At 42.7% G+C, this 516,920-nt stretch overlaps 1 protein-coding gene across 3 annotated transcripts; it reads left to right on the top strand.

Annotated features, from left to right (window-relative positions):
- Positions 1 to 157,987: 157,987 nt before the first annotated feature.
- ror2 (receptor tyrosine kinase-like orphan receptor 2) lies at positions 157,988 to 497,595 on the top strand. Of its 3 annotated transcripts, none has more exons than XM_078568782.1 (9): positions 157,988 to 158,431; positions 397,674 to 397,751; positions 424,788 to 425,075; positions 434,643 to 434,679; positions 466,269 to 466,396; positions 469,121 to 469,435; positions 472,865 to 473,107; positions 487,331 to 487,533; positions 494,742 to 497,595. In XM_078568782.1, the coding sequence occupies exons 1-9, from the start codon at positions 158,338 to 158,340 to the stop codon at positions 496,188 to 496,190; spliced, it is 2,835 nt and encodes a 944-aa protein (XP_078424908.1). In that variant the 5' UTR covers positions 157,988 to 158,337; the 3' UTR covers positions 496,191 to 497,595. The 3 variants fall into 3 exon arrangements, with proteins under 3 accessions (XP_078424908.1, XP_078424898.1, XP_078424917.1); XM_078568772.1 differs by having other exon boundaries at positions 472,853 to 473,107; XM_078568791.1 differs by lacking the exon at positions 397,674 to 397,751 and having other exon boundaries at positions 472,853 to 473,107.
- The last annotated feature ends 19,325 nt before the right edge of the window (positions 497,596 to 516,920 follow it).

The following is a 516,920-nucleotide window of genomic DNA, read 5'->3' as shown; positions in this document are numbered from 1 at the left end:
TTGTGGGGGCACTAGGAGCACTCTTCTCATTGGTAAAGAGTTGCAAATATTGGGTTAGAAGTCATTAGTTGTGTTCACCCAGATGCACGTACTTTGGGAAAAATGTCAGAAAGCTACCTGCAAAGAGGGTATAACAATATGGGTGCATCACTGACATCTTTGCACTTGCCAAGGGTTAGCATTTGTCACAGGTCACTTGGAAGGGGGCATTTGTCAGGAGAGAGAATTAGGAGTCGGGCACATGCCAGGAGGTTAGCACTGGCGTAGGACATTGCCACTCGACAGATATTTGACACGGGCTGAGGGGTTGCTGTAGCAATCCAGTATTCAGCTTAGCTAGTGACTAAAGTAACTGTCACAAGGCTGAGGATTGCTGTGAGAATCCAGTATTAGAGATCAGTGGGTCCAAGCTAGACAGGGTTGCCATGCCTTAAGAGTGAATAGTGAACATTTAACCACTTAGCTGCCGATAAATTGTTACATTCAAGTCTTGATAGGAACAATCAATAGTAAAGCACAGTCTTAGTCATTTTGGGAAAGCCACGGCCTTTGTTAGAAAGCTGTTTCCATCAGAGAGCGAGATTACTCAGCAGGCAGCTGTGAAGTCTATAGCTTCAGCAGTTAAGGTTGACTGGAAGCTTCAGCAGTTAAGATAGCCTGGGAAGCTATAGGTTGGAAAAAGATCCACTACAGTTGAAGCCTTAAAGCTGCAAAGGGATTATATGTATATTAGAGTTAAATTGGCTAAGTTAAAATCTCAAAGGGTGTCATGAGTCTAAGACCAGGTTCAAGGAACCAAAAAGAGAAGACCCCAGATGTCCCAGGATCCATGTGAAAGACAAATCATAAACTTATGCATTGGGCCATGAAATGTTAAGTGTCATTCTTTATTGGCCAATAAACCTTGTTAGTTTGCAATCTAATTTAGTGATTGTCCTTTTTGCCAATATGGCTATTCCTCAACAAGAATTTTCTTACTCTGGGGTTTTGTACAGAGTCCAAATCCCCACACTAACCTACATGTGACTGCAGACCCACAGCAACGCAGTTGACTCTTAACCGACTTCTGAAATGGCCTACTAAACCACTCCGTTGTTTCAAACTGCTACGAAAATGTTTAATAAGAATAAAACTGGATGAGACACCAGATATTAGCCTAGTGACTTGACACAAGAAAAGCACACCCAGCACAGTGGATGTTTTTTAATTTTCCAAAATTCCCTAGATTCTGTAAAGGTCCCATCAGATTGGAAAATAGTGAATGTAACTCCTCTTTAAAGAAAGGAGGGAGACAGCAGGAAGCTACAGGCCAGTTAGCCGAGCATTTGTCATAGGGGAAATGCTGGAAGGTGGTTATAGCAGGGCACCTAGAAAATCTTAATGGCCTAAATTCCGAGTTTTCCAGCATCAGATTTGGGGGGTACCCCAAAGATGCGCTGGGGAATTCCTCTCAGAAGTTCCCGGGTAAAGGTTTGCATAGCAATTGCCCAGAAGTGCTAACTTCCTTTGGACAATTACCCTATTCTGGGAACTATCCAAAAATGCGATTTAAATCGCAAACTTTGGAAGGTTCTGCCAAGGTTACACCAATGGTTGCTCAGAAAAAGTTAGAAGAATTAAAACTTCTAACTTCTGGGTAATTGCTGTAAACACCCAGACCAACCCTTACACCAGTCCCCCAGCCCAACCTCCGACCGCCCCGCCACCCCCCACCGACCCCCTCCACCGACCCCCTCCACTCCCTCAACCTCTGACCCTCTCACCACCAACATCCGATCCCAGAACCCCCGACCTCCAACTCTCCCACCCTCTGACCTCCAAGCCCTCCCATCCTACACCCACCGCTCGAACCCCCCCTGCCCTGCGATCCCCTCCACTGTCTGATTTCCGCTCCCCCCTACCTCCCCAAAATCCTATCCACTTACCTTAGGCACTTATCTTCTCCCTGACTTGTCAATTTCACTGGCCTGTCAATTTCACTAGCCCTTTAAACTTACCTGCTTTACGGCTGCTAGTGCCGTTAAAAAAAATGGGTGCATGGCCTCCTTGAATCCATCGGAACTGCACTTTGCTGGAGCCTGCGAGGAGCCTTTTGATGCAAGCCCCAAACAGCTCCGGCAAATGGAAGTGTTAGCATAATTTTCAAGGTCAGGTAAGTATGTATTTATTCCTTCTAATTCCTGCAGGCCATCTCTCTCTGACGCTAATTGGAAGTTATGGCCCATTGTAATCAATATGATTTTGTGAAAGGGAAATCATGCTTGAATAATTTATTAGAGTTCTTTGAGGAATTAAAAAGCAAAATGGACAAAGGGGAACCTGTATATGTGGTGTACTTGGATTTCCAAAAGGAATTTGACAAGGTACCACATCAAAGGTTACTATGCAAAACAAGAACTCATGGTGTAGGGGTAACAAATTAGCATGAATAGAGGATTTGTTAGTTAAGAGGAAGCAGAGAGTAGGGATATATGAGACATTTTTGGGTTGGCAAGCTGTAACTAGCTGGAATGCCACAGGGATCGGTGCTGAGGCCTCAACTATTTACAATCCATATCCATGGCTTGGATGAAGGGACTGAATGATGTATAGTTGTTAAATTTGCTAATGACACAAAGATAGGTAGGAGAGTAAGTTGTGAAGAGGACATAAGGAGTGTGTAAAGGGATGTTGATAGGTTAAGTGAGTGGGCAAAAATTTGGCAGATGAGGTATAATGTGGCAGGAAGAATAGAAAAACAGTATATTATTTAAATGGAGAGAGACTGAAGAACTCTATTGTACAGAAGGATCTGGGTACCCTGGTACATGAATCACAAAAAGTTTAGTATGCAGGTGCAGCAAGTGATTAGGAAGACAAATGGAATATTATCGTTTATTGGAAGGGAAATGGAATAAAGAAGTAAGGAAGTTTTGCTACAGTTGTACAGGGCTTTGACGAGACCACATTTGGAGCACTGTGTACAGTTTTGGTCTCACTTAAGAAAGGATATAATTTCATTAGAAGCAGTTCAGACAAGGTTCACTCGACTGATTCTTGGAATGACGGGGTTATCCTATGAGGAAAGGTTTGACAGGTTGGGCCTACATCCATTGAAGTTAAGAAGAATGAGAGGCGACCTTATTGAAACATATAAGGTCCTGAGGGAGCTAGATAGGGTGGATACTGAGAGGCTGTTTTGCCTTATGTGAGAGACTAGAACTAGGGGGCACAGTTTAATAATAAGAGGTCTCCCATTTAAGACAGACAGGAGGAGAAATTCTTTTTCTCAGAGGGTCCTTACTGTGCAGAATCCTCTTCCCCAGAGATTTGGAGGCAAGGCCAGTGAATATTTTTAAGACTGAGTTAAATAGATTCTTGATTGACAAGGGAGTCAAAGGGTATTGAGGGTAGGCAGGAAAGTAGAGTTGAGGCTGCAGTCAGATCAGCCATGATCTTATCAAATGGCTGAGCAGGCTAAATGGCTTACTCCAGTTCGTAATTTGTATGTTCATATGTAGGTATGCCCTGTCCACAAAAAATCAGGGCAAATCCAATCTGTCCTCATCAACCTACTCTCAATCATCAGCAATGTGAGCAAAGTGTCATTAACAATGCTATCAAGCACCACTTACTCACAAATAATCTGCTCACCAATGCTCAGTTCTATCCATCAGGACCACGAGACTCCAGAACTTATTATAGTCTTGGTCCAAATATGGACAAAAGAATTGAATTCCAGAGGTGAGATGAGTGTCTGCCCTTGACATCAAGTCAGCATTTGACCGAGTGTAGCATCAAGAAGCCCTGGTAGAATTGAAGTCAATGAGATTTGGGGTGGGGGTGGGGTGGGGTGGAGGGGGATGGGGGAGATGGGGGGGTGATTAGGAGGGGAGGGGGGATGGAGGGGGGATGGGCTCTCTATAAACTCTCAAATGGCTGATGTAATACCTAGCACAAAGGAAAATGGTTGTGGTTGTTGGAGGGCAATCATCTCAGTCTCAGGACATTGCTGCAGGAATTCCTCAAGGCAGCGTCCCAAGCCCAACCATCTTCAATTGCTTTATCAATGATCTCCCTTCATCATAAGGTCAGAAATGGAGATGTTTGTCATTGTGTTGGGGGAGACCCCACCATCCATAAGTTCAATGCTCACATCCCCTTTGAAATATTTCCAAGTAAATCACTGCAAAAATATACTTTTAATGTTTTGTATAATATAAATAGTTGAATATTGGGTGTGACTTCAGTTCATGTCCAAATGTAGTTTAAGCATAAGTTTGTTTTCATCTTTTAGTCAAGAGCTTTCAGTTTCAGTTTTTTTTGCAGAAAAGCAGGTGGGGTTCTAGAATATGGTTCCCCAAAGTACGAGAATCCTATGTAATAAAACCAGAATTTAACATTGTCAAGACTGTAAAATGTTACAGATAAATAGCTTATAAGGAGAAACACAGCAAGGGTAAAGGAAGTGTGGGAAAAAAAATACCACACACTATAAGATGATTAGGTAGAGAACAGAACATAATTGAATGACAGAAGTGATATACATCAGAGAATAGCAAGGGATATTAGAGAAATTAGGGAAATAAAAGATATCTATGACACCATGAGAATGTGTGAATGATTCAGTGGGGTGGTGTGCACCTGCTTTTCTCCTACCCCGTTCCTGGCCTCTAGATCCTTCGCTTGTTTATTCATGTTTTACACTATTACTATTTCAGTCATTCAATTACCTTCTTTCCTCCTGTACATCTCATTCCTTTTGCTATTTTCGGTAAGAGGCACACGAGGAGACTGGCAACTATGCTGGAGGGAGATGGAGACTGAGTGAGTAGTGAATTAGGTTCACGTGGTAAGCTGGTGCACAGGGGAAAGAGGTGTGGTATACATAGGAATTATTCTAAGTTAATTAAGTGAGCAATTGAATTAAGTTAACTAAATAACATATGTAACAATGGCAGGACAGGTGTTAAGTTGCAGCTGTAGAATGTGGGGTATTATGTTTGCCAAGGCGATCCATGACAAACACATCTGCAGAAAGTGTAAGCAGCTCAAAGAATTCCAGAACAGGATTATTGATCTGGAAGCCGAACTGCAGACATTGTGCAACATAAGGGAGGGGGAGAAATACCTGGACACTTTGTTCCAGAAGATGGTCATGCATCTAAGGACAGGATCATGTGTTTTGGTCAGCATTGAGGGACAGGAGGATATGACTGTGAGTGAGGCAGGTAATGGGGCTAAGCAGGCAGTAGTGGACAAGCCTCAGACTTTGCAATTGTCAAGCAGGTTTGAGGTGCTCATAACTTGTGTGGACGAATATGAAGTCTGCAAGGTGGGATGAGCAGGCTGGCCATGGCACTATGGTACAGGAAGCCGTTCAAGCAGGGGGAGCAAACAGTAAAGTAGTGGTAGTAGGGAACAGTATAGTGAGGGGGATTGACACTGTTCTCTGCAGCAAAGAGAGAGATCCCAGATGGCTGTGTTGCCTGCCCGGTGCCAGGGTTTGGGACACCTGTCAGGGCTGGAGAGAGACTTGCAGTGTGAGGGGGAGGATGCAGTTGTCGTGGTCCATGTAGGTACCAGCAACATAGGCAGGACAAGGAAGGAGGTTCTGCATATTCAGTATGAGAAGCTAGGTACCAAAGTAAGAAACAGAAACTCAAAGGTAATAATCTCTGGATTATTACCTGGACCACGTGCAAATTGGCATAGGGCAAATAAGATTAGAGAGATGAATGCATGGCTCAAAGACTTGTGTGGGAGAAGTGAGTTTGGGTTCATGGGGCACTGGCACCAGTACTGGGGAAACTAGGGGCTTACTGTGGGACGGTCTACACCTGAACAATGCTGGGATATGTGTTCTTGCAAATCACATAACTAGGAAAGTAGAGAGGGCTTTAAACTGAACATGGGAGTGAGGGATTAAGCTTGGGTAGACGTGACAAATCAAGGAGTAGATTCAAGGCAGGAGACCATAATAGTAATCTGGGAAATGAGGGTCATAGAATAGCAGGAAGGAACAGAGAGAGATATAACCTAAAAATACATCAACAGTCAAGGCTAGATATTACAAAGATAACAAAAAGACAAGTCTAAAGTCTCTGTCTCTGATTATGTGTAGCATTCATAACAAAGTAAATGAATTGATAGCACACATTGAAGTAAATAAATATGATCTGATAGCCATTATGGAGATGTGGCTGCAGGATGACAAGGATTGGGTCCTGAATGTTGCAGGGTATATGATATTTAAGAAGAATAGGAAGCTTGGAAAAGGTGAAGGGGTAACACTGTTGATCAAGGATGCAATTGGTACAATAGTTAGAGATGACCTTGGTTTAAGGATCAGGATGTAGAATCGGTTTGGGTGGAGATGAGGTATAGTAGGGGAAAGAAGTCACTAGTGGATGTGATCTACAGGCCCTTTAACGGTAATCACAATATAGGAAAAAGTATACAAGAAGAAATATTGGGTGATTGTGGTAAAGGGACAGCAATAATCATGGGTGATTTTAATCTATATATGAACTGGAAAAATTGGATTGGCTGTAGTAGCCTGGATGAAGAGTTCTTAGAATGCTTTTGAGATAGTTTCTTAGAGCAACACATTCTGGATCCAACCAGAGAGCAGGTTATAGTAGACTTGGTATTGTGTAATGTGGCAGGATTAATTAATTACCTCAGAGTAAAGGCAGCCTTAGGCAGCAGCGACCACAATATGATTGAATTTTACATCCAGTTTGAAAGGGAGAAGAGTGGGTCTAAGGCTGGTATTTTAAACTTAAATAAGGGCAACTATGTGGGCATGAAAGCTAAGCTATCTGAAGTGAACTGGGATACTAGGCTAGGGGATAAATCAATAGAGAAGCAGTGGCAGACATTTAAGGGGATATTACAGAATATTCAGAATAAGTATATTCCTGCTATAAAGAAAAAATCTAAAGGACCCACCATCCATGATTAACTAAAGAAGTGAAGGAAAGCATCAAACTTAAGGAAAAAGCATATAACTGCACAAAGATGAGAGACAGGTCAGATGATTAGTCAGAATATAAAGAACGGCAGAGAATGACTAAAAGGTTAATCAGGAGAAAGAAATTAAAGTATGCGAGGAAGCTAGCTAGAAATGTAAAAATGGTTAGCAAGAGTTTCCACTAAAAAGGAAAAGAGTAAGTAAAGTGAGTGTTGGTCCTCTAGAGAATGACAGTGGGGAATTAATAGTGGATAATAAGACCATAAGACATAGGAGCAGAAGTAGGCCATTCAGCCCATCAAGTCTGCTCTGCCATTCAATGAGATCATGGCTGATCTGATAATCCTCAACTCCACTTTCCTGCCTTTTCTCCATAACCCTTGATTCCCTTACTGATTAAATATCTGTCTATCTCAGCCTTGAATATACTTAACGACCCAGTCTCTACAGCCCTCTGCGGTAAAGAATTTCACATATTGACTATCCTCCGAGAGAAGAAATTCCTCCTCATCTCTGTTTTAAATGGGCACCCCCTTACTCTGAGATTATGCCCTTTGGTCTTAGGCTCTCCCACAAGGGGAAACAACCTCTCAGCATCTACCCTGTCAAACCCCCTAATAATCTTATATGTTTCAATAAGGTTGCCTCTCATTCTTCTAAACTCCAATGAGTACAGGCCCAACCTACTCAACCTTCATAAGAAAATCTCTCCATACCTGGGATCAACCTAATGAACCTTCTCTAGACTTCCTCCAAGTATATTTTTCCTTAGATAAGGGGACCAAAATTGTTCACAGTATTCTAGGTGTGGTATAACTAGTGCCTTATATAGTTTTAGCAAGACTTCCCTATTTTATACTCCATTCCCTTTGAAAGGAAATGGTGGATGAAATGAAAAATATTTTGCTTCTGTCTTCACTATAGAGCATACAAAAGACATTCCAGTAATAGTTGTAAATCAGGAGGTGGCAGGGAGAGAGGAACTTGACAAAATTACAATCACTAGGGAGGTGTTATTGAGCAAACTGATGGAGGTCCAGGCTGACAAGTCTCCAGGTCCTGATGGACTTCATGCTAGGGTCTTAAAAGAGGTGGCTCATGAGATATAGTAGATGCGTTGGTGTTAACTTTCCAAAATTCGCTAGATTCTGGAAAGGTTCCATCAGGCTGGAAATTAGCAAATATAACCCCTCTATTCAAGAAGGAAGGGAGGCAGAAAACAGGAAACTATAGGCCAGTTAGCTTGGCATCTGTCGTGGGGAAGGTATTAGAATCTATCATTAAGGAGGTTATAGCTGGGCACTTAGAGAAACTCAAGGTAATCAGGAAGAGTGAGCATGGTTTTGTGAAAGGGAAATCATATTTAACCAATTGGCGTTCTTTGAGGGAGTAACATGCGCTGTGGATAAAGGGGAACTAGTAGACGTGCTGTACTTGGATTTCCAGAAGGCATTTGATAAAGTATCGCATCAAAGGTTATTATGGAAAATAAAAGCTCATGGTGTAAGGGGTAACATATTAGCATGGATAGAAGATTGGCTGGCTGGTAGAAAAGAGAGTATGCCTAAGTGGGTCTTTTTCTGATTGGCAGGATGTGACAAGTGGAGTCCCACAAGGGTCTGTGCTGGGGCCTCAACTTTTCACAATTGACATCAATGACTTAGATGAGGGATTGAAGGCATGCTGGCTAAATTTGCAGATGATACAAAAATAGGCAGGAAATTATGTTGTGAAGAGGACATAAGGTGGTTGCAGACGGATATAGATAGGTTGAGTGAGTGGGTACAAATCTGGCAGATGGAGTATAATGTCGGAAAATGTGAAGTTGTTCACTTTGGCAGGAAGAATAAAAAAGAAGAGTATTACTTAAACGGAGAACCGCTGTAGAATTCCAAGGTGCAGAGGGTGTTCGAGTGCATGAGTCATGAAAAGTTAGTATGCAGGTACAGCAACTAATTAAGAAGGCTAATGGAATGCTATCCTTTACTATGAGAGGAATTGAATATAAAAGTAAGGATGTTTTGCTTCAGTTATGCAGAGCATTGGTGAGACCACATCTCGAATATTGTGTGCAGTTTTGGTCTCATTTCAGGAAGGATGCAAATGCATTAGAGGCGGTTCAAAGGAGGTTTACCAGATTGATACCTGGAATGAGCGGGTTATCTTATGAGGAAAGGTTAGACAGACTGTGCTTGTTTCCACTGGGGTTTAGAAGAATGAGGGGAATAATTCAAGGATATAAGATCTGAACAGTATTGACAAGGTGGACATGGAAAGGATATTTCCTCTTGTGGATGAGTCCAGAACTAGGGGGCACTAGTTTAAAATTAGGGGCTGCTCTTTTAGGACAGAGATGAAGAGAATTTTCTTTCTCTCAGAGTATTGTGCGACTTTGGAACTCTGCCTTCAAAGGCACTGGAGGTGGGGTCATTGAATATTTTTAAGGCAGGCAGAGGTAGATAGATTCTTGTTAGGCAAAGGAATCAAAGGTTATCAGAGGTAGATGGTCAGCCATAATCTGTTCATCTGTAACATTATCTGATCCTGACAGAGTTACAGAAGTTAAATCAACCTTTAACTATCTTTTCTCTGCCAATGCTGCCTATCCTGTTGAGTGTTTCCGGCATTTTCTACTTTTAATTCAGATTTCCAGCATCACTAACAACTTAGAGGCATAGCCACCAATGATGGATTGAAGGAAAACAGGATTGTGCAAAAGGGCAGAATCGGAGAAACACAAAAATATCAGAGAGTTGAAGGATTGTGTGAGGTTACTGAGATAGCGAGGCATGTGGCCTCAGAGGGATTTGGAAACAAAGTTGAGAATTTTAAATTCAAAGCATTGTCGGAAGGGGAGCCAATGTAGCTCAGAGAGCACAGGGTTAATGGGTGAACACATCTTGGTGTGAGTTAGGCCATGGCCGCAGAGTTTTGGATCAGCTCAATTTTAAGTGCTGGAGAGAGCAATACAAGTTGGAAGGAAGGCCAGCTATGAAAGCATGGGAATAGTCAAGTTTAGGGGCAGAGTTCTAGAACTCTGATTCAGGGACAGAGATGCCAAAGAGGTGGAAGTAACTAGTCTTGATGATGGAAAATCTATGGGGTCAGAAGCATAGCTCAGCATCAAATTGGGGGCCAAGATGTGAAGAGTCTTCTTTAGCTTTGCACAGTGCCCAGGGAAAGGGATGTTAGGGAGTGGAATTTGTGTCAAGGACCAAAGACAATGGCTTCAATCTCTCTGAAATTTAACTGGAGGAAATTTTGTCTCATCCACTACAGGTTGTGGGAAAAGCAACGTGCTAAATCAAAGGCAGTAGAGGAATCGAAAGAGCTTGTGGTGAGGTAGAGCTGAGTGTTGTCAACGTATATGTGGGATCTGACATATTTTCAAATTATGTTGTCGAGGGCAAGAAGTTGATGAGAAATAGGATGGGGCCAAATATAAAACTTTAGGGCCCATCAGAGATTATGGTGTGCACAGAGAAGCCATTACAGATCTACTAGCTTTGTAATGATGGGTAGGAATGGAACCAAGTCAAGCACTCTTGTGGGAGAGGAGAGATTGGAGAGGGATGGTATGATTAACTCTTTGAAAGACTGAAAAGTGGAGAATTATGGGTAGGGATACTAGTCTTCACCACAGACATTTAAATCGGATGCCATTTGTGACTATGTTTTCTTTTTCAAATGCTCCTAAGCCCAATGTTCCTATGTTTTGAAACGCTTAGTCAGCTTTTGCTAATTTCTTCAGGTTGGCATGTATGTGTATGTGGAAACAATAGAGATCTACATGCGTAGTCATCAGAATGGTGGCTCCGAAACTTGATTTGCATTTCCTGTCGTTTGTTGCTGCATATGAAGCACTTGAGTTATTTCGAGCATCCTTTCGAAGTTCTTTGGAGCGACGTTTTCTCCCGCCAGGATGCGCTGTTAACTTTTGCTGAGAACTGGATGCTGTCGCCCGCCTCGAGCGGCAGCCGAACGAGAGGCGCGCGCCCTGGGGATGTTGCGCGCACACGTTACACAGACAAAGTTTGAGTGGAAGAAGACAGTCTGCAGGACCGTAAACCTTAGGCTCTCATTACTGTAGGAGATGTTTAAAAAAAAACTTTCCTGAGAAGACGCCACCAGAATTTTATTAACTCAGCCGCAATTTAGAATTTTATCCTTGATCGCTGCGTTCTAAGAGAATTCTGAAGAACAAACGAAGGGCTTTGTATAGAGGTAAAGGCAAAATACTGTGGATGCTGGAAATCTGAAACAAAAACAAAAAATGCTGGAAAAACTCAGCAGGTCTGACAGCATCTGTGGAGAGAAAGACAAGAGTTAACGTTTGGAGTCTATATGACTTCTTCAGAGGTATATAGAGGTTCCTTGTTGCTCTTTCTCGGTTCTGTGGTGCCCCCCTTGGGGGGGCCTTTCGGTCTCTTTAGATGAACACGACCAAGTGGCTTTTTAAATACTTGGTTATATCTATCTGCATTTAACGAATGACTGATTGTTGTTGTCACCTTTTGGGAAAAGCAAACTTCGTACAGCTTCTGTTTGTTATGTACCTGCTTTTCGGAGGGATTTAAACAGGTAAGGATTTTAAAAGAGAAAAGAATTTAACTTGAATGGAGGAAAGAATAACTTGTCTAACCATTTACTTCTGCTTGTATCTTATAACTCACCCAGCAGAACAAAGAAGGCCATTCAGCCCATCGTGCCTCTGATCGTGTTGAGGTGTGCTGCTAATAATTTTGCAACAAAGTTCCAGAGTTTATGGTGCACTCATGAAACTTCAAGCTAATTTAGTAAAATGTTTGTAGTGAGAAAGACACGAAAAAAAAATCGTTTCTGGTGATGGCGCAAAACAGGCAGCATCGGGCCTAGCCCCTTATACGCAGTGCTGACATTCAGTTATGAGTATCAGGCATGGCAGCCAATTCAGTAACTGCAAAGTGCATCCAATTTGTTGGGCAGGGAGGCGGTGCAAGAAGAGATCGAAAACTAAATTTCATGTGACAATCAGTGACGATTCTGAACAACGTATAGGCACAGGAGAAAATATTATTGGCCCAAATCTTCCGATCAGCATCAAAACCTCTGCGTCCAATGCTGATCAGTCAGAAACTGCGCTCTTAGCTAGTTATATTTAAAAGGGCCCTAGCCGCCTCCTCTTCACCATGGACGCCCAATCCCTCTACACCTCCATCCCCACCAGGATGGTCTGAGGGCTTGCCACTTATTCCTTGAACAGAATCCCGAACAATCCCCATCCACCACCACTCTCTGTCTGACTGAACTTGTTCTCTCATTGAATAATTTCTCCTTTAACTTGTCTCACTTCCTCCAAATAAAAGGTGTGGCTATGGGTACCTACATGCGCCCCAGTTATACCTGTCTCTTTATGGGGTATGTGGAACATTCCTTGTTCCAGTCCTACTCAGGCCCCCTCCCACAACTCTTTCTCTGGTACATCGATGACTGTTTCGGTGCTGCTTCATCTCTCGTCTGGACCTGGAAAAATTTATCAATTTTGCTTCCAACTTCCACCCCTCCGTCACCTTCACCTGGTCCATCTCTGACACTTCCCTTCCTTTCCTTGACTTCTCTGTCTTAATTTCTGGTGATAGACTGTCCACCAATATTCCCTACAAGCCCACCGAATCCCACAGCTACCTCGACTACAGCTCCTCACATCCTGCTTCTTGTAAGGACTCCATCTCATTTTCTCAGTTCCTTCGCCTCCATTGCATCTGTTCCAATGATGCCACTTTCCAACACGGTGCTCCTGACATGTCTTCCTTCTTCCTTAGCTAAGGTTTCCCACCCACTGTGGTTGACAGGGCCCTGAACCGTGTCCGACCCATCTCCTGTGTCTCTGTCCTCACACCTTCCTCTCCCTCCCAGAACCATGATAGGGTCCATCTTGTCCTCACTTTTCACCCCACCAGCCTCTGCATTCAAAGGATCATCCCACGCCATTTCCGCCAACTCCAGCATGATGCCACCAACAAACACATCTTCCCTTCGCCTCTCCCTGTCGGCATTCCATAGGGACCATTCCCTCCAGGACACTCTGGTCCACTCCTCCATCCCCCTAATGCCTCTTCTCCCTCCCACGGCACCTTCCCATGCAATTACAGAAGGTGCAACACCTGTCCCTTTACCTTCTCCCTCCTTACCGTCCAAGGGCCCAAACACTCCTTTCGGATGAAGCAGTGCGCTTCATTTGCACCTCCTTCAGTTTGGTCTGCTGCATTCATTGCTCCCAATGTGGTCTCCTCTACGTTGGGGAGACCAAATGCAGACTGGGTGATCGCTTTGCAGAACACCTTCAGTCTGTCTGCAAACATGATCCAGACCTTCCTGTCGCTTGCCATTTCAACACCCCATCCTGCTCTCATGCTCACATGTCTGTCATTGGCCTGCTGCAATGTTTCAGTGAAGCCCAATGCAAATCGGAGGAACAGCACCTCATCTTCTGATTAGGCACTTTACAGCCTTCCGGACTTAACATTGAGTTCAACAACTTCAGACCATGAACTCTCTCCTCCATCCCCACCCCCTTGTTATCTCCTTTTTTCAATATTCATTTTCATGTTTTAATTTTTATGTTTTAATTTTTATTTTTTAGTCCACTTATTTTTATTTATTTTCATTTTTATTCATTGTTTTATCCCCACAATTTATCCTATTTTCAATCTTTTTTCCCATCACCATTCCCTCCACTGACCCCACCCCCACCAGGGCCATCTGTCACTTGTTCATAACAAAAAATAAAAATACCTGGAAAAACTCAGCATCTGCGGAAAGGAACACAGTCAACATTTCGAGTCTGTATGACTCTTCAACAGAACTAAGTAAAAATAGAAAAGAGGTGAAATATAAGCTGGTTTAAGGGGGGGAGGGGTGGGTGGGACAGGTAGAGCTGGATAGAGGGCCAGTGATAGGTGGAGATACCCAAAATATGTCATAGACAAAGGGACAAAGAGGTGTTGAACGTGGTGATATTATCTAAGGAATGTGCTAATTAAGGGTAGAAAGCAGGACAAGCAAGCTACAGATAGCCCTAATGGGGTGGGGTGGGGTGAAGGGAAGGGATCGAAATAGGCTAAAAGGTAGAGATAAAACAATGGATGGAAATACATTAAAAAATAATGGAAATAGGTGGGAAAAGAAAAATCTATATAAATTATTAGGAAAAAAAGGGGGATCGGAAAGGGGTTGGGGATGGAGGAGAGAGTTCATGATCTAAAATTGTTGAACTCAATATTCAGTCTGGAAGGCTGGAAAGTGCCTAATCAGAAGATGAGGTGCTGTTCCTCTAGTTTGCGTTGAGCTTCACTGGAACAATGCAGCAGGCCAAGGACGGACATGTGGGCATGAGAGCAGGGTGGAGTGTTGAAATGGCAAGCGACAGGGAGGTCTGGGTCATGCTTGCGGACAGACCGAAGGTGTTCTGCAAAGTGGTCACCCAGTCTGCGTTTGGTCTCTCCAATGTAGAGGAATCCGCATTGGGATCAACGTATGCAGTAGACTAAATTGAGGGAAGTGCAAGTGAAATGCTGCTTCACTTGAAAGGAGTGTTTGGGCCCTTGGACGGTGAGGAGAGGGGAAGTAAAGGGGCAGGTGTTGCACCTGCAGTTGCATGGGGAGGTGCCGTGGGAGGGGGTTGATGTGTAGGGGGTGATGGAGGAGTGGACCAGGGTGTCCCGGAGGGAACGATCCCTGCAGAATGTCAACAGGGAGTGTGAAGGGAAGATGTGTTTGGTGGTAGCATCATGTTGGAGTTGGCGGAAATGGCGGAAGATGATCCTTTGAATGCGGAGGCTGGTGGGGTGATAAGTGAGGACAAGGGGTACCCTATCATGGTTCTGGGAGGGAGAGCAAGGTGTGAGGGCAGATGCGCAGGAGATGGGCCGGACACGGTTGAGGGCCCTGTCAACCACCGTGGGTGGAAAACCTCGGTTAAGGAAGAAGGAAGACATGTCAAAGGAACTGTTTTTGAAAGTAGCATCATCAGAACAGATGCGATGGAGGCGAAGGAACTGAGAGAATGGGATGGAGTTCTTACAGGAAGCGGGGTGTGAGGAGCTGTAGTCGAGGTAGCTGTGGGAGTCGGTAGGCTTGTAATGCATATTGGTGGACAGTCTATCACCAGAAATTGAGACAGAGAGGTCAAGGAAGGGAAGGGAAGTGTCAGAGATGGACCATGTGAAAATGATGGAGGGGTAGAAATTGGAAGCAAAATTAATACATTTTTCCAGGTCCAGACGAGTGCATGAAGCGGCACCGAAGCAATCATCGATGTACCGGAGAAAGAGTTGTGGGAGGGGGCCGGAGTAGGACTGGAACAAGGAATGTTCCACATACCCCATAAAGAGACAGGCATAACTGGGGCCCATGCGGGTACCCATAGCCACACCTTTTATTTGGAGGAAGTGAGAGGAGTTTAAGGAGTTCTGTTGAAGGGTCATTCGGACTCGAAACGTTAACTGTGTTCCTCACCGCAGATGCTGCCAGACCTGCTGAGTTTTTCCAGGTATTTTTGTTTTTGTTTTGGATTTCCAGCATCTGCAGTATTTTGCTTTTATCTTAGAGTTTAAGGAGAAATTGTTCAGTGTGAGAACAAGTTCAGCCAGACGGAGGAGAGTAGTGGTGGATGGGGATTGTTCGGGCTTCTGTTTGAGGAAGAAGCGGAGAGCCATCAGAACATCCTGGTGGGGGATGGAGGTGTAGAGGGATTGGACGTCCATGGTAAAGAGGAGGCAGTGGGGCCAGGGAACTGGAAATTGTTGATATGATGTAGGGTGTCAGAGGAATCACGGATGTTGGTGGGAAGGGATTGGACAAGGGGACAGAGAATGGAGTCAAGATAGCGAGAAATGAGTTCCGTGGGGCAGGAACAGGCTGACACAATCGGTCTGCCGGGACAGTCCTGTTTGTGGATTTTGGGTAGGAGGTAGAAGTGGGCCGTCCAAGGTTGGGAGACTATGAGGTTGGAAGCTGTGGAAGGAAGATTTCCAGAGGAGATGAGGTCAGTAACAGTCCTGGAAACAATAGCCTGATGTTCAGTGGTGGGGTCATGGTCCAGGGGGAGGTAGGAGGATCTGTTTGCGAGTTGACGCTCAGCCTCTGCGAGGTAGAGGTCAGTGTGCCAGACAACAACAGCACCACCCTTGTCAGCAGGTTTGATTACAATGTCAGGGTTGGACCTGAGAGAACGGAGTGCAGCAAGTTCAGAGAGAGACACGTTAGAATGGGTGAGAGGAGCAGAGAAATTGAGATGACTAATGTCACGCCAACAGCTCTCAATGAAAAGATCAAGAGAAGGTAAGAATCCAGAGGGAGGGGTCCAGGTGGAGGGAGAATATTGGAGGCGGGTAAAAGGATCCGTTGAACGGGGAGAGGACTCCTGCCCAAAGAAGTGAGCATGGAGACGAAGGCGGCGGAAGAAGAGTTCAGCATCGTGCCGAGCCCGAAATTCATTGAGATGAGGGTGCAAGGGTATGAAACTAAGTCCTTTGCTGAGCACTGGACGTTCAGCATCGGAGAGGGGAAGGTCAGGGGGTATCGTGAATACACGGCCGGGGCTGGGATTGGAAGACGGGATGGGGACACTTTCCAGCCTTCCGGACTGAATATTGAGTTCAACAATTTTAGATCATGAACTCTCTCCTCCATCCCCACCCCCTTTCCGATCCCCTCTTTTTTTCCAATAATTTATGTAGATTTTTCTTTTCCCACCTATTTCCATTATTTTTAAATGTATTTCCATCCATTGTTTTATCTCTACCTTTTAGCCTATTTCAATCCCTTCCCTTCACCCGACCCCCACTAGGGCTATCTGTATCTTGCTTGTCCTGCTTTCTACCCTTAATTAGCACATTCCTTAGATAATATCACCACCTTCAACACCTCTTTGTCCTTTTGTCTATGGCATCTTTTGGCTATCTCCACCTATCACTGGCCCTCTATCCAGCTCTTCTTGTCCCAACCCCCTCCTTAAACCAGCTTATATTTCACCTCTTTTCTATTTTTACTTAGTTCTGTTGTAGAGTCATACGGACTCGAAACGTTAACTGTGTTCCTCTCCACAGATGCTGCCAGACCTGCTGAGTTTTTCCAGGTATTTTTATTTTTGTTTTGGATTTCCAGCATCCTAAGTTTTTTGCTTTTATGTCACTTGTTCATGTTGTTCTTTCCAGAGTGCTTACCATTGTCCTGCTATTATCACATTCTGCTTTCTGACCTTAATGCCACCATCAGCACCTCTTTTAGCCAGTGCCACTATCATTAACACTGCTTTGTCCTTTTGTCCATGACATCTCTGACAATCTCTCCTTTGCCTCCGCCTATCACTGGCCTTCTATCCAGCTTCACCTGCTCCTCCCCCCTTAAACATTATAAATTTCGTTACATTTTTGCTTCTCTTTAGCTCTGAAGAAGAGTCATAAGGGCTCGAAACGTTAACTCTGTTTTTTTCTCTCCACAGATGCTGTTAGACCTGCTGAGTTTTTCCAGCATTTTCTGTTTTTGTTTCAGATTTCCAGCATCCGCAGTATTTTGCTTTTGTCTTATGTTTGAAAGGGTGCAACTTCTGATGCAGCATCCTGAAGGACTCCTTAAGTTCAGGAATCCACGCAGTGACCTCCAAAGAGGATGAGCGCAGAAGACCTGACCCTTTTTACGACACTATATGCCATATGATAAGTTTAAAGTAAAAGCAAAATACTGCGGAAGCTGGAAATCTGGAATAAAAGTTTAAATTTTCAAACAATGCTTGGCAGTTAGCTGTCACCATCAATTGATGCATTCTGCATGGCAATGCCTCTACCAATCAGAGTCCACTTGCCAAGCACTCTCTTCTCATACAATATAAATTGTTGTTTTCACCTTATATTGGTGTTCTTGCAAAGTGTCCTGATGAGTGCAAGATGAAAAACTTCAACATGTCTTTTTTCAGCAATATTCTATGAATTAATAAGTTAATTAATGAAAATGTAAGGTGAGAAGGGTCATGAGCAACTCAAAATACATTGCTATAATTCACTTTTGGGTGCTTGTAAGCACTAACTATGCACATCATCTCACCTATGAATACGTTTAACAGTGTGGTTGAGAGAAGAGCTCTGTACATGTCCTTGGTGCTGTGTATGTTGCGGCTGCAACTCCAAGGTGACAAGGACAAATGCAGCCCTGCTGGCTCACTCCATCTTATTCAGGCTGTTATGCCATTGCACTGTATAAATGTGAAGGGCCTGATCAAGGGTCCACAGTGTGGGTGCATCTAGAGAGATGAGTGGCAGGAGGGTAAATGGATGGGATAATGAGCATAGCAATGTTGTTCATTCATCCACTGAGTCTTACCAGCTTATGAGCTCACTGCACCTTACCTGCATCAAGTAGTGGTGGCAAGACAATGCCATCTCCATGTGTCTTGGGAATCCACTCAGTGGTTTAGTTCAGCAGACTTTTCATGAGGAGGCATCAATGACAGTTCCTTCATAGGGAAAGCTCATGATGGACTATACGTTCAAGGATTACCTGACAGTTGGACAACATTTCCAGCTTTGACACTCACTCTGACTGCTCCATAATGTCTCCCTTCAAGTCTCCAGACATGCTGCATTTACCAGGACTGACAACACCAAGGGGATGATTTATATATGGCCCAAGTTGCCCAATGTGCACCAGGTCACCTCCAAACTTCTGGGTTTGCGGGCTCCAATTTGTATTTCAGCCAGCATTCTCCCCCCTCCTCCCCCCACCTCCCCTCCTCCCTGCTGACTGAAAATCCAACCTGAGGGTGGACATTTTTAAAGGTTGGCTCGCCAAGCTGGGAAACCTCCCGACTTTGTGCACCCAATCCGGAGATGAAAATCTGGGTCATTATATCTGAATGTATGAAGCATTCACTACAAACTAGACGTATTAATAGCACGGATAGAAATTAGTAAATTTGATCTAATGACCAATATGATGATGCAAAGTGAACATTGTTTGAAAGTAAATATTCCAATTGATAGGGAAATATGGAAAATGAGGAATGGTAGTCCTGATCATTAAGGATGGGATAAAGACAGTAAAGAGATAGGATCATGGCTCAGAAAATCAAGAAGTAGGATCAGTTCTGCGGAGCTAAGAATTAGCAAGAGGCAGAAAATGGTGGGAATTATTTTCATAACCCCCTAACAGTAATTGTAGTGTCGCCCAGAGTATGATTCAGGAAATTAGAGTTGGATGTAATAAGGGTAATACAGTAATCATAGAAGGACTTTAATCTTCATGTATCAGGACAACCCAAATTTTCAGTAATAGTGCAGAGGACAAGTTCATGGAATGGATGCAAGATAGTTTTCTAGATCAGTATTTCAAGGAACCAACTAGGAACAGGATTTTTTGAATCTAATATTGTGCAATGAGAAGGGGTTCATTAATAACCCTGTAGTAAAGAGGCCTTAAGGGAAGAGTGACCATGATATGAAGAATATTTTTACTGAGATGAAAGTGATTTAGTTAAGTCTGAAGTGAGGCCACAACTGGAACACTGTGCGCACATTTGGTCTCCTTATCTAAGGAAGGACATACTTTCCCTAGAGCGACTGCAATGAAGGTTCACTAGGTTGGTTCCTGGGATGAGCGGATTGTCCTGTGAGGAAAGATTGAGTTCACTAGGCCAATATTCCTTGGAGTTTAGTAGAATGAGAGATTACCTAATTAAAACATGTAAAAATTCCTAAGGGACTTGAAAGCATAGATGCCAAGAAAATGTTTCCTCTGGCCGGGGAACCTAGAACATGGGATCACAGTATCAAAATAAGCAGTCGGCCATTTAGCACTGGAATGAGAAATTTCCTCACTCAAAGAGTTGTGAATGTTTGGAATTATCTACCCCAGAGATCTGTGGATGCTCAGTCATTGAGTATCTTCAAAATAAAAGCCAATAGATTTCTGTGTACTGATATGACGCAGCAGATGATTTGTGCCAGGCGAATCGAATCCACGAGGGAAACTCGATCCCGTTATCACAACGGTTTTGCAATTTGTATTTTTTCTGAGATGTGTGCCCTGAATTCAGTAGTAATAAGTCCACCAAGACTTTGGAGTTTTTTTAGAAAACTAAATTAAGTATTTATTATCAAAAGAAAAGATTTCAAGCACATACACAGGTCTACAAATTACTACTATATTAAACTCCTAATTAATCTGGCTTCCAGTTACACCCCCATTAAGATAACGGTAGAATAATAGATTTAAACAGATCCAGGCAAGTCAACACAATACCCTGGGCAGTAAAATTCAGTGGTTTTTCCCAGCTTCAGTTTCTGTAGACAGCAGGCTTGATGCACAAATACTGGAGGTTTTTCACACTTCTGGTAAATCTTACAATGTCTTTCCTGACACATAGCCTCTTCTCCTTTATTCATGTTTCTCCCTTTTAATGTAAATCCCATTGTTCCCATATGTCTTTGGAACTTTACCCTTCTCATAATATAAATCTTTTCATGGTGTTAATATTATCAGTAACCTTTGGGAAAAATAAATACACTGCTTGGCCTAGCTTCTCTGGCTAGGTGTAACATCCTACCATCTCTTTGAAATTCAAACTAACCTGATTTATCTAAAATTGCAATTTCTTCTCACCCCACATTCTAAAACTTAAGCCATGTTTACGTATTTAGCATTTCAAACCTAGCTTCTTTTGATGAGTCAAAGCCTCCAGACCAGCTGAGTCCAATTCAATTAGATCCCGCCCACCCCCCCCACACACACACACAGAAACTATCCAAATCCCATTATTAACCTACTTTTACAATAAACCACAATAATATTATGAGAATGATTAGACTTTCATGATAGTACTAAGGGAATTATGGGATATAGGTTTAGCACAGGAAGGTATAGTTGAGGTTACCAATCAGCTATGATCTTGTTGAATGGTGGAGGAGGCTTGAAAGGCCAAATAGCCTACTCCAGCTCCTGTTTCTTATGAACTTAAAATCCTATTGCAATTTGTGTTCCTCTCATTGTAGCCAGAAAATTTCAGTATAGTTCACTTGCTTTCCTAATCTTTACTCTCATAGTGACCTTACCTAACCTTCCTAAAATACATAGAAACAGGTGTTGATTTTTTTTCAATCAAAAATCCTTGCTCTTTTTTCTCTCCTATTACTAACCTAATCCTAATTATATCCTGATCACTGTTTCTCAAATGATTTAACAGTTTTTGGTTACTTGCCAAGACCGATCAGGTTGTATATCTTTATTAGAGTAATAGTGGTAGACATCTGTCTGTCTACAGGAATGATGGACTATGCTGAGGGTATATGTTCCTTCTGGATTGAACATCATCTGTTGTGGCTGTAGAGACTGACTCGTGAATGACAATCTCTTCCACAGTTGGCACAGGTGACCTGAGGTTGACAGATGTTTTTTTAATTCTGCCGGGCTCTCTTTACCATCATCTGATCATTTCTTTTGTCCTTTGTCTTTTCCTCACCTTTCCTGCCTGCTTGTCTCCAGGCACTCCAGTCAGTAGCAAGGTCTTCCCATGCATCGACTCTGATCCCACTCAACTTGTGGCCTTGCTTGCAGATGTCTTTATATTGCAGGCATGGTGACTTGTTGGTCTAACGCTTGCCATAGAGCATGTCTTTGGGAATGCGGCCATTTTCCATTCGGCACACATAATCCAGCCAATGGAGTTGTCACTGACTCAAGAGGGCAAACATGATGGGGATCCCTGCACGCTGGTGTGCTTTTGTAGTTGCCACTCCGTTGTGTTAGCAGATGTCCAATATTCATCTGATACAGAGGAGGTGGAAGCTGTTCAGCTACTTTTCTTGGCTTGCATAGGTTGTCCATGCTTCACCACTGTAAAGGAGGGTGCTGAAAACACAAGCCTGGTACACATGGAGCTTTGTATTTTCGGTTACTTTGCTGTTAGTCCACACTTGGCTTGGCAAATTTAACATGGCAGCTACGGCCTTGGCAACCCTGGTGCTGATTTTGACATCAAAGGACAGGTCGCTGGATTATTGATTAGCGATTGTTGAGTTATTGGAGTAACAGCATTGACTTAAAGATCTGAACACACTGGTGAAGAGGGGGATGCTGGGAGGGTATGGAAAGAAACTTAGGGCAGAATTTTTCAGTTGGTGGGCGGGCTCGGCGGGAGCAGGCGGGGCGGCTGCAGATCTGATTGCCGCCCGCGATCGGCTCATGCTGCCATTTTACGCGGGCAGGCTAATTAAGGCCTGCCCTTTGTAAGACGCGAGCAGTAGCGCTGAGCGCTACCTGTGCGGGCAGTGGGAGGAGGGAAAGTCGGGACCAACACTTTCGCGCATGCGCACGAAAAAGCACTTCAATCTCCCTGAGGCATGGAGCTGCCTCAGGGAGATTGAAGGGCTTCTGAAATTATTAAATAAAAGGTTTATGAATTGATTTAAACATGTCCCCTTATGTGACAGCATCACATGAGATGGGACATGTTTTTATATTAATGAAATATTAAAAATTTATTTAATAAAAGCTTTAGGAAACCTCTTCCCACTCGTGGGTGAGGTTTCCTAAAAACGTGAAGGCTGCTTGGCCTTTTCACCTGCCCGCCAGCCTTAAGATTGGACGCACAGCGTTTATAATAACCTTAATTAGATCCTTAATGGCCTTAATAGGCCGTTTACACAACGGCGGGCGCGCAGCCGACTCTGGTGCACGCCCGCCGAACAAAGCATCGCTACTCAGCACGATGACGTCAGGATGCACGCCCGATGTCATCGTGTGTCATTTTACACATCGGCCTGTCGGGTCCACCCCCGCACACCGACTGAAAAATCCTGCCCATATACCCTATTCCAGCCTATATTTGAATAATTAAAATTTCTTACATGGTTAAGATAGATCAATTTTTTTTAAGATAACTAGCTAGTATACTTGAAATAAATTAACAAAAAACTAAGTGCAGGATTGCGAGTTTGGAGATGAATGTGCAAAACAATCCTTTGAGTTGCTGATTGTTTTTTATTTGACTGATCATTTACATTAGTGTGGTAGAAACTATATTAAAAAATGTATATTTTGATGAAATATTTTGGTTGCTAACTGAATACTGAACCCTGGTTTATGCATGTGTTACACTCGTATAACTCCAGCAGTAGAGGAACCACACAGCAGCTAGTAACCAAGAAGTAGTTGAGAAAAAGTCAATTTAATCCATCACATCCCGTGTATCCATGGACCTGTGTACATTTCTCTATTCTTTCCTGAAGGTAGTGACCAGATAACATTTATTAGGTGACTTATTTCTTTCAATAGAAAGTATATTCTTTCAACTCAAAGAGAATGTGCTAAATTTGTTGAGCAACTCCAAATGTGGCCAGTGCAGCTTGGTGACATACAAGCATAGGAAAATAAATTAAGTCCGCCCTCTCCAGTCAGTGACATAACCTCATGGACCATTTTTTCACCGTCTGATTACTCTCTATCCCCTGGGAAAGAAAATAAGGCATAGGAAAAACACTTGCAGTCTATTCAGGAAAATCTCAAATTGTTCTCTCACTTCCTAAGGCAATCAATCAAACTTCAATAGATTTCAACCACTGACTCATCGCAACCACAACTAATTTGCAACCTGATCCCCTTTAACTGAAAATGTTCTGTTTGAGAAACTTATGTTTTATTTTTAAAATATTGTAATGACTCCATAATCGCCATATGTGAACAGTTTATTCAAGCGAGTGATACTTCTCTAAAAGAAAGTAAGACATGTATTTATATAGAATCTTTTACACTTCATAATGCCCAAAAGCATTAAAGCCAATAAATTACTTTCTGAATTGTAGTCACTGTTGCAACACAGGAAATGCAGCAGCCAATTTGCACACAGCAAGGTGCCCAAATAGCAAAATGAGGATGACCAGATAATCTATTTTAGTAATTTTGGTTAAGGGTGAAATATTGGTCAGGACAACAAGGAGAACTAAGAATAAATACTTCCTAGCATTTAACGTAACACTGCCCACAGATTTTAGAGGTGGCAAAATTGGAAAAGGCCCAAAGACAGTGGGCTGAATTTTCCCCCCATCGGGGGCGAAGTTGAAGGGCGGTGCTCACAGGCGCGCTTCCGATCGGCACCCCCGATCGGGGACACAGTGCCATTTTACGTGGGCAGACCAATTAAGGCCCGCCCAGTGTAACGTCCACACAGAAGCGCTATGCGCTTCCTGTGCGGGCGGGGGGGGATGGGATTCCCAAAATCGAGAGTGCGCTCTTTTGCGCATGAGCACGAAAGAGCGCACTCATCTCCCTGAAGCTAAGAGCAGCCTCAGGGAGATCAGCTCAAAATGTAAAAAACCTAAAAATAGAAATGTAAAATTTCCCTAACATTTCCCCTCACCCCTCATGTGACAATGTCACATGGATTTTAACATAGAGAAGTGTGAGGTCATACATTTAGGGAGGTCAAACAGTTACAGGGATTACACAATAAATGGGAATATACTAAGAGGGGTAGATGAAGTGAGAGATCTTGGCGTACAAGTTCACAGGTCCCTGAAGGCAGCAGTTCAAGTAGACAAGGTTGTAAAGAAGGCATATGGAATGCTCTCCTTCATTGGCAGAGGTATAGAATATAAAAGTAAGGATATAATGTTGGAATTGTATAAAACACTGGTGAGGCCACAACTGGAGTATTGTGTGCAGTACTGGTCACCACATTACAGGAAGGACGTAATAGCTCTGGAGAGAGTGCAGAGGAGGTTTACAAGAATGTTGCCAGGGTTAGAAAAGTGTAGCTACGAGGAGAGATTGGATAGGTTGGGGTTATTTTCCTGAGAACAAAGAAGGCTGAGAGGTGACTTGATTGAGGTGTACAAAATTATGAGGGGAATAGATAGAGTGGACAGGATAAAGTTGTTTCCCTTGATGGAGAATTCTAGAACCAGAGGACATAGATTCAAGATAAGTGGCAGAAGGTGTAGGGGGAACATGAGGAAGAACTTTTTTACGCAGAGGTTAGTGGGTGTCTGGAATTCGCTGCCTGAGTTGGTGGTAGAGGCAGAAACTCTAAACTCTTTTAAAAAGTAAAACAAAAACAAAAATAAAAATACCTGGAAAAACTCAGCAGGTCTAACAGCATCTGCGGAGAGGAACACAGTTAACGTTTTGAGTCCGTATGACTCTTCAACAGAACTAAGGAAAAATAGAAGAGAGGTGAAATATAAGCTGGTTTAAGGGGGGGTGGGACAAGTAGAGCTGGATAGAGGGCCAGTGATAGGTGGAGATTGCCAAAAGATGTCATAGACAAAGGGACAAAGAGGTGTTGACGGTGGTGATATTAGCTAAGAAATATGCTAATAGGTGACATTAAGGGTAGAAAGCAGGACGAGCAAGGTACAGATAGCCCTAGTGGGGGTGGGGTGGGGTGAAGGGATCGAAATAGGCTAAAAGGTAGAGATAAAACAATGGATGGAAATACATTTAAAAGTAATGGAAATAGGTGGGAAAAGTACCTGGATCTGCACCTTAAGTGCTGTAAGCTGCAGGGCTATGTGCCGGGTGCAGGAAGGTGGGATTAGAAAGGGCACCTGGGTGCCCTCGGGTTGGCATGGACAAGATGGGCCGAATGGCCTCCTTTTGTGCTGTAACTTTTCGATGGTTCTATGAGTTGGGACATGTCCATTATTTTCACAAAAACTTTATTAAAATTTTTAAAAACCTACATGAAACCTCATCCTGCCCGTGGATGAGCTTTCATGCTTTTTCAAGTTCGCGCCAGGGCACCTGGCCTGCCCGCAGGTCCTTTAATTACTTAATTGACTCTGTCAATGGCCCCAATTGGCGGGTTTCGCTGCGCCCCCGCCTACCTGAAAATTTAAATGGGGCGCGATGACGTCGGGAGTTCCCCCCGATGTCACCGCGCGTCATTTTACACGTCGGCGAGCGGGCCCCGCTCCCGCTCGCCGACACGTAAAATCCTGCCCAGTATTGCAATATGTAATTAATCCACACCCAATGCTTCCATTGCAGGCAGCATGCAAACTTCATGTCCTTCAAAAGCTTTGATATTCTTCACCATGTGAAGGGACTAAAAGTTAATCAAATGCAAATATACTAGTGCCATAGATGGTATAAGAATAGTACTGCTCTAAGTGGTATGAAACGATCACCTGGTTTACTGAGGTGCAGTGGGAGTTTAAAGACCTGATGATACAGTCAAGTAAATGTCAAACAACCTCCTTTTTTATGTACATTGCCATCCAACTGCATGATTTTTTATTAGTGCAAAGCAAGGAGAGCCAAAGGGCTGTTGAGCAAGCAGTTATGCAACAAGGTGTCATGCAGTTATGGTTTGATAAAATTAAATTAATATATTAAAAAATACAAGGTCGAATAAAAAGAAAACTTTAAAAATTAAAGTAAAAGGCATCAATACCATGCATGCTAACGAATAAAATTTGTTTTCACTGATCTTTTTCCCTTGTGTCCAATTCGTGATTTGGGACTAGAATAGTAACACAGTTAGAGCATCCATTCTGGAGTTCTGGTTAACACCTAACAAATGACCTTACTGGTTAGTATGCACTGGTAAACGAGTGAATTAATGTTCTGTGTAATTTAAACCTGGGTCATGGAGATAAATTTTTGGAAGGTGCCATAATAAGCTAATAGTTATATTAAATAAATTTTCATGTCAGCCTGACTTTGATGTTAGGGCTTTGCTGACAACCATTGTGAGCAAGAGGAGCAGTGAGGCCTTTAACAGTGAGAGAGCGAGAGGAGCAGCGGGGCCATTAACAGTGAGAGAGTGTGAGAAGTAGCAGGGCCATTAACAGAGAGAGAGAGCAACAGGAGCAGCGTTACCTTTAACAGTGAGAGAGCCCGAGAAGCAGTGGGGCCATTAACAGTGAGCAAGCGAGAGGAGCAGCATGGCCACTAACAGTGAGAGAGCGAGAGGAGCCAGTGGGGCCATTAACAGTGAGAGAGCGAGGGGAGCAGCGGGGCCATTAACAGTGAGCAAGCGAGAGGAGCAGCATGGCCACTAACAGTGAGAGAGCGAGAGGAGCCAGTGGGGCCATTAACAGTGAGAGAGCGAGGGGAGCAGCGGGGCCATTAACAGTGAGAGAGCGAGAGGAGCAGCGGGGCCATTAACAGCGAGAGATCGAGAGGAGCAGTGGGGCCATTAACAGTGAGAGAGCGAGGGAAGCAGCGGGGCCATTAACAGTGAGAGAGCGAGGGGAGCAGCGTGGCCCATTAATAGTGAGAGAGCGAGAGGAGCAGCGGGGCCATTAACAGTGAGAGAGCGAGAGGAGCAGCGGGGCCATTAACAGTGAGAGAGCGAGAGGAGCAGCCGGGCCATTAACAGTGAGAGAGAGCAAGAGGAGCAGCGGGGCCATTAACAGTGAGAGAGAGCAGCACAGCCATTAACAGCAAGAAGACTCGGAGACCATTAAAGAGTGCGAAGAGCAGCTGTTTGGTGAGTAGGATTGGTGAATATTTCTAGTCTTTAAAAGTAAGGCCTTTAGTTCGTGCTTAGATCTAATCTTTTTTTTTCTCTTTTTCTTATAAATAAATTGTTAAGAATAAGATCAATACTGGTGTGTAAAAATTACAATAAAGTGTAAATAGCAGGGGGGTTCTTCAAGTGTAAATAGCAGGGATACAAGAGTATTTAATTAAGTAATTAAATAAAATACAATAGCGATGGCAGGACGGGTGATGTGTTGCTGCTGCAGCATGTGGGTGCTGCTGGACACCAAGGGTGATCCAGAGCGAACACATCTGTACCAAGTGTTTGCAGTTCGAGGAACTTCAGAGCCGAGTTAAGGAGCTGGGTCTGAGCTGCAGACATTGCGCCACATCAGGGAGGGGGAGAGTTACCTGGACGCTTTGCTCCAGGAGGCAGTCATACCCCTCAGATTAGACAATTCAAATTTGGTCTGTGATCAGGCACAGGAGGGTGTGACTGTAGGTGAAGCAGGTATGGGGACCCAAGGGGTAGCGTTCGAGGAGCCTCGGCCCCTGCAATTGTCCAATAGTTATGAGGTTCTTGCAAACTGTGTGGACGAGAGTGGGGACTGCAGGGAGGATGAGCGAACTAACCATGGCACCATGATTCAGGGAGCCATTCAAGTGGGGGGAGGGAATAGGAATGTAGTAGTGATAGGGGACAGTATAATTAGGGGGATAGATACTGTTCTCTGCAGCTGTGAGTGTGAGTCCTGAAGGCTGTGTTGCCTGCCCAGTGCCAGGGTTAAGGACATCTCCTCAGGGCTGGAGAGGAACTTGGAGTGGGAGGGGAGGGATCCAGTTGTCGTCGTCCACGTTAGTACCAACGACATTGAAAGGACTAGAAAGGAGGTTCTGCTGAAAGAATTTGAACAGTTAGGAGCTAAATTAATAAGCAGAATCTCCAAGGTGATAATCTCAGGAATACTACCTGAGCCAATGGCAAACTGGCATAGGATAAATAAAGTCAAGGAGTTAAATGCATGACACAAAGATTGGTGTGGGAGGAATGGGTTTCAGTTCATGGGGCACTAGCACCAGTACTGGGGTAGAAGGGAGCTGTTCTGGTGGCATGGGCTTCTCATGAACCGTGCTGGGACCAGTGTCCTAGTGATTCAAATAACTAGGGCTGTAGAGAGGGCTTTAAACTAAATGGGGGACGGGGGAGGGTTCTGGAGAGGGGCTACATAGGCTAACAAAGCAAAAGGATATAGCAGCATTGGAGGGCAGCTATTTAGGTATTGATATCCAGAGTGTGATAGGACGGGACAGAGTGTGCAAACATAAAAAAATAGCAAATAGGGTCAAAGGAGGAAAAAATGATAAAAAGGCAAAATTAGTGACTCTTTACTTAAATGCACGTAGTATTCGGAACAAATTAAATGAATTAACGGCACAAATAGAGGTTAATGGGCCTGATCTTATAGCCATTCTGGAGACGTGGTTACAAGGAGATCAAAACTGGGAACTAAATAGTCACGGAAGGAAAGGGTGGTGGGGTAGCTTTATTAGTATGAGATGAAATAAGTATGATAGCAAGAAATGATCTTGGATCGGAAGATGTAGAATCCATATGGGTGGAGGTAAGAAATAACAAGGGGAAGAAGATACTGGTGGGAGTAGTCTATAGGCCCCCTAGCAGTAGCTATACAGTAGGGCAGAGAAAAAATCAGGAGATAATGAGGGCATGTATGAAAGGCAGTACATTAATCATGGGAGACTTTAATCTTCACGTAGATTGGGAAAATCAAATTGTCAGAGGTAGCCACGAGCAAGAATTCATAGAGTGTATTTGGGACAGTTTCCTAGAACAATATGTTGTGGATCCAGGGATCAGGCTATTTTGGACCTGGTAATGTGTAATGAGGCTGGTTTAGTAAATGATCTCAGAGTAAAAGATCCCCTAGGAAACAGGGACCATAATATGGTAGAATTTAGCACTCAGTTTGAGAGTGAGAAACTTGGGACAAAAACAACTGTGCTAAACTTAAATAAGGGTAATTACAAAGGAATAAGGGTAGAGTTGGACTGGGAAAGGAGTTTAGCAGAAAAGACGGTTGATGAACAACTGCAGACGTTTAAGAAAATAGTTTGTGACACAACAAAGGTATATCCCGGTGAGAAAGAAAGATTCTAGGAAGGAGATAAACCAACCATGGCTAACCAAGGAAGTTAAGGATAGTATCAAATTGAAAGAAAAAAATATAAAATGTGGCAAAGTTTAGTGGTAAGCAAGAGGATTGGGAAAGTTTTAAAAACCAACAAAACATAACCAAAAATATAATGAAGAGGGAGAAAATAAACTTTGAGGGTAAACTAGCAAGTAATATAAAAACAGACAGTAAGAGCTTCTTTAAATGTATAAAACGGAAGCGAGAGGCCAAAGTGAACTTAGGCCCCTTAGGGAATGAGGCTGGAGAAATAATTATGGGGAACCAGAAAATGGAAGAGGAGTTGACTAAATGCTTTGCATCAGTCTTCATGGTAGAAGACACTAATAGCATTCCAAAAATACTAAATAATCAAGGGGAATAAAGCGGTGAGGAAATAAATACAATAACTAATACTAGAGGAAAAGTGCTAGGGAAACTAATGGGGCTAAAGGCTGATAAGTCCCTTGGACCTGATAAGTTGCATCCTAGGATATTAAAGGAAGTAGCTACACAAATAGTGGATGCATTGGTAGTAATCTTCCAAGAATCCTCAGATTCTGAAAAAGTCCCAGAAGATTGGAAAACTGCCAATGTTACACCGTTATTCAAAAAGGGAGGGAGACAAAAAACAGGTAACTATAGGCCAGTTAGCTTAACATCCGTCATTGGGAAAATGTTAGAGTCTATTATAAAGGATGTAATAGCAGAGCATTTAAAAGTGCATAATATAATCAAGCAGAGTCAGCATGGCTTCATGAAGGGGAAATCATGCCTGACAAATTTATTAGAATTGTTTGAGGAGGTAACAAGCAGGATAGATAAAGGGGAACCAGTAGATGTAATGTATTTGGATTTCCATAAGGTGTTTGATAAGGTACCTCACATAAGGCTACTTAGTAAGCTAAGAGCCCATGGTGTTGGGAGTAGTATATTTGCATGGATAAAGGATTGGCTAACCAATAGAAGACAGACAACTGGGATTTAGTTGGGGGGGTGGTGGGGGTGTATTTTCAGGATGGCAACCTGTAACTAGTGGAGTGCCACAGGGATCAGTGCTGTGGCCACAATTATTTACCATTTATATGAATGACTTAGATGAGTGGAGTGAATGTACTATTGCCAAGTTTGCGGATGACACAAAAATAGGTGGGAAGGCAAGTGGTGAGGATGATGCAAAGAGCCTATAAGGGATATAGACAAGTTAATTGAATGGGCAAAAACGTGGCAGACGGAATTTAATGTAGGAAAATGTGAGGTTATGCATTTTGGCAGGAAGGATAGAAGAGCTGAGTATTATTTAAATGGAGAAAGCTGCAGCACAGAGGGATTTGGGAGTCCTCGTGCATGAATACCAAAAAGCTAACATGCAAGGTCAACAGGTAATAGGGAAGGCAAATGGAATGTTGGCCTTTATTTCAAAGAGAATAGAGTATAAGAATAGGGAAGTCTTGCAAAAACTATACAAAAAGGCACTAGTTAGACCACACCTAGAATACTGTGAACAATTTTGGCCCCCTTGTCTAAGGAAAGATATACTGGCATTGGAGGCAGTCCAGAGAAGGTTCACTAGTTTGATCCTGGGTATGGAGGGATTTTCTTATGAGGAGAGGCTGAGTAGGTTGGGCCTGTATTCATTTGAGTTTAGGAGAATGAGGGGCGACCTTATTGAAACATATAAGATTCTAGTCTAGGACCAGAGGGCATTATCTCAGAGTAAGGGGTCACTCATTTAAGACAGAGATGAGGAGGAATTTCTTCGCTCAGAGGGTAGTGAATCTGTGGAGCTCTCTACCGCAGAGAGCTATAGAGGTTGGGCCGTTAAGTATATTCAAGGCTGAGACGGACAGATTTTTAATCAGTAAGGGAATCAAGGGTTATGGGGAAAAGGCAGGAAAGCAGAGTTGAGGATTATCAGATCAGCCATGATCTCGAATGGCGGAGCAGACTCGATGGGCCGAATGGCCTACTTCTGCTCCTACCTCTTATGAGCTAATATGACTGATTCTGATTGTTAACATCTCTATTGTTTTTTTTAGCTTTTTCCCCTGTTGGATGTGTGCAAGTATTTTGTCTTGGCACTGGTCATGTTCCAACACACTAATGGATAAGTACCTCATCTGGTATTGCCTATTTACTTTGACCTTTTTTATATTTGCCTACATTAACATTCTTCTTAAAATCATATACTTAACAGACATTAAAAAGTAAGGCAGTTTGGAGTTAGTTGTTTTCGCTCTTAGGATTTGTTTTATTATAAGCCGTCCATGTAATTGTATTATCTTTGGACAGTTCAGGTACATAGGATTTATCCACTTAGAAATAACGATGTGCTGAAACATGGCGGCCACAACATTAAATTACATAGTGTCCATGTGTTAGATGCTGTGGGTGCCATTGTCATACCAAAAATTCATGCACCACTTATGGCATAGACTGCATCAGCTGCTATTTTGGGAATGGTCGTTAGCAGAGATGCACCAGAAGTACGATGAGTAGGCTGTTGGTGATGTTGATCAGTGTGTAACACTGATTTGATGACAGCAGTGTCATTTTGGAGCTCTACATTTGAGCTAATACCCTCTCTCAACTTATGTTTAGCAGCAGGAAGGACCCTTGTCAACACTGTTTAAAGGAATCATCAACTACTTTCAGGTTAGTTGCTGATTTCCACTGGTTCTTGATGAGTTTTTACAAGGATTTGGTGGTTTATTCTCTTATTTAAATTTGTTAAATTTTCCAGTGTAGAGTAAAAGGTTAGTCTGGAGCATCTGATACTGATGTAACTATTATGCAATGTCACATGACTAAGAGACGGAGATCTGATGGGAAGCAGAAGTACAACCTGGTGCAGACTACTGAGCTGTAATAGATCTGTAAATAAACAAGAATGGTTTTCACAAACAACAATCTATGGTAGTATCCTTAGGGCAACAAATAAACCCGAAAGAAACGCCATCTGGACCCTGAACTAAAGACGAAACATGGTGGCAGCAGCGAGGGTGTAAAGACCCAGAAAAACTGCAAGAGAAGACTGCAGACCTGAAAGACCCACAAATCCTTGGAAAAAAAAGACAAGAAAAAGATTGAAGACTCACCTGAGAACGGAGCATCATGGGTGCTGCTGATGCAAGCAGACACAGACCTAGAGTCCAGGCAGCAGTGAGTACAGATCACAATCTACAAGCCAAACTACTGAAGCAGCAACAGATTCAGAGTTTAGGATAAGCATAGAGTCTACATTGCCACTCCCAGAATCTTTCTGAAGCACTGAAGATTCGCAATAGGCTCAACACTGGGGCATTAGATACAGAACAGCTTCCGGTTTGCATAAGAAGGGCCAGAAGGATGAGGTCAGTACCTTACTCTACAAAATAGGGCTCATAGGAGACGATGTTATTGCAAGACAGGGTATCGATGAGGCAAGACGAAGCATCCAGGAGTAGTATGGCAGTGCTGAATGACTTTTTGCTAACTCCAACCTTAAAGGAGGGCAAGAATGGCGATGCCAGTAGCTGTGAAAGTAATCACAGAATCACAGTGCAGAAGAGGCCCTTTGGCCCATTGAGTCTGCACCGACACATGAGAAACACCTGACCTACCTACCTAATCCCATTTGCCAGCACTTGGCCCATAGCCTTGAATGTTATGATGTGCCAAGTGCTCATCCAGGTACTTTTTAAAGGATGTGAGGCAACCCGCTTCCACCACCCTCCCAGGCAGTGTATTCCAGACCGTCACCACCCTCTGAGTAAAAATGTTTTTCCTCACATCCCCCTTAAATCTCCTGCTCCTCACCTTGAACCTATGCCGCCTTATGACTGACACTTCAACTAAGGGAAACAGCTGCTCCTTATCCACCTTGTCCATGCCCCTCATAATCTTGTACACCTCGATCAGGTCGCCCCTCAGACTTCTCTGCTCCAACGAAAACAACCCAAGTCTATCCAACCTCCCTTCATAACTTAAATGTTTCATCCCAGGCAACATCCTGGTGAATCTCCTCTGCACCCCCTCCAGTGCAATCACAACCTTCCTATAATGTGGCAACCAGAACTGCACACAGTACTCCAGCTGTGGCCTCACCAAGGTTCTATACAACTCCAACATGACCTCCCTACTTTTGTAATCTATGCCTCGATTGATAAAGGCAAGTGTCACATATGCCTTTTTCACCACCCCACTAACATGCCCCTCCGCCTTCAGAGATCTATGGACACACACACCAAGGTTCCTTTGTTCCTCAGAACTTCCTAGTGCCATGCCGTTCATTGAATACTTCCTTGTCAAATTACTCCTTCCAAAGCATATCACCTCATACTTTTCAGGGTTAAATTCCATCTGCCACTTATCTGCCTATTTGACCATCCCATCTATATCTTCCTGAAGCCCAAGTCAATCAACCTCACTGTTAACCACTCGTCAAAACTTTGTGTCATCTACAAACTTACTAATCCTACCCCCCACATAGTCATCGATGTTATTTATATAAATGACAAATAATAGGGGACCGAGCACAGATCCCTGTGGTACGCCACTGGACACTGGCTTCCAGTCACTAAAGCATCCTTCTATCATCACCCTCTGCCTCCTACAACTAAGCCAATTTTGAATCTACCTTATCAAATTACCCTGTATCCCATGTGCCTTTGCCTTCTTTATAAGTCTCCCATGTGGGACCTTGTCAAAGGCTTTGCTGAAATCCATATAAATTACATCAACTGCACTACCCTCATCTACACACCTGGTCACCTCAAAAAATTCAATCAAATTTGTTAGGCATGAGCTCCCTCTGACAGAGCCACGCTGACTATCCCTGATCAAACCTTGCCCCTCCAAGTGGAGATAGATACTCTCCTTCAGAAATTTCTCCAATTGTTTCCTTACCACTGACGTGAGACTCACTGGCCTGTAGTTCCCTGGCTTATCTCTACAACCCTTCTTAAATAACAGAACCACATTAGCTGTTCTCCAGTCCTCTGGCACCTCCCCCATGGCCAGAGAGGAATTAAAAATTTGGGTCAGAGCCCCTGCGATCTCCTCCCTTGCCTCCCTCAGCAGTCTGGGACATAAATCATCTGGACCTGGAGATTTGTCCACTTTTAAGCCTGCCAACACCTCCAATACCTTGTCACTCCCTATATCAATTTACTTAAGAACCTTGCAGTCTCTCTCCCCAAGTTCGATACCTTCGTCCTCATTCTCTTGGGTGAAGACGGATGTGAAGTATTCATTCAACACTCTAGCGATGTCCTCTGGCTCCACCCATAGATTACTCCCTTGGTCCCTTATGGGCCCTACTCTTTCCCTGGTTATCCTCTTCCCATTGATATACTTATAGAATATCTTGGGATTTTCCCTACTTTTACCAGTCAGAGCTTTCTCATATCCCCTCTTTGCTCTCCTAACTGCACTGTCTGTACTCTACTAATGCCTCTGCTGACTTGCTTCCCTTGTACCTGCTAAAAGCCTCTCTTTTCCTTCTCATCGTAACCTGAATATCTCTTGTCATCCAAGGTTCTCTGGGCTTGTTACTCCTTCCTATCACCCTAGAGAGAACATGTTGAACCCTCCCCATTTCCTTTTTGAACACCCACCACTGTTCCTCTGTAGATTTCCCCACAAGTAACTGTTCCCAGTCTACCTTGGCCAGATCCTGTCTTATTTTACTAAAATCCACTCTCCCCCAATCCAAAACATTTTTTTGCAACTTGTCGATTTCTTTGTCCATAACAAATTTAAGCTGTGCCATGTTGTGGTCGCCATCGCTAAAATGCTCGCCCACCACCACCTCAGCCACCTGTCCGGCTTCATTCCCCAGAATTAGGTCCAGCAATGCACCGTCCCTTGTTGGACCCTCTACATATTGACCTAAGAAGTTCTCCTGTACACATTTCAAGAAATCCACTCCATCCAAGCCCTTAACACTATGTTTATCCCAATTAATGTTGGGAAAGTTGAAATCACCAAATATAATTACCCTATTGTTATTGTTTTTACACACCTCCACAAATTGTGCACATATTTGCTCCTCAATTTCCCACTGACTATCTGAGGGTTTATAATAAACACCTAATAATGTGGTTGCCCCTTTTTTACTCCTAAGCTCTACCCACAAAGCTTCATTCGATGCCCCCTCCAAGATATCATCTCTCCTTACTGCAGTAACTGATGCCTTAACTAATAATGCAACACCTCCTCCTCTTTTAGCCCCTCCCCTATCTCACCTGAAAATTCTATATCCTGGAATGTTGAGCTGCCAATCCTGCCCTTCCCTCAACCACGTCTCAGTGATGGCTACTATATCACAATTCCACATGTCAATCCTCACCCTTAACTCATCCGTTTTACCTGTAATACTCCTGGCATTAAAGTAGAGGCCATCCAGCCTTGCCTTACTCCCGTGAAGCTTATTGCAGCTGTACTCCCTCTGACTTGATTGTTTTACTGTATTATGATGTGTCCCTATTCTGCTAACATTCTGTGTCCCCTCCCCCTGCCGAATTAGTTTAAACTCCTCCCAACAGCACTACAAACCCGCCCGCAAGGATGTTAGTCCCGCTCTGGTTCAGATGTAGACCGTCCCGCTTGTACAGGTCTCACCTTCCCCAGAAACGGTCCCAGTGATCCAGGAATCTAAAACCCTCCCTCCTGCACCAACTCTTAAGCCACATATTCATCTGTGCTATTTTCCTATTTCTGAGCTCGCTAGCACGTGGCACTGGGAGTAATCTAGAGATTACAACCCACGAGGTCTTGCTTTTTAGTCTACTGCCTAACTCCCTGAATTCTTGATGCAAGACCTCATCCCTCTTTCTACCTATGTCATTGGTACCAACATGTACCATGACCTCTGCCTTATCACCCTCCCCCTTCAGGATGCCCTGCAGCTGTTCAGTGACATCCCGGACCCTGGCACCAGGGAGGCAACATACCATCCTGGAGTCACGTTGACGGCCACAGTGGCGCCTATCTGTTCCCCTGACTATAGAATCCCCTATTACTATTGCTCTTCCTCCCTTCCTCCCCTCCTGTACAGACAGGCTGCTTATGGTGCCAGAAGCTTGGCTCTGTCCGCACTCCCTGGAGGAACCAGCACCCTCATCAGCCTCCAAAATGGAATACCAATTTGAGAGCGGGACCCCAGGGGACTCATGAACTACCTGCCTGTTTCTCTTGGACTGCCTGGTGGTCACCCATTCCCTTCCTTCCTCAAGTCCCTTCATCTGCGGTATGACCACCTCTCTAAATGTGCTATCCACGATGCTGTCAGACTCGCGGATGCTCCACAGTGTCCCCAGCCATCGTTCCAGCTCTGAAACCCAAGCTTCCAGGAGCTGCAGCTGGACACACTTCCTGCACACATGCTGGTCCCGTGCACTGGAAATGTCCCCGGCTTCCCACATGGAGCACGAGGAGCACACCACGGCTTTGAGCGCTCCTGCCATGACTTATCCCTTTAAATTAAGCCTTTTAAGTCAATTACTCTAGGGCCCTTCTTTCCTGATCTTCGTTACTGTAGAGTATACAAACTGTAAACCACAAAAAGACCTATTATAAACGATTAACGTAGTAAATACCTTACCCACTACTTACGAGTGATTCCTTTCCCTTGTAGCCTCTCCTGCTGCAGCACGCTCTGAAGATTTAAGCAGTTGGATAGCAAGGAAAAAATGCAAAGAGCACCTCATCCCCTATGCACCGAATTCCCGCTTTGCACCAAATTCCGAATACCCACCCTGGCTGTGCCCCACTCAGGATGTGCTCATGTGGCTATGCACTTCTTCACAGAAATCTCATTCCAGCCTGGAGCAGACAGTACTTGCAAAATCTCCCAGTTTGCCATTCACTGTTGTATAAGGGAAGTGGCTGACACCCCTTAAGCTAAATAGGTATTTTCTCTCTCTAACGGAGAGAGATACCTATGGTCTTTTGTGGACTATAGCTAATTACCTTACCTTGCCTTTCACCAATTAATATTTGTTACCATCTGTTCGGTTCTAATCTGTGTTTCCAATGAAACACTTTCCAAATGTTATTTTGATGGGTGGGGTAACAAACACTCCCCTTGATTTTCCCTCTGCAACAACCTCTTATGAGCTTGTCAAACAATTTTCATTAGGTCGTAGGTTACAGCAAGTACGTTTCGTATTTCCTTTTATGATTCTTTAAACACAATTAAATGTAAGCTTATTTGAATATAATCAGAAATCAAAGAGCCAAATAATTTATTTTAAATGAAAACCAGTAAAGAAAATCATTTCTATGCTTTATATTGAAACATAAATTTTGGGCAACATAGAGTTCATAAACGTTCCTAACATTCTAGCTTCTACTTCCATTTTTTTTTAAAGTTTCCTTTGAAATATAACTCTAAGCTTAAATAGCCTAATAAGGGTATGATGTTCTGTCAAAGAAGCAAAACATTAATTTGTACCAGATGGAATAGAAGCAAGTCTGAGGAAGTCTTAACTTTTAGTGATCTGAAATGGCAACTTCCAGATAATACATATCTGCTAAGAATTATATTATCAAATCACTCTGAAATTCATTAAGCATTTCCTATTAAACCAAATTGAAAAGCTTAAAAATACATTGCGCCTTTCTTCTGACACAAGTATTTTTATAGACATTTTTGTTTTTGTTATCAAGTCCAACTTTTAGAAACAGACATTGGGTTGTTTGTCACATAACAAACCTATTTTACAGGAAAAGTTTAAATTTTAAAAATATTTTACCTTTTTAAAGACAATTATGCTCCAAGAAGAGCACCCATAATTTTCACACCGAATCAAGTGAAATTGAGGTCTACTGCACAGAAAAAGGCCCTTCGGCCCATCGAGCCTGCGCCAGTCAAACAAGTGCCTAACTGTTCTAATCCCACTTTCCAGCACTAGGCCCATTGCCTTGTGTGCAACTGCATTGCAAGTGCACATCCAAATACTTCTTAAATGTTATGAGGGTTTCTGCCTCTACCACCTTTTCAGGCAGAGAGTTCCAGATTCCCACCAGTGTCTGGATGAAAAAATTCTTCCTCACATCCCCTCTAAACCTCCTGCCCTTACCTTAAATCTATGCCCCCTGGTTATTGATCCCTCCATCAAGGGGAAAAGTTCCTTCCTGTCTACCTTATCTATGCCCCTCATAATTTTATACACCTCAATCATGTCCCCCCTCAATCTCCTTTGCTCCAGGGAAAATAACTCCAGTCTATCCAATCTCTCCTCATAACTAAAACTCTCCAGCCCAGGCAACATCCTGGTAAATCTCCTCTGCACTCTCGCTCATGCAATCACATCCTTCCTATAATGCGGATTCCAGAACTGCATGCAATACTCTAACTGTGGCCTAACCAGCATTTTATACAGTTCCAGCATAACCTCCCTGCTCTTATATTCTATGCCTCAGCTAATTAAGGCAAGTATCCCATTTGCCTTCTTAACCACCTTATCTACTTGCCCCGCTACCTTAAGGGACCGGTAGGCATGCACACCAAGGTCCCTCTGAACCTAGGTACGTCCCAGGGTCCTACCATTCATTGTGTATTCCCGTGCCTTGTTTGTCCTGCCCAAGTGCATCACCTCATACTTATCCATTAAAAAGTCAACTAATTACTTTGCATGCTATATCTCTTTTAGCTTATTAATTTGTATTTATCTTTGCAGAATTGATTTTTCCACCAGTCTGTAAAAACCATCTAGATCTAATAACCACAGATCATAGGTCACTCTAAACTGAAATCCACTTTAATATACAGCAACATGTATTGTAAAGAAAATATCATTTTTTTCCAATACTACTTTGGGATACTGTGAAGCAGGCTTGTGGGGACTGTGTACATGTGTGTGTGTGTGTGACTAATTTAGTTAAACTGAAGAAAGTCAGACTGCAAAGTTTAAATCATCAAAGGGATTAAGTGTAAAAGCAGGCATCTTGAAGTGGAGATGGATGAGCTAAGATGAGATACTGTTAACTACAATATGAATAGGAATTTACATTAGGAGATGAATGAGGAGTTGAATTTTTAGCTGTTGAATTTCAAAGAGACAGAAAGGAAGTATTACAACAGGCAATGATCATAAATAAATAAAGCAAAGTTATTAAGCTTATTTTTCCCGAAAGTGGTGGCTGTGATGACAACATGAAAGATTTTTAGATTCTGGGAAAGGTATCTTTCCAAAGAAGGTTACGAATGATGGACTTAAAGATAAAAGGAGATAAAATATATTTAAGGAAAGATTGAAAGCTGTGAGGATTGGCCATATGAGATCTTAAGGGTGTGCTATGCAAACAAAGTCCTGTGATAAAGCAACTTCTAGCCACCCCGTAGAATTGTCTGGTTTTTCCAGAAAGCAAGGTTTTGTTACAAGCCTTGGATTTCCATTGTTGAGTGAAAGGGAGAGAGAAGCTTTTGAAATACCTCCCTTATAGCAACAGTGGATGCTTTGCGGTAATATTACTGGATATTTTATAGATTAAGAATCTGTGGGGACTGTTGCCTCGAAAGGGGTGTTTATTTGTGAGCCTAGCTAAGTAGAAAACTTTTGGGAAATGTTGTAAGACTAACTTTAACTGTGTAACTGTAATCATGTGTGTTTAAGTTTTCTTTTGTTAATAAATGTTTTAATTTAAAATTTAAAATCTCAAAGTGGTAGTGGAATCTTTACTTCTGACTTCAGTGCACATACCTTCTCATAATAAAAATATAAATTGCAAATCATTGTGATAGTTTGACCAAGTTTCCCTTTGGGGTTTGGTCAGCCCGGCAACTACCATATCATAACAGTATTTATACATATCACTTTAACATAACAAACATTCGAAAGCGCTTCACAGGAGTGTTCTCAAACAGAATTTGACACAGAGCCGCAAAGAGATTCCATATTAAAATTATTTAAGTTGCAAATTGAAGAAATTATTTTATTCATAACATTTAGAAGCTTGCTATTTTGAGACCAACAAGAGACATTTTTCCCCTAACAGTGTGCTGGAAACGATGAACTGATAATTTTGTTCATTTTTCCTTTGAAGAACCTGTGTGGCCTAACAAAATTCAACTACAAACAAGAAAGTGGCTCTGTGGTATAGCTTTGGTATGATGCAGAGAGAATGATAAGTTAGATGCAATGCCAAGAATGATTGCTTAAGGGAAATAGCACTTGATTCACCTTTAGTTTTAAGAAAAAGTAAAACTTATTCTAAAAATTTAATATAGTGCAATAATAAAAATTAGAGGCAGTTTTGTTTCAATTGCACTTGCATTATGAAGAAACTGTTTCTGGATTGAAAATGTGAGCTCAAACATGACACATTGTGGTGCAGCGATCATACTTTCCTGCAGGGTTTTATGATCTGCAAAGTTGAAGCATGTCAATGCTCAAGTTATAGTGTTAATTCAAGGTCAGTACCTGATTCTGTAGAGAATTCAGAAGGCTACAGTCTCACTCTGCTGAACCTGACTACTGGTCCTGACTAGAGATTAACACTCCAATTTCTTTCCATTCCGGCAAAACAGTGCCAGTTATACATGAAATCAAGATATGCTACATTAATAATCCCAGCACACCTACTCTATAAATGGATGGAAAGGGATTATATCAAATAGATACAAGTACCCAAAAGCCATTGCATAAATACAGCTTTAAATTAAATGATAAATGCGTTCACTAAAGGTATCTGATTACAGTCATCACTGAAAACATACATGGGTGTTGAAACTGATCAAATTAGGCCAATATGTCCATTGAAAGTTTATGAACTGGTAGGTAGAAGCGACTCAATTCTAACATTTGGTCATGCAGACACCGTGCTAGGCACATAGAAAATGAGCCAATGGCATTTTCCTTTAATTTTAAGAATAGCTAGGTGCTCTCCCAAGAGGAGCAGATTGAGCCCTTGTGCCTTATTAGAAACGGCGGAATGGATGAAACACACGTTACTTAGAGATGGAGGATTTGGGTGTAGCAGAGTTGGTTATGGCTAGTTTTCCCTCGGAGGATGGAGGACCGGCAATACTCAATATTGGGAGTAATTATCCTGGAACTCCCTCCCACACAGCAGCGTGGGTGTACCTACACCACAGGGACTACAACGGTTCAAGAAGGCATCTCACCACCTCCTACTCAAGGGCAATTAGGGATGGGCAATAAATGCTGGCCCAGCCAGTGATGCCCTCATTCCATAAATGAATTTGAAAAAATCTACCCGGCAAACCAGTGTGAGTTGTGTGCCCACATGTTGAGAGTTACCTCAGGCTCTGCAGAGGCATGGGATGAGAATGATGGAGTCCACTTATCTCATGTGCTCCATTTTGGTTCAGTGCTTTGAGCGTATGAGCTTCTCTATTGAGAGAATGGCCTCAGAGAGCCCTGTGCAACATGACTCAGTAGATCCAAGAACAGTACACTAACATGCGCAGGATCCCAGCCTTAAGGAAGGCTGAGGAAGTTACTGAAGGTGATGAGGCGCCCACCCATCAGCGGGCCCCATCATCATCATCCAACTTCATGGCCCCTCCAACAGATGAAACATTTGTGGAGTCACACCCTGTGACAGAGGCTGCCCCCACAACGATGCCTGTGTAACAGCCTTTAGAGGTGTTCCATACCTCCAGCACCTCCACGATGAGGATGACTGCCATGGGCATCTCAGCCCCAGATAGGCATAAGTGAAGCCTGCCTTCAACTCATCCGCAGCCACAGGGGGAGGACCTATTTGGAGTGGCCATCAGCAAAGGCCACTGTGTTGGTAATGTCACTTTGTGGGTCACTTGTATGTTTATAATGTCAAAAGTGCTAAACTCCAGAGGCGAGGTGAGGTGAGAGTGACTGCCCTTGACATCATGGCCGCATTTGACAGAGTGTGGCATCAAGGAGCCATAGCAAAACTGGAGTCAATGGGAATCAGGGTAAAAACTCTCCACTGGTTGGAGTCATACCTAACACAAAGGAAGATGGTTGTGGTGGTTGGAGGTCAATCAGCTCAGTCAAAGACATCACTGAAGGAGTTCCTCAGGGTAGTGTCCTAGGTCCAACCATCTTCAGCTACTTCATCAATGACCTTCCTTCGATCATAAGGTCAGAAGTGGGGATGTTCGCTGATGTTTGCACAATGTTCAGCACCATTCACAACTCCTCAGAAACTGAAGCAGTCCATGTCCAAATGCAGCAGGACCTGACAATATCCAGGCTTGGGCTGACCAATGGCAAGTAACATTCATGCTACACAAGTGCCAGGAAATGACCATCCAACAAGAGAGAATTTAACCATCACCCCTTGACATTCAATGGCACCACCATTGCTGAATCCCTCAATATCAAGACCCTGGGATTACCATTGACCAGAAATTGAACTGGACTAGCCATATAACTACTATGGCTACAAGAGCAGGTCAGGGTCTAGGAATCCTGCAGTGAGTAACTCACCTCCTGACTCCCCAAAGCCTGTCCACCATCTACAAGGCACAAGTCAGGGGTGTGATGGAATACTGTCCACTTGCCTGGTTGAGTGCAGCTCCAACAACACTCAAGAAGCTTGACACCATCCAGGACAAAACAGCCTGCTTGATTGGCACCCCTTCCACAAACATTCACACCCTCCACCACCGATGAACAGTGGCAGCGGTGTGTACCATCTACAAGATGCACTGCAGAAACTCACCAAGGCTCCTTAGGTAGCACCTTCCAAATCTATGACCACTACCATCTAGAAGGACAAGGGCAACAGACACATGGGAGCACCACCACCTGGAAGTTCCCCTCCAAGCCACTCACCACCCTGACTTGGAAATGTAGCGCCGTTCCTTTACTACTGTTGGGTCAAAATCCAGGCACTTCCTACCTAACAGCACTGTGGGTGTACCTACACCACATGGACTGCAGTGGTTCAAGAAGGCAGCTTACCATGACCTTCTCGAGGGCAATTAGGGATGGGCAATAAATGCTGGCCTAGTCAGCGATGCCCACATCCCATAAATGAATAATCAAAAATAGTGAATTGTTAAGCAATAAAGCTAACTTATGGGCAGAATTTCACAGTTGGTGTGCAGGGGTGGGCCTGACACGCATGCGGTAAAATGATGTCCGATGACGTCGGGCGTGCGTCCCGACATCACTGCGCGCCATTGCGATATTTCGGAAGGCGGGCGCGCTATGAGTTTGGATGCGCGCCCGCCATTAATTAACAGGCCAGTCAAGGCCTTGAGGCAGCAATTGAATACAATTTTTTGCAGCCCATGCGATTTTCAGTGCATCGCACAGCCAGGTGGGTAGGCCACATTTTTTAAAACCTCATCCACGGGTGGGATAAGAGGGGTGAGTGGGCTCGCTAACGCGAGTTGTTAGAACTTTAGTTTATTACTTACTGCTTCTTGCTTGTGTGAAGAGGACAACTTCATTTCGCTTCAGAGCTGCTTTGACAGAAATAACAGGCTTCAGTTCCAGACTCCAGAGGAGTCATTACACTTGGGGCCTTCCAGGTATCAGACAGCCTTCCCTTACTCTGTGAATGGGGATTGTGGTCTCCGCTGGAGGCACCTCCTCTGAGGAGGAAGAGAGGACCAAAAGGGGGAGGAGGCTAGGAGTCCATATTCAACCTCCAGGGGAGCCACCTGTGGGAGGCGAGGCGCAGGCACAAGGAGCACAGGGCCAACAGGACCGCAGAAGATGCCACTATCCTGCTGCCAGGGCTTACAGACGGCGATGCAGCTACCTCAATATGTCTGAGGTGCAATGCCAAAGGAGGCTCTGTCTCTCAAGGGAGACAGTGACCTCTATTTGTCAGATGATTGGCCCTGAGATCAGCTCCAACTGTGTGGGTGGACACCCCATGCCAGTGGTGCTGAAGGTCACAGTTGCCCTTAACTTCTATGCCTCCAGGAGTCCATATTCAGCCTCCAGGGGAGCCACCTCTGGGAGGACAGGCGCAGGCACAAGAAGCGCAGGGCCAACAGGAAACTCTTTCCATGGGTCGGTGGGTGATCTTTGTAGAGTCTCCCAATCAGCTGTCCACAGTTGTGTCAAGCTGGTGCCAGACACTCTGTTCAGGCGTGCATTGACTTTTATTCACTACAGCATGGATGAGGGCAGCCAGGCAGAGCCAGCCAGAGGCTTTGCCACGATTACTGGGTTCCCCTGTATCCAGGCTGCAATAGACTGCACACATGTGGCCATCAAGCGCCAACGGATGAGCCGGGTGCCTTCGTCAACAGGAAGGGCTTCCACTCCATGAACGTGCAGATAGTATGTGATCACAGGATGCAGATTCTGCAAGTCTGTGCAAGGTACCCCGGCAGCTCTCATGCCGCATACATCCTGAGAAACTCCCAGGTGCTGAGGCTCTTCAGTGCTCCAGCCCGGCTGGATGGATGGCTGGTGGGTGACAAGGGCTATCCCTTCAAAAGGTGGCTCATGATGCTCCTTCGCCATCCAAGAACAGAGGCCAAGCAGCGGTACAATAGGAGCCATGCCTCCACAAGGGTGGTGGTGGAGAGAGCCATCGGTCTTCTCAAGATGCTTCTCAAGATTCTCAAGGTTCCGATGCCTGGACTGTCCAGGGGCCGCACACCAATACCCTCCAGATCGTGTGCTGCGCTCTCCACAATCTGGCGCTGGAAAGAGGTGATGCAGTGGAGGAAGAAGATCTTGAAGCAGCTGCTCTGGCAGCAAACAATCAGCCCAGTAGTGAGTCTGAGGATGAGCATGCTCAGGAGAATGCTGAGGGGATAGACGCTGACCTGGGAAACCTCCAGGGAGACAGGAACATCTGGGAGGCTTTGATCCAACACTCCTTCAGCTAGCCTACCAAAGATGAATCACCAACACATACCAGGGCTCAATACTTGATACCTTGGTCAGCAACATGAACCATGTGCCATTTGAATAAAGCTTAATGACAAACAAGCCACTCATAACATCATGGGTTCCCCTTCACCTGCAGAAGTAATAAAACACCCAGAGGTTTGTTGAGAACCAACACATTTAATGATTTTCAGCTTGGCATGCAGAAATCAAAGTAAATGAAAAGGTGTTGAACTGCACACCAACTTAACAGTAACTTAAAAGTGGGGCAAAAGAAAACCACTAGTGATAAGCCTGTAACAAAAACAAAAATTGCTGGAAAAACTCAGCGGGTCTGACAGCATCTGTGGAGAGAAAGACAGAGTTAACATTTTGAGTCCATATGATTCTTCTTCATACAGACTCGAAACATTAACTCTGTCTTTCTCTCCACAGATGCCTTCAGACCTGCTGAGTTTCTCCAGCAATTTTTGTTTTTGTTTCAGATTTCCAGCATCCGCAGTATTTTGCTTTTATCTTAGTGATAAGCCCATGTTGTGCCTACATTTATGCTTGTAGGTGCTATGTCTAGGTGCTCCCCCCTCGCTGGCACTGGCATTGGAGATGGGCTGCTCACTCTGCTGTCCTGTTGGCCTTGATGACCTCGGCGGGCATCCTCTGGCCCATGGAGCCTGTGCTGGCCCATGGAGCCTGTGCTGCCCCTGCCTGGGAGGGAGTGGCCAGTGGTATGGCTGGCATCTTCCCAGTCGGTTCAGCTTCATCGGTTGCCACAGTCACTGGCAGAGGGGCGAAAGAGCTGCTACCATCATCCGGATTGCCCTGAGAGGAGCCCATGCAGCTCGTGCGCTAACAGGAGGTCGCTTTGGATCTCCCTGCTCACCATTGATTGATGGGCACCTAGCTGGGATACTGGATGCCCAATCCATCTCCCACACTGACACTGACCACCTGAGATCATTGCCGGTGTGAGGGCTTGCAGGTCCGAGCGCATCTCCAGGAAGCCCTGATTGTTCTCCTGAGGAGCCTCTCCATGTCTCCTGAGGAGGCATTGCGCTCAGCCATGAGGGTCATTGCATTGCTCATGCTCCACATGGACTCCTCCATCACGGAGACCATGGCATGCATTCCCTCATGTATCTCCGCCAGATCCTTCCGCACATCCTGCTGGACTTCCAGCATCTGCTGCCCCAGGGACGACTCCAGAGGCACATCATCAACCAACAACTGAGCATGTTCCTGGTCCCCAACATTCCTCCGACTGCCGGCGCCCTGGGCACTCTCTGCCTCCGCCTGCACCTCAAGCACCTAGTGCCCTCACCGCTGTGCACCAAGATACTAGCCGATGATTTTATTCACACCGAGGTGCTGGTATCTGTGCTGGTGCCTGCCTGGCTGATACGGTGTGACGCTAGTGCGTCATTGTCTTCTGTGCCCTCAGGGGACGGCGGCGGTCCCTCAGCCTCCAGAGTCCGGGTACGCTCTGGTGAGGCTGAAAGGAAGAACAAGGACATTTGATTAGTTGAAGTTGTTACATTGTTAATGTGCATGCCTGGCACCCGGATCAGGATGTGCTCTTCCTTCCATAATCAATGGGAAACCCATGTTGGAGGCTGAATTCAATATACAGTCAACAGTGGAATGGTTACACTGACAGACATTGTGACCTCAGTGCACGGCACTATTACCTCCCAGTGGTGCCCCAACGTCACCGTGGCTGGTTGACCTTGGCACATGGCGCCTCTCCAGCTCCAGTGCCTCCTGCTCGTATCTGGTATCCACCAGTCCGCAGCCACTCAGCATTATTGTGGGCTGTCTTCTCCTGAAAGGACAGAGGAGCATTGATTAGTCCACCCTGTGCCTGCATTGCCATTGCAGCCTTGCCACCCCCACCTGAGTGAAACATTGCAGGGCTCAACCGATTCATGACCGTGGAGCTGCAATACACTCATTCCAAGCAGCCAGGGCTCACTCCCTTGCCCAGATGCTGCCTCCGTGACTTTTGCCACTCACACTCTAAGAACTTCCAAACCCACGACCACTACCACCTAGAAGCACAAGGGCAGAAGATAGATGGGAACACCAGCACCTGGAAGTGCCCCTCCAAGTCACTCAGCATCCTGACTTGGAAATGTTTCACAGTTCCTTCATTGTCGCTGAATCTAAATTCTGGAACTCGCCCCCAAACAGCACTGTGGGTGTTCCTGCACCACATGCGTCGGTTCCAGAAAGTAGCTGACCACCACCTTCTCACAGGCAACTAGGGATGAGCAATAAATGCTGGCCCACCCAGCGAAGGCCACATGCTGTGAATGAATGAATACAAAAACAAAATTTTGAAGTGGTGGGGGAGGCCAACCTAATTGCTGTGCTAAGTGACCCATGCCAACATGGTACTCACCCTTCCTGATCGCAGGAGGTCATTAAACCGCTTGCAGTACTGCACCCAGGTGCGTCTCACCACATCGTGGGAACTGACCCGTGATGCCACCTCCTCCCAGGCACATTTTATTAGGTGGGGGGGCCTCCTCCTTCTGCCTCTTGGGACCAGGATCTCGCGGTGTGCTGCCACCTCCTCGAGGAGGGCAGCGAGGCACACATTGGAGAGCCCCGGGGCCGACTGCCCCGCCAACCTGTCCTCCCGCCTGGCTTGCTCTCTCCGAAGATGTTCTTCATCATATAGCTACTAACCGAAATCAGTGGCAGCCTTAGGACAGCTGCTTGCACCATTTTTGAATAGGCCACCAGGTCACTATTGGACCCGGCAGACATTGACCTCCTGCCACCGTCCACCCCTTCCCACTATCTCGGGAGCCGCAAATTATGCTGGGCGGGCTTTAATTGGCCAGCTCACGTAAAATCATGGTGCGCACCCGATCACGGGTGGCAGTCGGGTTCCCGACTGTCACCACCCGCTCCTGCCGAGCCCACCCGCTCCTGCCGAGCCCACCCGCCAGCTGAAAAATTCTGGCCCATGTGTTTTCATTTCATGTTGGCTAAACTCCAGAGAATAGGAAATGAGGGTTGGCAGAGTGATGAGTGCACTGATGAAGATTGTGTAAGGCAGGGAGTCTGGAGCTTTCCTGGCCCTCCTTCCTCATCATTGTACTTCATTGCCTAGGGCTCTGCCTCTGTTTGGCAAATGCTCTTCATCGCTGGTTGGAGCAAGCTCGGAGAAGCTTGATCCCATTTCCTCCCATGTCCTTCCTTCATTGGCATTGGACTGTGTAGTCTTTCTGACCCCATGTCCCCCCAACCCCCCAACTTCCACTACCCACAATCTCTACACCCCCAATCCCTCCCCTCTACAATGAAAAACTTTTATCAGGAGTGCAAAAGTGCGAAGAACATTTCTCATCACTGAGCACAACTTCTTGCCTGTAAATGAGGGCTGTCTCACAATCTTTTCTCTTCAATGCTGCCTATTACCTATGTCTCATCATTGCAGATCACTCCCCGCCTCCTCCTCCTCCTCCCTGTTATCGTGCGTCAAATCTGACCCTTTAAATGAAAATCCAAGAGTGTCTCTTAAACAAGCTGACAACAAGCTTGTTAATAGTCTTAAGTGGCCATTTAAGCAGTTTGGGTGGGTTGCCTCTTGCGGCTCCTGTTGGTTAAATCTGACCGTGTCGATCTCGTGTTGGAAAACTGGAATGCCAATCAGGGGAGCAGGTTTAAATACCTGAGTGCACCCTAACCTGCCCTCTCAAACAATCCAAAATCCTGCCCATTGTGTGTTTTTAAATTTTAGAAGCATATTTATACCATTCTGTATACTGTACAAACTGTTCCTCTACATGTTCAAAAGGTCAATATTTTTCAGCGGCATTCCTATTTAATGCTTAAATTGTAGCTATTTTTTATGTTATGATCTCAAGGGAGGCCATTAATTTTTGTTTTGAAAGATGAACTCCATTAAATGAAAGAATGATGCCATAAAGTTTCACATTTTTAATAAGTGTTCACTGTACAAGAATTAAACAAAGTAAAGGCTACTAATTTAACACAAATTTCTTCAAACCCAAAAATCTTAACAGATCACTTCCTGTTCTGTTTTTAATTCCACCCAAGAGTTTCCTAATACATTACAGGAACCTGAGGGTTCTTTCTTCTGGGACAAAACCAAGGTGTGCCACACTCTGAAGAATTCACTTTGACTTCCCTCGGTTTCCCAGTCTGGCACTTAGTGAGTGAAAGACAGCGAGCTCTGGAAGTCTGCAGGCATTCCACTGCTGATCTCTTCCACTAGCTTTACCAGGCAGATATAAGAATTTTAATTCATGAATTTGGACTTTTCATTCCAAGCATGGACTTCACTCGCAATTTCTGCATAGTGATTCTAAATCAGGAACAGCCCTGGTTCCTAATGGCCTTTATGCGCCTTGTTCTGGCCACTGGAAAATACACAATTGCCTTCTCACAGTTTCCACGCTGACTCATTAGCCAGGATTTTCTGGCCCTGCCATGGGTGGGTGAGGTGGCGCCCCATCCAGAAGTCCATTGACTTGTGGCGGGACCGGACGATCCCGGTGGCGGGCGGGTGTGGAAAATCCTGCCCATTGTTTCTGTGAGGAAACACACAAATAAACCCAACACAAAAGGGTAACTCACTGCAACCTATTACCGTAGCAATAAGGCAGCCCTGCGATGTCCCAGACAGAGGTTCAAAACCATCATCAACAATTCCCAAACCTTCCTTTTATCTGAAAGGCATATGGATAATTTAAGACATTCCCTTGTTACCCATTGCTTTTCAAATTTTCTTTAATCTGGGGAATTTAAACCCCTGATGAAGACAACTCCATGAAAATTGTGGAAGAGAAGGAGATGTCTATTGCCACAATGGAGCCGACCAGAATGGGAGTGCTGGATGCAGGCCTTTGACAGGAACCAGCTTGTAACATCTTGGCCTGGAATTTCACAGAGTCGTGATGACTCAGGAGCCCTTTAAAAATGGTGGGTGGGTCCCAATGCTGGGATTCCCAACCCCATTCCCAGCTGTCTAAGTTTTGAGAGTGCCTTTAAAGGGTGAAAGCTGGTTCCTGTCAAAGGCCTGCATTCAGCACTCCCATTCTGGTCGGCTCCATTGTGGCGATAGACATCTCCTTCTCTTCCACAATTTTCATGGAGTTTAGCCAAGTTTTTAAAGAGTCATTGTTCAATGCTCCTCAGAAGAGTCATGAACCCTAGTCAACATGAGGGGACCTTTTAAAAGGTAAGTTCAAAAGAGCCTCCTCATGTCCCTTATGCGAAGCTCTGCCCTTCCACCCACTCCTCATAATCCTTCATGTCCCCATACCAAGCTATGGCCTTCCATGCCTATTGACCCACTGTGCACTGTTTAGAACCAATTAACCCTGTAGTGACAGTAGGATGCTTTAAAAAAAGATTTTAAACAAAGTAATTCATTCATAACATTTTCCTATGTTGAAAAAAAAATCCATTACAAGCTAATAAAACTGTCAATCATCCATTTCCTTTACAGTATCAATAACAAGAGCCACAAACCCTTGAAACTACTTAGCGTTGTGTAAACAAACATTGTGAAATTGACAGCAAAGATCAGAGCACCTGAGCTGTCAATCAAGCAATGTTTTCACTGGGGTAGAAGTGTTTTAGTACTCAGCCAAGCATACATAATGAGACTTGGCTGAGAGCCCAGACAACCATTGGACTGCTAAAACACCTGCCTTAGGTTCTCTGATCTCTGCTGTCAATCTCACAATGTTTGTTTACACTGTTTTGACGTGGCAGATGATGTGTGCCAGGTGGACCAAACCCACAAGGGAAAATTGGCCACGGTACCACAGTTCTACAATTTGTAATTATTACAAGAAGATGGGCACACTAAATTCAGAAGTAATGAGTCCACTAAGACCTTTAGAGGTTTTTAAAAATTAAATTAAAACATTTATTAACAAAAGAAAAGATTTCAAGCACATACATAAGACTACAATTACATAATACTACAACAAATTCTAACCTGACTTTAAACTACCCCCTTTAAGGCAACAGTCCAAAATAGATTTTAAATTTGAAAAGCAAGCCAACATGTTACCACAGCACCCACCTGATAGTGGAATTCCAAAAGTTTGTCTCCAACTTTAGTTACTGACACAGCAGACTTATGCACAAATGGCTGGTGGCTTCCCGAAGGCTGTTTCACACACTCCTGTTAGATCTTACATGGTTCTGCAACATAGGTTTTCATTGTCCTTTATATACATTTCTCTCCCTTTAATCTGTAAATTCCATTGTTCCATATGGTGTTGAAATGTACTTTTCCCATCATATAAAAACTTCCATGTTGCCAATATTGTCAGTAACCTTGGGAAAAATAAACACACCACTTGGCCTGGCTTACATGGCTAGTTGTAAACATCCTAATATTTCTTTGAAATCAAAACAACTCCTTCATAATTTGCATTATCTAAAATGGAAAATTTCCTTCACACCTTATATGCAAAGACAACATCCATGTTTACTCATTAACATTTCAAGTACATTTCTACATCTAACTTCTTTTGATAATTTCAAGCTTGCAGTCTCCCTGACTCCAAATGTAATTAAATCACATGGACAGAACCATCTACACTCACACCCATAAACTGCATAATAATAAACCAGAATAATATTATGAAAATTATTACACTTTCATAACAACACAGCCTTGAGTGGTTTCAAGGGTTTGTGTTTTTTGTTATTGATACTTCAAAGGGTCTGGATGATTGACACTCATTAGCATGTAGTGAAATTACTTTTTCAACATAGGAGAAAGTTATGAACGAATTACTTGTGTAAAGCTTTTTCTTCACACATCCAACCGTCACTTCAGTGTTTATTGGTTCTAGATAGTGTATAGTGAGTCAATGGGCATGGAACTGCCTTAGCTTGGCATGGGGGGGCATGAAGTGCCATAGGGGTTGGGTGGAAGGGCAGAGCTTGGCATTGAAAGTATAAAGGGCCATTGGGTGGGTGGGGGCAGGAGGTGGCATGGATGAGACATGGGGAGTGTTTGGAAGGTGAGGAAATTTGAGGACGAGGTTTTTACATTTATCTTACATTTAAAAGTTCAATTCCCAAAACTAAAAGTTATACTCTTGAAACATATGAATCATGAAATTGCAAACTCATAACACCTATGGTAATTGCTGTACTTTGACTTTTTGTAAGTTCTGTTTAACATATAATTTTTTAAAAATCCAGAATAGGTGAATGAAAAATTTTAAAATAAAATCTCAATCTGCTTTGTACACAAAAAGCGCAGGCTTTAAAAACGCATTAAAAAAATAAGCAAAGCTGCCCCTTGTTTACATTGTTTATATTTTACATTCCTCTTGCTGCCACACATACCATCACCTTGTGATGTTATCTGTGTCTAGATTTGACTTTCTGTCTGTCAGGATTTTGATCAAGAGCTCTATCTGTAAATTTTCTAACAATGACTGTGCATGGCCTTCATTTTCAGTGGCTGAAATATTATTGTTACCTCTATTTATAATAAACAAGTTTATGTCTGCTGCATGAGGAAACTATGGAGGGGGAATGAAAAACGGAAGTTGGTGGTAAAGAAAATCGGGGGCAGAATCTTCTGGCTGGCGTGCGGGTGGCGGAGCCCGCATGCCAGCGCTTAAAACGTCGCACGCTGATGTCGCGCGAGTGTCCAGACGTCAGCGCGCTGCATCGTGATATTTCGGTCGGCGGGCGAGCTATGCAGCAGGACGCACGCCTGCCATTAATTAAAGGCCTTGTTAACGACATTAACTCTCCAATCGACCAGCATTTTGAGGGGCCCATGGCAAACTTCGGGTCAGCGCACGGGCCCAACAGGCAGGCAGGTAAGTGTTTTTTTTTTACAAACCTCATCCAGTGGCGGGATGAGGTTTGATATCAGAATTAAAAATTTGTTGTAAAGTTTTTGTGTACTTCATTAACATGTCCCATCTCGTGTGACATTTTCACATGAGGGGGACATGTTAATGATTTTTTCATTTTTTTGTTTTTAAAGTTTCACTGGTTTTCAGTGATCTCCCTGAGACAGCACTTTGCCTCAGGGAGATGTGTGCTCTTTCGGGCGCATGTGCGAAAGAGTGCACTCTTGCAGTTGGGGAACCCCCACCCGCCCGCAAGGAAGCGCATAGCGCTTCCTGTTGGGCGACACGCTGGGCGGACCTTAATTGGCCCGCCCACGTAAAATGGCGGCAGGGCCCGTTTCGGCGGCGACGATCGGCTCCTTGCCCGCCGCTGAGCCGGTGGTGCCCACCTGCCCATCAAGGGCAAAATTCTGCCGGGGGTGTGTGTGAAATGGGCTGCTGATCTCTGCTATCTGTGCCTGAAATTTCACCCTGATTTGTTTTTTATTTTGAATGAAATGGTTGCTGGAGTATATTGACCAGAAAGAATACCTAGATATATGGCTGGTGTATCATTTTTAAGCATCAAAATTCAGGAAAAATGTGGTTAGTTTTCAAGGATAATAAATAGTTGGAAATTGAGGTGTCCTAAAAGTTATAATTTTAGCTTTATTGTTACTAGCATTGGCAGGCTGGTTAGCACAGTTGGCTATCTGGCTAATGTGTGGTTCAAACTAATACCAACAGCCTGGGTTCAATTCCCATTCTGACTTAGATAGATCTGGGACCTGCCTCCTTACCCTGCCCATCAGAACGGAAAGCAATGGCAAACTAGTACTGACAGAAAACAGCTCAGGATGAAGCATCAGCAGACAATGAGCCCAAGACCTGCCTTCATGCAGTGCACACATGAATGAATTAATAGCATTGTAGGTTCTCTGCTCTCATTAGATTTTCTGACCTCTGAGAAGATCTGCAGTGTTTGTTTAAACACAGCTTTTAATTTGTTTTCTGCTATTCCTCAACTATCATTATAAAATTAACAAGTAAAATGTAATTGTTTTGCTTTATTTTCTTTCTTCATTTCATTATTTCTTTTCATATTTCTCTTGTACTCAATTTCCCTGCCAAAGTCTTTCAACCACTCGATAAGGGCTGAATTTTCTGTACCCCCACCCCTTCGAAAAGTTGTGAATGGAGACAGGGGTTCCCCAAAATACCGGCGCCGGGTGACGTGTCAATTTCAAGGCACTGATCCCAGCGCCAGCAATAATCACCAGGGCAGGGTTAGGGTGGGGCAGGATTTCTGCCCTTCTACCAATTAAGGCCAATTAAACTGCTCCAGAAGCTTGTTGAGACCTTTTTGAAGGGGGAGGGTGGAATATTTCAAAGGACGCAATGGTTTCAGAAGCTGTCAGTTTCTGAACAGCTGAGGGGAGATGAGTATACAGTAGGGAGTCTTTTCTGGGGAAGATGGGACCTGTAGAGGCCGGAGGAGTTGCCCCTGAACAGAACAGGAACAAATTTCCTTTGCTAGAGTTAATGGGGAGTGTTTAAGCAATTGGGCAGGGGGGCACCAGAAGATAATATTAGAGATTAACACCAAGGTGCACAGACTATTGGGAGAGACAGCTAGCACTAAAGTAGGAAATAGTAAGGCATTAGGTGTTGGCAGAGCAAGAAGGGATTTGATTAATTAAAGTAAATTAGGATAATGGTGCATGTATATGAATGTGTGGAGTGTGGTAAATAAGATTGGTGAGCTGCAGGCACAGATACCTATGTGGAAATATGATGCTGTGGTTTAATAGATACCTGGCTCAAAGAAGGACAGGACTGGGTGTTAAATATTCCTGGATGCAAGGTATTCAGGAAAGACAGGAAAGCATAGAAAGGAGGAGGGGTGGCAGTATTATTTAAAGAGAAGATTGCAGTGCTGGAGAGGGAGCAAATGTCACAGGCGCATCAAGGACAGAAACTATTTGGCCAGAGCTGACAAACCATAGAGGTTATATTGTTTGGTGTATTCTACAGGCCAGCAACTGGTGGAAAAGATGTCGAGGAACAAATTTTCAAAGAAATTACAGAGATTTACAAGAATTATGGAGCAGTTATAATGGGGGACTTCAATTATCCTAATATAAACTTGGATAGTTGTAGTATAAAGAGCAGAGTGGGGCAAAGGTTTGTCGAGTTTGTTCAGGAGAATTTTCTACATCATTATGTTTCTGGTACAACAAGGAAGGAAGCATTGCTAGACTTGGTTCTTGGGAATGAGGTGCGTCAAGTGGATCAAGTGTCAGTCAGGAAATACGGAACAGTGATCATTATGTCACAAGGTTTAGGTTGGCTATGGAAAAGGACAAGGAGCAATTCAGATTAAGGATAATTAATTCGGGAAGGACAAACTTCAATGGGATGAGAATGGATCTGGCCCAGATAAATTGGAATCAAAAATTCACAGATAGCTCAGGTACTGTGAAGGTACGTTCCCACAAGGGGGAAGGATAGGGTCCACAAATTCAGAGCTCTCTGGATGACAAAAGAGATAGTGAGTGATTGAAGCAGAAAAAAGGTACAAGTAACACATGTCAAGTGGATAATACAACTGAAAATCAGGCTCAGTATAGAAAGCTCAGAGGGAATTGAAAAAACAAATTAGAGAAGCAAAGAGACAGTATGAGAAGAGACTGGTAGCCAACATAAAAGGGAATCCAAAAGTGTCCTATAGTCATATAAATAGTAAAAAGGTGATAAAAGAAAGTGTGGGGCCAATTAGGGACCTTAAAGGTGTTAGGAAAGAGAGATAGTTTAAGTAAGTTATATTGGTATTTATGGATGTTAGGAATGGGTTTTAGCTTTTTATTTCTGTATTTGTGTTAAGAAAGGTCAAATTGAGTTTTAGTTTCACTTTAGAAGGTGTTTGCATTTCTAATGACAGTTTTATGACTGTAAGCTAAATTAAGCAAACAAGAGTAGGAAAAAAAGTATGGTTGCCTAGCAACGGGGTCAGAGAGGCAGGTCCATCCCACAGACACACGCAGAGAAGAAGAGAAACAGCAGTTTGATTTTGGAAGCTGTTTGGGTTCAGTTGGTTTTGAAAGTAGCTGCCAGGAGAGACTGGAGCAAAGGGGACAAATAGCCAGCCCAAGCTAAAGAAAAGACCCTAAGAAATTCAGGGGAGTGGAACAAGGGAAAGTCCCAAGTGGACACTCTAGTCAAAGAAAGGACAGGAACCTGGAAAAGGTCCTGTTAAGTAAAGTTAAGAGTGAGGGGCAGAGAGGAAGGCTCCAAGCTTCAGATTTAAAGAGACAAAAGCCGCAGAAAGCAGATTTAAAGCGAGAACAGCTTGCAACAAGCAAGAAGGTCCAAAGACTGAAGGTCTGTAACTCTTTGCTATGGGCATGTGAAGCAGTAGTACTGTTGACAGCTGAGTCAATGAGAGAGAGTGTGTGGAAGACAGCTTGAACGCATATGGTGATGCAGGGGAGAGGAACATCGGAAGGAGAGTTCGAAACCCTGGAGGTGAACCCTTGCGGAAGGCATCTGAGAGAAAGCGTCAGTTTAGGAGAAGATTCCAAGGCGAGGTCTTGGAGAGTGGAGTTTGGAAACCCTCGTTTGAAAGGCAGCATGCAGTGAGACTGGTTGGCTCACAGTGTGACAAGCATCTGGGGGGAGTTGAGGAGAGATTCATGGCATCTGGTTGAGGTGGCATCTGTCACTTGGTTTCAGAATGTGCTGTGTCTGACCACAGGCCGCCTTAGGTTTACATGGACTGTGTATTTACTGTGAACATTGAAGTATATAAAAGCTTTTGTAACTTGTGTTATCCTTACAAATCTGTATATACTTGTAAAGGTATAGTTGTGGGTGAAGGCGTATTGTAATATAGTTCATCCTTTCTTGTTTAATAAATGTTTTATTCTTTTGTTAAAAGTTCATCAGCTGACTCCTCTGACTCTGTTTGATAGCTACTTTCCATGTATCTAAAGAAACAAATAAAAGTTATCAAGCTGGGTTCCACTCTGGGATCAGGCTTGTCCAGGGGTAACATCAGCTCAGATCGTAACAAGCGGATTTACGCATAGAGGCAGAGTGCCTGGCTGAGGTACTAAATGAGCACTTTGCATCTGTTTTTACCCAGGAAGATGTTTCCCAAATCATGGTGAAACAGGAAGCAGTTGAGACATTTTATGGATTAAAAAATTGATAAAGAGATATTAAATAGGCTTGCTGTACTTAAAGTTAATAAGTAACCAGTGTTTCACGGGAGTGAATATATTAATGAGGCGGGCTTGGGAAGATAAGGCATGAAAACCCGCCATTTTCATCGGCGGGTAGGACTCCATTTTACCTGCCTGCTACCGCACTTAGTACAATTCTGGGAAAATTCAGCCCTTTATTTCAGTCACCTTTTGAGTATGAGGTAGGTTTTCAAGCCGTTTCTCGACTGGACCATTTGGTTCATCAAGCCTTTGCTTTCTATGAATCAGATTAGCTTTACTTCAGTATTATTTGCATAAATGTTTTTACTTGAAACATTGTTATGTCCTGTGTTTGAAAGATACAGTAATGCAGAATTTTAAAGCTGTCCTTTAGCTTTAACAAGGGACCACTGTGCCAACAATGTGACTGCAGAGTTGAATATCAACTTTTTGTTGTACAGAGACACCCTGTGGTGAAGTGAAGTAATTTCTATTCTACAGGTTTTGAGACACGAGTCTCAATGTTCAACCCAGGAATTACAACAACATGTATGAAACTTACTTACAAGCATGGACTTTACAGAATGAAGATCTCAAGATCTGAGGGGAAAGCAGTGTGAAGTTGCTGAGTTTCTTGGGTATCTGTGTTGTACTTTCCTTAGAACTGGTGCTGTGTGCACCCACCATGCAATGCTTCATCCTTCAACAAGCATAGATATATCTCAGTGTCTTTCTCAGTAGTACTTTGCAGTTGGCAGATGAAGGTGTCTCTGTTGATACTGGAACTATCAGTTCTTATGGTTTGTTAGGGTATTAGTAAATTATGATCCCAGTGAGTTTTCCCATGTGGATCTATACTTAAGCAAAATAGTAATGTCAAGATCAATATTGTAAATTATTGTTTGTCTGAAATTGAAACCATAAGAATTATACATGTGACAAGTTTTTGTAAATACAGTATACCATGGGCTGAATTTTACAGAGTGCTGCGGTCCCCGAACCCCCCAGTTAAAAAATTGGAGGGGACCCTGCCCCCAATCCTAATGGCTGCCCCGCAGCAATTGAAGCAGCGTTAATTGCTTGAAGGCAAGTCTTCCATCCCTTTCTCGAGAGGAAGTCCAACCTTAGAGAGTTGTTGGCCAATTAGATGGCCAGCAGTTCTGTAGTACTAGCAGCGCCAGCTGGAAGCAGTGGCCATTGTCTGGGACTACAGCCAGTTCTACCATGCCAAGCAACCCAGGCAAGTCTGGAGTTGGGGGTCTGGTCAAAGGGGGTGTTGGTGCCAGGTTCAAGATGGAGACTAAGTGAGAGGGTTAAAGAGGTGGATGGCTTGGAGGAGGGATGGGGGATGCCTCTGATGCGTCAAGGAGACCTGCAAAGGAGGCTCCCCTCCTCTCTAGTCCGACACCAGCCCATGCAGTTAAAGCTGCCAGGCTTCCCGCATGGCGTCAGCCTCCTCCCCATCGTGGGTAAAATACCGGTGGCGACAGGATAAATATCTTAAATGGCTATTAATTGGCCACTTGAGGGCAATAGGCCCAAGGTTGGGTGGGATGCCTCCCCTGCCCCCTATAAAAATTCAGTTAGAAACTCTTCCCCTTCTCTGCCCTTTATGTTATCACCATCTTGGTCTATATTAGGATAATTGAAGTCCACCATTATCACTACTCAATGTTACTCTATATTGTCTCACTAAGCCTGACTGACGTCATCCTCAATTCTGACGGACCACTGATGACGATGACGACTCTATAGTTCTTGCACCTCCTTGTAATTTTCCTGCAAATTTTCTACTTTACATCATCCCCGCTATTTGGTGACCTATAGAATACACCCAGTAGTGTAATAGCACCTCTATGGTTTTGTAGCTCTAACCAAATGGATTCTGCCCATAAACCTGTTGGACATCCTCTCTCTCCAGCACACATTCCCCTTTCTTTCCTTCCCTAACTTTCCTGAACACCTTGTATCCAGGAATATTTCGTACCCAAATTTGTCCACTTTTGAGCCAGGCCTCTATTATCGCTCCTCCCAGATGGCTACTTGCACCCACAACTCACCAGCCTTATTTACCACATGTTGTATATTTACAGGCATGCACTGTAAACCTAATTTATGCCTTATTGTGTTCCTTCTTTGTCTGACCCCACTATTTACATTACTATTTCTTACTCTAATACTATTTCTTTCTCCCATCCTTTTGTACCCTCTCCTTCATAATGCTACATCTCGGTTCCCATTCCCCTGCCAAGTTAGTTTAAACCCTCACCAATAGCACTCGTAAAATGCGTTGTGAGGACATTGGTTCCAGCTCTGTTCAAGTGCAACTCATCTTGCCTGTACAGATCTCACCTCGAAATGTTAACTCTGTTTTTCTCACCACAGACGCTGTTAGACTTGCTGAGATTTTCCAGTATTTTCTGTTTTTGTTTCAGATTTCCAGCGTCCGCAGTATTTTTCTTTTATGTGAGTGGGGATGTGTTTGCTGCCGATTCCTCAAATAGCGGGAAGGGAAAATCCACCATTCAAAATATCCTGCCATTGTGGTTGATTCTTAATGTTCTCTGTAGTGGCCTACACCTTGTACACAATTGCTACAAAGTTGAGTATAGTAAGAAAAAAAATCAGACCACCATAAGAACAAATTCAAGTAATGTCAGCCCAATCTTCTCAGCAACCGCCACACATCCCATGTGAAGGGAAAGTTTCAACTTCATATTGAGGGTAACTGCAGTGTAGTAACTGCCACCTCTGCTGTCTATACTGCCATCAAAAACAAGAGCAGCAATATCATATGAACATTGTTTTCTCTAAGTTACATGTTATGCTGACTTAGAAATATACTGCTGAATATACCCTCGTTCTTTCATTGTTGCCGGATCAAAATCCTGGAATTCGCTAGCGAACACTATTGTGGAACAATATTAGTACTAGGAATACAGCAGATGAAGGAGAAGGCCCATCTTCATCATCTCCAGATAGCTGGAAGTGGACAACAAATTTAGCCTTTCTGGTGATACTGGGGCATTCAGTGAGCATTTTTAAAATTTTGAATCCACTTAGTGGCAATCCTACATATTCACTAAAGTCAATATTAACATACTGAAATAACAAAATAAAACTAAACTTACAGTGCTGGCGTAAAATATGTCTGTGCTTTTCTGTTCTACAAGCTTGTTTAAAATAGAACAAAACCAGCTTGGGTTAAGAAGAAAACACAACAATATTCACAGTCACAATTCAGATAAATTCCAGGAGCCAGTAAGAATGGCAGCTCAGCTCCTCCACACAACTGCCTACAAACATCAGCAGGTTTCTCTTAAGTCATGGGTTTAACCTTACGATTGTCAAACAAGTCCCTAGAGCTGCACATACATTTTTATTTCCCACCACCAAATAAAGTCCACTGCCTTACAGCCATGCTGTAATCAGCAGAACCTCTTCAAAGCATGCCAAAGCACATTAGGTTTTTCCTTTCTTCTCCCTGTCCAATTCACAGCAACGAGGCTGCCAGCAAAGTCCCAACTGGGCTGATCTTCCAGGCCTTATTTGAACAGCCCATGTCACAAGGGATGCGCAGACTGGAGTTTAGAAACACTTTTATTTTTCAAGGTTTGCAACAAAGGGCCTTATTGACTGATTTCTTTCTTCTGCTTTCATAGAGTTCCTGACTGTGATTTTAGTTAGTTTGTAGATAATATCAACATGGACAAAGGCTCCTGAACCTGCTGCTGAAATGCTACTTTTAACATGTTACCTAACCTTTCCTCCTGCTGTGGCTTCTTATCCCTAATTCTTTTCATGCAAATGTTTATCTTGACTCCTGCACCCTCAGCACATAAGCTACCAAAAACTATTGGAATTTATCTTGCATTTGAGGGTCCTAATTTGAATAGATCCAAGACATTAAATTTAAATATTTCATATTTGTTAGCCTTCCGTCAGATATGATATGTTTGAGTTGCTTAGCTGGCACTGGAACTTTGAGTTATCTATGTGCCAAGATTGACAGCGGAGGTCAGGTAAATGTTCTTTGGTCCTTCCATAGTTAAATAAGATAATAAAAATATAATATATAGTATAATATAAATGTAAGTTTTGTTATGGTGATTGACTGCCAATCAAAAATATGATTGAGGAAGTCCTTTTCCAGCCAAGAAACCTGATAGAGTGGGTGTGATGAGCTTACATTTTAATTTATAAAGTTAAGACTATCTCTACCTAGTTTGTAGTTTTTTTAAGCAGTATATAATGAAGGTGGCGAATTGGGAAAGAAACAGTATTGAACAACATGATGCATAGTCAAAGGCTAAGAGGGCTATGAATTCAAATCTTAACAAGTTGATAATGGCCCATAGCTTCCACACTCCCCAGCATCGGATTTGAGGTTACCCCAAAAATGCTCTGGGGAATCCCTCTGGGAAGTTCCCAGGTAAGAGTTTGCATGACAATTGCCCAGAAGTGCAGACTTCCTCTGGACAATTGCACTGCACTGGGAACCGCCCGAAAGTGCAATTTAAATTACAAACTTCGGAATGGTTCTGCCAGGGTTATACTAACAATTACCCAGAAAAAATTAGAAGAATTAATACCTCTTCTAACTTCTGAGTAACTATTGTAAAGACCCAGACTGACCCCACGGGACTCCCCCACACCCCCCGATCGCCCCCCGAATGGGACTCCCCCAATCTCTGACACCCCCTACCTCCCACTGCCCCTGACCTCAGACCCCGCCAACCCACCCAACCTCAGAGTCCCCCCCACCCTGACCTCGGAGCCCGGCCTCGACCTCGGACCCCCCAACAACTCCCCCTGACCTCAGACCCCCCCTCCAGACCTCGGAACCCCCCTTCAGATCTCAGACCCCCACCCCGACCTCAGACTCCCACCTGACCTCGGACACCTGACCTTGGACGCCTCCAACCTTCCATGACCACGGACCTACCCCCGACCTCGGACTCCCCCTTGATCTTGTCCCACCCCACCCCCGGACTTCTGACCCACAAACACTGGGCTTCCTACCCCACCATGCTCCCTGGACTTGTGACCCCCTCGGGCCTCCGACCGACCCCCCCCAACACCCCTAGACTACCCCCTCAGACCGCCCCCCTGCCTCCCCAACTCCCAGACACCCCCAAGCCCCTGACCACCCGCCCCAACCCAGGACCAAACACTGAAATCCTTGAACATCCCCCGGGCACCCCAACCACCCTGGACACCCCCCAACCTCCCCGGGCAACCCCAACCCCCAAATCCTATCTACTGACGTTAGACACTTACCTTTCCCTGGCCTCTCAATTTCCCTGGCCCTTTAAACTTACCAGCTTTACGGCAACTAGTGCCGTTAAAAAAGGGACGTGGCCTCCTTGAATATGCTGGATCTAGACTTCACTAGGGCCTGCGAGGGTTCTTTGATGCAGGCCCCTAGCAGCCCCGGTGAACAGAAGTGTCAATGTTATTTTCAAGACCAGATAAGTGGGTATTTATTTCTTCTAATTTTTGCAGGCCAGGACTTCCCAACGCTAGTCAGAGATTATGGCCCTTTATTTAACCAGACTACATGCAAAGGGTGATCTGACTGACTGTGACACCTGGCACAGGTGCATTTCAAATGTTTGTGTTCCTGTGTCTAACCTATCATGAGCACTGAGTTTTATAAGATGGTTATATTTTAAAATGTCCTCTTTAACCTAGACTGAAACAGAACATTATGAAATGGGGGATGGTGGAGTCATGATAAACACCAATTTGAAGACATACCCATGTGATCTGGTTGCCATGGGAGGAGAAACTCAAGAGAAACCTATTGAAATGCCAAGTAACTGTCTTAACACCTTTCCACAGTGTCTCACAGGAAAATGACAGCTGCATTTTAAGAAGCAGAGCAAGAAAAAAGATACTGCTGTGGAGAAGCAGAGCAGGACTGTTTTTGTGTTAATAACCAAGCAGGATGCTAGTGAGCATTCAGATTCTATTCAGAAGAGATTGAACAAGGCAGATGGGGCTCTTGGAGATTTAAGGACCAGAGAGACACTGAGTTGGGCCTTGCTGGTAAAAATTGGATCCAGAAAACTCGGGCTGAGTGGAACGATTTTTGAACGATACTGGAAGTTTCAACTTAGCATGATGGGGAGAAGTGAGTCTGCTGGAGTGCTGAGAGTTAATTTGGAACTGTTTCTGTAATGCTACATATCTGCCAGAAGTGAGGTACACAGTGGAAGGGTTTGTAAGATATATCTCAATTGCATTAGTTAGTTAATGTGACAGTACCTTTTATTTAGTTCAATGTATGAATTGCCTGTTAAGTAATGTTTGATATATCTTGATAATGACTCTAGCCAATAGAGAGTTTTCCCTTGATTCTCGCTGAAATTTTGCTAGGGCTCCTTGATGCCATATTCAGTCAAATGCTGCCTTGATGTCAAAGGCAGTCACTCTCACCTAACTTCTGCAATTTCGCTTTTGTCCATGTCTGGGCCAAGGCCGCAATGAGATATGGAGCCAAGTGCTCCTGGCAGAACCAGAAATTTTAAAATTTGGCAGCTTGTACTGATCATTCCCCGACATCAGAAAAGGTACTGGACAGATTGACATGAAATTAATTTGTGCATGAAATTAATTTGTGCAATTATCCATTGTTCCTGAATCCAGCCACAGTATAAAGCCAAGTTCATCAGCTAGAGATCTAGGATATATACAATCAGAAACAGTTATACAAAATAAATTGACTATTCATTATTCTTAGATATATTCTTTTACTAAAGTTCATCTTCATTCATTGGAAAATCGGAAACAATTAATACCGATTATTTAAAAATAGGGTAAACAATGATTTAAATTGAGCCTTACAGTTGAACCCTGAAGAACAGGGTTAGGATAAAAAATGTACAAATGTTAGTCAGATCATTCCCTCCTCAAGGTCAGAATGTTGTGAAATCAAGTCCCAATCTGGGGACTTGAGCACAAAATCCAGGCTGAGGCTCCAGTGCATTAGCGAGGGAGAACTATACTGTCATAGGTGCAATCTTTCAGGTTAGACATTAAATGCCTGCCCTCTCAAATGGATATCAAAGATCCCATGACATTATCTTGAAGAAAAAGGGAGTACTCTTCAATGTCCTGGCTAGTATTTATCCCTCGACCAGCATTAGATTATCTGTTCATTCTCTCATTGCTGTTTGTGGCAGCCTTGTCTGCCATGTTTACTACATTACAGCAGCGACTATACTTCAAAAGTACTTCATTAGCTATAAAACAGTTTGGGATGTTCTGAGGTTATGAAGGTTCTAAATAAATGCAAGTTCTTTCTTTTCCTTCTTTATTTGCTCCAGCAAGCCTCTTTATCAATTGATAATGGCCCAATCTTCTCTGAATCTCTCTCTCCAGCAGCTCATCTAAATGTTTCTCGAACCAACCTGTATTGTTTGCTTCATTGATAACATAGGTACATATTACCTTATGTTTAAATAGTTCACTTTCTCCTGTTCAGGAAGTCAACATCAATATCTAAAGATCCCTTTTTATAGTATTGTATATATAACATTTATACAGAGGGCCGAATTTTCTGTGCCTGCTGGTGTCGGGCGTGCTCGGCGGCATCAGTGGACAATATGGTGAGAAGCCAAAAATCGATTTCACGATGCCATGAAGTCAGTTTGCAATCATCCGCTCTGCCCATCAATGGCGGGCGGCGTATCCCGCCATCGGGAACATCATTATAATACATCTGCATATTATTGTAAGCACAGCCAGCCAGAATCATCCTCTGATGCTGGATTGTCCGAGCACTTCAGCATGATTGTACACTGACGTGTTTCACAATAGCATATATAAAACAGGCACTTGGCGGGAACTCAGAGGTGAGTGCAACGCATGTGAGGGTCACCTGTTGGACTTCAAAGTTGAGGCGTGTTGGTGGGGGGTGGGGGGCAAGGGCTACCCTGTGGTTGAGGTGAATTGGGGGTGTGGCAAGGGCTGCACTGCGGTTGAGGCAAGTTGGGGGGAGCAAGGGCTACACTGCGGTTGATGGCGGTGCACAAGCACATGCGGGGTGGAGGGGGTGGCAGTAGCAGCCACACATTAGGGAAACCGTGTATAAAGTGACCATTCCTCCGCAGCTGAGACAGTTCAGATGCAGCTCTATTCACATGCTTGGAGTCGGGCCTCTAGCTTATCTGCCCCACTCAAGCAATGCAGTGGCATGGAATTGCCACCAAGTGCTTCAGAGCTTTTCACCCCTCGGGCACAGGCTCCAAACTAATGAGCGTTTCAGTGGACTGAACAGTTGTACAATCTCCTTGCGAAAGCTGGCCATGGAGCAGTCACTGGTGGAGGTGCTTACAGCCCCTTGCAATGTCATCATTCCAGTTTGGACCAGTCTCCCTGATAGTTCAAGCTAACAGTGCAGCCTTGCAGTGTGGGTTAGGAGAATGCCTGCGTCAGAGCTGATAGCACAGCATGCAGTCCAATGGGCAAGGCTGCCTCCAATTGGTCAGGTGGAGTGCAGTGGAGGAAGGTGGGATTTTGGGCAGCTATGCAGTGCACTAAGCTCTGGCCATCCAAGTGGTGGCCAGCACTCTCCAGGATGCATTAAAGGGCCTTCAATCTTAACAAGGAGAGGTTCTTAAAACATCCAAGCTAATCTTCGTGTGTCTCTTTCATCCTGCAGGAGGAATACGTCAGGAGCATGGAGCCTGGTGATCTAGCTGTATGCCTCGTGGCATACAGAGATTGGAGACAAAGTAGAAGAGACCAACGGAAGCAGTGGGCCGGGCAGAGGGGGGAGCAGTACCCTCAGGAAGAAAGAGCAGCTGGGGCTCCCGCACGCACTGGTGAAGAGTCACAGCGAGCCTAGCTAGACTCAGGGCCTATAGACACTGCCTTTCATTCCTGCAGACGACCGAGAACCAGTGTCGCCAAAGACTGCACATGTCTAGGGAACTGGTCGGTCACATCTGCCAGTTACTGCAGGTTTTGGCGCCACGGGGACATGGAGGGCATCCACTGCCCGTGACCATGAAAGATTTGCCCAGATCTCAGGTTTCCCACAGGTGCAGGGCACCATTGACTGCACTCACATGGCGCTCAGATCTCTACCGCAACAAGCAGTCAGCTATGACAATCACAAGGGCTTCCATTCGCTGAATGTGCAGTTGGTGTACGACCACCTCAAACACATCCTGCAGGTCTGCACACGTTTCCCAGGGAGTGTCCATGACTCCTACACTCTCAGTCGGTCACAGATCCCTGATGCCTTCCAGGATCCACAGAGGCTGCAGGATTGACTCCCTGGGGACAAGGGCTACCCACAGAGGACGTGGCTGATGACACACGTGCAGTGGCCTCAGACTGCAGCAGGGAGAAGATAGGAAGAAGCTCATGCGGCAACTCGCACGTTGGTGGAGCAAACCATCAGGATGTTGAAAATGAGGTTCTGTTGCCTGGACCGGTCTGGTGGGGCCCTGCAATACAGTCCACAGAGGGTGTGTGCATCATCATCGCCTGCTGCGCCCTTTATAACTGGCTTATAGCAGTGCACATACCTTCTGTGATAAGGCTCCAGATATGGAGATGCAGCAGAGGCCCTAATAGTCATACGATTCCAGGAGGATGATGAGGACACTCCATAGATCTTCACGTAGCCTCTGTGAATGTCTGACTCCTGTCTGGCTGAGGGCAGCTCACTTGCGCTCTGATCAGGGTCATACCACAGAGATGCAGCCATGAAACATTAAAAGCATCTGATCCTTTGTCTGCCTTCAGCACCTGACCCCTTCAGGAGCACAGCATCACTGGTCACAGATGCTGAAGAGACGGGAGGGGGGCGGGGGCCAGCCCCACCTCAAAGGTGCTGAGAGCACATAGAGAGAATGACGGACTCTGTGACACCTGCCCACTACATTCTGGCGGCAATGACGAGCACCATCGAGGTGCAGGCATCAGTAATGTGTCCAGGGAGTGTGAAGCCAAACTATCACTTTGGTCTGAAGGCTGCACAAAGCACAGGGAAGAGGCCTTGGACTGAGACACCTGCCTTTATCTTGTGCAGGAACCAAGGTATCACATCTGAGTGACAGGAACACTGCTCATTAGAACATGGAGCCATAGGCAAGGAGACATTCTTGGGAGTTTATTGACAATAGTGAACATTGTGTGCAAGTGATTAACACTCATGCCAAGGCTGTGCAACTACATCTTCTTAATCTTCCTGAAGCTGCTGCTACATCTTGGTGCTCTCCCAGCATCCACAACAGAGGTGGACGCCCTTACTGTGATGAATTTGGTTGGCATTGACTAGAAAGCTGAGACCTGGAGGGTGCTGGCCTGCTTTTGGGGTTCTGCTGTGTGGCAGTGGCACCCTTTTTGGCCTGTGAAGCTGGATTTGCTGGGGTCACAGGAAGAGGGGATTCGGATGGGCTGGACAGTCCCTGAGTCACTGGGTGGGTGGCCCCGGGGTGTGCACCTGCTGATCCTCCTCCTTATGGGTACCCAAGGGCCTAGCTGACACCTTGAGGAGAAGGGGTAGCTGGAGTGAAATCGAGTTGCCCGCATCCCTCTTGTGTACACACTGTTGGAGGCCAACTATCACGTCAGCGATGGAGTTCAGCCTGTGCAGCAGTGCAGAAGCGAGGTCTGGACCAAGGTCTCGATGCCGGCTGCCATCCTACCGGCATTGACCTCGGTGCGTTGACATGCCAGCGCTATCACCTCAGCCTGAAGGTGGACGGATTCCTCCATCATGCCTTGCAATCTGAGGAGTGCAGCGGATATGCCTTCCTGACGTTCCCGAGCCTGCCTTTGCAGCTCCAGCAACTGAGACATGACCGAGTCCAGAGTCTTGACTCTAACGCAGCAGATTTCTGGCCTCCAGCAGTCCCCTGAGTGCTGGTCACCTGGGAAGTCCCTGCCGCCACCCGCCATAGTGTGATGTGCTCACCAGATCGTGATCCTGAGGCTACTCTAAAGCCAGGTCCCACCAAGGTGTGTGTCTCTGCACTGGTGGAGGGTGTGGGTGAGCGCTGTGACGGGTCTTCAATGAAGGTGCCTTCAGATTCCACTTCAGAGGGTTCTTCGATTGGAGGCCCAGGAATGTGGACTCCGTCGGCTGTTCCCCAGATATGCCTGCGAAAGCAAGGAGAGATAATTAGTGCATGGCAGTGGCCTGTGAAACAGGACATAATCCGCAGCATGGTTGTCTGATGGATGTTGCACTGCTGGACCCTCACTTGGTGGAGAACTGCTGACCTCATCATCAGCACAGGACTGGTTCAGATCCTCGCCGGCCAGCTGGATGGCTCTATTTTCAAAGTCTGTGAGGACCTTGATTTCAGGCATTCCTCCACCTGTCTGCAACCTCTCCCTCTTGTTGTGTGCCAGCTTGACCTGCATGAATAGAGATGAAGACTGTATAAGCAGGATGCCTGCCAGGCCAGATGATAAGTATGCCTGGTGTGTGTGTGGTCTCATGGACTGGATGAGGACAATGAAGTTGTGTGCGAGAGAGTGAATGGTGATGTCCCTTGAACAGGCAGTGAATGAGATCCCTGTGGACGTATGATGGGCTTGTGAGTGTGTGAGTTGGAAGTGATGAGAAGAGTGACTTACCATGGAATGACGGAGGAGATCATTCATTCTTTTTCAGACTGGGTGGCCATCCGCTTTTGTAGGGCGTTGGCGCTGACCACCGCTGCCACTGCCTCCCATGCTCGATTAGCAATGTTGCTGCCCATCCTGCAGCCAGAGTGGGGTACAGGACATCATAGCAGGCCTCCAATGCGTCCAAAAGGTGCTCGAGGGACGCCCCATTAAATTGGGGGTCTGCAGTCTTCTTGCCTTTCACGGTCATGCCTTCTTTGCAGCAATCGTGCGCTGGAGGTGTACGCACGGCTGCACTTTAAATATGGCGCCCGGCATGATGAAGCATGCGAATGAGAGCCCTTTCTCCATTGAAACAGCATATTTCCTGGGAACGCATCATTAATGAGGCAGGGCTAGGAAGATGAGGCGTGAAAAGCCACCATTGCGACCGGTGGGTAAAACATCCTCTTTCCTGCCCCCTCCCGCACTTTGTGCAAATCTCGGAAGATTCCGTCCAGAGTTAGTGGATTATGCAATGAAAGTAAATGTTAGCCGCTCCAAATGCAAGTTCACAGTTGTACAATATAATTCATATTTCATTAATGAGGGCATTTATTTCACTAAAAGGTATGGTGAAAACTGTAAAAGGCCCATGTGAGTGCAGGGATCACAATGCATGATTAACCTGTGTCTGCTATTGCAATGTAGGCAGAATGCAAACTTCGTGCTGACTGCTCATTGTAATAATTGCACTGTTTAGCCAGGCTAAGCATGCTGTTGAGTCTATTTACTCCAAGTCCTGTTTGTTATTTGCTCATACAATACTGTGGTTTTGATGTGCCAGCAACTGTGGTTTACCTCTGACTTTGGATCATCTTCAAATGGTTTCTGTGTGGTTTGAATTGTGCATAGTTTGCCATTTAAGTGCAAGCTTACCAATATTTTAATTCTTGCTGTTTGCTTTTTTAGTCAGATATTCATTTAGGATTAAAGATAGAATTGCCAAGTTTGAGAACATAAGAGACTATTACTTATTCATATGGATTGGCTCCAATAGCTAGTACCATTCCAGCATACACAAAGAAAGGAGATCTGGTGTTTGTATAAATCTTTTACTTGCCTAATTCATACCTAATGTGTGCTAGGTTTCCTCAACTGCTGCTAATGAGAGAAATAGAGCAATAGTTAACACAACCAAAATATTGCTGCTATTTATCTAGACCTTCTGTGATAAAACTTGAGTGAATTATATAATGAAACCCTGATCTATAAACCTTCTCTGAAGTATCTCCCATTTCCCAACAATGATATGTTTTGATGTTTCTGGCATGCTGTCCGAGTAGGCCTTAGAATCATTGGGAAAAATTTTAACCCCAAAGAAGGGTGAGTTGGGGGTAGATAGGAAGTAAAACGTATTTTAATATTCAAACCTGATCCAACCATCTCCAACGTGCTCACTTCCAGCTTTAAAGAAGGTGGGTTTGAGGGTGTGTTTGGGGTGGTGGGGGGAGTGGGTGTGGCAGGGTCAAAAAGACCTCCAGAGACAGATCGGTCAGTAAGAACTTTTAAAAAGGTTGTGTGCCTCCATTGTAACAGGACAGTTATTTTTAACCCATGGAAGCTAGATTTCCCAATGCTCAGGAACCTTGGCAGGTAAAAGAGGGTAAGAAGGACCTTATCCATGAGGTCAGCATATTTACAGCACAAATGGAGCAAGGGTGTTTCTTACAGGCCCAACAAGTTAACCCCAAAGCCTAGCCTGCAATCGCCGACTATCCTCACCTGCCTCATAATCTACCATCTGCTCCCCTGGTTGCTTCCCCACCCAACAGGCAGACAGCCTGTCCTGTGGTTAAATTCAGCATGACATACAAGAAACTGTACTTCACTGTTTCTCATCCGGAAATCCTCCTTTTGATCTCTTAACGGCGCTGAGGAAATAACAGGACCTGTGTCTTATCAAACCCATAAGGTTTATTTAAGGTGGATAGACCTAATCTATAGAGAAAGGAGGACTCTGTGCCACAAGAGGATGAGCTGTCTTTATATAACACAAGTTTGAGCTAGACTGGTTTATATTTCCACTAAGCTCCCACTAGAATTTATTTTTTGAGAAGTATTTCAGAGCAAAATAGTTATAACTTAAAAAAACTTAGCTGCGGATGTGTGTCTTTATATTTGTTTTTGTTTCATCTAAACATTTTCTTTGGTTTTGGGCGTGCCTTTCAATCATAAAATTTATGCTGGTATGTCTTGTTAAAATGATGGTGGAGGGAAGTATAGTTTATATTAAGTTTTGTTTATATTAAATTATAGTATGCTTCTACATATCAGGGAGTGGTGGATTAAGGAGCTTGTGTTGAGCCTGTGTTCTTGTGAGTTAAGTGGCATTATCCACCCCAGTAGAACAGTTTTCATTACTCAACAGTGTAAAATACTGTTGTCAATGTCAATTTAAAAGCTAGACATTTTACACAATGTTTTATTTCAGGTCCTTTCCTATAACAGCCTGCCAATGATATTTCTGGATGAATAGGGTAGTGTATGGGGAAAGAAGTATGCTCCTAATTTGTTTAATTTTCCTAACTTTAAATAGACATTAGATGCAGCATAGGTGGTAATACTGTAACGTGTAGGGAAGTGACAGAATACATCACTTTTTTTTATTTGGAAACTCCTCTGGAGGTATGTTACCAATGGCACCTTGGCAATCGTACATTCAAATACATCTTTTAAGGGACTGTTTGTTTAAACAATGATAAGACCCTGGAGAGTGAGTAGCCTATACTTTGAGCCTGAATAATATGAGAAATATGAATCAACATTTGGAAGCAAGTCATTAATCCAGAATACTTCAGGAGCCTTGTTAATGCTGCACCCTTATTCAATGACAATAATTTCTCCAAACCAATTCTCTCTCTGATGTTATCCATAATGTTGGGTTTATACTGTTGGGATAGTCTCCACCTGCACCATGCTGGGGCTGGTGTCCTTGTGAGCCACTTAAGTAGGGAAGTCTAGAGGATTTTAAACTGAATAATGGGGGCAAGGGGTCAAAAGTGGGAAGGTGTGGTAAACCAAAGAGTAGGGACAAGGCAAGAGAGACAGGTATTAATATGGGAAATGATAAACAGACTGTGTCAGGAAGGGACTGAGAGTACAAATCTAAGAGTAAATTAGCAAATAAGGTTAGCTGCTACAAAAATAATAAAAGGACAAAACTAAAGGCTTTGTATCTAAATGCACATAGCATTTGAAACAAAACAGATGAACTGATAGCACAAATAGAAATAAATAAATACGATCTGATAGCTATTACAGAGAAATGGCAAGAGGATGACATAGATTGGGACCTGAATATTGGAGGGTATGCGACATTTAGGAAGGACAGGCAGTTAGGAAAAGGTGGAGGGGTGGCTCTGTTAATTAATAATGGTATTAGCACATTAGAGAGAGATGACCTAAGTTCAGGAAACCAACATGTAGAAACGGGTTGGGTTGAGATGAGAAATAATAAAGGCAATAAGTCATTTGTGGGAGTGGTGTACAGGCCCCCTAATTGTAACTACACAGTTGGACAGAGTATAAAAGAAGAGATAATAGGAGTTTGCCAGAAAGGTACGGCAATAATCATGGGGGCTTTTAATCTCCATATAGACTGGAAAAATCAGATGAGCAAAGGTAGCATAGATGAGAAGTTCACAGAATGTTTGTGGGATAGTTTCTTAGAACAGCATATTCTGGAGCCAACCAGAGAGCAGGCTATACTAGACCTGGTATTGAGCAATGAGATAGGATTAATTGATAACCTTCTAGTGAAGGCACCCCTATGTAGCAGCAATCATAATATGATTGAATTTTACATTCATTTTGAGGGAGAAATGAGTGTGTCCAAGACTAGTATTTGAAACTTAAGTAAGAGCAATTATGAGGGCATGAAAGCAGAGCTAGCTAAAGTGAACTGGCAAATGAGGTTAAGGGATTTGTCAATAGAAGTTCAGTGGCAGACATTTAAAGGGATATTTCAGAATACACGGAATATATATATTCCAATGAGAAAGAAAAATCCCAAGGGGAGGGCCCACTATCAGTGGTTAACTAAAAAATTTAAAGACAGTATCAAACTTAAAGAAAAAGCATATAATTACACAAAGATGGGTGGCAGGTCAGAAGATTGGAAAGGATATAAAGAACAGCAAAGAATGACAAAAAAGATTAATGAGGAGGGGAAAATTAGAGTATGAGAAAGAGCTAGCTAGTAATTAAAAACGGAGAGTAAGATGTTCCTTAGATATTTAAATAAGGAAAGAGTTAACAAAGTGAGCATTGGTCCTGTGGAGAATACATCTGGGGAATTGATAATGGAAAGTAGGGAGATGGCGGATGAATTAAACAGGTATTTTGCTTCAGTCTTCACTATAGAGGACACAAGTAACATCCTGGAGATAGCTGTAAGTCAGGAAATGGAAGGGAGGGAGGAACTCGAGAAAATTACAATCACCAGGGAAGTGGTATTGAGCAAATTGTTGGGGCTGCGGGCTGACAAATCCCCAGGTCCAGATGGACTTCACCCTAAGGTCTTGAGATAGTTGATACACTGATTTTAATTTTCAAAAATTCCCTAGATTCGCAGAATGTTCCATTAGATTGAAAAATAGCAAATATAACTCTTTTATTCAAAAAGGGAGGGAGACAGGAAGCAGGAAACTATAGGCCAGTTAGCCTAACATCTGTCATAAGGAAAATGTTAGACGTTATTATTAAAGATGTTATAGCAGGGCACTTAGAAAAATTCAAGGCAATCAGGCAGAGTCAACATGGTTTTGTAAAAGGGAAATCATGTTTAACCAATTTATTGGAGTTCTTTGTCCTTCATATGTGCTGTGGATAAAGGGGAACCGGTGGATGTACTGTACTTAGATTTCCAGAAGGCATTTGACAAAGTGCCACATCAAAAGTTATTGCAGAAAATAAAAGCCTATAGTGTAGGGGGTTTACATATTGGCATGGATAGAAGATTGGCTAGCTAACAGGAAGCAGAGAATTGGCATAAATGGGTCTTTTTCTGGTTGGCAGGATGGGACAAGTGGTGTGCCACAGGGATCAATGCTGGGGCCTCAACTTTTTACAATTTATATTAATTACTTGATGAGGGAACCAAAGGTATGGTTGCTAAATTTGCTGATGACACAAAGATAGATAGGAAGGTAAATTGTGAAGAGGACACAAGGAGGCTACGAAGTGACATAGATAGGTTAAGTAAGTGGGCAAAGATCTGGCAAATAAAGTATCATGTGGGCAAATGTGAAATCATCCATTTTAGCAGGAAGAATAAAAAAGAAGCATATTATCCAAATGGTGAGAGATTAGAGAGCTCTGAGATTCAGAGGGATCTGGGTATCCTAGCGCATGAATCACAAAAGGTTAGTATGCAGGTACAGCAGGTAATTAGCAAAGCTAATAGAATGTTTTCATTTATTGTGAGGGGAATTGAATACAAAAGTAGGGAGGTTATTGGTGAGACCACATCTGGAGTATTGTGTACAGTACTGGTCTCCTTATTTAAAGAAAGATGTAAATGCATTAGAAGCAGTCCATAGAAGGTTTACTACACTAATAACAGGAATGGGTGGGTTGTCTTATGAGGAAAGGCTGGACAGGTTAGGCTTGTATCCACTGGAATTTAGAAGAGTAAAAGGTAGTTTAATTGAAACCTTTAAGATCCTGAGGGGTCTTGACAGGGTGGATGTGGAGAGGATGTTTCCTCTTGTGGGAGAATCTAGAATGAGGGGTCACTGTTTAAAAATAAAAGGTTGCTCATTTAAGACAGCGATGAGGGGAAATTTTTTCTCTCAGAGTGTTGTGAATCTTTGGAACTCACTTCCTCAAAAGGCACTGGAAGTAGAGCCTTTGAATATTTTTAAGGCAGAGCTGGATAGATTTTTGATTAACAAGGGGATGAAAGGTTATCAGAAGTGGGCAGGAATGTGGGGTTGAGGTTACATTCGGATCAGCCATGATCTTATTGAATGGCGGAGCAGGCTTGAGAGGCCGAGTGGCCTACTCCTGCTCCTTGCTTGTTTGTTCGTATGTTCTTAAAGTTCAAAAGAAAGTCCTCCCCCAGTAGCTCAAATGGTTATTGCAGTGAGTTATTGAGAACACAGAGCATGAAGACATGAGACTCAATTCTTGAATTGTACAGAGTTACCTGATTTCAAAAAGGGTGGCAGTAAGGAAACTGCAGGAGTCTTTGTACCCCTGATTTAGTAGAAATTGGCCATAGGGGATGAACAGAGACATCTGGTCTGTAAAAACAAAAAACTACTGCGGATGCTGGAAATCCAAAACAAAAACAAAATTACCTGGAAAAACTCAGCAGGTCTGGCAGCATCGGCGGAGAAGAAAAGAGTTGACGTTTCGAGTCCTCACGACCCTTCAACAGAACTGAGTATAGTTAGGAGAGGGTTGAAATATAAGCTGGTTTAAGGTGGGGGGGGTGGGGGGGTGGGGGGTCACCTTAATTGCTTTCCATTTCTCTCCTGGTGTTTGACATCTTTTGATTATCTGCTCCTATCACTGCTTGCTTGTCCCTACAACCACCCACCCCCCTCAACTTCTCTCTCCCACCCCCACCCCCACCTTAAACCAGCTTATATTTCACCCCTCTCCTAACTATACTCAGTTCTGTTGAAGGGTCGTGAGGACTCGAAACATCAACTCTTTTCTTCTCCGCCGATGCTGCCAGATCTGCTGAGTTTTTCCAGGTAATTTTGTTTTTGTTTTGGATTTCCAGCATCCGCAGTAGTTTTTTGTTTTTGTCTCTGTGTTTAATTGACTGCCACTCCTCTTCAAGAAATGCCTACCTCGAAGAAGTATTGCCCTGTTCTCCGACAGGATTTCCGCCTGTCTCTTCTGCCTTGTTCACCTTCATTGCTTTCCATTTCTCTCCTGGTGTTTGACATCGTTTGATTATCTGCTCCTATCACTGCTTGCTTATCCCTACAACCACCCACCCCCCTCAACTTCTCTCTCCTCGCCACCACCCCCCCCCCCCCCACCTTAAACCAGCTTATATTTCACCCCTCTCCTAACTATACTCAGTTCTGTTGAAGGGTCGTGAGGACTTGAAACGTCAACTCTTTTCTTCTCCGCCAATGCTGCCAGACCTGCTGAGTTTTTCCAGGTAATTTTGTTTTTGTTTTGGACATCTGGTCTGTGATAGATTAATGTCTAAGCACTCGCATGAACAATTTGTCTTTAGGAGAGAATTAGTAGAAAAATAGAGTTGACAGAATTTGTTAATTTGGAAGGAATATTTATTAGAAAAAGAAAAAACTTGCATTTATATGGCGCTTTTTATGACCACTGACCTCTCAAAATGTTTTACTGCCAATGAAATGCTTTGGAAGTGTGGTTTCTGTTGTAATATAGGAAACGTGGCAGCTAATTTGCACACAATAGGGACCCACAAATGACAAGGTGATAAGATCTGTTTTTGTGATGATGATCGAGGGACTAACTTTGGCCAGGAAATCAGGGATAATTCCCCTGCTCTTCTCCAAAGTAGTGCCAGGGGATCTTCAATGGTCACCCAAGAAAGCAGACAAGGCCTCAATGTAACCTCTCATTCGAATGACACCTCTGATAGTGCAGCACTCCCATTGTACAGTGCTGGAATGTTAGCCCTGATTTTTGTGCCTAAGTCCTGGAGTAGGACTTGAACCCAGAACATTTGATTCAGAAGGGAGTGTGCTACCAACTGAGCCACACTGTGAAACTTCCTGCATCTTATCCTTCGTAAGAGGACTTGTGTTCAGGTTGTTTAAATTCTTTCACAGGAATGAAGCTGCATGCTTTGTCATTCAAAAAGGTTTGCAATCTTCATGTAGCAACATAAAATATTTTAAACACAATGATATGGATGACCTGGAAAGGCTGCTGTAAGAATAGGAACTTGAGGACCAAAAAGTGAGATGCATTTAACTCTGTTGGAACCAAATAGAATAACAAAAGTACTTTATTTCAAATATTCTCCATTTTTAAGTGTAGTGTTGATATTTTAAAAATCCATTAAATCCACTTAAAATAATCCTTAAATAAAATTATTTTTCTAAAACCCCCAAAAAGCAGGTAACCCAACAGTTATTTGTAGAGGAATGATTGTACATGAATACTGGAATTTGTTCACTTCCAGAACTGATATGAGAAAAAGGATGGGTAAAGTAAATCACTTGTATTCCCATTATTTCAAAGCCAGAATTTTATGTCCTGTGGGCGGGCACGCTCCCAACCCATCTGGCCGTGAAATAGCACGAGATGATGTCAGGTGAGCGTCCTGACATCATCGCGCACTTGTGCGTTATCTCGCTTGGTGGGCACGTGCAGCAGTTGGAAGCACGCCCACCAATAGTTAAGCGGGGAATTAAGCCCATTAAGGAGGCAATTGAAAGCGATTTTACGTGGCCCATTCACTTTTATGGTTGACGGACGTGCCAATCGGCCAGGCGGCCTTTACATTTTGGCTCAAACCTCGATCCAGGGCGGAATGAAATCTCCGTGGGGAAACAAATTAAAAAGAGATACTTAGGGACAGGTTTTTTATGGGGTGTGCTTTCAGATGCTTGATTGTGCTGCATGGACATAATTTGCACATTTTTGTTGTTTTGCAGAGGTCTGCAACTCTCTGAGGCATCTGTCTACTTTCAGGGAGCTCAGTGGAAGCGCCCACCAGCACCCATGGTGACATCGGCGCCTGCCCTCTTCCTGCTCCCACTGGCAATGCTGAGCCTTTCTCAGTGCATGTTTCATGCTGGCTGGCTGTTAATTGGCCAGCCAGCGTGAAATTGCAGTCGGGGGCCCATTTCCCGTCTGTTCCTGGGCCCACCGATCGCGTGTGCCCAACGAGAGAAAAATTAAGGCCCAAGTACCATGAAGCGACATTAGTGTATATAATGTTATTGGAAATTATTTTTTTAAAATAGAGGTTTAGTATCTGTGTGTGTTCATTGGATTAAAGCCAGCTAGTCTGGGTGCTTTGATGTTGAGATGTAAACAGTAAGGTAAAGGGTGCATTTGCATTTTGTTGAATGAACCATTCAAAGACTGGGGCTGAAATCTTGTGCCTATTAGGAGACACCAAGCAATATGTTTATATTACTAATAAAATTGGTACTTTGAAAGGGGTTTTATTGTTAGAAGAGGTGGAGTTCAAAGAACCTGGTGATACAATGAGAGTTTACATTCAAAGAGAAAGGCTGGATATAACAGAAAGGAGTTTGTGTGTGCAGGTCAGAGGCATCTAAAATCTGAGCCTGCAAGTCTATAAATGTCTGCAAAGGAACAAATTTAAAGGAACCTCATTTTGAATTCATAAGGTGAAAAATGCTTTGCCTGGTCTCTGTTTAAGTCTATTGGTTAATGTTGCCTTAGTGGATTATAATATCCATTAGTAATTTGTGAATTTGTTAAAGATTTATGATAGTAGTAATTTGTAGCCATGTGTATGTGTTTAATTTGTTGCAAATTAATAAATGTTTCAATTAGTTTGATATAAAAAGCTCTCGAGAGCTGGTGATCTTATTCCTGAATTTAGAGCTGCAATTCAAAACATACTAATTGAAAATATAGGTTATGACAGTTGTTTAAAATTTCCCTCTGGGATTTTAAATAACTCAACCTTTATCAACTGCTGTGTCATAACACCAAGTAAAAGGTGGCTTCTGTGAGGGGGAGGAAATATTGTCACCAGAATGATAGAAACTCAAAATATTTATGCACTTTGATGCTCTTAAACTCTTGAATGTTCAGAAACTATATAGGTAAAAGTATTTCAATATCCTTTCATACTACTTACTTTGCAGGTAAAACTAAGGGCAGAATCATCCCAGATTTGCACTAAGTGTGGGAGCGGACTTTTTCAAGCTGTATCGTCCCAAACCCACTGCATTCCCTATGCATTCCTGGGAAACGTGCTGTTTTGCTGACAGGCGGGCTCTCATTCACCCACCTGTAATCACCTCGCCGCTTCATCACGCTGGGCACCGTATTTAAATTCCAGCCGTGCACACACATCCTTGTGCTTCCAGGCCACGACTACTGCAGGTAAGATGTACATGAAAGGCAAGAAGACTGCAGCCCCCAGGATTAGCAAAGCGCCACTATAATGCCTTTTGGATGCCGTGGAGGCCCACCGTGATGTTCTCTACCACCACTCTGGCCGAAGGATGGTCAGCAGCATTACCAACCAGGCCTGGGAGGCGGTGGCAGCAGTGGTCAGCGTCAATGCCCTGCAAAAGAGGACGGCCACCCAGTACCGCTACAGGATGAATGATCGCATCTATTCCACCAGGGTAACACACTGTTCTCATCACTCTCAGCTCACAAACTCACAAACTCATCACACATCCACAGGGATCTCACATCTCAAGGGACAGTACCACTAACTCTCACATCTCCATCAGGCTCATATGCTCGCGTCCTCATCCTGTCCATGGCACCGCTCACCACACAAACATTCCACGCAGTTCCATGCATCCTGCTCACACTCTCTCCATCTGTTTTCATGCAGGAGAAGCCTGCTCACATCAGCAGGGAGAGGTCCCAGACCGGGGATGGAGTGGCCCACGTTAAGCCCTTCACTCACTTTGAGTGAGTGCCATCATGCTGATTGGTGAGGTGTGGACCCTCCCTGTGGCAACGGTGAGGTCGGCAGCAAACACCCACGTGAGGATCCTGCACCACATCATCCCTCCCTCAACGCAACTGTGAGTGCTCTCTCTCTCCTGCTTTTGACTCTGCTGTCATGCACTGCTTATCTCTACTTTGGTTCACAGTGAGCTATGCCAAGGGACCAACACCCTTAGCCAGCCAGCACCTCAGCTCCATCCATGTCCTCGTCTGCAGCCAAGAGGACTCCTCCAGTGAAGAGGTGGAAATAAGCAGCCTGGAAGACCCATCGCCGCAGAGGGAGCAGCTAATCCATGAGTGATTCTGGAGGGAAAGGTGTGTGTGAGGTAGGGAATTTTGGAGCCTTGTGCAAGCACACTCCCACACACGAGGATCCTTCACGTTTCACACTCACCTCAATGTCCTGAGCATTTTCAGTGCTGCCTGCTGGGGTTCGCTTTCAGTTGTCCATATGAGCTGACCTGCATCTCTGTCCACCCAATGATCACGCTCCCATGCAGCACCTGATCTCGCCCAGCATGACTCTTGTTTCACTTTTGATTTAGCAATCATGGTCTGGTTTCACTGCACTGTGTGCTCCCCTGTCTTTTACCCTCCCCTGGTCACCCACTTCCTCTGCCCCATGAGAGTTGACTCCCCCGACATCACCCTCCACCTTCTTTTTGTTACTTACCAGTCACAGCCCTTATCCTGCACCCGGCAGCTCTTGTGGCTGCATCCGAACTCTTTTCTGAACAGCTGGCCCGACTGCAGCCCACAACACACCTCACACCCACCCCCAGAATGAAAGTTCTGTCCTTCCTGGCACAGGCTCAACACCTTCCCCCCACCCCAGGGCCTGACCTGACCCAAAGCCTGACCTCCTCTGACCTCCAACTCTCCGACCTCTGATCCCCTATTCCCCCACCTCCGACTACCCCACCCCACCGACCTCTGGCATCCCCCCCCTCCCCCCCCCCACAACCTCCAACCCTCCCCCCACCTTCCCAACGATCTCTCTGAGACAGCCTGGGGAAATTGAGGTAAGAAACTGGGAACGGAGTGGCAATCCGACGCTGATTGCCACTCCAAGGGAGTTCAGGCCCTTTAGTTTTTAATAAAATGCTTTTCTAAGAGTTTTCAGACACTTAAATTACATGCCTATAGTTTGGATTGATTGCACTGGTCTGGTTTAAGTAAAATACTTGCATATTGTCACTGACAGAAATAGGCATAATACACAAGCAGTTAAACCCATTTTCCCGGACTTTACAGTAGAAATAATGGTGAGACGATCAGCGCTTAACGTTGTTAAAGTGCAAATTGGACAGCAATCTCTGGCTTCTGAACATGCAGTTAAGCATGAAAATCAGGAAGTTATTGCCAAGTTTTCCTGCTTTTCCAGAAGCTTCACTGTACAAATATCTTGTCAAGATACTTGGCACTGCATCACATGAAACAGTGTAATGTTGCTGCGCTTATAGGAAATGCATGCACTGAACTTAGCAGAAAAAGTTAGAGCTTGTCCCTTCCAGTGTAAGGAAATTTTGAACAGTGATAATGTTTTAATTACTGTCAGACAATCTCCCTGACACTGAAAATTAAAATCAAATATGGAGTCTCATTTGTTCAGGTCTTCATTATTGTTGGAGTTTTTTTTGACATAATCTTTTTTACTTTTCGTGCCTTTTTTATCCCTCTCTCTCTGTATCCCATCTTTCTTCTCATTATTTCCTTTCTGTACATGATTTGGTATTGAATTCACTACTCTCATCGACATTTCCAGGCACCGAAATGGGTTTCTAATCACAGCAAGTTCTAGCATAAAAGCCCATAGAAATTCAATAGGCAAGGGCATGTTACAAGCAGCATCACTGCTAACTGCCAAATCCAGCCCATTCTTGTCTTATTATCACCTCCTTTTGGCCTTGCAACATGATCACTTTTGTCATTTAATCACTTCTGTGCTGCACTCACAAACCTCACCTTTTTTTTATTTTTCTGCTCCACTTTCCCTGGATCTGTATTTTCTTAAAAGCTCTTCAACTCTTAACACCTTCTAGTTCTGATCAAAGTTGGGTATTGACCTGAAACATATGAACTCTGTTTTTCATTCCACAGGTGCTCTCTGACCTGCTGAGTGTTTCCAACATTTTCTGTTTTTAAACTCAGGAAGAATTTTGTTTTCACCAAACATCAAACTTTGAAAGTTTCTAACTTCACCTAGTTTGTCAAAACACAAAGCTATAATTGCTTGCAACATAACATACTGAAAAAATAACTATAATTATTTTTCCCAAAAAGGTTATGTTTGTCTACTGCAGTAGAAAAAAGCCAATAAACCCAATTCAATGAAATACTAAATCCCAACTATTAATTACGAAGTTATGCAACACATGTGCTGGATTAGACCATGCTGATAAATAGCTGGATTACGCCTACATTAAATGACTACTGAAATTTCTTCATGAAGCATTGGTATCATGTGACAAAGAATTTTGTCACTTAAATAAGGATGTACAATCGATGGAATGAGAAGATTCGACTGCATGACAGAATGTTGGCAAGAGTGATGATTCCTGCTAGGGTCACGAGGAGTGGAGAGGAGTAAAGAGACTAGGCTGGGTCATGAGGGAGCGACAGCAGAGCTAGCATATTTATGACATTGGGAGGGGAATAATGAGAGAAGATAAAGAAGAAATGTAACAATGGGAGAAGAGAAGAGAGTAGAAGGAAGTTGCACTAAGATTCAGCACCCAAAAAGAAAATCTCGGAATTAACAAAGTAGACTCACTGTAGTTACCCACTTGACACCACTGTACAAGTTCCAAATTCTGACTAACAATTAAAGTTGTATTATGGTCAATTTATATAACAGTGCATCTACAATGGTAAACACCACATTGAGGGCCAAGGCTTTATAGAAATTAGACCTGGAACATGAGCAGCACAACCTTTGTACATGCCATTTATGGGACAATATTTTCTATAAACCAGTCTCTGAAGTATATCTTCCATATAAAGTTACTTAAAGTTCACTTGCTGACCTAATGCAAAGAGAGCCATAGATCTGTACTCATATAATGTGTAAAAAGAGGAAAAATTATATGATCCTACTATAGCCTAGATTTTCCTCCCAACTTCTACTGGAAGTGATGGCAGCTGTTGAATAGAGTTGGGTGTCACCTTTCAATAATTTGCCTCCTTAGCCTAAAGGGAATTTTGGGTTAATTTCAGATGCAATGTTAAACTGAGGCCCCATCTGCCCTCTTGGGTGGATGCAAAATGTCTTATGACAGTGTACACAAAAAGCAGAAGGGCTCTGGCCAACATTTATTCCTCAAACATTAGAACAGATGACCTGATTGGCTGCCACTTCACCTACATAATTTCAAGGGCATATGGTTGTGAATTGCTTTCAGAGGCCCTTTCTTCATTTCTTTTTCTTTTTTCCTTTCATTTCTGACATAAACTATCTGGGATTTTGACTGGACCGGTTAATGGATTACCAGATAAGTAACTTAAAAAGGGCTGTATACTCAGAACACTTTGTCAGGGAATCATTTACACATTTAGTGAGGTTCTTACCAATGATGGCTTAATTCATTGAGTTCGGCAGGAGGCCTATCTGGTCAGACAATATAATGACAAAAACAATAATACCTGGAAAAACTCAGCAGGTCTGGCAGCATCTGTGGAGAGGAGCACAGTTAATGTTTCGAGTCCGCATGACTCTTCAACAGAACTAAGGAAAAATAGAAAAGGGGTGAAATATAAGCTGGTTTAAGGGGGGGTGGTGGTGTTGGGACAAGAAGAGATGGATAGAGGGCCAGTGATAGGTGGAGATAACCAAAAGATGTCACAGACAAAAGGACAAAGAGGTGTTGAAGGTGGTGATATTATCTAAAGGAATGTGCTAATTAAGGGTAGAAAGCAGGACGAGCAAGGTACTCCTCACGCCAACGGGAGAGATTTTAGTTTTGACTGGTAGCTCAATGAGCCAATTCTATATAGATAGCTGATGAAGGAGGAAAGTGGAAAGCTTTTGTGCATCTCTCTCTCTCGCTCTCTCTCAGTGGAAAAATACAGTCTAAAGTAAAAAGCAAAAAACTGCGGATGCTGGAAATCCAAAACAAAAACAAAAATAACTGGAAAAAACTCAGCAGGTCTGACAGCATCTGCGGAGAGGAATACAGTTAACATTTCGAGTCCATATGACTCTTCAACAGAACCCTGTTCTGTTCTGTTGAAGTCATACGGACTCGAAACGTTAACTGTATTCCTCTCCGCAGATGCTGTCAGACCTGCTGAGTTTTTCCAGGTATTTTTGTTTTTGTTTCAGTCTAAAGTAAAGTTGGGGTTACAACAGTGAAAGAGGCTGAGGCATCTTTCCTCTCACAAACAAAAAAATTATAACAAGATTAACTCTGAGAAATATGCAGGGGGTAGCACAGAGCCAAATGGACAGATGAAAAATCAGTTCCAAAGGCATGCTGCTAAAGAGCAAGGCCCAGCTTAATGTCCATCAAGAAACCTTTAAGAATTATTACTCTTGAAATTTCATAATATCTTTATTGGGACAATCAAAGATGCCCAATAAAATATGTTCAGTTTCTAAATCCTTGTTTTAGATGTTTCCACGTGTGGGAGAGACTAGAATCAGGGGATGCAGTTTAAGAATCAGAGTCTACCGTTTAAGACGGAAATTAGTAGAATCTCTTTCTCTCAAAGAGTCGGTAGTGTGTGGAATTCTCTTCCCAGAAAGCAGTGGGGGCTGGGTCATTGAATTTATTCAAGACAGAGTTAGACAGATTTTTAATGGACAATGGGGTCAATTTTATGGGTGGGGGAAGGGGGCAGTAGATGGCAAATTGGAGTTGAGACCACAACCAGATCAGCCATGATCTTACTGAATGGCGGAGCAGGCTCGGAGGGCTGATTGGCCTACTGCTGCTCCTAAGTCCTATGTTCCTATGCTCCTGCAAACACTGGCAGGTCATATTAACTTGCTCCCTATACCTCCGGGCAGGTTATCCACTGTATTGCTCTTGATACTATGTGTTGCTAGTGGTGCTAGCGACAGAGAATGCCAAAGATCTAGTAGCATCCTGCTCTTACTACTACCAGTAGGTCAAAAATTAAAAAGCTCCACAGGTAGCACATGTTATTAAATGTGATCACTGATAAATTGCAATGCACTTCATGGGAAATTCTTACAGCACTGCTGCATTTTGATTCAAGTTTGAACCTGCACAGTACTCCAAAGATTAAAACTTCTTTTAAGTATGCGTGTCATAGAGTTGCAGCAAGCACAATAACATCTTAATTATGGGAGTGGATCTTAGTAGATAAATGACTATATGGGTATTTCTGGCAAGGCCAGAATTTATTGCCCTAAGACGATGGTGATAGCAGTTTGGTATAACAGTGTGGCTTGCTAGAGACTGGCTTGCTAGGTACTTCAAGGGGTAGTTAAGAGGGAGGTGCTGCTGATGTAAATAGGAGAACAGAAGGGTCCTCCACCTTGTGGAGGACATCTCTGAAGAATTATTGAAATGCAAAAAATAAGTGTAGCCACAGCTGCATTTCTTCTTGGGAGTTCATTTGTTGGCTACCTCAAATAGCCCTTGAGAAGGTGGTGGTGAGCTGCCTTCTTGAACCGCTGCAGTCCATGTAGATCCACTACTACAGTACTACTACTAATACAGTACATCCATTGCTGTTAGGAAGGAATTTTCAGGTTTTTGACCCAGCGACGGTGAAGGTGTGGTGATGTATTTCCAAGTCAGGATGGAGTGTGACTTGGAGGGGAACTTGCAAGTGGTGGTGTTCCAGTGCATCTGCTGCCCTTGCTCTTGTAGGTGGTAGAGATTGTGGGTTTGGAAGGTGCTGTGGAAGAAGGCTTGGTGAGTGCAGTGCATCTTGTAAATGCAACGCAATACTGCCACTGTGCACCAGTCATGGAGGGAGTGAATATTTAAAGGTGGTAGATGGGGTGCCTATCAAATGGGTTGCTTTGTCCTGGATGCCAGAACTTCAATAATCACACACAAGTGGTCAAGGTCAATTAATGCATCTTCAGATGCTGTTTCCTACCAACTGAAAAACTAGCCTCAGCAACTGCTCAATTCACTATACTCCCACGACTCATCTACCATCAATTTCTATCAATCACAACTCACACCTACGTTCATATGCTTCACCTCATCCTTACACACTTAGCACTGCTGTAAGCCTCACACCCACATCTCATAGATTACACACATTGTCCACTGTTCAATCATGACAGCCACATCTGCTCTGACTGCAGGGCATTGACCTGCATGATTCGCTGCCTATGGTTACACACTAACTGGAGGTGAGGGAATAGAATCCGTTTAGTTCCTGTATATGGCAGAGTTGGCATGTGCCACCCAATAAGCAATGTGCGTGCAGTCAATGGCAATCCAGCAAAATCTCATGTTCACTCCCTCAAGAGAGAATGAAATGCTATTAACTTTTTTTTGAATGAAAAGCATCAGTGACTTCCCTTATGCAACAGAAGATAGCAATATCTGAGATGTTACTATTATTCCCAGCTCCACCCTAGAATTAGTCACCCATAAAAGATCATTGTCACAATTACCATCTCTGGCAATGCAGTCTGTGCCCTGCTCTGAGGTTGCAGTTGTGTCTACAGCAATTAACAGATTTCAGTGATTAGCTTTTTCATGAAGCACACAGGTCTTAAACAGTCTTTCTCACTGAGGATCAAATAGGAGAATTACTCCATAAACACCCTGTGCTTGTATGGCCCTCTTGAGAGTCTGTCTCTCCCTCACTTTCCTCCCTCCTTCAGCAGCTTCTCCTGCTGTGCATGGTCTTTGCTCATTCTCCCAGTCACGCTGTATTCTAGCGCGAATGGCTAGTGTTACACTTAATGTCTGGGAGCAACTGGTTTGTGCAGAAGCCTTGAGGTCTACAAAAGATCCTTAGCATACTGTAGACTGTTCAACTTGGAAGAACTGTGAAAAGCACCAAGAACTTGTAGAATTGTAGCAATAGTCAGAAGAAATTAACAAGCAACTAACCTATAAAGTAGTTGATAATACTTTTAAAAAACACAGGTGGGGCATGTTTACTGTTTCTTCTTCTTGAGTTCTCTGGCCGAAGGCCGGGCCTTGGTGATTATACTGAACCATATTTAGCTGTGCAAGTCTGTAAAAGGGCATTGGCTGGAGTATTGAGCAATTTTCCTGTAAAATGTTGTTGTGTGTACACTTGGTTTTTCCAATGCATGGTATCTTTAATTTTATTTATGCAGCTGTGCATGCACAATATTTAACCTGCAGCAAGACCTGCATGGTATCTTTCAGACTGTTGCGTGGCTGCATACATGCGTAGCTTAGTGGGAACATTAGCATTCAGTTCCAAAGAGGTGCACTGGTGTCAAATCAATACTGCACATTGATTGATGCCATGATCTGCCTGTTGTGTATACTTCTGGTGGATGTCAGACATGTGCACACTAATGCCTTCACCAAGATGACACCTGGCATACTCCATGGCAGATCTGTGCATGCCTGCACATGTTTGACGCCATGATGGCCTTTGAAAGGCACCCAGAGGTACTGAGTCCAATTCTGCACCCAAACATGATCAATTCAGTTATCCCTTTTCAAACATGATGGACCTGAACTTCCTCGAACTGGAAATCGGTGTCAGATTACCACTGTGTCCAATTACTTACCTAAATTTTCCTTCGATTCTATCTCACCCAAGCTTCCGATTCAGACAGGGAGAGATCCAGGCAGTGCAGTAAATTCCAGGGCCTAGTGTGGAAGTGCAGCTGAGTCAGAGGGAAGGAGGCCAAGCATCTTTTTTTACAGCACTAGCTGCCATAAACCAGGTAGATTAAAGGTTCATTGAAGTTTAAAGGTCCTTGACAGGCCAGGGAGAAGATAAGTGTCAAAAGTAAGTGGAAAGGAATTGGGGGATTGGCGGGGGGAGGTGTCGGAGGTCGGGGGTCAGAGGTCAGGGGCGGGTTCAGCAGTCAGGGGAGGTCAGAGGTGGGTGGAAGTTGAGGGGCCAGGCCTTTGAGTCAGGTCTGCAGTGGGGTGTGGGGGGTGGGGGGAGGGTGCCAGACCTTGGAGTTGGGGCTCAGGCAGGGTTTAAACGCCTACAGGGGGTGTTGAGTGAGGGTGTCAGGCCTCGGTGGGGGTGGGGGGCGGTTTGTTGGGCCGTGGAGGAGGGGGGTGTTGGGCCTTGGTGCGGTGGGTGGTGTTGGGTCTCGGGTTGGGTCAGGTTGGGCCTGCAGCAAGGAGGGTGTCAGGCCTCAGTGAGGGAGGGGTGGGTATTGCATCCGGTCAGGCCTGGGGGGAATGGGTATGAGAGTCAGGCCCTCGAGGTGGGGGCGAGGAGTCCTTTGCGGGTGGGGGAATCCCTTGGGGGGAGGGTGGTGGGAGACCTTGGGAGTCACATGGGGGGAAGTAGTCAGGAGTGGGTGGTGCCCCTTTGGGGTTGGGGGTGTGGGGGGGTCCCATGGGTGGAGTAGGTGGGGGTGTGGGGGGAGTCCCATGGGAGAGTCTGTCTGGGTCTGTACAATAGTTAATCAGAAGTTAAAAGTGGTTTTAATTCTTCTAACCTTTTCTGGGTAACTATTGGTGTAACCCAGTCGGAACCATCAAAAGTTTGTGATTTAAATAGGTTTTTCGGATGGTTCCCAGTGCAGAACAATTGCCCAGGAGAAGCTTGCACTTCTGGGCAATTGCTGTGCAAACCTTACGTGGGAACTTCCGAAGGGGATTCCCCAGTGCATCTTTGGGGTACTGCCAATCCGACGCTGGGGATCTTGCCAGTTAAGGCCCATTAAGTCATATTATTAATTTGTACAAATGATGGGACTAAAATCATATATCTTCATATAGATGAACTAATCAAAACAGTGAAACATTGCACTAATTTTTCTTAAAGAAATGTGCCAATATTTACCTAGTTTACCACTAAACTGCTGACTTTTATATCCATTCAATCAGACCATGGCTGACCTGCAACCTAAAACTATATGCCCTCCTTAACCCCATATCCCTTAATACCTTTCGTTAACAAAATCTAGCAACCATAGTATTAAAATGAACAATTGATCTAGCATCAATTGCTTTGCTATAAAAGGATTCCAAACTTTTACTATCCTCTGCTTGAAGGAATGTTTCCTAATTTTACTCCTAAAAAGGTCCAACTCTAATTTTTTGACTATACCCTGTAGTCCTAGACTCCTCAACAAGCAGAAATAGCTGCTTCCAATCTATTCCATCTGTTGCTCATAATGTCTTGAAAACTGTGATCTAATCACGCTTTAAATTTCCAAATTCAAGGGATTATGACCCTAGACTGTTCAATCTCTCCTCACAGCTCATTTCTTAGAGCCCAGGATTCATTCTAGCAAATCTATGCTGCACTCCCTCCAAGGCCAATATATCCTTGCTAAGATGTGGTAACCTGAACTGTTCACAGTACTCCAAATGTGGTCGAACCAGGGCTATTTTGTAACTGTTGGATGACTTCTACCCCCTTCTATTCTAGTTCTTGAGATATAAAGGCTAGCATTTCATTAGCCGTTTTGATTATTTTCTGTACCAGTTCATGATATTTTACTGATCTCTGTACCCGGACCCGAAATCTCTGTGGGATCTCCACAGTTTATAGCTTTTCATCATCCAGAAAGTACCCTGTTCTATCCTATTTAGGTTCAAAGTGGATAACCTCACAATTACCTTCATATGCCACCTCGTCAAAAGAACCACCACTATGTCCTAGACAAATCTGTGCCAATCTTTTCTGTAACTCCATGTCTGAGCTTCTCCAATTAGATTTTCGCCCCTGCTCCAACAGTTAAAATGACTGTAATCAAAGTCAAAAATAAGATCCTATGTGATTGTACCCATGGTACATTATTCCTCCTTATCCTTATTGCTTTGTTGATAGATTTTAACATGGTTGGTCACATAATTCCCCTCTTCATTCACCAACTGAATGGGACTGCATTTGTTTGGTTCCACTTTTACTATCGAGTCATAGTTAGAGAATCTCCTGCAATGGCTTCTCTGTTATCTCTGGAGTCCGCAAAGGATCTATCCTTGGCCCTCTTCTATTTCTTATCAACAGGCTGTCCTGTTCCACAGGTTCCACATGTATGTTGATGGCACCCAGCTCTATCTCACTATCATGTCTGCTGACCCCTATACTGTCTCTGCGTTATCAAACTGCTTGTTCAACATTCAACCCTGGATGAGCTACAATTTCCTTCAATTAAGCATTTTGAAGACTGAAGGCATTGGCCTTTTTACTGGAATGGGCCATCTTTCCCTTTAAGTTAGACCTTTTCATATGAATTTAGGTTTATCACAAAGTTGCTGGAAACGCGACCTTATAACTGCATAGTAAGGGTGACAGGGCATCTGGAACCTTGGTGAATAACAGGACAAGCAAATGATCTCCTTAACCAATGAGGTTAAAGGATTAAGAAAAAAACAAAGGAAGGGCTGAGAAGGAGGACTAAAACAATAGGTGAATTTAATGTCAAATCAGGTAGAGAAGGAGAAACATAGGACAGAATATTGCGCTCATTGGATGGGCATGCACCCAACCCGAACAAGCATAAAATGACACGCGATGACGTCGGGCAAGCATCCCAATGTCATTGCGCACTTGCACGATATTTCGGTCAGCGGGCATGTGCAGGAGTAGGCAGTGCACCCACCTACAATTAAGAAGCTGATTAAGGCCCTTAATTAACTAATTGATCAAAATATTTTGCTGCCTGTTATCATGACACAGTCAATGGTAAAGGCTGAGTTGTTCAAATCTCAGAGGGAAACTTGAAGCAACTGTCATAACCCATTTTTGCAATTTGTATGTTTTGAGATGCAGGCTTTAAATTCAGTAGTAGCAAGACCACCGAGTCTCAAGGTTTTTTGAAAAGCTAAATTAAACATTTATTAATACGAGAAAAATTGTAAGCACATACATATGTCTACAAAATTACTACTATAATGACTACAAAAACCCCCTACTTAATCTCTCAGTTACACCCCCATTAAAGCAACAGTAAACCTCATGAGCGAGAATTTTCTCCCCGTCGGGGGCGTTGGGTGGGAACAGGTGCAGGCGGCGATCAGCTGTGTGCTGCCATTTTAAGGCCAATTAAGGCCCGCCCATCGTGACGAGCATCCGGAAGTGCTGAGTGCTCCCTGTGTGGGCAGGGGGAGTAGGCTGAGTAGAGGCCTGCGCTTTTCTGTAGAAATCTCCCTGAGGCATGGAGCTGCCTCAGGGAGATCAGTTTGAGTTTCAAAAATTTTAATAAAGAAAAAAAAATTTTTAAGACATGTCCCCCCATGTGGAAGTGTCACATGAGCTGAGACATGTCTATGAATTTTAATGAATATCTTTATTTCACTTATAAATCATTCATGACATCTTATCCCAACCTTAAGGTTGGATGGGCAGTTATGTTAAATGGTTTAATTAGTTTTTAAATGGCCTTAATAGGCCTTTAACAGTTCGGCGGGCATGCAGCCGACTCAGGTGTGTGCCTACTGAACTGAAAATCAGAATGACGCCAGGTGACGTTGAGGCTTCTTGTACTTGTTGGATCTTAAAATGCCTCTACCTTACTCACTATCTCCTTTCTCCTTTATACATATCTTTCCATTTGAATGTAAATTTTCCATTGTACCACTAGGCTTTTAATTTTATCTCTTCTAACAATAACATTCTTTAATTCCACCAATTTTATTAGCAAGCTGAATAAAAATAATCATTGCTCGGCGTCTTCTAGCTAGGTGCAAGATTTCACCCACTCTTTTGAATAGTTTATTTAAAAATGCAAATTGCCCCTTTGTTTCTAAACTTCCCCATGTTTATCTTATTACTATTTCAAACCTACTTCGTTCTATACATCAAAGCCTCTAGACCGCTGGTTTTAATCCAATTAAGACACACACACATGCGTACACCACTAACCTCTATTTTTAAGAATAATTTCCAATAACATTATCAACGGTAATCTCGTCATGACTTCCCCCTCCTTATCAAAAAATGAACCATGGTAATTTTAAAAGATGGCTTCATTTTTAATAACCCATCTTACACTATCTCCTATACTTATTACACTATTACATTACCAGATGCATGCATTAATATATATACAAATCCTTGGCATCAGCAGAAATCATTCCAGTTCAGTGTCCAGGTTTTAAAATGTCCAATTTCCCCTTTAAGTTTCAAACTTTGATAACGCGTCTGTAAACAGATTCTCTCACCCAGGCGACATGTATAATCTGTAGATTAAATGGTTGAAGTAATAAACTCCACCTCAATAGCCTTGCACTTTTGCCTCGAAATTTGTCCAGAAACTTTAAAGGATTGTGGTCTGTATAAACAATTGTTTCTGATGAATTGTTTGCCACATAGATGTCAAAATGCTGTAATGCTAACATCACAACCAATGTCTCCTTTCACTCATTGAATATCTTCTCTGTTGTGCATTTAACTTCCGTGAAAAATACCCTATCAGTTTCAATTCCAGTGTCATCTTCTTGTAACAGTACGGCCTTAATGCCTATATCGCTCGCGTCAACGGCCAACTTAAATTGCTTGGTGTAATTGGGTACTGCCAAAACTGGTGTTGTAGTTAATTAAGTTTTTAAATTATCAAATGTCTTCTGACACTCCAGTGTCCATTGAAACTTATTGTTCTTTTTTAACAGTTCAGTCAGTGGAGCAAACACACTGCTAAAATTTGGTACAAATTTCCAGTAAAACCCACTCATGCCCAGAAATCTCAAAACTTGTTTTGCTGTAGGCACTGGGAAATCCATGATAGCCTTGACTTTCACTTGGAGCCACCTTTCCATGTCCAATGGTATAGCCTAAATACGTAACTTGCACTTTTGTAAATTCACTTTTAGCCAAGTTCATCACCAAATTAGCTTTTTGTAATTAAGCAAATAATTCTTCCAGATATTGTAAATGTTCTTCCCATGTCTGACTGAAAACTGTTAAGTCATCAATATAAACAGCACAATTGCTTAGACCTGCAATTACTTTGTTTGTCAGTCTTTGAAATGTCACAGGTGCATTGTTCATACCAAATGGCATGATTTTAAATTGATATAGTCCATTTGGTGTCACAAAAGCCTTTACCTCCTTTGCTCGGTCCGATAACGGTACTTGCCAATATCCTTTTAGCAAGTTAATCTTTGTGCTAAATTTTGATTGTCCCACTTTCTCAATATAATCCTCCAACCTTGGTATAGGATATGAATCTGCTTTTGTCACCGCATTCACCTTTCGATAGTCCACACACAGTCTTTGTGTTCCATCTGGTTTCAGTACCAGTACTCTAGACTCAATTATAGCATTTTGAAGCATGAAATCAATTTATTTCTGTACTTGTGATAACTTTGCCGGATTTAATCAATAAGGATGTTACCTTATTGAAGATGAAACTGTTGCAAAGTCATCATGTATATCTAAATCTGTCCTCCCCAAATTATTCCCACAAATAGCTTTGTGTGACTGCAATAGCTTTTCCAAATCACTTTGACACTTGTCTGGAAGGTGACTCAATGCTACATTTAAGTTTTCAAGTACCCCCCATTATCCACTTTGATTAGAGGAAAATCAATTTCAGAATCCTGCATTTCTACTTCTTTCTCATCATCCACCATCACTAATACCTCTTTTTGTTCCTCTTCCCTGTCAAAGTACTTTTTTTAGCATATTTACATGACACACCCTCTGCTTCTTTCTTCTACCTGGAGTATTTATTAAATAATTTACTTCATTCAATGTCTTTTCAATCCTGTAAGGCCCACTAAATCTTGCATTTAAGGAATCACCTAGTACTGCTAACAAAACTAATACTTTCTCTCCAGCAATAAAACTGCGAGCTTTAGCTTTCTTATCTGCCTTCGCTTTCATCGCTTGCTGTGATATCTTTAAATGTTCCATAACCAACTCACATGCTCTGTCCAATCTCTCTGAAGTTTGATACATAATCCAGGGGAGTAGTTTCTGGAATTTGACTGACCAATTTCTCTTAAATCAATTTCAGTGGTCCCTTATCTCATGGTCATAAACTAGTTCAAAAGGACTAAAACCAGTTGATGATTTAGGAGCGTCTCTAATAGCAAATAACAAAAATAGAATTCCTGTATCCCAATCCTGTGGATAATCCTGACAGTACGCTCTCATCATAGTTTTAAAAGTTTGATGCCATCTTTCCAAAGCGCCTTATGACTCCAAATGATAAGTTGTTGACTTAAACTATTTTGTCCCCAAGATGTTCATTACTTTCTTAAACAGCTGTGGCATAAAATTTGAACCCTAATTGGATTGTATTTCCTTAGTAAACCATATCTTGTAAAAAAAATGTAGTTAACTCTTCCACAATCTTCTTAGTTGTAATATTTCTTAAAGGTATCGCTTCAGGAAACATCATCTATTATTGCCAGTAAATACTGATTTCCACTTTAAGTCTTAGGGAGGGGTCCTACACTATCAATCATGACCCTAGTAAAAGGTTCTACAAATGCTGGTGTTGGGATTAAAGGTCCCGGCTTAATCATTGCTTGTGGTTTCCCTATTACCTGACGCGAAACATATTCTACAGAATTTGACTACATCCCGATGCAATCCTGGCCAATAACAATGTTTCTGTACTTTTGCCTGTGTCTTTCTAATTCCTAAATGTTCCCCCATTGGAATTTCATGAGCAATCCTTAGAATCCTATTTCTATACCCTAATGGGATAACAATCTAATGTACCTTCCTCCAGCTTTCATCTGCTGAGACATGATCTGGCCTCCATTTTCTCATTAAAATATCACCTTAAGGTAAAAACACTCGGGAATACATTTTGCTTCTGTTTCCAAATAAGCTTTCTGATATAACTGTTTTCATTGCAAAACTCCTACTGCAACATAATTAATTGCCTTGAGTTAAACATTTCAGCTGAATTTTCCTCTCCTGTCTTGTTCTGAACAATGTTATCAAACACAGTGCCTGCTGTTTGGATTTCAATACCTTCTTCCTGCCTTTGAACTGCCTGTCCTTCTTGTTTTTCTTGTCTCAACCTGTTGGTGCCTGTGATCTCATTATCACACAATCTGGAAACAATCCAGGATGCTCCTCTTGTAACACCTCTGTTGAAAACGCTTCTACAGGCTGCTCAACTACTATAGGCATCACCCACATTTGCGATCCAGCTATATCATTACCCAGAGTAAATGGAACCCCTGCAATAGGCAATGGCAATGACAGCTCTGTGCCTCAAGGAGCTTTTACTGCGCGCACCCGCGCGCATGCACGAACTTCCACGCTCGCCCACCTCACCCCGCCACACAGGCAATGCTGAGTGCTGCAGCGCACGATTCACACTGGCTGGCTGTTAATTGGCCAGCCAGCATGAAATCACGGTCAGAGCCCGATCACGGGCGGCGGTCCGTTTCACAGCCGTTCCCACTCGCCACCGCCGAGCCCGCCCAATGACCGGAAAATCTGGGCCATAGGGAGGGAAAGATTGGATTGAGAGAGAAAGAGAAAAGACAGAAAGGAAAAGTAAGAAAAGAAATGTAAAATTTTAAACTAACATTTTTAAAATCTCCGAAAGCAATTCACAACTTGAAGGAATAAGACTCCATACTTAGGGGAGGATCTTTCCCTCTTCGGGTGGGCTCGGCAGGGGCGTTCGGGGGCCGTCGGGAAACCGACTACCGCCCTCAATCAGGGCCAGTCTGTGATTTCACATTGGCAGGCTAATTAATGCCTACCCGGTGTGAAACAGAGGCGGCAGCGCTGAGCACTGCCTATGTTGCGGGGTGAGGAGGGCGAGCGCGAGCATCGCACATGCGCGAGGGTGCATGCTTGAAAATCTCCCTGAGGCACAGAGCTGCCTCAGGGAGATGAACTTTTTTCAAAATAAAAAATAAAGTTTTTAGAAATGTTATAAAACATGTCCCCGCATGTGACTCTGTCACATGACCAAGGGACACGTTATTAATTAAATTTTTAAATCCTGATTTTTATTTTGCTGTTGGAATCCTCATCCCGCCTGTGGATGAGGTTTCCTAAAAAATGCGAAAGCCGCTCAGCCTTTTTGCCTGCCCACCAACCGTAAGATTGGACAGGCAGTGAAAAATTTCTCTTGATTAACTTTTTAATGGCCTTAATAAGCCTTTTAATTGTCGACGGGCACACTGCCGACTCCGGCCTGTGCCCGCTGACTGAAATATCGCAATAGTGTGCGATGATGCCGGGACACTTGCTAAAAATTCTCCCCTTAAAGTTGTTCACTTTCTGAGCAAAAGAGGTTCATTGGTAGTCATTAATAACTATCACATCGTTAAAAGGGTATTCAAGCTGATCATTATTAAATTTAACATTCTGTGGCAAGTGTACTGGACAATTAATGTGCAAATGCAGAAACTTCATGAAAATCATGGGGAGATTAGATATGAGATGCCATTCACATGAAACTAATGGCAGAGCAATGCAAATTGGCTAGAAACTTGTGGCAATTCACAATTCCTTTCTGCAAGTTGTTGCCTGTTTTGCACATTAAGAACAGCATGCGTCATTAGGCAGTTGTTTTTTCTGCAAAATCTGGGCCAATATCTTGGGCCTCTGCTGCAACTCCATTTTTTTTCCAACAAATTCATTTCCCTCCCTTTCACTGCCTCAGCCTAAACCAGAGTGTTCACAATATAGGTTTATGATCTGGCACTTAGTGAGCTTCTGACACCATACCCTCACCCTCAGAAAGACCACATACCCCACCCCCATAATATTGCCTGTTTCCTCTGCTGCCTCAGCCGATTTGCTGTTGAAGCTCTCAACCATGTTTTTATTACCTCCAGGTTCAACTATTTGAATGATCACCTGGCCCAATCTTTCAAGCTTCCAGCCTCCATAAACTTAAGTTCTTCCAAAACTCGACAGCCTGTATACTAACTCACACCATCCCATTCACTCCTCATCCCTGTGCTTGCTGACCTAACTTCACCAGTTTCTCAATTTCAAAATTCTCATCCACATATCCAAATCTCTCCTTGGGCTCACCCCTTCTTATTTCCCTAACCTTTCCCAGCCATAGATCCCTCCACGTACTGTGTTTTTCTGACTTTGGTATATTGCACAATGCCTACTTCCTTACCAATGGCAGCTGTGACTTCAGTCTCTCTAAGTTCTAAACTCTGGAATTTCTGCCCACTCTGCCTCTTCATCTCTCTTGCTCTCTTCTTTCAAACCTGTCTCTTTAATCAAGCTTTCAGTCACAATGTATCCTTTTTCATTTGGTTCAATGTCAATTTTTGTCCAACTAGCCTCCTGTGAAGTGCCTTGAGATGTTTTACTACATTAAAGGTGCTATACAAATGAAAATTGCTGTTGTTGATGATTAGCTGGGCCAATACCAGATCAAATCTAAATCATTAATTTAATATTGATACTTCCAAGATCTCAGTTGAGACCAGTAACTTTTTGGGAGAAAAAATCCAAAACTCCAGTTACTTGCTGAAAAAATGAAGCCACAAGATTCTACAGTTTAAACAAAAGAATTTTTACTATACAGGAGTCAAACAAAGCAGATGCTAAATACTACCTTGGTTAACCACCTATACTCAAATCCAGAATCAACTGTTACGGAGAGAGTGAGAGAGATCTGCTGAAATTCCTCTTCCCTTGCCAACTGCCCACAATCAGTAAGCTTTTGAGATGAAGATGTGTGTGTTTTTAACCCCAAGTGTGTGGACAATTTGAATAACCAGCAGCAAGCTTTTCATGGGTTTAAATAAAGTGGATTGTTTATTTACACACTCTCTCCAAAATCTAATGCTATGGCACTCACTCACACAGCCACACACACAAAGACACTTAAGGAAAGTACAGTTGAAGAGAATAGCGCACTTTTACAGCTTATAAGAAAAAAGAATAGTTCCTAATTCATGTAATTGCCTTGTTCCGGAAAACACACATTGTATGCCTATGAAAAAGACGTCTTCACTCCTAAAGGGTAGTTTGGGTGAATTCTACAGCCAAAGTCATATGCCAAAGTTGTTTCAGAATTCTCTCGAAGGAATGAACTTTTTGTAGGTCACAGTTAGTTGCTTATGGTCTTGTTATCAGGAGATCAGTTTGCTGTATTGGTGGGCACAAAAAGGAGTCTTGCAATGTTACTGCATCAGGCTCTTAGGGCATAGATGTTATTGGCCCTTTCAGCTGCTGCTATGTCTTTCTGCAGACAGCATTTAAAGATTAAAAAGGACAAACAAGGCTGCCTCACCATGTGATTCCTCACACTGTAGTCCCTTTACCAAAAATGGTGGTGGTCTTAGGTTGGTTAGCCACGTCCTGGTTATTGTTTGAAGACATTCATCCTGAGGGGGTTAAGATAATCTTCATTTCAAGAAAGACCCATTCAATTCGGGAATATCTTTTGATGGCGTCAGGGTGTATGTAGTTAACATCTTTTCATCCGGGATGTGCCCTTTCATCTCTGTTTGACAGTGAGGCAGTTTTTGAATAAACAGGGCAGGTCATCAGTCCTTCAGTTGCCATCTTTTCAGCATATTGTCCACTTTTTAAAGGAAAAGTCAATTTCAAAGAGTCCACATTGAATAAAGTTTATATTTTAAAAGTTAGTAATATGACATGCCATCACTGACATGACACAACATAAGTTAAACATGAATTAACAGGCAAATTGCAACTATAAACGATAAATTAAACATTAAATGGCAGGTAAAACCAAGACAGATCTTATGAATTGGCTCAGCACTGCACTCAGCATATATGTCGTCAATCTCAGTTGCAAAGTCCTTCAAAACTCTGACTTCCTCACAAAGAACTTCAGCTCCTCTTCAAGGATTGAGTCTGATCCCAGCTGTGCACAACTAACTTGAGTTTCATGGGCATGGTCTTCACCAAAAATAGTATATCTCTGTAGATCTCCTCAACTCCACTGATGATGGTCTGGATGGCATAGATCCACCAATGTGATCTTAAAGTACAGAAACAGCCACAACAACTCCATATGTGAGTATTCTCAGCTTCTGGATCTAGCCTCCATCTTCTTCAGCCTGCCTATACTACACCACTGGGATCATCAATTGAGCTCTGATGGCTCTGTGTCCTTTTATATGGTTTCAACCAGTTTCAGTCTCCACAAAAGTTTTGGTTTCCAATCACTGTTTCAGTCTTAGTTTCTTTAGAAACTAGAAGGATCAGTTTCCTTTCACAATTTTCCTTTTCAGTTTCACTTTTCAATTAGGGTCTGTTTCAAAAAAATACAAGCGTGGAAACCATGGATTCCATCACAATACCAATATTAAGTTATCATAATGCATAAGCTTAGCTTACAATACAAAGCCACTGTGTGTGGGGAAGGTGGGTGAGGGAGTATTTAGTGTTAATTGTATACTCATTGTGGTCAATTGTATGAAGGTGGTGGTGTTAACCGTTTCGTTTGAGCATGTAAAGGGGTATGAACTGAAACTGTGGTTGGTTGAGTTAGGAGATATAAGCTTGTAATGTTTAACTCTGTAAATAAACGTATGACTGAGTACAGACTGGCTCCAGTCCATTCCTTTACCAACTGGCTTTCCAGATTATATACTTAGGTCTAAATTCAACATTGTTGCACCTGTTTTACTAGTGGTAGCAACAAGAACAAATGTGATAGTGACAATTCTTGTGTCTAATTCCTTCCAAGTCACAAACCATCCTGATTTGGAAATATATCGCCATTCCTTCACTGTCACTGATTCAAAATCCTGGCACTCCCTTCCTAACAGCACTGTGGGTGTACCTACATCACAGGAACTGAAACAAAAACAAGGACTGAAGCTGTTCAAGAACTCACATCACCACTATCTACTGAGGGCAATTTGGGATGGGCAATAAATGCTAGCCTAGCCAGTGACGCCCACATCCCATGAATGAATAAATTTTTAAAAAGGTTCATGGGACAACACAAAGCTGATGAAATGTTGGTTCATTCATAAAGCCAAACAGACAGCTGGAAGAGTATACCCATAATCTTGGAATCAGCTGAAGAGCATGGGGATGAAACTGGGTACATTAGCAAACATATTTTGACCGAAAACAACAACAAAAGATAACTAATTTGCACATACAATAAATAGTGCACTGAAAAAATCTTTTGACATACACATAATGGGCCTGAACTTCTGCAGAGAGGCAATCAGAATCGGATTGCCACTCCACTCCTACTTTCCTACCTAGAAATCAAGCTGCCCCTTTCTCACCTGATCTTCCGACTCAGGCCGGGCGAGAACTGTGTCAGGCAGCGCGTTCCTGAGGCCTTTAGTCGAGGGCTGGAGAGTTGGAGGTAAGGAAGCCACGTCCCCTTCACTAGCTGCCATAAAGCAGGTAAGTTTAAAGGTCCAGCCACTTTCAGAAGCTAGGGTGAAGGTAAATTTTAAGGTAAATGGGCAGGATTGAGTGGTGGTGGGGGGGAGGTTTCGATGGTCTGGGGAGGGTTGGGTGTCGCATGGTGAGTGGGGGTCGGTTTGTCAGTGGGTGGTGTGGGTCGGGGGTTTGGTTAGTTGGGGGTTGGTCAGGGGAGTGGGGGGTCAGGTGGTCAGTGGGGGGTATCAGTTGGATGAATCGATTGGGGGTTGTCAGTCAGGGAGGTGGGTTGGCTGGGGTGGATCAAGTTGTCGGAGCACGGTCGGTCAGGGGTGTCATGTGGTCAGTGGTGGGGGTCATTCCAAGGTGGACGCAAGGTGGTCATTGGGGAGTCAAGTGGTCAGTGGGGGGATTGAGTGGTCAGTCTATGGGGGGGTCGGGTGGTTAGTGGGTACCGAGTGTTTGGGGGGGTGGTCAGTGAAGGTGGTGGTCAGTGGGGAGGGTAAGGTGATCAGGAGGGGTCCTGTGGAGGGTTGGGGGTTGTGAGGGATGCCCCGTGGAGGGGTGGGGTCAGTACTACAGCTACCCAGGAGTCCAGGAGTTAGAAGTGAGCTTAATTCTTTTAACTTTTCCTGGGCAACTATTACTATAAGGCAGTTGGAATATTAAAAGTTTGCAATTTAATTTAGACTTTCGAATGGTTCCAATTGCAGGGCAATTGCCCAATGGAAGTTTGAACTTCACGGGCAATTGCCAAGCAATCCTTACCTGGGGTCTGCTGGGGGGGTTGGGGGGTGGGGGTTCCCCAGCGCATGTTTAGGGTACCCCCCCAGTTATGATGCCTTGGAATCCGGAAGTTACGGGCCAAGATATAAAAGGGTCCAGAACATGCTGCACCCCAGCCAAGTTGTGCCAGTGCAGCTGCAACACTGGCATCTACCTGGCTATGTGGAAAATTGCCCAGGTGTGTCCTGTACACAAAAAGCAGGACAAATCCAACCTGGCCAATTACCGGCCCATCAATCTACTGTCCATCATCAGTAAAGCAATGGAAGGGGTCATCAACAATGCTATCAAGCGGCACTTACTTAGCAATAACCTGCTCAGTTTGGGGTCCACCAGGGCCACTCAGCTCCTGACCTCATTACAGCCTTGGTTCAAACATGGACAAAAGAGCTGAACTCCCGAGGTGAGGTGAGAGTGACTGCCCTTGACATCAAGGCTGCATTTGACCGAGTGTGGCATCAAGGAGCCCGAGCAAAACTGGAGTCAATGGGAATCAGGGGGAAAATTCTCCACTGTTTGGAGTCATACCTGGCACAAAGGAAGATGGTTATGGTTGTTGGAGGTCAGTCATCTCAGCTCTAGGACATCACTGCAGGAGTTCCTCAGGGTAATGTCCTTGGCCCAATTTCAGCTGCTTCATCAACAACATTTCTTCCATCATAAGGTCAGAAGTGGGGATGTTCACTGATAATTGCACAATGTTCAGCACCATTCATGACTCCTCAGATAATGAATCGGTCCATGTCCAAATGCTGCAAGAATTGAACAATATCCAGGCTTCGGCTGACAAATGGTAAGTAGCATTTGCGCCATACAAGTGTCAGGCAATGACCATCTCCAATAAGAGAGAATCCAATCAACGCCCCTTGATGTTCAATGGCATTACCATCACTGAATCCCCCACTATCAACATCCTGGGTGTTACCATTGACCAGAAACTGAACTAGACTAGCAATATAAATACTGTGACTACAAGAGCAGGTCAGAGGCTAGGAATCGTGTGACAAGTAACTCACCTCCTGACTCCCCAAAGCCTGTCCACCATCTGCAAGGCACAAGTCAGAAATGTGATGGAATACTCCCCACTTGCCTGAATGAGTGCAGCTCCAACAACACTCAAGAAGCTGTACAACGTCCAGGACAAAGCAGCCCGCTTGATTGGCAACACATCCACAAAAATTCACTCCTCCACCACCAATGCACAGTAGCAGCAGTGTGTACCATCTACAAGATGTACTGCAAGAATTCACCAAGGCTCCTTCGACAGCACCTTCTAAACCCACGACCATTACCATCCAGAAGGGCAAGGGCAACAGATAAATGGGAACACTACCACCTGGAAGTTCCCCTCCAAGTCACTCACCATCCTGACTTGGAAATATATCGCTGTTCCTTCACTGTCGCTGGGTCAAAATTCTGGAGCTCCCTTCCTAACAGCACTGTTGGTGTACCCACACCACATGGACTGCAGCGGTTCAAGAAGGCAGTTCACTACTACCTTCTCAAGGTCAACTAGGGATGGGCAATAAATGCTGGCCTATCCTGTGAATGAATAAAAAAAAATCTTGCCCAAAATCAGGCAACACTTAGCAAAAAGCCTCAAGCTTCTTCATAATTGCAGAGAGCAATGGGAGTCAGTTAGACACCTAAACAACCCACTAGACTAGGCCCTTTGAAATTCAGCCAGCTCAGACACCAGCTGAGACTCACAGGCAACTGAAGGTGAGGAGTTGTGGTCAGGATGGAGACAAGCATGTGCTGGCAGTGGCTGCAGTGTTAATGCGCATGCAGGAGTAGAACTCCTACTCTTCCCGACCTCAGATTACGATAAGTTAATAAAGTGTATCTGTAGACTTCTTCCATTGTGTCTAGCAGTCCCTTCACGTATCGCTGGTTAGTCCCTCCAGGACCGCTGGTTAGTCCCTTCGGGGATTGCTGGCCATCCCTTCAAGGATTTCTGGTTTACCCCTTCAAGAACTGTTGGTTAGGCCACTGTCAAACTTGCAAAAGCGCTTGTAACAACATAAATCATCATTGGATGTTCATTTCAGTATTGAAATTATGCCCGCACCGATGGCACAAAGAAGGCAAAATTTAACAACAGGTGATGTTCCCATGTATCTGCTGCCCTTGTCATTCTAGGTGGTAGAGATTGCAGGTTTGGAAGGTGCTGTCAAAGGGGCCTTGGTGAGTTGCTGCACTGCATCTTGTAGATGATACACACTGCTGTCACTGTGCATCAGTGGTGGAAGGAGTGAATTTTTAAGGTGGTGGATAGGGTGCAATCAAGTGGACTGGTTTGTTCTGGATGATGTCAAGCTGCTTGTTGGAGCTACACTCATCCGGGCAATTGGAGAAAATCCATCATACTCCTGACTTGTGCCTTGTAGATTGTGGACAGGCTTTGGGGTCACCGCATTGTTACCAGCCTCTGACCTGCTCTTGTAGCCACAGTATTTATATGGCTAGTCCAGTTCAGTTTCTGGTGAATGGCAACTCCCAGGATAATGATGGTGGGGGATTCAGCAATGATAATGCCATTGAATGTCAAGGGGAGATAATTAGATTCTCTCTTGACACTTGTGTGGCGCAAATGTTACTTTGTCCAAAAGTATCGATACCTGAAAGTCAACACCTCCATTCTCTCTACAGATGTTGCTTGAATTGCTGTTTTTGTTTCAGGATTCCAGCATCTGAATTTTATTTTGCTTTTTTATAGCCTGTTTTATGAGCTTTTCTGTGATTGAGCACATTACACCAAAGAGGTATGATTCAAGCATGCAAGCACAGTATCTTATATCTTACAACTTTTTTACTATTACAATAATTTTCCTGCTGTTAACACTTATCCTGGAATCCATCGGAAAACATTCAATTTGGTGCCTCCAGTGAATATCTGTTGGAATGCAAGTTTATTTGAAGTGGGCAATCTGCAGATTTACTGTCTGATTTGAAAACATTTTACACAAATGTGACACATATGGCATGACTAATGGATAGCTGACTAGCATACTGTTGTGTGATCAAGGAGAGCCTATTGTCTCTAACTGCCCAACATTTCAGACTGAAAATCAACTACACATCTAAGGAGTCATTAGACTGATATACACCATGAATGCAGAAGATTCTACATCATTTTAAATAAACAGTTCAAATGTAATGAAAATAGGCAATGCCTAATGGAAAATAATATTGTCAGTAGAAAAGTACTTTGTTGAAAGATTTAACATTCTGAGTAAGTAATCATTGGAATGTGAGAACAGGAATAAAATATAAAACAGAAAATACATGGCAGCACGAAGAAAGCTCAGTATTTTGGGATTAATTGTAATTGATCTCTGTTGATTGTCATCCCTTTGGACAATTACACCTTCTCTGCCTTGGAACCTTATCCGTATCTAGACCTGATCCTCTTCTTTCCCTTTGTTTTTATATTTCTCTATTTCTCTTGATCAATTGTCTCTCTTGGTTGGATTTTGTACGTTTATTCCAATCTTTGCATTTTGCATGCTCCCCATCCTTTACTGTTGAGTTTGCCCTGGTTTATTTGGATGGTTTTGCCTGTCATTCTTTATTTCTGGAGTGATGACTCCTTGTAGCCTCTTGTTCATGAACTGTTTGATAACCCTGCACTGCTATCTCTGGAAATAATTGTTTAGGTAGAATGTGATGCTGGGAGAAAACTTCTTGATCAATATCTTGGTTTCCTTCAAAGTCCAGCAGACTTGGTGTAGCATTAAGGTCAGTGTCTTTCAATGTGGAAGAGGTGGACATTGGATGGTTTGGTTCTGTGTCTAGTCCTGGGGCAGAATTTTGCCCTTGTCGGGCGGGCTCGGAGGGGGCAGGCGGGGACTGTCAGGAAGCCGCCTGCCGCCTGTGATTGAGGCTGGAAGGCGATTTCACGCTGGCGGTCCAATTAAGGCCCATGCAGCATGAAGCGTGAGTAGCAGCGCTCAGCACTACCTGCGTGGGCGGTGGGAGGAGGGTGAACGGGGCGAATGGGAACTTCGTGCATGCACACGAGTGCATGCTTCAGAATCTCCCTGAGGCAGAGAGCTGCATCTGGGAGTTGAAGAGTTAAAAAAAATAAAAAGAAATTAAAAATGTTATAAAACAAGTCCCCTCATGTGACAGAGCCACATGAGCAGGGACATGTTATCAATTAAGTTGTGAAATTTTAATTTTATTTTTATTTGCTTTAGGAAACCTCATCCCGATGAGGTTTCCTAAAAAGTGCAAAGGCAGCTTGGCCTTTTCGCCTGACCGCCAGCCATAAGGTTGGACGGGCAGTGAAAAATTCCTTTTAATTAACTTGTTAATGGCCTTGACAGGTCTTTTAATTGTCGGCAGGCAGACTGCCAACTCCAGCGCGTACCTGCCAACCGAAATATCATGCGACTGCACGTTGACAGGACGCTCGCCTGACATTAACGCACATCATTTTACGCTCGTTTGGGTCCGGCGCGCGCCTGCCCGCCGAGCTAAAAACTTTGCCCGTGGAGTTGTTTGACTGCTAACATCCTTGACTGCCACTTTGGTGAATGGATACGTGCAAATGTCCTTTATACAAGGTCACCACTGTTGGATGTATGTGGTATTGTAACAGTGTATTCTGTCACTTGGATTTCGTCTTCCATTTTCCCAACAGTACCACAAAGTAATGACGGATCATTATCAAACTCAAGTACTCTCTGGTCTAATTGGTTTACTGTGCCCTCGCTAAGAATGAGCTCACTCACCCTCTCCTAGACATCTTCCTGGAAAAGGGCTGGATTATCAATCTCTGTGAAGAGTTTTCAAAATCAGCACTGTAGTGCCAATCCAGATCTTTAGTGTAGTTGGATAGGTTCAAGGGTTCAGTTTTGAAACCTTCCTTGAATGTCTGTTGATTAATGTCCTCCATTATCTTATTGAGGTTGAGGTCTACACAGGCAGTTCGACTTAGAAGAGAGAATTCCTGATTGCAATGAACATATAGACCTGTAACTTCTGGACCCAGGGTGTTGTAACTGGGGGGCACCCCAAAGATGCACTGGGGAACCCCTCCAACAGGGGGGAGAAACTTGAAGTGGGAGGGGAAGGATCTAGTTGTCGTAGTCCACATAGGTACCAACAACATAGGAAAGAATTTCTGCTGAGGGGTTACGAGCAGCTCGGGGCTAAATTAAAAAGCAGAACCACAAAGGTAATAATCTCTGGATTACTACCTGAGCCACATGCAAATTGGTGTAAAGTAAATAAGATTAGAGAGGAGATTGGAGTGGGAGAAATGGGTTCCAATTCATGGGGCACTGACACCAGTACTGGTGAAGGAGAAAGCTGTTCCGTTGGGACAGACTTCATTTGAACCATGCTGGGACCAGTGTCCTGGCAAATTGTATAACTAGGGTTGTAGATAGGGCTGTAAACTAATTAGTGGGGAGTAGGGTTCAATTGAAGATAAGTTTAGAAAATCAAAAATAAACGAGAGAACAGAGGTGCAGGGTAGCGAAGAGGTGAACAATAATCAAAGTGTGAAGGAAGGGGCAGAAAATATAAGCAGAAGAGTCAGCAGAAATCAGAGCCAGAATGAGTAATAATGGTGAAAGAATCAAAGCTTAAGGCTCTTTATCTGAATGCATGCAGCATTTGTAACAAGATAGATGAGTTGACGGCACAAATAGAAATAAATGGATATGACTTGATAGCTATTACAGAGACGTGGTTGCAGGGTGACCAAGACTGGGAACTCAATATTCAAGGGTATTCGATGTTCTGGAGAAATAGGCAAAAAGGGAAAGGAGTTGGGGTAGCTTTGTTAATAAAGGAAGGTATCAGTGCGGTGGTGAGTAGTGATATAGGTGGATTGATCATGATGTGGAATCAGTCTGGATGGAAATAAGGAATTGCAAGCGAAAGAAGTCATGGGTGGGAGTTATCTATAGGCCCCCGAAGAGTTGCCTCACTGTAGGTCAAAGTATAAATTGGGAAATAATGGAGGCATGTAAGAAGGTCGCTACAATTGTCATAGGTGATTTTAATCTGCATTTTGACTGGACAAATCAGATTGGCAGGGGTAACATGGAAGACAAATTTGTAGAGTGCATCGGGGATTGTTTCTTAGAGCAATACATTGCAGAACCTACACGGGAACAGGCTATTTTAGATCTAATAATGTGGAATGAGATAGGATTAATAAGAGATCTCATAGTTAAGGATCTTCTGGGGGTAGCATCACAACATGGTAGAATTTCAAATTCAGTTTGAGGGCGAGCAACTCAGATCTCAAACCAGTGTCTTCAACTTAAATAAGGGCAATTACAGGGGTTTGAAGAAAGAGTTGTCTAAAACAGGCTGGGGAAATAGACTAAGGGGAAGGTCAGTAGAAATAAGCAGATATTTCATAACACTCAGCAAAAATTTATCCCAGTCAAAAAGAAGGACTCGATGAGAAAGATGAACTAACCATGGTTAACAAAGGCAGTCAAGGAGAACATCCAATCAAAAACTAAAGCATACAAAGCAGCGAAAACTAATGGCAGGCCAGAGGATTGGGAATTTTTTAGGACCAGCAGTGGATAACTAAAATGTTAATTAAGAGGGAGAAAATTGATTATGAAAGTAAATTGGCAAGAAATATAAAAACAAACAGCAAGAGCTTCTACGGGTATATAAAAAGAGAGTGGCTAAAGTGAGCATGGGACCCTTGGAGGATGCGACTGGAGAATTGTTAATGGGTAACAGGGAAATGGCAGATAATTTAAACCAATATTTTACATTGGTCTTCACAGTGGAGGAGACTATAAACATTCCAAAGATGTCAGATAAGCAAGGAGCTAATGGGAGGAAAGATCTTGTAACAGTCTCTATCACAAGGGACAATGTATTTGACAAACTAATGTGATTAAAGACAGACAAGTCGCCAGGATCTGATGGCCTGCGTCCAAGGGTTTGAAAGGAAGTGGCTGCAGGGGGATAGTGAGGCATTGGTCAAAATATTCCAGAACTCACTGGATTCTGGGAGGGTCCCAGCAGATTGAAAAATCACTAACGTGATGCCCCTGTTCAAAAAGGGAGGGAGACAAAAAACAGGAAACTATAGGCCAATCAGCCTAACGTCTGTAGTTGGGAAAATGCTAGAGTCCATTATTAAGGAAGAAATAGCAGGACATTTAGAACAGCTTAATGCAATCAAACATGGTTTTGTGAAAGGGAAATCATGTTTGACAAATTTGCTAGAGTTCTTTGAGGATATAACCAGCAGAGTTGATAAAGGGGAACCGGTAGGTGTAGTGTATTTGGATTTCCAGAAGGCATTCGATAAGGTTCCACATAAAAGTTATTGCGCAAAATAAGAGCTCACGGCAATGGGGCTAGTGTATTAGCATGGATTGAGGATTGGTTAAAACAGATAACAGAAAGTCCAATTAATGTGTCTTTTTCAGGTTGGAAAGACGTAACGTGGAATGCCACAAGGATCAGTCCTAGGGCCTCAATTATTAACTATCTATATTAATGACTTGGAGGAGGGGGCAGAGTGTAATGTATCCAAATTTTCTGATGATACAAAAACAGGTGGGAGGGCATGTTGTGATGAGGGCATAAGGAATATGCAAGGACATATAGACAGGTTGAGTGAGTGGGCAAAAACTTGGCAGGCCGAGTTTAATGTAGGAAAGTGTGTGGTCATACACTTTGGTAGAAAGAATCAAAAGGCAGACTATTATTTAAATGGGGAGAGACTACAAAAAAGTGCAGCACAGAAGGATCTAGGTGTTCTTGTGCATGAAACACAAAAAGTTAGCATGCAGGTGCAGCAAGAAATTAAGTCGGCAAATGGAATTTTGGCCTGTATTTCTAGGGGGTTGGAGTTTAAAAATAGGGAAGTCTTGTTACAGCTGTACAGGGTGTTGGTGAGGCTGCACCTAGAGTACTGTGCACAGTTTTAGTCCCCATATTTAAGAAAGAATATACTGTCATTGGAGGCAGTTCAAAAGAGATTCACTAGGCTGATTCCTAGGATGAAGGGGTTGGCTTATCAAGAACGGCTAAAAAGGTTAGGCCATTATTCATTAGAGTTTAGAAGAATGAGGGGCAATCTTATTGAAACGTGCAAGATTCTGAAGGAGCTTGACAGGGTAGATGTTGAGAAGATTTTTCCACTAGTGGGGGAATCTTGAACTTGGGGACATAGTTACAGAATAAGTCGACACTCATTTAAAACTGAGATGCAAAGGAATTTCTTCTTTCAGATGGTAGTTTGGAATGTCTGGAATTCTCTACCCCAGAGAGGTATCCCTCATGTGGATTCACTCCACATGATATCACAAAATGGCTGAAGGCACTGGATTCTGCAAAGGCTATGGAACCTGACAATGTTCCGGCAATAGTACTGAAGACTTGTGCTCCAGAACTTGCCGCGCTCTTAGCCAAGCTGTTCCAGTACAGCTACAACACTGGTATCTACCCAGCTATGAGGAAAATTGCCCAGGTATGTCCTGTACACAAAAAGCAGGACAAATCCAACCCGGCCAATTACTATCCCATCAGTCTACTCTCGATCATAAGTAAAGTAATGGAAGGGGTCATCAACAGTGCTATCAAGCGGCACTTGCTTAGCAATAACCTGCTCACTGATGCCCGGTTTGGGTTCCGCCAGGGCCACTCAGCTCCTGGCCTCGTTACAGCCTTGGTTTAAACACGGACAAAAGAGCTGAACTCTAGAGGTGAGGTGAGAGTGACTAACCTTGACATCAAGGCAGCATTTGACCGCGTGTGGCATCAAGGAGCCCTAGCAAAACTGGAGTCAATGGGAATCAGGGGGAAAATTCTCCACTGGTTGAAGTCATACTCAGCACAAAGGAAGATTGTTGTCGTTATTGCAGGTCAATCATCTCAGCTCCAGGACATCACTGCAGGAGTTCCTCAGGGTAGTGTCCTCGGCCCAACCATCTTCAGCTGCTTCATCAATGACCTTCCTTCCATCATAAGGTCAGAAGTGGGGATGTTCGCTGATGATTGCACAATGTTCAGCACCATTCACGACTCCTCAGATACTGAAACTGTTCATGTCCAAATGCAGCAAGAACTGGACAATATCCAGGCTTGGGCTGACAAGTGGCAAGTAACCTTCACGCCACACAAGTGTCAAGCAATGACCATCTCCAACAAGAGAGAATCCAACCATCGCCCCTTGATGTTCAATGGCATTACCGTCATTGAATCCCCCACTATCAACATCCTGAGGGTTGCCATTGACCAGAAATTGAACTGGACTAGCCATATAAATACTGTGGCTATAAGAGCAGGTCAGAGGCTAGGAATTGTGCGACAAGTAACTTGCCTCCTGACTCCCCAAAGCCTGTCCACCATCTACAAGGCACAAGTCAGGAATGTGATAGAATACTCCCCACTTGCCTGGATGAGTGCAGCTCCTACAACACCGAAGAAGCTGGACACTGTCCAAGACAAAGCAGTCCACTTGATTGGCACCAGATCCACAAACATTCACTCCCTCCACTATCAACATACAATAGCAGCAGTGTGTACCATCTACAAGATGCACTGCAGGAATTCACCAAGGCTTCTAAGTCAGCATCTTCCAAACCCATGACCACTACTGCCTCGAAGGACAAGGGCAGCAGATAGATGGGAACACCAGCACCTGGAAGTTCCCCTCCAAGTCACTCATCATCCTGACTTGGAACTATATCGCTGTTCCTTCACTGTCGCTGGGTCAAAATCCTGGAATTCCCTTCCTAACAGCACTGTGAGTGTACCTACATCATATGGACTGCAGCGGTTTAAGAAGGCAGCTCACCACCACCTTCTCAAGGACAACTAGGGATGGGCAATAAATGCTGGCCCAGCCAGTGAAGCCCACATCCTGTTAATGAATTTTAAAAAAAAGAGTTGTGGAGGGTAGATCACGGAAAGTATTTAAAGAGGAGGTAGATAGATTTTTGAAATATTGTGGAGTTGAGGGCTATGAGGAGCTGGCCCGAAAGAGGAGTTGAGGCCTGGGGCAGATCAGCCATGATCTTATTGAATGGCAGAGCAGGCTTGAGGGGCCGAATGGCCTACTCCTGCTCCTATTTCTTCTGTTCTTATGTTCTAATAAGTCCCCAAGTAAGGATTGCATGGCAATTGCCTGGGAAGTTCAAACTTCCCTTGGGAAATTGCCCTGCAATTGGAACCATCTGAAAGTACGATTTAAATCACAAACTTCAGATGGTGCCAATTACCTTACAGTGATAGTTACCCAGGAAAAATTAGAAGAATTAAAACCATTTCTAACTCCTGGGTAACTATGCAACTGACCACCACCCTCAAACCTCCCATGGAACTCCCACTACCACCACCCCCGATCCCTCCTACTACACCCCCTACTAACACCCCACCCCCCTGACCAATCCACCCTCCCACATGAAACCCACCCCCCCAACTGACCAACTGACCCACATTCCCGCACTGGACACCCGACCCCTAACCCCCACTGATCATCCGATCCAACCCCTGAATGACTGATGTCCCCCGCTGACCACCAGCTCCCCACTGACCACCCGACCTTCCCCAACCAACCGACACCTCCCCCTGCCACCCGACTAGTCCCCTCCCGAAAAAACCACCCCCCCCATACTGACAATCTCACCCACCCTGCCACCTCCCAATCCTACCCACTTACCTTACAAAACTATCTTCTCCCTGGTTTCTGGAAATGGCTGAACTTTTAAACTTACCTGCTTTATGACATCTAGTGCCATGAAAAAGGACGTGTGGCTTCCTTACCTCCAACTCTCCAGCCCTTGGCCGAAGGCCTCAGGAGCGCGTTGCCCTAAAGTGTTCTCTCAGCCTGAGTTGGAAGGTCAGGTGAGAAATGGGTGGCTGCATTTCCAGGTACGAATCTAGGAGCAGAGTGGCAATCCAATCTTGTGCATGAAACACAAAAAGTTAGCATGCGGGTGCAGCAAGTAATTAAGGTGGCAAATGGAATTTTGGCCTATTATTGCTAGGGGGTTAGAGTTTAAAAATAGGGAAGTCTTGTTACAATTGTACAGGGTGTTGTTGAGGCCACACCAGGAGAACTGTGCACAGTTTTAGTCCCCGTATTTAGGAAAGAATCTGATTGTCACTCCGCAGAAGTTCAGGCCTATGGCCCGTAACTTCCGAGGTCTGAGGCAGTGTAACTGAGGGCAGTCCCAAAGATGCAGCGGAAGCCCTCCTGCATGTCCCCTGGTAAGGATTGCATGACAAGTTAGATGAATTAAAATCACTTCTAACTCCAGTTACCTATAGTACTGACCAACACCCAACCTCCCCACTGGATTACCTCCAGCAACCCCCCGATCCCCCACCACTGGAACCCCTGCCAACCACCCCTGACTAACCGCCCAATGCCCTGCAACTACACCCCTGACCCCCCAATAGGCCCCCCTGACCACCCCCCACTGACTACCCAACCCCCACTCCCCCAACCAACCAAACCCACCACCCCCCCCTCCCCCCCCACCACCCCCGCCGCCACCCCCCCACCTACCAACCTATCTGACCAACATAAAAGAATTAGCTTCACGTTGCTACCATGCAGTAGCAACCTGAGTGATATTCGCCATTAACAGGATGTTGCTGTCAAGCCAAAAAGATATTCTGCCTATCACACAAATGAATAATGTGGTATATGAATTTCAGTGCCAATGTGATGCTAGGTAAGTAGGCCGTACGTCCCAAAGACTTGCAGATCGTATCAAACAGCATGTCCCAGCCGCTGTTCACCAACATGCTTGCAAAACTCAAAACAGTGTCCAATTCCCCAATTGGACAACATTTGTTGAACAATCCTCAATGTGCTAAGAATTACGCTGACAACCAATTTAAGATTGTAGGTCAGACTCGCAATGTGGGCGCATTTGCGTGTACTGGAAGCTACATATATTAATACACAGGGCCCTGTTCTTTGCAGACAGAAAGAACATGTACACATACTGTGCCTGTTTCAGCTAAACAAAATAAGTGACAGCCATTCGCTGGCTCGTTCCTCAGGGCAATGCCTTGACCAATTAGAGTCAAATTGCCTGGTTTGAATTTCAAACAATGCTTGGCAGTTAATTGTCAGTCACCATCACTGATGCATTCTCCATGGCAACGCCACTTGCCAACTAATCAGCACTCTCTTCACATCCAGTATAAATTGTTGTTTTCCCCTTATTTTGGTATTCTTGCGGTATCCTGATGAGTGTAAGATGAAAAGCTTAGACATGTCTCTTTTTTCAGCAATACTCAAGTTCTGCACTACCAAATGATTAATTATTTTCAGTCACAGAATCCTAGATGTAAGGAATTAAAAGGTTAAAAATTAGTGTGAGCATTTTTTGAGTGTGGCGATTGCCATTTGAGATCTGTCCGCTCTGGTTCCGGTGGAGATAACAACAAATTTGCATATAGGCTACCACCTCATTTACCTCATTGTATCATAGGGCTGAGCATCTGTTGCGCTGCTAGCTGTCTCTGCACTCAAAAGGGAGCTGAGCAGCGTGTGCTCATAACATAATATGCAGTTAGCATTCTGTTCTTAGAAACAGTCTCTCCCTCTTTAAGGAAAGCTACACTGAATTACAGGAGGTTATTGCTGAATACTATTGTGCAATTGTAAACAAGGAAAATGGAACACAGGGTAGAGAGAGGGCTTCTGGAGACTGGTTTTATGGCATTAAAAGCAGACAGGAGGAGAGATCCACAGAGGGCCAAGAGGCCCTCAAGGGCAATCTCTGCAGGAATTGAGAGCAGGTAACCAGCGAGGTCAATTTCCAGCATCCAGACCTGTGGACCGAATGGTAGCGAACAAGAAGTCTAATAATTTCTTGCCGGTGGTCAAGGTCAGAGTGTGTACACCTCCTGCCTACTGCTCTACCCGCCTCTCATGGTGCTCAATGTACCACACCCCCAACACACAGCCGTCATCAGCCCCTGGCCATTCAGGACTTATGCAGAACATCCATGTGCTTTATGACAACCTCACACATCTCCCTCTTGCTGCCTCCACATTCAGCTCTGGCAGACACATCACCAAATACAGTGCAACACAATCACAGAACTACTTCTTTCTCTCTCTTGCAGGATAAGGTGGCACATAATGGAAAGGAGCAGAGCAGAACTAATGTGGGACAAGAATACCTCCATTTCCTGAGCCCCAAGAATGAGCTGGTTCTCTGCAACATAGAGCTGGCTGCAACAAGAGTCCATGGCATTCAGCATTGTTGAGAACATTGATGATGACAGTATGTTCCTGTCTTATGCTCCTTCTCAACTCCGAACACTGTTATCTGGCATGATAAGTAAGCTGTAGAAGGTGTCACCACGGACCTCATTCTAACCCTCCCCTTCTGATTTTCTGTTTTCAGATACCCAAGAACTGCTGCCTTCCCAGCCCCAGCAACCCCAGAAGAAGTAGAAAGAACAATAACACTAATAAAGGGGCCGTCAATTGATCTGACACTCGCAGCCACCAACTCAGTTACTGGCACTGAATATCCCATAAAGGCTAGTATAGAGTTGGGATCGGCATGTGATGAATCATTGTGTATGAGTGGGCTTCAGCCAGGCTAGGGATAATGAATGGGTTGTTGCTTCAGCTCAGCAGAGTACAAGGTCACTTATGAGTTCTGTGACAAAAGGCTCAAATGAGGAATTCTTTGAGGCAGCATACAGGAGAGCACTGATGGGCATGCGCAACTAGATGCTGTATGCATTGGCATGTCAGACAGCCTCCTGTCACTGCTAAGGAGCATGGAGAGTCTGGCTCCAACATGGCAGAGGGCAAGGCGCAGAGGCCCTCTCCACAGCCTCTGCTCCATCTCCCCACCGTGTTGTAAGCCCAGAGATACCCCCATACCTGTTGCAACTTTTATGTAGACAAGTTACCAATTCTTCTGGGCCCTCTGTGAGGATGCAGCAATATTCCCTGCCAAATCCAGGAAATCACCACAAAACATTGAAAAATACTCCAGAGTACTTTCAGACACTTTGCAGCCACCGAACTCTTCAAAATACCTTGGGCAGAATTTTATGGCCCCGTTGTGGTGGGGGCAGGGCTGTAATAAGTGGCGAGCCATTCATTAAGCCATTCACTTTTGCAGGACCAGAAGATCCCACCAGTCCTTATCTGCAATTGGGTGCCTGGCCCTTTACATAATGCGATTGACCCTTTGATCCTTTGTGCATGATGGGCGAATGCGTTGAATAAACCCGCATGGTCCAAATTTGGAAAATGTGTGTTACATCAGCGATTAGGGCTGTGTGACATCATAATATCGCCAGTTCAGCTGCTTCAGGAACGTGCAAGGGATGGTGCTTGGTAAGATGGTGCACTGTGCGAGCTGCACTGTAAGTAGATGGTGGAACAGCAGACACCCTAGGAGGGCACAATCGGCTTCATCTTCATCTGTGCCACAGATCTGGATTTCATGCCTAGCACCTTTTGAAAAAGAGCTGGAAGAATATTTGATTAAGAATTAGGATATAAGTTCCCCACTGACTCAGTTGGTAAAAGCTGCATAAGTTGAAGAATACAGAACAAAAGGTTCTACATTTGATTCCTGATCTGTACTTGCTGTTAGCTGGAATAGGAGCAGGAGATTTACAAAGGGCTTCCATACACTAGGTTCAAAGAGGGAATTCAATCAACATTTCTGCTTCTAATCTCTGTTAAGCAAGCCAAGCACATGTGATATAAGGATAGGATTGCGCTTGACTGAGAGGCTATCTAGATTCAAATAGCCTGTCAAAAATGGGATAAAAGGGACAGTAGCAACATGGATATGGAATTGAGTGACAGGAAACAGTCGTGGTTATTGGATGTTTTTCGGACTGCAGGAAGGTTTGTAGGGGAGCTCCCCAGGGTTAAGTAGATTCATAGACATTTACAACACAGAAGGAGGCCATTTGGCTTATCGTGTCTGCACCAGTCAACAAAGTTGTGTTGGGACTCTTGTTTTCCCTGTTATGTATATTAATGACCTGGACCTTGGTTTACAGGGCACAATTTCAAAATTGCAGATGATACAAAACTTGGAAGAATTGTGAACTGTGAGGAGGATGGTGTGGACCTTTAAAAGGAAATAGACAAGTTGGTGAAATGGGCAGACAGGTGGCAGATGAAGTTCAATGTGGAGAAATGTGAAATGATTCATTTTGATATGAAGAACATAGAGAGGCAGTATAAAATAAAGGATAGAATTCTAAAGCGGTGTAGGAGCAGAGCGACCTGGGTGTATATGTGCAGAGGTCATTGCAGGTGGCAGGAAAGATTGAAAGAGTGGTTAATAAAGCATACAGTGTCCTAGTCTTTCTTAATAGGGGCATAGAATACAAGATCAAGGAGGTTATGTTGAACTTGTATAGGCCACTAGTTTGGCCTGAGCTGGAGTATTGCATCTAGTTCTAGGCACTACACTTTAGGAAGCTTGAGAAGGCATTGCAGAGAGGACAGAAAAGATGCATCAGAATAGTTCCAGGGATTATACAGGAAATATTCACGAGAATGGTCCCAGGGATGAGGAACTTCAATTATGTAAATAGACTGGAGAAGTTAGGACTATTTTCCTTGGAGAAAAGAAGACTGAGAGGAGATTTGACAGAAATGTTCAAAATCATGAGGTGTCTGGATAGACTAGATAGGAAGAAATTGTTCCCACTTGTGAAAGGATTGAGAACGAGAAGGCACAGATTTTAAGTAATTAGTAAAAGGAGCAAAAGCAACATGAGGAAAAACTTTATTACACAGCAAATGGTTAAGGTCTGGAATACACTGCCTAAGCGTGTGCTGGAGGCAGGTTCAATTGAAGCATTCTAAAGGGAATTAGAGTTATATAAAAAGGAAGAATCTGTAGGGTTACAGGGAGAAGGCAAGAGAATGGCACTAAGTGAATTGCTGATTCAAAGAGCTGGTGCAGACATGATGGGCCAAATGGCCTCTATTTGTGCTGTAACATTTCTATGATTCTGTGCAAAATTACATCCCCAAAATCCCATGGGAAGTGCAATTCAGCATCATTTCTTACATGCACCCATTGCAGAACTCTGCTGCTGACCCACCAAAGTTGGCGAGGTATGTTAAGGTGTCTGAGTGGTCTTTGGTGGTTTGGAAACTAAGCCACCCTCTCCACTCCTGCCAAAAACTCTGAATATTGGGGAGGAAGCTGGCTGCCTCTCAAATAATTGTAGATTATGGTTCAAACAGTACCCTGTGCCAGCGAGTCATTTGAAAACTTTAAAAAAATCACTGAACCCACTTGCCTTCACGGATCTGGGCCCTGATCCCTGCCTCATTTCTTTCTTCTTAGGCCAAGTACCCCTGCTCAGACCTGGCACATTGACACTGTGCCAAGCATGAATGATGAGCTCAAAGCAGGAAATTAGGATGTCTCCATTGCTGTCCCACACCCTCTTACATTGATGGCCCTGTAAGGGCAGGTGCAAGGTCTGGAAATATCATTGGAAGACCATGACATGGTGTATCCGGGTCTCAGTCAACTTTATGCCTATTCTGGCAGACTCCTGCGTAGCTTATAACAGTGATCTGTCAGAATAGCTATAGGTTTCGGTGGTGTTGTCTAGTCTCATGATGAAGAATGATATTTGGGTGAGATATGATCTATACAAAGCATACATCAGCACCTTTAGGAAAGAAGTAGCAAAAAGTATGGAAGAAAAAGAATAAGATAGAAGAATACAAAAACAAGTGAGCCAAAGATCAAACACTGTAAAAGATCAGATATGGCACACTATATTTTCTGTTCTGATGGGACTGTGAAGGCAGTATCTGTGGAATACAGTCACTCAGAGTTAAATACTGTTAATTTTACACTTGTTGGCCAGGTTTTGGCTACCGAGGTGAGTAACTGGAGCTGGGAAATTTCCTGACTTGCTGGACCCACCTTGGTAAAAAGTACCCCGAAATGTGCAATTTTCACTCTGGGAGATGGGGGTATGCGATAGAATCGGGTCCTCCAACCCCAGAAGCAAAGCCTCGGAGGCACAGGAGCAGGACAGTGCTGAGTAGGGGTGGTTAGAAGGCCTGCCTCGGTTCTCTTGGACTTTCTGGGACTTTGTCCCAGTTGTTTTAGACGCTGTTCAGACACTGTTCTGTTTCAGCCAGAAGCTCCAGGTTCAGGTACCACTCCAGGACTTGATGGTCAAGGAACGTGTGTTCCTAACGTGGCCAAACATGTTGAGTTTATAAATTCTTCCAACATATGCCAATGGCAGGGGGTAAGAGTGGGAGAGATTCCTGGTCAGCCATATGATTAAAAGAAAATTGGAGCCTCTACCATTACCATTCATATCTCCAGACAACTGGATCTAAAAGTAGCCAACTGTTTAAGTGAATGTACACATGAAGTAGATTTACCTGTATTGCATCTAAAAGTGCATGTTGTCACAGAAACTCGGACTCTGTGGGGGGGTCAGTTGGCTGGACACTAGTGTGGATCAGATTGGTGCCAGATTAGATGGGGTGGAATCAGGATCTGCCTCTTTGCTCTAACTGTGGTGGGGGCTGTGGCACTGTGGGTCTTTGTTCAGAGAATTGAAGAAGAACAAGCCGCTAGCCCTCACCACTCTTACCTCCTCACCGCTTCCCCCCCCACCATGGCCTCTCATACCTTCCAGACAAAGGCAAAGCCCACTCATGCATTCCACCCACCTCCCATGGCTCATCATACCCTCCATGCCACCTCCACAGCCACTCATCCAGAATTCACCATGGGCAGAGCTCAGGAGCCATGTTTGAAGATGAAAAACAATTCTAACAATCTAATGCAGCTCTCACTCCTACATACTTGATAGCGAGAAAAATTCCCATTCATAGAACGCTTTTAAAGCTTTGGAATATCCTCAAGTAGTTAAGCGCTTACAAAAACAAAACTACTTCTATTCAGACCTCACATCAAAGACAGCTAATCCTTTAATAGGCTCTTTAAACTGTCATTCAAACTGTGAACTCAGAACCCACTGCTGAAATAATTGTAGCTTTTGAAACACGGCCAAGCATTCATAATGGCATAATGATAGTCCTTGGGGAAATGTCAAGAATGGGTGCTTTTGAAACTACACAGCCAGGTGTTAATGTCTTTTTTCTAACTTATGCATATAAATTAAAGAAGTTCAGCAGAGGACTTTTTTAAAGCTCTCACTGACCGATGCAGCCTACTATTTTGAAGAGTGGGCATATTAAAAAAATCAGACTATGACAGTTGTACAGACCTTATCCACACTTCAAGAGAGTTTACGTCCATTCCATCAATTTGTGTCTCCCACACTGTGGCTTAAGACTCCTGCAACAGCCAAAATGTGATCTGTTTGAACTCAACACCAAGTTCAAATGGCCTTGCTGAGTTTGGTTTTCCCTCCTGTGTGAATCATGCCTTGACCCCTTTCCTCTACCAACAAAAAATTGGATCTATCAGAAATGGCAATGGGGCTTCTGCATCCAGGATCCACCAACCAATTTCAAAGGTCCACAGAGTCTCCACGACTCTGCAAAAATCCAGTCCTTTGACTTGTTAACTTAGTTTTTTTTGTTTGTTCTCAGAATGTTCACACTGCTGGCTAGGTCATATTTATTGCAGATGTCCAGTTGCTCTGAGAAGGTGGTGGCCTTCTCTTTGTTGCAGTCAGCCTGGTGATGGTACTTCCACTTAGTTATCTTATCGTACCCAAAAAATATTTCACATAGATTTTTCTTCTTGGAAATCTTACTTGCCTGAGTTTATTCATCTTTGTGTACAAAAGGCTCCATGCAGTTGCCCCTGAGTCCATTGTCTCCCTAACTAGGCCTTAGATCAAGTTCAATAGTTCATAAGCTCAGTGTTCTATTCAACTGCAAGCTTCAAATCCAACTTACATCATTAAGACTGCTTATTTCCACCTCAGCAACAAGCCTGCCTCTGCCCTTATGTCACATGGCACCTAGTACAGCTGAAACCTAATCCACACTTTGATTTGTTTTGCATGTCTTCACACTCTTTTCTCCTTTGGAGAATGGGGTGTGGAGTTTAACAGCCTGCTTTGAACCATGTGAACAGCCTTTCTGTGACTAATAAGTACTGGAGTGGGATTTGAACCCTGGGCTTTACTACCTCAGAGACAAGTGGGCTTCCAGCTGAGCCACCAGGCTCTTACATAATTTGGCTACTGCCAGGCTTGCCTTCATACAGAGAGGCTTGGAGAAGTGAGCCACTCATCACTTTCCCGGCTCTACTCTTGTAGCCACTGTGTTGATATGGCTGCTCCAGTTAAGTTCCTAGTCAATGTTAACTCTTATGATGTTAATGGTGGGGACTAAGAAATGGTAGTGCCATTGAATGTTAGGGAGAGATGATCAGGCTTTTTTTGTTGAAAATAACCATCACTTGGTACTGGCAATGTTACCCATCACATCACCTGGATGTTGTCCAAGTTGGCATGGACTAAGGTTAAATTGCTGTTGTGAACACAATATGTAGGCAAGATTAGTCTAGTTATATAAGACTACATAAAACCTTATTCTACAAAAGTTAAAAGCTAAACAAATAAAAGGTAAAATCAAAGGCATTTTAATAACAGTAAATTAAAAGTTATTCAAGAAAATTGGTAGAATTTCAAGTCAAATATCCAAATAAAGCTGAACTGAAACATAAGGAATAATACTATCGTGAATAAAATTAAAGAACACTGTAAGCCCTTCAGCACATTAGTTACTGTAATTAAATATAACCCTTTGATTTGGAACTGATATTGGCACCAGATGCATTGATAGCAGATAAATAAATTTTAACATAAGCAATGTTACACTCTCTCAAACACATACTCCTCAAAAAAAACTACTTGGAACAGTGTTGACAAAACATTAACCACTGACCAGGTGTGGCTAATTAGGAAAGGCTGATTGTATTTTTCATTAGTAAATAAAAATGAATAATTGGCACTATCATTATATGCATATTTGCATGGTGTAAGCTGAATAAATGAATACAATGGTCATGTAGTTTAGGATTAATGGCATAATACAAATATATTCAGGAGTATTCAAAAATTCCTCATTCGAAAACTGAAGAAAAAGTTATGGAAAGTGACTTTTCAAATTATTTCCAGTCTTCGATAAAAGTAATGAGTTCCTGAGCAGAATTTTTGGCACTGAGAGGATGGAATTCCGCTTGACCCTGAACTCTGCTTTAAATGGCTCAGCTTTATTGTTTCTGCTCTTGCCCTTGCCTTGTGGCCTCATCTGTCAGGCTTTCCCCTCCCATACTCCATTCCTGCCCTCATCTTATGGCCTTCTCTCTCAGGCTTTTCCTCTCCATTTCCCGCTCTTGATCCACTGCCTTCTTGCAGTGTAATTTCCTCAATTAATAAGTTAAAAAACATTAATTGACAAGAAATTGATGTGTTAACTATGAGTTGACAATGATTAATTGACAACCCCTCCTAAAAGCTGCACTAAGATGCCTCCTAAAATCATTCCAAACTTTGGTGAAAAAGACTGCAAAGTTTTGCACTGAGTTGTGCCAACTGTTTAAGTAAATGTACACATGAAGTACATTTACTTGTATTGTGTGGAAGGTGTTTTCATGTGACTAAAACATGTAGGCACAACATGGGTGAGTCAGTGATTTTTATTGGACAACACTAACTTAGAACAATTACTACAATTCTTCAGAAATATAATGGCAAAATAATGAGAAACTGCTTTCTGTGTTTGTACTGAGGAATGTAAGTACACAGCCATAGAAATACAAACAAATCAGTACTTAAGTTATCAAACATCAAGACCAATAATTGTCTTAGATATATTATAAATGTAGCTATAAGATGCTGAACATGAGATTCAAAGTAATAATGCAGCCTGACCATAAGGAAAAAAAGAACTAGACCTAAAAGCTAAGCTTTACGCACATGACATTAACTATACAGGAGACTTAGTGCTTGGCAACACTTGTCTAAAAATAAAACCAGCAGAAAAAAACCCCAGGATATATAATACATTTAACTAGCCTGTAATTGTAATACCAAAAAGAGTTAGTTGGGGAAGCTCCTAAATGGTCAATTTTCTGCAAGTGTCAAAGATAAAATGTCCTTCTGAATATGCAATAACATTCCAAATCTCAATATAAGGGTTAGTTTAATATCAGAAGGACCAAAAGCTATAGGAAAATGTAATAATAATAAACATTGCTTAAAGGTAATTATATATTATAAAATTGTGTATATTAACTTAAAGTTTTAATGTGGTAAAAAGTTTTTACAAATAATACATAGGGCCCAGAGTTTCCATGGAGTGGCAGTCACTGTCAGATTGCCTCTACCTTCCTTTTTACTTACCCAGGTCACAAACCGCACATTACTTGCCCGACCTTTTGACCCAGCCTTCCCAGGCAATTTCCGCACAGTGTGCAGGACTTTCAAGGGGTCTCTCAGCGCTTTTTGGGGGATACCTCCGGGATACGACCATCTGTTCTGGGCCAATGCTTGTGTGGCTGAGCACAAGATCTGACAAGGATGTGATGACACCTGCAATTGAGTGGTTTTCTGACACTTTCAACTGGATTTTGCCATGGAGGCAAAAATGGGTTAGGTGGTGGATGTGCTAGCAATTATGCACAGGAGTGGCAAGTGACCCGTGCCAGTTCCCGATGTGTTGCCTTCTCCAAATTTTCTGGAGGCAGGATCTTGGTGGACACAATGATGGCCTAACAGCTATGGCCTCAGTTATTTTTTTTAAAATTTAGAAGTCTTTAGAGGGCGCCTCCATTTTGAGGTGCTTTCACAGTTCTCTATCTGCATTATCAGCATTCACCTTGCACCATTGGACTGCTGGCTGCCCACAACCTCAGGTGTGCCCATTGGGCCTCCTGCTTGCGAAGCTTACTTCATTTCCTAAATTGGTTGGGGCTCCTGGAGACAGCCTGTTAATTGGCTGACTGGGAGAAAATCATAGATATGGGCAAGACTTGGACACCATTGGGATCGGAACCTGCATGTGGTCCAAATGTCGGTGTCCCCAACATCCACGGGAAATTCAACTCTTTGGAGCAGGTAAAATCCCAAATCGAAAATGCCAATGAAATGTGGGCTCAAAATGTCACAGTTTCTGGAATCAGGCTAATTATGATAACGATAATAAGATACTCATGTTAGAAACTTCAGTCATTGGAAGCTTTTCTTTTGGGGAAGAAAAAAGCTAAATTGCGACTGTAGGATTTAAAGACCTGCATCAGTTCAAAGCAACAAGTATTTTTGGATATAGAATCGCAATTTAGCTTTCTTGAAAAGCATAAGGCCAGCAATATCTGGAGGAGGAGCAGACATTAAGGTTTACAGAGAAAGCCCTGGAAACTTTTTAACGAAGTCCAGTGAAGGAGGATGAGCATATCAGCAGTGGAAGAAAGTATCTAATGCACTCTGCCATAAATAGTTAACAGCTTAACAGGTTTAGCAAGGTAAGAGCAGCCAGTCACACCTTCCAAGTATATATTATCCCAAGCATGTCAGCCACATAGAACACCTGTTATTACACTGAGAATAAGTGTTTAAGAGCCTGCATCATGCCCAGGAGGCTGTGGTGTTCTTCACCTGGGCATGTTTCTTCATTCACAGCCTCACATGGTGCTCTCTTCTGGCTCTCCTATCAATTCTGGGTTGGTGCTTGTGAGATCTGGAGTGTTTAACAGGTACTGATATAATTGGCTGCTTCCTAATCCTGCTTTCTACTAGCTTCCTCATTTGATCCAGGGTACTCTTGTTCTAGGGGCATTAAGGGTGTTAAATGTTCTACCTATTATCATAAGAACCTAAGAAAACCGAAAAGAATAGGAGCAGGAGTTGACCATTTGGTCCCTCAAGCCTGCACCTCCATTCAATAACATCATGGCTGATCTGACTGTGGCCTTAACTCCACTTTCCTGCCTGTCTCCCATGACTTTTGATTCCTTTGGAGTTCAAAAATCTGTCCAACTCAGCCTTGCATATATTTAATGACCCAGTCTACACTGCACTCTGGAGTAATGAATTCCAAAGGACGCTGACTCTCTGACACAAGAAATTCTTCCTCATCTCTGTCTTAAATGGGACAGTCTTATTTTAAAATTATGCCCCCTAGTTCTAGATTCCCCCACAAGGAAAATCATCCTCTTAGCATCTATCATTTCAAGCTCCCTCAGAATCTAATATGTTTCAATAAGATCACCTCTCATTCTTCTAAACTCCATGAGTATAGGCCCAATCTGCTCAACCATTCCTCATAAGACAATCCCTTCATCCCAGAAATCAACCTAGTGAACCTTCTCTGAACCGTCTCAAAAGGAAGTATATCCCTTCTTTTATAAGGAGATCAAAGCTGTATGCAGTACTCGAAGTACAGTCTCACCAATGCCTGCATAGTTGTAGCAAGATTTCTCTACTTTTATACTCTCCACTCCCTTGTAATAAAGGTCAACATTCCATTTGCCTTCCTAATTATTTGCTATACTTGCATGCTAACTTTTTGTGATTCATGTACGAGGACACCAAAGTCTCTCTGTATCGCATCATTCTGCAGTCTATCTCCGTTTAAATAATATTCTGCTTTTCTGTTCTTCCCACCAAAGTATAAAACCTCACATTTTCCCATATTATACTCCATCTGCCAAATTTTTGTCCACTCACTTAACCTACCTTTTTACCTCCACAGTCTTCTTGTGTCCTCCTCACAACTTGTTTTCCTACCTATTGTAAGCAAATAAATTACAATAAACTCAGTCCCTTTATCCAAGTCATTAATATGGTTTGTGAATAGTTGAGGCCCCAGTACTGATTCTTGTGGCACATCTTACAGTTTGCCAATCTAAAAATGATCCATTTATTCCCATTCTCTGTTTCCTGTTAGAATGGATAGAGGATTAGCTAACTACCCCAACACCAAGAGCCCTCATCTAGCGTGGTAACCTTTTATTTGGCATCTTTTGGAATGCTGGTTGGAAATCCAAATACACCACATCTGCTGGTTCCCCTTTATCCACCTTGATTGTTGCGTCCTCAAAGAACTCTAATACATTTGTCAAACATAATTTCCCTCTCATAAAATAATGTTGACTTTGCTTGATTGTATTATGATTTTCTAAATGTGCTGCTATTGCTTTCCTAATATTAGATTCCAGCATTTTCCCAATGACAATTGTTAGGCTAACTGGCCTGTTGTTTCCTGAAACTGAATGCAAAATAATATCTTGTTCTGATCACTCTTGTCTAAAGAATCCTCTGGGATCATCAATTAATCCTGTCCAATTCCACATTACCATGTCTAAATCAGCCTGTTCCCTGTGTTTTCCCAGAACATTTTGTTCCAAGAAACTGTCCTGATTATACTCTATGAACTCATCCTCAAGGCTACCTTCGCCAATTTGATTTTCCCAATCTACGTAAAGATTAAAATTGCATAAGGTTATTGTAGTTCCTATCATACAAGCCCCTATTATTTCTTGATGTATACTCTGTTCAGCAGTGTAGCTACTGTTTGGGGGCCTATAAACTACCTCTATCAGTGACTTCATTCTGTCAGTGTTTCTTATCTCCACCCAAACTGATTTTTTATCTTGACTTTCTGAGCCAAGATAATTCCACACTACTGTACTGATCTCATCCTTTACTAACAGAGCTACCCTGTCTCCTTTTCCTTTCCTCCTATCCTTCTGAAACTTCAAATACCCGTGAACATCCAGTTCCCGGTCTTAGTCATAATGGACTTGAAACATTAACTCTGTTTCTCTCTCCACAAATGCTGTCTGACCTGCTGGGTTTTTCCCAGCGTTTCCTATTTTTATTTCAGATTTCAGATTTCCAGCATCCGCAGTGTTTTGCTTTTAAAGAAAATAAATTGTAATCCTTTAAGTGCCTATGATGCTTGTAAACAATAAGAAACCACATCAAAGGCATATTCTGTTATTACAGCCTCTTAAAAGTTTCAATGTATCTTTGATCAATAGACCGCTCGCTGAGCTGAGGTCATTTACCGCTTTTGAAATCCAGTCAAGCATTTATGTTGGCTGCAGCCGTCATAGCAAAAGCTTCTAGCTACATTGCCTGAAACTGTCAGAACAGAACAGTGTTCCATTTCCATTTCAAAGTAGGGTGCCTGTAAACAATCAAAGGAGGGAAGCAGTTGCAGACGTTCTTTTCAACTTTCAAAAGCAGAATATTTTTAACAGCCAGAGCTGCCAGTCAATTTGAATCACAGCACAAAACATGACAGCAGAGGCTGACAGGATATGTTTTGCATTTTTAATGCATTATGACACTTCTGACAATTGGCAAAGTACTTAACATACACATTACAATTACAATGTCAACAATTACACAGTGCTAGTCAATGTAAGGGTCGACTTACCTTTGCAGAACAGTTCTCCTATGATGAATCACTGCATTAAAAACACATCTACATTACAATATAGCATCTAATAGTGACATTTGAAGGTGCCAAATATTTTACACTTACCTTTCAGAATGTTCCCGGCTCTTCAGTAAGCTTCCCTCAGTGGTCATAAACTCTTTAAGGAGGTATTTTTTTTACAGCTTACAAAACCCACACCAACACACAAAAATAGTGTGTGGGAAGAAATACAGTTTTCCTGTGGCTCTCGCAATGGGGACCCAACCTTGTGTGTTTTGCAGCCCTGGTGTGCTGACCTGCCAAAGGCCACATGAAAATGGTTTGGGATCGGGAAAGCACAGGAAATTCGTTTTTCTGCAAAATAAAACTGAAGTTCAGCATTTTATGACCTGATTTGCACCTCCATTTGGAGATGCAAATCTGGTCTGTAGTTGCTGTAGATTATACAGTTGTCCAGCAGTTCCCAACCATCTTTAGTGTGTTTTGTTTAACTAATTAGGCTTTCAAGATTAGAAATACTGCTTAACAATAATTTGTAATGATATTAAGTAATTAACTAGTTAAGCTATAAATTTATAGTTCTAATATCTCCCCAGTAGAAGTTTAAATTACTGCCCCAGTTTTAGAAATAAAAGGAATTATAAAGCTTACCAACCAATCACTTACCTGCTACTTAGACTTCAGTTCTGAAATCTCACTGTCTCTCACTTGCTCTCTTAGACCACTCCTTTTTCTTTAAAAATGAGGTATTTTATCAAACCTTACAGCTTGTGTCTGCTACATCGGGCCTCCATGGGAATGGTGATGTAAATGTACATCTTAAAGGATAAGACTTATGTTCCATGGCTCCTATAACTTCCAAAAAATTTCTAGAAGCAAGGAGGTTCAGGGCAGTGGTTACCTTCACTGTGACAGATAAAGGCATGCAGCGAGTTTGCAGGTAACCCCTCAGCAGATCATTAAGGTCTCCATATGACTTCCCTGCTAAAGCTGTTCCGAAGGAAGGCTTAAGAATATCTTCCAAGGCCAGTGGGATTTTGGGCTCCATAGAAGTATTGAGTACAAAAGCAGGGAAATTATACTGAACCTTTATAAAGCTCTGGTTAGGCCACAACACCTTCAGCAACAAATAGACAGACTTTCTGATGCCTGTAAAGAGTTTGGTTCCGCTATCAGAATCAGGAAAACAAATGTTATGTTCCAGGATGTTGCTATGCTGCCATCTATCAGCATGTTCATCAGTTGGACGATGGACATATACCCAAAGACCTGTGCGGTGAATTGCCATCTGGATCATGACCTTCTGGGCATCCATAACTTCGCTACAAGGACACCTGCAGGCGAGATATGAAGATAGGAGATGGTAACACTGACAGCCAGGAGATGTTCATTGACAGCTGTGACCTCTGAAGGCTGACAGTTTGGAATGGCATTGCAAGAGGCAAGCAGAAAAGAAAAGCTCCGCTGGCCAAGAGAACCCAGAGAAAACAGAGGCCTACGAATTGTGCATCTTCTCAGCTCACTGTTTTACTCTTCAGCAAATGTGGCAGAGACTCCATGCTAGTGTACGGCTCCAGTGGGTTTCCCTGTTTCACTGAGTAGCAACTTTAAGCGCAGGATTTTCGGGTTGTCAGGTGGGTGCAGTGGGTGGGCCCGGGAGTGGCCGGGAAACGGTTCGGTGCCCACGATCGGCCCCCGGATGCGATTTCATGCTAGCTGGCCATTTGTAGGGAAACCTGTAACCTGATCTCAAAAATGGCTTCCTATGCACTCTTTCCCATGGCAACGTAAAACACATTGGTCTCATATCTATGTAGAATTATTAATTAGCTTTCCTTTACAGTCTGACTCTTCCATCTTGGAATTAAATGGACAGTTTAAGCAGAACTGTTTACAACCCGACATTCTCAACACTTTTCTGGGACTTTGGAGACTCACAGTCTACCCATTGTGAACTCAGCAACTGCTGCCTTTGTTTCCAACTGTGAACAACTTGCATTTTCTTCCCAGTAAAACAACCTGGGCCCCTTTTAATCTCTATCAATCAAACCACCCAGGCTTGTTGTCAGCCAAACTTCAGAACAGATCACATGACACCCTTCATTTTACCTTAAATTAAAGACACATTTCCAAAACATAACAATCCTATAAACTTCATAATTGTAACACCTGCCCCCAAAGAATGAAAAGTCATCACCATAGTGATGAGTTTTCACAAACATTATCCAAAATATACCTTATAACACTCTACACATTTTAACAACTTATACATATAGTACAAGAAACATTCTCCTCTCATGCTGTCACATTTTTATCACTAAATAGTCCATCTTGGTAGCATCATGATGTTTAACCTGTATTAACCAAATACATGTAGCAGTTAGGATTTAAAGTCCTTTTAATGGTGATTCTTAAAGACCTTCATCTCATATGACTGAGATTAACGTTCACATTGTTTCCACGTTCTTGGTTAAAAGATGACACAATTGATTCAGTCCAGGAAACTTTGTCAAGAACAATATTGCTGACTTCTGATAGTCCCTCTGATCTTTGAATACCTGCATGTGTAAATTGTATATGCGTAAATTGAATAAATTCTCTGTCATAATGTTTTACCCCTTGGATTCAGTATTTCCTTTGGTTCTTCTTTAGAACCAGATCTTGCATTGAGATCAGAGTGTCAACGTTTTAACTCTGTCTTTGTATTACCCTGTTCAGATTTTATCTTCTGATCTTCATTTTCTTTCTGAAGTGTACATTCTTAAATGGCCAAATTTGAAAACAATGTCTCAGCTAGTCAACTATCTGAATTCTCTTTCTCCTATCTAACTGCAGGATTATGGTTATCTTGCATTGCTTTAAAAATCTTGTTTAGATTATTTTTATGCTCCTATAATAAATCCTGATATTGCCTTTTAATTAGCTCTCGCAGTTTTCTACACTTTATTTTGTTTTCCAATTCAGTAAGAGTTGTCCAATTCTTTCTGAGCAAGAGTCACAGCATCTTCGCTTTGGAGTTTTATTTTCTGCTCCAAAACTTTAACGCAGCCCTATCATTCACTGCATTAGGATTAGCTACAAACAAATCCTTTTGCTTCAAAGGACTGTCTTTCTTTGGGTGACCATTAGCCTGCAATTTGACTGTTGTATTCTGATTTGACACCTGTGGTTTAGAATCTGCAAGCAAATTCATCTGAGACAGATCCAATTCAATTGCAGCTGCTGTTAACCTTTTGTTGTCAGTCTACGGTTTCAAGCGTTCTTTACTCAGAAATCTGAGCTTTTGACTCTTCGGGCACATCTTTAAGCAAAACAGTTACTTTCTACAGCAGGATTACAAATAGTCCAAGATTTCTCTGGTCCATTGTCAATTTCAATGGACTTGCCTACCATTCCTGAAGATGGCAATATTCTATCTCTTGCAAGGTAATTTCCTAGTATGAAGTCAACATTACTAATATGCAGTTTAGACCCCACTCCAACAATAACAGACCCATTGACTAAAGCACATTTTGAATTCACTCTACACAATGGAACAGGTAAACAATTTCTATCAATGTCCTTTATTAATACGCTTTTATTTAGCAAACTCTCTGGAGAGAAATTCATGTATTTTGTTAACATTAAGCTTTGAGCCGACCTCATATCTCGGATGATAACAATCTTTATGGCCCTTTTATCAGACAAGAATGAAGTTACTTCACGCTCAGATGTAAAACTTCCTTAATCTTCTCTGGTCCAATTTATACCCATTGTAAATATCTCTTAATTATGACAATATATCCATTTTCTTTGGCGAAGGCATGACATAAAATATATTCAATTATAATTCTCAGGAAGCATCAAAACATTTCTGATTCAAGTATGTGCACAGCCAACAACATCTTGATTTTTTAAATTGTTTTTAATGGAGGCCATGAACGGATTTAAACACAAAGATGGGAATTTTTAGTTTGAATCTTTGATGTACTGGAGCCAACGTAGATCAAGAAGGACAGGAATAATGAGCAGGTGCGACTTGATGCAGGATAGGGTGTGGGTTGAAATTCACGGAGTGTAGAAAATGGGTTTGGCAGCCGTGTATTTAAATAATTGAGTCTGGAGGTGACAAGGGCATGGAAGGAAGTTTGACCGACAGATCGGCTTAGACAGGGTGAAACAGGTACATTACAGAGATGGAAGTAAGCATTGTTTTGGATGAGAAGACATTGGGACAGAAGATCAGCTCAAGGCCAAATAGGACGCTAAGTTGAACACAAGAGCTAGCAAGTAAATATTGGGGCAAATGTGCTCCTTCTGTGCTATAAACCTCTATGGTTCAATGGAATAATGCTATTGGATCTCTTATATCCATCTGGACAAGCAGATAAGGCCTCAGCTGTATGTTTCATGTTTAAAGGATATCTAAAATAAGGGTACATACAGCTGGGGGCCAGATGCAGCTTGACCTGTCAGACATATCCTGATTCAACCTCTTCCCCCTCCCCCCATAGAATACAAGGAGAATTCCCATGGAGAAACTCAAGGCGGAATTTGCCTTTCAGGAGATTAAGTGTGGTGGCGGGTGAGTTTTGCGGTGTGTTTCCTGCTGGGTGGCATGGTGGGAAATCGTGCCCGATTTCACACGCAGAAGCTCATTGCTCAAGCATCAGTGAGTAGCTCCCTGAATCACATGGCGGGGCAGGCAGTGATTGATTCATCTGCCCCACTGTTACCTATTGGGGTCAAAGGTCCTGGCAGCGAATTTAAATGCCACCCAAAAGCACACATTACTCTCAGCAGGCCAGCTGGTTGTCAGGAAACTTATTGGTATGGCTGCACCAAGGGAAAAAGCTGCTCTTATGTTCAGTAATGACTCCCTTGAGGCTCTCATCCATGGAGTCCGCCAGCACCGGGATGTCCTCTAACCGAGGGATTGCGCAAGGCCTGGGAGGCGGTTGCAAGGGAGGTCAGCTCGTTGGGCACCCACCCGAGAAACAGATTCCAGTGCAGGAAGAGGATGAATGATCTTACTGGCGAGGGCTTCGCACATACAACAGGCATGAATGCTTCCCAACATCTCCTCCACCTCTTCTCATCACATTCCATTCCAATTATCTTCATGCAGGCCAAACTCACTCAGAACAGCAGGGTATGGGTCGTGGGAACTCCCAGGGTACTTGGCACAAACGTACATGATGTGCTTCTGATGATCACACATCAGTTGCATGTTCAGGGAGGGGAACCCATTCCTGTTAATGAGCGTCAGGAGCTGCTGCCATGGAGCACTCAACGCCACATGTGTGCAATCGATTGCACCCTGAACTCTAGGGAAATCTGAGATAGCTACAAACCCCAGAAATCTAACAGCCTGGCTAGCTTCATTGAGCCTGAAATTCACATAATAATGAGCCTTACCGTAGAGCCATCTGTCAGCTCCTTAATACATTTATGTGTTGAGAACTGTGAGAAGCCACATAAGTCCCCTGTGAATCCCTGGAATGATCTGCAGGCAAAAAAATTAAGCTTGGCAGTGACCTTCAGTGGCACTGGCAGGGGATATCCTCCCAGTCCATGGGGCATTAGATCCTCCAACAAAATGTGGCAGTTATGATCCACCATATCTCCTTGACAACTGTAGACATATGCAGCATTGTCTTTCACTTATCTCCAGACCCTAGGTCGTGCGTGTTGCCTCCGTGGGATGAGTCTAACATCCTCATCCTCCGTTCTTGCTGGCGCTCCCCTGGACCATGGACCTCAGGCTGGGCCTCTTCTCAAAGCTGCGCTAGGCGACGCCAGGCCCTTCTCCTCCTCAATCGGATCACTGCCATCAAGAAGGCAGCATTGAGCACAGGCTCATTATTCAGCACTCCTTCTCCCTGTGGACTGATAGATCCAACAAACTAATGCATACTGGGCAAATATAGGAAACAGAAAGCCAATGTCATGCCCTAGAGCTGCATCTGTGCTACTGGCTTTTCGTTGATACAACCTTGCAGCTGAGGTGCACACTCACAGGTCTGGGTGACCAAATTGCCAACCCTAACACATGACATCTCAATCCCACAGAGGCTGGAAGAGTTTTAGACACATTCATGAAATGTGCCACCTTATCAAAGGCACCCCTGCAATCTCTAATCTGGTAAACTGATCAAGCTCAACTTGCACTTCAGCAATGACTGGATACCCCTTGGCCCATCAATATGCCAATTGGAGTAAGCACATTAGAGACTTCCATTGATGATTTGGCAGATATGCAGTAGCTGTGCTTCCTTAATGGCTGCCTGCATTCTCCATTCTCACTTACCTCTCTGTTTGAAGCTTAAATAGAGCAACTGTATTGTGAAGCCGATGACTCTTGCAGTCTCTTATTAAAGTGCACCAAGGCAGTGGTTCCAACTGCACCTTGTCAAGGAAGCCTTCCTCTTTTCTCTCAGCTCTGGCTCTATTTCAATATTTCGACACTAAGCAGTTCGGGTGCCCCCGAAAGTGCCTCTTGGTCCAGCCCTGGGCTGCTCCCACACTGCCTCAGTGCAGATTCTTTTCAAGTTTCGATTTCAAACTGCACAACAACTTCAGGGTTTCATGATTGTGGTGCTGTCAGTATTCAGGTCCCTTCAATCTTCCTGGAACCTCACGATGTGCAGGTAGACCTCCCTCCAGTGATTCTCCAGCAATCCTGGATCCCATTATCGTTGTGGTGGACATTCCAACTCTCCCCACTGAACCCATGCCCCATGTGGACCTCACCCCTCCCCATCTCAAGGCTGTGTGCATGGTCACATGCAAAGAAGAACTCTCCCCCAGGAAAGTTTCAAATACCTTCCCATTATTATGTTTTCCCCATTTACAGACTGCAGATGCATCCCTTAACCATGATCATCCTACCTGCAGCCCAGTACTGAGACAGGCAACCCCATCGCCACCGACTGTAGGACCATGAACAGACCAAGCTGTGCCTTATCACAATTGAGCACACAGGCCTTGCCCTTCCCTGGAAAAGGATTACAATGCATGCCATGAAAAACCCTGTGGCATGGACCAAAAAGCCCCAGGATTGCCTTTAACCTCGCACCCTGATCTCTTGGCCCCAGACCATGGACTAGGACAGTCTTTCAATGAGCTACGAGCTCTCCCTTTCCTTCATGACTGATTGCAACATGGTCTCCCTCCCACCAGCGCCCCCCCCCCGACACAACCATGAGTCTCTGTGTAACATGTCCCTCACGTGCAAGCCTTTCCCCTCTCCTACCTCCATGGGGAGGATTTTCCCCTCGTCGGGCAGGCACTGCGGGCGGGTCCATGAGCGGCCACGAAACAGTCCATTGCTCGTGATCAGGCCCCAACCACTGAGAGCCCAGTGCTGCGAGGGTGGGGGTAGGACGAGCACGAACGCTGAAGTGTGCGCATGCACGGGGGTGCGCTCAGTGAAAGCTTCCTGAAGGCACAGAGCTGGCTTAGGGAGCTGAAGATTTTTAACCTGAAAAATAAAGGTTTCAAAAATAGGGAAGACATGTCCCCACATGTGACTCTGTCACATGAACAGGGACATGTGAAAAATTAGTTAAAAAAACATTTTTTTTTGAAGTGATTGATGGAAACCTCATCCCGCCTGTGGATGAGGTTTCACAAAAAATGCAAAGGTCGCTTGGCCTATTCGCCTGCCTGCCAACCGTAAGGTTGGAAGGGCAGCGAAAATTTCAATTTAGTTAAGTAATTAATGTGCTTAATAGCCCTCTTAATTGTTGGTGGGCACACTGCCGACTTTCGTGCGCGCCCGCTGACCAAAATATCGTGCAAGTGCGTGATGACGTCGGGATGCTCGCCCAAAGTCATCGCACGCTATTTCATGCTTGTGTATGTCAGGCGTGTGTCCGCAGGCCAAGGTGAAAATCCTGCCCCATAAGTTTCTGTGTAACCCTTTCTTCTGTGCCACACAACACAAGCCCCCAAACCCTTGTATTCCAGAATCTGTGTGCATCCCTTCCTATTCATATAGTTCAATTCCCATTCCCCCCCTTCTGTGTCTACATTCTAGTCTTCCATATCAGGCTGCAGTTTCCCCACCCTTGTTCTCCCCTCTGCCTGCCATTGTCTCCCTCCCATCTCCAACCCCATCATAGCCCATTGTCCCCCATGTCTCCGTCATCCCACCCACTGCAACACTCCCCTCCCCCCACCCCACCATCCCCCGTCACAATGCTGGTCTGTGTTCCAGAGTTCAGCCCTGCCTGAGACCCTCAGAATACACCCTCCAGAGTACGGAGGAACCCAGTGAGCAGACCAATCCTACACCCCAACCAATGTGGTGTCTCACTGGCATTGCTGAGAAACCAGAGCAGTGCTGTTGCAGGTAGGCTTTAATTGTTGCACCCACCTTGAAGTCACGAGAAAAGTGAGGTGGGCAGCTTCAATTGTGGTTTAGAATGGGCTAATTTCCTACTGGCGTGGCACGCAATTGTGAGGGGTAATTCCAGCATGTAGCATCTTTAATGAGCATTCATGACATGGTAATACATGCAATTAGCATGTTCCCAACATGGATCAGTGGGAAATGCAACCCGCCATCAGCCCACCATGAAAGTGGTGATGTGAAAGTTCTGACCTGATTTCCTGCCAGCGGAATTCCAATTCTTGGCCTCTCTCAGAATTTTCTGCTCTTGCCCAGCACAAAACCTGCCACTGGCAGGACTGGAAAATTCTGCCCTCAGTGTATAAATGCTCAAAAACAAAAGCTGTGCCACAACAATATGTAAGCATAAATCATAACATTTTGGATTAATTTATTCTATAAATGTAATAGGAAACTAACCACCAATACCTACAATGTTCAAAAATATGATCTCTACATCTTTTTCCTATTAGATAAACACATTTTTTCACCTAATTATTAGGTGCAACCAATCAGAAAATCCATTTTTGAAATAAGGAAGTGGCAATTACTTCCCCATCAATCACATAAAGTAACTTCAGCCTTGCACATTGACAGCATCATTTCCCCAGTACTCCACATGGTTAGATATGAAGGGGAGTCCAGAGTCCTCACCGATGTAAGGTTCTAATTTACTATTTGCCTAGCCTGAATGTTCATTATTCATATGTGAATCTTGATGGTGTGTTTGCAGACTCGTTGTCTATGGAAGCATCACAATCAAGTCCAATTCTGTTCGCACTGTAAGTTTGCATACTCAACATATGCTTATTGTAACTGCTTCAAACCTTTCAACTGCTAATGTTAAAAGAAAAATTAAAGTTGTAGGACCAAGCAGCTGGTTTTGATTTAGGTAACTAATTATAGGAGTTCTTAAAAATATTCATCATCGTATGATCTATTATGAGTAAATCTAAAAGAGGCTAATTTAGAAATTTACTGCTTGCATGCTCATGTCATAATTTGCCCCAGGGGTCTGTATTTAAATTTGGCAGAAATCAGAGATATGAGCACAGAAAATTGACTTGTGCGTCATAAATCTAAAATCCTCTTAATAGTTGGGACTTAGGAAAATATTCTTAACAAGCAGTTCACTTAAACTCCTATATGTATATCAGAAAATACAATAGCAATAGTAAGAAGCATTTACTTTAACAGGGATTTGTTCTTTATCTCAACTGCACATTGGAAAATTTTAATTGGGGAGCACTGTAACTTTAATGGACTCTCTAGTGGCAGTTGGCCTAGAGTGAAATATTCAACTTTGTAAGTTTAATTTTGACAGCTTTTAAATGTATGAGTAACTAACAAAAGGAATAGTCTCTCAAATAATGATGCATCTGGAGTTTATTATCGAGGAGGGTCACTGTGAATTCTGTGTTTTTTTTCACAATGTGGGCTTTAGACCACCATTGTATTTATTTCTCAAAGCAGTTATAGTGGAGTCAACTTATCAGAGAAGAAGATGGAAGTGACAAAAGCTTTATAACAGTTACTTTTCACAACTAAAGCTCTGAAATAGATATCCAGATGTCCGTTTTTTGCCAATCTATTTTCTGGATGAATTATAATACTGCTTCCAAAACCCAATACATCTTACACAAACATCACATTTTATAGGCATTAAAAATCAGCCTTGATAATAGGCCTCTATTTAATAATTAGTAAACACATATTTAACAAAAAATGCAAAAAAGAACAACTCAAGAAAATGATTATGTGGTCAGATATCCTGTGTACTGATAACACACTGCCAGCAGCTGAAAGATAGATCATATTAAACCTGCTGTACTGCTGACCAGAGTGGAGATTACATTATGATTATGGCTACATTTGCAGTAATACTGATTTGACTCATAGATCTTTTTTTTTAGTTTTTTTTAAAAGTAATTAAATTTCTTGTATTTTCTACATGTTGATATAAAATGTGGAGGGGCATATTGGATGTTGCAGAACTTGATAGTTGAATCAACACTGTTGAATATACTACATCTACTGACATTAAATCCGAGAATTCGAGCAGAATATTGCAGAATTATAGTGAATGTGTTGGTAATTATGAAGATTTTAAGGCTCACGGAGTATTCCCTCACAGCCAGATAGGCAGACTTTCAGTGTTGCACTCTGAATTTGGCGGCAGAAGATTTGTAAATTCTTTTGAAGCTGTACCAAAACCTGTAATACATTTCCCATCTTTCCTCATTTGTCCACTCTGGGTGCTGCCTGCTTATTTAAAACAATCTTTTAGAAGCTTTCATTTCATGAAGAAGACTATGGCAGAATTGTGCCATCTGCTGGAGCTTGAAGTACCGATGTGATCTCGTGGAGGGAGAGCCATGCTTGTTGTGAAAGTCACATCAGTACTGAACTTACAAGCCATCACTGGTGACATTTACCACATTAGTTAAACTTTAGTCTGACAATGAAATTAAGCAAGCTACAAAAGCCTTTTTTTGGTGGATAAACATGCAACTGTCCCAATGGAAAGATAGTAACAGCATGAACGAGTCCAGCGCTTTTATCTCGCTTCCCTGCGATCCCTACTACTAAGAAGGACAAAAGCAGTAATGTCATGGAAATAGCATTGTGTCTAAGTCACATGCTACCACTTGAACATATCACAATTTCTGCATCTTTGCTGAGTCAATATCCTGGAACTGCCTACCTTAAGCCTTCAAGGCAGCACCATCAACACAAGAAGTGCAGCTGTTCAAAGAGATCAACCACCATCACTGCATCAGAGGCAATGAAAAATGGACAATAAATGCAGCCTTGCCAAGACCAAGCACATCCTGAGAACTAAAATACTTTCAAGTGCTGCTTTAAAGTGTAATGTTTCAGTTGCCATTCTATTTTACAACTGCCATTTAGCTGAAATTCCTAAAAATAACATCAATGTACAAACTGAATCCTTATATTTAAATGGCATAAAAACTTGTCTGACTACAGCAAATTCTACTGTAATAGCGATATTGCAGTAGATTTTACAATCTACTATAGATGAGAAACAGATGCATAATGGGTGTAACCAACTCAAAAAGGGTGGAGATCCAATATGTTTTGCACCCCTTCCAATTTTGTGGTCAGGTTTTGTATTGGCGCCACATGTGCCTGCTGGTTTGTAGTTTCTAATAATATAATTTTGGTTCAATTTCATGTCTTAGCCTTCTACCCAACTTTCCACCATTTATCCCAAAATGGCTTTCAGTCAACTATCAGCCCATGTAAAATGAGGCAAGTGCATTGGCTATCAGCAGGCACCCTTATCCCAGTCACAACACAACACATTTGCCAGGATTTCTGGAGGATCCCAGATGCTGACAGATGTGCCTCAAAAAGTGACTTTGAAATGTGGGGCTGCTGAATGAAAGAAAAGCCCACCCCAACCCATTTTCAGAATTTGCTGGCATAGTGAGGAAGTAGTGATGACCCAGAGACAGTGACAAACCCCTCACTCCTAAACTACCTGGCATTTCCCCAGAAAAGAGCAAAGAATCTAGGCTTTAATTATATTACACAGAATTACACTGGGCCAGAGTTTCCGTCAATCACAGTCACTCCGCTTCTTTTTACTTACCTTAGTCTGAACTCAGGCCTGGTGTGAAATGTACAGCGTACCTGATTCCAGAATCCTTTCTTTGCAGAGAAGCAGCATCTGGAGGAGTGAAACCATGCCACTTTTTTACAGCACTAACTGCCGTTAACTGGTAAGTTTAAAGGTCTCAGCCACTTTGAGAAGCCAGGGAGAAGGTAAGTGTGTAGGTGAGTGGGTGAAGGGTTAGGGTGGGTGGGTGGTTGGGAGGGGTGGTGTGGGGGGGGGGGGGGGGGTCAAGCCATTTGGGGGAGGGGGCAGGTGGTCATGGGGAAGAGGGGGTTGGTTAGTTGGTGGAGAGTGAGGGGGTCAGGTTGGCAGGGGTTTGGAGATCAGGTGGCCAGGGGGAGGGGGAGTTGGTGGTCATATGAACATACAAACAGCCCCTAGAGCCTGCTCTGCCACTTAATATGATCATGGCTGATCTGATAGTAGCCTTAAATCTGCATCCCGCTTACCCCGATAACCTATCACCCCCTTGCTTACCAAGAATCTATCCACTTCTGCCTTAAAAATATTCAAAGACTCTGCTTCAGGAAGAGAGTTCCAAAGACCCATGACCCTCTGAGAGAAAAAAATTCACTTCGTCTCTGTTTTAAATGGGCAACCCCTTATTTTTAAACAGTGACCCCTAGTTCTTGATTCTCACACAAGAAGAAGTATCCTCTCCACATCCACCCTGTCAAGACCTCTCAGGATCTTATATGTTTCAATGAACTCACCTCTTACTCTTCTAAACTCAAGTGGATACAAGCCTAATCTGTCCAACCTTTCCTCATAAGACAACCCGCCCATTCCAGGTATTAGTCTGGTAAATCTTCTCTGAACTGCTTCCAATGCATTTACATCCTTCCTTAAATAAGGTGACCAGTACTGTACACAGTACTCCAGATGTGGTCTCATTAGTGCCCTGTATAACTGAAGTATAACCTTCCTACATTCAATTCCCCTCGCAAGAAATGATAACATTCTATTAGCTTTCCTAATTACTTGCTGTACCTGCACACTAGCCTTTTGTGATTCATGCACTAAGATACCCAGATCCCTCTGCATCTCAGACCTCTGCAATCTCTCACCATTTAGATAATATGTTTCTCATTTACTCTTCCTGCCAAAATGGAAAATTTCACATTCTCCCACATTATACTCCATATGCCAGATCTTTGCCCACTCACTTAACCTATCTATATCTTTTTGTAGGCTCCTTATGCCCTCTTCACAACTTACTTTCCTACCTATCTTTGTGTCATCAGCAAATTTGGCAACCATGCCATCTATTCATTCATCCAAGTCATTTATATAAATTGTAAGCAGTTGAGGTCCTAGCAATGATTGCTTGTAACTTGTTGTTACAAGTGGTAACAACACCACTTGTTACATCTTGCCAACCTGAAAAAGATCCATTTATGCCTACTCTCTGTTTCCTGTTAGCCAACCAATCTTCAATCCATGCCAATATATTGCCCCCTATACTGTGAATTTTTATTTTCCTCCATAACCTTTGATGTGACACTTTATCAATGCCTTCTGGAAATCTAAGTACAGTACATCCAATGGTTCCCTTTATCCATAGAACATGTTACTTCCTCAAAGAACTTCAATAAGTTGGTTAAACATGATTTCCCTTTCACAAAACCATGTTGACTCTGTCTGATTACCTTGAACTTATCCAAATACCTTGCTATAGCTTCTTTGATAATAGCTTCTAACATTTCCCCTATGACAGGTATTAAGCTAACTGGCCTGTAGTTTCCTGCTTTCTGTCTCCCTCCCTTTCTGAATAATGGAGTTACATTTACTATTTTCCAATATAATAGGACCTTCCCCGAATCTAGGTTTTGGAACATTAAAACCAATGCATCAACTATCTCACTAGCCACTTCTTTTAAGACCCTAGGATGAAGTCCATCAGGACCTGAGCACTTGTCAGCCCGCAGCTCCAACAATTTACTCAGCACCACTTCTCTGGTGATCGTAATTTTCCTGAGTTCCTCCCTTCCTTCCATTTCCTGAATTATAGCTGCTTCTGGGATGTTACTTGTATCCCCTATAGTGAAGACTGATGCAATATACCTGTTCAATGCATCTGCCATTTCCTTGTTTTCCATTATCAATTCTCCAGACTCAGTTTCTTTTGGACCAATGCTCACTTTGTTAACTTGTTTCTTTTTAAAATATTTATAGAAACTATTACTATCTGTTTTTATATTTCTGGATAACTTTCTCTTGTACTCTAATTTTTCCCTCATTAATCTATTCGTCATCCTTTGCTGTTCCTTATATTCTGTCAAATCTCCTGATCTTCCACCCATCTTTGCACAATTATATGCTTTTTCTTTAAGTTTGACACTATCTTTAACCTTTCTGGTTAATTACGGATGGTGTGTCTCTCCCTTGGAATTTTTCTCACTCGTAGTATCTATTCTGTGTATTCTGAAATATCCCCTTAAATGTTTGCCACTGCATCTCTATTGACCTATCCTTTAACCTAATTTGCCAATTCACTTTAGCCAGCTCTGCTTTCATGCACACATAATTGGCTTTATATAAGTTTAATAGCATAGTCTCGAACCCACTCCTCTCTCCATCAAACTGAATGTAAACTCAAACATATTATGGTCGCTGCTACCTAGGAGTACTTTCACTATGAGATCATTAACTAATCCCATCTTATTACACAACACCAGGTCTAGTATAGCCTGGTCAGGGGGGATTGTGTGGATAGTCAGGTGGTATGGGGGTTGGGGTGGGGGGTAGTCAGGGGTGCCAGCAGGATAGTTGGGGATGGGGGGTGGTTTGTGGGTGTTGGCAAGGTGGTTGAGGGATAGTGGGTTTGGGAGGATGATGGTAGTCAGGGCTTCAGGAGGGTAGTCAGGGTGTCAGGACAGTAGTCAGGGCGTTGGAAGGGTAGCTGGGGGTGACGGGTTAGTCAAGAGGGGGTTAGCTGGGTGGGGGAGTAGTCAGAGGGTCCAGTGGGAGTCGGGGGCATGGTCAGCAGTATAGTTATGCAGGAGCTAGAAGTGGTTTTAATCCTTTTAACTTTTCCTGGGTAATTCTTCTTCCAAGGGAGTCAGCACCATCATAAATTTCAGATTTAAATCAGACTTTTTGATGGTTCCCAGTGCAGGGTAATTGTCCATTGGAAGTTTAAACTTCCCAGGCAATTTGCCTTGCAGTCCTTGCGTGGGCAGTGGGGGGGGGCACGGGGGGCCGCATCTTCTGGGGTATGACCCTCTTGGGACCAGAAGTTCTGGGCCATTGAATTTACAGCAGAGAGTTTCAGCCTATTAATCCTTGCTGGTGTATCCACTCTATACGAGCCTTCTCCCATCTTATTTCATCTAACTATGAATGCATATCTTTCTATTCATGTCTTCCTGATACATTTATCTAGCTTCTCCTTAAAGCCATCTGTGCTATTTGCCTTAACTACTCCATGTGCTGGCAAGTTCCACATTCCAACCACTCTCTGGGTAAAGAAATTTCTTCAGAATTCTTTATTAGATTTATTAGTAACTATCTCACATTTATGACCCTTAGACTCGCCCACAGGTGGAAACATCTTCTCCAAGTCTACCTTATCAAACCCTTTCACACTTTGAAAGATCTCTATTAGGTCATTCCCTCATATTTTTTTGTTCCTGGGAAAAGAGCTTGTTCAATCGTCCAGGATAGCTATAACTTTTCTGTTTTCAGTCTTTGTAAATCTGTGTTGCACCTTCTCCAATGTCTCTTTCCCCTTTTTATAATAAGGAAACCAGAACTGTGCACAATAGACTATGTGGTTTAACCAAGGCTACATACAATTTTAACTAACTTAGAGTCACTTGGTATGACAGAACATGAATAATGCCGTAAAGAGAGAGAGATATTGCTAAACCTTTCATCTTGCACTCATCAGGACAAATGCAAGAATACCAAATTTCAAACGATCACAATAATTTATACTACAGGAGAAAAGGCTGAAAAGACAATTCTGCACTAGCAGATAGCTACACTAACAACCAATTTAAGATAATCAGTTGCTCTCATTATGTGGCTCATTTATACTTGCTAGAAGTGACATTCATACACAGGGACCTGTACCTGTTCTCTGCAAACAAAAGAAATATGTTCGAGCCTTGTGCCTTTTTTGAATTATCCAGGAACTTGGGAAGCCTATAGTTCTCCATTGCTCTGTATGGCAATGCCTCAGCCAATCAGAGTTAGCTTGTCAACCAATCAGCCCACTTTTCTCCTACAATATAAATTGCTGTGATAGTTTGAAATTTATCATTCTTGCATTTGTCCTGCAAGACGAAAAGTTTCGGCAATATGTCTTTTTCTCCAGAATATTTAACAAATTTCCTTGCTTTTCAATTCTGTATATCTATGAATGCACCCACTGCTTTGTTTGAAACTTTTATAGTCTTGTTAACTTTCAATACTGATTTCTCAATATGTATCCCTAAATCCCTTTGTTCCTCGATTCCAATTAGACTCATATTTTCTAGAGTATGGGGTCTCCTTATTTCTCCTAACAAAATGCACCATCTCATTTATCTATATTGAAATTTCTTTGCCATTTACACACCCATTGTGTGTTTATAAACATCTTGAATTTATTGCAGTGTTCCTCAGTATTAATTATAACCCCCAATTTGCTGTCACTTGCAAGTTTTGAAATTACATTTCTGTTTCCTGAGTACATATTGTTTATTTAAATTGTGAACAACAGTGGTCCCAGCAGCAATTGCTGTGGAGCACAATTCCCACCGATCTGAGTAATTACCTTTAATCCATAATTGCCATAATTTTCTGTTTTTGTTGAAATTAAGCCGGTAGACCTATAGCTTGCATGATGAATAAGGTTATAAAGATGGAGGAATAGGTAGACAGTTAGAGAGTGTTCCTGAGGGAATTCCAAAGAGTAGGACAGGGTGACTGAAGCCTCTCTCACCAATGGTTGGACAAAGAGACAGGTGACGCCCAGAAGGCTGGAGTCAGAGGAACAGACTGTTCTGCAGGGAATACAGTGTTTGAGGGAATTGCAGAGATTAGTATGGGGAAGGTCATGAATGGATTAATAGACAAGGACAAGGATTTTTGTTGGGAGACATGGATCAGCAAGGAAGTGGGCGATGGATAAGCATTTTGTAGTGTGTGATATGATATGATCAGCTGAGTTTTGGACAAGTTAGAGTTCATGGATGGCCCAGGATGTGAGGCCAGCAATGAGATTGTTTGAGTGGTCAAGCTTGGAGGTGACAAAGGAAGATAAATGGTCTCAGCAGTTGTTAAGATAGGGAGGAGATGAAAAATATTGTGATTATTGATGAAAAGAAAGACATATTGCTGAATATTTTCATCTTACACTCATCACGACAAATGCAAGAATGCCAAATTTCAAACGGTCAGAAAAATCTATACTACAGCAAAAAAGGGTGCTGATTGGTCCAGACAGCATCCTTTTCTCCTGTTGTATGAATTATGATTGTTTCAAATTTGGCACGCTTGCTTTTGTCCTGATGAGTGTAAGATTAAAAGCTTCGGCAACATTTCTCTTTTTTCATCAATATCCAAGTTCTGTACTACCAAGTGACTGGAAATATTGTGAGGTGAAAGTATATGATCTTGTTGATGGATAGGATGTGGTTCAAAGTTCATTTCAATCTCAGTCACTGGAATGGGACTTGAACCCACAGTTTTCTAACTCAGAGGTGGGAATTCTACAACCTGAGCCATGGTTAACACCTAATGTGTCCATCTGTCAATATTCATCTTTTTCTGTTGGTTGCATTTGAGTTCTGTTTCAGGTACAGATATATAAAAGAAACGTAGCTTTCCCAACAATTTATTATATAACTACACTTTATTAAAAATCTTATATCTGTGCATACTTCTTATTTGTACCACTTGACTTCTTTTCATGTTTTTGTCAGATTTTGTGTCAATCCATTATAAATGGCAATATCCCCTCAGTAAGCTTGTCATTCTGTCATTCCATCCTTACACCACTAATAACTCTGGAGCATATCTTCTTAACCATCACCCAGTTTCTACACTACTTAGGGAGCTGGAGGATTGAATCTGCTCACCTAATTTTGTTGATTTTTCATTTTTTCTCTCAATGGCAAGGCATTATCACTTTAAAAGGAATAAATGTTTATTTCCTTCAGATTATTTCTGCTATGATTAATGGGGGCTCCTGATTGAATTTATGGAGGAATTCATTCCCCCCCTACTGAAATCTTCCCACCTGGCTATAACTTCCAACATCTGCCACATCAACCATAATTTTAGTGGTGATGTAGTCCTAATCATCAGATCTCACTTTGGTTTATTCCCTAATCCGCTCACATTTTTTTCTCCTATTATGATCTCCCATTCCATCCCTCTCACTTCTTGTTTAAAATTCTTGTTCTCTACCGTCCACCTATGCCCCATGCCAGTTTCTCACTGAGATATCCTCACTGCTTTTCTCCCTCAGCCTCTGCACTGAGTGACTTCTCATCTCAGTAAATTCAACCTTCATATCAACTCAAACCCTCTCTCTTCTGAGTTCACTGCCCCTCTATCTTCTCTTTCCACCCTCTTGATCTTGCCATCTCATGTGGCCTCTCTCAGCAAATAAACATTCATTCATTATCAGGTGATATTGTCAGTGAGGGAAAAAATGAATCACAGATAAGGTATCTTGCCATCATGATATTCTTACCATCTCCTTATATTCTTTATTCAGTTTCCCCCTCGCAATCCCTTCTAAGTCCACTCCTGGACAACCTCTTCCCCAAGTCCCTTTCAAATTCCAAACTGTCTAACATGTGGTCCATCATTCACTATGATGCCTCAGTTGTAAATCTGCTCTTGAAATGCTCACCTCCCCCTTTGATGGTCTTGTCCCCAGAAAATCCTTTACCTCTCCCACTCTGATCATTGCTCTTGGTACAACCCCCAACTTCACTCCCTTGAGTCCACAGGATGCAGATTTGAATACTTATAGTGGACAACTGCTTGGACCACATTAAGCACTATTGCATCCTGCTCTCCCCTGCCAAAACTGCTCCATGTCATCCTATGTCATTGCAGCCATGGTGCACGGTTCATCCTCATTCTTCTCAATCTGTCTGCAGTCATTGACACAGCTGAGCAGAACATCCTCTTCCAACATCACTCCTCCAATGCCCAACTGAGTGGGACTCCCCCTGCCTGGTTGTATTCTTATTGTAGCCAGAGAATCTCCTGAAATTGCATATCTTCCTGCTCCCACACCATTAGCTCAGGCATTCTCCAAGGATCTTTTATCTATATTCAACCTAAAATACAATACTACATGTATGCTGGTCAGAGCCTGAAAGAGGTGGGTACACAAAATGCAAATTACCGGGGCCCGTGCCCTATGGGAGCCTGAGCTCCAGCAAATATTTTCCATGCATCTGATTGATTCATGACTCAGGCAGCTCCATAATTTCCTGAATGCCGGAGCAGCAAGGTATCTGCCCATCAAATGGATTTTTGGGGGCTTTGATCCAAACGGATCAAGACGGGGAAGAATTGACTACAATTCCCAGAATTCCACAAGTCTCCACTCCAATGGTGGTCCAATATGAGTGGGATGGTCCAATGAGATTCAGAGGTCCAGCCTGGACTTCCAGTGAGTGAGGCTCCTAATTTAATGCATTTTCTCCTTCAGTGCAAGCATCCTGATCTGTAAGGTAAGGCAAATAAATATGTCCCAAAAAATAGATTTCAATTGAAGGGAGAGCAAAATAAGAACCTTTGGCTTCTTGTTGATAAACATTATAATAAGGTGCAAGACCTCAGTATAGCTGTTAACTGTCTGATCTGTTGAGTAATTAAATGTAAAACTTTTACATTAACAGCTCTGTCATGAATTTACCATCAGCCAGCTCATATTGAGAGGTAACAGTAAAGGATTTAAATTTGGATATTGGGATTATTGTAACCCAGACACACTGATTTGTGGAAAGATTTGCTGAATTTTCTCACACACACATAACAATTTAAATGCAGATATAATAAATGATGAAAAAGCATTGTAAAGATGCACTTGATGATTGTTTAATGATGATGTCCATTTCATTTTGGTAAGAAAATAAAAAGATACCATATTCATGGTATTTTAACTAAAACAATGAATTTAATTTAAAATAAAAAGCAAAATACTGTTGGTGCTGGAAATCTAAAATAAAAATAGAAAGTGCTGGAAAAACTCAGCAGGTCTGGCCTGGCAGCCTCTATGGAGAGAGAAACAGAGTTAACGTTTTGAGTCCAATATGACTCTTCCTTAAAACTGAAGAAGAGAATAAATTTAATCTATTGTATCTGAATTAATGCAAAATGTAATCAGGAACTATGTAAGTCTCAAATTTAATGCAGAGCTTTTCAAACTAATGTATTACAATCTGTTGAAAAATTAGGATTTCAATAAAGTTCACATAGCAGGTAAAAAGTACAGTTAAGAATCTGCAAGATAACTTTATATAATGGAATTCAGTCAGTGTATCCTGCAAAATAATAAACGCAGGAGAAGGTTGTCAAGAAGGTGGAGGTGCAAATATATTTCAACTCAGAATACAAAGTCTGTAAGGAAACATTGATAACGAATGCTACAACAGAATGCTATAAATGACATGCAAAACTGGTGGTCGTTAAAAAAATGCACATCCCCAAGTTTCTCAAAATTGGCTTAACATAAAATGCAATTACCTTTTAGACATATTAGCTTCAGATTTAGATGTCAAATATAAATTGGAGTCAATTCAAAAAAACAATCTGCATGATTTGAGGGGGAGGGTTAAAGGTGGCAGGGTGTAAGGGGCCTGAAAACAAGAGAGGCATCAGGGCCCATGATTTCTCTTCTGGGCAGTGATCCATGATGCTAGTGACATCCAGCTCTACCTCAGAATCACAGAATCACACATTGCAGAAGAGGCCCTTCGGCCCATCGCGTCTGCACCGACACGTGAGAAACACCTGACCTACCTACCTAATCCCATTTACCAGCACTTGGCCCATAGCCTTGGATGTTATGATGTGCCAAATGCTCATCCAGGTACTTTTTAAAGGATATGAGGCAACCCGCCTCCACCACCCTCCCAGGCAGCGCATTCCAGACCGTCACCACCCTCTGGGTAAAAAAGTTTTTCCTCACATCCCCCCTAAACCTCCTGCCTCTCACCTTGAACTTATGCCCCCTCGTGACTGACCCTTCAACTAAGTGCTCCTTATCCATCCTGTCCATGTTCCTCATAATCTTGTACACCTCGATCAGGTCGCCCCTCAGTCTTCTCTGCTCCAATGAAAACAACCCAAGTCTATCCAACCTCTCTTCATAACTTAAATGTTTCATCCCAGGCAACATCTTGGTGAAACTCCTCTGCACCCCTCCAGTGCAATCACAATCTTCCTATAATGTGGTGACCAGAACTGCACACAGTACACCAGCTGAGGCCTCACCAAGGTTCTATACAACTCCAACATGATCTCCCTACTTTTGTAATCTATGCCTCAATTGAGAAGCATCACCTCTTTCTGTATTTTCACTGCCTCAGTGTTGTCAGGCTGCAGTACAGGATGAGTAGAAATTTTCTCCAGTGAAACAGTGGAAACACCGAACCCATTGTCTTTAGCCCTAACCACAAGCTTTCTTCCCTAACCACTGATATGAAATCAAATGGATCCCTTACTTAGCCACAGTCTCAGGCTGTTTGCAAGTTTGACCCTGAGCTGTGCTTCTGAGCCATAACCTCTCTATTGCTCAGACGGCATGCTTCCAGCTCTATAATATTCTTCATCTCAATCCTGACCTCAGCCCATCTGCTCCTGAAATCCTCATCTATGCTTTTGTTACCTCCAAACTTGATTATTCCAATGCTCTCCTGGGTGGCATCCCATCTTCCACCTTCCAGAAACTTAAGCTTATCTACAAGTGCGCTGCCCATATTCTAACTGGCACAAAGACCCGTTCTGCCATCACCATTATACTTTGGTGCCCAGTCCCTGAATGCCTTGATTTTAAAATTCTCATCCTGGTGTTCAAATACCTTTGTAGCCTTGTCTCCTTATCTATGTAACCTCTTCCAGCTTTACACACCTATAAAAACTCTGAGTTCTTTCAATTCAAGTATTTGTGTAGCCCCAACTTCCTTTGCCTCACCATTGGCAACATATTCAAGCAATTTGAAAGAAAAGCAAGTTTGGAGATGGAGCTGCAGTTAATAAGGGCAGAGGGGTCAAGGGTGTTTTTCTTTTTGAAGAGGGGTATCAATGATGGCAGAGCTAAAGAGAGGAGGGAAAGTACGTAAGCAGAGAAACAATTGACAACTGCTAACATGGGGTTTGGGAAGGGAGGTAGGGTGATCAGCAGTTTAGTGGGAATCGGGTTGAGGGAGCAGGAGGTAGATCTCATGGACAAGATGAGTCCAGAGAGGGCGTGGGGAAGATAGAAGAGAAATTACAGAAAAATACAAGGGAAAGTCCTGGGGGGAGAAGTTTGGTTTCATAAGTTAGGAGAAGGGCGGGCAAATGCAGAGGCAGCTGAATAGATAGTCTCAATCTTAGTGGCAAAGTTATATGAGCTCCTCGCACTTGTTGGAGGCTGGGGCAAATGTGACAGGAAGGAGGGGTTTAAGAAGACAGTTTGTAACAAAAAGGAGCCAGGATTATCTTTGCATTCCAGGGTGATCTTGGAATAGTGTGCAGTTTGGCAGAGTTGAGAAGGATCCGGCAGTGCTTTATGATCGCGATGAATGACTAAACCAGAAATTTCAAGTCTGTGTCCTTTGAACTTAAGGGAGTGGAGATGGAGAATGAGCAGGGTGAGTGAGAGTAAGGGTTTTCCTGGGGATAAAGGTAAGTTGGATGTGATGGTGATGATGTGATTGAGCAGAAAACTGGCTGCAGAAATGTTGTGGCCAATTGAGGCCCAAGGCTAGTTAGAAACTTGAAATTACTACTAAATGGGTTTGGGAGGTGGAGGGTGAAGTGGAGTTGGGGATGTGGGGAGGAGGGAAAGGGATGTGTGTGGTCAGGGGTACAAGGAAATGGTCAGAGATTGCCTCTCCTCCTGCTCGTTATTTGATTATTTACCATCATTCATGACTGGCTATGGTTGATATCATGGCAATTGTGACCACTTTTGTTTTATTCGTTCATGGGATGTGGGCATAGCTGGCAAGGCCAGCATTTACTGTTCATTCCTATTTGCCTTTAAGAAGGTAGTGGTGAACTGCCTTTTTGAACAGCTGCCAATGTTGCTTCTACATTGCGCAGCCATGAGATTGAGTGGCCACACAACCGTGCAGCAACCTGGAAGTTCCTGTGCAGGCTGCGCATGAGTCAGCCCCTTTAAGTTACCATGTGTGCAGGGCCATGGAAGAAAGGTTAAAGGCTGCGCAGTACAAAACATGATTAGAGGGTCCATTGACAGCTGCAGTCTGTTGTGAGGAATGTGCACCCGCTGAGTTGGTAGGTAGGGAGTTACAGGATTTTGTCACAGCAACGATGAAGGAACAGCGATGTATTTCCTAGTCAGGATGGTATGTGACTTGGAAGGGAACTTGCAGCTGGTAGTGTTCTTGTACATATACTGTCCTTATTCTTCTAGGCTGTAGAGATTGCAGGTTTGGAACTTGCTGTCAAAGAACATTAGTGAGTTGCTGCAGTCCAACTCATAGCTGGTACACACTGGAGCCACAGTGTGCAGGTGGTAGAGGGAGTCAGTTTTAAAATGGGGTGCCAATCAAGAGGACAACAGTGCCTTTGATCTTGGTGCTGAGCTTCTTGATGGTTGTTGGGGCTGCACTCATCCAGGCAACTGGAGAGTATTCCATCATGTTCCTGACTTGTGCCTTGTAGATGGTGGACAGGCTTTGGTGAATCAAGAGGTGAGTTACTCACCGCAGAATCCTCAGTCTCTGACTTGGGGCAGAATTTTATGTCCTGCAGGCGGGCGTGTGCCCAACCTGATCGGGAGTAAAATAGTGCGTGATGACGGCGGAGGAGCGTCCCGACGTCATCGCGCACTCGTGTGATATTTCGCTCAGCAGGCATGTGCGGATGCTGGAGCGGCTCCTGCCATTAATTAAGCAGCCACTTAAGGCCCTAAAGAGTCCAATCGAATGTGATTTTTCCTTGCCCATGTGATTTCCAGCTCATCGCATGGGAAAAACGGGCAGGCAGCCAGCTGACATTTTCACAAGCCTTATCCAAGTGTGTTATAAGCAGCATTGCCAGTGTGAGTAGTGAGGAGATTTGGAGATAGTTTGCTGCTGTTTGATTATTGGTACTTTGCAGTCTCATCTCTGTTTAGTGCTTTTCCAGGCTTCATTTTAGGACTCACTGCTGTCTGCAAGGCCCTTGGAGGATTCGGACTGTGTGGACCCTTCGAGGTATCAGTCTTCCCTTACCATGGTAATGGGGATTGTGGTCTCTGCTGGAGGCACCTCCTCTGAGGAGGAAGAGAGGGGCAGAAGGGAAGAGGAGGCCACATGTCCCTGTGCAGCTTACAGGAGAGGGATCTGTGGGAGGAGAGCTGCAGGCACAAGGGGTGCAGGGCCAGCAGGTAGTCCAAGGCAGAAGGTGCCACAGAAGATGCCACTATCCTGCTGCCAGGACTTACATGCAGTGATGCAGCTACCTTAATATGTCCAAGGTGCATTGCCGAAGGAGGCTCCGCCTCTCAAGGGAGAGTGTGCTCTCCATTCGTCAGATGATTGGGCCTGAGATCAGCTCCAACTGTGTGGGTAGACACCCCATGCCTGTGGCTCTGAAGGTCACAGTGGCCCTCAACTTCTATGCCTGCAGCTCTTTTCAGGGTTCAATGGGGGATCTGTGTGGAGACTCCCAATCAGCTGTCCATAGTTGCATCAACTTGGTGACAGAATCTCTGTTCAGACGGGTACTGACCTTTATTCTTTACCGTATGGACGAGACCAGGCAGACTGAGCGAGCCAGAGGCTTTGCAGCGATTGCTGGCTTCCCCCGGGGGTGCCATCAACTGCACACATGTGGCCATCAAGGTGCCAGCGGGTCAGCCGGGTGCCTTCAACAACAGGAAGGGATTCCACTCCATGAACCTGAAGAAAGTGTGTGACCACAAGATGCAGATTCTACAAGTCTGTGCAAGGTGCCCAGGCAGCTCCCATGACGCTTACATCCTCAGACACTCCCAGGTGCCGAGGCTCTTTAGTGCTCCAGCCCAACTGGATGGATGGCTGCTGGGTGACAAGGACTATCCGCTCAAAAGGTGGCTCATGATGCCTTCAGCTAGGCTACCAAAGATCAGCTTCAACTGCATGCCAGGGCTGCCTCCTCCATCCCGGATGTCTGAAAGGACCCTTTCATTTGAACACAAGGAACACTCAGTGCCCGTGCAATAAAGTTCAGAGCCCCTTACTGCACCAATAAAATAAAAAGGTGAAGCATACTCTGGCCATGGCAACAAAAGCAAAATTCATCTAATTTTGACAATTCCAAACTATTTACATAAACTTCTCTAGTCTTCAACGGTGCCTTTAACTTACATTTGTGAGTGCTACGTCTTGGTGCTCCCCCCTCGCTGGCACCAGCATTGGAGGCAGCCTGCTGACTTTGCTGTCTTGTTGGCCTTGATGACCTTGGCGGTCATCTTCTGGCCAGTGGAGCCTATGCTGGCCTGGGAGGGAGTGGCCAGTGCCACAGCTGGCATCTCCCCAGGCATCGCAGCTTCATAAGATGCCAAGGTCACTGGCAGAGGGGCGGAGGAGCTGCTGCAGTCATCCAGAGCACCCGGAGAAGAGTCCGCAGAGATGACAGGCAGCTTGTGTGCCAATATGAGGTCACTCTGGATCTCCCTGCACACCATTGATGGACGGGCACCTAGCTGGGATACTGGGTGCCTCATCCATCTCCCACGCTGGCACTGACCGCCTGAGGTCATTGCCTGTGTGAGGGCTTGCAGGTCTGAGCGCAACCCCAGGAACCCCTGAATCTGTCCCTGGAGCTGCCTCTCCATGAGAGTCACCACTCTCTCAGTGGAGGCAGTGCGCTCGATCATGATGGTCAACACAGTGCTCATGCTCTGCATGGACTCCTCCATAATGGAGACCAATGCACACATACCCTGATGGATCTCCCCCAGATCCTCCCGCACATCTCGCTGGACATCCAGCATCTGCCGCCTAATGGACGACTCCAGAGGCTCACCATCAGCCTTCCACCAAGCATCATCCTGGTCCCCAGCGGTCCTCCAACTGCCAGCACCCTGGGCACTCTCTGCCTCCGCCTGCACCTCAAGCGATTGTGAAGTACCCTCACCAATGTGCACTGAGATACTTTCCACCACTCTAATGCCCACTGAGGTGCTGGTATCTGCGCTGGTGCCTGCTTCAGAGAGCGGGTGTGAAGCAAGTGCAAATGATGCCATGGTCGGAGCCTGCTAGCGGGTGGCGGTCCATTTAGCTGCCGTTCCTGGGCCCCCCCCGCCGTGCCCACCTGATGAGGGGAAAATCCTGCCCGATGTAACCACAGTATTTATATGTTCAGTTATGTTCTTGTTCAAATGGGATCCCCAGGTTGTTGCTGATGGGGGAATTCAGTGATGGTAATGTTGTTAAACTTGTTTGGATTTGGTTGGTTGGGAAAGTGGTTGGACTTTCTCTTGTTGCAGATGGCCATTGTCTGGCATTATGTGGCCCAAATATTACTTTGTGCTTATCAGCAAAAGCATTAGTGTATAAAGTGAAAAGTTGTGTTAGGACCACAACTTTTCACTTTATACATTAATGATCTAGATGAAGGAACTGAGGGCATCCTGGCTAAGTTTGCAGATGATACAAAGATAGGTGGAGGGACAGGTAGTATTGAGGAGGCAGGGAGGCTGCAGAAGGATTTGGACAGGTTAAGAGAATGGGCAAAGAAGTGGCAGATGGAATACAACATGGGGAAGTGTGAGGTCATGCACTTTGGTAGGAAGAATAGAGGCATAGACTATTTTCTAAATGGGGAGAGAATTCAGAAATCTGGAGTGCAAAGGGACTTGGGAGTCCTAGTCCAGGATTCTCTTAAGGTTAACTTGCAGGTTGAGTCGGTAGTTAGGAAGGCAAATGCGATGTTGGCATTTATTTCAAGAGGACTAGAATATAAAAGCAGGGATGTGCTGCTGAGGCTTTATAAGGCTCTGGTCAGACCACATTTAGAATATTGTGAGCAATTTTGGGCCCCGTATCTCAGGAAGGATGTGCTGGCCCTGGAGAGGGTCCAGAGGAGGTTCACGAGAACGATCCCAGGAATGAAAGGCTTAACATGTGAGGAACGTTTGAGGACTCTGGGTCTATACTCGATGGAGTTTAGAAGGATGAGGGGGGATCTGATTGAAACTCACAGAATACTGAAAGGCCTGGATAGAGTGGACATGGGGAAGATGTTTCCATTAGTAGGAGAGACTAGGACCTGAGGGCACAGCCTCAGAGTAAAGGGAAGACCTTTTAGAACAGAGATGAGGAGAAACTTCTTTAGCCAGAGAGTGGTGAATCTATGGAATTCATTGCCATAGAAGGCTGTGGAGGCCAGGTCATTGAGTGTATTTAAGACCGAGATAGATAGGTTCTTGATTGGTAAGGGGATCAAAGGTTACGGGGAGAAGGCGGGAGAATGGGGTTGAGAAACTTATCAGCCATGATTGAATGGCGGAGCAGACTCGATGGGCTGAATGGCCTAATTTCTGCTCCTATGTCTTATGGTCTTAAAAGTCTGAATGTTCCCTACGTCTTTCTGCAGGTGGTCATAGAATACTTCATTCCCTGAGGAGTTGTGAATGAAACTGAGCATTGTGCAATCATCAGTGAACTTCCCAACTTCTTACCTTATGATAAAGGGAAGATTATTGAAGAAGCATCTGAAGGTAGTTGGGCCTAGGACAATGCCCTGAGAAAATCTTACAGCAATAGCCTGGGGCTGAGAAGATTGGCTTCCAACAACCACAACACTCTTCTTTTGTGCTAGGTTTGACTCCAGCTGGTGAATAATTTCTCTGATTCCCGCTGACTTCAATTTACTAGAGTTCTTAATGCACACTTGGTCAAATATTACCTTAATGTCAAGGGCAGTCACTCCCACCTCACCTCTGGAATTCAGACTTCTTTCCATGTTGGACCGAGCTGTAATGATCTCTGAACCTAAATGGTGTTGGTGGCTCCCAAACTGAGTATTGGTGAGCAGGTTATTGGTGAGTAAGTCCTGCTTAACAGCACTATCGACGACACCTTCCTTCACTTTACTGATGATTGAAAGTAGACTGATGAGACGATAATTTTGTGGATAGTACATATCTAGGCAACTTTTCACTTTGTCATATAGATGGCAGTATTCTACCTGTACTGGAACAGCTTTGCTAGAGGCACAGCCAGTTTAAGATCACAGGTCTTTAGAACCACAGCTGGGGTGTTGTTGGGGCCCCATAGCTTTTCCATATAAGTGCACTCAGCTATTTGTTGATGTCATGTGGGGTGAATCGATTTGGCTGAAGACTGGCTTCTGTGATGGTGGGTACCTCAGGAGGAGGCCACAATGGATCATCTTCTGACTGAAGTTGGTTACAATTGCTTCAGGCTTTTCTTTTTCATTCAGTGCTGATGTCTGCCATTATTGAAGATGGGGGTGTTAAGCCTCCTCTTCCCATTTATTGTTTAATTGTCACCATTCATGACTGGATGTGATAGTACCGCAGAGCTTTGAGCTGATCCATTGGTTGTGGGATAACTTGGCTCTGTCTATAGCGTACTGCTTCCCCTGTTTTGCATTAAGTCCAGTGTTATAGCTTCATCAGGTTGGCACCTCATTTTTAAGTACAGCTGGCACATGCTCTACATTCCTGATCGAATTAGGGCTGATTTCTTGGTTTGATGGTAATAGTGGAGTGAGGGATATGTTAGGCCATGATGTTGCAAATTATAGTTGAATGCAATTCTTTTGTTGCTGATGGCCCACAGCGCCTATGGATGTCCAGTTTTGAACTGTTAGAACTGTTATGACTCTATCGTATTTACTACACAGCACAATGGAGTATGTCCTTAGCGTTAAGGTTGGACTTTGTCTCCATAAAAACTGTACGGTAGTCATTCCTACCAGTACTGTCATGAACAGATGCATCTGAGATGTTTGGGACCTTGAGGTTAAACAGGTTTTTCTTTCCCTCATTTTGGTTTTCTCGCCATCTGTGCAGGCCCAGTCTGGCAGCTGTGTCCTTCAGGACTCAATCATGTTATGACGTGCCAGGTGATGTGTGCCAGGTGGACCAAATCCACAAGGAAAACGTGGTCGGGCTATCACAACGGTTTTGCAATTTGCATTTATTGCGAGAAGATGTGTGTGCTAGATTCAGAAGTAATAAGTCCACCAAGGCCTTTAGAGATTTTAAAAATTAAATTAAAATATTTATTAACAAAATAAAAGATTTCAAGCACATACATAAGACTACAGTTATTTACTCCTATAATAACTCTTAAAATTCCTAATTAACCTGACCCCCAGTTACAACCCCTTTAAGGCAATGGTCCAAAATAAATTTTACATTTAAAACAGAACCAGCAAGTTAACACAATACCCACTTGACAATGGAACTCCAAATGGCTTTTTCCCAACTTCTGTTTCGTTATATAGCAGACTTATGCACAAATAGCGGGAGGCTTCATCAAGGCTGTTTCACACACTCCTGTTGGATCTTACATGGCCTTCCTTCACATAGCCTTTCATCCTTTATATATGTTTCTCTCTTCTTTAATATGTAAATTATATTGTTCCATATATCTTTGAAACTATATCTTCCTCGTAATATAAAAACTTTCATGTTATCAATATTGTCAGTAACCTTTGGGAAAAATAAACACAGTCCTTAGCCTGGCTTATCTAGCTAGTTGTAAACAGACTAAGATCCCTTTGAAATCCAAATCTCTTCATTTATCTAAAATGCAAATCCCCTTCACACCTTTTTACATGCTAAGGCAGCATCCATGTTTACTCATTAGCATGTCATGCACCTAGCTTCTTTTGATGATTTCAAGCTTGCACTCCAAATGGAATTAAATCACACAGACAGAGCCAACTATATTTACCCCCATAAACCTACTTCTCAATAAACCAGAAAAATATTATGAAAATTATTATACTGTCGTCACAATCAGCTTGGTCAATCGTGGTGCCACTAAGCCACCCTTGGTAGTGGGCATTGAAGTGTCCCACACAGAATATTTTCTGTGTCCTTGTTGCTCTCAGTGTTTCCTACATGTGGTGTACATAGAAGAGCATCAATTCATCGGTGAGCTGGCATCTGCAATATTCTGCCTTTTAGAATTTAACTAGTGACCCAGGTCCTGGCCCAATAGAGAGTGCTAGTTCTGTTTTTTTCATTTGTCAGTTGGTCAACTTTTGCTAATTTTCCAGGATGGCATGTACTTGCATGTGGAAATGATAGAGATCTACATATATATTACATAGAATATACTTTGCAGAAACAGGCCATTCAGCCCAACTTGTACATGTGAGTATTTATGCTCCACTCTAGTCTCCTACTATTCTTTCTCATCTAACTCTATCAACATATGTCTCTATTCCATTCTCCTCATATGCACACCTTACTTCTCCGAAATGCCTATGCCATTTCCCTCAAACATGCTCTGTGGTGGCGAGTTCCACATCCTTTCCACTCCCTCGGTAAAGAAGTTTCTTCAGAACTGCCTATTTGGTTTATTGGTGATTATCTTGCATTGATAGCCTTTCATTTTGCTCTTTCCCACAGGTGGAAATGCTTTCTCAGCGTCTACTGTTACAAAACTTTTCATAATTCTGAACACCTCTAATTCACCTCTCCACTTTACAAGAGAAAAGATGCGCAGCCTGGTAATAGGTATAACTTCAAAGTTCTGGAGCCTACCTTGCAAAAAAATGTTTGCACCCTCTCAGTGCCTCTATATCCTATTTATAACGTGATGACCAGAACTGTTCACAGTATGGCAAGTTCGGCGTAACCAAGGTTCAATATAAGTTTAGCATGATTTCTGTACTTTCAAATCTATCCTTCTAGAAAGTGCTTGGCTAGCCTTTTTTAATGGTCGCACTAACCTGCCTGGCTACTTTTAGTGAATTATGTTTGTACTCCCACTTCCTTTAGTTACTTTACCCCATTTCGATTTTTTCTCCCAAGAGACGTGATCTCCTGATGAAGGGTCCATCCGAAACTTGGTTTGCATTTCCTTGTTTTTATTAATTGATGAGAATGTGGGTGTCACTGGTAGGCCAGCATTTTTTGCCCATCCCTAATTTGCCCTTCAGAAGGTGGTGGTGAGCTGCCTTCTTGAACCGCTGCAGTACATGTGATGTAGGTACACCCACAGTGCTGTTAGGGAAGGAGTTCCAGGACTTTGACCCAGAGAAAGTAAAGGAACCGATATATTTCCAATTCAGGATTGTGAGTGGCTTGGAGAGGAACTTCCAGGTGGTGGTGTTCCCATGTATCTGCTGCCCTTGTCCTTCTAGATGGTGGCAGTCGTTTGTTGCTGCATATGAAGCACTTGAGTTATTTCGAGCATCCTTTCGAAGTTCTTTGGAGCGACGTTTTCTCCCGCCAGGATGCGCTGTTAACTTTTGCTGAGACCTGGATGCTGTCGCCCGCCTCGAGCGGCAGCCGAACGAGAGGCGCGCGCCCTGGGGATGGTGCGCGCACCGAGATGGTGTCGCGCCGCGCGCACACGTTACACAGACAAAGTTTGAGTGGAAGAAGACAGTCTGCAGGACCGTAAACCTTAGGCTCTCATTACTGTAGGAGATGTTTCAAAAAAAAAACTTTCCTGAGAAGACGCCACCAGAATTTTATTAACTCAGTCGCAATTTAGAATATTATCCTTGATCGCTGCGTTTTAAGAGAATTCTGAAGAACAAACGAAGGGCTTTGTATAGAGGTTCCTTTCTTGTTGCTCTTTCTCGTGGTTCTGAGGTGCCTCCCTTGGGGGGACCGTTCGGTCTCTTTGGATGAACACGACCAAGTCGTTTTTTTAAAAATACCTGCCGTGGTCTGCATTTAACTAACGAGTGATGTACAAAACTAGGATAAAGTCGACACGTTTTGGAAAAAACTTCGTGCTACTTCTGTTCATGTGCTGCCCGCTTTTCGGAGAGATTTCAACAGGTAAGGAAGGATTTTAAAAGAGTAAAGGCGGACAACAGAATGTGACTTGCGTGGAGGAAATAATAGATTATTTAACGTGAAACCTCTGCCTGTATCTTCCAAGCTGCCGAGCAGAACAATGAATCATAGGGAGCCATTCGGCCCATCGTGCCTCTGGTAGTGTTAACTTCTCTGGAACTTGGTTACAAAATTATTGCAGAGTTTTTAGTGCATTCATCAAACTTCAGGCTAACTTTTTGTAAGATGTTTGCAGCGAGAAAGAAACGATTTTTTTTTGTGTGGTTTCTCTCTTCCTTTATGAGTTCATAGCAAACAATGCTGGAAAAGGTAAACTCGAATAAACGCTTCTCATTTCCTGTGTGCCTTGCCGAATGCATGTTTGGAATCAGGAAGCATCACGCTTCACGTTAACAAGCAATGCAGTTGTTTTTTAGACGTTGCTAAACTCGGTGATTAACATTTGACCTCTGTTTCTGAGTTACATTTTCACCAGATTTCCATTTTGTACTGCAAGAACAGGCTTCTGATGTATTCCTTTTTCAATTTGGTTGCTAAAGTTTTTAGTACCCAAGGGATGAAGTGATTGCATTCATTTGAGGCTAATTTTGGTAGAGTGATTTCCTGTATTTTATTCAACTATGCAGACGTTGAAGGGACATTGCGACCAGAGGTTTAGAAAGGGGGGGAAAAGTACACAGTTCCTTAATGTTTGAGAGCAACGTTGCGTCTGTGTGCTGTGATGTTTGGGGATCTCAGTTCTGGGTATCAAATAAACTATTGCTGGCCAGCAACAAATTTCCAAACTTGAAGAAATATTTTTTGGTACAATATTTTTGTATGTGTTGGAAAACGGGATGAAAGTAAACTAATTTAATTGGACGTCTCTGTATGTTCACTTTTGTTGTCAGATAACGATAAGTATTCAATTAAACCGCATTGCTTCTGCCCAGCAGCTGACTGTAGGGGAGAGTCATGATGTTGCAGATTAAACTGCATGTGTTAATCAATTGCATATTGAGGGGGAACTCTTCCTGGCGAATTCTTTGTCGGTCCCTCTAATCCATTTTTCTTCTCAACGGGAGGTGACAGATGCTTAGGTTTCCTGTTGTTCAAAGGCAAGTTTGCTGGGTTCTGCCATTTGGTACCACTGATGGGGGGTGGGGGAGCCAAAAGCTCTCAAGTTAGTACAATTTCGATGGAATTTATTTTCAATTGGCTTTTATTATCCCCTTTTGAATGTACGAAGATAATGCGTGATAAGGGTCACCATTTCTTGGGATGGAAGGCGTGCGAGAAGAGATCAAATACTGAAGTGCCCACCAGTGATACTGAACTACATGCATAAGGGGATAATTACTGTAGTAGTTTGAGAAGTGTAGATGTGTGTTAGCTTTCACTGAAATATATTTATTTTTTATGAATTAAAAGCCAATGATTGGAGACGCAGGGAATGTGTCAATAGTGCAGATCAGGCAGCATCTGTGGGATCAATTAACGTCTTCAGTTAATGTTTATTTTTAATCCCTTTGGTACCATATTGCCACAGTATTAGCATTTTGATAAATTATTTCTAGGTGATAAGTGCACCATAGAACAACAGCTATCCAACAATGTTTGTGCTGAAGATTAATATTAATTTATAGCTATGTAAATGAGCAGAAGTTCAAACAAGGTCCTTCCCTATTCTCATGATGAACTTTGTATTGTCTTACCTGAAAACATGCTGACTATTTTGCTCAAGCCTCTCCTGCACTCTAATATGCCATTTGACAGGCCGTGCCTCCAAGCAAGTGGCTGAAACTGGCAATGTGCATATAAATATTTGTATATAAAATCAGTCATCTATTCTGTAGCTCTATTTCATTATGTCTTCTCCAGCAGGTCCTATAGAGTAGATTAGTGATAATGCATTAAAACATTATTTTTAATGGCCCAGATTTTGCATATGTATTGATGGCAAACCTGTCAGCATTCCTACTCCACAGAAACTGACAGTAATTTCAGGGTCGGTACATGCACGGAATAACACAAAACCAGAAGTTGTTATCAGGATTCAGTGCTTATCCAGAGTGTCTGCTGTTGAAACAAAAACAGAAAATGTTGGAAAAACTCAGCAGGTCTAGCAGCATCTGTGGAGAGAGAAACAGAGTTAACGTTTCGAGTCTGTCTGATCCTTCTTCAGAGACTTCTTCCGGGTCATACAGACTTGAAATGTTAGCGCTGTTTCTCTCTCCACAGATGCTGTGAGACCTGCTGAGTTTTTCCAGCATTTTCTGTTTTTGTTTCCGATTTCCAGCATCCGCAGTATTTTGTTTTTATCTTAGTGTCTGCTGTTGACATGATTTTCTCCTGACTGTAATGAATGGGAGATCTAAGAACTGATAAGAGCTTCCAATCTTATGCTATTATTCTCACTGCAAAAGGCCTTGAAAAAGTTAATCTTGTTGAATGAGGTGTAACTTGGTTTGTAACGGTGTACAAACTTCATAATTACTACTAAACACTCTCAATGGCCCTGAAAAGCTCATCTTGTATTTATGGAATGTTAAAGTTTCCCATAATAAAATTTCCGCATTCTTACATTTTAAAAAAAAGTTTGTTAGCTTTTTTCCTTAATCCAATCATCAATTATTTATTTCGCTACCTGCAATTGTAAATTGAAAGTAAAGGATTTAGTGGTTTTAGCTTTGTGATTTTTGTGTCTGAGAGTACTTTAATGTGATTGCTTACCCTGCTTGCTGATATCGATGCTGCTGTATGCTTGGAAATCCTCTCTACAGCATCAGATTTTAACTGCCATCAGGTAAGGACAAGTCCACGCAACAGGGATTGTTAAATCTGCTTTCTTAGAGCTCACTAGCGAGTGCTGTTGCTTCACCACTGACCATGAAAAATCTAGGCCATTGTTGTTCCAGTGTAAAGCAGCTCATTGTTCCTTTCATACAGTGATAAATTTAGATAATAGTTCATGAGACTAATTTTTAAATTCAGTAATGCTGTGCTTCAGCATATAAGTTTTTATACTTCCAAGAATGAATATTTATTTGCCATCTTTTCAAAAAGTTGAATAACACAGTTGTCTTTATGAAGTGAAACTCTCATTGGTAAATGCTTTTTCAGTAAAATACTTCAGGTACTGGATGTGGAATCATTTTTAGACATATAAGTGTTTTAGCTTCAATTTCTTGTTTTAGTTTTACATAAGAACATAAGAAATAGGAGGAGGAGTAGGCCATTTGGCCCCTCGAGCCTGCTCCACCATTCAATAAGATCATGGCTGATCTGATTGTGGCCTTAATCCAACTTTCCTGCTGCCCCTCCCATGACTTTTGACTCCCTTGTAGATCAAAAATCTGTCTAACTCAACCTTGAATTTTGACCTAGCCTTCACTGCTCTCTGGGATAGAGAATTCCAAAGATTAATGACCCACTGAGAGCAGAAATTCTTGGCCCCCACTTCTGTTTTAAATGGGAGGCCTGTTATTTTGAAACTGTGCCCCCTAGTACTAGATTCCTCCATGAGGGCAAATGTTCTCCCAGCATCTACCCTCTCGAGCCCCCTCAGAATCTTTTATGTTTCAGTAGTGAGCTTCCTCATCCTTTGTAACTCTAATAAGTATAGGCAATTTCTAGCAATTAAGAAATTCTGTTTTTTTTTAGACATTTTTTGAAGAATTGCTTAAAACTGTGTGTTCATTAGAAAATGCTGCAACCAGAATATCCCACAAGCTGTTCAGTGTAGGTTCTAGCAAGGCAGAAGCCCCTGAGATTTGAGACATAGGGATAATTTTCAATTTTGCCCATGGGTGTTAATCTGGTGGGGTGGATTGCCCACTTGTAGAATCAGCTGGATTTTCATCACATCTGCCTTAAACAAAATGCCCTTTAAGTCAAACATCCCAGAGGCTAGGAATCGTGCAATGAGTAACTCACCTCCTAACTCCTCAAAGCCTGTCCACCATCCACAAAGCACAAATCAGGAGTGTGATGGAATGCTCCCCACTTGCCTGGATGAGTTCAGCTCCCACAACACTCAAGAAGCTGTACACCATCCAGGACAAAGCAGCCCGCTTGATTGCCACCACATCTACAAACATTCACTCCCTCCACCACCAAAGCACAGTAGCAGCAGTGTGTACCATCTACAAGATGCACTGCAGGAATTCACCAAGACTCCTTCAACAGCACCTTCCAAACCCACAACCTCTACCATCTAGAAGTTCCCCTCCAAGTCACTCACCATCCTGACTTGGAAGTATATCGCTGTTCTTTCACTGTTGCTGGATCAAAATCCTGGAACTCACTCCCTAAAAGCACTGTAGATGTACCTACATCACATGGACTGCAGCGGTTCAAGAAGGCAGTTCACCACCTCAAGGGCAACTAGGGATGGGCAATAAATGCTGGCCTGGCTAGCAAAGCCCACATCCCATGAAAGAATTAAAAAAAAAAAATCCAATTAAGCCTAACTCACCTTGAGTCACTGCACTCGCCATCCTAGAAACCTTTCCTCAGTCAAAGCCTAGTTATATTCTCAAGGATATGCTGTCTTTATGTCAGTGTGCCCAGTCAATGGGAATACTGCAGAATTTGTAGGGAAGAACGATTTGAGTCAGGCTCTAACCTACAATGTAAAGGAATCCATTTGTGAGATTTTCTACCTGTAGCATTGCAAAGTAAAGTAAATGAACCTTTGTGCATACCACACTTCCTCTGACCTGCATAAATAGATTCATGATGCTCAGCAAATTTTTGTAGAAAATGCAATGTGTTGGCAGGCTGTGTTACCTTTTCTGGTTGTGCAAAGAGATCCAGCCTAGTGACAAAAAGATCACCTATTGAACATAATTGAACCAAATCCAAAACACTACCTTCCTGTAATGGTCACGATGGGCAGACACATGGCTACATCCTGGGTTTCCCCTTTTCCACAGCTTAATATTGCATTCCACTGAAGAGGTGGCATGTGGGTTGTCCTAATATTGATTGAGACATTGTAGAAAATAGCCTAATTTGGAATAAATAATCTATTTGTTGGGACTAAACCAGAGAAATTGTTTTAAATCTGGTTCTTATTTTGGTCTACTAACACTGACTAGCTGGTAAGCTGGCAGTATCTGTATAGCTCAGGTGCTGTCAAGGGAGATGGCATCAAATCCACCTGCCTTTAGAAACTCTCAATTATGATAATACAGGCCAAATGTTCCAAATGTATACAGACATTGTGACAAAGTGCAAGAATGCAGTAAATGGTAATTCCACAGCCATCCTAGTTTGTCAAGCATAAGCTGCTCCCTTCACTTATCTATTTAATTGAACTGTTTTTTTTATTCCTTTATGGGATGGGTGTTGTTGGCTAGGTCAGCATTCGTTGCCTGTCCCTAATTTCCCTTGAGAAGCTGCTGCCTTCTTGAATCACTGCAGTCCATGTGGCATAGGTACATCTGTAGTGCTGTTAGGGAGGGAGTTCCAGGATTTTGACCCAGCAATGATGAAGGAACAGTGATATATTTCCAAGTCAGGCTGGTGTGCGACATTTAGGGGAACTTGCATAGATTGGATGCTTATATACACTGTATAGCATGCCAACAATTTGTAAATAATTGCAGAATACAAGTCTAAATTTCAAAAACTGCTGATGCAAATTGATTGGGCTCATAAAGAACTATATTTATATGAAGAACCAAAATTGCGATCTTGTTCTGTGCATTAATTATGACCAGTTCTGAAAGCGTTAACAAAGGTTTGTATGTTCTAGGTTTAACCTGAATGCAGGGGGGAATATGTTAGATGGCGTGCAAAGGTTGCCTTCTGTGGCATTTGTTATATTTTTACCTTCGCTATAAAGATTTTATGGTATTTTTATTCATGAGGTACGCAAGACAATTATTATAATTCAGCACATGGAGCTAACGAGCTCCTGAGTTTGCAATTGTTACCAGTGCTTATTAATCCATTATTGTTGACTGTATTTAATGCATTTGTAATGAGATAGGCTGACGAATTGGCAGTGATGGGAGGCAAAGGACGGAATGGAGGAGGTGATGGCTGCTTTTGATTTAGGCATGCTATTCACAGGAGGAGGCCTTTACCAGTTGAAATTAGAAATGAAATTTGAGCTTGATTGTTTATGAATTTAAAAATGAACAACTTATTTTGAAGATGCATAATGTTCGCTAACATGGATTTAAATTTTAAAACAGAGCAGTTAAGCTTGCTTTTTATCATTTAAGGATGGGCAATCAAATGGCAAGCTTCTCAACAAATCTCTACTTCGAAGTTTTGAATTTGAAGAAAGTGATACCTAAATAGTACTGTTGATGTGTATAGTTCCACATCATCAGATTTAATGTGATTTTATATTCTCTTGTATCTAAACGAAAACATCATGCTAAAACTCCTGTAATGGCATGGATTCTTTTGTCCTCTTCTTGAGGGGCATGAAGAATTACGTGGCTGCAAAGGATTTTATTAATTTAATAGATCCCATCTGGCAATATTTAAGTATCTTAGGTGTGCTAAAAGGAATGTCTGAATGGAATATAACCGGTTTTAAAACTTCAAAATGTTTTTTAACTGTTGGTTCCATTGAAGACTGATGTTATATGAAGCAGTGAGACAATTACATTGCTAGTTTTATATATATATTTAGTGTTTGACCTATATTTCTGTGTCTCATATAATTTCTCAAATGTATCTTTTAAAAAGCATTTAATGCTTTGGTGAAATAAAATAAAGTTATTCTGTAAAAGTAACATTTTATTTCTGCTGTAATTTAGTTACTTAATACATCACATAAATCAAATGTTTCTATAACATTTGTAATGTCTTTTCACATTTTGATCTGGTTGAAATACAATGCTAAAGTAATCAGGTTTAATATTTGAGTCAGTTGACTTAAGTATTTTTGGTCATTTCAACAATAGACCATAACGCAAGCAAGCTCTAAGAAAACGTTGATTTGCATAGGATGAATCTTTATGGCTTAGTGAGTTAAACGTTTTCAAATAATTGCCACCCTTGTGTGAATAAGCTAAACATTAAATTAAGGTAGGTAGCACAGACACATGAGACTTTTCAAAAGCTCAAATCCTTTAATGTGGTAACCATCCATCTCAAAAAACCCTGCAAATTGTTTTCAAAATCCCTCTTCCTTTATTACTTAACAGTATTTACTTAACTTGAGTGATAGAGAGCTGATAAAATTACACTGGGAAATACAGCAGTATATGTTTCTGTAATTGTGCTTCACTACATAGTTTGTATATTGATATCCACGATCCATTTAAACTCATGAGAAATTAAAGGCTGCACAAAGTATGAGTTATACTAAATCAAACAATCTAGACTGAACAGACCACTATGTTATGTAGAAGTGATTGAAGTGGTTGCTGTAATCAAAACAGGCATAAATGGACATAAAGATATTACTGTATTGTGGCAGAATTACTGTTTGCACATGATGCATCGCATCATGCACGGCTATGTCCATACCCATACATCGAGACATAAAAACTCGTCTAATTAGAAGCTGATGACAAAAGTTGAACATTGTGAATTGAATAGCCAGCTGACTTTCAGTTGTATGCAGCAATATGAGTATATGGAATGAAAAGAACTGGTCTGTGAAAAGAAAGAATTACTGTACTAATTTTTAAATTGAAGAGGCTTCAGTGAGTGGCTTTGTACTGCTTTCCCTTATTGGCTGTGCATGCATTTTTAGATATTTAATTAGTTTTCATTGAATAATAGAATGAAACAGCAAAGAAGGAGGCTATTCTGCCCATTGTGCCCATCTTTGGAAGAGCTGCCCAAGTGGTTCCACTATCTCAACATAAAAACAAAATACTGCAGATGCTGGAAATATTCAGCAGGTTTGGCAGCATCTGTAGAGGGAAAAGTTTTGATGAAGAGTCATTGACCTAAAACATTGGCCTGGATTTTTGCTCCCAAGGTAGTGTGAATCAGGATATATCCTGGCTCACCACACCCGATTTGGGAGAAACTCCCCCAAATGGTGGGATCTTTGCTCTGGGGGAGGAAGGGGGTGGGTGCAGGTTAGAGTGTGGCCTGTCACCCCCCCAGAGGTAGCCTTGAGCTGCCGAGTGCCAAGTGGGGATGTTTAAAAGGCCCACCTTGGTTCTCTGGAACTTCATCCCGGTTGTTTTGTTAAATTTGAGACCTACTAGCCCTCAACCCTCACTCTATCACTGCCCCACCCATTCCCTTGCGAACCTAATACCAATTCATGCCCTCCCAGCCACCCTCATGCCCTGTATAGCCCCCATACAAATTCACCCATTATCCACCATGGCCAGACCTCAGGAGCCATGTTGAGATGGAACAAAATAAAAGTCTAAATATTTACTATTCCCTTCCTATAATTAAAAGACACCCCTATTTATGAAAGCGCACTCAAAACATTTGTATCCCATCAAGTAAAAATCCATTATAAAAACAAACAGACATATATTCATAACGCCACAAAGACAGCTAATCCTTTATGGACCATTTTGAGCTGTTAATCAAACTGAATTTGGAATCTCCTACTGCGATAATGATAGGTTTTCAAAAGCAACCAAGCATTAATAATGCCATAATGATAGTCCTTGGGATAATGTCAACAAACAGCTATTGTGACTGCTGTGCTAGACTTCTTTCAACTCTCTGACACAGACAGGCTTTTTTTTAACTTTAAAAGGCTGGAGATTTAATTAACTTAACAGCTTGACAGTTCTGCAGACCTTATCTATCCTTCAGGAGCTTTTCCGACTGCTCTAAAAGTCTCTAACTCCCACACTGCAGGCTAAGGCCCTTGCTACAGTGAAAATAGATCTGTTTGAACTCCGCACTGAGTTCAAATGGTCCTGCTGAGTTCAACTTTCCCACATGTATGAGTCATACCTAACTCCCTTTCCACTACTGACGAAAATGGGATCTGTCAGAAATGGGGGCAGAACATCTGGATCTGGGATCCGCCCGTCATTTTTAAAGGTTCATGGAGACTCTGGGCCATTAACTCTTTCTCTCCACAGTTGCTGCCAAACTTGCTGAGCATTTCTAGTTTTTTTCAGTTTGTGTTATTACAGTCCCATTGCCTGCTCTTTCCCCATAGCTCTGCAAATTTCCCCCCTTCAAGTACTTGTCCAATTCCCCGCTAAAAGTTATTATCGAATCTGCATCCACCACCTTGTCAGGCAATGTAGTCCAGCTCACACTAACTTTGTGCTTAAAATAAAGGTGGTTCTTGCTGCCCTTGGCTCTTTGGCCAATCACCTTAAATCTGTGTCCTCTAGTTACTGATGCTTTAACCACAGGAAACAGAGTAAATAGGAAAAAACTGTCAAAACTTTTCAATATTTTGAACATCTTTATCAAATCTCTTCTTTACCTTCTCTGCTCTAAGGTGAACAATGCCAACTTCTCCAGTCTTTCCACATAACTGAAGTTGCTCTCCTAGACCTTCTCTAAGGCCTTGACATCCTGAAATTGGTATCCAGAATTGAACATATTTCTCCAACTGAGACCTAATCGGTGTTTTCTAAAGATTTAGCATAACTTCCTGCCTTTTGTACTCTGTGGTGGTGTGTTACAGTTCATTGAGGGAATCTTGAGGTTCTGTGACAACATACACTTTTACATGCGTTTTGTGGCCTGGAGCTATGAATAGTGATGGTAAAGGCTCCAACTTTCCATCGCCTGGCTGACCAGGAATCTCTCCCCTCTTACCACCTGCCACTGGCAGGAATTGCAGGTTGATACTCAACCTGCTTGGCTGTGTAACAAATGCATCTTCCTTGGCTAGCAAGTCCTGGGGTGGGACTTGAACCCAGAAATTCTGGCTCAGGTTACTTACCCACTGTGCCACAGGACCACCAATCCTTTGTACTTTATTCTGCTGTTAATAAAGTCAAAGTCCCATATGCTTTTTTAACATCTTCTCAACTTGTTTTGCTACCTCCCAAAGATTTGTGTACTGTAAAAGTTAAAGTACTGTATTATCTCCCAGTACTCCCTTTAAAATTGTGTAATTTAGTTTGTATTGTCTTGTCCTCATTGACCCAACTAAAACGTATCACGACATGTGTTAAATTTAAATTTAAGTGTCTGCCCACTTAACCACTCTATTATCTTCTGAAGTCTGTAAATGCCTTCCTCATAGTTTTCTATATTTTTGAGTTTTGTGCCATGGCATAATTTTTAATCCTGTACTTGTATATCCAAGTCCAGGTCATTAATATACAGCATATCAAAAAGAGCAGTAGTCCTAATACTGACCCGCATTTTCTTCCAGTCTGAAAATCAATTGCGCACGACTACTCCCTCAGCTTCCTGTGCCTTAACCTTCATATACACACTGTCACTGTTCCTTTAATCCTATGGTTTCAATTTGGCTAACAAGGTTATGATGTGCTGCTTTGCCAAATGCCTTTTGAAAACCCATATATACTCACTTTAACTCTCCCTGTTCCATCACTAAAAAAACTTGTGTGGTATAGGGATGGGTTATAAAAAGAAAATCCTTTTTTACATTCATGGAATTGATTAGTTAAAGTACTGTATTATCTAAGTTAACAAGTGTTAAATTAATCTGAATTATTAATCCCATTCTATAAAGTTTTATTGGGGGCTGTATTTAACAAAGCTTTTTTTTAAAGAAAAGTTAGTTTTATTGCATGAGGGTTCCTAAGTATTTGAAATTGTTGAGTTAAATGTTTTCATTTTAAAAAAAAAGCAAACAAGCTACATTATTCTTTGGACATTTGGAACAATTGAAAGGTAAGTTATTTAGAACCTACTTTATTCCATGAAACATTGTTTTAAATTGAGATGGCACGGAACTGGGACAGATTATTTGGCAGTTTAGAGTACTTAATTTTCTTAATATTAGTTTAATCAATATCAAATGTCCGTACAGAATCCATTTGTGGTTAAGTTGGTAAAGCAGTAATGATGAAGGAGGCAAGAATTCCAATGGCTTTTAAATAAAATGAAATGACTGAGCATTTTTATTTTGTCAGAAGTGCAGCTTCCAATGATTGCCAAAAAGTGCTATTGATAGCAGCCAGAGAGTATTGGTGATACATATGTTACAGTGAAACTTTGTTACTTGAAACCTGGACTTCCCATGAGTCAATTTCCAGCCAGGCGTCTCCCTCTGCACACTTATAAGGTTGGATTGATGGGCCTGGGAGGGAACATGAATGTAAAGCAGAAATACACATTTCATTTCTAAAAGCCAATTTGGAAGGTTTCTATTTCAGGCCTGCACCAAGGTATAATGTGACTGCTTTTTAAAGTATTAGATATACGTAGAGGATAAAATTGTTGGATTGCAAATGTGTACTGCTATGGCAGTGGAACTGAGCACTATGTAATGCACAATTTGGATAAAATCCTCAGTTACCTGGCCTATTTCTAACCTAATTTTCTCCTTTTGCAATGTGATTTCTGCAGTTTGTAATCTGATATCAAGTTGAACTGAGAATGTCTTGAGTGTGTTTGTGGAGGAAGGAGGCCTTAAAAAGGTTTGATTTATGCCGGAGAAGCCATTCGTTAGGTTTGCTTTAGTGGTTATGCTTTCTGACTTTTAGGAAAAGTTGTAATAAACCTGTAGAAAGATTGACTTTTCTGAAGGCTGAGTATATGTTTACTGTTAACTTATTGCATGAGTTTTACACTCCACAGCTGGTGTGGGTTGTTCTTATTAAAGTATTCAACCAGACCAACCATTTGAGGAAAATATTAAACAATTGACATCTACAAGTTGTGAGAATCATTCTAGACAGCTTAATTGGCTTTGCTTATCTAAGGTTGTGTGGACCATTGATAAAATAAGGAGAGGAAAGCTTGAAAACTTTTAACACCGCCACCTGGAAGTTCCCTTCCAAGTCATTTGCCTTCCTGACTTGGGAATATATTGCCTTACCTTCACTGTCGCTGGGTTAAAATCCTGGAACTCCCTCATGACAGCGCTGTGGGTGTACCTACACCACACGGACTGGAGCAGTTCAAGGAGGCAGCTCACTATCACCTTCTCAGGGGCAATTAGGATGGACAATAAATGCTGGCCTGGCCAGTGACGCCCGCATCCCGTGAATGAATAAAAAAATGTATATAGCTTCCAAACTAATTCAATTTTTTGTGCTGACCTGCCGCCTCTAGGCATCTTCTTGCACTGGGTCAAGTGAGAGATAGAATTTAAGTAGGTTTCAGTGCCGTGCAATATGAGATGTAGATATAATAGTTAACAGAGTATTATCCTTTGGAGGCTTTATTTAAATTGTTACAGATTTGCTTGAGAAATGGAAATGAGTGCAAAACTTTCATATTAACACAGCTTAATAAATACTTGGTGTTGGGATTAAAATTCATTTAATTTTAATGATTCCATTCTGTGATACCATGCAAACAAAGATGTATTCTTTGATAAGTTTCAGGGTGAAAAGGGCGTGTTTGTACAGTGTATGCATGAGAGTGTATAACAATCTTTTGTGAAGCATCTGAATTATCTGTTTGTAGAAACTACATTCTATTGTATCTTAATGTCTTTCATCAAGACTGAAACTTCATTGTGTAAATGAAACTTCTAAAGTTAACCCTCAACAAGTGCGTTGCTTGAAGACAAATGAAGGAGGAAATAGGTGAGCCAGTAAAATACATTGTCTATCAATTGGTGTTTTTATAAATGATAGTTTGGTGTGTATACATGTGTATTGTACAGGCATTGATATATTCAGCTTCATCTCAGCCTATATTGAGGATGTCATTAAATCAGTGATAAACAGTGATTAATAGTGGAGGAAAATGGTGTTGAGATAGATGATCAGCCATGACCTGTTTGAATTGTGGGGCAGGCTCCATAGGCCGAATGGCCTACTCCCACTATTTCCTATGTTAAATGCTTGATGGGCATAATGAACATCAGTAGGTTTTTTAAAAAATTATTTCATGGGATGTGAGGTCTCACTGGCAAGGCTAGCAATTGTTGCCCATCCTTAATTGCCCATGAACTGAGTGGCCTGCTAGGCCATTTCAGAGAGCAGTTAAGAGTCAGCCACATTACTGTGGATCTGGAATCACATGTAGGCTGAACTGAGTAAGGGTGGCAGATGGTGCTGTTCCCAGTCTGACTCTTCGTTATTTACCACCTCACCCTATCAGGAACCTTTGGGATTGCACGCTGTTCTTATTAGAACCAAGTACCATCCATTTGCCACCTTGGACATGATACATCGACTGAACAAATTCACTCTCAATTACTTCCGACTATTACGGAAGCAACTTGCTGGTGAGGCGGTGGTCCAGAGTACTGACTGACTCATTAACTTCTCTGCACTGCTACTTGCTGTAGGGGAGTATCGGTTTGTCCTCCTATAGCACCAGAAGAATGACTGAAGCAGCTGAAACCATGGCAATCTTTGGAACAAGGGCATTGGAGGAGAGGAATGAACTGCGCCAAAGCGGATAACGAAGATATACTGCTAGAGTAATAAGTTGAAGAATATGTAAGGCATTTGGCATCAACTAGGCTATCATTCTAGATTTTTTAAAATAGAAAAGTGAACTTGTTTTTGCTCTTGTCGAGTGTACTTTTATTCACCAGTTTGCCAATTTTGTTTTCTTATTGGATTGCCCAGGTTAAAATAAGGTTTTTATTTGAATTTTGTTAAATACGGTAGAAGTTACCAGCAGGCTCAACAAAAATTGTGAATGCTTTGGGCCTTCACTTCTAATACCCTTTTGTTACACAGAATCACATTCTTACAAGAGTACATTCCCTAACTTTATGTCCCATACCAAGATATTGATGTGCTGCAGTGGACATTGAAGTCTTGCACCCAAAGTACATCAGTATCCAATGGCAAGAATGGCTCAGTAACACCCTCAGAGTTCTGAAGGACCTAGCTTTTAGACTAGGCTTAGCTTAGGTGGTGAGAGAACCAGTGTGGGGGAATAACCTCATCCTCATGAAATGATGTCACAGATCTATTTGTCCATGAGAGCAATGGTAGGAACAGCCAGCAGCCAGTCCATGTTAGTGCCAGTCTTCACACTGAAGATACCTTTAATTGTGTTGTGTGACTCAACTGCTGTGCTAAGTGGGATAGATTCAGAATGGATGTAGCAGCTCAAAACTAGGCATCCATGAGGTGCTTTGGACAATCAGCAGTAGCAGAACTGAATATGGCTACAATCTGTAATCTCCAGGTCTGGCATATCCTTCATTCTACCATTACCCCTAACACAAGTGACTGACACTGGCTCATTGAGTCCAGAGAAGCACGCCATGAGCAGCACCAGGTTTACCTAAAAATGAGGTGCCAAACTGATGAAGCTATAACACACGACTGCATGCATGTCAACCAGTAGAAGTGGCGTGCTACAAACAAAGTAAGAGATCCCACAACAAACGGATCAGGTCAGAGTTTTACAGTCTTGCCACATCCCATTGTGAATGACGGCGGGAAATTAAGCAACTAACAGGAGGAAGAACTTCATGTGTACATCCCCATCCTCGGTGATGGTGGAGCCCAGCATGACAGTACAAAAAAAAATGAAATGTTCAGAGTCATCAATTTCAGCCAGGTGTAACAAGAGAATGATCTTTCTTGGCCTTCTCCTGAGGTGCTCACTACCACAGATGCCAGTTTTTAGCCAATTCAATTTACTTCACATGACGTCAAGAAACAGCTGAGTGCACTGGACAATGTATCAGTTGCAGAGCCTGACAATATCCTTGCTCTAGGGCTGAAGACTGTGCCCCATAACAGACTGAAGCATAGCTAATGGTGCTCCATTGCAACTACAGCACTGGCATCTGACAGACAGTATGGAAAATTGCCCAGGTATGCCCCGTCAACAAAGAATGACACATTCAACTCGGCCAATTACTGCCCACCATTTTGCTTCCAATCATCTGCAAAGTAACGGAAGGAGAAGTCTACTCAAAACCAATTTTGTTGACCTTCTCAGTCACCTCTCATAAACATACCTTTCATGGCTCTGTATCTCTTTTTCCTTAGCTATTTCTGTTATAAAGCATCAATTTTTTTTTCTTAAAGGAGCTATATAATGCCAGTTGTTGTAAAGGTTCAGTGGCTGCCAGTGTGACTGCGAGACTTATGCAGTTCTTGGATTTGAGTAGAAGTCTGTATGTATAACCTTGTGATCAGTGTAGTCTGGTTTTGTCCACTGTCTAATTGCTACATTGGCATGAATTTAATTTTCAATATGAAAATACTGGTGGTTGAAACTGACAAGAGACTATTCCTGGTACCACTTTCGGGCTTTCAAGATAGCTTATGTGGCAGAACATGGCTTTCAGCCAAAATTTTCTCAAGTTCTGTTCTTGACTTCCTATCACTTGGATTCATTTATGTCAGTTGAATGAGATAATTAAATCACAAAGCATCGTAATAGTCCTCTATCTCAAGGAAAAGTGTAGCCTAATGGCTTGCCCTATTTGGATCACACCTCTTACTAGCTAAAGAGTTTTGCTTTACTCTTAGTTAACCTTATGAGGTAGATGAACTGTGATGAAGATAAATGTCTATTTAATACCTGGTTGCTGAGAGCACAGAAAGATGTAAATAAACCATAAAAGGCAATGTTTTCCTTGACCAAACTTTGCTGCAGGAACCTTTCTTTAAGTGATGGTTAAAGCACTGCCAATTTTCTGCATTGTGTCGAGACCATGAGATTTTGCCTCATTTTGTTTAATAAGTCAAGATCAAGTGAGACGTTCTGCGCATTGATTCTTGAAGTACTTTACTTCTGAATCTATGCAGTTTGACTTCAGTTTGAAAGAGTAAGCTCTGAGCACCCCATTTCACTGATGAAGACTCTTTTTCTCAAGTTTGGCATGTTTCTATAAAACAAAAGGTAAACGTAATTTAATTTAACTTTTTTCCTTTTGCTGTTGTATACTTTGAGGCAAGGTGTCTACGTGATCTCTAGGGCTTTGATTGTTTTAGGTTTCTGGATCCAAAGCCTCTGCTATCCTTTATGGGCACCACATTTAATTTAATTTCTTATGCAAAAATCTCCCTCTGGAAAATAGGACCTAGACATTCTGTCAAAAATGTTTATAATAAAAAGTTTATTTTAAAATCAATTTCAATTTTTTTCCTCTTGTTTTTGTGAGAGAAATGCTTCAAAAATATGGGTTTTTTTTAAAGAGATTTTGTATTGTTAGCCTTCATCACTGATCGTTTGAGCTACTGCCAACACCAGAACAACGTCCACCTTGTTCTGTCTCTATCACGCTTGGCTTTGCTGGAGTCCACTGGCTCCCTGTTTCCCAGTGCACCAGATTTAAAGTCTTTGTAACTATAATAAAAACTAAATATTGCAGATGCTGGAGATTTGAAATAAAAACAGGAAGTGCTGGAAAAACTCAGCAGGGCTGGCAGCATCTGTGGAGAGAGAAACAGAGTTAATGTTTCGAGTCTATTATGACTCCTCTTCAGACCTGCTGAGTTTTTCCAGCATTTTCTGTTTCTATTTCAAAGTCTTTGTCCTTCTTTACAAATCCACACTTGTGTCTGTGCTCTTCTGACTCTAGCACTTGTCAACTAATGGCAGAACTTCCAACTGCTTGGGTCCTACCTTGGTACTTTCCTCCCCATCATTGAAAGTTTCCTTTAAAACATATCTTTTCAATACATTTGCCCTAATTCTTTTACTAGCTTGTATTCTCCTGTGGGCCTTGGGACAACATATGACAATAAAAGTGCAAAATGTTGCTGGCACAAGAATCTTTGAAAGCAGCAGGAATATCCAGCAGATACTTAACATCTCATAATTTTTATGCTTTGGTGCCCAAATAATGCTGTGATTGCAATCTTTTTTTTTAAACTAATGCATTACAAAGTTTCAGAGGATGGCACTGCATGCTGGAGCAGTAGTGCATTGAAGTTTTGGCATTGTATGCAGAGGCTTTGGATTGTTGTAGGATTTTGAAGTGCAATAGGCCTTATGTTTCTGTCATGAAAATAAAGACCTGGCTAAAGAAGTGGGAGCAGTTTGCGATCCTATCCCAGTTTCCATCTTTAAAGACTGGAAGACTGACCACATGCTGTCATACTTGAACTTTACGAGAGACTGTGCTATCTTCATCAAGACCTTTGATCTGAATTCATGAGAAAGAGAGAGATGTTCTGCATCCTGATTAGAAGAGCTTCAATAGCCCATTACTTGCCGATGATTTCTTTATAAAACACCACTGACTAGCAAATTGAGCTTAAGTTTCCTCCAGCAGCATTTCACCCATTTTAGTCACTTATTTGATTTGCTTAATCACCATTTACATATTTGAATGTTACTGAAGAGAATTTAGTACCACTGTGAAGCAGTGCCTGATGGATGACATCATGCTAAAGCTTTATTAGCCTTGTCTGTGCTAAAGATAAATTATGTATTTGTATAATTACTGCTCTCAGTAGATGCTTTAAAAATAGATGGTATTAATATTTTTAAAATGGCATCTGCTAGGTTACTGATGAAGGTAGGAAATAGGAAGGCAAAATGTGCTTACTCGATGGAGTCCTGCAGTGCTTGTGTGGTAAAAGTACTGGGTAAGGTTGATTTGCATTTTGTTCTTATACTCTACATTTAAAACTACCCAAGACTGTTGGGATGAAAGTCTCTTTCTGCTCAGTGCAATGATATTCACAGGCGTTTTCCTTGCGAGTTCTCCTATTTGGCTGCTATAACTTCAAGGGAAGATTGGTGGAAATCTTGCTTGCTTGTCTCTGGGGCTTGCACCAATCTTTCACAAAGTTATGGAGGCACATCAGCAGAGCCCCTGAAGAAATTTCTAGTGCCTATGTGAATAATTTTGGACAAGTTCAATTCTTATCTTACTGATTGTTGGGTCATAGTATAAAACTACACAGATTTTAACAAAATTTAAACTGCCTGTAAAGCTCAAAAGATGACAAGTATGATAAAATCTGTTTTTTGAAGTTAGAGATGAAGGACATATTTGGAGCAGAGTTGAGGGAAAAATGTGTATTTCTGATTTGAGTTTTCTCACTTTACCTATAAAGGATGGGGGAATAAGACAATTGGAATACCATGACCAGACGTTTCTCGTCCTGAGGTAGTCACCTATTTACTTCAGTAGTTCATTAGATATGACCTATGAGTCCTACTTCTCACTAAGGGTGGAATGTGATACCTTCATTTAAAATACCTTATCTGGACCCAGAGAAGATTGAATGTGCTCCTAATCCAGAGGCAGTGAGAGCGCCTTATTGATCCCTCTGCTAAATTCAGCTAACTCCATTAAGAAAAGGGATCAAACCTTCAACTTTACACGGCTGAACTATTCTTTGGATAAGCTTGTTGAACCTGTGGAGAAGCTCTGAGATTAATTTGTTTCCAGCAACTCATCCCCTACGCCCCCCCACAACATTAACTTGCAGAGAGGGGAAGGAAATTTTGAACAAAGAAACATCTAAATGTTTTATCTGTCTCTAGATTTTAAAAAATACTTTACCTTTTTAGGTAATTGTGTTCATAGATGCATAATTAATTAGATTTTTCTCCTTCCTAGATCTCCTATTTTGCTACAAATTATGCTATGAACAGTTTTTAAAAAACAGGCATTTGATAACTTTTAAAACCCATTTAGTAATCTGCTTTTTTGGTCACTGGTTCCTGATATAAAAAAGTGTGCAGGTTCCTGGTTCCCAGGCATATCTATAACTAGCCACTAGCAGATGCATTTGCACTTCTCAAGAACGAGAAGGTTCTGCTGATTACCTGAATATTAACTAATCTTTTTTCTTATTCTCTCAGTCTTCATAACCATCCTTTTTGTTACCTTTCTGTACTTTTAGTATTTCCCTTAGGAGTTTTCTGTATTATCCTCCTCCATATATTTATCTCATGCTTAGTTTTTAAACCTCCGTTTTCTTTAAAGGTAATTTTTTTGTCTATGGAGCATCAGCCTTTTACATAACCCCATTGCTTCTAATCAGAACACATTTAACCAGTACTTCATCCTGGCTAGATTGCTCCATCAACTAACATCACCAACAACAGATTAATTACTCATTAATTTCACTTGCTGTTTGTGAGAAGTTTAGTGTGTGCAGTTGACTATTGTGCAGTTGGAAAAGTTATGAATGAATGTTGTAATATACATAATTTGTGTTCTGTATACAATGAAGAAAATTTCATATCATCTGTTTAAATAGCTCCCACTGCTGGCCTAATATTTGACCTGATGTTTTTTTCAGTCAGTTAATATGAACGAGGTTCCCTTTGATCCCAGTGTATTATTTAATTTCTATTCCAATATATTTGATTCTTTTTATTTTTAACATTTCAATGTAAGCCTAATTAGGATGTGGTAATTATTTCTTAAGTATTCTCTTACCTTCAGGTCAATTAATTCTTCTGCTTTGCACCCAGATTCAGCTGTGGCACTTCTCTTTTTGGGCATGCAACATTCTGATTAAGGATAGATTCTAAATACTCTACATTTTTGAGAACATTTTGTCTTATTTCAGTCTCTCCGGATAAATAAAACTATCTATTATTTTAATTAATACTATTTCAAGCCTTGCAATTACCTATAAATCTTATCTCCCATTACACGGTGATCTATTATGTATTCCCATTTTGGCAACAGATCTCTTGTTATTTCTCATCAAACCCAGGTGTACTTTTTCTGAGCACCAGTGTCAGTAAGACATTTCCTTTCTAGTGCTATAGACATGTCCTTGATAATGCCATTCCTTGCTTTTCAGCCATATATTGACTTACCCCGTTTGTTCCACTTCCATAACTCATCCAGTGCATGGCAATAGTTTTAATCTGAAGATCAGTACATTCAAAGACTTGCACCTAATCTAAAATTTAACACCATTTAATTTACTGTTTCCCAGGTCATTGTTTCCTAGTTGAAGCATCAGTTTCATGTACTTGATCTCCCTTTCAGAGTTTTTCTGGATTTTCTATTACATTCCTTACTTAGGATGCAGCATACATTTGGGACTTCTGATGGCTGCCCCAAAACTGTGGAGCTCTATGCATTATTTGGCTTTGCTGATTTTTCATTATTATTAAGTTGTTGCTGATACTTAATTTGGACCAGCTAATATTTGCCCCTTCTCAAGGATACTGCCTTTCTACTCAATGCCAGCTACCAGCGCTCATTGGTAGCACACTCTCCTTTGAGATGGAAGGTTGTGGGTTTCAGCCCCACTCCATAGATTTGAATGCATAATCTAGGCTTACACTTCAGTGTAATACTAGGGGACTGTCTGAAGTGCCATCTTTCGGATGAGGAGGTTACCTCAGATGAACCTAAAAGATGCTACGGCACTATTGAAGGAGGAGTGGGGGAGTTCTGCCGTAGCCCATTATTTATCCCTTGATCAAAGCAAATTGTCTGGTTATTATTCTCTTTGCTGTTTCCTTTCTTTAAAACAGTGACTTCATTTAAAATGCACATAATTGGCTGTGAAGAGCATTGGGGCGTCCTTAGATCATGGAAAAACACTATATAAATGCAAGTGTTGTTATATATGGGGAATTCCATTTAGGGCTGTGGTCTGGATTACCCTTCCTTGTGTCTCTTTTTCCACCCTCATAGTTATGAAGTACTGTGTGTCTTTTGGATAAACCTGAACTTGTTTTATTTTACCCTATGCCGGTTCCTCTTACTCTTTCTATGGGCATTCATCTGTTTCTTCTATTTTGCTTCACTATTCTTCTCCATCTGTGGGGTATCTACTGAAAAGCTTCCCCCTCCACATATGCGATGAAGTATAACCAGCATTCCTCTGCCAGGGTAACACAACTGACACTTCATGAATTTGAATTTTACAGATGCAGGGGCATTATGCATGTTGCGCACATCACTAGTCTAAGTTTCTGATGCTGCCATTTCCATGCTCTTAACTTAAACCTGTTAATTACAGTTTATCAACCACTTTTATGCTCCTAATTTCTCCAATATTCAGACTTATTTGAGAAGGTAACATAGTGGTTATGCTACTGGACTAGTAATCCAGAGATCTGATTTTATGATCCAGAGGTATGAGTTCAGATCCCATAATGACAGCTGAGATATTTAAATTCAGAAAATTAAATAAATCCAGAATAAAAGGCTTGTGTCAATCATGGTGATGATGCAAGTACCGAATTGTCACAAAAACTGATCTTGTTCGCTAATGTCCTTTAGAAAAGGAAACCTGCCATCCTTACCCGGTCTTTCTGAGATTCCAGACCCACAACAATGTGATTGACTCAACTGCCCTCTGAAAAGGCCAAGCAAGCCATTAAATAGTCATAAAGAAGGTGCTCACCACCACCACCTTCAGGGCAATTAGGGATGGGCATAAAGGAATTAAATGCTGGCTTTGCCATCCTTTGAATCCAAAATAAAATTTGCTTACAACTAATTTTCACTTACCGGCTTGGTCTTCTAGCTAAGGCCGACCATGTCTCTGCACTGAGCTCCTATTAAGGCCAAACTCTCCGTTTTATCTTCTGTCAGCATTTAACTCAATTAAATCTCTTTCCACTGAGTTCTGACCACGAGAAGTTTTGTTGGAGGGATGTGACTAAAAGCTGTACACTGACTATCTGTTTAATATTCTAAAGAACAAGAATAAAACATTTATCCTATACTAGTGTCATATTCATGGGGATGTAGATGAGTATATTTTTCCTTTTTACCAAATGGCTAAAATATGATTAATCAGCTCATGGACACAATTAAGTCTTGGCATGCAGAGAAGGAACTGAAAGATCTCTCTATTCCTGGCAGAGATATCAAATGAAAATTGTTCTCATGTCCTGGGCTCCATTTTGATATTTGATACAAAATAGAGTGCTGCGGGCTATCTAGTTAGATTTTTCCACTGAATTTGAGTTTTGCATGAAAATAATGTTGACTCTGTTAACGAAGCATAATTTGAAAATTTTTAAATGACCACTTACATGAGGTAGCAGTCTTTGGCAAAGACACTTAATAGATTAATACTGCCTTGTACAGACACAAAGCACCCGTGTAAAAAATGTCAGACAAAGAAAGCAACCTTTTTGATACAACCTTGGTTCAAATCCATATATTACTCAAGGTAAACTGTTACTTGTTTGAGAGTTATCTATCCATAAGGAATATAGAAATTGTTCCTCAATGGAATGTAGTAGAACACATCATTTTTCAAAGAGTAGTAAATATATGCATGTCAACTGATAGAATTTTTTAACCTTGTGCACTTCACTTTTGCTGTAGTAGTACTGGTGAAAGAGTCAAGTTCTGAAAGTATGTTGTTAAAGGAATAACCTTCTCCTCCATGCCTATATTCCCACAGTATTGATGTGTGCTGCAGGAATAATCTTCAGGGATATGCTGATGCCATGATTTTTGCTGACCAGCTGATAGTTTGATATAGTGAATGAGTTCACGAATAGCAGAGTAGATTAAATCGTGTGTATTTTTCTGATTTCTCTTATTTAGTGTGACCAAAGTTGGAGATGTGACACCCTCTCCCATAGCCATGCTTTTGTTACGCTTATAGTAAGATGGAACAAGTTAAAAGCATGCGAAAGCCAATTCTTGTGTATGTGTAGCTGAGTTTCCGTGTGAGCCATAGTATGTCATCAAGTCATACTTTCACTTCCACCCTCTCTATCCATTCCACAAATTCAATTTCCAACTCCATAAACACTTCTGCTGTTGCTGACCTGCTCAACTGCTAGCTCACCTCTCTCTGTCTTTGCCTTTGATACTCTTTCTTATTAAATTATGTACTTTCTCCCTTGCTTGATATGTTTCTCACCTTTTTTCCCTTAAATATGATGGCCATTTGCTGGAGTGCACCTGGACAATGACTGGCCTACTCATTCATTTTCAGACCTGGCTTAACCAGGTCAAGTGCTATCATTCCTTCCCCTTCTCGGCCAAATCTTCCCTCCTTCTAGGAACCTGCTGGAGGTGAAGGAAGAAAATCACTATTTCCATGAATCAATCCATTCTTGTTCGAAGGATGGAGGCCATGCATGCATTTGCTTCTACCACCAGCTCAATTCTTTGTTACACTGCAGTTTATCTCCCATCAGTCTCTTCCTTGCCTTCTGCAAGGTCGTTTCTTCTGTAAGGTGATGTCAGGAGTGAGTGCAGTGGAGATTTAAATGGTACCACCGATGAGGGACTTCAGTTCTAAGAGAGAAGATGGCATTGATAAACATTTGACAGTCATAAGCCTTTAAAGCCACTGGAAAATAATTTAGCTATTTAACAGTAGTAGAATAAAAGCAAAAAACTGCGGATGCTGGAAATCGAAAACAAAAACACCTGGAAAAACTCAGCAGGTCTGGCAGCATCTGTGGAAGGGAGCACAGTTAACGTTTCGAGTCTGAATGACTCTTCAACAGAACTAAGGAAAAATAGAAAAGGGGTGAAATATAAGCTGGTTTAAGGAGGAGATTTAAACCAGCTTATATTTCACCACTTTTCTATTTTTCCTTAGTTCTGTTGAAGAGTCATGCGGACTTGAAACGTTAACTGTGCTCCCTTCTACAGATGCTGCAAGACCTGCTGAATTTTTCCACGTATTTTTGTTTTTGTTAACAGTAGTAGAAGCCTAGCGGTATGATAATAGACTAGCAATCCAGAGGTCTTGAATTCACATTTCACAATGGAAAGTTGTGAAACTGAATTCAATAATCTGTCATTTGTGGATTAGCATGATTAAATCATCCTAAGAACTACCGGGCTGTCACAAAACTCAACTGGTCTACTGCTGTTGTTCAGGCAACAGAACTTGCCTCTATCTAATCAGATTCAGAAAACAAAATAGACAGGAAGCGAAAGATGGGATTAAGACAGCTGGATAAGAGATGTTAAAAAAAATTAAAACATTGCAATAACTTAAATCTGAAGGAATGACACTCCACGCTTGTATAAGTATCTTTTCAGTGCCAGAGAGGTAGTTTGGAAGTAATTAACACTTATGCTTTTAAAAAAAAATCACTTGAACTTGAATGGACAAGCCTTAAAATTTTTCTGATCTGCTTAATAGGTGTCTAGTGGCAAGTATAGCAATTTCACACTCTTCATGTGTTTGAATGCCATGCCTCTCAGTCCGTTACCAGCATACTGAAGCTTGAAGCTGGGCAAATTGAATGGCAATGTCCTGATTTCTATGTTATAACTGCATATATGTGGATGACGTAACCTGCTGTCTGATTTATTCCTCAATAAAGGTCAGCACTGATATTTATCTACTGCAGAATCCAGGCCTCTGTGTACTGAGTGAGGCATGCTCTGTTGCTGGTGTGTAGTGTAATGTTACCTGTTCTAATAAATCACAACCCCCATCGTCTTGGGAAGGGATGGTGGGGAGCAAAGGAAGCTTGGTTTACAGGATCAAAATTTTTCAAACGATGAGTCTAAATGTTGACTTTTGACTTTAATAGAGAAAAGAAAAATGGGAAGGCACATCTTAGCCATTGAAAATGCTGCTTTATCATGAAGTTGCATTTGTTTCTTTTTATTCATTGAGGGGTTGTGGGTGTCGCTGGCTATGCCAGCATTTATTGCCCATCCCTAATTGCCCTTGAGAAGGTGGTGGTGAGCTGCCTTCTAGAACCACTGCAGCCCAAGTGGTGTAGGTACACCCACAGTGCTGTTAGGGAGGGAGTTTCAGGATTTTGCCCCAGCGACAGTGAAGGAACGGTGATATACTTCGAAGTCAGGATGGTGAGTGGCTTGGAGGGGAACTTCCAGGTGGCGGTGTTCCCATCTATATGCTTCCCTTGTCCTTCTAGGTGGTAGTAGTTGTGGGTTCAGGAGGTGCTGTCTATGGAGCCTTGGTGACTTCCTGCAGTGCATCTTGTAGATGGTACACACTGCTGCTACTGTGCATAGGTGGTGGAGTGAGTGAATGTTTGTAGATGAGGTGCCAATCAAGCAGGCTGCTTTGACTTGAATGGTGTTAAGCTTCTTGAGTGTTGTGGGAGCTGCATTCCTCCAGGCAAGTGAAGAGTATTCCATCACATTCCTGACTTGTGCCCTGTAGATGGTGGACAGGCTCTGGGGAGTAAGGAGGTGAGTTACTCGCTGCAAGATTCCTAGCTCCTGACCTGCTTTTGTAGCCACAGTACTTATATGGCCAGTCCAGTTCAGTTTCTGGTCAATAGTAACCCCCAGGATGTTGATAGAAGAGGATTCAGTGATGGTAATGCCGTTGAATGTCATGGGGAAATTGTTATATTCTCTCTGCAATGATGCATGACTTTCTGGGTCATCGTGGAAACTAGGTGTGTGAATTTGGGTTTTCTGATTGCAGCAGTCAAAAGATGCATACTGTGGATGCCTTGTGATTTGCATCAGTGAATGATAGCATTAATACAATTCATTTTTGTGTTGCTGTTCATTCCCAATAGTCATTAGTTCAATGAAAGTGTTGAACCACCCTTTCTAGCACTTAACCTGAAGTACATATGGAGAATTACAATTATTATCGGGCACGATTTGGAGAAAGCTGATCTAAAATCAGATTTCCTATGAAGTAATTGATGAAATCTTCTAAGTTGTGCAATGGTATTACCAATGACTGAATTTATATTGAAAAAAATCTTGAGAGCTCTTGATTACTGCAAATAACATTTTAAGATTTTCCTTTGTACCTGAAATGCTTCTCATTAACTTGATCAATATATTGGCTATATAAGCAATACGGTTTTGTTTTAAATAATGTTTTCTGTATCACTGCATGTACTCTTGTACTCTCGTAGTGTTTCATATTTGGTTTATTTCATAGTATTAGTAATCTGTTTGCAGATTAATTCAAAATTAGTTTAAACATTAAAGCTACAATGCTCCATAAACTTTTAATGTTTTGTACAGTTCATCGGTTTTCTTTTTTATTGCCTTCACTGCCTTTCTTCTACCTGGCACTTCAGTGCAGTAATAAAGTAGTGCTGCCTTTTAAGAGGCGTGTTCTTCTGGATGAACAGTAAAATGAGGCTATATCTCCTTGACTTAGACCAAAAAGATTCCAGGGCACTATTTGAAGAGCAAGAGGTTGTCCTGACAAACATTTATCACTCGACGTGCATCACAGAAACATCTTAACATGTCAATTATCTCGCATCTGTTCTTGTGGGATCTTGCTCTTCACAAATGACTGACTGCAGAGTTTTCCTAAGTAACAATACTGACTGCACTTCAAAATAATTCTTCATCAGTGTGAAAAAAGCCTCTATATAGATGCATTTGTCCATCTTCATCTGCATGAAAAGCACTGTGTATGTGGAATCCTGTAAGCTCCACCTTTAGCAGCAAAAATACTCAAAATTCATCAATGTAGCCAAAGACAATAAAAACTAATGAAAATAATGGGCTAGCAATTTAGGGACTTCTGTTTGTTAATAACAAACTCAGAAACATAGTAATTAGTGAGGAGGATAGCAACAAATGTGCAGAGTACATGGATTGCTGAAATGGGCAGACGTGGCAGATGAAATTTAATGCAGAGAAGTGTGAAGTGAATTATTTTGACAGGAAGATTGAGAAAAGGCAACATAAACTAAATGGTGCAATTTTAAAGGGCGTGTTGGAGCACAGACACCTAGGGGAGAATTTTCCCCCCCCCTGCTGGGGGGTTTTGCGGGGGCAGGGGCAGGGGCGGGTGCAAACCCGGACCCAATTGGTGCCCCCAATCGGGTCCGCACCACCATTTTACGTGGGCGGGCCAATTAAGGCCCACCCAGCATGACGTGCGCCCGGAAGTGCTGAGCGCTCCCTGTGCGGTCGGGCAAAAGAGCGCAGAAATCACCCTGAGGTACGGAGGTGCCTCAGGGAGATTAATTTAAGTTTTAAAAATCTAAATAAAGAAAAGAAAAAATTTTAAGACATGCCCCGTCATGTGACAGTGTCACATGAGCTGGGACATGTCAGTGAATTTTTATAAAAATTTTTATTCAATTTATAAACGCTTCATGAAACCTCACCCCGCCTATGGATGAAAAATAGGAAGGCCGCCTGGGCTCTTTGCCTGCCCACCAACCTTAAGGTTGGATGGGCAGCTCAGTTTATTAGTTTAATTAGTTTTTAAGTGGCCTTAATAGGCCTTTGAAAGTTTGGCGGGCGCGCAGCCGAACTGAAAATCTAAATCATGCGCAGTGAGGTTGGGACGCACGCCTGACGTCACCCCGTGTCATTTTACGCCTTGGCGAGCGGGGCCTGCTTGCCGAGCCAAAAATTCTGGCCCTAGTGGTATATGCAGCAAGTCTTTGAAGATGGCAGGACAAGTTATAAAGGCTGCTAAAAAGGTATACAGGAGCTTTGGTTTGATAAGTAAAGAAATAGAGTACAAAAAACAGGGAATTTATGGTAAACCTTTAATATCGTATCCAATTCTGGGTACTACACTGTAGGAAGGATGTCACCCCTTAGAGAGCGGACAGAGTAGATTTACTAGAATGGTAACATGGATGAGAGACTTTTGTTAAGTGAAGAGATTAGAGAAACCTAGGTTGTCTTCCATGGATCAGTGAAGGAGAAGGTAAAGGAGATTTGATAGAGGTTGTCAAAATCATGAAATGTTTAAGGAGAATGTATTTCCAGTGGCTGAAGGATCAGTAACCGAAGGACACAAATTTCAGCTGATAGGCAAAAGAACCAGAGGCGAAATGAGAAAAGTCCCTACGCAGTGAGTTATAATCTGGAATGCATTATCTGAAAGCATGGTGGAAACAGCTTGAGTAATAACTTTCCGAAGGAAATTGGATAAATGCTTGATGGAAAAATCCTCAAGGCTATGAGAAAAGAGCTGAGGCGTGACACTAGTTGGATAGCTTCAAAGTGCCGGCACAGATACAACGGGGTGAATTGCCTTTTTCAATGCCATATCATTCTATGATGATGTTCCTTAGATGATTGCTGCACCCAAATGCACAACAATTTCTGAAATCCTAATGCACAAATGACATTGATATGAAATGATTTCTCTATACTGATGTTAAAATAGCAATGCATATCTCGTGTCAGGACACAGGTTGAGTGCCTGGGAGGGTAATTTTGAACTACTTTGGTTTGCATGGGAGCATAAATGCCATGGTGTGGTAACCTGGTTGTGGATGTATTCGGGGTCCTGACGTTTAGGTCTGGAAATGAGCTGGGATTATTTCCTCCTGGCTTGGATTTTATTAGTCTTAGCTTTTGGGAAATAACACTCTGCATGACTGTGTTGAGGTCCTAACAGAGCTCCCTACTTAACAGGGTGGCCCCAGCCAGAAAGGAACCGACTGCATAAACAGTCTGACTGGAATCTGAACAGCAGCTGGTGGTCCAAGACCAGTTGGAGTAGTGTCAATGCACTCCAAGTTAGCAAAGTAACATGTAAAATCAAATAAAATCAGGGCATCCTGGAAAAAATAGAGGTCAGTTAACATCTCTAGATAGCGAACAGATAAGTTGATGTTTCAGGTGTGAATTCCCCTCTGGTATTCCCTGTTTTACTTTTAGATTGTTAACAAGTTTTTTTTTGCTTTTTATTATTGATGTATTGATGTTTAGAACAAAAATTAAGTGCTGCAGAGGTTTTATAGATGTGTAACAACATCTATTTTACTTTACTGGAGAAATTGGCTTTGAAGTGTACAAAATTCTGGACTGCAACTATCAGCAGTTAGTTAAAAGCCACCATACCAAAGTTAGGCATATCTAAACTAATAATTAGTGTTCTTGAATTATGGCAACACTCTTCATCAATGGAACATGCACAAAATTGCATAACTGATGCCTTGTCCTGATGTCTTTCATCCAGCAAATATCTTTCCTCATTTGTTATGCTTCAACTGAAAGATTGTTGTCATCCAACAGGTCAAAAATACCTTGAACGCCATCCCCTTAAGATCTTCGCTCTGCTTTATTGAGGAGTGGTCATCTCCATCCCCAAGTACAACATTTTGTGAGCTGAATCCTTTCTTTTTCTTGTGCTATTGTCTTTGCACAATGAAATTGGTCCTGCTACCTTCAATTAAGTTTGATAGCCGGTAAAAGCTGCAAATTTATTTTGTACAGTTCAACCCACCCACATATAAAAAATGGACACCTCTTAAGGTTGGCCGCTGTCCTTTCAGAAATGGTAGTGCTGTTCCTTTCCATGATCCATTGAAATCATCTGCAGCAAATGTGCACAAATTCAGCAAACCCTGACACTGCATTTTTGTAATATCAATCTTAGGCTAAAAGTTCCAGTAGGGATTTTGTAGCTGTCTGGAATGTAACACCAATGTGTCTGACACTATTACACCACCGAGCTGCTGCCAACAAGAGCTCTGTGTTCCTTACAGAATTTAATGGGAAATGGAGTGTTTCCAAAGTAACCCTGGCACTTGTTTTGAGTGTTTGGTATTTGCTGTTTATTTTTATAGCAAAGTCATGAAATTATAATTACCTAAGAATGGTTACATTTGAGTGTAGTTGCTCATTCCTTCTTTGAAATTGTTGAAACAGGATTTTGTCAAGATTATTCTGGCTGCATGGTGGAAGACTGTCCTAGGCATTGGATTGGGAGGAGGTCAACAACAAAAATGAACATTAAAATACCTTAAACTTAAAAACAAATTGCTGTCTTTGTTTCAATTCTCATTTTGCCCTATACTCCCTCAGTAAAACTTCTTGCTTGTCTCACTGTAGCTGAGATTGAGTGGGCAATTTGATCCAGGCCTCTGCCAATGCTGCTTTTGGCCAAAGGATCAGATGGCACAAAGCTGTGGTCTTGTGATATATTTTACTGTCCAAACCCGTGAGGAGGATCCCAGCCTTAAACTTCCACAGCAGCACAATTAAAATTAGATAATCAATGATATAGTGGTCAAATCATTTAAAAAATATTCTTAATTTTTTTCCAGATTCTTTGTTTTTTTAATCAGACAGATTTTAAACAAGTTTTTCATAGACAACAGTTGCGATACAGAAAGCTATTAAATCCCTCCATGAGAGGGGTCACAGATTTAAGGTGATTGGCAAAAGAATCAAAGGCAAAATGAGGAAAAACATTTTTACCCAGCAAATGGTTACAACCTGGAATGCACTGCCTGAGAGTGTGGTGGAGGCAGATTCAATCTTGGCTTTGAAAAGGGAATTGGATAAGTTCTTGAAGAGGGAAAATTGCAGGGCCAAAGGGAACAGGGCAGGGGAGTGGGACTGAGTTGCTCTTGCAGAGATCTGTCACCGACTTGATTGACCAAATGGCTGCCTTCTGTGAAGCCTTTGTAGCCTTGGTTTTAGCAGGGAAGATATAAAACAAATTATGTTAGTGCTAATCACAGTGCCAGCAACCCTCCGTGAAGATAAAACAATATGACTAATACGCGCATTAAATGGAAAACAATGTTCCTAATGTGCTCACTTGCTGGACTAGAGTAACTGTCCTGTCAATATGTTGTGTGTGTGTGTGTGTGTGTGTGTGTGTATCTACTGTAAAAGATTGAATTTTTGTCTCAGTAATACATGAATGACAAACTAGTTCAGAATGCAGAATATAAATTGTAGGGGTGTGTCATAAATAACTAGCACTATTAAGCATATCTTAATGACCTGTTGGATGTGACTACATCTGAATTGCTTTGAGACTCTGGGCTGAATTTTCAACAGCTGATGCTTAGCAAACGCTCGTCGGGAGGATGAAATGGAAGGCTTGGAAGACCACATTTTAAAATTTCCCCTCCGATTGCTGCTGCCTGCCATTTTTGTCAAGTCGGGAAGCGTGACAGGCCGTGACCTGATGCTCACTTAAAGTGATGACGGATTCGCTATTTAAATCACTGCTCCAAAACTGTTTCCCTGCCATTGATATTTTTGTGTAGGTGGTGAGTTTCTGAAGTCTGTGGAAACCATGCCAGGTAAGTTTGTGACCCTTCCAGGAAGCCTGGTGTGGAGTTGGGAAGATCTTGACCGGTCATTTTAATAGTTCTTGCCAACTTCATCTGTCAAAATGCAATGGTTTATGATGTCTTTAAGCATGTTTTCAATGAAGTGTTTGGATTTTCACATTGATTTAATGCCCTGGCATCTGCTGTGTCTTTGAAGCACTCTTTGTGTATGGACTAGGTACAGAACCAATGAACCATATTATAACACTGATAACACTGGAAAATCTTTGAAATGCCTGTGAATTAAAATTAAAAATCATGCATGGCATTCAGCTTTCTCTTTAAAGAAAATTCCCCCTCTTGCTTTCTCATACCACTGTCAATCAAACGCTGCCAGTGAAATTCCCATTGAAGGAACCTTTAATCTTGTCCAAATAAACGCAAAAGCATTGAGAAAAACACCTAACAAAGATTGTTATGAAAAGGTAATAAATATGTCAGTCAAACAAAGCTAGCAATCCCCTGGCAACTGTGTAAACAAACCTCTGCCGGGGTGAGTCCATTGGTTATTCTTGGAGCTCAGCCAGGCATTCATATTGAGTACATCTGGCAACTGTATCAACAGAAGCAGGCTGAACAGATGGCCAGGTGTCTATTTTGTCAGATGGCCTCATCATGAATACTTGACTGAGCTCCAAGACTGACTGACAGACTCAGCATGGCAGTGGTATTTTTCACACAGTTACAAAGGGCATTGCTAATTTTGTTTAGCAGTGTTATTACCTAGTAATGTCTTAATCTTTGGGGTGGCTTCTCAATGCCTGTATGTTTACTTGGCCAAAGTTAAAGGCTCCTTCAATTAAAATTTCACTGGCTGTGTTTGACAGTTTTATGAGAAAGTAAAAGGGGGAATTTTCTTCAAAGGGAATGTTGAATGCCTGATTTTTTTATTTTAATTCATGAGCATTTCAAAGACTTGCCAGTATTATTATATGGCCCATTGGTTCTGTACCTAGTGGATGCTGGGTGAGTAGGGATAGCGGATGTACAGGAGACATGAGGGCATGTGAAAAATACGAGGGGCATGGAGGGAGTGGGGTTGGGTGGTGTTGCAGGCTAGAGGGCCTAACAACCATGAGTTGAACTGGACAGATGTCCTAGTAAATGGAGGCAGGCCTTCTAACCTGCTGGCCTTACCATCTGCCTGCCTCCGATGCTGCCTCGGGCCTGCCTGGGTAGGCGGTGCCCCCGACTTCATCCTGCACCCAACACTCGGAGACCAAAAAACAGGTGAGTGGGAACACAGCATTGGGAAATGGCTGACCTGCGCTTCCTGAACTGAAGTTAAAAATCCTGCCATCTATCTTGTCTTTTTTTTAGTTAAGCTGAAGAAAAGGTGTTCTTTTTCAAGCAGACCTGGGTAGCAGACCATTAAGCGCCCAGGTACTAAGATTATGCATATGTCCAGTCTTGAACTCATTACTTCAACACAATAATTTCAAATCTGAATAGAGTGTTGCTTATGGGGCTAGAAATAAGACTTCGGCATGTCTTTTTTCAATTAAAAAAAAATTGTTATTGCTATGTTGCGTTGTAGTCATCCTGCCAAATGGGATTTTCTTTTGTGCCTTTCATGCTATCAAAGGCTGGCTTATGACTCTTTTTTAACAAGTTGAGTGCAAAGGATGGTTCCATCTGGCAAATCTCGCTCACCCTTTCCTGGAACCCACGTTCCATTAAAACCACTTAACTGTCCAATGATTGCAACAGTAACCATAAATAATTGTAGAAAAACATCCCAAGGCACTTCATAGAAGTGTAATCAGACAAGAAACAATGGCAAACCATAGGAGGAGATGTTAGGAAGAGTGTTTAAAAAGGCTTGGTTAATGAAATGGGTTTTAAGGAGGGGAGGGAGGTAGAAATATTTAGGGTCTGGTTTTCAGAATTTTTCCATTTACAACCCCACCTGGAAAAATTTCTTGCACTATTTTGTGCAATTGCTGATGTAAAATTACAATCATTTTTCATAAAAAGCAACATTGATAGTGTTTATTAATGTTACTAGGAATGGATAGCATTCTATGTCAATTCATTTGTTTTCAAAGTAGAACATTGTACTTGCCCATTGAATAGGAGTATTTCTGCTGTAAACTTTTATCAGAATGAACCTTTATCTCCAACTTTTTAAATCCTACTCAGTTGCCCTATTTTCACATGTAGAATGTTTAACAGAAGTCACTAGATAGTGATGAACATCAGGTGCCCTGACTTAGTATTTCCTACCACCCCACCTTCCAGCTCAAGGAGATTGGTTGTATCACTTGTAATACCACTCTAGCTGATGCACTTAACTTGGAACAAGTAACCCCAGCTGGAAAATAGGCATGTTCGGATGATGGATAAGGACCAGATCGGGCTCTGATGTGATATACAGTGCCTCCAGATGGCCACTTGGGGGAAGAACTGGATTGGGGTAAGTATGTATCAGCTGGACCCATCATCAGCCATCATTTGTTTACTGGAGAGATGGAAAATTGTATGAAAATTAATAACCTGTTTCCCTTATAGTTTGACTACAATGAGGTTCTCAGGAAGGCTTAGCACAAAGAATATTATTCATTTCACGGTCTCTCCATGATTTTTCCATTGCAAATATTTCATCAACCTGAAATATTAACTCTGTTTCTCACTCCACAGATGCTGCCTGACCTGGTGAGCATTTTCAGATTTTATTTCAGATTTCCTGCATCTGCAGTATTTTGCTCTTGTTCTAATGTAGATTTATACATGCCAGGTTGTTCAGCAATTTAACAAGTTTACTGTTTCTCCAAATGCTGTTGAACTTTATTTTGAACATTGTACATTTATATGTTAAGTAAGTCTGCAGTTTTTGCATGTTTTGTTCATTTCTGCTCACAAAGCAGTTTATCCTTTTATCGTGACCTTGATTTAATGGATTTTCATGCAAAATTGTACTGTTGGTTATGATGCACTTGAATTTAGCAACATCGATATAATAATGAATCATTGGTTACAGCTGTTAGAGGAATGGGCAATCATCTCAAGTTGTTTTCTAACCAACTGAGCATTCAGCCTACCCTTTCAGCCCAGCAGTGCAGTTTTCTTTGTTGCTAGCTTATATGTAACTTTCTCAGTCATCAAGGAACCTGTGGGGCAAGAAAATAAGTTTAAATAGTGTGTTCTATTTCTTTATTGTCAGTGCTAGGAAATTGACTACATAATGTAAGCAATGCAAACTGCATAGAACTGAGAGCCCAAAATATTACAAAACTGCTTAAAATCGATGCAGTTCTACACTGTAATGGGGCTATTAATGTTTTGTTGACTTGCTGTTGTTTTGCGTAACTTATTCCCCTGAATGAATTAAGAATATCCAATTTTTAAATTGGTCTATTGACATCCTTTTCGCTAGCGCTTCAAATTTCATGTCTTTGAGAAATTATGTTGCTGAGATTTTTTTTCATGCACCAAACCAGTATGCATGAATTTAAGGATGTCGAGACAGAAAAATTTGAATTTTCCTGTATTAGAGTCCTTGTGTACTAAAATAGTAGAATCAACTATTAATTGAAATAGTGATTTTATTAGGATTATTATTGTCATTATCAAGCAGTAATTGAGTTGTGAACTAATGGACCAGAAATCAACAGTCAACTTAATGGTAAGAGATTTTCTTTCACGACACCACCCAAAATTGGGTAGAATAATAATGGAAAACAGGACAGAATTGGATAACTAGGCATATTACCATCGCCCTGACCTGAACAACTCCTCCCCTTCTTGTTCCTGGCTGCCCCTTCCCTGCTGCTACTTGTAAGTGATCTGCAGCCCATTTCCCTGGGGCTGCCTGCTGTACGGTGGAGGTAGGTCAGCACTAATGGTGTTAATAGCCCCGGGTTTTGTAAATAGAAGGAGGACTAGTTGAGGCTATTTTTCCTTTTATTTCAGTCCAGTAACCTACTTGCTTGATGGCCTTGGTCTTAGCAGAGGCCTTCATTAAAAAGTTGCTTGACATCTCCAGAGCTCTTATTTTAACTTGACCTCTTGCCTCCGGGTACTGCAGTGGTGGTCCCCCTGTAGCACTGCCAGATCTTCCCTCACTGATTGCAGGAAGACCATAACAATCTTCTTTGAATTGTTAGCTTTAGAAATGTAATAGGTGTGCAGAATGGAATTGAATTATGTGACTACATTACTTTATGACTACCAAATCTCACTTGTTGGTGCCTGACCTGCACTTTTTTTAAAAAGTGTGCTGATAGTTGAAGTAAAATACAATTTAATTTGCACACTTGTACAACTGCTACACTTGTCTTGTTAAATAGTTACTTTACCAAATTTAATATTTGGTTCATTGGAGATAGGTCACTCATTTGCAGGAGCTGTAATATTTGGTAAATAATATGCACTAATTAGTATTAATTTGGATGCTGTTTAAATTGCTATACTTGATTGGCAGGAGCGAGTTCTCAACTCTACACGAGTGTATTCACTGAACATATGGTCTGTGTCGCATATTAAAATGTTTAGATGAATTCCAGATTTTGCAACAAAATGTCTAATTTTCACTGAGCAGGCATAATAAAATCTCTCCAGGAAAATTGAACTTGGGGTGTTCATGTGATTTTGAAGTGTAGTAAAAATATGCCAAATGGGAAATGTGTTGTTTTATCTGCCCTTGAAATGCACTGAAATGCAATCCTGAAGAATTAATTGGTAACCATTTTCAATTTTGTCATTGACAAAACGGCAAATAAATAAGACTTTGTACGGCATTAAGATGTACAGTTGATTGAAAGGTATGAGTTAAAATGGCCTACGTAAGCAGTAGTAAATATTTACAAAGGTTTTAATTAATAAAACTGCTCAAGCCCTGAAGTTTAACTGCAGTAAAGTGTGCCAATAAAATCTGCAGATAATGAATACCACTGGCATAACTATCATTTAAGAAAGCTTAGTTAGCCCACGGTGGTCTTGCTGACATTTTTTCTAAAATTAGTATAAACTTACTTCAAGTAGCACATTACATCTATTTCTGTTGTGGTAATTAATTTTACATTGTTAACTTCTATGACCTATAATTCCCATAAAATTTAAAATGTTACTGCGTTCCACTGATGGCATCATTAATAAATATGTTGCACCTTATAAAACTGCTATACCAGGTAGCTCCCAGGTATGAATACAGTTCTATGTTATTGATTTTGGTTATGTTGGTAATGAAGGCATTATAATTGGCTTCCCAGCTCCAGACTTTAAGTTGTAGAATAATCAGAAAGAGTTTGTGCTCCCTTTTCAGACCCTTTCACCTTTATTGGAAAGAGCATTTGCATGGACATTGGGTGAAAACAGAATTTGGCAAATAACTGGAGGGTGTTTGGCAACCATTGAATTTAAACCCAGCTATCAGTGGAACCGCAAATGAATAAACTACCATGATACTGGATGGGCAATAATCTGGAACTGTCCCGAGTCATATGGGATACCAAGTATTACACAAAACATTCTGCTATATGGGAGGCATCCTTCATATGGTCCACATATTCTCGTTGAAGGACTGTTGATTTTTACCGTTGGCATGTAAAGCATTGCTTGCTGTTTGCTGCTGTGTGTGTGTTAGTTAAATATTTGGTCCTTTTGCCAGTCAATTTCTGTTTCCTTGGCTTGCAAGATGAGTGTTATGTTAAATGCAAAAAAAAATTTCCTCTGCACTGCAAAATATTGATATATTTAAAGTGTGAAGTTTTGATTTTTTAAATAATTTTTGATATAGAAAGCAGCGAGTCGGGATAAATGGGTCTTTTTCTGGATGGCAAGCTGTAACTAATGGGGTGCCACAGGGTTCGGTTTTGGGCCCCAACTATTTACAATCTATATTAATGACTTGGATTCAGGAATAGAAGGTACTATTTTGCAGATGACACCAAAATAGGTGAGAAAGTAAGCTGCAATGAAGAAATAAGAAATTTACAAATGGATATGGACAGTTTAGGTGAATGGGCCAAAATTTGGCAAATGGAGTTTAACGTAGATAATTGAGAGGTTATCCATTTTGGTCGGAAGAATAAAAAGGCGACTTATTATTTAAATGGAGAGAAACTTCAGAATGCTTCAGTGTAGAGGGATCTGGGTGGCCTTGTGCATGAATCGCTGAAAGCTAGCATGCAGGTGCAGCAGGTAATAAGGAAGGCAAATGGAATTTTGGCATTTATTGTTAAAGGAATAGAGTATAAAAATAGGGAAGTGTTGTTGCAACTGGACAAGGCATTGGTGAGACCGCACCTGGAGTACTGTGCACAGTTTTGGTCCCCTTACTTGAGGAAGGATGTAGTTGCATTGGAGGTGGTTCAGAGGAGGTTCACTAGATTGATTCCAGAGATGCGGGGCTTGTCTTATGAGGAGAGATTGAGCAGTTTAGGCCTATGCTCGCTAGAGTTTAGAAGGATGAGAGGAGATCTGATTGAGCTATATAAGATGCTAAAGGGGATAGACGAAATAGACGTGGAGCAGATGTTTCCCCTTGTGGGGCATTCTAGAACGAGAGGCCATAGTTTTAGGCTAAGGGGTGGTAGATTTAAATCAGAGATTTACTTTTCTCAAAAGGGTCATGAATTTGTGGAATTCACTACCTCAGAGTGCAGTGGATGCTGAATAGATTCAAGGAGGAGATAGACAGATTTTTAATTAGTAACGGGTTGAAAGGTTATGGGGAGAGGGCAGGAAATTGGAGTTGAGGCCGAAATTAGATCAGCCATGATTGTATTGAATGGCAGGGCAGGCTCAAGGGGCTGAATTGCCTACTCCTGCTCCTAGTTCTTATGTTCTTATGATCCAAGTGTTGTACAGGGTGGGTATTGTTTGCAGCCTAAAGCTGTGCTGTACTTCTCTTTCTTTGTGTGGGGTTGACACCAGTCTCATGCAGATTGTTAATGTTTGTGTTTCTGTTGGTTTTATATTTATTTTAATGAAAATAGAAACCTCTTATCTCAAAGATTTGGCCTATTTCCTAAGCAAGGACATACTTGCCCTGGAAGAAGCCCGGCAAAGGTTACTAGACTGTTTCCTGAGATGAGAGGATTGTCCTATGAAGAGAAATTGAATAGACTGGGCCTATATTACCTGGAATTTAGAAGGATGAGAGGTGATCTAATTGAAATATTAAAACATTCTTAAGTGACTTGAGAGGGTAAATGGTGAGAAAAAGTTTCCCTTTACTGGGAAATCTAGAACCTGGGGTCATAAAGTAAGTTCCTGAGTAAGGAACTGGTCATTCAGGACTGAGATGAGAGGACATTTCAAAAGGTTGTGACTCATTGGAATTCTACCCCAAAGAGATATAGATGTTCTGCTGTTAAGTATATTCAAGAAACAGGTCAATAGATGTTTGGGTATTAAAGGATATGTGGGTAATGCAGGAAGGTGGAGTTGAAGTAGAAGATCAGACATGATCTTATTGAATGGCAAAGCAGACTTGAAAGGCTATATGACGTACTCCTATTTCTTGTGTCCTTATAGTTATGTATAAGATTCTGTTAAGATTCTGTAAAGTGATTGGGAAGGACATAAAAACAATGCAATATATAGTTTCAGTTCTAAATTTTTTAAGGGACTTGGTGAATTGAGTTGAAATAGACCCAGACTTACTTATTCTTTCATGGGATGTGGTGGTTGCTGGCAAGGCTAGCATTTGTTGTCTATCCCTAACAGCTCTTGAGAAGGTAGTGGTGTGCTGCCTACTTGAACTGCTGCCGTCCATCTGGTACAGGTACATCCACAGTGCTGTTAGGAAGGGAATTCCAGGATTTTGATCCAGTGACAGTGAAGGAATGGTGATATAGTTCCATGTCAGGATGGTGTGTGGCTTGGAGGGGAACTTGCAGATGGTGGCATCCCCATGCGTCTGTCTACCCATGTCCTTCTAGGTGGTAGAGGTCATGGGTTTGGAAGGTGTTGTCGAAGGAGGCTTGGTATGTTGCCACAATGCATCTTGTAGATGGTATACACTGTTGCCACAGCATCAATGGCGGAGAAGTGTATGTTTAAGGTGGTGCATGGTGTACTGATCAAGTGGGCTGCTTTGTCCTGGATAGTGTTGAGCTTCTTGAATGTTGTTGGAGCTGCACTCATTCAGTGGTGGCAGACTTTGGGGAGACTGGAGGTGAGTCACTCAATGCAAAATTCTTAGCCTCTGACCTGCTCTTGTAACCATGGTATTTATATGGCTAGTCCAGTTCAGTTTTTGGTCAGTGGCAACCCCCAGGATGTTGAATGTGTTGATTGCAATGGTAATGCCATTGAATGTCCAGAGGAAACAGTTAAATCCTCTAACATTGTGCAATCATCAATGAACATCCTCGCTTCTGACCTTATGATGGAGGGAAGGTCATTGAAGCAGCTGAAGATAGTTGGGCCTAGGACACAACTCTGAAGAACACCAGCAGTGTCCTGAGGCTGAGCTGATTAACCTCCAACAACCACAGCCATCTTCCTTCGTGCTAGATATGATTCGAACCAGTGGAGGGTATTCTCCCTGATTGTCATTTGATCCAGCTTTGCTATAGGGGGCCTTTGATGCCACACTCGTTCAAATGCTGCCTTGTTGTCAAGGGCACTTATTCTTGCCTCCCTTCTTGAGTTCAAGCTCTTTTGTCCATGCTTGGATGAAGGTTGTAATGAGGTCAGGAGCTGAGTGGCTCTGGCAAAGCCCAAACTCAACATCATTGAGCGATTATTGTTATGTAAGTGCTGCTTGATAGCACTGCCAATGACATCTTCCATCTCTTTGCTGATGATTGAAAGTAGACTGATGGGGTGATAATTGGGCAGATTGGGTTTGTCCTGCTTTTTGTGGACAGGACATACCTGGGCAATTTTCCACATTGTTGGGTAGATTTTTTAAAAACTCATTTATGGGATGTTGGCATTGCTGGCTAGGCCTCATATATTGCCCATCCCTAATTGCCCTTGAGAAACTGTCTTCTTGAACCGCCGCAGTTCAGTGGTGTAGGTGCACCCATAGTGCTATTAGGGAGGGAGTTCCAGGATTTTGACCCGGTGCCAATGAAGGAACAGTGATATAGATGCCAGTGCTGTAGCTGCACTAAACAGCTTGGCTAGGGGTGCGGCTAGCTCTGGAACACAAGTATTTAGCGCTATTACTGAGATGTTGTCCGGACCCAGAGCCTTTTTGCATCATCTGGTGCTGTCAGCTGTTTCTTGATATAACATAACATGGAGTGAATTGTATTGGCTGAAGACCGGCACCTGTGATGGTAGGGACCTCAGGAGGAGGCCGAAATGGTGGGCTCCCCCATCATTGAGGATGGGAATATTTGTGGAGCTTTGTCCGCCAGTTAGTTAGTTCGTTGTCCTCCAGCATTCAAGACTACAGAGCTTTGATCTGATCTGTTGGCTGTGGAATCATTTACCTATGTCTATTTCTTGCTGTTTGGCACACAGTTATTCCTGTGTTGTAGCTTCAACAGGTTGCCATCTCATTTTTAGGTATGCCTGGTGCTACTCCTGGCATGCTCTCCTGCACTCCTCATTTAACGAGGGTTGATCTGTTGGCTTGATGTTAATGGTAGAGTGAGGAATATGCCAGGTCATGAGGTTACAGATTGTGGGCAGGAAGTTTAGTCTGCCTGATATATGTATGCCTAATGTAGACATCCTCATTTAGTTCAATATCATCAAAGTTCCCTTGATTGAGCACAGAATTAATACTGTTGCTTAGTATTCACAGGATTACTAGTGTGGGAAAAGAAAAAAAATATTATACTAGTGGCAGCTCTTCTGAATCGATACTGAGGTACACTTTTGCAAAATGGCACTGGGCTTTACTGTTCATTCCATGCCGTGGAAGTTGATAGAATCTGGCTAATTGATGAGTGTCAAAAGAGTTCTGTTGAATCTGAAAGGGAAGGTGTATGAAACATGGAAAATTTGTGGGGTGGGCTGAGCATAAACGCATTTAATTGACTTGGCTTTTGCATTATGTGTGGGTAGAAAACAAACTTCTTCTTCAGTTTTCTACATATGCTATAACTCCATTGTAATTGTGTCATTATCAGTTATTGGTGGCCTCTTGTCAGAAAAGTCTTTAAATCTTCTCCCTCTTCAAGGATTAATTGTTCCATTCTAGCTTTTAGTTTAGGTATTGGCCCAAATCTCCTGCGCTCTGGATCATGAGAGACTGGATGTACTCCCCCAAGATGCGCTGTAGGACCCTTCAGAAGTCCCAGCACGATGACTCCATGGGAATTTTCTGGGGTGTTTGAATTTCCCACGGGCAATTCCCCTGCTCCCTGGGACCCTCCCAGAAAGACTTCGGACACTTCTGACTTACCTGAATAGTTACCCAGGAAATGTTAGACAGAAAAATCGTTGTCTAATTCCTGGGTAACTATGCAACTGACCCTCCCCTGTCAATTTTATCTCTTGAGCTCCCAAATACCCCTCAATCCCTTCTCTCCCTCTTGACCTGACCCGACCACCCCCTACCACCCAACCCTGCCCTCCTCCCTGACTCCCCTGACCCCTGACTCCTCCCCGACCTGATCAGACTAGCACCCACCATTCGAATCTCCCTGACCCTCCCCAAGCCGACCTGACTAGCCCCCCCGACCCGATCTCAGCCGTCCTAGCCACTTGCATCAGCTATCCTAGCCACTTACACAGCCACACATTTACCCATTAAATCACCCATTCGCTCACCCTGTGCTCATTCACGAATACACTTTGGGGCAATTAAACTCTTATGAGAATATGACAGCTAGTGTCATAAAAAGGGTCATGGCATCTGCACAGATTCTCTCCCCTGCTCCCTCTGAGGTTTCCTGTGCTGAGTGAGTTCTGCAGGATCCTCCATCGGAAGATTGGCCAAGAAAATTAAAAGAAGGTAGGTGGATAGTTTTTTGTCTGACCAGGGTCGAAAACGAGGGTTCCAACCCTCATCGTAAGATTTGGGCCATTGTCCCAACTACAGTCAAAGAAGATTTACATCTGTATTTCTGACACTGGATTGTTTCATATTTTTCTAAATCAAAATACCCCAAAGGTTTCCTCTGTGTCACAAGGTTGTGGGTTCATGACCCACTCCAGGGCTAGAGCACAAGAATCAAGGCTGACATTCCAATGTAATATTAAGGGAGTGCTGTATTGTTGGAAGTGCCATCTTTCAGATGAGTTGCTAAACTGAGGCCCTGTCTCCCCTTTCAGGTGGATGGAAAAGATCCCATGGCACTATTCTGAAGAAGAGCAGGGGAGTTATTGCCGATGTCCTGGCCAATATTTATCCCTCAATCAAATCATAAAAACAGATTATCTGGTCATTACCACTATGCTGTTTTTGGGAGGCTTTCTGTGTGCAAATTGGCTGCCACATTTTCTACATTACAACAGTGACTATGCTTCAGGAGTACTTGATTGGATATAAGGTGCTTTGAGACGTGGTCATGAAAGACATTATATAAATGCAAGTCCTTTTCTTTCTGGGGTAAACTCTGAAATGATTCTTCTGTATTCTTGGAGTGACCCCTTCATGGTGTCTGTGCCTCATTAATTAGACTTGGCAAAACCTAGAGGCGATGGCGTATTGGTATTGTCACTGGACTAGTAATCCAGAGACCTAGGGTAATGCTCTGGGAACCCAGGTTCGAGTCCTGTCATGGCAGATGGTGGAATTTGAATTCAATAAAAATCTGGAATTAAAAGTCTAATGATGACCTTGAAACCATTGTCAATTGTTGTAAAAGCCCATCTGGTTTACTAAAGTCCTTTAGGGAAGGAAATCTGCTGTCCTTACCTGGTCTGGCTCCAGATCCACAGCAATGTGGTTGACTCTTAAATGCCCTCTGAACAAGGGCAGTTAGGGATGGGCAACAAATGCTGGCCTAGCCAGCTATTCCCACATGAATGAATTAAAAAAAAAAGTCAAGATTGAGTCAGCTTTAAAAAACGCTTTTGGGATTAGTCGCTCACTTATAAACTTAAACAAATATTTTGGAAACATATACACTTCTATCTGTGTTAACTACTGAGAGCAGAGACACTTCATGGTGGTACAAGTGTGGTTTGTAGCCAAAAGTGCCACACAATGTAACTGCACTCTTCCCAGATGTGAATTTGTCCCTGCTGTTCAGTTGTGCAGAATAATGTCACCCTAAAACCTATTGCATCAAAAATGAGTTTAGAAGTTGCAAGCATGTCCACAAAAGAGAGAAGGGCATCTGAGCTGCTTTTACTTGTGTTCACACCCCACTTTGTTAAATATGAATACAAGCCACCGTTTGCCTTACCTGAACTGAAAGAAAATATATTGTTCCAAGGCCAAAAAAGTCAATCAATTGCTTGTTACAATTTGGGCTCCCTATTCATGCTGAACAAAACAGATCAACTGCCATAGGCAAGCATGCACTTCCTATGAACTGAAACACTACTTAGGTGCCAAGTAATTGAGAGTATTGGGACACCTAACAATGCAATCTTTTATCACCAGCGTATGGAATATGGAATATGACCATAGGAAAAATAACATGCGTGTTAGACTTAGTTCAGTCCAAAAACTACAAAACTTTGTGTATTAAGAAGTAAGATCATTCAAAAGCAAAGGTTCAGCATGGATGAAAACAAATTAAAATTTAAACTGTTTTCTTAGATCAGTATTTTGAATAGTTTTAAAATTCATGGTCCTTCAGCAAGAATTAAACCGAGTTTTGATGAAATGAAACATAAGTTTTATGCGCTTTGGGTTCCTCCTTATTGTTATTACTTGGACACGTGGAGTTGAATTTTGGCTACCAAGGTGGGTAGCTCGAATCGGGATATTTTCTGACTCTCTCGATCTGCCTTGGTAAAAAGTATCCCGATATGTGCAATTTTTTCTCTGGGGGTGGATGTGGGATGGAGTTTGGGCCTGCCGACCCCGGAAGCATCTCCTAGATGGCGTGTTGAGTGCTGAGGTGAGCTGGTTTGAAGGGCATAGAAGAGATTTACTAGAATGGTTCCAGGGATGAGGGATTATAGTTACTTGGACAGACTGGAGAAGCTGGAGTTGCTCTCCTTGGAGCAGAGAAGGTTGATAGAAGCATTGATAGAGGTGATAAAAATCATGAAGGGTTCAAATGGAATAAATAAAGAGAAACTGTTTCCGATGGCTGAAGGGTCAATTACAAGAATGTCTACACTTAAATGCCTAGACTCTAGCAAAAGAACCAGAGACGACATGAGATAAAACCCCTTTTTGCAACAAGTTTGTGGGTTTTGGTTTGTACTGCCTAATAGGGAGCTGGGTACAGTTTCAGTATCAGCCTTCAAAGGGGAATTGGATAACCAGTTGAAGGAGAACAAATTTCAGGAATATAGGAAAAGAGCAGGGAAGCGGGACTAACTGGATTGCTCTCAAAAAGAATTGATGCAGATTCGAGGCACCAAATGACCACCTTCTGGGCTGTTCTGTTTTATGTACTTCAAAACTGAATACCCAGGTGCTCACAGTGTCTCCTGCAGAGATAAGGGCCCGGATTCTCGAACCTGGGCTGGGTGCACAGAGTTGGGAGAATTCCCTGCTTTGCAAACATGACCTTTAAAAATGGCTATGCAGACGTCAGATTTTCGGTTGGGGGAGGTGGGGGTAACCCTGTAAAAACTGAGGAAGCGGAGTCAGGCTGGGTGGAACGCTTGCTTCAGGTATCCGGCACTGTGTCCAAAATTTTAAAATAAAGAATTACAGATGAAACATCTTTCCAGCCCACATTCCCCATGCCTTATCCATGCCAAGCCATGCCAGCTGTCCCCCCCCCCCCCCCCCCCCACACCCAACCCATAACCTCTCATAAACTCCATGTCAACCTATGCCCCTCCACCCACCCCATGGCCCTTTATAGCTCCTATGCCAACTTAGTGCTAACTCATGCCCACCATCCATTGCCGTTACACCTGCCATGCCAACACACCCAGTATCCACCATAGAAACTAGGAGCAGGAGTAGGCCATTCGGCCCTTCGAGCCTGTTCCACCATTCAATATGATCATGGCTGATCCTGTATCGCAACGCCATATTCCTGCTTTCTCTCCATACCCCTCGATGCCCTTAATATCTAAAAATGTATCAATTTCTTTCTTGACAATACTCAGTGAACCGGCCTCCACAGCCTTCTGTGGTAGAGAATTCCACATGATGACCGCTCTCTGAGTGAAGGAATTTTTCCTCATCTCAGTCCTAAAATGGCCTGCCCCATATCCTGAGACTGTGGCCCCTGGTTCTAGATTCCCCAGCCAGGGGAAACATCCTCCCTGCATCCAGTCTCTCTAGCCCTGTTAGAATTTCATACATTTCAATTAGATCCCCTCTCATTCTTCTAATCTCTAGTGAACACAGACCCAGTCGAACCAATCTCTCCTCATACGACAGTCCTGCTATCCCCGGTATCAGCCTAGTGAACCTTTGCTGCACTCCCTCTGTGGCAAGTATATCCTTTCTTAGGTAGGGAGACAAAAAACGCGTGCAATACTCCAGGTGTGGTCTCACCAAGGTCCTGTATAACTGCAGGAAGACATCCCTACTTCTGAACTCAAATCCTCTTGCAATGAAGGCCAACATACCATTTGCCTTCCTAATTGCTTGCTGTACCTGCCTATTTACTTGCATTGACTGGCGTACAAGCCCACCCAGATCCCTTTGTACATCCATATTTCCTAATATATCACTATTTAAATAATACTCTGCCTTTCTGTTTTTCACACTGAAGCATATAACTTCACATTTATCCATGTTATATTGCATCTGCCATATGTTTTCCCACACACACAACTTGTCTAAATCGCCTTGAAGCCTCCTTGAATCCTCCTCACAACCCCGCCCAGTTTTGTGTCATCAGCAAGCATAGAAATATTGTATTTGATTCCCTTAGGTAGCCTCTGGACCCATGCAGAGATGAGATAAAATAAAGTTCTAAGTATCTATTGCAGACTTCACTATTTTGGGGGAAAAAAAGGTACTCTCATTCATATAAACCCATTTACTACATTTATATTTGTTCAACTAAATAAAGCCTTATACTGAAAAGCATTCCATTCAAGTGCACGACCCCTCATAAAAACAGACATTGGAATTCATTGTCCCACTTCAAAGAGCCTATAACCACTTGTAGCTGTCACACAAAATGTGAAATGGCAAGCAACCCAGGTTGTGAATTCAGTTGTAATAGTCCACTGGAGCTGTTGCAGTTCTAGTAATGAAAATCAGTAATTGCTTATGTCAACAGACAGTGTGAAATAGCAAGCAATCATTTTTTCCAACATTCCAGACATTTTTTGTGAAGATTTAAAGGGCAGGACTTTTAAATGCCTTGACAGATCCTCTTGGCAGGTGCTTTTGATGGATTCTCTGACACTTTTAACTGCTTCTTTGACAGGTCCTGATGACAGGTGCTTCTGATAGTTTTGACGGTTAATTTTGACAGGTCTGTTGACAATTCCAACAAACTTGATAGTAATGAGTTTCTGCACTTCCTATGCACATTTATGCCTACTTTTGAACCTGAAGGACACCTGACCTCCCCCAAAGCTGTCTAGGACCAGATTCAAACAGATACTCTGGCTATCCAAAATGAATCCACAAAGTTCAGATCTGCTCTTACCAAATCTAATCTGCAAACTTTGGGTTTCACACTGCAAAGCTACCAAAATTCCACTTGAGTAGAGGCAGCTGATGATTTAAATGGCCCCTATAAAATGTGCGTACTTGAAACATGGCTGTCCCCCACCCTCTCTCCTGAAAATGACAATTGCTGTGTTTGGGGGCAGGACTTAGGATTTTCAGCCACTTACGCCATTTTCGCCATGACGGAGAGGCTTTCCATCGTGCAAAAATCTGGGCCAATGCTTTGTATTTCCTGTCTGTAGAACTCTAATTCCTTCTATACAAGTGAGCAAGAATCACCAAATGGCAAATTAATTGTGAAGTTTATGCTGCTCAGGAAAATCAGCAGAATTACAATTCATTTTAGCATATTTGTGGGGTACTTTTTCCTTATTAGATATTTAATTGGTAACTTATCAATACAAAATACTTAACCAGACCTAAACTATATGCTCAATAGCATATTGTTGCTATGCAAATCTTCAGCTGAGCTATACAGGTGAGGTGGGGGAAGTGAATAGAAGCAAACTATTGAGGATACCATTCTCTCATGTTAAGGGTGCCTCTTGTTTGAATGTAATAGTGACTGGTGGAAAATCCATGGTGCAAACCATTACATGTTCCCTGCTAGGGACAAGAAGCAAGCATAGATGGCCTATTAAGAGCAGAAGGATTTAAATATTTCTCTCTGCCCCACCCACCCTTTGCCCCAAGTTCCCATTTGACAAAAATTATTTATTGTCCTATAACCAGTTATAATAAGGTGTACATAACTCACTGAACAGAACCATATGGTTTTATGTATGTGCAATTCTATTTAAGTAAAAAACAAGAATGTTATTGCCAATTATACATACAACTCTTTTAATAAGATGTTTTGTAAGTGCATACAGTGCCTTTTCTAGTTTAAGTTCACAGATGCAATTCTATTCTTCATATGTTGCTCTTTTATACTTAACTGTAAAACATTGAAGCTAAGAAAACTGACAGCAAAGTGCATTTAAATTATTTATTATTTCCACTTGTGAACAGCTTTTTGCTTGATTGAATTACTGACTTTCATGATAATTGAAAAAAAATGTTTTATTTAACTGCGCAGTTTGGCAGAGAAAGTAATCAGTCCTCCAACGAAAAACTGATTTCTCAAATTATGTAAAATGAGAATAAGAGGTAGACTAAGCTGTCAGTTTCTTTCAAGGGATTAATCAGCAAGAAAAAAAGTGAATAATCTAGTTGCAAGTTTTTTTTCAGCCCAGTTGTATGAAGTCCCTTGTGGAGGCTTATTAGTATTTGCGGGGCGGGGGGAACTAATAACTATAGCATTTTGTGTCCATTGAATTACTTCATAGAAGCAACAATTTAATCCCACTCATTCAAGACTGTTGGAAAGCATTTCTGGATAATGTGAGCCAAATGCACTGGATAATATATGCTGTTCATGTCTCAGAGCTGTGTCCAGGAATTTATTGTATTAAATTTTAACTGCTGTAATTGGGTGCAGAGTTAAATTGTTTTTAAAATTACTTTGGGGCAATACTTTTTTATACTATTAATGCACCAGGGGTAAAAAAGTCTACCGGTAAATGGAGAAAATTAATTAACAATGATGCAATCAAGATTTGCTTGTAGAAGAATATGAATCATGAAATGACCAAAGGCAATTAAATTCATTCCTGTGGTAGAATAAGTATAGTTTGCTATACTATGGAATTTATCTCCTGTATTTAACCACCTGAGGCAATCTTACGCAAAAGTTCTGCCCCAAATGTAGTCACGTAAAACTACAGAATACCTCAAACTGGCTGTTTGCTCTTTCCAAATGATACTCTTACAGTCCTAATCATATGGTAATCATTGTGTTCTATGGAGTATTTGATCTTTTCTGTCGAGTCATATCTCTCTAACCTTCGCCTCCGATGCTATTGAGTTATCTTTCCAGCTGTCTTTTGAAGTAATTAGCACGCTCTTTGCATTATTTCTGTTCCTGTGTCCCCAAATCCACAGAAGGAATTTCTAATCTCTAGTTTTGTTCGAAACTTTCAAGTTTTTGTTTGTATCTCCTTTTTCTTGTTGACAGTCCAAGTTGGTAGCCTGATGTTATGTCTCTCTTGTCAGTACTTTAAAGACCTGGTTTACATCAATTTTCAGTCTTTTTCTACAAATCAGTTAAGTCCTATGAGCCTTTCTTTGTACCTTGGAATCTTACTTGTACTTTGGAATTTTCCTTCTTGCTCTTTTCTGATTATTGTCCCTTTTGAAGGTTGGAAGCCCATGCTATGAGTAAAGAAAGAACTTGCTTTTTATAACCTCAAAACTTCACAATGTGCTTCACAGCTAATGAAGTACTTTTGAAGTGTAGTCACTGTTGTAATGTAGGAGATGTGGCAGTCAAATTGCACATAGTAAGGCTCCACAAACAGCAATGCGATAATGATCAGCAATGTGTTTTGGATAAACGTTGGCCAGGACACCAGGGAGAACTTCCCTGCTGATCTTCAAAATAGTGTCATGGGATCTTTTACATCCACTTAAGATGACAGATGAGCTCAGTCTGATATCTCATTTGAAAGATGGCACCTTTGACAGAACAGCACTTCCACAGTACTGGACTAGAGTGTTGGCCTAGACTTGTGCTGCAGTTACTGACACACAACCTTCTAACTCATGAGAATATTGCCACAGAGCCATAGCTGACATTTTGATTAGGTGAATATCTCTTTAAACTCAATTATTGCACTTTGGAATTTCTTAGTCAGCTAAGCTGGAGTTTTATATCAGGCTTATCTCGATATGATATTGCAAATTGGTATTGTTTGTCTCCTTGCTGACAGGCTTGAGAGAGAATCTTAATGACTGATTTTCCAATATGAACAGGCTCTGGTTTGTTCTGTTTGATGAAAGATTCCATTTGGAATTTGAGAGGTTTACATATATATTCAAAATCAAGGAAATCCTGATAACTCTTTTCCAGAATAAAGAAATGTGGAGTTGGGAAATTTTCTTGAGAGGGACAGTATAAAAAATTTAAAGAAAGCAACTGAAGGACAATTTGCAAAGAATTGAAAGGTTGGCAATTTCAGAAAGAAAACGGAAATGCAGTGGAAGTTTTACAAATGGACATTTGCAAAAAATTGAAACTTATTGACTGTCCTGAATAACTTGCATTGCGATGGAGAGAAGCTGCACCTTGAAACCTCGGACACTAGCACATTTATAAAATATGAACTTCGTTCAATGTACCAAGCCAGTTTGTAGTTAAAGTATGGGATAGGCAGATTAATATGATGTGGCATCAGGTGGGAAGATAACACCTTTTGAAGAATGGTGAGAAAGCATTCTATCTCCATGACAGAATGCTCCTGCTCTCTGCCACTGTGTATGCTGGGCAAGGAACTCAATTCCAGAAAAGGAGCCTTGAAATTTTTGTGAGTTGGAGGGGGGGGTGTAAAGATCTTGAAATCTCTGGGGTCTCAGGTTGGGAGCTGGGAACAGGAATGGGGACTGTGGAATGGGGAGTGGGAGAAAGTGAAAGTGAGGAGCTGGTGGGAGAGGTCAAGAGAACGGTTTCTCCTTATCACCGCCCTCAGTTTCCATTCTATGCCTGCACACTGGTTGCCTCCTGATTCCTGGAACTTCTCTCAATACAGCTGCGAAAACCACAGATAAAGATGTTCAACTACAAGGTACACAACCTTTACAAGGTAAATCCAATAACATTTTTGGATGTTACCTGTCAGAACATTATGTAATCAAACCTCCAAGGATATCTCCAACCAGTGTTGGCAACTCTACTGCATCAGTGCACCAGGTACTGATGAGCAGCTAACAGTCCCTCACCCATCCACGGGCACTTCAAACATTTGTAGCTGTAGCAAACTTAAGGAAGGGATTTTGGATAGGTGTCTGCAGGGCATTAATTCCCTACCCCAAATCCCCCTTGTAATTTGGCTGGGACCTCTTGGGACTTGGTCAAACAGAGAGACAGTAAACCAATCAGCCCTTCGAACCTGTTCTCCCACTTAGTTGGATCAGGCAACTCCTTTTATCTACCTTTGTTCCATATCCCTTAGATAATTTTTTGTTAGGTAATGGTACTGTCTGCGTTTTTAATTTAATAATTAATCCAGTCTCGAAAGCCTTTTGAACAATGTGAACTGATTTCCACTACCTTTTGTGCGAAGAAGTGCTTCCTGACGCTGCTGCCAAATGGTCTAGCTCTAATTTTAAGGTTATGTCCCCTTTCTTTGGACTCCTGTGTGAGAGCGTGCGCGCCCGCACCCGCGCGCGCGCGCGCACACACACACACACACACACACACACCAGAGGAAGTAGTTTATCTTTTCTGTACCCTATCAAATCATTTAACCAGTTTGAGCACCTCAATTAGATAACCCCATAATCTTCTATACTCAAGAGAATACAAGTCTAACCCATGCAACCTGTACTCATAATTTAACATTTTTAGTCCTGGTAAATCTGTGTTGTTCTGCCTCCAAGCCCAATACATTTTCCCTGAAGTGTGGTATCCAGAACTGGATGCAATACACCAGATGGGCTCTAATCGAAGCTTTACACAGCTGTAGCATAACTTTGATCCATTTGCATTCCGTCCCCCTTAAGATAAAGGCTGACACTCCATTATCCTTTTGTATTATTTTTTGGCTGCCCACTAACTTTCCTAACTTCTTGCTATTTAAAAAAAATACTCTGATCTATCTCTGTGTCCAAAGTAGATGACTTTACACTTCCTCTCAATGAGCTTCATCTTCCATGGTTTTTCCTGTTCACTTGATCAATTTCCCTTTGCTACATTCTGCTCCCATCTGTGTTAAATACTGTGTCACGTAAATTACTGTCATCAACAAACTTAGATATACGGCTCTGTACCTCTATCTAAGTTTCAAATCTTTTAGATTGGAAAATGAAACCAGGGGATTAGAGCCCAGTTAGCCTAACATTTGTTGTCAGCGAATTGCTCGAGTCTGTGATCTAAAGATAAAATGACTGAATGAATGGCTTGAAATGGTGGGGGGAGGTGGGAGGGCTCATGTAGGGGAGAGTTAGAAAGCTAATAAGAAAGGACAAGGCAATAAGACAGGTCAACAATACAGGGAATGATAACCAGAGTGTGACAGGAAGAGACAGAGTGTACAAATATAAGTGTGCACCAGTATCAGAGTATGGAAAAATGGTAAAAAGACAGAAATAAAGGCTCTTTGTCTGAATGCATGCAGCATTCATAAGGTAGATTAATTGATAGTACAAATAGAAATAAATAGGTATGATATGGTACCAGTTACAGAAATGTGGTTGCAAGATGTCTAAGGCTGAGAACTGAATATTTGAGAGTATTTGCCATTTTGGAAAGATATGAAGAAAGGAAAAGGAGTCAGGGTAACTATTAATAAAGGATGAGATCAGTGCAATAGTGAGAAATTACCTTGGAAGATCAAGATGCACAATCAATTTGGGTGGAAATAAGAATTAGCAAGGGAAAAAAATCACTCGTGGGAGCAGTTTATAGGCTCCCCAACAGTATCTCACTGTATGGCAAAGTAAAATCAAAAAATAATGAGGGCTTATAAGAAAGGAACTGCAAAAATCATGGGTGATTCTAATCATCTTATAGATTGGACGAATCAAATTGGCAAAGGTAGCCTTGAGGATGAGTTTTTCGGGTGTATTCAGGGCAGTTTCTTACAACAATACATTCTGACCCAAGCAGGGAACAGGCTATTTTAGACCTGGTAATGTAGAATGTAACAGGATTAATTAATGACCTCATAGTAAAGGATCCTCTAAGCAAGGGTGATCATTGAATAGTGGAAATTCACATTCAGTTTGACACTTTGATTCGAAACTCATATCTTAATCTTGAATAAAGGCATTTACAAAGGCATGGTGACTGTGGGATAATAGTTAAAAGGTAAGACAGTACAGAAGCAGTGGCAGATATTTAAGGAGATATTTCATAACTCTCAACAGAGATATATTCCATTGAAGAAGAAAGCCTCTATAAGAATGATATGCCATCTGTCGCTAACTAAGAAAGTGAGGGATGGTATCAAATTGAAATAAAAGTCTTATAATGCTATGAAGATTAGTGGTAGACCAGAAGATTGGAAAAATTTTAGTAACCAGCATAGAATGGCTAAAAAAACTAATAGAGAGAAATTCATATATGAGAGCAAACTAGCAAGAAATATAAAAACAGACTGTAAGAGCTTCTACGAGTACATAAAAATGAGAGTGGCTGAAGTGAGCATTGGTCCTTTAGTCGGTGAGACTGGGGAATTAATAATGGGAAACTAGGAAATGCAGAGGCTTTAAACAAGTGTTTAGTATTTGGGTATTGCTGAAAAAAGACATCCACATTTTTCATCTTACACTCATCAGGATGCTTCGCAAGAATACAAATACAAGGGGAAAATTTATACTGTATGAGAAGAGAGCACTGATTGGTTTGAAAGTGACTCTAATTGGTAGAGGCTTTGCCATGGAGAATGCAGCAATTGATGGTGACTGACAGTTAGCTGCCAAGAATTGTTTGAAATTTAAATCAGGCAGTTTGACCTGATTGGTCAAAGCAATGCCCTGAGGAATGAGTCAGTGAATAGCAGTAGCTTATTTTGTTTAGCTGAAACAGGCGCAATGTGTGTACATGTTCTTTCTGTCTGCAAAGAACAGGGTCCTGTGGATTAATATATGTAGCTTCCAGTACATGCAAATGCGTCACACTGCAAGCCCGACTGAAAATCTTAAACTGGTTGTCAGTGTAATTCTTAGCATATTGAGGATTATTTAGCAAAAGTTGTCCAATCGTTAAATCACATTTAATGTTGAACCCTGTGTTTTGAGTTGTGCAAGTATGGGCTGGTTGGGTATGGTCTGTACCTTGCCCATTGCGAACAGTGCTGGGACATGCTGTTTGATATGATCCACCAGTCTTTGGGATGTATGGCCTACATACCTAGCATCACACTGGCACTGAAATTCATATACCACATTATTCATTTGTGTGACGGGCAGAACGTCATTTTGGCTTGACGGCAGCATCCTGTTGGTGGCAAATACCACTTGTGTTGCTACTGCGTAGTGAAACAGCTAGCTTCACCTGTTGCTCAAATTTGGAGATACCTTGCCTTCCAGGGTAATCTGAGGTAGGCTGGGTACTTTTCAGGGCCGAAAGTGACAGCCTTAGGCCCATTAATGAGTTTGTGGGATATGCAGTGCGAAATGACCTGATCAGGGTAGCCATTATCCCTCAGGATCAGCACTCTCTTCTCATATAGTATAAATTGTTGTTTTCCCCTTGTATTGGTATTCATGTGAAGCATGCTGATGAGTGGAAGATGAAAAGCTTCGACATGTCTCTTTTTTCAGCAATACTCAACTCTGTACTACCAAACGACTATTTATTTAGTATTTGTCTTCACATTAGAAGATGCAAAAAGCATCCCAATAAGGAAAAAAGAAAATTAAGGGGCAAAAAGGAAGGAGGAACTTAAAACAATCACTTATCATCAGAGAAAAAAATACCAGGAAAAATATGGGACTAAAGGTTGACAAGTCCCCTGGACCTGATGGCCTGCATCCTAGGGTCTTAAAAGAAGTGGCTGCAGAGATAATGGAGCATTGGTTACAAACTTCCAAAATTCCCTAGGTTCTGAAAATGTTCCAGCGGATTGGAAAACTATAAATCTATCACCTTTATTTAAGAAAGGAGGGAGACAAAGCAGGAAACTATAGACCAGTTAGCCTAATATCTGTCAATGGGAAAATGCTGGAATTAATGATTTAAAAAGTTGTAGCAGGGCAATAGATTGGATACCAGCAAAAGTTTGTGCACCACACAATGTCATTTCCTGGAGCTGGCTGATAAAATGAATTGAACAGCAATCCTTGCCACAGTACTGTCTGGTGCTTTTGTTCCTGAATACATTCAACACCATAGTACATAGTTCTCAAGGACAGCAAATTAATTAAAAACATTATCTAAAGTGTGCTTTCAAAATAAAATATGCAACGTTGGTAGACTCTGCACAGCAGTAAAGATACTAGTGCAAATTTCCAAGTTTCAAGTTTGAAAAGCTTATTCCAGCATGTGGCGGTATATAGTTAGAGTTTAGAAGTGAAATGTTGAAGGTTAAATGTTGAAGAAAATAGCAACAGAGATTAGATGAAACAATTGGCAAGAACTCTTAAGGCAGAGAGACAGAATTGGAGCTGAAATATAACAAGCATAGAATTATAGTTGAAACATAATGAATAGGCAGAAGTTTTAAAGAGGAGCTTGTTAGAATTACTTGGGAGCATAGTTTATACTTAATATTCTGAAGTTTAACTTTACACTGAAGAAAAAGCATTTCAGCTAATATGAAATTTTCTGATCCAGCATTCGTATGGTTTTGATTAGCTGGTATTGTATGCTTTTTGAGTTCTGTTTCCGTTCATCTCACAAAGGCATTCTTCACTAGCTCACATCTGATTCCAATTTACATTTTCTGTTTATTGACATAAGTATACAGCTATCTGAAATTGATATTTTGGAGGCGCTGTTCCTTGACGTACTTAAAACTGCTTCTTACTTACTTACATAGTGCTTTCGGGTGCACTATGTAGCATTTAATTCAAATATTCTGGTTTAAATCCTTGAAATGTTGGAGATAGAGATTAAGTTTTGTCTGCTAAAAGAATGCAAATATTAAATTGTTACATGTCATAGTTGTAGATCTGTTCATTTTTGCATTCTCTGAATTTTCTAACATAATAGCTCCTTAAGAAGATTAGACTAAATGGATTAATGAAAGATTGTGAGGGAAAGCAGGTTTACATCCTGTTTACTTCTGAGCAAGACTGCACAGATTTGCTGTAGATGTTGATCTAATTATAAGCTAGAAGAATAGGACTGTTTCACTGAGGTTTTGTATCTCTGACCTAAATTTTGCCTTTTAATTAAGGAACATCTGAAAATCATGGAAATGCAACCATATTGGTAATGTTCCAAATATTTTATTAATGTTCTATTAGTGTACAAAAATAATTTATCATTAAAGTATACATTTATAAACCATAATTAATTACTAAGAAAATATTGTGAATTGTGTTCTAATTGAAGTTTTTTACATTTCTCTGGTTTATGTACAACAATGTTATTCAAGGAATAAAAATACTAAATTGAACACATATTAAATATGAACACATTGGCAGAATTTAATGCCCCCTCCCTTGGCGAGTTTGGTGGCGAGGGCATTTAATCAGGTGGGAGGGTGACCGGTCGACACCCTGCCATCTTCCTGCCTCCACTCCAATTAAGTTTCTGGCAGGAAGGTGGCAGAATGCCCACCTGCAGGCCTTACCCTGCCACCAGTGGTATTAATCCAATGGCAGGTGGGGGCTCACCATGCAAGGAGTGCGACAAGAAAACCCATGTGAGGTTGCTTGCAGGCTCTTGGTGGAAGGGGAGTTAGTGGTGCAGAGTTGGCGTCCCTTGTTCAAAGGCACAAAGTGCCTGATTGGGGGACCTAGTTTCAGAAAATGGGGGCCTGCTGAAAGCCAACTCCATGCCCATGCTGCTAGCCCATCTCCCCTATGACTCCCCTACAATCCTCATCCTGCCATCACTCACCTGTAGCCAGGATTCCCACCATCTCCCTGGTGGCACTGCTGTTCAATAGAGCTGTTTGACTCTGAGTAGCTGGCAGGTCTTGGTGGGTGAGATCTCCTTCCCTGGGGTCCCAGGGAAGGCCTGCCACTGTCCAGTTAGGTGTCTGAATGGTACTTAACATGCTGGGCCTTCCTGAAAATCGGCAACACGGTGTTCTTGCTGGTTGTCCAGCCAGTGCGCAAGACCTCTGCTGCCTTCCATTAAATACAGCCCCATTGACTTTTTGATATTTGCAAGGCATTTCAGTGTAGTACCGAAGGGGTGCTATATCATCAGAGGGTGCTGTCTTTTGTCTGCCAGTTCAGGCAGATATTTAAGATTCCACTGCATTATTTCAAGGCAGAGAGCCCTTCTCTGGCTAACATCCCCTGGCCTAAATCAATAGCACTTAAACATATTATCTGGGCATTTTAACATTGCTATTTATGGGACTTTCTATTTGCAAATTGGCCACCATGTTTGGCAACAGAAGTATTTATTAGCTTTGAGAAATTTGGGACTATCTGATTATGAAAGCTTTGTTTCATTGAATTCCTCTAGTATAAGTGCAGCAGTAAATATTTAAGCAGCTATGTTTCTGGTCTACCCATTCTCGAGTGTTAATCAGGTTAATTGCTTTAAATTCACCTTTTGAATTGACGTATACTTCAACATATGCCTGAAATCCTTTCTTTCTGATATTTGTGAATGTGGTCTTAATATTCTTTGTGAATATTGTATTTGTGTTGTATTGACCTTATCAATGCCTAATGCTTTATTGATGCTTTAACATCTACCAAGCTTTATTAAGACGTTTTGGACTGAGTAGAAACTTTGGTCACTTTTTTTTTAAAAAAAGGCATCTAAGATCAGGCATCAAAAATCAGAAAATAAGTGGGAGTTTGCCTGTTTGGAATGGCAAAACCAGAAGGCCTGATCAATTCTGAAGATGATCTTGGTGCTAATTTCAAATTTGAATATTATTCCTAGTAGGGTCCCATACTTGAATGTGATAATATGAGTTCTGAGGGAGTGCATATATCTCACACGGCTATCCAGTCCAAGCATTTAAATACTGTTGTTTCCAAAATTGCATTTGGCAATATTTAGCATTGATCACAAACTCTAAGAATTTTTCTACTGATACCGCTTGATACAAATCACTGAATTCAGCTGCCCTAATGTTAAATTGCAAACTGTTTTCAAATTGAATCAGTTTTTTATTTGACATTTTGGCAACAAGGGTCATTTTCACTAGAGTATGAAGCTACAGTAGCTTATTGCCATATTGTGGTGATACTAGCAACCTGTTTCATGCTATATTTTCCCATTTGTTCAGTCGGCCATGTAATCTAATGAAATGGCCAAAAATATCAGGGTAACTTTGTTTTCCTGAAAGATTACCTTACATTTGTTTATCACTCTAGTAAAATCTTTAGTAAGCTTTATAATGAGCTAAAACTTTTTTCTTATTTCAAATACAGTGCGCTTGAATTTGTCCATAACGAATATCACGTAAGTGACTTCAGGTGTTCTTTCTTGATTGATTTCATACAGTTTTGTGTAATTCTGAATCCAGATGCCAAATTTTGACATCAGATAAAGATTATTCACAGCTGAGTACCTCATGGTGCGGAGTGCCAAGACTCGGTCACTATAGTCCAATTTTAGTGATTTGATTGATGCCAATTAAAACAAACATTACCTTTTGGAATGAAAACAAAAAATGTAGGAAAAGCTCAGCAGGTCTGAAGAAGAGTCATACGGACTCGAAATATTAGCTCTGTTTCTCTCTCCACAGATGCTGCCAGTCATGCTGAATTTTTCCAGCATTTGTTTTTTTGTTTTTATTTCAGATTTCCAGCATCTGCAGTATTTTGCTTTCATCCTAGTGCTTATTGCTCTTCGAATATTTTCCTTACAAGCATATTTGACTGCAAGACTAGAGAAAAAAATCAGCCCAAGTACCTGTTTCCGATTGCTTTCCAGTGATCTGTACTGGAAAGCGTGCCTTTGGCGAGGTAAGGATAGCTTTAGACAAATATCCTCACCCTGAAAGATGGAGGAGCCCAGCACATCAATGCAAAAGATAAGGCTGAAGTACTTGCAACAACCTTCAGCTGGAAGTGCCAGTCTTCAGCCAATTCGATTCACTCCACGTGATTTCAAGAAACTGCTGAAGGCACTGAATACTGCAAAGGCTATGGGCCCTGACAATATTCCAGCAATGGTATTGAAGACTCGTGCTCCAGAACTTGCCGTGCTCCTAACCAAGCTGTTCCAGTATAGCTACAACACTGGCATCTACCCGTCTATGTGGAAAATTGCTCAGGTATGTCCTGTACACAAGAAGCAGGACAAATCCAACCCGGCCAGTTAACGCCCCATCAGTCTACTTTTGATCGTCAGTAAAGTAATGGAAGGGTTCATCAACAGTGCTGTCAAGCGGCGCTTGCTTAGCAATAACCTGCTCACCAATGCCCAGTTTGGGTTCCGCCAGGGCCACTTAGCTCCTGACCTCATTACAGCCTTGGTTCAAACATGGACGAAAGAGCTGAACTCCAGAGGTGAGAGAGGGTGACTGCCCTTGGCATCAAGCTGCATTTGATTGAGTGTGGCATCAAGGAGCCCTAGCAAAACTGGAGTCAATGGGAATTGGGGGGAAAACTCTCCACTGGTTGGAGTCATACCTAGCACAAAGGAAGATGATTGTGATTGTTGGAGGTCAGTCATCTCAGTTCCAGGACATCACTGCAGGAGTTCCTCAGGATAGTGTCCTCGGCCCAACCATCTTCAGCTGCTTCATCAATGACCTTCCTTCCACCATAAGGTCAGATGTGGGGATGTTTGCTGATGATTGCACAATGTTCAGTGCCATTCACAACTCCTCAGATACTGAAGCAGCCCATGTTCAAATGCAGCAAGACCTGAACAATGTCCAGGCTTGGGCTGACAAGTGGCAAGCAACATTCGCACCACACAAGTGTCAGACAATGACCATCTCCGACAAGAGTGAACCTAATCATCACGCCCTGATGTTCAATGACATTACCATCACTGAATTTCCCACTATCAACATCCTGGGGGTTATCATTGACCAGAAGCTGAACTGGACTAGTCATATAAATACTGTGACTACAAGAGCAGGTCAGAGGCTAGGAACCGTGCGATGAGTAACTCACCACCTGACTCCCCAAAGCCTGTCCACAAGACACAAGCCATGAGTGTGATGGAATACTCCCCACTTGCCTGGATAAGTGCATCTCCCACAAAACTCAAGAAGCTTGACACCATCCAGGACAAAGCAGCCCACTTGATTGGCACCCCATCCACAAACATTCACTCCCTCCATCACTGATGCAAAGTAGCAGCAGTGTGTGCCATGTATAAGATGCACTGCAAGAATTCACCAAGGCTCCTTAGACAGCACCTTCAAAACCCCTGACCACTACTATCTAGAAGGACAAAGGCAGCAGATAGATGGGAACACCACCACCTGGAAGTTCCCCTCCAAATCACTCACCATCCTGACTTGGAAATATATCGCCGTTCCTTCACTGTTGTTGGGTCAAAACCCTGGGACTCCTTCCCGAACAGCACTGGGGGTGTACCTACACCACAGGGATTCCAGCAGTGCTAGAAGGCAGCTCAGCACCACCTTCTCATGGGCAACTGGGGATGGGCAATAATGCTGGCCCAGCCAGCGAAACCCACAAATCGTGAATGAATAAAAAAAAGACTTCAATCGTGATGCACCTGGTGATAGTCACTGTGAAGCCTTGCATGTGAGGGCACTCAAATATGGTATTGCAGTTCTCCTGCAACGTGTTGATTCTTTGCCATTTCGAGATGTGGGGGATAAAAATGGGGAGGGGAGAAAATGGATTCTACTTTCTCTAAACAAACCTAATTTGGTAGAGTTGACTTTGAGACTTGCAGGCCTTAGTGAGTTACTTTTTCCCTGTCCCATATTGAATATATCTAATGTATTTATATTGAATTTTAATTTTAAAATTATAATACAGCTTATTACTAATGATTCAAAAGTCATATTCTGTACTGCAAATGTTATATTTTCTAACATGTTGAATTAAGGAATGTCAGTAACATAAAGTGGAATCTGGTATTTAAGAAAATTGAGTTAGTTGTTAACTTGAATTAACAGCATTAAAGGAAAACAGACTGTACATTCCAGTTCTACATTCTACTAGGGGTGTTCATTTAAAGGGACAGTGTTGTGAACATGGTTTCAGGCTTGATGAATTCTACTGGAAACATTTCAAGTTATAGCACAATTTAAACATTGGGCTTAGATTAAGATACGGTGTTTGTACAGTTCTTAAATTACACTACAACTGATTTGTTGTTGAGTTAGTGGATTAAAGTACTTTGAAAGCAGGGGAACTGTTTGTACTTTCACTGTAGTCTGTTCGTGCAGATCCTGTCGTCAACCTGTTTCCAATATGTGCAAGTTCTACTTTGTGCCAGTCACTAGGGTATAACTGTAATTGCCTGAGGTTGACCCTTTCATGCTTGGAAGCTCTCAATGGCAGCATACCTGAGACTGGGAGCTTTACTACTTAACTCTTCACTGCTGCACTTATTCCTCTGGAATTCAGTGAAAGAAAGAAGGCTTTCATTTAGAGAAAACCCTTTTGTCGTCTGGTAATCTCAAAGTGTTCCAAAGCCAATAAATACTTTGAGGCCAAACCTGGTGGTCAATTTGTACACAGCAAGGTCCTACAAATAGAAATATGAACAATGACCAGATAATTGGTTTTAATGGTGTTGATTATGAGAGATTTTGACCAGGACACTAGGAGAACTCTCTGCTCTTCGAATAGTGCAGAGGGATCTTTAATACCCACCTGAGCTAAAGGACAAAAAACAACACTTCTGACAGTGCAGCTTTCCTTCAGTGATGAACTGAAATGTCAGCCTAAATTTTATGCACAGGTATCCAGAGTGAGGAGGTTTGAATCAACAACCTTTTAGCTTGAGGCTGATAACTATAGATCATTTTGCATTATCCTTTGCTAGATAGTTTTAACAATGAGGCTCATAACATTATTATGTATTAATAGGAGACACTTACTTAAATGTAGGATCAGAAAATCTAATAGCAACATGGTGGAATGATTTGATGAAGTGCATATTTAGGTTGTATATATCAGTTCCTTTGTGTTCTTTCTATTTCATCTTGTAGTAGAAAATAAGTTAACGCTAGTCACTTCAATAGAGAAATGTTTTATCGGACTACCTTCATCACTTGGAGGAAGATAAATTATACAGTCCTGGTCAGTCTATTGTGTTCTATTTTCTCCTCTGTTTCTATCGCAATGTTCCAGTGCATTTGGAGTTTGAACTTGTTAATCTGAGCATGTATTTCTCATCCTCCCTCTTTCCTCTTTGTCCTGTTGTTGCGATTGCCAACTGAGGCTACCCCTGGAGAAGCCTGATCCCAGGGCAGAACCCAGCTTGATAGATCCTAACTTTTGTTTGTTTAGATACATGGAGAGTAGCTACTGAACAGAGTCACAGGAGTCAACTGATGAACTTTTAAGAAAGTATTAAAACATTTATTCAACAAGAAAAGATGAACTATATTACATTGCTCCTTCACCCACAACTATACCTTTACGGATATATACTGATTTGTAAGGATAACATAAGTTACAAAAGCTATCTTATACTTCAATGTCCACAGTAAGTACACAGTCCATGTAACAATAGGCACACTGTGGTCAGACACACCACATTCTGAAACCAAGTGACAGATGCTACCTCAACCAGATGCTATGGATCGCTCCTCAGCTCTCCCCAGATGCTTGTCACACCGTGAGCCAACCAGTCCCACTGTACTCCGCCTTTCACATGAAGGTTTCCAGAATCCACTCTCCAACATCTCACTTTGGAATCTTCTCCTAAACTGGCGCTTTGCGTCAGATGCCTTCCGCAAGGGTTCACCTCTAGGGTTTCGAACTCTCCTTCCGCTGTTCCTCTTCCCTGAGTCACCACATGCATTCAAGCTGTCTTCCATGCACTCTCTCTCACCGACTCAGCTGTCAACAGTTCCACTGCTTCACATGCCCATAGCAAAGAGTTACAGACCTTCAGTCTTTGGACCTTTGGACTTTCTTGCCTCTTGCAAGCTGTTCTTGCTTCAAATCTGCTTTCAGCAGCTTGAAGCTTGGAGCTTTTCTTTGCCCCTCACCCTTAACTTCACTTAACAGGACTTTTTCCAGGTTCCTGTCCTTCCTTTGCCTAGAAGATCTGCTTTGGACTTTCCTCTCTTCCACTCCCCTGAATTTTGGGGTTTTTCTTAGCTTGGGACTGGCTATCTGTCCCCTTATAGGTTGCTTCTGCTTCACAGCTGTCTTTTCATACCAACTGAACTCCAACAGCTCCCAAAACAAAACTGCTGTTTATCCTCTTCTATGTATGTCTGTGGGTGGGACCTGCCTCTCTGGCCCCCTTTTGCTAGGCAATAGCCCAATTCTTCTACCCTTGTTTGTTTACCTTTTCTTTAGGAGTCATAAAACTCACTAGAAATGCAAGCATCTTTTTAAAGTGAAACTTAAACTCAGCTTGAACAAAAACAAAAATACCTGGAAAAACTCAGCAGGTCTGGCAGCATCTGCGGAGAGGAGCACAGTTAATGTTTCGAGTCTGAATGACCCTTCAACAGAACTAAGTAAAAATAGAAGAGAGGTGAAATATAAGCTGGTTTAAGGGGGGTGGGGGGTGGTGGGGTGGGACAAGAAGAGCTGGATAAACCAGCTTATATTTCACCTCTCTTCTATTTTTACTTAGTTCTGTTGAAGGGTCATTCGGACTCGAAAATTTAGCAGCAATGGAAGTGTCGATAGAGGCAGTGGTAAGGTAGAACAGCTTTTGTACTTGTGAAGGCTAATGCTGTGCTTTCAGATGAGGTTGCCGAGGGGCAGCATGTAAATGAGAAATAGAAGAGTGGGAGGGCATGGATTTGATCATTTGGGGGCCGCCAAATGATCATGATGTGAGTGCAGAATGAGGAGCTATTATAAATGACACTCTGGCTGTATTAAAAAGGTAAGATTAGAACCAGTTCAGTGTAGTCCCTCCTAGCTGGCTGACAGTGGAAAGGTGTTGGCGGAGGATGGTGTGGTCAACCATGTCAAAGGCTGTAGACATGACAAGGAGGGTTAGTATTTACCTTTATCTAAAGGAAGGATGTAATTTGTGACTTTGACAAAAGCCATTTTCAGTATTTATGGCAGGAGTTGAAACCTGATTGGAGGGATTGAAACAAGAAGCTCTGAGAAAGATTGATGCCAATTTGTGAGGTAATAACATATTCAAGGACTTCGGAGAGGAAAGCGAGATTGGGGACTCGGTATTAGTTTTCAAGAACTTTGGGGTCAAGGGTTGATTTTTGAGGAAAGGGGTGATGATGGTAGATTTGAAGGAGAGGAACAACTGAAGCTACCTTGGGAAACAGGAGAGGTAGTTGAATGATCAGATTAGTTTTTTTTAATTAGTCGCAAATACCAGAAGTATGGTTTCTAGCCCAATTCCTGTAATATTTCAAAGACGATAACTCGCAAAGAATTCACTTTTACAATTTTAATTACGCAACTTATAAACCTCCTTTTGGTAGTGATCAAAAGTTAATTCAGCCCAATTATTGAGTCAGTACAATTGTCTGTTATCCTTTTACAGTTTCAGTCCAGTTTTACAAAAAGGCTTTAAATTCGGGGAACTTCTTGCCCCACTTTATTCTGTCACTTTACTCCTGTTGATCTTAATCGTATTCTCTCATCCACCATGAGCAAAATTATGGGCGATCAGCTTGTAACCTTGTATTCATGACAGACTGTGCTCCAGTTATTCATTAAAATACTTGTAAAAATGAACCAAAGCTGTTGCATACATTGTTGAATGGTAATAGTTTCTAATGTAAATGATATACCTTCATTCTGTAGCTAGAGTCCTTTCAAAATGTATTTGAAGTTTATAGTTCTGCCTTACTGTACTTCTGAAAGGGTACATTGCACATCATTTGTCATGTTGCCACATAAAAAAAATGCAACAAACAGCATATGGAAGGGCCAGATGTGTGGAATGACTCAAGAGCACTTAAATAATCACCTACTGATAGGGTAGATGTGAACTTTCGTTAAATCGAGGCCGCGCCTGCCTGCTCAGTTGAACACAATCCCAGGATAATATTTGAAGAAGAGCAAGGGAATTCTCTTGTGACTTGGCCAATATTAAATCCTTAGCCAATAATATTTAAACTGATCATCATGTCAACTTTTAACTTAATACCCAGCTACACACCTCCCAATACAGTTGTTGTTGAAACATTTAAATCATTCAAAATTACTACATTTCTTTTGGCTCAGTGACTAAAATTTCCAAGATCAAAATGTTTTAAAATAGATTCTATATATTTACACATTCTACAAAAGCATGATCAAATTTATTCATTTAATCTTGTGTTTTTTTAAAATAATTGGAAGTTTTTACCTCAAGACCTTATGATAGATTGGAGAGTGATTTCAATCACATCTATGCATTTTGAGCATGTTCAATTTGCACATATTTTCAGCATATGACCTGCCTTTTAACATGCGTTGAAAGGTAGAAAGATACGACCGGTCATCCTGTGATATGGTGTCAATCAGCTTACTTTTTCCAAAAAACTGATTGTAAATTGATAGTAAATTCTCAAAGCTTTATTTCTGACAAGACTAGCAATTATTTAAATGCATTAAGTGCTGCACTTTATGAACTGCTCAAACGCATGATTAACAGCACCTTTGATTTTGGTTTCTTCATTGATGGTTAGATTCTTTGTAGAATGCAATAATTTTTAATCACTCTTTCTTATTTTAGCTGTATGTTCATTTTCAAAGTCTCTTAATTTTTGAAACAATGAATTTCTTGCATAAAACTAGATAACTTCAGAAAGGATGAACTTTTCAACATTCATCAAGTCTATAGATTATAGAAATTGATGAATTAAATCATGCATAAGTTGGCAAACTTGCCACAAGTGTACTAAAGAGCAAGTGTTGAGCATCTAAATTGCTGACACACTCGGGAACACATCAGAAAATGGTGCAATCACATGTGTTCCTTCCATTTATTAATTTTAAGCAGTAAAAAATTTACATTTTAAGTGCTTTAAAGCAGGAATGTAAAAATTTGTTTTATTCATTCATGGCATGTGGACGTTGCTGGCTAGGCAAGCATTTATTGCCCATCCCTGATTGCCCTCAATAAGGTGCTGGTGAGCTGCCTTCTTGAACCACTGCAGTCCGTTTGGTTTAGGTAAACCCACAGCGTTGTTGCGGGGGGTACTTCCAGGATTTTAACTCGGAAGGAACGGCAATACATTTCCAAGTCAGGATGGTGAGTGGCTTGGAAGGGTACTTCCAGGTGGTGGTGCTCCCATGTGTCTGCGACCCTTGTCTTTCTAGATAGTAGCGGTCGTGGGTTTGGAAGGTGCTGACTAAGGAGCCTTGGTGACTTCCTGCAGTCTTGTAGATGGCATGCACTGCTGCTATTGTGCGTCGGTGGTGGAGGGAGGGAATATTTGTGGATGTGGTGCCAATCAAGTAGGCTGTTTTGTCCTGGATGGTGTCAAGCTTCGTGTGTGTTGTGGGAGCTGTACTCATCCAGGTAAGAGGAGAGTATTCCATCACGCTCCTGACTTGTGCCTTGTAAATGGTGGACAGGCTTTGGGGAGCCAGGAGGTGAGTCATTTGCGACAGGATTCTTAGCCTCTGGCCCGCTTTTGTAGCCAAAGTATTTATGTGGCTAGCCCAGTTCAGCTTCTGGTCAATGACAACCACCAGGATGTTGAGTGTGTCGACTGCAATGGTAACGCTATTGAATGTCCAGAGGAAACGGTTAGATTCTCTCTTGTTGGAGATGGTCATTACCCAGCAGTTGTATGGCATGAATGTCACTTGCCACTTGTTAGTCCAAGCCTGGATATTGTCCAGGTCTTGCTGCATTTGGACATGGACTGCTAGTATCTGAGGAGTCATGAATGGTGCTGAACATTGTGCAATCATCAGCAGACATCCCCACTTCTGACCTTATGATGGAAGGAAGGTCATTGATGAAGCAGCTGAAGATGGCTCGGCCTAGAACACGACCCTGAGGAATTCCCTGCAGAGATGCTCTGGAATTGAGGTGATTGATCTCCAACCACCACAACCATCTTCCTTTGTGCTATGTATGACATCAGCCAGCAGAGAGATTTCCCCCTAATTCCCATTGACTGTAGTTTTGCTAGGGCTCCTTGAGGCCATATTCAGTCAAATGCGGCCTTGACGTCAAGGGCAGCCACTCTCACCTCACCTCTGGAGTTCAGCTCTTTTAATCATGTTTGTACCAAGGCTCTGATAAGGAGGTCAGGAGCTGAGTGACCATGGTGGAACCCAAGCTGAGCATCAGTGAGCAGTTTATTGCTAAAAAAGTGTCGCTTGAAAACACTGTTGATGAACGCTTCCAATACTTTACTGATGATCGAGCGTAGACTGATGGGGTGGTAATTGGCCGGGTTGAATTTGTCCTGCTTTTTGTTCACTGGACATACCAGGGTAATTTTCCACATTGCTGGGTGGATGACATCGCTGAACTGACTACAAAGCATTCAACAGTATTCACAGCACTGAACAGGTCTACACCAATGTTGATACTCTACACAAGCAGCCCTCTACCCATTTCATCTAAGTCCCTCAACACATCCTTCGATTCCTTTCTTTCTTGTATTTATATAGCTACCCCTTAAATACAGCTGAATTCTCTATTGGATTTATTAATGGCTATGTTACACTTGTAGCCGCTGGTTCTAGTCTCGGTCGCAAGAGGAAAGATATTGCTGAATAAAGAGACATGTCGAAGCTTTTCCTCTTGCACTGATCAGGACACTTTGCAAGACTACCAATATAAAAGGAAAGCAACAACTTATTCTGTATGAGAAGAGAGTGCTGATTGCAAGTGGATTCTAATTGGTAGAGGTGTTGCCATGGAGAATGCACGAGTGATGATGACTGACAATTATTGCCAAGCATTTTTTTGAAATTTAAACCAGGGAGCTTGACCCTGATTAGTCAAGGCATTGCCGTGCAGAATGAGTCGGCAATATTCAAGTTGTGTACTCCCAAATGACTATATGTATAAATGGAAAGATTGTCTCCATGGTTTACCCTATTAAGTCTTTTCATAGTCATAGAATCACAGAATGGTTACAGCACCAAAGGAGGCCATTCAACCCATCATATCCATGCCAGCAGTCTCCAAGAAGAACTCCCACTCCCCCACCTTTTCCCTATTGCCCTCCAATTTTTTTCTCAGATAATTATCCAACTTGCTTCTGAAAGCTATGATTGAACCTGCCTCCATCAAATTCTCAGGCAGTGCATTGCAGATACTAACCACTTGTTGCATAATTAAGTTTTTCCTCATGTTGCTATTGCTTCCTTTGCCATTCACCTTAAATGGGTGCCCTCTAGTTCTCGATCCTTCTGTCAATGGGAATAGTTCCTCCCTATCTAATCTAATCAGACTCCTCATGATTTTGAACATCTCTATCTCAATCTGCTTTTCTCCAAGGCGGACAGTCCCAGTTTCTCCAATTTATCCACGCAAGTGATGCGTGTCATCTCTGGAACAATGCTTGTAAATCTTTTCTGCATCAGAATGGCAGCGTATTATTTAAATGTTGATGTACAAAGGGACCTGGGTGTCCTTGTACACCAATCACTGAAAGCAAACATGCAGGTGCAGCAAACAGTTAAGAAGGCAAATGTTATGTCGGCCTTCATTGTGAGAGGACTTGGGTACAGGAGCAAGGATGCCTTACTGCAGCTGTGTAATTGAAATGAAAAAATCAGGCCAGAGAAGGTTGCGATTATAACAGGAGACTTCAGAGTTGCTGAATAATAAATTGAATAAAAAGCAAAGAAGCCATTACTCCGTGGTGTGACTGTGTAGGGCCTTGGTGAGACCACATCTGGAGCATTGTGTGCAGTTTTGGTCTCCTTACCTAAGAAAGGATGTACTTGCCATAGAGGGAGTGCAGTGAAGGTTCACCAGACTGATTCCTGGGATGGCAGGATTGTCTTATGAGGAGAGATTAGGCCAACTCGGCCAGTATTCACTAGAGTTTAGAAGAATGAGAGGGTATCTCATTGAAATGTATAAAATTCTGACAGGGCTGGACCGACTGGATGCAGGGATGAAGTTTCCTATGGCTGGGGGGGTCTAGAAGAAGGGGGTCACAATCTGAGGATACGGGGTAGGCCATTTAGGACTGAGATGAGGAGAAATTTCTTCACTCAGAGGGTGGTGAACCTGTGGAATTCTCTACCACAAAGGGCTGTGGAGGCCAAGTCACTGAATATATTTAAGCAGGAAATAGATTGATTTCTAGACTCTAAAGGCATCAAGGGATATGGGGAGAGAGCGGGAGTATGACGTTGAGATAGAGGATCAGCCTTGATCATATTGAATGACTCAAAGGGCCTAATGACCTATTCCTGCTTCTATTTTTCTATGTTTCTAGACAGAATATGTACTTAGTCACAATGGACAAACTCATGGTCAGCCGTGTTTTTTGTGTGGATTCAGGAGCTGATATTGCAGTGGTTTGCAGTTATAGTGTTGCGTGTGGAGGTCTGAGGCAAATGATTTGCCTCAGTTATGTATCCCAGCGTGAGCAGTATTTGTAAAAAGCGTTGGGAGCCTGCACATAAACTATTTGCAAGGATCTTTTAGAATATTTTATATTGATTAAAACAAAAATATAAATTTGAGGCTTCCCCATAATATGGTTGTAGCATTCCATTGGAGGAAAGAATTTATTTTTGCCTCCATGGTCCTAAACATCCATTAAGGCTACACAGTTTGAGAACCTACACATTTTGGCTTGAAATGTCCAAAATACTGCACTGCAGCCCTTTCTCTTCCCCTTCAATAGAGTAATGCTTGTGCAGCTAATGTCTCTTCGCTGGGTGCTGGCATCTACAATTCCAGCCTTCTCCTCCGACACCTTTAGTGGATCAGGTGCTATGCCCCAAGAGTGCCCGAAAAATATTTGAGTTGATCTCATTCTTGTGCCGATGCGTAGAGCATCTGAATCATGTTGATGCCCTGGATGATTACATTGTCAGCCCTCGGAGATCCTAGTTGGATTATTTGATTCTGGCATGCATCATAACTGAATTCTATCTGATCACAGGCATAAACATTTGCAGAGTCACTGTGGAAGGAAGCCAGCTGATTTATCTTTTTTAGCATTTCTTGACTCTAAGGAATTTCAGCTGTTCTGGTTGAAATTAACTTGAACCTGAGGCTGACATGACTTTGTGCCTCATTGGTCATTTATCCACATACTACTGGAGGAGATCATCAAGAATATTTTTTAATGCTGTAGGTTTACAGCAGTTTCAAAAAGGAACAGAAACAGTTTTGTTTGCAGTGTGGAGAAAAGGCCTTGCCATTGTGCAGCAGAAATGTGTGTTCTGAACAGTCATTGATTCATAATTAAAAGCTGCATGCCAAGGTGTGTTCCAAAGCCATGTTCCAGAGCATTGAGCCATGGTGCTTTGCTTGTTTGCCAAAGGCTATGTTCATCATATCTGCCTTTTGAGTTAAATATTTAATTTAATGTTAATTTATAATGTGCACTTGTCGTTACTTAAGCATTGAAATCTGCCTTATTCTATTGGAATAAAAGTGCTGGAAAAATACTTAGCTGGTCCAAATGTAGCTGAGTACAAACATCTTTCATGTTACTTGACTGGAACACATGGCCTATACATAACAATATTTTTATTTCGAGATTAGTTTCGAAGTCTCACTGTCCTGACCATAACATGTTTAATTTGCCATGGGTGATCAACCTCTTGTATTTAGAGGAGTGGAGCTGAATAAGGACCAGAAATGAGATTCATGCATGGAGGCAGAGGGCATGTCTGAGTACTTTGCATCTGTCTTTACCAAGGAAGAAAATAGGTAGAATCTCTTGTTCGGCGTGTGGTGGTGGGTCCCGCACGCTGATGCATAAAATGACGCGCGGTGACGTCAGGCGTGTGTCCTGACGTCATTGTGTCATTCTGATCTTCCGTTCGGTGGGCACGCACTGGAGTTGGCTGCATGTCTGCTGAACTGTCAAAGGCATGTTAAGACCATTAATAAACTAATTAAAGTATTTGTCAGGGCTACCTGTCCAACCTTAATGTTGGTGGGCAGGCGAAGGCGGCCTTTGCATTTTTCATGAAACCTCATCCATGGGCAGGATGAGGTTTCATGATGGGTTTATTAATTAAATCAAATTTTTAATGAAAATTCATAAACATGTCCCAGCTCATGTGACACTGTCACATGAGGGGACATGTCTGAATAATTTTTTTTTTTTATTTTTTCAATCTTTATAACTGAATTTAATTGTCTCGGAGATTCTGTGCAGGCCCCGACTTTCCTTCCGCCTCCATCCGAGTTTGCGTCATGCTTGGTGGGCCTTAATTGGCCCGCCCATGTAAAATGGCGCAGCCAAACATGGGCGGCAATTGGCTCCGCGCCCGCTCCCGACTGGCCCACCTGACAGGGAGAAAATTCGCCCTATAGTGAAAGAAGAAGTAGTTGAGACTCTGCTTGGGCTAAAAATTGATAAGAAGGAGGTGTTCCAAAGGCTGGCTGTACGCTAAGTTGAAAGGTCCCCAGAACCAGGTCAGATGCATCCAAGGATAATGGGTCACATAAGGGTGGAAATTGTGGAGCCCCTAACCATAATCTTCTAATCTTCCTTGGATGCAGGAGTGTTGCCAGGGGACTAAAGAACTGCAAATGTTACAACCTGTTTAAAAAATGGGTGTAAGGATAAACCCCAACAACTACAGGCCAGTCAGTTTAAACTCGGTGGTGGGAACACTTTTAGAAACAATAATTTGGAACAACGTTAACTATCATTTGGACAGATGTGGGTTAATTAAGGAGAGCCAACATGGATTTGTTGAGGGAAAATTGTGTTTGGCTAGCTTGATTGAGTTGTGGTGTACATGGATTTCCAAAAGACATTCGATGAAGTGCCACATAATAGGCTTGTCAGCAAAGTTAAAACACATTGAATAATAGGGACAGTGCAGCATGGATATGAAGTTAGCTGAATGACAGGAAACTGAAAGTAGTAGTGAACGGTTGGTTTTTGGACTGGAGGAAAATATAGAATGGTGTTCTCCAAGGATTAATATTAGCACCCCTGCTTTTCTTGACCTATATTCATGAATGAGACCTGAATGTGCAGGACACAATTTCAAAATTTGAAGATGACACAGAACTTGGAAGTACTGTGAGCTGTGAAGAGGATAGAGGTCGAATTTAAAAGGACATAAGACAGGCTGGTGGTATGGGCAGACTCATGGCAGACTAAATTTAATGCAGAGAAGTGTGAAGTAATACATTTTAGTAGGAAGAATGTGGAGAGGCAATATAAAATAAAGGATACAATTGAAAGGAGGTGCAGGGAGAGAGGCGCCTGCAGGTGCATATGATCATTGATGGTTGAAGGGTAGGTTGAGAAAGTGGTTAATAAGGCATATGGTATCATGGGCTTTATAAATAGAGGCATGGAGTACAAAAACAAGAAGGTTGTGGTGAACATTTATAAAAACACTCAGCTGGCCTCAACTGGACGATTGTGTCTAATCCTGGGCACCACACTTTAGGAAGGATGTGAAGACATTTGGGAGGGTAAAAAAAAAATTTGCAGGAATGATTTCAGGGATATAAGAGATAAAAACAAAAAACTACAGATGCTGGAAATCCAAAACAAAAAATAAAAAATACCTGGAAAAACTCAGCAGGTCTGGCAGCATGGGCGGAGAAGAGTACAATTGACATTTCGAGTCCTCGTGACCCTTCAACAGAACTAAGTAAAAATAGGAGAGGGGTGAAATATAAGCTGGTTTAAGAGGGTGGGGGGGGGGGGGAGAGAGAGGGAGAAAATTGGGGGGGCGGTGTTGGGACAAGCAAGCAGTGATAGGAGGAGATGAGCAAAAGATGTCACAGACAAAAGAACAAAGAGGTGTTGAAGGTGGTGATATTATCTAAAAGAATGTGCTAATTACGAATGGATAGCAGGACAAGCAAGGTACAGATAGCTCTAGTGGGGGTGGGGTGAAATAAGACTAAAAGGGCATAAAAGGTATAGATAAATGATCGGTGGAATACATTAAAAATAATGGAGATAGGTGGGAAAAGAAAAATCTATATAAATTATTGAAAAAATCAAAAAGGAGGGGGAAGAAACGGAAAGGGGATGGGGATGGAGGAGGGAGTTCAAGATCTAAAATTGTTGAACTCAATATTCAGTCCGGAAAGCTGCAAAGTGCCTAGTCGGAAGATGAGGTGCTGTTCCTCCAGTTTGCGTTGAGCTTCACTGGAACAATGCAGCAAGCCAAGGACAGACATGTGGGCAAGAGAGCAGTGTGGTGTGTTAAAATGGCAAGCGACAGGGAGGTCTGGGTGATGCTTGCGGACAGACAGAAGGTGTTCTGCAAAGTGGTCACCCAGTCTGAGTTTGGTCTCTCCAATGTAGAGGAAACCGCATTGGGAACAACGAATGCAGTAGACTAAGTTGAAGGAAATGTGAGTGAAATGCTGCTTCACTTGATAGGAGTGTTTGGGCCCTTGGACAGTGAGGAGAGAGGAAGTGAAGGGGCAAGTGTTGCATATCTTGCGTTCGCATGGGAAGGTGCCGTAGGAGGGGGTTGACGAGTAGGGGGTGATGGAGGAGTGGACCAGGGTGTCACGGAGGGAACGAACCTTACGGAATGCCGCCAGGAGGGGTGAAGGGAAGATGTGTTTGGTGGTGGCATCGTGCTGGAGTTGGCAGAAATGGCGGAGGATGATCCTTTGAATGTGGAGGCTGGTGGGGTGATAAGTGAGGACAAGGTGGACCCTATCATGTTTCTGGGAGCGAGGGGGAGGCGTGAGTGCGGATGCGTGAGTGCGGATGCGTGGGAGATGGGCCGGACACGGTTGAGGGCCCTGTCAACCACCGTGGGTGGAAAACGCGGTTAAGGAAGAAGGAGGACATGTCAGAGGAACTGTTTTTGAAGGTAGCAACATCAGAACAGATGCGACGGAGGCGAAGGAACTGAAAGAATGGGATGGAGTCCTTACAGGAAGCGGGGCGTGAGGAGCTGTAGTCGAGGTAGCTGTGGGAGTCGGTAGGCTTGTAATGGATATTGGTGGACAGTCTATCACCAGAAATTGAGACAGAGAGGTCAAGGAAGGGAAGGGAAGTGTCAGAGATGGACCATGTGAAAATGATGGGGAGGGTAGAGATTGGACGCAAAATTAATAAATTTTTCCAGGTCCCGACGAGAGCATGAAGCAGCACCGAAGTAATCATCGATGTACCGGAGAAAGAGTTGTGGCAGGGGGCCGGAGTAGGACTGGAAGAAGGAATGTTCCACATACCCCATAAAGAGACAGGCATAGCTGGGGCCCATGCGGGTACCCATAGCCACACCTTTTATTTGGAGGAAGTGAGAGGAGTTAAAGGAGAAATTGTTCAGTGTGAGAACAAGTTCAGCCAGACGGAGGAGAGTAGTGGTGGATGGGGATTGTTGGGGCCTCTGTTCAAGGAAGAAGCTGAGAGCCCTCAGACCATCCCGGTGGGGGATGGAGGTATAGAGGGATTGGACGTCCATGGTGAAGAGGAGGCGGTTGGGGCCAGGGAACTGGAAATTGTTGACATGATGTAGGGTGTCAGAGGAATCATGGATGTAGGTGGGAAGGGACTGGACAAGGGGAGAGAGAAGGGAGTCAAGATAGCGAGAAATGGGTTCCGTGGGGCAGGAACAGGCTGACACGATCGGTCTGCCGGGACAGTCCTGTTTGTGGATTTTGGGTAGGAGGTAGAAGCGGGCCGTCCGAGGTTGGGTGACTATCAGGTTGGAAGCTATGGAAGGAAGATCTCCAGAGGAGATGAGGTCAGTGACAGTCCTGGAAACAATGGCTTGATGTTCAGTGATGGGGTCATGGTCCAGGGGGAGGTAGGAGGAAGTGTCTGCGAGTTGACGCTCAGCCTCTGCGAGGTAGAGGTCAGTGCGCCAGACAACAACAGCACCACCCTTGTCAGCGGGTTTGATGACAATGTTAGGGTTGGACCTGAGAGAATGGAGTGCAGTAAGTTCAGAGATAGGCACGTTAGAATGGGTGAGAGGAGCAGAGAAATTGAGACGACTAATGTCAAGCCGACAGTTCTCAATGAAAAGATCAAGAGAAGGTAAGAATCCAGAGGGAGGGGTCCAGGTGGAGGGAGAATATTGGAGGTGGGTAAAAGGATTCGTTGAACGAGGATCCTGCCCAAAGAAGTGAGCACAGAGACGAAGGCGGCGGAAGAAGAGTTCAGCGTCACGCCGAGCCCGAAATTCATTGAGATGAGGGTGTAAGGGTATGAAACTAAGTCCTTTGCTGAGCACTGAACGTTCAGCGTCGGAGAGGGAATGGTCAGGGGGTATAGTGAATACCCGGCTGGGGCTGGGATTGGAAGATGGGGTGGGGACAGAGGGACAGGCAGGTGTGGAGGGTCCTGGATGGGTGTTGGTGTCGATGAGTTGTTGGAGCTTGCGTTCCTTGGCACTTGAGAGAAAGAGAAAAAGTTTCTTGTTGGGGCGTCGGATGAGACGAAGAATAAAATGAAACTGGGGGCACGCGCAGCTTTGGAAAAGGGTGTGGCGGTGCTGCTGGAGGGAGAGGTCGAGTGTGTTCATATGGCGGCACATGGCACTGAGTGTGGACCTCAGAATGCGACGGGAACAGCAATCCGAGGAACGTTGTATGTCCCGGAGATACCTGTAATCCTGGGTGGGTTTGAAACATGAGGGATGGAATTTCAGTTGAAATCCACGTGGGGTAAGTCGGAGACGGAGACAGTCACTGAGAAAGGAAATATGGCTGTGAAAGCGGGTTTTAGTAAACACCTTGTCAAACACCAGGAGAGAAATAGAAAGCAATGAAGGTGAACAAGGCAGAAGAGAGATACGAAAATCCTGACGGAGAGTAGAACAAAACGTCTTCAAGGTAGGCATTTCTTGAAGAGAGGTGGCAGTCAATTAAACACAGAGATAAAAACAAAAAACTGCAGATGCTGGAATCTGGTGATAGACTGTCCACCAATATCCATTACAAGCCTACTGACTCCCACAGCTACCTCTACTACAGCTCCTCACACCCCGCTCCCTGTAAGGACTCCACCCCATTCTCTCAGTTCCTTCGCCTCCGTCGCATCTGTTCTGATGATGCTACCTTCAAAAACAGTTCCTCTGACATGTCCTCCTTCTTCCTTAACCGAGGTTTTCCACCCACGGTAGTTGACAGGGCCCTCAACCGTGTCCAGCCCAACTCCCGCGCATCTGCGCTCACGCCTTTTCCTCCCTCTCAGAGACATGATAGGGTCCCCCTTGTCCTCACTTATCACCCCACCAGCCTCCACATTCAAAGGATCATCCTCCGCCATTTCTGCCAACTCCAGCATGATGCCACCACCAAACACATCTTCCCTTCACCCCTCCTGGCGGCATTCCATAGGGATCGTTCCCTCCGTGACACCCTGGTCCATTCCTCCATCACCCCCTACTCGTCAACCCCCTCCTACAGCATCCCATGCGAACGCAAGATATGCAACACTTGCCCCTTCACTTCCTCTCTCCTCACCGTCCAAGGGCCCAAACACTCCTTTCAAGTGAAGCAGCTTTTCACTTGCATTTCCTTCAACTTAGTCTACTGCATTCGTTGTTCCCAATGCGGTTTCCTCTACATTGGAGAGACCAAACGCAGACTGGGTGACCACTTTGCAGAACACCTTCGGTCTGTCCGCAAGCATCACCCAGACCTCCCTGTCGCTTGCCATTTTAATACTCCACCCTGCTCTCTTGCCCACATGTCTATCCTTGGCTTGCTGCATTGTTCCAGTGAAGCTCAACGCAAACTGGAGGAACAGCACTTCATCTTCCTACTAGGCACTTTGCAGCTTTCTGGACTGAATATTGAGTTCAACAATTTTAGATCTTAAACTCCCTCCTCCATCCCCATCCCCTTTCCATTTCTTCCCCCTCCTTTTTGATTTTTCCAATAATTTATATAGATTTTTCTTTTCCCACCTATTTCCATTATTTTTAATGTATTCCACCGATCATTTATCTATACCTTTTATGCCCTTTTAGTCTTATTTCACCCCACCCCCACTAGAGCTATCTGTACCTTGCTTGTCCTGCTATCCATTCGTAATTAGCACATTCTTTTAGATAATATCACCACCTTCAACATCTCTTTGTTCTTTTGCCTGTGACATGTTTTGGTTATCTCCTCCTATCACTGCTTGCTTGTCCCAACAACCACCCCCCCGCCCTCCCAAAACCAGCTTATATTTCACCCCTCTCCTATTTTTACTTAGTTCTGTTGAAGGGTCATGAGGTCTCGAAATGTCAATTGTACTCTTCTCCGCCGATGCTGCCAGACCTGCTGAGTTTTTCCAGGTATTTTTTATTTTTTGTCAGGAATATAAGACTCCAGTTATGTGGATACTTTGGAGAAGTTGGGGTTATTCTCCTCCAGAAAGGAAGGTTGAGAGGAGGAGTGTTCAAAATCACAATGTCTCGACAGATTAGATAACAAGGAACTGTTCCCATTGATGGAAAGGTGGAGAACCAGAGGACACTGATTTCAAGGTGGATGGCAGGAAACAAAGGCGACATGAGGAAAAGTTTTTTACGCAGTGAGTGGTTAGTATCCAGGATGCATTTCCTGAGTGTGTGTTGGAGGCAGATTCAATCGTGGCTTTCAAAAGTCTGTGATAATTGTCTGAAGAGACAGAATGTGCATGGCAACAGGGTAAAGGTGGAAGAATGGGGCTTGCTGAGTTGCTCTTGCAGAGAGTTGGCATGGACATGACGGGCCGAATGGCCACCTTCTGTGCTGTAACCATTCAATTATTCTCGCTGAGCATCCACCTATTAATAAATAGTCATATGTTGATCTGTTGGTAAGAGTAGATTCTTCTCTGATCACCAATCTCTCCATTTACCCTGAAATTTGAGGCAACTGCCAGCAAAAAGGACATCTTTTTGATTTTGGGTTTTGCAATACAATCAATCACTTAGGTCGATCACTTCTAAGAGTTCTCACTTCATTCAATGTCTGCAACAAAATAGAGGGACCTGTGAAGAGGGGTAAAACATATTTATATTTATGAAATCTCAGTCTCAAACTGTGAAGGCTAAGGAGTAGGTTTAAGCCAATTAATGTATTTATACTTCTTGCACATCATAGGGAGCTGGCCAGCTGCTCATATTTGTTTGTTTGTTTGTTTCTGCCTGCAGCCTGGGTGTGGGGAATCCTTTACATTCTCCGCCAATTCTGATGAAGGCCAAGAAGGAAAGGGCTTGATCCTTCACTAATGGGTCACATTTAATTGCTTGCTTCTTCCTGTAGGCAAACCCTGATGAGAAGCCTAGCACTGGTTTATTTAGTTTCCTGACCATGAAAGTGGAATTTTTTAATGTGCTTAGTTATGTGCATCAAAATTTTAAAAACCTACAATATGGATGTAGAAAAATTATTTCTGGATTTAAATAGAACCATTGGACTGAATTTTATCGGCCCCCAGGCAGGTAGGTGAGGGGGCTGGTAAAACCATGGGGAGCCAGCTCCCCAATGCCATCAGACCATTTTACCAATGGCCGGATTGGAAGTGGACCAAGGAAGCGGGCAATCTATCTACATATGTTAAGGCCCTATTTAAAAAGTATTTTACCATGCCATTGGCATTTTGCTGATGGTTGGGCGATTTCCACTGCTGAGATAGCCCTCTGAGCCAATTAATTTCCTCTTGACGTTGGGACCTTTGTACAAATGGTAAAATCCTGGCCATAGAATGTGACAGCAGAGTAGGGTGCCATTCGCCCCCTCATGCATTTGAAAGAGCTGTGCAAATTAATCCCACATCCCAGCTTCGTGCCCATAACCCTGTGACTTAGTTCTCCAAATACATGTTCAATTCCCTTTTGAAAGTTTCCTATGAAGTCTGTTTCCACCACTCTCTTCCAGATTTTAACAACCTTTGTATGGAAAAACATCTCCCCAATTCTCCTCTAGTTCTTTTGCCAATTATTTTAAATCTGTGACTTTAGGTTACTGACCCACTTGCCAGAGAAAACAATTTCTTCCTGTTAATTTTATCAAAGCTCGTTAGAATTGAAGTATTAAAAATTCTGTTTTCTCTTAACCTATTCTCCTCTAAGGAGAGCAATCCAAGCTTCCCCAGTCTCTCCAGATAGCTGAAATTCCTTATCCCTCCTATCTTTTTGATAAACCTTTACCGTACCCTGTCAAAGACATTGACATCTTTCCTGTAAAGTGTGGTGCCCAGACTTGTAAAGGTTTAGCATGAATTCCTCAATTTTGTATTTGGTGCCCTTATTTACAAAGCAAAGTATCCCATACTGCTTGCCCTAAATGCTGTGGCGGCTTTCTATAGTTAATCAACTTAACAATGTAATGAAAGTTTGTGGAATGAAATATGTTACTGTACAGAAGGAAAACATGTTTTTGTTTAAAAATACACATGCATCCTTTGCAGTTAGTGTTAGGATGATGCTGTTAGAAGTGTGTCCTCTGTAACAAGAATGATCCAACTTTCATTTATTTATCTCTATCAATGGCCCCTGCCTTTTACTAAATCATATTAATTTAACAGCAGTAGGATTCAATAGCCACAGAGCATGTTCTCATCAATATTTTGCAAATTATTGAGGCAGAGTCCAGGAGAGTGCATGAATTTATTTATTTTTTTCCCTCTGGACATTTGCAATTCTAAGCATTCAAACAGTTTGGGAGAGATTAATTTTAAGTAGAAACCAGAAGTGTGAAATGTTGTACCTCTGAAAATATTAAATTACCATTAAGCGGGCACTGTGGACTTTGGGAGAAAAGTGGCATCAGGAGAGAGTCTGTAGTGAACTCATTCTGAGCACTACATGGTCACCAAGAGGGGCAGGTTTACAATGAAACACAGTGTGCTGTGGCACGAGGCCCCCAAACAACAGTGAATGAGTTTCAAAACTTTCAAACTTGTTGTGCAAACCGATGCTGCATTTGCAAAGTTGAAAAGGGAAGCACTGAGTAATTGAGTTATGCTTGGGACCGAGTCCCGTGTGTGATGGGACTGACAGGCACCTGGAGTGGTCTCGGCAACATCTCTGCCTCTGCTGAGCTTCAAGAGCATACCTGAAGAAAATACCTTTCAGATGCATCCGCTTTACTGGCAAGTGATCATTTTGCAAAGCGAGTCTGTATCAGTCTCTGTCAAACCTTCACAAGGTAAATAATAAGACTCTGCTATTCTACCAAGAAAACGATGCTTTAAGTTTGAAAGGAGATTGAAATGTTCAGGAATTATATTTACAGAGCTAGGAATTGCTACATTTCTAACCAGCTTGCTATAGCAATTACAGTTCCCCCCCCCCTTTTTTTTGATAAATCTCCCTCCTCCCACATACACTGTCTCTCTGATATAAGGCATGCCACTAATTCAAAAAGGGAGGCAGACAAAAAGCAGGTAACTATAGGCCAGTTAACTTAACATCTGTCATTGGCAAAATGTTGGAGTCTATTATTAAGGATGTAATAGCAGAGCATTTAGAAATACATAATCTAATCAAGCAGAGTCAGCATGGCTTCATGAAGGGGAAATCATGCCTAACAAATTTATTAGAATTCTTTGAGGAGGTAACAAGCATAGATAGAGGGGAACCAGTAGATGTAATATATTTGGATTTTCAAAAGGCGTTCGATAAGGTATTGCACATAAGGCTACTTAAGATAAGAGCCCATGGTGTTGGGGGTAGTACATTGGCATGGATAGAGGATTGGCTAATTAATAGAGGACAGAGAGTTGGGATAAGGGGTGCATTTTTGGGATGGCATCCTGTAACTAGTGAAATGCCACGGGGATCAGTTCTGGGGGCCACAATTATTTACAATATGTAATAATGACTTAGATGAGGGAAGTGAATGTACTATCACCAAGTTTGCAGATGACACAAAAATAGGTGGGAAGGCAAGTGGTGAGGATGACATAAGGAGTCTACAGAGGGATATAGACAGGTTAAGTGAGTGGGCAAAAACTTGGCAGATGGAATATAATGTGGAAAAATTTGAGGTTATGCACTTTGGCAAGAAGAATATAGGACCTGAATATTATTTAAATGGAGAAAGACTGCAGAAGGCTGCAGCACAGAAGAATTTGGGGGTCCTTGTGCATGAATCCCAAAAATCTAACATACAAGTTCAGCAGATAATAGGGAAGGCAAATGGAATGTTGGCCTTTATTTCAAAGGGGATGGAGTATAAAAATAGGGAAGTCTTGCTAAAACTATACAAAGCACTAGTTAGACCATACCTAGAATACTGTGAACAATTTTGGTCCCCTTATCTAATGAAAGATATACTGGCATTGGAGGCAGTCCAGAGAAGGTTTACTAGGTTGATCCCGGGTATGGAGGGATTTTCTTATGAGGAGAGGTTGAGTAGGTTGGGTCTGTACCATTGGAGTTTAGAAGAATGAGCTTATTGAAACATATAAGATTCTTAGGGGGCTTGACAGGGTAAATGCTGAGAGGTTGTTTCCCCTTGTGGGAGAGTCTAGGACCAGAGGGCATAATCTCAGAGTAGTGGAGGGGGGGGGGGTGGCATTTAAAACAGAGATGAGGAGGAAATTCTTCTCTGAGGGTAGTCAATCTGTGGAATTCTTTACCACAGAGGGCTGTAGAGGCTGGGTCGTTAAGTATATTCACGGCTGGGATAGACAGATTTTTAATCAGTAAAGAAATCAAGGGTTATGGGGAAAAGGCAGGAAAGTGGAGTTGAGGATTATCAGGTCAGCCATGATCTCATTGAATGGCGGAGCAGACTCGAAGGGCCGAATGGCCTACTTCTGCCCCTACGCCTTATAGTCTAACAAGCCTAGAGCAGGCCACTAGGGGCACACAGTCAGCCAACTTGCTTTACCCAATAATAGTGAAGTCTGTCCGCTCCCCTCAGCTCATCATCGTCAATGCAAGTTGGGAGCTCACTCACTGGTTGTTCGAATGAATAGCTAAGGCCACTGTAAAGGTGCCAGCGGTGGCTCCAGTGTTAGCAGTCAGATGGTTGTGGGTTCAAGTCTCACCCCTGTCTAGATAGACGCTCCAGGGAAGTGCTGACCTGCCAGAGATCCACCTATGGATGTAAAAGATCCCATGAGGCTATTTTGAAGAAGAGCAGGTGAGTTACCCCTGGTGTCCTGGCTAATATTTATCCCTCAATCCACATCACACAAAACAGATTCTAGTCATTATCACATTGTTTGTGGGAGCTTACTGGGTGTGGACTGGATGTGGCGTTTCCCACATTCCTACTTCATTGGCTGTACAGCTTTGGGACTTCTGGTGGTCGTGAAAGGCACTATATAATTGCAAGTCTTCAAATTTTGGTATGGTTAGAGGTGGTTTTAAAAGTACCAGTCCACCATGCTCCGACAGGCGGAATTGTAGTCCTTACAGCTAGCTTTTTAATCTGAATAATGATAAATTAGACTCAATGACAGGAAATAAATAGAGACAGATTCACCTGGCACTGCTCTGGGTTACATCCCATCAGCTGGTTTCATAGTCACATCTTCAGAGTCATTCCTTGGCACTCACTCCAGACACCATGTCCAGCACAGAGAGACACAAAAAAACGAATTGGAAAACGGACCACGATCGGACGTTGGAGGGAAGATGCTGAACAGCCCCAGAGCTTTACCCTGCTCATTCCCATTCTCTTTTAATAATCAGCAAGCTTTAATAGGGAGGGAAGTTTCAGTAAACCTTAGACAGCTTGGTCAGAGGTTGAAATATTGATCTTGAGCTGAGTTTTAATTTGATTTTAATTTAAATAATTGTAACCGGGGCCGGCTTGAAGCCACAACAGCAGCTCATGTTCTTCTACTGAGTGACACTGTTATGAGATTTTCCAGCGAGTGATGAGATCTCAGTAAAGTGTAATGTTTCTCAGGTTTCCTAGGTAACAGATATGTTGTCATTGCTGTTTTGCCTCAGTAAACTGTTGGTAGCAGAGCAGGGCTCCAGTCTGCTCTCTCCACCTCTGAACAAATTTATACCAACAGACTGACATTATCAATGTTTGAGTGGGCATCTAGTCAGCTTCCCTCTCCTACCTGCAGACACTTTCTCTCCCCTCTCTCTCTCTCTCTCTCTCTCTATTTCTATGTATAATCTGTCCTTGGCCTTTGGCTTTTCTTGTCAGCAAGTTCCATGTTTGCTCGCCTCGCATCGCAACATTTACCATCTTTACCAACATTCAGTCAAGAGGTAAGCTTGGATTTCCAACAAGGCAATTATTCATACAAGCATGTTTTTACAATTGAAGAAGCACTGATCAATTTGTATATTTTCTTGGCTTCGCCTTTCAGGTCCCCAGGGTTCGGTAAAGTTTGATTTAGAAAAACTAGTTATATAACCTGGGTGCAGTGATCAATCAGATGCCCTTTGATCAGGTTTCCATCCACCCTAAAAATGCTGCATCTCATCCACACTGGTGCTCATCTGCTCTATGTCCCAGACTAATGATCTCATTGTCCCTTCCATCTAATCTTTTAATACCAAGCTTCTCTTTGGTCTTCGTCCCCGACCCCCCCGACCCTACTATCAACATCCACATGTTCAGATGTATGTTCTTCTCTTTGGAATTCTCTAAATGTTTCTTCCGCATTGCTATCTCTCTCCTGAATTTCAAAAACTTGTGTGAGGCTTGTTCTGTTCCATATGCACGTGTCCTTTGCTGTGTCTCATGTGTTTTGTTTCTGCTGTGTCTCAGCTGCCTCTCTGCTTTGTGTTGTCTCTTTGCTGCACATGGCACATTTTTTGAAACACTTTTTCTTGCTCTATTTGCCAGTTTACTCTCCCCCTGTTTGCTGCATACTTGGATTCTCTCTGCCTCTGTTGAGTGCTTTCCATCTTTGCCACTCACCACAAAATTCAGGCTAAAGTGATAGTGTTCATTGCTGACCTTGAAGAAAGCTGCCCACAAAGATCTGCTTTTGACAGACAACAGTAAACAAGTACACATTTTCTCGATTTAAATCCATTTATCACCTGTCTGACAAGTTAGCTAATCAGCGTTCTGCTGCAGTCTTCATAATCCTTATTGCAATTTACACCTTTCAAATTTGGTCTAGTCGACAAATTTCCTTGTACAGGTAAATCCTGTGCCAACAGACACTCTCCCAAAAAAAAAATGACAGCCCCAAATAACTTGCATTGAAATAGAAACAAACTGTTCCTTGAAACCATGTGATGGCCACAAACCCCCAACATTCTTCAGTGCACCAAATTAATTTGCAACTTAAAACATGGGCTGCACAGGGAAGTGCCAGGCAGCAATGGATGGACAAAAAAATTGTAGAGTAGGGATCTCTTTACCCAGCATCCATAGTGGCAGCGAGATAGCTCTGTCTCTGGAATCATAAGCTTGCACGGCTATAGCCCAGAGATTGAGGGCCTTCTCTGCCCATGTGGAAGGCAAGTAAAGACTCAATTCCACAAAAGTTGGGAACTCCTCCGGAATGACTGGTGCTATTGCAAAATGGGGCATGGATGCTAACTTTAGATTATTTACGTGGTGATCATTGAATTAAATTTCTATTGCATTATGCTGCTGCATGCCACTCTGTGGGCCCATCTCACCCCCATTGCAGAGAACCACAACCATGTGGAGTGCAGTTCAGGAGGGCCTAGAAAGTCAGTAATCATGAGAGTTGACATTCAAGAAGGTGTTTGATCTGGGTTGGTCTCAGCATTCCGAGGGGGTCTCCGAAATTGTGGGTGGGATGGTGGCTCTGAAATTGGTGGGTGGGGGGCAGGAAGAGATGGAGCATGAGAACAGGGGTTCAGGAAAAGAAGGAGACTGGGGAAAGAAAAGGGTTCTCGGAGTGGGAGATTAGGGTTGAGGTGGGTGCTGGTGGTGGATATCATCATCTCTGCACAGCCAAGAGCAGGAGCAACAACAAAGGGCGGAATCGTCGCAGATTCACACTAGTACAGTAGCAGGCGTGTAAAATGACATTTTACCTACCAGCCACGATGGCGGGTTTTCACGCCGTGGCCCAGACCCACTGCATTACTTATGCATTCCCAGGAAATACGCCGCTTCCATGGTGGCCAGGCTTCCATTCGCCCGCCATGCCATCACCTCACCGCTTCATGATGCTGGGTGCCATATTTAAAGTCCAGCCATACATGCACATCTCAGTGCCTCCAGCCCAGGACTGCTGCACGGAAGATGTCCACTAAAGGCATAAAGACTGCAGCCCCCAGGTTTAATGACATGTCGCTGGAATGCCATTTGGATGCTATGGAGGCCTGCTGTGATGTCCTGTACCCCCGCTTTGGCCATAGGACAGGCAGCGGCATCACCATTCCAGCATGGCAGGCGGTGGTCGGTGGCAGCGGTGGTCAGTGCCAGTGCTGCACAGAAGAGGTTGGCCATCCAACGCCAATAGGGGATAAATGATCTCCTCCATGCAGCCAGGGTATGGCAACCATCTCATCACTCTAAACTCACGTACTCAAGCCCATCACGCATTCACTGGCATCTCTCTCTTTGCCAACTCAAGGGACATCACCACCCATTCTCTCACATGCACCCTCATGTCCATCATGGCAATGAACTTGGAAACCCAACAAACGGAAAATGAACTGAAAGCACATCCTGCTGGCAGGGCTCCAACATTAGGTATGCTCCCAGGAGAGAGTGGAAAAAGAAGATACTATTAATTCTGGAATATTTGGCTCACCTGGTTTACTGCACATTACAATGACCATTTTGAAAATAAGGTCACCTGATGAAAGTTCCTCTGGTGTACCTAATTTACAGGTTTTAATGTATAATATGTATTTAAGTTATCCATGCAAGTTTAGTTTTTAAAGTGGTACTTGTCTTCTAATTCCTATGGTTAAAGCATCATTTTTCTTTCTTATCCATTTAATAAATCTGCTTCAAAGTATGCTTTCAAAGTGGTTGTGTTGTTCTACCGCCTTCTTGCAGACTGAAGTGGAGGAACATGATAGTCCCAGAACTAAATGCAATTACTTAATGGAATTAGTTATTTGTTGGTGCTTCCTCCACTGGTCTCGGCGCCATTCTTATCCAACTGCAGAAGAAACGTGACAGGATACCAGTGTATTTTGAATCTGAAATGGAAAAAAATGGAAACTGAATGAAGGCATGCCACTGTTATGACACAGCAGATGGTAAATGCTGAACTCTCAAATCCCAAAGGGAAACTTGAAACAGCTGCCACAACTGTCTTTGCAATTTGTATTTTTATTTTGAGATGCATGCCTTGAATTCAGTCGTAATAAGTCCACAGAGTCTTACAGGTTTTTTACAAAACTAAATTAAACATTTATTATTTTAAAAAATGATTTTGAGCACATACCTAGGTCTACAAATTGCTACCATAATAACTGCTAGCTCCCCTAATTAATCCGACTCCCAGTTACACCTCCATTAAGGCAACAGTAAAAACAAATAAATTCCAAAAGACTCAGGTAAAGCACAGTAGACAGTGATATTCACACTGAGTTTTCTTAGCTTCGGTTCCTGTAGACAGCAACTTGATACCTTGAGGCCGGAGGCTTTTCACACTTGTTAGATCTTAGGATGCCTTATTTTCTTAAACACAACCTCATCTCTTTTATACATGTTTCTCCCTTTTTAATGTAAATCCTGTTGTTCTAATATGTCTTTGCAACTTTACTTTTTCCATAATATAAATCTGTCATTGTACCCATATTATCAGTAATCTTTGGGAAAAATAAACACACTGACTTAACTTCTTATGATCAGGTGTAACATCCTATCATCTCTTTGAAATTCAAACTACTCTGGTTTAGCTAAAAATGCAAATGTTCCTCACCTCACATCCTAAAACTTCAGCCATGTTTATGTATTTAGCATTTCAAACTTAACTTCTCTCTTGACAACTCAAAAGCTCCAAACTATCTGCCTGCAGTTCAATTAAATCCCCCACACACACAGAGAGAAACTAATCCAAACCCCACTATTAACCCATCTTTACAATAAATCACAATATTATGAAAATTATTATATTTTCATGACAGCCACCATTGAGAAAGAGGCACTGGGTATTACATGAGCCATTGAGCACTTCTCTGATTACCTGATAGGCTTGCCCTTCCACGTAGAGGTAGACATCAAGCCCCTCATTACCACCTTGAATTCCACAGTTTGTTAAAATGCCCCTAGACATTCAATAATTTTGCCCTCATTTGATGCGTTATCAATACATGGTCATTTACGTTCCAGGAAAGCTGCAAACCACAGCTGATGCTCTCTCCAGAGCTACAGTAGACTTTGGATTGCACGCTTGTCTCAGAAATGGAAAAATTCTCCATGATTGTAATGAACTGATTGCCTATCTCTGCCACAAAGACCCAGAATGTCTGATGTGCCCAAAAAAGAGGGCACCGAGTGTGCTCAAGTACGAGTTCTGCTTGCATGACGATCTAAATATAACCCTGCAGACCACCTCATCCATAAATACCATGAGCAATGTAGCCACTTGACCATTGTGGATGAGCACTTTATGATCACCGTTTGGTCATTCCTTATTCCACATGAGAAGACATCCTCCACAGACTCCATGGAGGTCACCCAGGAATTGCTAAGTGCAGAGCACAAGCACTGCAATCTGTGTGGTGGCTCAAGATTTCATCCTATCCTGTCACACCTGCCGCATTAATAGCCAGAAATCCATGGCATCCCTGGTGCCATCTACTTTCCTACACCGACCGTGGAAGAAGTTGGGGCTCAACCTTTTTGATGATCAAGGCAAGACATACCTTGTGGCCATAGGTTATTAGTTTATATGGCAAGAAGTAGTCAGACTCCAGGCAACCGCAGCAGAGTCTATAAGCACGGTGCTACAGACGATCTTCTACACCCATCGCTTCTCTGATGAAGTCATTTTGATAATGGTCCCCAATTTGCTCATGACAATGTCTGAAAATTCACTGCTGCCAATGGAATCACTCCTATTACCAGCCCCCCTCTTTGTCCTTGAGTCAATGGGAAGGCTGAACAAGCGGTCAGGACCAACAAGGCTCTGATATCCAAGAATCCAGACTGGCATTCAGCCCTGTTGCATTATTGAGCCACGCATCTGGTTAATGGATTCACTCCAGCTGAATTGCTCATGGACTGATGTCTAAAAACACATGTCCCTCTATTGCCTACGAATCTTCAACCTAATGTTACCCCTGCTGACCACAAGAAGGTGAGAGAGAGGGAGTTGAGCCTCTGGAAAAACAACAGTGGTATGATTTGTGACGCAGGGCCAAAACCCTATCACGCTTAACTCTAGGCCAGAGAGTATGGATTAATTCCCGCAAGGCAGAAGGCCTCATCCTAACCAGAACGGAGAACTCGCACTCCTATTTGGTCCATCTGGTACCTTTTCAATGAAACAGGAGAGTCCTCATTGCACTGATACCCAGCAAACTGCAAATCTTTGATTGCCACACTATGTAGAATGAAGACCCTAAGAATACTTCAAGTGCTTTGAGAGATGCTGACACACCCCAGAACTCACCCCATATCTAGAAGAGTGATGAAGACTCCACGTAGACTTGACCTCTAGACATGGGGGCTCTGGTTCAGACACTTTGTTTCTAACCCTCCCCCACACCACCCTCCCCACCCCCCACCCAACCCCTCCCTCCCAAAGTAACGTAAATAGTTTAAGGAATCAATGTAATGTAAATAGTTAAAAAATAAATGTGATGTAAATAGTTGAATGTAGTTAACACTGTTATTAAAAAGTAGATAGTATACTTGGGAGGAGGTGTAGTGTAAAGGGTTAATAGAATAGACATGTTAATGAGTCATGTAGACTATGACACATGTGACATCAGTAGTGATGTATAGAGACTCTGTACAGCAGACAGGCAACTCTCAGAGGAGATATGCCTACTCCGTAACCTACCTTCTACATGTCGTAAATAAACTAGTTTTATGTAAATACCCGAGCCTGGCTACAGTTCCTCTTCACAGGATATGAGGGCTAGCCTGTTTCTCAAACACCATTCATTTACCCTCGAATCACACTCATGCCTCCTGGGAAAGGTATTAGGACAAAGGAAAAATACTGCGTGCTGTTCAGGAAAATATCCTGGACTTTTCTCTCTCGCGCCCCAAGGCAATTGAGCTAACTCCAAGAAATTTCAGCTACTGATAACATAGGAACTGAAAATATATAACAAATGGGAGTACTGCAATTCAGTAAGAGCATTCTGATCTCCTACCTAAGCTACACCTTTCTGCACTATCCCCACATTTCTTGATTCCTTAGTATCCAAAAATCTATTGAGCTCTGACTTGAATATATTTGATATCTGAGCATTCACAGATTTCTGGAGAAGAGAATTCCAAAGATTCACAATCCTTTGAGTGAAAACAATTTCTCCTCATCTCAGTCCTGAATGGCTTCCCCCTTATTCCCCCTTCATTGCTCTCCCTTTATGACAAGGATACCCTTAGATAAAGAGACAAAAACTATACAGAGCAGTCCAGTTGTGGTCACACCAAAGCCTTATACAGTTGTGATATGAACTCATGCTGAAAATTTAGTTTTCCTAGTCTATATGAAGATTGAAATCACAATGATTACTGTATTATTCTTGTTACATGTATCTTTAATTTCTTCATTTGTACTCTACCAACACTACAGTTGGTGTTGACGGGCCTTTTGCTCCCACCATTGTTTTCTGCACTTTGTTGTTTCTTGGTTCTATCCAAACAGATTCTACATCTCGATCATCACAACAACCAAATCCCCTATAATTAGAAATGTTCTCTTGCAGGAATTTGCCATTTTGTTAATAAAGTACTATAATGACTTGTCACTTGCAGTTATTCCAGTGAATGATGATTCTCTAAAAGAAAGTTGTGCATTTATGTAGCTCCTTTTATAACTACAGGATGCCTAATAGTAAATAGGAAGCCCTAGCATCTAAAGGAGCACTTTGTCTATTGACTTTAGAGATATGGGGCTGGATTCTCCTGTGGGCTCAGGAAAATCTGACCTGCGTACTTTTGTGCTTTCACAGTACATTTTGCGAATTGCAATGGAGTACGCGAGGAATGCACATGCGGAGGCAGGTTAGAAGGCCCACTTTGGTTCTCCAAAACAGCAGCCCAGCTCCTAGTTCAAAGGTTTCCTAAACCTCACCCCTCACCCCACCCACCACCGCACCCACCACTCAGATCACGCAAGCCATCCTATGCCCCCTCAGAACACCCATGCCACTTACATGCCTCTCACGAACCCTGCATAGTCAATCGCCCAGTATCCACTATGTACAGACATCAGGAGACACGTTCTGTTGTTACAGCTTAAAATTGTCAATAATTCTTGGTTAAATGGACCACCTACCGAGCTGAAGCCATTAGCTTTTGAAACCCAGCCAAGCATTCATAATACAGCTGTCATAACAAGAGCTTCCAGCTACATGGCCTGAAACTGGCAGAACAGAATGGTGTGTCATTTTCCATTTCAAAGCAGAGTGCTTGTCAATCAATGGAGAGGACCAGTTGCAGTGATTTTTTTCAACTTTCAAAAGCAGGAGCCTTTTAACAGCAAGAGCTCTGAGTCAATTTAAGTCACAGCAGAGGCTAACAAGGACATTTTTTTTACTTAATGCATTGTGGTGCTTTCTTTAATGGAAGAGTTGTATAAGCGGTCATGCATTACAGTAATGGTGGTCAATGTAAGGGTCAACTTACTTTTGCAGAATCATAGAATGTTTAGAGCACAGAAGAAGACCATTATGCTTGTTGCATCTGTGCTGGATCTCTGAAGGAGCAGTTCACCTCGTGCCATTCCTCCGACTTCTCCCCATAGCTCTGCACATTCTTACTTTTCAGGTAATAATCCAATTCCCTCTTGAATGCCTTGTTTGAACCTGCCTCTACCAGGCAATGAACTCCAGGCCCTAACCACTTGCTGCATAAAAAAGTTTTTCCTCATGGCCATTGCTCTTTTTGCCAATTAGCTTAAATCTATGCCCTCTGGTTCTTGGCCCTTCCATCAATGGGGACAGTTTTTCTCAATCTATTCTGTCCAGACTCATGATTTTGAATACCTCTATCAAATCTCCTCTCAAACCTCTCTTCTCCAAGGAAAACAGTTCCAACATCTTCATTCTGCCTACATAATTGAAGGTCCTCATTCCTGGAACCATTTTCATGAGTCTTTTTTACTTTCTGTCTAATACCTTCGCATCCTTCCTAAAGTGTGGTGCCCAGGACTGGATGCAAAACCCCATTGGAGCTGACCAATGTGTTGTACAAATTTAACACCACTTGCTTGCTTTTTGTACTCTGTGCCCCTATTAATAAAGCCTAGGATCCTATTAACCGCTCTTTTAACCTGTCCTGCCACCTTCAATGATTCATGCAAATGTACACCCAGATCCCTTTGCTCCTGCACCCACTTTAGAATTGTACCCATTGTTTTATATTGTTTCTCTACGTTATTTCTATAAAAATGGATCACTTGCAGGCAGGACAGATGCCTATGACTAATCACTGCATTAAAACCATATCTACACGACAATACAGCGTCTAGTAGACATTTGGTGCTGTCAAAACATTTTAATCAGAATGTTCCTGACTTCTCAGCCAGGTTCCCCCAGTGGTCATAGACTCTGCAAAGAGCTACTTTTTTTTAGAGCTTCCAAAACCACAAAAATTGTGCGTGTGAAGAAGTAGGGACCCCAATCTCGGAAGAGGTTCATTTGCATTTTGTGCCCAAGCCCTTCCTGACCCACGAAAAGGCCACATGAAAATGGTGTGGGGCCAGGAAGGCAGAGGAAAATTGTTTTTCCAGCAAAAAAAAACTTAAGTTCAGCATTTTGTGAACTGATTTGCACCTTGATTAGGAGACACAAATACAGCCATGATTTCCAGATGAGCTGCCTTTCATATCGAGTCAGATGGCATGCAATTAGTTCATTGTTTTAAAAACTTCAATAATTAAACTTGTAAGTCTGCATTTCTCGAAAACAAATATCCTTCGGAACTTATAAATAAAAGCTCAAAGATTTGGCATTAATCTTGGTTATTCTTCTCTACATTGCTTAGCCATCACCATGCCCAGAGATTAAAATTCAGCACACTCCTCGTGGTGAAGATATACTACACAGCCTTATACCATCTAAGCATAGTGCTGTTCTAACTGGCGCTAAATGATCATCTAGTTTACTATAGTGCAGTGAAAATCAAAAAAAATCTCATGATTCAGATAAGTAAATGTCTAACAATATGCTATTTTGTATACATTGTCTTCCTGTTTCATGGTTCTTTATTAGTCCTTTCAAATCCAAGAGAGCCAAAGGGTGGTTGAGGTTTCATGCAGTAATATCTTGATAAAATCAAAGTGGAGATATTCTTTTTAAAAAAGATGAATACAAATAACAAGATTACAAAAAAAATCTATAAGTTAAAAGGCCCTGACATGGGTGCATGCTAACCAATAAAATTTCCTCTTATTGATTTTTTTCCCTAGGTGTTCAGTTTGTGGTTGGGGAGCACTGACTAGAATAGTAACAAAATTATAGCACCCATTTTCAGAGTTCTAGTTTACACGCAATCTTACTGGGTGGCATTCACTGGGAAACAGGATTGAAAATTCTGTAAAATTTAGAGCTTAATCTTGCTACCTTCAAAAAATGTATCTCCATGATGAACTAATAGATTAAATTAATTTTCAAGCTGACCTAACTTGGTTGTTAGGGCTTTGCTGCCAACCATTGTGATTAATGTGACTGATTCTGATAGCTAATGATTCTATTGGTGCTTCAGCTATTCCATCTGTTGGATATTTGAATGTATTTTGGCACAACACTGGTCTTGTTCCAGCAGACTAATGCACAAGTACCTCATCTGTTATTATCTGTTTAACTTGGCCTTTATTCACATTTGTCTACATGAACATTATTCTTTTTAAAATCATGTAGAGTTAACAAATGTTAAAGAATAAAAAAGTTTGTAATTTGGTATCCATTCCTAGGATGTTCCATGTAATCGCATTATATTTGGACAGTAACCTTAAGTTCAGATACATGGGATAAATGTTTGGGGGCAGGGAAATTCATTTATCCACACAATTCATAATCTGTTTGTTGAAGCATAGTGACTCCAGATTCGATGTTACCCCCATTAAGTGACAGATCTGTTGACATTATCTTGGGCCTTTTCGTAGCCTTCAAATACTCTGATATCAGCCCACTCATAAATGGACAATTAGCCATCAGACATAAAGCAGAGCTACTCTTTTGAGCTCAACTGAAAAAGGCAGTTGTCTTTAGTTCAGGAGGCCATTTAGTGCTGTTTGAAAATGTTCACACGAAAATGTTTGGCGGCCTAGTTGCCAGCTTAAATGGATAGTGTTCACATTGGTCTGGATTTTGAGGCAAACACTTTTCCACAGGCTTTCCGTGGGTCGTTTTACTGGAATTTGCAGTAATTAGAAATCCAAAACAATGCAGTGTGCTCCAGAGGGATCTAGGACCTATGTGAACAGGGCAAGCAACTGTGTGTCTCCTTAACCAGTCAGATTGAAGAATCCTTAGAAACACTCGGAGTAAGAAAAACACTCAGAGTAAGAGCCAGGAAGTGTAAATTAGAACACTTAATTCAATGGCAAATCGTGTACAGGAAGCAAAATAAATAAAATATGGGATTAAGAAAGAAAGATAAAACAGTCAGAAAGAAACAGTAAAAGCAAAGTTTTATTTAATTGCTTCAACTTTTGTTAAAAAATCAACAATTTAAAATCCGAAGGAATAAGTCTTGTAAAAGCTAATTTTCAGTTCCAGAGAGGTGGTTTGGCAATAAATAACAATTCACTCATGCATGAATGAACAATCCCTAAATTTATTTCTGGCAGAATTAATGGTTGTCAATCACAGAAATACCCCAACTACTCATCATTGCATGTGTTTCAATGCTGAGTCTCTTGGTGAGACACTGAGTGAAACTTCTGGAGAACCAGGACAACATGGTCAGCAATTTTCTGTTTTCCATAAAAGTGCATGTCTGGACACTGGGGGCTGAATTTTACATCCCATAAGCAGGCACGCGCCCAACCCAATCGTGCATAAAATGCACGCACTCATGATATTTCAGTCGGTGGGTGCTGGAGCCATGCCTGCCATTAATTAACAGGCCACTTAAAGCCATTAAAAAACCAATTGACGGCTATTTTTTTTTGTTTCCCGTGTGATTTTGCACTCATCGCACAGGCAAAACGGACAGATGGGCAGCCCACAATTTCAAAAACCTCATCCAAGGGTGGGATAAAAAGGGTCAGCAGCATTACCAGCGTGAGTGGTGAGGAGTTTGATAAATAGTTTGCTGCTGGTGACTTATTGGTATTTGGCAGCTTCATCTCTGTTCAGGGCTTCATTCTTAACATTTCCAGGCTTCATGTCAGGATCACTTGGTGTCTGCAAGGCTCACGGAGGATTCAGACCATGTGGACCCTTCCAGGTATCAGACAGCCTTCCCTTACCCTGGTAATGGGGATTGTGGTCTCCACTGGAGGCACCTCCTCTGAGGAGGAAGAGAGGGGCAGAAGGGAGAGAGGCCAGGTGTCCCTATGTAGCTTCCAGGGGAGGAACCTTTGGGAGGAGAGGCGCAGGCACAAGGGGCGCAGAGCAGCAGGACGTCCAAGACAGAAGAGGCTGCAGAGGTTGCCACTATCCTGCTGCCAGGGTATACAGGCAGCAATGCAACTACCTCAATATGCCTGAGGTGCAATGCCGAAGGAGGCCCTGCCTCTCCAGGGAGACGGTGACCTCCATTTGTCAGATGATTGGGCCTGAGATCAGCTGTGACTGTGTGGGTGGACACCCCATGCCAGTGACTCTGAAGGTCATGGTGGCCCTCGATTTCTATGCCTCCAGCTCTTTCCAGGGTTCAGTGGGGCATCTGGAGTGGAGTCTCCCAATCAGCTGTCAGCAGTTGCATCAAGCTGGCGACAGAAGCTCTGTCCAGGTGGGTACTGACCTTTATTCTTTACCGTACAGACAAGGCCAGCCAGGCTGAGCGAGCCAGCGGCTTTGCAGCGATTGCTGGGTTCCCCCGCATCAAGGGTGCAATTGACTGCACGCGTGCCCATCAAGGAACCAGCAGGTCAGCCGGGTGCCTTTGTCAACAGGAAGGGATTCCACTCCATGAATGTGCAGAGTGTGTGTGACCGCAGGATGCATATTCTGCGAGTCTGTGCAAGATACCCTGGTAGCTCCCATGACGCTGAGAGACTCTCACGTGTCGAGGTTCTTCAGTGCTCCAGCTCAACTGGATGTATGGCTGCTGGGTGACAAGGGCTATCCATTGAAGAGGTGGCTCATGATGCCTCTCCGCCAACCAAGAACAGCATTACAATAGGAGTCATGCCTCCACAAGGGCGGTGATAGAGAGGACAATAGGCTGTATCAAGATGCACTTCCGATGCCTGGACCATTCAGGGGAGCACTACAATACCTCCCAGAGCTGGTGTCACTGATGGTGGTTGCATGCTGTGGCCTCCACAATCAGGCACTGGCAAGGGGGGAGCCCATTGGAGGAAAAGGATCTTGACACAGCTGCACAGGCCACAGATGGAGCCCAGAAGTGAGTCAGAAGAGGAACACGGTGAGCAGAATGCCGAGGGCATGGAGCCAGACCTCAGCAACCTGCAGGGAGGCAGGGACACCAGGGATGCCTTAATGCAACGTGCCTTCAGCTAGGCTACCAAAGATCAGCTTCAACCACATGCCAGGGCTGCTGCCTCCATCCCAGATGTCTGAAAGGACCCTTTCATTTGAACACAAAGAACACTCAGTGCCTGTGCAATAAAGTTCAGAACCATCTATGTCCAGCATTATATACTGGTGTTCCCCGCACCAATGAAATAAAAAGGTGTAGCGTACTCAAGCCATGAGACAAAAGCACAATTTATCTCTTTCTGACAGTTCAATAATATTTGGGGTCTTCAACCCCAAACCAGTATACATAAAGTAAACATAAATGAACATAAAATCACCTGTGACCTGTCCCTCTTGTGCTCCTAGTGCCTTTAACTTAGTTTGCGAGTGCGAAGTCTTGTGCTTCCCCCCTCGCTGGCATCAGAAATGGAGACAGCCTGCTGACTCTGCTATCTTGTTGGCCCAGATGACCTTGGCGGTCATCCTGTGGCCAGTGGAGCCTGTGCTCATCCCGCCCGGGAGGGAGCGGCCAGTGCCACGCCTGACATTTCCCCAGTTGCTGTAGCTTCATCAGAAGCCACGGTCACTGGCGAAGGATCTACTGCCATCATCCAGAGCACCCTGAGAGGAGCCTGCAGAGATGACAGGCAGCTCGTGCACCAACGTGAGTTCACTCTGGACCTCCTTGCTCATCATTGATGGACAGGCACCTAGCTGGAATACTGGGTGCCTTATCCATCTCCCACATGGACATTGACCACTTGAGGTGCAGATCCGAGTGCAACCCCAGGAACCCCTGATTCTGTTCCTGGAGCTGCCTCTCTATGAGAGTCACCACACTCTCAATGGAGGATGCAGTGCACCTGGCTATGACGGTCAACACAATGCTGATGCTCCGCTTGGACATCACAGAGACCACGGCATGCATACCCTCATGGATCTCCGCCAGATCCTCCCACACATCTCGCTGGACATCCATCATCTGCCACCTAATGGACGACTCCAGAGGCTCATCAGCCTTCGACTGAGCATCGCCCTGGTCCCCATCAGTCCTCCGTCTGCTGGCGCCCTGGGCACTCTCTGCCTCTTCCTGCACCTCAAGTGAGTGTGACATTGCCTGCACCGATGTGCAGTGAGATACTAGCCACTGAACTAATGCCTAATGAGGTGCTTGTGTCTGCACTGGTGCCCGCTTCAGAGAGCGGGTGTGACGCAGGTGCAGCTGAAGCCCAGTGGTCCTCCAATGTCAGGGGTGGCCCTTCAGGCTCCGGAGAGCGAATGCCTGCTGGCAAACCTAAAATGGAAAACAAGGACATGTCATTAATTAAAGTCATCACACTATCACTGAGCATGCCAGGCAGCCTGGTGAGACCATGGAGAATCTGCAACATGGAACCCCTCATCTTCCAGTGGTCAATGGGGACTCCAGGTTCGAGGCTCTCTAGAACACTAGAATGGTAGCACAAACCGAAAGTCTCAACTCTGTGCACTGCATTCTTAATTTACAAAGGTTAAAATATATATACACATGGCTTCAAATTACTACTATCATAACTTTTAACAAATCCCCAAACTAATCTCCATTAAGGCAACAGCAACTCATAGGCTTAACCAAATACCAGGCAAAGCATTTTCATCTCACAAATTCAAAATGAGGTTCTTTTCACTTTAATTCCTGTGGATACAGTTGGATGTTTACAGTTGCCTTTTGATCTCACATTGCCTCTGCCCTGCACACACAAAACTGCTGAAGTTATACCTACCACCGCCCATTGAATGTAAATTTTCATTTTATCACCAGCCTTTTTGAACTCCATCTTTTAACAATAAAACCCCTTTCATAGTACCAATTTTATTAGTAATATAAACATATTGCTTGGAATCTGATAGATAGGTGTCAGTCTTCACCCCACTTCTTGAATGCTCTATTCAAAAAATGCAAATACATTCTAGCTCTCTTACATATCAAAACTATTACACATCAAAACACCCAGACTAGTGGACTTCAATCCAATGAAGACACACCAACAGACTAAACCTCTATTTTAAAATAAAAATATTTTCCAAAAATATTATATACATTAATAGCTTCACGATATATGGAAAGGATTAGGAGGCTTGCGGGGCCTCTGCCGGTCAGCGACCTTTCGATATTGTTGTGGGCCATCTTCTCCTGAAACAACAGAGGAGCATTGATTTGTCCACTCTGCACCTGCAGCCCCATCGCAGCCTGACCAACCCCAGCTGAGAAACACCTGGCAGGGCACATCCGAGGTGTGGGCCACGAGCCACAAGGCACTCAGTCCAAGCAGCCAGGGCTCACCTCCATGGTCAGCTTTGGCGACATTGACAGTTGGCACTCAGACTCTAGCACCCCTGAGGTCCACAGGGGACAGCCACACCTTAACACTTCTTTTTAGGGGGCTTCAGTGATGGTAATGCATTGAACAGCAAGGGGCAGTGGTTGGATACTCTCTTGCTGGAGATGGTCATTGCCTGACACTGTGTGGCTTGAATGTTACTTGCCACTTGTCAGCCCAAGCCTGGATATTGTCCAGGTCTTGCTGCATTTGGACATGGACTGTTTCAGTATCTGAGGAGTCGCGAATGGTGCTGAACATTGCAATCGTCAACGAACATCCCCACTTCTGACCTTTATGATGGAAGGAAGGTCGTTGATGTAGCAGCTGAAGATGGTTGGGCCGAGGACACTACCCTGAGGAACTCCTGCAGCGATGTCCTGGAGCTGAGATGACTGACCCCTAACAACCACAACCATCTTCCTTTGCGCTAGGTATAACTCCAACCAGCGGTGAATTTTCCCCCTGATTCCCATTGACTCCTGTTTTGCTAGGGCTCCTTGATGCCACACTCGGTCAAATGCTGCCTTGATGTCAAGTGCAGTCACTCTCACCTCACCTCGGGAGTTCAGCTCTTTTGTCCATGTTTGGACCAAGGCTGTAATGAGGTCAGGAGCTGAGTGGCCCTGGCGGAACCAAAACTGGGTATCCGTGAGAAGGTTATTGCTAAGCAAGTGCCGCTTGATAGCACAACTGATGATCATCAGTAAAGTAACGAAAGGGGTCGAGAGTAGACTGATGGGGCAATAATTGGCCGGGTTGGATTTTGTCCTGCTTTTGTGTACAAGATATACCTGGGCGATTTTCCACATAGCTGGGTGGATGCCAGTGTTGTAGCTGTACTGGAATAGCTTGGCTAGGGGTGCAGCAAGTTCTGGAGCACAAGTCTTCAGTACTATTGCCGGAACGTTGTCGAGGCCCATAGCCTTTGCAGTATCCAGTGCTTTCAGCTGTTTCGTGATATCACGTGGAGTGAATCAAATTGGCTGAAGACTGGCACCTATGATGCAGGGGACCTCCGGAGGAGGCCGAGATGGATCATCCACTCGGCACTTCTGGCTGAAGATTGTAGCAAATGCTTCAGCCTTATCTTTTGCACTGATGGGCTCCTCCATCATTGAGGATGTTTGTGGAGCCGCCGCCTCCAGTGAGTTGTTTAATTGTCCACCACGATTCACGACTGGATGTGGTAGGACTTCAGAGCTTAGATCTGATCCATTGGTTGTGGGATCGCTTAGCTCCCTCTATCACTTGCTGCTTATACTGTTTGTCTCACAAGTCCTGTGTCGTAGCTTCACCAGGTCGACATCTCATTTTTAGGTACACCTGGTACTGCTCCTGGCATGCCCTCCTGCACTCCTCATTGAACCAGAGTTGATTCCCTGGCTTGATGGTAATGGTAGAGTGGGGGATATGCCAGGCCATGAGGTCACAGAATGTGTTCGAGTACAATTCTGCTGCTTATGGCCCACAGCGCCTCATGGATGCCCAGTCATGAGTTGTTAGATCTTTTCGAAATCTGCCCCATTTAGCACGGCAGTAATGCCACACAACACTATGGAGGGTATCCTCAATGTGAAGGCAGGACTTCGTCTCCACAATGAATGTGTGGTCGTCACTCCTACCCATACTGTCGTGGACAGATGCATTTGCGGCAGGCAGGTTGGTGAGGTATGTTTTTCCCTCTTGTTGGTTCCCTCACCACCTGCCGCAGATCGAGTCTAGCAGCTGTGTCATTTAGGACTCAGCCAGCTCGGTCAGTAGTGGTGCTACCGAGCCACTCTTGGTGATGGACATTGAAGTCCCCCACCCAGAGTTCATTTTGCACCCTTGCCACTCTCAGTGCTTCCTCCAAGTGGTGTTCGACATGGAGGAGTACTGATTCATCAGCTAAGGGAGGGCAGTACGTGGTAATCAGGAGGTTTCCTTGCCCATGTGTGACCTGATGCCATGAGCCTTCATGGGGTCCGGAGTCATGTTGAAGGCTCCCAGGGCAACTCTCTCCTGACTGTGTACCACTGTACCACTACCTCTGCTGGGTCTGGCCTGCCGGTGGGACAGGACATACCCAGGGATGGTGATGGTGGTGTCTGGGACATTTTCAGTAAGATACGATTCCGTGAGGATGACTATGTCAGGCTGTTCCTTGACTAGTCTATGAGACAGCTCTCCCAATTTTGGCACTATCCACCAGATGTTAATAAGGAGGACTTTGCAGGGTCGACAGGGCTGAAATTGCAGTTGTTGTTTCTGGTGCCTTGGTCGATGCTGGGTGGTCTGTCTGGTTTCATTCCTTTTTTGAGACTTTATAGAGGTTTGATACAACTGAGTGGCTTGCTAGGCCATATCAGAGGGCATTTAAGAATCTACCACATTGCTGTGGTTCTGGAGTCACATGTAGGCCACACCAGGTAAGGCCGACAGATGTCCTTCCCTAAAGCGCATTAGTGAACCAGATGGATTTTTACAACAATCGACAATGGTTTCATGGTCATCATTACACTTTTAGTTCCAGATTTTTATTGAATTCCGATTCCACCATCTGCTGTGGCGGGATTTGCACCCAAAGCATTGCTCTGGGTCTCTGGATTATTAATCCAACGACAATACTACTTCGCCATCTCCTTCACTTCTGTACACTGACCCATGCCAACACGGTACTCACACTTCCTGAGTGCAGCAGGTCATTGAAGCGCTCCTGGCACTGGGCCCAGGTGTGCCGCACCATTTCATGGCTGCTCACCATTGCTGCCACCTCCCCCCTCGCCTTCTTGGTGAAGTGAGGTGGCCTCCTCCTCCCATATCTTGGGACAAGGGTGTCCCTCCTGGCAATCACCCCCTCCAAGAGGATGACTAGGCACTCATCAGAAAAGTGGGGGGGGGGGGCCGAGTGCCGCCCGACCTGCCCTCCTGCCTGTCGTGTTCAGCTGCACTTGACTCCATTGCGAATGTACAGGAAACATCCTCCGTGGCAGCTTTCCAAGGGCTGCCTGGGCCGCTTTTAAACCAGCCGCCAGGTTGCCATTAGACCTGGCGGCTGACAGGTCCCCGCCCTCGCTTGGCCCTTCCCGGCCAGTGCAGAACAGCATTTTACTCTGGGCGGGCCTTAATTGGCCTGCCAGCGTGAAATCGAGGTTGGGGCCCGATCGCGGGCGGAGTTCTGTTTCGCAGTCGCTCCCATGCCCACCCACCACACCCACCCGTCGACCTCAAAATTCAGCCCTGGGTGCCCATCACTGTTCACCTAGTTAATGTGTCTCCTAGAGATCCTGTGACTGACATCAAGTGTACAGGTTTCCAATGATTTTGAGGCAAAGCCATGCTTCCGTAGTTCCCCAAAAGTACAGGCTGAGATCTAGTTTTGGGCGCTGTGTTTGAGGGCCTGCATCAGAATGAAGTCCTGATTTGTGCACATGATTCTCTGCTCATGAAGTTTGAAATCTCAGCTATACTGGTGAGGGTCATCCGAGGTCACTCTCTTTCTTCCTCCCTGATGCCTTTCTCAGTGGCTTTGGCAGGTATCCAGAGGTAGGCGACTGGCTATCTGAGAGAAATCATTAGAAAAGGAAAGCAAGAACATCTAAGCTCTATGTTCTCCTGTTTAAGAGGTGTCTAAACTTTTTAAATGGAAAATATCCTGCAATGAAAAATTCTTCCTTTTAGAAATGATCTTGTAAATATAGCAATGCTGAAGTATGCATCATTTCAGAATTGCTTCTCAAATGGAGATTCTTCTTGGCCCATTCAACTCTCAATCTATTTGTACCATTTGAAAAATAATGCATTAGTGACCCCTGTCACTTGCATAGACAAAATCAATGTTAACACAACTTGACCAATAGTTCAGTGCATTTTGATTTTGAGTATCTAATCCATTCCGATGCTGAAGGTCCAAAGTTTTCCCTTCCCTGTTGAATTAGCTGATCTCAGCTGGGAGGGTTGTTGCAATTGCTGCAGTGTTCCCAGGTTAGTGGAGGGTGAAGTCAGCACGAAAATCTGACTCTGATCACCACTTGGAACCTGTGTGGACCAGGAGTAAGAATTGGGCTTGAATTGCTTGCGGATGCTCCAAGGCTCAGACAGAGAGTTCCTAAGTTTATGTTGCCTTGTGCCAGAGTAAAGGACATATCTCTGCTTGACACAACCTTGGAGAGGGAGGATCAGTTATCATGGTGCAGATAGAAACCAACAACATAGGTAGAACTAGGAATGATATCCTGCTGAGAGACTTTGAGGACTTAGGATCCAAATTAAAACACAGAACATCAAAGGTAATAATCTCTGGATTGTTACCTGAGCCATGTGCCAACTGGCATAGGGTGAAGCAGATTCAACAGCTTTTGCCAGTTCACCTGATTGAAAGCTTTTTCATAATCCACAAAACAGGTGTACACTTCTTGCTGGTATTCTATGCTTCTTTCACTTAACATAGGGCAGTATTTGGTGAAGCTGAACCAGGTGTAATCAGGCATGAGGTGAGACAAAGCTGTCTATTATCGCATTTGATTTTTAACATCAATGCAGAAGCCTAGATAAAAGAAGTACTAGATCAGTGCTTTTCAAACTATTTTCCAATGTGAACCATTTTAACACTTGAAAATTAATGTGAGCCATACTCCAATAAAAACAATAAAGCAACATGGTACTATTTAGTATATAATTATTAAAGGTTGCATATCATAGATCAATACATGCCATATAAAAATCTGTGTTTTTAAAACACTTTATTGTTTTGTGTAATTACTAAATCATCACCATCACTTCACATGAGCAGCTCCAGCTCATAGACATTGGCCAGGAAGCAGTGGATGCTGTTGACGTTCAAAATTTCCATTCACCATTACTGACCTGTAGCAAGATCGCACCCAGGTTCCCTAAAAGTCACCTTGATATCATTAACTTTAATGTATGATGCGTCATACTTTTAATTTTCTACTGAGGATTTCAAATGACACTAAATAATATTCGTAGGCTGGGATTTTCCATAACCACTGGCGTTGGGCATGTTCGGTGGTGTGAGCAGACAATATGATGAGAAGGCCAAAACTTGGTTTCATGACGATGTGAAACCAGTTTGCAATTGTCCCCTCTGCCCGTCGATGCAGGCTGCGTTCCCCACCCATCGGATGTTGGGAACCTAATTATAATACATCATATCATTATAACGCCAGCCCGCCTTATTCATTTCCCCCCAGCCTGCTGGATCATCTGCCCACGTCAATGGGAAAACATGCCGATGTGTTTCACAACAACATATATAAGGCATGCACTTGGCAGGCTGCACTTCGCTCAGGACTTCAAGGCTTGTTTGCTTACCTTTCTTCAGTCAGAACTTGCAGTCATCAGCGCCAGGCTTCACAGACAACACCACATCACTTTTAGGGGGCTCACGTGTAGGTCTCTACCTACCAGATATGTGGGTGGCTTTCCAACGGCTGCAGGGTAAGGTCTTTCTAGGGGGATGTGGCCTCAGGCAAAAGAAGAGGCGCAGGATGAGAGCTGTACGGGGGAAGGAGGGCATCCCAGGGTATGTGTGGGGGCATGTGTTGATTTGTGCAAGTGGCGTCAATATGGTGAGGGCTGAGGAGGCAGTCTCCAGAGGAGATGAGGCCAGATGGACATGTGGGGGTATGTGCTTAAGATTAGGTGGTGATGTACCTTGAGCTGGCAGTGAGTGAGATGCCAGTGAATGTGTGGTGGGCTTGAGTGTGTGAGTTTAGAGTGGTGAGATGGTTGCCTTACCCTGGCTGCACGGATGAGATCATTCATCCTCTATCTGCATTGGATGACCAACCTCTTCTGTGCAGCATTGGCAATGATCACCGCTGCCGTTGCCTACCAAGCCAGAGTAGTCATGTAGCTGCCCCTCCTGCAGCCAGAACGGGGGTAGAGGACATCACAGCGGGCCCGCACGGTATCCAAAAGGCACCCGAGGGCTGCAGTCTTCTTGACTTTTGGGGCCATGTCTTCTTTGCTGCAGTCCTGGGCTGGAAGCACTGAGCACGGCTGTACTTCAAATGTGGTGCTTGGCGAGATGAAGCAGCGAGGTGACGGCGTGGCAGGCTAATCGGAGCCTGCACATCATTGAAACGCCATGTATCCTGAGAATGCATAATTAATGCGGCTGGTTTGGGACGATATGGTGTGAAAAGCCACCATTGAGGCTTTACCCTCCCGCTACCGCACTTGGTGCAAATCTGGAACAATTTTGCCCGTAGTCTCAGCTGCAGTTTCACGGTGGACTCTGCTGCACACATTGCAGCTTCAATTCACAAGGTAAGTAACTTGCCTGATTGTGGAGCCGTGCCCCTTCCAACCCAGGGCTCGGCTTTATGAGGGAATTGGAGTGCTTCTGAGCAGGCGTAGAACATAAGTGTACGACCATTTAATGGCCACTGATGTTTCAGCCAAAGTCTCCATGTTATCTGATGGCAGAAGGCTCAGTGTAGCCCTTTTTCTTTCCTGCAGACGCAGTAATCAGCATCTCTCCTCCCCAACCGGAGTTTCCTGTTGTATGAGGCTGAAATGTGGACTGAGGAAAATGGGACATCCAAAGACTAGCGAATTGTGAAATGTGGTTCTGGAGAAGGATGGAGTGGGTCAGTTTAAAAGATCATGAGCAATGAAGACATTCTCAGGATGGTGGAGGATCATGAGTGAATATCATCAAAGAAAGGCAATAAGGTTGGATTGGTCAAATTTGCTGGAGGGGGTGATTAAAGGAAGATTAGAGGGATGTAGACCAAGAGGGAGAAAGAGAATGATGATGTTGGACAGCTCGAAATTGAAAATGGGACGCTCCTACCTGCAGCTGAAGAGGAAGGTGTAAGACCATGAGGCGTAAAGAAATGAGCAGAGAACCTGTCCTTCAGCAGGTCACTACTGCTACAACAGGCTGTTTAGATAATTAAACATGTGGTTCAAGTAGTGGTGTGGGAAGAAGGGGGTTTGATTCATCGGGCATTGGCGAAGGGGGTTTGATTCATTGGGCATTGGCAACACCATGGGGGAAAGAGGGAGCTGTTCCATTGGGTTGGGTTCTACATGAACTGGGCAAGGATCAGTATCATTGTGAATCGTAAAACTAGGGCTGTGGATAAGGCTTTAAACTAAAAGAGGGGATGGGGCAAGAGTTCAGGTGACGGGAGATTAAGAAATCTAAAGAGAAAAGTAGAGACAATAGAATTACTTAGCGATTTGGGTAAAGACAAGCAGAGGGAGATAGGTAAGGATGTGGAGTTTAATTCGAACAGCGCATCAGCGAATAAGGTCCATGCAAGTGGTAGTAAAAGAAATAAAATTAAAGGCTCTTTATCTGAAGGTGTGACGCGTTCGTAGTAAGATAGATGAACTAGTGACACAAATGGTTAGATCTAATCGCAATTACGGAGACACGGTTACAAGGTGATCAAGGTAGGGAAACAAATATTCCAAGGTACGCAACACTTTGAAAAGACAGGCAGAATGGAAAGGAGGAGGAGTAGCCCTGATGACAAAAGATGACACAAGGACAGTAACGAGAAAGGATCTTGGTTTAGAAGATCAGGAAGGAGTTAGTATGGTGGATGTTAGGAATAACTTGGGTCCGAAATGCTGATGGACGTAGTTTATTGCCCCGTAATAGTCATTATAATGCTGGACAGAACATTAAGCAAGAAATTATTGGAACTTGTAACAAAGGCAATGTAATAATTGTGGGGTCCTTGTTCCAGTCTATAAGAAGGTTAATCAGAGTAGCAAAGGTGGTCTGGAAAATGAGTTTGCAGAATGTTTTCATAATGGCTCCACAACATATTGTTTCAGGAAACTAACTAGGAAGAAAGCTAATAAGGTCTACTATTGTGCAGTGAAGCAGGGTTAATTTGTAATTTCATCTTAAAAGATCCTCTGGGAAAAAAATTATCGTAATACAATTGAATTTTGTATTAAGTTTGAAAGTAGCATACTCCAGTTAAGTTGATTATGTAAATAGACTAAAAGATAAGGTGGTAAATAAACAGTAGGCGAAATTTGAAGAAACAATATAAAATGTTCAATAAAAAAAAACTTAGCAAGAAAGATCTATCTGTGGCTTACTAAGGAAGTTGAAGATAGTGTTAGATTAATGCTTATAATGCTGGAAAGAATAGTAGTAAGCCTGAGGATTGAGAGCATTTTAGAAACCAGCAAAGGACCAACAAAAAGTTGATTCAGGGGAAAAAGTAGAATGAGAGTAAACTAGGCAGGAGTATAAAAATAGACTGCAATAACTTTCACAAGTATATATAAAGGACTAGAGTAGCTAAAGTAAACTTTGATCTTTTGGAAGCAGAGACAGGAGAAATTATCATGGGAAATGACAAATTGCAGAGACATTGAGCAAATATTTTGTGTGTGTCTTCATAGTAGAAGACACAAATTACATACCAGAAATAAAGGGTAACTTAGGACCCAAAAAGAGTGAGGAACGTAAACTAATTATCAGTAGGGAATAAGTATTGGAGAAACTCGGGGACTAAAATTCTACAAATCCCCATGACAGCCCTACATCATAGAATTCTAAAAGAGATACCTGCAGAGATGATGGATGTGCTGGTTATGATTTTCCAAAATCACTTGGATTCTAGAACAGTCCCAGTGGATTGGAAGTTAGCAAATATAACACCCCTATTCAAGAACGGAAGGAGAGAGAAAATTGAAGACAACAGGCCAGTTAGCCTTGCATCTGTTGGGGAATTACTGAAATCTATTATTAAGGAAGCCATAATAATGCTTTTAAAGTATAGTATGATCAGATAAAGTCAGTATGGTTTTATGAAAAGGAAATGGTGTTTGACAAATTTATTCAAGTTTTTTGCACATGTAGATAGATAAAGGGGAACCAATAGATGTAGGGTACTAACTTTCCAAAAGGCATTTGATGCAGTGCCAAATAAAAGGTTGATATAAGCAAAAAACTGCGGATGCTGGAAATCCAAAACAAAAACAAAAATACCTGGAAAAACTCAGCAGGTCTGGCAGCATCTGTGGTAAGGAGCACAGTTAACGTTTCGAGTCCGAATGACCCTTCAACAGAACTATTGAAGGGTCATTTGGACTCGAAACGTTAACTGTGCTCCTCTCCACAGATACTGCCAGACCTGCTGAGTTTTTTCAGGTATTTTTGTTTTTGTAAAAGGTTGATATGCAAGATAAAGACTCGTGGAGTTGAGGGTAATATGGATAGAGGTTTGGATATTGGACGTGAAGCAAAGAGTAGGGATATGTGGTGCATTTTCGCGGTAGCAGGTTGTGACTAGTAGAGGGCTGCAAGGATCAGTGCTGGGGCCTCAGCTATTCATAACCTATGTTCATGACTTAGACAGTGGTATTCACTAGAAATATAATGAGGGCCAATTACAATATTGGTAAACTTGAATTGGGCTGCAAGTAGAATTTTTAAAAAATACTTATAGATTGATTGTGATTTATTTCTTCAATAAGGTATCTTGTTTTGTAAAGCAATAGAAATAATTATAAAAGATAAACATAGTAACTGTACAGAGTATGGCAAGTTTTTGATATACATTAAGCATAATTTCTACTATATACAGGTATCCCTCATTTAGCACTACCAATGTGTTCCCAAAAAATGGAGTTCTAAAGTAAAACGTACTAAATAAAAATCACTTTCCAATAAGAAATCCAGTAAGAAGGGTTACGTTCCTGTAATTTTACATTAAAAACCTACTGGTTGCCTTGAACCTAACTGGCCCAAAAATCCTCTTACTAACTCAAGTTAAGAACAATTAATAATTTACTAATTCTTTCAATGTGCCTCTTGCTTGCCGCTTCCTGCCCCCAGCTCGCCACCTCTCTTGACTCGCCACTTCCGTCTTTGACCTCCCCATTCACCATTTCCTTCTTGCTCAGATGACTCTCCTGCTCGCCAGATCCCTGCCCGACCCTTCCGCTCTCCGCTTCCCTCCCTGACCCTCCCACTTATTGTCTCCTTTCCCCCTCACTAACCCTCCTTATCCTGAGCCCTCACTCACAGCAGCGAGAGGGGACAAGCAAGTCAGGGAGTGAGTGGGAGGGTTGGGGAGGGAAGCAGTGAGAAAGGAGTGTTGGGGAGGGAGATGGCGAGGTGGAGAGTTGGCGAGCAGGAGGGAGGAGACAAGTGGGAGGGTTGCCGTGTAGGCTGCAGAAAAGACCGGTGCTGGAGGCGATCAGCCCATGGACCACATAGTGAATACTACTAACTTAAATGAAGAGAAAGAAAGTAATATATCTATAATTGCTGATGATATGAAGCTAGGTGGAATTGCAAGCTGTGAGGAGGACACAGGCTTCAAAAAAGATATGGACAGGTTAAGTGAGTGGGCAACAAGTAGCAGATAGAGTATAATGTGGGGAAGTGTGAGGTTATTCAGTTAGTAGTAAAAATAAAAAAGCAGTATATATTTTTTAAAAGGCTTGAAATTTGTAAATGTTGATGTTCAAAGGGACTTTGGTGTATATGTACAAGGAATACAAAGTTAGTAAGTGAGTAGAGGAAGCAATTAGGAAGGCAAATGGCATTTTGGTCTTTATTGCAAAGTGATTGGAATACAAGAATATGAACATACGAATTAGGAGCAGAAGTAGGCCATTCAGCCCCTTGAGCCTGCTCCATTCAATAAGATAATGGCTGATCTGATTGTGGCCTTAATGCCACCAAGCCACCCATCCCCAACACCCTTTGATTCCCTTGTTAGTCAAGAATCTATCTACCTCTGCCTAAAAATATTCAATTTCCCTGTCTCTGCCACTCTTTGGGGAAGAGAGTTCCACATACTCTTGGCCCTCTGAGAGAAAAAATTAACTAATCTCCTTGTTAAATGGGAGAGCCCTTAATTTTACACTGTTTCCCATAGTTCTGGTCTCCCCCACAAGGGAAAACATCCTTTCAGCATCCACTGACAAGCCCCTTCATGATCTTTAATGTTTCAATAAGATCAGCTCTCATTCTTCTCAACTCTAATGAATACAGGCCCAACCTATCCAGTCTTTCTTCATAGGATAACTCCCTCATTCCAGGAATCAGTTGTGTGAACCTTCTCTGAACTCCTCCTAATGCAATTATGTCCTTTCTTAAATAAGGAGACCAAAACTGTATACAGTACTCTAGATGTGGCCTCACCAATACCCTGCACTGTAACAAAACATCCCTACTTATATATTCCATTCCCCTTGCAATAAACAACAACATTCCATTAGCCTTCCTTGCTATCAGCTGCTGTACCTGCCTACTAACTTGTTGTGATTCACATACCAGAACATCCAGATCCTTCTGTATCTGAGTTCTGCAATCTCTCCTCTTTTAAATAATATGCTGCTTTTCTATTCTTCCTGCCAAAGTGGACACGTTCACATTTTCTCACACTATACTTCATCTGCCAAATTTTTTCCAGCTCACTTAACCTATCCATATCCCTTTGCAGACTCCTTATATTCTCTTCAAAACTTACTTTCTTACCTATCTTTGTGTCATCAGCAAATGTAGCAACTATACATTCGTCCAAGTCATTGATATAGATTATAAATATTTGAGGCCCCAGCACTGACTGATCCCTGTGGCACTCCACTTGTCACATCTTGCCAGACTGAAAATGACTCATTTGTGCCTATTCTCTGTTTCCTGTTAGCTAGCCAATCTTCTATTCGTGTTCATATGTTACCCCCTACACCATGATCTCTTACTTTGTGTAGTAACCTTTGACATGACACCTTGTCAAATATCTTCTGGAAATCAAATACAGCATATCCAAAGGTTCCCTTTTATCCATGTTGCTCGTTACTTCCTCAAAGAACTTTAATAACTTAGTCAAACACAATTTTCCATTCACAAACCAATGTTGGCTCTGCTTGATTACATCGAGATTTTTTAAGTGCCCAGCTATAATCTCCCTAATAATAGATTTCAGTATTTTCCTATGACAGATGTTAAACTGAGGAATAAAAGTAAGAAAGTCTTGCAACAGTTGTACAGGACTTTGGTGACACCACATCTAAAGGATTGTGTGCAGTTTTGGTCTCCATACTTAAGGGGGGGATATACTTGCCTTGGAGGTGGTAAAGTAAACCTTCATTAGATTCATTTCTGGAATGAGGATTGTCTAATGATGAGAGGCTGAGTTAATTGGGCCTATATACTCTGGAGTTTAGAAGAACAAACAGTCTCATGGAAACATACAAATTTTTTAAGGGACTTGACAGGGTAGATACTGAAAGGTTTTTCCTGGCTGGGAACCTAGAAGACAAGGGTGGGGGGAAAATGAAGATAATTTCTTCACTCAAAGTGTTGTGAATGTTACATATTCTCTACCCCAGAGTGTTGTAGATGCTCTATCATTTAATATATTTAAGGCTGAGATAGACAGATTTTTGGTCCCTCAGGGACCTCAGATATGGGGAGCAGGTGGGAAAGTGGAGTTGAGACTGAAGATCATGTTAAATAGCAGAGCAGACTCAAGGGGCCATATTGTCCACTCCTCCTGTTTTTTCATGTTCTTATATGAATAATGAGTACTTGGGCAACAAACACCTGTGAAAACCATATCCCACCAAGGGAATGTAATGCTATCCAGAGCAAAGCTAGAGCAAGATAAGGTACATTGCCACTTCCACACTTCTGTGCCTCTAACTGACAACCCTCCACCCCACTTTCTTGACTTAAAAATCCACACATTGGTGAGTCGATGTTGCAGATTTTATGATTATTCAGATTTCTGTAAAATACCAGAACTCTTAAAAATTGAACACAATCATGAAGGTTTCCTGTAATGTGCAGTGTAAGAATTTGCAGATTTATATGTACTATGTAGACTTATCAAAACAATTGGTAACCTCTGATATTACAAATTTTAGAAAATCAGTTACTTTTAAGTACATTCTCAGGAAATTATTCTTTTTTTAAACATTGCTTTTGGAATCACTACAAACGATCTAAAAATATTAATTAAATATGTTTATTTGGCTCAATAGAATTAACTGATTTAAATATTTGCATCCAAATTTAACTTTGATGTTTGTTAAATGCAAACACTTCACCTCGGTGTATTGTAAACTTACTATTCTGATTGATTAAGCATTGATGCCTTTAAGTAGCTTGAGGTCACACGGTCATCTTATGTTTATTGCTAGTTGTCATAGCAGCAAAAGTCACAGGACATTGGACATTTGCGATTACTGTGACAAAATTTTATTCTTTGACCCTTAATTTGCTCTACTGTGCTCTTAAATGCATGATTTCCGATTGTCCTTGCCTGCATTTTCCCTGTTTGATGATCCATGAATAGTCTCCATATACTATAATGTGTTTACTTACTGTGCACAGGCCTCCTAATGAGCTGTTCAGTTCCAGATGGGATTCTTTTGAAGTTTACTTTTTTATTTCTAAAATGCAGAATGATATGTGCAAGCTTTTTCGTTTCCTTTATGGGAAATGAAACAAAATTGATCTGATTCAGCATTTGTGTTTGATAAACTGCCTTTAATTAATCTTAGCATGAGATGTACTTCCGAAGTGTACTAAAGTACTGCTTCTAGTTTTGGAGCACAGAATTTGGTGATTTCACATTGTTAGTTGAAGGTCAAACTTGAGTAGATATTAGTCATGACACTAGATCTCTAATGGAGAAAGTAATCTACGGTGAAAATGCCATGAACTCATTTCCCTGGAGAGAGATGAAATTATCACCAAAGGCAAAATATTTTGTTCGCCAGCCCCATGGGGTATGTGACAGTCAAATGAGACTTTAAACATTTGTAAGTATTAACAAAGGGTGATGTTACCAAAGCCTAATTGTAAGAAATGCAAAATGGCTAAAATTAAACTAACTTGGCAGAGGGAGGGAAACCTGGGCATAGATTTAAAAGGGAGAGAATAAAAACTTGAAATGAAAGGCAGGAAATTAGTCAGAGTGTGTAGAAGGCAGAGAAAACAAAGGCTAGAAAATAGACAGAGGAATTGTTTAGTGATTAGTGGTATATGCTTCAATGCAAGGAGATTAGTGAATAAGGCAGATGAGCTGAGGGCACGGTTAGACATTTGGAAGTATGAAATCATAGCTCCTACTGAAGCATGGCTTAAAGAGGGGTAGGAATGGCAGCTCAACATTACTTCACAGGATTTTCAGACAGGATGGAGAAGGGAAAAGCAGAAGCGGTTGCAATGTGGTTAAAGAAACAACTGCAACCATGAGGAGGAATGATATGCTTGAGCTGGATCATGAAATGAGGTTGATTTGAGGAATGAAGAAGGGGCAGTCATACTGCTGGGAGTATTGTATAGACCCCAGATAGTCAAAGAGAGATTGAAAAGCAAACATGTAGGCAAATTTCTGAGAAGTGCAGAAACAACAGGGCAGCAATAGTGGGGGATTTCAACCGCGTTAATGTTACTTGGGTAAAATCAGTTTAAAGCTTTGGTGGGGGCCAACATCTTAATGCATTCAGGAGAACTTTATTTGCCAGTACATAGCAAGCCCAACAAAAGAAGGGACAGTGATGAATTTAATTTTTGGAGATGAAACTGGGCAGATGGAAGGAGGATCTATGGGAACAGCATTTTGGTGTTAGTGCTCATAATTCCGTTAGATTTAGAATAATTATGGAAAAGGGCAATGATAACCAAGGCTAAAAGTTTTAAATTGGGGAAAGGGCAGTTTTGCCAAGTTGAGAGATAATTTGACAAAAGTGGACTAGAAACATCTACTTGATGTATCAGAGCAGTGGGATTCAAGGAGGAGACAGAGAGGGTTCAGAATAAATGTTTCCAGAAAGAAAAAGGGGTAGGACCCTCAAATCCAGATACCCCAGATGCTAAAAAGCATGTGGAGAAGATAAGGCAAAAAAAAAAGCATATTTCAGATACCGAGAGCTCAATACTGCAGAAAACCCAGTGAAGTATAGAAAGTTTAGAGGTGAAATTAAAAAGGAAATTAGGAAAGCAAAGAGAGTGCATGAAAAATGTTGACAAATAAAATCAAGGAAAACCCAAAGTTTTACAAATAAATAGACAATAAAAGAGTAACTAAAGGGAGAGTAGGGCTGATTGGAGAGCAAAAATGTAACTTGTGCATAGAGGTGGAAGACATGGATATCACTTTTAATAAATACCTTGGGCTGGATTTTCTTTTGGTGATGGAGGTGGGAATGAGATTGGGAATGAGAAAAACTTCGAATTTTTTGCACTAATTACAAATTTACAGTGCCATCCCATCCCATCCCTGCAGTATTTTTGTGTAGCCTTTCCCCTGATTGGGAAGGCCTTGGGGTGCAACCCCGCATTGTTCTTTTGAGATCTGGATTGCCATTGTGAATTTTATAGGAAATTATGAATCCCCTTGCTATTTTCATGTGCTGGTGTGAATTTTGGAAGCCCTAAAAAAAAAACCATGTGTCATGACTCACTGGGGATAGTGTGCTGTAATATCAAGCCCACTGTCCCCTGAGCCATGACAAATGTGAAATAGTTTGATCAAACCATCAGATTGCCCTAATTCTACCTGACTGTTTAATTTAGGTTAACAGAATACGAGCACCTGGTTTGTAAACTTAATAAGTAAATAACTGTTTATTGAACAAACTGTCACTAACCAGTGAAAGAAATGAACCGCTAATTTCCAACACTATAATTTAAACTATATCCCCTTCTTAAATTCGCAGGCACACACATACAAGACACACAAAAACAAGGATTTTAAGGGTGGGATAAAACAGTTCAATAGCACCAATCCCGGAGAACAGGATTCGATGGGTTGATTTTGATCAATGTCTTCCAAATTCTCTTCAGTTCTTGCTGATGACATGAGGTTGGTCTTACAGCACTTTCAATCTGTAGTTCACTGGTTGAGCACTTGCCTTTCAATGTCTCTAACAAAGGTTTTCAAAGAAAGAGCAGGTTAAAGAGATGTGAGGAGAAAAAAAAAAACAGCTAGCTATTATTGTGGAATTGCTAAAATCTTCCACAGATAGGAGAAAGAGGCTTTAGGTTTTTTTCCTTTCAGGCTAGGAGCTATTCTGCTGCACTCACTCAAAACCTGGTCACTTGGTCAGGAGCTAATTAAAACATTGTTGTCAGGCAGCTCCCTTGTTTCAGGACTCCTTTCCGGCACCATCCTGCCTTTCATGGCACACTCTGTTCCAGGACTGTAACATTGTATATATATCTCATCCTGTTCCAGTGGACATGTCTTTCAACTGCAGCCATTGCAATTTTACCACGTCCAACAGAAAATAAATAAGATGTGTTCTTTACAAAAGTCCAACAGAAATAAAAAGATATGTTCCTTACACATGCCTCATTGGAGACTCCATGACCACTGTGGGAGGCCTGTTGAGGTGTTGGGAATATTCTGACAGGTAAATATTAAATGTTTTGACAACTTCAAATGTCACTAGTAGATGCTTTATTATAGTGTAGATGTGTTTTAACTGTGGTGATTCATCATAGGGCTCTGTCCTGAAAAGGTAAACTGACCATTACATTGACCAGCATTGTTTTAAGTGTTGAGATGCATTAGAGTCTTTTGCCCATTGGGAAAAATGCTTTTATGTATTCAAAACTGAAGAAAATATGCTTGAGATCTCTAATGTAATAATCTAAAGTGATTTAAATGCCCAGAGCCCTTTTAAATTGGGGAAAAAAACATTCAGCAGCTTTCACTTGAGAATAAAAAACAGCCACCTGATCCTGGGCTGCTTTGATTGACAGGACTTCTAATGTGGATTAGACAAAGGATAGATCATTTTTTCAGTTTCAATAGACTCCATCATTTACATTTCTCAGGGTTTGTTTTGATAGCTGGGGTTATTATGAATGCTTGACTGAGTTTCAAAAGCCCAAGAACCACTTATTTTAACAGAGGGCTGTGTTCACGGTTTGCCATTTTTAAGAGGTTATTGAAGGATATTTGTCTTTGATGTGGTAAGTGAATATGTATTTTTTTTTTACAACAGAATGTCACAAAAGGTAATTTAAATTCTTTTGTACGGCTTTAATGAATGAAAATCTTTTTCAATATGGAGTGTATTTGAATGGCAGCTCTATTAGATTGCTGGAACCCAAGAAGAAAATTCAGGCCTTTGTGTCTATCTTCACAAAAGAGATGGGGAATGCGGATGTTGTTAAGGAGGGGGTTTGTGAAATATTGATTTGTATGAACATAGGGAGAGAGGAAATATTAAGGAGTTTAGCATATTTAAACGTCGATAAATTTCCAGACAGAAATTTATCCCAGGCGGCTAAGAGAAGAAAGGGAGGAAATAATAGACCATCATTTTCCAAATCCCTCATGCTAAATGACTGATTCTGGAGGACTCCTAACACTGTACCATTGTTTTAAAATGGAGGAAGAGATAGTAATTACAGATCAGTCAACCTAAGTGGTGGACAAATTATTGGGGGGAAAAAACTGAGTGATAGTATAATCGGCGTTTAGAAAGGCATTGATTAATCAAGGACAGTCAGCATGGGTTTGTTGAGGGAAGGTCATATCTGACTAAATAGATTGAATTTTTTGAGGGGGTAAGAAGGAGGCTTGATGGGGGAAAAGTTGACATAGTTGTTTGAATTTTAGCAAGATTCTTGACAAGATCCTATATGGTAGATTGATTGTAAAAATACAATCTCATGGGATCCAAAGGAACTGTTAAGTTGGAACCAGAATTGACTCAGTGGCAGGAAGCAAAGGATAATGATCAAAAGCTGTATTTTGTGATTGGAAAGTTGTTCCCAGAATTAAATATAGGGGGCATGATTAAAAAGTTTGCAAATGATACAAAAGTTGGCCATGCAGCTGATAATGAGGAAGAAAGCTGTAGACTGCGGGAAGATATCAATGGATTAGTCAAGTGGACAGATAAGTGGCAAATGGGATTCAATCCATTTAGGAAGGGAAAACAAGGCAAGGGAATATACAATAAATGTTAGGATACTGAGAAATGTAGAGAAACAAAGAAACACTAGAGAGCATGTCCACAGATGCCTGAAGGTAGAAGGTTATTGGTAGCTGAGGTAGCTAAGAATGGAGGTGGGTACTTCTATTAGCCAAGGCATAGAATGTAAGAGAATTAAGGTTATGGTAAAACTGTATAAAACATTAGTTAGGTCACTGAGTAGTGCACACAGTTCTGACCACCATATTACATGAAGGAAGTGATTGCACTGGAGAGAATACAGAGAAGATTTACGAGGATGTTGCCAGGAATGGAGAATTTTAGCTGTGAAGATTTGATAGACTGGGGTTTTTTCTTTGGAAGAGCAGAGGCTGAGGGGAGATTGAATCGAGGTGTATAAAATTATGAGAGAACCAGGTAAAATGAATTGGCAAAGACCTATTTTCCTTAACAACGAGACCAATAACCAGGGGCAGAAGGATTGGAGGGGGGTTGAGAATTTATTTCACTCAAAAGGTGGTAGGGTGGATGGTGTTAGAGGCAGATATCCTTATTGCATTTAAAAAAAAAGACTTAGATATGTATTGCAGTGCTGTAACCTACACAGGGCTACAGACCAAGAGCTAAAATGTGGCATTCGTCTGGATTGCACTTTTTCAGCAGGCACAGACACAATTGGCTGTACGGTCTCCTTCCGTGCCATAAATTTTCAATGTTTCTATGACATTTAGCTAGGAGTAATTTCCTGGAGTCAGTTGAATTAGGTATTTTCCCTAAATTGAAAATCTAAAATGACTTTCATTAGCCTGCATAGTCAATTTATGAGTATGTGAAGTCAGCCAACTTGTTCCATTTTGATAGGATTATTTTTATAGTTTAAAAACATGGAAATTGAAAGCAATGATGGATGAGTAATTATTTTATTTCAATTTATTCTTCTCAGTGTTTCAAACAGAAAAACTAAGTGGAATCAAATTCTGAAAGCTTTTCCTGTAAATATTTCACAAATGCTAGCTCAATCTAAGCATCAGTATTTTGCTTGTTTGTACTGTTGAACGGAAAACATTTGAACTATTGCAGCACTGTGCCCAAGGGGAAATCTAGGAAAAGCATTTTGGAACCTACTTTTGAACAAATTAAAGTTTATCAACTTCTACTGCAATTTGGCACACTTTAAGATCTGCACTCCAGTTCTGTTAAACACCTCAGGACTATCGCATCCCATGGCTACTAGAGTCCAGCCTTCCTGTTCCCCTGAACGCTTTTGTTTTCTCAGGGGTTGGATTTCAGTCCGTAGCAATTTATATGTGCAAGCATTTATGCTAGTGGTGTGGCTGAGGCTGTTGGTTTGATGGAAAAGACAGCCTAGAATTACTTGCAAACCAGCTATGAAACTTAATTTTCATTCTTTTATTTAATTCATGGAATGTGGGAATCATTGATAAGGTCAACATTAATTGCCCTTGAAGGTGGTGATGAACTGCCTTTTGAATAGAACTGAATGACTTGCTGGATCATTTCAGAGGGTGGTTAAGAGTCGACCCCATTGTTGTGAGTCTGGAGTTGCATACAGGCCAGATTGCGAAAGGACAGCAGATTTTCTTCCCTTGAGGAAATAGTGAACCAAATGTGCTTTTATGATAATCCAGTAGTTTCATGGCCATCATAACTGACATTAGCCCTTTTAATCAAAATTTATTTAGTTGACTCAATTTAAATTCCCAGGTGCCATGATGGGATTTGAACTTTTGTCATTGGATAATTAGTCGAGGCCTTTGGATCACCAGTCCAGTAACATGACCAATATTCTCATATATCATGAATCGCCAGATTCTGGGATCTCAGAAGCTGGGTCCTGATAGAGAACCTAAGTTTGCATTCCTGTATGTGACAATTGTAAATTTTCAAGTTTAGAAATGGTATTCAGTTGGTTTCAGAACTACCCCTACACGCAGATTATTTCTGGTTTACCACCAAATGTGGTAAATGTGATGAAGACGTGGAAAAATACACAGGGGGAAGAATTTTCCCCCCATTGGGGGGGGTAGTGCAGGAGCGGGCGCGGGCGGGCGCGCCTCCCATTGGGGGTGAATTAAGGCCCGCCCAGCTGACGTCTGCCAGGAAGTGCTATGCGCTCCCTGCGCCAGCAAAAGAGTGCACTCATCTCCCTGAGGCCAAGTGCTGCCTCGGAGATCGGCTCCAAAATATAAAAATGGTAAAGACACAAAAGCAAAATTTCCCTGACACTGTCACATGAGTTGGGACATGTCCATCACTTTAAATCAAACATTTATTAAATTTTTAAAAACCCTCATGAAACATCATCCCACCCATGGATGAGGTTTCATGCTTTTTCTGAAGCCCGCCAGGGCTCCCGGCCTGCCCGCTAACCCTAAGGTTGGACGGGCAGGTCCATTAATGAGGTTAATGACTTTGTCAATGGCCTCAATTGGCCGTTGACAGGTCGGCGGGTGCACAGCTGATTTGGCTGGCCTCTGCCGACCTGAAAATTGAAATGATGCGGGGTGACGTCGGGAGTTCCGCCCAACGTCATCCTGCGTCATTTTATGTGTCGGCGAGCGCCCCCCCCACCCCCCACTGACCTGGCCAGGATATTTACATTTTATTTGAATTTGAAAATAAATCAACCTTTTTAAAGCTAATTAACAGGTGCCCTTTTAAACCCCTGAGGCAAATATCTTGGGTGTTTCAATCACTATAAAATAACTCAAGAAAAGTGGATGAAGGACAAACTGTGTGGCTGATATTGATATCATTAATTTAAATATATTAAAATACAAAATGATCTTGCTGTATTTTGCTCTTCCCATTTGCTGGTGTTAGATGTGTTTGTTTTTAAACCTCGTGGCATGTAAGGTTAGGAGAATGCTTTCATAAACACCAGAAAACACTTTTGTGCAAGATTTATTTGGGTGACTGGTTTTGTCTGCTTTGTTACAACTGTCTTGCATTTATGGTGGTAGTTTCAAAATCAACTACCGTTGAGAGTCAACTACTGACAAGTAAATTAAAAGCACGGTGAACTGTGGGTTGCAGGTGGCTGAATGTCCTTGTTTGTTGCCTTTCATTCCTGAGATGCTGGTGTTTGACTTTGATATTCAGGCACTGCAAGAGGCTTTGCTTCCTGAAGGATCCCTTGTTACTAGAACCGTAATGTTTGTCATTGTTCTGGGGGTAGAGGGAGGAGGTGTTTTATGATATGTTAATCACAAAGATAGAGACTATCAGATCAGTTGTTGTTGCTGTTTCTCTGTCTCTGCTCTTTAGTCAGTAAGTTAACCCTGATCCTCAGTCCTCACCCCATTTTAGCAGAACCTTCAGGTTTCTTCCCACATCATCTTCTCCCAGCTTCCCCTGCAACTTCCTGGAAGCCTATCCTTTCCAATGAGAGCAACTGACCAACTTGCTCCCTTGAATCTATTCTAACTTAACTTTTGACCATCCAGCTTTTTTCCTGGCCTCCATGTAATCGGACATTGTAACTGTTTCAACTTTTCAAAATTGCTATCATCACCAAGCACTTTTTAAGAAAAAAAATCCCTCCAACTATTGCTTCATCCCTAACCTCACCTTTCCTCTTCAAGATCTTTACATATTGGCCTGGATTTTCATCCTGGAGGCAGGTAGCGGCAGTCGGGAAAATTCATAGCTAGGCCTGCCCGCCTCAGCAGAATCCCCAAGGACAGGATTTTCATTGTGGGGAGTCGGGAGGGGGGGATGTGGTAAGGTAGGTATGGACTGCAGTCAGGCCAGCTGACCCGGTAAAAAGCTCAGAGGCAGCCACATGCACTTCCAGGCACTGCAAGTCTGACAACATTGAGGTGGGTGGTTTAAAAGGCCCGCCTCAGTGTTGTCAGACTTGTCCCAGTTAAAATAAAAATAGGCCCTCCAGCCATCACCCCTCACACCCCCTCACAACCCCCAACACTCCTCATGCGAACTCATGCCCCCAACCCACCCCTCATGCCCCATGCTAAGATAAGCTCCCCAAACAACCTCTATGGGTACGCATTCCCCATGCCAAGCTATGACCCCCAGTCATCCCATATAGTCTCGCATATCCCTTACTAACTCCTAAGGCCCCCATGCCAACGTATACCCTGCCAAACAACCCCCATGGCCCCATATGTTCCTCATGCCAAGCTATGGCATTTCCATACCCATTCACCCACTATACACTGCATAGAAACAGTGAACCCTATAGTGAAAGTAGGGGGTGCAAAAAAAGCTTAAAAAACTCATTGATAACATTTCACTTTTTAAAATAAAAAGCTTTTTTACCACAGCCCAATAAAAGTGCCAATCATCCTGACCCTTTAAAGTTTCAATAGCTGAAAATTCAAGCACTTGAAAACTCTTTATCTTGTGCATATAAACATTGTGAAATTGGCCAAAGAGAGCCAGAGCTGGGGCTCAGGTGTTTTAGCACTCGAATGGATGTCTGGGCTATCAGCCAACAATACATAATGAGGCTTGGCTGAGAACTCAGAAATCCATTAGTCTGTTGAAACACTTGAGCCCCAGAGAAAACATTGTTTGATTGACAGCTCTGGCACTCTGATGTCTGCTGTCAATTGCACAATGTGTGTTTACACAGGGATAAGAAGTTTCAAGCGCTTTCAGTTTCAGTTATTCATACTTTTAACAGGTCTGGAAATTCGACAGTTTTATTGTGTTGTTGGAGGATTTTTTGTTAACATACTGGCAAGTTATGAATGAATGATTATTTTAAAACTTTGTTTGTACATCCTATTGTCACTATGGGGTTCATTGGCCCACTATGCACCATATGGAACCAATGGGCATGGCAGTGCAACACCTTGGCATAGGGGGCATGAGAGCCCTTAGCAGTGGGTGGAAGGGCATTCCTTTGCATGGGGAGATGGCCATGAGGGAGCCATAGGGGTTGTTTGGGGGCATACCCTTGCATGAGGGCCCATAAGGATAGGTGGGGGGACATACCTGAGTATGGGGGCCATGAGGAGGACCTTTTAAACTTAACCTTTTTTTAAAGGTTCCCTCATACAGACGGTGGTTCATGACACCTCTGTGGTGCTGTGAACGACGACCTATTGAAATCTGGCCCAACTTCATGAAAATTGTGGAGGACTAGGCTTATCCGTGCAATGATGCCGGCTAGATTGGGAGTGCAGAGCGTGGGCTTTTGACCCAAACTAACTCACACGCTTAAAAGGCACTCCCTAAAATCGGAAACCCTGGGAATGGGGTAAGGAATCCTGGAATCTGGTCCTGGCCACAATTGTTAAAGGGCTTTTGAGTCATCCTGATCAGTTGAAAATCCAGGCTGTTATCCCTCTAACCTCTTACAGCCCCACCCCATGAATCCATTTTGTGCATTCCCCTACCTAACCATTGGCATTTGTGCCTTCAACTACCTTGATTTTTTTTTTAAATTATCCTATCATAGGATGTGGGCATTGCTGGCAAGGGCAGCAATTTTTGCCCATCTCTAATTGTCCTTGAACTGAACCACTTGCTAGGCCATTTCAGAGGGCAGTTAAGAGTCAACCACATTGCTGTGGATTTTGAGACTCATAGGCCAGACCAGGTAAGAATGGCAGATTTCCCTTCCCTTAAGGACATTAGTAAACCAAATAGGTTCAGCTTTTAATTCCAGGTTTTATTAGTTGAATTTAAATTCCACTAGCTGCCATGGTGGGATTTGAACCCATGTCCCCAGAGCATTAGCTGAGTCTCTGGAATACTAGTCCATTGACATTACCACTATGCCAGTTCACTCCTAACACCCTTCACCTCAAAACCACCTCCTGCTAGATTTTAAAATTCATAAAATACATCCCTTCTAATTTTTCCTCCTTCAGTTAAGTGCCCATTTTTCTTGTGCCGTTGTGCACCTTGCCAAAAGCTGTTGCATGCATGCAAGTTATCATCATACAGGGACATTATCATCATGTATATTGTCTTCAGTGTTAGACCTTGTTTGTGTTTCACTTTTATTTCATAATTGTGTTCTTCCTTCCTTATTTCTTATTTTACTTGCGATGCCATGGCATACAAGGCTATGGGCCTAGTGCTGGAAAATGCGATTAGAATTGTTAGGTACTTGTTTGACTGGCGCAGACTCGATGGGCCTTTTTCTGTGCTGTAGACCCCAATGATTCTGACTATTTTTCTGCATCTCTTTTTCTCTGAAGATGATTGTTACTCAGGTATGTCCATAGGTAATTGTGGACCTGATGCATCTCTCCTGTTTGGGCTGCTATTACTATTATGTAGCACCTTCTTATGTCACCCCCATCCGCAGAAGTCATGTCATCCTTGATACTGTTGGATCCCCTTCTGCAGATGACGTATTGAAGTCTCATCTGCTGCTTTTTTGACTCCAGCCCTGTTCAACCTGTTGATGCCAAATTGTTATGGCGAAAAATTACATCTAAACCCACTTGCTAGACTGTTGTGATTTGCTTCTCATGTAATACTCTATTCTTAATTTATTTCCACCACTATCACTCTCACCTCGAATCGGAACTCATGGACTACTTTGTCACAAGGTTGAGACCATCTGATTAGCTGCCTCTGCTGCTTCTCTCCTGTCCCTTAGCCCACCTGGCCAACTCCCCATGGAGATCCCTCCTGTCCTAGCCCTAAACTTGCACCATTCTCTAGTTCCTCTCAATTACCTTGATTAAGTTAATGGAATTTTTAATTAGGGTTGATGAAGGAAACACAATGGATGTTGTCTCTATTGATTTTAAGAAAGCCTTCCAAAAAGCACCACATAAAGACTAGTTAGGAAAATTGCGGCCCGTGGAATTGGGAGGTCATTGTCTGCTTGGATAAAAAATTGGCTAAAGGACAGATTGGAGGATGGTAGACAATGGTGTTCACCAAGAAGAAAACAGTAAAAAGTATTCACATGGGGAAAGAAGCACAAAACATAGATAATCTTGTAAAAGGTTTGGGATGCTGGTATTCATGAGTTCCAAACATTGGTACATGAATTGTGCATCGGTCTGCTTGTTTTCATTGTTTTTCAGCTTACCTGTAAATGCTGATCTTATGTTTATACTCATTCCAGATTCTGTGTCTTACCAATTTGGCAGATATCTTAATTTCTTTCTTGATCATCATAATGTTCCATTAACTAAGTTTTTTGGTAGTTTAATATTTGGTGCGACTGGTTTACGCCAATCTGTAGTGCTATTTAACTATGTCTACTTGTGGATAGCAAAACAGTCTTGGTGAACTGTTGTAATAAAGATCAATTTTGAATTTGCACTACTTATACCTTTGCATCAAGCTGGCAATGCAACAACAGAAATTATATTTGCTGTGTTTAATTTACTGTTTCTGAAATCATATAGCTACAGTGTCTGTATGTGTGCATATGTTGTTCTTACAAGTCTTATTGTGATAGTAACATAAAGGTGCTTTTATGTTTTATTTTTCTTTAATTTTGAGCTGGGGAGTCCAGTGAGCTCCCAGCATTTACAAGACCAAATCCAATTTGCTTAGTCTGGTGGTACACCTGTGGACCTGCATAATATCTGGGTGAGAGTCTGCTTTTATTAATTTGTTCATGGGTTTTGAATGTTCCTGGCAGGCCAGCATTTGTTGCCCATCCCTAATTACCCTTGAGGAAGCGGTGGTAAAATGCCTTCTTAAACCCTACAGTCCATGTGGTGTACATACCCACAGTTTTGTTAGGGAGGAAGTTCCAGGACTTTGACCCAGAAACAGTGAAGAAACATTAATATTGTCTCAAGTCAGGATGAGGTGTGCCTTGGAGCACAATGTTATTTGCCACTTATTTAGTCCAAGCCTGAATGTTGCCCAGGTCTTGCTGCATATGAGCACAGGCCACTTCAATATTTGTGGAGTTGCAAATGGTACTGACCACTGTGCAATCTTCTGCGAACATCCCTATTTTTGACCATGTGCTGGAGGGAAGGCCATTGATGAAGCTGAAGATGATTAGACCTAGGACATTATCCCGAGGAACTCCAGCGATGTCCTGAGGTTGGCTTAATTGGCCTCCAGCAATCACAGTAGTCCTTCTTTGTGCTAGTTATGACTCCAACCAGTGGAGAGTTTTCCCCCTCATTCTCCCTAAAGATATATTTCAGAATACTCAAAAGGTACATTCCAGTGTGGAAAAAGAAGAGACTCGTGCCTAATAAAGAAGTTCCCTAGATTCTGGAAAGATCCCATCAGATTGGAAAATAATGAATGTGACTCCTCTATTTGAGAAAGGGAGGAGACAGAAAGCAGAAAACTGCAGCCCAGACTTGCTATAGAGGGAGTGCAGCGATTCCTGGGATGGCGGGACTGACATGAGGAGAGATTGAGTCGATTAGGATTATATTTGCTAGAGTTCAGAAGAATGAGGGGGGATCTCATAGAAACCTATAAAATTCTAACAGGACTAGATAGGGTAGATGCAGGAAGGATGTTCCCGATGGTGGGGGAGTCCAGAACCGGAGGTCACAGTCTGAGGATACGGGGTAGACTGAGATGAGGAGAAATTTCTTCACCCAGAGAGCGGTGAGCCTGTGGAATTCGTCACCACAGAAAGTAGTTGAGAGCAAAACATTGTGTGTTTTCAAGAAGGAGTTAGATATAGCTCTTGGAGCGAAAGGGATCAAAGGGTATGGGGAGAAAGCAGGAGCAGGCTATTGAGTTGGATGATCAGCCATGATCATAATGAATGGCTGAGCAGGCTCAAAGGGCCGAATGGCCTACTCCTGCTCCTAGTTTCTATGTTAACTTAACATCTGTTGTAAGGAAGTTGCTGGAATCTTATTAAGGAGGTTATAGTGGGGCACTTAGAACATCTCAATGCAATCAAGCAGAGTGAACATGGTTTTGTGAAAGAGAAACTTGATTGACTAATTTATTGAAGTTCTTTGAGGAAGTAACAAGCAACTTAAGATAAAGGGGGGCCTGTGGATGTGCTGTACTTAGATTTCTAAAAGGCATTTGACAAGATGCAACATCAAAGGTTACTATGCAAAATAAGAGCTAGGTAGGAAAGTAAGTTATGGAGAGGGTATAGGGAGCCTGCAAAGGGGCATAAATTAAGTGAGTGGGCAGAAAATTGGCAGACGGGGTATAACATGGGAAAATGTGAACTTGTCCACTTTGGCAGCAAGAACAGAAAAGCAGCATATTATTTAAACAGAGAGAGATTGCAGAACTCTGGTTTAGAGGGATCTTGGTGTCCTGGTACACGAAGCAGCAAAGGTATGCAGGTACACCAAGTGATTAGGAAGGCAAATGGAATGTTGGCATTTATTGCAAGGGGAGTGGAATGTATAAGTAGGGATGTTTTGGTACAGTTGCAGAGGGTGTTGGTGAGACCACATCTAGAGTATAGTGTACAGTTTTGGTCTCCTTATTTAAGAATGGATATAAATGCATTAGAAGCAGTTCAGAGAAGGTTCATTTGACTGATAACTGGGATTGTGGGGTGGGGGGTGGTGGGGGTTTGCGGGGTGGTTACCTTGCGAGGGAAGGTTCGACGGGCTGGGCCTGTATCTATTGGAGTTTAAAAGATTGAGAGGTGATCTTACTGAAACATTTAAGATCCTGAGGGGGTTTGACAAGGGGGATGTTAAAATGATAATTACCCTTTTGGGAGAGACTAGAACTCAGGGACACAGTTTAAAATTAAAGGGTCTCCCACTTAAGACCAAGTTGAGAAGAAATCTTTTCTCTGAGGGTCTGCCAGACCATGAGGTTACAGATTGTGGTTGAGTATAATTCTGCAGCTAATTGTCCACAATGCCTCATGGAGGCCTATTTTTTAGCTGCTGGACCCGTTCTCCCAATACTCTCATCGACAGGTGCATCTGCTGCAAGTAAATTGATGAGGTAAGTTTTTCCCTTATATTGGTTTGTTCTCCATCTGTTGTAGATCCAGTCTGGCAGATATGTCCTTCAGGATCCAGCCAGCTTGGTCAATAGTGGTGCTACCAAGCCACGCTTGATACACTGAAGTACCACCCAGAGTACATTCTGTGCCCTTGCCAACCTTAGTACTTCTTCCAAGTGGTGTTCAACATGGAGGAGCACTGTTTCATCAGTTGAAGGAGGGCCTTAGGTGATCAGCAGTACCTAATGCCATAACACTTCATGAATTTTGGAGTCGATGTTGGGGACTCCCAGGGCTAATTCCTCCTAATTGTATACCACAATGCTGCCACCTCTGTGGGAAATGCCCGGTCCCATTGGAATGGGGATGATGGAGTCTGGAACTTTGGCTGTAAGCAATGGTTATGCCAGACTGTTGCTTGACTCGTCTGTGGGATAGCTGTCCCAGTTTTGGCACAAATCCCAGCAGTAATGGGGAGGAGTTTGCAGGGACAACCATGCAGGATGTATCTTTTTCATTTCTGCTGCGTAGGTTGACACCAGATGGCCCACCTCATTTTATTCTTATTTGGCTTTTCTGTAGCAGTTTGATTCAACCGGCTTGCTAGGCATTTCAGAGGGCAGTTAAGAGTGAACCATATTGTCGACCAAACTGGATAAGGATGGTGGATTTCCTTCTCTGATAGATGTTAGTAAATTAGATGGGTTTTTACAACAACTTGGTTGTTTTGCAATCATCATCACTGAGACTAACTTTTTATTCCAGATTCATGAATTAATTGAATTTAAATTCCCAGGCTGCAATGGTGGGATTTGAACTCATGTCGCGGGAACATTAGTCTGGGCCACATGGCGGTAACATTATACTACCTTTCTGCTGCTGTGTAAAAGGAAGCCAAATTTAGCATTGTAAATGCACCAGATGAAAGCTGAATTTTTTAAAAAGTGGCTAACACCACTTCTCCTTGAGTAACACAGTAGAGGAATTTCTAGTGAAATCATGGTTTGCTTGATTTTCTTTTTAAGTACTACTGTCTGTTGCAGTTGACCAAGAAAGTTAAATGTGATTCCGTAAAAGCAATAGAAAGTTGGCTCCACATGATGTTCTGCCAAATCCGTCTTTCCTACTGGAACCCACAAACTTATAACACATGTGCAGAGGTTTAGGGAGAGCTACCATGAGAAACAGCCAACTTTTTGGATTATTTGATCTGATACTCTGGAAAGTGTTGCGTATGAAAGAGCTAAAATATCACATTAGTGTTATCCTTGAATTCTTGGGAGTTGACTGAGCACACGCTGGATTAATTTAAAGAACTAAAATAATTTTGACCTGAAGTTAAGTGCATATTATTGGCAAAAATGCTCATCTGTAAATCCTGAATTTTTTAAAGGGACATTTTCATCTGAGCAATTATGTGAAATGATATTTTACCATTCTTAGTAGAGGATAGTGTAATGTAATAAAGCGATTAATTAGATTTGCTGCTAAAATCACAATGGTTATATCTTTTGAGATTTTGTGCATATACTTTAAGGAAGTAATAGTATTAACCCTGTCCATGGCATTAAGTGGAGCTCTTGGACCAAATGTTGTTCAACTTTTCATTGAATGACACCTTTCAAATGTGTGATAAAGCCATTCAAAGTGTAGGTTTGATTGCCTGCATATTTATATCAAAACCAGTTTTATTGTCTGACCTGGTTGCAGCATTGGTTAATGACTTACCATTTAAAATTTCTGGTCATTCTTTTATTATGGTTTTCAAAACTTGGTCCACAATTCCTGTATCAATCAAAGCATAATCTGTTTAAAAAAAACAAATAAACTAATAAATGCAAGGGTTTTTGTTAATTGATCTCTTTTCCTGTGCCTATCCATAACACTCAGACAGGGCAGTGATACTACACAGTTTCCAAATGAATTGATGGAAAGTCAGTTTTGGCTTTGGATGAAAACAAGTTGTGCAGTATAATTTGCAAGTGTAGCTGACTAGATTTAGTTCTCTAAAATATGGGTGAGTGCCTTGAGAAGGTAGTATTCTATCTAAAATAGAAACAGAAAAAGCTGGAAAAACTTAGCAGGTCTGGCAGCATCTATGGAGAGAGGAACAGAATAAATGTTTCAAGTCTGTATGACTCTTCTTCAGAGTCACCGTCTTCTATCTAAGTCTGTCACTTTGCGCCAAATGTAGTATAACTATAACTAGTTCAATTTTTTTTTACATAGTTTAATAATTAACATCCACCCCTTAGATTGCTGCTGTGATCTGGTGCCTCTCCATAACAGTCTTGCTGATTAATTTATGATGGTTGCAAGTTGACTATATCCTGTATACAAGAGAACTGCATCCCACTACAAGGGCTTTGTACATTAACTTTGGACTCTTTCATATTGTGTCTTTTCTGTCCTCTGTTAATGACCAGGACATGTCTACTCTAGTCTCTGCGAGGCAAACATAACCTGAAATCTCTGGCATTATGCATGTGAATCTTGGTTGCTGCTCCAGACTCGTGCTCATTATTTCTTTGTTTTGAGGCACTTCTCTTATCTCTCCTTGTCACCCAATCACTCCACATTTCATTACTTCACCTTTTGGGTTGTTTGACCCCTTAATTCCAATTTTAACCCAGCACTAGTACTCCACTTTCCTATACAGTGAGCTTAAAAAATGTAAGGGAGAAAGCGACTGGGATATATGGGCACTGTGGGATAGTTACTCAAATAAGCATTCTGTAATACACATCGATGTAGCATAAGGAATAAAGCAAGTGAATTAGAAGCATAAATTCAGTTAAATGGGTACATTTTTATACTCCTGATAGCTAATTGGTGAAAGGAAACAGAGCCAGTCTTTACTTGGAATAGATTTATTTTACAGAAGTGAATTATTGTAAGTATGTATCTTCTGACTCCACTCTCTTCCTTTGTCAATGAGTGTCTCTTTATATGTGCTCAAGTAACCACCCGATCATTAACCTCCAGCTGTGCATACTTAACGTCAACTGACGTAATTTAGAAGCTGTTACTGACACCTGGCTACAAACTGGAAATGACTGAGAATAGGAACAGAGGGATTTAGGCAGATTAATTGAGTTTGCACAAGTGTGACTAGTGGAGTTCAATGTACAAAAGAGTGAGGTTAAGGACAAATTAAAATATTTTAGTAATGTTGAGACACTAAAAACTAAGTAAGCTGTAGACTGTGCAAAGATTTCAATGAACTGGTCAGATTGGCAGAAAAGTGGTAAATGGAATTCAGTCCAGAGGTGAGAGGTAATGCATTTGGAGCGAGCAACAAGGCAAAGGAATATGCGATAAATATTAGGATCCTGAAAAGTGTAGTTTAACTAGTTAAGGTATAAATTCAATACCCCACTGAAACACCCATCCAGTCACAAAGAAACCTGTCAGCCATTATCCTTTGCTTTCTTAACATAGAATGAAAGATGCTTCAGAGGTATTAAAAAAAAATCAATGCATGGAAATAGCAGAGATTAGGAAGGGTGACCAAAAGCTTTAGACGAGGAAATGATTCATAAAGTGCATCTTAAAGAAGATGAGAGATACGTATAGCGAGAGAATTCCAGAGTATACGGTCTACAGTCAAATTGTGATGCAATGTTTTTGGACCCAGATCCAGAACCCAAACAGAATTACATGGAGAATTGTGCAGAGACCAGAAGCAGGTAGCAGCATAAATTCAGAGACTGATGTGGAGGTTGCTCCCTTGATTAGAGATATTACAATTAAAATGCACTGTAAGAAGTATGCGTGACAGAATATGCGCTGGATATACTTGGATAGATAGGAATGGAACTATGAGGGTAATCCTGTCCAGGTATACAATGGAGAGGAGATATTGGAGGAAAGTGGCATGGTCAATCTTGCTGAATATTGTAGAGAGGCCAAGACAAAAAGGATGATGTAGTACATTTACAAAGGATATATATAATTTGTGTCTTTTGGTTAAATGTGTTTCAGCCTGCTGCAAGAAAGGGAGCAAATGGATTGGAGATTGAAATGGAGTTGCAGCAGAGATGTGCACATAGTTGGATGGCAACACCACAATAAGAAAATACTTAAAGGAAAGTGAAGTTAGAGATGGGGTGGTAGTTGAAAGAGCACTCAAAGGTGGTTTTTCTTGAGGTGGAGATGACTGATGGTTTAAACCTATGGTAATACTCTACCTTTAACATGAATAAAAACCCAAAGATGCTTCAGAGGTATAGGAAAAAAATGAAAGCAAAAAATGGGGGAGAATAGGAAGGGTGACCAAAAACTTGGAAATAGAAATGATTCTTGAGGGTTTTAAAGGAGGAGAGACACATGGACAAGGAAGGAATCCCAAAATATGGAGTCTACAGTTAGAATGTGGTGTAATGTCCTTGGAGCCAGAACCAGATAGCAGTACAAACATGGAGAGTGGTGTGTGGAGGTTGCTCCCTCAACTAGAACCAAAAGAGTACAATTAAATTTAACTATAAGGCAGCCAAAGTGCCACAAATAGAACACAGGACTTTTAACTGTCCTGTTTGGACAAGTGGTAGACCATTTCAAGGGACCTTAAAAAGTGATCAGTAGGGGGTTTTGGGCGTTTGAGGTGGTGGGGTAGTTGGCAGGTAGGAAGGGTAGTCGGGGTCCAGTGGGGAGTCGGGAGGGTCATTAGTGTGGTTACTCAGGAGTTAAAAGTGGTTATAATCCTTCCAGTGTTTCCTGAGTAACTATTCTGCTAAGATAATCAGAGCCATCTGAAGTAAATGGAGTATCGGATGGTTCCAATGCAGGGTAATTGTCCAGTGGAAATGTTAACATTGAGTAGATAACCTTTCACAGAATCTTAATGGCACAGACTGAGGCCAATCGGCCCATCATGGCTGCACCGGCTCTCTAAATAAGCATTATGACCTAGTACCATTGCCCTGCCTTTTCCCTGTACCCTTGCACGTTGTTTCTTTTCAAATAATCATCTAATCTCTTGAATGCTTCGATTGAACCTTCCTCCACCACACTTCCAGGCAATGCATTACAGACCCGAACCACTTGTTGAAAAAGTTTTTTCCTCACGTCACACTTGCTTCTTTTGCAAGTCACCTTAAATCTGTGCCCTCTCATTCTTTATCGTTTTACGAGTGGGAACAGCTTCTCCCCATCTGCTCTGTCCAGCCCCCTCATGATTTTGAGCATCTCTATCAAATCTCTTCTCAGCCGCCTTCTCTCCAAGGAGAACAGTCCCAACCTCTCCAATCTACCCTCATAGCTGAAGTTTCTCATCCCTGGAACCATTCTTGTAAACCACTTCTGCACTCTCTCCAATGTGTTCACATCCTTCCTATAATATGGTGCCCAGAACTGTACACAATATTCCAGCTGAGGTCTAACAAGTGTCTTATATAAATTCAGCATAATCTCCTTGCTCTTGTACTCTATGCCCTTATTAATAAAGCCCAGGATACTGTATGCTTTATTAACTGCTCTCTCCACCTGTCCTGCCACTTTCAATGATCTATGCACATATACACTCAAGTCTTTCTGCTCCTGCACCCCCTTCAAAATTTCACCCCCCCCTTTATTTTCTTCCTACCAAAATACATCACCTCACACTTCTCCGCGTTGAATTTCATCTGCCACCTATCTGCACACTTCGCCAACTTGTCTATATCCATCTGAAGTTCCACACCGTCGTCCTCGTAGTTCACAACACTCCCAAGCTTTCTATCATCCGCAAACTTTGAAATTATTCCCTACACACCACAATCTAGATCACTAATATATATCAAGAAAAGCAAGGGTCCCAATACCGACCCCTGGGGAACTCCATTACAAACCTTTCTCTTGTCTGAAAAATATCCATTGACCATTATTGTCTGTTTCCTATCTTTCAGCCAATTTTGCATCCACATTGCCACTGCCCCTTTTATTCCATGAGCAATAACTTTGTGTGACACTCTGTCAAATGCCTTTTCAAAGCCCATGTACACCACATCAACAGCATTACCCTCGTCGACCTTTTCTGTTACCACTTCAAAAAAACTCCAAGTTAGTTAAACACAATTTCCCCTTTAGAAATCTATGCTGGCTCTTCCTTATCAACCCATATTTTGCCATGTGACTAATAATTCTATCCAGAATCTTGCCCACCACTGAAATTAAACTGACTGGTTTGTAATTACTGGGCTTAATCCTTACAACCTTTTTTTGAACAAGGGCGTAAAGTTTGCAATTCTCCAGTCCTCTGGCACCACCCCTGAGTATAGGGAAGACAAAGATTTTGGCCAGTGCCCCTGCAATTTCTACCCTCACTTCCTTAAATATCTTTGGATGCATCTCATGTGGCCCCAGTGCCTCGTCAACTTTAAGTACCAACAGTCTATTCAGCACTTCCTCCTTATCAATTTTGAACCCTTCTCGTGACAGAGTTTCCTCGTCTGTCACCATGGCCTGGGTAGCATCTACCTCGGTAAAGATGAATGCCAAGTATTCATTTAATACCTCAGCCATGGCCCCTTCGTCCATGTGCAAATTACCTTTTAGGTCCCTAATTGGCCTACTCCTCCTTTTACTACCCTGTTACTATTTATATGCCAAAAGATGACTTTGGCATCCCTCTTAATGTTGGCTGCCAGTCTTTTCTCATAATCCCTCTTCGCTCCTCCAATATACTTTTTCACCTCTCCTCTGAACCTTCTGTACTCCCCATGGCTCTCAGTTGTATTTTCTACCTGACACCTGTCAGAAGTGCACTTTTTCTTCTCAATCTCAATTTCAATCTCTTTTTTTCATCCAGGGAGCTCTGGATTTGTTTGTCCTACCTTTCCCTTTCAATGGAATAAACCTTGATTGTGCTTGAACCAATTTTTTTTTTGAAGGTAGCACATTGTTCAGCTACAGTTTTTCCTGTCAATCTTTTGTTCCAGTCTATCTGGCCCAGCTCTGTTCTTGCCCCATCGAAGTCTGCTCTTGCCCAGTTAATTACTTTTAGTCTGGATTGCCTATCGTCCTTTTCTATCATCCTAAAACATACAATACAATGATCACTGTTTCCTAAATGTTCCCCCACTGATACTTGATCTACTTGGCCCACCTCATTTCCAAGAACCAAGTCCAACAGTGCATCTTTTCATGTTGGATTGGACACATACTGCTGTGGAAAATTCTCCTGAACACAATCTAGGAACTTTTGCCCCTCACTGCCCTTTACACCACCACCGTCCCAGTCTACATTACCACTGTTCCAGCCTACATAAAGGTAGTTGAAGTCCCCCATTATAACTACTCTGTAATGCTGCGTCTCTGTAATTTCCCTGCAGATTTGTCCTTCTACATCCTTCTCACTATTTGGCGGTCTATAGACTACACTGGGCAATGTAATTGCATCCGTTTTGTTCCTTAGCTCTAGCCAAATTGATTCTGTCCTTGAACCCTCTGGGGCATCCTCTTTCTCCAGCACTGCAATACTCTCTCTAACCAATACCGCCACCCCTCCTTTCCTATCTCTTCTGAACACCTTGTACCCAGGAATATTTAACACCCAGTTCTGCCGTTCCTTGATTCAGGTCTCTGTTATCACCACAACATCATATTTCCACTTGGCAATCTGCGCCTGTAACTCACCAGTTTTATTTACTATACTCCGTGCATTCACATACATGCATAGTAACCCTGATTTAGATTTTTTTACTTTCTCTCTTACCCCGACTTTCTCCCTCACTCCGACTTTACCCATCAACTTACTATTCTCTATACTAGTGCTGTCTGTCCCTCCCAGTATTGTTTGCACCCTGGTATTCCTCTAATATTTTTTCTTGGTTCCCACACCCCTGCCAAGTTAGTTTAAAGCCCTCCCAACAGCACTAGCAAAACATCCCACAAGGAACTCAGTCCCAGCTCTTTTCAGGTGCAACCCATCTGATTTGTACAGATGCCATCTACCCTAGAGCCAGTCCCAGTGTCCCAGGAATCCAAAACTATCCTCCTGCACCATCTTTCCAGCCACACATTCACCTGCCTTATCCTCCTATTTCTGTACTCACTGGCATGTGACACTGGGGGTAATCCGGAGATTACTACATTAGAGGTCCGGCTTGCTAATTTTCTACCCAGCTCCCTAAATTCTGATCATAGGACCACATCCCCCTTCCTCCCTAAGTCATTGGTACCAATGTGGACCACGACCACTGGCTGATCACCCTCCCCCAGAAGAATGTCCTGCAGCTGCTCCGTGGCATCCTTGACCCTGGCACCAGGGAGGCAACATACCATCCTGGAGTCACGTCTATGGCCACAGAAATGCCTGTTTGTTCCCCTGACCAATGAACCCCCTATCACTATAGCTCTTCCTTTCTCCTTCCTCCCCTCCTGTACAGCCGAGCCACTCATGGTGCCACAAACTTGGCTCTGAATGCGCTCCTCTGAGGAACCAGTGGCCTCACCAGCTTCCAAAACAGAAAACCAATTTGTGAGCGTGACCCCAGGGGACTCCTGTACTACCTGCCTACTTCTCTTGGACAGCCTGGTGGTCACCCATTCCCTCTCTGTCTCCAGGCTCTTAAGCTGTGGTGTGACCACCTCTCTGAGCATGCTATCCACGTAGCTCTCAGCCTCACAGATGCACCACAGTGACTCTAGCCGCCGCTCGAGCTCTGAAACTCAAGAGTTCAAGTTTCTGCAGCTGACGGCACTTCATGTACATGTGGTCAGCTAGGACACCAGTAGCGTCCATGACTTCACACATATTACAGGACACGCATTCCACCTGACTAAGCTGCCCTGCCATGTCTTAACTCTACTTCCCTTACGTTAACTTTATTCTACCTTGGATTATTTATGTTACTTTATTATATTGGCCCTAAGTTTCCCTTGATTTGGCACTTCACAGTTAAATCCAAGTATAGGAACTTTAAAACTATTACACTTTTCTAATTTAGTCACCAGTTCCTACTTACCAGGGCCACCACTCTTCTTTGAGCAAAGGTAGAAAAGGAAAGGAGCACATCCTCCGTTACCAAATTCCAAATGAAGCACTTTAGTGCAGACTAAGTCAGCACTATAAGATTGCCTACTTTTATGCTCTCTCAACCTAGTGTCTGAAAACCTGATTAAGCCAGTTATCTAATTAACTAGTTTTAGCTGCAAGCAGAGCCTCATCAGAACTCAATATCTTACCGCTTAATTCCTTTTTAAAGGAAGCCAACCTATAAAATCTGGCATTTGTCAGATAAACAGTTTACTGTAAAACTAAAAGACTCATCTGTTGATTACAGAAAGAGCTCAAATAAAATGTTTTTTCCCAATTAGTACATGATTTACACATTTTCATTATACATCTAGTAGGTTCCTAATACATCATTGGTCCTGTAGTAATGTCACCTATTCATGCAGAAACCCTTGTAAGCCAGAATGGAGTTGTATGCCTTTCCTATTTCCCTTTTATGCACTGATGGATATTTATTTTCACCTGTTTAATAACTTAAAGTTTAGAAAAAATTAAATCACTTTCCAAATGTTATTTTGATGGGCAGGGTATTCCTTTTGCAGTAGAGCCGGCTGTTGTTTATTTGGGAGTACTCTCGCCTCTGATTCAGATGGTTGTGGGTTCAAGTTCCACTCTAGCACAAAAAACCTAGGCAGACATTCCAGTGCTGTACTGAGGGGGTGCTGCACTGTCTTTCAGATGAAATGTTAAACTGAAGCCCCAGCTGTGCCCTCAGGTGGATGTAAATGATTCCTTAGCACCATTTATAATAAGAGCAAGAGTTTTATCCCAGTGTCCTGGCCAATATTTATCCCTCAATCAACAACACAAAAACAGATTATCTGATCATTATCATGTTGATGTTTGTAGAAGCTTATTGTGCGCAAATTGGCTGCTTTGTTTCCTACATAACAACAGTAACTATACTTCAAAAGTACTTCATTGATGCAAAGCACTTTGAGATGTCCAGTGGTCATGAAAGGCGTTCTATAAATGCAAGCCTTTTTATTAATTCTGCATCAACCTCATGAACTTGTAAAACAATTTTCATTAGGTTGGTGGTTTCAGCAAGTACATTTTGTATTTCCTGTTATGAGTCCCATTTAAAAAAAATAAATTAAATTTGGGCTTATTTGAAGTTAATGAAAAGTCAAGTATTTGTTTTTAATTGAAACCAGCGATGAAGATAATTTTTATAGTTTATTTCAAAACATAAAACTCGTGAATCATATAATTCAACAGCATTAGTAAAATTCTAGCTTTTACTTTCTTTTTTAAAACAAGTTCACTTTGAAGCAAAATCTTGAGTTTAAATAGCCTAATAAGGGCATGGTGTTCCAGCAAGGAAGTAAAACACTAATTTGTACCAGACGGTATAGCAACAAGCCTGAGGGGGTCTTAACTTTTAGTGACCTGGAATGACAACTACCATTCCACACAGCTGCTCCTGATAATAAGAATCTGCTAAGGCTCAAAGAATGATCTTCGAATCATTCTGAAATTCGTTAAGCATTTCCTATTTAACCAAAACGAGGAGCTCTGAAATATATTGTGCCTTTCTTCTGGCACAAGGCATGTTTATTTTTGTTGCCTGTTTAGCTCAATTATTTTAACATGAGCTAAACAAGTTTCACTTTTAAAGCAGCAAGCGCACTGCTGGACAGTTTGTCTCTCATAAGCTACAGGCGTTATCTGAGGTGCAGATATTTATTTTTACTCTCTCACACACACACACACACTCACACATTTCCTGCAAAGCAGATTTGTTTGCAATTGAGAAAATACACTTTTACCTTTCAAAGACTTTCCAATACTCCAAGAAGCACCTAAAAGTTTCTCACTGAACAATGGGAAATTAGTAAAATACTTCTTAAAGAGAGAAGGGGTAATCCAGATACCCAGGGTAATGCTCTGGAGTCTTTGGTTCGAATCTCACCATGGCAGTTGGTGAAATTTGAAATTTAAAAGTCTAATGATGACCATGAAACCATTGTTGATTGCTGTAAGAACCCATCTGGTTCACTAATGTCCTTTAGGGAAGGAAATCTGCCATCGTGTGACTTCAGACCCACAGCAATGTGGTTAACTCTGAAATGGCCTAGCAAGCCACTCAGTTGTATCAAACGGCTAAAAAGCCTATCAGGAATGAAACCTGACAGACCACCCAGCATCGACCTAGGCACTGGAAAGGACAATGGCAATCTCAGCCCTGTCGACCCTGCAAAGCCCTCCTCACTAACACCTGGGGGCTAGTGCCAAAATTGGGAGAGCTGTCTCACAGACGAGTCAAGCAACGGCCTGACACAGTCATACTCATAGAATCATGCCTTGTAGATATTGTCCCAGACACCATCATCATCCCTGGTTATGTCCTGTCCCACCAGCAGGACCGACCCAGCAGAGGTGGCAGCACAGTGGTATACAGTTGGGAGGGCGTTGTCCTGGGAGTCCTCAACATGGATTTCAGACCCCATGGTGTCTCATGGCACCAGGTCAAAGATGAGCAAGGAAACCTGCTGATTACCACCTACCACGCCCGCCCTGTTCTGCTAATGAATCAGTACCCCTCCATGTTGAACACCACTTGGAGGAAGCACTGAGGGTGGAAAGGGCACAGAATGTACTCTGGGACTTCAATGTCCATCATCAAGAGTGGCTCGGTAGCACCACTACAGATCAAGCTGGCTGAAGGACATAGCTGGTAGATTAACTTGGCGGCAGGTGATGAGGGAACCAACAAGAGGGAAAAACATACTTGACCTGCCTGCCACAGATGCATCTGCCCATGAGAGTATCAGGAAGAGTGACCACCACAGAGTCCATGTGGAGGCGAAGTCCTGGCTTCACATTAAGGATGCCGTCCATCATATTGTGTGGCACTACCTCTGTGCTAAATGGGATAGATTTTGAACGAATCTAGCAACTCAAGACTGGGCATCCATGAGACACTCTGAGCCATCAGCAGCAGCAGAATTGTACTCAACTACAATCTGCAACCTCATGGCCTGATGTATCCTCCACTCTACTTTTACCACCAAGCCAGGGGATCAACCCTGGTTCAAAGCAGGAGGGCATGCCAGCAGCAGCACCAGACATATCTAAAAATAAGGCGTCAACCTGGTGAAGTTATAACATGGGACTATTTGCGTGCCAAACAGCATAAGCAACAAGCAATTGCTAATCGATTCCACAACAACAGATCAGATCTAAGTTCTGCAGTCCTACCACATCCAGTCATGAATAGTGATGGACAATTAAACAACTCACTGAGGAGGAGGCTGCACAAATATCCCCATCCTCAATGATGGGGGAGCCCAGTACCTCAATGCAAAAGATAAGGCTGAAGAATTTGCAACAATCTTCAGCCAGGAGTGCCGAATGGATGATCCATTGACGGCCAATTACCGTTTTATCAGTCTACTCTCGATCATCAGTAAAGTGATGGGAGGTGTCATCAACATAGTTATCAAGTGACACTTGCTTAGCAATAACCTGCTCACTGATGCTCAGCTTGGGTTCCACCAGGGTCACTCAGCTCCTGACCTCATTACAGCCTTGGTTCAAACATGGATCAAAGAACTGAACTCCATTGGTGGGGAGAGAGTGACTGTGCTTAACATCAAGGCAATATTTGACCTATTGTGGCAACAAAGATCTCTAGCAAAACTGGAGTCAGTAGGAATCTGGGGAAGTTGGGGGGAGTGGGGAGGGGGAGGGGGGCTGTTGGGATGGTGAGGTGGGGTTTGGGGGAAGGAGGAGGGGAGTGGGGGGCGATAAAACTCTCCATTGGTTGGAGTCACGCCTAGCACAGAGGAAGGTGGCTGTGGTTGTTGGACGTCGATGACCTCAGCTGCGGGACATCACTGCAGGAGTTCCTTAGGGTAGTGCCCTTGGCCCAACCATCTTCAGCCGATTCATCACTGACCTTCCTTCCGTCATAAGGTCAGAAGTGGGGATGTTTGCTGATGATTGCACAATACTCAGCACCATTCGTGGCAACTCAGATTCTGAAGCAGTCCATATCCAAATACATCCAAGGCTTGGACAATATCCAGGCTTGGGCTGACAAGTGGCAAGTAACATTCGCACCACACAAGTGCCAGGTAACGAGCACCTCCAACAAGAGAGAATCTAACCGACGCTCCCTTGGCATTCAGTGGCATTCAAATCGCTGAATCCCACACTATTAACATGCTAGGGGTTACAATTGACCAGAAACTGAACTGGATTAGCCAAATAAATACTTTGGCCACAAGAGCGAGTCAGAGGCTAGGAACCCTGCTGTGTGTAACTCACCTCCTGATTCCTGAAAGCCTGTCCACCATTTACAAGGCAGAAGTCAGGAGTGATGGAATATTCTCCACTTGCCTGGATGAGTGCAGCTCCAGCAACACTCAGGAAGCTCGACAGCATCCAGGACAAACCAGCCTGCTTGATTGGCACCCCACCATTAATAATCACTCCCTCCACCATGACAAACAGTGGTAGCAGTGTGTACAAGATGCACCGCAATAACTCACCAAGCCTTTTTAGACAGGACCTTCCAAACTCAGGATCACTACCATTTAATGGACAAGGGTAGCAGATACGTGGGAACACCATCACCTGGAAATTCCCCTCCAAACCACTCACCATCCTGATGTGAAAATATATCGCCGTTCCTTCACTGTCGCTGGGTCAAAAGCCTTGAACTCCCTCCCAAACAGCACTGTGGGTGTACCTACACCACATGGACTGCAGCAGTTCAAGAAGGCAGCTCACCACCTCATGGGCAATTAGGGATGGGGAATAAATGCTGGCCCAGCCAGCGATGCCCGCATCCCATGATGAATAAAAAAATAGCATTAAAAAAATGTTGCATGCTACATCTCCATTAGTTTATTATTAATTCAGCAGAAGCCCGGAATTTTATTGTGCGTGCACGAGCCACCTGATGATGTCACATTCAGTGCATGCAAAAATGCTACTGCTGTATTGGTGATGTCACCCTCACTTATTCTCATTAGTATGCATCTCACTATCCAGCTAGACACCTCAAATTATGTAAAATAGTCAATGTTGGAGATTTGTCAAATTTAGGCTCAGCAAAACAGACTTAACTCTACGATCTTGCAGCACCCATTCATCGAGTCATATATCTGAAGTAGCCCACAAGTTGATTGCTGGGTTGATCTGACATGGAAGGTTTTCAGAGTCATAGTGACGTGTGAGGACTCACTCGCCACTGATGTGAGTTTTTGTGGGAATCTTTACAGATCATGCAGATAGTGTGCTATCTGTGACTCTGGGTTTACAGTGGCTGTTACAAATTGGTGCCATGCAGCCCTCTGTAGAGGAGAACGTGGTTTGCCAGACTGGGCAGTCCTATTCATTTGTGGGATATGGGCATTAATGTCAAGGCCAACATTTAGTGCCCCGTCCTAATTGCTCTGGAGAAGGAAGTGGTGAGCCATATTCTTGAATGCAACTGAGTGGCTTGCTGAGCCATTTCAGAAGGCAGTCAACCACATTGCTGTGGGTCTAGGGTCCCAGGTAGACCAGATTTTGTTCCTTAAAGAACATTAGTGAACTAAATGTTTTTTTACAACAATCAGGTATTTCAAGATCATCATTATTGAATTTACTGCTGCTTGTAGCTACTCCTATTAGGAGATCTGCTGTCATGGTGTGTCAAGTTCATCTGTCTTGTGCTATCCTCGCACATCTACTGTAGCTCGTCTGCAACCGCTCTGTGATGCCCGTCAGTCAACTAGATAAACCCCTCTTCCTGCTGCCCTCCACCTTACCCTCTAGAAAAGATCTCTTGAGTACCATTACTGATACTAGCTTTTTATTCCAGATTTTTAAAACGTTTAACTAACGGAATTTAATTTCCTAGCTGCCTTGGTGGGATTTTGAACTCATGTCACTGGATCATTAGTCCAGGCCTCTGAGTTACTAGTTTGGGAGCATGACCACTCTGAAACGTACATCTAAATGGAGGAAGGATCTAGTGTGCTGCCCTTGTGCCTGGCCACAGGACCAGGCTTGTGCTTCTTCACTGATGCCTCTTAGTACCTTGGTGTATAACATTTCAACAAGAGCCAAAATTTTGCGAGAATCATTGCTGGCTATGTAAAAGCTTCACAAACATCTCCCAATGAGGTGTAGAATAACCATGCAGTGCTAAAGAGCAGCACAACTTTACATCCCTCAAAGTGCTGAATGCTTAGAGAAAGAAACACCTAAGCAGACTGGTGTCTCCAAACGGACCCTTCCTGCACTTGATCCACCCATTCTGTCATGGAATCTTGTTTACTCAAGCAATGGCTTGCCATACACCCATTCAGGAAAGTAGAATTACTGACACAGAATCGATATTAATGCAGGAGGAGCTGGCAGTTAACTTTTAAGGAGACATCTGTCTCTCTCCAGAGATGACTTTAGCTTGAGGCCTCAGCTAAGAGTCCCAAAACCAAGATCTCAGGAGCCTCGACTGTTAAATGATCAATGATTCAGTTGTACTGGCTTCGTGCAGGTAGTGAAAACAGTCCTTTCATGGTGTTGATAACAAGATAAACAAAAGTATCCAGAAGCTGCAACTGCAAGGCAGTGAAGGAGACAGTACATGAAGTGAGGAAGCTCCTGGTGACTGTGGCAGTCCAGGAAATTAATGTAGTGGCCAGCCATACTTTAGGAGGAGGGTATAAGAGCTGTTTATACTTCTGCTTCAACAAATGGCAATACAAAAAGTAGCCTTGACTACTCAGGAACTGCAGTTTCCACATAATAAACTTTAGAGTTACATTTCTCCAAACTTGTAATTTTAGCGCTGTCAGTTCATGGAATCACAGAATTGTTTCAACACAGAAAGAGGCCATTCAGCTCGTTGTGTCTGCACCGGCTCTCTGTAGGAGCAGGTAAGCTAGTGCCACTCTCCCACCTTCACCCCGTCACATTCTTCCTTTTCAGATAACAATACAATTCCCTCTTGAATGCCTGAATTGAATCTGCCTCCATCTCGCTCTCAAGCAGTGCATTCCTGATCCTAACCACTCGCTGTGTGAAAAAGCTTTTTCTCATGTCGCCATTGCTCCTTTTGCCAATTACCTTAAAATCTGCACCCTCTTATTCTTGATCATTTCACCAGTGGGAACAATTTTCCCTGTCTATTCTGTCCAGAACACACACGAGTTTTGAATACCTCTATCAAATCTCCTCTCAAACTTCTCTTCAAGGAAAACAGTACCACTTCTCCAATCTATCTACATAACTGAAGTTCCTCATCCCTGGGACCATTCTCATGAATATTTCCTGTGCACGCTATAATGTCTCCACTTCCTTCCTAAGTGTTGCACCCAGAACTAGACATAATACCCCAATGATGCCGAACCAATGTTCGACACAAGTTTAACATAACTTGTTTGTTCATATTCTCTCTGCCCCTGTTAATAAAGCCAGGATGCTATGTGCTTTAATAACCACTCTCTCAACCTGTCCTGCCATCTTCAATGCATGAATACACCCAGGGCTCTCGGCTCCTGCTACACCCTTTGGAATTGTGCTCTTTTATTTTATATTGTCCCTTCACGTTCTTTCTACCAAAATGAACCACTTCATACTTGTTGTGTACATTAAATTTCATCTGCCACTTGCCTGCCCATTCCACCAACTTGTCTATGTCCTTTTGAGGTTCTATACTATCCTCCTCTCTATCATCCACAAATTTCAAAATTGTGCCCTGTACACCAAGGCCTATGTCATTAATAAATATCAAGAAGAGCAAGGTTCCCAACACCAACCCCTGGTGAACTTTACTACAAACCTTCTTCCAGTCTGTAAAACACCCATTAATCACTACTCTCTGTTTCCTGTCACTCAATCAATTTTGTATCTATGTTACTGCTGTCCCATTTATTCCATGAGCTACAACTTGACTACAAGTCTGTTGTGCGGCATTTTTATCAAATACTTTCTGGGAATCCATGTCCAAAACATCAAGAGTTTTACTCTCATCAACCTTCTCTGTTACCTCATCAAAAAAACTTCAGGTGAGTTAAATACAATTTGCCCTTAACAAATCCATGCCAACTTTCCTTAATTAAACCACATTTGTCTAAGTGACTATTAATTTTGTCCTGAATTATTGTTTTTAGAAACTTCCCCGCCATCAAGATTAAACTGACTGGCCTGTAGTTGCTGAGCTTATCTTTGCACCCTTTTTTGAACAAGGATGTGCCATTTGCAGTTCTCCCTGCTATCACCCGTGAGCTTAAGGAAGACTGGAAAATAATGGCGAGTGCCTTCGCAATTTCCAGTCTCACTTCGCTCCGTATCCTTGGATGCAAGGCTTATCAACTCTAAGTACAGACAGCCTATCCAATACCTCCTCTTTATCAATCTTTAACCCTTTAAAGTCTGAATTAGCTTTTCTGTTCAACCTGTTCTTTGAACTCAATAGTGTTGCTGCTCTGCATTCCCTGAACTCTGTAGTTTTGAAACTCTGCTTTTTTTGAACGGGGTGATGTTGGCACTGCGTCTCCTCTGAATGAGGCAATGTTGGCATTGTGCCTTCCTTGAAATCTGTAGCTTGCCTGGCAATGAATGGATTAAATTATGTATTGCAGAGAATTTAAATGACTATAGATAAAAGTGCACATTCCAGACAAAGTACCAGGTGGATATTGTCCTCACACATCCTAATAGTGAGAGTAAGAAGCCTCCGGATTCTAACAGTGATGGAAGTAGATGCAGCCAATTTGTTCGCTCCTCCTTTGAAGAGCTTGTGTGGCCTAAGGAAATTAAACTACAAACAAAAAAGAGGTGTTAACTGCTGTTGGTTGGCATGGAGAATGACAAGTTTTGATGCTGCTCTAGGAATGTTCAGTGATGGTGATCAAGGCAGACTGCATTCAACTCATAGAGTAATAGAATTAACTTTACTCTAAATGACTAATATAGTGCAAAAATAAATATCAGAGGTAGTATTGTTCCTTTTACACTTGCATTATGGAAAAAAAAACTGTTTTCAGGACCAAAAGTGTGAGCTCAAATGTGGTGCGGTGATCTTGCCTCCTGCAGATTTTAATGAACTGCAAAGTTGGTGCATGTCAATGCTCAAACTATAGTGTTAATCTGAGTCAGCACCTCATGCTGAAGCTAGAAAGGCTGCATATTCACTCTGCTGCCCCCTGGAGTCAGCTGAGACCCTGACTAGATATTATCTCTCCAATTTCAGTGCCTGTGGTTTTTGTGCTGTGGCCCATTTTTAATATTAAAGGTGCTGTATAAATGTAAGCCATTTTTAAAATTGGTCATGTAGATTTCTCAGTTTATCATTTTTATTAATTTTGGATTACCCATTTTTTTTTGTTGAGATGTGTTCTGGCAGATTTGATTGATCATTAATGTGTTGCGGTTCCCCATATTTTGATGGCTACAAGTAGAAATACCACAGGAACTACTCCAAGAACTAATATACTTTGTTGCATTGGCAATTGTACATCTGGTCAATATTGCTGTTAGTTGTACCAGTGAAGGGTTTGTTGTCATATCTATGGCAAAATCTCTCTTGCTTTATTTTATTTATTCCTTCACAGGATGTGGGTGTCACTGGCTAGGCCAGCATTTATTGCCCATCCCTAATTGCCTTTGAGAAGGTGGTGGTCAGCTGTCGCCTTAAACTGCTGCAGACTCGGCGGTGAAGGTACATCCACAGTGCTGTTCGAAAGGGAGTTTCAGGCTTTTGACCCAGCAACAGTGAAGGGATGGCAATATAGTTCCAAATCAGGATGGTGAGTGGCTTGGAGGGGAACTTCCAGGTGATGTTCCCATGCATCTGCTGCCCTTGTCCTTCTAGATGGTAGAGGGTTTGGAAGGTGCTGTTGAAGGAGCCTTGATGAGTTGCTGCAGTGCATCTTATAGATGCTACACACTGTTGCCACTGTGCGTCAGTTGTGGAGGGAGTGAGTGTTTGTGGAAGGGGTGCCAATCAAGCTGGCTGTTCTGTTTTGGGTGGTGTCAAGCTTCTTGAGTTTTGTTGGAGCGGCACTCATCCAGGCAAGTGGAGAGTATTCCATCGCACACCTGACTTGTGCCTTGTAGATGATGGGCGGACATTGGGGAGTCAGGAGGCGAGTTCTTCATCACGGAATTCCCAGCTTCTGACCTGCCCCTGTAGCCACAGTATTTATATGGCTGGTCAGTTCAGTTTCTGGTCGATGCCTAACCCCAGGAGGTTGATAATGGGGGATTTGGCAATGGTGATGTCAAGGGGCGATGGTTAGATTCTCTCTTGTTGGAGATGGTCATTGCCTGGCACTTGTGTGGCATGAATGTAACTTGCCACTTATAAACCAAAGCCTGGATATTGCCCAGGTCTTGCTGCACTTGGACATGGACTGCTTCAGCATGTGAGGAGTCGTGAATGGTGCTGAACATTGTGCAATCATCAGCGAACATCCCCAATTCTGACCTTATGATGGAAGGAAGGTCATTGATGAAGCAGCTGAAGACGGTTGGGCCTAGGGCACTACCCTGAGGTATTCCTGCAATGATGTCTTAGGGCTGAGATGATTGACCTCCAACAATCACAACCATCTTCCTAGGCATGACTCCAACCAGTGGAGAGGATTTCCCACTTACTCCCATTGACTCCAGTTTTGCTATGGCACCTTGATGCCACACACAATCAAATGCTGCCTTGATGTCAAGGGCAAGCACTTTCATCTCACCTCTTGAGTTAGGCTCTTTTGTCCATTTTGGACCAAGGCTATAATGAGTTCAGGAGTTGAGTTGCCCTGGCAGAACCATAACTGAGTATCAGTGAGCACCTTATTACCGAGTAAGTTCCACTTGAGAGCTCTGTTGATGACACTTTCCATCATTTTGCTGATGATCGAGAGTATACTGATGAGTCAGTAATTGGCTGGATTTGTCCTGCTTTTTGCGGACAGGACGTACCTGGGAAATTTTCCACATTGTCGGCTAGATGCCAGTGTTGTAGGTCTGCTGGAACAGCTTGGCTAGGAGTATAGCTAGTTCTGGAGCACAAGTCTTCAGGACTATTTCTAGAATGTTGTCAGGGCCCATAGCCTTTGCAGTGTCCAGTGCTCTCAGGCATTTCTTGATATCACATGGAGTGAATCAAATTAGCTGAAGAATGGCATCTGTGATGCTGGGACCCTTAGGAAGAGGCTGAGATGGATCATTCACTCAGCACATGGCTGAAGATGGTTGCAAATGCTTTAGCCTTGTCTTTTGCACTGATGTGCTGGGCTCCTCCATCATTGAGGATGGGGATGTTTGTGCAACCTCCTCCAGTTAGTTGTTCAATTGTCCGCCACAATTCATGACTGAATGTGGCAGGACTGCAGAGCTTAGATTGGATCCGTTGGTTGTGGAATTGCTTAGCTCCATTTGTTGCATGCTGCTTCCACTGTTTGGCATGCAAGTAGTCCTGTGTTCTCGTTTCACCAGGTTGACACCCTATTTTTAGATATGCCTGGTGCTGCACCTGGCCTGTCCTCCTGCACTCTTCATTGAACCAGCAATTTAAGAAGATTGCTTAAAATAAATCCTGAAAAAATTAAAACTAAAATTGTTTATAATATAACCTAGCTATTTCTAGCATTACTTCGTGCAATAATCCTAACCTGATTAATGTTGTTGTGTCATCAGTTTTATAATCAGCCTTCATTGTTGGAACCTTCCAAACCCACGACCACTACCACCTAGAAGCACAAGGGCAGCAGATAGATGGGAACACCACCACCTGGAAGTTCCCCTCCAAATCACTCACCATTCTGACTTGGAAATATATCGACGTTCCTTCACTGTCGCTGGATCAAAATCCTGGAGCTCCCTTCCTAACAGCACTGTGGATGTACCTGCACCAGAAGCCCATAAGCAACCCTGCCAGGGTTTGTTTTTCCAACACCCAGCTTCCTGCATGGTGAGTTCTTCCCACCCAACACTGGATGACTACCAATGGCGGTGGATTGAGACCATTAAGTAGGCGTCAATTACCTACTTGAGGGCCTCAATTGACTGTGGGCTGGGAAGATCATCCATGGGTCTTTCCAACATGGACTTAATTGTGACAGTGGTGGGGTCCCCACCCATCACCCTGATGCCTGATTAAGTGCACCCCCAGTACCAAACTCACCACAGGGGAGGGTATTAAATTCCACCCATCGTGTTGATTAGAATAGCGTAGCCCTATTTTTTTAAACCATGTTGTCAGTATGGTTTGTTTCAGTTTCTCAAATAAGAAGCCTTGCCATAGTGGAGATATTCCTGGTATTGATGACTAGAAATTATTGGCTGAAGGGAAAGAATCGAGGCATACTGTCAATATGTGATTGATGACAGATATGGAATATAAACTTGGTTATTTAGTGTGAGCGGTAAGCAGTTGGATGATCTGTTCACATGTAATATTTCTGTGTACCAAAAAGTATTATTTTCATAGCCCCCCCCCCTCCCCCCCCCCCCCCCACTAACCAGGCCCCCTCCACATCTGCCCACCCCAGAAAAACTTTAATTTTCTGTTACAAACTGATTTTGAGAGGAAAGAAGGTGGGGATTATGGCTGATAAGCTTCTCATAGAATCACACATTACTGTTACGGATGGGAAGAGGTGATACTGAGATAATTTTCCCTTTGTTTCCTCATCTCTCAATTGTTCATAACAAGATGTATCTTTTTAGAGGGAGTGTTTTTAAAACCCCTTTTGGGTGTTGTGACTTTTAAGAATAGAGACGAGACAGGATTTTAGGTAGATGTAAATCAGAAGAAAAGATAAATGTTTATTCACACAACACCCCAGAATGTAAACGCAATGAAAAACACTCCCTTAAGCGCACAGACACGCACAAAAAAGTAAATATGAATTCTAGAGATGAATCGTGCATTTGGATTTTTTCTATTTTTATTCTTTCATGGTTACCAACCCTCCAGCCTGTGAAAACAATTTCTCCTTATCTACTCTATCAAATCCCCTCATAATTTTGAACACACCCTGAAATTCCCTTTTAAGCTTCTTTTCAGAAAAAGCTGGGATTGTTCTCCTTCGAGCAAAAGAAGCTTAAAGGGAAATTCAGGGTGTGTTCAAAACAATCCCAGCTTTTCTTGTGTCTCCACATAATTGAATCCACCCCTCCCAGATACCATTCTGTTAAATCTCCTCTGCGCTCTCAACAAAGCATTCACATTCTTTCTCAAGTGTGGTACCCAGAATTAGACACAATACTCTAGCTGATGCCTAACCAATGATTTATTAAGGTTTACCATCACTTGCACGGTTTATGTTCTGTGCTTCTATTTATAAAGCTAAGAATTCCATATGTTTTTTTTAAACAGCCTTCTGAACTTGTCCTGACACCTTCAAAGATTTATGTGAACCCTCCAGTCTTTCTATTCCTGCACGGTCTTTAGAATTGTACCTTGTTGAGCGTTGTGCTCTAAGGGTTAATGGATATTAACAGAATAAAATAAGTATTTGTGGAAGTTAGTTGTTATAAGTAAATTGCCTCCATGCTCAGAGTCACACTGTTGGCAAGGCAACAAAGCTTTGGACACAAAATCAGGTGACTTGCAGAACTGAATGTAAACAAATTCTGCATGTGGCCTAATATTGACCGAAGCATTTTTGATGAACAGAGGGCTATGTGCTGAGTTCATCCACCATCATAAGGTCATACTTTTAATCTTTTTTTGTGGGAACAAGAGAGTTCAAGTATTTAAAAAAACTTTATTGCAAACATGATGGAATAGTGAAGTGAGTTGAATATAGCTTTATGAACAATAGAAGACCGATTAGCCCAAAATAACCCATCACATTTTGATCAGTCTCATTTGCTGCCTTGCTGTATTTCTAAAATTGCTTGCCTCTGTAAGCGCTGCACAGTGAACCCTTGCATTCTATTATTCATTTTAGACTGTTTTTAAATTGTGTTAAGCTTTGCATGCTGGGAGCAGCCACTGCTACTAACACAAATCCCCCTAAAATGTAAAGCAACTTCAGTGACTTGATGTAGTTTTAGCACTCCTTCCAGAAGCTGCTTTTATTTTAGCTTTGAGATGTGCCCATGCTGCTGTATTCTACCACATGGCTTTTGTCAAATCCAGAGTAAACATTGCTAAGAACGGCTGCTTGGAATGGTGTCACCCCAATGGCTGACCTTAACAAACCTAGCAAGATTACTTTGCGATGCTGCTGGCTGTGTGTGACCCATACACCAAGGACAAGCAGCACAGGCATGGTAGGAAACCAGTGTAAAAGCATCTAGAGTTTTGGAATTATAATCTATATGAATTCTCACCTTCACCTGGACATAGATGGTATCAATTTCCTTGCATGGAGGATAAATAGAGCAGTGGGGGACAATTTAAACAGATATAGCAGATAGTTAGGGAAAATCAAGGTTGAGACCAGAGGGAGAGCAAGAATAATAAAGCTGATACAACAGAAGTGGAAGGCTTACTTGTAATAGTGGGAAAATATTGCCACAGAGAAGAAAGGGAAGGAAAGAAGCTATGAAGTGAGAAGATGTAAAAGTGTTCTTACAGGGGCTTGGGATATCATAAAAACAAAATGAGAAATCATGAAAGATTGTTAGGGTCAACATTCCCAAGAAAAAGTTGGGGTTAAGTGGTATGTGTGAGCACACACAGCCCTCAAAAGCAATTGGAGTGTTAGAAGTATTAATAACTATTGAAGAATATTCCATATTAGCTATAATGGAGATGTGGCTTAGGTTTGGACAGGTCTGGAAAATTATTCCTGATATGTTAAAGAGTGCTAAAGAGGGATAAAGTGTGAAGTTGAAACTGCTTCACGGTGATGCTAAACTTGCAACATGAATGCACTGTAAGCCAAATTCTGATTCTTAAAATATCTGAACTCTGGTCATCCTCCAAAGAGATTTCTCTTTATTAACAAAAAATGTTGCATGTTGATGAGCATCTGAAGGAACAATTATCTCCCCGTGGTCAATTCTGATGAAAGGTCTGCTGTGCATTTCCAATATTTTCTTTCTATTTCAGATTTCCAACATTGAGTTATTCTTGCTACTTGGTGTTTATCTCTACTTGGAAAGTGAAGTATAAAGTAGTTTTAAGTGGATGTTTTTACAAAAATTCCTCATTTTCTTCATGTATCTTAAAATGATACTTTGAAGAACTTATTTGCTGATGTGAAAATGCATGATACATGGGGTATTTAAGTGCAGCTGTTTTCCTATGGAGGTTATGATTATAAGAAACTTAATTTGAAGAAGGAAATTGTGCATGACTCAAACTCAGAATAAACAATGCTAAGAACCGTAGTGTAAGGGGTTAATTGTAACTGTGTGACATACTAGTGAGACACAGTATACCTTATCACAGGATGCGATGCAATGTCTCATGATCTTATTCTCTTGTTGAACCTCATGGCAAGATGAAGCCACAGTAAGCTGTTTCTTCATAAAGTTGATACTTTCCTTACCTCAGCAGACTCTGAATATTCTGTTAGCACAACTAGACCAAGAATATTATATGATGGCAACGAGTGAAAGAAAATTTCTGCCATTTGCAGAAAGCTTTGAGCAGGTCGCAGATCTCAACCAAGCAGAAGGGCGGCTGAACTGGCGCCACAGATTTGCCAGATATTGCACCGCATCAGGCCTCGCTGCAAAGCCGAGCAGTGAGCAGGTCAGATCGACAAAGCAAAAGCTATGTATGATGAAGTAATAAAAGCACTTGATGCCTCCTTCAATCTGTGGAAGAATATGATTTGCCAAGTGGGCTAAGTTTAACAAGTATACCCAAAAAATGAGGGGGAAATATTGATACATTTATCAACAATCTGTTTAGACCTGCAGAGAATGAAGGATATGGTAGTTTAAAAGATGAACAAATCAGAGGTGGAATTGTTGTCGGACTCTTGGATGAAGCACTGTCTCTGGCCACTTGCAGTAAAGAGACGATTTAACCTTAACAAAGACAATTCAACTGAGCGGACAAGCTAAGGTCAGGAAGCAAAGTTGATCAGTAATTCTGGGTGACAGGGAGAACCATATGTAAAAATCAGTAAAAACAGAGCATGTTCAATTTAAAAGTGGAGATGTGGCCATAAAAGAGCAGGGGAGGCAGGAAGAGTGCCCATCAGCTGTCCCAGCTAACTGTAATTGGTGTGGCAGCAAAAACACAGGCATAAAAGTTGTCTTGTCAAAGAGGTTGATTGCTGTTTGTGCAGAAAGAAGGGGCACTTCCAAGCTGTGTGCCACAGCAAGAAGCCTGTGCAGAATAAGCAAAAAGAAAAGCCCTTGAGAAGTGGCAAGATCCATGAAGTATAAGAAGTCAATGAAATGGAGATGCCTTTCATTGGAAAGATCCAGGAACCAAGTGGAAGCAACTGTAGTGCTGATATCCTAGTAGACGGAAGCGAGACATGCTCTAAGTTAGACAGTGCAGCAGGCTCAGTTCTTTCTGATGCTGAACCATGGTTGGAGAAAAGTTCTCTTCAGCCACCATGCAAAGGAACTACAGAGGCCAGGAGGTATAGAACTCAAGGACACCTGAATCCAACCCTTCAATATAGAGAGAGAAAAACCACTGAAACCTTGTATGTGATCCTGAACCACAGCTGTTCACTCTTGAAGGAAAGTCTGTACTGACTTGCATATGATTTGTAGAGTAGGGGAACTGGAAAGCCAAGAAAATCAGCTTAAATATTTTTGAGCTGAATTTCCACAGCTGTTCACAGGATAAGGAAAGCTGAAGGCAGTATAACACGTAACTCTACACCCTGAAGCAAAGCCAATTTGTCTTTTTACACCTAGAAAAGTTCCTCATCCGTTCTTGCCAAAGGTGAAGAAGGAAATTGACTCTGTTTGAAGCAAGGGGTTATTTCACGTGTGATAGAACCAACAAACTGGTGCTCGGGGATGGTCCCAGTGCCAAAACCCAATCAAATTATCACAATTTGTGTCGATCTTACGCAGCTGAACAAAGCAGTTGAATGTGAAGTTCATCCTATGTTGTCTGTGGACGAGAGTTTAGCAAAATTGAGAAAGAGTTCAGTCTTCGTGAAGCTAGATGCAAATAGTGGTTTTTCGCAACTGTCCCTCGATGAAGAGTCTAAGTTGTTCATAACCTGCATTACACCATTTGGGAGGTCTTGTTTCAACAGATTACCCTTCCACATCACATCCGTGCCAGAAATCTTTCAGAGGACAATGTCAAGTATCCTAGAAGAACTGGATGGAGTCATACGTCATATGGATGATGTACTGATCCATGGATCCACACAGACAGAACCTGACACTAGAGTGCGAGCTGTGTTACAATGCCGACAGGAAACAGGACTTACGCTCAACAACAAATGCGAATTTTCACAGTCGAGCGTCAAGTTCCTTGGGCATATTGCGGATGCATCCAGTGTCAGAGTCGATCCACAGAAGATGAGCACTCAAGTCGTTTCCAATTCCTCAGAATATGACTGAGCTCTAGAAATTCATTGGTGATGTAACGGGCTACAACCCCACACTCTATATTTTTATTATGTAGCTATATCCTCATAGCTACTTGCTAAAATTTTAAAACTGGACAATGACCATTTAAAATGACCGAAGCTATGCCTGTCTGTGACTCTCGAACAATAAGAGCTATTTGGCAGTATCACAGCACCTTATGCCTCGTTATCTCTGAGGAAATGCTAACAACCCCTATGGGCTGCAGGACACCAAATTCAAAGGGAATTATACAAAGTCCATCTACATTTCATAAGCCAGGTCTGGCCAATGGTGTCTGCTAGGACAAAAAACCCTGCAACCTTCCTGTGAAACTCTTAATGGTTGGAATATTAACAACCTCAGGAATCCAGCCAAAGGATAATATACCCTTTGCCAAAGCCTAAGTGGAGAGGTAGGAGTCACGTGACATGACCCCACTACCTCCTCTCCCCCACCAGGGTGGGAGAACCAGTTGCACTATCAAGCAGAAGCACAGAACAAGAGCTCTGTCAGGTTTGAATGCCTGGCCTCCTCCACCTACACTGTTCTGACTGGGACTTCTGAACTTCTATACTATCGCCTAGAAGACTAATTCACTTCTGCTTGCTATCTTATAGTGGAAGCCAACTCTACTGGAAAAGTGAATTATCCAGCATCAGCTCAGCCTGCCAACCTCTGTGAAGGATTTCACCATTGGACTTTTGATTCTGGACTCTGGACTCACGTGAAACATTAATTCTTTGTTCTCAGGAACTCTCAGTGGTCTCTGCCCTGCAAATCTTCCTTTCTCTATCCCTCATTTATTGTATGAATGCACAGGGGGCTAAGTAGCGATTTGTGTGTACGAGTAAACTAACCCTCTAAGTTCACCCAATCTCAAGTTTGCTGTGGGGTTATTAATCGAAATTGGATCACACCAAAACCAAGGGGTTGGGAAATGTGCCACCATATATAAAGGGGGAAATCAAAATCAAAATACCTTTCTGTTTATGGACGGGTAGTAAGAGGAGATATCAGGGTTGTTTAAATTAAACCTCCCTCCTGTCTGTAACAGAAAACCAAGTTGGAAAGTTCTTGCCCAATCTAGCTGTCATCTTCTGTTATGACCAAGACAATGCACAGTGCTGGGAGGAAGCACAACAGAGAACTTTTGAGAAAATAAAGCGATGCTGATATCACCTGCTATTTTAGCTCACTATGTCCCAGAACCCACTTTCATTGATGCATCTTCTACAGATTGGGAGATGTACTCTTTCATATAGATGGATGAAAAACATCAACCAGTTTACGATGCATCCCGTTTACTGACAGAGATTGAACAGAAATATGCAGTGACAGAGAAAGAAGCATTAGCTGCTTCATGGGCTTGTGAAAAGTGTGCAGGTTATGTTCTTGGCCTCCACTTCAAGATATTGGAAGACCACAAACCCATAGTAACATTCTTAAATTCTAAGGAGTTAGCGAACATGCCTCCACAAGTACAACAGTTCAGACTGAGAGTGATGAGGTTTGAGGCAAAGACAGAGTATGTTCCGGATAAACAGACTACAGCAATGCTTTGTCCTGTATCCTGTGGCAAAACCTGAAAAGGGTGATGTAGCCCTTGTTGAAGAGATAGAAACCTTTGCACCAACAACAACTGTAGCTCTACCAGCAACAACTTGGCGACTAAATGAAATCCGATGCACAGAAATTTGATGAAAAATATGCTCAGATCAGAGAATAACACATCAAAGGATGGTCAGCATACATTCCACACAATCCCATTCTCAGGCAGTACTATAAACATAGAGGACACTTCATTGTAATTGATGATTTACTCATTTATGATGACAGTGATCATTCCGAGAGTTCTAAGACTCAACATACTACAATGATTGCACCAAAGCATTCGGGCATCATAAAGTATTGAGTCAAAGCGAGATATTCTGCTTGTGAAGAGATGATATTGAACTGCATTGCTTGTGCTATCCATTGTCCGAAGTCAAGAGAACCATTGATGTCATCTTCCCTTCCATCAAGGCCATGGGAACATCTTGGATGGACCCCTTTGAACAGAGAGGTGTGATGTTCTTGATCATAGTAGACTATTACTCCAGATGGATAGAAGTTGAGCAACTGCAGGGTCACATTTCTGAAGCAGTAATTACATTGCTGAAGGAGATATTTGCAACACATGCAATCCCAGACCTTGTAATCTTGGACAGTGGACCATAGTTTACCAATGAATTCTTTAATGAGTTCCTGACGTAGCATGGATTTGCTCACTAAGATACCCTCAAGCCAATGGTGGAGCTGAAGCAGTCTGAAAGCGTACTATGAAAGCATTACTGAAGAAGAATTATGACATCCAACTTGTACTTCTGAGCTATCGTTCAACTCCAGTCCAAACTGGTTTAGCACCATGTGAACACCTCATGTTAGCAGGCAAAATTTGCTATGCATGCATGTAACTTGATAACTGAAGTAATTCCTTTGTGTATATAATGGCTCTGTTTCAGTTCTGTTGGCCATTTTGGGAGGAAAAAAACACCCTGGATATAACTTTGTGTGTGGAGGCTTTGGTTTACCATTACTGATTTATTATATGGTTGTGGGAGACTGAAATAGCTGGAGATTAAGCCACTTGCAGAGTTTTTATATATGTGTATCATATATATTTATAAAAGACAGGGCACTAGTAGCTTACACATTGCCCCTGCTGTAGAAACTATATATTTCATATCTAAGTACAAGAAATATATCAGCATTCGAAGATAACGTATTTACAAACCAGAGGGCTCTTTTTTGGGGTGAGGGGACACGGTCATGGTGACTATTTTTAATATGATTAGTCATCCCCCCCTGCCCACCCCCAAAATGCGATGGTGAGAATTGAACAGCTAGTGATCAATTAGAATGCAGAACCACATACTCTCATTCCCAGGAATGGATGCAATTTAACTTGCCCGGACTAGTTACATATCTGTAGTATTTGTTCCTCTTTGAGTGTATTCATTAATACTTGGATTATTTAGGAAGTCACTTATGTCTTCCTTATGCAATATTCAAAGAAAGGAGCAAGCAACCATTTCAATATCTGATGTATATTATGTTCATTCTCTGTTTTGCATTTTTTAGGGTTCCTGTTATAGTACTGAAATAATTTCATAATGTTAATATTTGAATCTGCGTTTATGCTTTTCTGTGGAATTTCTATTTTTGGCCAGTCCTTTACCTTGTTTCTGTTTGTCCTTGTATTCTTCCCATTGAACCCCTTTAACTTACTTTCTCTGGAAAGAGGCCTTTTCCTCCTCATGTTGTGTGTTTATGCTTTGAGAGCACCTTTAAGCTAGGTATGCATCATTTATCCTGTATTCTTAACATTATGTCTTTAAAGGTGTGCTACTTGCTCTTCAACAAAGTGTTATTAAACAAACAACGCTCCCCCCCTCTCACATTTTTTTGGCTAGCCTTATTAAATTTATATACCTTATTTTCAGTAGTTGTAAAAAATGCTTGAGTACAGCAGTTAGTTGTACTTTTCCACAAAATGCATGTTAGATAAAATTGGTTTGTTACGTGTACTTTATGGCTATTGTACACGTACTTGGTTCAGACACTTTTCATCAGACTATTCTTGACATTACACAAATAAAACACATGCTTATATTTTTACCAGTTTACTAACTAGGCAAATGGCATATAATATCTGTGGGAAAAGTAAAATTGGCATATCAATCTGAAAGGTTGTAAGTGATCATTCAGCATCAGATGAAAGTGTGCAATATGAAGAACACCCATTAAACTTAAAAGTTCTGAGTATGCAGTCAATCGTTTCGATGATTACTAGAGTGACAGAGCTATGGTAGGTGTTACAGGGTTATAATAAAGCTTTTGATGACATCATAAACCACATAAGCAGGGGTCTAAGTACTTTAAATATCAGCAGAATCCTGGCATTAAATTACAGCCTTTACTTCATTAAAAGCAATCTGGTATTTGGTTTTAATAATCTGTGTAAAGTACATCGCTGAAGTAACAATAAAACTTGACTGTGCCACTTGAGACGATGGTGTGAGGTAAATGCTAATAGCTGTTAGTATTGATCTTGTAATGTCCAAAAGAGAATTCAATAGTTTTTGTCCCAAGAGAGTACATAAACTGTCTATAAAAACAAAAAACTGCGGATGTTTTGTTTTTGTTTTTGTTTTACATAAACTGTCTATTGTAGTGGTTTATAGAGTAATTGTTTGTTGGTACAGTATCTAGGTATTTTTGATCTAAATAATCTAGCTTTCATTGCAGTTACCGTAAATCTTAAGTGCATTGTAACAATGCTTACTATCTAATGTCCCTGTTCCTAGAAGAATACAATACAAGTGAAGGCCATTTGCCCCATCAAGTCTCTGCTAGCTATTTCAAAAAGCAATCCGGTAAATCCCACTGTGCGAGCTCTTTCCCCATAAATTTGCATTTTTTTCCTCCTTCAAATGTTTGTCTGATTCCCTTTTGAAGGCTACTATTGAATCGGTTTCTAACACTTTATAAGGCAGGGCATTCCAAATCCAAACCATTTGTGTAAAAAAAATCCTTATGTTCCCTCTGGTTCTTTTGACAATCACTTAAATCTGTGCCCTTTGGTTATATTGACCATTCAGCCATTGGAAACAATTTTTCTTTCTTACTTCAAATCCTTCATGGTTTTAAATACTCCTATCAAGTCTTCTGTTAGCAGCTTAGCCTGTTCTAAAGAGAACAACCTCAGCTTCTCCAGCTTATCCATGTAATTGTAATCCTTCATTCCTGGAACCGTTCTAGTAAGAACTTCTGTATCCTCTCGATAGCCTTCAAATCCTTCAAAAGTGTGATGCCTTGAATTGAACGCAATATGGGGCTGAACCAGTTTTTTTTATGTAGGTTTAGCTATGTAGTTTTAGCCTAATAGATCTTATGCTAAAAGATATTAAAACATTTATGGGTATCTTTCTGTTATAAGTGTCCCTTTTACCTGGCTTTTGTACTTTTAGCCTCAATTGGAAAAACCCAGCATCCCATATGTTTTATAAACTGCTTTTCTAATCTCTCCTGCCACCACCAAACATTCCCAAGTGCCTCTGTTTTTGCACACCCTTTAAAATTGAACTTGTATTGTCTCTCGTCATTAATTCTACCAAAATATATTACCTCACACTTTATCACATCTAGTTTCATCTGCCATATTCAATCAGCCTGAATATATCCTCTCTCTTCCTTGCAGTTTACTGCATTTCCAAGTTTTGCCTCATCTATAAACTTCAAAATTGTGCCTCCTACACCAAAGTCCAAGTCATTAAGGTGCTGGTATATCAAAAGCAGCAATACTGAACCTTGTGGAACTCAACTCTGTCTAGCCAGAAAAACTGCCAGTTAGCACGACTCTTTTTCTATCCCTTAGTTAATTTTGCGTAGATGCTGCTGCTGCCCTTTTATCCCATGGCCTTTAATTTAGCTAACAGGCCTATTATGTAGTACCTTATTGAACATCGTTTGAAGGACCATACACAATATTAACTGCACTGTTCTGATCCACCATCTCTGTCCCCACATAAGAAAATTATGTCCAGCTACTCAAACACCATTTTCCCTAAAAAAAAAACCTGTGTTGGCTCTCGTTTATTGGTTCATACTTGTCTAAGCAGTTGTCCACTTTTCTCCTAATTATTTCATTGTTGGAATACCGTTAAAGCAAATCTGCCCCTCATCAATTACAAACATCAACTACTCAAAATCATAGTTGTCACATTAAAGTTTAAGTGCTTTGAAAGCGCATATGTTTGGAAACAAGTTTTTTAAGTTTATTTTTGATCCTTGGGGTATGGGCGATGCTGGTAAGGCAGTAGCTATTTCCCAAACCCAGTTGTTATGGTGGTGGTAGCGTGTCTTTCTTTGAACTACAGCACTCCCTAGAATTTCAAAGTATTGACCCAGTAGCTGGTAAGCCCTGAATTGTGCTTTAGGCACATGACCCAAGAAGAAGCCATTTTCCAGGAATTTACAAAATAATATGAATAATAAGCATTTTATTAACAAATAGTAAAACATTTTTGGGTGTCTTTGTTATAAATGTTCCTTTACCTGTAAATCTTTGACCTGATAGAAATTTCAAAATGGTGCCTCAAAGCAACTTTGAGAAACATGGAGCAATTTGATTGATTCAGCATCTTCTTTATTGTATTAGTAATATTTGCTCACTGCTCATGCTTGTCATATGCCAGGAATAGATCTTTACTAGCAGCTTATCCCACTTCACTTTTGCTTGGCCGTATATATAGTATTTATTTTTAGTGCTGATTTGTAGCTGTTTTATAAATATCAAATCAAGACAATGAAGGACAAGCAGATCGGTACCATGGCACCCAAAGTGAAATGCTGTATGTGCCATTTTGAGTTTTACATGTGGAAATAGAGAGAATGTACACTACTATCCTGTTGGTAAATTCTGTTAGAAAGCTGTTGTACTCTATGTAGATATAGATAATTCGATGAAGGTTTACAATTTTTGATCATTGATCCTACTGAAAAAAAACTTTACTTACTTTTGATAATTTAATGTCATATAAATTGGTATCAAAATGCATAGCAAAAACAATTTAGATCATCTGACCTGAAAACTTGTGCAACACATACAGAAGCATGATTTTAAATCAGTTTATAACCAAAGAATTTGAAACAAAGATCCAAGGCAGCTCTTCAGCTATAGCTAGTTATTGTGTGTGATTATCATCATAATTGCTTACTGTGGAAAAATATGTATATCGACTGCTAAGGGCAGGCTTTATAGCTATTAAGTAAGTTTAAGTTACCTTGTCATTTCAACAATATACAGTGCAGAACCGTGACATTTTATTTTTAAATTCTGCCCTTATCTCAGATGTTTGGAATTGCATCATGCAGAGAAACAGTTGAATTATTGCTATTCTATAATAAGGGAGCTCAATTACCTGTAATTTTAATCAACTATTCCTTTTGATAGGGAATTACCCCAGCATTTCACATCTGTTTGGTATTTTTATTATTCGGCAAAATAATCCCTGATGATGCATACCAGGTACAACAGTCCAATTATAAAATTTTCCTATCAAACACATTATTGCACTTTTTTTCCGGCTGAATCATGGATTCTTCTCTGAATTTGCTCATGCAACAATGATGCACCCAATTAAATTAATGGTGCCACAAATGCAAGCAGACTAGATTCACCCTGTAAAATGTGCATATGTCTATTCATGTAGGTAAAACAACGTCTCTTCATGGAGGTAAAACAATGCAAGCTAGCATTGGAGGATACCTCTAGAGTTATGATCCAGGAGTTTTGCAACAATGCAGCAGGAGTGCTGCAGTTTGATTACGTGTACGAGAGGTTCTTTTGATTTGACTGTTGGTCTGGAGGTAGAATCTGTCTGGTATTTTGACAGAACGGGGGGGGGTGAAACTTCGGCATTGGCAGAACTGGTTATCAAAGCCACAAATAATATCCAATGTTACTCTGATGAAGGTAAACTATCCCTTCTTATCCTTCTCGACTGATCTGCCACCTTTGACACAGTTGATCACACCATCCTCCTCCAACGCCTCATCACTGTCGTCCAGCTGGGTGGGACCCCTCTCACCAGATTCCATTCGTATCTAATGTTTGCAGTGGCCCCCCCTTACCACTCCTACACCGTTACCTCTGGTATTCCCCCAAGGACCTATCCTTGGCCCCTCCCATTTCTCATCTACAAGCTGCCCCTCGGTGACATCATCCAAAAGCATTGCCTCAGTTTTCAGATGTATGCTGATGACACCCAGCTCGACCTCACCACCACCTCTCTCTATTTCTCCACTGTTGCTAAATTGTCAGACTGTTTCTCTGACATCCAGCATTAGATGAGCAGAAATTTCTCCCAATTAAATATTGAGAAAACTGAAGTGATTGGTTTCAGTCCCTACTCCAAACTCTGTTCCCCAGCTACCAATTCCACCCTTCTCCTTTGCAGCAGTCTGAGACTAACCAGTTGGTTCGCAATGTTGATGTCAATTCCAACCACGTATTCACGCTGTTGCTGAGACTGCCCATTTCCACCTCTGTAACATCGCCTGTCTTTGCCCCATCTCAGCTTATCTGTTGCTGAAATGCTCATACATGCCGTTGCTACCTCCAGCCACAACTATTGCAATGCACTCCTGGCTGTTGGTCTCTAACATTCTACCCCTGAGGTCATCCAAAACTCCGCTGCCCATGCTTTCACTCACACCAAGACCCATTCACCTAACAGAATCACAGAATTGTTACAGTGTAAAAGGAGGCCATTCTGCCCATCGTGTCTGCACCGGCTCTCTGAGCATTTTAATTTAGTGTCGATCTCGTGCCTTTTCCCTGTAACCCTGCACGTTGTTTCTATTTAAATAATGCTCTCTTGAATGCCTCAATTGAACCTGCCTCCACCACACTTCCATGCAGTACATTCCAAACCCTAACTACTCACTGTGTAAAAAAGTTTTTCCTCACCTCGCATTTGCTTCATTTGCAAAACACTTCAAAACTGTGTCCTCTGGTTCTCGATCCGTTTACAAGTGGGCACAGTTTCTCCCTACTACTCTGTCCAGACTCTTCATGATTTTGAAATCTTCTATCAAGTCTCCTCCTAGCCTTCTCCTCTCCACGGAAAACAGTCCCAGCTTTTCCAATCTTTCCTCATAACTGAAGTGTCTCATCCCTGGAACCATTCTTGTTAACCTCTTCTGTACTTTCTCCAATGCGTTCACATCCTTCCCATAGTGTGGCGCCCAGAACTGTACACACTACTCCAGTTGAGGTCTAACCAGTGTCCTATATAAGTTCATCATAACCTCCCTGCTGTTGTACTCTATGCCCCTATTAATGAAGCCTAGAATGCTGTGTGCTTTAGAAAGAGCTCTCCGTACCTGCCCTGCCACCTTTAATGACTTATGTACATATACACCCAGGTCTCTCTGCTCCTCCTCCTGCACACCCTTTAGAATAGTGTCCTTTATTTTACACTCTCTTTCCATGTTCTTTGTACCAAGGTGTAATACCTTATACTTCTCTGCATTGAACTTCATCTGCCACCTATTTGCCCATTCCACCAATGTGTCAATGTCCATTTGAAGTTCTACACTGTCCTCCTCACAGTTTACAATGCTCCCAAGTTTTGTGTCATCCCCAAAATTTGAAATTGTTCCCTGCACACCCAAGATCTAGATCATGTGTATAAATCAGGAAATCCCTGTGTACATCCCTCTGCTCGCTGACTAACATTTGTTTCCAGTCATGTAACTTCCTGATTTTAAAATTCTCGTCCTTGTTTTCAAATCCCTTCACGTGCTTGCCCCTTCCTATCTCTGTAATCTCCTCTAGCCCCCCCAATCCACTGAAATATCTGCATTCATCTGGACTCTTGTACATGCACAATTTTAATCACTCCTCTATTGCATTCAACAACCTTGGCACTAAAGTTTTGGAATTCCTTCCCCATATGTCTCTGCTTCTCTAGCTTCTCGTTCCTCCTTTGAGACATTCCTTAAACCAAGCTTTTGATCATCTGATCCAATATCTCCTTATGTGTCTCGGTGTTGTATTTTGTTTTGTAATGCTCCTGAGCAGTGCCTTGAAACATTTTATTGCATTAAAGGCCCTATGCAGGCTGTTTGGTTGTTTAGTTTTCAGTATATGTACCTGCTGTCGGTCAGCAATGAGGAAAAGAGGGAAGGGCATGATCTTAACCACAGCAGGGTGCATATGTTATGGATCTTGCACCACTGATTTGTAAGTTTTTCAAAGATATATCTGCAAACATTGATTTTAGTGTGCTGTGATCGGTTTCTAGGGGTCTCCCTTTGGATTGTATTTGCGCATGTCTGCTGTCCCCTCTCTTGCCCACCCTCTCTTTAGTAGAAAAAAAAAGTCAGAAATTATCTGAAAATAAATTGTATAAGACTCTCAATGACACTTTTTTATGGAGGTCAGAACAGGATCTAACTTCTGTGACATAATGGACTTTCCTTATGCTTTAAATCTCATGTTAAACTTCATTTAAAACCAAAACACGATGAAAGCACTTACCGAACTCGCTAAAATTTTTAATAAGAAATTGTTATGTTGAGCTTGTGTTTCAGAATAATAACTTTTTGACTTCCTGGTTTTAAGCCAGTGTCTGCTGAAGCCTAAACCATTGATAACAGTTTCGTAATGAATTTATTCAGGCAAAACAAGATTTTCCTTCCAGAGTTTTTTTATTCATGCTTGTCCTTCTTGCTGAGTTGATTTCTCAGTTTTTGTTACTCTCTTATTTAAAAATAAAGTTCTAAAATGATGTGCAGATCCAAAAGAGGAATTTATTTTACAAATTGCAGTAGCCAAAACACATCCCAAATTGCTATATATATTTTGACAGCAAAACTGGAAATTTGGTCATTTTGGGGCATGAAGAGATGTGTCTAACTTTATGGCTGAGATTTTCCGTGCTCGCTGGCATCAGGCGTGTTTGGTGGTGTGAGTGGACAATGTGGTGAAAAGGCCAAAAATCAGTTTCCCGATGTCGTGAAACCAGTTTGCGATTGTCCACTCAGCCCTTCGATGGTGGGCCATGTTACCCACCATTGGACATTGGGAACCTCATTGTGATACATTAACATATTATTATAAGGCCAGCCCACTGGACTCATCCCCACCCCCCGTCAGCTCGCTGGATAGCCTGCCCACGTCGGTGGGAAAACACGCCGGTGCAGAATACGTCTTGACATCTTAACTGTAATGTGCAGAAGTTGGAACCTAGTGCCAGAGCCCTGCCCACATCGTGGACACCCAAAGAGCAGAAGATGCTGGAGCCTGACAGCAATGGATCCTGGAGGACCGTTTATGGCATGCTGGGTGGATTCTCATGGACATGGCTCTGCTGCGAAGCAACTCATGGAAGTTGTAATGTCACCGTTGATGCTCACAGTGGATGATGGTCCAGGGGGTGGGAGAGGAAGACCTAGGATCAACTGGGAGAGGAAGAGTGTTGGGGGTGATGAGGTTGGGAGGGGGGGAATGAAGGTGTTGGGAGGGTGAGGTTGGGAATGAAGGTGTCGGAGGGGTGAGATTGGGAATGAAGGTGTTGGATGCGAGGATGGTGAGGTTGGGAATGAAGGTGTCGGGAGGGGGGAATGAAGGTGTCGGGAGGGGGGAATGAAGGTGTCGGGAGGGGGGAATGAAGGTGTCGGGAGGGGGGAGTGAAGGTGTCAGGGTTGAGATTGGGAAGGGGGGTGGCGTAGGAGGAGGAGGGGATAATGGGGGAGAAGATGGAAACTGGGGAGGTAGGTGTAAGAAAAGGAGTTCAGAGCGGGTAGGAGTGTGGAGAGGGGATGGAGCCCAGGGGAAGGAGTTCAGAGAGGGGAGGGATCCGAGTGGGAAGGAGTGCAGAGAGGGAAGGGAGTAAGAGTGGAGGAAGAAGCAAGGGTGGAGGAAGGAGTCCAGAAGGGGGAAGGAGTAAAGCTGGAGGAAGGAGTGAGGCGGGAAGGACTAAGGATGGCGGAAGAAGTAAGGGTAGCTGAGGGAGTCAAGAAGGGGAGTGACGAAGCAGTGAGGAGAGGTTCGGGGGAGTGACATCCTGGTGAACGTGCAAGGATGGGGTCTGACGGGTCCATGACTGCCTCCTGGGGAGCGAACTGAGGGTGGGTGTGGTATGAGAGAATGTGTGAGAATGACCGAGGGCAGAGTGAGGTGGTAGGGTGAGAGAGTGAGGGTTTGACAGTAGTGGTAGAAGGGATGGCAAGGGTGGTTGATGGGGACTTGGAGGCAGACACAGACCCTGGGGGTGGGAAGGAGGAGGTCAGGGAGGTGGGATTTTTGCGAAGGAAGGGAAAATGCATGCTAACCTGGATATTCCCCGAAGGAAAAAGATTGTGGCTGGTAGGTCGTGGAGGGGAGGTGGAAGGTGATGCCGGAGGGTAACTGTGATGGGGGCAAGGAAATGAGTGACTGGGGGAGGGGAAAAGATCGGGGAATGCACAAGAAACTGAATCCAGACCATGCTGTCTAAATCGAAAGTGAAATGACAGTCATGGTCGGTGAGATCGGGTGCTACATGGGAGTGTGATCATTGGGTGGGTGGAGATACAGGTCAGCTCAGGTGGACAATTGAAACAAACCCCGGTAGACAGCATTCAAAATGCTCAGGACATTGAGGTGAGTGTGATACGTGAACGATCTGGATGCATGGGAGAGTGCTTGCACGAGGTTCTGAAAGGCCCTACCACACACACACACTTCTCCCTCCAGAACCACTCGTTGGCCAGCTGCTCCCTCTGCAGTGACAGAGAACGAGGTCGAAGGGGTCATAGACAAAGGGGACTCGGAGGAAGAGGACAGCCTCTGAGATTCCTGAGTGGATGACCCAGGGGTGACCAGCTGCCGATTCCCCTCCCTTTGGGTGCCCGGGGGCCCCAGCCTGACTCGAGGGGAAGGAACACCTGGAGGGAAGTAGAGGTGCTCCATTTCCCCCTTGCGTTGCCACTGCAGGAACTCACCCATGGCCCCCATAATGGATTGCAGGTCTATACACATCTCCACATTCTGCATCTCCATGGCGTCTGCCATCCTCCCCATGGAGGCCTCCATACACGCACATGTGGGCACTACGTCAGAGAGCAGGCGGATGCACTCCTGCGACTTGTGTGCCACTCTGCTGAGGGCTTCCAACAGCTCTGCCTTCCCACGCCTTCTGCTGACTCTCCAGGATGGGTTAGAAGGCCAAATGTAGAGGCTCGTCATCTGATTTGATCCTCACAGATACCTGATCCTCAGCAGTCCTCCGAGTGCAGGGTAGCTCACATGAACCTGCTGCTGCGGGCATGTGTCCATGCAGTGACCCCCAGATTGTGAACTGGAGCCTGCTCTCGATCTAGGTTCCACCGAGGGGTGTGCCTCTGCTATGGTGCAGGGTGTGGGTAAGCACTTTGATGGGCCTTCCAGGCTGCTTATTTTCAGCTCTTCAATGGAGGTGGTGTCCTCTTGGCTGGAGGTGAGGACGTGGATGGAACTGAGGGAATGGCTGGCTGAGGGTGTCGGTCGCTTGGCAGAGCTCCCTGTGAACCAAAGTAGAGATAATTAGCGCATGCCAGCAGAGTCAAAAGCAGGAGAAAGAGCACTCACATTTGCGTTGAGAGGGAGATGATGTGGTGCAAGATCCTTAAGAGGGTATTCGCCGCCAATCTCACCGACATCACAGGCTTGGTCCTTGTCCTCACCAGTCAGTTCGATGGCACACTCCTCATTGTGAGTGAAGGGCTTAATGTGGGCTGCTCCACCCTGGGTCTGGGACCTCCCCCTACTCATGTGAGCAGCCTTCTCCTGCATGAAAGCAGATAGAGAGTGCGTGAGCAGGACACATGGCACTGCACGGAATGCTTGTGTAGTGAGCGGAGCCATGGACAGGACGAGGACAGGAGCTTGAGGGGGTATGAGCTTGGTGGAGATGTGAGGGTGTGTGTGAGAGTTAGTGGTGTTGTCCCTTGAGGTGTGAGATCCCTGTGGATGTGTGATGGGTTTGTGAGTGAGAGAGTTGAGAGTGATGAGAAGAGTGAACTACCTTGGCACAATGGATGAGATCATTCATCCTGTAGTGGCACTGGTTGGCTATCCTCTTTTGCAGGGCATTAACACTGACTACCGCTGCCACTAAGCTGGATTAACGAGGTTGCTGCCCATCCTGTGGCCAGAGTGGGGGTGGAGGACATCACAGCAAGCCTCCACTGTGTCCAAAATGCACTGGAGGGACACATCATTGAACCTGGGAGCTGCAGTCTTTTTGCCTTTCAGGGCCATGTCTGCTTGGCTGCAGCCATGGGCTGGAAGCACTGAGAGGTGTACGTATGGCTGGACTTTAAATTTGGCGCCTGAGCAATGAAGCGGCAAGGTGATGGCGTGGCAGGCGAATGAGAGTCTGCCCGCTAGCCATGGAAATAGCGTGTTTTCCGGGAATGCATAATTAATGCGATAAGTTTGGGACGATACAGTGCGAAAAGCCATTACGCAGCCAGTGGTTAAAACGTCATTTTATCTACCTGCTACCGCACTTAGTGCAAATCTGGGACAATTCCATCCTATTTTTATTAAGGGAAACCAAAATTGGTAGTTCGTTTCTTGGTATGTTTATTGTGATTCACTATGGATGCGAAAGAGCAAAAAAGGAACACTTTTTCTCCCCCGTTGGCCAGTTGCCTTGCAAGGTCTTCAAACAGTAATTAATTTTATTCCATAAAATGTTTTTCCTTCAATCACTTCCTACCTCTGATCTGTTTCTACTTTCCACCTAGGCACCTGTCATTCCACATTTTTGTTCATATGCAACCGATTTGTGGTTTCTACACCTGCTCCAAACCAAACTTTTAGTAATTGAGCACCGAATCTATCTGTACCTTGTGGCAATATTAAATATACAGAGCACTATAAAATTGTCTGTGGCATTGTCCAGTCAGTTGATAACTTTTTTCTATTGCCGGGTTATAATGATATTGAGAAAGAGACACAAGAAAAGATTGTTCCACTGACCACAGCCTACCACTATGTTGTGACAGTTCACATAGCAAAATTGAATGGGAAATATTCAGATAGCAATGTGTAAAGGAAAATGTCAACACAAAGCATGACTAAAAATTATGACAATAAGAAAATGTGTTTCAAAATGTTAAGTTTGTTGAAGGGAAGTGTGTTTTTTCTTCAAAACATGTCAGCAATATATAAATATTATTACTTTCAATACGCTCTTGTATAATGACAAAATATAATGAATTGTTGATGTATCCTGATAGCTTTGTGGTTGAAGTCTGTTCACCTATGCTGTCATGTAGCAAAACAGTACATTTCATTTAATAAGAAATCCCAAGGAGTTTTATAGTGTCTGTTGGGCACTTGATCAAGGAGTGAGAGACAAGCTGGGAGAGCCGACTGTTAGTCACGTTGGTAGCTGTTACTGCAACTTGAAATTTCTCAGAAAACAATTTAGAACACAAGTGGATGATGTAACTAGTAGAGTTGATGAGGGGGAGCCAGTGGATGTGGTTTATTTGGACTTTCAGAAGGCTTTCAATAAAGTCCCACATAAGAGATTAGCGTGTAAAATTAAAGTGCATAGGATTGGGGGTAGTGTATTGAGATGGATAGAAAACTGATTGGCAGACAGGAAACAAAGAGTAAGAATAAACGGGTCTTTTTCCGAATGGCAGGCAGTGACTAGTGGGGTACCTACCACAGGGATCGGTGCTGGGACCCCAGCTATTCACAATATATATTTATGATTTAGATGCGGGAACTAAATGTAATATCTCCAAATTTGCAGATGACAAAGCTGGGTGGGAGGGTGAGCTGTGAGGAAGATGCAGGGATGCTTCAGTATGATTTGGACAAGCTGAGTGAGTGGGCAAATGCATGGCAGATGCAGTATAATGTGGATAAATGTGAGGTTATCCACTTTGGTAGCAAAAACAGGAAGGCAGATTATTATCTGAATGGCTATAAATTGAGAGAGGGGAATGTGCAACGAGACCTGGGTGTCCTTGTACACCAGTTGTTGAAGGTAAGCATGCAGGTGCAGCAGGCAGTAAAGAAGGCAAATGATATGTTAGCCTTCATAGCGAGAGGATTTGAGTACAGGAGCAGGGATGTCTTACTGCAATTATACAGGGCCTTGGTGAGACTACACCTGGAATATTGTGTGCAGTTTTGGCCTCCTTATCTGAGGAAGGATGTTCTTGCTATAGAGGGAGTGCAGCGAAGGCTTACCAGACTGATTCCTGGGATGGCAGGACTGATATCTGAAAAGAGATTGAGTCAGTTAGGATTACAGTAACTGGAGTTCAGAAGAATGAGGGGGGATCTCAGAGAAATCTATAAAATTCTAACAGGACTAGACAGGATAGATGCAGGAAGGATGTTCCTGATCATGGGGAGTCCAGAACCAGGGGCACAGTCTGAGGATACGGGGTGGACCATTTAGGACTGAGGTGAGGAGAAATTTCTTCACCTGGAGAGTGGTGAGCCTGTGGAATTTGCTACCACAGAAAGTAGTTGAGGCCAAAACATTGTATGTTTTCAAGAAGTAGTTAGATATAGCTCTTGGGGTGAAAGGGATCAAAGGATATGGGGAGAGGATATTGAGTTGGATGATCAACCATGATCATAATGAATGGCGGAGCTGACTCGAAGGGCTGAATGGCCTATTCCTTCTCCTATTTTCTATGTTTCTAACTATGTGAGCTGGGATTATACGTGCCAAGGGGTGAAGGACTCAGAGAGCCGGTAAAATGCCGGGGAACTGCATTGAGATGGCTCCCTGATGCTGTCACACCGCTGAGGAAGTTTCCCAGCACTGGCTGTGTGCTAGAATGCCTGTCCACCCACTGAGGCAGACAGCCAATCTAAATAATTGAAAGCGCGATTAACTGATATTTTCCTGGGCTGCTGCTGTTTTGTCTGCAGCGGACCAGCGCCCACTCCACCCCCTGCAATGTGAGGAGGCCATCAGCTTTAGGGAAGCAACCTCCCGTGGCTTCCCAGGGTGTTGGAGCAGGGTTGGGCTTTGGATCCAGTAGCCCAATACCCCGATGAGGTGACAGCCAGGGCGGGCCAACCCTGTAGCACCAAAGATGCATCTCTGCTCTGATTGGCATGGTCTCGGCCTCCTAATTTTTCATTTGAAATTGCCTTCTCAAGGGCATTTCCATGTGAAAGCGCCATCATGTTGTCTGGCCTACCTTAGCAGTACGCACCTCGGTGGCAGTGCTGAGGCTCCAGAATTACCAGCTCACTGATTGGGCCAACAGCCTGACCACTGTCATTAATAGGACAACAGGCCCAGCAGCAGCCAATTAAAAGGTCTCCTCAGGGAAAATTGCCACTATGGTTCCACTGCCCGCCCTTGTGGGCTTGTTACCCACATATGGTCCTAATGTCAGGACTCCCCCCACCCCACCCGCATCTGTCTAAAATCATCAATGCCCTGTGAACAACTTCATTTATACAAATGTAAAAGCGAACCTTATGCTTCATAAAATTTACTAGTTTATGCAGTAGTCATTCAGCCCCTGCAGCCTATTTTGCATTCAAGTAGATCATGGGTGACCTGTGCCTCAAATCCATTTAACCCACCTTTGATCCATATCCCATGATATCCTTGCTAACAAAAATCAATTATTCTATTACATACCAAACCAAGGATTGCATTTGCCCTTGCTATGCGTTGTTGCCTTTTGATAGCTTGTATATCTTCACACACATCTCCCTCTGCTGCTCCAATCTATTTAAAATCTTACCATTTCACATATACCTCCTGCTCCTAACCTTCCAAATTAACTAGCTTTATATTTCTCTGTACTGAATTACATCTGCTCATTCTGCAAGCCTATTTATGTCCTTCTGCAACCTTTCATGTAGAACCCTGTCAGAAGCTTTCTGGAAGTCTAAAAATATATGATGAGTGCTAGTATCCACTTTATTTAAAAGTTTTTGTTGGCAGGATATACCCTGCTAAATCAGGGGAGGACACATTAAATTCTATATAATGGTGTCTTTATGAATCAGGTGTGAAGCCACCTTGAAAAATTTTTCTGTTTTCAATCCAACAAAAAGCCTTAAGCATTGTGTTTAAATGGCAGATTATGGTGCATGTCTAAAGTTATTGAGACATAAACCTGGTTTAAAATTGCCATCTCAGGCTTAAATCTCAAAGAACTAGGTTACTATTGTAGCTGGACTGATTTGAACGATTGTAAAATTCTCTGTCAACATAGTTTCAGCTGGGATTAATGGAACTTTTGTCCGGGCTCATGACCGTTCTGCAGTCACGGCAATGGGGAAGTGAAGTTGTGTTTTTTCTATTTAATTTTTCTCTTCATTTTGGCGATGAAATCATTGACCACTCAGAGGTGTTGATTGTGGTTCATGATTTTCAGAAGAAGGAATCAGCAGATCTTTTTATGAAGTTCTAATACTGCAGTTGAGGCCACTTTGCCTGACTATTACTAACGGGGTCCATTGAAAGGGAGTCAGATTCCAAAAAGTTGCAAAATCCATACATACAATGTGCCAATTTAAAATCTATGTCACGCTTATTTAAATTCATACTGTTTGAGTAAAACTGAAATTTAATTACAATGTATAACACAATAAATAATAAGAGTCTATGACTTGTGTGTATTTTTAAAGTTAAAAACTATACATAAGTTGGCCTTTGGTTACCTTACCCGTAGAAATTAATATTTGCAAATCAAATATATAATGGATACTTCTGATTTTTAAAAATAGAAGATACTGCAGTTTTATGCTCTGTAATCAGCAGGGATTCTCTTCCCTAATGTAACTAAATTTTGTAAGATTAATATTTGTGCAGTCCAATTAAATTGTAACTTCTAACTTCTTTACAAGAACAATTGCACATTGAGAAACACATTTCCACTGCATAAGGTTTCATTCGAGCATAAAACATACCAGAAAAAATGGGAAGTAATGATTTATAACGGAGAAGAGTGGTCTGTCTGAGGAGCTGCCAGTACTGGTGGTGAAATACATCTCTGCCCTCTGAGAAATTAGTCATATATCTGAAATGCTGCCCGTAAAAACTTGGAAACAAAAAGTGAATGTAAAATAACAAATCAAAAATTGGTTTATTTCTTTTTCAAAGATAAAGTTATAATTAAAATTCCCAAGTATTTCCTGTTTGTATAAGAAATCATATGTGCACATTGTACATACTTCAGATCAGTTTTAAATGGGTCCCTTTTTAGGTGAATTTTATCTGTGTTTGAAAACGACTTTATTAATGGAGTTCAGTTTTTGATTTTCCACTTGTTAAGAAATAGAGAGAGTTTAAATAAGTTATATTGGTGTTTGTGGGTGTTAGGAATGAGTTTTTGCTTTAATATTTAAGTTTGTTTTGTATTTCTGTATCTGAGTTAAGAAAAAGTCAAGTTGAGTTTTAGTTTCACTTTAAAAGTTGCCTGCATTTCTAATGAGAGTTTATGACTGTAAGAGAAGTTAAGCAAACGCAAGAGTAGAAAAATTGGGCTGTTGCCTAGCAACAGGGGTCCAGAGAGGCAGGTCCCTCCCACCCACAAACATACACTCACACACACACACCCACACACGAAAGTAGAAACAGAAGTTTTGAGGTCAGTTTTGAAGACAGCTGCGAGGCAGAAGCAGCCTAGAAGGCTCGGCTAGTTCCAAGCTAAAGTTGGTTGAAAGTAGCTGCCAGGGAGAGACTGGAGCAAATATGATAGCCAGTCCCAAGCTAAAGAAGAAAGTCCCCAAGAATCCAGGGGAGTGGAACAGGAGAAACTTCAAGTTGACCTTTACGTCAAAGGAAGGAAAGGAATCTGGAACATGTCCTGTTAAATGAAATTGAGAGTGAGGAGCAGAGAAAGACTTCAAGCTTAAAGAGACGAAAGCTGCTGGAAGCAGAGTCAAAATGACATAAAGGCTTGTGAGAAGTCAGAAGGTCCAAAGGGACAACTTAAGATCTGTAACTCTTTGCTATGGGCATGTGAAGCAGTGGTGTACTGTTGACAGCTGAGTCGGTGAGAGAGAGTTTGTGGGTAGCAGCTTGAATGCATGTGGTGACCCAGGGAAGAGGAATATCGTAAGAAGAGTTCAAAACCCTGGAGGCAGACCCTTGCAGAAGGCATTTGAGAGCATCAGTTTGGGAGAAAATTCCGAAGCGAGTTCTTGGAGAGTGGAGATGGGAAACCCTCAATGTGAACGATGGAATTCAGTGAGACCAGTTGGCTAACGGTGTGACAAGTGTCTGGGGGGAGGTGAGGAGAGATCCAAAGCACCTATTTGAGGTGGCATTTGTCACTTGGTTTCAGTGTGGTATATCTGACCACAGGGTGCCTATTGGTTTACATGGACTGTGTACTTACGGTGGATATTAGAGTGTAAGATAGCTTTTATAACTTGTGTTATCCTTACACCTGTATATATCTGTAAAGGTATAGTTGTGGGTGAGGGAGTATTGTAATATGGTTCATCTTTTCTTGTTAAATAAATGTTTTATTCTTTTGTTAAAAGTTCATTAGCTGACTCCGGTGACTCTGTTCAGTAGCCACTTTCCATGTATCTAAACAAACAAATAGAAGGTAGGATCTATCAAGCTGGGTTCCACGCTGGGATCAGGCTTGTCCAGGGGTAACCTCAGCTGGGATCATAAACACTGATCAGATGAATATATTTTGAGGATAGGATATGGTTTTGCGATCAGAATAATAAATACTTCATCTAAAGTTTGCACAACAGTAATTTATTTTTGTGTTTCCTGTTTTGAAAGATCACATGGGTTTGTTGTCTTAAAAATCATTTGGATAAGGGTTTAAATCTAATAAATGTTGATTTAGTCAATAAATCATGCCAGAAACTTGGCATTGTGTCATTGGGTTTTAATTATTTGTTCCGAAAACTAATGAGTTTTCATCTATTTGCTGCAGACACCATTCTAACTATCAGGATAAATGAGGTTTTTCGTTCAGAGTCGATATTGACTTTTGGCAACCAATTGCAAAAGCGTGACAGTAAACCACCTATCTCAGCAGCGAAGAGGCAACCACATTTACAAGGCTTTGGCATCATTTGCACCAGACCAGCAAGCTTCAGGGTGCTAATATTGGTGTACTGGTGCAGTTTGTTAAATTAAGGTTCAGAAATATCAGGTGACCCTGGGCAATATTAGGTCACTCAGGCCACCAGCAAGTTAAGTTTGGCAGTGGGGAGGAGGGTGTCATGATCACGGTGGGCGGTGAACAAAGGCAGGTATCTGTGTGGCAGTCACCCTGGTTATTTTGAGGGCGCATGGAAGATCACACCTGTTCCTTCAAATTGCACAAAGGTAATGTCTAATAGCTTTGCAGTGCCTCGTCAGCTCTATTGTCTGTGGAACTGAATTTGGAGTTTTTTTTCAGGTGTTGTTAACCTGAGGTGCTGTCTTTAATATTCTGTGAGCCTGTATCGCCAAAACCCTCTGCTCTTCTACAGCATCGAACATACTTTCATTATGTAACTCCTATTTTGGTAAAGTCTACAGATTTTGACACCACTGCCTCTAGGTCTATATTCAAATCGTTGATAAACACAGTGAATAGAAGTAGTCTTTGATTGAACTCTGTAGGACACCACTACTCAATGCCAACACTGGAGCAATTTTTAATCCAGTTTGCTACCCTTCCCCTAATTGCATACTCATTTATCCTTACGTAAACTACAGCCCTCCATCCCATGTCTGTACCTCCTCAAAAAAATTATATTTGTCTCCCTTGAAATCCACTCTAGCTACTTCTAAATATTTTCTCTTTATCTACATGTGTGGTAGTTTAATCCTTAATTAAAGATTCTAAAATCTGATTGGCTCTTTACAGCCTTTAAAAAAAAAACACTAAATTGGCTACATTCCAATCTTCTCTCACGCATTCATGTCCACTAGCTCCTTGAAACAGATATCTAAAACCTCTGCAATTTCCTCCATCAACTCCTTCAGGATTCTACAATGTATCCTATGGACCCTGACACTTTGCCTTCATTAGCTTAGGTAACATATCTAAGCTTTTCCTTTTATCCATCACAATATCACTTATTTTGCTTTCAAACACTTCAGGACCATTCAGCTCCTGACTTCATTACAGCCTTTGGTCCAAATATGGACAGAAGAGCTGAACTCTAGAGTCGAAGTGACAGTGACTGCCCTTGACATCAACACAGCATTTGACCAAGCGTGGCATCAAGAAGCCCTAGCAAAACTGGAGTCATTGGGAATCGGGGGAAAGCTCTCCACTGTTTGGAGTCATATCTAGCACAAAAGAAGACGGTTGTGATTGTTGGAGGTCAATTATCTCCTGGGACATCACCGCAGGAGCACCTCAGGGTAGTGTCCTAGGCCCAACCATCATCAGCTGCTTCATCAATGACCTTCCCTGCATTGTAAGGTCAGGAGTGGGGATGTTCGTTGATGATGCACAATGTTCAGCACCATTCGCAATTCCTCAGGTACAGAAGCAGTCTGTGTCCACATGCAGCAAGACCTGGACAATATTCAGGCTTAGGCTAACAAATGGCAAGTAACATTCGCACCACACAAGTGTGAGGCAATGATCAATTCCAATAAGAATCCCTTTGACATTCAATGACATTACCATCACTGAGATCCCCTCTATCACATCCTGGGGGATTACCATTGGCCAGAAGCTGAGCTGGACTAGCCATATGTGGCTACTTAGTAGGTCAGAGGCTGGGAATTAATTCTCTTCCAAGCCACACACCATCCTGACTTGGAACTATATCGCTAATCCTTCATTGTTGCTGGGTCAAAATCCTGGAAATCCCTTCCTGTGTGTCTACTGTCAGTACATGTACTGCAATGGTTCAAGAAGGTGGCTAACCACCACCACCCCTCGGGCAGTTAGGAATGGGCAATAAATGCTGGTCTACTCAGCAACATCTGCATCCCATGAAAGAATTTTTTTTACATGCCTTCTCTCCAATATTATTCTGTTGTTTTTGAATATCCTGTACAGGATGCACTACAGCAATTCATCAAGACTTTGGCTGCTCCTGCCAAAACAGTGACTCTACCACCTAGAGGACAAGGGCAGCAGGTGCTTGGGAACATCATCATCTTCAAGTTCCCCTCCAAGTCAGGCAGCGTTCTGTCTTGGCAGTATACTGCCATCCCTTAATAGGTGCTGGGTGAAAATCTTGAAACTGCCCATCTAAAAAGATGCACATGTACCACATGGACTGTAGCAGTTCAAGGCGGTGACTTACCACCACCTTAAGGGCAAATCGAATGAGCAATAATGCTGGCCTTGCCAGTGATGCCCGCATCACATGAATGAATAAAAAACAAAATTGACAATCCTCTCCTTTAAGGGGTCCCACTTTGCTTTTGCACAATTCTCTTTGTACCACTTTATTTATAAAATACAACTCCTTTTGGTTTGTAAATTTTCTTTTCCTCATATTCCCTCTTAACTTTCTTTATGCCTCACTTAAAGCTTTTTCATCTTTTATCTCATTTTCCTTTAGTTTTTTTATTATTATTCTTCTTGTCATTTGCCCTTTTCAATTTGAAATAGTTTCTAACCATTTTATTTATCGGTGGCATCCTAAACTACTAAACTTTTTTTGGAATGGAATGTAGCTATTATGTACATTTGCAATCACTTTTTAAGAAAATGCCTCACTGTTGCTCTGTAGTCCTGTGTGCCAAGCTCTCCTTTTACTTTACTGCAGCAAAGTGTGCTCCCCTTTCTAAAAATCTGCCATAACCCAAAATGAACTGATTTTTTTTCCTTTTTCTAGTTGAATCTTGAACCTTATAATCTGATCACTGCTCCCAATATGCTCATTTACTTGGGGCAGCGTCTTACCTAAGTCAGGCGGGCTGGGTGGGGGTGGGCGCGGAGCCAGTCGCCCGCGATCGGCTGCACGCTGCCATTTTACGTGGGCGGGTCAGTTGCCAATGCCCTGGCAACACACTGAAAGCCAGCCATGGAAATGTGACTTGCCTGTGCCTCCTGCGAATGCATGGTGCCTTTTCCTTTATGTCCTATAGGCGAGTTCGTGAGTGCCGCACAAGGTTGTGTGCACTCACCTCCAAGTACCCCTCAAAGTTCAGGTTGCCAGGTGCACACCATTTAAAGGCAGTCGTGAAGCAGGCTGTTCTGAAGTCACGCTGACGTGAGCGAAATATTTGACACTGGGGGATGATTCCGGCAAGCAGGGCTGATAATGAGATGCTAAAGTATTGAAATTAGGTTTCTGACATGTAGTGGCGGGCAACACGGCCCGCGATTGACAGGTGGAGCGGACAATCAGAAACTGGTTTCACGACGGCGTGAAACCAATTTTTGGCCTTCTCACGATATTGTGCACCCCACCCGCCATGACGCCCAATGCCAAAGGGGCTGGAAAATTCCGGCCATAGTTCGCTGTTTTTTAGATTTAAGATCCTATTTTCTGACTCAACTAAATCATTTCCAAACTACTTGATTCCATGGTATACTGATCTAGAAAGTCATCTTGTATATTTCCCACAAACTCATTCTCCATACTATTACTGTAAATTTGGCTTGCCTAGCGTATAGGAAGATTAAAATCCTCCTTAGCTGTATTACCCTTATTATTTTCCCGATTTATACTCTGTCCTACGTTACAACTACTGTTAAGGGGCCTATAAACAAGTCCCACCATTATTTTCTGCTCCTTGTTCCTTAGCTCCACCCAAACTGATTCTGCTTCTTCATTTTCTAGGCCAAGATCCTTTCTCTCTTTTCCCTTTATCTAATCCTTTATGATCAGAGCTATCCATCCTCCTTTGCATTTTGCCTATCCCTTTTAATTAAAAGAACATGAAATATTTAATTCCCAACTTTGGTCACTTTGCACCTATATCTCCATAAAAGCTATTAGATCCAACTAATTAATTTCAATCTGTGCTACTAACTTCCAATTTATTGTGAATACTTTACACATTTAGATGTAATGCCTTTGGATTTGACTTTCTCATTTTCCCTGGTGTTGCCTTCATCACTAATAACCTATTGCCTTTGATACTTTCACTGTCCCTTCCTGACCCACTCTGCATTTCGTTCCCCAAGACACTGCTCTGCTCTGTACTTTTAGCATTTTCCTTGCTGCATTTGAATTTGCCCTTTCTTGAATCCTCCCACACTCGCTTTATCAGTTTAAAGCCTTGTCTATTGCCCTAGTTATTCAGTTCACCAAGACAATGATGTCAGCTTATTTTAAGTGAAGCCTATCCCAATAAAACAGCTCCCTCTTTCCCTTGTACTGCTGCCAGTGACCCATGAAGCAAACCCCCTGTTCCCACACCACTCCTTCAGCCATGCATTTGACGTTCTAATCTGTTTGTCCCTATGCCAATTGGCAGATAGTTCAGGTAATAAACCAGAGATTATTACTTTTGGAACTCTGTTTTTTAATTTGGACTCCTCAAACTCTCTCAGCAGAACATCAATCCAGGTCTACCCATGTTGGCAGTTCCTACGTGGACGATGACAACAGGATTCTCCCTCTTCCACTTAAAGTTCCCTCCAGCCACGAGGCGATACATTTTAATCCTGGCACCAGCCAGGCAACACAACTTTTAGAACAAAAACAGAATTACCTGGAAAAACTCAGCAGGTCTGGCAGCATCGGTGGAGAAGAAAAGAGTTGACGTTTCGAGTCCTTTTAGAATTTTAGCTTTTAGAATTCCTGATAGTGGCTGCAGAGAACAGCATTAATTTCGCTGATTATGCTGTCCCCTGCCGCTGCCACACTCCTTTTTCTGTCCCCCAACCCCTGCCACTTGAATGGGCCTCATGCACCATGGTGCTATGATCACTTTGTCCATCGACCTTGCCGTCCTTGTTCTCATCCACACAGGTAGCAAATACTGAATTAAAGAGAAGGCTTCTCATACAGTTGAATGAGTGCAGGATAGATTACAGCCGCATTTAAATAATAAGTGACATACTGATGCCACGTGATTTCAATTTTGCACTGATGCTACAGTTGTAGTTCTACTTCTGTAAATATGAATTCTGGGCCTGACGTTTCACACAAAGTGATTACATGCTGGAGGAATCTCAGATGCTATTCATGGAGGCTACAGTTGTGGTATAAATGTGGCAAATCATAAATGTAGCATGGATTTTGAGCAATGTGACTCTCTGTTGAGAAATCAAAATGAAGTTGCTCACTGAAAGACATGGGAAAGTGACGTTGAATAAGTTGTAGCCAGAAGTATATGAATGATTATCTCTCTTACTGGCAAAGTTGTACTTGGTCTGACTTTAACCTTCTCTGGCATCTTTTCACATTCTAATCCTGAATTAATACAAATTTATAATTTTCAATCATGCACAACTTTAATGTCATTGTAATGAAACAGCATTGGCAACAAAGTTTTTAAGTAAACCTTGTCCATGATCAAGTTTTTTGTAAACCATGTGAAAGATTCCAGAATGCAGTGAAGTCTAAGGGAGGTTAATATGTTTGAATATTTTTGCCCTTTAATGTAGGCTTGTGAATGCTTTTGTGATTATTGATCACAATCACAATAATATCACCGATGTAGAGGTTAAACTGTTTTCAGCAGATTTCTTGACTTGGATTTTGACCTGGAGGCAAGTGCAGGACGAGTGGGGCAGTGGTTAGTTGTTGAGAGGTCAAGAAACCCAGAAGAACAGGTTTCCCGACTATCCTGCAGCATTTCACTGCAGGGCTCCTTTAAGTAGGGTTCCCGCCCACATGCATCCCGATTAACAGGCTTAGAGGCCTTTCGGTTGGGAAGCCTGCTTCACAGTGCTAAAGCCTATGAGATCAGGCAGGTGTAGTGAGGGAGCAAGAGATTGTGGGGGATTGGATCCTGAGTATAAAAGATTGGTCTATATCACTGGCGATGGGGTGGAATTAGGCAAGGCGTTTGGGGTCTGGACAATGTTAACTCTTATTCTCTCTCCACAGATGCTGTTAGAGTTTGAGTATTTCCATCACTTCCGGTTTTTATTATGGAAGATATTTTCATTATTCTTGTATGTGTCCAATAACCAGGGTTTACTAGACATTGGCATTTCAGAACTCTCCATTTTTTATAACATTTGTGTTAAGGTTGTTCAGTGTACAGTCAAGGGTGGACAGCTCCTCTGAAAAGGTACAGGATTTTTTGGGATTCATGCATAAAGACAGAGGGAGGAAAGCGATAATACAGCATTGTAGAACTATTCATGGGGCACTCGGGAAATTTTTCCATTTCCATATGGCTATTTCACTGCTGCATATAGTATAAGGACATTTGAACCTGTTTCACATAAGATATTGAGCAATGAATATCTCTACCGTGCCTCATTATCAAACATTGGCCAGGATTTTACAGCTCCTCCTGCTCGGCAGGATATTACAGTCCCGCCGAACTGAATGGAGATTTAAATGGCATCCGCCGGGGAGAGACACCACAGTGGGGCCATAAAATCTTGGCCATTGTTTTGCAACAGGTATAAAAATCATTATTTCCATGGACTACTGCATTTGCTGACAGCATCTATCTGTTGCATTGTTTTTTAAACATCTTTTAATAGGTCCCTCATGTTAGAAATGGAAGAGAGTCTGGTTGTGTTAACATTGAAGGGCAGCTGTCAGATGGCTGCTTGGTTCTGAAACAAGATACCAGCACAACCCAACTCAAAATGGGGTAGCAGCATGTGAAGCCTGTGTTGATGCCATAGCTCCATGTTAACTTACTGGAATTAAATATGATTAGAACACAATTTCACATATATTGGAATAGCCATACCCAGGGAGGTAGAGGATGTTACAAATTTCAGAGAAGTGATGGATAAAGTTCTGGCAGACATGGCTGTTGAAGGATATGAGCAGGAACGTGGAATGTGAAATCTGATCTTTTGGATTGATCTTCCATCTAAAATGACAAATTGAAAACTAAGTTGTGCTGCACACATATATACATTTTGCACACGTGCTGCTGTTAGTTCAAAATATAACCCAATTTTCTCGTCCTCCCTCCCTGAGGATGCTGATTCTTGCTGAGGTTTGATTGCAGAAATGCCGGTCACCTTTGGGCACCTTGTCTAAGAGACCGTTTTTTGTGTGACCCTAGCAACAATTGTCTTAGTGGTGGTTATCAAAGATGAGCCCAATCACGTTCCCTTTCAACGTTCACACAGACCCACTTTCCAGCCATGTTAATATCACGGTTGATAAACCAACCCCCCCGCCCGCCAACACCCCCAACCCAGGGACACAGAAGCACAGGCCAATTCTAAATACTGACTACAATAATTACCTTTATATGCTTTTCCCAGGTATTGCACACAATCATCTCTTCTGATAACCCAACACTTTGTAGTCTAGTACCATACATTGGTGGGGAATCATCAGATATAACATTTAAGCAAGACTGTCCTTTTGAAGGTAACCATTTAGATTCAATTTTCATTTGCTCAGCCTTAAAAACATTGACGCTGCACAAAGGAAAAAGTGCCAATTGATGAATTCATTTCATTTTTTTCTTTTTGTAATGTATTATGCCTTGCTATACCCTCTTATATCTCGATTTGACTGATATTCAGTCTTTAGTTAAGAATGATATAGGCCTCTTTTCGAGCCCCTGCCAATGCTGTTGTATAGTAAAACCAGTCCATATTGATTTGTACTCCAATTTTCAAATGCTTCTCATTGAGGGAATATGAGCAATTCCTTCAAAATGCTTTATATCTTTATTTCATTACACACTGCCTGACTATCTGTAACATTTATCAAGAGTAGGTGTTTAATTCTTGATTTTTGTACTTGTGCTTTTTGAAGTTAGTAAGTAATTTGCGTGTTGGATAACATTCCCACCTTTTGCAGAAAAAAAACAGATGTTAGCGAAACTGAAAATTCTTCAAACAGTTGAGATGCATTATTACTTTAAAACACTTAATAAGTAGAAAAGCCTTGTACTTTCATGTCATAAAGCAGATTTATTTCAAGCATCAAGAGAGTTATTGATTTAATTAGTGTCTGCTAAGCATATATCACACTTACAAGCTCCAGGTGCTGACATTTAATGAAAGAGAGATTTTTCCAGGTGGTGACAGCTCTGTGGGAAGTGGACTGACTCATTGTCTCATACTAAATAAATATATTAAGATTAAGGTGCACTTCAAGAGCTATTCCCTTTATGCCACTAGTTCCCGCCGCGCCCCCCCCACCCCCACCCCAAACCAGATTTCAATTGATTCCTTTATTGATGCTTTAGGTTATACTTTCAGCAAGCATGGGAATGTGAAAAAATATGGTTACAACTTATTCATATGCTACTTGCATCTCAGCTCTGGTATCCCCAATATATGCAATTGTGTTTGATGTAATCAAGTTCTTTTGAGTGGAACTGCTAGAAGCTTACAACTAGGAAACGCTGGTTTAAAGTCAATATAAGCTTCAAGTAAGACTGGAAATTTAAACTTGTGTTATTTCTTTTACCTATAGCGTATTGGATATGTTGAATGTTACTCTCTTCTCCCAACATCTCAAAAAAAAATTGTGTCATGCGACTCCCTCAAAAATGAGCTGGATGAATATTTGGTGGGAAATGGGAATCTATAGAGATAGCTGTAAACTGAGCAGATAAGATTCACCACAAAATACCATGATGTTTCTGGCTAGATTTGTGTGTGGGAGGGTGAGGGGGGAGTGTGGTGGGAATGATGGGATAAGTAGAGGGTGCTCCCTTTTAAAGTGGTTTCATTTTAAAGAGCTTAAATTTTCTTTCTGTGTTCCATTTAAAGTACAGCGTTCCCCGTTTTAATGGGTGTGAGCAGTGTGATGACACCATCCTGTGCCTGATATGATGACATCAACAAGCCTGCAGCATGATGATGTTATCGTGTGACCGGGCCCAGTGATTCCGTGAATAGAGTCTGGGTGTGATTGTATTGGTGCCACTTTGTCCTTAATGTACATTAGATGAACATCGTATTTTTGCTGCATTTTCAGGTACCCCTCCCTGTACTAAATTAAACTTCATTTTTCAACTTTTTTTACTATACTCTATACTAGTTGAGGAACACTGTGGACTTGTTTTTTGAAAGAGTTCTTTGCTGTACTGTGCAGACACTGTACTGTAAACTTTGTTTTTCAAATTTCTCTGCTGTTTACACAGTACGAGCTTGAGGAACTGCTGTGGACTTGTTTTTTAAAAAAATTCCTTGCTCTACAGAGGACCTGCTTTGTAATGTACAGTACTTGTGTTTAAATTTACACAGTATCTCTGTTATATTCAGTGATTTTATTTTGCAAGTTATTTCAGCAAGGAATGCACAGCGCTGCATATGTATGGTACAGTGTTTCAATTTTTGCATTTATTTTTCTCGGCAAAAATTGTTCTCAGAAACCTAACTCTGGCTTTAACATTGGTTCCTATGGGAAACCATGCTTCACTTAAAGGGGTTTTATTTAAAGTGGCGAATTTCAGGATTACAACCACCACTTTAAGTAAGCCTGTCATGCACTTATGCCAAACATTCTCACAGAACTACGCATCAGTGGAATAGGGTTTGTGTTTACGGAAGAAATAGGATTTCTCTTTCCATGTTTGCATCTGTTATCATCTGCTTCACATTCACGACAAAGTGGGCACTAATATTTGCAATGTTTCACGTCAGTTAAGAGTGATGTCTAATGGATCAGAACGAGTGTTTTTTTCCATCAGATTTAGCTTCAAAGGACTTGAATGCTTATACTTGCATAGTCAAAGATCCAATCCAGCTGTTTTCTCTGAAAAATCAGCAAATGTGGATGCATTCTCTCTTCCTGAAATATTGCTAATCATGCCTCTTTACAACAAAACATTAGATGCAGTCTTCGCCTTAGATCATCCCTCCCTGCCTTTGGTGTCAACAACAGCAAATGGGTGTAAGCACTACTCTTTGAAGAATCCAAACCCCCCCCTCCAGATGCACCACCTTCCCCTCTCCTGATCAAAGACCCTATTCCCTGTAGGTGACCTGGGATTTAGGCGTATAACTACCACTTTGCTGCTGGGGAACAGACCAACAACCTACATTTGGTCTACGTTATCAGGAGACAAGGATTGATGTCCAATGGATCAGCAACTGTTGAACTGGTGGCGGGATATGCACTGAGAGGAACATTTTCTTCACCTCTGCGTGTATGTCTCCATTTTCTTAAGGGCAAAACAACCTGATATTCAAAATCATATGCACTAGTTATATTTTAATTAACCCACTTTGAGTGGGGCTTCAGATTTTAAAATATGTTTGACACCATCCATAGCAATTATCTGTATATAGGGGAGACAATGAAGTAATGGTAATGTCACTGGACTAGTAATCCAGAGGCCCAGGATAATGCTTTTGGGAACATTGGTATAAATCCCACATTGGCAGCTGGATAAATCTGGAATGTAAAACTAGTCAGTCGTGATGACCAAGACAACTATCATCAGCTGTTGTAAAGACCCATCTAGTTCACTAACGTCCTTTAGGGAACGAAATCCTGACCTTGTCTAGTCTACATGTGACTCCAAACAGCAATGTGGTTGACTCTTAACTGCCCTCTGAAATGGTCTAGCAAGCCCTTCAGTTCAAGGGCAATTGGGGATGGGTAACAAATGCTGGCCCTGCCCACATCACATGGAAGAATAAAGAAAACAAAGTATTTATCATGTTATTAAAAGTTCATAAATCTAGCTATTGCAATAGCGTTGTGACTCTTAAATGTTAATGTTTATTAAATTATTGAATAGCGGACTGGTATAGAAGGAACTGACCAGTTGCAGCTTTAAAATAGTCTCTGAAGAAATAGTAATTTTTTCAATGCCCTGACAGCTCTGATTTTCTGAGCTCTGCTATTTCAAGCATCCAAAGTGAACTAAAGAAATGAGATCATGCTACAAGTATGTGTGTGCATTATTAATATGGCTATATTAAAATAGGATTTCATTCCTGCATCTTGTGACCATGGGAGATGCTGCACCCACTGTGGGCTGTCTGCCCAGTTAAGCTTAATAAATAGGGAATGCTGGGACCTGACTTGATCAAGTAGGCTCCTTAAATTAAAATTAAATGTTTCATGCAGAGTGAGAAATGAACTTCTGGGCAGAGTGCTGAAGGCAGAACTATTTAAGAAACAATGAGGTGCTGCAGTGGGAGGAGTTGTAGGGTTGTTCTTGATGGACAAATTAGCATGAGCTGAATAGCCTTCCTCATTCATTAGTGTCAGCTGTGGCTCGGTTCATAGCACCCTCGCCTTTGAATCAGAGGGTTGTGGGTTCATGTCCCACTCCCGGAAACCAAGAACTGTGATTGTACTCAAAAAAAGAGTTGCAATCTGTGACTGTTGATAACTCGAAAGAGTTTCATTAGTATCATGTGACCTTGCCATATTTTTCAGTTGAAACACTAAAATAGTGATGGCAAGTGGCGGGGCATATTTACACATAGCCATGATTTTGGTCTCATTCACACATTACACCCAGCAACAACACAACAGTCGCCATCTTGTTCTCCACTCCAAGGATTTCTATGTATATACATACATTAAAGCGTAGAATGTACAGCACAGAAACAGACAATTTGAGCCAATTGATTTATGCTTTAAGCAGGCGAGGGCTTTCCAGGTCTTGGTCCTCCATAGGATGCGCGCCAAGGTCATCACAGTGCATAGCAGTCAGCTACATTATCTCTGCTGTGGATGTCGTGGGAGCACCACGATGTGGCGGCAGGGTTAGGAACGTTAAGATGATGTAACTCTTTCGAGTACATTCACAGTTCTTGACCTTTTTTTTGTTTTGTTCAAGTCCTGGAGTGGGACATGAACCCACAACCTTCTGACTCAAAGGAGAGGGTGCTATGAACTGAGCCACAGCTAGTTGCACAGCTGGGGCACGGCTGTTAATCACTTGCACATAATGTTCACTATTGTAAATAAACTCCCAACAATGTCTCCCTGCCTATGGCTCCTTATTCTGATGAGCAGTGTTCATGTCACTCAGATGTGACACCTTGGTCTCTGCACAAGATTAAAGGCAGATGTCTCCGTCTAGGGCCTCTTCCCTGTGCATTCTGCAATCTTCGGACCAAAGTGATAGCTGACCTCACACTCACTGGACACATCACTGATGCCTGCACCTCGACGGTGCTTGACATTACTGCCAGAATTTTGTAGGCACCGTCACCGAGTTCCATCACTTTCCCTGTGTGCTCTCAGCACCTTTAAGGGCTGTCCCCTATCTATTTAGCATCTGTGACCAGTGACGCTGTGCTCCTGAAGGGGTCAGGTGCTGAAACTCTTTCGAGTTATCAACAGTCACAGATTGCAACTCTTTCGAGTACAATCACAGTTCTTGGTTTCCGGGAGTGGGACATGAACCCACAACCCTCTGATTCAAAGGCGAGGGTGCTATGAACTGAGCCACAGCTGACACCTCGGGTCAGGTGGTGAAACTCTTTCGAGTTATCAACAGTCACAGATTGCAACTCTTTCAAGTACAATCACAGTTCTTCTTGGTTTCCAGGAGTGGGACATGAACCCACAACCCTCTGATTCAAAGGCGAGGGTGCTATGAACTGAGCCACAGCTGACACCTCAGGTCAGGTGCTGAAGGCTGACAAAGGATCAGATGCATTTAAAGTTTTACAGCTGCATCTCATAAGCTTGATCAGAGCGCAAGCAAGCTGTCCTCGGCCAGGTAGGAGTCAGACATTCACAGAGGCTATGTGAAGATCTATGGAGTGTCTTCACTGCATGTTGTCATCATCCTCCTGGAATAGTCCTCCTGGACTATTAGGGCCTCAGCTGTGTCTCCATGACCGGAGCCTTATCACAGAGGGTATGTGCCCTCCCATCAGCCAGACTGGAGTCAAATGTTCACAGATGCAATGTGAGCATCTAGGGCACCTGCTCACTGCATGTTGTCATCACTCTCCACAAATCTAGCAGCTATGAGGGCCCCTTGAGCACGCCTGCCTCATCTGTCCAGTGTGATGGCCTCCTCGTCGTCATCATCACCTTCAAGGACCTCCTCACCCTCATCCCCGTTGCAGCGCCAGGTTGTAAAATGCGCAGCAGGCGATGACGATGAATGGCACCTTCTGTGGACTACATTGCAGGTGCTCCACCAGACCGGTCCAGGAACCAGAAGCTCGTTTTCAGCTTCCCGATGGCTTGCTCCACCAAGGTGTGGGTTGCAGAATAAGTCTCGTTATACCTTCTCTCTGCTGCAGTCTGAGGCTGCCACATGGGTGTCATCAGCCAGTCCTCTGCAGGTAGCCCTTGTCCCCGAGGAGTCAACCTTGCAGCTTCTGTGGACCCTGCAAGACCTCAGGAACCTGACACTGACTGAGAATGTATGAGTCATGGACACTGCTTGGGAATCGTGCGCCGACCTGCAGGATGACTTTGTGGTGGGTCACATGCCAGCTGAACATTCAGTGAGTGGAAGCCCTTGCAGTTGACATAGTTGACTGCTTGTTGTGACGGAGATCTGAGTGCCACGTGAACGCAGTTGGTGGCACCCTGCACCTGGGGATATCTGAGATCTGGGCAAATCCCAGCGCTCTTGCATCCTGGCTTTCCTGGCCCCAGGCAAAATGCACAAAGTTATGTGCCTTTGCGAAGATGGCGTCCATGACCTCATGGATGCATTTGTGGGTGGAGGCTTGCAATACCTCAGAGGTCACCTGTGGAGCCCTTAAATTCAGCACTGTGGTCATTTTCACGGCCATGGGCAGTGAATGCCCTCAATATCCCCATGCACCAGCTGGCAGATGTGACTGGCCAGTTCCCTAGACATACGCAGTCTTCAGCGACACTAGTTGTCGGTCATCTGCAGGAATGAAAGGCGGTGTCTATGGACCCTGGGTCCAACTCAATGCCGAACAGCAATGGCTCACTGTGGCTCTTCAGTGGCGTGTGTGGGAGCCCAAGCTGCACCTCCCTCTGCCCAGCCAGGCACCTCCGTCACTCTCTTCCCCTTCATCCCTGCCCTCTGTACCCCATGAGGCATATAGCTAGTTCACCAGTCTCCATGCTCCTGATGCACTTCCCCTGCAGGATGAAAGAGAGAGCCATGTGGGTTGGCTTGGGTGTTCTAACAATCTCTCTTGGTTAAGCCTGAAAGCCCCTAATGCATCCTGGAGAGTGCTGGCCACCAGTTGGATGGCCAGAGTTTAGTGCACTGGATGGCTGCCTGAGGCCCCATCCACCACCACCCCACTCCACTTGATGGATTGGCGTCAGCTTCACCCATTGGACTGCATGCTGTGCTCTCGGCTCAAGGCTGCACTGCTAGTTTGAATTATGGAGGACACTGGTCCAAACCGGGATGACATTGCAAGGGGCTGTGAGCACTTCCCCCAGTGACTGCTCCATGGCCAGCTTTCGCAAGGAGATTGTACAATGCGCTCAGTCATCCAACTGTCCTGGAGTCCACTGAAATGCTCATTAGTTAGCAGTCTGTGCCCTAGGGGTGAAAACTTCAGGAACGTATGGTGTCAATTTCATGCCTGTGTTGCTTGAGTGGGCAGATAAGCTAGAGGCCCAACTCCAAGCATGTCAATATAGCTGCATCTGAACTGTCTGAGCTTTGGAGGAATGGTCACTTTTTACAAGGCTTCCCTAATGCCTGGCCGCGTCCCTCCCGATCATCCCACATGGTGCTTGTGGCAGCCCTTGCCCATTCCCCAAGTTGCCTCAACCGCAGGGCAGCACTTGTTTCCTCCTACGCCCCCCCCACCAAAGTCACCTCAACCACAGGGCAGCCCCTCGACCCCGCCCCCTGGCCCTGCCCACAAGTGCCTCAACCGCATGTCATCCCTTGCCCCAGCACCATACTGTCAGCCAGCCGGGAAAAAGCAACTTGCCTGTGCCCTCACCTGAATGCCTCAACCTTGAAGTCTAACAGGCAGCCCTGGTGATTGTTGCGCAACATTACGTTACTCTCGCCTCCGAATTCCCTTCGAAGTGCAGTCCGCCAAGTGCACGCCTTATATATGCTGTTGTGAAACACATCAGCATGGGAGGATGATTCACATGGGCTGGGCTTATAATGATATGCAGATGTATTACAATGAGGTTTCCTAAGTCCGATGGCGGGAAACGCAGCCCTCCATCGATGGGCAGAACAAACTATTGCAACCTGGTTTCACGATGTTGTGAAAACAATTTTTGGCCTTCTCGCCACATTGTTTGCTCATGCCGCCAAACACCCGACACCAGCAGGCACGGAAAATTCCGCCCTATAAACGGCTTTCATAATCATAAATATCTTTTATCAGGTCACCACTCCCCTTCACTTTTCTAAAGAAAATAGCAGCAGCTTATTTTTTGATAGGTATACACTATTGATTCTGGCATTATTCTCGTAAATTTTTTGCACCTTCATCAGTGACTCTGTACACTTTGTATAATGTAGAGATCAGAGCTATGCACAGTACTCCTAAATGTGGTCCCGCCAAGATACTAAGCTTGCTATTCATTCTGCCTTTTGCTCAATTGGGGCACAAACAGCATTGGCTGCTGTCTGAGAAGTACAGGGCTCTTTTAAGACATGTATTTGCTCATGTAATTTCAGAACATTCTTGATTTTTGTTTGATGGTGATTGGAAGAGAATAAAATACAACACCACAACAATGTTAATTTTAACTGTACTAAACTGTTAGATATGCTGTTGCTGAGCTGGTTTGAGAAACTGAAAAGTACAGGCAACTAAAGCAGAGTAAAATGGATGCGTTCCATGTGGAAACTAACTGTGTGAATTAGAAAATAACTGATTTATAGTAACTTTAACATCAAGTAAAGCATTTTCAAGAACTAAAGTAAAAACAGAAAATGCTCAGCTGATCTGGCAGCAACTGTGGAGAGAGAGAGACAGACAGAATTAATGTTGCAGAATGATGACCTTTCATCAGGACTGGAGAAAGTAGATACACTACTACTTTTAATCCTTCTTGGGATATGAGCATTGCTGGATAAGGCAGCCTTTATTGGTTCTCTCTAATTGCCCTTGAGTAGGTGGTGAGTTACCCACAACTGAGTGACCTGCTGGACCATTTCAAATGCCAGTTAAGAGTCAACACATTATGGGTCTGGCGTCACATGTAGGCCAGACCGGGCAAGGACAGCAGTGAACTTGATGGGTTTTTATGACAATTCGGTGGTTCCATGCTGATAAAGAAATAAGATTTTATTTTTACTCCAGATTGATTAAATTTCAATTTCTCATGCTGCAATGGGATTTGAACTCACATCTGCAGAGCACTAGTCTGGGCCTCTGTGTTACTAGTCCAGTAACATTACCACTATGCTAGCTTCCCCCTATTAAAAGTGTAATAGTTTTAAGTGAGCGAAAGGGAACAGGGTGGCATAAAGAACAAAAAAGGAAAGTCTGTGATAGCTGGGGAGATTAAATGATAAAGGGTTGACGTTGTAAAGCCAAAGGGAGGGAGAGAGTGGAAAATAAAAGGTGTCACTATGAGATCCCTCATTGGTCCTAATTATGCCTGCCTTTTTGTGGGATACGTGGAACATTTTTTCTTCCAGCCTATTCAGGATCCCCCTCTCACCACCTTTCCTGGAGCATTGATGACTGTATCACTGTCATTTTCTGCTCTCACCCTGAACTGGAAAATGTTATCAATTTTGCCTCCAATTTTCATCCTTTCTCCCACTTTCACATGGCACATTTCTGACTCTTCCCTCACCTTATTTGTTTCTGCACTGGAGTGCTGCTTTGGGCTGCATTAGAGTGCTTCAGTTGGAGTCTGGTGAGAGAGGCTCTTTTAAGCGTTAATTTCCCTTAAGTCTAATCTTTAATTTAGCAACTAACTAAAAGTTGCTCTTTCGTTTGGGTGAAGATGAGTTTTAGTCCAGTTCAGTGAAGAGGGAAAGAGGTGATCCTTTCATTTTGTATCTTTTCTTAGTAAGAAGAGCGGCGGCCTTGTTAAGTGGGACCTGGTAAGTATTTCCTCAGTCCTTAATATTCTCTAAATTAGAAGAAATAAAAGTAAAGGGAGTAATTTAAGGGTAAGTCATGGCAGGGCAGCTTGACCAAGTGGAATGCTCCTCTTGTGCAATGTGGGAAGTCAGGGACACTTCCAGTGTCCAGGGCGACCATGTGTACAGCAAGTGTCTCCAGCTGCAGCTACTCAAAATCCGTATTTCAAAGTTGGAGCTGCGCCTGGAGTCACTGTGGAGCATCTGCAAGGATGAGATCTTCGTGGATAGCATGTACAGTGAGGTGTAAGAGTGCACAGGTAGAAATGGGCGACTGCCAGACCAAGTAAAAGCACTAAGCAGGTAGTGCAGGAATCCCCTGGGTCCATCTCCTTCTCCAATAGATTTTCTGTTTTGGATACTGCTGGGGGAGATAGTTTCTTAGGGGAATGGAGCAAGAGACAAGTTCATGGCATCACGAATGGCACAGCTGCATAGAATGGGGCAAAAGAGAGTGGGAGAGCAATAGTGATTGGGAATTCTATTGTAAGGAGAACAGGCAGATGTTTCTGCGGCTGCAGATGTGACACCAGGTTGGTATGTTGCCTCCCTGGTGCCAGAGTCGAGGATATCACTGAGTGGCTGTAGAGCATTCTGTTAGGGGGAGGGTGAACAGCCAGAGGTGGTGGCGCATATTGGTACCAATGACAGAGATAAAAAGAGGGATGAGGTCCTGAAAACAGAATATAGGGAGCTAGGAAGTAAATTAAAAAGCAGGACCTCATAGCTAGTAATCTCAGGATTACTCCTGGTGCCACATGCTAGCAAGATCAGGAATAGGAGACTAGATCAGATGAATGCGTGGCTGGAGTGATGGTTTAGGAGGGAGGGATTTCGATTCCTGATGCATTGGGACCAATTCTGGGGAAGATGGGACCTGTACAAGCTGGACAGGTTGCACCCCAGCAGGACTGGAGCCAATATCCTCACAAGGGTATTGGTTAGTATTGTGGGGGATGGTTTAAACTAGATGGGCAGGGGGATGGGAACCTGAGTGGGGGGGACACGAGACAGAAACAGAGATAGGAATGAAAGACAGAAAAGTAGAAAGCAAAAGTGGAAGGCAGAGGAAACGAGGGTTAGCGGCAAAATAGGGCCTTAGTACAAAAAAAATGTGGAAAAATGTTAAAAGGACAAATCTAAAGGCACTGTATCTGAATGCACGGAGCATTCATAATAAGGTAGATGAATTAACAGCGCAAATAGATGTTAACGGGTAGTATGTGATTGCGATTATGGAAACATGACCGTAGGGTGACCAAGGTTGGGAACTGAATATCCAAGGGTACTCGATACTTAGGATGGATAGGCAAAAAGGAAAAGGAGGTGGCGTTGTTAATCAATGATGAAATCAGTACGATAGTGAGAGAGGAAATTGGCTCAGAAAATGTAGATGTAGAATCAGTCTGGGTGGGTGGATCTAAGAAGCAACAAAGGGCAGAAAACATTAGTGGGAGTTGTCTATAGGCCTCCAAACAGTAGTGGTAAGGTAGGGGACAACATTAAACAGGAAATAAGACATGCATGCAACAAGTGTGCTACAGTAATCATGGGTGATTTTAATCTACATACAGACCGGGCAAACCAAATTAGCAATAGTATAGTGGCAAATGAATTCCTGGAGTGTGTACGAGATGGTTTTTTAGACCAGTACGTCAACTAGGGAACAGGTTATACTAGATTTGGTGTTGTGCAATGAGAAGAGTTTAATTAATAATCTTGTGCGATGTACTTTAGGGAACAGTGACCATAACATGATAGAATTCTTCATTAGGATGGAAAGTGAAGTAGTTCGATCTGAAACGAGGATCCTAAATCTTAACAAAGGAAACTATGAAGGTATGAGGCGTGAGTTGGCTAAGATAGATAGGGGAAATTCGTTAAAAGGCTTGATGGTGGATAGGCAATGGCTAATATTTAAGGAAGGAATGTATGCATTGCAACAGTTATACATTCCTTTCTGGAGCAAAAACTCAACAGGAAAAGCAGCCCAACCATGGCTAACAAAAGAAATTAAGGATAGTATTAGATCCAAAGAGGAGTCATGTAAAGTTGCTAGAAAAAGTAGCAAGCCTGAGGATTGGGAGCAGTTTAGAATTCAGCAAAGGAGGACCAAGAGATTGATTAAGAGGGAAAAAATAGAGTATGAGAGTAAACTTGCAAGGAACATAAAAGCAGACTGTAAAATTTTCTATAAGTATGTAAAAAAAAAAAATTAGTGAAGGCAAATGTAGGCCTCTTACAGTCTGAAACGGGAGAATTTATAATAGAGAACAAGGTAATGGCAGAGCAAGTAAACAACTACTTTAGTTCTGTCTTCATGGAGGAAGACACGAATAACTTCCCAGAAATACAAGAGAACCAAGGATCTAGAGAGAAGGAGGAATTGAAGGAAATTGATATTACTTAAACAATAGTGCTGGAGAAATTAATGAGACTGAAAGCCAATAAATCCGCAGGACCCGATAATCTACATCCAGGGTACTAAAGGAGGTGGCCATCGAAATAGTGGATGCATTAGTTGTCATCTTCCAAAATTCTGTAGATTCTGGAACAGTCCCTGCAGATTGGAGGGTGGCAAATGCAATCCCACTATTTAAAAAAGGAGGAAGGGAGAAAACAGCAAATTACAGACTGGTTAGCCTAACCTCAGTAGTAGGGAAAATGCTAGAGACTATTATAAAGGATGTGATAACAGGACATTTAGAAAATATCAATGGAATTAGACAAAGTCATCATGGATTTATGATTGACAAACCTACTGGAGTTCTTTGAGGACATAAATAGCAGAATAGACCACACAATCACAGAATTGTTACGGTGTAGATGGAGGTCATTCGGCCCATCGTATCTGCGCTGGCTCTCTGAGCATTTTAACTTAGTACCAATCTCCTGCCTTTTCCCCATAATCCTGCACATTGTCTCTATTTAAATAATCATCCAATGCCCTCTTGAATGCCTCAATTGAACCTGCCTCCACCACGCTTCCAGGCAGTGCATTCCAAACCCTAACTGCTTGCTGTGTGAAAAAAAATGTTCTCGCCTCATATTTGCTTCATTTGCAAAACATTTTAAAACTGTGCCCTCTGGTTCTCGATCCGTTTACGAACGGAAACAGTTTCTCCCTATCTACTCTGTCCAGACCCCTCATGACTTTGAAATCTTCTATCAAGCCTCCTCTTAGCCTTCTCCTGTCCAAGGAAAACAGCCCCAACTTCTCCAATTTTTCCTCATGACTGAAGTGTCTCATCCCTGGAACCATTCTCGTAAACCTCAAGGTGATTTAGACAGGTTGACTGAGTGGGCAAATACATGACAGATCAAGTATAATGTGGATAAACGTGAAGTTATCCACTTTGGTAGGAAAAACAGAATGGCGGAGTATTATTTAAATGGTGATAGATTGGGAAATATTGATGTACAAAGGGACTTGGGTGTCCTTGTACACCAATCACTGAAGGCAAACATGCAGGTGCAGCAAGCAGTTAAGAGGCAAATGCTATGTTGACCTTCATTGGGAGAGGGCTTGAGTACAGGAGCAAGGAAGTCTTACTGCAGCTATACAGGGCCTTGGTGAGACCACAACTGGAGTATTGTGTGCAGTTTTGGTCTCCTTTCCTAAAAAAGTATATACTTGCCATAGAGGGAGTGCAGTGAATGTTCACCAGACTGATTCCTGCGATGGCAGGATTGTTTTATGAGGCCTGTATTCACTGGAGTTTAGAAGAATGAGAGAGGACCTAATTGAAATATATAAAATTCTTGACACGGCTGGACAGACTGGATGCAGGGATGATATTCCCTCTGTCTGGGGGGAGTCTAGAACAAGGGGTCACAGTCTCGGGATACAGGATAAGCCATTTAGGACTGAGATGAGAAGTAACGTCTTCACTCGAGGTGGAATTTTCTACCACAGAAGGCTGTGGAGGCCAAGTTATTGAATATATTTAAGAAGGAAATAGATTTCTGGACTCTAAAGGGATCAAGGATATGGGGAGAGCGCAGGAGTTCGGCGTTGAGATAGAAGATCAGTCACGATCATATTGGATCAGGCGCGAAGGGCTGAATGACCTCCTCCTATTTTCTCTGTTTCAGTTTCTGGGGGGGATAGATTTATCAACCAATATTCACTATATGGGCTAGGAGTTCAGACACCCAGACCAGTGCTAAAGAGTCATGAGTTCAAATCCTACCATGGCAGCTGGGGGAATTTAAATTCAGTTGATTAATATATCTGGAATAAACAGCTAGTCTCAGTAATGATGATCATGAAACTACCAGATTGTTGTAAAAACCCATCTAGAATCACTGATGACTTTCAAGGAAGTAAGTCAACCGTTTTGATCGCCAACATCCTCAAAGTCTGAGCAAAAAATCATTTTGCACTAGGAATAACTTTCCATCACTATCCCTGGGTATGCCCTGTCCCACTGACGTGACAGATTCACCAGAGATGGCAATATAGCCATATGCCCTGGGAGTCCTCACCATTAATTCCAAACCCAGGAAGTCTCATGACATCAAGTCAAACATAGACAAGGAAACCTCCTGCTGATTGCTGCCTACTGCTCTCTTTCAACTGATGTATTGGTGCTCTTTCATGTTGAACACCATTTGGAAAAAATGCCAAGGGTAGCAAAGGCACATATTGTACTCTGAGTGGGGGTCTTAAATGTCCATCACCAAGAGTGGCTCTGTAGCACCACTACTGACTGAACTGGCCTAATCCTGCGGCAGGTGGTGAGAGAACCAATACGAGAGAAAAATTTTCTTGACCTTACGCTAACCAACCTGCTTATTGCAGATGCATCAGCTCATCATAGTGTTGGTAAGAGAAACCACCAGACAGTTCTTGTGGAGATGAAGTCTGGTCTTCACACTGATAACATCCTCCATTGTGTTGCATGGCATTGTCACCATGCTAAATTAAATAGACTCAGAACAAATCTAGCAGCTCAAAAACTTGGTATCCATGAGGCCCTGTCAGCCATCGGCAGCAATAGAAATCTATTCAACCGCAATCTGTAACCTCATTGCCCTGCATATCCCTCCTGTTATCATTATCATCAAGCAAGGGTATCAACCCTGGTTCAATGAAGAGCATAGGGGTGCATGCCCAAAGCTGCACCAGACATAGCTAAAAATGAGATGCCAACTTGGTGAAGCTACAACATAGGACTACATTCATGCTGAACAGCAGAAGCAGCATGCTATAGATAAAGCTAAGTAATCCCTGAGCCAACAGATCAGGAGAAAGGTCTGCAATCCTGCCACATCCAGTCGCAAATGGTGGTGGACAATTAAACAACTAACCGGAGGAGGAGACTCCACAAACATCTCCATTCTCATTGAGAAGGAGCCCAGAATGTCAGTGCAAAAAACAAGGCTGAAGCATTTGCAATCATCTTCAGCAAGAAGTGTCAAGGGGATGATTCATCTCAGCCTCTTCCTGAGGTTCATATTATTCTGGCTGCTAACCTGAAGCCAATTCAATTCACTGCATATGATGTCAAGAAATGGCTGAATGCACTGGTTACAGCAAAGGCTAAGGGCCAGACAACATCCCAGTACTAGTACTAAAGACCTGTGCTCCAGGACTAGCTGTGCCTGTACTCAAGCTATTGCAGTATGGCTTCAACACTGGCAATTGCCCAACAATGTGGAAATTGCCTAATTGCCAAAATTGCCACAAAAAGCAGGACAAATCCAATCTGCAATTATCACCCCATCTCCACTATCAATCATCAGCAAAGTGATGGATGGTGCTGTCGACAGTGCTTTAAGACGGCACATACTCAGCAATAGCTTGCTCACTGATGCTCAGTTTGAGTTCTGCCAGGCCCACTCAACTCCAGACATCATTACAACCTTAGTTCAAGCAAGGACAAAAGAGGTGAATGCAAGAGGTGAGATGAGAGTGACTGTCCTTGCCATCAAGGCAGTATTTGACCACATGTGGCATCAAGAGCCCTAGTAAAATTGAAGCCATTGGGAATTGAGGGGAAAACTCTCCAGTGCTTGACGTCATGCCATAAATGAAGACACTTATTGTTGGAGGCCAATCATCACAGTCCCAGAACATCACTGGAGGAGTTCCTCAGAGTCGTGTCCTAGGCCCAACCATCTGCTGCTGCTTCACCATCCCCCCATTGTATGATCAGAACTGGGGATGTTCACTGATTATTGCACTGTGTTCAGTACCATTCACGACTTCTCAAATAATGAGAGAGTCTGTCCCTGCATGCAGCAGCAGCTGGATAACATTTAGGCTTGAACAACAAGTGGTAAGTAACATTGGTGCCACATAAGTGTGAGGATGAGCTTCCTGAGGGCAGCGGTGTGGGGCTGCAGGTGGCAGCCAACGCAGTTCTTGGCTCTTGTTGTGCTTTTGAGCTCCAGTCTGTGCAAGTTCTGCAGCTCCCTACTGTCATGTACAGTGGCCTCCTGATCCTGAGCTCCTCGGCTGGGCGGGCCTTAGCTCTCAGCTTTTCCCTTGGAGCCAGGGGCAAGTCCGGACGAAGAAGCATGGCACTGAGTGCCAGCCAAAGACTATCAAGAGGATACGGACTCATGGCTGGCAGAAGCACATCAGTACCTGGGGCAGCATCAAAGTGATACTGCGCAGGTTGCTCAAGGGCCGGATATTGTTGACTCATTGAGTGTCATGTAATTCTTGTAGATGTGAACCGATTGGGAACAGACGAGCTGTGAGATTATACCGTACTCTGAATATCTTTGTACATATTACATTAAACTCTTTGGGCTTAAAAAAAATAAGTTCCAGACAATGACCAATAAGAGAGAATCTAACCATCTCCTCTTGGTGTTCAACAGCATCATGATTGCTGATTTCCCCACCATCAAAGTCCTGGGTGTTCCTGTTGACCAGAAACTTAACTGGACCAGTCATATAAATACTGTGGCTACAAGAGCAGGTCAGAGGCTGGAAATTCTGCAGTGAGTAATGCATCCCCTGACTTGCCTAAGCGTATCCACAACTGCAGAACAAGCCACAAGTCAGGAGAGTGAAGGAATACTCGCCACTTGATTGTGGCTCCAACAACACTCATGAAGCTGAATACCATTCAGGGCAGTCCAGTCCATTTGATTGGCACCCCATCCACCACTTTACATATTCACTCCGTCCATCACTGACACACAGTGTCAGCAAGGTGTGCCATCCATAAGATGTATTCAATGGATATCCTCTGCCGTTTCTGCCACCTCTGACATGATGCCACCATCAGACACCTCTTTCCCCTTGTAACATTCTGAAGGGACCTCACCCTCCGTGATACCCTAGTTCACTCCTCAATCATTCCCAATGCCCCCTCCCTTTCCCACAGCACCTTTCCATGCAAGCAAAGGAGGTGCACCACCTGCCCTTTTACCTCCCCCCTTCTCCCAGTCCAAGGCCCCAAATAATCTTTCCAGATAAAACACCAATTTACTTGTATTTCTTTCAATTTAGTACACTGCCTTTGATGCTTATGATGCAGTCTGCTCTAAACTGGAGAGACCAAATGCAGATTGGGTGATTGCTTTGTGGAACACTAACGTTCCTCCTGCAAGCATGACCCGAGCGTCTGGTCGCCTGTCATTTCAATTCTCCTCCTTGCTCCCTTGCTGATCACAGTGTCCTTGGCCTCTCGCAGTTCCAATTAAGCTCAACATAAGCTTGAGGAACAGCACCTCATCATTTGATTAGGCACTTTACAGCTGTCCAGACTCAATATTAAGTTCCGCTATTTCAAATTGTAACCTTTGCCTCCATTTTGTTTTCATTTCCTTTGTTGGTTTTTGTTTTTCTCATTTTTTTGCATTTAGATGGCAGCTGTTCTTCTGCCATTCTCATCTCCACTAGACACATCTTTTGTTCCTTTACTGCCCCAATACGACACCTTTTGGCCTTGCGTGATCAACAATTGCCATTTAATCTCTTCTGCCTGCCATCCTATCACAACCTTCCCTTCTGTTCTTTTTCCCATCCTGCTGCCTTTCACCTGCTTAAATCCAATTTTTTCCAGTTCCAATGAAAGGTCAGCGAGCTGAAACTTTTCTCTCTTCACAGATCCTATCAAATTTGCTGAGCGTTTTCTGTTAGTTTTCAGATTTCCAGCGTTTGCACTATTTTGCTTTTAGAATCTTAGAATGGTTACAGTACAGAAGGAGGCCATTCAGCCGGTCACCTCTGTTCTGGCTCTACAAGAGCAATTCACCCTAGTGCCACTCCCCAGCCTTTTCACCATAATCCTGCAAGTCTTTCTTCTTCAGGTAATGGTCCAGTTCTCTTTTGAAAGCCATGATTGAATCTGCCTTCACCACACTCTCAGGCAGCCCGTTCCAGATCCCAACAACTGCGTGAAAAGGTTTCTTCTTTATGTCGGCATTACTTCTTTTTCCAATTTTCTTAAACCTGCGTCCTCTTGTTCTCGATTCTTCCACCTATGGGAACAGTTTTTCCCTATCTAGTGTGTCTACACCCCTCATGATTTTGAATACTTCTATCAAGTCTCCTCTCAAACTTCTCCATTAGAATAGCCACACCTTCTCCAATCTATCTACATAGCTGAAGTTTCTCATCCCTGGAACTATTCTCATGAATCTTTTCTGCACCCTAATTCCTAAACTGTGCCCAAGACTGGAAGCAATACTCCAGTTGAGGCTGAACGAACCAGTGTTTTATACAGATTTATCATAACTTCTTTGCTTTTGTATTCTGCACCCCTATTTACAAACTACAAGATCCTGTATCTTTTTTTTAAAAACTTGTATCAATTTGTATCCATTGCTAGAATTTTTTTTGTTGTCATGCCTAAACAGTATTTATACCCAGGAGTACGATCTTGAGTCTTTCACTTGGCTTTCCATTTTGTTTTAGAAGAATTTGGGAAGAATATATTCATACTCATTTAAATAATTTGTTTAATTTGAGTTCAAACTGACTGCCAGAGGCTTCGATATTAAAAGCAGGGTTCTGGGGAAAGAATTGTGAATGAAATAGCCTGTGAAGTCATCTGATTGGCTATCAAATCCAAATTTATGGTGCAACCTTTGTGCGTAAATTTCCGAGGCAATTCCCATTAATTAATCTTGAGGAAAATAAATAATGTGATTTGATGTTGCCCTGGAAGTTAATTTTAGGGTTTTTAACTGTTGAATGAGGATTGAACCATGGGTCATCATGGTTAACATAAAGTTTTGGACTTTAGAAGCTTCCCACTTACTCTGTGTGGTCAATTTTGGGCTGAAACTTGACAAAGCTTTGAAGATTAAAAATGAATACTTTAACCAGAATTGGTTTATGTAGTGGTATTTCTGATTCATCTTGAGTAATTGGTGATAACTGTTGTTTTAAATGAACATTTAAATATCATGGTGGAAAGCATTTTTAAATGAAATAATATGTTATGGTTGGCAACCTGTAGACAGATATGAAACATTAAAATCATTTATTTTTTGTTTAATGACTTAATCAGATTAATATATATATATTTTGAAATGTTTAAAAATAATAACCAACCAATTGTTTTTCAAAATTCTGAATGTATATTTTGGGTATTCTTTTACAATGAAATATAAAGAGATCTGGGTAGTGGTAGGAGGGCCATGCTTGTGTTTTACCTAAAGTCAGTATTTCGGGAGTCAACATTTTGGCGATCCAGTCAACCCAAGATGGAAATGGAATAGATTGGATGTAGCGAAAGGGTGGAGTTGATGGCAATCAAAGGAGGAAATTCATGGTAGTGAAAGGAAAAGGAAAGAACCTGGGAGAATTGTCTTGTTGAGAGGAGTGGGGAGAAGGCTGGAAGCAGAACCTTGGGGTGAAGGAGGAAAGAAAATTAATTCCAAGGAAATGGGAATGAATAAGCACCAGCTTGACCTGGGGTAGTAATCAATGGAAGAATCAAAATAAAACCTGCATTAATATAGCACCTGACTAAACATGATGTTCCAAAGTGCTTTCCAACCAGTGCATATCTTGGAGTAGTGAAGAGTCAGTGAGTGAGCTGACAAGTGAGGGAGAAGAGTTCCATTGTAAATAAGTTTCAAGGAGAGGGGATGGGGTGGTAATTGAATGGGTTACAATGTCCTGTCAACAGGGTCATGAGCCAGTGGAAAGGATTGGATGTTGGACAGTAAATATTGAAGTAAGTGGTTGGCAAATATTTTTTATTCATTTATGGGATGTGGGCGTCGCTGGTTACGCCAGCATTTATTGCCCATTCCTAGTTGCCCTTGAGAAGGTGGTGGTGAGCTGCTGCCTTGAACCGCTGCAGCCCACATGGTGTAGGTACACCCACAGTGCTGTTAAGGAGGGAGTTGCAGGATTTGACCCAGCGACAGTGAAGGAACGGCAATATTCCAAGTCAGGATGGTGTGGGCTTGGAGGGGAACTTCCAGATACTCGTGTTCCCATGTATCTGCTGCCCTTGCCCTTCTAGATGGTAGTGGTCGTGGGTTTGGAAGGTGCTGCTTAAGGTGCCTTGGTGAATTTCTGTAGTGCATCATGTAGATGGTACACACTGCTGCTTCTGTGCATTGGTGGTGAAGGGAGTGAATGTTTGTGGAAGGGGTGCCAATCAAGCAGGCTGCTTTGTCCTGGATGGTGTCAAGCTTCTTGACTGTTGTGGAGCGGCACTCACCCAGGCAAGTGGAGAGTGTTCCATCACATTCCTGACTTGTGCCTTGTAGATAGTGGACAGGCTTTGGGGAGTCAGGAGGTGAGTTACTTGCTGTAGGATTCCTAGCCTCTGACCTGCTCTTGTAGACACAGTATATATATATGGCTAGTCCAATTCACTTTCTGGACAATGGTAACCCCCAGGATGTTGATAGTGGGGATTCAGCGATGGTAATGCCATTGAATGTCAATGGGCAATGGTTAGATTCTCTCTTGTTGGAGATGGTCATTGTCTGACACTTTTGTTACTTGCCACTTATCAGCCCAAGCCTAGATACTGTCCAGGTCTTGCTGCATTTGGACATGGACTGCTTCAGTATCTGAGGAGTCATGAATGGTGTGGAACATTGTGCAATCATCAGCAAATATCCCCACTTCTGACCTGATGATGGAAGGAAGGCCATTGATGAAGCAGCTGAAGATGGTTAGGTCTAGGACTCCACTCTGAGGCACTGCTGCAGTGATGTCCTGAAACTGAGATGATTGACCTCCAACAGACACAACCATCTTCCTTTGTGCTTGGTATGACTCCAACCAGCGGAGAATCCCACTGACTCCAGTTTTGCTTGGGTTCCTTGATGCCACACTCGGTCAAATGCTGCCTTGATGTCAAGGGCAGTCACTCTCACCTCAGAAGTTCAGCTCTTTTGTCCACGTTTGAACTAAGGCTGTAATGAGGTCAGAAGCTGAGTGTCCCTACTGGAACCCAAACTGAGCATCAGTGAGCAGGCTATTGCTAAGCAAGTGTCGCTTGGTAGCACTGCGCATGACCCCTTCATTAATTTACAAGTGATCGAGAGTAGACTGATGGGGCAGTAATTGGCCAGTTTGGATTTGTCCTGCTTTTTGTGTACAGGACATACCTGGGCAATTTCCCACATTGTTGGGTAGATGCCAGTGTTGTAGCTGTACTGTAACAGCTTGGCTCAGAGCGCGGCAAGTTCTGGAGCACAAATCTTCAGCACTATTGCCAGAATATTGTTGGGGCCCATAGCCTTTGCAGTATCCAGTGCCTTCAGTCGTTTCTTGATATCACGTGGAGTGAATTGAATTGGCTGGAGACTGGCATCTGTGATGCTGGGGATCTCTGGAGGAGACCAAGATGGATCATCCACTCGGCACTTCTGGCCGCAGGTTGTAGCAAATGCTTCAGCCTTAACTTTTGCACTGATGTGCTGGGCTCCTCCATCATTGAGGATGGGTATATCTGTGGAGCCGCCGCCTCCAATAAGTTGTTTAATTGTCCACCGCCATTCACTACTGGATGTGGCAGGATTGCAGAGCTTAGATCTGATCCGTTGGTTGTGGGATCGCTCAGCTCCGTCTATCACTTGCTGCTTATGCTGTTTGGCACACAAATAGTCCTGTGTTATAGCTTCACCAGGTTGACACGTCACTTTTAGGTATGCCTGGTGCTGTTCCTGGCATGTCCTCCTACACTTTTCATTGAACCAGGGTTGATTCCCTGGCTTGGTGGTAATAGTCGAGTGGGGGATATGCCAGGCCATGAGATTACAGACTGTGTTTGAGTACACTTCTGCTGCTGATGGCCCACAGCATCGCATGGATGCCCAGTCTTGAGTTGCTAAATCTGTTTAAAATCTATCCCATTTAGCACAGTGGTAGTGCCACACAACACGATGGAGGGTATCCTCAATGTGAAGCCGGGACTTTGTCTCCACAATGACTGTGTAGTGGTCACTCCTACTGATACTGTTATGGATGGTTGCATCTGCAGCAGGCAGGTTGGTGAGGATGAGGTCAAGCATGTTTTTCCCTCTTGTTGGTTCCCCCACCACCTGGCACAGACTCAGTCCAGCAGCTGTGTCTTTTAGGACTTGGCCAGCTCAGGCAGTAGTGATGCTACCGAGCCACTCTTGGTGATGGGCATTGAAGTCCCTCACCCAGAGTACATTCTGCGCCCTTGCCACCCTCAGTGTTTCCTCCAAGTGGTGTTCAACATGGAGAGTACTGATTCATCAGCTGAGTGAGGGCGGTACGTGGTAATCAACAGGAAGTTTCCTTGTCCATGTTTGATCTGATACCATGAAACTTGATGAAGTCTGGAGTCGATGTTGAGGGCTCCCAGGGCAACTCCCCCCCGACTGTATACCACTGTGCTGCCATCTCTGCTGGGTATGTGCTGCTGGTGGGACAGGACATACCCAGGGATAGTGATGATGGTGTCTGGGACATTCCGTGAGTATGACTATGTCAGCCTGTTGCTTGACTGGTCTGTGAGCCACCTCTCCCAATTTTGGCACAAGCCCCCAGATATTACTAAGGAGGACTTTGCAAGGCTGACAGGGCTGGGTTTACCATTGTCAGTAGCGGGTGGTCTGTCAGGTTTCTACCCTTTTCATTGACTTTTTAGCAGTTTGACACAGCTGAGTAGCTTATTAGGCCATTTCATGGGGCATTTAAGAGTCAACCACATTACTGCGGATCAGGAGTCATATATAGGCCAGACCAAGTGAGGATGGCAAATTTCCTTCCCTAAACGTTAGTGAACCAGATCGGTTTTTACGACAATCAACAATGGTTTCATGGTCATATTTAAGACTTTTGATTTCAGGTTTTTATTGAATTCAAATTCCCCTAGAGCATTACCCTGGATCTCTAGATTACCATTCCAGTGACAGTAACACTATGCCACTGCCTCTCCCAAATGTAAATGCTACTTTGTTATACCTCTTTATTAGAAAGACTAGTAATCTTTTAAGCATAATGTTTCCTCAAAAGCAAGTACTGTTTCTCCCCTGCCTAATACACGTGATAAAATATTGTGCATACATGCTAATTGAATTGGAATTATGTACTTACTTTCATATGTCAAGGCGGTTCTTGAGTTGCGAGCCTTTGGATGTTTCATCAGCATTTTTTACAGCTGTTGGTTAATTATTGTTTGTTATGTATATTTGCATGTATATCACCCCCTCCCAGCAATGCCCTCATCTCCTTTATCATGAGGCTGTCTTAGATCTTTTGAGGAGAAATATCTCTTGATTTTTATTTCATTGAAAAGCTTGCTATAAAAACAAAATGGTGAAATATTCACACCAGTCTTTTTTTGTAAAAAGATATCCACATACTGAGGCAGTGAGTGACAATTCAGCCAGATTAATCACCCGAGTTATCAATACACTGAACCATACTAAACAGATGATTCTTTTTTATTGCCTGGTTTGTGCTAAATTCAGTGAGGACTATGGCAAGGATGGGGGAATAAAGCAGATCAGAATCCTGCATCTGAAAGTAATTCAGAGATTCTGCTGGAAAGTGCATGTGTATGAATATTAGGATTGGACACAGCTGTGATTCTCGGCTTCCTCCCCCCACCTCACCCCACTGCAATATTGGAATACTTCAGTGATGTTGGTGGTCAAAGCTGTCATTTAATCTTCAATTCAGCTTTCCATCATTGCAATTTTTCTCTCCTTTTCTGGCATATGTTTTCCTTGCATCTATTTGTGAAGTGTCTTGGAACTTTTTAATAGTATACGAAATATGTACGTACAATTTTTTGTTGTAATATGAAGAATGATCATTAGAGTATGGGATTACAAGGATTGCTGATGCCTGTGGAATAATAACCCAGCATGAGTCACTGTCTTTAGGAGAGGAGGCAGGAGATAAATTAAATTGCCCGATGTAATTTGAGGCTGAGAGAAGGATGTGAAGAATAAAATCCAAAGCAGATGTTTATTATGCTTATTTTGCCAGAAAAGTATAAATATCTGCTTAGAAATAGCATTATTTGCATTATATATTCAAAGTACACTGTTTCTACTTTAACTCATATGGTTGTTTGGATTCAGAAACTGGGCTCTAGTTTTAACTTCTTGTCATAATACTGTCCACTAAAGAATTTAATATAAAATTGACATTTTTATAGTGTTAAGGCTCATATGGTTTGTGTGAAAGTTTTATGTCATTGTAATTGTTTGCATTTAAGTCAGTTCAGATGCATGGAACACACTAAATTGGTATAAACTCCTGCATCCTATTTGACTCTGAGCTGAACTTCCAACTCCCTATTCTCTACGTCACAAAGCACACCTATTCCTATCTTGATAATATCACCCACCTCCTATTTCAACCCATCCGTGACAGAAACCCTCATTCACATTATTTTTCCCACTCTCTCTCTATCACACACTCTCACACTCCCACTCTTGAAGATTCCAATGTTATTCTGATTGACCTCCAGTCCTGAGCCTCTAACTTAAAAGGCCTGAACTTCCCCAGACACTGATTGCCACTTCATGCTCAATTACTTAACGTCAACTTTTTTTCAATCCTATCTTGCTTAACCTTCCAACTCAGGCCAGGCAAGGTCCTGGGAGTGCAGGGCGTCCCCAGGGCCCAGCGTCGAAGTCCAGGAGCAGTGAAGGGAAGGAGGTCACACCCTGTTTTTTTATGGCACTAGCGGGTGTAAACCAGGCAAGTTTAAAGGTCCTTGACAGACCAGGGGAATGCTAAGTGCCTAAGATAGGATAGAATTTTAGAGGCGGGGGGGGGTTCGGAGGTCCGGGGGTGGTGAAACTGTGTGTGGATCAGAGGTCCGGGTGGTGTTGGAGGGTCCTGGGGGTGGGGGTTGGAGGTCCAGGTGATGTGGGTAGGTCAGGTTGGGCTGGACCTGCACAAAGCCAGTTTGGGGGGGGGGGGGGGGGGGGCGCGCGAGAGGTCAGGCCTACGGGTGACGTGGGGCGGAGGGTGTCAGGCTTGAGGTGGAGGGAGGGCCTCAAGGGATTTGTCTTGGGCCTTGGGTAGTGCCTGCAGGGGGGTGGGGGGGGAAGGTGTCGGGCCCACAAGGGGGTAGGGGTAGGAGTCCCATACAAATGGGGGGAAATCCTGTGCTGGGTGGGAGTGCTGTGGGGGGCAACCCTGTAGTGGGAGATGCCTGGGATGATGGGGGAGTCCCATGGGAGGAGGTGTGTAGTTGTGGGGGAATCCCATGGCGGGGGTCAGTCTGGGTCTGTACAATAGTTACCCAGAAGTTAGAAGCGATTTTAATTCTTCTAACTTTTTCTGGATAACAATGGTGCAACCCAGTCAGAACCATCCATGGTTTGCGATTTAAATTGCATTTTCAGATAGTTCCCAGTGCAGGGCAATTGTTCAGGGGAAGTTTGCACTTCTGGGCAATTGCTGTTTAAACCTTACCTGTGAACTTCTGATGCTGGGGAGCTCAGAAGTTAAGGCCCAAACTCAGCCAAAACTCTGCTGACCCCATCCTACCCCACAAGTCTTATTCACCCATCACCCTAATCCTTGATGATCTATATTGGCTTCATATTCTGACAGTACCTCAAATTTAAAGGTCTTACCCCCTCACAACACCCCTCTTCTAGCTCTGTAACCTCTGTTAGGATGCATGTAAAGACCAATAGCTTTTAAAAGGAGTTTACCAACGACTGAGGAAAAGATTTGCACAGGATTTCACATTTCAAGACTTCTGCTGAAACAACCAAACTAAAATAAAAATTGACCAAGCATCGCTTAAAAAGCAACTAATATACCAAACTACAGAAAACGTACTTCGCCGTGAATGAATCAACTAAACCAAAAATACTTCACGAACATCTTGTACGTTACGCCATGCTCTCAGCAGAAATGTAGCCTTGCAGATAAGTTCCACACTCTTCCCGGCCTTTCAACAAGCTCTCTTCCCTCTGCCACATGGATATGAGCCTTCCTGTGTCCTTTGAAAGTGACTTCACTTAGCCTTCTGAGTATCCCTGAACTGACTTCTAGGAGCCAGGCTCACTCCAGCAACTCCTTGGTCCTAAAATCTCCACCAGTTCCATCTCTTCACTCAGTGGCTAACACTAAACAGTCTCTGTCTCAGAGTCTGAGAGCCTGTATCCAGAAAGACCAGCTTCTATCCACTAACATACCCCTCCCACCCACTTCAACTTTTGTCTCAAAGTGTGAAAACTGGCACTTGATCCTCGATAGACTTCAGACAGTACCACTTACCCTATGGCAACCAAATCACATGGGTCTGTCTCCCAGCAGAGTTTAGTATGAAGTCACCATCCCCCATTCCAGGACATTATGTTTTACCTTAACTTAAAGGAGACAGTTTAAAACATAACTGCCTTGTAAAGTCTCACATTTGTAATATCTCCTCCATGACAGCAACAGGTGTTTTAGAAGAGAATTTGCTAACCAATTCAGTGAGTGTTTAACTGTTTCAGTTCTGTGACTGTAAAAGGCACACACAGACAGGTGTTGTTCTAAGTTTTAAGAGAAAAGGAAGTAGTATTTATTGTACTTAGCACTCTAAATGTAAAGATAATATAAAAAAGTGCTCCAACTCTCTCTATCTCATGCATTCAAGAGGTACATGCATACACACACATACACACACACTCGCGCGCACGTGCAAACACACACACACTGTTACTCACATAAGTTACAAAGAGGGAGGGTAAGTAAGTGGTTTAAGAGTCCCAAAAGAGAGTCAATTATAAATGGTTTCTGTTGATTGATGACTTAGATGGGTCTCAGGCCAGGTTCAGTGATCTTTCTGGATTCTGTATCAAGATGATTTAAAATGGTGATGGGCAATCCCTGTCTCTTCTGGAGTCAGCAGCTGCTTGGTTTATGTTAAAGATGCTGCCTGCGGTGTTTTGACTGGTCACAATACAGGCAAGGCATGCTTGCAGAATGGTTGGAGAGAGAGAAAGGGGGTCACGAGCTGTCATTCTGCTGTTAATCACACATGGGCAGGAATTTCTGGCCTCGCTCGCTGCTGGGATTGCCACGTCCCGCCGAAAGTCAATGGACTTTTGGTTGAGCTGCTGAATCTCCTGCAGCATGTCCTGCCATGACAGGGCCGGAATATCCCGGCCATGCTGTCTCTGCCCACTGATTCTGGAAATCAGTGCCTTTGTACACAAAGGGCTAGCTTGCTGTCACATGACTTTCCTTTACAAAGTAGCCAGTTACCAAACATGGTCATAACAAAGATAAAAGCAAAAAACTGCAGATGCTGGAAATCCAAAACAAAAATAAAAATACCTGGAAAAACTCAGCAGGTCTGGCAGCATCTGCGGAGAGGAACACAGTTATGGTCATAACAATCTCATTTCAAGTCTATTGTTTAAAGTAATTAGATTAAAATGATTGGTGAGGCCTTCAGCCGGGGTCCATTGTCCAGAGTGATTGAGTTTAATGGCTTGGTCCTCATCCACCTGAACAATTAGATTATGTCTGAATGTCTTTGGAATAGTTCATGAGATGGCAAATCACACTCATTTAAGCTTATTGCCCTAATTGGGCTATCCCCAGACAGCCTGTCTCTATTCTGATAGCTTTGTAAATTATCAGGTGTAGTTATGTAAATGTTCAGCCATTTTGAGACCAGCTGCTTAAGTCATTTGAGTATTTTAAAAACTTATTCTGTGCCTTCAGCCCACTCAATAAACAAAGTCATTTTTTGACATAAAACAGCGTTTTTTAACGCACAGCTCCCCTGTCTCCCTCAAAGCTCTTTGTCCCTCTGACACAAATCTTTGCCTTCCCATTGACAGCTGTGGCTTCAGCAGTCTTAACCCTATACGCTGGAATTCCCTCTTTAAAACCTCACATTAAGACCTCTCGTTTAAGACCTTTCTTAAAACACACCTCTGACCAAACCTTTGCTCATGACTCCTAACATATCCTCCTTTAGCTCAATGCTGCTTTTTGATCATGCCTTTATGCAGCATTCTAGGATTTTTCCCTGTGTTATACTATTGCGATTAGTTGTAGATCTATTAAAAGTATTACAGAAAACTGTTTCAAAAGATTATATTACAAAAACCATTCACTAAAATTAGAACTAAACTACTGTCATGAATTTTGTTGGGATGGGTGTTGGTTACAGATCAGTATATCGTAAAGAAGTCTTCATAGTCTTCTATGCATTAACAGTAAGTTTTTATTAACTATTAGATCTATTTACACATGTACTGTAAAGGGTGCAAGCTGGGAGCTGTCTCTATGCTTAGGCCTATACACATGTCTGCTCAACACACTGACCCTGGGTCTGGGTCATGTACCTTCTTACACCACCGTGTGGGCAGTACTGTTCTCAGTCCCACACTAACTCTGTATGTGCCAGACCCTTATGTTGGGGCCAGAGGTAGAGGCTTCTCGGACTACTGATCACCCTCTTTGACCTCTTCCACTGGAGGCATCGAGGTTACTTCCTGGGTGGTTGGCTGGTTTGACCATTGAGGGTTTTCTGGGACCAGTAATGAGAATGGACAAACCTGCTTCGCAAAAAGAGAGAACAGTTCTGAGCTGAAGTCCCAGTTGGGTTACTCTTTTTTTTTTTGTTTGAAACCTGCAGTTCTGTTTGGTTAACGACAGTGGTTGTCTTTACATCCTCCACTGTATTGAGGAGATCCAAGTGCAGGCATCCCTGCTCAGGAGAGAGAAAGGCTGGTTACGGATGATGTACGTCAGTTAAGATCTGTTTGCCACTATACTTCAGGTTCCAGGATCATACCTGTGACTGGAAGTCAGATTTCTCTGGGCCCGTAAAGTGGTGTCCATTGTTCGAAGCCAGAGGTCTTTCAGCCACAGCCCTTTGTCCAACAGGACTGTCACGCTGGCTCCTGTATCTAATTTAAAATTTGTTAGGTGACCATTGACAGAACTATTGCATTCCAAAATGAGAAACCAAGACCTTTTACCTCACCCAAGAAACATGGCTGTGTGTCTTCTGAGTTTGCGGTCTTGGCCTCGTGGATCATTTTGGGTCTTCCTTGTGTTCCAGAATTCTTGCCTCGCTCAGTTTGCCATAGTGCCCAATCCTGTTGCATTGGGGGCATTGGGCTACACTTGCAGGACATTGCTCTTGTCTGTGAGAGCGCTTCACTTCACAGTGTTAGCATGATCGCTCAGCTGGCCAGTTCGGGAATTGCTCTCCCTGACTTAGTGTCCCTGTGTCTTTGTGACCTGGTGAGCTGGACTGAGGGTTGGCCTCTGCATCGTGTTTTATTCTCTCCCCTTAAGATTGTCCTGTGCTGCTTATGGAGTTCTGACTGTCTAACTCTCTGGATTGCCTTTTCCAGGGTTAGATAATCTTTGGCCTGTGGGAAGTCAGAGACCATATTGTCTGTTATTCCTACCACTATTCTGTCTCTGAGTTCAGACTTTAAATCTCAGTCTTCATAACCTTTTGCCATCTTGTACAGATCATTGATGGATGAATCAACTGGTTCTCTTGGCAGTTGCACTATTATTGAAATTAGCTCTTTCAAGTATTGTATTGCTTCTTAAATTGAAATAAATGTCGAATGGTATTAGTACCTCTTCGAATTTTGTGGATGTCTTACAATGATGTTGTCTGCAATCAGGCCTATCGAGTAAAGCAGTGTGTTCACCTGCCATTCTTCTGACTTTATATTTAAACCTGAAGCTATGTATACCTTAAGAATCTTTTCCTCTAAAGTCCCCAATTTTGCAGTTGGCCTGTGCCTTGGATTCGTCTGAATTGACTTGGAAGTGTGGAATTGTGATCCGTGTTAAAAAAATTTTAAAGTGCATGTGCAGCTTTAAGAGCTGTCTAAATTTCAAGATGGCGTCGCCATTCACTTAGCGACAAAGGGATTACCCACGCTTGCCGGTTTTGGCACTCTGCAAAATGGCAGTGGCGCTCTTCTTGGGGAAAAAAAGGTGAACAATGGCTGCCTGGATCAGCTGTCTGCTGACTTCTTTTGTACAGCTGTTCACTTTGTAAACTGTCAAGCCAGTCAAATTGGAGCTTCTGCTTGTCTTTTTGCAGAGCTGGGCAGTCGCGAAATTCCCAAAATATTTAGTTAATTCCATCTCTTTTTTGTTCCGGATGAGCTCGTGCTCAGGCTACAGCTTGGGGATTGGGTTTCAGCAAAGGGTTTCTTTCAGACAGCACTTCTGACAAATTACATAAAGGAGTTCTCAGGACTTGCTGCAGCCTGGAATTTTAAGAGTTAGCTCACTCTTGCAGGTTCTGATGACTCTGAATCCTGAAGCTGGAGTTCCAAAGGAGATTCACTGGCACCTGCTACTGCGGTAAGGAATTTTAAATCTCTGCCTTCAGCTTCCAGGCCTTTCTCTGGAGCAAAAGCTGGTGATTTTTTTCTCTGCAACTCTGCTTCTTTAGCAGCTTCTTTTCAGGTCAGGATGCTTTGTTGAATTTTTCTCAGTCTTCTAGGATTCTGGTTTGTCTCTGCATTTTAGCGAGGTTCTAGGTTTTTGTCCCATTGCTGCCACTATGTTAGGAGGATATTGGTTATAGATTGGTAGGTCTTAAATAAGTCTCTGTATGGGTTAATAGTAAGTTTTGTGGGTTAATAGTAAGCTTTTATTAACTGCTAAAACTATTTACACATGTACAGTAAAGGGTACAAGCTAGGAGCTGCCTCCATGCTTAGTTCTATACACATCTCTGCTCAACACCACACATACTCTGGGTCTGGGTTATGTGCCTTCTTACATCTCTGTGTGGGCTGTACTGTACTCAGTCCCACATTAACGCTGTAGGTATCAGACTCTTGTACTGCAAATTTTATCCAGGAAAAATGAATTTATCTTTCAATGTCTGGTCTATGTAATAGAGGTAAGTTACATAGGCTGAGTACTGACACATAACACCATTCCCTAGCTGGCAACTCCATCCCTCTTCCTGGCATCAGTCTGAGATTATGCTAGTCTGTTTCTCAGCCTTGGTGCCACATTAAATCCTGAGGGGAGCCGCCAACCTCATTCGTGTCATCACTAAGACTGCTTACTTCCACGGTTCCATCGCCTGGCTTTGCTTCTGTCTCAGCTCATCTGCTGCTGAAACCCTTATTCAGGCCTTCATTATCTCTAGACTCAACTATGCCAATGCACTTTTTTCTGGCCCCCCACATTCTACCCATGATAAACTTGTGGACATCCAAAACTGCACTGTTTTTGTCTTACCTCGGAGCACGTCCCACAGTTACCCCTGTGGTCACCGACCTACCTTAGCTCCCAGTCAATCAATTACTTGATTTTAAAATTCTTCTCCTTGTTTTCAAATCCCTCCATTCCTTGCCACTTCCTATCTCCATGATCTATTCCAGCCTAAAACTCTCCAAGATATCTGTGCTCCTCTAATTCTGGCCTCTTGTGCATTCCCAATGTTAATTGCATCACCATTGGTGGCCCTGCCTTTATTTGCCTAGGCCCTAAACTCTGGAATATCTTCCCTGTATCTTTCTGCCTCTCTCTGTCTCACTTTTCTCCATTAAAGCACTACCTAAGCTTGATCAAAGGGATGGTTTTTTTGGTCACATGATCTAATACATTATCTCCTTATGTGGCTCGGTGTTGTACTTGTTTTATAATGCTCCTATGAAGCGCCTTGGGGGCATTTCATTACGTAAAATGTGCTATGTGAATATAAGTTGTTAACTTAGTAAAAATGGAGATGGTAAAAGGAAGCAATCATTGTGAGTTTAAAAACATTGCTTTTTTTGTGTAAATGTACTTTGAGGATGTTGCTAATTCCTAAAGTATGATTTCAAAAGATCGTATGTCTTAATTGACAGTATTAAATAGCAATTTAATTAATACTACAATTATACTGCCAATAAACTGTCAATCTTTTCCACCCTAAATTATAAACCACTGGAGTAGTATCTCAGCAATCTTCCTATGGCCGCTAGATTAAATGTGGCTGAGTTGTAATATGTAGCTGCATGTTTCCCCTTCACCCACTCCCCACCCAATATCCGTGATGTTTCCCCAGGAACTGCATGATAGTTGGGTTAATCTGGCAGCAGGATTTAAAAGATCTGCCCTCATGGAGTATGGCGTACGTTTATATGACATGATCTTTGTGTATACTGAAGTTGTAAATTGTGATTTAACCTGCAACTTTAAACGAGATTGATACTGTTGAGCCTTCAGTCTAAACTATGCTAATTGGAGGCAGAGAGTTGAAATAGTTCCAGCTGCTTTGTTGTTTTCAATACTTCCAAGTAACTTGATTTGACTTTGCCTGACAGGACTAGTGTCAGCATGTAGTACCAAAAGGTAGGATCAAATCTCTGATTCGGAGTTTGCTTTTCTTCCTTGGATGACTTACTGCTAAAAGAACACAGGAGCAACACTTCCATTCACAAGGGCAACATTCATAATAAGTCAAGACAACACTAAAGCAAAATATTGCAAATGCATTCGCGACTCCTCAGTTACTGAAGCAGTCCATATCCAAATGCAGCAAGTCCTAGATAATATCCAGGCTCGGGCTGACAAGTGGCAAGTAACATTCGTGCCACACAAGTGCCAGGCAATGACCATCTCCAACCAGAGAGGATCTAACCATCGCCCCTTGACGTTCAATGGCATTACCATCACTGAATCCCCCACTATCAACATCCTGGGGGTTACCATTGACCAGAAACTGAACTAAACTAGCCATATAAATACTGTGGCTACAAGAGCAGGTCTAAGGCTACAAATACTGCGACAAGTAACTTACCGCCTGACTCCCCAAATCTTGTTCACCATCTACAAGTCACAAGTTAGGAGTGTGATGGAATGCTCTCCATTTTCCTGAATGAGTGCAGCTCCCACAACACTCAAGAAGCTTGACACCATCCAGGACAAAGCAGCCCACTTGATTGGCACCGCATCCACAAACATTCACTCCCTCCACCACCGACACAGTAGCAGCAGTGTGTCCCATCTACAAGATGCACTGCAGGAATTCACCAAGGCTCCATAGACAGCACCTTCTAAACCCACGACCACTACCATTTAGAAGGACAAGAGCAGCAGATAGATAGGAACACCACCACCTGGAAGTTCTCCTCCAAGTCACTGACTATCCTGTCTTGGAAATATATCACCATTCCTTCACTGTTGCTAGGTCAAAATCCTGGAACTCCCTTCCTAACAGCACTGTGGGTATATCTACAGCACATGGACTACAGTGGTTCAAGAAGGCAGCTCACCACCAGCTTCTCAAGGGCAACTAGGGATCAGCAATAAATACTGGCCCAGCCAGTGAAGCCCACGTCCCATGAATTAATTTTTAAAATTGCTGGAAATTTGAAATACAAACGGAAAATGCTGCAAATACCTAGCGGGTCAGGCAGCTTCTGTGAAGAGAGAAACAGAGTTAAGTTTCAGATGGCTGAGATTTCATCAGAATTGAGAAAAGTTAAAGATGTGATAGGCTTTCAGTAAGTAAAAGGGGCTGGGGTTTGGGAAAATGAGCAAAAGGGAAGGTCTATGATAGGTTGCAAGTCAGGAGAGATTATATGATCAAATATATTGGTAGGGCAGAGCCAATGGGACAAGTAAAGAAGCAAAAGGATGTCTAGAGGTGGTGTGAATAGCAGAACGATGAGGAGCTACCCTCAGAAAACAAATGAAATGAGAAAAATGAGAGTAAATCCAAAAGCAGCAATGAGAAAAAAAATAAAATGGAGGCGGAGATTATGTTCTTTAATTGTTGAACTCAATGTTGAATCCAAAAGGCTGTGAAGTGCCTAATCAAAAGATGAGGTGCTGTTCCTCAAGTTTGAGTTGAGCCTCATTGGAACACCAAGAGGCTGAGGTCAGAAAATTAAAGTGGCAAGCAACAAGAAGCTGTGGGTCATACTTATAGACTGAACAAGGTGTTCCGTAAAGCGGTGACCCAATCTGCATTTAAGCCTCCCCAGTGAGCAGACTGCATTGTGAGCAGTGAATACACTGTACCAAATTGAAAGAAGTTCAAGTTGTCATGACTCACTGGGAATAGTGCACTTCAATATCAAGCTGCACTGCTCCCCAAGGCACAACTAATGTGATAAGTTTGACCAAACCACCTAATTGTTTAATTTAGGTTAACAGCATACGAGTAGCAAATAACCGTTTATTGAACAAATTGTCTTTAACCAGTGGCAAAAGGAAGAAACATGAGCTGCTAATTTCTAACTCTATAACCTACCCTTTCTTAAATCCCTATACATACACATATGATGCATAAGATACACAAAAACATGGATTTTAAGGGTGGGATAAAACGTTCAATAGCACCAATTCCAGAGTACAGGATTCGATTGGTTGATTTTGACCGATTCTTCCAAAGTCCTTTCAGTTCTTTGTTGACGATGTGAGGTGGTCTTCCCAAGCTCTTTCAGCCTTTAGTTCACTGGTTGAGCACTTGCTTTCCAATGTCTCTACCGGTGATTCTCCCTTTTTCCTCTCGACAGGGGTTTTTCGGAGATAAAGCGGGCTATAGAGATATGAGGGGAAAGAAAGCGCCAGCTATTATTGTAGAATTTGGGGAATTTTATACACACAGGCTAGTAGCTTTTCTTTTGCACTGCTCTCTCACAAACCTGGTCACCTCATCAGGAGCCAGTTAAAATCTTGTTGCCAGGCAGTTCCCTGTTAGACCAGACTCCTCCTCAGCACCATCCTGTCTTTCATGGCGCACACTGTTCCAGGACAGCAACATTGTATATATCCCTCACACTGTTCCAGTAGACATGTCTTTCAAGCTGCAGCCATTGTAATTTTAATCCACAGTCCAACAGAAATAAAAAGATACGTTCTTTACATGCCTCCACCTTAAAAGAGATGAAACACCATTTCAGAAGTGTTTCATTACAAGGTATGTGACACATGGACAACGAAACATAAAACTTACTTCCATTCATCCTTCCGCCCCCTTATACAATCTTCAGCATTTCTTACCCCTTTAATTTATTTCAGTATTTTACGCCCGGGACAATGCATCCGTAATCACGTTATCTTTGCCGGCAATGTGAACAATCTTTACATTGAAAGATTGAAACAATAGACTCCACCTAAACAGTCTTGCATTTCGAGTTTAAACTTATCAATGAATGCCAGCGGATTGTGGTCAGTGTAAATTAGTGTTTCTTTGTTGTTATGTTGGACATGAACTTCAAATTGTTGAAGGGACAACAACAATGCTAGCGTTTCTTTTTCCACTGCAAAGTACTTCCTCTGATATGGATTTAATTTCTTGGAAAAGTACCCCAGTGGCTTCTCTATCCCTAATTGATCAGCTTCTAATAGGACTACACCAACCCCCAAGTCACTAGCATCAATTGCCATTTTAAAAGATTAAGTAAAGTCAGCAGCGGCCAACACTGGTTCATTTATTAAGATTGCTTTCAGCTTTTCAAAGGCTGCTTGGCATTCTGCTGACCATAATACTTTTGCCTGTTTTCTTAACAAATTGGTGAGAGGTATAGCTATTGTGCTGAAGTTAGGCACACACTTCCGATTAAACCCACACATTCCCAAAAATCTCATGATTTCTCACAATTATAGGAAATGGGGAATTCTATTAGAGCGTTCACTTTTGCTGTTCTTGGCAACACTTGTCCTACGATGTGACCTAGGTACATTACCCTTGCTTTTGCAAATTCGCTTCAGGCCAGATTTATGACAGCCAGCCAACTGCGATTGCTTAAACAGATCCTCTTCTTTCATGACCATAGATCAATTCAAATGGACTAAATCCAGTAGATTCATTTGGAGAATGCCTGGTAGCAAATAGTAAGAAATTTAATCCTTTGTCCCAGTCATTTGGGTATTCATGGCAATAGGCCTTAAACATGGTTTTGAGAGTCTGATGGAACTCTCTAAAGCTCCCCAAGTCCATGGATTATAGACTTCAGTTGTTTGGATACCCAAATTGCTGATTATGTCCTGGAAAATTCTAGACATGAAGTTAGAACCTTGGTCAGATTGTATTTCAATTGGTAGGCCATAAGAAGTGAAAAGCTGAGTTAACTTCTCTACTACCACATTGTCCTTAAAGGAATAGCTTCTGGAAATTGGGTTGTCACATCCATGATTGTAAGGATATACTGATGCCCTGCTTTCGTTTTGAGTAATGGTCCTACACAATCTATTAATATCTGACTGAATGGTTCTTCAAAAACTGATACGGGCATTAAAAGTGCTGGTTTGATTATATGTTAAGGTTTACCTACTACCTGATATGTATGACACGTTTTACAAAATTGCGCTGTGCCCTGATGAAGTCTTGGCCAGATAAAATGTCTGTTTATCCATGTTTGGGTTTTCCATATTCCAACATATCCTGCCATTGGAATTTCATGTGCTACTTGCAATATCTCCTTGCGGTATTTGGGTGGTATCACTATCTGATGAACAACTGTCCATTCGTCATTCCGCAGGTCTGTGAGGGTGTCTCCACTTCCTCATCAGAACTCCGTTTATAATATAATAGCACTCCGGAACTCCTTCCGCCACAGCTTCAATGTGAATTGACTGTGCTAACTTGTTTAACTCCGGATCTGCTTTCTGAGCCTCAATTAATAAAAACCTGCCAAACACTTCCTTTAAATTATCCTCATCCTTAAATAAAGTTTTGGCTACTCTGACATCTGCTCGTGGTATTCCTTTGACTTCTGGTGATGGACTTTGTTTAGCCATTGCTCTGGTCACCACACACGATGGAAAAATGCCAGGAACTTGATCTTATAGCTGTTCCATCTCTTTAGCCTCTCTCGGACTTTCCGTAATTATGGGCGAAGCTATAACCTTCACTCCTGCCAAATCATTCCCCAGGAGTAAATCAAATCCATCCATGGGTAATTTCTTAACCACTCCTCCAATCACCGATCCAGACTACAAATCACACTCCACTTGCACTTTGTACAATGGAAGCAGGATATACTCTCCACTTATCCTGTTTACCAATACTTTAGCTTTCATTGAACTCTCTGAAGGGAAAACCAGGTCCTTCTCCAACAAAAGAGTTTGAGTAGCTCCTGTGTCCCTTAACGTAGTTATGGGTTTAGCTGCATCATTTGGTGAAAAAGGGGTTATCTGTCCTTTAGACAAAAACCCTTTATATCTCTCATCTACCTTATTCGCTTCACCTGAATTCACAGCAATGTTTACCTCCAGACCCTTATTTGTAGTTAAAGCTACAATTTGATCCGTGGCATTTTCTTTTTGAGTTCTTCTTTGGAGTCACTCATATGAACTCCAATAAGTCCCGTGGGCTTCCCTTGCAACTTCCAGCATTCTGAACAAATGAACCCCACTTTATTACAAAGTAAACACTTAGGCCTTCGAATTTCACCTCCACCCTCAGTACCTTCCCTCCTGATCTGAAGAGGAGATCTCAAGGTATTCCCAGCTATCTATTCTTTACCCTGGCTACTTGCCTTCCTTTCATTCACATTTTCTACCCTTTTCAACTTTATGGGAGTGATGGAAAAATGGTTTAGCTTTATGGATCAGCTCATAATCATCAGCCATTACTGCGGCCTGTCTAGCAGTTGCAACCCTTTGGTCTTCAACATGGGTTCCTATTACAGAAGGTAGGGAGCTTTTAAATTCTTCCAAGAGAATGGTCTTTCTGAGAACTTCATAGGTAGTTTCAACTCTTAATATTCATATCCACTTGTCAAAACTACTTTGCTTAACCCTTTCAAATTCAATGTAAGTTTGCCCAGTTTGTTTCCTTAAATTTCGAAACTTTTGTCTGTATGCTTCAGGGACCAACTTGTATGCATTCAAAATGGCCTTTTTCACCACATCATAACCCCTAGAAACCTTCTGTGACAGTGAAGCATAAATTTCCTGTGCTCTACCTGTCAATTTGCACTGCATGAGCAATGTCCAGTTTTCCTTTGGCCAGCTCATCTGTTTAGCTGTCCTCTCAGATGAAATAAAGAATGCTTCAACATCCCTTTCCTCAAACTTTGAAAGAGTTTGTACAAATTTAAACATTTCCCCACTGGGTTCTGATCTGGAAATAACTCCTGCCTCACCTACTGGTGTCTCTTTTTTTAACTGCCAGCATTCTAAGCTGGAATTCTCTGTCTCTCTCATTTTCTCTTTCTTCCTTTTCTAACCTCACCATTTCTAATTCCCCTTCCTGTTTTCTTTCTCTCTCCTGCCTTTCTGTCTGTTCCCTTTGGAATGCCCTTTCTCTTTCCTGTTCTGCTGCCTCTAGTTCAATTTTTTTTTTTTTTTTGCAACTGAATTTGAGCCCATTCCAATGAATCGCCCTTCGGAGAACTCGATCTCTCAGGTATTCCTTCCGGTTTTAAATGCTGTCCTATCTCTTCGATTATTTCTGCCTTCCTAGCTTTGGCAGGGAATCCTGCTCTTAATTTACTTGTCAATTTGATTAACCTGGCTTGTGGGATCCCTCGGTAAAATCATCAGGGACATCACTTCCACTTGCAGGAAAGCTTTAGCAGTTTCCAGTGCCATCTTATTTTTGATAGTACAAACCTGGTGTTTCCTTTTAGCTTTTATTACATAACTAAATTTACATCCAAATCTTCGTTGACTTTGGTTCCAAAACATCCCGGGACGAGGCTCCCAAACTTTATCATGAATCACTGGAGATAGTGCGCTGCAATATCAAGCCCCACCACTCCCCGAGCCGCAACAAATGTGAAAAGTTTGATCAAACCTTGTTTAATTTAAATTGTTTAATTTAGGTTAACAGAATACAAGCACTAGGTTTGTAAACTTAGTAAGTCAATAACTGTTTCTTGAACAAATTGTTTTTAGCCAGTGGCAAAAGGAAAAAATATGAGTTGCTAATTTCTAACTCTATAACCTAAACTCTACCCCTTCTTAAATCCCTATACATACACATACAAGACACAAGACACACAAAAACATAGATTTTAATGGTGGGATAAAACAGTTCAATAGCACCAATTCCAGAGTATAGGATTCAATGGGTTGATTTTGATCGATGTCTTCCAAATTCCTTTCAGTTCTTTGTTGATGACGTGAGGTGACTTACCCAGCACTTTCAGCCTTTAGTTCACTGGTTGAGCACTTGCTTTTCAATGTCTCTAATGGTGATTTTCCCCTTTTCCTCTCGACAGGTTTTTCGGAAAGAGCAGGCTATAGAGATATGAGGGGAAAAAAAAAAGCCAGCTATTATTGTAGAATTACTGGAATCTTATACACACAGGAGAAAGAGGTTTTAGGTCTTTTCTTTTTTCAGGCTAGGAATCTTTCTTCTGCACTGCTTTCTCACAAACCTGGTCACCTGATCAGATGCCAATTAAAACGTTGTTCTAGGCAGTACCCCATTAGACAAGGCTCCTCCTCGGCACCATCCTGTCTTTCATGGCGCACACTGTCCCAGGACAGCAACATTGTATATATTCCTCACACTGTTCCAGTAGAGATGTCTTTCAAACTGCATTGTAATTTTAATCCGCAGTCCAACAGAAATAAAAATATATGTTTTTTACAATGTAAATTGCTTTTTCTCTTTGAAAGAGTGTGTGGTGTTGGACAGTGAGGCGCGAGAGGTAAGAAGGCAGGCATTGTATCCTCTGAGCTTGCGTGGAAAGGTGCTATGGGAAGGGGAGAGGTTGATGGGGGTGATTGAGGAGTGGATCAGGGTTTTAGGAGGGAATATTCCCTATCAGAATACTGAAGAGGGAGGGGAAGAGGTGTTTAATGGTGGTAGGAATGGTGGAGAATGAACTGTTGAATACGAGGGCTGGTGGGATGTAAGGTGAGGACAAGGGAAATTTTTCATGTTTCTGGGAGGGAGAGGATAGTGTGAGAGCAGAAGTTTGGGAAACGGAATGAACATGGTTGTGGACCCTGTTGGACTGCAGTGGTGGGAAATCCTCGGAGGAGGAAAAAGGAAAACATATCAGCAATGCTGGTATGGTAAAACTGTATCATCAGAACAGGTGCGATGGAGAAACTGAGAGAATGGAATGGAGTTGTTACAGAAAGTGGGGTGTAAGGAAGTGTAATAAAGGTAGCTGTGGGAGTCAGTGGAGTTATAATGAATATTCATTGCTAGCCTGTCCCCAGAAATGGTGACAGAGAAGTCTAGGAAGAGAAAAGTCTGAGTTGCACCATGTGAAGTGAGAACCAATTTCGTTGGATAGACTTGGGTTGTTTTCGTTGGAGCAGAGAAGACTGAGGGGCGACCTGATCGAAGTGTACAAGATTATGAGGGGCATGGACAGGGTGGATAGGGAGCAGCTGTTCCCCTTAGTTGAAGGGTCAGTCACAAGGGGGCATAAGTTCAAGATGAGGGGCAGGAGGTTTAGGGGGATGTGAGGAAAAACTTTTTTACTCAGAGGGTGATGACGGTCTGGATTGCGCTGCCTGGGAGGGTGGTGGAGGCAGGTTGCCTCACATCCTTTAAAAAGTACCTGGATGAGCACTTGGCACGTCATAACATTCAAGGCTATGGGCCAAGTGCTGGTAAATGGGATTAGGTAGGTAGGTTAGGTGTTTCTCACATGTCGGTGCAGATTCGATGGGCTGAAGGGCCCCTTCTGCACTGTGATTCTGATTCTGTGATACTGAAAAGGGTGGAAATTACAAACCAAGTTGATGAAATTTTCCAGTTTAGGGCAAAAGCAGAAAGTGGCACTGATAAAGTTATAAATTTACCAACAAAAGTGTGTTGAGAAAGGGGACGTGAGTTGGAAAGGAATAAGAAATGTTTCACGTATACCAGAAGCATAGCGAGAACCCATGCGGGTACCCATAAGACCATAAGACATAGGAGCAGAAATTAGGCCATAGACTTGGGTTGTTTTCGTTGGAGCAGAGAAGACTGAGGGGCGACCTGATCGAAGTGTACAAGATTATGAGGGGCATGGACAGGGTGGATAGGGAGCAGCTGTTCCCCTTAGTTGAAGGGTCAGTCACAAGGGGGCATAAGTTCAAGATGAGGGGCAGGAGGTTTAGGGGGATGTGAGGAAAAACTTTTTTACTCAGAGGGTAATGACGGTCTGGATTGTGCTGCCTGGGAGGGTGGTGGAGGCAGGTTGCCTCACATCCTTTAAAAAGTACCTGGATGAGCACTTGGCACGTCATAACATTCAAGGCTATGGGCCAAGTGCTGGTAAATGGGATTAGGTAGGTAGGTTAGGTGTTTCTCACATGTCGGTGCAGATTCGATGGGCTGAAGGGCCCCTTCTGCACTGTGATTCTGATTCTGTGATACTGAAAAGGGTGGAAATTACAAACCAAGTTGATGAAATTTTCCAGTTTAGGGCAAAAGCAGAAAGTGGCACTGATAAAGTTATAAATTTACCAACAAAAGTGTGTTGAGAAAGGGGACGTGAGTTGGAAAGGAATAAGAAATGTTTCACGTATACTAGAAGCATAGCGAGAATCCATGCGGGTACCCATAAGACCATAAGACATAGGAGCAGAAATTAGGCCATTCGGCCCATCGAATCTGCTCCACCATTCAATCATGGCTGATAAGTTTCTCAACCCCATTCTCCCGCCTTCTCCCCGTAACCTTTGATCCCCTTACCAATCAAGAACCTATCTATCTCGGTCTTAAATACACTCAATGTCTTGGCCTCTACAGCCTTCTGTGGCAATGAATTCCATAGATTCACCACCCTCTGGCTAAAGAAGTTTCCCCTCATCTCTGTTCTAAAAGGTCTTCCCTTTACTCTGAGGCTGTGCCCTCGGGTCCTAGTCTCTCCTACTAATGGAAACATCTTCCCCACATCCACTCTATCCAGGCCTTTCAGTATTCTGTAAGTTTCAATCAGATCCCCCCTCATCCTTCTAAACTCCATCGAGTATAGACCCAGAGTCCTCAAACGTTCTTCATATGTTAAGCCTTTCATTCCTGGGATCGTTCTCGTGAACCTCCTCTGGACCCTCTCCAGGGCCAGCACATCCTTCCTGAGATACGGGGCCCAAAATTGCTCACAATATTCTAAATGTGGTCTGACCAGAGCCTTATAAAGCCTCAGCAGCACATCCCTGCTTTTATATTCTAGTCCTCTTGAAATAAATGCCAACATTGCATTTGCCTTCCTAACTACCAACTCAACCTGCAAGTTAACCTTAAGAGAATGCTGGTATAGGACTCCCAAGTCCCTTTGCACTCCAGATTTCTGAATTTTCTCCCCATTTAGAAAATAGTCTATGCCTCTATTCTTCCTACCAAAGTGCATGACCTCACACTTCCCCACGTTGTATTCCATCTGCCACTTCTTTGCCCATTCTCTTAACCTGTCCAAATCCTTCTGCAGCCTCCCTGCCTCCTCAATACTACCTGTCCCTCCACCTATCTTTGTATCATCTGCAAACTTAGCTAGGATGCCCTCAGTTCCTTCATCTAGATCATTAATGTATAAAGTGAAAAGTTGTGGTCCCAAAACTGACCCCTGCGGAGCTCCACTAGTCACCGGCCGCCATCCTGAGAAGGACCCCCTTATCCCCACTCTCTGCCTCCTGCCAGACAGCCAATCTTCTATCCATGCCTAGTACCTTGCCTCTAACACCATGGGCTCTTAACTTACTGAGCAGCCTCCTGTGCGGCACCTTGTCAAAGACCTTCTGGAAGTCCAAGTAGATAACATCCATTGGCTCTCCTTTGTCTAACCTACTCGTTACCTCCTCAAAGAATTCTAACAGATTTGTCAGGCATGACTTCCCCTTGATGAAACATGCTGACTTTGCCCGATTTTACCATGCACTTCCAAGTATTCTGAAATCTCATTCATTAATAATGGACTCTAAAATCTTACCAATGACCGAGGTCAGGCTAATCGGCCTGTAGTTTCCTGTCTTTTGCCTCACTCCCTTCTTAAACAGAGGGGTTACATTAGCAATTTTCCAGTCACCATTGTAAACCCATTGCAAAACAATTTTTTTTTGGAGGAAGTGAATGGAGTTGGAGGAGTTGTTGTTTAATGTGGGAACAAGATTAGCTGCCAGAGGAGGATGGGAGTGAAAGAGGACTGGTTGGGTCTCCTTTCATGGAAGAAGCAGAGAGCCCGCAGGCGGGAGATAGAAGTGTAGAGAGATTGGGTGTCCATGGTGAAAAGGAAATGGTTAAGGAGAGGAAGCTGGAAACTGTTAAGTGATAGAAGGCATCGGAATAATCATGGACGTAGGCAGGAAGAAGTTGGACAAGGGGGAGATAAAGAGTCAAGATGGGCAGAAATCAGTTCAGTGGGGCAGGAGCAGGCTGAAACCATCGATCTACAAGCCCTGCTTGTGGATTTTGGGAAGGAGGTAGAAGTGGGCTCTTCAGGATTGGGGGACTAAATGAGGTTGCAAGCCATGGAGGGAAGATTTTCAAAGGAGGTAACGTCAGTGACATTTCTGAAGATAATGATTTGATGTTTGATGGTGGGATCATGGCCCAGGGGGAGGTAGAAGAGTTTGGACTCTTGAGTATTGCTGAGAAAAGAGACATGTCTAAGCTTTTTGCCTTGCACTCATCAGGACACTTCGCAAGAATTCCAATATAAGGGGAAAACAACAATTTATACTGTATGTGAAGAGAGTGCTGATTGGTTGGCAAGTGGACTCTGATTGGCAGAGGTGTTGCCATGGAGAATGCACCAATGATGTGACTGGCAGGCATTGACCAATCAGGGTCAAGCTGCCTGTTTTAAATTTCAAACAATGCTTGATAGTTAACTGTTGGTTTGCCTGAAAAAAGCACCACCATCACCCCTTTCAGTAGGTTTGATGATGTTGGACCTTAAAGATTCATGGTGAAAGTAGGAGGAAGGAATCAGTGGAAAATTCATACACTGGATATTTTGCTCCAGCATCTGCTGTCACCCCCCATGAATGCTTTCTGAAACCTGAGTTGTATTCCCATGATGGCATGCAGGGTATTTCCACTCTCTCCACTTACAGGGGAGATGACCTGAAACAAAATACAAGGAAGTACCACCACAATCCCTGAGGCTCTTTCTGCAAATCTCTACAAGGCTAGACTTCAGCAGACACACTTAGAGAGCTCCTGTTCTTCTTCAAATAGAGCCAAAAAATCTTTAAAATAATCTTGTCTGGATAAAGCCACTTAAAAGTTCATTTTATGACACTTAAGTGGCATTTTTTATAAGGAGGGTGAGAAAGTGCTATAAAGATAGTTCACCCAATATTTAGGGAAAGTGTTTTAATGTTCCTTGCTTGCTTTTATGAGCAGTATTAATATATTCTATAAAATTTAAATTTGGTCTTGGATCCTTAGTCTGGAGTTTTTTAGCTTATGTAAGTATTATGTTATTTAGAAACTGAGGAAAATACATATTATTTACTCAAATTTCTGAAATTCATTGTCTACTGTTCTACAAATAATTCTACCTACATTTTCCTGTATTTTATTACCATACAGCAGCATTCCTATAGTATGGTCATGGTATTTTGCAGCTGAAATGTTAGTGGTGTTGTTTTTTTATTGAACACTTTTTTAAACAGTGAATTGTACAAGGGTGACACAGGAATCCTGCATCACACTTCTGCAACACAGGTTTATACCTATCATTCCACACGGGGAAAGCTTCTCAGTTCTGCTGCTGTCAACAGCCAAACACAGGAACTGGAAAAAAATACTAGGGACAAGTTTTATTAAATAATGTTATTTTAAAAGCTTTTCTCACTTTCTCTATGGAAGCTAGCCCTGCATCTTTAATCCTAATACTATTCCCTTATTTACTTCTACCAGAGACTAAAGAAACATCATTCAACCCAATGCAGTTGATGTTCCACAGCTGGTGAGGTTATAAATGGAAGCTCAGAGGCACATGGAACATTGTCTGCTGAGGGCTATAAATGAAGGGGAGGTGGACCTTAAATACCACATGGCTTTATTATGACTCTCACTGTCTACATTATTTGTGAACCTTACTCTCCAGGGATTGAACAATACCAAGAAAAGAGAAAAGGCACATTAGTATATAATTATAAAAGCAAAAAACTGCGGATGCTGGAAATCCAAATCCAAAACAAAAATACCTGGAAAAACTCAGCAGGTCTGGCAGCATCTGTGGAGAGGAACACAGTTAACATTTCGAGTCCGCATGATTCTTCAACAGAACTAAGGAAAAATAGAAAAGGGGTGAAATATAAGCTGGTTTAAGGGGGGAGGGGGGTGGGACAAGAAGATATATCCAGTTCTTCTTGTCCCACCCACCCTTAAACCAGCTTATATTTCACCCCTTTTCTATTTTTCCTTAGTTCTGTTGAAGAGTCATGCGGACTCGAAACGTTAACTGCGTTCCTCTCCACAGATGCTGCCAGACCTGATGAGTTTTTCCAGGTATTTTTGTTTTTGTTTTAGTATATAATTATATAGATTAAAAATGCCTGATGTAAGTGTTAATGATGTTATCAGATCCGCATTAGTAAGCTACAACAAAAACAGAATTACCTGGAAAAACTCAGCAGGTCTGGCAGCATCGGTAGAGAAGAAATCAGTTAACGTTTCGAGTCTTCACGACCCTTCGGCAGAACTGAAGCATAGTTAGGAGAAAGGTGAAATATAAGCTGGTTTAAGGTGGGGGGGCGGGGGGAGAGAGAAGTTGAAGGTATGGTAATTGTGGAGATAAGCAAGCAGTGATAGGAGCAGATAATCAAAAGATGTCACAGACAAAAGGATCAAAGAGGTGTTGAAGGTGGTGATATTTATCTAAGAAAAGTGCTAATTAAGAATGGAAGACAGGACCCTCAAGGTACAGCTCTAGTGGGGGTGGGGTGGAAAGACTAACAAAGTTTTAGTTTTAGATTTAAAAATAATGGAAATAGGTGGGAAAAGAAGAATCTATATAAATTATTGAAAAAAAAAAGGGAGGGGGGAGAAACGGGGTGGGGATGGGGGGAGGGGGAGTTTAAGATCTAAAGTTGTTGAATTCAATATTCAGCCCGGAAGGCTGTAAAGTGCCTAGTCGGAAGATGAGGTGCTGTTCCTCCAGTTTGCGTTGGGCTTCACTGGAACAATGCAGCAAGCCAAGGACAGACATGTGGGCAAGAGAACAGGGTGGAGTGTTAAAATGGCAAGCGACAGGGAGGTTTGGGTCTTTCTTGCAGACAGACCGCAGGTGTTCTGCAAAGCGGTCGCCCAGTTTGCGTTTGGTCTCTCCAATGTAGAGGAGACCACATTGGGAGCAACGAATGCAGTAGACTAAGTTAGGGGAAATGCAAGTGAAATGCTGCTTCGCTTGAAAGGAGTGTTTGGGCCCTTGGACGGTGAGGAGAGAGGAAGTGAAGGGGCAGGTGTTGCATCTTCTGCGTGGGCATGGGGAGGTGCCATAGGTGGGGGTTGAGGAGTAGGGGGTGATGGAGGAGTGGACCAGGGTGTCCCGGAGGGAACGATCCCTACGGAATGCCGCCGGGGAGGTGAAGGGAAGATGTGTTTGGTGGTGGCATCATGCTGGAGTTGGCGGAAATGGCGGAGGATGATCCTTTGAATGCGGAGGCTGGTGGGGTGATAAGTGAGGACAAGGGGGACCCTATCATGTTTCTGGGAAGGAGGAGAAGGCGTGAGGGCAGATGCGCGGGATATAGGCCGGGCACGGTTGAGGGCCCTGTCAACGACCGTGGGTGGAAAACCTCGGTTAAGGAAGAAGGAGGACATGTCAGAGGAGCTGTTTTTGAAGGTAGCGTCATCAGAACAGATGCGACGGAGGCGAAGGAACTGAGAGAATGGGATGGAGTCCTTACAGGAAGCGGGGTGTGAGGAGCTGTAGTCGAGGTAGCTGTGGGAGTCGGTAGGCTTGTAATGGATATTGGTGGACAGTCTATCATCAGAAATTGAGACAGAGAGGTCAAGGAAGGGAAGAGAAGTGTCAGAGATGGATCATGTGAAAATGATGGAGGGGTGGAGATTGGAAGCAAAATTAATAAATTTTTCCAGGTCCCGACGAGAGCATGAAGCAGCACCGAAGTAATCATCGATGTACCGGAGAAAGAGTTGTGGGAGGGGGCCGGAGTAGGACTGGAACAAGGAATGTTCCACATACCCCATAAAGAGACAGGCATAGCTGGGGCCCATGCGGGTACCCATAGCCAGACCTTTTATTTGGAGGAAGTGAGAGGAGTTAAAAGAGAAATTGTTCAGTGTGAGAACAAGTTCAGCCAGACGGAGGAGAGTAGTGGTGGATGGGGATTGTTGGGGCCTCTGTTCAAGGAAGAAGCTAAGGGCCCTCAGACCATCCTGGTGGGGGATGGAGGTGTAGAGGGATTGGACATCCATGGTGAAGAGGAAGCAGTTGGGGCCAGGGAACTGGAAATTGTTGATGTGACGTAAGGTGTCAGAGGAATCACGGATGTAGGTGGGAAGGGACTGGACAAGGGGAGAGAGAAGGGAGTCAAGATAACGAGAAATGAGTTCCGTGGGGCAGGAACAGGCTGACACGATCGGTCTGCCAGGACAGTTCTGTTTGTGGATTTTGGGTAGGAGGTAGAAGCGGGCCGTCCGAGGTTGGGCGACTATCAAGTTGGAAGCTGTGGGAGGAAGATCTCCAGAGGAGATGAGGTCAGTGATAGTCCTGGAAACAATGGCTTGATGTTCTGTGGTGGGGTCATGGTCCAGTCTGTTTGCCATCGTTGCCTTTCTATTATGGCGTATGTAACACGGGTATTTATTAACACAGCTGTACCTTCTAATTCCCTAATACCTATTGTATATGCCTAATTAAAATATCGGAAACGTTCAGCTGTGATAGTGAAACCTACTGTCAAATGCAAGATGTGGGTAGGCACATGACCAGATCAGGTATGTAAACACAAGATGTTCAAAGGTAGAGAGTAGTATTGATTTTGATCAAATCAAAGTGCAGTGCAGTGTATAATTAAATGGTGTTGCTGCATTATTAACATTATGGGAGTTTTATGTTAAAAGTCAACATACAATTTGTGAGAAATCCTGCATATGTTTATTTTCAATGTAAATATGTGAACTGGCTATACAGCAGTTCACTATAAAAGCCTGATTCCATGGGTTATATTGTTGACATCATGAAAATATTTTCAACGGGCATTTTTTTTCTCCTATATATGGGCATGCAGGATTGTACTACTGAGTTAGAACTCTTTGGAAAGCAACCACATGCCATAGAGAATCGTGTGCTTTGGAACAAATAAGTTGACAACTACCAGTGAATAATCATATGGTTTCATAGTACTTTTCATCGCATTAATCCATTAGTTAATCTGGCACGGCTTTATTTATACACTGCTTTAGTATGGATTTCTGACATTTTAAGACCTTTTAACTATGCTTTGTTTATCTCCATTGTGTAAATGGAAAATGTGGCTGGCACCCACCTGATATTATCCAGCAGCAGACTTAATTTATTAGCTCATAACTCTATCATTCTGTAAGTTTGTAAATTGGATAAATCCATACCCACCTGTTTGCTGATCGTGCATCCTCCAATAATTGTGCAGAAATACCAAAGGAACTATCTTTCTATTGTTCATGACATAACCAGACAGCTTCAACTATTTATGTATAAAATATGAAATGGTATAGACAGAGAACATGAACTCAGTATCACTTCAAGGTAAGTCAGACTAGAACGACCAAATGCCATGTTTTTAAATTGGTGAAAGTAAATGTAAAACACATATTAGAAAAATAATATTAGCTTATTCCAAATGCATTAAGTTATCAGGCAAATCACTACAAAATAGAGATGGATGCTAGGGTGGAAAAGTTGAATATTAGAGAGATTAGTTGTAATGGACTGAATGACTTTTTCTAATTTCTGAGATTTATGTTCTGTAAATATTTTATTTTCAAATATTGTATTTGCACGTTGCTTGAAATAAAAATACAAATATCTGTTTATCCTTATTACCATATAGAATTTTGCACAACAGTTACTTTCATTTAAAATGCGTGTACATTCGATCATGGGAATTGTGTATGAATTGTTAGGATTGCGTAGAAATTACAGCAGTTTTAGCAAAGACTCACTATCTATGAAGTAAGAAAGCTGGTTAGCAGGATTATATGTCAAAGCATGTTGGTAGTGCCAGGTAACACAGATTCTAAATTGCTAGCTTTATTTGTTTGATTCTGCTAAAATTGTTTGAAAGCATCTTTCTTTCTGCATGAAAGTTATTTTTATATTTTTTAATGCTGGAACAAGCAAACTGATAGTAGCAGTAATAGTGGTTGACCCCTCATTGTTTGAGTATATCCAAGCTGTAAGTGATTTCAAAGGTCACACTTTTTGCATCTTAACCTATCTTAAGGAATTTGATTATAGTGGAGGAAAGGTTTGTGCTGCCGCCCCATCCTCTCGGCTTGATCCCAGAGGCAAGGAGGATCAAAGATATCTGTGTAACTCGGCAGCTGCAGTGGATGGCTGGTACAAGGTGTTTCTCTACTTTTACCCTTTGCTGCAGTCTACCGAGGATTACTAACCATGGCTTGTGCCATGGTATCACTGAGGCAAGGAAGTAGATGACAAGAACTATCTCAGCCAGTATGGGGGTTGAACCTATGCTTTTGGCATTATTCTGCTCCACACTTCTGGCCAACTGAGATAACTGGTCCCTTAAAATGATTTCTAATATTTCCTGGGGGAAAAAATCAGAGGCAATTAAAGCTGCGCTCCATAAGCTGCATCAATTCCCCAGGGGCAGCCGCACCACAGGCTGTTTCTATATGACCCATGTGGCTTTCAAAATGGATATCAATGAGGAAAGCTGCACTGATATCACCCACACCTTCCCTCGGAATTGATGTAGTCGATGTAGTGAGCTTCAGCAGGAATGGAGGTAATTACCTTCCAACTAGCCAATATGATGGTCACCAACCAGAACTCCTTGAACTGTTTTTTTTTAACCAAATTGCTGCCTACATAGTCAGTCCAATCACTCCAACCCTTCCCCAGCAAAAGTCATAGCACATTCAAACTGTGCTGTTTAGTGCTCGATTCTGGATCCCAAGGAATTGACAGTATTCCAACAACACTGGTACTTTTGAAGGTTTGCAATTAGTTTCTGCTCCTTGTTACCAATGTTTTCAGCCTCTTCAGCTAATGAGCCTTTGAGTGAAACAAAAATGTTTTTGTGCTTCATTACAAAGTCAGTTGAGTCTTACCTGAAAATGGGGAGCAAAAGCAAATGCCAAACTGTTTTTGATTTAAGAATAATATAACACTGACCACAAAGTGAAGCTTTATTTGTCAAAGTGACTGCTAAATTACTCCAGTGAAAATATACTGTTTAACAAAAATAAAGACAGTTATATTCATGTGGAATGCATGATGGGGATCATTGACTCCCCAGGAAATAAGTGGATCCAAAAATCCAGCCAAGCTGACTAGCCAGGCATCAGTCTATAAACATACCAGTTTAAAAATACAAGCCTAGCTCATTGGGTTATTTTTCATAACACCCTGCTTCCAGATCTGTACATAATCTGTAGCAAATATTAACTCTAATATACCTTTGATGTTAAGCTGAACCGCACTAAAATATAACACATTCGTGCTACATTTATACAACCACTTTAATGTGCAGATAAGTTTGGATGCACACCAACAGTGGTAGAATAACTCAAAAGACAATGACATGTAATAAAACTTAGAGAAGCTGTGACACCCCCTCTCAGAGGCCTTCACAAACCAGTTTGAGTTTCTAAAGAATGCAGTAGAAAGGCAGCCTAGCAGGAAGTTTAAATTTGGTGTATTAATACTGTTGTGCTTATTCTCTGTCTTGTTTTCAGTCCATTCCAGGCTGTTATCCATCGTACCTCATGGGAGTTTATACCCCACTTCCAGATTTTTCCTCTCTTGAAGATATACGTTGGGCCACAATCCCACAGGCACTAGCTTTCCTCTAGGATTTCTTGTCCATGTAAGCCTTGCACCATGGCGAGACTAGGTCAGCTGGATATTTTCATAACTAAGCCCCATGTGCATTTTCCAGCACAGCGTCAATGAATGGAAAATAGAGTGGGAATGCTGGCTGATTTCCATCTCATCACCACCCCCTCCCCGCTCCCCCCCGAACCCCTTATAGCCTGGGCATCAAGATCAAGATTTTGCACCCCTCCAACTACTAACTAAAACCATATTAATGAATGGAAAATAGAAATAAAACATGGCTGAGAGGCAAGGCACGGTAGGAAGCAGAAGAGGAAGTGGGAGTTGTGAAAGGCATTTAAATTAAAGAGGCTTCCTAATTTAGTACATAAATGTTTGGGGAATTACACCTCAAACTAATAAAACACTAGTTAGCCAACTTAAGACTGATTCCTTGGGTCGAATTTTCACTCCTGAAAATTCCCGACTCCCCAAACCTGACTTGGGAGAAACATCCCCGAAGGGTTGGATTTTTGCTCCACATGGCTAACTGGAATGGGGCCTCTGGACACAGTGTAGAGACAGCCACATGGGCTGCTGAGTGCTGAGGCAGGCTGTTTAAAAGACCCGCCTCGATGGTTATAATAAAAACAGTAAGCCCTCTAGCCCTCACCCCTCTCACACTCCTCATGCCTTATCCATGCCAACTCATGCCACCACATGCCCCTCTACTTATCCCATGGCCCCTTATACTCTCCATGTTAATGTCATGTCCCTCATACTCTCCATGCCAACTTAGCACTGATTCATACCAACCTATACCTCCATTCATCATCCTCTGCCCATACACCCTCCATGCCAACTCACCCTATCCACCATAGGCAGACCTCAGGAGCCATGCTGAGGTGAAATAAAATATAGTTCCAAGTATCTACTACAGACTTCATTATATTAAAAAAAAAACACTCATTGATAACAGCCTATTCAATACATTTAAATTGCTTCAAATACTTAATCTTTATAAAAATAAACATTTGTATTCATAGCTCTACATCAAAGACAGCTTTCTCTTTATATCCACTTGGATCTGTCAATCAAACTAGGAACTTACAGGTGGTGGTCCCCCCACCCCTCCCCCCCTCCTACCACTGATAATGGAATGCTACGTGGAAGCAGTCAAGCTGTTCTAATCCAGTGATGATAGCCCTCAGGCTTATCAGCAAATATCTATTGAAATTGCACTCACCGATTTTTTTTTAACTGAGTCACAACAGGCTTTCAAGATTTAAATGGCAGGGTATTTAAATTGCTTGACAGTTCCACAGACCTTATCCACATTTTATGCACATTAGTGTCAGCTGTTAACAACACCAAAGGGGTACTTCAACCTCTGCAAAAAAGGTGCCCAACCGCTCCAACGGTAGGTTTAGACCATTATCTCAAATTTGTGAAGCCCACAAGTCATGTTTCAGAAACATGGGTGATGAAAATTGCTTTTGATTGAAGGCATTTGCACTTTTAAATGTGGCTCTGCCTCCATGAACTGCAGATGTGTGAAATAGTGTCCCGTTCACCTCACTGCCCAGAGAAAATGTTGGGTACCAGGTTTGAGAGTGGGACTTCTGGAATCAGGGCTGTGGAGCCCTTTTCGCTGAGGCATGAAGCCCTTCCAACTCTACAGAAATTCAGGCTGAAGCTACGGCTTACCTTTATAGAGTGTCTTTCGTGTCCTAAGACATCCCAAGGCACTTTCCAGGTGGAGTAGCAGGTGGTGAGAAGTTGGGGCAGGTGATTGAAGGCACAGCCAAAAAATTGTCTTGAGAGTCTTTTAAAGGAGGAGAGAGGTATTAATTAATTTGTTTAAAATGCCAGTTCAGTTCCAGTTGTGTATATATATAATATATATATATATATATATATATAAAATGTATATATGTATACTATATATATTTTATACATGAAATATAATTTACTTATTTAAATGTTGTGGCTAAAAAGGTTAAGGGGTAACCTGGTAGAAGTCTTCAAGACCATGGAGGGATAAATTATAGTAGATTGCTGGAGTGAAATCAGGAAGCACCTTTTCACATAAAGCGTGGAATTTTCCAAGCTTGCTGGTAGCGAGCATGATAGGTGGGGTGCATGGAAAATATGGCGGGACCCACTTCACGACAGCGGGAAGGCAGGTCGCAATTTTCCGCTCAGCCCGCCGACGGTGGGCCACATTTCCCGTCATTAGCGAGCGGGGAGTTAATTGTAATACATTAGCATATAATTAAAAGGCCATCCCGCCAGCTCTTGGAACCCTACCATATCATCCGTCCACATCAGGGAAGAGCACACAGACGTGTTTCACAACAGCACGCAGGCGACGTGCACTTGGCGGCCTTCACTTTGGGGGAACTGAGGTGGTGAGCAGCTGAGGGACAGAGGCGGTGGGGTGGGGGGGGGGGGTGGGGGAGGTGGTCAAGTGCTGCTCTGGCGCTGCAACTCGCGCACAGGCAATCGAGGTGGGGGGCGGGGTAAGTGAGGGAAGTGTCCACGCATTAGGGACACCTGTATAAACTGACCATGGCTCTGCAACTAAGACAGATCAGGCGCAACCACAGCGATATGATTGGGGTCAGTTTCCTAGCCTGTCCGTCCATGCAAGCAATGCGGAGGCACCAAAGGGACACCAAGCGCTCCAGATCTTACACACCCCTGCCCCCACCCACCACCCCCCTCCCACCCCTCTGGTACAGACTTCAAGTCCTCCACCACTCTTTTGGACCACGGACCAGTTGGACTGCACACATTGTACAATCTTCTCGCTAACGCTGTCCATGTAGCAGTCATTGTTGGAGGTGCTCACAGGCCCTTGCAATCTCAGCATCCCGGTTTGGACCAGTGTCCTCCATGTCGCAGGTTGACAGGGCAGCCATGTAGCGCACTCATCTCTGGCCATCCAAGGGGTGACCAGCACTCTCCAGGAAGTGTTAAGGGGTGGTCACATAGGGCCAGGAAAGGTGCTAAGTACAGCCATGATAATCGCGTCTCTCTCTTTCATGCTGCAGGAGGACCACATCAGTATCATGGATCCTGGTGACCTAGCTGTATGCCTGATGGCCTACAGAGACTGTAGAAGACGGAGGAGAGAGCGACTGAGGCTCCTGGCTGCGCAAAGGCAGGAGCAGCAACCTCATGAAGAAGGGGCAGCAGGGGCTCCCGCACACGCTGCCCAGGAGTGACAGCGAGCCATGGCTGGTTGGCGCCTAGTGACACCCAGGGTCTATAGAGGCTGTCTGCCATTCCTGCAGATGACTGAGAACCAGTGTCGCTGACGACTGCGCATGTCTAGGAACCAGGTGGCTCACATCTGCCACTTACTGCAGGACTTGGCGCCAAGGAGACATGGAGGGCATCCACTGCCAGTGGCTGTGAAAGTGACCGTGGCGCTCAATTTCTACACCAGTGGCTCCTTTTGAGGGCTCCACAGGTGACCTCTGTAGGATTTCCCACAAATGCATTCATGAGGTCACGGATGCCATCTTCTCCATGGCACACAACTTTGTGCATTTCGCCCAGGACCAGGACAGCAAGGGCCATTGGATTTGCCCTGATCTTGGGATTCCCACAGGTGCAGGACACGATTGACTGCACTCATTTGGCACTCAAGTTTCCATCGCTACACTCAGTGGACTTCATCAACCACAAGGGCTTCCACTCACTGAACGTGCAGCTGGTATGTGACCACCAAAAACACATCCTGCAGGCATGCACATGGTTTCCAGGGAGTGTACACGACGCCTACATCCTGAATCACTCACAGATCCCTGCGGTCTTCCAGGGTCCACAGAAGCTGCAGGGGTGGCTCGTTGGGGACAAGGGCTACCCGCAGGGGCTGTGGCTGATGACACCCGTGCGGTGGCCTCAGAGTGCAGCAGAGCGATGCTAGAATGAGGCTCATGCAGCAGCTCACAACTTGGTGGAGTAGACCATTGGGCTGCTGAAGATGCGGTTCCAGTGCCTGGACCGGTCTGGTGGAGCCGTGCAATACAGTCCACAGAGGGTGTCACATATTGTTGTCGTCTGCTGTGCCCTTTACAACCTGACGCTGAAATGTTGTGAAGAGATGGAGGAGCTGGAGGTCTCCTCTGATGAGGAGGACGCTGACGGGGATGAGGGTGAGGGGTTCCTTGGTGGTGGTGGTGACGACGGGGAGGAGGCTCTCACACTGGCTAGACGAGGCAGGCGTGCTCGGGAGGCCCTCACAGCTGCCAGGTTTGTCGAGGATGATATGCAGTGAGGTGCCCCCGTAGATCCTCACATCGCAGTTGTGAACTTTTGACTCCAGTCTGGCCTATCTCGGTGCCAATACCCTCTGTGAGAATGCTCCTGTCATGGAGATACAGTGGAGGCCCTAAAAGTCGCTCAGTCACAGGAAGGTGATGACAACATGCAGTGAGGACACTGCATAAATCTTCACACAGCCTTTGAGAATGTCTGACTCCTGTCTGGCCAATGGCTTATGCTCCATGATCAAGGCCATCTCAGAGTCACAGCCATGAAACTTTAGACACATCTGATGCTGAGTCAGCCTTCAGCACCTCAGCCCTTGAGGAGCTGGTGCACAGCATCGCAGGTCGTAGATGCTGGTGTGATAGGGGCCAGCCCCATCTTAAATGTGCTGAGAGCACACAGAGAGTGAGAGAACTCTGTGGTACCTGCCCATTACATTCTGGCAGCAATGACCAGCACTGCTGAGGTGCAGGCATCAGTAATGTTTCCAGGAAGTGTGAGGCTGGATCATCACTGTGGCCTGAAGGCTGCACAGAGCACAGGGAAGAGGCCCTGGACTGAGACACCTGCCTTTTATATTGTGCAGAAAGGTTTCACTTTTGAGTGACAAGAACACTGCTCATCAGAACAAGGAGCCATAGGCAGGGAGACATTCTTGGGCATTTATTGATAATAGTGAATATTATGTACAAGTGATTAACACCCTTGCCCACTAATTCTCCTTAACTGTCCTAACCCTGCCACTACGTCTTGCCGGTGCTACCACCTCACCCTGAAGACGGACGGACTCCTCCATCGTGCCTTGCAATTTGAGGAGTACAGCTGACATCCCTTCCTCATGTTCCCGAGCTTGCCTTTGCAGCTCCAGCAACTGAGACATGACCGAGTCCAGAGGCTCGTCATCTGACTTGAACTCAGCAACATTCTGGCCTCCAGCAGTCCTCTGAGTGTCAGGGACCTGGGAAGTCCCTGCCTCCGCCTGCTGTGGATCAGGAAGTGTGATGTGCTCACCAGATTGTGATCCCGAGCCAATCTAAAGCTAGGTCCCACCGAGGTGTGTGTCTCTGCTCTGGTGGAGGGTGTGGGTGAGTGCTGTGACGGGACTTCAGGGAGGGTACTTTCAGATTCCTCTTCAGAGGTTTCCTCAGAGTTTGCTTGGAGGCCCTGGGTTGTGGACTGTTTGGCAGATGTGCCTGCGAAAGCAAGGGGGGATAATTAGTGCATGGCAGTGGCCTGTGAAAAAGGACACATCACTCACAGCATGGTTGTCTGATGGATATTGCACTGCTGGATTCTTCCTTGGTAGAGCAGCGCCGACCTCACCGTCAGCACAGGACCGGTCCTGGTCATCGCCGGCCAGCTGGATGGCTCTGTTTTCAAATTCTGTCAGAACTTTGAATTCCGGCACCCCTTCACCTCTCTGAGACCTTTCCCTCCTGTTGTGAGCCAGTTTGTCCTGCATGTAAAGAGATGGGGAGAGTGTATCAGGATGCCTGCCTGGCCAGATAATAAGTATGCCTGGGCTGTGTGGGTGGGGAGTGGTCCCATGGATGGGATGAGGACACTGATGGTGTGTGTGAAAGAGTGAATGGTGATGACCCTTGAATTGGCAGTGAGTGAGGGCCCTGCGGGTGTGTGATGGGTTTGTGAGTGCGAGAGTTGAGAGTGATGAAAAAGTGAATTAACCTGGCAGAACGGAGATCATTCATCCATTTGTGGCACTGGATGGCTGTCCTCTTCTGAAGGACGTTGGCGTTGACCACCACTGCCACCGCCTCCCAAGCTGGGTTGGTGACATTGCTACCCATCCCACGGCCAGAGTGGGGGTAGAGTTCATCCCGGTGGCCTCCACAGCATCCAGCAGTCGCTCAAGGGACCCATTGTTGAAGCGGTGGGCTGCGGTCTTTTTTTGTCTTTGCAGGCCATGTCTTCCAGGCGGCGGTAGTGAGCTGGTGGCGAAGATCACTTTGCTGGCAGCTGCCTTTTAAAGATGGCGGCCAGCGTGATGCAACAGCATGGTGATGGTGAGCGGGCGAATGAGCACCCGGCCACCATGGAAGCGGCAAGTTTCGCTGGAGTGAATATATAATGCGGTGGGCTCAGGAAGATACGGCATGAAAACCTGCCATTTTCATCGGCGGGTAGGATTCTATTTTACCCGCCCGCTACCGCACTCAGTGCAATTCTGGGAAAATTCAGCCCAAAGACTAGTGAGAATTTGGAACTCGCTTTCATAAAAGGCTATGGGATGCAGGATCATTTGAAATTTTCATGACTGAGATCAATAAATTTTTGTGAGGTAAGGATGGCATGGGAAATGTATCAAATGGAGTAAATGGAGCCAAGATGCAGATCAACCATGCTGTACTTAAATGTGCGACAGGCTCGAGTGGCCTCATGGCCTACACCTGTTCCCGTGTCTGACATGATTATAACAAGGGGGCACAAAATTAAAAAGGCTACAAAAAGAAGTAGGGGGGTGCCAAAACTATTTCTATAGACAGTGATGGTTAGAATGTGGAATTTGTTGCTACTGATCATCGTTGTAGCAAAGTCCATACTTTTTTTTAAGTAAGTTAAATAATTGCTTGACATAAGAAATATTAAAGGGTATGAAGAACCGTGGGCTGAAACTAAGTTCCCTGCACCTCTCCACCTATCTACCTCACTTTCCTTATTTAAGACACTCCTTAAAACCTATTTATTTAATCAAGTTTTTGATCATCTGACCGTGGCTCAGTGGCATATTTTGTTTTATAAAGCTCCTGTGAAGCGGATTGGGTCATTTCATTATGTTAAAGGCGCCATATAAATATAAGCTGTTGCTGTTGAGTCAAAAAAGCAGAAAGTGCATGTTAGGACGCGGTGCTAGAAAAGATTGCAGGAGGTAGTTTAGACATGAGGATCAGCACTTTGAAAGCTAGTGAGGGCAGGACGAAAAGTATGTCAATATGAGGGATAAGTTGCAGAGTTTTGATTTAGTCAGTGTTGTGTGTGGAATAGAGCTGAAGGGGGCACCTGGAGCAGGAGAAAGAAAGGCAAAGATGGATGATCCAGAGGTGGAAGAAGTTAGTCTGGACATGATTGAATTTAGTTTTGTTAAGCTTAGCTCGGAATTGAAAAGTACAGTGAGTTTGTGAACAAAAGAATTATACAGTTTTGGATGGAGACGGAATTGGCAGAGCATTTCTGGTCAGAGCAGAATAGGATTAAATTTTGCTGAAGTTGAATTGAAGGAAGTTTTTACACCTGGAGTTAAACGTTGGACAGCACAGTGATATTTGTGGAATCAAAGGAGGCAACAAAGACGCAGAGTTGCAGGTTTTCTGTAGTGCTCTCTGTCACCAAATAACCTGTCAACACCCACTGTGAAGGTTGTTGTCTGAAGAATGACCGTGTTGGCGAGGTACCAGAGGATGACTAGCACTTGTGGAAAAGTAGCCCAACAATTGTCTTCGTGTTAATAAAGTGAAATAGAGTGGAATGGAGACTTAATGAATGATTACAGTGGTTGATGCCCTCAGTCACAGATCTCTCCATGACTAGACAGACAGACATAGAAATAGGGCTGAAAGTGAAGATTTTAAAATTTATTTATACCTTTAATTAAAATAAGGAACTACATTGAATTTGCATCAAAATCACAAATATATGTATAGTAGAGAATAATTTGAAGTAAGGAATGGTTGCTATTCATAAATCATATGCCTTGTATAATAAATTTCATGCAGTAGGAACCCTGCAGTTTGTAGTTATGTTCATAAACATTTCAGTATTGCTGATGAACTACAGCTGTCGTTGAAAAGCTCAGAGGAGATGTAAAACATTTGGATAGAAGGCATTTTGCATGAGGAAACAAATACTATTATAATATTTTTCATACTCCTCTAAGATGAAATTAATTTTGAAAAAATTCAGCTGTTGGCATCTTTTCCACTGTGCAGATACCAATGGGTGGACTGCCATAATTATTGCCAACCTTTGAAGTTAAATGTAAAAATTATATGTTAGTATATTATTGTGTGATTGCAAATTCAAAAGCATGTTTTTCTGACTTGCCTGTAATTTTTATATTGTGTATTCAAGTATTTTTTTTATATCACCATCATAGAAAAAAGAAATACATCATCATTGTGTTATTTCTTGTGTGCTTGTACATTTGAATGATAGCAGGCCTGATGAATTCACTCCCCCATGGTGCATTATGATTTTACTGTACCTCATTCCAAATTGCTTTTATTCATGCATGAACCTTGACAGTGAATATCGACAATGGGGTGCGGGATGGGGGATGCGGTGGGCATCGCATGCAAGCCTAATCATATTCTCACCCACCATCCACATGTGATTTCATTCCAACAAGGATGACTAGATTGTGATCCCAATCGAATGTGACATCCCTGTTGACGATATTCAGTGTGTGTGCTGAACCATTGGGAGAACCACTAGACTTTGATCTTTATAGTGGAATAATGGTAGATATTTTATGATCAATAATTTTACTTCTAGATGAAGCTCATCAGTCTGATCCACTTGGCTCCATTGGACCTGGAGGAGACCAGCACAGTCCTTTGCCAACAGCTAAAGGTTAGTGCTGTTTTTTCTTGTTGCAAAGTTAGTAAATTAGAATTCTGCCATGGGGAGGTAGAAGTTCAGGTTCTCCATGCAGTACATTCCCAAACTGAGAGCAGGAAACTTGGAAATTCAGTATAGCCTTGCAGGTTTTGCACAAAACTACTGGCTGGTTGTACAATCATTTTTCCAATAAATATAAGCAATTCACATTGCATAAGCCCCATAGTCTTTTGTTTAAAAGGTCAAAGAAAACCACAGCTTGCAATTAGTTAACATATTTCATGTCCTCAGGACATCCTGAAACGCTTTACAGCAATTAATTTGGTTTTGAAATGTAGTCCTATCTGCCCTCTTTGACTTCCTCTCATCATATCTTTTGTGTCAGCTTTTTATTATGATTTCATATGACTGTATTTGATTTGTAAAATTCATTTGCAAACTTGTTATGCAGTCAGAAACAAGTACACAATTTGGTCACAACTTTTTTTTGGTTTTAAAAATATGCACCTTAATTATTTATTTCCTGTAGGATTTTGTACACCCCCTGGTGTCTTAGTGTGTTGACAAGGCTCCGATTCTGGCCTGTCCTGTTACTCTCTCACTCCTGTCTCTGGCCACCATTGCTGCCCAATTCTTCATACTGTCAGCCACTGTTGGTTGGCCTCTTGATCACCACAGCTGTCCCCTTTGGTCCTCGATTGACACCCGGTTCTTAAGTGCTCTTCCAGTCAGCCTCTTGGGCAAAACTGCCAACTATCCACCCTTTCCATTGGCCCCTAGTTGGATGGTTGTCACAGGTCCTTCAAGCTGTTAAGCACTGTCAGCCTTCTCCTATCTTTTCTCTCATGTCCCACTAACAGTTCTGGCCCTCCACATGACTTTATGTTAAACAAACCATTCTCTCCTCTTGTCACTCAAGACAGTGCATTAATTCAGGTTTTTACAATACGACTGAAGTTTCCCAAACCCCAGTTATAAATAAAGACACAGCCATTCATAGTGGAAATGTTAAAATAAGGACAGGACGTATGACTTTAAAATGTATACTGAATTAAAAATGTACCGAATTATGTTTGCCCTGGTCCAATTATTGCCCATTCTTTATCCTCACTTCACCAGTTTTCTGCTCTTCACACTCAAGCATACTGATAATGGAATAGAAAAAAAGACTTGCATTTATATAGCTCTTTTCATGACCACCAGACATCTGAAAGCACATTACAGACAATGAAGTGCTTTTTGAAGTGTAGTCACTTTTGTAATGTAAGAAACATGGCAGCTAATTTGCACTCAGCAAACTCCTACAAACAGCAATGTAATAACCAGAAAATACCAATCTGTATTTTGTGATGTTGCTTGAGGGATATACATTGGCCAGGACACAGGATAACTCCTCTGCTCTTCTTCAAAAAAGTGCCATGAGAATTTTAAATCCACCCGATCAGGCCTCGGTTTAATGTTTCATCTGAAATACAGCACCATCTCATCTGAAACACAGCACCTCTGACAGTGCAGCAATCCCTAAGTACTGCATTGGAGTGTCGGCCTTGAATTTATTTTGAGCTCAAGCTCTGGAATGAGACTTGAACCTGGAACTTTGTGATTCAGAGGCAAGTGTGCTACCAACTGAGCCATGCTGACACAGCTAAATGTTGGAATAAACAATACGAGTTGATGTCCCTCTTTTTTTCCTCCATCTTCTCCTTTTCCCTCCTTCCCCCATCATCTCCTCTTCTCCCCTATCATCTCCTCTCTTTCACCACAATCTTGTTTCCCCCTTTCCCCCACTTCCTCCTCCCTCCTCCTTTCCATTTCACCTCCCCCTCCTCCCAAACCCCCACTTTCTCCTCCTCATTCTATCACTCCCTCTTCCTTTCCCTACCACCACCTCCCTACCACCTCCTTTCCATTCCTCCTTGCTTTCTCCTTTTCCCCACCTTCCTCCTCCTCCTCTTCTGCCACCCCGACCTCCCCCTCCTCTTTTATCTCCCTGACCCCCCACTCCACCCTCCCCCCCACCACCACCAAACCCCTGATATAATTTATCTAGATTTCCAAAGCCTTTGTTACCGCATAATATCTAGTGAATAAGGGGAGAGTATGTGGAGTTCAGGGGACAAGTAGCAGAATGGATAGCTAGCTGGCTGTAAGATAGAAATCAGAGTAGGAAAGGGTAGCTATTCAGAATGGCAACAGGGAAGTATTGCCCCATAAGGATACCGCTGCTCACAATTTATATTTATAGTTTAGACTTTGGAATCAAAAACATAAATTTGAAATTTGTAGCTAACACCAAGGTGGATGACATAGTCAACACTGAGGAAAATTGGAACACATTAAAAGATGTTAATAAACTTGCAGAATGGTCAGATAACTGACAAATGAAGTTCAACATAGATAAATGTGAAGTATTATATTTCAGCAAGGGAAATAAGGAAGTCACATATTACTTAAAATATGTGATTCCAAATGAGGTAGAGGAACAAAGGATTCTGGGAGTACAAATAAATAACCTGTGGCACCACTACTAACACCATTTTTAAAAAAAAAAACAAGGATTTATTTCCAATGTATAAATTTAAAAAGTAGAGAAGCTAGGCCAAACTTGTATTGAACCTTAGGTAAGCCACACCTAGGGTGGAATTTTCCACGCCTGCTGGCAGTGGGCATGATAGGTGGTAAGCGCGAACAATATGGCGCGATCTGGTTAGCGACAACGGGAAGGCAGGTCGCGATTGTCCGCTCAGCCCGCCAACGGCGGGCCATGTTTCCCACAAACGGTCGGCGGGGAGCTCATGAATACATCAGCATATCATTAAAAGGCCATCCCACCAGGCTATTGGACCCCCACTGGATTGTCCATCCACCTTGGCAGGAAAGCACATCAACGTGCTTCACAACAGCACACAGGTGACGTGCAAATGGCGGCCTTCACTTAGGGGGACTGAGGTGAGTGAACAGCATTGGTTTCCACAGTTTGCCAGGGTCGCCTGTTGTTTTGCAGGCTTCAGGGGTACTGGGGGCCAGGGTGAAGTGTAGCCCTGCTATGGAGGCGACTGTTTTTGGGGTGGGGTGGTATCCTGGGGGCAACTGCTGCCCTAGCGTTGGATCCTGCGCACAAATAATTGAGGTGGCGGACAGGGTAGGTGAGGGACCAAACAGTAGGGGCACCTGTATAAACTGACCATCCTTCTGCCATTGACACAGTTCAGTCACAGCCATAGTGATATGATTGGGGTCGGGCTCCTAGCCTGCCTACCATGCAAGCAATGCAGAGGCAACAATGTGCCACCAAGCCCTCCGGACCTTACCCCTCACCGCCAAAGCACAGACTGTGGGTCTGCAACCACTTGACTGGACCACGCAGCAGTGCAAGAGCGACATCCATGGCGGCTGCCATCTTGCCAGTGTTGACCTCGGTGCATTGCAATGCCGGCACCATCACCTCAGCCTGAACACGGATCAACCTTCCATCATGCCTTGCAATCTGAGGAATGCAGCGGACATCCCTTCCTGATGTTCCCTAGCTTGCCTTTGCAGCTCCAGCAACTGTGACATGACCGAGTTCAGAGGCTTGTCCTCTGACTCGGACTCAGTAGGTTCCTGGCGTCCCGCAGCCCTCCGAATGCCAGGGACCTGGGAAGTCCCTGCCACCACCTGCTGTGGATCAGATAGTGCACTGTGCTCACCAGTATGTGATCCCGTGCCTATTCTAGAGTTGGGTCCCACCGAGGTGTGTGTCTCTGCACTGGTGGAGTATGTGGATGAGCGCTGTGATGGAACTTCGAGGAGGATGCCTTCAGATTCCCTTTTGGAGGTTTCTCCGAGGCTTGATTGCAGGCCCTGGGTCATGGACTCTGTTAGCTGTTTGGCAGATGTGCCTGTGAAAGCAAGGAGAGATAGTTAGTGCATGGCAGTGGCCTGTGAAAGAGGAGACACCACTCACAGCACGGTTGTCTGATGGACGTTGAACTGTTGGATCCTCCCTTGGTAAAGCAGTGCCGATCTCAGCGTCAGCACAGGACAGGCCCAGATCGTGGCCGGCCAGCTGGATGGCTCTGTTTTCAAAGTCTGTAAGGACCTTGATTTAAGGCATTCCGCCACTTGTCTGTGACCTCTCTCTCTTCTTGTGTGCCAGCTTGTCCTGCATGGATAGAGATGGAGAAAGTGTAAGCAGGATGCTAAGTATGCCTGGCCTATGTGGGTGGTGAGTGGTCCCATGGACGGGCTGAGGACAATGAAGGCGTGTGTGAGAGAGTGAATGATGTCCCTTGAACTGGCAGTGAATGAGGGCCCTGTAGATTTGTGCTGGGTTTGTGAATGTGTGAGTTGAGAGTGATAAAAAGAGTGACCTACACCTGGCGGAACAAAGGAGATCATTCACCCCCTTGTGGCACTGGGTGACTGTCCTTTTCTGAATGGTGTTGGCGCTGACTACTGCTGCCACTGCCTCCCAAGTCAATTTGGTCACATTGCTGCCCATTCTGTGGCCAGAGAGGGGGTACAGGACATCCCAGCGGGCCTCCACAGCACTCAGCAGTCGCTCGAGGGATCTGTCATTAAACCAGGGGGCTGAGGTCTTTTTTCCTTTGCTGGCCATGTCTCCCAGGCAGCGGTGGTGAGCTGGTAACGATGAGCGGTGTGCTGGCGGCTGCCTTTTAAATATGGCGGCCAGTGTGATGCAACAGCAGGGTGATGGCGGGAGGGTGAATGAGATCCCGCCCACCATGGAAATGGTGTGTTTCCTGGGAATGCATAATATAATGCGGTGGGTTTGGGATGATATGGTGTGAAAACCTGCCATCGCGGCCGGAGGGTAAAACATAATTTTACCTGCCCGCTACCACACTTAGTGCAAATGTTGGAAAATTCTGCCCCTACAATAATTCGTGCAATTCTGGTTGACATATAAAGTAGATATAGGGGAATTGGCAAGAGTGCATAAAAGAGTTACAAGGATAATACCAGACCTGTGAGGTTATAACTAGCAGGAAAGGTTAAACAGGCTATTTTTTTTCTCTCTTGAAAAGAGAAGGCTGAGTGGAGACCTAATAGATGTCTTTAAAATTCTGAAAAGTTTTGGAAGAGTGGATAATGCTTCACTTGTAGGGAAGAGCAAAACTAAAGGGTGTGGATATCGAATAATCACCAAATATTCTGTCTAATTCTGGGCACCATAATTTAGGAAGGACATGAGGAATTTGGAGAGGATACAGAAGAGATTTACTAGAATACTGATGAGGAATCACAGTTATGTGGATAGAATAAGGGAAACAACCAACCCAAGCTTCTTCAGATCAGAGGAGGCTAAGAGGAGATTTGATAGAGATGACAAAGATCATGAAGGGTTTAAATAGAATAAATAAAGAGAAAGTGCTTCCAATGGCTGAAGTGTTGATAACAAAGGGCCCAGTCCTAAGGTGATTGGCAAAATAATCAGAGGTGACATGAGAAGAAACTTTTATTATGCAACAAGTGGTTAGGATTTGGAATGCACTGGTAAGATGGTGGGTATAGATTCAATTGTAGCCTTCAAAAGGGATTTGGATAAACATTCAGATGAGGAAAAAATTACAGCAATTATGTGGGAAAGAGCGGTGGAGTGGGATGGATTGTCTGTTCTTTGAAAAAATTGGCATAGAAGAAGTCATATGGATTTGAAATGGTTAACCCTTGTTTCTCTCTCCACAGAAGTTGTCAGACCTGCTGAGTTTTTCCAGCATTTTCTGTTTTTATTTCGGCACAGACAAATGGATTCTCTTTTGCTGTACTATTCTATGAAGTAGGGAATTCTATAAGAAACTCCTTTACCACAGAGTGGTGAGAATGTGGAACCTGCTACTTCAGGGAGCAGTTGAGGTGAATAGAACATTAAGGGAAATCTGGTTAAGCATATAAGGGAGAATAGAGGCTTAATCTGATAGAGTTAGATAAGGAAGAATGGGAGGAGGCTGGAATGGAGCATAAACACTGGCATGAACTGGTTGGGTTGAATGGCCAGTTTCTGTAATGTATGTTCTCTGTAATTCCATGATACAACGCTGAAAGAAGCCATTTGGCCCATCATACCTGCACCAGCTCTTTGGTGGAGCTATCTCTGCTCTTTCTCCAATAGCATGTATTTTTTACCCTTCAAGTATTTACCCAGTTGTCCTTTGATCAAGATTCCACTGTATATTAATTTAAGAACTTAAATCTTAATTTCTATTTTTACATCCAGTTTTTTGATGAATTTTGCAATATTATGGCTAATGTTTTGAAAATCCGCTTAATGTGGATGAAGAATTCGTTGAGGACAGAGCTATGCCAATCAACCACTGACCTGAGATGAAGTTTTAGTTATGTGGGTCACTATTAGAACAAAAAGTTAAAATTCGGAACTTGGTAACTCAATTAAATTAAAAATGTATTGTTAATATTTGGTCATCTACATAATTTCAAGGGTTATTTTATTTATGAGCCTCTATGTACCCTGAATTGTTTCAAACCAACAGACAATATGTATTAAATGAGCATATTTTCTGCTGTTGCCCATTTTTCAATATTCTATTTTCTTTGCGTCTGCTTCCTCAAGCATTGCATCGAGTCTTTTGAATTGCCTGCGGTGAGAGATTTGGTGAGATAGGTCTGGGTTTTTCAGATCGGATTTCTTTTGGACCTCTTCAATGTACTTTTCTGGAGAGTGGATTTCAAATAATTGCATAGTAATGACCAAGAACACAGGCTACTGTTCAATATAATATATTAAAAAAACAAAAAATGCTGGAAAAACTCAGCAGATCAGGCAGCATCTGTGGAGAGAAACAGCGCTAACGTTTCAGATCGATGACCTTTCATCAAAGCTGAAGAAAGATGGAATTGTAAGAGTTTTTAAGCCAGTAGGAGAGTGAAGGGGGGTGCAAGAAGAACAAAGAAGAAGGTCTGTGATAGGGTGGAGGCCAGAGGAAATTAAATAATAAAAGTTTTCATGATGCAACAGCCAAAGAGTGTGGTAATGGGTTTAGTAAAGAAACAAAGGTTGTGTCGAAATGAGGCCTGAATGGCTACATAAAAACCATCAGATTGTAATGTGAAAAGATAAAAAAGAATGAGAAGACCAACCCAGCAAAACGAAAAAAGAAGAAAAAAGGATGGAGGCAGAGCTTATTATCCACATAGATAAATGTGAAGTATTTTTTTTCAGCAAGGGAAATAAGGAAGTCACATATTACTTAGAATATGTGATTCCAAATGAGGTAGAGGAACAAAGGATTCTGGGGGTACAAATAAATAACCTGTAGCACCACTACTAACACCATTTTTAAAAAAAAACAAAAAGATTTATTTCCAATGTATAATTTTAAAAAGTAGAGAAGCTAGGCCAAACTTGTATTGAACCTTAGGTAAGCCACACCTAGGGTGGAATTTTCCATGCCTGCTGGCAGTGGACATGATGGGTGGTGAGCACGAACAATATGGCGCAATCTAGTTAGCGACAACGAGAAGGCAGGTCGTGATCGTCCGCTCAGCCCGCCAATGGCGGGCCATGTTTCCAGCTAACGGTCAGCGGGGAGCTCATAAGTACATCAGCATATCATTAATAGGCCATCCCACCAGGCTTTTGGACCCCCACTGGGGACATAGGAATCTTCAGTTGAGGAAAAAGGAAGACACATTGGGAGTGCTGGTGTAGAAGGTTGCATCATCAGAACAGATGCAATGGAGACACAGGCTGTGATTTTCCGACCCCATTGTGGCGGGATCCACTGCAGGAGATTCAGCGGCCCAGCCAAAAGTCTATTGACTTTCAGTGGGACCGGACAATCCTGGCAGCGGGCAGGGATGGAAAATCCCGCCTGTAGCAACTGGGAGAATGGAATGGACCCCTTACAGGAAGCAGGGTGTGAGGAAATGTAGTCGAGGTAGCTATAAGAGTCCAGGAGTTTGTAGTGAATATAAGTAGCTAGTCTATCTCCAGAAATGGAAACAGTGAAGTTGAGGAAGGGAAAGGAAGAGACAGAAATGGACCTGGTGAAGGGTGGAAATTGAAAATGAAGTCAATGAAATTTTCCAGTTTATGGCAAGAGCAGGAGGCAGCACCAATGCAGTCATCAGTGTACTGGCAAACGAGATGAGGAAGGGGGCCTGACTAGGACTGGAATAATGAATGTCCCACAAGAGGTCATGCATAACTGGGGCCCATGTGGGTATCCATAGCAAGATCTTGTATCTGGAGGAAATATTTTTATTCATTCACGGGATGTGGGCTTCACTGGCTGTGCCAGCATTTATTGCCCATCCCTAGTTGCCCTTGAAAGGTGGTGGTGAGCTGCCTTCTTGACCCGCTGCAGTCCATGTGGTGTAGGTACACCCACAGGGCTGTTAGGAAGGGAGTTCCAGGATTTTGACCCAGTGACAGTGAAGGAACGGCGACACATTTCCAAGTCAGGCTGGTGAGTGACTTGGACGGGAACTTCCAGTTGGTGGTATTCCCATCTATCTGCTACCCTTGTCCTTCTAGATGGTAGTGGTCGTGGGTTTGGAAAGTGCTGTCTAAGGAGCCTTGGTGAATTCCTGCAGTGCATCTTGTAGATGGTGTATACTGTGTCTACTGTGCATCTGTGGTGGAGGGAGTAAATGTTTGTGGATGTGGTGCCAATCGATTGGACTGCTTTGTCCTGGACGGTGTCAAGCTTCTTGAGTGTTGTGGGAACTGCACTCATCCAGGCAAGTGGGGAGTATTCCATCACATTCCTGAATTGTGCCTTGTAGATGGTGGACAGGCTTTGGAGAGTCAGGAGATGAGTTAATTGTCACAGGATTCCTAGCCTCAGACCTGCTCTTGTAGCCATAGTATTTATATGGCTAATTCAGTTCAGTTTCTCGTCAGTGGTAACCCCCAGGATGTTGATGAGTGGGGGATTCAATGATGGTAATGCCATTGAACATGAGGAGGTAATGGTTGGATTCTCTCTTGTTGGAAATGGTCATTTGTTGACACTTGTGCAGCGCGAATGTTACTTGCCACTTATCAACCGAAGCCTGGATATTGTCCAGTTCTTGCAGCATTTGGACATGGACTGCTTCAGTATTGGGGTTGTCACAAATGGTGCTGAACATTGTGTAATCATCAGCAAACATCCCCACTTGTGACCTTATGATGGAAGGAAGGTCATTGATGAAGCAGCTGAAGATGGTTGGGCCGAGGACACTACCCTAAGGAACTCCTGCAGTGATGTCCTGGAACTGAGATGACTGACCTCCAACAACCACAACCATCTTCCTTTGTGCTAGGTATGACTCCAACCAGCGGAGAGCTTTCCCCCTGATTCTTATTGACTCCAGTTTTGCTAGGGCTCCTTGATGCCACACTCGGTCCAATGCTGCCTTGATGCTAAGGGCAGTCACTCTCACCTCATCTCTGGAGTTCAGCTCTTTTGAATATGTTTGAACAAATGCTGTAATGAGGTCAGGAGCTGAGTGGCCTTGGCAGAACCCAAACTGGGCGTCAGTGAGCAGGTTGTTGCTAAGCAAGTGCCGCTTGATAGCACTGTTGATGACCCCTTCCATTACTTTACTGATGATCGAGAGTAGACTGATGGGGCGGTAATTGGCCGGATTGGATTTGTCCTGCTTTTTGTGTACAGGACATACCTGGGCAATTTTCCACATTGCCGGGTAGATGGCAATGTCGTAGCTGTACTGGAACAGCTTAGCTAGGGGCGCAGCAAGTTCTGGAGCACGAGTCTTCAGTACTATTGCCAAAATATTGTCAGGGCCCATAGCCTTTGCACTATCCAGTGACTTCAGTCATTTCTTGATATCACGTGGAGTGAATCAAGTTGGCTGAAGACTGGGATCTGTGATGCTGAGGACTTCCAGAGGATGCCGAGATTGCTCCTCCACTCGGGAGTTCTGGCTGAAGGTTGTAGCAAATGCTTCAGCCTTGTCTTTTACACTGATGTGCTGGGCTCCTCCATCATTGAGGATATTTGTGGAGCCAGTGAGTTGTTTAATTGCCCACCACCATTCACGACTGGATGTGGCAGGACTGCAGAGCTTAGATCTGATCCGTTGGTTGTGGGATCGTTTAGCCCTGTCTATCACTTGCTGCTTATGCTTTTTGGCATACAAGTAGTCCTGTGTTATAGCTTCACCAGGTTGACACCTCATTTTTAGATATGCCTGGTGTTGCTCCTGGCATGCCATCCTGCACTCTTCTTTGAACCAGGGTTGATCCCCTGGCTTGATGGTAATGGTAGAGTGGGGGATATGCTGGGCCATGAGGTTACAGATTGTGTTTGAGTACAATTCTGCTGCTGATGGCCCACAGCGCCTCATGGATGCCCAGTCTTGAGCTGCTAGATTTATTCGATATCTATCCCATTTAGCACAGTGGTAGTGCCACACAACACGATGGAAGATATCCTCAATGTGAAGGTGGGACTTCGTCTCCACAACAACTGTGCGGTGGTCACTCCTACCGACACTGTCATGGATAGATGCATCTGCGCAGGCAGGTTGGTGAGGATGAGGTCAGTATGTTTTTCCCTCTTGTTGGTTCCATCACTACCTGCCGCTGTCCCAGTCTAGTAGCTATGTCATTTAGGACTTGGCCAGCTCAGTCAGTAGTGGTGCTACTGAGTCAGTCTTGGTGATGGACATTGATGTTCCCCACCCAGTGTGTATTCTGCTCCCGTGCCACCCTCAGTGCTTCCTCCAAATGATGTTCAACACGGAGGAACACTGATTCATCAGCTGAGGGAGGGCGGTACATGGTAATCAGGAGGTTTCCTTGCCCATGTTTGACCTGATGCCATGTGACTTCATGGGGTCTGGAGTCGATGTTGAGGACTCCCAGGGCAGTGGAGTTGAAAGAGAAGTTGTCCAGAGTGAGAACAAGCTCATCTGGGGGGGAGGAGGATGATGGTGGTTTGGTACAGGCTACTGTTCAGTTGGTTCCTTGGATTTTAAAAAATCTTTTACATTCTATCATCTGCCATTGTAAAGGCTCTAGGTACTGTCTTCCTCTGTGTTTATGCAACATTTTTATTTACCAATCAGCAGCATTACTTAAATCATATTGAGACATAATCATCATCTGCATAGTACATCTTTTCCAATAGAAAATGGTGTCCATTTTCAAAGGATTTCGTATCATGACTGTACAGTTTTAAATTTTTTGGGGAAAGCAGGATAAATGGAGAAGTACTTTAGCAATGATCAGGAGGTTATGGAGTGTATGCAAATAAATTGATTGTTCCCTGGGAAGAATTTGCAATGGTTAAAAAAAATAATTACCACTGCCTTAGTGAAATCTATATATAAATCCTTTTCCTTGTCACCCCTTGGTTATCTAAGATTTTTGTCTTTTCTTTGTAAGATCTAACATGCCAGGAAGCTTTGAAAATATCAAATGATTTTCAGCTTATTTCTGTTTTCCGCCTCGTTTTCCTGCTGATCATATGAAAAATGCTGCTTTGGCACCACAAGCAGCAGCTTTCTTCAATAACCAACCAAGACTCCACTTATTTTTAGGTCCAAATGGGTTATTCAGTTGGAAATACATGACAATTCCAGTCACAACCAAACCTGCATTTGTTACCCTACTTTAAATCAGAACTCTCACCATGGACAGAACATGGAATGTTTCAAGTTGGTGTGGAATGTTCATGGTTGGTGTTGCTTAGTACTTTAAAATGCGATGTATTTACTCAGAGTCATCAAATTTGTTCTCAGCTTTTACATTCTATACAGCCTGTAATTTAAGTCATTTTGCAAATTTAAAGCTTTTATGCACCATAATGGTTTTCACATGTAAGTCTTAAATAAGAAGTATACAGTCCAGAAATTGCACAAAGATTTTTGTGTAATTCTGTGATGACACTGGCTGGGTGAGGGTCAGAATGTCGAACTGCTTCTGCCCGCTTCACTTATGGTTTATACGTGTAAAATTTTCTTCCAAGTACTCTGGGTACTTTACCCAGCAATATGACTAGTAATTCCCAATAGGCCTAGTGGGACATGTGTCTGTTTTGGAGCCCCTGGAAGAAGAATCAAATCATGAAGGCTCTTAGAGCAATCGATAATTTATAGACTGGTCTCTGCTCCCTGAGAGGAGATGGAATTTGTAGATAATATTTTTCTTTATCCTGATAAGAACCCTTGATTCCTTCCGTCTCTTTTGGTTGGATGTCTCTGCTGCATTGCAATAGGCATGGGCACCCGCTCCTATTAAAACAACCATACCCAGGATTTGGAATGCAGTTGTGGGAGGTAAAAGTGGCGGGCTGCATGAATGGCAGCAGTGTAGGATTTGCCCTTGAATGTTACAGGGAGGGAGAATTAGATGTTGACTTTATATAGAGGGTGGAATTCCCAGAATTGCACTAAATGCAGTAGCGGGCAGGTAAAATGGAACCCTACCCTCATATGAAAATTGCGGGTTTTCACGCCGTTTCTTCCCGAGCCTGCTTCATTATCTATTCACTCCTGCGAAACATACCATTTCCATGGCAGGCGGGCTGTCATTCGCCCGCTCGCCATCACCCCACTGTTGCATCATGCCTGCCACCATCTTTAAAGTCAGCCGCCAGCAAAGTGCTCATCGGCACCAGCTCATCACCACTGCCCGGAAGACATGGTCAGCAAAGGGAAAAAGACTGCAGCTCCCCATTTCAACGACGGGTCCCTCGAGCGACTGCTGGATGCCGTGGAGGCCGCCGGGATGTGCCCTGCCCCCACTCAGGCCGCAGGATGGGTAGCAGTGTCATCAATCCAGTTTGGAAGGCGGTGGTCAGTGCGAACGCCCTGCAGAGGAGGACAGCCACCCAGTGCCTCAAAAGAATGAATGATCTCCATTCCGCCAGGGTAAGTCACTCTTTTCATCGTTCCCAACTCTCTCACTCAAACCCATCACACATCCACAGAGCCCTCACTCACTGCCAGTGTGAGGGACATCACCAGCCACTCTTTCTCACACACCGTCATTGACCTCATCCCATCCATGGGACCACTCCCCACCCACACAGGCCAGGCATACTTATCATCTGGCACAGCAGGCATCCTGATATACACTCCCCATTTCTATTCATGCAGGACAAACTGGCTCACAACAGGAGGGAAAGGTCGCAGACAGGTGGAGGGATGCGGGAATTCAAAGTTCTGACAGAATGCAAAAACAGCCATCCAGCTGGCCGGTGATGACCGGCACCGGTCCTGTGCTGACAGTGAGGTCACGCTGCTCCACCAAGTCAGGATCCAGCAGTGCAGCATCCATCAGAGGACCATGCTGTGAGTGATGTGTCCTCTTCCACAGGTCACTGCCGTGCACTAATTTTCTCCCCTTGCTTTCGCAGGCACATCTGCCAAACAGCTGATAGAGTCCATGACCCAGGGCCTCCAATCAAGCTCCAAAGAAACCTCTGAAGAGGAATTTGAAGGCACCTTCCCTGAAATCCCATCACAGCGCTCACCCACACCCTCCACCATTGCAGAGACACACACCACGGTGGGACCTAGCTTTAGAATATCCTCGGGATCACAATCTGGTGAGCACATCACACTTTCTGATCCACAGCAGGCGGAGGCAGGGACTTCTCAGGCCCCCGACACTCGGAGGACTGCTGGAGGCCAGAACGTTGCTGAGTCCGAGTCAGGTGACGAGCCTCTGGACTCGGTCGTGTCACAGTTGCTGGAGCTGCAAAGGCAAGCTCGGGAACAACAGGAAGGGATGTCCGCTGCACACCTCAGATTCCAAGGCACGATGGAGGAGTCCATCTGTCTTCAGGCTGAGGTGATAGCGCCAGCATTGCAACGCACCGAGGTCAACACTGGGAGGATGGCGGCCGCCATGGAGACCTTGGTCCAGGGTGTCACTCCTGCACTGCTGCGTGGGCTTAACTCCATCACTGATGCCATGGTTGGTCTCCAACAGTGTGTACGCGAGAGGGGTGCTGGGCAGCTTGATCTCACTCCAGCTACCCCTTCCACTCACAGAGTCAGCCAGCAGCCCTCGGGCACCCTTAGGGTGGAGGATCAGCGGGTGCACGCTCCGGGGCCATTCACCCAGGTGACTCTGTGAGTGACCAGCCTATCTGACTCCCCTCTTCCTGTGACTTGCACAGATCCAGCTTCACAGGTCGAGGCGGGTGCCACTGCCACACAGCAGGACCCTGAAAGCAGGCCAGGGCCCTCCAAGTCTAAGTCCTCCAGAGGACGCCCACCAAAGTCATCACAGACAGGGCATCGCAATCAGCAGGCTGCCTCCACCTCTGCCGTTGATATACAGGAACCACCAAGATGTAGCAACAGACTTAGGAAAGCTAGGTAAAAGTAGCTGCACAGCCTGGCCACAGGTGTTGATCACTTGTACATACTGCTCACTATTGTCAATAAACTCTTAATGTCACCCTGCCTGTGACTCCTTGTTCTGATGAGCAGTGTTCTTGTCACTCAGATGTGAAACCTTTCTGCACAATGAAAGGAAGGTGTCTCAGTCCAGGGCTTCTTCTCTGTGCTCTGTGCAGCCTTCAGACCACAGTGATGGTCCAGCCTCACACTCCCTGGAAACATTACTGATGCCTGCACCTCGGCAGTATTGGTCATTGCTGCCAGAATGTAGTGGGCAGGCACCACAGAGTTCTCTCACTCTCTCTGTGTGCTCTCAGCACCTCTAAGGTGGGGCTGGCCCCCATCACACTAGCATCTGCGACCAGTGATGCTGTGCACCAGCTGTTGAAGGGCTGAGGTGCTGAAGGCAAACACAGCATCAGATGCGTCTAAAGTTTCATGGCTGCGTCTCTGAGATGGCCCTGATCATGGAGTGCAAGCGGGCTGCCCTCGGCTAGACAGGAGTCAGACATTCTCAGAGGCCATGTGAAGATCTATGGAGTGTCCTCACTGCATGTTGTCATCGTTCTCCTGCAATCGAGCCACTATTATGGCCTCCACTGCATCTCCATGACAGGAGCAGTCTCTCAGTCAAATGTTCACAACTGCAATGTGAGGATCTATGGGGACACCTCACTGCATGTCATCATCATCTTCCACAAATCTGGCAGCTATGAGGGCCTCCCGAGTGCGCCTGCCTCATCTAGCCAGTGCGAGAGCCTCATCCTCGTCACCACCGAGGACCCCTCACCCTCATCCCCCTCGGTGTCCTCCTCATCGGAGGAGACATGCAGCTCCTCCATCTCCTCAGCCAGCTCCTCACCCTGTTTCAGCGCCAGGTTGTAAAGGGTGCAACAGATGACAACGATGTGTAACACCCTCTGCAGACTGTATTGCAGGGCTCCACCAGACCGGTCCAGGCACCGGAACCACATCTTCAGCATCCCGATGGTCTGCCCCACCATGTTGCGAGTTGCTGCATGAGCCTCATTATAGCGCTGCTGTGCTGCAGTTTGAGGCCACCGCATGGATGTCATCAGCCAATGAACTCTGCAGGTAGCCCTTGTCCCCAAGGAGCCAGCCCTGCAGCCTCTGTAGACCTTGGAAGACTGCAGGGATCTGTGAGCAACTCACCTGGAAACCGTGCACACACCTGCAGGGTGAATTTCTGGTGGTCGCACACCAGCTGCACATTCAGTGAGTGGAAGCCCTTGTGGCTGATGAAGTCCACTAAGTGTAGTGATGGAGACCTGAGCGCCACATGAGTGCAGTCAATCGCACCCCACACCTGTGGGAATCCTGAGATCATGGTGAATCCAATGGCTGTCCCGGTCCCAGGCGAAATGCACAAAGTTTTGTGCCACGGAGGAGATGGCATCCTTGACCTCATGGATGCATTTTTGGATGGCGGATTGTGAAATCCCACAGGGGTCACCTGTGGAACCCTGAAAGGAGCCACTGGCATAGAAATTGAGCGTCGTGGTCACTTTCACAGCCACTGGCAGTGGATGCCCTCCATGTCCCCTTGGTGCCAAGCCCTGCAGTAAGTGGCAGATGTGAGCCACCAGGTCCCTAGACATGCACAATCGTCGGCGACACTGGTTCTCAGTCATCTGCAGGAATGGCAGGCGGCATCTATATACCCTGGGTGTTGCTAGGTGCCGACCAGCCAAGGCTCGCAGTCACTCCTGGGCAGCATAAGGTTGCTGCTCCTGCCTTTGTGCCACCAGGTGCCTCAGTTGCGTTCTCCTCCATCTTCTACAGTCTCTGTAGGCCATTAGGCATACAGGTAGGCCACCAGGATCCATGATTTTGATGTGCTCCTCCTGCAGCATGAAAGAGAGAGAGGGACGTGGTTATTATGGCTGTACTTAGCACCTTTCCTGGCCCTGTGTGATCACCCCTTAATGCTTCCCGGAGAGAGCTGGTCACCCCTCGGATGGCCAGAGATGGTTGCGCTGCATGGCTTTCCTGTTAACCTGCGTCATGGGGGACACTGATCCAAACCAGGATGCTGGGATTGCAAGGGGCTGAGTGCATCCAGCAGTGACTGCTACATAGCCAGCATTGGCGAGGAGATTGTACAACATGTGCAATCCAACAGCTCTGTGGTTCAATAAAGTGGTGGGGGACTCAAAGCCTGTGCCTGGGGACAGGGCAGGGGATGGGGTTTAAAGTATGGAGTGCTTGGTGGCCCTTTAGCGCCTTAGTGATGTTTGCATGGGCAGGCAGGCTAGGACCCTGACCCCAATCATATCACTGTGGTTGCGCTTAGTCTGTCTTTGTTGCAGAGGTATGGTCAGTTTATACAGGTGTCCATAATGTGCGGCCACTTCCCTTGCTTACTCTGACCCCCACCTCGATTGCCTGTGTGGTGGGATGCAGCACCAGGGCAGCATGACCACACCCCAGCCCCCAGCAGTCTCCTCCAAGGCTGGCCAGCACTTGTCCCCAGACAACCCCCACCCCTCAGCAATCGCCTGCGAGTCCAGGCATCATCAGTTTACCCCACCTCCTGGCGCCCCTGAGGCCTGTAAACAATGGGCGAGCCGTGGAAAACGCTGCTGCTCCCTCACCTCAGTTCCCCCAAAGTGAAGGCCGTCAAGTGCACGTCGCCTGCGTGCTGTTGTGAAACACGTTGGCGTGCTTTCCCACCGACGTAGACGGACAATACAGCGGGGTTCCAAGAGTCTGGCGGGATGACCTTTTAATTATATGCTAATGTATTACAATTAGCTCCTGGCCGACCGATGGCGGGAAACACGGCCTGCTGTTGGAGGCTGAGCGGAAGATCGTGACCTCCCTTCATGCCATCGTGAAGTGGGTCCCGCCATATTTTACGTGCACGCCACCTATTAGGCCTGCCGCCAGTGCACTTGGAAAATTCCGCCCAGAATATTTGATATCTTCCTTCTCCCTCCTTTATTCAAAAATATTACTCATTAATGTGTCTCCTGATTTGTATGAATTGTTGATACTGTAACCTTAGGGAATGTACAATACTGTAAAGTTTGCAGGAGCTCCACTGCTCATTATGTTTGCATGGCTGTGTGTTCTGGGTACACGGGAATCAATGTTTGCTAAAGTTCTGTGTCCTTTTTTGGTTAAAAAGTATTCCAGGAATGGTTCGCAATTATATCCACACCCCCTTTGACTAACTGGTAGGGCTGTAAAATGTTGTCTGCAGGCATAACCACAAACCTTTAATTGTTCGTAGTTTCAGCTTCATTAAAACAATGCAGGAAACTAAAGAGATTGCATAAAACATTTTGTTACTTATAAAATAACCCTTTTCTCTACTTTATTTTACATAATTGTGACAGTTTGCTTAGTAGACAGATAAGTGTGTTAGGCTTTTGGTTAAAGGTTATTAAGTGCTTCATGTAGTAATGCTAGAGGAACAGACAGATGAACCAGTGGGGGAGTATTAGTTTGAATTTCATAATGAATCATTGCATGGATTTTAGAACTGAGGGTAAGAAACATTTGATTGCTGAAAATATTTTTGCTGAACAGTAGTCCTGCTGTGTGAGAAATTAGTTCCATATGTGACATTTCTTCACCATATTCACAGGTCTCACTACCACCATTTGTCGAAGTTTTTTATTGATTGGTGCAAATGGGACCAATAAATGCAATGAAAAATGTTTAATGCTATTGTAATTTATGCAGGTCCCAATTTATATGGGCAATATTGATCAGTGTGTCACAGTTTATACTGACATTGTGCACTCAACCCTCAACCCTCCTGAAATTTGCAGCAGCATCATGTATGCAGAGATACAGATATGCTGTATCATGCATCTGTGTGCTTCTGAATGTGTTTACAATGCTTTAAGTTTAAGAGGAATCTGAAACACTAATGTACAAAATTAATGCATTTACCTGTGCATTATCTGTTGACCTCGGGGACCAGACTCCTGCCAAACCCTAAGTCTAAATGTGGTAGTGATTAATGTAGTCATAGCTTCATAGGGTCATAGTCTCTGTGTGTTCTTAGAATCAAACAATGTAACATTATTATTGAGTTGGTATTGGAAGCAATCAAGTTTGGAGCAATTGCTGGGATGTGATGTGGAAATCCATACAATAGTCAAGTCACAGTGGTTCTGTTTTTCTGATTGCTGATCACTGCAAGAAGGCAACCTTTTGAAGCAGGTCATTGGTGTATCGGTAGCAATACCTTCTGTATTATTGCGGTATCTTCTAGTAGTATGCACTAAGATTCAAGATGCTACAAAGTGGCAAGCAAAATTAAAGGGCAGTCTAGTCAATGGTACCATTCTAGTTTTATATTTTGGAAAAAAGTTGAATTTTTCACTCAGAATTAATTAATTTCTGAAATGCTTCTTGCAATTATACTGCAACATTTTTGTTGGGCTATTATCTAAATCAATTTTCAAAATCTTTGATGAATCAAAGTTTTATTTCCAAAAGAAAGTTGTCTCACCACAAATTCCTCCAGTTGACCTTTTACCAATTCAAAACAATGGCCTAGTGCTTTCTGTCTGGCTTTTCAACTTCTTACTCAAGCATTCAGTGATCAGCTGACAGGCATTTCAATTCCATGACAAAACTATGAACTGATTTACCAGTGAGGATGTCATGCTCTATAATCACTGGATGACAAACAGGACTATTCTTGTAAGCACAGCTTTGGCTGTGTTTTTATTTGTGTTGATCATTTAAACACTGTTTGCCAAAATAATAATTTTAGAGAAATATTTAAGTAACTGTAAAAATCAGAATGAGAATTTATGAAATTGATGCATTCAGGGATGGGAAACCAATAGAGATCGGAAAGACTCTGCTGAGAGGTGAGTTGGACTGAATGTCTGGTAACTTATGGGCTGCAGAGGATTGGTTGAGCTGGGGTTTTTAGTGTGGAACTTGGGAGGCTAGCAACTATGGTTTTGGAAAAGGTGAGCTGTTATTTTGGAGGAACAGAAAGTGTGAATGATTCCACATTATTTTACTTCAGCCATGAAATGGAAAATTTGGCACAAGTAATGAATTTGTTTTTTAAATTAAACATTTGCTCATGCAGGGCAGTATATATTCATTTTGCAGTGAACAACAATTTTTAAAAATTCATTTATGGGATGTGGGCATCGCTGGCTAGGTCAGCATTCATTACCCATCCCTAATTGCCCTTGAGAAGACGGTGGTGGGCAGGCTTTTTGAACTGTTGCAATCCCTGTGATGTAGGTACACCCACAGTGCTGTTAGTGAGGGAGTTCCAGGATTTTGACCCAATGACAGTGAAGGAACAGATATATTTCCAAGTCAGGATGGTGAGTGGCTTGGAGGGGAACTTCCAGGTGGTGGTGTTCCCATGTATCTGCTGCCCTTTCCCTTCTAGATGGTAGTGGTCGTGGGTTTGGAAGGTGCTGACATAAGGACCCTTGGTGAGTTCCTGCAATGCACCTTGTAGATGGTATACACTGCTGCAACTGTGCATACCAGAGTGAATATTTGAGTCCTAAATCTCTTCAGGTTCCTCTTTTATCCAGAGGAAGAGCTTTCACAAGCATTCTGCCTGGTAGCTAGCAGAGAACAGCTTTATCTTTGTTGCTCACAACAGTGTCTGCTTTCCTGTTAACCCCTCTCCCTCTGTGTCCAGAATTTTTTAAAATAAAAACTGCCTGGAAATCTGTAAGTCTACACAAAGCAAACTTCCTGTAAAACCTGTAAGTTTACCCATTGCAGAGCCAGATACCTTGTCCTTTGTCTTCAAGTGTTAAACCTGGTATGTGGATTTCAATAATGTCTGACCTGGTTCCCCCGTCCCCATGGTCATCAGGTCACATCGGCTTATTGCTGAGCAGAACAAGCAGCAAATCACATGTACACTTTCCATTACATCATTTTACCTTGAATTAAAGAGACAGTCCAAAACATAACCACCTTTAAAGCATCACATTTGTAACATGATTTTCAGCATGTTGTGATTGCCTGCCAGTTTGTTTCATTATACATTTCTGGTAAGGATCTTCTTATTTTCCAGACTAAAGGGTAATTAAGTAGATGAACCCTGAGGAGTGATGATTCAGTGGCATCTGTCCTGATTTTGTATGAAGCCTAGAGGGAATCAATCAGTTGTATGAGTATGAACACTGCAGAGCTGAAGTTAGTCACTTAAGCTTTCTACAGATGGTGAATTACCATAAATGCATGACAATTCCCGATTTTTGGTTCTCTAAATCACTTCAGATTGTAGTTTAAATGCCAGGGTGAATCATAAAATTTTACAGCACAGAAATGAATTTGGCCAGTCACATCTGTGCCAACTCTCTGAAAAAGATATTCCAATAATGGGTGAATAGGCATTGTAATTAAGTGAGTCTGAATAGCTGAGCAGCTAAGATATGATTCCAGCCCTAATACCAGTTGAATATTCATTCTACCAGGAGTGTGTGGAACGAATCACTCCTGTTTCAAAAATGTTTCTGAGAGGCAATACTACAACAAGGAATGCAAGCTTAGTGGTTGTAAATTACATCGCAGAAGTCTCTGGCATTATGGCTGTAAGTTCTTCTTGAACTAAATAAAAAAATCTGCATATATCAGCTTAACATGTGTTCTGTCCAGTATTATCAGTATTTTGGCCAGGATCTTGCAATCTGTTTTTATGAGGAAGGTTGGCTGATGGCACGAACAAAGATTTCACAACCTGGTTTAGGAATCGGGGTATGCAGTACATTGTACGAAATAGCACCCTTCTTCAGTGGTTCTCTGAAAGCCAGGGAGAATAATTTCAGCTTGTCTTTCTTCTGTTATCCTCCTGTGAATTGCAATCTGTAATGCCAACATACTCCCCTTGATAAATCTCAAACTACTAACTATTTGCATTACCTTCATATGTAAACAACTTGAAAGCAAACTACTCATTTTAACTGCCTAGACTGAAGGGAAGAAATGTATCTTTGAAATATCTTCTTTCATGCTCAAGATTTGATTTTTTGCTTCATCATAGAATTTGCTAGGATTTTACCTCTTTTATCCCTTCTCTCGTAGAAACTGAGCCTATTTAAGTGAAGTGATTTTTTTTTGGCTCTTCCTCACAGCCTGGAATCTCAAACCGGCCTGCCAGCTGCTTGAATTGTATTGCTAGATCCTTAACTTTTTTATGCATATATGATATTCACTTTCTGATAAAAGGTTTTGAATGCATCCAAAACTCTCGACAAGCCCAACTTCTTATCCAAATAGAGTTTTGTTTTATCATTTAGGAATTTGTTGAAGTTAGGATCTAAAGTAGAAATGGATTAAATCTTTTTTGCTATGTGTACTTATCAAATTCTGATTTGGCTGTTAAGCTCAGAGAGCTAATCAAAGCCTGCATCTAAATTTGTGAGACAAAAGAAATGTCAGGAATATATTGTGTGCAGGAGCAAAATATTCATCTCTGTTAATTTTAAGTAAAAGTTTAAAATCATCTCTATTCCTGCTCCCCTGTTTCCTTAGTAGTCACTTGACGGGGCTATTATGCCTCTGGAAGATCAAATATTCCCTGGGGATTGTTGGAACAAAACTATGATAGATAAAATTGGCTGGATTGCGCTCTCAACAGCGAATGAGTGGCACCAACTGTTCATTACGTTTAGACTTGCCCATGGATTTTCAGTGGGATTTTGCACTGGAACCTGCTTTGGTCAGAAAATCGTTTTAGCACAACTGAAAATTCTAAAGAGAATTTGGGACCCGTTTGAACAGGGCACAGCCCTGTTCTCATGTTTTTAACCAATCAGATTTAAAAAACCATAAATGGTCAATATAGGTTATGAACCAGGAAGTGTCAATTAGTATAGTTAATTCAATACTAAAGCAAGTACAGAGAGAGAAAGAAAGATGGAATTAACAGATAAGGAGAGATGGGAGAAAGAAAATACATTTTTTAATCTCCGTCAATAGTTAAAATCTAAAGGAATAAGATTCCACTCTTGTAAACCTACATTTCCAGTGTCAGCGAGCCTTTTCAACAGTAATTAAGGTCTATCGAGCTGTTAAAATGTTACTTACGTTGAAATGAAAAGCCCTAAGTTTTTCTGGTGAGCTCAGTGTGTATGTATCATATTAACGCCAGAAACTTCACACTATTTTAATGCCAAGTCTTTCTGAGAAATACTATTCAAACATAGCCTGTGGAGGAGCAGGGAAACTTGGAACAGCAACTCTTGATTTCTGCATTGCATTGAATTGTGCATGTGCAGCCACTGGAGATTGCTTTCTTATTTACACTGAATAATGGTGAGTGCTGTTGGCCTCAATTTTTCTAAACATAAAATCCAGGCCATTTTGTTTAGGATTGTGTTATGAAGGACAGATTAACTCTGCCCAGTATGTGTTTAAAGTGTTATTTGTTTTTATCCCCACCTGTGTGATCTTTTCCCTTTGTACTGCTCTATTTCTTGTAACTACCTGTACGTCTATCTTCCACTGTCCCAAAATTTGCGTTATTATCAATCACCATGTCCGTATCTCTCTCTCTCAACCACGCATTTCTGAACTTCTATCTCCCATGCATCTTTTAGAATCATAGAATCTTACAGCACAGAAAGAATTCATTTGGCGTTTGAAAGAACTGCCCAATTTAGTCCCTCACCTCAGATTTTGCTTCATAACCCTACATATTAGAGTACATGTCCTATTGACCTTTCATATGGTTGAATCTTATGGGGCGCCGTGGTCCTCCCTTCCCCACCACCCCCCTGCCCCCCTCACTGTTGGCTAAAAAGCTGGGGTAACCACCCATGTTCCCAGCGGCAGCCCTGCCCTAATTTAATGCTAGAAGCAGCATTAGTTGCTTTAAGGCAAGACTTCCACTCCTTTATCAGGAGGAAGCCCTGCCTTAGAGAGCTGCTGGCCAATGAGATTGACTGGCAACTGTGTAGTCCGGAGCTCCACCAGGAGACGCTGCTGGGAATGCAGGCAGTTCCCAATGCTGAGGAGCCTGGACTGACAGGCATGGGGATCGGGGTCTTGGCAATGGGAGTCAGTGGTGGCAAGGGGGCTGGTGAAGGGCTGGGTTCAAGAAGCCAAGGGGAGGGTTAAAGGGGGTGGGATGAGCCGGGGATGGAGGTTCCCTCAAAGGGTCACCCTTGCCCAATACCAGCCCATGCAGCTAAATCTGCCAGGCTTCCAGCATGGCTTGGACTCCCTCCCCCCCCCCCCCCCCCCCCCCCCTGCCTGTGGATAAAATACCGGTGGCAGCGGGTTGTGGCTATTAATGGCCTAAGGACAGGCAGGACACCTTCCCTTCCCCCTGTAAAATTTCAGACAAGTTGGTGGGCAGCTAGGCAGTGGGAAGACCACCTGCCGAATTGTACATGCCCCCCACCCCTCCACCTTCAAACCTGCCAGTGGGGGAGTGTAAAATCCAGCCCATTGTTCCTATGGAATCTGATTCCACCACCCTTTCAGTTAGTGTGTTTCAGATCTACTGTTTACTATTTTGCCACATGTTGTATCAGCTACAAACTTTGAAATTGTGCTCCCTATACCCAAGCCCCACTTCACACTGGTCTCCAGTCAGTAAAACATCCATTTACCACTACGCTGAAACCTATCCCTTAGCCAATTCTGTAACCAAATTATCACCGACACTTCAGTTTCTGGGCTGTAGTTCATTGCCTTTAACAAATCCATGCTGCCTATCCCTTTATTAACTCCAGCTTCTCCAAGTGAGATTTAATTTGGAGCTTGGCAATGGCCTCTAATAATTTTCCCACCACTGACGTTTGGGTGGCTGGCCTGTATTTACCAGGTTTATTCCCCTCCCCATGTTTTGAACAGGGTGCAATATTTGAAATCCTCTAGTCCTCTGGTACCACTTCTACATATAATGAGGATTGGAAGATTGTAGCCAGAGCTTTGCAATTTCCACAGTGACTTTGCTGAGTAACTTGAAATGAATCCCATCTGGACTGGGTGATTTCTCTATTTTTGAGTACTGCCAATCTTTTACGTACACACTTTTTATCTATTATTATCCCATTTAATATCCCTCTTGCATCCTCCTTAACTGCTATATTGGCAGCAATCCTCTTCTCTAGTGAAAACAATGGCAAGTGTTTATTTGGTACCTCAGTCATGCTGTTTGCCTCGAAAAGAAGATTCCCTTGTTTGTCCTTACCATACCATTCTTTAAGCTATCATTTTAGTTTTTATAAAGGTTTATGAGTTCACTTTTATGTTACCTACTAATCTTTTCTCATACCCTCTCTTTGTCCTTGTATCCTTCTTTAATTTTCCTGTGTTCTCTGTATTCTGCCTGGTTTTCAATTGTATTCTGTACCTGACATTTGTCATAAGCCTCCTTTTTCTGTTTTATTTTAACATTTATTTTTGTTTGTTGCCAAGGGAGCTCTTACTCTGGATGTTTCATCTTTCCTCCTTATTGGAATATGTTTTGTTTATATTGCCAGCCACCATCTATCATTCCTCCGAACCCCACCCTCCATCCCATCTCCTTTTTCTCACTGTTCCTTTTGAATATATTGTATCCAGGAGTGTGTAGTTCCTATTCATACCCATATTTAAACTAAGTCCATTACAGCCACTATCATAACCCCATATGGCAACTTTTACCTGTAACTCGTCAACCTTCTTTGTAATACTCTTTGCATTAACACAGATTCATTTCAACATCATGGTATTGGGTTTTGTTTTTTTCTTCCATTTTTAGCCTATGAGTTTCTCTCCTTTTTCCAACAGTTCAACAGAACCACATCTCATTTCACTCTTTTGACAATTTCCCTGTGTCATATTACTTCAAAATACCTCCTTTGTTTCCACCACCCCCCCTGCCTTTTCTCCTTTGGACACCAAAAGAAAAGAACTCCAAGGGCTGGATTTTTGCTACCAAGGCAGGTAGCTCAAGTTGAGAAATTACCCAATTCGGCTGACCCACCTTGGTTTACAGGGCCCTAATAAACTCAAATTTTCACTTGGATGATGGGAGGGTGGTGAAGTGGGTGGTGGAATGGAGTTGGGCCCACCAACCCGGAAGCAGATCATAGGCAGCCATAGAGAAGGACTACTGCTGAGGTGGGCTGGTTCGAAGGCCTATCTCAGTTCCCTGGGACTTGGTCCACTTGTTTTAGAAGCTGTTAGGGCTGTAGACCAAACCCTAACATCGCTTTCTCCCACCCACTCCACATGTCCCCTTCATGTCACCTCATACCTGCATAAGACCTCCTTAGCCACTCGCCCAGTATCCACTATGGGCAGACCTCAGGAATCATGTGGAGATAAAAAGAATTAAACTTCTAACAATCTGACAGAGCTCTCACTCATGCAAACTTGATACTGGGAAAAAAAATCTCCCATTCATGAAACCCATTCAAAGATTTTAAATTCCCTCAAGTGTCCAATCTATTATAAAAACAAAGTTATATTCAGTAGCCACATCAAAGACAGCTAATCCTTTAATAGCCTGTTAAAACTGTTAAATAAAATGTTAACCCAGCCCCTTTGGTGAGATAAGTGGCTTTGGACCTTTTGAAACTCAGCCAAGCATTCATAATGACATCAGCTGTAATAATAGCCCTTGTAATGTTAACAAGGAACTTTATTAAATAGTAGTTTGATAGTACAGAACTTGGGTATTGCTGAAAAAAGATTTTTTTTTTGGAAGCTTTTTGTCTTGCACTCATCAGGACAGTTTGCAAAAAAAAACAGTCAGGGGAAACAACATATTCATACCATATGAGAAGAGAGTGCTGATTAGTTGGCAAATAGACTCTGCTTGGTAGAGATGTCGCCATGGAGAATGCACCAGTTGATTTTGGATGACAACTAACTGCCAAGCATTGTTTGAAGTTTAAACCAGGCAGCTTGACTGATTGGTCAAGACATTGCCCTGGGGAATGAACCAGCAAACGCCTGTCACTTATTTTGTTTAGCTGAAACAGGCACAATGTATGTACATGTTCTTTCTGTCTGCAAAGAACAGGGCCCTGTGTGTTAATAAATATAGCTTCCAGTACACACAAATGCAAGCCTGACTGACCATCTTGAATTGGTTGTCATCTTAATTCTTAGCACACTGAGGATTATTTAGCAAATGTCTGTACTTGATCCCCTGCCCTCTAACCCATCCCTGACCTTCCCTTTTGTTCCACTTGATCCTCTTCCACTTTTTCAACAACAAAACAACCCATCACATTTCTACCCCTCCTCCGTTCTGAAGAAGAATCATATTGGACTCAAAACATTAACTCTATTTCTATCTCCACAGATCCTGCCAGACCAGCTGAGTTTTCCCAGCACTTTGTCTTTATTTCAAGTAACTTCGGTACTATATTCAACCTGCTAGAGAGGGATTGTCATTTTCATGGGTCTATACTCTTCTTCTGTGTTGATCGGTACTAGACCTACATATTCTAATGTACAGTTAAATCTCCTTACCAATTTTAAATGAATTTAAATCAGTATTTTGAGGTTGCTGTCGAGTTTTAGTGACTCTTTCCTTGTGTCATGTGACTTTGAAAGCATAGTTTTAGTCTAAAGTTAAAGTCAATTAACAATGCATCCTGATGTATTTGTGGTTTTTCAAAAATGAATTGGATACGGTGAAATTTTAAAGAATTGACTCTCTGTATGCAACTTGTATTTGAGAGTTTGGAACCTAACCTACATGTTAATTACTGACCATTTCTGACCTTTTGCCTTCAGGTTATTTTCTGACCTTTCTGGCACCTGTGAACAATATCACTATAGTACAAGGACAGACAGCGACTCTGTACTGCAAAGTTGCAGGCAATCCACTTCCAAACATAAGATGGCTGAAAAATGATGCACCGGTTTTTCAAGAAGCAAGACGGATCACAATAAGAAAAACAGAATATGGTTCTCGACTTCGAATTCAAGACCTGGATACGACAGACACGGGGTACTACCAGTGTGTCGCATCTAATAGCAATAAAACCATCACAGCTACTGGGGTGCTATATGTGAAACTTGGTATGTACTTCTAAAGTAATACATATTAAAAATTATTTGTTTGAAATATACATACACAAACAGTAGAATCTTGACTAATTGACAGTCTGCATTCTTCTTGCCCGACTTTTGGATAATATAAATTAGTGAATAAGAATTTCACTGATTACACTGTTAATTGCTGCTGTCATTGCTTCATATTCCTCCCACGCGCCTTAGTCCTCCACAGCAATACATTGTTCTGTTGTTCTACTATTACCAGTATGATCAGCTGGTTTCAGGAAAAGCTGATCTATCAGTCCACTGCTGATTTAAAGCTCTTCTGTATACCTGCTGATGACAATAGTGATTGAACTAGTCACATATCCCAAACCAGGAACTAAAAATGATTTCCTGATGTCAACTGTACCCCATCCCTAAAACGCTACCTTTTGTGCTCCGCTCTCTAGCTAGGATTGCCAAGGTTAGAGGAACATGACTGGTGCTCTTGGCCTGTAATGAATTAGTGGTTCAATGCTTGATAGAATAGGACAGTGGAAAAATAAATGCTGTCAGCCCTTCACTTCACCTCTTTTAAGCCAATTATATATCTCTAGTTCCTTTGCTGTCAGAAGCTTTGTGCTATGGGTACCCATGTATTAGCTTTAGATGCAGATACACTTTTATTAGATGGAGTGAGAACGTACCACATCCCTTTTTGTTAAACACTGTACCACACACTTCCACACAGTAAAGCCCAGTTTGATTGCTTGTGAGCAAGCTGCATGTTATACACCTACCTAAAAATGTCATCATCAGTTAGGAAGGGCGCCAAATAGTCATCTTTGAGGCCCTTTGCATCAAACCTGCTTTGTCAAACTCGGATACTGTCTTAAGCCTATTTGCAAAACTAGGTTATATTATGCAGGCTTTAGAGTATCAATATGTTCTGTTCCCCAAAAAAGGCCCAGTTTCTTCTTTCTTTTTAGGATTCTTGGTCTGAGTCAATTAGTCAATGAATTTACAAATAATATCAGGGTCTGAGTTAATTTGTAAAAGCAGTTTGCACCAAAGCTGATACTAGGAGGGACAAAGCTAAAGGTAAAAGGTACTGACATTTAGCCTCTCCTTGGCACTTAGTCTTTTTATCATGTTCATGGGTGCAGCATATCACTGATCCAGCATGTCTGCATCTGCTCTTATCTGAGATGATTTGCACCTGAGAGCCCTTTGCCTAGGGCTGTGCAGCAGATGTTCAATACAGTCCAAGAACTGGGCTCAGACTACTCAATTCCCTTTCCTCGCCTCCATGAAGATCGATGATGTTGCAGATGATGAAGCAGTCCATGCCAACGTGCAGCAAGATCTGGATAATGTTCAGGCTTAGGTTGATATGTGGCAAGTATCATTCACATCATGCAAGTGCCAGGAAATGAGCATTTCTAACAAGAAAGAATCTAATTATCTCTTCTTGACAATCAACAGCATTGCCATCACTGAATTCCCCACCATCAACATCCTGGGGGGTTGTCATTAACCAGAAACTGAACTAGGACCAGCCATATAAATACTGTGGCTACAAGAGCAGGTCAGAGACTGGGAATTCTGTGACATGTAACTCACCTCTGGACTCCCCAAAACCTGTCCACCATCTACAAGGCACAAGTCAGGAATATGATGGAATATTCTCCACTTGCCTGGATGAGTGCAGCTCCAACAACACTCAAGGAGCTTTGCACCATTCAGGACAAAGCAGTTTGATTGGCCGATACCCTTTCTACCATTTACTATTCACCCCCTCCATCACCGACACATAGTGGCGGTATTGTATACTGCACTGCAGCAACTCTCCCACCTCTTTCAGCGGCACCTTCCAATTCCTGACATTAACCATCTAGAAGAACAAGGGCAGCAGGCACAAGTAAACACTATCACCTGCAAGTTCCCTTCCAAATCTCACACTATCAGATTTGGAAATATATTGCCATTTCTTCACTCTCACCTGGCCAAAATCTTGAAACTCCCTCCCTAACAGCTTTGTGGGCCTACTTACACGACACAGACTGCAGTGGGCAGTTTGGGATAGACAATAAATGCTGACCTTCCCTGCGATGCCCAGATCCCAAGAACAAATAAAAAATATCCCCTCACTATCCTGCACCATTGTCTCCTTCATTGTCCAGCTTTATGTCACTGCCATCACTTGGTTCGAGTAATCAAGTAGTATTAGCTATATGAACATGAGTAGATCATGTCCACCACTGGTTTCCGTTCTTATTGTCGCACCATCACTTTTGGAGTCCTGCAGAAATTATCCATGACCCTCTCTTCATCTTACCCATTTGTTAACTGTCAGTGACATCATCTGCAAATGTGCACAGTGGTGTTGCCCAGTTCTACCTTTCCACTCTTTCACTTCCTCTGTTGTCTCTGTACTGTCAGATTGCTTGTTTGACATCCAGCTTTGAATGTGTCTCGACTCCCAAGCCCCCCATAGCTCAGCATTTTAAGATCAAACCGTCATCTATCATCCTTGCCAAAATCTTAGTTCCTTTGTCACTAATTCCATATCCTTCCCAACCACTGTCTTTGGCTGAACTAGACGGTTTGCATTCTTGCCACCATGTTTGACACTCAGTTGAGTTTCCAACCCCACATTCGCTGCACAGGCCACCGAATTTTGCCTCTGTAATATTGCCCTGCGGCAGCCTATCTGAGGCAGTTTTCTTTATAAATGTATTTTCCACCTCCAGACTTGATTATTCTAATGCTTTATTTGCTTTCTTTACTAAAAGCATAAGAAATAGGACCAAGAATAGATCATATAGCCCTCAAGCCTGATCTGCCATTCAGGACAGTCATGGTTGATCATCTACTTCAGCTCCACTTTCCTGCCTGCTCCACATATCTCTTGATTCCCTAAGAGATCAAAAATCTATCTATTCCAGCCTTAAATATATTCAGTTATGAAGCATCCAATACTCTTTGGGGCAGAGAATTCCAACGATTCACAACCCACTGAGTGAAGAAATTATCCTTATCTCAATCTTAAACGATTGACCCCTTATTCTGAGGCTGTGCTGCTGTGTGTTCTAGATTCCCCAGTCAGGGTTAACAATGTCTGTGCCTACCCTGTCAAGGGCCTTCTGAATTGTGTATGCTTCAAAGAGATCAAATCTCATTCTTCTGAACTCCAGAGAGTATATTGGCTCAGTTTACTTAGCCTCTCATTATAGGACAACTCTCTTATCCCAGGGACCAATCTAATGAACCTTCGCTATACAACCTTCAAGGCAAGTATATCCTTCAATAGATATGGAGAAAAGACTGCACTCAGTATCCCAGGTGTAGTCTCACCAAAGGCCCTATACAAATGTGACAAGACTTATTTTTATACTCCAGTCCCTTTGCAATAGAAGCCAACATGTCATTTGCTTTCCTAATTTATTGCCGTACCTGCATGCTAACTTTCATGTACAAGTGCATCCAAGCTTCTCTCAACATCAACATTTTGAAGTTTCTCATCTTCTAAAAATTATTCTGCTTTTCTATTCTTATTACAAAAGTGAATATCCTCACATTAGGAGATGTTCAGTGCCAGTGACAGCTCAACCCCAGCTCAGCCTCCTGGACAGACATAGGCTCCTGGCATCACCTGAGCCTGAGGAAATCTGCATGTAATTAATGTTTCCACTTTTATTTTGAGTTTTGTTAATTTAATTATCTAGCTTTGTATTGTTGGCAAATTTGGACATATTACTCTTGATCTCTATCTAAGGGCAGAATTTTCCATTCTGGGACTAAGTCCCGTGGTGTTGGGCGGAACAGGGAGTATTTCTCGCCGTGAAGGCTAGTGGGAATTTGAGCTGTATCGTGCGATGCTGGCCTAATTAATTATGAAGTCAGAGATTTCCCAACATTTTGCGCAGCAGGGCGGGCTGGATGGTGCGCCTTCATATCTGGCTGCCATATTTAAAGGGTGTCCAGACATCAACTTACCCACCATTGAAGTTGGAAGATCCACCTCCTGGAAGGTCCTGGAGTTAGAAAATCCACATTATAGATGCTCCACCCACCCACTGCTTCACATGGTGGTCCAGGGTCCGTTGCTGGAGGCCTCCATCCCGACTTCCGCAGGCTGCCCCAGGCGTTCTTGCAGGTAAGTCCAACGTATGTACGTCACATTGGTCTGGATGTGTTCTGGACCAACGTGATATCCCATTGGCGGTGCAGATAATCGGACAAGGGGAGACAGTTCAGGTTAGGCCTTCACCTGCATCCAATTAAAGGGATGCAAAATGGTTTCACGCTAGTCTCTGATGGGAATGGTGACCCACCATGACGGGAGGGAGCGCACATTCCCACCATCATTTAATGCCGACAGGAAACCCGATTTTCAGGTTCTGCTGCATTTTCCCGCTCTTGCCCACCATTAAACCCACCACAGGCGGACTGTGAAATTCCACTCTAAGTCATTAATATAGATTGCAAGTAGTTGAGGCCCCAGCACTAATCCTTGTGACACTCCACAAGTTACAGGCTGCCACTTGAAAATGGCCCATTTCTCCCTACTCTCAGCTTCATGTCCATTAACCAATCCTCCATCCGTGCTAATAGATTATCCCTAGCCCTATGAGCCTTTGCTCACCTTTCATCTGGAACCATATCAAATGCCATTTGGAAATCCAAGTATACTACATCTGTTGGCTTCTCTATCGCCCTATTAATTATATCGTCAAAAAGACTCTAATAAATTTGTCAAATCCGATTTCCTTTTCAGATTTTCTAAGTGCAATGTTAAGCCTTTCTTAATTATAGATTCCAGGATTTTTCCAATCACTGATGCGAGTCTAACTGGCCTTTAATTTCCTGTTTCCTCTTTCCCTCAGTTCTTGAATAGCAGTGTTACATTTGCTAACTTGCAATCTGCTGGGACCATTCTAGAATCTAAGGAGATTTGGAAAATCATAACTAGTGCATCCATTACCTCTGCAGCCAGGACCAGGGAGAGAAATCATGGACCCTGGTGCTTCTACTATTTCTGGACCCCTTATACCACCCCACTCCCAAACCTTAAACCCACCTCCCCCCCCTCCCCACCCACCACCTCAGCATCTTCAATTCTTGTAAAACCTGCATCAAATGCACTTCAGATAATAATGGTAAGGAAAATAGGATAACTTATTTTTCCCCACCCAACTTTGCACCAATACTTTATACTCAGAAAAAGGCCTTCCTTCTCCCAGCGATCAGACAAACTCTTAAATGCTGCCTTTCATGTTATTTAAAGAAAGGGATGTAAATAAATTTTCCATTCATTTTTAAAGGGGGAGGCCTCTCTGAATTTGTTCAGGTACTCCCAACACATTAATGCCAGTGGATGGCACAGAGCCTTGGCCTCCATGCTCCACAGGCGCAGAGACTGGGAATTGGGGTGGGTTTTAGGACCGGATCATCGGCGAGCAGAAAGTTTATTAGTGATGAAAGCTGGTGGTGCAGTCTTTGGGGCCCTCCTCACACCCCGCCTCTCCGCCCCCACTGCCTCCTGCCACTGTCTAACTCCCGCCACTGTCTAACTCCCCAGCCCTTGCCTGCCATCACGTTGCTTACTTTTTAAAAAAATTATATTTGTATTTCATTATTTACCATAATCGCACTCTTAACAATCTTTGCTGGAGCAAATTGATGACTAGGGAAAACTGTCAAAAGAGTGAGAATTCTTTAGCAAGTCCACTGCCCTCATCACAACACCTTTATGAAGGCTGTGCTCACCCATTGATGGACCAACTCAGAGCGAATATGCTATTGAGGAAAAAGTAAAAATGTTTATGCTTTGCAGTCTAGAAAGAAAAGATTCAAAGGAATGCCTCGTTGAAGTATGTAAAATATTAATTACTGTAGATGAAGTGTAGCCAGATTGTTACTGTGATGCATGCTAAAAAAGAAGAATTAGAGGACATAAAATAGAAATTAACTAAAAGCAAATCTAAAGAAAACACAGGTTAAGATCACATTTCTTTAAGAGTGGCAAATGGAAGTCTAGCAAACAGGTTAATTTACGCTAAAGAATTGGGTTTTTTCAAAGTACAATTAGATGTTCTGATTTACTAGGGGAATTGGTAGGAAAAATTAACTATTTTGACTTGTTTTATCTTTGTAGTTTTTTTAATGTCTTGCCATGTCATGATGAGGTTTTGCTTATTCTATTATTCTGACTTGAGATAGTATATAGTTTTTTTGGAAACTAATTATTTAGAACTATTTTCAAATTCCTCATGGTAAGCACATGTTCCTGGACACAAACTGCTCTGCGTCTTGGTCATTTGACTCTGATGTCATGCTTACATCATCCTTGCCATCATTGCCTTATTAACATAACCATTAACCCTTTACTCTACAGTGATCATTCTCTAATTCAGTTACAATAATGTAGTGTTAAAAATTAGATAATTGAAAATTCCTCAGCCTCACTTAATATAAATGTTGTGGCATTGTTTTGGTTGCCTTTAAGGTTGCAGGCTTGAGGGAAAAGCCAAGTCCCATTAAAATAAAGCCATAAGGTAGCTGAGTGAGTGCAGGGAGTTTGGTCTGAGCTGGATTTCAGCACTCAAATGGCTTGATACTACTTTCAATTGTTTAGATTTCCAAGTACCTTGAGTTCATTTATTACGATAAGCCAGTGGAAATCTGTGCTGTGCAAAGCTTGCATGGCCAGGGAGGGGGGAGGACGCTGCGACTGGGAGTTTCCTCACCTCGACCTGGGATCTGGTGGACACTTGGCATGACGAATGCACCAACGTAAGTCAACCTTACAGCTTTCTGAAATATTTTAGCCTGGATTCCCCACTGCCATCCGTCAACCCAAACAAGAATACAATCCAGTTAAGGACCTGCCAGTAAAAAAAATACATTTGTCGTTGGTGACCCCACAAGTGAAAAGAGTTGTTGGGCTGCTTCTTCTGCCTCCTTTGATGTGGTGGCCTTCTAAGATGCACCCTGATTGCTGTGGGTGCCTGCCGGAATATGTATCTGACTCTGGGTAGTCTCTGAATGTAGTAAAATCAGGAGAACAGGTCACTGGGATAGATGTCAATCCTAATGTTATAGCATTATAATGCTAAATTAAATTAAATTTAAAATTTAAATACGAAAGGAGCCCAAATGGAATGCTTTTGGACTGAAGAATAATTTGCCGGGTCTTTCCTTCTCAGCTTTCCCTCATTGATATACTCTCAGACTCTAGCCTCTCTGCTGTAGTCCTTGTTGCCAACACACCACCACCATTTCCCGCCTCCTCTGAGCTGACAGGTTAACAGGCGTCTCGCACTGCCCAATTGGAAATGGCATACCTCGCACCTATGCAGACTCAGGCGGCCATGCATCACAATACCGTCTCTTTATCAGGCTCATACGTGTTGTCTTCATTGTGCCTTCATTAAGTCCACTTGAAGATAGGAATACTGGCCCCAGTGTTTTGCATCATGTGTACCACCCCTGTCCCATCCATTGTCTGCAGCCGCCTCTTTTAGAACCCTAGGATGTAGACCATAAAGTCTTGGTGATTAGTTCGATTTTAATCCCTAAGTTTTTCCAATACTTTTTCGCTGCTGATATTAATTGCCGTAAGTTCCTCACTCTTATTGACCCCTTGATTACCCTTTGTTTCTGATAAGTAATTTGTGTCTTCTACTAAGAAGATACAACCTATTTATTCAACATCTCGACCATTTCCTCATTCTCCATGATAATTGCTCCTGTCTCTGCCTCTAAGGGATGAATATTTACTTCAGCTACTCTTTTTTATACAATTACAAAAGCTCTTGCATTCTGTTTTTATATTCCTGGCCAGTATACTATCATTCTATTTTTTCCCCTTTTTATGGACTTCTTGGTTGCCCTTTGCAGGTTTCTGAAACTCTTCAAATCCTCAGGCTTATAATCCTCCACTTTATCCAAACCCATGCTACTTTTGCCTTCACTTCAAAAATGCTTAATTGGTTGTAAACCCTTGGAACATTCTTGGGTTGTGAAAGGCACTGTATAAATGCAAATCGTACTTTTTTCTGTTGTCCGCACTTGCGTATATGTAGATATTGGGCAATTGTTTTCTGAGTTGGCCTGCTCCTCCAGAAGCTTCACAACACTGGTAGCTCAACAAGAAACTCCATTCACATACATGAAGGGCATGGAGAGTAGTAGTAGATAGCCACAAGATACTCGTTAAACACATCAGTAAAAGGCAGCTCAACACCACCTCTTTGGTGCTTGTCCATGCAAGTGTAAATTAATTTTTAATAGTGGTGGGTCTTAATTACTGCCACTTAACTACCTCTCTTGACACTGATAATTTAATTTTAAAATGTAAAGTCTCATTGCTTCAGATCTTAATTATTGTTGGAGATTTTAAAGAAAGTAAAAAATAAAAAAAAATATTTTACTTTGTCTCTTTTATCTTATTTTTCCTCAATCCAATCATCCCCTTTTGCACTTTCTGTACGTGAATTAGCATTGAATTAATTATTCTAATTTATACTTCCTGGTTTAAACTGCATGTCTCAGTAAGGATTTTTCAATCTTATTTGTTGAGGAGACATATCATTGCTTTCCATGTTCTCTCAGTTTCCACATACCCTGTAAAGGACACTGCTTTTTAAAAATTCATTCTTGGGATGTGGGCATCACTAGCTAGGCCAAAATTTATTGCCCTCCCTAATTGCCCTTGAGATGCTGGTGTTGAGCTGCCTTCTTGAACCTGCAGTCCATGTGTATTTGTTTGGGAGGGAGTTCCTGAATTTTGACCCAGCGACAGTGAAGGAACGGCGATATATTTCCAAGTCAGGATGGTGAGTGGCTTGGAGGGGAACTTCCAGGTGGTGGTGTTCCCATGTGTTTGCTGGCCTTGTCTTTTACCCTTTTACCTTGCTGCTTCAGCTCTAATTCAGAGGTATTCATTAGAAAAATAACGAGGGAATATTGGAAAATTTTAATCATGCCACAACTAGAATTTTAAAAATACTTATAGATTCATTGCAATTTATTTGTTCAAAAGGTATTTTGGTACATAAAACAGCAAAAAAAAATTATAAAAGATAAACACATTAACTGTACACAGTACACCAGTGTACAGTTACTAACATGTTTAATAAATTACTAATTCTTTCTATTTAAGTCCCGCTTGCCACCCTTCCGCTCACCATCTCTCAGCTCCCTGACCCTCCTGATCACCAACTCTCCCTCTCAATGAGTGGGAGAGTCAGTAGTGAACAGGAAGGTCGACGGCGAGCAGGAGAGAGGCAGCAAGCAAGAGGGAGGTAGCAAGCGGGCTGCAGCAAAGGTAAGTGCTACTCTAATTACTGTGAGGCGCTGTCCAAGAACACACAGAAATTCTCTGGGTTAGTGCAATGTTTACTGCTGACTGCAAAATCTGGGCCATCATCCTGTGGTGAGAGGCAATATCTTCAGGGAATTATCTGGAAGGTAAATACTCTTGAGATAAAATTGTTTAAGAAGTAGTATGGATCAAACATCCTTTAACAGTATGTTTTTAGACTAATTTGTCAAATATTTTAACACATCAGGCATTAATTTTGTTCTGTTTGTTTTTTCTAGGTCAGTCTCCAACTCACAGTCCACATCACAGCTCACAGTAAGTAAGGCTGATGAGTCAAACTTTATATATAAAAAAAGCTTTTTTTGTACCTTCAGATTATGTCACTACATTTTGTAGAATTTATTATTTTCAGAACAAAAGGACTTAATTTTTATTTTCTTTCACAATGATTCCAAAATTGCTGTGATGTATAGGACGGGGATGTGCGGACATAGAATGAAAATGCATTATTTTTTAGAAGTAGGGAATCATCGCTCCTATCCAGTGACACATTTCCAAGGTGGTAAAATTCAGTTTGTGAATTCATCATGGCAAGGAATTACAGATGCAGTAGGCTGCTGTTCCTACAAAATGTGCTGCTTGTCTTCTGTTCCACTTTATTTTCCCTCCGCACTGCCACCACCCCCAACCAAATTAAAATATTTGCACCTATAGTGCAAAGTGTTTAGTATCATTAAACAGCACAATATAAGTTCACATCTCTTTTAACCAAAATTACTCACCTTTAATATTCTAGAAATTGTATTTTAAAGGTAAAGTTTCTAAATGATTTTGAGGAAGTAACAATATGGTATGGTTTTTATCTTGTAGTTATTAACTTGTATTAACTCCAATTATAAGATTGCTGTGCTGGTTTTATTTTGTTTTGAAATATCCCACTGGGCTGACTCCTTTCAAAAAGGAGCTTCAGTTTGATGTAATAGAGTCATTGCTTTTTAACAAAAATATTCTGAAACAAATCCTCAATCCTTGAATGTTGTTTAGTTTTCTTTACTTCAAAGTGTTGGGTTAATTCTTTCAGTACACAGACCTTGTCCAGTGCACCTGGTGCCCTCAAACTGCCAAATGGTATTTGTTGGTTTTGGCAGCTTTCAAATCAGGGAACATTGCAACGGCAGTGGGCTAAGGATGAAACAAAGGCTTCATTTTATTCACATGTAATTCAGCTCCACTAGGAAAGATGGAATAAAATGTATTCATAGTACTTGCCAAAATTAACTTTATTATACTAATACATTTTTTAGTTCTTTAAACTTACTGGATGGAGGTGGAATGGCATCAGTTTTGTGGTGTGGACTTGTGACTCGTGGAACATAATTCATTGCTCCATTTGCATTGAGGAATCCTTGAGTTTGGCTGCATATATTTCCTAAGTTTTCCATGTTTATACTGTAAGATGGTTTTGGAGCCCTTGCACAACAACATTCGAACAACTGGACTGGAAGTCCCTGACATAAAATTTCAGGAAGGATAGGGAGGCACAAAATAAGAGGAGAAATGTTATTTTGAGACAGTGGGCCAGATTTTCTTGAAGACGACAGGGAAGCATAAGTCAAGAAAATTCCTGACTCCGCAAATCCATCTCCATTTAGGAGGTCCCTGCCCACCATGTTTTCATTCTGGGGAAGTGGGGCAGGATGAAGTCGGGCCTGCCACATCTGGAGGCAGGCTAAAGGTCAGTTGAGGGACCCTCAGGGATTGTGGGGTTATAAGAGGGCAGAACAGTAAGCATTGTAAGTGCAACTGAGATCAAGCAAGGCAACAGCTGGATATGGGATTAAGGTACTCTGAGATAGGGATGAGTAGCATTGAGGATCAACTTCCTTAGGGGCAGATGCAGAGCCCTGGGAAGGAGGAGGGCGGAAGAGAGGAATGAGGTGCAGGCAGGCAACGAAGGCCATACCCTCAACATCAAGTGCACCACTGAAGAGGAAGCTACCTGGAAATGCCAGAGATTCAGTGTCACAGGAGACTGCACCTAGCTTGGCTGCTGGTATCTGAGGTTTGTACCCTTGTTGAGGAAGACTTCAAACCTTATGGTAATGCTCACCATACCCTGTCAGTAGCTGTTAAACTCACTGTGGCCTTGAACTTCTTCACTTCTGGCAACTCCCAAGGATCAGCAGTTGACTTTGGTGTTTTACAAGCAGCAGCATACCATTGCATAAGGCAGGTCACTGATGCCCTATTTGTGAAAGCTGAGCAGTACATATGATTCCACACAGCTGGGACCTCAGACACAAAGGGCAATGGATTTGCTTCCATCACTGGATTCCCGCAGGTGCAGGACATCATCGATCACACCTATGTGGCCATGAGTGTGCTGAGTAAGCAGCCAATAAGATTCATCAATAGGAAACACTTCTTCCCCCTACAAATTCAATTGGTATACAACCACAACAAGTGTTTTATGCATTTGTTCACTCACTCTCCCGGTAGCTACGATGACACCTTCATCCTGTGGCAGGATGGTGCAGCTCTTCATGTCATCCCTGAATGGATAGCTTCTAGAGAACAAGGGATATCCCTTGAAATGATGGCTACTCACCCTTTTATGTGACCTTGAGATGGAGCAGAGAGGCACTACAACCGAAGCTATCTGCTCGAAAGGACCACCATGGGAAAGGCCATTAGGCTTCTGAAAATGTGGTTCTGGTGCCTGCACCAGTGCACTCCTGCAAGGGTCTCGCACATTATTGTGATCTGCTGCGCACACCATAAATTGGTCCTCCAGAGAAGTTTGGACCTTGAAGGGGGTGAAGTTCAAATTGAAATAATCCATCAGAGGAGGAGGAGGAAGATGCAGACCAGAACTGTGCTCATGCTGTGCAGAGAGTTGGCATGGACAGTCTCAGAAGTCCAAGTACTCATCAGCATGGGGTGAATATCAGGACATATCAGATCCAGGCATGTTACACCTCAGCACTACTCGTCCAGCAGGACTGCAGACTCTGGCACTCGCTTTGCTCTGACTGAGAATATGTCCATTAAACAGTCAACTTTGAATAGTTTCATTCTTACTGACAATGCATGGCACTCATCTCTCCATTGGTGTCAGTGCCCCCAATTCAAAGACCATTGCTTCTTCCCCCTCTTTCCAGTTTTGCCATTTAAAAAATGGAATCTCTCTCATCTGGGATTCTGGCTCAACAACTCCAGTGTAGGTGAATAACCATTTATGCAATCACAAATGAAAGTCACCCAAGTGAATCACTCAGTGCAATGAATGACACGCTGGCCTTTGCTCTGAGCCACATCTACACAGTGCTTCCCTCGAGGCCTCAGATGAAGTGGAGGCAACGTGCTCATGTATGTTTGCTGACGGCTGAGATGCCCTGGTGGAGGTATTCGCATGGGAGCACCTCCAGAGGCTACTGCACCAGCATCAATGCAGAGGCAGCCTCCATCATAAGGCCATGATGTATAGCTGGTCTCTCAGTGGGGCCAGGGAGGCTGATGAAGATAATAGGGGCCATGAGGAGTGCACCTTCACATCATCAATGACTGCCTCAGCCATTGGAATGCGCTCTGGATTGCTAGAGCAGACCATCATCTTAGGGCGCAACTGGAATCCACTCGATGCATCTCTGCACCATCACTGCCACTGACCAGTCAATGCTATAGAATGTTGCATGCATTTTATACAGGTCAGTGTGTTTTTCCTGCATCGATAAAGCTCTCCAAAAGGTTGGCCAGTCTCTCAATGGAGGAACTCATGTATTCAAACTCTGAGCCATGGTGGTATGTAAGTTGAATGGACTTCTGTTTTCTCAGCCCATGACTGCACAGCTCCCCTCAGGGAATGTGGGAACACATTTCACGCTGCTGGTCAAAGTAGAGATGCCTTGCTTGTGACTCCCAATGTTCTATATCTGCGCATAGCTGAATGTAGTTGTGTGTGTCCTCCATTCTCCGAGGGGTCTGCGCACAGTTGTCTCTCCCTCTCTCACCTTCTCCTGCTCAGCCATGACATGTTATTCACCCATTGCAAGCCTTTCTAATTATGCATGAGGACCCACTGATGTGAGTGTATCTGCGCTGGTGGAGGGTGGGCTTCAATGATGTAATGGTGCTGGGTCTGTGGCTTCTAACCTGTGTGAGGACTCTGGTGATGTTGCTGTGGCACTGGCATGCTCCTCCATCACAACTGGTACTGTGGGGGTCATAAAAAGGAAATTATGAGAACTTATTTCTGATAGCAGGGCCTAAATGTTTTGCAGAGTTGTGGACACTCTGCGGCTAATCCAAAATGGTGCTGGGGATCCTAATCCAGAAATCTCACCCTCGCTTCCGACAGATCCTAGTTTCAATGATAGGGGATCAAGGGTGGAACGTGATTCATAAAACCTGAACTCATCAGTGCCATTTGAACTTGGCACTGAGTTCAAACAGACCCCATTTGCACTGGTGTGAAGGCCTTACTCCGCACTGTGAATGACAAACTTTTAAAGTAGAAATAAAAGTTCCTTAAGGACTGATAAGGTCTGTTAGAACTGCCAAGCTGTCAAGTTATTTAAATAGCCTGCCTTTCAAAAATTGAAAAAAAGCCTGCCTATGTCTGTGATTTGAAAAATATCCATGTTTGCGGTTTCAGTAGCAGTTTGTTGATGTTACCCTCTGTGCTATCATTATAGCATCATTACTGCTTGACTGCTTTCCACAACCTACCATCATCTCAGTGGGAAGGTGGGTGGTGCTGTAATTTCACAATTTGATTGGCAGGTCCAATAGGTTATTAAAGGATTAAGCTGCCTTTGATATGGGATTATGAATAGAAATGTTCGTTTCAATAAGGGATTAATTATTTGAGAGGATTTAAATGTATTGAATGGGTTTTCATGAATGAAAGTGTTTTGCTTATATAATGAAGTCTGTAATAGATATTTAGAACTTTATTTTATTTCATTTCAGCATGGCTCCTGAAGCCTGCCCATGGTGGATACTGGATGATTTGGCAAGGAAGATTTGAGGGCAAAGGGTGGCGAATGAGGGTTCATGAGTTGGCAGTGATCTATAAGGGGCCAAGCAGTTGAGTGGGCATTCATAAGTTAGCACAGGCTGGCACCAAGTTAGCATGGGGACTGTAAAAGGCCATGGGGTTGGGTGGGGGTTCATAAGATGGCATGAGTTGGCACTAAGTTGGCATAGGGCTATGAGGGGCCTTGAGGGTGGATGGGGACATGGGCTGGCATGTATGGGCATGGGGAGTGGGTGGGGTGGTTGAGGGGTGAACCCTAGAGGGCCTAATATTTAACAAAACAACTGGCAAAAGTCCCAGAGAACCAAGGCGGGCCTTTAACCAGCCCATATCAGCACTCAGCAGTCCCTCTGGCTGCCTCCCACCTGTGTCCAGGGCTGGAGAGTCCAACTCTGTTCCACACCTGCCACCCTCAGAACGAAGGGGCACTTTTCCCTGAGGTGGATGCAGCAAACCGGGAGATTTTCTAACTCTGTACACCTCCCTCAGGAGTGAAAATCCAGGCCCAGATGTCTCTGCAGAGTTGAGGTTTCCGAGTGCAACTGGTGTTTTGGCATGCTATCACATGGGGAGTAGTGCACTTCATCCCCTTCATCTACAGGTTCCAATATCTTTTCAACATCTCCTACGTGTGTTCCCGCCTCTCCATCGCCCACTTCCTCATGTGGCACTACCCTCACGATGTCAAGTGCTGCCTTCTCCAATCCAGTAAGGAGCTAGGACACTCCTCCTGTGTGAGCCCTCTTCTCAGCATTTTATACCCTCTTCTCCGGCAAGAACAAAAGACAGAGAGAAATAAGGCAGTACTGGTGCCTCTCACTTATTCCAGCAACTCATTTAAACAAGATGCTGTATTCATCACTGCTGCCAGCACCTCAGTAGTGCTAGCGATTTGAGTTTTGCTGCTGTGTCAGTAATTATCCTGGGCACACACTTCTCCTATGTTCAGGAGCACCATGCAACCCTCAGTTTGCTCAGCTGATGCGTCTGCCGCTAACTGCAGACCTGGGAGTAGCGGGAGAAGATCATCATGATAGGTCATCTGGTGTCGCATTGCCCTCACCTTGCCAGAATGAAGGTTATTGAACCTCTTACGGCACTGCACCCAGGTCCTACTGAAGACACTATGACTACTTACGCACATGCTCTACCATCTCCAGGCAGGCCTGCTTGATTTGGCTGGGTGATCTTCTCCCGCCACTCTCTGGAAACAAGACACCATGCCTTTTTTGCACCACCTTCAGCATCACCACAAGGGCAGCATCGCTAAACCTTGGGGCCTCTGCCTCTCCTCCTCTTCATTTCTGCTTACCGTTGTGTTGCAAGATGGCTGTCACAATAATGGCTATAATCCCTTTAAATCGGCCCGCACCTTCAGCCTCCCGCCTCCTTTCTGCACCCGCAGCTTCTAATTGACAACCAATGCCACCCTATAACCAATCAGGGCTGACCTCTGGGAAAATTGCAACCAGTGAGTGCTTCCTCCTTTGAGTGGGGCTGGGATCTGGGGATGATACCAACGCCAGGGTCCCAACCCCAAACGTAAAATCCTGTCCCATATTTCAAAATTAGTGAGCATTTAAAATGTATGGATTAATGAAGGATTATCAGCATTGATTTGTTAAGTGCAAGATATGTTTGACAAATTTAATAGTGATTTTTGTTTTGAATAAGTGACCAATTAGGTAAATAAAAAGAGTGCAGTAGACGCAGGGTGGGTTTTTTTAACATGATTTTCGGGATCATGTCTCAAATTAGGCTTATTAGAAGTTTAGGCATTTCATACAGTATGAAATGTGGCAGCATGAATAGAAAGTTGGTTGACAAACTGGAAACAAAGGGCTGAGATCAATGTGTGTTGCTCAGAGTAGAAAAGTACTGGAAGTGGTGTAAACCAAAGGTCAATTTTCAGGGAGGGAATTGTAGAATTGTGACCCAGCAACGATGAAGAAACAACAGGTCAAAGTCTTGGTGAAGTGTGACCTGGAGGGAACTTGCAAGTGGTGGTTCACTCTGGTATCCTTCACACCCATTCCTGGGTCGCCTGTCATGACTGCCAGAGAACCCCACCACCCTGGAACTTCCAGGCACTTTCTCCTGGGTCTGGTTTGCGGAGCGGGAAATACCCTGATTCTGTGCTCCCGACCCAGGACTGAAAATACAAGCCTATGTTTTCATATGTTAAGGTCTGCCTAGCCTCCTGAAAAGACTTTAAGCTGTAAGTAATTAATACAGGTTTCACTTTCAGTACACCTTTATAGACTTAACTGTTTTAGTTTAATTGACTGTAATCTCACTTATACCTCCTGGAGAGATTTAGGCTGGGATTTTGCGGTAGATCCTGTGGCGGGAATTGTCATGGGTGGGGCGGAAAATTTAATGTACCAGCCAAAGGTCCATTGTCTCCGGGCGGGAAGGGGACTGGAAAATCCCAGCATTAGTCTGTAATGCAACACTGAAGGTATTGTTGTGCGTCAGAAATACATAAACAATGTTACCAGAGGAAGCTGTATCTGTCACATGGGTCACGATGGGTGGCCAAGTGGCTTAATATATCCTTTCCATTTTCCAAACTTTTTTTTATTTTTCCTCTTCCTCGTAGCATTCTTTTTTTTCCCTTTGCCAGTCCATTTATGGAAAACAGCTTCAAGCACTTACTAAGGCAGTGAAAATCTTTCACAAGGAAAGGTTGGGGGATTGTAACATTGGGCAGAATTTTGCCCTTGGTGGGCGTGCGGGCCCCACTGGCTTGGCAGCGGGCGGACAGCCGACCCCCGCCACCGAAACGGGGCCTGCCGTCATTTTGAGTGGGCGGGCCAATTAAGGCCCACCCAGCGGGCCACCCGACGGGAAGCGCTATGCGCTTCCTGTGCCGGGGGGGAGGGGAGGGATTCCCCAACTGTCAAAGTGCGCACAGCTCCCTGAGACTAAGTGCTGTGTCAAGGAGATTACTAAAAGTCTAAAAAACTTTAATAATAGAAAAATTAGAAAGTTATTAACATGTCCCTCTCATGTGACAATGTCACACGAGACGGGACATGTTAATAAGTATCACATAAAATGTATTAAAGTTTTTTTAAAAAGTCATGAAACCTCATCCCGCCAGTGGATGAGGTTTCATGTATTATCAGAAGCCCGCTGGGGCTCCTGGCCTGCCCGCCAACCTTAAGGTTGGACGGGCAGGTCTTTAATTATCTTAATTTCTCTGTCAATGCTGATTTCGCTGTCCGCCCGCCTTCCTAAAATTTCAAAGGGGCCAGGATGATGTCATCCCACATCATTTTCCTGTAGGCGAGCGGGCCCCGCCCCCAAATCGCCGACGGGAAAATTCAGGCCATTATGTGGGATAGCTTTGCCTTCATAATAATATCTTGCTCTTTCTCATTTTCTAGCAAGAGATTATAATGAATTGCTGGCACAGACGTACATATGGGAGATCACAATCTCCTGCGCAGGATTCCAGCCACATGTATCAAAGTTGGGGTATTCTGTTCATTTAAATAATGTGACATTTTAGAAAATTGTATAAATTCCCATAAGAGATCTCTGGCTTATATGTTGCATTGTAACATTACAAGTTTTTAATAAATTTGCGAAAATATCAGTTCTTGTAACTGCGGATGTAGTGGCAGTTTTGGTTATGTTTATCGATATTATTGATCAAATTATTTGTAGTAATTGCAATAATCTGATTTATGTTTGTGTAGGCAATAGTAATGTCGTAGATGGTTTATGTAGCCCATATATACTGATATACATGGGTAGACTCATCATTTACCAATTGTCAAACTGATCTAGAGAACCTTCTAATCAGTAACCATATGTTGGCTAATGTTTACGTCTAATATAAATAGCATGTGGCTACATCTAATCAGTAATATAACTTCAACCAAAAATGTGTTACTTTCCAGTCACAATGCATGCATAATTTGTTATTAACTTCAACAAATTTTCCAGTTATTGTTGCCACAAACACTACAAAACTGAGACAAATTCAATTATTTTTATCTTTTAGACTTTAATACATTAAACTCCTGACTCATCTACAGTACAAAAGAATCAACAAATTAAATTTTACATTTGGCTTTTCTAAATAATTGATTTCATGATTTGACTGTAGAAACACGCTTTAGTGAACAATTATAAAAATAACTGCTCCCCGATGATAGTGCCATAATTATAACGGAACAATCAATTTAACCTAGCGCTGCAACATTATTGTATCCCCCTCTTCCACACCCCATGTGTTTTCTTGCTGGGATGCTCTGTCTGTTCCCTAGGTAATTCATCCCTTCCTGTGCTGTTGCACCTTTTCATGTGTATTACAATTGAACGTGAAAAGGTTAGGAGTTTCAGTTGAAAAAAATGAAGCTGCTGCATCATCTTTACCCTTTCTGAACTTGAAAAGATGTGGTAGAAATATATAGAATGACAATCACTAGCTAATGTGTCATGCAGAAAGCCTCTGAGCTGAAGAATATTTCTGGTAGTCTTGCTGTTCGCATAAATACCAATGAGTATCTTGGGCTAATGTAACCTTTATTATGTTGAACTATAGGGCTGTCCAATCTGCCAAAAACTAAATATTGTGTATTGTAATAGATATGAAGTACCTTGTGTTCAATAGTTTGAAGACTCCATATTGATAACAGTTATGATTTTATTTTTGCATCACATTACAATGTTCGAGCAGCAATTCACAAAGAACAATTGAGAATTATATTACCCATTACTGTCCTTTGGGTAGAAAACATGGCCCATTTGCCATTCCTTCTATCACATACACATATATTTCTGTTTGGTATCCTTCCTGGCTCTTCTACACTGAGAATGAACCAAACCTCCTCAGTTGTACCTCAAAAACTGCAGAAAAATACCTCCAATCATAGGCACAGCAATTCTGTGGTCAAGCACAGAACAGGATGCAGAATAGCTGTGCTAACAAGCTTATGGCCATTTAACTTCTTGCAAAATCTAATACTTTAAAATACCCTTATAAGCCCATATCCCAGAATGTTTAAGTAAGTTAATGAAGCCATGGTAGAGACATGATTTTCCAAAAATTTGGGAGTGGGAATTATGCAAAAAATCTGGAGTGGTATACGTTTTGCACCTGTTATTTTCTGAAAAAAAAGGCAAAAAATTCTCTGTTAATTAGTGTTGCCTTAGTTGTGGATACATTTCTTGAGTCCATGATATGAAATGAAATTAGCAAACTCTTCTAAATGCATCAGCTAATCAGGAGTAGTTGGTGAGGATTTCTAAAAGGCATCTTGTGCTTGACTAATTCTTTGAATTATTTAAGTAATAGCAAGAAAATCGCTGAAAGAAATATAAGGATGGCTGTTGAAGTTGTAGATTTTCAGAAAGCATTTGATAAAATGCCTGTACCATTTTGACTCTCTTGCTTCGATGTATATATTCAACCAGTTAGTTGGGTTACATTTATAGTTCATTAAGTTCATAAGGCAAGTAAAAAATTAATGAGTGAAGCAAAGAGAGAGTATGAGGAGAGACTGGCAGCTAACATTAAAAAGGAATCCAAAAGTTTTCTATCGGCATAAAGGGTAGAGAAGGAGAGGTGTGGCCTATTCAGAACCAAAATGGAATTTTGTACACGGGGCAGAGGGTATGGTTGAGGTACTAAATCGCATCTGTTTTTACTGAAAAAGGATGCTGCTTAAGTCATAGTGAAAGAGGAGGCAGTTGAGATACTGAATGAGCTAAAAACAAAAAATTAGTAAAGAGGCATCAGAAAGCCTGGCTGTGCTTAAAGCTGATAGGTCAACAGGACTGGATGAGTTGCATCTGAGGGTACTGAGGTAAGGGTGGAAACTATAAAGGCACTGGCCATAACTTTCCAATCCTTTTGATACAGGGGTGGTGCCAAGGACTGGAGAATTGCAAATGCTACACCCTTGTTCAAAAAAGGATGTAAGGATAAGCCCAGCAAATACAAGCCAGTCATTTTGCCTTGGTGGTGGGAAAGCTTTTAGAAATGATAATCAGGGACAAAATTAACAGCCACTTGGGCAAATGTAGATTAATTAAGGAAAGCCAGCACAAATTTGCTAAAGGCAAGCCTTGCTTAACTAACTTGATTGAGTTCACTGATGAGCATAACGCCATTGATGTGGCACATATGGACTTCCAAAAGGAGTTTGAAGTGCCTTGTCAGTAAAGTTAAAGCCCATGGAATAAAAAGGGACAGTGGCAGTATGGATATAGTTGGTTGACTGACAGCAAACTGGTGAACTGTTTTTAGGATTGGAGAAAGGTGGGGTTCTGGGGAGGGTTGGTACTCGGGACCACTGCTTTTCTTAATCTACATTAATTACCTAAACTTGGATGTTCAGGACACAATTTCAGAATTTTCAGATGACACAAAACTTGGTAGAAGTGAATTGTGCTGTGTATAGAGATGGACTTCAGAGAGATAGTGGATACATTGGTTGTAATCTCCCAAAATTCCCTAGATTCTGGATAGGTTCTCGTGGATTGGAAACACAAATGTAACAAAAGTATTCAAGAAAGGGGGGAAACAGAAAGCAGGAAACTATTGACCGGTTAGCCTAACATCCATCATTGGAGAAAATACTGGAACCATCATTAAGGAAGTAGTGTCTGCAGGGCATTTAGAACACCATAATACATTCGAGGAGAGTCAACATAGTTTTATGAAAGGGAAATCATGTTTGACAAATTTATTAGACTTCTTTGAGGATGTAACAAGCAGGGTGGGTAAAGGGGAACCAGTAGATGCAGTGTATTTGAACTTCCAAAAGGCATTCAATAAGGTGCCACATAAATGGTTACCACACAAGTTAAGAGTTCATGGTGTTGAGGGTAATATCTTAGCATGGATAGAGGATTGACTAACTAACAGAAAGTGGGGATAAATAATTTTCAGATTGGCATACGGTAACTGGTTGAGTGTCACTGATCTGTGCTGGGGCCTCAATTATTTACAATCTATAAAAATGATTTGGATGAAGGATATTGTAGATAAATTTGCTGACGTTACAAAGATAGGTAGGAAAGCAAGTTTTTAGGAGAACATGAAGACTGCAAAGGGATATAGATAGGTTAAGTGAGTGGGCAAAAAATTGGCAGGTGGAGTATAATGTGGGAAAATGTGAGATCCAATTTGGTGGGAAGAATAGAAAAACGAGATATTATTTAAATGGAGAGAGACTGCAGAATGCTGTGGTACAGGGGGATTCGGGTGTTCTCGAATGAATCACAAAATATTAGCTTGCAGGTAAAGCATGTAATTAGGATGTTGGCCTTTACTGAAAGTGAGGTGGAGTAGGGAAGCCTTGCTATAACTGTACAGGGAACTGGTGAGATCACATCTAGAGTACTGTGTACAGTTTTTGGTCTCCTTATTTTAAGGAGGAATATATTTGCATTGGAAGCGATTCAAAGACAAGGTTGATTCCTGGGATGAAGGGGTTGTCTTATGAGGAAAAGCTGAACAGGTTGGGTCCATATTTATTGGAGTTTAGCAGAATGAGAGGTGACCTTATTGAAACATATAAAACTTTAAGAGAGCTTGACAGGGTAGATGCAGAAGGCATATTTCCTCTCGGGGACCCAAGAATGAGGGAGCATGGTTTCATAATAAAGTGGTCTCCCATTTAAGACAGAGTTGAGGAGGAATTTCTTCTCCAAGGGTCATTAGTCTTTGGAATTCTCTATCCCAGAGAGCAGTGGAGGCTGGGTCATTGAATATATTCAAGGCTGAGTTAGACAGAATTTTGATCTAGAAGGGAGTCGAGGGTTTTGGTGGGGTGGGGATAGGCAGGAAAGTGAAGTTAGGTCACAATTTGATTAGCCATGATTTTCTTGAATGGTGGAGCAGGCTCAGGGGGCGGAATGCCCTACTCCTCCTATTTCTTATGTTCCCATGTTCAAGAGGACATGGGCCGGCTGGTAGAATGGGTGGACATGTGGCAGATCAAAGATAATGCAGAGAAGTATGAAGTGAAACATTTTGATAGGAAGAACAAAAAGAGGCAATATAAAAAAAAAGGGTATAATTCTAAAAGGAGTGCAGGAGCAGAGGGACCCAGAGGGTGTATGTGCACACATTGTTGATGGTGGCAGGGCAGGTTGCGAAAGTCATTTAAAAAAGCATATGGTACTCTGGGCTTTATCAATAAAGGCATAGCACAAAAACAAGGAAATCTTATAGAATACAGGATCGGCCTCAACTGGAGTATTGTGTCCAATTCTGGGCACCACACTTTAGGAAGCTTGTGAAGGCATTAGAGAGGGTGCAGAAAAGATTTACGGTTCCAATGAATAGTTCCAGGGATGACAGACTCCAGTTGTTTGGATAGTTTGGAGAAGCTGAAGAGAAGGATCAGAGGAGATTTGATAGAGGTGTTCAAACTCATGAGGGGTCTAAACGAAGTAGATGCGGAGAAACTGTTCCCATTGGTGGAAAGGTTGAGAGCTTGTGGGCACCAATTTAAGGTGAATGTGAAAAGAACTGAAGGCAAGATGAGGAAAAACTTCTTTACTCACAGTTGGCCTTTCAAGGGGCATATCCACACCATCGCCAAGACCACTTACTTCTACCACTGTAACATTGCCTGTCACCACTCATGTCACACAGCTCACCTGTTGCTGAACCCTTCATCCATGCCTTTGTTACTTCTAGGCTTGCCTATTCCAATGCATCCTAGGCGATTCCCATCTTCCAACTTCCAGAAACTTGAGCTCCTCCAAAACACTGCCTGTGCCTCAACTTGCACCAATTTACTCATTACCCCTGTGCTCACTGACCTACATTGGCTCCCATCAGTTTTAAAATTCTCATTCTTGTTTCCACGTTCTGCAATGCTCCTCCCTATTTCTGTATCCCCAATTTTAATTGTTCCACCATTAGTAGGCATGCCTTCAGCTACCTGGGCCCTAAGCTCCAGGATTCCTTCACTAAATCTCTCCGCCTCGCCTCCTTTTAGATGCTCCTTAAAATGTATGTCTGACAATGTTCTTGGTCACATGTTCCTCTGAAGCACTTGGACATTTTCTTCTACTTCTTAGGCAGTCGCTCAGGATCAAGGAGACTTGCTACCAGTCCAATTCGATGGATTCTGAAAGGACTGATAAGTTCAGTTAACAATCTGCAGATTATGCTGCAAGCAGGGCAGGTGGTGCTTGAAGGGTTGGATAGATGGGTGGTTTGGAGGCTTGTGCACTCTGATGCCTTGACTTCACCTCTGCACATTCTCAAGCCTTTCGATGTGTTTAGTGCCTTCTCAAATGACCCTTCTCTGTTTTGGCCAGAGACAAGCCATGACTTCCCATGAATTGGGTATGTTTTATCTCTTCAGGGATACATTGAGGACATTCCTAAAGTGTTTCCACTGTCCTCCAGGGAGTCTCCTGCCTCGACTAATTTCTGAGTAGAGCAGTTTCTTCGGGATGTCAGGCATACAAATGACATGCCCCACTCAGCGGAGCTGGTTTTGGGTGATTAGTGCCTCGATGCTGGGCATATTAGCTTGGAAGAGGACGCTGCTATTGGTCTATCTGTCTTGCCACCTGATTTGGAGGATTTTGCAAAAGTACCATTAGTGGTTCTTCAGTGTTTTGTTCCTGTTCCAGGGATGTTTTACTCCATTAAAGGCACCATATAAATGCAAGTTGTTGTTGATGACTGTGCAGAGCATTAACTATGTCACCTGAGATTCCCCAAGGCAAGGTCTTCACTGAGCACATTTCAGGTGTCCTTTGCACTAATTCCTGCCAAAGAGCAATGAAAGAGGAAGATTGGCTGCTAAATCTCTGCTTTTGACTGTTTCTGTAGGGCTAAGCATACATACTTTGTTTCATTAACTGTGTGATTTATATGTAAAAAGAGGATAGCACAGTATCTACAGCATCATGTATTGTGGGATATTGAGGTTTACTGTAGGAATCAGATTCTTTTTGTTTTACTGGCATAGAAAGGGATGAGATCAGGACTGAGTCGTTTCAATGACCTCAGTGATTGTGCAGATTGGAATCTGCATAATCAGCTTTTCTTTCTGTGTGATAGTTTTTATCCCCACATTTGATATGAACAGTACTAAATTGCAGATATAATCTACATGAAAAGCCAATGTTAATCCTATGTCTAATGGTAGTTAGCTAAAATTTGGAAAACAGCATGTGCATTTGAAGATTTTTGTGATGTGGGCTTTGCTGGCTAGGCCAGTATTTATTGCCCATCCCTAATTGCCCTTGAGAAGGTGGTAGGGAGCTGTCTTCTTGAACTGTTGCAGTCCATGTGGTGTAGGTACATCCACTGTGCTGTTAGGGAGGGAGTTCCAGGGTTTTGACCCAGCAACGGTGAAGGAACAGCGATGTGTTTCCAAGTCAGGATGGTGAGTGGCTTGGAGAGGAATTTGCAGGTGGTGGTGTTCCCATATATCTGCTGCCCTTGTCATTCTAGATTATAGCAGTCCTGGGCTTGGAAGGTGCAGTCTAAGGAGCCTTGGTGAGTTTCTGCAGTGCATCTTGTAGATGGTACACACTGCTGCCACTGTTCATCGGCGGTGGAGGGAGTGAATGTTTGTGGAAGGGGTGCAAATCAAGTTGACTGCTTTGTCCTGAATGGTGTCGAGCTTCCTGAGTGTTGTTGGAGCTGCACACATCCAGGCAAGTGGATCAGACTTCTGACTTGTGCCTTGCAGATGGTGGATAGGCTTCGGGGAGTCAGGAGGTGAGTTACTTGTCACAAGATTCCTAGCCCATGTCCTGTTCTTGTGTCACAGTATTTATGTGGCTAGCCCAGTTCAGTTTCTGGTCAATGGTAACCCCCAGGATGTTAGTAGTGAGGGATTCAGCAATTGTCATGCCATTGAACGTCAAGGGGTGATAGTTAGATGCTCACCTGTTGGAGATGGTCATTGCATGACACTTGTGTGCCGTGAATGCTACTTGCCACTTGTCAGCCCAAGCCTGGATATTGTCTAGGTCTTGTTGCATTTGGACATGGGCTGCCTCAGTATCTGAGGAGTCATGAATGGGCTGAACATTATGCAATCATCAGCGAACATCCCCACTTCTGACCTTATGATGGAAGGAAGGTCATTGATGAAGCAGCTGAAGATGGTTGGGCCTAGGACACTACCATGAGGAACTCCCACAGTGATGTCCTGGAACTGAGATGACTGACCTCCAACAACCACAACCATCTTCTTTTGTGCTAGGAATAACTCTAACCAGCGGAGAGTTTCCCCCCGATTCCCATTGACTCCAGTTTTACAAGGCTCCTTGATGCCACACTCAGTCAAATGTTGCCTTGATGTCAAGGGCAGTCACTCTTACCTCACCTTGGGAGTTTAGCTATTTTTTCCATGTTTGAATCAGGGCTATAATGAGGTCAGAAGCTGAGTGACTCTGGTGGAACCCAAACTGAGCATCAGTGAGCAGGCTACTGCTATGCAAGTGCCGCTTAATTGCCCTGTTGATGAACCCTTCCATCACTTTACTGATGATCAAGAGTAGACTGATGGGACGGTAATTGTCTGGGTTGGATTTGTCCTGCTTTGTGTGTACTGGACATATCTGGGCAATTTTCAACATAGCTGGATAGATGCCAGTGTTGTAGCTGTACTGGAATGGCTTGGCTAGGGGCGCGGCAAGTTCTGGAGCACAAATCTTCAGTACTATTGCCGGAATATTGTCCGGGCCCATAGCCTTTGCACTATCCAGTGCCTTCAGCAATTTTTTGATATCACATGGAGTGAATTGAATTGGCTCTGTGATGCTGGGGACTTCTGGAAGAGGCCGAGATGGATCATCCACTAGGCAATTCTGGCTGTAGATTGTTGCAAATGCTTCAGCCGTCTGCTTTGCACTGATGTTCTGGGCTACTCCATCACTGAGGATGGGGATATTTGTGGAGCCTCCTCCTCCAGTGAATTGTTTAGTTGTCCACCACCATTCACGATTGGATGTGGCAGAGCTACAGAGCTTAGATCTGATCCATTGGTTGTGGAATTGCTTAGCTCTGCCTATCACTTGGTGCTTATGCTGTTTGGCATGCAAGTAGTCCTGTGTTGTAGCTTCACCGGATTGACACCTCATTTTTAGGTCTGCCTGGTGCTGCTCTTGGCATGCCCTCCTGCATTCTTCATTGAACCAGGGTTGATCACCTGGCTTGGTGGTAATGGTGGAGTGGGGGATATGCTGGGCCATGAGGTTATAGGTTGTATTTGAGTACAATTCTGCTGCTGCTGCTGATGGCCCAAGTGCCTCATGGATGCACTGCCTTGAGTTGCTAGATCTGTTTGAAATCTATCCCATTTAGCACAGTGGTAGTGCCACACAACATGATAGAGGGTATCCTCAATGTGAAGACAGGACTTTGTCTTCACAAGGCCTGTGCAGTGGTCACTCCTACCGGTACTGTCATGGACAGATGCATCTGTGGCAGATAGGTTGGTGAGGATGAGGTCAAGTTTTTTTGCCCCCCTTGTTGGTTTCCTCACCACCTGCCACAGACCCAGTCTAGCAGTTATGTCCTTTAGGATTCTGCCAACTCGATCTATGGTGGTGCTACCAAGCCATTCTTGGTGATGGACATTGAAGTTTCCACCAGGAGTACATTCTGCGCCCTTGCCACCCTCAGTCCTTCCTCATGTGATGTTCAAAATGGAGGAATACTGATTCATCAGCTGAAGTGGGGGGTAGCGGTTGGTGATAATCAGCAGGTTTCCTTTCCCAATTTTTAGCCTGATGCCATGAGACATCATGAGGGCCGGAGTCGATGTTGAGGACTCCCAGGGGAACTCCCTCCCAACTGTATATCACTGTGCTGCCACCTCTGCTGGGTCTGTCCTGCCGTTGGGACAGGACATACCCAGGGATAGTGATGGTGGCGTCTGGGACGTTGCCTGTAAGGTGTGACTATGTCAGGCTGTTGCTTGACTAGTTTGTGAGACAGCTCTCCCAATTTTGGCACAAGCCCCCAAATGTTATTAAGGAGGGAGTCGACAGGACTGGGTTTGCCATTGTTGTTTCCAGTGCCTAGATTGGTGCCATCTGCTGTGGTGGAATTCAAACCCGGATTCCAGAAACATTACCCTGGGTCTCTGGATTACAAGTCCAGTGATAATACCACTACACCACCACCTCCCCTATGTACAACTCCCATCCAATTTCCCAATTTAGTAGTACCTCCTCAGCATAAAGTCTTCCTTTATGTGCCATTTTCACTCCAAGGAAATGGTGATGAGATGGTCAGCCTGCCAGCTCCAGAAGCAGATTAGAGGAAGCTGAGTGCTCAAATTATCCACCTGAGCAGCGAAAATCCAAACCCTAGTATTTGAAGTTTGTTTTTCTTATTTTTTTTTTTAACAGGTTATGAGGAAGCTATCAAGACACACTTAATTCTCTATTCCTTGTTGCCCTTCAGAGGCAATAGCCATCTGCAATCCTTGTGGTGATGGTGCTCTTACTACGGTATTGGGTAGAAAACCTCAGGATACTGATCCTGCAGTTTCTTGATGCCTCAGTCCTCAAACTTCGTGACAGTTGTTTGGTTACATTTTAGGCCATCTAGTCCTCACCTTTGACACTGCATCACCCCACCCACTCTACATGCCACCTCTATGACTCTCCCACCCAGTCTCATGGCCCCTTATAGCCCCCATGCCAACTCATGCCCACATCCACTCCAATAGTCCCTCATATGCTCCATGCCAACTCATGCCCCTTCTACGCCAATTCATCCAGTATATGCTACAGAAGCAATTAACCCTACATTAAAAATGGCGTGTGTGAAATTGCTTAGAAAAACACCCATTTCTAATTTTTTGAAAAGAAACTGGCATTCCTACAACTCTATAAAAGTGGCAATCAAACAGACCATTAAGTATCAATAACAGAAGCTTTAAGCACTTGACACCTCTTAACCTTGTGCAAATAAACATGAGGCATTGACAAAAGAGATCGCAGGAAAATAACTTATAACCTTATAATTGGAATCGCCCAATTGGGCCCTGCCTGGCATTTTAAATGGTTCTGGAATCCTTCTGACTCCACAAAAATCCAGACATCTGATACAAAAACAGAAAATGTTAGAAATGAACAGCAGGTTTGTCAGTATTTGAAAAGAAATGAAGGCTGTTTTCAGATGACATGCTGTGGAATTTTCAGCATTTTCTATTTCTGTTTGTGTGCCTCAGTATTGATCTTGAATTTTTCAAAGGTTCCTTCTACCAAGTGTGAAATATTTTTCTGTGATGTTTTATAGTACTATGGGCCACAGGATTATACAGTTGATTTTTTTAATGTTTCCCTTTCCCTTTCCATGGTTGAGCAGTTAGCTCTTGGAAATGTCCAGGTCTGCAACTAACTTGACACTTCTAATTTTTCCTCCATCTGTCAAAACAAATTGACACTGACCTCATAAATGGCTGAGGTTCAGAAAGCTTCAAGGGGAGAAGCTACATCCTCTGTTAGGTGTGACACAGTATGGTCACTTTAAACTGGTGGTGTTTTAGGTGGACTCTGGCACTCACTAGTTGCTTTTAATCTCTGCAAGACCTGTGCCTGCACCACTGGGGTCTTACACAGACAGTGCAGCCTGAAGGTAAACTTACCATATTTGCTAAAAAGTACTGACTCCCAGTAAGCCTCAGTAAAAAATGGATTTGCCTTCTGATTGTAGCTGGCTTCACAAGACCCTTGCATTGAGAACCAGAACACAGAACTGGTCTTGCATAATGTAAAAACAGCTTTAATTCAACTTCCTTATTCCAGCAACATATTCATTTTTCCTGAGTCTACAACTGTGATAAAAGAAGCTGGCTGATAGCAGATTCTAAGTAAAAACAGCAGCAGTATAAAAGTGGCTTTTGTTAATGCATGAATAAACTGTGAAATTGAACTTTCAAATACACTGACAGAATTTGAATTTGACACCAAATATGATTGTAGCATAAACCTTTATAATATAACAAAAGCAAAATACTGGCGATGCTGGAAATCTGAAACAAAAACAGAAAATGCTGGAAAAACTCAAGCAGGTCTGGCAGCATCTGTAGAGAGAGAAACAGAATTACAGTTTCGAGTCCAGTATGAATCTTCTTCAGAACTGGCTTTATATTATGCTCGACCTAGTCTTAGCACGCTCGATGGGCGAGATTGTAACTCATTTAAAATTAATCCACTTAACACAGAGTTAAAATTGGGCCCAATGTCTCTAAGCAATAGCCATACAGAGGAATAAACAATATTATCCTGTTCCTCTCTTGGTGGAGACATACCTTGGGCGATCCTTTAGATCCTGACTTTCTGTACAAATTGTGAATGAAAGCTCAAAATGTTTACAGGCCTCAAGACACACACATTCTCCTAGATAGTTCATACGTCCTGATAACAGAATAATCAAGATGCCCAGACATAAAATAGCGCCTGTCAAAACACCAGATGCCGACTTGTTTACCATCCAGAGCTCATTATTTCAAAATTCATTAACAAAATTTTTCATCAAAAAAGGCACAAAACACATCCTGCAGCTGTATACTGGTAGATTAAATGCTAAAGAATCCTGGGCATGAACTATTTAATCATCTCATTATTTCTAGATACGATACAAATTCACAAATTGATTTAAGGTTTTGGTTTTCTTTTTACTTAAGCGATTAAACCAAATCCTAACCCTTAGTATATGTTTACACAAATAGTGAATATTACAATACTTCAGATCATCGTTAAATATATAAAAGATTTGCTTATGTTGGGTAGCGGGTAATGTCAGCCTGCTTTACAGACAAAAAAATGTTTTGAAATAGTGACTTTTTAAAATTTGGTCTTGGGGTGAGGGTGTTGCTGGCTAGGCCAGCATTTGTTGCCCATTCCGAATTGCCATTGAGAAGGTGCTGCCGCCTTGAACTGCTGCAGTCCATGCTATGTAAGGAGGGGGAAAGTTACCTGGGCATTTTGTACCAGGATAGGATCTTCTGATTTGGTCAATAGCCAGGAACAGGAGTGGGTGACTGCAAGTGAGGTAGGTATGGGGACCCAGAAGGTATAAGTGGAGGAGCCTCAGTCTTTGCAATTATCCAACAGGTTCAAGGTTCTTTCACTCTATATGGATGAAAGTGGTGGCTGTAGGGTGGATGAGAAAACTGACCATGGCACCAAGGTACAGGAAGGTATTCAAGCAGCTGAAGTTAATAGGAATATACTGGTAATAGGGGACAGTATAGTCAGCGGTATAGACACAATTCTCTGCAGCTGAGAGCAGGACCCCAGATAGCCGTGTTGCCAGCCCAATGCCAGGGTTCAGGACATCCACTCTGGGCTACAGAGGAACTTGCAGTCGGAGAGGGAAGATCCAGTGGTTGTGACTCAGGTAGATACCAATGATATAGGTAGAACTAGGAAAGAGGTTAAGCTGAGGGAGTATGAGCAGCTAGGGGCTAAATTAAAAGCAGAAACTCAAAGGTAATAATTTCTGGATTACCACCTGATCCATGAGCAAATTGGCTATAAGCAAATAGGGTAAATCAGATTAGAGTGTTAAATTCATGGCTCAAAGATTGGTGTGGGAGAAATGGGTTTTGATTCATGGGGCACTGGCACCAGTACTGGGGAGAGTGGGAGCTGTACCGTTGGGACGGTCTTTACCTGAACCCTGCTAGGACCAGTGTTCTGGCGAGTTGTATAACTAGGGAGGTAGAGAGGGCTTTAAACTAAATAGTGGGGGCAAAGGATCAAGATTGGGAAGGTGTGATAAATGCAGAAGACGAGGCTAAAGAGCAAGGTAAAAATAAGGGAAATGATGATCAGAGTGTAGAAACCTAAGAGTACACCAACAGATAAGGCTAAATGTCACAAAAATAGTAAAAAGGCAGAACTAAAGGCTCTATCTGAATGCACATAGCATTCATAACAAAACAGATTAATTACCAGCACAAATAGAAATAGATGTGTACGATATGATAACCATTTCCGACACTGCATGATGCCAAAGACTGGGACCTGATTATTCAAGGGGACATGACATTTAGGAAGGACAGGAAGCTAGGAAAAGATGGAGATGACATAGATACAATAGAGAAAGATGACCTTAGTTTGGAGATGAAGATATAGAATCTGTTTGGGTAGAGATGAGAAAGAGTGAATGTAAGAAGTCACTTGTGGGAGTAGTTTATAGGCCCCCTTAGCCATAACCACACTGTAGGACGGGGTATACAGGAAGAAATAATAGGGTCTTGTGAGAAAGGTACTGCGATTATCATGGGTAATATTAATCTACATATAGATTGGATGAATCAGATTGGCATAGGTAGCCTGGATAATGAGTTCATAGAGTGTTTTCTGACAGTTTCTTAGAGAAGCATGTTCTAGCACCAAACAGAGAGCCAGCTATATACGATTTGTTAATGTGCAATGAAACAGGATGAATTAATGACCTCATAGTGAAGGCACCCCTAGGTAGTAGTGATCATAATATGATTGAATTTCACATTCAATTTGAGGTAGAGAGGAGTGGATCTGAGACTTGTATTTTAAACTTAAATAAGGCTAATTATGAGGGCATGAAGACAACTGGCTGAAGTGAACTGGGAAATTAGGTTAAGGGATAGGTCAGTAGAGATGCAGTAGCAGATATTTGAGGAGATATTTCAGAATACTCAGAAAAGATACATTCCAGTGAGAAATGAAAACTTATAAGGGAAGGTTGCACCATCAGTGGCTAACTAAGGAAGTTAGAGAGAGTATCAAATTGAAAGAAACATTGTGTAATTCTGCAACAATGAGTGGCAGGTCAGAAGATTGGACAGAATGTAAAGAACAGCAAAGAATGACGAAAAGATTAATAAGGAGGATGAAAAGTTAGAGTATGAATGAAAGCTAGTTAGAAATATAAAAACGGATAATAAGACTATTAGGTATTTAAAAAGGAAAAAAGTAAAATATCTCCTCAAATGTCTGCCACTTCAACTGACCTATCCCTTAACCTAATTTCCCTGTTCACTTTAGCCAACTCTGTCTTCATGCCCTCATAATTAGCCTTATTTAAATTTAAAATACAAGTCTTAGATCCAATCCTCACTCCTCTAGAGAGTGAGTCTGGGGAATTAATAATGCAAAATAAGAAAATGGCAGATGAATTGAACAAATATTTTGCATCTGTCTTGGCTGAAGAGGATACAAATGACATCCCAGAAATATTTGCGAATCAATAGGTGAAAGGGAGGGAGGAACTTCAAACAATCACAATCACCAGGAAAAGAAAATTATTAGAACTAAAAGCTGACAAGTCCCCAGGTTCTGATGGACTTCATCCTAGAGTCTTAAAAGAAGTGGCTGCTGAGATAGTTGAGGCATTGGTTTTAATTTCCCAAAATTCCCCAGATTCTGGAAAGGTCCCATTAGATTGGAAAATAATGAATGTGGCTCCTCTATTCAAGAGAGGAGAGAGACAGAAAGTTGGAAACTACAAACCAATTAGCTTAGCATCTGTCATAGGGAAATTGTTGGAATATATTATTAAGGAGGTTATAGTGGGGCACTTAGAAAATATCAATGCAATCAGGCACATTCAACATAATTTTATGAAAGGGAAGTCTTGTTTGACTAATTTATTGCAGTTCTTTGAGGAAGTAACAAGCAACATGGATAAAGGGGAACCTGTGGATTTGCTGTACTTAGATTTCCAGAAGGTGTTTGACAAGGTGCTATCAAACTACGCAAAATAAGAGCTCATGGTGTAGGGGGTAACATATTAGCATGGATGGACAATTGGTTAGATAAAAGGAAACAGAGTAGCTATAAGTGGGTCATTTTCACGTTGGCAAGATGTGATAAGTGGAGTGCCAGTAATGGGCCTCAAATACTTGTAATTTATAGTGATGACTTGAAGGGACTGAAAATACGGTTGCTAAATTCACTGATGACACAAAGATAGGTAGGAAAGTAAGCTGTGAAGAGGATATAAGGAGTCTGCAAAGGGAGAGATAGGTTAAGCGAGTAGGCAAAAATTTGGCAGGTGGAGTATAATGTGGAAAAATGTGAAATTGTCCGCTTTGGCAGGAAGAATAGAGAAGCAGTTTATTATTTAAATGGAGAGAGATTGCAGAACTCTGAGGTCTCGAGGGATTGGGTATCCTGGTACATGAATCACAAAAAGTTAGTGTGTAGGTACAGCAAGTGATTAGGAAGGCAAATGGAATATTGTCATTTATTGCAATGGAATGGATGGGATATTTTGCTGCAGTTGTACAAGGCAGTGGTGAGACCATATCTGGAGAACTATGTACAGTTTTGGGCTCCTTATTTAAGAAAGGATATAAATGCGTTAGAATCTACAGAGAAGGTTCACTCGACTGATGGGAGGGGGTTATCTTCTGAGGAGTGGTTGGACAAGTTGGGCCTGGAGTTTAAAAGTACGAGAACTGACCTTATTGAAACATATAAGATCCTGAGGGGACCTGACAGGGGGGCTGCTGAAAGGATGTTTCCTCTTGTGAGAGAAACTAGAACTAGGGGACAGAGTTTAAAAATAAAGGGTCTCCCAATTAAGAAGAAGATGAGAGGATTTTTTTTTCCTCAGAGCATCATGAATCTTTGGAACTCTCTTCCCCAGAGACCGGAGGAGGCAGGGTCATTGAATATTTCTAAGGTATGGGTAGATAGATTCTTGACTAACAAGAGAATCAAAGGTTATCGGGGGTAGGCGGAATGTGGAGATGAGGCCACAATCAATAGGGGAGACGATGGCGTAGTGATATTGTCGCTGGATTGGTAATCAAAAGACCTAGGGTAATGTTCTGGGGACCCAGGTTCAAATCCTGCCACGGCAGATGGTGGAATTTGAATACAGTAAAAATCTGGAATTAAAGTCGAATGATGACCATGAAGCCATTGTCGATTTTTGGGAAAAAAACCTATCTGGTTCACGAATGTCCTTTAGGGAAGGAAATCTGTCGTCCTTACCTGGTCTGGCCTACATGTGATTCCGGACCCACAGCAATGTGGTTGACTCTTAAATGCCCTCTGTCAAATGCCTAGCAAGCCGCTCAGTTGTATCAAACTGCTACAAAGTTACAACAAAGGAATAAAACAGACGGATCTACCTAAGCACCGGAAACGACAACAGCAATCTCAGCCCTGTCGACCCTGTAAAGTCCTCCTTACTAACATCTGGGGGCTAGGAGCAAAGCTGGGAGAGCTGTCCACAGACTAGTCAAGCAACAGCCTGACTCATCCTCACAGAATCATATCTTTCAGATAATGTCCCAGACACCACCATCACCATCCCTGGGTATGTCTTGTCCCACCGGCAGGACGGACACGGCAGAGGTGGCAGCACAGTGGTATACATTCGGGAGGAAGTTGCCCTGGGAGTCCTCAACATCGACTCCGGACCCAATAAAGTCTCGTGACATCAGGTCAAACATGGGCAAGGAAACCTCCTGCCGAATACCACGTACTGCCCTCCCTCAGCTGGTGAATCAGTGCCCTTCCATGTTGAACACCACTTGAAGGAAGCACTGAGGGTGGTAAGGGCGCAGAATGTACTCTGGGTGGGGACTTCAATGTCCATCACTGAGAGTGGCTCGGTAGCACCACTACTAACCGAGCTGGCCGAGTCCTAAATGACATAGCTGCTAGACTGGGTCTGCGGCAGGTGGTGAGGGAACCAACAAGAGGGAAAAACATACTTGACCTCATCCTCACCAACCTGCCTGCCGCAGATGCCATCTGTTCAGGGCAGTATCGGGAGGAGTGACCACCGCACAGTCGTGGAGACAAAGTCCTGCCTTCACATTGAGGATACCCTCCATTGTGTTGTGTGGCACAACCACCATGCTAAATGTGATAGATTTTGAACAGATCTAGCAAATCAAGATTGGGCATCTATGGGGCACCGTGGGCCATCAGCAGCAGCAGCAGAATTGTATTCAAACACAATCTGTAAACTCATGACCTGGCATATCCCCACTCTACCATTACCATCAAGCCAGGGGATCAACCCTGGTTCAATGCAGAGTGCAGGAGGGCATGCCAGGAGCAGCACCAGGCATACCTAAAAATGAGCTGTCAGCCTGGTGAAGCCATAACACAGGACTACTTGCGTGACAAACAGCATAAGCTAGACTGATAGACTGAGCTAAGTGACCCCACAATCAACAGATCAGATCTAAGCTCTACAGTCTTGCCACATCCAGTTGTGAATGTTGGTGGACAATTAAACAACTCACTGGAGGAGGCGGCTCCACAAATATCCCCATCCTCAATGATGGAGGAACCCAGCACATCAGTGCAAAAGATAAGGCTGAAGCATTTGCTACAATCTTCAGCCAGAATTGCCGAGTGGATGATCCATCTCTGCCTTCTCCAGAAGTCCCCAGCATCACAGATGCCAGTCTTCAGTCAATTCGATTCACTCCACGTGATATCAAGAAATGGCTGAAGGCACAGGATGCTGCAAAGGCTATGGGCCCTGACAATATTCCGGCAATAGTAACTGGTGCTCCAGAACTTGCAGCGCTCGTAACCAAGCTGTCATAAGAACAACATAAGAACTAAGAGCAGGAGTAGGCAATTCAGCCCCTCGAGCCTGCCCCGCCATTCATTACCATCATGGCTGATCTCATTTTGGCCTCAACTCCAATTTCCCGACCTCTCCCCATAACCTTTCAACCCATTACTAATTAAAAATCTGTCTATCTCCTCTATTTATTCAGCGTCCCAGCATCCACTGCACTCTGAGGTAGTGAATTCCACAGATTCATGTCCCTTTGAGAAAAGTAATTCCCCCTCATCTCTGATTTAAATCTACCATCCCTTAGCCTAAAATTATGGCCTCTAGTTCTAGAATGCCCCAGAAGGGGAAACATCTGCTCAACGTCTACTTTGTCTATCCTCTTTAGCGTCTTATATACCTCAATTAGATTTCCTCTCATCCTTCTAAACTCTAGCGAGTATAGGCCTAAACTGCTCAATCTCTCCTCATAAGACAAGCCCCATATCTCTGGAATCAATCTGGTGAACCTCCTCTGAACTGCCTCCAGTGCAACTACATCCTTCCTCAAGTAAGGGGACCAAAACTGTGCACAGTACTCCAGGTGTGGTCTCACCAATGCCTTGTACAGTTGCAACAACACTTCCCTATTTTTATACTCTATTCCTTTAGCAATAAATGCCAAAATTCCATTTGCCTTCCTTATTATCTGCTGTACCTGCATATTAGCTTTCAGCGTTTTATGCATGAGGACACCCAGGTCCCTCTGCACTGAAGCATTCTGAAGTTTCTCTCCATTTAAATAATAAGTCGCCTTTTTATTCTTCTGACCAAAATGCATAACCTCACACTTATCCACGTTAAACTCCATCTGCCAAATTTTGGCCCATTCACCTAACCTGTCCATATCCATTTGTAAATGTCTTATTTCTTCCTTGCAATTTACTTTCCCACCTATTTTGGTGTCATCTGCAAATTTAGCTATAGTACCTTCTATCCCTGAATCCAAGTCATTAATATAGATTGTAAATAGTTGGGGCCCAAGGACCGAACCCTGTGGCACCCCATTAGTTACAGCTTGCCATCCAGAAAAAGACCCATTTATCCCGACTCTGCTTTCTGTTGGTTAGCCAATCTTCTAGCCAAGCTAATATATTACCCCTAACTCCATGTGATCTTATCTTGTGTATTAATCTTTTGTGCGGCACCTTATCAAAGGCCTTCTGCAAGTCCAGATATACTACATCTACAGGATCCCCATTATCTACTTTGCTTGTCACATCTTCAAAGAGCTTTAGCAAGTTAGTCAAACATGATTTACTCTTCATAAAACCATGCTGACGCTGTTTGGTTGCATTTTGACTTTCCAAATGTCCCATTACTACTTCCTTAATAATGGATTCCAACAATTTCCCAACGACAGATGTTAAACTAACTGGTCTATAGTTTCCTACCTTCTGCCTCCCCCCCTTTTTGAATAAGCATAATATTAGCATTTTTCCAATCCACTGGAACCTTTCCAGAATCCAGGGAATTTTGGAATATTATAGCCAATGCATCCACTATCTCCGCTGCCACTTCCTTTAAGACCCTGGGATGTAGGCCATCAGGCCCTGGGGACTTGTCACCCTTTAATCCCAATAGTTTGCTCAGTACTTTTTCTCTAGTGATGGTGATTGTTCTAAGTTCCTCCTCTATATCCTCTGCACTACCTGCTTCTATTGGGGTGATACTAGTGTCCTCCACTGTGAAAACTGAGGCAAAATGTTGATTAAGCGTCTCTGCCATTTCTGCGTTCCCTATGATTAACTCCCCAGTCCCGTCCTCCAAGGGACCAACATTCACTTTAGCTACTCTCTTTCCTTTTATATACCTGTAGAAGCTTTTGCTATCAGTTTTTACATTTTGTGCTAATTTTCTTTCATAATTTACCTTTGCTCTTTTTCTTTTTTTTTTAGTAACCTTTTGTTGATCTTTAAGTTTCCCAATCTTCCAGCCTGCCACTGACCTTTGCAATTTGGTATGCCTTAGTTTTTGCCTTTAAGTTATCTGTAACTTCCTTGTTTAGCCATGGATGCTTTTTTCCTCTCTTACCATCTTTCTTCCTCATTGGGATATATTTTACTTGGGAGGAATTGAATATCCCCTTCAATATATGCCACTGTTCATCAACTGTCCTACCTTGTAGTCTTCCTGCCCAGTTCACTAGGGCCAAATCTGCCCTCATACCTATGTAGTTACCTTTGTTTAACTCCAGAATACTAGTGTGGGACTCAAGTTTCTCGCTCTCAAACTGAACTTGAAATTCAATCATGCTATGATCACTCTTCCCTGGAGGATTCTTTACTATGAGATCATTAATTAATCCCATCTCAATTCACAAAACCAAATAGCCTGAATAGCCTGCTCCCTGGTTGGTTCCACAACATATTGCTCCAAGAAACAATCTCTAATACATTCTATGAACTCTCCCTCGAGGCAACCCTTGCCAATTTGATTAGTCCAGTCTATATGCAAATGAAAATTACCCACGATTATTGCCATGCCTTTCTTACATGCTCCCAGTATTTCCTGATTTATACTGTGCCCTACTGCTAAACTACTGTTTGGGGACCTATAGATTACTCCCACCAGGGACTTCTTTCCCTTGCTATTTCTTATTTCTATTCAGACTGACTCTACGTCTTGCTCTCCAGTGCCTATATCATTCCTCACTATAGCACTGATCTCTTCCTTTACTAACAAAGCTACACCATCTCCTTTTCTTTCCTGCCTATCCTTCCGAAACACTGAGTACCCTTGTATATTCAACTCCCAAACCTGTTCTCCCTGTAACCACATCTCAGTAATCGCCACCAAATCATACCTATTTATCTCTATTTGTGCTGTTAACTCATTAGTTTTATTCCGAATGCTACGTGCATTCAGATACAAAGCCTTTAAGTTTGCCCTATTGTCAATTTTCCTTACTCTTATAGGATTCTTTGGTACAATATGGCATTCACATACTCTGTCCTTTCCATTCACTTTTTAATAGCAATCAACCTCGTCACTAACCTGCACTCTTACCCTCTCCTTAAACTTTGATTTTTTATATTTCCATGCAACTGAACCCTCCCCCTTACTATTTAGTTTAATGCCCTATCTACAACCCTAGTTATGCGATTCGCCAGGACACTGGTCCCAGCATGTCCCAGTACTGCTACAACACTGGCATCTACCCAGCTATGTGGATAATTGCCCAGGTATGTCCTGTACACAAAAAGCAGGACGAATTCAACCCAGCCGATAACCGCCCCATCAGTCTACTCTTGATCATCAGTAAACCAATGGAAAGGGTCATCAACAGTGGTATCAAGCGTCACTTGCTTAGCAATAACCTGCTCACTGATGCCCAGTTTGGGTTCCGCCAGGGCCACTCAGCTCCTGATCGCATTAGAGCCTTGGTTCAAACATGGACAAAAGAGCTGATCTCCTGAGGTGAGGTAAGAGTGACTGCCCTTGACATCAAGCTGCATTTGACCGAGTGTGGCATCAAGGAGCCCTAACAAAACTGGACTCAATGGGAATTGGGGAAAACTCTCCACTGGTTGGAGTCATACCTAGCACAAAGGAAGATGGTTGTGGTTGTTGGAGGTCAGTCATCTCAGCTCCAGGACATCACTGCAGGTATTCCTCAGGGTAGTGTCCTCAGCCCAATGATCTTCAGCTGCTTCATCAATGACCCTCCTTCCATCATAAGGTCAGAAGTGGGGATGTTCGCTGATGATTGCACAATGTTCAGCATCATTCGTGACTCCTCAGATATTGAAGCAGTCCATGTCCAAATGCAGCAGGACCTGGACAATATCCAGGCTTGGGCTGACATGTGGCAAGTAACATTCATGCCACACAAGTGTCAGGCAATGACCATCTCCAACAAGAGAGAACCCAATTATTGCCCCCTGATGTTTAATGGCATTACCATCACTGAATCTCCCCACAATCAACTTTCTAGGGGTTACCATTGACCAAAAACTGAACTAGACTAGCCATATAAGTACTTGGCTACAAGAGCAGGTCAGAGGCTAGGAATCCTGCGACGAGTAATTCACGTCCTGACTCCCCAAAGCCTGTCCACCATCTACAAGGCACAAGTTAAGAGTGTGATGGAATACTCCCCACTTGCCTGGATGAGTGCAGCTCCCACAACACTCAAGAAGCTTGACACCATCCAGGACAAAGCAACCCACTTGATTGGCACCAAATCCACAAACATTCACTCCCTCCACCACCGATGCACAGTAGCAGCAGTGTGTACCATCTACAAGATACACTGCAAAAATTCACCAAGGCTCCTTATATAGCACCTTCCAAACCCATGACCACTACCATCTAGAAGGACAAGGGCAGCAGATCGATGGGAGCACCAGCACCTGGAAGTTCCCCTCCAAGTCACTCACCATCCTGACTTGGAAATATATCACCATTCCTTCACTGTTGCTGAGTCAAAATATTGGAACTCACTTCCTAACAGCACTCTGGGTGTACCTACACCACATGGAATGCAGTGGTTCAAGAAGGCAGATCACCACCTCCTCCTCAAGGGCAACTAGGAATGGGCAATAAATGCTGGCCCAGCCAGCGAAGCACACATCCCATGAATGAAAAAAAAAATCAGCCATGATCTTATTGAATGATGGAGCAGTTTGAGGGGCCAAATCACGTACCCCTGCTCCTGACTCATATGTTCACCCACAGTGCTGTTAGGGTGGGAGTTCCAGGATTTTGACCCAGCAGCAACGAAGGAACAGTGATATACATTCCAAGTCAGGATGGTGCGTGACTTGGAGGGGAACTTGGAGATCGTAGTGTTCCCATGTGCCTGCTATTGCTGTTTTTCGAACTGGTAGGGGTCATGGGTTTGGAAGATGCTGTAGAAGGAGTCTTGGCGAGTTGCTGCCATGCATCCTGTAGACCTGAATTCCCCTGCTGTTGTGGTGGGATTTGAACTCATTTTGGAGCATTAGTCCAGGCTTCTGGATTACTAGCTCAGTAATATTATCACCATGCTACCGTTCCTGTATTTTTCTGAGGGCAACAGTATTGCACAATCTGAGTGAACAAATAGTTCCCAACAACCTTTTTTTGAAACTGTGAATGCCCACTACCATCACCATGGAAGAAACTGCAAATTAAATAATTAATTTAGTAAGTGCAACATTTCATGTTATCAACTTGCTGTAATTCAAGTGGAAAGTCCATTGCAACCCTGAAAGCTCAGTGGTTATGCAGTACCCAACAGGGCTAAAAGAATTAGCAAGAGCAAGAAACACTTTATCATCTTCATAAACCTAACAAAGTAGTTATTAACTGCAACAAAATGTATTTATGCTTTTGCAGTGATGAAGACAATGAAGATGGATTCTGTCAACCGTACAGGGGAATTGCATGTGCTCGATTCATTGGAAACCAAAGCATTTATGTGGATTCCCTCCAGATGCAGGGAGAAATTGAAAATCGAATTACTGGTAGGCAGCAGAGCAATTGCTATTTGTACTTCAGCCCACTGAAGAGGAAACACTATCTTCCGTTTTATTTTCCTATCTGAGGTTGCACGTCAACCTCTTCATTAAGCCTCATTTAAATATGTCTAGACATATTGTTTGTTTTTACATTTTAGAAGTATATTTATACCATTATGCGTGCTGTACAAACTGATTTTCCAAATGTTCAAAGGGTCAACATTTTTTCAGTGGCACTTCCGCAAATCAAGTACTAAACAGCTGGTACTTTTGGTAACTGCTGCACTTACTATTTTTAAGTGCTGTTTAATGATGTAGGGTTGTTGTCTTGAATTATCTAGTTTAAAACAATAGGTAATTTACTTTCATTGGTACCAATTTTTAAAATAAAAGCTCCTTTAAATTTTGATCCTTTGCACATTTTGGAAGTTAATACAAAATCACAAGCAGAATTGTTCAAGTTTTGTGTTTACCTGTTTGTATGCCTCTTGTTGTCGTATATGCTATCTCCTTGTGATATTATCTGTGTCTGGATTTGACTTTCTGTCTGCCAGGATTTTGATCAAGAGCTCTATCTTTTTATTCTTCAGCAATGACTATGCATAGCTTCCATTTTCAGTGACCAAAATATTGATGCCTGTATTTGTAATGTACAGGTTTATGTATGCTGCAACAGGAAACTATGCAGGAGGCATAAACTGGACAAAAGCATATTGGCAGCTTGTTTTTATTTTCCATTGAAGTCAATGGTAAATGGGCTGCCAATCTCTGTGTTTTGCCCAACCGCCAAAGTCAGATGTCACCCTGTTTTGTTTTTTATTGCAAATGAAATGGTTGCTGCAGCATACAGACAGAAAAAAGATACCATTATATGTATGGCTGTCGCATCACTTTTAAGCATCAAAATTCAGGAAAAATATGATTGGTATTTGCGGCCAATACATATTTGGAAATGGAGGAGTCCTAGAAGTTCTGATTTTACCTTTAAAGTTAATAACATTACAGGATCCCTACCGAAATCAGATATTCTGACCTATGAGGAGATGCCGTTTTTGCTTCAACTCAGCTTTTCATTTGTTTCTGCTATTCCACAACTCCCTTTATAAAATTAATAATCAACATGTAATTGTCTTGCTCTACTTTATTTTCCTTCTTTCATTCTCTATTTTACTGTACTTCCCCTTCCCTACCTGCACCTTGTTCCCTCCTCACCAGTCTGCAGATCTTGCATGAGCATGTTATTAATAACACTGTGTCATCACTACAGCTGACACTGTTCTCATTGTGGATGCTGTACTTAACAAAGATTCAGAACTTAATTTGTCACATTAACTGAGAAAATACCAAATAAACATGTTTAGAATATGTGCATCAAGGTGGGATTCCCAGCCAATTCCTTACTAAGTCATTTGGCTCATCTACCACCTTCCTCCTACGTATTAGATTAACTTTGCAAAAGCCAAATAATGCAAATGCTGGAAATCTGGTCATCCATCGATCTGAAGCGTTAACTCTGTTACTCTCTACACAGATGGTTCCTGACCTGAGTAGTTTCAGTATCTTCAGATTAATTTTGCTTAAATAAATTTTGCAAAGATGTTGTTTACTTGAACCATGCAATTTCCTGTATTTGAAACGTACAAAAATATAGGATTTTCAAACTCGCAACCAGAACTGTGCCAAATATGACTGTGGAATTGCACATTTACTTCCTGTATTATAGAGACACCATGTGGTAAAGTGAAGCAATTCCTGTCTTGCAGGTATTTGAGTTGCTTGTGACAATCAAATAATGCTCAACCCAAGAATTACAGGAATTTACTTATACAATTTCAGAGAACGAAGTAGTTGTTAAACATGAAGCTACTGAATTTCTTGGGTGTCAGCATTGTATTTTTCTGCAATACATTTCCTTAGAATTGGTATCAGGTGTAGTAGGCACCCACATGCAATGCCTCATTCTTCAAAAAGGATAAATAAAACTTCAGTGCTACTTTGCAGCTTGGCAATGAAGATGCTACTGCTAATACTGCTACTATCACTTCTTGTGGCTTGGTAGGGAATTGGTTAAAATAGTTCCCTTGAGGTTTCATACTGATTTGAAGATGGGAACCAAAATGGGCATCCTGGCTGGTACTGCAGTATTCCTATACTTAAACAAAGGAGTATTCAACTTTCAAGAATAACTACTGCTCTACTTTTTGAAACTTGAAAGCATAAGAATTATATGTGTAACAACTTATTTTTACACTATATACCAGAATCAAGACAAAATCTATGGTTTATTTAAAGCTGACCAATTACAGTTTCAGGTCACCAGTGTTAAAGTTATCAAATTTTCTAGCATTAACAAAATATCACAATTTTGGTAAACAGATAGTTATGTTCAACCAATTTTGTGTTTGATTTAAAAGCAATTATTTTTGTTTGAAGTAAGGGTGCCATTGGGTGGAGCCCATACTAAACAGTAATTTAGTTGAATCATTTAAAAATCAAATCCTGTATATGCATGTGTGTGCTATATGCTAACTCCAATCTGAAGATTAACATTATGTGCATGAATTATTTTAACTTCTAGTTAAAACCTGTCTAAATTTAAGTTGATTTTAATCAAACAAAACATATAATATATAAAACTGGGCCAAGTGATTTATTGTAATGATGTGTTTGATAATTATAGGTTACATATAGCACTACTTTATAAATCAAATATTGTGCTTCTCATTTCAGCTGCATTTACTATGATTGGTACTTCCACCCATCTCTCGGATCAGTGTTCGCAATTTGCCATTCCATCTTTCTGTCACTTTGTGTTCCCTCTCTGTGATGATAATTCCCGTAATCCCAAACCACGGGAATTATGCCGAGATGAGTGTGAAGTTCTGGAAAATGATCTGTGTAGAACAGAATACGTCATTGCAAGGTCAAACCCACTCATTCTTATGCAGCTTCAGTTGCCAAACTGTGAGGATCTGCCACTGCCGGAAAGCCCCGAGGCAGCAAGCTGCATGAGAATCGGAATTCCTGTGGATAGGATTAACAGATGTAAGTATGAAAAAGATTTGGTTTGTCTTAACTAATCCTATCAATCATTGATGTGTTCCATTCTCCTGTTCTCTGATGAAAATATTGTTGTTCAGTAATTAAAATATTTAGACTGTTTGAGCACTCGTATGGACCTCAAGTGAAAATCACAGGTTTAGCCCACAGACTAATGGAATATAGTAAGCGACATTTTCAAATGTCAGGAAACAGAATATTTTAGCTATTCAGAGGAGCATAAATTCCTAACAGCTCCACCATCAAACCACCACACTGCCTGCCCTCCACCCCAACCACACTAATGCTTTTCATTTTCTGCTGAAGCACATAACTAGTCAATTACTCTAAGGTTAATTTAGACCATGTCAACAGTCTGAGGAGAGAAACATTATACCATATAATAACAATGCACAGATCTGCTTAGCCAGGAAGCATTTCTTTCTTTCTTCTTCTTTATTCCTTTAAGAGCAAAATTTTTAGCTGCTATTAAATAATCAATAGAATTAACTAAATTAGTTAATTCAGAATTTAACTGTAATTCATACACAATGTCAGGAGACTGATTTTTTTTATGAGTGCGGTTGATAGTCATTCAGTTTTTAGACATTCTGGCTCTTTGTCAAATATCTGTGGTTATATGTTTTTGGAAATATGATGCATAAATTTGACTGCAAGCTGCTGGATATAGGAACATAAGGACAGCTGTAGACCATTCAGCCGCTCGAGTCTGTTTCACCATTCAATTAGATCTTGGCTAATCTTTACTTTAACTCCATCTAACAGCCTTCGTACTGTAACCCTTAATACATTTGCCTAACAAAAACCCATTAATCTCTTTCTATAAATTTTCAATTAACCCAGCCTCGACACCTTTTTGTGAGAGAGTGTCCCAGATTTCAATCACCATTACGTAAAGAAATGCTTTCTGGCATCATCCATGAACAACCATGCTAAAATTTTAATCTATGTGCCCATGTTCTGGACTCACCCACCAGAAGAAATGGTTTCTCTCCATCATCTTAAACACCTCAATTATATCGCCCCTCAATTTTCTATACTGAAGTTAATACAAGTATTGTCCATACAAGCAAAATACTGCGGATGCTGAAAATCTGAAACAGCTCTGAAGAAGAGTCATATGGACTCGAAACATTAACCAAGTTTTTCTCTCCACACATGCTGTTAGACCTGCTGAGTTTTCCAGCATTTTCTGTTATTGTCCATACAACCTGTCCTCAAGGTGTGGTGCCCCAAATTTAACAATTACCCTAAATACCATATAACCAGAGTTTTATGTAACTGTAACATAACTTCCACCCAGTTATATTTAAGCTCTCTTGAGGTAATGGTCAGCATCCCATTAGCCTTTGAAATTATTTTTTGAACCTGTCCACTAGCTTTTGCTGCTTTCTTTACTTGGAATCCTAAATCTCTCTCTCCCTCCATTTAAAAAACACTCTGATCTAACTTTTTTAGGTTCAAAATGGATGACCTTGCGTTTCCACATGCCACGGTTTTGTCTACTCGCCTTATCTATCAAAATTGTCTGGCAACTTTCTGCTCCCATTCAAAGTATTTACTACACCATTTAACTTGGTGTTATTAGCCTACTTGGATATGTGACTCTCTGTTCCTTCATCGATGTGATGTATAAATGACCATGAAATATTTTTTACATACTAATACTGGAGGCATTTTAAAAACGTTTGGGTTTTCTGCTTTAAGTTAAACTTAATAGCCTGAATGACTGGAGAAAAGATATTTTTTAAGTTGAGAATAAAACAAAATGCAGTACTGAGTTTTGAGAATTTATATTTATAAGGCCTAGAAAGGATTTTGTTTTGATATTAATTAATTATCTGGCAAAAGATGGTGCATTATTTAACAGGAGTTAGCAGAGTGTGCTGTTCATTTACCTGGGTGTGTTATTGAAACTTTAAAAACTTAAGGTAAAGATTGATGCACTCAAAGGTTTGGGAAGTTGCAATTCATAAATGAAAAAGAGTAAAGATAATGAGAATTGAAATAATGTTTTTAAAAAATTAAAGTCTGTCATCTTGAAGCAGGTTGAATTTACTATCATGAACATCATATCGGGAATATATTTGTAAAGTGGTCCAAATATTCCTTCCAAATAGAAAATTAATTGAGTTTTCTATTTTATTCCACTTTTTTTTTATCTAATTAATAAAAAAGGTATCAAAGTCGCACGTATAACTCTGATAATAATGGCCCATCGTGGTGGGGGTGAGGGCGGGGCCATAAAATGCGACGAGCCGTTCAAAAGTCCATTGACTTAGGCGGAACAATAAAATCCTGCCAGCGTAAAATTCTGCCCGATGAGTGGTAAATGTCCATGCAGAAGTCACCTTCTCCTGACCCAATTCATAGGTCTTAATAGCCTGGTGAAAGTGGGACTTGGGCATTAAACTTTGCAGTGAATATTACATAGAGCAAGATAACTCCATAGATGGTGCTGTGACTAGAATAATTTAGTACTTTTGAGCATCTCAAATTTCTACTGTGGGTAGGTACACCTCCTTACAGAAGTCTGGTATAATTAACAAGATTACATCTTCCTGATTGGCTGTGCAACATGGCTTCGTTTAACTGATGGGTAAAAACATTCCTTAGTACATTCTTCTAACCCATGTCATTGTGCAGCAACCAGAATGTTAGCAAGTGTTAAAAACCCATTATACAGCACTACCAATGCTCTGGATGAAACCAGCACCACCCAAATTAGACAACATATGTATGACATTTAACACTTTTTTGTGGAAATAATCCTTCTGGTTCCATATATCTGCTTTTATAACTAGCCATCAGATTAAAGATGAGGCTCCTAAGGCTAATTTGCCAATGTATTTGTAAATTGCAATGTTCCTGTGACATTAATATTTTTCATTAAAATTGCTTTTGTTGTTTACCTTTTCTATCAATCATGACATTCATAACTGATTTCAATAAATGGAAAGAAATGGACAAAGAAGAGCAATACGAGAGCTGAGACAAACTTTATCTACATAGTTTGCATATGTAGCAAAACTCATCAGCCTAGATATTCATTTTTGGGTTGGTTGCATTTAAAAATAGATTATTGGATAACTTGTTATAATAAAACACATTGAGGAACCAGAAATATTTCAAAACTTAACATCAAGACATTGTAGCCACTTTGAGAACTACAATCGTGTAGATTTGATTACTGGGTTAACCATCAGAGATAATTAATTAAGTTGGCACTGAAAGCAAAGCAAAAGTAAAGATTAGGTGTGATTGTAGGTGTGATTGAAGAATGTATAACAGAAGAACCAGCATAAATTACAGGAATAAACAGGATTGAGGTTCTGTGCTTTGAATGAAACATACTTTATTCAGTCTAGTGTGCCCTATATGCTAAGTGTATCTTTGTTTAAGTTGGCCATACAGATCATAAATGCTACAATGGCAGTGGAGCAGATTACAGAGGAACTGTCAGCATGACAAAATCAGGATATAAGTGCCAGTCGTGGAATTCCCAATATCCTCACACTCATCAGTTCAGCAGCTTGGAATATCCAGAACTTGGAGGTGGCCACGCTTACTGTCGCAATCCAGGTGGACAAATGGATGGACCGTGGTGCTACACACAGAGCGATGCTCGTCTTGAACTCTGTGATATTCCTGCCTGCCGTAAGCTTTAGCAGCTTATTTCATGATAACATTACCTGTGCTATAAAACTGTATGTTGGCGTTTTGATTATGTGGTACTGTACGTTAAACATTTTGCATTGTAATAGTGAATTCATCTGAAATTAATTGCATGTAATTTGAACATAAACAATATAAATGAAAGACAAACTATCCATTCATCAGGGACAAGCTGGTGGACTGGTTTATCTTACTACCCCTCTCAACGCTTGCACTTGCTTTGATCCCAACCTGGGTGATGGATTGAAGTAAGCATGGAACACACAGCTGGCTATAATTGACAATCTCATTCAGGGAAGTCACAAGAAAGATTAGTGAAGGGGAATGAATAATGCTACACTGGTGCTATTCTGAGTCCTGGGCTGAGTGGAGGGAGTCTTATTCTGCATCTAGATCATGCTATTCTTCATCTAGGATTGCTTGATGCCAAACTCTGGGCATCTAAAATTGAAAAAGCTTTCTATTTTTTAGTGCTAATATGCCTCTGCTGAGTTCAACATGCTCTTGGGTGAAGAGTTTTGTCGTTTTTACCCCCACAGAAATAAGGAAGTGCAAGGGAAAAAATCATCCTGAGCTACTTTGTACATATCCTGATGACTAGTTGAGGGCAGCACTTGTAGGTTGCTTGCTCACCATTTTAGTTGGAGGTTAGCAAGGAGTGAGTGACAAGAACAAGAAGAGAGTGAGAATTTTGATTAAATAAATTGAAACCTACTTCTAACGTTTAGTTTCTTCAGTATGGAATCTGTACATAATTCTGTACCAATCATAACAAACCTTAAACAGAAGATGTGCTACAGTCATCCTCCAAGTATATAAAAAGGAAGGAATAGCTAAAGTATTTAAAATAAAGTTTAAAGCTAAAGTTGATCTCTTAGAAGCAGAGACAGGTCAAATTATGGGGAATGAGGAAATAACAGAGACATTGAACAAATATTTTGTGTCTGTCTTCACAGTGGAATTCGGAAGTTACATAGCAGAAATAGAGAAATAGGTGCTAAAAAGAGTAAGAAAATTAGGAAATTGATATCAGCAGAGAAAAAGTACTGAGAAACATAAGGGATTCAAATTTGACAATTTCCCAATGAGCTACACCCTAGGGTTCTAAAAGAGATAGCTGCAGAGATAATGGATGTTCTGGCTATAGTTTTCTAAAATTCCAGAGATTCTGGAACAGTACCAGTTAATTGGAAGTTAGCAAATGTGACACCACTATTCAAGAAAGAAGGAAGAGGCAAAACAGGTAACTACAGGCCAGTTAGCCTGACACCAGGAACCAGGAAAAGGGTTGAGGTTCTGCAAACAGAGTTTAAGGAGCTCAGGAGAAAGTTTAAAAAGTGGGGCCTCAAAGGTTAGATTACTCCCAGTGTCATGGGCTAGTGAGTATAGGACTAGTAGGATATGACCAACATATGGCTGGAGAATTGATGCAGGAAAGAGGGCTGCAGATTCCTGAGACATTTGAACCAATTCATGGGGAGGTTAACTAGTTCTTTGGAAAGGATATAAACAAATTTGGCAAAGGGATGAGCGTAAGGGTTAAATATTAAAGAGAAGCAAGGTGCATAAGAGGACTGGAAGAAATAGTTAGCAATAGTGTAAAAGAATACTTCAGGATTAGGAGGGGTGAGATGGGGAGCAAAAGTTGAGGCAGTTTAAGATAGATTTGGAGCACATGTGCATAAGTGTGCATAGAATGGCACATAAGGTTGGTGAACTTCAGACGAAGGTCACCATGTGGGACTGGAAATTAGTAGCAATAATAGTGAACTGGCTTAAGGCATGAGAGGTTTGGGAGCTTTATCCCTGGCTATAAGGTATTCAGAAAAGATGGGGAAGGAATAATAACAGGGCTGTTGTAGTATTGATCAAAGTAACTATTATAGAACTGAAAAAATGACTTAAGTTTATATAGCACCTTTCACAAATTCAATGTCCCAAAGCTCTTTGCAGCAAATGAATTACTTTTGAAGTGTTGTCACTGTTGTAGGAAATGCAGCAGCCGATTTGTACACAGCAAGTTCCCAAAACAATAATGTGATAATGACCAGATTATTCTGGTTCAGTGATGTTGATAGGTGGATAAATATTGGCCAGGACACTAAGAAAAGCTTTTAGCTTTTTGTTTTTAACTAAGAATAACTCATTTGCTCCTCTTCAAAATGATGCCAAGGTAGCTTTTATGTCCCTCTGAGAAAGCAGACAGGTCCAACATCTCAATCACAGATGGCACCATCAACAGTGAAACACTCCCTCAGTACTGCACTGTAGTGTCAACCTAAATTTTTGTGCTGAAATCTCAAGCTTGGAACTTGAACCAAGAACCTTCTGACTGAGGTGATAATGTAATTAAATGGTGAAAGATAGAATCTGTTTAGTTAGAATTAAGCAACAACAAAAAAGAGCAGTTATGTTACGTTACTGGGTGTAGACTGTAGGCCACTAAATACTGCGAATGAAATAAAGGAGTAAATTTGCAGACAAATTGCAGAAAGGTGCAAGAACTATAGCGTAGTGATAATAGGGGACTACAATTATCTTTTAATATAGACTGGGATGGTAACAGTTTAAAGGGCAAAGAATGTGTTGGGGGCAGGGGTTGGGAGTAGATTCCTGAAATGCGTACAAGAGAACTATCTCAATCACTGTGTTTTCAGCCCAATGAAGAAGGAAGCAGTGCTGGATCTGGTTCCGGGGAAGAGGGGAAGCATGTTACTTTGGAGAGTATTTGGGAAATAGTAATCATAACTATTCTAAACCTGATGATGCTATGGGAAAGAACAAAGTGCAATCAATCATGAAAATGTTTAACTGCAGGAAAACCTGTTTCTGTGCATTGAAAAGAGATCTGGCCCAGGTGGACTGAAGTCAAAAATTGGTTGGCAATACAGTAATTGAACAATAACAGACCTGCAAAGATGAGCTTCTTGAAGTACAGATTAGACAGATTCTCACGAGTGAAAAAGGAAGTGCGTCCAAAGCTAAAGCTTCCTAGATGATTCAATGTCAAAATTAAAATGAGAAAGAAAAAGGGAGCTTGTGACAAATATAATGTTCATAATGCAATAGATAACCAAGCTGAATATAGAAATATAGAAGAGATATTAAGAAAGGGACAAAGAGAAAACATAACATAGAAAAGAGCCCAACACACAAATATTAAAGGGATAGTCAAATGAAATGTGGAGCCAGTTAGGGACCAAAAAGATCATTTTATGGTGACAGAAGGCATGGCTGAGTACTTTGCATCTATCTTCAGGTGAGAAGAGGATGCTGTCAATGTAGTGGTACAGGAGAAGGTAGAAATTATGTTGTATGGGATAAAAATAGATGAAGAGGGTTACTTTAAAGAATGACAGTACTCAAAAGTAGAAAAGTCATCTAGTCCAGATGGTTGCATTCTAGGTTACTCAGGGAAGTAATGGTAGAAATTGTAGAGGCTCTGGCCCCAATTTTTTAGTAATAATAACCTGGGACAGAATTCATTGGCATTTGAAAATAAATGAAAACCAGGATGGATTTGTTAAAGGCTAATTGTGTTTGACTAACGTGATTGAGTTCTTTGATGAAGTAATGGAGAGGGTTGATCAGGGGAATGAAGTTGATGTTGTATAGAAGTTCCACATAATGGACTTGTTAGCAGACTTAAAGCTAATAGGATTAAAAGCTGCATGGATAAAAAATTGGCTAAGGAGCAGAAAGTAGTGATTTTTTAAAGTTTGAGGTATATTGCTCTTTTTATATATTAATAACCTTGACTTGAGTAGACAGGACCTAATTTCAAAGCTTGCAGACGATGTGAAACTCAGAAATGTGGTAAACAGTGAGGAGGAAAATAATGGATTTCAGGCAGACATCAACAGACAGGTAGAGTGGGCAGATATATGGCAGATGAAATTTAAGGCAGAGAAACATGAAGCAATACATTTTAGTAGAACGATGCGAAGCATTGTAAACAAAGTGGTAAAGTTTTAAAGCAAGTGCAGACACAGATTTAGGGTTGTACTTACGCAAATCTTTAAAGGTGGCAGGACAAGTTGAGAAGGCTGTTAAAAAGGCATATCGGATCCTTGACTTTATTAATAGAGCCAAAAAATATAAAAGCAAGGAATTTATGCTAAACTGATATAAAACATTGGTTAGGCCAGCTTTAAATCTGCTAACACGTCCCTTATGTGGAATTTTATCAAACATCTTGTGAAATTCTACCTGAACAACATCAACTTCACTCCCCCTCATCAACAATCCGCATTAGTTCATCAAACAACTCAATCAAACCAGTCAAGCACAATTTTCCTTTAACAAATCCATGCTGGCTTTCAGATAGAATATTATGTTCAAGCTGGGCTCCAGACTTCAGGAAGGATATGAAGACCTTAGAAGGTGCAGAGGAGATTTATTGGAATGGTAGCAGCGATGAAAGACTCCAATCACATAGAGAGCCCTGAGAAACTGGCATTGTTATCCTTAAAACAGAGAATGTTAAGGGGAGATTTGATAGCTGTTCAAACTCTGGAGCAAATAAAGGGAAACTGTTTCTGGTGATATCTCCGGATATCAGAGGACACAGATTTAAAGTGATTGTCAAAAGAACCAGAGACCATGAAAGGGGAAAAGGAATTTAACACAGTGAATTGTTATGGAATACATTGCCTGAAAGGGTGGTGAAAGCAGATTCAGTATTGACTTTCAATCGCGAATTGGGCAAAAACTTGAGAGGAAGAAAATTAGAGGGCTATGGGGAATGAGCAGGAAAGTGGGGTTAATTGAATACCCCTACCAAAGAACAATCACAATGGACCAAATGGCCTCCTTAGTATCATCCCATGATATTAATGTGTAAGAAAATGACTGCAATTGGATCACTGAAAAAAGAATGTTGTTTAATTGTAAAATATTGACAATGTAGCAGAGCATGGCTTATATAATCTTGATTTGTGCTACAATCAATGTATCACCTGCCAATGCAAGATGGCCACAAAGATGGCTGCCAATGCACACCTGTGCAAGCGCACTTGTCTGTACATGTGCAGAAAAGCATTGATAGATTTTGTCCTTCAAAACTTGGGTTTTGTCAGGGGCTATTTTTAAATTATAAAATACCATTGTAAATTGATGTGGCATGATCAATGAAATGAGTGAGGACTGCAGTCATACAGATAAGAAATCAGAATATAAATGGGTTCCATAGACTAGTTTATACTCCATTGCTCCCAAAGACATCACGGAGTAAACAGTACAACTGTACATGCACTGTGTTTGCAGCAAACGTGGCCTGCTACAATACTGAATTGACCACTGGAGGGCACCAGCATTACAAGGCATTACAACTTGTAAAGGAAGTCTTCGCTTAACATTGTTAATTGGTTCCTGGAAAACACGACATTCTGCAAAAACGTCTGCCTGAGGCTCAAAATCCCCTCCCTCGATTGCCTGTTCCTAACCTTACCCGAGACCCAACTCTCGCAGGCTGAACATGGAACTTATACGGGAATGTCCAAGTGTACAGCGACATTAACGTGAAACAGTAGCAATGCATTGCGAATGCAGGGTTCTAATTAGAGAGTGACAATGTAAAATTATGTTGTGAGGGTGACGTTAAGCAAAGACTTCCTTTATTTGTATATCGCCTTTAATTTTAATAAAATGAGCCAAAGTGCTTTGAGAATGAGAGCACAGACTCAGAGTAGGATATTTAGAACTAACCACAAAGCCAGGTCAGAAAGCTCTTTAAAGATTGGAGTACAACACAGAAGAAGGCAGTTCCCGATGGTGTGTAACAGGTCTATCTATCGCCATCCATTCCCGGCCACCAAAGATAACTTTGCACGATCGTCTTCATTCTTGATATTCCCAGATGGGCACTGTGTAACTTTACTAAGAGTTACTAGAGTTAACTCGACTAAGCTCCCGCTATCCGCAAATTTAGAGGAGATGGCTCAGCAATAAATTCAAATACTAATTTTTATCAACATGGAAGCAATCATACTCCTAACAATTGGCAATTTAAAATGGTGGAGCGTTATTTTTGTCAAAGTAGGCCCATATTGAAACATTGCAAAGCAAGACTAAAACAGGCTTCCAGGCAACAAACGAAGTCCAATGAAGTATATAGCGTGAAAGAGCCAGAAACAACCAATTCTGATATTTATCCCTTATTCAACATGAAAGTTGAGAAGACAGAACCAATCACTGTCACTTTACAAGTGAATGGTAAATCCTTAAAAATGGAAGTAGACACTGGTGCTTCTACCACTGTAGTAGGAGGACCACACTTTCAGATATTTAAATAAAGGTGCTCAACAATTAAATTTGGAACAAACTTTTGAAAATGTATGTAGGCGAACAAATCCAGGTAAAAGGTATCACCAGTATACCTGTTTATTATAGACACCAAACAGCACAACAACCAGTGATGGTGGTAGAAGGTGAAGGACCAAGCCTTCTCGGGCATGATTGGTTGAAAGAGATTAAATTAAACTGGTCTGAAATCTTCCAGTTGCAAGCAGGAGGGCTGCCAGAGCTGCTTAAAAAAATGACACAGTCTTCAAGGATAAACTGGGAAAAATCAAAGGCCTACAGGCCAAGATTTACATGGACCCAGAAGCAACTCCTCGCTTCTTGAAAGCAAGGTCAGTGCCATACAACCTGAGAGAGAAGGTTGACGCTGAGTTGAACCGGCTAGAGAGGCTGGGTGTCATCAAAGTGGTTCAGCTCTCATGAGTGGGCAGTCCCTGAACTAAAACCGGATCAGACCGTCCAGATCTGTGGATGATGAACTAACAGTCAACAAAGGCAGCCAAAGTGTGCAAGTATCTTATTTCCAAGATTGAAGACCTCTATGCCAAACTAGCAGGAGGGACAACATATACAAAGCTTGACATGAGTCATATCAGCAACTGGAACTGGATGATGCCTCTCGAGAATTTGAGACCGTAGACACTCAAAGGGTTATATCAATACACACGCCTGCCCTTCGGTGTTTCTTGGGCCTGTGCCATTTTTCAGAGGATGATGGAGAGCTTGCTACAAGGATTACCTCAAGTTGTGGTCTACCTGGACAATGTACTAATAACTGGATTCACAGAAACGAACACTTGGCTAATCTAGAGGAAGTCCTGAAATGATCTTTAGAAGGAGTGCGTCTAAAGAAGGGAAAATGTACTTTTCAGGCAGCAGAGTAGATTGTCCAAGGGCTACACCCTGTTGAAGAGAAGGTTAAAGCAATCCGAGAGGACCTGCACCCAAGAATGTTTCTGAACTTAAATCATTTTTAAGGATGGTAAATTATTATGGCCGATTTCTACCAATTTTATCAACGGTTTTAGCCCCTCTACATTCACTGCTAAAGAAAAACCAGCATTGGGTTTGGAAGTCACCCAAGAAGAAGTCTTTGCGAAAGTGAAACAGCTCTTGCACTCTTCAAATTTGTTGGTGCACCACAAGCCGACAAAGGAATTGGTGCTAACTTGCGATGCGTCCTCCTATAGAGTGGGAGCAGTACTATCTCACAAGATGGACGTCGGTACAGAGAGGACGATAGGCTATGTATTCAGGACACTTACACAGCTGAGAAAAGATATTCTCAGATCGAAAGGGAAGGTCTGTTGATTATTATTGGTGTAAAAAAAATTCAACCAATGCGAGCATGGGTGACACTTCACGATAGTATCAGACCACAAACCACTTTTGGGTCTCGTTTCGCAAGGAAAAGGCTATGCCATCTTCATCACCAGTTTGTTATAGAGTTGATTTTCCAGGCAACTTTTCTTGGTGGAAACATTGAACTTTATTTACAAGACAGCAGCAGCAGGTACATGTGTGAATCTAACTCTATAACTAAAGAAGAGCCCTCTCCTAGAGGTTCCCCATGCTGCTGATTGGTTTACACAGATCATGTGATCTTACAATACGAGATTATTCTTAAAGCTGCTGTCCTACATTTATCAGAACTCTAATTACTACAGTCACCAAATGAGAAACTGACAATTAGAGGGTGCAGACTAGGATACAGAGCTGGAGAGATGGGATGGGATAGATTTGTAAATTCGGGATAAAGATTTTGAATTTTGTGCATTGGAAGAGGGGAAACAGGTGGAGATTGAAAGGATAGAGATGATTAGCAAGCATGTGTTAAGGTAGGAGGGGAGGCAGATGATGGAATGTTAGATAATATGGAGTTTGTTTAGGGAGGAGCGGGGAGGTGAATCAAGGTAATGAAAGTGTGGGTTTGAGTTTCACTGATGATGGGAGTAAAATGGGGGTAGAAACAGGCAATGTTTCAAAGTATGTGGTCCAAATGATGAGTTTGGAACTCTGGGCCTATCAGGACACCAAGAGTTTGCATCATCTGCTTAGGAAGGGGATAGAGATGCTGATAAGGATAAGGGGATGGAGTTTTTGTCAAGCACCAAATGAGATGACTTTGGTTTTCTCAATGGTCAGCTGGAAAAAAGATTTGGCTCACACATGACTTGATGTCAGATAAAGTGTACTAATAAACAGAGAAAGTAAGATTTAAATATGATTTAAAAGCATTTCTTGAAGTAATGTTTTAAATGCTTACATTTTCTCAAATTGTTCATATGACCAAGCTAATATATCTGTGAAACTATATGTAAGATACAAACCTTTATTTAATTTTTCAAAAAGGCATGGAAGCTAACAGTACGATATCTAACAGAATCAGTGACTGTTACTGAAACAAAATAGATTAACTGATAGTGCAAATAAATAAGTACGATCTGATATCGTAATTATTTGTAGCCATGTCTCTGTAATAGATAAGTACGATCTGATATCCATTACAGAGATATGGCTACAGGATGACAGAGTGGGGCCTAAATATTGAAGGGTATGTGACATTTAGGAAGGACAGAAAGTTAGGAAAAGGTAGAGGGGTGGCTCTGTTAATTAATGATGGTATTAGCACATTAGCGAGGGATGACCTAAGCTCAGGAAACTAGGATGTAGAAGCGGTTTGGGTTGAGATTAGAAATGATAAGGGCAAGAAGTCACCGGTGGGAATGGTGTACAGGCCTGCAAATTGTAACTACATAGTAGGACAGAGTATAAAAGAAGAGATAATGGGAGCTTGGCAGAAAGGTACAGCAATAATCATGGGGGATTTTAATCTACGTATAGACTGGAAAAATCAGATGGACAAAGGTAGTGTGGAGGAGTTCATAGAATATTTTCAGGATAGTTTCTTAGAACAGCACGTTCTGGAGCCAACCAGAGAGCAGGCTATACTAGACCTGGTATTGAGCAACGAGATAGGATTAATTGATAACCTCCTAGTGAAGACACCCCTAGGTAGTAGCGATAATCATATGATTTAATTTCACATTCATTTTGAGGGAGAAACTAGTATTTTAAACTTAAATAAGAGAAATTATGAGGGCATGAAAGCAGAGTCAGCTAAAGTGAACTGGCAAATGAGGTTAAGGGATAGGTCAATAGAAATTCGGTGGCAGGCATTTAAAAGGATATTTCAGAATACACAGAGTATATACATTCCAATGAGAAACAAAAATTCCAAGGGGAGGGCCCACCATCCACGGTTAACTAAAAAAAGTTAAAGACGGTATCAAACTTAAAGAAAAAGCATATAATTACACAAAGACGGATAGCAGGTCAGAAGATTGGAAAGGATATAAAGAACAACAAAGGATGACAAAAAGCCTAATAAGGGGGGAAAATCAGAGTGTGAGAGAAAGCTAGCTAGTAATTAAAGACAGATAGTAAGAGTTTCTATAGATATTTAAATAAGGAAAGAGTTAACAAAATGAGCATTGGTCCTATAGAAAGTGCATCTGGGGAATTGATAATGGAAAGTAGGGAGATGGCGGATGAATTAAACAGGTATTTTGCTTCGGCCTTCACTATAGAGGACGCAAGTAACATCCCGGAAATAGCTGTAAATCAGGAAATGGAAGGGAGGGAGGAACTCGGGAAAATTACAATCACCAGGGAAGTGGTATTGAGCAAATCGTTGGGGCTGCAGGCTGACAAATGCCCAGGTCCAGATGGACTTCACCCTAAGGTCTTGAAAGAAGTGGTTAGTGAGATAGTTGATGCACTGGTTTTAATCTTCCAAAATTCTCTAGATTTGGGGAAGGTTCCAATAGATTGGAAAATAGCAAATATAACTCCTTTATTCAAAAAGTGTGGGAGATAGAAAGCAGGAAATTATAGGCCAGTTAGCCTAACATCTGTCATAGGGAAAATGTTAAAAGTTATTGTTAAAGATTTTATAGCAGGGCACTTAGAAAAAATCAAGGCAATCAGGCAGAGTCAACATGGTTTTGTAAAAGGGAAATCATGTTTAACCAATTTATTGGAGTTCTTTGTAGGAGTCACATGTGCTGTGGATAAGGGGAACCAGTAGATGTACTGTACCTAGATTTCCAGAAGGCATTTGATAAAGTGCCACATTCAAGGTTATTGCATGAAGTAAAAGCTCATAGTGTAGGGAGTAACATATTGGCATGGAGAGAAGATTGGCTAGCTAACAGGGAGTAAAGAGTTGGCATAAATAGGTCTTTTTCTGGTTGGCAGGATGTGATGAGTGGTGTGCCAGAGGGATCAGTGCTAGGGCCTCAACTTCTTACAATTTATATAAATGACTTAGATTAAGGTACTGTTAGAATGGTTGCTAAATTTGCTGATGACACAAAGATTTGTAGGAAAGTAAATTGTGAAGAGGATGTAAGGAGGCTACAAAGTGACATAGATAGGTTAAGTGAGTAGGTAAAGACCGGGCAAATCAAGTATAATGTGGACAAATGTAAAATCATTCATTTTGGCAGGAAGAATAAAAAAGAAGCATATTATCTAAATGGGGAGAGATTGAGGAGCTCTGAGATTCAAACGGATTTGGGTATCCTAGTGCATGAATCACAAAAGGTTAGTATGCAGGTACAGCAAGTAATTAAGAAAGCTAATGGAATGTTATCATTTATTGTGAGGGGAATTGATTACAAAAGTAGGGAGGTTATGTTTCAGTTGTACAGGGCATTGGTGTACCTAGATTTCCAGAAGGCATTTGATAAAGTGCCACGTATTGTGTACAGTACTGGTCTCCTTATTTAAAGAATGATGTAAATGCATTAGAAGCAGTTTAGAGAAGGTTTACTAGACTAATATCAGGAATGGGTGAGTTTTATGAGGAAAGGCTGGACAGGTTAGGCTTGTATCCACTGGAATTTAGAAGAATAAGAGGTGACTTAATTGAAACCTTTAAGATCCTGAGGGGTCTTGACAGGGCGGATGTGGAGAGGATGTTTCCTCTTGTGGGAGAATCTAGAACTAGGGGTCACTGTTTAAAAATAAGGGGTTGCTCATTTAAGACAGAGATGAGGAGAAATTTTTCTCTCCCGAGAGTCTTTGGAACTCGCTTCCTCAAAAGGCAGTAGAAGCAGTCTTTGAACATTTATAAGGCAGAGCCAGGTAGCTCCTTGATTAACAAGGAGGTGAAAGGTTATCAGGGGTAGGCAGGAGTGTGGGATTGAGGTTACATTCGGATCAGCCATGATCTTATTGAATGGTGGTGTAGGCTCAAGGGGCCGAGTGGCCTACCCTTGATCCTAATTCGTATGTAAAGAATTTAGTTAAGTTTCCAAAACAGTAAGTTTTGGGCCTTGTAATGCTGATATATGATTGGTGAATAGAAATGGCTGAAATTAAACTGTTTTAATAGCAGTCACTTCAATAGCATGTTCATGATGAAAGAGGAATTGGTTTAGACACTTGAAAGGTTTAAAATTGATAAGGAGATGGTATGGGAAAAGCTGTCTGTGTTTAAAGTTGATAAGGCACCAAGACTGGATGAGATTCATCCAAGGATGTGAGAGTGGAAATTGCAGAGGCACTGGCCATAATTTTCTAATCTTCCTTAGACTTGGGTGGTGCCAAATGAATGGAGAATTACCTTGTTCTAAAAAGGGTGTTAAGATAAGCCCAGCTACTATAGGTCAGTCTGTTTAACCTCGGTGGTGGGCAAGCTTCTAGAAACAATAATTCAGGACAAAATTAATAGTCACTTGGACAAACATGGGTTAATTAAGGAAAGGCAGCACAGATTTGTTAAAAGCAAATCGTATTTAACTCCTTTGCTTAAGTTTTTTGATGAGGTAAAAGAGAGGGATGATGAGGGTATTGTTGTTGATGTGGTGCACATGGACTTCTGAAAGGTATTTGATACAATGCCACATGACAGACTTGTGAGAAAATTCACCAAGGCTCCTTAGATAGCGCCTTCCAAACCCACGACCAACCCACTACAATCTAGAAGGACAAAGGCAGCAGATAGATGGGAAAGCACCATCTGGAAGATTTCCCTCTGTAAGTCTCTCACCATCCTGACTTGGAAATATACCACTGTTCCTTCACTGTAGCTGGGTCAAAATCCTGGAACTCCTTTCCTAACAACACTGTGGGTGTACCTACACCATATGGACTGCGTTGGTTCAAGAGTGCAGCTCGTCATCACCTTCTCAAGGGAAACTAGGGATGGCAATAAATGCTGGCCCAGCCAGTGAAGCCCACATCCTGTGAATGAATTTTTAATAATTAGAGCTCATGCAATAAAAGGGACAATAAGCAATGTAGATACGAAATTGGCTGAGTGGCAGGAAACAGAGAGCAATGGTTAATGGTTGTTTAGTAGAAGGTTTATAATAGAATTCCCCAGGATGTTAAGACCTTTGCTCTTCCTGGTATGTATTAGTGACCAAGACCTTGGTATACAGGGCACAATTTAAAAATTTGGAAGTATTGTGAGGAAATAGTGTAGAACTTCAAAAGGACATAGGTTGGTGAAATAGACAGACAAGTGGCAGATGAAATTTAATGCAAAGATTTGTGAAGTAATTCATTTTGGGAGGAAGAACATGGAGAGACAATATAAAATAAAGGGTGCGATTCTAAAGAGGATGAAGAGCAAATTGACCTGTGTGTGTATATATGCATAAGCCATTAAAGGTGGCAGGACAGATTGAGAGAGCAGTTAATAAATCATACAGCAGCCTAGGCTTTTTTAATAGGGGCATAGAGTACAAAAGCAAGGAAGTTATGTTAAACCTGTATGAAACACTGGTTTGACCTCAACTGGAGTACTGCATCCAGTTCTGGGCACTACATTTTAGGAAGGATGTGAACGCATTAGAGAGAGTGTAGAAATTATTAATGAGAATGGTTCCAGGGATGAAGAACTTCAGTTATGTAGATTAGAGAAGTTGAGGCTGTTTTTTCTTGGAAGGGAGAAGGTTGAGAGGAGATTTGATAGAGGTATTCAAAATCATGAGGGGTCTGGACAGAGCAGATCGGGAGAAACTGTTCCCATTGATGGAAGGATCAACAACCAGAGGGCACAAATTTAATGTAATTCGAAAAAGAAGCAATGGCAAAAACGTTTTGGTACACTAAGTGGTTAGGATCTGGAATGCACTGCCCTAGGGTGTGGAGGAGGCAGATTCAATTGAGCTACTTGAGGGAATTCGATTATTATCTGAAATGGAAGAATTTGAAGGGATATGGGAAGATGATGGGGGAGTTCCACTAGGTGAATTGCTCCTCCAGAGATTCAGCACAGACAAGATGAGCCAATGGCCTCCTTCTGTGTAGTAACCATTCTATGATTCTTTAAGCAGCATTTCTTCCTCTCTTGCATTTTTGCTCCTTAACTTGCTTTTTTGTAAAAATATTATTTTGCCATCTGACTAGAAACTTCATACATGCACTGAATTGTTGTTGACAGCTACTGTAACTTGTGATTTGCACACTGTTACACTACCATCATTGAGGTTCTCTGAAAATTAAATTATGAAGTTAACTTCCTTTTATTTCTTTTCACCTTTATTGAAAGACAAAATGTTATGTAAGTAGACTCCGATAACCTGAATGAAAGAATTGGGTTAGAGCAGACGCTGAGGTAGATATTATAAAGATGAGTAAACATTATAATGGTTGTTCCTCTACAGTGAAACTGAGTTAGCTCCCTCAAGAGTTCTTAACTTAAAAATCACTTCTTCAACTGTCCTTTCAAATATATTATTAAAACAACAAAAGCTTATAAATAACTGAAACAATATTTATGGTTCTTTCGATATATATAATATATATATATATATATAAAAGGATTGCTCGACTAAGACACTGAACAAATTTGAGCAATACCAACAGTATATCTATTTATTTCTACAGATCCACGTGAAAATAGCAAAATGGAGATCCTCTACATACTTGTCCCCAGCATTGCCATTCCACTGGTCATTGCTTTGTTATTTTTCCTAATATGTATGTGTCGAAACAAACACAAGGCATCTACACCTTCTCCACAGCGGCGCCAGCTGATGGCATCTCCCAGTCAGGACATGGAGATGCCACTCATCAGCCCTCACAAACAGGTAATTTTATGCTAGTGTCATAATAATTTAACTTGTTTCATGATTGTCAGTTCACATGTCAACTTAATGTATTGGCAGCATTGTCATCTCTGAGCTCAAGGCGATGTGTTTGAGTGCATCATCTAGACCAACCCTTCAGTGCAGTGATAAAAGGGTCCTCCATTATTGGAGATGCTGTCTATGTGGAGGGCTGTTAGACTGAGGTCCTGCCATTAAAGAGCATTCAAGATCCCTTTGCACTACACCAAAAAAAGAGTTTGAAATTTGCCAAACCAATAGTAACTAGTCATCCCTGGGAGAGCCAAAGGAATAACTGTTAGTCAGACCCAAGAGAAAAAAACTAACTTTATTGTTCACCGCATGGAATGCGTGTGGGGGTTCCAGTTCAGTTTGGATTTTGTAAGTAGAGCAGCTGGAAGATTTGCCTTGTTTGAAGCTAGAGGAAGAAATCTACAGTGGTCCTCACAGAGACTTGTGACAGAAAGCAGTCAGCTTGAATAGTTAGCTTAGAAAGAGCTGTACAGAATCTGTGGGATAAAGTCCAAAGCCAGGACAAGGAGCTGAGGAGTCCACGGTCGTGAAGTCATTAAAAAAAAATGGTGGATCACTTAGCCAAATGCTAATGGAAGGATCCCCATAGAATCTTACCTCAAAGGAAAGCTGGAACACTGGGGAGAATTAAAGTGAATTTCAGTGGGCTGTGGCATACCTTTGGGTTGGTCCCAGGAAAAGTGAATGAACCTTCAAGATGTCATAAGATCAGGGAACCATTGGGGGCATGCAAAATGTAGGACTGAGTAAATAGCATAAGTCTTTATGAGCTGTATTGTTACGTTAGTGATGCTTGCTTTGTTTAATTTCTCTATATATACAATGTTTGTTTTTGTTAAACAATGTCAAATCCTGTGGCGTGGTTCTGTTGGTTAATTGCTGGGTGTTCGGACTACTTCTTTAAACATGAATCGTCCACAACAGGATCATAACAATTCAACCACAATCTGTGACCTTGTGACCCAGTATATCCCTTATGCTACCATTATAATCAAACCAGGCAACTAACTCTGGATAAATGAGGGGTGTAGATGAAATACCAGCAGCAGAATTAGGCATACCTGAAAATGAGATCACAACCTGTTGAAGCTATAACACTTGCATGCATGCTAAACAGTGGAAGCAGCATCCTATAGATGGAGCTAAGCAATCCCATAAACAACAGATCAGATCAAAGCTCTGTATTCATAGTCGCAGAGGTCTACAGCACAGAAAAAGGCCCTTCGGCCCATTGAGTCTGCACCTGTCAAACAAGTACCTAACTATTCTGATCCCATTTTCCAGTACTAGGCCCATAGCCCTGTATGCCATGCCATCGCAAGTGCACATCCAAATACTTCTTAAATGTTATGAAGGTTTCTGCCTCTACCACCCTTTCAGGCAGAGAGTTCCAGATTCCCACCACCCTCTGAGTGAAAAAATTATTCCTCACATCCCCTCTAAACCTCCTGCCCCTTACCTTAAATCTATGCCCCCTGGTTATTGATCCCTCCAGCAAGGGGAAAAGTTCCTTCCTGTCTACCCTATCTATGCCCCTCATAATTTTATACACCTCAATCACGTCCCCCCTCAATCTCCTCTGCTCCAAAGAAAATAACCTCAGTCTATCCAATCTCTCCTCATAACTAAAACTCTCCAGCCCAGGCAACATCCTGGTAAATCTCCTCTGCACTCTCTCTAGTGCAATAATATCCTTCCTATAATGCAGATTCCAGAACTGCACGCAATACTCTAGCTGTGGCCTAACCAGCGTTTTGTACAGTTCCAGCATAACCTCTTTGCTCTTATATTCTATGCCTCGGCTAATAAAGGCAAGTATCCCATATGCCTTCTTAACCACCTTATTTGTCTTTCACGCTACCATAAGGGACTGGTGGACATGCACACCAAGGTCCCTCTGATCCTCAGTACTTCCCAGGATCCTACCATTCATCATGTACTCCCATGCCTTGTTTGTCCTGCCCAAGTGCATCACCTCACACTTATCCGGATTAAATTCCATTTGCCACTGATCGGCCCACCTGACCAGCCCGTCTATATCCTCCTGTTATCTAAGGCTATCCTCCTCACTATTTACCATCCCACCAATTTTCATGTAATCCACGAACTTACTGATCAACCCTCCTACATTCAAGTCTAAATCGTTTATATATACCACAAACAGCAAGGGACCCAACAAGGATCCCTGTGGAACCCCACTGGACACAGGCATCCAGACACAAAAACACCCCTTCACCATCGCCCTCTGCTTCCTGCCACTCAGCCTATTCTGGGTCCAAATTGCCAAAATGCCTTGGATCCCATGGGCTCTTATCTCCGTTATCAGTCTCCCATGCGGGACCCTATCAAAAGCCTTGCTGAAGTCTAAGTAGACTACATCTAATGCATTGCCCTCATCTACACACCTGGTCACCTCTTCGAAAAATTCAATCAAATTGGTCAGACATGACCTCCCCTTAACAAAACCATGCCGACTGTCCTTGATTAATCCTTGTCTTTTCAAGTGTAGATTAATTCTGTCCCTCAGAATTGCTTCCAATAGTTTCCCCACCACTGAGGTTAGACTGACTGGCCTGTAGTTCTCTGGTTTATCCTTTCCTCCCTTCTTGAATAACGGTACCACATTGGCTGTCCTCCAGTTCTCTGGCACATCTCCTGTGGCCAGAGAGGTGTTGAAAATTATTGCCAGCGCCCCTGCTATCTCCTCCCTTGCCTCACTCAACAGCCTGGGATACATTTCATCCGGGCCTGGAGATTTATCTATTTTTAAGCCTGCCAGACCACTTAGAACCTCCTCCCTTTCTATGCTAATTTCTTTCATTATATCACAGTCCCTCTGCCTGATTTCCATACCCACGGCGTACCCCTCACCCGTGAACACCGACACAAAGCACCCACCCAGAACCCCACCCATGTCCTCCGGCTCCACACACACACCACCACCATTCCTATGACATCAAGCCATGAATGGCAAATAAAGAGGAGGAGGAAGCTCCCTGTACCTCCCCAGCCTCTATGATGGCATAGACCAGGATGTGAGGGCAAAAGACCAGACTGAATCATTTGCAACCACCTTCAGCCAAAAGTGCCGAGTGGATAATCCAGACTTCAGCCAATTCACTTCACTCCATGTGATATCAAGAAATGGCTGAGTTCACTGTATACAGCAGAGGCTATGGGTCCTGACAACATCTTGGCTGCAATGCTGAAGTCTTGTGCTCCAAAACTGACCAAGCTGTTCCAGGACAGCTAAAACACTGCCATCTACCTGACAAAGTGGAAAGTTGCCCAGGTATGACCTTTCCACACAAAGCAGGACAAATCCAATCCAGCCAATACTGCCCCGTCAGTCTACTCCCAATCGTCAGCAAAGTATGGAAGGTTTTGTCACCAGTGCTATCAAGCAGCATTTACACAACAGCAACCTGCTAACTGATACCTGGTTTGGGTTCCGCCAGATCATTTGGCTCCATCACTTATTGCAGCCTTGGTCCAAACATGAACAAAAGATCTGAATTCCAGATGTGAACTAGGAGTGACTGCCCTTGACATTTGACAAAGTATAGCACTAAGAATCTCTTGTAAAATTGAAGTCAATGGGAACCAGGGAGAGAAACTCTCCACTGGCTGGAGTCATACCTAGCCAAAAGGGAGATGGTTGTATTTGTTGGAAGGCACTCATCTCAGCCCCAGAATATTCCTGTGGTTGTTCCTCAGGCCAGTGTCCTCAGCACCACCATCTTCAGAGGCTTCATCAATGACTTTCCCTCTATCATAACATCAAAAGTGAGGATGTTTGCTGATGATTGCAGTGTTCAGTACCACTCACACTCCTCCGTTACTGAAGCAGTCCTTGCCTGCATGCAGCCAGAGCTGGAACCCCCTCTCTAAAAGCGCTGTGGATATATGTGCACCACACAGACTACAGCAGTTCAAGAAGGTGACTCACCACCACCTTCGAGGGTAATTATATGCTGTCCTTGCCAATGATGCCCATATCCCACAAATGAACAACAAAATATGTATTAAAGCTTTCCAGTTTATATAGCAGTCAAAGCCCAAATACAGTTTCGTCCAGAACAATCATTTTTTCGCCCTTCTGTCTTACGCTGGATTCTAATTCAAAAAGTATAGGTACTTCCGTGTCCTTTTTCCTCCCACCTGCGCTCTATTCATCCATATATCACCCAATGAAGCTTTTTTAATTTGTGAAACTTTATAATGCTTATTGGCAGGCTATGGTACATCACAATTGAACTCAATCCTTACACACTGCCCCCATATCCACACCTCATTTTCTAGCAGGTGACATATGACAGTAAACAAAAGTGGAAGCGCCTCTCAAACCAATAGTACATCTGCTGCTGCTCGAACCAAGTTCACCTAATTCAGTACAGATTAAGGCTGAGATGGATCTTCCAAGTGTTTGTGGGCAGTAATTGACATACACTGCATTTACTCAATGAGCTGTGGAGAGAACTGCTTTGCTTTAATATTGTATAATAACAATCTGACGTGAGTTTCTTGTCATAATAGTAAAACCACTTGGACAAGCATGGACTAATAAAGGAGAGCAGAAAGGGTAGATAAGGGCAGTGCAGTTGATGTATCTGTGAACTTTCAAAAGTTATGATATACCACATACTAGGGTTATTTGGAAAATTGAAGCCCTTGGGATAAAAGGGATTGTACAACATGCATACAAAATAAACTAGGGGATAGAAAACAGAGTTGTGCCGAGTGGCTGGTTTTTTGACTGGAGGGAGGTATAAAATGAAGTTTTTCCCAAGGATCAGTACTAGGACAACTACCGTTTTTGATGTCATTAATGGCTTGGACTTGAAGGTATTGGATACAATTTCTATAACTGAAGATGACATGAAACTTGGAAGCGTAAGTATACAGTGAAGAAGATAATAAACTTCAAGAAGACATAGGCAGGCTGTTGGCATGGGCAAACATGTGGCAGATGAAATTCGATGCAGAGAAGTGTGAGATGATACATTTTGTTAGGAAGAAAGAAGAGAGACCAAACATTAAAGAAAGGTCCAATTTTAACAGGGCTGCAAGAACAGGCACCTGGGAGCTTGTGCACAAATCTTTGAAGGTGGCTGGACTAATAACACATATGGAATCCTGGGTTTCAGAAATTGAGGCATAGAGTACAAAACGTAGGAAGTTATGGTTAATTAAGTGTTTATTATTTATTGTTATAATCCCAGCAGGAGTAGCCTGTCCAATTCTGATCACCACACTTTAGGAAGAATTTGAAGGCTTTGAAGAAGGTGCAGAAGAGATTTACTAGAATGATTCCAGAGATAACAAATTAAGTTTATGTGAATAGACTGCAGCAGTTGGAGTTGTTCTCCTTGGAGCAGAGAAAGCAAATAGGTGATTTGATAAAGGTGTTTAAAATCATTAAGGGTTTAGAGAGAATAATTAAAGAGATTGTTTTTCTGATGGCTAAAGGATAAAAAACAAGAGCGCACAGATTTAAGTGATTGGCAAAAAAAATACAAAGGCAACATCAGTTTAAAAAATTGTTTATGCAAGGAATGGCTAGGATTTGGAATGCATTGCCTTTTGGGTGGTTAGAGCAGATTCAATAATAACTTTCAAAAGCGAATTAGACAAACACTTGCAGTGATATAGAGAAAGCCAGGGAGTGGCACAGACTTGTTGGGCCAAACGTCATCCCTCTGTGCTGTACTACTCTATGATTTTAACCAAATTGTTATGCGTAATTATGTTATGCAAATTTAAAAATCATATATACTCTTTGGTTTGTTTATTTTCTCAGGAGTTATCTGCTACAACTCCTTTGCTGAAAAACTTGTCAGTTGACCTTCTCTAAAACTCAATTCTCATTAAATACATGGAAAACAACTGTTAACTCTTTTTATGGATATTTCCAGTTAGGCTGAGTATTGTTAAAATGTGTCCCTTTTTAAACTGGCACCATCAACAAACTGAGAATTATAGTTAATTTAAAGGAACCTCAGCAAACCAAATCAATATGTCAGCTATGTAGTCTAACCTCTTCATGCGCACTGGTCACAGAATGCCTCAAGCATGACAACAACAGTTAAAATGTAAGAAAGACCTGGTGCATTTCATCCACTATTTCATCCTCACCATCCCCACAACTCAGTCAAGATCAATAATTTGGGGGGAAAGACTCAGTTCATCCTTTTAATAAATTCAAATTAACTTATTCTTCAATTACATAATTTAGTGTGCTGTGTATTTGTTCAGCTTTCAGTATATAAGGATAAATGTTAAATATGTTGTCCACCTGTCCATCAGATGAAAGTGGTTTTTGCTTATGGGATTAGTCTAAGGTTTATTTTGGGAAAAAATAGGCAATAATTTTAAAAGATTAATATGTTGTCAAAAAACAGGAAAAACTGATTTTGCTTTTAAGTTGCATGAAATATTGAGGATCAGGTTTCCACTTGTTAAAACTAGTGATATCAGTGTAATCCAGGCAATATCGACTGAATCAGCACAACAAACCAGGAAATTTTAAACAAGAGAGTGAGTTAGACATTTGTGTTTTCTGCAATCTTTCCCGCTGGCTTAAGATTCAATTTGACCAAATCAGGCCCCACTCAAAAAACATGTTCCAGGTTGACATTGCAAGATTCCACCCATAATGCTTGGTTTGGGAAATTCAATCTGTGCTCATTTGCTTAAGTGCATGAGTCTTAATAGCTACATTTTAGATGTTTTTTTTAATATCAAAAGTATTTAATTTCCCAAGAAACTGACTAGTGTACAATGAAACTGTTAAATGATTCAGCATAGTTTAAAGCCATTTTTAATGATTTTAAGTTGGGTTACCCACAGCTAGTGGACTAGACATTTGTTAAAAATGCTTATTGTTCCTGATAAACCTATTTTAGATGTATTAACAAAACTGCACCAGTTAGCGCTCTTAAATACAGCAAGAAAGAAACAAAAATAAATTATTACGTTTCATTGTACTGTCCAATTCCACTGGCTTATTGAAGATTTTAAGTTTGTGACTGTGCAAATTAATTTAATAGGAAACTTTTATTGTGATCTGACCAGCCCAATTTCAAGCGCATTGTGCAATGGGGAAACTCTACCCCTGATATTTTTGTTAACCAATTTCTTTTGGATTGTCCTTCTAGGGGAAATTGAAAGATATCTGTCTATCTGCAGTGCGATTCATGGAAGAACTTGGAGAGGATCGATTTGGGAAAGTGTACAAGGGACATCTGTACAGCACAGGCCCTGGTGAACAAGCACAAGTTATAGCTATTAAAACCATGAAGGACAAAACCGAAGTGTCACTCAGAGAAGAATTCAAACATGAAGCTTTGATGCGATCTCGGCTGCAGCATCCAAATATTGTTTGCCTGCTTGGCATAGTAACCAAAGAGCAACCCATGAGCATGATCTTTAGTTACCCTTCCCAGAGTGACCTCCATGAATTCCTAGTAATGCGGTCACCACATTCAGATGTTGGAAGTAGTGATGATGACAGGACAGTGAAGTCTGCACTGGAGCCAGCTGACTTCCTGCACATTGTGACTCAGATAGCAGCAGGCATGGAATACCTATCCGGCCACCATGTCGTACACAAGGATCTGGCCACTAGGAATGTCTTGGTCTGTGATAAGCTCCATGTAAAAATATCCGATTTGGGCATTTTCAGAGAGGTTTACTCCGCAGATTACTACAAGTTGATGGGAAATTCACTTCTACCGATTCGCTGGATGCCACCTGAAGCTATCGTATATGGCAAATTTTCTGTTGATTCTGACATATGGTCTTTTGGGGTAGTGGCATGGGAAATATTTGGCTACGGCCTGCAACCATATTGTGGATATTCCAATCAAGACGTCATAGAAATGATAAGAAACCGTCATGTGTTGCCCTGTCCAGATGACTGCCCAGCCTGGGTATACAGTCTGATGCTGGAGTGTTGGAATGAATTTCCATCAAGAAGGCCACGGTTTAAAGACATCCACACAAGACTCCGAACGTGGGAAAATCTGTCCAACTATAACAGCTCAGCTCCTCCTTCTGGGGGCAGCAATGCCACACAGACTAGCTCCCTCAGCACTAGTCCAGTCAGTAATGTTAGTAATGCAAGATATGTGGGACCAAAGCAAAAAACACACTTTCCACCACCTCAATTCATACCTGTAAAAGGACAGATACGGCCGATGGTTCCACCACCCCAATTGTACATTCCAGTAAATGGCTACCAGCCAATGCCAACCTATGGTGCCTATTTGCCAAATTATTACCCAATGCAAATCCAGATGCAGATGCCTCAGCAGTTACCCCCACAAATAGTACCAAAGACGGGTTCCCATAACAGTGGAAGTGGCTCCACAAGCACGGGTTATGTAACAACAGCGCCCTCAAATGCATCCGGTACAGATCGCATTGCTTTGATCCCAGACCAGTCAAATGGCACAGAAGATGAGCCAAATGAACCCACTGTTGTAGATGAAGTACCTGCATCTGAGAATCTGCAAGATGATGAAATGTTGGTACCAGAAACTGAATTACTCGGTGATGCTGACATACCACAAACAGCTGATGCGGAAGTGGATACAGAAGCATGAACTATTTTTTCCAGAAAACGATGAGGCCACAATCATTACTAACACATTAGTGATAATAAAAAAGAATGTGAAACAGCAAAAGTATTAAACCTATTATTTTTCTTTAAAAAGAACATCTCGGTTCATTAATGACACAGGTTCAATCTATCTGTGCCCTGTCTTTTTGTATTAGGCTGCCCTCAAATTTGTCATTCGCAGCTGGCACAGTAAGAAAGCCCTGATCCTTGCAATTTATATTCACTGTTCAGTGGAATGCATGCATCCGCAAAGGCAGATTTGAACCGAAGAGTGTTCTGGAGGTGCGTGACTCGACTGAATAAGCAGTTTCGATTTTCTACTGTTGCTGTGCAACTTTACATTGTCGAGCAATACCTCATATTTATATAACACGATAACCTATATGCTGACACATTGAACTGTATTAAACACACTTTATGAAGTAAAAACTGATGCATGGGGAAAACTAGCAACAAATATCCTCCAATTTTCAATGGAGGTACTTTCATTGTACATATTTGTACACTTGAATGGTGTTATTCATGGTCATTTTATAAACATTTTAGTAGAATGCAAAGAAAGGACATTCTGATAACTCCAACAGTATTGTCAACCCCTACCAGCAGTCTTCTGGCTCCCAGCAGTCAATCAATTCATAACTGAAGTGATGCAGGCTGGGCTGTAAATAACCTGAAGAAATGTACATGGAAAAAAAGGAGAATGAATGAGGATTCCAAAATATCCTACCATTTTACGAAAGAGAACTGGTGTACAGGTAGCTACTGTGTGGCATCCAATAGCAACACTGAGAAGGAGCAGATATGATAAACCAAACTACGTTATTATTGTTTCATATTAACCACCAAATGACTGTTTAACTGCCTTGTTCTATATTTTACATGTAAAATGTCAATTAATTGATTAAAAGTTTCCACTTTTACACATTAAGTGAAATATTCTTTGTAAATACAAAAAACATGAATACTCACTTTTTAACAAAAATCCTACTATTTCTTAAACTGACATTCTATGCAAACTATTTTGCATATTGGGTCCATTCTTTCCTTTTGTTACCTTTTTTAAAGAAATATGCTGTACAGAAAATGAACTTTGCATTTTAATAACCTCGAGGCTTTAATTGTAATTTATGTTTCATGACGTTTTTTGACATATACCTGCAATGAAACAAAAGTTTGATTTTATAATTTAACTGGAAACTTACTAAGTAAATACTTATTCCACTTAGTTTGATTTCCTCTTTATTGAATGACTTTTAAATTTCTTGTTTAGTTTATATGGAGGTTATTGCTAAACACACCAGAAGATTTGCATTACTGTAATGAGCGCACTGTTTATATATTTTGTAAACCAAACCACATAGCATTTCAAATAAAGTGATTAAACATCAGACATATGCAGTTTCTTGCTAAAGATTGTTTTTGGTAATAAGCTACGCTACATGTGGTGCAGGTGACTTCTACACCTTCAAATGAACATCTTATGACATACATTTAAGCAAAATGTTTTTACTGATTTGTTTTCATGCAATGCTGACATCCTTCAATAATCCAATTTTACATAGGCTTTTTTTTTCCTCATTTTAGAACAGTCTCCAAAATTCAGCTTTATTCTTTTATGTTTCTAGTCTGTTGTGCTTTATTCTTAAGAACTGATAGCAAAGATCAATAAGCGCCCCAAACTACAGTAACTAAACAGAGAGCTCATTCCACCTTTATTATGTGAGCACCATCACCAACTGCCCCAGTGAATTTAAACTACAGATTTTTCTTGTTTTTGTTGTGACTAAACTGCAGGATTCACAAGAAACTAACTTGTTTACTGTTTAAAATAAAAGGTACACATAAAACACTGCTACTGATATTACACCTCAACCTTCTACACCAAGTGGCAGTTATTGAAAAAATACACACTCCTAGCAGTTTGGATGGCTATGCAGACTTGATGGAGCTTGCACAACTTTTCTTCGCTTACCCTCTGCATATACTTATTTTCTACAGTATTACAAGGAACCATACATTGTTAAACCAGATTCAAAGCCTAGGGACTGTTTATGGTGTTACGATCTCTGGCGAGACTGATAATTTTTTAAAAAGAGATTCAAACTTCCAGTTACTAGCTGAAAGAATGACACAGCAAGATTTCATGTTTTAAAACTTTGACTGTAACAAATGACTAAAAGCACTATGACTAAATACTTTACTTTTTGTAAGCAACTTAAACTTTAAGTTACAGGGAGGAACGTTTCTCTTTTATACTAATCACACATCACACTCTCCATGGAATTACAGTCCTTACAGCAAAGAGCCCACTGATTCCACCCCCCCCCCGCCACGCAATGGGCCAATGGGTTCCTGTATTCCCACTTCGCCGTATAATAACTCAGAGTGACCGTCTCCAGGGACCTTCCACAGTTTTCGGTGAGTTCCTGAAATTCACCACCAACAGTAAAACGTGTTCTGCTGATTCTTCTTCCCTCTGGCCATGCCAGAACAAATCTTTCAGAATCTGCAGAAGGCTGCGGGATGTGTATTGTCAACTAGGGAACATTTCCCTCCTGTCTCCAGTTGTAGCTCGCAAAGCTGAGCAGCCTCTTCTGTTTGCTGACCACACAGGACTACTGTCTGTGATATTCATTGACTTGTAGAGAAGTCTATAGCATGATGTCAAAAATGGTTTCGTCTGCCCACTTGCCCGTGACAACATGAATTCAGCCTTGCATTCAGGTAGAAATGCTAATTAGCTATTATTGCCCATCAACTTATGTTCTTAGAAGTGTTGTAATGTGCCTTTAAGGGATGCGGCATGCCATCGGAAGTGTGGAATGTGAACCAGTCTCACTTTAACTTTGGACTGTGAGCAGAACACAGCACACACAGCTCTACTGTTGATGTCTTCAAGCATTCTACCTTTGTATAAATGTTCTTGTGTGCCTAGTCTAAATAAATGAACCCACAACATGTTTACCTAATTCCTTATGAGTGATTGGTGCCATTATAACATGATAAAAGCACAACATGGTGTTCAGCAGTGGTCAAACAGCCTGGCAGCAAGATTAAGCACAGGTACATCATGGTGAACAGCCTTGGATCATGCTAAATGGCTTGAGATGACCTTCAACGTTTTAGTCAGACTGCAATAAAGCCGCAGCACCAGAAGTGTTGAAATCGCAGTGTGATTATTGCACAGAAAAGCTTTGAAGACACAGCGCAGAGGTAGTGCTCAAATAAAGAGCTGGTAAGCAGACTGATCCCTCGTAGTGATATTGCAGTGCATAGCCTGTTAAATCAATGAGTGGGACAGTGCATCGAGCGGACCAGCACTGGGTTAGCACAGTTGGAAAAGGCGAGTGATCAGGGCGTGGGCTGGATTGATAGTCTGCTAGGAAGAGTCAAATAAAGAAAACAAACAAAGCTATCATAAAAATCAGGCCAGAAAATGTTGCAATTATAACAGGGGGCTAAGGGAGTTGCTGAAAAAATAAATTGAATAAAACAAGGAGGAAGATCAAAGGAATATGGTCAAAATGGCCACAAAATTCCCCAGTTTGAATTGAGATGCATCTGACCTACTATACAAATTTAAAATCTTTAAACACCGTTCAGAGCTTTGGTTTCTTGATCCAGGTGAGTCCAAACCAGACAAGCAAGCCATGAAGATTCACCTAGTAACTGGGAATGAAGGTTTACACAGGCTGAACACTTCAGGATTAACAGAAGAAGAGATAAAAGATCCCCAAGAGATATGGACTATATTGGAAGACCAGTTCTGTGTCAGGTTAAACTTCTGTATTCAACAACTAGAGCTCATGTCATTTCGACAACAGCCTACAGAATCCATAGACCACTTCAATCAGCAGATTTTTCAAATGCAGAGCTAGCAGACAGAATTGTTGAGTTGGTGATCGCATCCACTCCCATGGAGCCATTCTAGAAATATCTGCTAGACAACCCAAAATGTATAGCATCGACCAACGACTTAAGGATGGACTTAAGTACGAAGTGATGCTTGCAGGTCAATGAAGCTTACAGGTCCTAAGTACAACTCCAATTGTTGACTGACTCATTAGAACACTTAAACCTAGCAAGACATGTGGAAGATGTGGCCTTCTGCATGCCCCAAGAAAATGCCCAGCTTTCCATCAATTCTGCAAAAGCATATGGCAGAAAGGGCCATTGGTAGCAGCAGTGCACTACATCAAAGGCTGATGCAGCTACAAAGAGCCATGAACTGATCCAAATAGACCATGCACAACGGGTATCCTCAAGCAATAAGAACGATCATCTGTATCCTGTAAAAAAACACATGTGAAGTGATTGACAAACCAGAAAATGATGATGTGCACAACAAGATAAAGAGTGGTGAACACAGGTTTCACATCATCAATCTCATGGAAAACATACCATCACGCCATCCGAAGTGTTTGCCAAGATTCAAATTATCTGTCCTAAGAAAGTTGGTCATTATTCGTTATTGGCCAAGATTGACACAGGGGAAAGTGCCATCATTCTACCCCTGCAAATTCTAAAAGACATGTATCCACAGATATGGAAGGCCATGGTGAGATAACTACTGCGCAACTTCTAGCATACAAAGGTTCACTAATTCCATGCACAGGACCCATTGTCCTGGAGTGCAAGTACAATCAATCCTCCTCAGTGCCATAGATGTTCTACATCATGGAGACTAAAGGCCCAGTGATCGCAGGTCTTCCGGCATGCCATGACCTCGCACCAGTGACAATCCATGGAATTAGTCAGACCTTAAATGGCAGATCAAACTCAGAAACTACTATCACTTCAGTTCATGACCTAGCATCAAAATATTTAGAATGTTTTGACAAAGTTAGCAGTTTCAAGGGAGCTGCAACAATACACTTGCAGGAGAATGCAAGTCCTTCAATTGATCCACCACGTAACTGCAGCATCCACATACAAGATAAATTGAAGGTTGAACTAGACAAAATGGAGAAAAACTGAATTATCAGAAGAGCACAAGAGCACACAGATTAGTGCAGCTCAATTACAAGATGGACAGATCATTGAGAGTATGCCTCAATTTATGACATTTAAATGCAGCTTTGAAACATTGTCCTCGCAAATTATCCACATTAGAAGAGTTAAATCTGAGATTTGCATATGCAAAATTCTCTTGAAGCTTGATGCAAAAGCATAGTGACTGCTCAGTACCTCTTGCGGAGAAGTCCCAAGAGTTTACTACATTCTGTACCCCGTTTGGATGATCCTGTTTTCAATGTCTTCCTTTCGGGCTATCAGTTAGCCAGGATCTTTTTCAAGCTCACGTGGGCCACATTACATGCACTGCCAGGATGCATCTGTATCGTTAATGACATTGCTGTTGTGGGAAGAACAAAGCAAGAACATGACCATAATCAGCACTTATTGATGCATGCAGCACATAATGAAGGATTGGTGTTAAATGGTCTGCAGTGTGCCATCAAGATGCAGAAGATCAATTTCTTCAGTACTATTTATTCTAGTCCTGGTATATGTTCCCATCCAAGTAAAATTGAGGATATAAAAGTCATGCCAATTCCTCAAGGTAAGGACGATCTTTGAAGATGACTGGGTCTGTTTAATTTCTTGTCTCCATAAATTCCCAATTTCACTCAAAGATCATCCTCACTAAGGAAATTGTTGAGAAAGGATGTGCCTTTCCTGTGTCGTAAAGACCACCAATACCTCTTCAAAGCATTGAAACAGTCAATATCAGAAGCATCAACATTGCAATTTTATGATCCTAGGGAGACAACTACCCTGGAGATAGATGCCTCACAGGAAGACCTGGGAGCATGCATACTACAAAAAGGCAAACCGATTGCATTTGCTTCAAAATCTGTCTGTAATGTAATTCAACTACTCCAACATTGAGTGGGAAATATTAGCTTTAGTGTTTGGAATCCTGTATTTTCATACCTATCTATGTGGGAAACGATTTGTGGTAGATACTGACCAGAAACCACTGTAGTTGATTTGGCAGAACCACTGACCAGTGCTCTGCTAAGATTGCAATGTCTCTTGATAAAGATTCAAGGTTACAACTGTGAGATTAGGCACAAGCCAGGTACCTTAATAGTCACATTGGATACACTTAGCAGATTGCTTAACCAATCTAAAACAGAAGATATATCCTTTGATCTACAATATGACCTGACTGACATCTAACATATTCTCCAAATTGATCTGGTACGTTTTGCACAACACAAATACCAGCAGCTATGAGAAGAAACAGTGAAAGATTCCACAGTACAGAAACTGTAGAAAACCATCACTGAAGGATGGCCTGATTCAGTTCAGTATGTTCACAAACGCATGAGACCATTTTGGCTTACTGGAATGAGCTAGGCATTCATTTTTAGGAAGTCCTTGGAAGTCATTTTTAAAGGCAGACAGGTCATCATATAGGAAACTTTGCGACTTGATATTATTCAACAACATCACACACATATGGGCATAGATCAGATGGGAAGACTTGCAAGAGAGACAGTCTTTTGGCTGGGTATGAACAATGACATTGAAGACATTGTCAAGAAGTGCAAGACATATCAAGAGTATATACCAAGTCAGCACAAAAAGACACTCATTCCACATTTCAACATGAAATTCCTACCCATCCTTGGTCAAAAATTGTATCCGACCTTTTACATGTCCATAGCTAATTTCATCATCATCAACGACTACTTTACCAGGCACCCTATTATTCAACAATTGTACAATACATCAAGCACAATTGTCATGCACACTGGGTGCTATTTTCAGATTATTCACTGTGTCTAGATGGATCATTACAGATAACTGTCCGCAAGTTATTGGTGAGACTCTTCAGAATGTGTGAGAAGTAGAATATCAATCACACTACTTCTTCTCCTCATGACCCTAGATCTAAAGGCCTAGCTGAATCAATGATTCACAAGGTGAAATCCCTAATTGCAATGTGCAGATCTTGCTTGGTCTGTCTACATTTGAGAATGTTACATCTGACAGTGACACCTTTAAGTGCAATTATTCCATCATCTGCAGAGCTCATGTTTAGGAGACCAGTGCATACCAATTTACTTAGACTTACCCATTCTACTCTCTGAACTAGAAAGCAACTTTTAAAATTGCAAGAGAAAATGCTTTTATATCATTCGAAAAACACAAGAAGTAAATGGACAATTTTACAGCACAGCTGTTTACAACCTGGTACCTTTAACACCTTTCTGGGACTTTGGAAGACTCAAAGTCTACTCTATGCAAACCCAGAGATTTCTGCTATTGTCTCCAAGTGGCAATACCTTACACCCTCTTTGCAGGTAAAAAAAATCTAAGCCTTTCTTTAATCTCTAACAATCAAATCACCCAGGGTTACAGTCAGGCAAACTTCAGAAATGGTCACATGACCTTAAACAACAGGTCTTCATTAACTCTAAATTTAAAGCTACAGTCCCAAAATATAATAATCTTATGAACCTTATAATTGCAACTCCAGAGAATAGTTATCCTGTGACTTGTCCTCTGCCAGGAACCCGGGAAAATGTGCTCAACTAGCAATAACCATGAAAAATGAGAAATAAAATGTTTAAAAACCCCAGCGATCTAACAAATAGCCGGTAGTGTAACACAGCAGGGTAGTAGGAGCAATGAGGCTAGTGCCACCTTAGAGCTAATGCTATTTAGGGAAGTCAACAGTCTGCTATCTTACAGACGTAATTAGCTCTTCCTCTCCACCCAACACTAAAATTATATAAAACAAAAACAAAAATACCTGGAAAAACTCAGCAGGTCTGACAGCATCTGCGGAGAGGAACACAGTTAACGTTTCGAGTCCGTATGACTCTTCAACAGAACTAAGGAAAAATAGAAAAGAGGTGAAATATAAGCTGGTTTAAGGGGGGTGGGACAAGTAGAGCTGGATAGAGGGCCAGTGATAGGTGGAGATAACCAAAAGATGTCATAGACAAAAGGACAAAGGGATGTTGAAGCTGGTGATATTATCTAAGGAATGTGATAATAAAGGTACAGATAGCCCTAGTGGGGGTGGGGTGGGGGGAAAGGATTGAAATAGGCTAAAAGGCAAAGATAAAACAATGGATGGAAATACATTTAAAAATAATGGAAATAGGTGGGGAAAGAAATTATTGAAAAAAAGGGGGATCGGAAAGGGGGTGGGAATGGAGGAGAGAGTTCATGATCTAAAATTGTTGAACTCAATATTCAGTCCGGAAGGCTGTAAAGTGCCTAGTCTGAAGACGAGGTGCTGTTCCTCCAGTTTGCGTTGAGCTTCACTGGAACAATGCAGCAAGCCAAGGACGGACATGTGGGCATGAGAGCAGGGTGGAGTGTTGAAATGGCAAGCGACAGGGAAGTCTGGGTCATGCTTGCGGACAGACCGAAGTTGTTCCGCAAAGCGGTCACCCAGTCTGCGTTTGGTCTCTCCAATGTAGAGGAAACTGCATTGGGAGCAGCGAATGCAGTAGACTAAATTGAGGGAAGTGCAAGTGAAATGCTGCTTTACTTGAAAGGAGTGTTTGGGCCCTTGGACGGTGAGGAGAGGGGAAGTAAAGGGGCAGGTGTTGCACCTTCTGCGGTTGCATGGGAAGATGCCATGGGAGGGGGTTGAGGTGTAGGGGGTGATGGAGGAGTGGACCAGGGTGTCCCGGAGGGTACGATTCCTGCGGAATGCTGCCGGGGGGGTGAAGGGAAGATGTATTTGGTGGTGGCATCATGCTGGAGTTGGCGGAAATGGCGGAGGATGATCCTTTGAATGCGGAGGCTGGTGTGGTGATAAGCGAGGACAAGGGGGACTCTATCATGGTTCTGGGAGGGAGAGGAAGGTGTGAGGGCGGATGAGCGGGAGATGGGCTGGACACGGTTGAGGGCCCTGTCAACCACCGTGGGTGGAAAACCTCGGTTAAGGAAGAAGGAAGACATGTCAGAGGAACTGTTTTTGAAAGTGGCATCATCAGAACAGATGCAACGGAGGTGAAGGAACTGAGAGAATGGGATGGAGTCCTTACAGGAAGCGGAGTGTGAGGAGCTGTAGTCGAGGTAGCTGTGGGAGTTGGTAGGCTTGTAGTGAATATTGGTGGACAGTCTATCATCAGAAATTGAGACAGAGAGATCAAGGAAGGGAAGGGAAGTGTCAGAGATGGACCATGTGAAAATGATGGAGGGGTGGAAATTGGAAGCAAAATTAATAAATTTTTCCAGGTCCAGATGAGAGCATGAAGCAGCACCGAAGCAATCATCGATGTACTGGAGAAAGAGTTGTGGGAGGGGGCCGGAGTAGGACTGGAACAAGGAATGTTCCACATACCCCGTAAAGAGACAGGCATAACTGGGGCCCATGCGGGTACCCATAGCCACACCTTTTATTTGGAGTAAGTAAGAGGAGTTTAAGGAGAAATTGTTCAGTGTGAGAACAAGTTCAGCCAGACGGAGGAGAGTAGTGGTGGATTGTTCAGGCCTCTGTTTGAGGAAGAAATGGAGAGCGATCAGACCATCCCGGTAGGGGATGGAGGTGTAGAGGGATTGGACGTCCATGGTGAAGAGGAGGTGGTTGGGGCCAGGGAACTGGAAATTGTTGATATGATGTAGGGTGTCAGAGGAATCATAGATGTAGGTGGGAAGGGACTGGACAAGGGGAGAGAGAATGGAGTCAAGATAGCAAGAGATGAGTTCCATGGGGCAGGAACAGGCTGACGCGATCGGTCTGCCGGGACAGTCCTGTTTGTGGATTTTGGGTAGGAGGTAGAAGTGGGCCATCTGAGGTTGGGTGACTATGAGGTTGGAAGCTGTGGAAGGAAGATATATGCCTTCCCTGATCCAAGCCTTGCCTAACACTGATAAAGGACAGCACATCACCATTGGCAGTGAGTTGAACAGCTGGAACACTCAGTAAAAGCTTAGGCTGACTTACCCACGCTCACACCATGTTTTGCCGAGAGCTTAAGCATGGATACACAATGCATCCTCTAATTCCCTCTCTGGGACCCTCACCCACTGAGAAACGTGCTATGCCAACCCACCTTGGACTTTGCAGCATGTTTATTGAGTGGAGATGAACAAAAATATGTGCATATCATGGCTGGGAATAGTGGCCTAAAAAAATGTTCAAATATTGCCACTTCATTGCCATATTACATAGATTTCCCAGAGGGAGGAGAAACATATACAATATAGATAAGTTGCACCTTAACAGGACTGGAACCAATGTCCTTTTGGGATGGTTAACCAGTTGTGTGGGGGAGATTTTAAATGTATTTGGCAGGGGGAGAAGCACCGAAGCATTTGGACTTTTGAAGTATAAACCCAAAATGGACTCTTTCCTTTAAAGAAAGATGGAGTCGAGAGGTTAATTTCCTGCCAATACACGTGGAACTACAAGACCCCATAAACTAACCCTCATGTCTGGACAAGTCTTGACAAAGTCATTAAACTGTAAATGACCCTTCCTGTGGTTTTTGGCTGCACTTTTCCAACTCACTTAAAAAATCTGGTTTCACAATACTGTTTACAGACTCTTCAACTCCAAAGTTGAATTCCAGAGAATGGGTGTGCAAAGCCCTATTTTATCATGATGCTATATGAATGGGTGATATCGGACTTTATATTTGACAATGGCCTAGCCATCAGAAACTATTTGTGAGGACAATGAAAAGAGATGCGGTGGTCACATGACAGAAACTAGGTTACTGACGAGAAGATTTAATAAGGCATGTTTTTAGAGCCAAGGTGGAGAAACATCCAGACCACTGAAGGAACAAGACCCTGCCTAAGAAACACCAGTAGGCAGAGATTCAGGTTGGCCTTGACCTCTCTACCTGAGGAACCGGACCAGGGTTTCGCTACAGAGCTTCAATGCTGCACATTGACTGGAATGAAACAAGAGAAATCTGCTACCACAAACAATAACAGCCAATCCATCTTCCTAAAACCTCCAGATCCATTTCTTCTGTAAAGGATTACAGGCCCGCAACATTTCAAGTCTTCACCCTGGGGAAAAGTAAATGTGACAAAGAACTACTGAACCTTAAAACCTAAACGCATGCTACTTCTGTAATCACCATCTTTCTGGGTGTATGTACATCTGTACGAATGTGTGAGTGGGTATGTTTGCGTATATATTCGGGTGTTGAATAATAAACATTTATTTTTCTTTTAAAACTTACAAGAAAACCTGTCACTTGTCTGTTCCTGTAAATTGCAGCAGTGGTTAAAACGCTTTTTTAAAACAGTCTTCAATCAATCAAGAGGTGGAAAAAAGTGAGAGCCATCTCTATCATCTCTCCATATAAGCTGCACAGAGGACTGAGAGAGTCAAAAGCATTACAATAAAGGGTAGTTCAGAAATAGGAGAGATCAGACAGGGGAGGCAAACTAAGGTGGGTTCGGAGTGCATGCAGATAAATTCCTGAAGTGTAGTAAATAAGGTTGATGAGCTACAGACACAAGTCGTTACATGAGACTATGATAATGATGTACAACAGGTTCAAACAAGGGGAAGAATAGGTACTTAATATTCCTGACTACAATGTATTCAGGAAAGATTGTGAAGGAAGAAAAGGAGGGGCAGCAATATTAGAAATGTATAACGTATTTGAGGGTTCAAGGATAAAATCTATTTAGCTAGAATTAAGGACAATAGAGAAGTTATTACACTGCTGTATCTATACCAAAGATAAGTAAATAGTGGGAAGGAGATTAAAAAAAGAAACACTTTAGGGAAATTGCTGAATGATGCAAAAAACTTCAGTGATAATGGAGGACTTAAATTATCCCAACATAGACAGGAATAGTAACAAAGTAAAGGGCAAAGAAGGAGAAGAATTCCTTAAAAATGCAAGAGAATTTTCTTGACCGATATATTTCCAAACCAATAGGAAGCATTAAGTTCGGAAAAGGAAGTGGGAAAAATGGAACATGTTTCCGTGGGACAGCATTTGGGAAACAGTGTTCACAATATCATTAGGCTTAGTGTAGTAATGGAAAAGAACAAGTGACAATCAAATATGGAAATATTCAACTGCAGGAGGGCTAATTTCAGTGAATTGAAAAGAAATCTGCCCCAGCTGGATTGGAATCAAAGATTGGCAGGTGAAACAGTAAATGAGCAATGTAAAGTCTTCAAAGAGGAGATAATGTGGGTAGAGACTCGATACATTCACACAAGCAGGAAAGGAAGGGCATTCAAAGCTAAACGTATAGAGGTTGAAATGGAACAGTAAATGGGGGTTAATTATAAACGGTAGGTTTATAATTCAGTAGAGAATCCAAGCAGAGTACAAAGTGTACAAGGCAGAACGGAAAGAGGAAATAAGAGGCAGAGTGTATTAAAATAGATTACTGGGTAATATAACAAGGAATTCAAAAGTCTTTTATAAACATAAAAATAGTAAAAGGTTAGTGAAAGGAAATTTGGCATCAATAAGGGACCAAAAAGAAGTTTTTATGGTGGAGAGGGCATGGCTGAGGTTCTAAATGAGTACTTTTCATCTGTCTTCAGTAAAGAAGAGGATGCTGTCAATGCCACAATAAAGGAAGGGGTGGTAGAGAAATTGAATAAGATAAAATGGAAAAGGACAAGATACTTAAAAGGTTGACAGTGCTCAAAAGTAGTCTGGATGGGATGCATCCTAGGTTGCTGAGGGAAGCAAGTATAGAAATTGCAAAATGGGATCTGGCCAAAATCTTCCAATTCTCCATAGATATGGAAATGGTGCAAGAGATCTGGAAAATAACAAATGCTACAACCCCTATTAAAAGAAAAAGTGAGAGGGGGTAAGCTTGGCAACTACAGGTCAGTCAGCCTAAGATTGGCATTGGGGAAACTTTTTGAGACTGATTTTTTAATTGATTCTTAAGATATGGATGTCATTGGCAACTCAAGCATTTATTTTTCACTCATAATTGCCTTTGAGGTGGCAGTGAGCTGCCTTCTTGAACCACTGCAGTGAAAGTAGCCCCTGGTACTGTTAGGTAGGGAGTTTGAGGATTTTGACTTAGCAATGAAGAAGGACTGGCTAATGCTATATTTCCAAGTCAGGGTGGTGTGTGCCTTGGGGGTGGTAATGCTTCCATGCACCTGCTGCCATTATCCTTCTAAATGGTGGAGGTCATGAATTTGGAAGGTGCTGTCAAAGAAGCCTTGGTAAGTTGCTGCAGTGCATCTTGTCTATGGTACACATTGTGCTATTGGTGGAGCGATTTAATGTTTAAGGTGACGGATGGGGCACCAATCAAGCAAACTGATTTGTCCTGGATGATGTCGAACTTCTTGAGTGCTGTTGGACAGGCACTCATCCAGGCAAGTGGAGAGTATTCCACAACACTCTTGTTTGTACCTCATACAGGGTGAGTCACTGGTCAAAGAATTCCCAGCCTCTGACTTGCTCTTGTAATCACAGTATTTATGTGGCTGTTCTAGTTAAGTTTCTAATCAATGGTAACCCCTAGGATGTTGACCATGATGGATTTGAAAATGTGAGTGCCATTTGTCAATAGGAAGTGGTCATTATCTGGCACTTGTATGGTGCAAATGTTACTTGCTAATAGTCACTCAAAGTCTGAATGTTGTCCAGGTCTTACTGCATGCAGGCATGGTCTGCTTCATTATCTGAGGAATTGCAAATTGAATGAACACTGCAAGCATTCCTACTTCTGACCTTATGTCAGAGGGAAAGTCATTGGTGAAGCAGCTGAAGATGGTTTGGCCTATGACATTGCCCTGTGGAACACTACCAATTATATCCTGGGGCTCAAGTGGACATGGGTTCCTGAGCAGGAAAACACTTTCTCTCTCCTCCTCCGCACCCCCCCACCCCGCCCCCCGCCCCCCGCCACTCTCATGCCCACATGTCGATCCTTGGCCTGCTGCAATGTTCCAGTGAAGCTCAACACAAACTGGAGGAACAGCACCTCATCTTCCGACTAGGCACTTTACAGCCTTCCGGACTGAATATTGAGTTCAACAATTTTAGATCATGAACCTCTCCTCCATCCACACCCCCTTTCCGATTCCCCTTATTCCAATAATTTATATAGATCTTTCTTTTCCCACCTATTTCCATTATTTTTAAATGTATTTCCATCCATTGTTTTATCTCTACCTTTTAACCTATTTTGATCCCTTCCCCCCACCCCACCCCCACTAGGGCTATCTGTACCTTGCTTGTCCTGCTTTCTACCCTTAATTAGCACATTCCTTAGCTAATATCACCACCGTCAACACCTCTTTGTCCTTTTGTCTATGACATCTTTTGGTTATCTCCACATATCACTGGCCCTCTATCCAGCTCTACCTGTCCCACCCTCCCTTAAACCAGCTTATATTTCACATCGCTTCTATTTTTCCTTAGTTCTGTTGAAGAGTCATATGGACTTGAAACGTTAACTGTGTTCCTCTCCACAGATGCTGTCAGACCTGCTGAGTTTTTCAAGGTATTTTTATTTTTGTTTTTGTATTACTTTATTAAAGATGGTTTCTCCAAGAACTGAAGCTCTGCCTCTCACTGTCCCAGGGTATCTGGGGGACCCCACACCATGTCAGGGTACCTCCGCCTAATACAGGTGGCTGTTCTTTGAGTCCCTGACACACTGGTGGGAAGTGATCAAGGGAAGCATCAAGAGGTTTTTCATCCTCAAAGGCACCCAGAAAGCTAGAAAGGAACAGAGGGAAATGTCCCGACTCCAGGAAAAGATGCAGAATCTGCTCCGGCTGCAGTCGATGGGGGTCGATGTCAAGGAGGAGCTCCAAGAGGTGAAGGGCCAGCAAGCCTCGCACTTTGCCTCGGAGGCCTCCAAGATCATCTTCCGTTCCAGAGTCCGCTCCGTGGAGCAGGATGAGACGTGCTCACGTTTCTTCTTCCAAAAGGTACACAGAGAGCGCTCTGTGATCAGCAGCCTGAAGGAAGAAGACGGCTCAGTAAAGTCATCACGGTCCGACATTCTGAGGATCAGCAAATCCTTTTATGCCGGACTGTATGACGTGAAGCCCACGGACAGCACGGCCTCCCAGTCCTTCCTGTCCTCTATCACGGAGGTCCTAGACCACAGTACGCGGGAGAGCCTAGACAAACCGCTAACTCCTGACGAACTGACTAAGGCCCTCGAGTCCTTCGAGAAGAGTAAAACCCCCGGAAGCGACGGCCTGCCGGCGGAGTTGTATTCGGCTCTGTGGGACTTGATCGGCCCAGACCTGCTAGAAGTGTACGAGAGTATGCTCCTGGCCGGCAGCATGTCAGAATCCATGAGGAAAGGCATCATCACCCTCATCTACAAGCACAAGGGGGAAAGGGAGGAAATTAGAAATTGGCGACCCATTTCACTGTTGAATATGGACTATAAGATTCTGTCCAAGGTCATCGCCAACCGGGTCAAATCCGCTCTGGAATTGGTGATTCACCCTGACCAGACCTGCTCTGTGCCAGGCAGGAAGATCTCTGACAGCCTGGCGCTGCTCAGGGATACGATTGCCTATGTACAGGACAGGGGTGTGGATACCTGCCTCATCAGCTTGGATCAGGAGAAGGCCTTTGACAGAATATCGCACACCTACATGGGGGATGTGCTCTCCAAAATGGGGTTTGGGGAGGGAATTCGAAATTGGATCCAACTGCTCTACACTAACATCAGTAGCGCAGTCTCAATCAATGGGTGGGAAACAGATAGCTTTCCAATTAAATCTGGAGTCAGGCAGGGCTGCCCTCTCTCGCCTGTCCTTTTTGTGTGCTGCATAGAACCCTTTGCCGAGTCCATCAGGAAGGATCCGGGCATAAGAGGAGTGACGATCCCAGGCAGTGGAGGCACTCAGGTAAAAGCCTCCCTGTACATGGACGACGTCGCCGTCTTCTGCTCGGATCCGCTGTCGGTGCGCAGACTGATGCACGTCTGCGACCAGTTCGAACTGGCCTCGGGAGCCAAAGTAAATCGTGGGAAGAGCGAGGCCATGTTCTTTGGGAACTGGGCTGACCGATCCTTTGTCCCCTTCACTGTCAGGGCTGACGGCCTGAAGGTGCTGGGGATATGGTTCGGAGGGACCGGGGCATGCGTTAGAAACTGGATGGAGCGAGTGGCTATGGTGAAAAGGAAACTGGGCATGTGGGAGCGACGCTCCCTCTCCATTGCGGGTAAGAACCTGGTCATCAGGTGTGAGGTACTCTCGCTGTTGCTGTACGTGGCGCAGGTCTGGCCCATTCCACACTCCTGCGCGATGGCGATCACTCGAGCCATCTTCCGCTTTATCTGGAGGTCGAAAATGGATCGTGTCTGCAGGGACGCGATGTACAAGCCTCTAGATAAAGGGGGAAAAAACGTGCCCAACATCGCCCTCATACTGATGGCCACCTTTGTGTGTGGCTGCATCAAGCGGTGCGTAGACCCTCAGTACGCAAACACCAAGTGTCACTACGTGCTGAGGTTCTACCTGTCCCCGGTGTTGCGAAGGATGGGTCTGGCCACGCTGCCGCGGAACGCTCCAAGTAGTTGGACCGTGCCGTACCACCTGTCCCTGGTGGAAAAATTTATGCAGAAAAACACCTTTGACCACAAGTCCATCAGGCAGTGGTCAGCACGTAACGTCCTAGAGGCCCTGAGGGATAAGGAGAGGGTGGACCCTGTGGGATGGTTCCCCGAGCAGACTGTCAAAGTCATTTGGCAGAATGCCTCATCGCCAGAACTTTCCAACAAGCACCAAGACGTAGCTTGGCTGGTGGTGAGAAAGGCCCTCCCCGTCAGATCCTTCCTACACGCCAGGAGTCTCACCCCCTCTGCACGATGCCCTCGAGGTGGCTGTGGTGGGGAAGAGACCGTTGTTCACCTCCTTGTGGATTGTGCCTTTGCAAAGAAAGTCTGGAGAGAGATGCAGTGGTTGCTGTCGAGGTTCATCCCGAGCAGTTCTGTGACACAGGACTCTGTGCTCTACGGGCTGTTCCCAGGGACACACACCGAGACAAACATCAACTGCAGCTGGAGGATCATCAACTCGGTGAAAGACGCGCTTTGGTCTGCCCGAAACTTGTTGGTCTTCCAGCACAAAGAGTTGTCCCCGACCGATTGTTGCGGACTGGCACAATCCAAAGTCCAGGACTACGTGCTGAGGGACGCACTAAAGCTTGGGGCAGCTGCCGCAAAGGCGCAATGGGGAAGGGTCGCTGTCTAAGACCTTTCTACCACAGCGCACCGAGAGACTGGGAACTGTTTAGAGCCCCTCGGGCTGTACAGATCAAAATGAAAGGCTGTAAATGACTGCAATATTGTTTGTATTGATGCACCTGGTGATACATTTTGTAAAAGTTTAACCTGGATTGTACCCGTGTAATGTTGTTTTTGAAATGGTTTTGAATGTGATTGAAGATTTTTATGAATAAAGTATATTTTTACAAAAAAAAAAAATACAGGTGGCTGTTCACCACATCAGGATGTGTCCTCATGGTTTTGAAGTCGCTTCTTGCATCCGGAGTTTGTGCAAAGGGGAGCACTCGGTATTCGCTGTTAAACGGCCACGGGGGAGACTAGGTTGAAGTTTGGGGCTGGGTTAGCTGGGCTCACTCCTGAAGCCAATGAGATGTCTCCGGAGGTGGCTGGATCCGGAGCAGAGGCGGAGCTGAGGACGGCCGCGGCCACTACAAGTGCGGCGATAGGCCGGGGCCTCTGGCGCTGGTGATGGACGGTGTGGCCGCGGCTTTGAGCGGCTCCCCCTGCCTGTTGGTGCGAGGCTCCGAGCGGCTGCTGGAGGTCCCTGCGCCCCGGCGGTGCCGCGAGTTCACCCCGGAGGAGCTGAAAGATTCCGTTTACTGGGAGCGGCGGCGCCGGAACAACGAGGCGGCGCGGAGGTCGCGGCAGAAGCGGCGCTTCAGGGAGTTGGTGCTGGAGCGGCGGCTGCTGGAGCTGCTGGAGGAGAACTGCCGGCTCCGGGCTCACCTGCTGGCGCTGCGCCTGCCGGACAGCCCGCCGCCCCCGCCCGTCTCTCCGGCTGCCTGGGGGGGCGCTCTCCACACTCGGGGAGACGAGCAGCCGGGCCCGGGGGGCGGAGCGGGCTCTGTGCCGGGGGGCTGGGCGGGCTCTGTGCCAGGGGGCCGAGCGGGCTCTGTGCCGGGGGGCGGAGCGGGCTCTGTGCCAGGGGGCCGAGCGGGCTCTGTGCCGGGGGGCCGAGCGGGCTCTGTGCCGGGGGGCAGCAGCCAACCGGCCTGGATCAGGAGTTTACCCCACAAACTGCGCCTGAAAATCTCCTCCAGCTGCCCGCCACCAGTCGCCAGCCCGAGCTGAGTGGCGGGGTCAGGTGAACCGGAGCCCCGGGCGGGAAGAAGCTGCTGCCGGTGTCAATCTCCAACTGTATCCGCAGTGAGCTGCTGCTCTCCGCCGAAGTGAAGCTGCTTCAGACTCTACTGCCGGAGGCTGGAATCCACTGGACTTTACCCCTCATGTGACTTTTGCTGACTTTTTGTGTCTCTTTTGTTTTTATACAATTACTACTTGCGTCCTGCTGGTCAGTTGTTACGCTTGCTTTCTCGCTCAGCAGCTTTACATCTGCTTCTGGTTGACTTTTTTTTAAAAGTCAATGTTTTGCACAAATTTAATCCAAGAATTGCTTGGTGTAGAGATGTAACGATGCTTTTGATTGCTTACCATTAAGGTGTGAAGAGAAAAGATAGACCTGCAGTTTATTCAGGGCAGACTGCTCTCTATTGGAAACAGAACCGAGGTTCAAACAATTTTGAAGAAGAGAAACGATTATTTATATAATCAACTCTGTTAAGTAGAACTGGTTTGTTCCACAGTTAACAGTATTTTAAAATACAGGAGGCTGTGCCTTCTCTGGCAAATGTGTTACGGAATTTGCAGAAAGCGATCTGTACCTGTCCAGTTGTTATCTGTGAGGTCTTGTGGGTGTATTTTAATTACAATAAAACATCTCCGTGGTAAATCCTCATACATACAAGCGATCTAGGCAATTTGCAGCCACCCAAAAACGTTTATTAAAAACCCTGGAGGTGGATTTTTGAAGGATGGTGAGATCTCTTTAACAACTCCACTCCAGTTAACTAGATCAGCATTCCTGCTGGGGACTGTCGGACCAGAGTATTTTGAATGTTAATTACAAGTATACTTAACCAACCAACTTTTTCACTCCTTGCCCGGGAATAGTAAGGACAATAGTAGTCCCGTCCCGTTTGATCGATCGAACTCCCTGCAAAGCAGCAATTGAAATCGGAAACTTTCTGGTTTTGGGGGGTCTTCCCAAAGAAATGTCGAGTTTCCCACTGAGCGACTTGTGCTTAAGCGCGCAGCTTACATATCCCGTGTACTCGAATAAGGAAGACCAGCCGGGACTGGGGAATTGGTGCAGAATCGTGATATTCTATCTTAAAGCAAGCTTCATGAGAAATCATTTGCGTGGGGAAAAATCTGGTGTGATTTCAGCAAACGACAGGAAATGACAGTGGCAAATAAAGCCGATCCCTTAGTTTATTAAAGTGGATAATTCGCAGCAATTTGCGTTTTGTCGTGGTTTTCCAAAGTTGTTCTTGATGGTTTTTTAAAATGTATTATTTGATCATTTGTAATCTAATTGACCTAATATCGATGGCTTGCTGAATGAATCCGCTTTCGTGTAAGTTTTATATGATTCATTCTGGAGGAGAATCTTCACTGCAGGTGGATCCGCTCTCGAGTAACATCAGCACCACTACTCCGTGGCTCAATCGCTGTATGATTATACATCATGTTTTCATCCTCAAGAATTGTTGAAATGAAACTGAATACAGTTGATTTGGATTTCTTTCATCAGAGTGAGAATGGGAAGTGCGTGGCTTTATTTTAAAATTTTGTGTGGCGTAAAGCCCATGAGCTGCTACGGCAAATTTGTATATGCAAAGTTACACCGAAGGTGCAATAGGAGGCACTGCATTTTAAAACTTATTTTGCAGAGGTTTCTGTATTCTGGTCTCCCGTTACTTTAGTATCTCTTTGCAGAGAATGAAAGGATTCTTCAATGTGATGACATTTGTAATCACAATTCTTTGTCGGAAATATTGCTGTAATTATGATACGACTCGTCTCAGTCTCCAATAAAGAAAATAGCAGGACGATTGCAAAGACTGTAGCGATGCTCCATTCCCTTGCAATATGGACAGCGTTTTAAGCAACGTTTGCACCCTGGATAATGAACATCCCTTTCTGCACCGCCCCACAAACTGCAGCTTTGCAATAAACTCACCATTTTTTAAAAAACAGCAAATTCAATTTACGCACCAGCTTTAACTTTGGTGATTTTTAAAAATGTCTGATTTTTCAGTTAATGCTATATTTGAACACTGCTGAATAATGAGCCTGTGAAGCGTTTTAAGATTTTTCATTATGTCAAAGTCGTTTCCCGAATTCGGGGCACCTTTGATGACTAACCAGACAGAACAGCTCATTGGTGAAGTGATAGAGCTGTCACTGGGAGCCGGGATTTTTCTAAGTCGTTTCTGGTAACCCTGATAGATGTTTCCTGGCAGGGTGGTGTATTGAGTATATAATATACAGTGGTGATATGGTATGCGATCTTTGATTATTAAATGCTAGTAGTACCCCTAGGCCAAACTTAAGAATCCCCAAAGTTTGGCTCTGATTAACCCGTGTTTAAGCACTTGGGAATCTGGGATTGTATAAATCCCCAAACACACATACAACGAATGAGCACAGGCCATATCAGCTGGCCAGAATAACAAGA

The sequence above is a fragment of the Cetorhinus maximus genome, chromosome 2 (genome assembly GCF_964194155.1).
Source record: "Cetorhinus maximus chromosome 2, sCetMax3.hap1.1, whole genome shotgun sequence".
In the NCBI taxonomy this organism is placed as follows: domain Eukaryota; kingdom Metazoa; phylum Chordata; class Chondrichthyes; order Lamniformes; family Cetorhinidae; genus Cetorhinus; species Cetorhinus maximus.
Note: the sequence above shows the minus strand (reverse complement) of the source record. Positions and strands in the feature narration are given on the sequence as shown.

What these genes read in the sequence shown, in the direction of transcription:
- ror2 (XM_078568772.1), top strand. Translation starts at nt 158,338, where the DNA reads ATGTACAAAACTAGGATAAAGTCGACACGTTTTGGAAAAAACTTCGTG. An exon ending in TCCTTTGCCAACAGCTAAAG is followed by an intron (nt 397,752 to 424,787) that starts GTTAGTGCTGTT and finishes TTTTGCCTTCAG; the next exon opens with GTTATTTTCTGACCTTTCTG. An exon ending in AGTCCACATCACAGCTCACA is followed by an intron (nt 434,680 to 466,268) that starts GTAAGTAAGGCT and finishes ATGCTTTTGCAG; the next exon opens with TGATGAAGACAATGAAGATG.